The 576,716-nt window shown below is 39.3% G+C and overlaps 46 protein-coding genes, 1 long non-coding RNA gene and 2 other non-coding genes across 105 annotated transcripts; 28 read left to right on the top strand and 21 right to left on the bottom strand.

Moving 5' to 3' along the window:
- Positions 1–40,020: 40,020 nt before the first annotated feature.
- LOC108660083 (dipeptidase 1) lies at positions 40,021–57,859 on the bottom strand. Its single transcript, XM_018113346.3, has 9 exons — positions 57,719–57,859; positions 57,351–57,688; positions 48,352–49,093; positions 48,220–48,289; positions 47,584–47,760; positions 47,428–47,512; positions 47,280–47,355; positions 47,034–47,172; positions 40,021–41,515 (listed from the first exon to the last, which is right to left on the bottom strand). Exons 3-9 carry the CDS (start codon positions 49,020–49,022, stop codon positions 41,408–41,410), a joined length of 1,326 nt encoding a protein of 441 aa, XP_017968835.1. The 5' UTR covers positions 49,023–49,093; positions 57,351–57,688; positions 57,719–57,859; the 3' UTR covers positions 40,021–41,407.
- A 1,308-nt stretch (positions 57,860–59,167) lies between these two features.
- On the top strand, positions 59,168–67,926 carry LOC108660084 (fructose-bisphosphate aldolase). Of its 4 annotated transcripts, none has more exons than XM_030389594.2 (4): positions 59,168–59,409; positions 63,022–63,838; positions 63,899–64,098; positions 64,247–64,601. In XM_030389594.2, the coding sequence occupies exons 2-4, from the start codon at positions 63,043–63,045 to the stop codon at positions 64,340–64,342; spliced, it is 1,092 nt and encodes a 363-aa protein (XP_030245454.1). In that variant the 5' UTR covers positions 59,168–59,409; positions 63,022–63,042; the 3' UTR covers positions 64,343–64,601. The 4 variants fall into 4 exon arrangements, with proteins under 4 accessions (XP_030245454.1, XP_017968840.1, XP_017968839.1 ...); XM_018113351.3 differs by lacking the exon at positions 64,247–64,601 and adding an exon at positions 66,320–67,926 and having other exon boundaries at positions 59,169–59,409; XM_018113350.3 differs by lacking the exon at positions 64,247–64,601 and adding an exon at positions 64,971–65,259 and having other exon boundaries at positions 59,169–59,409.
- A 38,017-nt stretch (positions 67,927–105,943) lies between these two features.
- LOC108654720 (uncharacterized) lies at positions 105,944–161,530 on the bottom strand. Of its 2 annotated transcripts, none has more exons than XM_089256377.1 (3): positions 160,979–161,530; positions 133,519–133,582; positions 105,944–110,041 (listed from the first exon to the last, which is right to left on the bottom strand). In XM_089256377.1, the coding sequence occupies exon 3, from the start codon at positions 108,760–108,762 to the stop codon at positions 106,312–106,314; it is 2,451 nt and encodes an 816-aa protein (XP_089112503.1). In that variant the 5' UTR covers positions 108,763–110,041; positions 133,519–133,582; positions 160,979–161,530; the 3' UTR covers positions 105,944–106,311. The 2 variants fall into 2 exon arrangements, with proteins under 2 accessions (XP_089112503.1, XP_017961724.1); XM_018106235.3 differs by lacking the exon at positions 160,979–161,530 and adding an exon at positions 157,315–158,054.
- On the top strand, positions 117,674–119,105 carry LOC149092228 (iris-like). Its single transcript, XM_089256379.1, has one exon. It carries the CDS (start codon positions 117,761–117,763, stop codon positions 118,985–118,987), a length of 1,227 nt encoding a protein of 408 aa, XP_089112505.1. The 5' UTR covers positions 117,674–117,760; the 3' UTR covers positions 118,988–119,105.
- On the top strand, positions 119,223–120,920 carry LOC149092227 (antichymotrypsin-2-like). Its single transcript, XM_089256378.1, has one exon. It carries the CDS (start codon positions 119,267–119,269, stop codon positions 120,491–120,493), a length of 1,227 nt encoding a protein of 408 aa, XP_089112504.1. The 5' UTR covers positions 119,223–119,266; the 3' UTR covers positions 120,494–120,920.
- LOC108654772 (antichymotrypsin-2-like) lies at positions 123,693–124,954 on the top strand. The gene has a single exon (XM_030390919.2). It carries the CDS (start codon positions 123,706–123,708, stop codon positions 124,924–124,926), a length of 1,221 nt encoding a protein of 406 aa, XP_030246779.2. The 5' UTR covers positions 123,693–123,705; the 3' UTR covers positions 124,927–124,954.
- A 1,712-nt stretch (positions 161,531–163,242) lies between the features above and the next one.
- Positions 163,243–167,556, top strand: Usp8 (Ubiquitin specific protease 8). Of its 2 annotated transcripts, XM_018106215.3 has the most exons (9): positions 163,243–163,350; positions 163,410–163,689; positions 163,828–164,334; positions 164,403–164,565; positions 164,719–165,252; positions 165,316–165,729; positions 166,000–166,230; positions 166,297–166,751; positions 166,820–167,556. In XM_018106215.3, the coding sequence occupies exons 2-9, from the start codon at positions 163,595–163,597 to the stop codon at positions 167,151–167,153; spliced, it is 2,733 nt and encodes a 910-aa protein (XP_017961704.1). In that variant the 5' UTR covers positions 163,243–163,350; positions 163,410–163,594; the 3' UTR covers positions 167,154–167,556. The 2 variants fall into 2 exon arrangements, with proteins under 2 accessions (XP_017961704.1, XP_017961696.1); XM_018106207.3 differs by having other exon boundaries at positions 163,254–163,689.
- Positions 167,557–167,717: 161 nt separating this feature from the next.
- Positions 167,718–169,210, top strand: meigo (Solute carrier family 35 member B1 homolog meigo). The gene is made up of 3 exons (XM_018106348.3): positions 167,718–168,073; positions 168,131–168,592; positions 168,652–169,210. The coding sequence occupies exons 1-3, from the start codon at positions 167,869–167,871 to the stop codon at positions 169,002–169,004; spliced, it is 1,020 nt and encodes a 339-aa protein (XP_017961837.1). The 5' UTR covers positions 167,718–167,868; the 3' UTR covers positions 169,005–169,210.
- Positions 169,211–169,562: 352 nt separating this feature from the next.
- On the top strand, positions 169,563–244,443 carry SNF4Agamma (SNF4/AMP-activated protein kinase gamma subunit). 14 transcript variants are annotated; one of them, XM_018106157.2, is made up of 13 exons: positions 169,563–169,724; positions 175,028–175,207; positions 175,309–175,466; positions 206,288–206,397; positions 206,461–207,070; positions 207,140–207,268; positions 214,721–214,757; positions 233,842–233,975; positions 238,164–238,212; positions 242,066–242,356; positions 242,427–242,605; positions 242,909–243,112; positions 243,180–244,443. In XM_018106157.2, exons 2-13 carry the CDS (start codon positions 175,060–175,062, stop codon positions 244,026–244,028), a joined length of 2,898 nt encoding a protein of 965 aa, XP_017961646.1. In that variant the 5' UTR covers positions 169,563–169,724; positions 175,028–175,059; the 3' UTR covers positions 244,029–244,443. The 14 variants fall into 14 exon arrangements, with proteins under 14 accessions (XP_017961646.1, XP_089121603.1, XP_089121600.1 ...); XM_089265477.1 differs by lacking the exon at positions 169,563–169,724 and adding an exon at positions 173,145–173,162; XM_089265474.1 differs by lacking the exons at positions 169,563–169,724; positions 175,028–175,207; positions 175,309–175,466 and adding exons at positions 176,211–176,388; positions 177,503–177,725; positions 199,874–201,683.
- Positions 179,322–181,383, bottom strand: cDIP (Common Dpr-interacting protein). Its single transcript, XM_018107889.2, has 2 exons — positions 180,028–181,383; positions 179,322–179,893 (listed from the first exon to the last, which is right to left on the bottom strand). The coding sequence occupies exons 1-2, from the start codon at positions 181,372–181,374 to the stop codon at positions 179,447–179,449; spliced, it is 1,794 nt and encodes a 597-aa protein (XP_017963378.2). The 5' UTR covers positions 181,375–181,383; the 3' UTR covers positions 179,322–179,446.
- On the top strand, positions 187,135–190,647 carry LOC108654832 (uncharacterized). Its single transcript, XM_018106407.3, has one exon. It carries the CDS (start codon positions 187,368–187,370, stop codon positions 188,643–188,645), a length of 1,278 nt encoding a protein of 425 aa, XP_017961896.2. The 5' UTR covers positions 187,135–187,367; the 3' UTR covers positions 188,646–190,647.
- Positions 189,200–192,157, bottom strand: Snmp1 (Sensory neuron membrane protein 1). The gene is made up of 7 exons (XM_018106258.3): positions 191,878–192,157; positions 191,659–191,816; positions 191,443–191,590; positions 190,523–190,777; positions 189,877–190,383; positions 189,632–189,810; positions 189,200–189,572 (listed from the first exon to the last, which is right to left on the bottom strand). Exons 1-7 carry the CDS (start codon positions 191,986–191,988, stop codon positions 189,314–189,316), a joined length of 1,617 nt encoding a protein of 538 aa, XP_017961747.1. The 5' UTR covers positions 191,989–192,157; the 3' UTR covers positions 189,200–189,313.
- A 486-nt stretch (positions 244,444–244,929) lies between the features above and the next one.
- Positions 244,930–246,479, top strand: Smyd5 (SET and MYND domain containing, class 5). The gene is made up of 4 exons (XM_018106323.3): positions 244,930–245,230; positions 245,285–245,767; positions 245,828–246,005; positions 246,064–246,479. Exons 1-4 carry the CDS (start codon positions 245,063–245,065, stop codon positions 246,411–246,413), a joined length of 1,179 nt encoding a protein of 392 aa, XP_017961812.1. The 5' UTR covers positions 244,930–245,062; the 3' UTR covers positions 246,414–246,479.
- A 198-nt stretch (positions 246,480–246,677) lies between these two features.
- On the bottom strand, positions 246,678–247,865 carry Ddrgk1 (DDRGK domain containing 1). The gene is made up of 2 exons (XM_018106419.3): positions 247,631–247,865; positions 246,678–247,565 (listed from the first exon to the last, which is right to left on the bottom strand). Exons 1-2 carry the CDS (start codon positions 247,719–247,721, stop codon positions 246,724–246,726), a joined length of 933 nt encoding a protein of 310 aa, XP_017961908.1. The 5' UTR covers positions 247,722–247,865; the 3' UTR covers positions 246,678–246,723.
- A 10-nt stretch (positions 247,866–247,875) lies between these two features.
- eca (transmembrane p24 trafficking protein eclair) lies at positions 247,876–248,889 on the top strand. Its single transcript, XM_018106360.3, has 2 exons — positions 247,876–248,129; positions 248,186–248,889. Exons 1-2 carry the CDS (start codon positions 247,997–247,999, stop codon positions 248,701–248,703), a joined length of 651 nt encoding a protein of 216 aa, XP_017961849.1. The 5' UTR covers positions 247,876–247,996; the 3' UTR covers positions 248,704–248,889.
- A 145-nt stretch (positions 248,890–249,034) lies between these two features.
- On the top strand, positions 249,035–252,048 carry LOC108654727 (peptide transporter family 1). The gene is made up of 7 exons (XM_018106246.3): positions 249,035–249,451; positions 249,555–249,767; positions 250,289–250,523; positions 250,588–250,856; positions 250,924–251,129; positions 251,196–251,501; positions 251,563–252,048. Exons 1-7 carry the CDS (start codon positions 249,418–249,420, stop codon positions 251,962–251,964), a joined length of 1,665 nt encoding a protein of 554 aa, XP_017961735.1. The 5' UTR covers positions 249,035–249,417; the 3' UTR covers positions 251,965–252,048.
- nmdyn-D7 (nucleoside diphosphate kinase homolog 7) lies at positions 252,001–253,498 on the bottom strand. Its single transcript, XM_018106335.3, has 4 exons — positions 253,339–253,498; positions 253,109–253,275; positions 252,886–253,053; positions 252,001–252,822 (listed from the first exon to the last, which is right to left on the bottom strand). The coding sequence occupies exons 1-4, from the start codon at positions 253,447–253,449 to the stop codon at positions 252,126–252,128; spliced, it is 1,143 nt and encodes a 380-aa protein (XP_017961824.1). The 5' UTR covers positions 253,450–253,498; the 3' UTR covers positions 252,001–252,125.
- A 210-nt stretch (positions 253,499–253,708) lies between these two features.
- p23 (cytosolic prostaglandin E synthase) lies at positions 253,709–255,422 on the bottom strand. The gene is made up of 4 exons (XM_018106370.2): positions 255,227–255,422; positions 254,594–254,680; positions 254,262–254,524; positions 253,709–254,200 (listed from the first exon to the last, which is right to left on the bottom strand). Exons 1-4 carry the CDS (start codon positions 255,238–255,240, stop codon positions 254,016–254,018), a joined length of 549 nt encoding a protein of 182 aa, XP_017961859.1. The 5' UTR covers positions 255,241–255,422; the 3' UTR covers positions 253,709–254,015.
- Positions 255,414–256,206, top strand: COX5A (Cytochrome c oxidase subunit 5A). Its single transcript, XM_018106395.3, has 2 exons — positions 255,414–255,546; positions 255,615–256,206. Exon 2 carries the CDS (start codon positions 255,617–255,619, stop codon positions 256,064–256,066), a length of 450 nt encoding a protein of 149 aa, XP_017961884.1. The 5' UTR covers positions 255,414–255,546; positions 255,615–255,616; the 3' UTR covers positions 256,067–256,206.
- A 99-nt stretch (positions 256,207–256,305) lies between these two features.
- Kyat (Kynurenine aminotransferase) lies at positions 256,306–258,443 on the bottom strand. Of its 5 annotated transcripts, none has more exons than XM_018106280.3 (4): positions 258,288–258,443; positions 257,545–257,862; positions 257,254–257,490; positions 256,306–257,180 (listed from the first exon to the last, which is right to left on the bottom strand). In XM_018106280.3, the coding sequence occupies exons 2-4, from the start codon at positions 257,860–257,862 to the stop codon at positions 256,368–256,370; spliced, it is 1,368 nt and encodes a 455-aa protein (XP_017961769.1). In that variant the 5' UTR covers positions 258,288–258,443; the 3' UTR covers positions 256,306–256,367. The 5 variants fall into 5 exon arrangements, with proteins under 5 accessions (XP_017961769.1, XP_089112411.1, XP_089112412.1 ...); XM_089256285.1 differs by having other exon boundaries at positions 258,275–258,360; XM_089256286.1 differs by lacking the exon at positions 258,288–258,443 and adding an exon at positions 258,164–258,216.
- A 397-nt stretch (positions 258,444–258,840) lies between these two features.
- On the bottom strand, positions 258,841–303,133 carry LOC108654759 (trophoblast glycoprotein). Of its 3 annotated transcripts, none has more exons than XM_018106300.3 (4): positions 302,494–303,133; positions 298,247–298,335; positions 273,331–273,391; positions 258,841–260,931 (listed from the first exon to the last, which is right to left on the bottom strand). In XM_018106300.3, the coding sequence occupies exon 4, from the start codon at positions 260,904–260,906 to the stop codon at positions 259,629–259,631; it is 1,278 nt and encodes a 425-aa protein (XP_017961789.1). In that variant the 5' UTR covers positions 260,907–260,931; positions 273,331–273,391; positions 298,247–298,335; positions 302,494–303,133; the 3' UTR covers positions 258,841–259,628. The 3 variants fall into 3 exon arrangements, with proteins under 3 accessions (XP_017961789.1, XP_089112413.1, XP_089112414.1); XM_089256287.1 differs by lacking the exon at positions 302,494–303,133 and adding an exon at positions 301,746–301,939; XM_089256288.1 differs by lacking the exon at positions 298,247–298,335.
- A 9,502-nt stretch (positions 303,134–312,635) lies between these two features.
- Esyt2 (extended synaptotagmin-like protein 2) lies at positions 312,636–327,085 on the top strand. Of its 5 annotated transcripts, none has more exons than XM_030390918.2 (11): positions 318,007–318,165; positions 318,955–319,029; positions 320,845–321,373; positions 321,438–321,989; positions 322,612–322,782; positions 324,377–324,462; positions 324,748–324,796; positions 325,022–325,198; positions 325,265–325,696; positions 325,764–326,258; positions 326,706–327,085. In XM_030390918.2, exons 2-11 carry the CDS (start codon positions 319,025–319,027, stop codon positions 326,793–326,795), a joined length of 2,586 nt encoding a protein of 861 aa, XP_030246778.1. In that variant the 5' UTR covers positions 318,007–318,165; positions 318,955–319,024; the 3' UTR covers positions 326,796–327,085. The 5 variants fall into 5 exon arrangements, with proteins under 5 accessions (XP_089121835.1, XP_030246778.1, XP_030246775.1 ...); XM_030390915.2 differs by lacking the exon at positions 324,377–324,462 and adding an exon at positions 323,433–323,530; XM_030390916.2 differs by lacking the exon at positions 324,377–324,462 and adding an exon at positions 323,032–323,117.
- Positions 326,437–326,543, top strand: LOC115565715 (U6 spliceosomal RNA). The gene has a single exon (XR_003980859.1). It is a non-coding gene; the product is annotated as a U6 spliceosomal RNA (small nuclear RNA).
- Positions 327,086–327,304: 219 nt separating the features above from the next.
- Positions 327,305–327,411, top strand: LOC115565714 (U6 spliceosomal RNA). Its single transcript, XR_003980858.1, has one exon. It is a non-coding gene; the product is annotated as a U6 spliceosomal RNA (small nuclear RNA).
- A 3,304-nt stretch (positions 327,412–330,715) lies between these two features.
- REPTOR (repressed by TOR) lies at positions 330,716–359,104 on the bottom strand. Of its 9 annotated transcripts, none has more exons than XM_089265713.1 (7): positions 358,937–359,104; positions 351,926–351,990; positions 332,020–334,015; positions 331,737–331,957; positions 331,352–331,607; positions 331,163–331,288; positions 330,716–331,087 (listed from the first exon to the last, which is right to left on the bottom strand). In XM_089265713.1, the coding sequence occupies exons 3-7, from the start codon at positions 333,818–333,820 to the stop codon at positions 330,981–330,983; spliced, it is 2,511 nt and encodes an 836-aa protein (XP_089121839.1). In that variant the 5' UTR covers positions 333,821–334,015; positions 351,926–351,990; positions 358,937–359,104; the 3' UTR covers positions 330,716–330,980. The 9 variants fall into 9 exon arrangements, with proteins under 9 accessions (XP_089121839.1, XP_089121841.1, XP_089121842.1 ...); XM_089265715.1 differs by having other exon boundaries at positions 332,020–334,012; XM_089265716.1 differs by lacking the exon at positions 358,937–359,104 and adding an exon at positions 352,821–353,066.
- A 259-nt stretch (positions 359,105–359,363) lies between these two features.
- Positions 359,364–361,478, bottom strand: LOC108649090 (uncharacterized). Of its 6 annotated transcripts, XM_089264830.1 has the most exons (4): positions 360,683–361,478; positions 360,630–360,649; positions 360,558–360,596; positions 359,364–360,458 (listed from the first exon to the last, which is right to left on the bottom strand). In XM_089264830.1, the coding sequence occupies exons 1-4, from the start codon at positions 361,386–361,388 to the stop codon at positions 359,412–359,414; spliced, it is 1,812 nt and encodes a 603-aa protein (XP_089120956.1). In that variant the 5' UTR covers positions 361,389–361,478; the 3' UTR covers positions 359,364–359,411. The 6 variants fall into 6 exon arrangements, with proteins under 6 accessions (XP_089120956.1, XP_089120954.1, XP_089120965.1 ...); XM_089264828.1 differs by having other exon boundaries at positions 360,558–360,649; XM_089264839.1 differs by having other exon boundaries at positions 360,558–360,649; positions 360,755–361,478.
- Positions 361,479–361,761: 283 nt separating this feature from the next.
- On the top strand, positions 361,762–395,848 carry mld (molting defective). 6 transcript variants are annotated; one of them, XM_089256295.1, is made up of 7 exons: positions 361,762–362,025; positions 363,320–364,020; positions 387,885–391,518; positions 392,230–392,301; positions 392,370–393,098; positions 394,447–394,590; positions 394,799–395,848. In XM_089256295.1, the coding sequence occupies exons 2-7, from the start codon at positions 363,610–363,612 to the stop codon at positions 395,035–395,037; spliced, it is 5,229 nt and encodes a 1,742-aa protein (XP_089112421.1). In that variant the 5' UTR covers positions 361,762–362,025; positions 363,320–363,609; the 3' UTR covers positions 395,038–395,848. The 6 variants fall into 6 exon arrangements, with proteins under 6 accessions (XP_089112421.1, XP_089112423.1, XP_089112422.1 ...); XM_089256297.1 differs by lacking the exon at positions 361,762–362,025 and adding an exon at positions 362,563–362,745; XM_089256296.1 differs by lacking the exon at positions 361,762–362,025 and adding an exon at positions 362,563–362,751.
- Syx18 (syntaxin 18) lies at positions 395,768–397,174 on the bottom strand. Its single transcript, XM_018113117.3, has 2 exons — positions 396,170–397,174; positions 395,768–396,105 (listed from the first exon to the last, which is right to left on the bottom strand). Exons 1-2 carry the CDS (start codon positions 397,172–397,174, stop codon positions 395,917–395,919), a joined length of 1,194 nt encoding a protein of 397 aa, XP_017968606.1. The 3' UTR covers positions 395,768–395,916.
- Positions 397,175–397,331: 157 nt separating this feature from the next.
- LOC108659937 (replication factor C subunit 4) lies at positions 397,332–398,802 on the top strand. Its single transcript, XM_018113118.3, has 3 exons — positions 397,332–397,545; positions 397,630–398,497; positions 398,558–398,802. The coding sequence occupies exons 1-3, from the start codon at positions 397,436–397,438 to the stop codon at positions 398,642–398,644; spliced, it is 1,065 nt and encodes a 354-aa protein (XP_017968607.1). The 5' UTR covers positions 397,332–397,435; the 3' UTR covers positions 398,645–398,802.
- A 240-nt stretch (positions 398,803–399,042) lies between these two features.
- Positions 399,043–400,012, bottom strand: Taf9 (TBP-associated factor 9). Its single transcript, XM_018113119.3, has 2 exons — positions 399,787–400,012; positions 399,043–399,719 (listed from the first exon to the last, which is right to left on the bottom strand). Exons 1-2 carry the CDS (start codon positions 399,935–399,937, stop codon positions 399,136–399,138), a joined length of 735 nt encoding a protein of 244 aa, XP_017968608.1. The 5' UTR covers positions 399,938–400,012; the 3' UTR covers positions 399,043–399,135.
- Positions 400,013–400,151: 139 nt separating this feature from the next.
- On the bottom strand, positions 400,152–406,203 carry RhoL (Ras-like GTP-binding protein RhoL). Its single transcript, XM_018113120.3, has 3 exons — positions 405,945–406,203; positions 400,849–401,094; positions 400,152–400,782 (listed from the first exon to the last, which is right to left on the bottom strand). The coding sequence occupies exons 2-3, from the start codon at positions 401,080–401,082 to the stop codon at positions 400,459–400,461; spliced, it is 558 nt and encodes a 185-aa protein (XP_017968609.1). The 5' UTR covers positions 401,083–401,094; positions 405,945–406,203; the 3' UTR covers positions 400,152–400,458.
- Positions 406,204–408,095: 1,892 nt separating this feature from the next.
- On the top strand, positions 408,096–409,503 carry LOC108649101 (uncharacterized). Its single transcript, XM_018098104.3, has 2 exons — positions 408,096–408,302; positions 408,364–409,503. The coding sequence occupies exons 1-2, from the start codon at positions 408,273–408,275 to the stop codon at positions 409,309–409,311; spliced, it is 978 nt and encodes a 325-aa protein (XP_017953593.1). The 5' UTR covers positions 408,096–408,272; the 3' UTR covers positions 409,312–409,503.
- Positions 409,504–409,779: 276 nt separating this feature from the next.
- rump (heterogeneous nuclear ribonucleoprotein rumpelstiltskin) lies at positions 409,780–572,922 on the bottom strand. 3 transcript variants are annotated; one of them, XM_089265721.1, is made up of 5 exons: positions 572,908–572,922; positions 413,643–414,208; positions 412,540–412,675; positions 410,153–411,335; positions 409,780–410,088 (listed from the first exon to the last, which is right to left on the bottom strand). In XM_089265721.1, exons 2-5 carry the CDS (start codon positions 414,200–414,202, stop codon positions 410,033–410,035), a joined length of 1,935 nt encoding a protein of 644 aa, XP_089121847.1. In that variant the 5' UTR covers positions 414,203–414,208; positions 572,908–572,922; the 3' UTR covers positions 409,780–410,032. The 3 variants fall into 3 exon arrangements, with proteins under 3 accessions (XP_089121847.1, XP_089121845.1, XP_089121846.1); XM_089265719.1 differs by lacking the exon at positions 572,908–572,922 and adding an exon at positions 414,359–414,529 and having other exon boundaries at positions 413,643–414,211; XM_089265720.1 differs by lacking the exon at positions 572,908–572,922 and adding an exon at positions 414,359–414,529.
- On the top strand, positions 415,189–419,599 carry AOX2 (Aldehyde oxidase 2). Its single transcript, XM_018113633.3, has 6 exons — positions 415,189–415,537; positions 415,603–416,337; positions 416,508–416,741; positions 416,795–417,239; positions 417,308–418,348; positions 418,443–419,599. The coding sequence occupies exons 1-6, from the start codon at positions 415,325–415,327 to the stop codon at positions 419,573–419,575; spliced, it is 3,801 nt and encodes a 1,266-aa protein (XP_017969122.1). The 5' UTR covers positions 415,189–415,324; the 3' UTR covers positions 419,576–419,599.
- Positions 420,147–423,466, top strand: LOC108659607 (uncharacterized). The gene is made up of 5 exons (XM_018112602.3): positions 420,147–421,353; positions 421,410–422,068; positions 422,181–422,372; positions 422,435–423,016; positions 423,095–423,466. Exons 1-5 carry the CDS (start codon positions 420,250–420,252, stop codon positions 423,387–423,389), a joined length of 2,832 nt encoding a protein of 943 aa, XP_017968091.1. The 5' UTR covers positions 420,147–420,249; the 3' UTR covers positions 423,390–423,466.
- Positions 423,563–426,378, bottom strand: Ras85D (GTPase ras-like protein 1). The gene is made up of 4 exons (XM_018112610.3): positions 426,124–426,378; positions 425,390–425,701; positions 425,051–425,307; positions 423,563–424,959 (listed from the first exon to the last, which is right to left on the bottom strand). Exons 2-4 carry the CDS (start codon positions 425,526–425,528, stop codon positions 424,786–424,788), a joined length of 570 nt encoding a protein of 189 aa, XP_017968099.1. The 5' UTR covers positions 425,529–425,701; positions 426,124–426,378; the 3' UTR covers positions 423,563–424,785.
- Rlb1 (lysine-rich basic protein Rlb1) lies at positions 426,529–428,364 on the top strand. Its single transcript, XM_018113160.3, has 2 exons — positions 426,529–426,717; positions 426,772–428,364. Exons 1-2 carry the CDS (start codon positions 426,688–426,690, stop codon positions 428,290–428,292), a joined length of 1,551 nt encoding a protein of 516 aa, XP_017968649.1. The 5' UTR covers positions 426,529–426,687; the 3' UTR covers positions 428,293–428,364.
- Positions 428,289–429,385, bottom strand: mRpL47 (mitochondrial ribosomal protein L47). The gene is made up of 3 exons (XM_018112609.3): positions 429,195–429,385; positions 428,566–429,123; positions 428,289–428,504 (listed from the first exon to the last, which is right to left on the bottom strand). The coding sequence occupies exons 1-3, from the start codon at positions 429,296–429,298 to the stop codon at positions 428,354–428,356; spliced, it is 813 nt and encodes a 270-aa protein (XP_017968098.1). The 5' UTR covers positions 429,299–429,385; the 3' UTR covers positions 428,289–428,353.
- LOC108659608 (F-BAR domain only protein 2) lies at positions 429,622–441,975 on the top strand. 6 transcript variants are annotated; one of them, XM_089256702.1, is made up of 13 exons: positions 429,622–429,766; positions 434,863–435,225; positions 435,296–435,862; positions 435,929–436,124; positions 436,334–436,801; positions 437,930–438,226; positions 438,854–438,962; positions 439,032–439,393; positions 439,459–439,628; positions 439,877–440,622; positions 440,684–441,019; positions 441,081–441,310; positions 441,370–441,975. In XM_089256702.1, the coding sequence occupies exons 2-13, from the start codon at positions 435,196–435,198 to the stop codon at positions 441,465–441,467; spliced, it is 3,609 nt and encodes a 1,202-aa protein (XP_089112828.1). In that variant the 5' UTR covers positions 429,622–429,766; positions 434,863–435,195; the 3' UTR covers positions 441,468–441,975. The 6 variants fall into 6 exon arrangements, with proteins under 6 accessions (XP_089112828.1, XP_017968094.1, XP_089112826.1 ...); XM_018112605.2 differs by having other exon boundaries at positions 436,334–436,993; positions 439,462–439,628; XM_089256700.1 differs by having other exon boundaries at positions 436,334–436,993.
- Kdm3 (Lysine demethylase 3) lies at positions 429,626–434,694 on the top strand. Its single transcript, XM_018112607.3, has 2 exons — positions 429,626–429,766; positions 431,946–434,694. Exon 2 carries the CDS (start codon positions 431,952–431,954, stop codon positions 434,622–434,624), a length of 2,673 nt encoding a protein of 890 aa, XP_017968096.1. The 5' UTR covers positions 429,626–429,766; positions 431,946–431,951; the 3' UTR covers positions 434,625–434,694.
- On the bottom strand, positions 443,857–449,994 carry by (focal adhesion protein tensin). Its single transcript, XM_018112608.3, has 3 exons — positions 449,729–449,994; positions 446,755–449,303; positions 443,857–444,678 (listed from the first exon to the last, which is right to left on the bottom strand). The coding sequence occupies exon 2, from the start codon at positions 449,030–449,032 to the stop codon at positions 446,801–446,803; it is 2,232 nt and encodes a 743-aa protein (XP_017968097.1). The 5' UTR covers positions 449,033–449,303; positions 449,729–449,994; the 3' UTR covers positions 443,857–444,678; positions 446,755–446,800.
- On the top strand, positions 453,135–454,458 carry maca (RNA-binding protein maca). The gene is made up of 2 exons (XM_018111018.2): positions 453,135–453,215; positions 453,309–454,458. The coding sequence occupies exon 2, from the start codon at positions 453,364–453,366 to the stop codon at positions 454,372–454,374; it is 1,011 nt and encodes a 336-aa protein (XP_017966507.1). The 5' UTR covers positions 453,135–453,215; positions 453,309–453,363; the 3' UTR covers positions 454,375–454,458.
- LOC108659972 (uncharacterized) lies at positions 473,055–473,839 on the top strand. The gene is made up of 2 exons (XM_018113171.3): positions 473,055–473,238; positions 473,305–473,839. The coding sequence occupies exons 1-2, from the start codon at positions 473,101–473,103 to the stop codon at positions 473,821–473,823; spliced, it is 657 nt and encodes a 218-aa protein (XP_017968660.3). The 5' UTR covers positions 473,055–473,100; the 3' UTR covers positions 473,824–473,839.
- On the top strand, positions 474,304–475,119 carry LOC108649165 (uncharacterized). The gene is made up of 2 exons (XM_018098180.3): positions 474,304–474,526; positions 474,604–475,119. Exons 1-2 carry the CDS (start codon positions 474,338–474,340, stop codon positions 475,117–475,119), a joined length of 705 nt encoding a protein of 234 aa, XP_017953669.1. The 5' UTR covers positions 474,304–474,337.
- On the top strand, positions 475,933–481,158 carry LOC108659983 (uncharacterized). Of its 2 annotated transcripts, XM_089256388.1 has the most exons (3): positions 475,933–476,113; positions 476,178–476,518; positions 480,567–481,158. In XM_089256388.1, exons 1-3 carry the CDS (start codon positions 475,976–475,978, stop codon positions 480,574–480,576), a joined length of 489 nt encoding a protein of 162 aa, XP_089112514.1. In that variant the 5' UTR covers positions 475,933–475,975; the 3' UTR covers positions 480,577–481,158. The 2 variants fall into 2 exon arrangements, with proteins under 2 accessions (XP_089112514.1, XP_017968671.2); XM_018113182.3 differs by lacking the exon at positions 480,567–481,158 and having other exon boundaries at positions 476,178–477,337.
- Positions 504,968–505,894, top strand: LOC149092226 (uncharacterized). The gene is made up of 3 exons (XR_016196204.1): positions 504,968–505,377; positions 505,435–505,511; positions 505,591–505,894. It is a non-coding gene; the product is annotated as an uncharacterized LOC149092226 (long non-coding RNA).
- Positions 509,937–515,377, bottom strand: LOC108657747 (uncharacterized). The gene is made up of 6 exons (XM_089260079.1): positions 515,110–515,377; positions 513,466–514,388; positions 513,150–513,383; positions 511,255–513,058; positions 510,408–511,028; positions 509,937–510,342 (listed from the first exon to the last, which is right to left on the bottom strand). The coding sequence occupies exons 1-6, from the start codon at positions 515,147–515,149 to the stop codon at positions 510,161–510,163; spliced, it is 3,804 nt and encodes a 1,267-aa protein (XP_089116205.1). The 5' UTR covers positions 515,150–515,377; the 3' UTR covers positions 509,937–510,160.
- Positions 516,286–521,278, bottom strand: LOC115562196 (uncharacterized). The gene is made up of 6 exons (XM_089262408.1): positions 521,136–521,278; positions 519,549–520,468; positions 519,207–519,440; positions 517,312–519,115; positions 516,609–517,229; positions 516,286–516,543 (listed from the first exon to the last, which is right to left on the bottom strand). The coding sequence occupies exons 1-6, from the start codon at positions 521,173–521,175 to the stop codon at positions 516,362–516,364; spliced, it is 3,801 nt and encodes a 1,266-aa protein (XP_089118534.1). The 5' UTR covers positions 521,176–521,278; the 3' UTR covers positions 516,286–516,361.
- Positions 522,380–527,494, bottom strand: LOC108660187 (uncharacterized). 3 transcript variants are annotated; one of them, XM_089260167.1, is made up of 7 exons: positions 527,330–527,494; positions 527,059–527,119; positions 526,787–526,941; positions 525,988–526,719; positions 525,686–525,919; positions 523,339–525,142; positions 522,380–523,272 (listed from the first exon to the last, which is right to left on the bottom strand). In XM_089260167.1, the coding sequence occupies exons 2-7, from the start codon at positions 527,096–527,098 to the stop codon at positions 522,473–522,475; spliced, it is 3,765 nt and encodes a 1,254-aa protein (XP_089116293.1). In that variant the 5' UTR covers positions 527,099–527,119; positions 527,330–527,494; the 3' UTR covers positions 522,380–522,472. The 3 variants fall into 3 exon arrangements, with proteins under 3 accessions (XP_089116293.1, XP_089116239.1, XP_017968982.1); XM_089260113.1 differs by having other exon boundaries at positions 527,059–527,254; positions 527,330–527,493; XM_018113493.3 differs by lacking the exon at positions 527,330–527,494 and having other exon boundaries at positions 527,059–527,272.
- Positions 572,923–576,716: the final 3,794 nt, after the last annotated feature.

Here is a 576,716-nt window from a genome sequence, read left to right as displayed (position 1 = left end):
GCTGGGACCATTTCCATTTTTGTGTGCAGCTCATAAACCTTCAACTTTAGCAAGAGAACAGCAAGGACATATGCAGGTGTCTATGGCTACGTTTATGCCAACTCCGATGTCTACGGCCATGTCGACGTCGTCTCCCCTGCCTAGATATTTTTATGTGAATTTATGTTTTTGATTAGTGCAGCCTCTGACTTACGTATGCATTTCAGCTTTGACTTTCATTCGCGCTGACTTTAATAAATTTAACATAGTGTCAGGGACGACTATTTCAGCAGTGCCAAGCTACAGCAGCCACAACAAGCGAATTTTGGTCTGATTCACATTTTGGAATGCGAAATGTAGCTTAATATTGCAATATATATATATATTTTTTTTTAATTAATTTTTATTATATAAATAATTATAAATAATTAGTATAATAAATTTTTAATGCTTTATTTTCCGACTCATTACTTAATTTCTATAATATATTCACTTTGTATAACATTATACTAATATATTAATATTTACATATATTTATGTAAATAAATATTAGCTTATTCATATGAAATGCATTTTTATAAAAAACAAGATTTATATAAAGGCTCTAAAGATTATAATAACAAGTTTTATCTCATATTTGAGTTTCCAATATTTATATAAAACTATTATGCAATTTTCGTTTAGTATTCTGAAAGAATAAATAATATAATAGTGGGTACTTCGATATAAAGCATTAAAAAATATATATTTAAACATCTGTGCATCAATTTGGTCTACAACTTTTCCTTCTTATTATTCAGGCAGATTTCGTTTACTGGAACTGCTTTGCTGAAGCACTTTAGTGGTATCATAACAGCAAGTTGTAGCCCTCCCGGCTCTATTTTATTTATGCGCTCGTAAAATAGCACGCCTACTTTGGCCTCTAACTCACTGTCGTTCTCGATTCAAAGCCGCCCTCGACACGCACCGATTTCACACTCACTCACACACACACACACACACATACATACACGCTCACACTCCCATGTCCATTCACACATATTTATGACCTGCATGCGGACTGTCGCATTTACATGTGTGCCGCGACTTATGTTTTCTTCCTGTTTTCTATGGCTGGAGCCCTGCAAAGTATGCAATGGAAAATTAAATTCATGCAAGTCACCTAATATGGGTACGGAAATAAGGCACATTAACTAAGCACTTAAGCGGCTTTTCATCTAAAAATTACTTAATTTATTTTCTATCGCCAAGACTGAAAAGCTCTAGCTTTCCAATTATAATGACGCTTCCATTAGTTGGCCAAAGATCTTATCAAAATAAATATCACGCAAATCCAGCTTACATTTGTAATGAGATTTGCTTTGTTTTTCATTTGGTTTGTTTATTCATAGCATTCTATTTAGCTAGAGTTTTCTTCTCTTTCTCTACATTCTCTACTTGAGACTTTCATTTTGCCAGGATGCGTGGCAGCGGCGCCATAATTAGTTTACTCGGGGATTATTTCACGCTGAAGAAAAAAATAAATATTTATGCAATGCAGTTTAAAGAGCAAATGCAATTTTCTTTATTTTAAAGCCTGAGTTGCTGGTAAAAGTGTCGCATTTTGATAACGATTTTCCATCCATTGAGCAGCTAGCGCCTCAGCTCTTACGCATGCCTGATTGCCACCTGCTCCGATACGAATTGTTGACCCAATAGCTGACACCCAACGCCGGTTGCACAGCAGCTTTCCGCTTTATTTTTTGGTTCCTAGTGGCGTCCGCCTCTTATTGTTGCGGACTCGGCCACGCCCATTGCCAGGACAACCGCTGGTGCCACATATTCATCTTTAATTCATGGAGCACGGACTAAAAGTCTGGATTCATTTTGTTTTTTGGCAACTCCAGAAAGCGGCAAAAAGGAAACGAATTGTATCAAGCAAAAAACATTCAATTTCCCATATTTATTTAAAGTGAAGCTGGATTAACAAAAACACAATGCTCTCATTTGTACTCATATTTTGGACATTTTAAATTCTCTTAAAAATCCATTTTATCTCTGTTTCTGCTTTAATCTCAGTGGCAATCGCCCTAGTTTCAGTTTCTTTAGTAAACAGCTGCCGATTAAATGTTGTTTTATTTTTAATCATGCTGTCAATTTCCTCAAAATTAAGTTTGATAACCGCTCTTAAATAATAACATCCCGTCGCAGCTTGCCTCTGCGACCCGTGGCCCAGCAGCTGCCGGCGAAGGTGACAATGAATTTGCATTGTTAACGCGACAGTCGCCAAGGTGTTGAAGCATCGTCGCGACTCACACCTCAGCTCGCAGCTCGCAGTTCGCAGCTGGCAGTCAGGTAGCTGGCGGGCAGGTCCTTGAATGCTTGAACACCGGCTGGCCCACAGCTTCTGCCCACAGTTTCTGCCACAGTTTCAGCTGCAGCAGCAGCAACAACAACAACAACAACAACAGCAGCAGCAGAAGCAGAAACAGAGGCGGTAGCCTTGGCAGCTTAGTTTGCTTTTGGTTGCGGCAAACGAGTTGTAAATATTTATTTATACCCGCGCGCGGTTTATCCATGGCCACGTTAACGGACTGCCAACGCCGGGGTAGATCCGTAACCGGAGCCAGCATCCAGACGTAGACCAACCCAGCTCCGGCTTTACACCCGAACTCTGGCAGATGCCTGGTTGAAATTCTGATTTACATTTCGTCGACTAACCAACTACGGCACCAGCCAACAGCGAGCAGTCAGAATTTCAGGTTTTTAGTTGTTCGCGTCATAAAGTGCGCTACCTACTTTTATTTTCTCCATTTTTTGGTTGCTGCTGCTGCTGGTGCTGGAGCCCTCTAACTAACCCATCAAATTCGACTGCCTATTCCAGCCAATGTGACTCAGATGCTGGCTTATTCCGCGCCGTCCATCACGTCAGTTGCAGCATTTTTATTTGGCTCTTGCGGTTTTTATGCCGAGGCACTTCTTTCGTTTCCAGCAGTCAGCAGTTTCAGGTTGACGATTTGGCCCGCTGAATCTGAGTGGTTTTCGCTTAACTTATTCCCTCCCTTTTTTTTGCACGGCAGTAGCTGCTGCCAGGCAGGAAAATCATCATCAGCCAACGGCAGCAGCAACGCAGCCTCGTCATACTTTTTTTTTTTTCATCAAAACATAATTTAAAAATCTAAACGAGCAAAAAACCGCGCACCACATTCGCTTACTAAACGTGTGACAAGTCGCGCACTCTTATTATAAACATTGACAGCAATACACACTTATACACACACACACACAGACATACACTTACTTTCAGTCACACCCACTGCTGCACAAGTTCAGGGTTTCGGCCCATTTTTTGCTCCTTTTCAAAACGCGCGCCACATTCAAATGCAGTTTTACAGTTCGTTGCATAAAAACTTAAGCGGTTTTATGCATTGTGGTTGAAGCAGCCGTACACACGGCACCACCCCGACCATCCATCCATCGCACCACATGTTCAGGTGATTTTGGCAACATGTGGTGCGTCCATTTTATGTTGTGACAGCAATTTTTCCATCATGCCGCTGCCGTTGCCGTTGCTGATGATGTTGCTGTTGCTGATGCAATTGCAGTTTTGGTCACTTTGTCATCACATAACTGCAGTTCTAAGCTGAATTTAATTTTTTTGTTTCTTGTTTTTGTTATTTTAGAATATGCAAAAAGAGGCAGCAACCGCTTTGCACTAACCGCTGGAGCCAGCACTCTTTTTTTTTTGCACTTGCAGCAGTTTATTTTAGCAAGATTTTTCACTCTTTTTTTTTCCATCCGTGCATCAACAATTTGCAGCTGCATTTTAATGGAAAATATACAATAGCGCAAAAGTATTTAATTCAATTTTTGTTCATCAGAACGTGGATCTCACGCCCTGCTATACGCTTTACATGAACTGTCTGTCTCTAATGTTGATTTTTCATATAAAGATTTCCTCCTCCCTGTGCTCCAATTGAAATTCAAATTTACAAATATTCGTTTTGATTTCATATTTGTGTGAATTATTTTGATTGTGGTCCTCGTGTTTTCTTAAGTCTCTTAGTTGATTAATCAGTTGAATAAATTGATATATTTTTTTTTATGCTTCCGCTCTGAAGCGTTTGTCTGATCTACAATCGAAGCTGAATTTCACTATGTATATATATCGAGTAGGGTATTTAAAGTTCGTTTCTATTCGAGACTCTTCCGGTCAGCCGAAGTTTTCAGCGTGGCCTCAAATTCAAACAGCGGGCATGTTAAACGCATTAGAATTATTATATTTGATAAGCTTTAACACAATCGTTAAAGAGATATAGAGAACATAAATATTCCAAAAAAATAAACTCTAAACACAAAGGACTCTTAAAAGGATGTATATCAAAAAACTATATATGTCATTCGGAATAGCTGCAGAATAGATTTATGACTAATATACTACCAATTCGTTTGCTATCGGAAAACAACTAAGATACTATCACTGCTCCATGCTTTACATGGATTTGGCTTTAGCTGTTGTTGGCTTTAAAACTAATTTGCTTTCGGCTTACATTGGCTTGTCAAAAATTTGTTGCCGTTTGTCTTATTCAGACCGCAGCTCTGCTGGCAGAGCCTATGCTAATTTATAACTTGCCGACAGCTTCTATTTGGGGCGGGGGCCTCACATGCCAGCGCCCAGCTATAAATCCATATTCACTGAAATTTCCGCCGAGAGCAGAACAAAAAATGTTATAGGGCTGTGGGACTATCGATGGGGGGAGGGGGGCGGGGGCATGGCAGAAGAGCATGAAACTTGCATATAGTGTGTACGTAATGTGGAAACAGCCGTTTTTGTTGTCTGCCGGAAGTCGGAAACCATTTAATTTGCTCATGTGCAACTGCGCCGCGATCCAGGGGCGACCGGGGCGACAGGGGAGGTGGAGGCACCGGGCGGAGGCCAGGGACCCTGTGCATTCCATATCCTGTGGCAAGGCTCTGGAGCTGCTGTTGGCGCAGCTGACATGTTTTTTCGTCAAATTTTTGGCCAACATTTAATTCGGGCAAACGAGTTAAGAGTAAAGTTGTGTTAAGTTTTCGCGAAAGCGCGCGCTGCAAAAGAAAAACAAAAGCAGAAAGTGCACACTAACACACACACACACACACATAGACACACGAACATACATATATATAGACATTTCCAACAGGGGCTGTGGCAGCGCGTCCTGCGACTCAAAAGAGGCAACATTTATTTATTTTGCTACAGCCATCCTGAAGGGCTTGGGGACCTGCCTGCCGCCTGGCTGTATCTGTGAGTCTTTCTGTCAATTCGCCCGTTTGTCAGTCAGTCAGTCATTCAGTCAGTCTGTCAGCTCTTTGCATACAAAGTCTTGAGCGCAGAATTTTAATTTGCAATTAAATGCAACCCACAAGCAGCACGGGCTTTGCATCAAAATGCGATACGAGGCGCAAGTGCTGCGCTCCCGGCGATGCATGAGCGTGTAGCTGAACCAGAAATGGGGCAGCTCTAAGTTCAAGTGTGTGTGTGTATGTGGGTGTGTGGGTGTGTTTTCTTTGGCAAGGGCAAGTCAGGTGTACGGCGCCCGCTAAAGAGCAATAGCTACAGCTGCAGCAGGCTGAAGCCAAGCAGCTAAAAGAAAAACATTTCGTACAGTCTCCGCGCAGCGTACGCCATACTCAACCCATTCCTCATCGCGCGCTCCCCCTGGCAAGCCCGCTTAGCTAGTGCTCCGCCAGTCGGTGCTAGTAAAGCTGCAGCTTAAGTATTTGCCAACGAATGCGAATGTTTGAATTAAAACTTTGTAATTTCCCTTGTTTCATTTCATTTCGTTTACTTGAAATTCATTTCAACTGTTTTGCTGTTTTATGTAGCTCCGCTGCTCACAAGGCGCGCCCCTTGTATGCATTTTCTTAGCTACCGCCACACAGACCAAGAAAGAGCCAGAAAGCGAGAGAGAGAGAGTGAGAGCGAAGCAGAGACAGAGACGAGATAGAGAGCTATCCTGACCACCACCAATGCGGCTGCCACTCATCCATCTCAGCCCAACTTGACGCATCCTTTTGCAGCTCTGTATTCTTAGTCTCCGCTGTTCGCATTCTGCTTTTTCTGTTTCTCTCTGGTCACCAGGGACAACCGCCGAATACAATAGGAAAGGGGGAAGTCGGGGCAGAGAGAGACATAGACTTGTGTGCAACTGCTGAGATGGATCCCGAAAGTCGAGCTCGGGCCACTAAAGTTGCCATGCAGTCAAAGTGCAATTTGTTCAGCTATGTTTCTGCTCGGCTGTATTGCCCGAGTTTAATTTGTTTACTCGTTTTGCCGTTTGTTGTTTGCCATCCACCATTTGCTTTCTGCCCTCTGCCCTCTGCCCTTCGCCGTCTGACATCCGCCTTCAGTCTTGTGCATTCTCCATTTTACCCGCTGCCCTTTGCTCTCTGCTGCAGATGCAAACTAAGTAGTCCGAATTGAATGACAAGCAGTTGCTATGATATACCATTTAAAATTTATCAGCACTTCAGGCTGTCAGTTTTGCTTGTGAATCGTGGCATTACAGCTGACAGAAGTGAAATGACGCATAATGATCTCTATTGTTGCTCTACCTTCCAGGCACTTCCAGGAGCACTTATCTTCATGCATAATACAGACAATCGATTCAGTCTATAAATGCACAATTGCTTCTTGGAGCTGTGCTCATCTAAGTGTCAAATTGTTGGCTTGGTCAATGGAAGAGTTTATGAATGAAGATTGAATTGCTGTAACAAAAGTGTCATGTCATCAACTTGACTCCAATTAAGTTTGCTCTACTCATATTTAAATATTATAATTTGCCACCTACCGTAGAAAGCCCTGCCTGACAAGCTCCTTAAGTAATATGTATTAATTGAGTACTTTGAACAGCTTAGCACTCACATCCCATTCACAGCATCTCACGTGCAGCTCACAGCTAAATATTTATATATGCGTGAATAAATACATATTTGCAGCAGTTTAATTAACTGCTCTACGCAAAATACTTGCTATCAGTTGAGAGCTAGACAGGCCCATGTCAGTGCACATCATTTAATGATAGAGGAGAAGAGGCTTGGAAATCAAACATTAATTTTCATTAGCACTGATATTAATGAAATATGCAGAAGACATCGAAGCACACACACACACCTTGTCGATTCGAAACTATTTGAGTTATTGAAACTTGGATTCTTAGCCTGCAGTATAATAAACATACAAACGAAACATGAATGACTGCAAATTTGTGTATACATAAATATTTGAGTCAAATATGAATAGATCAAACGTTTGCCTCTGTCATTTTGTTCACTGCCGAATGGTATGGAATATGTATGGTTTCCTAATTATAATTATGGAGTTGCATTGGCTAGTCTTAGTGTCAGTTGTTGAATTGACAATTAATTTTCCAAGCTTTTTCCTTCCATTTCTCCATACGAGTTCTGTATCTGTTCATTATTGAGTCAATCTTTAATAAAATATATATATATATATATATATATGTATATGTGAAACAAAAACTACTTAGCAGCTTTTCTGCCCAACTTTAAGGACTCGGCCTGAATTGCTTGTTGCTCAAGTTTGCAACTGCCGTTGGCTGTCCAGGGGCTCTCGGGCTGTGTGGGCGGGGCAGTAACGGCTTCTTGCTGTGCGTACGACATATCCTGCCTGGGCTTTGACATTAGCGCCAAAGTTAACATGCATCTGGCCAAATCTGAAATGCAAAGCCAAGTTCAGGCAGTCCAGTCGCTGCATGTGGGCTGACAACTAACTGCCTCTACTCCAGGCGCAACCCTCGGCCACTGCTCCTACCCTGGTCAGCAACTGACGTCTCAGTTAGACTGTGTGTGTGTGTGTGTGTGGGTCGGAGCGTGGGCCTGAGCTAGAGCCTGTGGCGCTTTAGTGCGAAACAAAGTAAATTTTGGCACAAATGAGCAGCATGTCCGTAGCTCTCCCGCACGGCGCACAGATGAGCTGTAATGCTTGCAGTTAACAGCAAATAGCATCAGCATAATCATAATTAAATAACTTCTGTCACAATGCCAAACAAGCCCAGCCACCGATGGGTGTGTGTCTGCACGTCATTTGCTCGAGTTTACGTACAGCGGTCTCCAGCTCCAGCTAGCAAATGCTTTCGTTAGGCGAATGCACAGGCAGGCCCACACTCACGCCCATAGAGAGATAGTCGCAAGAAAAAAAATCCGAGCGCAAATGTGCCAAAATAATCCGCTTAAATAAAATGCTTGGAGAAATACTCGCAATAGCACACAAAATGGATGCAGCCAGCATCCTTTGCCAGTCCTTGTGCCAATCCTTTTTTATTTTATTTAGTTATATGTATAAAATACCCATTAGATAGTTAAACAACTAAGGCATGCACGACAACAGGTTATATTTAATATTTTACATTATTTTTCTCATATATTGTCAACTTTTACTTATTCTGCAAAAATTACTCAAATAGCATTTGCATAATATGTAAATTTCATTCTCTACAGGGTATAAACTATTCACCTAGACCTCTCGGCTGTATTTTAGCTTCTCGTTTTTGTAGCATGTGTGGTCAAAACCACTAAAATGCCATCACAACAACAATAACTAAAGAAATGGAAAAAAACAAACGACACAAAATGGGCAGACAGAGAAAGAAAAAGAATGGTAAATATTTCTCTTCTCTCTTTTCGGTCCACATAAACTTTAACTATCATGGGTTGGCCAACTAATGCAATAGCAACAACAACAGCAAGTTTAGTTTTGGGCTTGAGATCGCCTAGAAGCGACCCTGAGTCCAGTTGAAGCGGAAGCCCAGTTGTCATTGCGAGTGCCAGCCCAGTCAAGAGAGTGAGTCTATCTATGTATTGCCATATTCGTCTCTAATTAAACTGAGCTTGCTCATTAAAGGCGTAGGCATACACAGTTAAACAGGTGGAGCATACTCTATAAATATTGTATGAGCCAACGATTGGAGGCATAATGATGTCTGCATAGCTAAAGCGGGTAGAAATCGTTAATGGAAAAACTGTTTATTATTCTGTTTACTTTCGATTTCAGCAGCAAACGATGCAAACGATGAGAAAGCTGCGTTGAAAAAAAACTTTACGGATTTTTAATTAATATTCGATGCTTCTTGGTATCTCAACAAGTTTGTTATGCAGAAAAATTCATTCGGTATTTAGAGGGAAAACAAAATTTAAGGTGAGAAACAAAATTTAAATGCTGAGTACATAAAATAAAAGTGTTAAATACTTGTAGAAATATTATAAAGTCAACTACTAAACAAAGTCTATAAAAATGAAAAGCTTGTTAAACAATAGTTGAACCATATTTAATAATGTCTTTTATATGTATGTGATGATGATGTATATAATATATAAATACAATAATTATTTAAATGTATCATAGAAATTAAATAAAACATTTAATATAAGAGTTTTTATTACATAACAAACTTTTACGCAGATAAAAATTATACAAATTTTGAAAGTCTTTTTTATGATGTAAATATTTAAATTTTATGAAAAAATATAAATTATAGTGAAAACTAAAAATCACCTCTTCGGTCGTTTTCCAATAGAGTTCAGGTGGAATAAATTTCCAAAGTACACACGCTTCATCAATCAACATAATTTTTTGTTCTTCTTCTACAATCAAATCGTTAGCTGCCAAAACCTGGACAGCAGAATGAGGATTAAGCTTTTTGCTCCTGGTGGATGTCAGCCATTTGTAATGCCGTTAAAAGCATCTTCATCCGCGGCGACTGAGGCGAGGGTCACCTTCATGATGGCCAGCTTAAAATCCATTTTGGGCTTGATTAAGTTTACATCGAATGCTTAGCAGGGCTTAGCAAACACAGTTTAACATGGAACGTGGACAACGACAGCGGTCTGCTGAGAAAGACTGCCCAAAACAATGAGCTTGGCAGTAGAAGTGGATCTTGGAAATAATTGTGGAGGCGGCTCGGTGCAAAAAAAAAAATGGAGATAATGCAGAACAGATGTTTTCTCTTACATATGCTCGCATTTGGCGGCCTCGCATATTCACTGAACAAAATAATTGGGCAAGCAGGTGTCGCTTTTTATCTATTTGACGCGATTGTAATTAGCTGAATGCGCAAACCGCCAAAGTCATTAGTAAGAAGGCACATTAAGCATACGCACCGTGCGACCTATGAACTTTACGAATATGTAGACACTAGACTGGAAATTCGCTTCTATCACTTGCTGGCATACGATTAACATTTCAGCTTAATGCAAACAGCCAATGGCAGGGCTGAAAATGACACCGGCTAAAGATACCCTGGAGAGGCAATATGTTCGAATAGACAGTAGATCTATGAGAGATTTATGTATCTGTAATCCAATTGCTCAGAAGTCTGCCTCTTAAAAGCAGAGTTACTTATTTTATTATTATCTATATACATATATATATAAATTATTGCAAACTTTAAACTAATCGTTAACAATTGTTCTTGATCCTTCTCATCATTGCCAAGTTACTTAAAAGTTATAAATACCCACTTCAAGGCTGAGGATGAGAAGCTTGACGAACTTTGCAAAGCTTTTAGTCAGCTGCCAGCTCGTCGGGCGGAGAGCAGCGGAAAGAGCAGCAGCATTAATTTTTTTAGTTAAACAACAACGATGGTATCATAGAGGCGGCTTGTTGCTATTGTGGGCGTGTGCCAGACCACAAAAAAAAAAAAAAAAAAAAAAAAAATGAAAAAGAAAAGGCAGCAGCGCCAAGGAAGAGTTGGCCAAAGCAAAGGCAAAAAGGCTGGCACTCAGACAAGGGAATTGGTGTAAATATGGCAAGTGGCTGGCAAAAATAGAGGCTGGCTGCTATGCCTGAGCACCGTTAAGAGCCCGGTCCAGACAACGGCTCGTCGAAGTGTACTTTTTATAGGCACTGTGGCTGCTGCTGCTGCTGCTCCTGCTGCTGCTGCTGCTGCTGCGTGCTGCCAACTTTACCATAGATATTTTCATTGAGTTTCCTGTGTACCTTCGAGCCCGACTCGAAGCCAGTCAAGTCGACTCGAGTCGAGCCGAGTCGAGTGGAAGTATCAAAGTTAGTGAAGTAGCAGCCCCGACGATGCCGTCGCCACTCAAATGCTTAACTATGCAAAATAAGTTGCATTTAAGATGCTCCATTATGCATGTTTATTCTATGTCGATGAGACTGTTTGCTCGCCAGCCGGCCCGAAACGATATTAGTGGCAAGGGGGCATGGCTCGGCTACGGGCCGGCTGCCAAGCATACTAGGCCAGGCAATGTTAAATGAAGTCTAAGGACGATGGCGCAAGCAACACGCCTCACAGATCAAAGAATAGGCTCATTGTGCAAATTGACTGTCATGAAATGCCCCAAGTAAAGCAATTGCTTACGTCTATATTTAGGGTTTAGTTGAATATCGATTAAGCTCGGATTTATCTCTATATCGTGAATCCTTTAAATATAAATTAAATAAATCTAAATACAATAACAGATATACATATATATGTATATTTAACCAGATTAATATTATCCATGATTAATATTTGATTAACATAATTTATAGTTTATAAATAAATACATCTGACTCTTACTCAATTCAAAAGTTGTAAAATTACAGAATTTATATATTTATTTAAATGACACTCACTCATATCCGATGCCCGTCACGGCGTAGCATCTTTGCAGCATCACTCGAGCACCACGAGTCGTTCACATCAAACGCTTCACGCTGCGATTGTAAATCATTTTATGACACAATGCACATGCGGCTAATAAAATGTCATTGGAATTTGTTGCACTTGACAGCAACTGCGAAATTGTTGAGGTCTGCCAATCCCAGTGAGTTTATGGTCCAAGTTGTGCATGTGTGCGCGTATCTGTGTGTGTGTGTGTGTGTGTGTGTGTGTGTCATAAAATGGTATTTGGATATGCCAAGCTCAAGAATAAGTTTTCAATCGACTCCAGCAACTCCAACTTAAGTGTATTTATGACAATGTATACAAAAGTTGTGGCTGAAATTCGAGAGGAACTGCGGCTTGAGAGCTGCACTTGACTAAGATGTTTATATAAAGAGGATGCCAAAATAATATAAGAAAAAGAAGGATTATTTAAAATTTAAGTTTATATATAAATCAGTTATTCAACATCTAACTAAAATAATAAAACACCACAGTTGACACCTGCTGGGTGCGCCACTTAGGCAGATCGTAAAGCGAACGTAAGATTCCGAGTTCCAGTTCGTAAAGTGTAATATACTGCCAAATGATGTTCCGTGTTGAATGCGAGACTTTGTTGCTGCAACTATGTGCAGTAAGATGTGATAGTTTGCAGGAAGTGAATGTCTGAGACCTATATAAGAATATATGAAAAAATATGCCAAATAAATAATAAGAAAAAGAGTAAAGCTGCTATACACATTGACAAGTTAGGGCTGTAATCCCAGTGCACAAATTCCAAGTCTATTCTAAAGCGACGGCAACAAAACAATTTATTTTTATTTTCGGACATGCCAACTCGACTCGGGATTGCAGTCAATGTAGCTCTCGTTATCGTGGCAACATTGCATTGCCTGCTGAGGTGGCATGCCACACTCAATTGCAGCATTTACCTGTGCGTCAACAGCCCGGAGAGTCAGCCAGCCTGCAGTCAGTCTTAGGGGCACTTTGTCAGTGGGTGCTTAATGGGGACCCATTAGCATTTGGCCCCCGCCCGCTTCCACACGCAACTAGTGAGAGGTGGCGCAGCGCTGACGCAACCGGAGCTGATTGACGACTCGCATTACGGCCGGAGCTAGTTAAGTGGACGACGACCCGGTTGCCTGTCCCTATGTGTGCATCTTGTGTTCAGGTGCCGCTGGTCAGCGTGGCGCAGTTAATCATTGTGGATGATAGCGAGAGTGTGTAAACAATCGTTGACCACTATCTGTGAAGGCGCCCAGACCGCAGCTTCCAATTACAACTACAGCAGCAAGGCCCTCGCCCTCCGTACCGCCCCACCCCTACCATACCCGACCAAGTCAAGTGCGATACAGTACACAACTTTTCCACTTGGCAAGCCTGGCTAACCGCGTACACCGGCCTTTCCATTTGCACAGCCATCGATTTTCGGTTAACGCCCAGCGCGCACTGGGAGATGGATCAGGCGATAGAGCCAGCAACCGCAAGACGGCGCACACAACGAAACGGCCATTTAAGGACACCATACTGACACAGAGCCGTGGTTAAGCGGTGGCACACCTTAACGCCAGTAATACAGCTGACAGCCTCTGCCTATCCTTGCCGCAGCACGCAGTATGCAAAATTTATAGTTCAGCGTATATATGTATGTAGGTTCATTTTAAATGCGGTTCAGGCTGACCTTCAAAGAGATACATAAGCTATAAGCGGGCTGCCTGCAAGTGAAACTAATTCCCAGCAGTGTTGTATAACGAACTAGAATTCATAAATAATCGATATATTTCTGAGATACTCGAATCGATTATACATTAAGCCCGACTGCATGAATGTGCTGATGGAATAGCAGTTGCAGCCAGTTTTCCAACACTGGCTGCCACTTAACATTGTCTGCCTCCCTTCCTGTTACTTTGTATTTTGCAATCTTTCAACTTTCAGTCAGCTAAAAATGAACGACGCAAGCCATAAAACCGATTCGTGACTAAGTGCAGCCAAAGGATTATGAAAGTTGAACGAGGCGCCGGGGCAAGATTCTGCTCCTCTGCGAGCCACAATAATTGCGCATTTACCTTAAAGCAGCTCTTGCTTAACTATGTACAAAGCCGCAACATCCATCAGCATTTCATGATGGCCTCTGGGGCGAAAAGCGTTTCTTTTACTATTCAGCCACCGCATCCACATCCACATCCACAGCCACATCGACATCCACATCCAGTGGCAGCACCACCCATTGCTTTTTGGTGGCCAGTCCAGTCAACTGCGGCGCGTAAAAACCACTTGGACTGCATTGGACATTGTTTAAATTGCTGTGGTCCGCATACGTTGAATTTTCTTCTCTTATTTATTTTCCGCTTTATTTTGGCCGTTTGCTTCGCACTGTTTTGGCGTGTTTCTCCTCTTTTTTATTTTTGGCATTTGGCTTTTTATTGCCCCAAGTGGGTGAGTGGGAGGTCGGTGTCACATAAACCATATCGCATCCACCTCTTTTTCGCGTGCTCTGACCTTAGAGTCAAACTGAGAATATGTGAAGAGACTCAGCACCATAAGCAAAAAGGAAAAAAAAAAAAAAGAAGAAAACTTAATGTAATTGAATTCATTTATGGTTTTGTTTGTAGCTTCTTTATATATGTATGTGCTTTATATATATATAAATTACACTTTTTTTTTTTCATTCTTGCGGCCATTCACTTACGCGCAGAAAACTGCCAAGAATGTCGACGGTTTGTTAATAAATATTTCATTTATTTTGCAGGCTCATATCCAGCAGTGGCAGCTCGTGCTGTCTATGGCCATAGAGACTTCTTTGTTGTTCAGCTTTTGTGCTTTAATTAAAAATATGTATGGGCAAGGACAGAGTCTCATTGTTCTAGTATCCCTTTCAGCTCAAGCTTGGCCCAAAGCACTCAGCTAAATTCAAAACGGCTGAGAATAATCTAAGCGGGAGTCTTCAAATCTTTTAATTGATGGATTCTCAACAACATTTAAGATTTATCTCCTTTATTCTCATATTATTAACCGTAACTTTCTATACCTAACTGAATCGTATAAGCTATAAGACACGACACTGTATCATGAACCCCTCAATAAATCCTTATGCAGGGTATACAGAGTACAGAGTACTTAATGTGTCCTTTTTTGGCTGCTCTGCGCTTGTCCTTTGTTGTAAGCTCCTTTGTAGCTCGAAAGGGATATTGGGTTATTAGCAAATATGCTTTCATATACATACATGAAAGATTTATGCCCCGGCGCAGGGCAGCCTCTTGGCCACTTCAACATCTCCCGGCCGCACTTGGCCAAGAACTATGCTGCATATTTTATACTAATCGCTACCGGTTATAAAACAGGATCCGCAAACAATGCCTTGCACACTTTCACCTGGGTTTCATCCCTCTTGTGCAAGACGAAGCCCTATGCCATGCAGCTAATAAAATAATTGAAATTCTCTAAGCATGTAAATACTGTCCAGGCCACAGGCAAATTTTGCACGTTAAGTTCGGCCAGCTACCTCTCAGATTCTCCGTCATTGTTGGGCCAACTAGAATGTATAAAAATAATCCAAGAGTTTGACATTTGCTCGACTTGCTCAAAAACTATTATCTTAGTCGACTAAACGCTACCTCACATTCCATTCCCACTCACCCTACCACCACCCTCCCCCACCCACACCTACTCGACCGTATTTAAGAGCTGCTGCTTCTGCTGCTGAACTTTCCCTGATTTTCAATTTCAATAATACAATTTGTTTTCCAATTTTATGCCAAGCTGAGCAGCTCGCAGCAGCCAAACTCTGCCTTGCCTATGCTTTTATGCCAAACAGCTCGCAAAGTATGCGAAAGAGCATATTTCGCATGCATGTGCTATGCATGAGCTTGAATTTAAAATATGACCAATTCTTCGGCTAATATGCATTTTACGGACTGCAGCAAATCTGTTGTCAAAATTGTGTATTGCATTTTACAAATTTTAAATTATATTTCTGGCTGAGCCTCCAGGGAGTGCAGCAGAGCCCAACTTGATTTGTTTTCCTGCCAAAAAATTTAAAGTTTGAGCAAAGTTTTTACTGCTACAGTGAGCTTAAAAGCAGCTGTGAATACGTAAGTGGGTCAATGCTCTGAAATTCTCGGGCGCCTGGTAAATATGTAAACTGGACTTAGTCAAATGAACAAATGTTTAGGGAAAGTAAAATGATTAAAAATGGAATGGAATATCAAGTATGCACATGAGTGAGGGAGATAGCATGGAATTTTAAAATTCTATATTTTATTTGAAAAATATAAAGAACGATGTGCAGCCTTAAAAATCGTTTAAAGAGTTTCTGTTGTTTTATAAATTATGATTTTGCTTTAAAGACTGTTTCATTATTTACTGACCGACTTGTATCATTATTGATTTGTTGCAAACTCTCGTTGCGGCGCCTCGCATTAGTTTGTGTGCGTGCTGGTGCATTCATTAACCACAATTGAATGCGGCTGTCGATTCAATAAATATTATGGCTGTTTGGACAATACGCGCCGCAATCGCAATCGCTGAGCGAAATGCGCGCGGCACGCTCATAATTAAAGCCAATAATCGCGCTTTGATGTCTGCCTTAAATATTGCGAGTCGCTGGGGAAAAGCGCTGTCATTACACTATTTCGATGGCTTTTTGATTTCACATGCTGCAGCTAATGATAGATAATCGTACAACACTGACGACTGAATACGTTATTTGAGCAGCTCAATTTAAGACTAATGGTAACGTAATATTAATCAAGAGCACCTGAAAAAATATAAAGCAGAATTACGGACATTGAACAATAAATAAGCAAAAATAAAATATATAGAATATATTTTTACTTACAGTTAAATTATTAATGAAAATTGCTCAAAAACTAAATAAAATAAAATAAAAAATTAAAGTAAATAAATAAAAATAAAAATAAAAAAATAAAATAAAAAATAATAAAAAAAAAAAAAATTAATAAGAATATATCTTAAGGTAAAAAATTAAGAATTAAAAGAAATCAAAAATAATCATCAAATATAAATGCATAATATGATAATGCCAAATGCCAATCATTATATTTTCTGTAATTGAACAACAAAAGTAAACAAGCTGAAGTAGATTATTATTGAGTGATTAATTACAGCCTCTACCACTAAAAATATATATGATTAATATTATGACTATTTCTGTTATCATATGATTAATAAGATATATGATATGATTATATATGATTAATAACATGATTATTACTATTATTTTTATCAGTAACGGTATTTATCAAGAGATAGCTCTTCTGCATGGCATATGGCTGCACATGTGACACCTGTACTCAGACCCGTTTATTACTCACACTGACTGCACTTATCGGAGCCTTGGGCTGGCACTCGCACACGGCAAATAGAGTGTCATTAATTTAACTAAAATAGTCACATGGCGCCTCCTGCTCACGCTCCTCCTTCCGCTTTGCTACACTTTTGTGTTGGCATTTTTCAGTTGTTCTTGTTGCTGCCGTTGTTGTTGTTGTTGCTGCTGTTGCTGTTGCCGTTTCACAGCGTCTAAATGCAATCATTTTAGCCTGTGCCCTGCCGCGCTACGTTTATAAATGGCCAACAACTACACGGCGACATCTAAAGAGCTTGAAAAATGACACATCAAGTGACAAGGACGAAGACAACGCGGCCAACGAATACCATTTCATTTAGCTGCCTTTGACGCTGTTGCATAAGAAAACGAGCAAGAGCACTGCGATGGGATGCAACCGAACATCTTTAGCTCTTACACTATTCGGAATAAGAATTATCAAAGGGAAAATGTGTGCCATTGAATTGCTTTACATTCAAATTTCGTATTTGCTGATTGAAGATTAAGATTTAGAGGCAAATATTTGCAATTCGTTGCTATTAACAACAATATAACCAGAGTAAGAGTCATAGCTTAAGGGCTTTGCTTTCTGAATGCACAGCACATGATAAACAATGCACTAAACAAAATATTCGTTCTACGATTTATTCGTGAGTACCAAAGAAAGGATCTACACGTGCTGCCAACACAGCAGTCATCAGCCAATACCACGAAATTCCCTAGCTTACCTCAACAATGTCTCTCGCATCGTAAATATGCCGCAGCGGAAATGTATTTAGCTCTGAGACACAAACGGAAATAGACACGCCCGACTGCATTTGATTTGCCGTCTGGCATATTTATGATTAACTCGAGCATTCGCTCAGCCAACAGTCAGACGAAAACACAAATTGCCGATATATATGCCAAAATAGAACAAATATAAATAAACAAGAAGAAGACAAGGCCATGCGAGATTTTATTGCGAATTTGAAATGAATGGGAAATGAATCATGTGCATGAAATTCATTTATATTGGGAACCCTTTTGTAAAATATTTAACCAGAAGACAAAATAAACGAATGCGTTTATGTTTATGCCGAGGCCCCTGTAAATAAACTACATTTTCCCTTTATTTTATAACATTAATCAATTCTTTAAGAGCATACAGAATGCTAAATTAATAAAAAGAGAGATAGCAACAAGTAAAAATGTTATCAAATTTATATCTATATAATATAAAAAAAAGCATATACAAATATGTTATCAGTCAATAAATTAATATTAAAATTATTTCTATAGTCTCAAGAAAAATTTAATATAGCAATAATAGAGGTTGGTTTCTACTTTTCATTCCTAAACACTTACATTAAATGAGAATTTCCCAGAAGAATAGTATAAATTAACAGAATCACATCTATGATATATATAAATTTCACATAAAATATTCCATTCAATTCGAGCTTCCAAGTCTTTACGGCAAAATTGCATTATTGAATCTTCCTTTGACGTTCAGCACTTCAATATTTGTGTAAGAAATGACAGAGAGGAAAACATTCCATATTGCACACAATTATCATAATCCTTTTCCCCATTATATTTTGCTCTTCCCTTGTACCGTAAGCTCTCCCTGCAGACACAATTGAATTTCTGAGCCAATTTGGCGAAAACACACAAAACTAATGCGGGACAGAAGCAAATTTGGAAATTCTTTATCGGTGGCCCATAAATGTATGCTACATTTAATTTGAATACAGTCCTTTATGTGCATGTGCGAGTGCGCGACCGTGCGCTTAACCCACACAAACGGTTAGCTAATTTTTCCATATAAATGAAAAGAAAATACACGACGGCAACGAACGCTGCCTGCGCACAGCAAAGCACACACAAACACACACCCGCACACACATGAGCACACACACGTATGTGGAAAAATGTTCCGAAAAATAAATTGAATTTATCAAGCGTTGACGTTGGCATCAACATCAACATGCTCTCCGCAGAGAAGAAAAATTGAACGAAAATAAGTTGCCCACATAATTGTCAATGGGCTCATGGCGTTGCCACGCCCTCCGGCTGGACTGTCGCCCGCTTACATTAAATAAACAACTGCAACAACCAACAGCCAAAGGAAAGTAGCTTTTCCTACGCCAGGTACGCGTCTTTCCTTTAATTGGGTATGCAAGCTATCAATTTGTGGCATATTTGAGGATTCCGAGAAATGCGAATGAAGCAAAAGACACGCGCGGCAGAAGAAAAAGAGGCCATAACTAGTAAATTATTGAAATTATTGAAGCTCTTCTCAAGGCGAAGCCATTCGAATCATACTTATAATAATTATCATAATATACGAGGTCTGGCCTCATGTGGCTCATGTGGTAAATGCTGCCAAGCTCTGTGTGTACACTTTGAATGCATAACACATACGCATACGTACGCACGTATGCATGTATGTATGCATGTATGTATGTATGTATGTGCGTCAACATATTTGGCCCCTCATGATATCAAACAAAATAAACAATAAAATTCAGGCACACAAATGTTGCCCTTGAGAAGCGGTTCCGCTTCGACGGGCCCGGCGCAAAGTGTCTTTGATTTCGTATAAGTGTGAGTGTGAGAGATTGTGTGTATCAAACAGATGACAATCAAATACACAAACACAATTACAAATGTGGACACACACACACACACACATACGTACACACCCAGCAAGTCAAACAAATAAGCATAGCAAATAGTGTGCCCGAGAGCCAGAACAAGACTGTGCAAATATTTTGCCACCGACAGAAACAAAGACATATTACTATCACAAGTCTTTCTCTGTATGTGCGTGTGTATGTGTGCGTGTGTGTGAGTGTATGTGTAACCAAATTGAATTTGATTTATTGAAATTTGATATTTTCCGTGATACGAGCACTGCAAATCAAGCAAACATGAGCTGAGCTGAACCAAGACAAGACAACTGCGCCGGGACAGACACTGCAACAATCAACAATGACTAGATGGCAATGGAGAGAAGCCGGAGGGGGTGGCTGTGGCAGTGACAGTAAGTAAAGACAATGTAGCTGGCTAAAGGGGCACCCGCTTGACACACATTTACCAATTGCCTTTTGTCTGGCAAGAACTTGTGGAGCAGGCGACATAGAAATATTAGCATAGTATTATTGATGCATTGCCGGAAAAAAAAAAAACAATGAAAACTATGTTGGCATAGATACACAGAATAAAGAACTTGCTTGAAATAATATTTACAATTGAATATTTAGTTTGCCATTCAATTTCAATTTATAAAATATTATAAAAATACATGCGGATGCAAATGTGATGAAATTTTATATACAGAAATATATGAAATAAAGTATTATATTTAATAGGAGTATATTTGGTATTGTCGTCCATCCATCAATATGCTGCATAAGTAATTAGTTTTGAAAATTGCATGCATATACACATACATACATATATCAATTTTCATTAATTAACTATCATTGTTCGGTGTCACCTAATTGTTAATCAATATATCGAACGATGCGGCCATACAAAAATTTTGCTGTGTTTCAGGTAATGAACATTATTACAAGAGGTCAGCGTCAGGCAGACAGGGGGACAGGAAATCAAAAGGCAAGCATGCGGATGTGATGTGAAATGGTCAAGAGTTTGTTTGGAGAAAGGTCAACTGAGATGGAAACTCAACTACTCTGACCCAATTTGCGATGCGTTTGGCACGTAGAAAACGTCGAAAGCGGAAGTCAAAGCTAATAGAACGCTGTGTTTAAGTTGGCAAAATCAGATCGAATCGAATCAAATAAATAAATTCGCTTACTGACAGCCATAGAGTAAGTAAGACAGATAGACAGATAAACGAAGAGAGAGAGCGAGAGAGAGATAGGGATAGCAAAGACAGAGAGGCGCAGCATGTGACGCCATGCTGGCAGACTGCACTCAAGCACACCAGCTACAATATTTATTACTTTTGATTATGTTGAAAGTCAACTTTATCAATTTTACAGCAGTTAGCCAATAAACCACAACACAGACAACACAGGGACAGCCAGACAGATGGAGCGTCGAGAAGGCTTTGAGGCAGAGGCTTAGATGGAGTGGGTGCTGGTCAAATAACCGCAAGGCACAACACACACACACACACATTCACTTCGACAGCATAAACAGGATGTTGTGGAATGAGCTATGTTATGTTCTCTATTTGTATGTGAGCTCCGAGCTGCATATAAATCCTAAATGGACAATGAATGTCAAGCGAAATAAATTAGAAATGACAATAAATGAGCAAGTGTCAAATTCATTGGGGAATGCTGTCGTAGGGAGTGGACGGAGGACAGAGGACGGAGGCGAAGCAGCGGGGTGTGTGATTCAGGGTATATTAAGGGGACTTTAAGCCAATGGGGCGTGAGCCATCGACAGTGGTTCGATTTGGTTCAGCAGGTCTGTTGACAGGCAACGACAGGGCAAACGGACAGCGTGTCACTTTAATTGGCAGTCAAGAAGCCAGATGAGCGATGGCTCCACAGTCAACAACAACAACAGCTGCAACAACAGCAACAACAACAACTGCGGCAATAACAACAACGTTTTCGATGAGGCAATTGCATTCCACGTCGTTTCAGTGCTGCACCTATACTGTCCTTCGACGAATCGATGGCCCAGCCAGACAATGCGAGTCGCACAGAGAGAGTGAGAGAGAGAGAGCGAAAGAGCGAGACAAAGAGATATGTATATAGTGGAACAACAATGCAGTCGAACTTATGCATATTTGTAGCATGTCGAGGTTTTTGCTACTGTTTGTCTCATAATTTATGCAATGATTCTTCTTCTTTTTTAGCAGTTGCCTTCTGCGTTAAAACTGCACACAGCAGAAGCGATGCAATCATGTTCGATGCTCTGCACAGTGGTACACAACAAGCTTATAGCAAATGAAATATTTCAGAAATTGATGAATAATTTATTTATATATTATACTTTTTAAGTATTAGTAATATTTGATACAAGTAAATTTTAGCACATCTTTTATATGGTTTTACTTGAATTTTGTGCTATTATACATAGGTCTTCCCACTGTTCGTGCAATCAAAATGCATTCACCATGGTACACTTACACCTTTGTATTTGGATCAAAAATTGCAAGCGAAAAATACACAGCCACACACGCACTCACACACATACGGTCTAACACACACACACACACACACAGAGCACGTGGCAGTGTCCAATTTCTATTTCTCGCATTGTTGCCCCATGCTGGTTAGATGCATATTAGGCCAGGACTCACACAATGCCAATATTCATGGTTCTGGCCCACGCAGGCACATAACCAATGCATACAATTGTCCATCTCCGCTCGCCGTGGTCGAGTTGCAGTTTCTGTTGCTTTCAGCCTAAATACTGCCAAAGCCAACCAGAGACTAGTGTATTTTGTTTGTTGATTCATTTATGGTGTACGACTCATAAGAGTTTTTGCCGTTATGCAATGCATAATTTACACTAACCAACATAACCGTGCAGTTGCATAAAAAACTGATATTAATAATTGCTCTAAAAAACCTTGCAATAAATTAAAAAAAAATAAATAAAAATAAAATAAAATAAAATGTTTAATAAATGAAATCATGAAGTCTGCTCAAATGTATTAAAATAAAAAAATAAAAATATTAATCATATAGAAATACCCTCATAAAAAAATAAAATAAAATAAAATAATAATAAAAATAAATAAATAAAAATGAAATAAATAAAAATAAAATAAATAAATAAATGTTTAATAAATGAAATCATAAAGTCTGCTTATGTGTACTAAAATTAAAAAAATAATTCTTCATTAATAATAATGATATAGAAATCCCTAAACCATTTAAAAATATCAATTTCAGGTAGAATAAATTAAATAAAATATTATAATGTATAGAGTTTATATATTCATGATTAGAGCTTATATATTCTGAGTCGAAATTATTCTCTTCTCAATTCAAGAGATTAAATTTATAGGTCATATACCTTATATCTTTTACCATTAGATTTTATTAATATCCTGGATTTCGCAACGAAACAATTGTACTAATAGTTCAGTCGTATTTCGTATTTTAGTAAATTGCCATATATGCAATAGACTATGTAAATCCTGTGCTGAGCCTTTCAGTGGAATCGTTTCGTGGCACAGAATTATAATTTGGCCAATTGACACAGCTGCGTAACACACATTTTCCCTATGCGTACACGCACATATAATTTGTGTGGGAATTACATATAATGAATCGCAGTTGCAGTTGAATCGTGCTGGAATTGTCAGCTGATACTTTGGATTGGACAGTTGGCAATGTGTTAACGTGGTCGAGTAGAATGGTTTTCATATATAGAGTATTTGCTCTGGCAGTCTAACTGTTTACTGAGTAAAAAAAAGTTCAAATCAAAATGATATTTAGTTCAGTTTTAGATTGAAGCGCATTGCAAGTATCTTCTAGTCGGGCTCTGGTTATATAAGTTTTGTAGCTTGGTGCAATTTATCTGATTTGAACTGTGACAATTTATATTGCAATGAAAGCAATGAGAAATCAAAGCAATTATTTTAAGCAGCTATAAATATATATAAAATAATCACCTGCCTGCAATGAACGTAGGGACACCAAACCACCCATCGTAGCGTTATCCTTGTGCGTCGCTGACTGGTGCTACTCCTCCTGCTGTTGCTGCTCCTCCTGCTCCTGCTCCTGCTGCTGCTGCTGCTGCTGTTGCTTCTGGCTGGCTATATGCAATCGTGTGATATTTGGTGGCTGCTTCGGTCACTTTATGACTGCACTGGGAGCAATAATTTATGAATGAATTCATGAATGTCGAAGCTGATTCCGACCAGCTAGCTGCCCGACACCCTGGCCATTCAATCTCTGATTAGCTCCCTTTTGATTGTCTTGCACGAAGCTCATGCCGTGGCAAGTCAGTTTATATAACATTATGTACGTGAAAGCACAGTCAGGGGGTTCGCAGTCGCCCGAGGGACTCGCCCGTTGCTGCTAACGAAAAATGTAGTTTTTGATTATTTGGATGTCCGTTAATGTGCAGCTCCCTCGGGTGTGCTCTATGAACGCATGTATATGTGAGTGTGTGCGTGTGAGTGGTGCCGATGGCTCTGGGCAGCGAGCTGATGGCTTGACCTCGGTGGCTGCCTGTCCACTTTGCATAGCTTCGTGTCATGCGCAATCAACCTGAAGAGGTGCGAATGTGTTAAATTAGTAAAATAAATTAGTTATGTATGGCGAATGAGAGGCATGCCCAGGCCACTCCCGAATTGGGGGCCAACCAATTCGGACGGGTCCATGCAGTCCAGGGACTGCCATCTAATTATGTAGCTTAAGTTATTATTAGTTTTGCTGATGCATGTGCATGTGGAATGTCGCTCGTTTGTGTGCGTGTGAGTGTGTGTGTGCGTGTGAGCTATGAATTTTAATGAATTAATAAAATGAACTTCACACCTGCACATATACGCAATTAGCTTTGGGCCGTGTGACTGGCCATAATTCATTTGTTTATTTGCACATTTTGATATCATTAATATGCATAATTTTGCTCATTAAGCTGCCAACTGCCTGGCGAATTGAGCCAATGCAGCTATGCGAAATTTTCCGTTCGGAATTAGTGGAATTATAGCACAAGCACTAGTCGAAATATTTCACTTCTGCTAACAAACAGGCGAATATCAGACAACTCAACGACAGCTAAAGTAATTATATATCATTTTATATATTACGAATATCTATATACCAGCTCATGTGAAAAGCTTTCGTTCAGCTGGAGTAATTGCGTTTTCTTTCCTCGCTATTAAGAGTCTTGTCAAAAGATTTTTCGTTTGACAACACTTGTTTTTCTTTGGAGCAAGGCGTGCGAGCTTACTAAGAACCATTCAAAGCAACTTGCAACATATGCAAATGCACGATTTTCGCATTGTTACAGCAGTTCAGTGCGCATTTTGATACGCTTGACAAATCCAATTCAGTTGTGTTTAACATGAAAATGTCATGTCATTGCATCAGCATTCAGGCGAGTGCGAGTGCGAGTGCCAGTGCGAATGTGAATGCCAGTGCAAATCCGAATGTGAACGCATCTCAGTGGCATCAGTTTCACATGCTATGGCTGCCAACTGCTATCAGGCAGCTCAATGGGTGTCAAACCTTGCTACTAACATCGCGTACAGGCATATTCAGGCGAGCGCAGCAATATGACGCGCCCAAATGCGCAACTAAAGGTTCCAATTGGACAGATATACGCACACCATATATATATTTATAGATATTTTTTTGTGCAGCTGTAAATGTATCGAATTACACTCGTATACTCGCGTGCGCTTCACTGAATTGGCAGCGGCCATGGATCGTATACGCAATGTGTCGGCTACTATCTCATTGCAATCCGTAAAATAAATCGCACGGCAAAGGCGGACGAGTAATTTTTGCGCATAGAATGTGACTACGGATCAACTGCAAATATCTATATGTACGTGTGTGTGTGTGTGTGTTTGCCACTTTTGCATCAACGTGTTCATTTGTAAATTATGCGTAGCCTTTTGACTGCTGGCATTGCTCCTGCTAGCGTTGCTGCCACTTCGATATTTGTTTGTCTCGCTGCCTTCAGCGTGTGTCGATATTTTCTTTGCATTTGCGTAAGCACACAAACGCTGCAGGAATGCATTTATTTAAATAGCGCCAAGCATCCAGCTCCAAGCACTCACACACACACGCACACACACAGCTGCACTCGGCACGTTAAGCAAATGCCCTGCAATTTCCACATGCCCAGGCAGGCACACGTTGGCAGCACGTCTATGCCCGAATGCTCAATCATATTGCCCGGGCAACGTGCCACCAAAACAGACACTTGCAGCTGGAGAAAAAGCAAAATATAATCAAATATAATATCGAAGGAAAAGCAAAGCGAAAAAAATGACTATCGCAGCCAAGCAGAATGCAAATAACCTCTGATGCATGTCGGAAAGTCGACTTGAAAAACATTGGAAATATTCCCACTTTTCCAGCAAATATGAATCCTTTAATGAATGAATCTGAAATCACCATTTGGCCAGAGTTAAAGCACAAATATTTAACGAAGACTTCACGATGTTTATTTAAACAACTAAATATGAAAAGATGGACAGCTCAAGAAGCTACTTTCTCCCTCTGAACGGGGCTGTCTGTCTCTCAAGCTGTTCGGCTCTTTGTGCAGTTAATTGCAAAGTTTCCGATAGTGTTGTGATGCCTTCGAAAGTTCTTGGCAAACATCGGCGATAGCAGCATCTATGACTTGGCCCGAATTCGGGAGGAGCTGCAGCAATGTTGCATTGGCTGCGCGCTGAGCTCGCCATGTGAGATTTTCGTAATATTTGCAAGTATGTAGGTGCAGCATTTCGCTCGCTCAGAATGATAGACAAACAGGCGATGTGCTGACAAAGGATGTTCGCTCTGGACACGGACACTGATATCGACACGAACATGGTCAGCGACATGGGCCGAGACGTGGGCGGGCGTGGGAACTGAGGGGGGGGGGGGGGGGGGGGGGGATCTGTGGACGTGTGTAGAACAACTCGTTACTGTCAGCAGCTGCCAATGTAAACACGAGTGGCCAGCCGCAAGGGGAAGCCAGCCCTGTAAATAGTTGTGAAAGAAAATGATGGAACAAGAGATATAAAAAAGTCCAGCAGTGAAAAAAAAACAGAAAGCGAAACGAGACAGACAGAGAAAGAGAGAGAGAGGAGGAGAATCAGAGAGAAGGCGTTACTATAGGAAAATAAGAAGAAGAGGAGCTGGAAGCCAGCGCTGAAAAGGCAATGCCGGCGATTGGCGCGGAAATCAATTGTTGTTTTGACAGCGACACGGAAATTGGTTTAATGAAGCAAAAATATATAAACCGGGCTGACAAAGCTAACAAGCCAAACGATGGCCCGGCCAAAGGATGCCCACCAGCTAATTAGAGTCTTGTCCAGATTGAAGCCAACGTCCGGCGCCATCGATACTGACCCCAGTCGACGGCAGCAGTTCCGCACTCCTCAGCTGCCCTCGTCCTGCAGTCCACACTCCATCCGGCTCTGGGCAGCGATGATCAAAAGGCTGTTTGATTTATGATGGCAAGCATAAAAATTAGCTGACAAGTGGTGCGCGGGCGGGTGGGCGGTCAAGGATGCACGCCAGCAGGAGAGCAGAAAAACTTTTACGTAAATGTGAAAATTATGCAAAGCAAGAGAAACTGAAGAAACTCATTTAAAATGCAGTCAAAAGATTATATCAACCGGAGCTTGTGTCGAGAAGCGTTTCCTGCTCAAAGTCGAGATGCATTAGACACAAACATAATTAAAACTTGACGGATGAAAATATCACAAGATAAAAGTCTTTTAATTAAATATGCTTCACTGATCATCAAGCGTATATATCAAAGATTCAAGTGCTAATCAGAGCCGTGTTATATGATAATTAATTTTTAAAATAGTAAGTATATTCAGAAACATATAGTGCCAACCGCCTCAATGCTTTACGATCCAACGTTGAAAGTGAAAACTTTGTAGAGCCATCAAAGCTGGTTGAATTGCCGGCGATAAAGAATTCCGGAACAGAGTCGCCAAGGGACTGGGGCACGCTGCAAATAGGTACAGGAAAAGGTGCGCTAAGTGCAGTGACGTCCCAAAACTGTGTTCATTACTTAAACTAATTACATTTTAAATTAACATTACCCGGCCTGGGCAGTTAGACAGCGAGCGGCAAAGGTAGTAAAAGCCACATCAAGACGCAGCACGGCGCTCGCTCGGGCTGGGTGGGTAGTATAAAATAAATGGAGCTGGCCGGGTAAGGGGAATCGGAGCTATGTCGTATGTATGCAGGACACGCAGCAGGCAATGGCAGTGGCAACGGCAATGGCAGCCTCGAATGGATGTCTGTCAGGCGGCGACAGTCGAAATGTATTGAAGTCATTGCGAATATGGCCACAGGACGAGGGTTAACAACGGCAGCCAGCAGCCAGCAGCCACCAGGGCAGTCCTTATGGCCAACCGAGCAGCCAGCAGGGTAATGACAGAAATTATGTAATAAAAAGTTACAATTTACGATCGCTCCTGCAGCTGTAGTAGGTGGCCAGCCACGTGACCCGCTCGAGCGGCGAGTGAGAGACAAAGAGAGCCAAAGAGTAGCTACAGGTGCAAGACACGGAGGCGAGGCAGCGCGAGGATTTGCTGGGTGGCAACGTACAATGAACCGTCATAGATAAAAGACATAACAATGAAGCCAAAGCAGACGTGCGAGTCAGGTTGGTTGGCTGCTCGGCTGCTTGGCATAGACAGGACGCCATGAACATTTGCACCTGCCCGACCAAATAAGTTATAAAACTGAGACAAAGGCAAATGGCAAAGAGAAAGAAAACAGAGCAAAGCATTAGAAGTAGAAAAAGAATGGAAAAAATTACAAAATGGCAATAAATTCAAAACTAAAACAAGCCTCAAACCAGCAGACGAGGACACAAACACAGAGAAGAAGACAGAGACGGAGTCGGAATCGGAGTCGGAGTCGATGTCGAGAGGCACAGCCAAGTGGCTCGCAGGCCCAGTCAAGCGTATAAGTGGCGCAGGCAACGGGCATATGATAAACAGAGTCGTAGCTGGAATTGTGGAATTGGAGTAAAGTGCCAGTGCTGCCAGGGCAGGAGGGTGCTGCTCGGTCCTAATAAAGGTGTCATGCCGGAGAAAGTTGCAGCCAACGAGCTGTGGGGGCTGCTCGGCTGCGCGAGGGCGAAACGTGATTGCAAATTGTAACCGCCAATGGGCCGTAAATTGAAACGTGACTAAGGCAGATAATAAAATGCATAAAATCAGAGTACTGACGGCAGCGACGGCATCGCTCGATGGCCTAAACACGAACCCAGACACATGAAGCGGTAGAGCGGTGTGGGTGGTGGAGGGTTACGCGGAGCGAACAACTTTTTCCATATTGTTGTTTGGCTCAAGTTGAAGTTGCTGTTGTTCTCTATTCGCTCTTTCCCTTTCTTTTCCCTCGTTTATTTTTGTATTTTGTTCGCTGGCGACAAAGCTTTCCAGTTCGTCCGGAATTTGTCATTAAACGGATGTAAGCTGGCAGAAATTGCTGTAAAACATATACGACTGCGCCTAGATAGGTATGCAACAAATTGGACAGCGCGTTGATAGAAACCGGAAATGATAAGCACAGCAAAATGTGCAGGAAGTGTGCTCATTATGGCACACAGTGATACGCCAGCGGCGTATACATGATATACAATATATGTTATAGTGGCTAGATTTGTATTTTTCATAATGCAGCTGGCATGAGGCACATCATCATGACACGTGGAACTAATTTGTGTATGCACTGGGTAATATATGTTAGTAATATAAAATATATAAAATATATTAGTAATATATAATATATGTTAGTATATAAAAAAATGAAATAATATATCCCCATATTATATCGAATATGTATTGATAGAGATATTTCAACTTTATACAAATATACATAAATATATATATATGTATATTTATAGATGTATATATAAACGTAGATCCCTTCAAAGTGTAGCCCTTAATTGGAATCGATGTATTCAGTTTAATTAATGAGTGCCTGAGAGCAAGCACTTGATCTACTCGGAAATAATTAACAACGACTTTACAATTTGCTTTCAAGTGAATCACTTTTGGGGGCTAGTGCGAGACTCGATACAGTTTGCACTCGCTGCCGGCTGTTGGCAATGCCAGGCGCCGCGCCACCCCCGCATCGCCGCACAAGCTCAAATTTAGAATGTGAATGCCCGAAAAATGCTGCAATAAGTATCTGCTTGTTATTGGCATTTGCTGGCATTTACATTTTAATGCCGCCCACCGCAGGCTGAAGGGTCCTCGAGGGCAGGTCGGGACTCCTTTTGTTCTTTGCCAATTCATTTGCCTTATTCTCGCTTCCTTTGCCGTTGCCTTTCCCATTGCCCTTGCCTTCGCCTTTGCCATGCTTGGCGTACGAGTATGTTTTGGGAACTTTTTGTTTACATTGCTGGCTGCCCGTTATTCTTGTTGTTGTTGTTTTTTTTTTTTTGCTGTTTTAATATGCCGCAGTATTTAGCATGACAACGACTTTGACAACGACGACGAGAACGACAACGACAACGTTGTAGAGCAGCTCCGTCCATATACATGCCACACAATCGCTGGCTTGCACAGTTCAAAGGACTCTGCCGTAACTGCCAATAATTCAGTTGGTTTTTATGTTTTTTGAGTCCCCATTTTGTTGTTTGCTCTCTCTCTTTCTCTCTCTCTGTCTCTCTCCTGCTTCTCCTCAGTTGACTCCAACTCTCTCATTTGATTGTTTGCTGTTGCCTTGTTTGCCTGCGGCTTTTGCATGTTTTTATGGAATTAATTAAAACTTTCTTCTCTGCTCATTTCAAGCGTAGAGAAGGGACATGTTTCTAATGTGACCAAAGCCCAAAAACCTAAGCCCAAATAATGCACAACATGCACAATTACCAATGGACGTCAAAGACTCCTGCAAAGCTAACGAAATTTAGGAAAATTATAATACTTCAAGTATATGTTGCCTATACTGATAGCCTAAGTCTATTATCTTTCAACAATACTCAAGTGAGAATTTAGTGTGTAATAGGCTTAAATAAAGATTGCTAATAATATTTTAAATTATATTATTTGCAATACACACACCAGATTCTCACTTGAGTATCGTTGGCCGAAATATAATATTTGCTTAAATATAACAATAATAAATATTCATAATTTTACACAGACTCCAGCACTCAGACTCAGCCGAATTTAAATATTTCAATAATGTGTGCAGAAGAGCATTTTAATGCAAAATTATTTTTGATATGAAGCCGCAGCATTAAACCGTTATTTTTAGCAAATATGCGTCAAGCGTAAAATCAGCTTTATTTTCAGGCTCGCTGTGCAGCTGGCGTATTTAATTTTCCCTAAAGGATGCCATGCTTTTTGATTTCGCAATACCCATGCCATGCCACGCCCCCTCACAATATTTACCAAGCGGTTACTTGGTTACACGCCAAGCCGGAAACGCAAATTTGAACGAAATTAAAAGACGAGCTGAAAGCGCAAAGAGCCGCTGCAAACAATGCAATGGTGCTATAAGTCGTCGCAACAATGGCCAATGCAGCAGCGAGACCGAAACGCCGAAACGCAGTTTGTAACAAGTCAGAGAGCAGGAACAACAATAACAATTGCAGCCAGCGAGATGCTGGTAAAATTGAATTTAAGTCGGGCCGAGAACAAATAGAGTGAGCAAAAAATAGAAGAAGAAGAAGTTCCTAAGCATCTCAAGTGCAGTTGGTGAACGGCGAAGACGACAATGGGTAGAGCAGGAGCAGGAGCAGGAGCAACAGCAGGAGCAGGAGCAGGAGCAGGAGCTGGAATGCTGCAAATGGGCGCAATGAAACTAAAATCAGACAGACTCACACACACACACACACAGACATGCACAACTGCTAACGGAAATGGGCTAACAAAGCAAACCGGAACTCGGAAATGCCAACTGCTGCGTGAAGAACTTCAATTGGCTGCCGTTTTCATTGCAGCTGATTCAATAAGGAGTGTAAGTGAAATTCCAGAAAGTCAGTTAATTGCCAGTTGTCCCATGCCAAATGTAATTTGCTAATTGCAAACGCCAAAAGTCAGCCCAACATTTACATTTACACAAATTTCCATCAAAAATTACGCCACAAATTTTGCTGTTTGACAAACGCAAACACACAAGGAGCAGCCGGGGCGAGAAAAAGGCAGAAGAGGAATATTTTAATGGAATGCAAACTATGAGCTGTCTAATTATTTACCAAATACATAAAGGGCAAACACTTTAAAGCACGCAGCTTGAGCCCAATTGACATTACGTATACGCAAAGTTCTTCACTCGAAACTGGGAGCTGTGCTCTCCCTTTATCTTTCGTTTGCTTTACTGGGGCTTAACCTTTGTGCAAACCAAATGACAAACAACGTAATTTACTTGAAACTGTTGCTGAAAGCAGTCGGCCATGAATGAAGCACACTTATACATACATACCTACATGCGGTTGACCCATAAACTGACACGTCTCTGCCTTAGGTTCCTGAAAACGTCCATGCTAAATGATCTGACATTGACAGCTGCTGGCGCAGAGCTAAGTGTTTTCCCTTAAATCCATAGCCAGGAGCTTTAATATCAGGCAATCGCGTTTCAGTCACAGTCACCTTATCGACGACGGAGTCAAAGTGTTAAATTGCCGCTTTCAGCGAAAACATCAATTGCTACAAACGCCAGCCAGGGTCGCGACTAATGAAAGCCGGGGGCAGGGAAAAGGTTGCGGCAGCAGCTGTAATAGCAGCAGCAGCAGCAGCCCGAGCAGCAGCATTTCATCCACTTTACTCGCCATTTAACCGATGATTGGATAACAGCGGGAACTCGGAACATCGAGGCGCCCCCCAGTGCCGCAATATGGAGCAGCCGATGGGCAGCGAAAGGGCAGAAAAAATCTAAATGAAGCTGAAAAACAAACACTGCGAAGCGCCATTACTCTACTACTCGAAAACTGATTACAAACATGCAAATTATAGAATAGGTATTGATATATGAATATGTGTTTCAGTTTAATTATAGATATACATATAATAAGACAAAAGAACCTTATTCAGTTTCTTAAACTTAAATTATATCAAATTAATTTATAGCAAACATATATTTTTAGACTCTCATCTAAGATGAATGGACTGACTCCAACAGGTAAGACTTGACACGACCAGACATGCAAACCGTTTGATAAATGAATTATACACTTTTCAGTGAGGGTAATACATTGGCAAATGAGTGTGAAAAATCGCCATTAAAAATCGAGACCTCTCGGTTGGGATGGCTGGGGTAACGTATTCAATAGCTTTTCAAAAGCGTGCTTAACAAACAGCAACAAAAACAAGAACAGCAAGGGCAGCAAAGGGAGAGAGAAGGCGGCAAAAAAAGGCTCGAGCACCCTACACACCCACACACACATACACACACACATGACACACTCAGACATTTGCATGTCAAGTCGACAGACGCTGGCCATGCCCGTCGCCCGCGCGCATTAAAAACGACCATGAATAAATTTTAACAGCGCTTGTGTGTTAAAGTATTTAATGCTCAAAGGCTCAGCTGAGCGACCAGCCGTGTGGCTTAAGCCCTGCCACATGCCACATGCCACATGCCACTTGCTTGGCAAGAGCGAGAGCGAGAGCGAGAGCGTTACGCACATGTGACTCAGAGACATACGTGAAGTGGTTGAGCGGCTCTCACTTAAAGTGTGTGTATATAAGTGTGTGTGTGTGCGTGTGTGCGTGTGTGTGTGGGCAGCATTGTCAACGAGTCCTTTCTTGAGCCTAGCGCCCTCTCTATCGCTCTTGCTACTGGTGATTAAGCACATAATTGGATTCATTCCAGCGGAGAGCCGCTTACAAGCAACATCAACACATGTAGAGGTTCTGCTCAGCCAGCAAAGTTTGCTATTTGAGAATATTTTAAGATGCTGCCGCAAGGATTTGTGGTGCTTAGCGTTAATTGCCTTGCGGTTGTCAACAGCTGAACGACCCAAACAGATTATGATATTGAAAGGTACTGGGCCCATGGACCCAAAACCAGCGATATAACTTGATTTTGTTGTCCTCTTAAATCTCTGTTCCCTAAACGTATATAAATCAAGTCGACATGCAAATAAAGTCCGTGTTTTTTTTTTTTTTTTTTTTTTCTTAATTGATAAGAAATTCCTGCAAATTGTAAAATTAGAATTACAAATTAGTAATTCTGATTACTTTAAATTAAATATATAATAATTGGTCAAATTATTCATAAAAAAATATTAATAACTTTATTGATAAAATAATAATAATATACTATTAATATTAATATATAATAATTTTATTCTGATAGCCATTATAATAATAAAAAAATAAATTGCTTTAAATATTAATATTACATAATTATTTATAATTTAATATTAATAAATTTATATTAATGATAAAATAATAATAATATAAATAATTTTATACTAGTAAATTTATTCTGATTACTTTAATATTAAAAAAATAAAATAAATAAATTATAGGTTAAATTATTAAAATAAAATGATTATTAATATAATAGATTCTTTGATGCAATATTATTAGTAATTACTAGAACTGCTCCCCTTGACAATTTTTATTTATTTATATGAAATAAAACATCAGAGTTATTAAGTAAAGTAAATAAGTGAATCTTAGTTGGTTTATCACGAGTGGCTTATAGGCTTTTCGCACTTAAGATCCACTACATTTTGCGACATATATAGTACACTCCACTACTCCACTTCAATCTCTATTATGAGTTCCATGGGTGTGGGCAGCCCGGGCAGGCGGCTAGCACACAATGGCGCTCGGCACATATGCCCAGCCTCATTTTTAGGCGGGTGATTCGCTAATGTCCTGTGGCAGCTGTGAGGATTTGTTGGGCTTAAATAAATTCCTGATTGGGTGAAATATGAAGCGTCGCTGAGCAGCTGCCTCTGCGTATAATCAGCCATAATAAATGCGAGTGGCCTGACTTATTTTATAATGCCTTCTGAATGCATCATAAATAATTCAATTTAGTTAATACAAAATCAATTTCTGTAAATTCAAATGTGCCCGCTCGCTGCCCCATATGCCAGAGATAAAAAATCATCATAATAAACTTGGATTGCTTTATGAGTGTGTGTATGCGTGAGTGTGTGTAAGCGTGTGTGTGTGTGTGTGTGTGTGCATATATATTTTTGTTTGCGAGTACATTATACAATAAACATCATCATTAAATATAATTGCATGTTACAGTTACTCAGTGCGTTAAAAGCTGCTGCCAGTTTGTGTGGCGTGCGGTTAAACGGGGCGTTTGAGCATTTGGAGCAACGAGAATTGGTTGGATGGACGAGGAACGTGCGACGAGGGACGGGGCCAACGAAGTGTTGTGCCAAAAACCGCGTTTGTTATGCAAACGCTCATTAAAATGTTTTCCACGTTACGCATACGCATAGTTGGACGCATCACGCCCCGCAATCAGATACGGAATTCGCTTTCATCGTCTCCAAGTGTATGATGCCATTGAATGGCCCACATTTGGCCTGCCCATATTACATTGTTCACGCTATCATGGCAGATTTATGAAAACCCTTTTGTATGCTATTCGGCAAGGAAAACGCATTTCGTTCATGTCAAAGTTGCAAATGTTCGGTAATTGAGTCGATCACGCTTACGCTCAAATCGGCTTATGTTGTGTCACAATTGCGTGTTTCACATGTATGGAAATGCATCTAAACGTTTTCTATACAACAGCAAACAGAGTTTAGTTCAGATGCTTCCAATCCCATCGAGATGGGGAAATCATTATTTTTATTTTCGGTTCAGCATGTGCCAGTATAATATATATATAGCATATGCATCTCTATTGGCCCAGTCTCCTTAATAGTTTTTTCTGTCGCAAGTAGGGCTTTGAGTGCATATTCACCTGGCAATCTGAGCTGTATTGGCCCCTCCCTTTGACCTCTTTACCGGCTTTACATACATAACATTTAATCCAACTGGAATATTCATTTTTGGTTCTAATTTCATAGTTATAACAAATTATTCCTTATGTAGACTCTGTACAATGAAAAAAATCGGAGTTGCCTAGAGAATTTCATATATTTTCCCTAGAATTATTATTTAGATGACTTTAACTGCTTCACCTGGGCACTTTTAATTGTGTAACATTGAAAGCCGCGGGCAATTTGTAGTCAGGGCCAAGAGCAGCTTTAAGATTGGCTTGGACTTGGCGAAAGAGTTGAGCTGTTGTGTTCTAGTGACATGGTGAATATTTCAAGAATTTCTTAATTGTTACAACAAGGCCACACACACACACAGGGTCAGTTATTATTGTTGTTGGAGCTTCTACTACTGTTGCCATTCTTGCGGGCCGTCATTTAATAATTCAACTTGGCTGCTGTTGTTCTTGTAAGAAAACGTTTGTCAGCGACGTGGTTATATGTGTATGTGTACGTGTGTATATGTGTGTGCTTTATTTTAAAAAACAATTTTGCAACAAACGACAATGCGAATGACGGCCAAGTTGGTCCAGTCCAGAGCCACGCTCCCTCCACCCATGGCTAGAACACGAGCTCAGCATGTGCCGCAAAGTGCCCAGAAAAAAGAAATCAGAAGGAAAGAAAAAGGAAACAGTAGATGAAGCATAAGCAACAGAACGCAACGCGAAAAATAACCCAAAAATATAATAAAAAGAAATTGGACAATAAAATACAACAATTTATGGCGTACAGCAATCCTTTTTGGTGGCACTTTACGGCGGACTTGTAACAGTCAAAGGGGCAAAGGACGCACTTGGTCACCAAAAGTCGCAAACGAAGAAAAGTTGAGAGAATCAAGAGAGAGAAAGAGAGAGATAGAGAGAGAGAAGGGGAAGCGCGGACAGTGGCCATGCCGGATAGGGCGGTCGCCCTATCCCTATCCCACTTGTGGCAAGTGGGCGTGACAGCCTAGCCAGCAAATCGTCATTGGAAACTAAACGAAAATGTTTAGTTGTATTTGTGTTTTTATTTATTTTATTTTACTTTTTCTCTTCTCTTTTTTATTATTTTTTATTATTTGTGAGTGTGTGTTGTAGTTTTTTTTTTATATTTATTTATTATAGCCGAGGTTTGGCTGCCCTTGGTACGCTCTATTTATTTATGTGTTTGTCAGCGTTGGAAAGCGATTTCTCTAACGATATTAAATTAAAACTAAACAGCGCACGAGCATTTCTTTTTATTAAATATTAAAATGATAAATGTGCCGCATTGAATTATAGATACTTGAACATATTGCGCTTTGCACACTAGATACCATTGTGTAATAAATTAAAATATATTGAAGTTAAATATTGAAGTTAATCACATAAAAAATAGATTGAATATATAGTAGATAGAATATTCAAAATAATTGGCAAATAAAACTAATAAAAGAATTAAAAATAAATAAATAAAAAATCAATTCCAAATATAAGTGGCCTGAACTGAAATTATAATTTGTGAATTATTCGCATAAAAAATGCGTAATTAAAAATGTAATGATGAATTTGAATAAGACTAAAAAAATTAAATTACAACTAGTTTAAATTCAAGAATATGTATATTTATTACATATTTAATAAATGATGAAAAAAAAATTGTTAAATGACTTTTTAGTAAAAAATTGTATTTCTAATTTGATTCGGATATTAAATTCTGTACATGAAGCCAAAAGCAATTAAATGAGAGAGAAAAAACAGTTCAAGCAGCGAGTCCTATCAATCCGTTTGGCTCCCTTGATGGTTAGTAGCTCATTAAAATATATTGATAAGTTTATGTTGCATCCATATAGATCTCTATTTACTTTAAAGTTTCTGCTTGAGAAACTTTTGGCTCGTTTAGTTCCTCTTGGAGCTGAAGGCTGTATAATGTTCCTTATTTCTGGTTAGTTTTACGCCGCTTGTTACGCGACGCATTTGGCGTTAGTTCTGCTTCGATTTTGTTGTGCTTTTTATTGCTTTCTGGGCTAACTGATGGCCCTAGCCGAGTGCTGGCAACAACTTTTGTTAAACATTTGTTGCCAAAGCCCAAAGCCAGTTTAATTTCGACTGCCAGCAAAATGATTTAGGAAAGTCGCACGTTCCAGAGAGCCAACTGCTGCTCCTGCTGCTGTTGCCAAGGACATGGCCGTTGTTGAAACTTTATTCCATTTAATTGAAATTTTATGTAAAACATGCATTGGATTTGATGCATAGCGTTTTTTATATCTTTTATTTTGTATATAGCTCGCGGCAGCACACAAAAATGTGAAATGCAAAATATATTTGTAAATTTTTATGAGCATTTGAATTATATGGGGCATGCGAGATCTGATGGAACCGGGGGTTAACTGAACGCAGCACAGCTTGACCTTTGCCAAAATGAGATAAATTTCATGATTTTTCAATGTTTGAACTTTTGGCCACACAGTGCACACACATAAATTACCCGGCGAGGGGACCACGGGCGATAGCAGACGCTTTTTTATTGCAACTGAACTCGACCGGACTTTTATCTTTGGCTGTGCTGGGTGAATAAAATGAAATGAAATGAAATAAAATGCTTGCTTTTTACCAAAATGCACGCAGATAAGCACAGCGCTGCTGCTGGATCGATATATGTATGTAGATACCCATGAAGGGTGGCACTCGACCGGGTATGCCCATTGAGCCGCACTGAAAAGCAACTGAGAAGCCAAATTGATGGAGCAAACTTACTGTGAGGGGTATCCGTTGGCACAGCAGGGCTGGGAAGTGACAATCTGGTATCTTTGCTTTGTTTTTAACAAATTGACAGACGAACTCTGTGCACATATCTCAGCTAACAGGATGGGACAATCCAGCTAACAGACGGAAAGTAAAAGCGTCAGCTGCAGGATGTGGATGTGGATGTGGATGTGTGGCTGAAGTGTTTGTTGAGTGTGTGTTTCGAGTGCAATCAGCACAATAACAACAATACCAACAGCGACAACAACATCAACAGCAACGGCGCCAACAACAATAACAACAAGGATTTGAAGTTCCAGGAAGTGTTTCAGCATTGATGGCTGTTGAGAAGTCTTCCTCCGGCACGCAGACAACGGCAAGAGCACTTCGAAAAACGAAAGCCATGTAAGCAGAATTATTCGTGGCAGTCAGAGTATGCAAATAAACTGGCGTTCATCAGGAGATGCCTGAGAGAGCGATTTTTGCACTGCCAAAAATTAGTCAAACTATTTTGAAAATAGAACGCACTCAATTAATTAAATTGTATTGGCTGCGATGTGACTATAAATTAAATTTCCATTAGCATCTCGTATTTGTACTAACAAGAAATGACAACTCTGCATTCGGAAAAGCTCTTTTCCAATTTAAAGTGAGCTTTTAACATAGAGAGAAGTATTCATATGAATTTAATTTTGGATTCTAAGGATAGTTGAAGGCTGCAAAAGATAATAAATATAGTGAACCCAACTCAACTCGCTGCTGACACATCTCAGAGCTGTCCAGACTAAAATTTGCCTTTTTTTATATATATATTTACATCTATACAATCATCAGATATTCAAGATTTTCAATTAATTTAAGTTTATTTTGTATACTCTTTTTATTTTTCTGGCCATTTATGACATTTATCCATAATACACTTACGAATTTGTAATTTGGTTATTATCCACAACGTATTATGATAATTATTATTTCATGTCTTACAGATAATCATACAAATATTTACAAGAGTAGTAAGCTGTTTACTCTGGCTTTAGTTGAGCTTAGCCGTTATGTATATATATATATATATATATATAATTTATTTCCAATGGAATTTACTATAGGAGTACATTTAGGTATATTAATATTATCATTTATCTGTAGTTGTATAATTAAATCAATAAATTTAATTGCCCTGCGGCAAATTTTACTAACTGGCTTCAGCCTCTGCTGCTGGTCAGTAGAAATTGTTTAAACAATGTTTATAAGTAGTTTTTCTCTTTTCAGTAGTATGTGTATGAGTGTGTGTGTTTTATTCTTTAAACCTTTTTTAGCTATTAAATAATCATAGTTATTACAATATTCATATAATTAAATTTTTGATCACATGTGTTTTTCTTCTTTTTTGTTTTTATTTTTATTTTATTTTTGTATTTTACCTTCGCTTTGTTTCACCCCGTTTAAACTTTAAATATGTTTTGGTATTTTCGTTCAACAAAAGAAATGCCGTTGCTCTCTTTATTTAACTGTTTACCGACCGGTGTGCCAGGTAGGACCTCAGCCCACCCAGAGCAAACAATCGCAGCTTTGTTCGCATTTTAGCTGAAAACTGTTTGTGAATTTATTTATGCTGAACTCAATGATTAACAAAATATGTAATTAAGTCATTATATATAAATATATGTATATACATATATATATTTATTTTTGAAATATGCTATGTTCATTTCATGGTTGTGGCATAACATTTATAGTATGTCAATTTTATATAGTATGTTTTTTTCAATTATTTTTTTAATCAGCTTTTATTCAATTTTAGTTTTAAGTATTTGCTTTACAATCTCTTTGTTTTGTAAACTTTTCAATGAATTTGTGGATTTATGTTTTGTTTCCTCTTTTTCTTTTTTATTTTGGCGGGTTGACATTTATTTGGATCTATTAAGTATACAATACGTAGCTCATTCAATTGAAATTGCAATTTGAAAATTATAATTGAAAACTTTACAATCTGACAAAATTATGTGAAATGTGCGTGTGAGCATTATTTGTTTCTTTTTTCCATCGGGCTAATTAATTGTTTCATTTTATTCAACTAATTATATGACATAATTAATAACATTTCGGTTAGGATAATTACAATAAAAAAAAAAAAAAAAAACTAAAGTAATCAACTAATGATTCGAATTAATTTGAATTGTTAATGAATTCACTAGAACTAAGGGAAACTCCAATGACAGTGAATATTCTATGATAGAGAATGGCTTAACGTTCTCCGAAATTTGCTAGCCATATATTTGAATATTTATTCCATATCATTAGAATAATAACTTTTTCATAGAAAAAATACATAATGCATATTTTTAATACTCTCTGCATGAAGTAGGACATTCATAGGAGATTTTTGTTGTTTTGAAATTGGTTTTTGTTTTCGTTTATCAAATCGAGGCTTAGAATGTTTTCACTTTAGTTTAGACAGCTTTCGTCTGTTTTGCTTTGTTTCTGTCTTGTTTTGGTTTTGTTGTGTTGTTTTTGTGCGTTTCTTTTACGCTCATTCCATCGCCTTTGTCTGAACCTTAGATACTTTTTGCTGCTTTTTTTTTGCGGATCCTTGCCTCACTAAGTGCTAAAGATGAAAATAAACATGACAATGATATTTACACAATGTTGGCTGAGCTATGGTAACCTCAGTGTTGTAGTGGTTGCCAGAAGGAGGGCATGTGGTGGGTGGTTATGCGTATGTGTGTTTACATCTGTGTGTGTGTGTGTGTGAAGTATAGCCGCCCCTATGCCACTTTGTATTTGTTTATGTGCTCGGCCAGCTGCGCACAATGTTGCCTGGCAGCAGCTGCCACGTGGAGTCTGAGAGATTGAAAGTACATGTGTGTGGGTGGAACTAAACGTGCATCTATGTGTGTGTGACACACATACTTGAACCGAGATATACTATAAAAACAAATGCTCGCATGTTACGACGAAAAAACTTTGTCAATTAACCTAAAACAAGTCTCACTTTACAACACGTACGCTTGACATAATTTCATCTCTCTCCCTCTCTCTCTCTCTCTCTCTCTCTCTGCTCGTTGGCCTTTGGCATTGATGTGTGTATGCGTACGAGTATATGTATTAGTATGTGTGTTTGTGTGCATTCTGAAACTTTACATATGAAGAAATTATCACGTTCTTGGTCCTTGATAGCGACAGTAGGATCTGCCCATAATGTCCTCAGCTGGAATTGACTGATCAATCGGCTGCACCCGCAATAAATCCATTTGATCACGTACCTGCAATGAAAGCCAAATAAAACACAAATCTTAAGTCTTTCTTCGGCTGAAATTCGTGTGCTGTGTGCCATGCGGCGTATGCGCAATATGAATTAAGTTCTAATGAAAATTGATGGCATTTGCCAACAAGTTTTGTGTAAGCAATTGCCACATCTTCCAAGTTTTCAGCTATGCAAAGCAAATTGGCAAAGTTTTTGTTTACTGTTCCACAGAACTCAAATTATTTTGCATGTGGATATGAATTTTGCAATATTCATTTCTAAAATGTGCGGAGTCCCTCGTGGATAAATTACGATAAGCTGACGGGCATAAATTTGTGAATAGTAGAAATGGATTGTGCAGCTTAGCAATATTTAATATTATAGCTGGAGTTTTAAAAATATTTTTACAAAATTATAGAAATACAAAAATAGTGCTTATTAGTTTCATTATTTTTTTCTTTTACCGACTTATAAGACAATCAAATATATTTAAGTAAAGAGCAAAAAATTGCTTTAAGTTCTGCCTTATACAAAAGTTAAAAAATTTGCATGTTAAAAATTTTTTTCCTTGCTCATATTAATAATTATTTATGGTAAAAGCTAACGTTCTTCTAAATTTATTTTTGTTTTGTTTAAAATTACGAAAATTATTATTCCATTGGCGGGCCGTACATAAGCAGATTTAATAGCTCTTTAATGCTATTTATAACTGTTTAAATTTGTGGGCCAAACTTTTTCGACCTAAAAATGTTGCTCAAACAATTTGGCAGGCGTTAATAAACTTTACTTCAAACTGTAGCTGCAAGTTTTTTTCGCTGATGTCGGCATAAAATTCTTGAGCAATTTAAAAAAAAAAAAAAAAAGCTAGTGAAATACTCAAATTAAATTTATTTGGTAACTTTTTATGGCTCAATTGCACACACACTCTGCCTCAGTTCTGTTTATATGAAGGAAAATCTCTACACTTTACGGATTTCAGTTACTTATAAAGCAATCATATGGCCATTAAATTATTCATATGTAAATTCCGTAATACAAAGCTATGCGCTGGCCGTATTGGCAATGCATTACAGCGACTCCTTTGAGGACTCCTAAGCATACGGTGAAGCCTGTTCGAGCCTTTCGCCCATTGTTTTGGCCAACTTAGTGCGTGTGCTTGTGCAGAAAAGTTTGAAGCACATTTTATGCCGTGCAAAAAAGGCGAGAGGAAAAGCGAAACGTTAGGCACAATAAAACAAAATATATATGCAAAGGCACAAAAACACAAAAAGAAAGGAAGAAAACAAAAATTCAAACACAACAACAGCAACAACAACAACAACAACAACAACGAAAATGTTTTGTTTTCAACACCAAACACCTTTTGAGGCCTCGCAGCTGGGACGCAGTTAGAGAAGGCTAGCAGCCGGAGGGGAATAGCAGAGGGCGGAGGATACCGAGGCACAGCCAGCTCGCTCGGCCCATTTCCGGTGCTTTGTAAGCCGTATAACAATCGAATTTACGACTTTTTTATGAGGCTTTATGTGGGCCCTGGCTGCCACATACAAACAACAATAAAACGTCAGCTTTCGGCTCAGACTGTGCGACGCAGTCATTGCACTTTGAGGCACGCCCACACAGAGCGGACCAACCGCCCGACCGCCCGACTGCCGCGCAACATGCCACAAGTCCCATTGTGGGTTTTGCCTTTGGCAACGCTTTTCCGGCCGCTTTGAGCTGCAGCAATGAAAAGCACAGTTCACAGTTACATTTGAGTGAAAAGTTCAAAGCTGAAATGGCTGTTAAAGAGCCGCTGCGCCATTTTCATGCTAACCAAATCAATTGTGAGAAGGTCAGTTGGCATACACAAGCACCAACACACACACACACATACAGGCATGCATGCACAGTGAGTGTAAACAAACAAACACACACACACATTCACACACTCACACACAGGCCAGCTAAAGGATATTTAAATGAATTTGTCTCGCACAAATTGCTGCCATTTGCCGAGAGCTTCTGCCCAATGCCGCCAGCTGGGCTATGTGTCGTGCCAAATGCCTTTCCATGCTCGCATTAGATACTCGCATAAAAGGCTAAAATAAAAGATACATTTACACACACACAAACACCAGCACGAGGCCCTGAGCTGCCTGAACTGACTCAACTGTGTTGGCTGCCTCGGCTGCCTCTGCTTTTGTCTAGATAAAAACTGGCGTCAAGAAAATTATCATGTTCATGGCTATGGCTGCCCCACACTTCACCCAGCCACCCGCCCCGCAACACCGCAGCAGCCCAGCCCAGCCCAGCCCTGCCCAAGTCTCATACCCTTCAGTCATTTGTGGTTGTTGTTGGGTCGCATTGAAGAGGCGCCACAGCATGAACCGAACTCCGAGGCATTCCCATGAGCTGCCTCAAATCTCTATTGCCCTAATTTCGCTTATTTTTATCACTGCCACGACACACTTATGGGCTAATGGCTAGCTAGTGGGCGTTCTATAAAATTCCAAATATTTCAAACTCTACTTATATTATAGTAGTATCCAAGATATATATATATGTATTTATAAATGTAATAAACGGAAAGCTCATTGACCAGACAAAATTTTAAAATAAATTAATAAAAAAACAAATAAAAAATAAATAAAAAATTTATAAAATTAAAAAAATCATAATAATATATGTATTTATAAAACTAATATTTATTAAAACAATAACATTGCTATGTCTATGCAAATTTACATAATATATTCAATAAATTTCCATAACATAATATCATAATTATGGTAGAGATGCAAGTGAAGTGAAGCATTAATTATATATGTATACAAGGATTTAAATTACAGGGAGCTTAAATGGCAAACAAGAACAGTTTCAAGTCTTCATTCTCGTGAGTGTCCAGCATTAAAAGGGTATCAAATGGGCATATGTATGCGTGTGAGTGTGTGCATAAGAGATGACAATCATTAAAATGGCCTTTTGCCTAATTTCTATGACTTGCTTAATTATCACAACGATGCCAACGCCCACTCCAGACGCCCACACAAATACAAATACAAACATAGACAGACACATACACAGAGAGAGAGAGAGAGAGAGAGTGAGAAACACGAGTCGTTTCCCTGTTGACCTACTGCGGCCCAGTGATTCGGGTCTATGGGGTCGCTCTCTGGGGAAAGAGCATTAAGCGTCTAATAATTGAACATTTGAACTGCTTTTTGTGTTCATTTAATTGCATTACAGGCGACGCTGGCTGCGATAATATATATTTTATTGTGAATTCGGGTCACCAAGCTCGATAAACGGGCCCTGGCATGAGAGTGCCGCTCGGATTTTGTATCAAGCCTTTGGCCCGAAGGCTCTTAGATCAAAGCAATACCGAATGTATATATACATATATAAATATATACTCAAATAAAAAATGTGCGCTTGGGCAACGTTTTTAATTACTTTGTGGCTGAGTTACTCATTACAAAAAAATAGCAAAAAAATAAAAAAAAAGAAAAGCCTGCACAAAGTATTACAATGCGAGCACAAATTTTAATGAGCATTATTCCACATAATAAACAGCAGTAAAGCCCGTAATATATATTTATATTTACTATATGGTTGCCTTTCATACAAATGCATATACTTTTACACATACATATATAAATATATATTTTATTCTTTTTTTCCATTGCTCCTGAGTGCTAAATGCAATAAAAGCGCAGCGATTTTAATCACCCGCTTTGCAAAAGCCGGCAACACTTTTTAATGCCTGTCCCTGCCCCTACCCCTACCTCTGCTCCTGCTCCTGCTCATGTCCCTCCCCTAGTACATTGCTAAGTAAGTATGTATATAAAAATGCGCATTGTAATCACATAGAGGAGCCATTGTTGGGAAATACTAGTTTACTTTTTGCTTAATGCCCATAGAGAAGAAGCGTCGAGTACCAAAACTAATTACAATGTTGCAGGCAGATAAGATGGCTCAGAGCGGGCCAAGAATAGAATGGAGGGAGACAGAGACAGATGCATAGACAGAGACAGCTACAGACAATGAGATAGAGACAGAGACAGACAGAGACAGAGACAGCGAGTCAGAGCGAATATGATTAAAGTTCGCAGACGCCGAGACAAGCGCAAAATTAAAAATGCTGCGGCATCTCTTTTTTGTGGGGCAGCAGTTGCTGGTGGTGGGGGAGGGGGCATTTTTAATGAGCAATAGCAATAAAATACGATCCACAGCAGCCGAGTTCAAGGGGGCGTATGATTTATATTTGTTATTAAATCTTCAAATTACCCTTGCCGTTCGGGCATTTTGAATTAGTTGCACAACAGAAGCGAAACAAATAACAAAGTGCTTATTATTAGGCAGAGAGAAAGGAAACCTGGTTGCATCAAAGCGAATTTAATCAAATCTAAAAATCAATTAAATCAAAAAAATGGCTTCAGCTTTGTCTACACGCAGAAGAAGATGAAGATTCCTATTAACTAAAGTTTCTGTATTGAGGCGAAATCGTTGGCCGTGATGGCATGCGTAACAAAGAACACTGTGTTTGCTTCGTTCAAAAAAATATATAGACTCCTTTGTATAGCCGAGAAGGTCCTTGACTTGCCACAGTTACCAGCTGGAGCAGTTAGAGCCTAAATGTTGGCTCAGGCAGTCATTCGACTGTGCAGCAAACGCTTTGGGCGTCCTCAACTGAATGGCGCTAAGCATTGAGTGGCATTCGCAGTCAATGGAGTGGTCCGCTCAAAGGACTCAAACACACACACACGCACACAGGCACACACACAGGCAGAGAGTGCAACAGTCGAGCATTGCTATTGATTTAAATTGAATGCTGCTTGAGGAGCAGCAGCAGCAGCAGCATCCATAGTAGTGACAGCATCAGTGGCAGTAGCAGCCACAGTTGAGCTGGCAAAGGCACAAACAGAAGCTGCAAGCATGCCGATCCTGGCCAGCCAAGCACACAGCAAACAAGCTGACCACATCCGCAAACAAACTGCAACAGCTTCTGCTTCTGCTCGGACTGTTGCTGCTGCTGCTGCTCCTGCTGCTGCTGCTGGTCGTGCTCATGTATAAATATCGGAATAACCATTTGAAAATCCTTTTAAAATTATTTCACTTGCGTCTTTTCGACGCCAGAGACGCTCCAGAGTCTCGAGTCTTGCTCCATTTCGTTTTGTGCTCGCTCGTTGGCTCGCCTGCTATCCGCACCAAGTATGTGCAAATTCCACTGCAAAGCCACATTATTCTCTTTATCCTTTGAAAGGAATTTTCGAAGTGCAATAACAAGCGGGCTAGAGACGGTCGACGCCCGACGGCCGACGGCAGTGGCTCCTGCTTCTTGGTGGCTTATTTTGGCCTGGCCGAGCACTGGCTCAATGCTGGACATGTTTTTTGTTGACCGAGAAATGTGCTTTTGTCCCGAGCACTGCCTAAGCCGTAATCCTCTAGGTACAACACGCAACTGGGCAAAGTCATGAGCGAAATGCTCCCAATGCGCACACAAAATGAACAATGGAATGGCTTAAAACTGCAACATGACTACCATATAGAGTACTCACCGCTTCGACCTCGTTGAAGACGCGTAGAAAGTTTCTGCCAGCTAACTTGGCTATATCCGCCTCAGTCCACTTGTCCGATTCGAGCAGCGTGGCAAAGAGATGCGGATATTTGGAGACATCCTCCAAGCCTTTGGGCACTCTGTTAAAATAGCAAACAAAAATAACCAAAAATACCATTTAAATACCAATAAAATACTAAGTAGTAAGAATATACTAAAAGACAATTTGAAAACTTTGTAAACTTACAGATTGACGCCATCGTAGCCAGCTCCAATGCCCACATGATCGATGCCTGCAACTTCTCTTATATGGTTAATGTGATCTGGAAAATGTAAATGGAAAAATGCAGTTAGTTAATTAGCGTCAATTGCTAATCGAGACCGCATTAACCCACCCACGACATCGTGCAGAGTCGCCTGACCCGAGCAGCTGACAAAGTGCGGATAAAATGCGACCATGACCAGACCTCCATTAGTGGCCTGCAAAGCGAAAACAAAGGGTGATTAGATAAAAGCCCAACCCTGCTAGCATGCAGTGCTTCATTGCGTACAATTCGCTGCAGGACGTGATCCGGTACGTTGCGCGAGCTGTTGCAGATGGCATGCGCCGAGGAGTGCGAGAATATGAGCGGCGCCTGGGATGTGGCCAGAGCGTCCAGCATTGTCGGCACCGACACATGCGACAGATCAACAATCATGCCCAGGCGGTTCATTTCCTTCACCACAAGCTATTGAATGGACAAGAAGTTCAAATTATCAGCGTGTGTAGGGCAATATTTTAGTATATTTAATATATTTATATATATGTATATATTAGTGCAATAAATTCGAGCTAAATATATCAAGTATCTGTGTGAGTGTTAGTTAAGAATGTTTAGTATTTCTATGAGTCAAGCGAGTCTATGAAGTCCCTTAATAATCCCTTAATAGCCTTTTCTTTAAGTCTTTATAGCACTCTCATCACATTCATCTCATATAAATGAAATCTGAGACATATATGGTTATAACCGGAAGACGATATAATAATATATCTTTTCTCATATAAGTTTGCCTAGGCATCAGAATTTTCGTCGCAATAACTAATAATACGGACGCTATAAGCGGAGTCGCCATAGCCGTATTCTACTGTATATCTAGTTTTATATATATGTATAATATAAACTTTCTCCTCATCTATTAAAACTCACCTTGCCAAATGATGAGAGTCCGCCGATGTGCGGATACTTGCCCGGTTCGTCAACTTTGCAGCAGTCCGCCCTGCGGAGGTTGTTCAGAGTCAAAGCGCTGCGCAGTGGAATGGAGTCAATAATTTCACTTACCAAGGTGTATTGCAGGTGTGTGTGAGCGTCAGGTAGCGGGCGCCCAGCTGATAGAACATGCGCAGCACACTCAGACTGGTGCCGATCGCATGGCCACCCTCGACGCCAATCAGGCTGGCGATTTTGCCCGTGCGATGGGTCTGCTCGATGCCCGCGGCGCTGGTGACCAGGGCCATGTGATGCGGATAGAGATGCACCAGGCGACGTATCAAGTCGATCTGCTCCAGCGTCAGCTGCACCGCATCCAGATGCTGTGAGGAGCAGGGCGCGTAGGCGGACCAGAACTGGGCCGAGACCATGCCCTCCTTGAGGCGGCGCAGATCCGTGTGGCTCCAGGCACTCGACGACCAGGGCGCCATTTCGCGCAGGTCGCTGCCGAAGTGAAAGTCCTTCAGCTGGTTCTTGAGGAACTTGCGTATATTCCAGGGCAAATCGTTGTGGCCATCGATTAGCGGCACTTCCTTCAGCACGTTCCTCACCCGCTGCAGCCGATAATCGAAATCTCCGCCATTGGCGCTGCCGCTGCCGCTGCCGCTGCCGCTGCTGCTGCTGCTGCTGCCGGCGTTGCCGGTGCCGACGGCCGTGCATCTTAGGATGGGCAACACCAGCGGTATACAGAGTAAGGTCAAGCAGTTGAGGCCACAAACCTTGGGCAGCTTCCGCGATTTCATTGCCCCCAGGAGCAGCTAGCAGCACAGCACGAGCCACGCGGCACTCACATTGATGATGTTTGTCGTTCGGGCTGTGTGCGGCGAAACAAAAGAAAATCAAATAGCTGTGGAAATTGAAATGGAATGCCAGCGGGGCCAACTGGAACGACTAGGCGGGCGGGTGGGCATTGGGTATTGGGTATTGCATGTGATTTCTATTTGTTTAGGTGGGCCGATGGCGTGATTGAGCTATTGAAACTTGTTGGCAAACAAATGCCATAAATATAGCGCCCGTGGACTCTTTCGGTGCTCGGCGCTCTAGCCACGGCTTAGTCCGGGTGGCAAACATAAATAAAACTTTTCATATTTATTTCCAAGCTAACTTCGATATCGAACCCAAGCACTGAATGCATAAAAATGCACAATAAAAATGCAAAGATTATTTATAGCAAACTTTTTGCATGCGGATCAACCAACAGACAAAAAAAAAAAATAAATAAAAATAAAAAGAAGCCCAACACCGAATTTAAATAGTTGCCACAGTGGGGCAAAAGTTCGCAGAGCGACACCAAAACGTGAATACCAGAGCGAGACGGCGAAAGTACTTACCAAACACTTTTTTACTTCTTTTGCCCCACTAAAGTTTTTTGCGAAACTGCAGGTGGGCAGACTGCACAAGAAGAAGAAGAAGAAGCAGAAGCAGAAAAAAAATAAAACTCCAAGTGCTGAAAGGAAATTGAAGCCAGCTTTTGGGCTGTAATGGCATGTGAGTAAGCCACAGTTGCTGACAGCTGCCGAGGGTATTGACCGGCTTTCACTACCCCAAAAAAATACTCATTGAAATATATATATATATATCTACAATATATATGTATATGCATTCTTCGTTCGTTTTCTCAAATTTTCTTTGCAAAAGTCAAATTAAAGTTTTTTGGCCAACTGCAAAACTCAAAGCGAACTCAACTACGCTAAAGTTATCTAATAGTTTTTAATGCATAAGTCAGCTCCATATAAAACTGAAAGCCAAGAAAATAAAATTCTAACTTAAGTGATGCATAGATAAAGATGTTTATGTGCACGCAGGTTGCTGCGCTGAGAGTTTCGAGTGTGACTCGTTAAATGGCATAGCCAAGCTAAGTTGTTTAAAATTTAAAGAAGCAATAAGATAGAGAGGGGGTGGAAGAGAGAGAGAGGGAGAGAGAGAGCAGCTATATGTGAATAGTTGCTATTGTTAAATATTACTCTCAACTATAAAATGTATAAACTACTCAATTATATATATTTTATATTTCTTATTTACAGATATTATAAATATTATATAGCTGTATAACTAATTTAGTTGGCAATCTTGATTTTTAATGCTTAGTTAATAAATCTCTCAATTTTACCAAGTGGACCTTAAAAGCTTCATAAACATATTAATGAATTTTACAGGTCACCTATTTTGAGAGGGGCAATCCAAAACATGATTAACATGATTCTCTTATCTTTTTTATCACTATGAACGAGTGTAGTTCGGCAGGCAGCGTCGAACTGAATAATTTGAGCATGATAATAGTATCATGAAAATCTCCAAGTGAACTAACTGCTAGAGACGATTAAGTAATTTGCGTTTCCCATCGTGGAAAGCTAAGGCTATAGAAAAATCAAATCTAAGAAATAACAGAATAAATTGTAGTTTGTTTGTTGGATCACAATCAGCTACTGCAAATGTTAGTTTTCATATATGTACATACATACATATACATATGCTCACATTTAATTTTCTGAATTAATTCAGGTCAATTTAAATTTTGCATCTCCATCAAAATATTTCTAATTGACAAAAAAAAAAAAAAAAACAACTTTAATTCTAAATAATATCAAAGCAATTTTCATTATTTTATTCTGGAATTTCGACAAAGCTTTGGCTTTGGCAAATGCAATTTTCCGTTTATCGCATTTCTTCGATTGTGATGATAATTCCTTGCTGTAAGCTGATTGTCCCAGTGATTTGCCGTTGCTCATCTCGGCTCTTGCGACTTTTGATAACATGCCATTCGTATGTGGAATTTTGAAATAGTTTGCTTTGCTTTATTTCCTCGGCTTTATTATTTCGTTTCTTATTTTGTGCAATTGACGAGTTTTTCATTTGCACAAACTTTGCATGGCATCTGCTGATGTGCATTTTGTAGAGCATACACAATATATATACAGAGAGCAAAACATGTGTGCAGGAAAGTGGAAGAGGGCGTGGCAGACCCGGGAGGCGGGAGGCATGAATTCGTATGTTGATTTTCATGGTCTGTTGCTTGAGCACAAAAATGAAAACATTCCACTCTACGAACTTTTGTGAGCATATCTTATCTGCTCGCTCAGTCTCCAGTTCTCTTGCTCTCTCAGACATTTCCCGTTGGCATTTTGGGGCAAACATCTTAAACATTTGGCTTTAGCCAAAAATTATGCAAAAAGAAAAAATGACAATGTCGATAAGGGCGCCAACAAGGACGACGGCAAAGGCAACGCTCTGCGAATTTCTTGTCCTGCGAAACGTGACACAAGCGCAACGCACGAATTATTAATACAACAACAGGAGCATGGGGGCGAAAATTCGCAAAGGGCCCAAATGAGCGCCTATTGGGTTAACAATAACAACAACAACAACAACAATAGCAACAATCGAGCTGCAGACAAACAAGCAGCGAATTCAGAAATCAAAAATTTCAGACGCTTCGTTAAACATTTATGTCGTCACGAGCTGAAATTGAAAGGAACTCGGCATTTGATCTTTAATTAAATTGTCATACGATTAATTTCTTTTGTTAGGCAATGCAAAAACGGATTCCCAGTGGCATGCATTAAGGCTTCACGGAGCACTCGAGCAACAGACGAAGTGGGAAATCAAGTTGAATTAATATGACTTTAATTAAACCCATTTATGGCACTTGCCAAGAATCCTATGAGATAATTTATGCACAAAATATTTGAAAGTCATTTTGCCGTAGCTAATGAAAGCTTTTAATCGGATTGCCTTCGAATAAAGTAAAGTCCAATCACATCAGTGTCGGAATGCACGCATTTGACAGTCGCAATTCAACATGTAAAGTCGGTTTAATCTGGCGGAAAACAAGTGCCAAAGTTTTAATATCCTTGCTGAAGAGGTTATTATACCTTATGGAAGAGCTTAAGCCTAACGTAAAATATTCTTTGTATGATGATGCCTGCTAGCAGTTGCGTGAATTGAAGAGATTTCTATATTTTCTATGAAATTTCATCTTTTCATATATATAATATTATATATATTTTTTTTTTTCTATTTAAAATAAAAAAGTAAAGTTAAGAAAGTTACGGATACGACTTCCTATAAATAAACAACCTAAAGTTGTTTGCTTTGGTATAAAATTATTTTTTAAAGTTGAATATTATGTTTATATACTTTAAAATATTCAAATTTACCTTTACGTGTAAGCTACTAAGATTATGAAATAAATTGATTTACACTTAGGGAAAGTAAGCCCATCGGAAAAATATTTGTACATAGCTTTGCCTTGCTCTCTATATATAAATTCAATGCAGCTGGCAAGATGCCCTTATTATGATTAAATATATACATATATACATACATATAGTTAAAAGCAAAGCTATCTCCATTTCTCTACATCATATGCTAACTTGCTTGGGCTTCATAATAAAAATACGCTCCCAGAGAGTAAATTCATTTATTTAAAAATGTTTTGTTGGTTCACAAATAAAAGTAAATTGGAATATTTTTAAGTCTTTTGTGGAAATTGAAGTGTATTTACTTCTGGGACCTTGCTCGTAGATCACCAAATTTGGTTGCCTGTCAGTTGGCAAGTGGGCAGCAGAGAAGCAAACACACACACAAACACACTCACGCACACACACGCACACACAGAGACCCCCACTCGCTGGGAGCCAGACGAAATGGGCGCAAGGATAACTGCGTACAACATTGCGTATGCGCGTTGCCTCCGCAAATGTAAATGCGAATGCGAATGCGAAAAGGAAGGCGAATGGGAAGGGGAAGGGGAAGAGCAGTGGCAATGCGAATGGGAATGTCATGCGACTGTAGGGGAAGTGGGCGGACTGGGCTGCGCTCTGCTGGAATGCGAAGACTCGTACATTTATTGCAACATATAAAACATTATTTTGCATGGCCTCAAAAAAGAGCGGCGCATAACCGACGTACACAAAAAAAAAATTAGGAGGCGAAAAAAGAGCGACGAGGAGGAGCAGAAAGCGTAGCGCGCGTTGGAAAATTGCAGCAAGGAAATGCGACGTCGCTGATGTCGCTTACGATGTCCTGACTGCAGCTGCGATTCTCATACAAAGTGGCAAGCGAATAAATAAAAAATAATACAAATGTACGTTGCCTGCGACATTAGTGACTCTGCCGCTGCCGCTGCCCCTGTCGCTGTCGCTGCCTCTGCTGCTGCGGCATTTAAGGAAGTTACAGAGCGCCTGACGTCGCGTCGCGCCGAGTCGCCAAAGGACTAGCGGGTTTGCCGCCCTTCATTTCCATGCGCCATGCCAGGGCAAGGAAACGTGCCGTAAACTACAGCAGACAATCAAAATGCATTCATGTGCGCTTATTTAACGTTATTTATAATCAAACCAGCTGCAACTCTAGCCCGCCCGCCTCCCCTACGTCCCCACTCAGCGCAGCACCCACGCAGCCCTTGCCGGAGCTCTGGTGGTTCTTTTCATTTGCCCTTATTCATTCGCTTGCCATTCATTCAGCAACCAAATTCCATTCAATACGAATTGTTGCCAGCCATCAGTCGCACAGAATTTCCATTTGCCTCGCAATTTCCACGCCTTGACTTGCCACAGCTCGAGCATTCCTTGGTGGCTGCACGAGTCCCTGCACCCAGGACCGTCTCTACCAACAACAAATTCGTTGGCCTGAATGCCTAGCTATAATAATAATAATCATAATAATAATAATAACAACAACAATAACAAAAAAAGCACACGCTGCCTGCAGCGCTTTATACAAAGCTTCAAGTAACGACAACAATTTTCCATTTTAATAAGCATCATAAAAACGAATTCAAGAAATATTATGAGCCAATAGCCGGAGCTGATCTTTGTGCCTTAGCCTTAGCCGTGGCTTAAAGCCAGCTTACAAATCCCGAAGACGGTTACAATAAATACTTCAACAACAAAAACTTCTATTTTTAGTCAACAATTTAGGTATAAACTTTATGATTTTCTTGTTAAAGATTTAAATATGTAAATATAATTTAATAAATGAATATATATATTTAAAATAATATTAATAAATTATTAAATAATAACAATATATAATATAATAAATAATATTAAAAAATGATATAAGGAATCAAATAAAATATTTATATATATATGTAAAATATTAATATAAATATAAAATGTTTTAATTTTTAATGCTAAACATTCAAAAATCATTTTCCCCATTCGCTTGCCAAATAATAAAATAAAATATATAATATACATAATTTGATATTAAATATATATAATATATTAAGAAATTATTTTACAATAGCAATAATATAATGAATATAACATAAAATAATAATAAAGAATTAAATAAAATATATATTTTTAAATTTATCGTATAGTATAGTATATTTATAGTATAAATATAACTTTTTAATCAAAAACATCCTCAAATTATTTTCCTCATTTACTAGCATAATTTATTTATTTTTAATAGCTTTAATTTTAATTTTAATTATTTATTATTAATATACAAATAAAAGTCTTCCCACTCGAGCTGTGCTCAGGTTTCCCCGAATTTCCGTCAGCTATAAATTCTAATTCAAAACTGATTCCACTCTCAATAAGAGGTCTTAAGCGAAATAAAAGTAAGCATATGACATAAATTAATTAAGTGCAGGCATACCTTTAAAGCACAGTAGGCATGGTCCTTTCACTACTCTTTAATTTTAAGGCAAAAGTCTGCCGAAACGTGAACAGTTGAGTGAAATCTCTTAGCAGCAGCTGATGTTGTGCGTGCGCTGTCTGTGTGTGGGTGTTGGAGTTCCCATTTTTATTCTCATATACATATACACGGAATAAGCTTTACTTTTCTTATTTTATTTATGTTGCTTCGTTGTTTTGCTGGCAGTAAACAACTGAAGCCGAACACAACAAATTGTACAAATACGTACGCAGGCAAACAAATGCGTGTAGCATACTTTTTGGGGCCGCACCAATACAATGCCAATTGGCAGGAGTAGCGACCCAAAGGCATGCGTGCGTAAGAATGAATTGAAATAATTTTACAACATTTTCATGTTGTTTCATTTTGTGATTTGCCCTCGTGGTTTTCTTTCCCTTTTTATGCCATAATTTAAGCACGACTTGAACAAACAAAAATAATAATACCAAAATTACTGAAAGGTTTAAAGGGACTACGATTTGTGCATATACGAATTGATTCGCTCGAATAATTAATATTGAATTAAATGTGATAAAACGCCTTAACAATTGCCATCAAGTAATATTAAACAAAAAAATAATAATCAAATAAAAACATTTATAATGCAGCTCTCTAATTTAATTTACAGCTTCCTGTGAAATTAATGCTTGAATTTGAATAAATAATAAATCGTATCGCTGATAATTCATATATATATAATTATGTATATGTATTATATACACATATATCCTCTTTTTTTATTGAATACAAACTATTTACATATCCCGCATTTAATTGACGTTTTTTTAATTTTTATAATTTGTTCGTTAAACAATGCAAATGTTGATTTAATTTCATATTGATTTGTGTAAATTAATTCTGACTTATTTGCATTAAATTAAATTATAGAAAAAACTGAAAAATGGTGATAATATTCAATGAAATATTTATTTAAAGTATAAAGCAAGTAAAATTTTATTTAACAACATTTTAAGCCTCTTAAAGATTTATTAGGTTTATTTTTTAATGATTTGGAATTTTATTAAAACTGAAATAAGAGTATAAAATTCTTAAACTTATTTAATTGTTTTATTTAAAACATTCCCACAAGTGAAGTGATGCGAGAGAAATGGAATGAGATCTAGACATAGAATAAAGTTAAGTATGAGAAAACAATTTTTTTAACTTAATTTACATTTTTTATAAACTTGAATTTTGTATTTCTTATATTGGAAGAGGAAAAACCAGGGCATTTAAGCAAATGAATATTACATTATTTACATTATTAAAATCATTCTAAATGCAAGGAAGTTGTAAAAATATTCATTTATCTAACTTAAATATATTTTAAAAAAATATATATATATTTATACTATTTTAGTATCTTTTATCTTCCGTGCCCTAATTAGAATTTCAAAAGATATCAAAATCAAAACTAAAACAAATCAAATTGTATTGCACAAGCCTTAAAACCCGTTAGAGGTTACACCCGCCTAGCTTATGCTAAACAGAAGCAAAACAAAGTGGATATTAATTCCAATGAATGATTAAAATGCAGATGGCTTTAGCACCAATCAGGCACTTGGGCTCTTCCGCAATAGGGCCTAGATCCAAGCACTGCCGTAATAACAAGTGTGTGTCGCAAAATGTAAAGTTCAAGCGATGGCCACATTGGCCACGCCCCCTGGGCACCTGGTGAGCGGTAACAAGCGTTTTATAAATGCCCACAACAATGGCAAGGACACAGGGACTAGTCTGGTCTGGTCTGGTCTGGTCTGCTGGTTAAGCTCAAAGTTCAAAGCAAATTGTGGCGGAAGGCAAGAATCAACATTATCATTAGCAAGAGGGAGGACGACGATATTGCTACGGCAGTCAGCCAGCCAGCCAGCCAGCCAGCCAGCCAGCCAGCCAGCTATAGGATACTCATTTCAACGAATGCAGACGCCAAATGAAAGGTTCACAATACACAAACACACAGTGGCATTTTCTCTGTGTGTGTGTGTGTGTTTGGGTATTGGTTATATAGAACTTTTCGACTGGGGCTGGGCAGAGGGCGACTTGACAACGCACAGCATTCGCATGTCGCCTGCTGCATATTAATGAAGTGGCTGCCACAGCCGCTGCCGCAGTCAGGCAGGATGTTAGGCGGGCGCTGCTCGAAGCACTCATCAATTTCTCAATATTACAAATTTCGTTGGCACGAAAGAAACGAAAAAAAAAAAAAACAACAAGAGCAGCAACAACAACAACAAAATCTGCATATGAACCGCAGGGCCACCAAATTCGGCAGATAAATACTATATATATATATTATCGTATAAGGCATATAAATAATATATAAATAAACACACATACACACACACATATTTATATACTTTAGACGTATATTAAAGTGCGTGTGTTTTTGTATTTGCGGGCCACAATTTATGGGCCTTAATGCTTACCAGAATTATGCAAAGCGTTTAACATGCTCAACCGCCTAGACGCTCAGTGGCTTTAAGCTCCAACACTTTACTTTACTTGTGCTTCTTTTTATTTGTGTTTGTTGCTCTTGTTTCTTTGCAGTTTTGTTTTGTTTTTGATTTTCTTTTTTCTTTTTCTTTATATTTTGTTGCTGCTGTTGTTTGCACTTCACTTGTAATTCACATAATTTTCTTGCTTTGGTGCACACACACGATAACAAAGTCGCGTAATTGTTGTCGCTGTTGGCGCCTTGGGGGCAATGGCAGCCACGGCGTATACGTAACGTAATTTGCTCGTCTGCGTGCGAGCGCCTGTATTCCTGTGTGCGTGTGTGCGTGCGTATGTGTACGTCAGCGTAGGCGAGTTTACTCGAGAACGAATGCAACACGTGTGGTTGTTGAAAAGCCGCGCGATTGGCACACAACTCATCCGGCCGACGCACGAAGTTGAACTAAAACTGAAACTGAAACTGGCGACAAATGCGAGACACGACTCGCCGCACAGTGGGACGAATGTCCCAAACGACACGAGGACCGCACGAGGCGAACGAGCGGGCGCTCAGGCGAGCTCAGTTCGAGTGCCAGCACAACAGAGAGCAGAGCATTTTCCTCTTGTTTTTCCGTCTGAGACAGAGGCGGCTGGCGGCTGCTGCATTAGATAAGAGGAAAGCGAGGACAGAGCAAGCGAACGGTTGCAACTGAACAGGACCAGAGCAAGGCACTCAATTATTTATGAATTATTGCTTCAACTAGAAACTCAATTAATTATTCCATCAGGCTCAGTCATTGGCCTTCATTAGCATTTTACCACTAGTTTGACCCATTACGGGAAGGACAAGTGGAGCGAGTCTGCCTCGAAGAGAGAGAGACTCTCTTTCATTCGCCGTGCGAAATGAGTGTTCAGGAATATTGGGAATTTCGTGGCTCGCTTCGTCAGCTGTTCCGTTAGGCTGTTGACTTGAGTCCTTCTGCGTTGCTGGAGGTCAGGCATGTTTTCAAGTGCTTTGTTATTGTTATTAGTGTTTACAATGGCAACCGAAGGGGGCATGCAGCTTAATGGCCAGTCTTTTGTGTGGGCTGCATTAATAGTCCTCAACGATTCGGTTTTGCAACACTGTAATCCTGTTTATCATAATTTGAATAATACCTGTTTGGTTGCGTATATTGAATAGCTTTAATAGATGCACCGGTTCTGCTTAGAATATTCACATCATAATTAGTTCAATTAGACTCATTTTCTGCAATGTTGTCTAATGAAGTAGTTTATAGGAGTATTGCAAGTTTATGGAAAGAGAAGAGAGCGACTGCATAATACTAATACTATTTATAAATAATATTGATTCTACTCAATCCAATTGATCTACACAAAGCAAGTATATAAATATAAATAATACATATACCGGAAGCTGACTATATAATTTAATTTTAAAATTGAACTCTTTTCTTTTATAGAACATGTCAAAAATGAAAAAAGGCATTTGGAAAATCGTAATACTAAAATAATATTAGCTAAAAGTTTATATCAGTCCTTTATTTCATTAAATAAATGTTTTAATAAATAATATCAATACATACTAGTTTCATAGTTTCTTTCTGTTTAATGCCCAATTTAAGTTGCAGCGCCACAAGCAGGGCACATCAAGCAGTCGAAAGCAGTGCAATCCTGTTCAGTCAGTCAAACTACCATGCAAAGCAGTGTAAGCTCAACAGAAGCACTAACGCAACAAGTTCATAAACCAATTGGAAAGCTAAACATTTAACTTTAAGATACTAAAAGCTTTTTGGTATTTTGCATTTAGGCACAGAGCTGTTCGTGTACTTGACAACACCGTACGACCTCCAAACAACCTTTTGACGTTTCGCTTGCCTACGCTCGGCTGTCTTTTACTTATTTCGCTTTGGAATTTCTCGCGGCCCGAAAATAAAAGCGTCGCCAACTCAACTCCAGTGCAGCAGCAGCAGCAGAGCCAGCCGGTAGCCAAGCAGCAGAGAGCGGAGCAAAGCAACCGAAAACACCCACACAGTTTCTTTTTCCAGATCGGTGAGTGTGTGTCTGTGCCAACGTGTGTGACAAAATAAAATAATAAATATAAATTAAATAAGAGCAATTGAGAAAAATAAGTGCAGTTCGTAATCTGGTTATATCAGTGCAAAACTTTTTCGTTCTCAACCCAAGTTGGTTTCGTAATCGTTGATTGCAGTTTCATTAAGCTGAAAAAAAATTTACAAAAAGCTCTCGGAGTTTGCCTGCGTGTGTGTATGTGTGTGTGCTGTTTGTTAGACTGGAATTTTTTCTAATTAGAATGTATTTCTCATCAGCTATGAGTTATATTCATTTTATGGTTTCCTCTTGAACTTTCTACTGTTTCCATTTGCTTATCGCAGCAAACGACGCGTCGTTGACCTATGCAACTGAATGCTGATAAGAAACATGAGTACGCACTCAGTTATCGTATAACGGTGCTAGTTATTGCATTGCCGGTCTAACTGGCTGGGCCCGTCACCCCCACCCCCCGTCTAACTAGATTTCTACTCTGTGGTTCGTTCGCACGTTGGCAACGCTTCAACTGCAAGTTGCTTTATAAATAGCTGACACAAGTCTTATGTGCACGAATACACACACAGGCATGCATATACATATGTATGTAAATTAGGCGATCATGTATTATTGTCTCCTTGCGTCTCTTCATTAGTTTTCGTTTAGTTTTCAATTAAATATTGTCATTGCTGCTTGTTTATTGACATCGTCAATTGACATTTGCCTTTCGAGTGTGAGAAACCTTTCATTCTGCCACATGATAACAATTAAGAGATTAGTGGGACGGAGAGAGATGAAGAAGGGGAAAGGAATAATTGTTCTATTCTTCAGCAATAAAGAAAGAGAGAGAGAGAGAGAGAGAGAAGAGTATTTTAAGAAGAGTATATGAAGCGTGTAGGTAATTATTAAAAAATCACACTAGCTACCCTTAAATTTAAATGCGCAAAAACCAGTTTGTGAATGAAAGCTATTTCGATTTTTGTTGTTTTATACGTTATCTACAAAATAAAAATATACTAAAATATACGCATATCATTTACAATTCAACTTAGCTTAGTTGTATTTTTCTTACCACAGCTGATTCTATTCATTCACAATATAACACCCTTACAACTCTGGATCTTTATCTTTCGTTTTCACTACTACCGGCTCTCTCTCTCTCTCTCTCTGTTCTTATCCCCCTCTTACTCACTCCCAGCTGTACCGCGCCCTTTGTACCAACAGTTCTTTCTGGAGCTGCTGACGCAGTTCGTATTTCTGTTCTTTTGACCTATTGCTACTTGTCTGGGAGGCCGGACCTGTTATTGATACCCCGCTGCACACACGAGCCGCTCCAACAACATCCTGAACCAGTCTGGATGGGCGATAACAAAGCCACAGCGCATATTCTCTATATGAAATGTGGCGGGGGGCTCGTTTGGTTGTTTTTATTTTATAGTCGAAGGTTAAATATTAAAACCGCCTGACAACAGCGCAAGCAGCAGACGATGTCGATGCTTCCAAAGTTTCCATAATTTTCGAAAAATTTCATTTGTATTTTTGTTTTCGTCGTTTTATCAACTTGTTTTTTTTTTTTTTTTTTATTCGATGCTATTGCCTTTATGTGATATGTGTGCACATGTGTCTATTTTATTTTTATAAATACACACACACACATACACATGCGCATACATTTATTTGTGTCTTTTTCTGTTTCTGATGTTTTTGCATCTCACTTATCTTGTATTGCTGCTTATCACTAGTCTCTTATTTGTCTCTTATTGTCTTTGCATTCAGTTTTCAATCGATTGTCGTTTAGCGTAGGTGTGTGAAAAAAGTGAATCAGCTTTCCGAGCCATCAAAACGGACCTTTATAGCTGTATATATATAGTCAATTGTGTCAAGTGTAACTCCTAAATTAGCTCATATATTTTCAAGTCAACAAATGTTATACTGCACCTTATTGCAGTATCTTATCAGATTGTGAACTTACCTACATAACTATATACTTTGTATATATATACATTATATACCGTTTTTTTTTTTTGCGGTAGTGCGTGCTTTTCAATGTCAAACAAGTCAAGCATCATAGGAACTTTTTTTGTATCTAAAACTTTTTCTTTTACTATTCCATTCTCTCTCTCTCGCTCTCTCTACTTTATTCCCTCTCTCTCTTTCGCTCTCTCTCTCTCTCTCCCTTTGTCACACGCGCTTTACGATTGTTTAACCGTTTCGTAAGCAACACGTCACAAATTCGCTCCGGCAACATGTTGCCTCTGACCTTGTTCAATGTCAAAGTTTTTAAGCATGCGCCGCACACGTCACGCAGCGAAAGTGAAAGTGAACGTCACAGTCCTCGCATATACAACACGACCCGCTGCTCTCCCTACCAGTCGAACCTCTTCCCTTTCCCCTGGCCGCCTCACCACTCTCGCTTACTTCCCTACTCATTCGCCTATGAAATGAGTCTTACATTTGCCCTCTCTGAATTGCCGCGCTCAGCGCTCCGATTACATCAGACGAGGCTGCAGTTCAGTTCGCAGTCGGGTTTCGGCTCAGTTGCTCAGAAAGCATTGTCGAGGTTGGTTGATTTGTCCAGAAAAAATATAAAAAATAAATAAAAATGTGCCAAAAAAAAACTCATAAATTAAATAAAGAACTGTGCGATTAGTGACTAATGCTAAGTAATTAGTAAAGCGTGCTTCAGTCGGCTAGCTATTGTTGTGAAACTATGAAATATTGCTAAACTTTTAAGCAATCTTGAATTCACTGATTATATTTATATGCGTGGCTTAATCTGTATATAGAGAGTATATCTGTCAATTAAATTGCTCACATATATTTCATTTATAAACTGCTTATCAAGTGATTTTAAATACAAACTTTATCAAAAGCTTCTACTGCCTTTGCAACATTATTGCTTGGGCATAAGCAACATTTTATATATGCTATATACATGTGTATGCGTACTTTGGTTTACTGAATAGGGGCTGAAGCACGAAGTGGCATTCATAGAAGTGAATATAATTCATAATTTATACTATATATCCTATAGCTATAACTGTTTCCCTGTCTACTAGTTGCTTAGCAACATTCCTGCTATCTCTGCTCTGCAACATTGTCGGCAGTAAAGTTGCTTGGCAACATTGTTGCTAGCGCTCTTCAACGCATTTTGTGTATATGCGTGTGAAATGTTGCCAGCTGAGCAAACAGCTGCGAGCGTGCGCTCACGCTCTTCTCTGTACGGAAAGAGATGGTGCATGAGAGAGCGAGAGAGAGCGTAGTAGTAGTTATCGAAAACAGCTGTTCATTTGCAAAGCTTTCAAAACCTTAAAGCCCCTTTGATAGATAGTTATGTATTTTATATATATAAACATATAGAGTATTCGGACAGATATCGCATTTTTGTATTACAAAACTAACATTCTGGTTAAGCCGCCAAAAATTTATGCACACATAGATCAAAGATCGCGAAACATTGTCTAAATTCCAAGTATAGGGGGAGAACGCGCTTATTTTTTGTCAATCTAAATCAAAATGCATATTTACACTTATCGACTGTTGCAATCAGTCTATTGCATGAAATTACCGATCCGCAACAAATCGCAAAATCAAACTCAAAATGGATCATTTCAGAACTTTACGCAAGTATCAAAGATGACCACCTACTTCAACTATCCCAGCAAGGAGCTGCAGGATGAGCTCAGGTCGATCGCCCAGAAGATTGTTGCCCCCGGCAAGGGTATCCTGGCCGCCGATGAGTCCGTCTCGACCATGGGCAAGCGCCTAAAGGATATCGGCGTTGAGAACACCGACGAGAACCGTCGCGCCTACCGCCAGCTTCTGTTCACCACTGACGATAAGTTGGCCGAGAACATCTCGGGCGTCATCTTGTTCGACGAGACTGTGTACCAGAAGGCCGATGACGGCACTCCCTTCGTCCAGCTGTTGAAGAAGAAGGGCATCATTCCCGGCATCAAGGTCGACACTGGTGTTGTCAACCTGATGGGCTCTGAGGACGAGACGACCACCCAGGGTCTTGATGATCTGGCCAAGCGTTGCGCCAAGTACAAGAAGGAGGGATGCGACTTCGCCAAGTGGCGTTGCGTCCTCAAGATTGGCAAGAACACCCCATCCTACCAGGCCATCCTGGAGAATGCCAACGTGCTGGCCCGCTATGCCTCCATCTGCCAGTCGGAGCGCATTGTCCCCATCGTGGAGCCCGAGGTGCTGCCCGATGGTGATCACGATCTGGATCGCGCCCAGAAGGTCACTGAGACCGTTCTGGCTGCCGTCTACAAGGCCCTGAACGACCACCACGTCTACCTGGAGGGCACACTCCTCAAGCCCAACATGGTCACCGCTGGCCAGGGCGCCAAGAAGAACACACCCGAGGAGATTGCCCTGGCTACAGTCACGGCCCTCAGCCGCACTGTGCCCGCCGCTGTTCCCGGTAAGGAAGTCGAGATGTAAATTCCTAATCTTTGGCTAACCGTTTCTTTGCTGTGCACAGGCATCACCTTCCTGTCGGGCGGTCAGTCCGAGGAGGAGGCCTCTGTCAACTTGAGCGCCATCAACAATGCCCCAGCGCCCCGTCCCTGGAAGCTGACCTTCTCGTACGGTCGTGCCCTGCAGGCCTCTGTCCTGCGCGCCTGGGGTGGCAAGAAGGAAAACATTGCCGCTGGCCAGCAAGAACTCATCAACCGCGCCAAGGTGAGTGCCAAGTGTTATGGCTAAATGGTGTCTGGGCTTAGCTTTAGTTTGGGTCCGTGAACACATGGGGGCTGTAGGGTGCTAGCAGAAAAGATTCATTAACCCCCATCATTTAATAACCGCCATCAACCCATCGATCCTCACTTAGGCTAACGGAAATGCCACATACGGCTGTTATAAGGCTGGCTCTGTTAAGGGAGCCGCTGGAGATGAAGGGCTTCATATAGATGATCATGCGTACTAAATGTTTTCGGCTGGGCAAGACAATTCTCATTGGGACTAGTGGATTAGTGTAACCCAAGAATCCTATAACTTAGACGATCGAAAAGTCCTATCAAGCGTACGCCTTACCAAGTGTGAAGTGCCAAACTGTAATTTGTGATCGTAGAGATATTGCTTTTCATGAGCATTTTCTAATTTTTCGTAATATTTTTCAACATCTACCCGGAAAAATGATCTATTTGGAAAAATGAAATGAAATTAAATATTTTAGTACTGAATAACCTTTCTCGCACTTTTTATTTATTATTACTAACCTATCCCAAGCTAACCAAACCTTATGCATGATGCATAATAATCAAATTATTAATTTGCTAAAATCATTTCTACTAAATTAATTTATTAATAAATCAGTGTCTCGTATCATCCTTAAACTAATTTCCTTATTTATTAATCTATATACATATTCATTTTTCATTTTAATAAAATTTGCAATCATCTAAAACTCTTTTTCATATTTCATTAATTAATTTTATGCTCGTTGCACTTTGCTTCTTTGTTTGGAAATCGTTTTGCACGCTCTTTTTTCAATTAATCCCTAAACCGTTTTCCGCTCTCCCTCTTCTGTTTCTGTTTATCCTCGCAATCCTCAGGCCAATGCACTCGCCTGCCAAGGCAAATACGTGGCTGGTTCGATTCCCTCATTCGCGGCATCTACCAGCTTGTTTGTTGCCCAGCACAAGTACTAAACACAAAGCAAATCAAAACAAAGCAAAGCAAATGCATCTCCTAACGGCTGCAATCAGAATCCAATTGGCTTAACTGTGCTGAGTCCAAACCCGAACACATTCCTCACAGATCTGCGCCACAAAGACCATGGAGTTGCACACTTTTATACCTTATATACCTACAACTATACCTAGCACTTTAATATTAATAAAAGACAAACTTTAGAAATTACTTATAATTTCATTTTTTAAATATGAAACTTCTTGAGTCAAAAAAACAAGGAATTCGAATAAATTTATATTAAAAAAAATGTATAAAAAACGAAATCAGTTTTAATTTTAATTATTATTTGAAAAGTTAGATGAGCTATTTTATTTTATTTTTCTTTTTTATATTATTATTATTTTTATTTAATTTGTACTATAAATATCCGAATTATAAACATTAGTGCTCTGTTTAGTCATTATTTATATATATATATTTTTTTATAAAAATACGCTTTATTTTCCAACTTTTACATTGAAACTTTTGTAGTGACTCTCCAACTGTAAATTTTTATTTTATTGATACAGAATTTCCTATCTCTTCAAATTTATATCGCTAGCTTTTATGTATGTATGTATGTATTAGCTAAGTTCTTATATTAATGCTCAAGACTTGCTGACTTGCCTGTGCTTGTCAAACTGTACTGTTAACTACGCCTTCCGTAACCATTTATTATTTTAACAAAGCAAATTGCAGTTAGGCTATTCTAGAATCAACTTTCAAACACACACACACATACTCAGACATCTCAGATGGCGAGGCTTTCACAAAATTATAGGAATAACGTTCCCGATTAGGACCTGGTAGGCGCAATAATAAGAGGCGGAACCTTTTTGTCCCTTTGGGCCTGGCACAGTTTGCAGCGCAATTAACCGCAATCGAATAAACTTTTTACTTTAAAAGCCTTGAAAATTGAAATTACAAAAAAGCAACCAACGTGTGTGTGTGTGTGTGTGTGTGGGTGTCTAGATTGAGGTCTATGCGAAAAGTTTGGCAAATAGCCCCTGGAAAGGCTGGGCCTCAACTTTCTTCTGCTCAGGTTACGGTTCAGTGAGCAGTGCCAAAAATCGCAGCGAAAGTTGAAAGTTGAGGGTTTAGGCTGCGCATTTAGTTCGGGTCCAGGGTATATTGAAACTTGAAAAGTATTATTTTAATGGCAAATTAATTAACATTTTCTCCCATCCTGTTTTTCTCTCTCCCTCTCTTCCGTTCTCTGTCTAATTTTCAGGCTAACGGCGATGCCTCTTTGGGCAAATACGTTGCTGGCAGCGCTGGTTCCGGTTCCGGTTCCCTGTTCATTGCCAACCACGCCTACTAAGGCGGGCAGCAGCAGATCATAAAAACGCGAATTGCTGAGAAAAAGGAATTTACGTTTCTCTTTTTCGGTAATTTTCATTATTTATTATCTAAGTTACCAAGCAAGCAAAACGCTAAAAAGAAGCAAACAAAAAAAAATGTTTAAAAAAATTAACAGAAAAATGTTTTAAAAAATGGAATAATTATGTTTATTGAGACGCAAATTTACTTTTAGTTCTAAGCACAAAACAAAAGCAAGAGAAACCCAATTTGTTGAAGTTATTCAAATTATATATACATACTTATATATATGTATATAAATATATTCATATACATTTTTAAGAAGATTATAAATATTATGTAACGTTTCAATGTTCGAAATCTACTTGCAACAATTAGAAGCATGTCGTAAATCGAAATCGCAAGTGAAGCACACCAACATCAGCAAACAACATCAAAGATTTTTAGCATTGAAATTAACACGAGTTTATTATGTTTTTACTTATTCATTAATATTTTGCAATGTTTGTATACAAAAGAAAAAGAACAAAAAAATCGCAATGAGAAACGTGATTTTTCATAATTATTATTATTACACTTTATATTTATGATTATGATTGTAATTATTAAGTGAACAAAATGACGCAAATAAACAAACACAATCGAAATAAAAAAAAAAGAAAATCGAAACCAAAAACTAACCAAAAAAAAAATTAAAGAAAACAATAATATGACATATAATTTATATTGGCCCAGAACAAGCCGATATACATATACACACATATACGCTATGAAAGAATAATGTTATTGCTATAGAATGGCTGAAATGATTAATTGACAATTAACAGAGAACACGATTAGCATGTTGATTTCCCAACTGTAGTTGAAAATTGTTGCTAAACTGTACACTGTGCATAGGGGCACTGGAATTTGCAGTCTATTCATAACTGTTATAGTTACTAAATATATAGAGTTTATCGCTTGATGCAACCGTTGAGTTCAAGAGCAACCCGAGCATTCAGGCGAGCCACAACTAACCCCATATTTATCAATTCTATTCTCAATATATATTTGGAAAAATATATATATGTTTATGATTCGTTTATTATTATGTGTTACTTCAAATTTCTTCTATCTATCAATATTGATATATTTATATATATATGTGTATTTCTGCATATCGTTGTTAATCGCAAACATTTTAGATGCAACAAAGAGCATATAACCCTACATTTATAAGCAAACAAATATTAGTTGAAGGAAATAATGGCAAAGTGGTTAAAATCTCATTTTTATTATTTTCTCGAGTCCGGAAAGCGAAACATACATCTTGTTAGAACAGCAATAAGAACCAACAATCAGAACAACAACAACAACAACAGCAACAGCATGTTTCACTTCATTAATTTATGGCTGAAATATAGAAAATTCGACAACAAAGATTATACAATAAAAACAAATTAAATGTATCTAAGGCGGTTGAACGATCATCATTCAATAAAAACTAAACCTTATACAAAAGAGCAAAAATACCAACAATGTGTTTTGATTGACTAAGGCTACAAATATTTATGTTGCATACGGCAAGGCGAAGGTTATGTGCCCTACAGAACAGTTTGACAAGCACTGCGCCCAATGTGAAACTTTAGGTGCATAAATAAAGTATTGATAAATGAGCTTGTATTAATATTTTTATTGTCTTTAAGCTTACCTCTCTAATTGATTTTTTTTTTTTTTTTTAAAATATACTTAGTGATTGTATTTTTTATATTATACGAGACAAAATAACAAAGTGCTTATATAACTTGTCAAACTGTTATCCATGTAACTTTCGCCTGCCTAAATTCTTCAAAATTTAGCAAAAAATAAGTATGAAAAAGTATTCATTTGGCAATTAAAATGTAATATTTTATCTATTTATTTGCCTATTTGAAAGTTTGAGTTTATGAAATTTAAAAGCGAGGCGCGTGTTTTTATTAGAATTTGTGTTTACAAAAGAACGCTCTTAGACATAAATCTAGACATTTTCTTTAGCAGCACACATATTAATATCTTTTGCACTTATGCATAATTCAGTAAAAATATTCTGATTTGATGTGGAAAATTGTATCAACTTTAAGCTGAAAAGATTATTGTTGTTAGGTACATAATATATTCATTTGCTCTCAAGTAAAATAAACAAAAATTGTAAAAAATACAGTAATTGTATAAGGCAGTCTGAGAGCTAAAATAACCTGTCTATAAATTCATAAACCTAAGTTAAATTATATTTATGTATACAATTGTATACATGTATATGCATATAATTGCTGCAAAAGTTAGTTAATGTGAGACTCAGCTCACAGATATTTTATACAGATAGTTTCCAAACTTCAACCATTTCCTTTACAGTAACATAATAACTTGATATTACTGTTTTGTAGCAGTTCGATTAATATCAAATTTTTTTATGTTTTACTACTGTGTTTTCGATGAGCTTCAAATTAAGTGCTATTGATGATGCTGTAACTACCATTGAGTTGAAACAATCGCTCTCTCATTGTTTATCATTCACTTACAAACTTACTTCAAAGTGTGCTGAAGCAAAAGTTTGTGCTTGAGTGCAAATGCTATTTCATTGGATACTAAGAGCAAATAGTTGCGTCGAGATCCGAAATAAATTCACTTCACTCTTGATGGCAATCATAAATAAGTTCTCTTCTTACACAAGTTCTATGCAATTGGTGTGGCGCTTATTTCCTGCTCTTCTTCTTCCTTATGTTGCTTTGTTTTCTGTGCAACAAGTTCGACTTCCTTCAATCAGATTGAAATTTAATTTCGATGAAATGTTTGCTCTTTGGGGTAGGCAATACGCCCTATCTGCGTATCTGCTCTTTTATCACAATTATTCACGCCGACAAGATAGCTGGGCAGCAGTGCTACATACAGCGAGCTGCCTTGGCGTGTGCCGACTATCAATGTACTTGAGCTACGGGGCACAAGTTCAAGTCTGGGGCTCAAACAACGCATGCATTTCAATAATCAAACGTAATCAAAACGTAGACGCGTTGCCCAGTTCTGCTTTTTGGAGCGCGTCTTCTGCAGTTTTCGTTTACAATTTCCTTCATTGCGAATGCAAATGTAAACAGACAAAAGGCAACGTAATCTGGCCAATGAATCGCAATTCAATGTTTTTTGCCAGTTGTTGCGGCCATGTCTGCATCTGCATTGAGTGCAAAGTTCCCTTAATCAGAATCAAATAAAATGCACAATGACACGGCCGCAGCGTGTGCGAAAGAGATAGCACGAGACCAAAAGCCAACACAGACAGAGAGGGCAACACACGGCAACAGACAGGGCGACGACAATCAGTGCCGCGACTAAAGCTGATCCAATGCTATCGCCCATATTTGACCACTCGACACGCTGAATTTAATTGTCTTGTTCTTGCACACTTCCTCAATGGGGTAAGGCAATTGGGAAGCCACACATGTAACGCCCGCATGGACTGTAAGGACTTTCGCTCACCCCTAAGTTAAGCGAGCTTGGCATGGATTTTATTATTGGAGTAGTAAATAAATGGAATATAACTCTCAATATATCTACAGCAATATATCCACATACATATGTTCAATATCTTTCAATAATTTTCAATTTCTCAAGTAAGTACAAAAATATATTCATATATAGTTAAGACCAATTTTAATGACTGTGAAATCATAATAAAATATTGTATATATTTAATATTTATTAAAAAATAATTTAAATATATTTTACGATCAAGTGAAGCGTATTTGCTCTTCGCCCCGCTCAATTTATTTTATTTAATTTATTTTGGAAATTTTTTTTCATTCGTTTTTTGGTTGTTTATTGTTGTTGAGGCTTGCTTTTCGGTTCTGTTTGGTAGCTCCTTGATTAACCGCATTCAAGAGAGTTTTTCAATGTTTATTGCAGGCATCATAAATTATTGAAATGATTTTATGAGCCATTGTAATCCAACTCAATTCGAGCAATTTGTCTTGCAAATTGTTGTTAAACTCATCCAGGTCAATGCATCCGGATAAATAAAACTGCAACATTTAAAGGCCATGAGAACTTAATTTTCGAGGTATAGACTCTGTATAATTTAAACAAATAATCGCTTAAATAATATGAACACATTTTAGTAAATACTTAAGTTTCCTTTTCAAGTTTTCCATATCCCAACTTCACACTCTGTCCGTCTTTCACGGCCTTCAAAGCAAATACATATCAAAAATTGGAATTCAAGTTCTGTGCATATAATATGAAGCACTCGTTTTTGACTTACCAGCACCACATCGCACCACAATATTAGCAGCTTGCCACCTGCACAGGTGGCATGGCAAATGGCAAATGGAATACTTTTCGTACGGCCAGTGCAATCGCACAATATTATTTAATTTATTTTGGAAATTTTTTTTCATTCGTTTTTTGGTTGTTTATTGTTGTTGAGGCTTGCTTTTCGGTTCTGTTTGGTAGCTCCTTGATTAACCGCATTCAAGAGAGTTTTTCAATGTTTATTGCAGGAGGCATCATAAATTATTGAAATGATTTTATGAGCCATTGTAATCCAACTCAATTCGAGCAATTTGTCTTGCAAATTGTTGTTAAACTCATCCAGGTCAATGCATCCGGATAAATAAAACTGCAACATTTAAAGGCCATGAGAACTTAATTTTCGAGGTATAGACTCTGTATAATTTAAACAAATAATCGCTTAAATAATATGAACACATTTTAGTAAATACTTAAGTTTCCTTTTCAAGTTTTCCATATCCCAACTTCACACTCTGTCCGTCTTTCACGGCCTTCAAAGCAAATACATATCAAAAATTGGAATTCAAGTTCTGTGCATATAATATGAAGCACTCGTTTTTGACTTACCAGCACCACATCGCACCACAATATTAGCAGCTTGCCACCTGCACAGGTGGCATGGCAAATGGCAAATGGAATACTTTTCGTACGGCCAGTGCAATCGCACAATACCACAAAGCGGACTATTTGAATGCTGTCACCGTATGCTGGTAGACTACATACGGAAATGTCAACAATTCCGTTGGCAATGCTATCAGCTGTTCGTGCCAGACAGACAGCCAAACCCGAGCATTTGGTGCTGCAGCACAAAGATTGTTCACAAAGTAGAATTAATTGTATTTGCATAGCATGTAAACATCATCAGTTCGTTGGCAGGAACCGACTCACCAGCTGGCTGGCTGGCTGGTTGGCTGACTGGTTGACCCCCTCGATGCGTTCCATTTATTTGCTGGCATTGTCAGGCTTTTGAGCCATTTTCTAAACTGCACCTGCTGCCACCCATTGAATGACATCCGCAATTCGCAATCCGCTCCGGGTGTGGCGCTGTGCCACAAAAGGCACGTCAGTGTATCCTTTGGCTTCCTGTGCCGCGATTGCCATAAGGGCGTGTATTTTGAGCTGCGACGTTGCTGATTACGCGCCTGTCACACACACACACACACACACACACACATTACAGGGCACACACAAACATGTCATGGCACCGAACAGGAAGTGGAAGGAAGAAAAATCGCTTCAGAATGCTGCGACATCAACGTGTTGAGCCGGAAATTGACACGCCGTGACACACGTTGGGTGTACGTCGGGCCATACAACTTACTCGCTTCGAGGAGTCTTAACGTCATCGTGCACCTTGAGAACTCTGCAGATGATAGAGCGTTACATAATTTAGAAAGCGGCTTGTGGGAGGCCAATTAACTGCCTTCCACATAGGATGATTGAAAATGTTTTGATGGCCTGCATTATGCCATATATTACAAATCTCCATTACCAACTTTGGCTTTACTCACTTTACGTGACAGAATATGATTCGCTGCATCCCGTGCATTCCCAGCTGTAGCTATAATTGCCAATTGGTTTTCAGTTACATTCGTGTTCATTCACATGCAATTTCTAATTAGTGGCAAACGTCACTCGAGGCCCCAAAAACAAAGCTGAGTGCGAGTTGCCACCAACGCGGCGAATATTGCCCGAGTTGCGCACGACCCCCACAGCTCCCCGTTTGACAGCTAAGTCTATTCGCCATCGCTCTTGCCTGCCCCCCCCCCCCCCCTGCTCTCCTCTGCTCCACACTGCACTTAAGCTGGCGACACTAATTGACACTGTGCACCACGGGCAGCATTCAGGACTAGAGATTTTCCGTAAGCTTCGCAAATACTGAGTGCGCGTCAATACGAGCGCAGTTTATGATTTTAAAATAAATTCATACGCTGCTTTCAAATCGGCTTAGAGCGAAAAATCGTTTACTTGAAATTAGAAGTGATTTTTATTTTACGCCCCCATAAGAGTCGGTAAATAAGCAAATAACTCTGAAATGCTAAAGCACATATTTATAGAACATATACAGTGAGTAGCTAGCATTAATATTCGGTTCTTTATTATTCAACTTCTTGTAAATCATATAATATTAAGTAAAATTAAACAAATAAGAAAGCTCTAGTCGAGATTGATCGACTACGAGATCCCCTGAACCCTACAAATAACTGATATTTCAATAATAATTAGCACATACACAGGCACAGACACTCACAGCGCTTGGTCTGCGCTGCAGTGTTGCCAGTCATAGCATACAGCATACAGCATACGGTGGTTAATATCAGTTTATTTCCTTTTAGAGCATTCATAATGAAAATAATAATGTATGAGCTGACGTCATTGAGTCAACTGTTGTTAGATTTTCACCTGACCTTAGTTATGTGAATATGATAAAGTTAAAAAGCTTTGCCAAATTGTTGAAATTTGGAAATTTTATGGCTCTGGTTGTCAAACTTAAACTGCAAAAAGCTGATTTTCGGTTGAATGGGTTCGTAATTATTCCACTATATTTTAAACTTGACCTAATAAAACCATTGCATTTATTTTATCTATGTCTGCACTGGGTGACATAAAATCTACAAATAAAGCCAGGAGCCTAATTTTGTATACCCTGAACCCATTGAAAGTGTAAAAGGATATAATGGTTCTGTGGAAATGTATGTAACCTCATAAAGTAGATGGTATGTTCATCATTTGAAATAATAAGTAAACCATCGAGTGTCATATCATTCAGCTTCTGTCATGCAAGGTCATCGCATTTAGCTTCCGCCATAGATTCGCTAGAAGACCTAAATTAAGTGCATTTATATTTCTGTGTATCATATGATAATGTTCTCTATTTCGTGAGCAATAAGGATAAAGCTTCAGTCTTTGGCTTTGGTATACTTTACACCGAGTCTTGTAGCATTCAGCTTTTGTCATGCAGCTGCCCTAACTCAAGTTTCATGTTTTGTTGTAACATTAACTAGAAGAGTTGACCCACAGTTTCTGTGGCATTCATTGGGCTCTGTTTTTTCCTGAACCAGCAATTTATAATCAATACTTCCACAAGCTTTATTAATGCACCCTCAATCGCGTCTCGTAGAATTCAGCTTTTATCATGCAGCTGCCCCAATTCAAGTTTCAAGTTTTGTTTTCTTCTCTTCCATTCCTTGGAAGAGTTGAGTTCAGTTTCTTAACCATTCATAAGGTATTGCTTTTATTTAGCGGGCAAATTTAGATCAATATTCGCACAAGTTTCAGAAATGTACCATCTATCGAGTGTCATATCATTCAGCTTTTGTCATGCTGCTGCCTTAACTCAAGTTTCAAGCATGTATGATTAATATTTGCACATGTTTCATAAATATTAATAAATAGTGATCGCAGCCGATAAATATGTATCAAAACCGATAAATAGTTATCGAGACCGAGAACTGTTTTAATAATGCACCTTCCATAGAGTGTCATAGCATTCAGCTTTTGTCATGCAGCTGCCGTCACTCTAGTCTTAGCCACATTCACTAGTAGAGTTGGCACACAGTTTCAGAAGCATTTATGAGACTGCTTTTTCTGAACGAGCGAATTGTGAAACATTTCCACAAGTTTTAATAGTGCAGCATATGCCTGTATGCTGTAGGTATAAAAGGTGTATCTGATAACATGCTACTCTTGTAGCATTCAGCTTTGGTCATGCAGCTGCCCTAACTCAAGTTTCATGTTTTGTTGTTGTAACATTAACTAGAAGAGTTCCATTCATGGGAAGAGTTGAGTTCAGTTTCTTAACCATTCATAAGGTATGGCTTGTATTTAGCGGGCAAATTTAGATCAATATTCGCACAAGTTTCATAAATGTACCATCTATCGAGTGTTATACCATTCAGCTTTTGTCGTGCTGCCGCCTTAACTCAAGTTTCAAGCATATATGATTAATATTTACACATGTTTCATAAATATTGATAAATAGTGATCGCAGCCGATAAATATGTATCAAAACCGATAAATAGCATTTCCACAAGTTTTAATAATGCACCTTCCATAGAGTGTCATAGCATTCAGCTTTTGTCATGCAGTCCAGATTACTTAGCTCTTCCATAAATTTGCTAGAAGCTCTAAACTGAGAGAAATTATACTATGAATATGATTTCTATTTCATAAACAATGAATTCACATTATTCAGTCTTTGGCACGATGTACCATCGCTGAATGAAACTTGAGTTAGGCAGCTGCATGACCAAAGCTGAATGCTACAAGAGTAGCATGTTATCAGATACACCTTTTATACCTACAGCATATGCTGCACTATTAAAACTTGTGGAAATGTTATCACAATTTACTCGTTCAGAAAAAGCAGAGTCTCATAAATGCTTCTGAAACTGTGTGCCAACTCTACTAGTGAATGTGGCTAAAACTAGAGTGACGGCAGCTGCATGACAAAAGCTGAATGCTATGACACTCTATGGATGGTGCATTATTAAAACAGTTATCGGTCTCGATAACTATTTATCGGGTTTGATACATATTTATCGGCTGCGATCACTATTTATCAATATTTATGAAACATGTGCAAATATTAATCATATATGCTTGAAACTTGAGTTAAGGCAGCAGCATGACAAAAGCTGAATGGCATAACACTCGATAGATGGTACATTTATGAAAATTGTGCGAATTGTTCTAAATTTGCCCGCTGAATAAAAGCAATACCTTATGAATGGTTAAGAAACTGAACTCAACTCTTCCAATGAATGAAAGAAAAGAAAACAAGACTTGAAACTTGAATTGGGGCAGCTGCATGATAAAAGCTGAATGCTACGAGACGCGATTGAGGGTGCATTAATAAAGCTTGTGGAAGTATTGATTATAAATTGCTGGTTCAGGAAAAAACAGAGCCCAATGAATGCCACAGAAACTGTGGGTCAACTCTTCTAGTTAATGTTACAACAAAACATGAAACTTGAGTTAGGGCAGCTGCATGACAAAAGCTGAATGCTACAAGACTCGGTGTAAAGTATACCATAGCCAAGGACTGAAGCTTTATCCTTATTGCTCACGAAATAGAGAACATTATCATATGATACACAGAAATATAAATGCACTTAATTTAGGTCTTCTAGCGAATCTATGGCGGAAGCTAAATGCGATGACCTTGCATGACAGAAGCTGAATGATATGACACTCGATGGTTTACTTATTATTTCAAGTGATGAACATACCATCTACTTTATGAGGTTACATACATTTCCACAGAGCCATTATATCCTTTTACACTTTCAATGGGTTCAGGGTATACATTAGGCTTCTGGCTTTATTTTTAGACTTTATATCACCCAGTGCAGCGGGCTACGCTCGCAGACATAGATAAAATAAATGCAGTGGTTCTATTAGGCAAGTTTAAAATAACCTGGAATAATAAAGAAAAAAACAGCTCAGTAAAAATAATTTAAATTTTAATTGTAAATTCTAATGATTTGCAGTTTTTATATATATTATGACAATAATGCTGAATCCATGCTAGAATCTGGAACTACAATTTCCAAATGCATTCTCAGACCAACGTTCAATGACCACGCTAGTCCATAAATCGCGTCATATAGAAACATTCTGTGGTTATATTGGTGTTTCGGCGAAAGCTTGTGGATTATCCTCACTGCACTGCAGGCGCGACAATTACGAACCCATTCAACCGAAAATCGGCTTTTTGCACTTTAAGTTTGACAACCAGAGCCATAAAATTTTCAAATTTCAACAATTTGGCAAAGCTCTTTAACTTTATTATATTCACGTAACTAAGGTCAGGTGAAAATCAAACAACAGTTGACTCAATGACGTCAGCTCATACATTATTAATTTCATTATGAATGCTCTAAACACACTTTTGGCTTCAGGCAAAAAAAGGGAATAAACTCAAATTAAAATGAAACTTGGAAAAAGGTTCAATTTCGTTTTGTGAAATATTTTTTCCTAAAACTGATTATACGCTGAAATCACTTCTTCAGCCAGAAATGAGAAATTTAATCCTTTTATCCACTGTACACGCAACAGAGCAGAGTCCTGCCAATCGCTCAATGCGTGTGTGTGTGTTTGCGTATGTGTGCGTGCGTGCGTGTAGGTCCAGTGCCTTTTTTGGCCATGTGCATTGTTGCCAGCGTGTCAGTGGATATCATCGTGGTCGTCGACGCGTCGCCATGCCGGCCAATGTGAAGGCCGATCGATCCATTTGGCATGCCCGCTCAGCTACCCGGACAGCACCCCTGGAGTTGCTGCTGTTGGACGCTCTGCCACTGCATTGGCAATTTATGTTCATTGAGTTGATGTTGATTTGCGCGCGGCGGCATGATTTTTTAATGGAATGTAATTTTACTTTGGGGCGTGGAGTGCGCATTTCGGACTTTGCAGAGCGGCGAAACGACCCAACGTTCGACTGGCTGTGTGTCTGAATGTTTCAATGTCTGAATGTCTGAATGGACGACTGGCGTGCACTCGATTGCATTTTAAGCGCTGCATTTGCTGGCCGTGTGCCAGAAACCAAAACCGGAAAGACAGCCCCCAAAACGAAACGAAAAAAAAGCTAAATAAATCGTTGCCAACGCAATTTGCATCAGCTGTGCTGTTTGCTCTTGTCGCCGGCACACGCAGCGTATGCGTAATGTGATGAACACATTTGAGCTTAAACTGTGGCCAATTGGTTGCCAGGCTATCAGCCGCAATGGATACAAATGTTGTTCCATGCGCTGATTCGATTCGAGTAAGTATCCAGTAATGAGCTGCAAATAGACAATTTAATTGGCTCATGATGTGCCATGAGCGTGGATGATGAGTAATGGAGTGATGGGATTATTTCCAAGAATTTTGCAGCTTAAACAACACATGAAATTGAGACTGCTATATAATTATATTGCTCTAAAGTATTTAATCCCGAAATAAAAAAGCTAACATATTTCAAACTCTTGATTGCCGTTTGGGTGAGCTGCATGGCAAAATATGATATGAATATTCAAATGGAATGCAAAGAAAAATATTTTCATTGTTCTTTCGCAGCGTAGAATATTTTTAGAATATTTCATTCAGATTGTTGCATTTTGTGGGAATGAATAAAAATAGAGTATCCCATATAAATAAAAAAAAAAATAAATAAAAATAATTAAATTTCGATACACATAAGCAATCCGAGTCCAATCCAAATCTGTCTGACATTCACTAAAACTTTAATCGAAAGTCATATTGACAATTTAAATAAACTAATTAATAGTTCTGTATTTAACAAATGCAATTGCTAGCCTCGGCATAGTCGAAGACCAAGTTATTGAATTTACTTCCTACATTAGCATTATATTAATTCATGGCTTGGCAGCGAAGCTGCTCGAGTCTATTGTTTCAATTCATATGATTTGCAGTATTTGCAAATCAAGTTTAGCTCAATTGGAGATATCCGCTGCGTGCAAGCATTATATAAGCTGAGTGCCCATAATGCATGTGTAAGGTTCAGTCGGCATGCAATCGAGACAGTCAGACTCAGACACAGACGCTCGCGCTGACAACGACTGAGTGAGTAGACTCAGTAGTTGACAGTAGACTCGTAGATATAGGTATATATATTCAAAAATTAGGGTATATTGGTTTCGTTAAAATGTAACAGCAAAAAGTATTCGTGGTAGTATACATTTGTATATATTATTAAGCAGGATGATTGGTGAAGCTGATCTGACAGACAGGTCAAAAAATTATTAAGCACAGTTTGTGGATCGTCTTAAAATTTAATCTTGGCTAAATATGGATTATGGAATCCTAATTTTCTAATACTAGAAACAATTTTGGCAAATATAAACACAAATAAATATTAACATATGCTTAAAAGAAAAGAGATGGGATCTTCAACTCTTCATAGTTCATTTTTCAGGGCATACCCTAGTCGAGCAGTCTCGACTGCAGCACTCTGACTTGCTCTGACAATGAGTTAAGATATTACAGCTGAGTTTGAAAAGTCAATTGAATTTAAAATACACGCCATAAATGACGTGGCATAGCACACTTCGATAAGTCAGTAGAGAACCAGGCGAGCCGTTGCAATCGAACTTCTAAGAGCTACTGAGCTGCTGAGCTGTTGAGCTGGTGAGCCGCTTAACTGTTGTAAATATTTTGCGATACCTGCAAAGCAAAGCCGTAATTGGAGACGCAAAAGTCCCCGACTGCAGCCGTATTGATAGAACACACCGATGACAGGTGAATGAACGTCGAGTTGAATGATAACTGCAAAAATAAAAATAAAAAAAAGAAAGCGCAAGCAAAGGAATTCTTTTATGCTCTATTATAGACTATAGGCAATGCCTTTCGCACAGCATTTCCATACACATTTCCATTTGCCCTGACATTTTCCTCTGCAATTAAAATGCCTCTGCTATGCAATCTGCGTGCAAGTCTCCAATTTGAGTTTGAGTGAGACTCACAGCTTCATGTCAGCGCTATGGCATCGCGTGTGGAGCAGGAGCGCCGAGGCGGGTGGCCGAGCTGGCATTTACTTAACGTTCTGTGCACACGTAATTATATGCACAAATATTCTCTAATGAGCAATGCAATGAATGCCATTTAATTGCAGCTTGCACGCGGCAAGGGAGGGGCCAGAGGATGGTGACAGTTGAAACGCTTTGCGCCTTTGATGTAATCAGATTCTATTTCTTTTTGTGCATTTTGAGTTTTGTGTTTGATTTTTGTAAACATTTAATTAAATGAAACATGCAAAGCCTTTTAGCGTGTTATAAAAGAATATTCGTAGTAATTTAAGTAGAAGCATCTTCAAAGGCACTTAAACTCTCCAGGTGTTCACATAGTGTAGGCAAACAACTATAGAAAATACTTAATAATTACACAAACAAATATTTTAGCTATAAATCAACTGTTCACAGTCAACTGATAAGGGGATGGGCTGTTTGTTGTGCTGCTTGAATAACATTAAATTTATATAAATATAAATGTGATAGTATCCTAATCTGGCGTGTCAAATCGTATGGCGAAAGCGAAATAAACAATTGACCCACCTGGCGTATACGCAACATTAACTTGCCAGCCGCATCAGCTGTGTACACGGCTTCAGCCAGAGGCTCACAGCGTGCCGCTAAAATGTCACGCGTAGAGCATCATGAACCAACAACAACAACAACAAGAACAACAAGGCAAGCCATTGGCTAAAAACAATACAGGACGTGCGCGCTGTAAACAATACGCCCCCTGATTGGACCCGGCGAGTGAGTGACGCCAAAAAGTGTGCTACGCATTTCGCCAGGATCAAGAGCTAAGCCGCAGGCAAATCACCAGCTGTGCTGTGATGCGACAATAAAAGCAAGGACAACAACAACAACAACAACAGCTAAGACAACAACAACAAGCGCACGCCTTATGCCCATTGTGAGGTCGGCAAATCGTGACTCTGACTGTGTCGCAATTCCCCGTGAAGTTCAGAAAATTTCTGTATTCTCACATAATTATCTCAGTTTAGCCAAGTTGTGGCAATTAAAGTTGTGGAAGCGCCAAAAGCTCGTCAAAAGTACAACGCTGAGATTTTCAATTAAAGATTTCTTATACAATATATATATAGATATATATTTCATCCTAGCGACGTCCCAAAAAAAATGCATTTCACACTGTCGCAACTGTTGGCAAATTGACTGCGGATTATGTTCTGGGTCGCCGGAGAGCTCTGGCTGGCGACGCACTTCAGAATTGGCGTTCGCTCCGCTGAATTTTGAAATTAATTGAAATTGTTTGCCGTCGGGGTAAGACTGAAGCCGGATAATACCAGCCAAAGCGCTGACGTCAATTCGTTCGATAAATCCAAACCAAAACAAAGCAGACCAAATTACTGCATCACATTTTGTTCAGTCTGATTAAACGAAAGCTAATGCTCTCTTTGAACATTTTTTTTGGCTCAGCTCAAGACCTTGACTTTGATATTGAAACGAAGAAATCATTGAAAAATACAATGAGGGAGAGAGAGAGAGGGAGAGAGAGAGAGAGAGAGAGAGAGAGAGAGAGAGAGAGAGAGAGAGAGAGAGAGAGAGAGAGAGAGAGAGAGAGAGAGGATAAGAACAAGTGCCAAAAAGCTGAAGGCAGCCAAAGGATTTAATTGGCATACTGCAGGGGGACAAACTAGAGAGAGTCTAATATAAATTATTTATGTTTAGTAATATATCTGATATTATATTTGTTAATATACATATATTTGTAATACTTTCTTATTATTATTTTTTTTTAAGTACAAATATTAATAAATTTATTAATAGAATAATGTATCAAATTAAATGTGAAATAAAATATGTTAACTTTGAGCTAAATTTTATTAAACATATATTTATTTATTTATTTTAAGTTAGAATTCACAAAATATTATAGCTCAAAATTAGGTACTGTCCCTGGCCTTTTGACTTTTACTTCACATATATTGCATAGACGAGTGACATATGAATTCCAAAGGGATAATTTATACAATTTACTACAACACAAATGTTCCATTACCTCGCTAACGCGAAAATCTCCCACAGCATGAATACTCTCTGTGTAAGGAGTACATTGAATAGATTACAGCAATGCTTGCCTATCCATACATTGGATATATGTCCGCTTGGAAGTACTCGAGTAGTTCCTTATGAAGATCCCCTTCCATTGCAACATTGTCAAGCTGTTTGTCTGGCTCTTCAGTGGAATGTCGCTGATGCAAATATCGTCAGCATTTCAATTGAAATAAATGCACCGACATTTGCGTAGACATGAAAAGAACTGAGTGCTCGATGCACACACTTAAGCCGAATGCACTTTATGCCCCTACACTCTCCACACACAAATACAAATACATTTGTATCCAAATTTGTATTCGTGTGTGCCGTTAAGGGCGGTTGGTCACACAGTTAGTTGCACGCTGCCTATGCACGGTGCGTATGCTTAATGCGCTGACAAAATCAGCAATGGGACACGTGAAAGCCGAAGCCGAAGCTAACGGCAACGACAACAGCAATGCATCATTTCCTGTCGCATTTACAGCACTGGCAGACAGCTGCGAAATTTCATTGCCATTGTCAATGGAGCTCAGGCCGGGGCGCACAGTTTTGCATGCATTGTCTGAATTGCAATTGCCTTCAAAATGAAATGAAATCGAAGCATTCAGCCATTTGATTAAATGCCCGACTGACCGACTGACAGATTGACGAGCCGACTGGCATACAGACTGGCATACGCAATTCGAATTGATACATGCGCTGATTTCTGTCTATATACATGTGTTATTTATTCGAATAAAGTGCGAAAAGTGGGTCTGAACGTTGACGTCGCAATGCTGCCTGCCCGCAGATCGATCAGAATTGAAATTACAATTGGATTCAAAATGACGTTGCGAAAAATTCATTACATTCCAAGCCAAGTCACTTAAAAAATTCAAGAAATTCACTCATTTCAAACACGGCTGAGCGGTTGAGCTGCTGAGCGGGTGAGCGGTTGAGAGGACGCAAACAGTCGCATAGAAATCTCGTATCTCATTTCTCAACTCTCTGATTCTCTCACACTCTTACATCTCAGCATATTTATTGTATTAGCTGGAATGCATTTCCATTTCAAAAGCGACTCTATGAATAGAAAAGCATTGTTACTCACTGAGCATTGTTGCTGCTGCCACTGCTTTTGCTACTGTTGCTGCTGCTGCGGCTGCTGCTGCTGCTGCTGCTGCTGCTGCTGCTGCTGCTACTGTTCTGTGTCACCTGTCAGACAATGTCCAAGTTTATGGAATGTAGAACAATTTACCTGCGGTGACTTTCAATGCCGTTCTGGATGCGACTTTGCAGCTGCTTTTTCACTTCCTCCATCGTCCACTTTCCCTGCTGTTCACTTTCATTTGCTTGAACTCTTCAGCATTCAGTTAGCCTTTTGTACTTGGAAAAACGGAAATTGTTTTAGCTGCAAATAAATTTCGTTACAAACTTTTTTACCCTCAAAAGAAAAAAAAGACGAGCAGCTAACCGACCAAACTCGAAGCGTGCTCGTTGAAATTGGCTAAAAAAAAAGTTTACGCAGTGAAGACCCAAAAACAAAACTTTAATCAAATTTGGCCTAATATTTGGCTAGCATGAAAATCAAAAAGAAAGAAAAACAAAATAGAAAAAGGTAGAATAAATTCTGATATACTGAGTAGTATTAATGAAATCAAATCAATAATAATTTGGATGGTAATAATGTATAAATATTCTGTAAAATAAGAAATGAATTTATGACTCAATAAAATTAAAATAGTGTAAAAATTATTATTATTATGTTTTATTAAATTCAAGTTTTGGTAAATAAAATAAAGCAAACTTATATATAGTATACACTCTATTTATACAGAAATTAGACAATAAAGTTGTTATAGTCGAATCAATTAATTCTGTGCCTTTCGATTAACTTGGCTTCAATATGAACACCATTTATCTTCATTAACAGCAACTGAAATGGGAACTCTGCATTAATAATTTCTAAATTCTATTTACATCGAGTTGTTAATTTTATTTTATATCTGTCATAGTCAAGGAACTAGTCCCATCAAAAAGCCATTAGCGCTGATCTTCTGCTTATTGATCTGACTCAGACTATGAAAACTCACTTTATGCCTGCCATTAATGCCTGAGGAAATGAGCTCTGAAAAGAAAAAGTCTCTGAGAGGCCATTGGAAAAACAGATTCCATGAAAGCTGTTCTCAAGACATTCACGGACTAACTTCTTAAACAGAGCTTCTAGCTGCCGAGTGGAGCTCTCCATTTGACTCAGCCCCTGTCAGGCCACAGAGCTGGCTGTAATCACTTTCAAATTATTATTCATTTGTCTCTATAAATTCTTAGCATTCAATCGTTCACTCCGACTGAAGCCGACTTTCACTTAGCCAGCTGCCACTCACGAGCTGCCAACATAACTTTCCCACATTACTAATAAGCTCCGCACTGAGTATTCTACAATACTATGGACTGCTCTTGTCTTCCGACAATTCTCTATGCACTCACATTATGCAATTTGGTTTAGTTGAGCGTGTCTGAAATGCTTTTCAATGACGTGACAATTTTGCATATTCATATTCAATGGACGAGTCGAGTGTGTGTGAGGCCGACTCGTGTAAAGAAAAAAGCTATTTAAGACATGCAGCCGTCTATTTATAACGGGGCACACATGTGACAGGGATCTCACGCTGCAGCGACGCCAACTCGACTGTCAATTAAAGCCTAACGAGAAATGCTATCAAGGCCATAAAGCGCTGTCAAGGACACACAGAGACACGGACACACACACACACACACACACACACACGCAGAGTGTACGGAAATTGCTTCGAAGCAATTACCCATCGATGAAAATTTCCTTTTGATTGGCTGGCTATATAGGCAGCGACTTATCCAAAGGTCATAGCTGTTCCAGTTTGCTCTTCCTATATATACGTATCTCTACTACTATCTCTATCGCTCACTAATTAAACTGCTAAAATTGACTGTGAGCCCATCTGGCCCAAGTTGACTGCAGGCCCACCTCATCGCTGGGCTGACTCAGCGTTTGACAACTTGTCAGGTTTGCAGCCACAGCCATAGCCAAAGCAACAACAGCAACAACAGCAACAACAACGGACATTGCAATAACAACTATTTGTAAATATTGACGAGCTGGCTGCGAGACATGTAGACGACATGTACTTAATTAACAGAACTTTGGAGAGTGCCGTTAATAAGCTTGACTTGCATTTTGCATAACTTCTTGGTATTTTCCGGCTGCGTCACTTTCGGCCAGGTTGACTTGTACAGGCTGCTCTATTTATAGCACGCTCGCCGCTTATGCAACCACAGTGGCAATGGCAATGCAATCGTTGACTCTGCGACACTGTGCCGTAATTTTCCATTTGGGGAATTTTTTCAATCAAAGGGCCCACTTGAGCTGACTGGGCCAACGCCCACAGCAATAATCAGAGTTTACTCTTTGTCAGTCAACCGGCCAAAATTGGACAGTGGCTCATTGGCCAGTTGCCCCAGCAGCAGCAGCAGCAGCTGCCGTTAGTCTGGCACTTTCTGTGGTCTCGCCTCGCGTCTTCGTCTTCGTCTTCTTCATCTTCGGCTTGGCTTTCCATTTGGTTTTGGTTTTGGTTTCGGTTTCAGCTCGACTGCTTATTGTTTTGGCCAAGTTGCGGCGAGAGCGAGACGACGGCCATGACATCAGCCGGCAACGGAATCACGGCTCAAAGCTGTGGGTAAGTCAGTAAATGGGCTACGGCTCAGATTTAGCGACCCGGCCGTGTGGGTGGTGTCATAAAGAAGAAAGCTGTTATCGTACAATTTGTCAGATACCCTAGAGTAGAGAGTACTACCCCCAATATGAAACAATGCTGCAATTGCACAACTAATGAATAATAATTAATTATATTAGAGTATGAAATATATGAATTACCAACAGTTAGTATTTATAATAAACTATTAAGTATTGTTATATATAAACCACAAGATTAATTTACACAATAAAATATGAAATGAAATCAATTTCTTATATGAGTCAAACAAATTTAAAAACAAAAAAGAAAAAAAATTAACAATAAAAAAACCCGCATTATAAATTATGTATAGTTAAGTATGGCAAATAAATAAAATTAATCTCCAGCAAAAACAATTTTTATTTATATGAATTGACAGAAATTTAATAATATATAAAAATACTATAAAGACTTTAATCGTTCCATATAGCGCATCGAGAGTTCGACTCTTATATTTACATTGCGTTTGCAGACGAATTTCGAGCTACTGATTTTTATTATGCAGTGTGCCGCCAGCTTGGCTAATAACCGAAATAAAAACTAAAGCAAATGTATCAAGCAAATCGAGCGAGCAGCCACGAGCCGCCGACTCAGCCAAACACGGGCTATTGAAATAACAAAACTAACAAACAAGCCAAGTAACAATACAACAACAGGCTAGCAAACAAACAAACAAACAAATAGATGGCATAGCGTAGTGAAATCAATAAAGTTCTGGTAGTGGCGCTTGAGGGTGTTGGGTAAAGTCAAAAGCACTACAAATGCCATAAATGCCATAAATAAGTGAAAAGCACCGAGCTGAACAGCTCTATTTATGATGCCATAAAAATCGTAAGTCAGTCCGATTCATATACATATATGTATGTATATAGAGATATTTATAAATTTAGAATCATTTTTCCTTATTTATGCTGAATGGAAAAGCGCCGAGTGTTGAGAAGTTGTTTATGAATGAGCCCAATTGGCTGTATGCATCATTCACATTTTACAACTTGAAACAAAAAATTCAAAAACTTTCCGAATAATTAAGCAAAAAATAACTGCTGAGCTGGCATTTCACGCTCAAAGTATTCACTTGAATGGGACGTTTTGGGCAAAACAAAAATTCATCAAAAATAACTGACTGACTGACTGATTGACACACGCAGGCGCCAAACCCAGCAAAATAATAACAGCAACAACAACAACAACAACAACTATACTGTGATATATCAGCAACAAAAACAGTAAGCATCAGCAGTAGCTACAAAAAGTGACATACATCAATTAGCACCCGGGTTCATCTTGTTGTCGTCATCGCCAACTGCATCGGTTTGCGTTAGATTGAGGATGTGCAGGGGGATCGGAGATTGGGGCAGAATCATGCGAATGTTTTTTGTTTTTGTCTGTGTGTTTTTGCTTGTTTTTTTGGCAAGCCCATTAATTTTCTTTATTTGCGCTGACCATGCTCGTGCTGCAACACTGCACCACACTGCGTATGTGCGATAAATAAGCATGCTAAAAGTAGTGTCACTGTCAGATAACAATATTTAGAGGCCAGTCCTCACTCTCTCCCTCTCTCTCTCTCTCTGTGTTTACCACTATAAATTGCACTCACTCTCAATCTCTCTCTCGTTCTTGCTCTCTTTGTTGTATTTGCGAATTAAGGAAAAAGATTTGTATGCTGTGAACGCTCTCTCAGATTCTCTCAGGCCTTTGACATTTGTTTTACACATATTACGCATACGCCATGCTCGCCAATGGAAATCATGCCATGATGCATTTATTAAGTTTCAAGCCTCGATTTCATTGAATTTTTCATTTAATATTTAGCATTTCGCTCTACATTTCATATTAGTTTAAGAACCTTCATTGAAATATCAGCTTATTTATGCTATCTACAGATTTACAATGGAATATTGTGGATAAATTTTTATAAAAATATATTAATATAATAATGATAGATAAAATATGAATATATATGTATTTAAAATCACTTGCTTCAATACATTTATTGCCGTTTACTCAAACTATTCACAGCTAGCTTGATCAGCCCAGTTAAATTCAATTAGAGAACGAAACAAAAAGCGCAACAGGAAAATAAACAATTCACGTGTGATTATGAATGCAAAGAATTTGGTATTTAGTTATGTAAAGTAGCAAGTCATGAATTAGATAGTTCAGACAAAGGCGAAAATGAGGCATTGAAAATGTTTAACCATTTGTCTAGTCAATTGTTAAATAATTTAAAATTAAATAAATGTTATTTATTACTTTTTCGTATATAAATTTCATTTGAATGTGCGCTTCCATAAATAAAAGCAGAACGTCAAACCAGTCGGCGACAAACACTTTGTATGTATTTCATTGCATAAATAATTTAAAATGTTAAAATTTTATTTGCAATTTCATTTTATTTTAGCACTTTTTTCAGATTGACTAACTGAACTTATCTCCATCTCCATCTCCATTGAATAAATTTCGATGTGTCAAGAAACGTGCATTACATTTGCTGAGTAATACGCTGATATTGACCACTGTGCCACTGTGGAATAACCAGATCAGCGAACAGCTGATCTTGCCATTGAAAATTGATTGCTTGGCAAATTGAATGAATGAATGGCCGCAGCTCTCGCTGCTGAGAGGATTTTGCTATGCTTTTTGATTTCCAAATCCGACAATTGAATCATTTGAAAGAAGATTCTTTTTATGATTCTTTTGTTATTTTCATTAGCATTCAACTGATGTTGTCTACAATTTGTTATTCGTGCCCTAAATGTGCTTTGTTTCATTCTCACAGCTATTTGTGTGGCTAGAAATGATACCCTGTAGTCGGTCATTGAATAGAGTAGATCGTTGTATAACTACAATGAAGGTAAGAGTTTTTTGATATATTAGAAATGGAAAATAATCAGACAGTTTATCAACTATGTAAACTATGCAGATAAAGGAAAAGGAATGAATAAGAATTTATACTAACTATACTATTATACTGGACCATAAAATACTACAATATATTTATGCCTTACTTAATTTGAACGTATTCTAATTTGCTCTACCTCATTAGTACTCATTTCAATGGAATTCCGAGTGTAGTTAATGGCCTGCTGGTTCACCTCCAATGACATAAGCCTCGGGCATCTGACATTTCTCTCTGGAATGGAACGGACTCGCATTGTATTGTACTTTGGCTGCCTGGCTGACTGGGCGCTTAATTAGATTTGTATTTTGGTGCGGGAAAGTACAAATGTTTTATTTCAGTGTTTTGCCAACAACTCTTTGTGCTGCTTGGTTTTATGGCTGTGAGGCGTGTCGCCAAATGGAAAATTAAACAAAACCAAAAAGAGAAGCACGAGCAGCAGCTGAGGCGATTGCTGCCCCGAGCTGAATCAGGCATTGGACAGACAACTGGCCCTGGCCGGAGTCAAGTCATCAGCCTCATCATCAGAACGATCTCAGAACCAAAACACTTGAAGCCCAGACATGGACCGAGAGCATAACACAAACTTAACCAGTTCGGCATATTTCATTTATCGTCGCCAGTTTGTCTGGTTGAAAAGTTTAATAATAGTTAAGTTTAATAATAGTTAAGCTGAGCCAAGCTAAGCTTCCCATTTGGCCCAAGTCAGGGTCGTTTATTGTTTCTAATTTCAGTATTTATTTTTAGCATGCCCAGCCGTTCACCAAATCCAATGAATCTAATTATATATATTGTATATGTTTAATTCTTTTTGTTTTGTTTCATTGCTTCTCAGCCGATTTCATAAATATTTATGCGCTCGTTCGATTTATTTCATGCACACACATGTGCGTCTGCGAGGGCTGCGCGAACCGCTTGAAAGGGCTCGTCAGCGCCCCATTTCAAGAGAAAATTCTGCCACACTATTTATGGCATGTGGATGTAATTGGGAACATGTTGCGGGATCTGAAAGGTTCTGGGAATGCAATTAGTACTCAATATAAATTGAATGCCTTATTGGAAAATCTTCAGCCACATTTTATGGTTATGGTTCTCCGCATTGTCGTAATAAACATTCACTCATTTGCCTAAACACAATCTAAAACGAAAAGCGAAAAAGTTAATCACTTCAGAGATTTTAAACTGGTTTTCAGCCGCTGCAACTTCGAGATCATACTTATTATTTTTAAAGGTCACAATTTCGTAACCACAGCAACTGCTAAGCCCAGACCATAAACCAAAAATCAAAAACAAAAAATAATGAAATTAAATCAAAATGAAAACCTCAATAAGCTGTTATTGGCCATTTGTATTCAATAATATCTTTTTGTTTAAAACGCCTACAGACACGTTTGCTAATTAAATATAAATAAAAATTTATTTTTAGAGTCGACTTGGATTTTCTAAAATAGAAATATAAATACATATATTATTATAGCAAATTTACGAATGTTGCTAATTGAAGAGTAATCAAAATGTTAACAGTAAACCAAAATTTTTGCTAAAAATATATTTCTTGTAATATCTTTGCTAATTGATACAAAATAAATATTCTTAGCTGAACCGGTATTATTATTTATTTATTTATTTATTTTTATTTTTTTATTTATATTTTATTAGAACATTTTCTCAGTTCATTGGGTGACTTTGCTGTTGCAGCCCTGAAATTACTTAATTTATAAAGTATATATACTATGCATAATCGGAAAGTTGCGGATAGCACCAGATGGACCTGTTCACGACAGACCGTTTATTATAGCACTCGTAAACATGTTTCACCTTTTTGCGGTTTCAACTTGAAAATTAACAAAAAAAAAAAAAGAAGACGAAAAAAAAAAAAAAAGCAACAATACAAATCAAAACTAAACCTGTGGCTATTTTTCGGTAGTTTTGTGTTGCTTTTTATATCAACTGTATTTCTTCTCTCTTTTTCTATTTTTTTGTAAAATTTACCATGCTCAATCATTTGGCATGACACATAACAGACTCCACACTTAATGTATGCTAAAACTTTTTTTAATTGGCCGAAAAATAACCGAAAATCATAATTAGAAACACGCCGTCGATATGAAAATATGAATTTGAATTAAGCGTAAGCACAGTTGGACACTGTTGCCAAAAGACAAGCAATTAGACACGTCTTTCCCATTCCCTCTCTCTCTCTCTCTCTCTCTCTCTCTCTCGCTCTCTGTCATAAATGGTTGATTACAGCATAAAACTCCGCAGACAAATGTTTCCCGTGAAGCGCACATTGATTGCGTTTTATGGCGCCTCACTATCGTTCGCTTCATTTGTATGGCATAAAATCATTCGGGGCATTTATTGTGTGCTCCAGAGCGTGGACCTCAGCAGGGCAGGCCATGTGAGAACCTAGCACACGCGCCTCATTTGGCATGCCAATCAGCTTTCACGCTTATTGGCTGAACACCAGAGCCGCAGACCTCTGGCTCCGGCTCAGCCGCAGCTTATCCGACAAAAGCCGGATAGGATGGAGGACGGAGGGAGGTCTGCATGGTAGGTTGGTAGGTAGGTACGGATCGAGGGTAGGGCACGACACGGTCTGGCCGCAGCTTCAAGCGGAAGCATTGCCCAATCCGTTTGGCATTCTGCACAACATTCGCGTGCCAGAGCTCTCTCGCGCTGCTCTATTGTGTGTGCGGTTATTGATGCCCGCCACACGAATTTCAGCATGGAAATGCATGACGCCGGCAGCTCTTTTGCATTTGTAATGTGACTTTCACAAGCCGCCCTCACAAATAAGTGCGGAAGTTAAGCGTACCTCTTGCAGCATGACACATCAGAAATGATCTCCTAAAAGACGAAAAGAAAGAAGCAAATTGTAAAGGCAAGACAACAATGCAACAACAGTGTGGTAAACGCATATAGGAAATAAAAAGGAAATTATCTGGGTGTGAACAATTTTATTACTTACTTAAACTAGATTGAATATAATGTTATAATAATAAAGCATTTTATATAAATATAAGCAGAGCAAGCATATTTAACAGAAAAACTCAAGACATTTGATTTAACGATTCAAATATTTGAATATAATACAAAAATATACTAACATATTTATTTTAATAAATAAAAAATACATTTTAGAATAATTGATGTCAATATAAGTTTCGAAAATAATTAGAAAAAAATGTTTAATTCTTAAGATTTTAAAACAAAAGAAAATATTTAAAAATAATAATCAAATCATGAATATATAAATCATCATACATAAAATTTAACCATTATGAACTAAAAAAAAAAAAAAAATAAAAAATACTATTAGTAATAAAATTTATAAATTATTTTATTAGTAATAATATTATTAAAAATTATAAAAAACAACCAGAAAATTTTAAGTTTTATTTGATTATTTAAATTTAATTTTCTCATTACTCACAACATAATATTTTACTTAATTAAATTGTGAAAAGAGCATAATAATCTGATTTTAATGAAATTTCAATCAAAAATATATGCATCAGGAGCGGTGAAATGTGAAATTGTGCTGTCCAAAAGCAATTCGTATGAAAATACACCTGAATGGCTATGCAAATCATTGAAGCATACGACTTAACTCGCGTGTTGCCCTTTAACCAGCCGATTCACGCTAGAGAATTTTTAATGCGAGATAAAAGTATTCGCATGGGTCATAAACAAAATAAACACAACAGCAGCCAAGAGAGACGACTGGAGCAATTAAATAACTCTTTCGGCCAGAGTCCAATGTGGCGCGGAGACGGCATGTCGCCAGACAGCCGAACCGGAGCTAAATTTCAGTTTCAGCCAAAACTCTACTAAAGTGCCAGTCACTGGCAATCGAGAGTTGCCTCGGCTGGCTCTGAGCGCGCACTTTGGCCGAGTGCAGAGTTCAGATGAGTGTGGACTGGTTGCTGGCAGGGTATGTGGATAAGACGTCAACGTGATCCACTTGAAGCGAGTGTCGAGTACACGTGAATGTAAATGGGCCCAGGCAAATTGCATTTCCAGGTGCACTGAACTTTGGTATTTGGTGTGCACATGGGTCGTGTCTGGTGCATCTTCCATTTATTCATAGAGACCGGAAATTGAATGTTAAATTGAAATATGCATACAAGATATACGTTTTCAATGCCAGGCCTGACTCGTTTGGGCCAGCTCAACTGCAAACAGCAAGCGGCAAGAGCTGCTGCTCGAGAGCCTCGACCTGTGCCTGATTGACCCTCTGTCAGTGCATTGTCACCGGATGTATGGGGCAGAGTCCTTGTGCTCTGTCTGCCAGCTTATTTGTTTTTCCATTTCATTTTCTCCTCTCTCATTTATTTTTGCCAATGGCTCAAAGTTTTCCGGAATAACAACAGACAAAATAAAAGGGGGCAATGCCAGCGGCTGCTGTTAAACGACTTACAGGCTCTCCAAATATGTTTACCACACCCACACACACCGACAGCCATTATGAGTGTGTGCGTGCGTGTCGGGGCAGCCAATTCAATCAATTTGTCACTTAAATGGCACGATTATTATCATTTGACTTAAGCCGAAACTGAAACTAATTTGGCACAGACCCAAAAGTTTCACCCACATTGGAGCTCTCAATGCAAAGATGCCAGCCAAGCGATAGGCCATTCGATACAAGCTTCGAGAATACACACACATACACATATATATGCACATTTAAATTTGAAAACAAAATGACAGAGAATAATAAATATTTTGTGAATGAATTAGAATGCGCACGACTTGGAAATTAATAGCAATTAAATGCTTATTCCCAGCATGACTCTTCACTAATTTATGAATTCAGAAGAATATTTGCCGAGCTGCTGAAAGTCATATGTGTAAAATGCTATCAACATGGATTGATTGGGCGTAAATTAATAAAGCATTTTTTGATTGTTCTCAAAAACATTAAAGATAAAAGAGCCAATCCTTCACAAGGGAACACTTCAAGCTCATTAAGCACAAACATAAACATAAGCTATATCTCAAAATATATCTTGTATATTTACCTTGAGATTAACCATCAACTTTTAAATATTTATCAACAAGTATTTCATAAGATTTCAATGCATTTTTATATCGTTTTACTGGATTAAGCTGAACCATTAAGTAGAGAAATATCCAATTGAATGTTCACATATAGAATATATACGAATAATTTATGTAAAATTCTGATTATGCCTTTGGATGATTCGATTAAAGTATGAATGCATGGGATGGCAGGCATTCGAAGTAGTATTACGATATACATATATAAATGTATAAATAAATAATTGTGCCATATGTGTTCTATATACAGCAGTAAGAGGCAGCGGCAAAATATCTTAAATCAATTCTGACAGATTTGCATTATTTGGGAAATCAAACCGATGATAAATTTCCATATTTCAAGCATTATTCGAACACTCAAATATTGACAGCTTTGTGAAAAGCGAGCGAAATGAGCTGAGCTATACATATATAACATTCTGAGTACTTTTCCTCTATATTACCTTCAAGAGCTATGATAGGGAATCGTCAAGAATTTCTCCGACTATATATCTATGCATATCTTCACTTAACCATGTGATAGCCACACGCAGAATTTAAAGTGGTCAGGAGTAACTCAAACAGCAAGTATCGTGCTGGGCACAGTCATGCCTTACCACATAACTCTGGCATTTGGGTTTTTCTTTTAAATTTTCAGACAAGCGTAAATAAAATGCTGGCAAACAAGTGCCGATCCGGAAACACAGCGAAAAATTGTATTATTTGTCTTATGCGCAACATAAATAAAAGTAGGAAAGATACAGAAAAAACAGAAAACAATAACAAAAAACAAAAGAAAAATAAAACTATTTAAGATGGAAAATAATTCGTAAAACTATGCTAGACACGTAAACATTTAGGCACTCTTATTTATTTATTTTGCTTTTTTTTTTTTTGGTATTTGCTTTTGAATACATAATTGCGAGTTAATTGAGCCAAGTGGCAGGGAAAAAAAAAGTATTTAGCATTCGAGCAGAAATGCTCCAATTGCTCAAAACGTATCAATTTTTAATGGGCTTTGTTTCGGGCTAGTGGAAAAACTTGACAGCAGCGGAAATATCTTTCGGCGCAGCTCTGCCAGACGGGGGCGGGGCAGCTGTCGACGGTATTTTGCACAAAGCCCAGCGACACAGAGCGCAAATTAACGCTGTGGCACGTGCCACGCGCTTAACCACAAAATGTTGCATGTTGTGCAGCAGCTGTAAATTCAATTGCAGCCGCATGTCAATGCAATAAAATTGAAACTGTTGCCAGCGCCATTTATTTTCAAAGGAGCCCAGTTGCAGCCGCACGCAAAGCGCCCAAGCAGCGCCCAGTCCCACGGCTCCCCAAGCAAATTGTAAACAGCTGCACAGTTGCCCAGCGTCGACCTTGACTTTGCCACCAACAATGGCCGACTTGGCCGACATGGCCGAGGGTCGATTCCACTTGGCTTGGCCGATTGCTTCGCTCGATTTTCTAACTGCAACATATGCTGCGTGTGTTTGTTGACTAGCTGGCCGTTTAGCCATTAGCCTGCAGACGCTCGCATTTCAGTTATTTGTGACTGGCTTCAGTCGCAGTGCAGTGCCAGCGAGCACAGTGAGGAATGGCTGGGCCGCAATCGTTTGCATATCGATTGGCATGACGCCATTTGAATTTCAATCGTGTCACCAGCCATTCGAAACAGGTGAACAAATTGAACCAGCCAACCGCAAATGCAGCTTCAATTTCAGTTAAACCACCCTGCCATACATCCATACATCCATCCAATCGAAATACATATTTTTTAAAACAATATCCTTAGACGAGCGTGTCGCCAGCACATGAACCGCTCTTGCATAATCGATGTCGTTTTTCATTTCCACACGCCACCTCAACGTCAGCTGAAAGCCCCCACACGAACCACCCGAACCACCGGCCTGTGCAGCCTGTGTTCAACTGGCAAAAACCAGACAAAATAGTCTACAATATGATTTTTGCCTCAAAGTACTTTGCCCCACAGCAAAGCTGTGGCACTGAGAGCCGAATGGGTCTCGCACAGTGTTGTAGCAAACAATGTGGTGACTGCTCATGGCGCTGCATATTTATATGATTTCCACGAATCGACGCTCGATGTTTGTGGCTTTTTGCATAATTTAGTATATATAATCGGGGATTATTTTTGCTTATTTTTCTTAACAATGTTGCATCCAATTAATTTTTATTTAAGTACTTTTATGTATATATAGATTTTAATATTTGTATGCAAGAAATTGTGATTAGTTTCTGATAAAGCCTTCGCATAAGAAGTGACTAAGAGTTCATAGTGAGTTCTTTGTGCAGCTGAACTTATGACAATAATGGCAAGTGACTGGGGAAATCACAGTGAACAATCACCGTTCAGCGTTATGCAGTGTTCGCTCGATGCCAGGACAACGAAAAAAAGAGCTGTGAAGCATGAAGCAAACTGCAAAGGCACTGCATTTCATTACGTACGTATGACTGTGCACACGTGTGTGTGTGTGTATGAGTGTGTGAGTTTGTGTGTGTGTACATGCATGCGCCACTGACTGGGCGGCTGGGTGGCTAGGTGGCTTGGCGGTTTCTGCGGCTGGAGGTTAACCTCTAAGTGTTGTCGTGCGCCTGCCTCTACGCCGCACCCGGTGCACTTCAGTGCCACTTTGTTGGCTGCTGCCGGCTGGCGTGAACTGCAAAACTCTGTAATTTTTAGCAACTGACGTGAGCTAGGCAAAGAACACAACAACAGCAACAACAACAACAACAAGTGTGAATGTTGTTTTTACCCCATGTGGCAGCTGTTTGCCATCGAATGCATCTTTAAACGCAATTTCAGCTTGCTTTGAGCCCCCAACTCATGCAACTTTAATTAGTCCAGCCGCAATAGAGTTTCCAGCGACGTGTCAGTGGTGCAAGTTAATGTGGCGCCAGTGCCACAGTCTATGCCATTGTTTTGTAATTTATTTTCAGCCCCAACACGGCAGAGACTTTTGGTTTAATTTAGCCAGAAACTGAAGTCAAATATACTGAATGCAGGCAGCTGCATATAAATTCAGACCGTCTAGCAATAAATTTACAACCTCATTCGCATGAAAGCCTACTGATTGAGTGTAATTGAAATCGAAAAGGAATGAAGTATCATTCTCTTTTGAATAAATTTAAATATTTTAAAAATTTAAAAATTCCTTTATAGTCTAAAGAGAGTCTTAAGTCTAGTACCTTAGAGTTTCCTTGTGTTAGATCCGTAATGCCTTAAATATAAATAATATATTTATTCATTTTGTTAAAATGTATTTGGGATATATATAGACTTTCAGTTGACAGTGGAAAACTCTTACCATCGTCTAGAATGATGAGTCAAGCGATAATGCATAATAAAGATGGAAGATTTATATCAGCTATTGTAAAACAATTCCCATTGTAACCTGCCAGACTTTACACTGTGCAAATCTTTGTAGTTTTGTAATCTTAAACGCATGCGATTAAAATCTATTTTTAAACCAATTTGTTTATATTTAAAAAACAAAACATGAGAAAAAAAAACGGGAGTAAAATTCCATTAGCTAATTGTGCCGATTAATTGATTATTCATAAGAAAAACAGTTTCAATTTATATTGTTTATTATTCAAAGTTCGCATTAACTTATAAATAAATAAATACATTATAAATACTACTCACACAGCTAAGCGGCTTAGACATTTACCAAAATGTCTCAGTGGCCAAAGCCTTTGTTTTAGTTTAAACCAGAAATAAACCGAACTTGGGCAATTTACAGCCATTACGTATACGCCGCATGTGCCATGCGGCTGGCAGCAGCACGTTTCTGCAATGTGTTGTTGTAGCAAAGTCTGTTAGCACACGCATATATATCAATATATATGCTAACAAAATAAGCCATGGGAGTAGTTTGTATTTTTCTTTTCGCTTTTGCTTTTGCTTTTGCTGTCTTTAAAACAAAATCCACTGTGTCGTCGTCGTGGCGCCCGAAAATAATATATATATATGTATATATATGAAAATATGGATAAGAAGAGAGCGGCAGACTGCCGAAAAACTTATTTGGTGCTTCCATAAAGAGATGTTATTGTGTACGAGTATTTTCTTAACGGTTATTGTAGGCTATGCGATGGCGCCTGATGCTGTCAAGCCGTGAAGCTGAACCTAAAGCCGACTCTGCTGCCATAAAGCCAGCAGTGATAGCCATGTACCGAGCACTAACCATCGAGCACTGAGCACTGAGTACTGAGCACTGAGCTGTTCAAATATTTGTTTAGCTGTGTGTGCGAGTGATGGCTGTTAAAGTTCCTCAACAAAATAAGTTCAACTCTGCTCACGCTATTGTGCAAACAAACGAGCAGATCAAACAACAGTTTGAGAGCTCTTGGTTATGATATTATTTTTTTGTTTTACTTTTTTTTTTTTTTTTAGTTGTAAGAGACAGCAGGTTGTAAACTTTTTCACACACCCCCTCTCGACTAACTGGCAAAAAGTTATTTGGCTGGTAGCCAAACTAGCAAAAAACGCAGTCAGCTGTGGAGTATAAAGCAAACCATTAAAAATAAATATAAATAAAGGAAACAACAGACGAAAAACGCTGCAAGCTGACGACAAATTTGCCACAAATTCAATAATATTAGCTAGAGAGACGAAAAAAAAAAAATATATATATATATATTTATAGCCTGCAGACGTTTGTTGAAACGTATTTTTTTAACTGTTTACCCAGCCATAAACCAAAATTTTGTTCATCGTCTGCGACGCTAATAAATATTTGAACGGCCACGCGGGTTGGCATCTTGCAAATTTTATAATCATACGGAAATAAATTGTGCTCTGCTTTAGCATAGATCGAGGGGTGACCGCTCGACGACTGTAAGTGCAACAGGGAAGTGTTGAGAGCTCTGAGTGCTCTCGGCACGTTTTCTGCACTCAGTGCAGTCGCAGCCAATGGCCGAGGATTTATTTTGGCAGCAACAACAACAACAAGAACGCGCCAGATGCCGCCAAGTGCAACGCTTGACAACCAGGGACCCGCTGTCAAAGAACCCAAAAGGCGAAAGCCAAAGGCAAATTCAGATTTGTTGTTATAAAAGCCAACGAGCGCGACAGATGAGGCAAAAAATAATTGTCGATAAGTTTCGTTTGATTTATTTTTGCCTCTAATTTATTTGCATGGCATTTATTTTTGGGATAAAAGAAATTAATTAATTTTAAATATTACTTTTAAATAATTAATTAACACACAAATAATTGATTTATATATTTAATAAAAAGTAGATATTTTAAAAAATAATAATAAAAATATTAATATTAAATAAATATTTAAAAAAAATAAATAATTGATTTATAAATATAATAAAATAATATAAATTAAAAAAATGATAAAAAACTTATTATTATTAAAAAATATATTTAAAAAAAATTAGTAATTGATTTATAAATGTAATAAAATAATATAAATTTAAAAAATAGATATTTATTTTATAATTAATTGAATAATTAAAAAATAAATGTTTCATTTGTGCGCCAGAGTTGGTTTACATATAAAAATGTTTTACTAATTACAATATGAATCATTAAATCAAAGAAAAATAATTGTAAACATACATAAGCGACTTCCACCTATAAGCAAAATTAATAAATAATATGTAATAGGATCCACAAATAAATCAATTTGTGATTCATATTTGAGTCACGATTCTACCTGTCACATATGCTCAAAATCGCCTTAAAATGTTTTTGGCTACAGCAAATAAATATGTATTTAGACGATTTAGAAATAGTACTTTTTTTCGTGCTGCTGAATAATTTACATCGCGCTTGTCTAGTCAAATAAATAATTATATGCTGTCTCAGCTGCTCAAGTTTTCAATTTGTATAGAAATTTAAATGTGGCTCTCCTTCTTTTTTTTCCACCGAATTACGCACTAAAAAAATGGTAAAAATAAATTAAGTTACTTTGGGTTATTTATTTGCCAATTCGTTAGATATGGGGTGTTTATTTTAAACTCAGGACTAAAAATAATTGAATTAAAAATAGTTACACAGCTAAAAGTGCTATTTATTTGAATCTCAATTGGAAAAGCACAAATACTTAGTCCCAGAACGTATTGATCAAAGCCAGATGCCTGCCCCACTGCAATGAAACACGAAGCTCTAAGCTGTTCCCAGGAACTTGAGCATTTGCTGTTTCTACTTGAGCACGAACCGCCTCTTGACGACGAACGAATTCTGCGAACTACAATAAGATTATTTGCCTGACACAATCCAATAAATTGCATTTCTTCATTGCCGAAACTGCAGTTAAAATGTAGTTTTCACTTACAGATATACATACCTATATACATATATCTGCTCATATACTATGCAGATATTCATCAGTTTGTCTGCACACACACACATAAATTGGATGGTACTTAGTTGCATTGCTCGGAGAGCGTTCAAAATAAATGAGATGCAAATGAGAGCGGATGAACAGCATCTAATTGGAAAGTGTCAAAACATGTTTGAGACTTTTACGTTCCGCTCAATTTGGCAGACTTTGCACGGCTGTGCGTTTGGCTGCGGCTGCTGGCGGGCGAGAGGGGTGCGGATTTTTATGTGTCGGTTGGGGCAACAGTCGCCAGATAAGCTATGTATGTATGTAGCTTTTGGCTGCCTTTGCTTTGAAAAACTTATACAAAGTTCTCAACGTGCCCTGCCACGGCACAGAATGACAGCTCCAAGGCGGAGCTTCCACTTTGCTTGCGCTGTGACAATATTTGAAACGTGTCATGGAATATTCCACCAGCCGACAACATGAGCCAGAGCCATAACCCAGACCAGCCGAGGCCGGGACCGGGCCAGGCCGGGCTATGCCGGGCCAGGATGGGGCAGATCAAGCCGGGCCAGCTGACAACGCACTTATCCCCTGTCTTCGGTCGGCACAAGTTCAAATATTGTCAGGGAACTCTCTATAGATGCCAGCACAATCACACACGCATTTCTATTTCAACTGTGACGTCATGACAGCTGAGAGTCAACTTTAACTTCTCGATAAGGCCTTCAGCCAGTCAGCAGTCGGGTAGTCGGGCAGGCAGTCAGCCAGTCAGCCTGTTGGCATATTTATGAGCCCATTTCTACTGCAATCCGTATTATGATATCGTTTTAAGCTGCGTGAGAATGGCACAGTTATCTCTGCAAAGCACGATTCCAAAAATTTACCGAAAATATCTTGAGCTACGTGTACTTTAAATATGTGGCTCTTGGAATCTACAGAAAACTAAAAGTTCCTCTGAAAGTAGCTAATGGGACTGCAAAGATGCCCTGTACTCTATTAAATGCTTATTTTATATATCATAGTTATCCATATTAGCTCAAATCAATTTGAGTAGTACTTATAGATATTTGTTCTAGAATTTACGTGTATATATAATATGCATCAGATGTATTCGACTCATTAGATTACATTGTTCAACTTGTGAACTAGTGGAAATATAGAGAACAATTAATTAATGTAATTGCTTTGCCGGCAATCGAGTGCGTTAGTTCTGTTGACCTACGTATACGTAATATTTATATACATACAGACACACACATGCGATAAGCCACTCTTGCCACAACCCGAGCTACAGGGTAGCTGAAGTAGCGCATAATAACAAAAGCAAGCATCAGTCGACGTTTGTTTATAAGCAAATATATTAAATCAAGCTGTTGTTAGATTTGCAGCAACGATAAGCCACCCAGCTGATAAGCCAGCCCATATATTTGCATATTTCTCGTACAGTCCATATCGTCTAGTTGCCACTAATACGAGTGCCCATATCGGTAGCCTAAGCACATATGTTCAACATAAAGTCTGCAACTTCATATTGGGTTTTTGGCAGCCGAAGTGAAATTTCACTTTTGGCCCCAGCTGTCATGAATTTTGTGCTGGCCAGAATGCGGAAAAACAAGGCAATTGCTGTTGGGCTCATGTTTAGTGTATAGTATATGGCATATGTGTAGAGTTCGATCATGGTGTGGGCGCATCGCCGATATCAGCCAGTGCAATAACCAATTGAAGAGTGCGCCCAAGGCTCCTCGGCCGGCCCAAGTCAACGCACTCGGCCAGAAAAAAAACCAGCTGTACTCAAGTTCACATGCAAATTGAAAATCACCAAAATTGGCGGCATTAGATATATGATAATGCTTAGCAGATTGACGACGCCACCGCCGCCACTTCTGTGATTTATGCCATTCGATTCTATGCTGAGCGCTTTGACAGCCGCCACACACAACTTCCGTACGGTTCATTGACACAAGCACCCAAACGCTTGTAGGCTGACACAGCCAATAACGGCGGCAATCGGGCCATCTATCTGCAGGCGAGTCCATGCATTCGCTGTGCCATCGAATGTCCGTCAAAGTATTAGGTGTCAGCCACTTACAGTGAGAGCCACTGTCGTCGCATCCTTAGCTGTCAGCTGTAACTTGGAGCCGCAGCTCTGACGCACTTTTAGCCATCGATTCGTGCACATGCCGCTGCTTAAAATGATTTCCTCTTGTCTAACCGACGACAATTTGCTCAAGCTGACAGCCGCATGTCCACCCACACGGCCCCACGAGAAGCTTTAGCAGATTCCCTCACCTGACAGTCGGCAAAACAAAACTAAACAAAACACACCCCAAATACAGAAATACAAAAAATTGCTCAGCTCATTCATTCAGATTTAAGCATTTAAATTCAATTTATTTATTTTTTCGGCAGCTCGTACGACCAAAAAAAAAATCTGTGTCGCTGTGCCAACAAACAAATTTTGTTCTAATGACTTTTGCTAAATATAAAAATACATATACATATAATATAAAGTATATGTATATCTACATATGTACCTGTCTTTTGTTCGCTTGGTGTGGCTCAAAATTATGATTATTAATTTGTAATTTTTTTTTCTGAAATTATACAGCTATTCAAATCAGGCTTGGCTTTTATTGGCATTGCTGATTTGACATTACGGAAGCAAGTTGGCTTTTAAGGCAATTCCCGTCGGGCACAAAAAGAAAAAAAAAAGAACATTTGCAATCATTAAGAACAACTTTGCCACTTAACGGTTTAATATTGGCTATAAACTTCTTGAATAATGTATATCCAAAACTGTGCCCGTCGATTGCTTAAAACACGATGAGTCAACCAGAGAGAAGCCTCTGGATGAATAGATAGGCATATATTAGATCCGAATTGGGCATCAACTCACAACATTCACCACAGGCACGTGCACGTGCCATTATTTATTCATATAATAAACTTTCCATCTCAAGTTGTTTCAAGAAAAAGCTCAGCTATTTGCTACTCTTTGGTAAAACTTTATAAATATATTCTATTTTCATTAAAAGCATGTCAGAAAATGTGTGGCTATATTTATGTCACTAAGAATTAAATAATTGAACCAGGTTTGGCAGTTAAAAAAGTATTGAAATTATTTAAATCTGAATAAAATTGTATGAAATTAAAGTGCATTTATTTAGAGATAAAATTATACAAATTCATATATATCTATTAAATATCATTTTATATTATATTGAATATTATTTTTTTAATTTTATTTATACTCTTATGTTTTCATTTCATTTTGGATTTATTTTTAAAAATAATCGAGTCTGATTTATCAGCTATGCTTCAATCGTTAGGATAACAATTTTTCTAGTAGACTTTTCGCCATTGTATAGCCAAGCGATTGGACGTCTCTTCTGTTCATCGTCAAAGAGCTCATTAAAATGCAGATTAAATCGACGTTGTTTTTTCGATAAATATATATATATATATATATATATATATATATATATATATATATATATATATATATGTGTGTATATTTCAAATATCCAACTCAAAATTCTGTTTTGCAACCTTTTTTTTTTTTTGCTCAACAATTGGCAAATGCCAGAGCAAAAAAAAAATTGCTTTCGTTTGTTATCCACACATACATATACATATATATATATGTATGTATATGTATATAATATATACCATATATGTATCAAATTGTGAGAGAGCGGCATTTTTTCACGCATAGTTGAATCGAGTGAATCATAAAATAAATAAACAGTTGGTTTTGGTTTCAGTTGCTGTTGCTGTTGTTGTTGTTGTTGTTGCTGTTGCTGCTGTTTCATTTTCGGGTTTGGGTTTTTGTTATGGTGTCCGCACTGCTGAGTGACAGCTACGCATCCGCTGAAGCTGAGAGCTGAGTGCGACGGATGCTGAGTGTAGGGGGTCATGGGGTCGCCGCTCATGTTGATTAGAGGTGTGTGCGTGTGCGTGATAAGTGCGCGTGTGCTCTATTTGTGCAGAGCTGTCACCCCTATGCAGCAAATCGCAAAGATAGCAAACTTTGGCGCCAAGAGGTGACTGACTCACAGGTAAGCTAGCATGCCTGCTGATTAGTCACGCCCCATAGCATTATCTTGTACGGTACAAGTGGTGCTGGCCAGTGCTAAACCAACTTGAAATTAATCGCCAAACCGCATTGCCAAACATTTCAGAACGCCCAAACGCCCCCCACGTGTGCCACCAAATATGAATGAGCCGAGTGCGAGCTGAACTTGAAATGGGCAAACCCGTTGGCTTTGTGAATTATTTATTGTGTGGTGCGGCACTTGTCACCACTCGGCACCACTCAACGCCCCATTTACAGCAGCTGCTGACCACCACCACCATTAGTGACAATCAAAGTTCTGAATGAATATTAGTTTTTTCTTTTTATTTTTTTATTCATTTCTCATTTCCATTTTACTTGAAGCGAGTCGCCAACTCTAATACATTTTTTTCTCCTTTTTGTAGCTCCCGCTGAATGTATCAATTAATATGGTCACGTATATATGAAAAAGCATTCACAGCATTCGCAATTGAATTGTTGAGCTGCGGCTCCCTAAAGTCCACAGTTGTCGTCAAGTGCCTGTTCGTGTTCTAGAGCTCTTGTGGTGTATGCGAATCGCAGAGGTTGGATCGATACGTTGTTAAATGTATTTCATGTAATTTTTATTAAAGCTGTAGATGTTTATGAAAATAATAATAATAATAATTTAATAATTTTCAAATTGTATTCTCTCAGCAGCCAGATTCATTTGCTATTTCGATTCATATCTAGATTCTCAGTCTCTACCTGAATATATTCAACAGAGTTCACACACGCTTTGCCCATCAGCCCTTTATAGTATATCTCTCTACCTGAAATTCTTGTTGAAAATCATTTTTATAAATAGATCTATTTCAAAAGCATTTCTTGCAAACTTCTGAGTACACCCTCTATTATGTCATACATATCAGCTATCGTGCATGAACTGCGTGGGCAGTCGCAGATAAAACAAGTTTGGCTGCAAGAAAAAATAATTGAAATTAATAAAAAAAAGCGAATTAAAGTCCAGCCAATAAAAAGACATAATAATTAATTAATTTTTAAGACACATATTCTTTTATTTAAATAGTTGTTGTTCTCTTGGAATAGCATATTTTATATTACTTTTCTTTTTTTTTTTTTCATCTTTGAAATTTGCAGCATAACGAGAATATACTTGATAAAATAGATGTCTTGTTGTTGTAGCTACCAATTTGTAATTGTACTGTAGTTAGGTTTTTTTTTACATTACATTAGTTTGGTTTCATTTTGTTTCGGTTGCCTTTCAACTTTATAAGATAATTTGTCACATCGAATTTGTGTTTGGTTTGCATGAATAGTAAATAGGTTTTGACATTTGAAAAAATAGCACTATTTGTATACATATTTATAAACTATTAATACATGTTTAGTTAGTTTTTGAATGCATTTCCTTACATTTCTTTCGCCATCCTCATCGACTCTCTCTCTCTCTCTCTTTCTCTCTTCGGTACTCTACCTTGCATCACATTAATTGTTTTTTAAATGTCTGGGAACTGTTTCATTTTTTTTTTTTTTTCATGTCTACACACACAGAACATACACAAGACATAGATATATAATTTTATATAATAATACATATAAATATATCTTTATTTTTGTTTCATGTAAATTTTTAGAAATATAAATTCGAGGTTTTGTATTCTTTGTGTGTGTATGTGCGTATGTATGTGTGTGTGTGTGTGTATTTTGTATCTTTAAGTTACAAAAGGCTTTGCTAGTCGTAAGCAAGTCAAATGGCGACAAAAAGTGAAATTATATTACTGAATTGAACTTAGACAATATAAAGCTTTCGATCTGAGGCGGCAAATACATTATATACATATACATTTTATTTTTATAACTCTTTTTTGAAATTAAAACTAATGAGGTATTTAGCTGCACGCAATGACTGAAGTACTAAAAAGCAAATTGACTTTAATGGACAATAATCAAAAACAATTTATGAATTAAATACAAAAATGTAGGTCTGACAGCGAACATAGAAAGAAGAAGACATTGCAGAGAACAGAAACGAGTTTTCAATATGAAAACTGCCGCTTGCAATATCTAGAAATCAAATATGTATATATATATAAAAAGCACTAAGTGCCAGGCTCTATAGTATACATATAAATCTATAGTAGATTAATACAATATAATATATATATATATAAATATTTAATTATATAATATATATATATATATATATATATATATATATGCTATGCACATTTACTTAGCTTATGAATTGAATGCTTAGCGTTGGGTTTTAGACAGAATGTTTTGTGTTTTTCTTTTGTTTTTGTAATATTTTTATTTATGTTTTTTTTTTTTGTTTTGTTTTTTTTTTCTTTTTTTTTGTTAAAGCTTGTTGTGTTTAATTAATAAATATTTACCAAATTAAATAATAATAAATAAATAAGTGTCGTTTCTTGTGGTTCATGTGAGAGTCTTTAGCAATTGACTTAAAAAGTGTAGCTGTGTTTTTTCTTCAAGTGTATATATATATATACTATATTCATATGTTTAGCTGTTCTTTTGTTAGGTACTCGAAATTGGCTGCTTGATTCCCGTTTTGATATAACATCTAAGCTATTTACTTAATTTGTTAAAGACTGTTTTAAAATTTTGCATTCTTGTTTCTTTTTTGCTGAGACTTGTACACAGTTGTTGCTATCTTTGTATTTTAAGTTGTTATCTAGCTGGATAAATGTTTTACAAGGTACTTATAGCTGTCTGCCTTTGCTTTTCACAGTTTTACAAGCATATGCATATTTAATAATTGTGTGAAATTTTTTAGTATATATCATTTTTTGTTTTGTTTTTGGCATGAGAAGCTTCTAGCAGAGCATAATATTAATATTTGTGTTTCTTTGTGTTGTTTTTGTTGTTGTTTTTGGCTTAGTGTTGCTAAACTTATGAGTTACGAATACTGTTCTGCGAATTCTTCAGCAAGCAAATCAATGTTTACTAGTTTAGTAGTTACTTAGAGCTAGTTTGTCTAGACCTCCGTGGGCATCGACTGCGCGCAGTCCGACTGCAGCTTCCTGGATCCCCGAAAGAACATGTCGAGCAGATTGCGCCGCGACTGGAACTTGGTCGGCGAGCTGGCTATATGGATGTGCTCCACGATCGTGATGCCGCGCTGCAGCTTGGGCCGGGCCTGGCGCGGGGCCGGCGGCGGCGTTGCCTCCAGCGAGGGCACCTCATCCGAGTCCGCGGAGCCCTTGTTGTTGTTGTGGCCGCCGAAGTTGATGATGGTGCTGCAGCTGCTGTTCGGCCGAAGCGTCAGCGTCGTGTGCACTGGCGTCGCCGTCTGGCACTGGCTGGCCAGCGAGCTCTGCGGCGTCAGATACCGGCAGCTGTTGCTGCTGTACTGCGACAATTTGCTGCTGTTGCGCTGCAGCTGAGGTGCACTGGCGGCCGTTGCGCTGTTGCCGTTGGTCTTCATGCTGCTGCTGGGATGGCGCTGGAGTGCGCTGGCCGAGTCCAGGCCGAAGAGGCGCTTGACGCCGCGCCGCACGCGCTTGTTGCGGTAGGCGAAGATGAAGGGCGAGCTGAGATTGGCCAGCAGGATCATGAAGATGGCCAGCTGAGTGGAGCCGGTGAAGTTCGCGGCGGACAGGCGCGACTGCAGCAGCACGAGCAGGCCATAGGGCAGGTAGGAGACCACGAACATGACCACGACCAGGATGCTGATGCGTGCGGCGCGCGACTCCTCCCGATACTTGAACAGGGAGCTGGCATTGCTCAGCCGATGGCGCAGCGAGCTCATGTAGCTGAGAGCCTTCGGGGAGGCGTGAATGGCGGGAATTTGCAGCGCATGTCCTCCTCCTGCCGCCTGCTGGCGTGCAGTGCTGAAGTGGGTGTGCTGCTGCTGATGCTGCTGAGGCGGCAATGGCTGCTGCTGCTGCTGCTGCAGGTGTTGCTGTAGCTGCGGCTGCTCCTGCTGGCGATGGGCGTGCAGCAGGTGGGGCGAACTGCACTCCTCGCCCAGCAAATCCTGCGGCAACTCCGTGTACTTGTGCAGATTGGGCGAGCTGTGCACCTGCCGGATGCCCTGCACGCGCTGCAGCTCGCGCAGATCCTGCGACGACGTGCCCAGCAGGGGCAGCTGCCTGGCCGAGTAGTTGCGCTTGATCTCCCCGCTGGCTGTTTGCAGTGTCAGCAAGATGTTCTGGTTGCGATCGGCCAGCGACTGCTCGGGCACGCTCATCAGCGGCATGCCGCCATGGTTGCTCTCCACATCCACGTCGGAGCCATCGTCCGAGATCGTGGGCAGCAGCACCTTGGCGGCCGAGTCCCGGCGCAGACAGCTCGGCGAGCTGCGCGGCGCCCGATGATCGATCTGCATCTGGAGGCCACCGGTGACGCCGCCGTGTGAGCTGGCCGAGGATATGGAATGTCTGTGCACACACAGGCTGTTCGTGTAGTTCGCGGCGGGCGCGGCCTGGGCATGGTTGGTCAGATTGAGGGCGCTCTGCAGCAGCGGCGAGGAGCCGTTCTGCCTCATGCGCAGCCCATTGCCGCGCGCCTCGCTGAAGATGCGCCAGTACATGCCGCAGACAAAGCCGAAGGGCAGCAGGATGATGACGATGAAGTACACGCACGCATAGATCACGTCGAAGATGCTGTTCGTGCTGCTGATGTTGAAGTAGGTGGCGGCCAGGCGCCGCTGCCTGCTGAGCAGCGTGTCCGCCTCGAAGTCGAGCACACGAAACGCGGACAGCGCACCGAACAGTATGCCCACCGCCCAGGTGAGCGTGATGAACACCCATGTCTTGACGCCCGAGATGCGACTGTGATAGCGCAGCGGGTCGGTCACCGCGCACCACGTGTCGCCCACCACCAGCAGCACCGCCAGGGCGCCCAGTGCGGCAGTCATATCGATGGACCAGCAACGCAGCTGCACCGCTGGCAGCGAGAAGCTACTGTGCACCGGCACACTCAGATTATCCTCCTGAGTTTCCGTCTCCGTGATGACAATGCCGCCATCTCCACGCTCATCGATGGTCAGCTCGCGGCAATACGTGGCATTGCACTTGTAGATCATCTCTATGGTATCGCCGGAGCTGTCATTGCTGCCGCCGCCGCTGCTGCTGTTGGTGGTGGTGATGTTGCGGCGCACCACAATGCCGTCCTGCTCCACGAGTTGGCCATGACGGCGAATGGTTAGCTGATGGTTGCCCGGCTTCGAGTAGAACTCAATGCTGTCGCCGGCCGCATTGCGGCCAACCAGCTGTTGCTCCTGCCCGGAGAAGCTCTTAATGCCGCTGAGGAACAGAGTCGGTGCCAGAATGCAGCAGCCAATCAGATTGATGATCAGCAGATTGATGGTGAAGCGATTCGCTGTGGTGCGCAGTCCCGGCGTTATCCAGAATGCGCACAGCGCCAGCAGATTGATGATGAACGAGATGAGCAGCAGGGCCAAGATGAGGAAATCAATGGCCATTTCTTTACGCTACCAACAATTGTTGTTGCTCGTCGATTATTAACACTTCTGTCTCTTGTTTTAGTTTTTCTATTTGTTGTTGTTGTATTTGTTGCACGTACATCACTTTACAGTTTGAGAGTCACTTGTTGCATTTTATTTCTGTGCGTTGCTTGTGACTTTTTGAGACACATGCACTAACAAAAATTTCACTTGTTTTACACGTTGCACTCTTCTTCTTCTTTTTTATTTTCCAATTTATTTGTAGTTGCTTTTGTTGTTGTTGTTGCTGTTAGTTTTATTGTAGCTTGTTTCTTGCAAACGCTTGCTAATTTACGCGCGAAGCTCGTCGTCGATATTGAACAAAAATTTCTAAAAAAAAATTTCTTTTTCGTTTTTTTTTTCCACATGCAAATCCAATTTCTTTGGATCTCTTGCGTTTACATTGATTTTGTATTCCTGTTGCTTTGCTTTTTGGTTTAAACAAATTGTAATTTCTCGATGAATTTGTATATGTTTCTGATTTCGTTTCTTTTTCCGCGCGTTGATCGAGCACGATCTTCACTACGAAGCGTTTCAAGCACAACTGTCGTGTGCGTCGACCGCAACGCCTCAAAATATATATGGGCAGCGAGCGCTCTCAGCTGAGCGCCAGCAACAGTTGCTGCTGTGCTCGGAGCGCTGTGAGAGCAGTGAGCGTGCTGAGCGGCAATTTGTTGTAGCTGCTCTCCGTGTTATTGTTGTTGTTGTTGTTGTTCTCGCTGATTGCTGCTGCTACCGCTGCCGCTGTTGCTGCTGTGATTTGTAGTTCCCACGCTGCCGCTCAATTAATACCGCAGCGACTTTGAATTTATGCTGCCTTCTCTGTTGCTGCTGCTGTTGCTGTTGGTGTTGTTGCTGCAGCTGCAGACTGCATTGTTGCTGTTGCCAGCCGGTATTTATCAGCTCTTAGAGTCTGTCTGCGGCTACTGCTGTTGCTGTTGTCCTAGTTCGTTGCAAACTCACAAATTGTATAATCTTTTTGCAATTACAATTGGCGAGCGCTGCTTCACTTTTGCTTCGCTCTCATTACATCATAATCGGCTATTGTTGTTGTTGCTGTTGTTGTTGTTGCTGCTGCCGGCGCTGGCACATTTTCCAAAGCTCATTTTGATTTGGGTTCTGTTCAACATCCAATGCAGCGGGCCACGCTCTATTTTCCGAACCATAACAATTGCATTTTTATTAGGCGCAAGTCAACAGTCGTAGCATTGTTGCTGCTGGCGATGCGGAACAGCTGATGAAATTCTCAGCACAGCAGCTGGAAGAGAGAAAGAGATGGTATGTGAAATTCGGAGATAAGAGACTCCCTTGCGCTATTTTCATATGAATACAAATAATAAAATATTAAAAAAAAATAAATACAATAAATAAATTAACAATTTACGTTTTCTGTTTTGATTGTGAAATTAAAAATAAATATCAACTGGCTTCGGACCATGACACAGCACATACATACATACATACATACAGAAATAAGTCATATATGCATGCTTATATGTTTATATACATATGTGGACTAATAATCAATCGTATGCCTGTGACTCAGTTAGGGAGTCAATCTATAATATTTGCATGAGCCTTTCCAGAGCAGAGGCACGCGTTGGCCCTATGCCACATCGAGTGAGTAAACATTCCTTATCGGCTAATTACAAACAATGACCAGTTATTGATAAGCAATAAGATCTAGCTGTAGGTAAAAGAATTTCCGCACCACATGAATTCACAGAGACAATGAATATTGGAAGAACAAAATATTGCAAAACTATTTGATATATTAATCTTCTATTATTATTATTATTTTCATATATTCGAAGATTTTACAAAATACAGAGGAATATTGAGAAACCAAACAAGAGAATATTAAACAAAATTATTTATGTATATATTTAACATATTTTGTATATATTTATACACAAATATTCCTCTTGGGTATTACCAGTTAGTCGTAGATATTATTCTAGCACTGTAATGCTCACATGACTCTAGCTAAGCAGCACTCAAAAACTGCATGTTGCGAAAAAAAAAAAAAAAATAGCCCAGTTAAGTGACTTCACATTTGTTGGCCGGGTTGGGCTTGCATGTCTTTGGTACTACGCATCAGCTGCTCAGCAAAGCAACTTATGACTATCAGCTGATTTCGACATGTCCACTCGAACGACACAACTTTGAACCCACAGCAACAAGTCGGCGACACGCAGGGCGTATGAGCTCATCCGAGCTGCGTTCTATCGTTCGACCAGTTTCCATACTAAACGATTATATATCCCAATATACATACATATATGCATATGTATATGTATATGTATATGCGGCAGTCTGGGCAAATGTGATCGGAGTCGAGCATCATGGGAGCATTGAACACGCGACCAGCGACTGTGAAATGTAAACAAAATTTATTTCGTTTTACGTCCGGGCTAAAGCGCAGTTTACATGCCCTACTTAAGCCCCAGGCAGAGTGCGTTGAGCAAAGAGACTCGCTCGTGTTGCCCGAAGTTGCAAGTCTGCAATGGAAGCACAGCACACTCTTCATTTCGCCAACAAACAATATTTGTAAAGAGCAGTTTTGCTAAAAGTATTTATTGAGCTATTGGGCTCGCGGAAGTAGGTCGTGAACAAAAGATTTCGTGAAATAACAAAAAAAAGTCTAAATGTCATTAATAACTTGCACTTTGTTCTCTTTCTGTCTAGCCTTAAATGTAGAGCATACTATCTGACTCTCTCTCCCTCTCTCTCTCTCTCATTCACACTCTTACTCTCGCGCCTTAAGACTCTATTCCAATCTCTGCCTTTCGTCTTTTTCACTTTCTGTCTTCTTTGCGCTCTCTCTCTCCAATTCAAGCGCTCTATGTCTCTTCACACATCTGCCTGATATAGACTGATGAAAATAGATAGATAAAGTTTTTAAAGAGGGCCACAAAATATTTAAAGATAATAAGTTTTGAGTTATATATCGGCATTGAGAGACCGAAAGATATCATTAGCAAGTCTATTGCCGGCATGGGTATATCGAATAGCCCAATCGGCGGATATTTAAGCTCTCTGATTTACCTCTCTTCACTTCAAATTAACCTAATGAAACGTGAATTCAGTAATGCCTGCACCAAATACCCTACACCAAGCAATAGAGCATATTCGCCCAAAATATACTTTTTGAAGCTTATCTCCAAGCGCCATTATCGCTCTGAAGACACGCCCCAATCGATTAGGCACACGAATCGAAACTCGTCTCAGAATGCTGTGTCAACAGAGGGCGAGAAAAGGCCAGCTCAATGTTATCTATATATACGTGCAAATATATATACACATATGAATATTATGAAGCACTTAGGCTAGCTCAACTAAGCGCCAATTTAGGGGTGTGAATTTAACGCTCGTTTTGTAAACTTTTCAGGCGGCAGCTCAGCTGTTTATGGAAGGCAAATATTGACGCGAAAAGTAAATCAAGGCAAAGACGGACGTACGTACTCATATGTATTAATAAACACATAACGCTCTATCTGCTGCGGGCTTTGCCTGAAATCAAAATTGTTTTTATTATACCCTTTTTGCCGAATGCCGAAGTGAGGTATACTCATAGAATCATCAAATCTCTTGAAGAAAAATGGAAGAAGATAAACCAAAGTCAAGTATGTAGATTATATGCTTGGCTAAGATGCTTACTATTAAAATTGGGCTCTTTGACTAATCAATTCCATTGCTTACCTAAAGAGACATAAATCTATTCCTGATTACTTATTCGGAGAGTCGTATTTTGAATATAGAGTATCTAACAATTGTAGACTGTTCGCTGTAATTTTCCACTTGTGTTCTTGCTTGTTTCCTAGTGCTTATCAGTGCGTCTAAGCTGATGTGGCACTACAATATTTTTATTGACAGATAATGCAACGGAACAAAGACAATTTGCACTTGATCAAATATTGTAGAGATTAAGAGTGCTGAATGGCATCAGCTTTGATTTTTAACAGCTTGAGGGTGTTTGGGCCTTAGGTCAACTAACGCCTGATTTACATAATTAAAATGTGACTAAGTCTAACCTGCCAAAACACGAATCTAACTGCATAATTTGCATTTAGAATGCGACGAAAGATCAAGTGAACAAAAGCCAGACTGCGCTTTTGTAACATTCTGTCGACTGAACTGAAGTGTAGTGCATTTATTTCTTTATTATCCATACATACATACATACATAGCGTATATAGAATGTATATACATATATAGATTGTATTTCTGCAGAAACAGCTGTGCCGCCTTTCGATGGCTGCTCTAACACTCGGAGCGTGTAAACAAGTCGCTGAGAATGCGCTCATTTGCATGACTTGGCAAGAAAAAGCATTAAGATAAAACAAGTAAGAAAGCTCTAGTCGAGACTGCTCGACTACGAGATCCCCTGAACCCTACAAGCAACTGATATTTCAATAATAATTAGCACCCACACACGCACTCATGCAAACAAATACACGCACACACACACACTCACATATACAGGCGATTGCGCTTGGGTTGCGCTGCAGTATGGCAATATTATCAGAACTTATTTGTTGAATAATTTAATTTCTAGACGTACGATCGTAATGAAACTTTCAGAACGTATTCATATTGTTTAAATGTATGTGTATACCGAAGCACAAGTCTCTAGTATTTGATATACGAATTTTACAAAGATTAGGGTGAGGGGGTGGATTTGGGGGTGGGGGGTAAATTTTAACTAAAACCGAAATTGTATGACATGCGTCTTAATATACATTTTAAATTTGGACACTGTAGCTTGAAAGATGTAGGAGATATAATTTTTAAACTGATCTTCGATAAGGTTTTTTATCGATAAAAAAGTATCGGAATGAGTTATCGTTTTTTAGTGATAAACTCGATATCCGCGTGATATATACGGACATTTTAAAAAAAAGTTGAAGTCTCTAGCTCTTGTATCTTCTGAAATCGACGCGTTCAAACATACGGACAGACGGACGGACGGACGGACGGACGGACGGACGGACGGACGGACGGACGGACGGACGGACAGACAGACGGACAGGGCTAAATCGACTCAGCTCGTCGCCCTGATCAAGAATATATATACTTTGTGGGGTCTGCCACGCCTCCTTCTGCCTGTTACATACATTTTAACAAAACCATTATACCCTGATTTCCCATTTTCAATGGGTTCAGGGTATAAACATGTAGCGTGAGTAAGCCAATCAGGTGGGGAACCTCACCCCACCCCACCCCACCAGTGCGCCCAGTCTTAGATTGCGCATACGCCGCATACGCGGGGTTCACAAAGCTTCAGCCACAAATTATAGCGAGAAAAAAACTGAAAGAAAACAAAGTCGCCATCTGCGTCTGCATGAGCAATCGAAATTTGGTTAAAGAGGCTCGGCTTTATTTTGGTTGGGCTTTGCTCAGCACGTGATACGCTTAACGAGCCGCTCTAGATGGACGGGGCCAATATGAACCTGTTGCGAACAACGGCTCAGCCTGTGAATCCCAGCACAAAGAATACAAAAACTATGGCTCACGCAAGGCAAACATCTGCAACACCAACAACAACAACAACAGCAACAAAATTCAACTGTCAACGTCTAAAGCCGGTTTTGATTTTTTTGCTCTTTTTTAAGCATATATATAAATGCATATACGCATATACATACATATATTTTCCGCTCACTCTCTCTCGCGCTCTTTCTCTCTCTCTCTCTCTCGCTCAGCGTGTAAAAACGTGACGTCACTTTTGACGTTCATAAGTGGAGTGCAGCCTGATATTTAAATATAAAGTTTTGCACTCACTTTTGGACTGGCTGACAGCGTCGTATCGATCGCCTGTCCCGCTATCGTACAAATTGAGGCACTTAAGACTCATGAGCCCATAAATAAATTTGATATAAATGATATTTAACCCATATTTGTGGCTGACAATAATATGCCCCGAAAATGGGCGTGAAATTCCTTATATCGTTTTTTCTTTTTTGTTCGCTGCTTTTACCTCTCAATATTGTGCCACACAATGGCCGTGCTGCCCTACCACAGCCTAAAAATGGGCAGACAACGGCCATTAATTTACTCTTGCACATATATGTTCACATACTATATGCCCAAAAGACCTGACTACAGTCAGTCGTGTTACGTGCCGTGTCCTTGAGCTTGCCGCAATTATGGCAACGCTCACGATGATTTGACTTTCTGGCCTGGGAATCACCTGGCCGTCGATTGTGATACGATCAGCGCTGCGTTGAGCCACGTTTAAGCTCTTGGAGTTGGCCTTTAATCACCGAAAATGTTGTTGATTCTTTTAAGTATTCTATGGAATTACATTTGTACACGTGATTTGCATTTGCTGTGATTGAAATTCGATTGTCGTGTGTGTAAAGTTGATGAAATTTTAGGCGCATGATAGAATCAACGAATGCATATTTATTGATTAAATAAAATTTATATAAATTTTTTTTCTGGTTTTTTATGTAATGTGTTTACCAACAACAACAAATCACTAAAGAAAAAATTTATAAAATTTAATTTAAATAAATAAATAAAAATTAAAATAAAATTAAATAAAACGAAATAATATATATAAAAATAAAATCTACAGAATTTATTAAAATACAAAAAATAAATAAATAAAATAAAATAAAACAACAAACAATTAAAATCAATCCAAACATTTTCAAGACTCGCTGCTCAGCTAGCGCAATTATTTCATGCCGTCAATTTACTACGTATTTTATTCTAGACTGCGTCAATAATCGAGAACTGCTTATATATACCATTAATCCTTCTAAAGATTTATAAATGGCTCAGCTGAGACTGTAATTGCATCGAGAATTGCTGACCGTCTTAGCTTAAGGCATTAGAGGATTATAACACGAGTACTCCATTGCAAAACTGCATTCGGAACTGCGCATATCATGTGATAAGCCAATTCATAATTGGTTATGGGCCACGCAAGGTCTGTGCACGGCGCATTTCCTCAGTCGAACGCTAATTCATTCTGCACGTTGCCCTTTCCGGTGCCAAATAAACATGTTTCTATGGCTTATAGTCTAAGCCGCTGCTAATTGACAGATTGACAGGCGGCCACACCTCCCAGGCACAAGGCAGACGTGTGTCAGACAGCATGACGAATGCCCAAATATACATACACCTATATAGCTATATACGCTCATTAAGGCACTCAGCTGGGTTACATCAGTGTCTCGAGTGTTGATAAGATTGCGCTGTGGTTTTTTGCTTAAGCCTGATAAAGAAAATAACGATTATCAAGCCGAACGATAGTCAATCAGAATGAACTAAAAGCTCAAGTCCCAATATCATTAACATAAATCCAATTGAATTTACTCCAGCTACTCACACTGTCCGGCAAAAGTTTGTGCAGTGAATGGGTATGAATGCGAGCTTATATTTAAGTATATATTTATGTGATACGCTCTTTTTATCCGGCTATAATTGAATAAAATGCGGCTTTATCAAAGGCGATGGCAAAAAGACAAATATTGGCACAACTTTTTATCTGGGCTTAGTAACTTTGTCATCGTTGAACGAATCGCAACAAAAAGATTTGCCTGCTAGCAAATGATTGACTCACAAATGCCCTAGAATCCAATCAAACAATCAATTAATTGATTTTTTCTAATACTCTTCATTTTTCGCATACGTAGCTCGTTTTTTTGCTGTAGAAGAGAGATAAATATGTGCCCGGGCAATATCTGTCAATGATCTTTACAGTTATTGCTGTAATCATACGATATTACTACTAGATTCGAACATATGCTTGCACTAGAAAAAGTGTTAAACTTAACCCCTTTGACTTCTTACAATGATGTATATTATACATACGCCTCGGAACTTTGACTCTTCATAATGATGTATATTATACATACGGTTGGGAACTTTGACTCTTTATAATGATGTATATTATACATACGCCTCAGCAGTTTGACTTCATATAATGATCAATATTATACATACGGCTTAAGATCGTTGATCTCCACTGTTGCATTAATTTAATGTGCACGTCTAGCTGAGCAAAAAATTGTAATTCAAACTCGAAACATGGAAACTTACAACGAACAATATTACACATCAGGCTCGGGCACGATTGGGAGGAGTGAGTGCTGGTGTATGCCCCATCTTTATAGGTTCTAGTATAAACTTTTCCATTAGCTCGTTAACTCGCCAGCACGACAATAGCCAACAGAAAAAAAAAAAAAAAAAACAAAATTATAGCGATAAACAATAACAAACACATTAGCATCGTTGCCAATGAGTTGTTCTTTCTCATTTTACTAGTTGTTGTTGCTGTTGTTGTTGTTGTTGTTATTGCTGTTGTCGTCTGCCTGTCATTGATTCACATTCATCGTCTGGCCGAACGTTAGTGACGTTTTTTTTTTTTTCTACTTTTTTCTATCGACCAGTGGAAAAATAAAGCTACAAAGTGTAACTAACGTAAACACGAATTAAATATGCAACAGCTCAATGAATCGTAATGGTATTCTAAAAGTCATATATTACAGCATTTCTGCAACTGCTTGCCCGCCTGACGAGTGAGGTGCTTGAGCTTTGGACACACCCCGGAGAATTTTCCGTTGTATGATAACGAAATTTGATATAACCAAATTTGCATATAGACAAACAATAATTCATTGAAATTCACTGGAATTGGCTTTATGGAAGAGCTTAAAAACAGATCAATTTAATTGACAGTGCATGATGTGGGTATATTAATTGACACAGCATAAATTGGGGGAGTTTACTTAGAAAGTTTGTTATATATGAAATCAATAATAATATTTACAATCATTTGATATCAATCTGAAATCTCTCTCTCCACCCCACTGTCTATCTCTCGTTCTCTTACTCTCACTCTTTCTCCCACTCTATCTGTTTTAAATTTCCATCGCACTTACTTTGTACTTCTGACATAAAAACAATTTCATCACGTAAAAATATTATTTGGGTTTGATTTAATATTAATTTTGATGTCAGCATGTTGAACAAAAATGATCAGAAACAATTTGCCAATTCACTAGACACATTCTCTCGAGACTTTTACCATAAGCTATTTATACTGTCAGTCGATACAGATCTAATATGCTCCCCACTTTCGATACAAATCTGCGCTGGAATGTTGCGCATGGGCGCCAAAGATGATAGCGAAACCAGCCGCCAGCTGGACGCCGGACTGAAGTTCAGCTCGAGCAATGTCAATCAGATAGCTGACGGCTTTCGTAGTGCTCTCCAGTATTACCAGAAGTACAGTGTGTTGCGCATGGCCAATAGAGTGTACGTTATGAACAGTATTCACTTACGTAAGGGATTCTGCGATGCGTTGTTGCAAAACTTTTTTTCAACGCCCGAGTACATCGATTTCAAAAATGGCCAGAAATCGGCTGCCGCTATCAATGCCTGGGTAGAATCCGAGACGAATAATCTTATAAAGGACCTCGTTAGCCCAGACTCTTTTAGCTCAGATACTCGTCTTGTGATGATCAATGCGATCTACTTCAAGGGCGAATGGGATATTAAATTTGATGAGCAGCAAACGCAGAGCGAAGATTTCTTTATAGATGACAAAAATAAGGTTAAAGTTTCCATGATGAACGCGTTCGACAATTACTTCTATGCGGATCTCTCAAACTTAGATGCCACAGCATTACGGATGGCCTATAAGGATACAAAGCTGTACATGTTGATCATACTGCCCAACAAAATAGATGGATTAGTGGATCTAGAGAAGAAATTGAAGTCAACAACCCTGAAGAGTATAACATCCCAATTGCAACTACTGGAAGTATCTGTCAAGCTGCCAAAATTTAAAACAGAGTTCAGTGTTGAATTATCACCTGTCTTCAGATCCCTGGGTGTGGATATAATATTTAAGAACCCAGAATTTGACAAACTGCTCGAAATGAAACAGCCCCTGAGAGTATCCCAGATTTTGCATAAGGCATTCATTGAGGTCAACGAAGAGGGCACCGAAGCTGCAGCTGCGACTGCAATGTCGATATGTATGTTATCTATGCCCTTAGGGCCGGAGCCAAAAAGATTCTATGCCGACCATCCATTTTACTATATTATTTATGATGAAGTCTATGGTTGTCTTTTCATGGGAAACCTTAAGCATAAAGACTTGAATGTAATGAATACTCCAAAACTATGCGAACGCTGCCAGAAAGCTTGCCCAAAATTTTTTGCAAAAAGATTCATTCACTAACTAAATATATATATATGAAGTAGATATTCCGAATCTTTTCAAACTATTGCGATGCTCTTCTCTGATGATCAGGGTATGTTCTTAGCGAATGAGAAGAAAGCGGACACAAATTATTCCAGTTCAATAGCCAATGTCAGCTTTATACTCATACAAAATAAACTTCACAGCCATCGTGATGCCATCTCATTTACTTTATAACATCAGATAATCTGGAAAAATCAAAACTGTCAATATTCAAATTTTGTTTGTTTTTTTTTTTTTTTTTTTTTTTAGGTAACTATGGCGGAAAATGATACAACACAATTTACAAATTCGTTAGATACATTCTCTCGAGACTTATATGATAAACTGGTGGGTTCATCAGCCGATAAGGATCTAATATGTTCCCCACTATCGATACAAATCTGCGCTGGGATGTTGCGCATGGGCGCCAAAGATGATAGCGAAACCAGCCGTCAGCTGGACGCCGGACTGAAGTTCAGCTCGACCGATGCCAATCAGATAGCTGATGGCTTTCATAGCGCTCTCGAGTATTACCAGAAGTACAGCGTGCTGCGCATGGCCAACAAGGTGTACATTATGGACAATATACAGTTACGCCCTGACTTCAGCGAGGCGCTGACTCAAAAGTTTCTTTCAACTCCCGAGTCTATCGATTTTCGAAATGCCCAGAAATCGGCTGCCACTATCAATGGCTGGGTCGAGTCCCAGACGAATAATCTCTTGACGGACCTGGTTAGTCCAGACTCTTTCAGCTCAGCCACTCGCCTGGTGCTAATCAACGCGGTGTATTTCAAGGGTGCGTGGAATAGTAAGTTCAATGAAAAGCAAACTCGTAACGAAGTTTTCTTTGTGGATAACAAAAATAAGATTCAAGTATCTATGATGAACGCAACGAACGATTACTTGTATGCCGAACTCCCAAACTTAGATGCCAAAGCCTTGCGGATGTCTTACAAAGACACTCAATTGTTCATGTTGGTCATTCTGCCCAACAAAAAAGATGGCCTAGCGGATCTGGAGAATGGTCTAAAATCGACTACCCTGGAGAGTATCGCATCTGAACTGTTCCCCACAAAAGTATCTGTCAAGCTGCCCAAATTCAAAACTGAATTCAGTATGGAGCTAACACCTATCTTCCAGGCCCTGGGCATGGATATAATATTTACTAATCCAGAGTTTGATAAAATGCTCGAGAAGATAGAGCCACTGAAAGTATCCCAAATTGTGCACAAGGCATTCATTGAGGTTAACGAAGAGGGTACCGAAGCTGCTGCTGCAACTGCTATGGTAGTAATGATGAGAAGCGCGTCAATTGAGCCGGAGAGACCTGAAACATTTCATGCCAATCATCCATTTTGCTATGTTATCTATGACGAAGTCTACGGTTGTCTCTTTATGGGAAACCTAAAAGGTAAAGATCCGAGCACAAATACTATGGAAGTATGTACTCCCTGTAAATCAGCCTGCCCAAGACTATTTGCAAATAAGGGCATCGAAAAATAAAATAGCTAAAGGAATGTAAATAACTATAATTATTATTGCATTGTTATGTTTATAATGGGAAAAGCAGTTCAAATTAACTTCAATAGCGGATAATAGTTGTCTGCTCATATAAATATATCAAACTAAGGTGATTAGTGCTATGCTGTCATCGCTATGCATAGCTATGTGTCGCCATTGGATCACGTGCTCATCTCCAATTCGAAATACCGAATGAGCAGTAGCGTGTGTTTAATCTGATATTGCGGTAGTTAAGGCATTAGCAGAAACGCACACAAATTCTGCCGTTTATGTGGATTCAGTTACTTTTCCGTTAATGGGATCGACAGAATAACTTGCTCCACTTGAAGAGATAATCATTGCAGCTGAGATAATTACGCAGCGTAGCAGATAAAAACGCTTGAGCAATTGCAAAATTTGACGACTAAAAACAGATATGGAACATATGTATATGTATGTAGTCTGCTCATGGCAGTCCAATGGTCAGCGGGAAAGAAACTAGAGAATGACTCAGGCTACAATAATCATGAGTATTTACATAGCAGCACTCCACAAACAGATCATATCAATCGGAGATATGCTTACTGTGAAAAAGTACGTCAATCGGGGAACTTTTTATGGCACAGGCGAATGTATATCAAGTTGAGCTAGAAAAGTAACAGGAAAATCAATGCAGCTATAATTCTATAAAATGCATGGCATTTATTATTTATATAGGTTTTTTTTTTCATAATTTGTAATTATATAACTAGCTAGTTATGAATTGCAGACCAATTAGCAATGCCAACCGCCCGTCTATTTATGCATTCATTAACACCGCAGAGCTCATTTGTGTATTCTAATTGTAATTACAGCTTACACTAACTAACGCATTGTGACTCTCCGTTCTGTAATATGAAACGGCTGCCAATTGACCCAAATGCATTGACCCTGACATCTGCCAACGGTTCGCGAGCCAATGAAACAGTTGCCCAATCAATTTCCCGTCCCTCAAGCAATATAATTAACCAATTATAACTTGAAAACTCACCTCAGCCTAGGCAGGCCAGCCCAACAGGTGCACGCAGCACTTGAAAATTACTGAATTGTGCGAAAGCCACAGCTGCCAATAACAATATACGCCCATCAACAGTTTAGGGCTAACCAAAGGCCAACAGCTAATGGTAGCAATCAGGTCATATATCCGAGCCATCGATTAGGGTCTAATGCAATTTATGATGACAACCTGTGGGTGATGGGTATTGAGTGGCGAAAGGCGAAAGGCAAAAGGCGAACGGGGAGCGGGTGCTGTGACACCTGTGCGCCCATAGACGACAACCTGTCAAAGCTCTCTAATTACATTATCTATATCTCATTAGCAGCCCTTCCAGTGTGTCACTTGGGGCGGCGCTGCGTTATGTGGATCGTCTCGAATTTATGCAAAAACTGCACAACGAACGAGTTCACTGCACTTGGAGCTGGGGCAGACGATTTCTGATTCTGGCTACCAGCATCAAATTACCCCAAAAGAATGAAGAGAAAAAGACAAAAGACTGTGCACTACTGGAAGATACCCAGTAAATAAATATAGTCCAACTGAATCATGATTAGGATTTATAAATAGTACATGAAATACTGCAGACCAAGAAACTTGAAACATATCCAAATTTAAATGCGTTTCTAGAGCGCCTTCAATTCATGTTGCTCTAGCATATATGCTCCAAAGTATAAGTATAATGAAAATGCAAATAAAAGAAGAAAATATCACAAGTGCTCGCCACTGGCCACGCTGAGGTCAAAGTGTTTGACACATGTGAGTGGCCATAGACAATAGAGATGCCTGCGGCATGCACAGTTCGCGGTAGACAGCTCATGCTCGTTCTCATGCTCATGCACATGCTGGAATATTATTTCACATAAAAATGTTGGCAGGACAACTCAAACACAAACAGAAACACGAACAAAAAGAGACTGGAGAGGGCAGCAGTCGATGGCTTCATTTGAGCTAGAGTCTGGACAGTTGTCACATCACATGCTTAAGGCCAATGGCTTGGCCACTTCTGATGCCTGTGGACTTGCCCCCGTTTTTGCCCAGTTTTTCACTTTAGCCACAAGGTCAGCGACTCCTACGCCATTCAATTGAAAATTGTGCTCTGCTTTTCTCTGCTCTGTTCGGTTTTGTTCTGTTCTGTTTCCGTTTCTGTTTGTGTTTACTAGGCAATTCAGAAATGAAAACAGAAATGCATTTATTTATAGCTGGACAACACGCCATGCAGGCAAACTGACCTACATTCAGTTCCGTGTCGCAGCGTCTGTCTCTCTATAGAATATGTTGAAATATTAGTCGTCATCTTTAGATATATAATAATAATATATGTATGTATGTGTGTATGTGTATAAATGTTTATGACCTTACAGCCAAGAACCAAGCTAGTGAACTAGCTAAAAGCGTGTGTCTGATTTATGCTGATTGACAAGTTTACACATCAGCAGAGAACACATTTCGGAAGTCTTATTTTACTAATGTGCCTAAATTGAAAAGTTATTGAACATTAATTAGAAATTCCAATATCAAGCTGACTGACAACTGGCCTTCTCCAATCGACGGCTCACCTTAGATGGGCAGAGTTCTCAGCCCGGACACGTGGCCAGCGGTGAGTGAGTCGTTAAGGTACTCGAATGGTCGTATATCACAAAATTCTGGCAAATACTTTACATTTGATTGATGTGCTTGAGCTTAGGGCGCTCATTGGAATATTATCAGCATTCTGATAGCGAAATTTGAAATACTCATATTTGCATATATTGTAGACAAACAATGAGTCAAAATTATTGGAATTCGCAAAGCCAAATTAACCTGTGAGGCCTAAAAACGGATCAATTAAATTGGGTCTGTATTTCAATTTATTTAGTACAAATCATTTGCATTGTGTAGAAGTATTAATTGGAGCATATGAAACTGATGTAACATAATTTAAAAGCCCGTAAATTTGGAAATGGAAATTGAGTATGGAAAATATTTACTTATTTAATAATTTTACAGTTGAGCTCTTGAGTTGAGTTCTTTAATTATTTAACTACATTTTATAATCTCTCTTTCAATCTCTTTTCATCTCTCTCTCTCTCTCTTTCTCTCACGCTCTTTACCTAAGGTCATAATTTAATCTCATGCACTTTGTAATATCAAATTATCTAAAAATATCAAAAACTGTCAAAACTTAATTTTTTTATTTGTTATGGCAGAAAAAAATGTTAGCACGGAATTTACAAATTCGTTAGATACATTCGCTCGAGACTTATATGATAAACTGGTGGGTTCATCAGCCGATAAGGATCTAATATGCTCTCCTCTTTCGATACAAATCTGCGCTGGGATGTTGCGCATGGGCGCCAAAGATGACAGCGAAACCAGCCGTCAGCTGGACGCCGGACTGAAGTTCAGCTCGACCGATGCCAATCAGATAGCCGATGGCTTTCATAGCGCTCTCGAGTATTACCAGAAGTACAGTGTGTTACGCATGGCCAACAAAGTGTACATTATGGACGATATACAGTTACGTTCTGACTTCAGCGAGGCGCTGACTCAAAAGTTTCTTTCAGCTCCCGAATCTATCAATTTTCGAAATGCCCAGAAATCGGCTGCCACTATCAATGGCTGGGTCGAGTCCCAGACGAATAATCTCTTGACGGACCTGGTTAGTCCAGACTCTTTCAGCTCAGCCACTCGCCTGGTGCTAATCAACGCGGTGTATTTCAAGGGTGCGTGGAATAGTAAGTTCAATGAAAAGCAAACTCGTAACGAAGTTTTCTTTGTGGATAACAAAAATAAGATTGAAGTATCTATGATGAACGCAACGAACGATTACTTGTATGCCGAACTGCCAAACTTAGATGCCAAAGCCTTGCGGATGTCTTACAAAGACACTCAATTGTTCATGTTGGTCATTCTGCCCAACAAAAAAGATGGCCTAGCGGATCTGGAGAATGGTCTAAAATCAACTACCCTGGAGAGTATCGCATCTGAACTGTTCCCCACAAAAGTATCTGTCAAGCTGCCCAAATTCAAAACTGAATTCAGTATGGAGCTAACACCTGTCTTCCAGGCCCTGGGCATGGATATAATATTTACTAATCCAGAGTTTGATAAAATGCTCGAGAAGATAGAGCCACTGAAAGTATCCCAAATTGTGCACAAGGCATTCATTGAGGTTAACGAAGAGGGTACCGAAGCTGCTGCTGCAACTGCCATTTTTGTTAATTTTGAAATGATGTCATCAACAGAGGATGAGCCCAAAATTTTTCATGCCGATCATCCATTTTGCTATATTATTTACGACGAAGTCTACGGTTGTCTCTTCATGGGCAATTTCAAACAGAAAGATCCGAGCTCAATAAATACATCTGAGCTATGCAAACCCTGTAAGTCAGAATGTCCAAGATTACATGCAAAAAAATGAACTTTATGAATATAAGTAACAGTCAAATATAAAAATAAAATATATAATAATACATATAACGCGGAATGCTGAAACTAAAAGAGATAAGTGCATGTTATCTGTAATCTTAAATGGGCGATAGAATTCTAGTCTAGTATCTATCTTGACAATTTCGCTTTCAATTACAAAATGATTTTTATCTCGGCGACCACACCCTGGGTTACTTCATTAGCTGGTTAATTTCCATTGCGAACCTTAACACATCTAATCTGGAGACAACTCACCTATCATTTATAGCAGCTAGAGAATCGGAGGAATGCACTCGGCTGTTGACTGAAAATGATAATGGGGCCGATCGAGGCGCCCAGAATGACAGTCAAATTACTTTCGAGTAGCGCGATATGATAAATTCTTCGTTTTGATAAATTATTCTGTGATATTTACATTACAGCGGACGACGATACAAATCAACGCTCAGCCCTGCCCCTTATCAGCAGACCTTATCAGAAGCCCGTGAGTGCTTAACCGTATGATATTCAACTACTCTGGGCAAATATTTGCATTTGTTACGGCTTAGTTTGCTACCAGTCTTGGTAACAGCAGGGCTGTAGCCTTCAGCCCAAATGTCGGCCAAACTATCCAAGTATGTAGAACGCGCCCCTCGGCACTAATAAAAAAAAAAATAATAATAATAAAAGCATGACATTTAGACCAAGCGAATATGAAATTTAGCTAGAAATTATTTCATTTCTAATTAATTACTCCAAAGAGAATTTCAGTATGGAATAACATCACTAACTCAAAGCAATATACAAAAAATTTTTTAAAGCTATTTTTATTTTCATAGTGAAAAGAATAATGACAAGATTTTTGTTTTATTTTAAATATATTGTTAAATATATTTTCTGACTAATCAAAATCAGTTTAATAAATTTCCTATATTGATATATTTTTAATAGAGTTGCATATTTTGACATATTTAATTATATTGATATAAAACAATATAAGGGCACGAAAATGTCTTTGGCTTAGGCTTAATGTCTTGAGCTTCACAAGTTCAGCCTGTAGCTGGCCTTTAATTAATGACTACTTTGACTTTGCATGCGGCGAGCTAAGCCCAATAAGCTGTTCCATTTTACTGGCCCAAATAATGAATGTGGCTATAAGTAGACGCACAGTATCTGGCGGTCACAGCTGGCAAATGCGCGGCCTTTCATGCTGCCCTTTTATATTTAACTAACTTTAGTTATTGTTGCTTATTGTCGGAGGCAGACAGGCAGTTAAGCATTTTAAGCAGCCCTCTGAAACAATTTAACAAAAATAAAATATGAGAAAAAAAATACAACTCGCTGTTATTTATAATTTACAGCTGGTTAAATGATGTGCATGAGCTGCAGTTGCTGTGACCTCTTGGAGGTTGATGTCGTTATTAATAGCCACAGTGGAACAAGAAACAAAAATTAAATTTAATAATAATAATAAAAAAGATGCCATGCTGAAGGCCATCAAGTGACATAAATCTCGACGAAAAAAAATTGTGCACAAAATAAAAAAAAAGTCAGCTGAATGGGCTTGACACTGCGCTATATAATCAGAGGTAGACACGGATCGATTATAAATAATACACTCTATACTGTCTGGGAATTTATTTACATATTCATGAGTCTGTAAGCTCGCTTGACTCTTTGCAATATGATGAAGTATTTATTTTTTTAGACAACTGTAAAAAAAAAACTCATATGCATCTCTATTTAATAATTCAAAAATTTATAAAAATTATCATTATGTAAATTATCAACTGTGGTTTCGCCTCATAAGCCACCCACAACTACAGACAATGCCCAACTAACTGTTTAAACTAACTGAACCATACTAAAAAAAAATAAAAAAAAAAGACTTTGAAAGCCGTTACAAAGTACAACTATTTGCGGTTTATAAAATTGCTAAAAGCACTTGTTCTTTTGTTTGTTTATTTGTTGTTGTTGTTGTTGTTAATGCAATGACGAGGTCTCTTTCCATGCACGGAACGCCTGACTATTTTGTACTTGGCTCTATATAATTATTTCCCTTGACGGTCCAAGAAAATCGTTCAAGCAAATACGTTTCAATTATTTGCATTTACGACAAATCGAACGGGTTCATTTAGAATTATTCAAGATGAAAGTAAAATATGCTAAAAATAACAAAGATTCATAGAACTATCTAGAACAAATCATTCATTATAATATTCATCAATGACAAGAATTGTGTGTGTGTAAAGCACAGCAGCTAAACAGCTTTCTTTATCTATCGGGGAGACTAGCTGTCGCGAGCCAAGAGCTTAAAAAAGGTGTGCAATGTAATTAAAGATTTCTTTTATTGTATTTAAAAACATTTTTTATTATTTACTCAGACTTGCTTTAACCTTGAACAACTGTCTATATGAGGTAGAAAATGAATGTAATCAATGTATTTCAGAAATTTCAAACAGATAGCATTCCCGAAAATTTCCGACGCTCGATAATTGTAATTAAATTATTAAATTGGTCAAGTTAAATGCAAATATTCTAATTGCCTTGCTATAGAGTACAGCTAAATGTTTAATTCTCTTGGCAGGCGATTTGCTTATATTTTAATTGCTGTTGCTGTTGCTGTTGTGAGTTTTGTTTTTAGCATTTGTGACGTCTCAATAGGGCGTGTAATCGAAAACGCATTCGTAATTGTGGCCATAATTGAACTGTTTTCTCAAACTCTGAATGCGGGGTCATTGCACTGGATTCTATGCCAAAAAGCGTATTAGTCAGAGCTTTGCATTACCCGATAGCCAGCTATAATAATTGCCTTTGCGGTCATAAACTGCAATCGTGTGGAAAATTGCAACGTTGCTAAAAGCCAAGTCACAAAATAAAAACAAAAACAAACATACAAAAATTAGAAATACAACAAGCCGCAATAGAAATTGTTCCTTGGACTTTTATGAATCGAAGTAGCTGACAAATTACTCGATCAGCGTTTACACTTTGACCAGTTGACGTAGAGTTTCTAGAAAAATCATCGAGCAATTGGACCGCCTGAACCAATACCGAAATGCATATTCAGTGAGCTGCAATTACTGTAATTAAGATCTAATGGTCTCTGCCGGATATGGAAGGCGGGCAGTGAGAGTATTAACAGATATTAACCCCCATTAGCTATACCTAATAACCGGTTATCTCGCGATTGTCTAGCAGTTGTTGACAAAGTACTTGCTCAGCTGAGAGCTAGACTAAACAAGGCAACTGCGGCTTATAAATCAATGAGCTAGGCTGAGCTGAGTTAGATGAATAGGATAGGGAATGAATGCAGTAAATCAACGCCCATTTGAATTACAAAAATGAAAAAAAACTAAATGTAAAAGACCTACTGTAAATATATTCCGGTTGCAGATAACATAGTATATCCAGAACTTATCTCTAACGTACCTTGAATAGTTCAGTGGCTTTTCTAAAGTAATATTCCATTACAGCTCCAGCCAGTGCTTATGAAATTCCTAATCAAAAAGTTAATATTATGAAAATACTTATCATTTTCATGTCCATGTAACTTTTTAATGAGTCTTACATTGCAAGAAGCACACAGCAGCAATCCTCAAAATTATTTCCAACTGCGACATTCACTTCAAATGGGACGTGCCAAACCGAAAGACAATGGAATTTACATATTAAGCTCCGGCTGGGCACTCGACTTTAAACAAAACAAACATATAATGTTGTGTTAACAATTTCGAAGAGCTTATAAGGTAAAGACTTTCTATTAGAATGTAGACCGAGTCGCTTAACTATATTACGAGCTCGCTGAGTATACCAAGTTATAATTGAATAAAATGAAGAATGGCTTCACTCTTACAGCTCCAAAATCATCAATTAAATATATTTATAAGCATTTAGAGAGTATAAGCTATTCGCTTACATTTATTCATTGCTGCCTTATATATTCAGATAAAAGAATGCCATTTAACACAAATTTCATAAATTGTGCAATTCCTCGCAAATGATTTTATATGTACATTCGCATAATTCTCTTTTTTTTCGCCATATCAAATTGCTTTTCAGTTCTGTGAAATGGAAAAAAAGCAGCAAACATGAAATGAAAAGATAAAAAAAAAATGCGAATACAAGTGTTTACATTGTGTGTACATGAAATACAATTGAAATATGCAAAACAACAAAATAAATGGCGTTGGCTTTGGCTTCGGCCGTGCGATAAAGTTAACACCTTTGAGCTAGCAAGGGACTCGGCATAAAAGAAATGAAGAAATGAAATGAAATAAAATACAAGAACAACGACAAGCGACAAGCGACAGGCGACAATTTCGCAAACACGAGTTCCGTCAGTCAAATGACACTTGGACACGAGGTCCAATTGGAGCTGGGCGCAAATTTGAAAATCGATATGACATGAAGGAAAACAAGGGCAATCCGGCCGGCAAGCGTCAACGTCAACGCCGACGGCCGATGTCGTATGTCGAACGTCGAACGTCGAACGTCGAACGTCGAATGCCGAACGGCCAGCAACCGCAAGGCATTCCTCTAGCCAAGCGGAGGTGGCAGAACCGCAGCCGTGTCAAACAGTGATGTACGAGGCTAACTTTGACTTTTTGGCGAGCACGTTGGGCGACAACATCAACAATAATGACACAAAAATGTAAGTAATTGCCGAACCTTTGACAAACAAACGGCAGTCAAGACAGGCGTCAAGGGTTATAGGCCATCCGGCAGTCACTCTCACGCTCTCGCACCCAGTTGCTGGCTGATAACGTCATGAAAGGCCCACAAATTTGATAGCAACACGGGAATGAACAAAAACCGCAAGTGGCAAAAAACGTGAGCAACTTTTTTATATTTTATTTATTTTGTTGTTTCGTTCTTTTTTCCACTGCCTTCATTTTCAGTTGGCTGGCGGCCAAACAAAAACAAATGTGCCGTGGAACATTTTTCTTTCCATTTTTCTTTACTTCTTCGTTTTATTTTGTTCTAGCATGAAATTTACTTTTCTAATGAATGAACGAGTACAAGTGCGTGTCTCTATGCGTATGTGTGTGTGTGTATGTGTGTGTGTGTGTGTGTGTGTGTGTGTGTGTGAGTGTGCTCACCTGTCTGTGAATGAATACTGTGCACCGCCAACAATGTATTGCTGTCGCACAGCGTGTCTTATTGCCAGGCTGGATGAAACAGTCGCACACACGGCGTATGCGTAATGCGAATGATTTCGTATACACTGCATGTTTATTTTCATAGAATTCAATTGTAATGGAATGGTTCTAACTTTAAACACGGCAATAACCAACGTGACGTCTATCTCATAAAGTATTGGATGAGCTCACGTTAGAGCACTGGTATTTACATTTACATTTTACGCATTACTTTAGGGGCTAAGAACAATTTACAAAAAATAATAAATAAATAAAAGAAATAAAACCAAAAATATTATCTATTAAATTACAACAATTTCCACAGCTTATATGCAATATTTTAGATTTTCGGAATGTATTTGTTGATTTCTTGGAATCACAAAACAGAATTTTAAATTAATTTCAATATTTTTATTCACAAATCTTTTATATTCAGCATTGCAGCCCTGCCACTAATTGATGACCCAGTTCAATGCTTTCATAGTATACCTATATATACAATATATTATATTTTTTGATGGAATAGTTTAACCAGTCGTAACCTAAATACACACAACATTTATTGCTCATAACTTTATAAATATATACATATTTTTTGTTGCTTTCGCCACATAGTTAATGTTTGTTTATCCAACGAACCCATAACTGTCCCGCATGATTAGCAATTTCCAACGAGCTAACACTTGGCTGACTCATGAATTCTAGTGTTGGGCATTAGACAAGTCTTCGAGCGAGCCCTCTTCACTGTGCTTCGCCCTATTGGAAGCGAGCAAAGTGTTTGCACAGCTGTGGAACGAGTCGTCTCATGTGTACATATATTGTGTTTGCTTTTGATTAAAATGCAATTAAGATGCAACAATTTTTAATATGACATTTTGGCGCAGCTGGCTGTACGATTTTTTGCCAATTTTGTGGTTCAGTTAAGTGGCCAAGATTTATGTGCATAGCTGGCCATCAAAATGTTTGCATATATATTGATATAAAAATAAACAATTTAACGCTTAAGCAGAGCAAGAAGTGCTAAACATCATTTACTGCATATACTACTTATGGCTGTCTGTGTGGATGTTTGAGTGCTTGAGTGTAGTTCACATACTCAGCCACTCACACCCAGCCAGTCAAGCGGACATGAATGCTATTGTCGTTGTTGTTGTTGCTGGAAAGTTCTGTTCTGTTTGCGTCCGTTTTTGAAGTGGCTTCACTTTATGGCACCTCATGGCTGCTGCATTAATATATCATCATAAAACAAGTGAGAGTGATCCAATCAAGCTCACTTGACTTGCCAATACCACGCAATCTGCTGAGCTTTGCATGAAAAAGTGTTTGATATACATAATACGAGTTAAAGATAGAAGTAAGTTAGGGAAAAATTAAAAATAAATTATATTATGTATTAGTAAATGGAAGTCAAAGCTTCAACAAAATAATTTCTATATTTATTTATATTTTTTTATATCAAAAAGTACACTGAATATCTTTATGTGTTTACTTCTGTCACCCCTTTGAATATTTTATGCTTACAGGGTATATGAAGTGTCACTAGAAATATGAGATATAAACGCAAAAATGCGACAACAGCTGAGGGGAAGTCGTTGCTAACTGAGTTGCACTCCATAAAATGTGCAAGTCGAGCGCAAAATCCCATTTGACATTTAATGTCTATAAAGTAATAAAATTACTTTAAATCATAAAGTGCATAATTTTTAAATAAACTATGATGGCAATGCGATAAATAATGAACTGATAATAATAACTTATAGTAGACAAAATATTATGCGATGACCTCACTAAATAACCGCAACAGGAAGTTGAGGTAGTTAACAAAGTGAAATATAGGTTACACTTATCAGTGGGTAGCTCTGGTTAACACACTTGGCCCACAATTTAATCAAGAACTGCCAAGAGCCAGCCGGCCCTTAGCTAATTATTTTTTGAAAATTGTGCAGCTTGGTGAAAGTGGCAGCCTGAACAGTTTTGATAGGGCTCTCAATTATCGAGCAGACGAGACGTACTTAGATAATTGCCTTCCACAGCTACTTGATGCGAGAGGCGCCATCAGAATAGTAGATATTGATTATAAAAGCGCAATTACATTATCACTTATGAAAGCTTTTCAACAGCACCGTTACAGTGCATACATATTCGGTGAACACTTCCCTAACACTCCAGGCCAAGTGCATGCACTAAACTTGAGTTTAACTTTGCCTTAAGACGTAGTTCCTTAAACTCTTGTCCGGCAAAAGTCCCTCTCTCGTGCAGCCGGAAAACTTGAGACTTTAGCGAAAACAGACAGATGGACAAACTAGACTAACTACAAGAATAGGCAGATTGTTGAGCTGTTTCAGCGTGGAGAGCACTTAGAAGTCAAAGCTAAACACACACTCGGCCGCTTAGTAAATACGAGGGAATTGTCTGCCCCCCAGCAACAGCCTAAGAATGAGGACAATAAATAAGCTGAAGTGCCATTTGGAGAGGCCAACAAGAATAAATATAAATACAAATATATATGTATGTATGTACATATAATAATAGAAAAGAAAAAAGTATGTGTTCGCATGAAATGCGGAGCGTAAGCTCAGCCATGTTCATCAATCAGCGAAATATTTACGAGTGCCTGGCTCAAGGCTGAGCTCAACTTGATTGTTACATAAATTTGCTAATCAAGAGTTGCAATTTCGTTTGCCAAAACTCATTTCATTTCATTTGTAATGCCAGGCAGCTACAAAGCCCACATACAATAGCAAAACAATGTACTAAGATATTTTCAATATACAGCTCTTCGAATAGCTGACAGCCGAGTTTCATGAAATTTTTTGTTGTTGTTGGCCAAAGCCTCGATATGTTTATGCACACGTGCCCGATTGGCCTCCTTACTGAGCTGTGCACGTGCCAATAGAATAACTATTATTTATGGTAAATACACACGCACACACAAACATATATACATAAATAGGCTCAAGCAAAAATCTGATTGAAATGCTCGAAAACTAAAGCAAAGTTTTCCAAGCCAAATGCCAAAACTCTGATACACTTAATAAAAAGTTTTGATATCTCTTTATTATGCGGAAACGATCATTAAAGTATTTGCTAGAGATAAAAATATATAAAGCATAGTTATCAGAGAATGAATGTTAAGCATTGAAGAACCTACTAAACACAATATATACACTTCAAATGCAGAGCGGGGAACTTTTTCTTGTAAATAACTATAGTACAATATATATACAATATATATTCCGAAATTCATTTGAGTGCTGTAATAATAGTTATCCACCAAAATTCAAGCAAAGTTATTTTTAAGGCCCTATTTCCATAGAAAATTTCCATAAATTAGTCAGCTATAATCGTAGATATTTATGGCAACTTGCAAAATGCAGCTCATATATTCACGGGCCTAGGTATCTCTCTCGTATTATGATGTGGCCATAGTAAGCTGAAAATGCGAATTGATTGCCTTGAATTACCTTGAGTTATTCCGTCTCCTTGCCAGTCCACAGTCTCTGCCAGTTAACAGTTGCGACAGGAAAACTGCAAGTAGAAGGCGGAAAACAACATTTCAATATCAAACGTAGGTACATAGAAAATATTCAGCATAAGAAATGCCAAGCGGCTTGTGATGCTATTTTTCTGTTTATGCTTCATTTTCTGCCCCTGCTGCTGATAGTTTTTGCTTCTAAGCTTATAGCAATTTGTGTTTGGCTTGAAATTGTTTTCAAGATTCAAATAAATATAAAATGAAATGCCACGGGGTAGTCATGGACAATAGAGTTATTTATATACACGCTATACAGGCTATATAGCTCCGTCAATAGAATGGCAAATAAATTGTTTACTAGGCCCGCCTAAGTCAGGCCACTTGTTTATGACAAAGCTCATAAATAACAAAAAAGAACTGGTGCGGTTTTGTAGTCAAGTGGGTCATCATTTAACTCAGTGCATTAAGTTGCGACACTGCCAAAGCCAAACGCACGCACTTCACTTCCCGACCCCCGACCCCAAAACGTTGATGACAGGTCATCTGACCCATTGTCCCATTGCTGCTCTCAAGATTGTATGCCCAACCAACAATAGTGTCAATATAAATCAATATATATGTATATACATATATCAGTATCAGTTTCGTTTGCCACTGAAAAGGGTTCGCACTTGGCCCTTTGAAGAAGGCTTGAGCACTAAATGCTGCTCAAGACATCAACTGCAGACGTTTATGAAAAGTGTTTGCCAGCACCTAAAGCTAATTAATTAGTGAAGAATCTCGAGTTTATGAAAGCTAATAAATGTAACTGTAAGTGTCAGCATATGCAATTAAATATATCGATTCATTATCAAATATTAATAGTATATTCATACATATATAAAATATGTTGCATATTATATTGCCCGTAATTAAAATTATTGCATATCATAAATACAATAAAATTTATATTGAAATGAAAATAAAATAAGTGTATTTTCATAATTTATTCAGCTGATTCGAAATAATGCGTATTCGCTTTAGTTATTGAAAAACCTCTGAATTCCATTCATATCCCTTTTCCCTTGTGCCCAAGCCCAGTGCGTGCAATAAAATATGAAATAAATCCAAATAAATAACAAGAAAATGTTCACAGTTCATAAAATATATATATATATGTATTTTTATTATTTTTGCGCATTAGCATATCAAACGAATACTAATGTAAATGTGAACTAAAGCTACCCTGTGCATGGGATTAAGGGGTTTAATGCACCAGTGCCACTGACCAAGGCCGCATTAAATCGAATTCTATTTTAGGCTGTTGCACAGCCGTGGTTTTCCATTAACTTCAGATTTATTGAGCTCAGCTCTTGTCACAGAATTAAATATTAATAATGCATTAGAGTTTCTCCTCTCAGCTTCACTCGTGATTGACTTGAGGTAATAAGTCGATACGACTAAGTACAAAGTACCAACGGGCCAACAAAGAGAGCTTTTTGAATACACGTTAAGTCGATTTATATGCCGAGCATTAGCGATATTTCAGTTGCCCTTTTCTTGACAGCCAAGTGCGGGCACTAAAGGGCAGACTTGCTGACTGACTGACTGACTGTTTGGCTGTCTGTTTGGCTGTGTGTCTGCTTCAACAGAAATCAATTGAAGCAAAGCGACGTCAGCGACAGTCAAAGTTCAAAAGTGCCACTCAACGTTCTGGTGGCATCTGTCCTTCCCCGCCCATGCATCTCCCTGAGGACGCCGCTTCGATCCGATGCTGTGAAGCATTTGCCAAAATATTTTCAGTGCCCGACACTTGTCGGTTCTTCTGTGTGTTTTGAGTTTGAAATGAAGATTGACAGCTTAATGTATTTTCGCTTACATCAAACCGCGGCCTTTGTTGACTAATTTCCCCACGGAGCTCAACGGCAGGCCACTCCTTCAAGTGCCTCAAGTGGCAGCACGCAAATTTTGCATCAAGTGCAACAATTAGCAAATTAAATGAACTTTTTCACCCTCCATTGAGTTGAACTTTAAGCTCAACTTTTTATAACAGCGCAGAAGAAAAGCAAAATAAATAAATTAAATTAAATAATTTAGAGTGTTTTGATATACCCTATAGAGCTTAATTGACATTTCGGCATTTAAACTCATGTGCCAAATCGAAATTTATGGACTTTGAAAGCATTAAGCTATATTTTGTGTCCGACGAAAATTATATAACATTCGATTAAAATCGTATAAATATATTTTACCAACCAGAATAAACGTTTCACTACCTTGCGCTAATAACAGAAATATATTTTTATATTCATCATGAATATATTTATTTATGGTCAGGTAGGTTTGACTCTCTATGCTATTCTATTCCATTGGCCCCGTTAAATATGCAAACAGGTTATGAATAAAAAATGTGTCTGCTCTTCGTCAGCGACATTGAAAAGCAATTAAAAATCTGCCGTCTGGGCAATTAAGTTGATTTCTTTTGCGGAAAAGTTTTGACTGCGCTGTGCCCTGCCCACTTTATAAATCGAATGGCGTGGCATAATTTCTAATTGACAACAGTTAAGGCCCGCATTGCATTGATATACGCGACACGATGCCGCAAAAGTGTTCAATCGTGTTTTCGTTGTCAAGACCGTAAATTTGCAGCAAATCAATTTGGAATTTTACAGGCTTTGTTTGGCCAAAGAAATCATATAACCAGGGAATTTTTGTTTGTGGCGCGCAGATTTATTGATGTAATAAATAATAAAATAAATAATAAATATTTATATATACTTTTTATATATATATTTACTTTTGAGTGTAAGTATATTAAATTGTTTTCATTATTTTGCACACACTCGTCCACAGCGTGATAATCCCAAAAATCACATCAAATCACGCATCTTCATAATGATTTGGTTTACGATGTGCAAATCGGGTTGTGAATTGGACTTGGATGGATGTATATGTATATAGAAGTACCTTAAAGGTACAAGGTGAAATCTTGCCTAGCTACAGTATATCATGCACAACATAGTGTATATATATATATATATATAGTATATGATTATTCAAATTAACTGGTCGCATCTCCTGCTCTAATTAGTAGCTATTTAATTTATGACTTTACCTATACAAATAAGCTATATAGGCGTGTGTGCATAGACATTTTTTTGATTAATAAAATATTATTATTATTTTTTTTTTTTTTAATTAAATACGAATAACGAAAAGCAAATATCCTAACACAAATGTCAGTTTAAAAAAAAAAAAAAGGTAATAAAATTTAATGTATAATATAATTAATAATAATTTTAATATTAATATTTATCTTAATATATTTACACGTTGACTTAAATAAAAATATTTTTATAAACTTAAATATATTTACAAAAAACCTTATGAGCATATAATTTAAATGTTAGCACAGTTAATTCACATAACTCAACTGAATTTCAAAGTAGCATATCATTCGGTTATATTAAGCAGAAATCAATGATAATACAAATTATCAGTGGGAATTTATCAATGGGAATATTCTCAGAAGTCTAGAGAATATAAAATAATACGAGTGATGCACGATTAGGCAACTCAAAATCATATCAAGTCCTGGCAAACTTTCTCTGTTTATTTATAGAAGAAATCTTCAGAAAATAAACAAACTTTTTATATGTCAACAATATTTGTGTGCCATATATGAAAAGCAAAATAATAAAAAAAAAATATGTGTGAAAAAGCCAAGCATTCATAAAATATAAACCGCAATCAGCCAGATTCAAGTCTCTTTTATGTGCGGGTGTGTGCGTAACGAAGGTGTTAATGGTTAATGGGCTTAATAGCTAAGACAGCGGCTGGAGCGTCATCAGCTGGACAAACAAAACCAAGAAGCGTGACAGAAAGAGTGCTGAATGATAGCTGGAAAATGAGCGCGAGCGAGCGAGATAAATAATAGATTAAGGGGGTGCGGCAGAGAGGCGGGCATGTCAAGCACTTTTGTACACGTGCCAACAAAGCGTTCGTTCGATCGACCAAAAAAAATTAAAATATTAAAAATGAAAAAAAAAAATAAAGAGCATTGCTGAGCTGATGATAATGTTATGTGTATGGGTGATATGGCGATGCTTGGTGTTTTATGATGCTGTCCGGTTGACACGTGGCTAAAGCGAATTTAATACCCACACTTTATTTTTTTGGCCATTAATCTTTACGACCCAAACGATCAGCTACCAAAGATGCTGCGCAACGAAAGGATTAAATTACCAACCAACGAGCAAACCAAACTGCCTGAGTGGATGTGCAAATAATGAGAAAAAGAGCGTGAGATTGTGTGTGTGTGTGTGTGTATGGCAAGTAGGTTAATGTCCTGGCGTGCTTTAACCTCTAGCACACAGCTTTAGCTGGGCTTAACTGGGTCAGTGGCACAAAACCTATTGAGCCTTTGACCCAAGCCAAGCAGCCACTTGCCAGCCCTTAGTGCATTTATTCATTGTTGTTGTTGTTGTTCAAAATTTGTATAGTTGTTGCTACAAATCGTTTGGCAGCTTGTGTCGCGCATGCAACATTATCGATTACAAATCGAATTATGCACTTTTTCATGCACACGCTGTCCACAGCAGCCATCAATCAAACGCCACACACACACACATAGACATACACATGTACGTGGAAAAAGGAAAACAGGTCAGATATTATTATCCATGCAAATTGGATTTATTAGCTACAGTTAGTGTCAAAGTGGACCTTAAAAGCCTTTCCGTCCAATTAACATTATTAAAAAAGCTTTTCCTTTCAATTAACAATGTTAAAATAGTCTCTTGAGTGCAGAGCTCGGTAAACCGCGTTCGTTTATTTTTCAGATATCAAGTCAATCTGACAAATATAGTGACGTTTATAAGAGTTTGAATATGGTAAGAAAGTACTTTAAATAAATAATATAATAATAATATAATAATATAATATAATAATAATATAATATAATAATAATATAGTTTATAAATCTAAATATATATTATAATTTTTCATATTTTATATACAGTATTTATTTTTTATTTTTATCAAAATATTCAAAGATAATAATAACGATATATAATTGATATTTATTTATAAATTTAATCTTATTTATTTCATATTTATTGCAATTTTGTCTATTTTACACGTATGTGTATATTATGTGAAATATTGTATATATATATATGTAAATATTCATGTTAAAAGTACTATTTATTTATTTATTTTCTGTTTAACCGATAATTTGCACTTGTATTTTTATTTACATTTTAATAAAACCTTTGATTACATTATTTTTTTTTTATTTACATTATTATTCGTATTTTATTTACATATTTATTTATTTATTCTTACTTTTTATTCGTATTTATCGCGGGTTTCTTAAATAATTTATGTTAATATTTTAAAATGCCCTTTTACATATTTTCTGTTAACTGATGTAATTCTTTAATGCAATTATTAGTTTGGAAATAATTGATTCAAAGTTTGTCAGCAACCGCAGAGCTTTCAATGTTTTTTTTTTTTCATAAAAGTCCAAGCACGGACGGAGCACACGTTCCAGCCATTTTCCGGTCAGTGTGGAAAAGGGCAATTCACTTATTTAATATTGAATTTCATTTTCATTAAGTTTTACGGGAAAATTGCATTTGCGGTGTGCCCAGTTTTATTATATTTGCATGCGACTACCAGGCGAGCAACCGTAAGAACTGGCAGCACGAGCCGGTGCTGTGTGAGTGGTGCAAAACAGGCGATACGCTTTTTGACTATTTGCCTTCTGGTATGTGGCTGAGGCGGCGGTGGCGAGGGCGGAGGGAGTGCATTTGTTTGCATTGGTGCAGTTCATTAAACTCGTGTAAATAAATAATATGTAAATATAATTAATACTTAATAATGCGATAAATTCAGTGTGTGTTTGACTTGCAACCGTTTTCGATGTTCGTTCTTGCGGTTTGCGGATTGCGGCTCACGGCTCACGGCTCACGGTCTGCTATTCTCGGCTCGCGCCAAGAATTGCACTTTTAAATGCCGTAGCCCACCACCATAGCACCGCAGTCCACCTGACCCCCACCAGTCCGCATGCCGTGCATTGGCTTTTAGATTCTCCACTCGGGTTGAAGGGCGCACAAGCGCCGTTTATGTTTTTCCTCAATTGTCAGTGAATTGACAAGCTGATGGCTGGTCAAAACAGAGTTCATGGCGCCATTTATTGAGTTGGCAAAACAACAGCCAACACATCTGGCATCGCACAGCAACTTGTGGGTCACTGAGCGAGCGGCTTTATCTAATCATATATATCCTACAATGTTTTCTTATATATAAGAAAAACTTGAAAAGGTAATTGATTGAGCTGGTAAATTAAAAAACAAAAATTGGAAAAAATATTTTTTTTTTTTTGTATTTATTAATTTTTTTTTTTAATTTTTATTATTTCTCTTTATTTTTAAAATTTTTTTCTGTACAACTTCTTTATTTTTATTTTTATTATTATTATTATTTTTTACAATCTTAGCGTATTATTTGTTTATTATATTTGTTGTTATTTTTCCTATTTTTTCTTATTTTATCGTTTTTTTTTTTCAAGATTTTTAAAAGATAAACAAGATGATGATTCATTGTGAGTTCGTGCTTATCCCCTGATGACATTTCGAATACATTCAATTTGCAAGTAGCCTAATTAGTCTTATATAACACAAGCTCAAATGCTCTAATGGATCATCAACATCTTAAAGCCTTAGCTCAATATACATTTTTTTTTTTTTGGGTACAGTTCTGGCAAAAGGCTGTTTTTCGCATCGCGCTTCACAGCTTCGCACCTTCGTATTGATCAAGGTGAAATCGGCTATTTGGCTATTGGTGCAATCAACAACGGTTTCTATGCCGCCCGCCCCAAATCCCACTTAGAGCCACGCGTTCGCGTTTGCGTAGAATTTCGCACAAACTAATTACAGTTTTATGTAAGCTGACATGTGATTGCGAGTGCGGCTGCCATATTGTTGCTATTCATTTAATCAATTTGCGCGATAAATATTCATAAAAAGCCCAAAAGAAAAACAGGCGGCGCCTATAAAACTGTTTACCCAGCATGTTAACATGCTCATCGATGGCAAATTTTTGTTCGCATATTGCCTAAATTTTCTTCTGACATTCAGTGCTGTTGTTGTTGTTGTTGTTGCATTTTGAATGTTGTTGGTGTTTTGTATTTTGTGTGTTTACTACAACGGCATTTGCATTGTTTAATTTGTTGCTAAAAATAAAACACGTCAATTAAACGTGCAAACAAATTCGAGAGCAGGCAACGCGACGCGTGCACAATATATGAAGTTGTTTCTGGTTTTTATGGCAGTCAAATGGGAGCATGATAAGCCAATAGTCGCTGCTATCCCAATCTATGAATACCCTGTAGAGTGAGGCCTGTACAGTGAGGCCGGCATATAAAATTATATTAAATATATTATATTAAAATATTAAAATTAAATAAATTATATTAATTAAAACTAAAAAATATCAATATATAAAAAATAAAATAATACATAAAAAATTATTTTTTGTATATCTAATTTATTAAAAAAAAAAAGAAGTATATGTATATTTAATTTATTAATTTAAGCTCATTCTTTACATATTTTTTAACCACCTCTAGCTTTGTCAAAATTATCTATGTAATTTTACAGGGTATTTACATGCTAATTTTGTCCTATAAATATTTATTTATACATTTTTCGTCAGCAAATAACCTTAAAACTCCAATTAAAAATTATTTAAGCAATAAATATTGTAAATTGTTCTTAAATAAAATCAGATAATCTTCTTTATCGACGCATCCATGCAGAGGGTATATTGCGGTGGACAATACCCGCGTGCACAACAAGCAAAGTTAGATTGTTCAGCATGGCAGGATTTTCGCAATTGATTGATTAAACGCGCGTCCATGCACATTACGTATACGCACAGTTGCACGCACACAAACAAACTGAGAAACAAAATAGCGCACGAGCTTTCTGGTTTGCTCTAATGCTTGCATTTGAATAAAAAGTGTTTTGTCAACGCCTCGGGCGATTGAATTTATTTTTCCATTATTCAGCATCAGTAGAAAATAAACCAAATGATAAACAACAACAACAAAAAAAGACAATGCACAAATTGAAAGAAAACAAGAGAGTTTTATTGAAATTTAAGCATAGCAGTAGATTTTCATGAATTTATCATTATAAATGCCAATGGCTATGCAACCGCAAAGTGTCGATTGGATTGATTTTCTGTTGACATTTGAAATCAACACGAAGACTTTATTAAATATCAAGTTGACAGCAGGTGTCTGCAGGTGGTTATTCATCTTTGATTGCCTTAACTGCTCAAAGTCGATTGACAAAAGGCGAGCTGATGGCATTTTCAAATTAAATATATTTTTCTTTTTCCTTTTACTCTATACTCAAACAATTTTCATTTCGACAGCAGCAGCAACAGCCGCTGCTGACAGTGTCTAGCCAACAATGGCTGGGAAAATCCCTTCGAAAAAGGGCTGAAACCGCATCAATGATGCGATTAGAGCTTTCAGCTTTCAACTTTGCCTTTGGACACGCACTGAACTGAAACAACGCTGCGACAGCCGCCGCTCGGTCAACAGCTCAATGTGAATGACAAATGCCTCAGCTTGATTCAAACAAAGAATGCAGCACAATTGAGCATCAATCATGCGCAAAATTGATTAGCTTGACTTTACAAAATTACGACATACACTCACTCTCTCCCTCTCTTTTACTCTCTGTCTCCCTCTCTCTCTCTCTTTCACTCAGGGCTACATCAAGTGTGTAAATATTTTCCAACACATTTAATGCGCTTCATTGTTATTAATGAGCGACGCCGAGCTCAGCTGCAGCGAACTCTGCACAAATGTTAGATGTCAGCTCGTGCGCCCTTTAGAAGGCGGGGAAGCATATGCTCGGACAACTTGGCCTTAGGTCAGCAGCAGCTTATGTAACCGAGAGCTTGAGTTTATGCTTTTACATAATTAAAAACATTCTGTCACAATTTTAATTGATGATTCACAATGGATACATTCGTCTATATCAGAGGAGCAGGAGCAGGGGAAGCTATTGTCAATCCTTAGTCGTCCACAAGTTTTCAGTAAGCCATAAAATACTGAAATTTTGCTCGTTGATTAATACGCAACGTGAATTCGTCGCAGTTTGAGTAAACTTTTATAGATGTGAAAGCAACGTCCAAACGGAAATTGGAACGAAGTGCAACTAGGATTGAAGAAAATTCCGAAAAATCGATTGGATGCCAACTGGCAGATGCAATTGCCGGAAATAACAGAAAGTCCTTCAAGCTAATGCCTGAAGCATTGTCAACGAATTTACTGATTTGTAATTTCATAAAAAAAATAGATAAATAAATAAAAATGCATTTAATGTCTTAAAATATAAAGATACATCAAATGAGCCTTGCTTATAGCATGCATTCAGATTGCGAATTCCATGTCAGGCAAACTCAACTAAGCTGATTAAAATAAATAGCTTTAATGAATGACCAAGACTTGAGCACTCTGATTACATTCCTCGTGCAATATTTCAGTTAATTATGGAGCTCTGACAATTGTTTGGCATGTGCGCTATTTCAGGGCATTATTACGAAAGAGCCGGCAGGAATGCACATGTCATGTGCAAATACTTAGCATACATTCGAGCGGCTCTTGAAGCGTCGACACTGCACACGCGCCGGCACTTTGGCAATTCATTGATTCCAGCAGCACTCGAGCAGCAGCAGCAGCAACACTTGCTGCCGCTTGGCACTTTTTGGACAGCTACGTAAAGATGACAATTTTATTTTTCGTGCCTGCAGCGCGTGTCGTGCGACATCTGCAGCCAAATGGCGCCGCAGGCACGAAGAATACACAACTGAACGTATATATACACACACACACACATATATGTACACACACACACACACGTGCACACTCAGAGACACGCCTCGTCAGCTCTTATTGCTATTATGGCTTAGTTGTTGCTGCGGAAATGCACTTGAAAGTGCGCACGGATTTCCGGCTTGGCATACTTCTTACAAATTGCACTCGAAGCAACTCAACTCGAAAGTCACAAAATGCACGAGCTGCTCAAACGCACAATTGTCGGGCGAAATGTCGCAATTGCATCAAATGCGATTTAAATAGTCGCTCCCCGTCAAGTGAAGGGGTGAAGTCGCATTTCCGGTCACATTGTCGCATCGCAAATGAACATAATTAGCCAGGCTGTCGCTGACTTAAGCCGATAAGCTTGAAGCCAAGTTGCCGTTACAGAATGCACAAAGCGAATGAGCAAATGCCATGATGCCAGGGCCATGGGGATATAACAGTTTATGGCTATGTTTACAGCATCCCCCACCCCCCTTGGACGCGAGGGCGTGTCGGTTGCGTAATTTATGAGCAGAGCAGAGTGCCAAATACCCATTGACATGTCGCCCGCAACCTTTCACTTCACGCACACAGATTGGCGTCGTGTGCGAAGAGCTAACCGAAGCAAGCCCACAGAAATGTTTCGCATAAGAGTGTGCATTAAAGTTTTATATGTCACTCATACGCCACGTTGCACTTTCCTGTTTCTGTCCAGCCGCAGAACATTTTACGAAGTGCTCTCTCAGACTCCGGCTTGCTGGCAGCTTTTACGCCATTTTTTATAATTTCAGCAAAATAAATAAATAAGGAAAGAGAAACTGCCAACAGCAGCGCGAGAAATGATAGGAAAAATGTTTACCAGCCACTTGACAGCGAAATGCGCATATCAGAAAACTTTTTTGTTAATTTAGTGGAAAATGGCATGTCATTACGAGCATTTATCTCGGGGCGGCCAGCTGCTCAGCGGGAAGCGAGACAGCGAGCGGGCGAATGAGCGAAAGAGTGGCATAAAAGGGTGCATAAACGTAGTTAGCAGCAACACGTGCCACTAAAAGGCGAGCATGCTGCTGGTATTGCCTCATGGGCAGACATAAAGCTGACATGGGCCATGATGTAAGCTGGATGGAGGACAGCTATAATACGCCAAATATGCAGCACAAAATGATAAAGGAAGCCAACATACAAAAAAAAATATATAAACTGACGATTTAGAAAAGGTGCGAAAGTATGTGGATATTAGGTAAGTGGAAAGTGCTGAACAGTGAAAGAATGCCAGTTAGACAACAGAAGGCCTCTCTCTCTTTCTATAAGTTTCTCTCTTTCTTTTACCCTCTCTCTCTCTCTCTCTCTCTCTCTCATTTTCATTCCCATTCTCACTCTCATTCTCATTCTCATTCTCACTCTCACTCTCACTCTCACTCTCACTCTCACTCTCACTCTCACTCTCACTCTCACTCTCACTCTCACTCTCACTCTCACTCTCACTCTCACTCTCACTCTCACTCTCACTCTCACTCTCACTCTCACTCTCACTCTCACTCTCACTCTCACTCTCACTCTCACTCTCACTCTCACTCTCACTCTCTCTCTCTCTCTCCCTCTCCCTCTCTAGCTCTCTGTCTCTTTCTCTCTCTGTCTCTCTCATTCTCACTCTCTCTGTCTGTCCCTGTTTCTCTGTCACTCTCTCTCTGTCACTCTCTCTCTCCGTCCCTCTCTCTCTCCGTCCCTCTCTCTTTCTCCCTCACTCTCTAACTCTTTCTGCTCCTGTTATCACTCAATCAGGCATAGAAAACTAACACAGCTAAAGGCTCAAGAGCGAAGTCTGGTATTAAGGGCCACTCTCCACCCTATATATAAAGGAGTCAGCTGGAGCGCTTTTTCAGTCTTCACTCTACCCGATGTCTGGATGGTCTGTCAGTTACTGTCAATTACTGTGTGTGTTAGGTAATAAAATAATATTAAATATGCTAAATAGAAATGTAATAATTTATGTATAAAAGTTATTTACATCAAATTTGTGTTAAAATAATGATCACAATTAATGATCATAGTGTTAAGCATCATTAAGTAAATAGTATGCAGTAATAGTATGCAGTAGTCATATTAAGAACTAGCCTCAAGCTGAGGATCATCAAGATTAGAATAACAAAACAAATAATGTGAATGATCATTATGTGTAGGTAATAAATATATGAAAAATTGTATAAGACTACATTATAGAAATATGTAAAAATATTTATGTAAAGTGGCAAAATTAAAATTAACAATAAATACACGCACATTAATATACACATAACATACTCTTGTGATGATATTGAGCTGAATTACGTTAGGCAAAGTAAAAGTAAATTACGAATCTGTTGCATAAAAAGCATTAAAAACACGCTCACGTTATACTCATATTTTTTGTAAATTTGTACAATAATTTCAAACTCAATAAAGCTCGCCCCTCGTTGGCTCCATTAGGCTTATTTTTGGCTGTTTTCTGTCAATTGCTGTATTTATTTAATTTGTGCCTCAGATGCTATTATATGTTTATTTTTAGCTTCATCAATATTCAGCAGCAACACGTGTGAATTGTTAATGCCATAAAGAGCAAGTATTTTGATACAGTTCAGTCGCAATTGAGCTACGTGTAGTACGGGTTGCTGCTGCTTGTTGCATATTTCCGTCAATTTGTGAAGACCTTGCTTCGATTACCTCAGCTGCGCTTCCCTCGCAGCTGGTGCTGTCTAGACAGATGAGGATGGGACCTGGCTTGGCTTTGGTGAATGGCTGGCACGAAGCTTTAAAAATGCTGCTGTCTAACGCATTTGTTATGTGGAATTGTGTGCGTCTCGAGCAGCCATTAATATGAGCGTTAAGAGTGGTGTTTGTCTAACTGGCAGCTGTTTATAAATGGAGGCTGTCATTATTCATAATGCTTTACATTTATTTATTTTTAATAGCGCGCACATACGCACTGTTGACACGACTACTTGGCGGCAATGCTGCGGCCGGAGCTGATTAACAGGACGCCCAGGTGCGGCCATAAATGCATGGCAAACACGTCACAACAAACAACAACAACAACAGCAATGTAAGCCAACATGGAGCTCGCTGTGCCTGACAGTTGGCAGCCTTACATTGTTTATTTTCCCATACGAGCGTTTACATATGATTATGCAGTCTCTCTAACAAGCGGCAAATGCCACGGCCCCACCTCACACACGGACACGCACCCATCCACCCACCCACCCACACTCACACACACACACACGCAGCCGCCGCCCACATGCAACTGTCGCGCTTCGGCCCAGCTCACGTGCGTGCTCCGCCTCACGCGCTGCCACATTTTCATTTTCAATTTTTCCTATGTCTCACGTTTTGTGTAACGTTTTACACGTGAGACGAGCAGAACACGCAGAGCGCAAGAAAAAATAAAAATATATAGCTAAAAGACGAAACAACAAAGAAAAGCAGAAAGTTTTTCACAAATAAAAAACCCAGAAAATTAATGTGCATATTTTCATGACAGTCGACAATTTGCATATCAAGTGCCCGCTGCAGACGCCTCGGCGCGGCTCGACTCGGCTAAACGAATATTTTCCAGTAAGCAACATTGGCTTTGGGGCAAACTTTTCATGCTAAGCTAACAAGTCACAAATACAATTTGAATCTTACTTCTGAAGCTATTGAATTTTTGATTGGAAGCCCTACATAAGGAGATTTCAAATGCATACACCCTCTCCATATAATACCATGAAAAGTATTTACATTGCAGTTCTATCAAATGTGTAATGCAACGCGTTTAAAAAATGTTCAAAGAAAGTGAAATGATATAATATTGCAAGCCAAATCGATAAAGTACATATAAAAAGTCAACAAATGAACTTCAAAAGACTCTAAAATGAACAACAAATAAATTAAAAATAAATAAAAAAAATTTTACTACCTCTTAAAAACCCTATTGTAATTGTTGCGCGAATGTATAACCCCTATTACATGGGATCATAAAAAATAAAATAAAATAAATCCAGTTAGTGAAGTTGGAAGGCATAGAAAACCCATTAGAAGTCACCCACATTGTGCTAGCTGGCTGAACAGCCTCGCTTTGTTTTAGTTAGTTAGCAAAGGTCAAAGCGCTGTTCCTTTTGTCCTTTTGGAACCCTTCAAAACAATGCTGTCATGCAGCACCCACACGAAATAACATTCAGCCGCCACGTGTCCAACTGCTTCTGGGCACGAAATGAATGAAATGAAAATACCACAAAAATTTGTTTTTAATTTCCAGTTTTTTATGTTTCTGTTTATATTATTCTTATATAATTCACATTGAGTGCTTAACACTGCAGCTGACTGGAAGAAAACTTGTTCATTTCTGGCGAATATAAAGAACTGCACAAAAAGTCAAAAAGTTGTACCAAACTTGGGGCAGTGCACAAAAATAAACTTAACAACACACAAATTAATGGAAACAAGCATTGAGAAATATGAGAAAACTATTCAAGAATCGTTAGCATTTGAATACGCTTTCGGAAATTATTAATTATATGTTTTTGAAAAGTTGCTATAAAAATAAAAAATATTAATATATATATTTATTTTTTAGTGACTGTAAAGAATTTTTATGAAAATAAGGTATCAGGACTATATAGGGCTTTTTTAAGTTAAAAAATAAAAATAAATAAAAAAATAAAATAAAACATTTAACTTATTTTTTTAAATAATAAGCCAAACACAACATAAAATTATATAAAAAAAAGAAATAAATAAAACAAAAAAACTAAAAACCAAAATATAGAAAATTTATTGTACTTGGAGATCCTCATATGAAATGACATAAATCTATATATATTGTATATATATAAGCAAATAACATTTTATAATTGACTATGAGGCATGCTCAAAGATTTTCGGTTCCATCAGCCAGCTCTACATAAATGTAGCATATTTAGTCACTTAATCACAATGCCCTCACTTAGAGCACGATTATAAGAATAATGCCCGAAGTCGTGCAAACATTTTGTTGGCAGACTTTTCGTGTTGCTTGCGAGGCAACGTCAAGCTGCAGCGCTGACCGAGTTAAGGCCACAGTTCGCCCACTTTGTATGGCAACTTTATTTACTTACATTCGGCATACAGTCGACGCGCACAGCAGCCACACAGGAGCGGAAACAACAGCAGCATGCTTCACCAGCTACAACAGATGTACAGAAGCCGAGGCATGGAAAAATAACAACATGCAACGGCAGCAGCTGAAATGAGACAACATTGGAGCCTAACGAGGCAGCCATGGCTGGCTACAAGGAGCCACCGAGTGCTCCAGCCAAACGCAGCCGGCTCGTCCTTGCCTTGGCGCTTTATAATTTTACGTTGCATAATTTTGGGCACGGTTTTCGCATACAAATCATACGGCAGAGAGCTAGCTGGCAGCTCGTTGACTTAATTTGTATGTCACTGGCCAAACACAATTGCCACACCCACCCGAGCACTGCCGCCTCGCATTCCAGCATTTTCGTTGGCCAATTATGCGTGGCAATAAAATACATATAGAATATATTTGTATATAAAAATAAAATTTAAAAAATAAATAAATAATATATTAAGTTCATGTTCTGATTGCTCTCTACTGTGCGTATGTGTGTGCGTGCTTGAGTGTGTATTTACTAGTGTTTCAGTGCTCGTACGTAGTTGCTCTTGTGAAATATTTGTGCTTTTCAAGTGCCCGCAGCTGCGTTGGAACTGCTTGGCTTGGAATTTTATAGCTACATTTAATTATTTTTAACAAATATGTTTAGCAAAAATTTCAGCATATAGAACAAAAAATGTCACACAAGTGAAATTGTTGGTAGTGCATGCCCGGCTAGGGAATATTTATATGCTCTGTTATGGCATGTATAGAAAGTAACGCACACACACGCACACACACACATATGCTCACAGGAGTTGCGCTTGACCTGCGCTCATAAGTTTTACTATGCGAATTTAATTATGTTCTGGATATATTTCCTGAATGCACTTTAAGAGTGAAAACTCACAGCTACTAGCTGAAAAGAATTTGTTTGAAAATTGAGTAGAATTTAGCGAGCTCTAAAATGCGCCAGAGAAAGGAACTCGAACTCGTTTTGTGGGTATCCCAACTCTATATGCGAATAAGCTTTACTAGCAATTTCTATTTGTGGGGCGATTCAAATAGCAATTTTCTAGTTAAAAATATAATTTCATTTAAAGCCATCAACAGCTGCAATCTGCTGAGTCGCTTAAACACCTGCCACATCACTTGCACACGTCCAACAAATGCCTTCACGCAGAGTAAAGGGAGAACAACAAAAATAATATATAAAACAATGAGAAAAAAATTACATTTAGCAGCAGCAACTACATAGGTGTGCCTGTGTAATGTGGCTTGAGCAGACTCAGCTGTAGAGCAATTCACACGAACCCAACCCATGCGGTGCTGGGACAAAACCTACTCTCATAGAGCAGCACATATAAACCTTCGGGGCTTTGCTTGTCCCTTGCGCTGTGCCTCGGCGCATTTGTTGTGGTTGTTGTTGTTGTTGTTGTTGGTTGTTGGTTGTTGTCGTGGTCGTTGTTGGCCGTTGTTATCTCTGCGCACAGGGACAAAGGCATTTGGCTTAAGTGTGACAGTAGCATATTCTGTTTTAGTACCAGTTAAGTTAAGCAACAAAAAAGGAAAATAAATAAATAAAAAAAATTAAATAAAGAAGAAGCAGCTACTTGAGCGAACATTTCACCTTCGCTGCAATGTATGCAATGGAAAAGCTTGGGCTGAGACGGCAAGCTTAAAGATTCGAGCTGAAGACACGAGCAGGGGACGTAGGACCGGCGGCAGGCACACGCGCGAAAAGCAAATCACAGTTGGCCATTCAAATGCTGGTCATTATCATGGGGCATGCAACCTCAACGCAAATAAACAACAAGAACAACAACAACAACAGCAGCAGCAGGAGTAGCAACAGCAGCAGGAGTAGCAATGACAATGCGACGCGCTGATAAAATGCAATTTTGCTTGGCATTGAGCACGCGTCGGGAGCGTCGCCAGTAAGCTAGCAGATAATTGCATTTAGACGCAATTCTTGCCACGCCTTCTTAGCCTCTTACCACCGCCTACACACTGCCACACGCCACACACCGCACGCCGCACGCTCGCCTTGAGTGCCTCCCACAGAGCGCCCCGCACTTAATCAAATTGAGCGCTCGACAAATGTCAGTGAACCTTGAAAGTGAGCGCAGAAAAAAAAAAACGAAAGGAATAATAATAATACAAATAATAAAAGAGAGATACATAAAAGGGGAGAAAGTGTATTATTTGCCACACTTGTGGCATTAAGTTCAAGAACAACGCGTCCAAATGAACTTGATGATGGCCAGGACATTCGCCTGGCAACACACACACACACTCACACGCGCACTCACACACGCGCACTCAAATCAAACAAATCAGATGCTGAAGCCATGAAGGAGAATGCATGTGATACCCTGCATATTGACTGCGGCTAACCTAAGATTTTCAATTCGGATAAGCTTCCAGAATTCTTAACATGCATTTGCAGCCAAGCTGAAGAGCACTGGAGTAAAGTGTAGAATTTGCGAGAAGTCAAAGACTCGTTTTTTTGCTCACTCACGAAAGTGAAATGAGAATATTGGCTTTGTGCATGTCCGTGTTGTTTAATTTTGCTCGGCTCATTCCAATCCACTGGGAGCATCGCTGAAGGAAACCGAGTATGAACGACAACGACATCACGTACGACACACAGTGGCCAGAGAAATTAGTTGAAGTAATGAAGTGCCTGCAAGTGAGCAGAGACAATTGGATTGAAATTGAAGCTTAACTCGGCAACAGCTGGCAACAGCTTTCAACCTCTTTGGCTCTTGCCTTTGCGAGGAGTATCAGCTGTGGTTGTGGCTGCGTAGCTGCGTGGCGTCTCACCATGGCTCTGACCTGCTGTTTCACGCGCTCAAATTTACATTTCCTTCTGTTACAGACCATAAAATAATTTGTTTAATTCCATTAGTTTGCCAGGGCTACGTGCGCGGCATTAAAATGCCAGACCAGACCAGACCAGCACACAGTGTCCACTGCGATGAATGCTGATGATGATGATGATGATGATCATCACGGGCACAGCGTGGAGCAGAAGGGGCATTCCTCTGCCATGGAGCTCTGCGAAATTGGTGCCAATTAGAGGCGCCTTGTCCACACCATGGGACGTCTTGTCAGCGCCAGACAAAACAACGCCTTGCATCAAGCTGCGTAAATCAAATGTTTTGTTTTGTTTTCTTTCACATTTTTCAACTCTACTTTCCCTTCTACTATCGCTCTCTCGCTCTATCTTCTCTTTCATTCTGCTGGCGCACTGGGTCCCTTATCACATTTATGCGCAAGGAGCGGTATTTTGATATATGCATACTATATTTATATATGCATTTGTCTAATGAATTTTTAATGCACTTTAGCCTTGCTCTTTCTCTCTCTTTCTGTCTCTCTCTCTCTCTCTCTCCCCCTGTCAACTGGCTGACACTCGCCGAGGGTCAGACGAATAGCATTGGGTGCGCCTTGGGCCACTGCGATTTGCTTCCAGCTGACACAATGTTATATAAGAAAAATATATACATATATGCGCATTCACAACGTTGTACCAGGGTCATGCCAGTGACAATTTATTAACGTATCCTTTAGCCTGTCCAATTAATGCTTCTACTAATTTATACTCATGGCATTAATTATAAATATTTATAAATATTTCATGTATATATTCTGTAATATTTTGCAGAAATCTGTCATCATTAAATGAACTTCTCTGAACTGAACCATAGTTATATAACTCTTCTCAAGATTCATAAATAGTATTACTAACGACTCAATCCATTACTTCCAATTATGCTCTTACGTCCAGTGAAATTTCTAGAAATTCTTAATGCTATTTGCTGCAGCTGCTCATTTGACCCACCTAGATACGTAAGACTCCTGCTACTCTGCGTAATATGCACTCGTAATTGATAAGCTGGTTGACTTAATGGCTGACGCTGGGTGAGCCAATTATTTTGCCCTGCAGAAACCTAAATGGCAACGCATTCCATTATCATTAGCATCGGTGTGGCGCGCTGCTTGGCCAGGTGAATGTTTCGATTCTACCTAGTTTTATGAGAAATAGCTGTGCCCAGCTGACATGCCCTATTTTTGCAGAAATTTCCCTGCACCTGTCTGTGTGTGTGTGTGTGTGTGAACTAACTATGAAAAATGCCAGACTCCATCGCAAGACCGGGTCACTTAGTTTCCGCGTGTGTGTTGGTCCGACCGCGTGTTTGTGTGTAACTCTGTGTGCGCGTGTGTGTGTGTGTGTGAGATTGTGTGCTGTGGTGCATTTTATCAGTTTTCACTTTTCACGTCTTTCGCTGGTTCTATCGATTTTCCCGTGTTAAACCGTCGCCATTTTTAATGGCTTTCATTACTTGCGTTCTGCATCTTTTCTATCTATCTCTTTCACACACACTCTCTCTCTCTCATTCTCTGTTTCTTCTGTTGAACAGCTGCGTGAGTTGATTAACTGTCGCGACGTTATCCTTTGGGCCAACTCCTTCACTCCATGTCAACTTCAATTCATCGTGAATTTAATTATGAGTGCCTGAATTCATCGTGAGCTTCATTATGAGTCTTGTGAATGCTTCGCGCATAATTTTAATTAATTATAAAAAATACTTGAAGATACATATATATATATATATATATGTATTTTATTATATATGTATAAACACATACATATTAAGGTATAGCTGACTTACTCCTTGAAGAGCTGAACCTCGAAGGCTACGCCGCAAAAGGTTAAGGCTGAATTTGATAGCTGCTGTTGTTGTTAGGCTATAGAGCAAAAGTTGCGAAGGTCAAGTAAACACTTTTAAGTTAATTTCAAATCAAAAGATGTTAACCAATACGTATATGAATATAAAATATGAATCAAAGGGCTATAGAAAATATTATCTAAACATTTATTGAATTATCAGGTTATTTACTTTTTATTAGTTATTAATTATTATATATTGTTATTAATTATTATCGAAATATACCCAATATTCAATTATCAAAAACGATTGCCTAGATCGACAATATATTTTACGTGCTTTCGAATATTGAGCCACTTCTAAGTGGAAAGTTTCTCTATTTCCTCTACATATTTATAAGGCCAACCTCGTAGCTATTCTGAGCGCAGTTTATTGGCAAAACACAGTCGATTAATAATTTACAATCATTCACAATGCATGGCAGTAGAGCACAGCGTATTACGCATACGCCGCATATAACAATAAACCGCCGCTGTGGCCATTAAAGTTCAGGTAGACCACACATGAGACACGTGAGCAAACCTTACCAATATCCTGACTCTGAAATCTAGGAAGCGCAGTCTAACTAACCAGCTGGCTGGCTGGCTGCTTGACTGGTTGGCTGTGTGGATGAGGTGTAGCCGAAGGCATCCATCATTAAATATTTACACTTTCATAAATGTGTGAGTGCATTCAGGTTGTTAAATATTTTATGATGATTCTGACTTTGTAGACACTCAAAGAGACAAAGCGCACGAGCAGAAAGCGCACCAATGCCAAAGCCCGAAATAAAAACGGTAAATATATATATATATATAATACGAGTATGTTCTACTAGTATATAAAGCAAACAGCGTGAAAAGCCATGCAAGCGTGAAAATCGCAGTTAAAAGCTTGCAAAGCACTGGCAATCTGTTTTTCCTTTGCCATTGCAGGTGCTTTCACTCATTTAATTCTTATTACTGTTTTTTTTTTTTTTTTTTTATACTGTCCCCGTTTATAACTGAAATTCGGAAAAGTGCCCGAAGCTCCGCTGTACTTAGGACTCGTAATTGTTGTGCGGTTAACGGACATCAAATAATCCAAATGGACACGGGTCCGCACTGCGGTCAGAAAGCTGTCCCTTTTTCCCCTGCAAATTAATGCCGCGAGTTTATTGAACCAGAACATTTAATGAAAGGCCGGACTGACACAGCGAGGTCATAGCTCAACCAAATTTCAAATTATGAATTTTTATTTTGTATACAAATGTATATGTTTATATATTTTTATATACAATTCAACGTAATCGAGCTTTCATTAAACATAAATGAAATATTCAAAAATGCATAAATCTTGATATTATTCGCAATAAATTTTTAATTGATAGTTAAATAGAAATGTTCTTAAATTTGAGTTCATTTAAAACTCAATTTGATTTCAATTTCGATTCGAGTTTTTCGCGCCTCAGCTCATTATGCAGACACACATTGTGACGAGCTTAAAGATAATTGATAGTAAAACAAATTTAAATGCAACAAATAATTTATGTAAAGCGCACAACATTCAACTGAGCTAATTACTCTGCTACTCTCGATTGATATATTCCAATTTAATCACGTGAAACAAGTGCGCATAAATCACATCCAGTATGTTTTTTTATTTTATTTATCCAGTGGCTCGGTCCATAGCATTGCACGCAAGCACAATAAATGGATTTCTATGAAGGCGAGCTCAATAAATATGTATTTGGGCTAGGCTCGAATGTTTGACGCTTGACCCTACGATGTTCAATGAACAAAGTAATTTCAAAAGAATTAATTCGATTATGTAATCAGTATTTTCTCATTTAATTATAGTTTTCTGGGTTTTTCCGTACAGCAATTGTCAGCTAAGCATATATTTTTCTTTATATAGACTGTGATACTTTAAGAATTGCATTCTCAGCTATAGAGATAAATGCATTAGTAATGATACACGGCGACGAAGTGAAATATTTATCTGAATGCATATTAATTAATGACCATTTGGCCTATTAAATGTTGCAGCCATTAAATGCATTCAAAGTTTCATTTGGCTGATCGGGCAGTTAGCACCCTCGACGGGCCGGCGGTCAAGTAATTTTTCATTTTTAATGTATGCAGTACAATTAATTATAGCGGCGCAATTATAGTCACAGCCCATAGCAAAAATGTATACACAGAGCATTTTCCACAAATTTTGGAAGCCGTAAAAGCCGGCAGCAAATAACGAATACAAATGTAAACGTAATACGCGCAATAATTTACAACTGGGACACACACACACACGCACACACTGGCATACACATACTCGTGTTTTTTGGATATGTGGAGTGTCACATGTGTTAATTCAGATATACACGCCACAGAGTACAAGAAGCGGGGCGAGCGACGCCCACAATGCGTCAAATGTGGCGTATACGTAATATACAATTAAACACACATTGTGACAGGACCCTGGCCAACTCAAACATCAACACACGCACACACACACGCACGGTATGCTGCGGCTTTTGTTCATTTTCGTGTTATCCTTTCATTGGCTTGTAATATATACATATATATACGAGAGAAGACACCGAGGATACTTGGACGGGACTTGAACGCGCTCGTGCGTTCGCCTAATTGAATGTAAGCAAACCAATATAAAACTGCGCTAAAAGGCAACATTAAGCAGCGGGACCAACACGTCTCATTGGCAAATTACCGCCGAGCATTGCCTACGTAGAGCCTGGCTTTATCCTTCAGCCGGCTATACATCTGATGCCGCTGCTGCTCCCACAGCGAAATCGTTTGCCAAGACGCTGCCATTGCGAAATTGCGCAATAAAATTGCATTGTCTGTATTTTTAGTTTCAGTTGCCTGCCTTCGCATATAATGTTAATGTTTAGCTTAACACACACACACACACACACACACACACACGCACTCTTGTATTCGTGTTGTCTGGAGAAAGTTAAATGAAAATTTCATGGCTATTCGCAGTCCCATTTTAGCCTCCACGGACGACAGTCGGTGCTAATCAAATCTGAATCTGAGCACGGCTCCGTCTTGTCGAACTTTGCAAATCTTTACGTGCAGTTTACCGTATTTTCCAGCTTTTGCTACCGCCTCCAAGTTTTTGGCAAATATATAAGGAAGTTTGTCTTTCACTTCTAGCTTGTGGCCAATAAGGCCTAGTAATTTATGATTAATATTTTCCAACTTTTATTCGGAGAAGGTTGAGTACTTTAATATCTAGTAATACAAACTGTTTACACTATTTAATATATTATCCAAATTATAATTTATTCTTAATAAAAAATAAAAATAAAAAAGTTTAAAAATCAAAAAGGAAAATCTTGTTACAAATAATTTCCTTTTTCAGTTTTAGTTGAAAAAAAAAATCATTAAAAATAATATTTAGTTTAAAAAAAAATTCTTAAGACATTTTGAGTTAAATAATTATTATTATTATTTTGTTGTTTTTTTTTTTAATATTCATTGTATAGTTAAAACCTTATAAAAAATATGAGTTTAAAAAAATATATTCAAATTAATTAATATATATATATATATATATATAATACAAAGAAAAGTTGTTTAATTCGTGTTTTAATTATCATAAGAGAACAAAACCAAAATTTATTGGTTGGAATAAAAAATGCTAAATAATTTTAATAAAATATAATAAAAATAAAACATATATACATATTATAAAATAAGTATATTTTAAAATAAATATAACAAAAATAAAATATATACATTTTATTAACTATAAATGTATTTTATTATTTAACACAAAATTTGAATAGGTATTTAAAAATACTTATGTAAGCCCAAAAACAAATGTATATAAATTTGATAAAACCTCATAAGATTTTCAAGAGCCATTCATAAGAATTGTAATGCTCGCACTAAGCAATTCACAGAGCATACTAACTTTATTTAATGGACTTGAACCACATCAGCCGACAAAACTTTTGTTAATTACCAAAAGAGTGAAAAGCTTGACAACCGCAAATTAGGATCTAAACTTTTGCCGCACATTTCAATAGAGAGCAAATTGGGTCTAAAGTCGACTTCAAAGAACTTAATTATAATTGAAATTGAAACTCACTCGGTTAACAATTAGCATCGAATGCGAGAATGTCAAATTTCGAATTGCAATTAAAATTTCACTCGTGCAATGCGCGACAGTTTATTAATTTCCAATGTTGTGTTAATTATGCACCTTAAATAGCCACTTAATATTTTATGCGTTTCTTTATAAAGATATCATTGAATGTGCTTTACTTGTACATTATTATTTATTCAGATATGGTTTGCGGTGCTTCGATCGCTGATGTTGATAATATGCAAATGGCACAACAAGTCGGCAACGACTGATTTCAAACTTTCAAAAATTCGAATTCACTGCGACGAGTGCAACGAAACGAACGAAGCGAACAGAAACGAGCGGCGAACGAGTATGAGGACACAGAAACAGACACACAGACACACACACAGACACTGACACGAACACGTACATGGACAGGGACACTGTGAGCGCAGCGCCTCGTCCTCAAACTGTTGCCTGATGGCGCTGCATCAGCGACTGCTGCGTGCTGCGTTCGTTGCGAAACTGTTTTTTGTTTCTTGGTTTCTTTGGTCTTTTTCGTCTTCGCAGCGCTTTGTGGTTCGCCGTTGACTTCCTGCGCACAAGTTCGAGTTGCAACTCGGTTCGGCTTCGGCTTAGGGTGGTAAACACAACATGCGTGCGGTACACATGGCAACCGTTCCTTTCAGCCGCTTGGGGCACGGCCGAGATGACGTAAGTGCTTGGCCAAAACGCCACTTGTTGGCATGTTGTTGTTGTTGTTGCTGCTGCTGTTGCTGTTGCTGTTGTGGTATCTATATGTAGCTGCTGTTAAAGTATTGCAAACTTTCCATTCTGGCAAGTTGGCCTAATAAAAATGTAAAGTTAGCCAAATACATAAGTGCCACACAATTTGCCATAACTTTTTTTTGTAGTTTATCAACTTTTTAGTTACTCGAGAACTTGAAACACAAAACTTTAGTTTTTGACAACTGCCAAAATGTTCTACAAGACTTTTACAAGGCTCGCATAAGAATCTCAGCTTGCAAGCACTTAAATCAAAGTAACTTTAATAACGATTCCTATATTTTTAATATTTTTTAGACTAACTCTTAAATTAAATTGTAATTTATATAATTTAAAATTTTTTAATAATTTAAGCAATTTATTTTTATATACATATATAAATTACATAGAAAGTTCAATTGAATTTAAAACTCGTATATATTTAATGAAATTAGAAACTAGAAAGTTAAGCTAGTTTGATTTCATTTAAAATTAAAAAAAAAAAAAAAAAAAATCATTTTTATTTTTCTTTTTTAAGCAAAAATTGATATACATTTGTAGTATATAGAAAATAAAATAAATATGATTTTATAAATATAATTCAAATTGTTATATATTTAAGAATTGTCGGATTTAATTTTAATTAACATTATTTAAAGTATTTTTTAGGTATTTTCTTTTTTATTTAAGCAAAAAACTATACTTTAAAAACTGATATATATATTTATATTACATGAGAAATTATACTTAATATTATTTTGTATGATTTAGGTAAATAAATAGAGCATTCGTTTATATTATATAGAGATATAAATCTATATACTCTTTAGATGGAGTTAATTATTCCCTTTATTTACTCGAATGCCATCTCAAGCTGTTACCCATTCATAAGTGAATATATAAGCCAAATTGCGATGTATCTCCTACACGTGGCTTGGTCCAAATGCCAAGGAGCCAGCCAAACCGAGTCGAACCGGAACGATCACAATACAACACGCGACCAACTGAATCCTTTTACCACCAGTTGGTCGACATCGAGCGCGAACCAGTTTGAAGTCGTAAATGCGTTTCGTGGCTGATGGCAACATTTATGCCGGCTGGCGTATGAGTAGTGTGGCCAGCTGGACGAGAGTTAGATAACCAATCAGATTTCGCATTAATTATTATGCTTAACCCTTGTTAAGCTGCAGCAAGCAGCCAAAGATGCGCTCGCATTGTGTAACATTTCAATTAGCCACAAGTATACGATTTCCTTTCCCAATTAAACTAAACTAAAGTTTCCAATCGGTAATTTAGTTACGATTAACAGCAGCTTTAGCAATTAGTGGCTTTTGAGTTCGAGATGATTTGCTCGCACTGCACAGAAAAAGACACAGGGAGTTGGGTCAAACACCTCTCTGCTGCTCCATATCAGGTTACGCCGCAGCTCGTCAAGTTATTAACCTCAAACAGAGCTGCAAGAGACAGGGAGAGAGAGAGAGAGAGAGAGAGAGAAGCTGTACGCAGTGCCTTACTTGAGGCAGTTCTATTGATTCAACGAATCGAAGCACTCGCCGCTAATGTGAAACCCAGGAAACTCTCGCATCTCGAACAGCGCTACTAAGCTGGGAGTAACTCAAGATCAAAGGATGATCATTACACTGATCAGTGGACAAAGCGGCCGGACGAGCCGCAAAATATATTATCTCTGCTTCCGATCTGTCTGACAAATTATTTTTATACCAATTTTTTTTCCAGCTTCCTGACAAACGGCAGGAAGAGTCAATTACGCTAGGGATCTGCATCTCCTGGCTGACCGGAGACCGAAAGCAACAGATGGGCCCAGTCGAGATCATTAACCATCTCAAGTTACGCCAGACAGCTCAGCACCTCTACCATCTTATGAGCAGCAAACTTCTTTTTTTTTCTCCCTTTCAATTTTTATTCTCATCCCGAAGAGAATTGAATTGAGTGTGATGCCGTGGGTGGCAAAGGGTCTAAGCTTTGTTGCAGGTGCAGCAAGGATATCGAATAGCTGTCAATGCTAGACAACTAAGATTTCCATTTCATTTATATATCTAATTTAAACGATTCTGGATAAAAATCACACAAAATGTAAAGCACCATTTCTATAGAATTCGTTTGAATTTGTATGACTGTAGAAGGAAGTTGTTGCCAATTGAGACAAAGGAAATTTGTGTTAACAATGCTCGCAACTTGTTCAAATTTACATGCGATTTGTGTGCTAGACGCCAATCGAATTTAAAATACATTTTAACACTAGACAGACCCATGCGAATATATACATATATATTTATTTTAAAAATTTATTTTTACCTATTTCATTTGAGTTTAATTATCTGCTAAAAGTGTGTTAATTATCTATTATATAAGATTATAAGTATTTTTTTATGAGTATATAAGTATGTGTTTGTATACAAAAATAACTATTTAAAAATTAATTTCTTCAATTCATTTTAAAATTCGATTCTCCCTCTGTTTGCCTCTATCTTTACCTCTCCCTCTGCACTCTCTCCCTCTCTTACTGCATTCCTCAATTCATCCCATACGAACATAGTTGTATATATCCTCAAACTGTCAAGCTCTAACAAAGTAAATAAAACGTCTCATCAATTTATAATAATTGTAAGTTTTAATTTCTAGTAAATCTCCACCAATATCAATTCTAGCCCAATTCCCACCCAAACGGCTTTCTGGTGTTATATAAACTATCCTCTGGCAAAATGGGCAAATAGGCTATGGACTATGTGGCGATTGCATACGTCAGAGACGGACGGCGCACGCGCTGCTCGCCTCATTTGCGATGCGACGCAGGCGTGACGACGATGATGCGCAGAATTTATGGGATGTATGTGACTAAACCGGCTGGGAGTTCAGGCGGACAGGCGAGAATTGGGCGTGCGAACCGCGCTTAGCTTACCTGTTGAGCATGACAATTGTGGGGCATCGATGACGATTATGATGGCACTAAGTGCTGGAGCAAAGTGCTGCCAATTAGTTAACTGTGGGTGCCTACGTGCGGCGCTGGTCATTGGCCATGCCGGAAGACCGGGTACAAGCCAAGAGGCACAGCCCTGCGGAGCCAATTTGTCAGGAAGTGTTTGCCCTTTATTTCATATTTTGTTGTTTTTGTTGTTTTTTTCCGTTGTTGTCGATTTTGTGGGTTCAGCGCTCAGCTTTTGCACTTGAAACCCAAATTGCGCAATTCCCAAAATAACTGCGCACCCAACTTAAATGCGAGCCGGCTCAATATAGGCTGGGTTATTTTTTATATTTTTGGGTGGTGGCAACTGCGAAAGTACCGCTAAGCGCGCTCCACCAAAGTGCGCAAGTGGGTTGCAAAACCCGCCCGTGACGTCATCTGGATTGCGTTGCTTTATTTTTGATTTCGGGTTTTTGTGCCATAAATATGCATCCGGCGGGATATTTAAACGCGAGCTTAAAATGATGAACTCTCCAGGCTTTGGTGACGACTTTAGAAGTTATTAAAAACAGTATCAAAATAAATATCCGTTACATTTTGTTAATGGGCTGAAAATCTAAATTTAATACGGAAAAAACAATTAATTGATAGCGTAACATACTGACAAGGTTTACTATAAAATTATAGCAAATAAAAAACATATATATATATAAAATATATATACAAATATAAATATCTTTAAAAATACCAGGAAGGAATTCCTGAATATTTTCAATATATTTTTAGCCGGGGATTTAAGAAATCATTATCCTAAACTTAAAACAAAAAAACATTTAATGAAAATTAAATAAAGCCAATATTCTCTATTCGAATTGTGAATGAGTATAAAAATCTATATTAAAGAACACAGACTTAAAAAAACAAGAAAATATGTTCCACTTTGCAAATTAAATAGTAGTAAATTGATTAGTGACCGTAATTACTGGAAACGAAATTCCAATTTCAGTCAGTCATATATGTATATGCTATCCGACAAGTTCAGTACATTATCAAAAATTTGTGGGCATGGATCCACGGTTTCTGCTACTTTTGCTAATCTGGCTGCCAACAGTTTGTGGCAAACAATACAAAACAAAAATCACTAAACGAACGCGTGTTGAGGATCGTCTATGGTCTGGAATGCAAGGCAATACGGGCCAAAATCAAGGTGGATTTTTGGTGCAAGTTCGCAATTCCGGACCAGCAGTAACTGTGTGTGGTGGCGCATACATTAGACCGTTAATTGTGCTATCGTCCGCCAGTTGCGTAACACCGTTTCGATACCAATCGTCGGGCTCTTACGTTGCGACAACTACATTTTTGGAAAGAAAACATTTTTATTTTTCCGCGATAGAGACGATGGTTATTCCAGAGGAATATGAGTTCCAAAGGCCGAACTATGACCTTGCGATAATAAAAATAGAACTACCTCTAGCCGGCCTCTTGACTGAGTTTATAAAGATCGCCTCAAAAGCACCATTGGATTATGAGTTTATGTATGCATATGGCTGGGGCTATGATAAAATGCAGGTACGGCCACCTACAGAGATGGCGCTATCTACGCCTTTGCAGAAAATAAGCAGAGATGTCTGTCTTAGTCTCCTCGGTGAAAATCAGTATTTGTTGGGAGAAACATCAGCTTGCGCATACCAGCCGGAAAACATATTGGACTGCGTTTACGAGGCCGGCAGTCCAGTAACTTATGAGAATAAGCTCGTTGGAATCATATCCACTGGTTTTACCTGTATGAATACATCGGATCCCGCGGTATATACGGACTTGGTTCCATTAAATGAATATATTAAAATTGAATTAGAAACGCCGTTTTTTCAAGGCAAAACACATAAATATTCATGAGAAACACAATTACTTCGAGAGGAAAAAGTAAATCGAATACACAAAGACTTATGCAGAGCAAGCCCAAAACTAGATGCAAGTAAAAATAAACGATTAAAAAATTGTAATACTAAACTAAACTCAGCCGCCTTGAAAATTATTAAAAACAGAAACAACAAATTTGGTTTATAGATTCAAAAAAAAAAAAAAAACACAAATTGCAAATTGTATGTAATGTTTGGAAACAATAAATGTCAAATTGAAATAATGCAGTGGTAAACATAAATTCTTTTTCAAATATCACGTTTACATGCGAATAGCTGCGGGTAAGCTAACAGATGCATCCGTCACGATTTAATCAGCTACTATATCGACAGGCCACCACATTATAATGACACAGCTGTTGCTGGCTATCGATAAATTTCGCAAGCCGTGGTGTGTCGTCGTTCTACATTTTCTGAATCTATGCTTTAATTAAATCTAATTTGAGCGTAGTAAGTGTACTTGGTAATCATTTTCGATTTTGCTAAAGTAACTGAGATTGTTTGCTTAGTGAATGTTCATGTTTGTGTCGCTGTTATGTTAATTGACATTACTGTTTGGCAAACACACGAACTGTGCGTTATAGGCGGTTGCACCCACATAAAGTTGCGGCCACGGGACTGACATAAAAAGCCCTTTATACACAAACACTAGAATCTGCCCCACACACAAACACACACACACATAGGACAAAGAATGGCGCAACTGAAGAAACTGCACATGGCCGACAAATTAGAAGATCTGGAGAAGTGGACAGAGATAAAAGACGTGCGTAACAAGAGCATGAAAATGTAAGTCGACACCAAATGCAACGCCGCTCACCGCTGACGCCTCATTTTTGCGGCAAAGACCCGAATATGAGCGCATCCAATATTTTACGCTGATGTCAACGAGACAAACAAATTTGAATAAACTTAATCCCATTGCAGTTTATTAAACACAGCTCGTAAGCTGTACCTGACCGCTGAGCAGTATTGCCGGGATGGAGACCAAGAGCTGGCCTACATCACTTACGTAAAGTACTTCAACATGTTGGCGGCCATACGCGAAAAATCCGATTACAATCAACACAAACTGACAGTGCGGCAAGTGCTGGGCGACACAGAATCAAATCGCCGCATCATGGACACCCTGGAGCTCATTAGCAAATCACTGAGCACGCGCTATGAGCAGCTGATGCCGCCAGAAAATCAAAATGGTCGTAATTCGATGAACTTGCCATTGCCGCCAGAGGAACCAATTGGCGAGCCTAGCACATTGGCCTCGCCAAGTCCAACGTATGACCAATTGGGTTTAATCAGCTGTGAAGAACTCTTCCGGCGCATGCAGCAGAACTCTGTGCTGGTCATGGATTGCCGCAGCAGCGCCGATTACGAGAACTCTCATTTGACCTACTATTGTGCATTTAATGTGCCCGAAGAGCTGATAATGCCGGGGTAATTATCGGTTGCTTTAGAATTGCGTAATCTGCTTTTAATATTTATAAATTCTTTTCTCCCTACAGCATGTCCGCGGGTAAGCTGCAGGCACGCCTAAGCAGCAGCGCCAAAGCTGCATGGGCCTCGCGGTCTGTCAAGGAGTCGGTTGTGCTTATGGATTGGAACACTAAAGATGCCCAGCCCGCGGGCAATGCAGCTATATACACTCTGTTGGACATATTGAAAAACGTACGTTAACTGTCCCAGCAAAGGCTACAAAGTTTTAGAAACTAATTACCTAAAACTAAATATTATGCATAAATTGTTATGAATAAGCAAAAACAATTATTGCCCACATGTATCTTTCGAAACATATTTACAATTTTACTTTCCTTTTTGCAGTGGGATCCAGATGTTACTTATCGCTCGCCCATACAGATTTTGGAGGGCGGCTACGAGTTTTTCATCATGATGTATCCGACGCACTGCACCAATCCGAGTGTCCAACCGCCTCAGCAGAACAACAATGACATCGAAACAATTGATGACATCGAGTATCCATCCATAAATGACATAACAATGAAGGAGGATATTATGAATGCGCCCAATGCAATGCATAAACAAAGGCCCAGCATAAATCGTGCCAGCAAACCGGCTGCAGTGCGCACCTACGAGCAGAGCTCGCCAAATCAGCAGCAGCAGCAGCAACAACAGCCTGCTGAGCCACAGGAGAATCCTATCAATGACATCATACGCGATCAGACTGTGCTGCTGCAGCGGGCACATCACAACGATATGCTACTCGACACGGCGGCCAAGAAGTGGCAAAGCATCATCGAGCTAAAGCAACTGCATGCTGAGGGCGCAGCTCTAAGCTATCCAGAACAGGAGGTGCTCTACAACATATTACAGTTGGAAAGCAGAGCTGAGGACTATGTGAGTGTTTTTTAAAGGGTATATATATATTCTATAGTAACTAATTAATATAAACTATTATAGAAAATTGAAAACAATCGACTGCGCGATGAACTGAATCGCTACAAGGAGCAAAATTCGATGAAGTATTTGCAAAATGATGACGAGACAACTAAACGTATTGAATCAAAAATACAGGAGCGCCAGCAGCTGGACGAACAGCATGAACGAGATCGCCTCGAGCGCGAGCACCAGCTGTCCATTGCACGCGCAGCGAAAAAGCATTATAAGCCACCGGCAGAGACCAATACAGCCCGCCCACTCACACCCACAGGCGACGCATTGAACAATACATTCAATGAGTTGCAGCCGACGATTATATCCGAAGACACAGCTATCCGACCCGCCTACGATCGGTCGACGAAACCACAGAGCCGTAACGTGGAGACGACAGCGCCACGAGTCCGTGATTTCTCACCTGTAATAGGGCACAATGTGGTGAGTGGTTGCACCGATGGCTATAAATAGCTGTTCGACCAATCAATAGTCGTCACGTTGCAAGCTAGTCACACCCAGCGCTGTCGTATTTTGCATTCAATTGGTTCAGTTGCAACAAAGCGCACAAATGATTTGCGTAGCGGGTGTTAAAATTCAGCGGCCGCCCACCTACAACATTTATAGCTCCATATTTCCGCTAAGACGCGTAAATCAAGCAGCTAACCGCTCAGTGGCAGGACACTAACCTAATCTTTTGCTTTATCCGTATAGGGTCGCGGCTTAACGGGGCTCAAGAATCTGGGCAACACCTGCTATATGAATAGCATACTACAGTGTCTGAGCAACACGCCGCAGTTAATGGAGTTCTGCGTATCGGACAAGTACAAGAACTACATATGTCGACGTAACAAAACCAATGGACAGGTCATCGAGGAGGTGGCCGCGCTCATCAAAGAGCTGTGGAACGGACAATATAAATGTGTGGCCAGTCGCGATTTGCGAGTAAGGACGAGAGTAAAAGTTTGTGCTTATTATATTGTATATTAAAATATTTCCAATTTTTTGCAGTACGTTGTGGGACAATATCAGAAGATCTTTCGCGGCGTTGATCAACAGGATTCCCATGAATTTTTGACCATACTCATGGATTGGCTGCATTCGGATTTGCAAACGTTGCATGTGCCGCGCCAGCGAGAGGTTATCAGTGCCTCAGAGAAAGCGTGGATGGAGTTTACCAAGTCGCAGGAGAGTCTAATACTGCATTTATTTTATGGTCAGATCAAGAGCACCGTCAAGTGTGTGACTTGCACCAAGGAGTCGGCCACATACGAGTGTTTTTCGAATCTCAGCCTGGAGCTGCCGGCAAATGCAAATCTGTGCTATCTGAATCAATGCATGGACATGTACTTCAGTGGTGAGAAAATTCACGGCTGGAACTGTCCCAACTGTAAGACAAAACGGGATGCCATCAAGAAGTTAGACATTTCCAAGTTGCCACCGGTACTGGTGATACATTTGAAGCGGTTAGTCGAAACACTAGATAAACTCCAAATATTTCTTGAACTGAATGTAATATTTGTAACCCCAACAGTTTCTACGCGGACCCCAGCAACCCGGGCGCCTATATTAAGAAACAAAACTATTTACAATTTCCGCTGGATAATCTGGACATGAAACCATATATAGCACGTGCCGAATCACGTGCTGTGACGCCTAAAACATACCAATTATATGCCGTGTCCAATCACTACGGCACCATGGAGGGTGGACATTATACAGCCTTCTGCAAGAGCGCCCACTATGGACGCTGGTATAAGTTCGATGATCAAGTTGTTTCGCAGCTGGACACGTCAAACGTTGTCTCGAGTGCAGCCTATATACTATTTTATACCTGGCTGCCGCCAATGCAACTGTCAATATCATAGTCCACAAATGAAACGTTATTATTTATTTTGATCACCCTCAAATTTATTTATATATATATTCCGCCTATTATTTCTTAGCTTTTCTTTATTCTTAAGCTCTAGTCGCTTCACCAATTTACTGCAAACTGTTGCTTATTTTAATTAATGCCTTTTTGTTGTTGTTTAATTTTTGACTTGTATTTATAATTTTAAAAAACATTACCAATACCAGATAATATTTGGATGTATATGTATATGCATATTTTTTTTTTATTTTTATGCATAAGAAAAAACAACTCAATATGTTGAAGTATTTGTATGGATGAAGCAATTTAAGTGCATTACAAACAAAAGAGCAACGTTATATAGTTTAGTATATTTTACACGCATATTTTTAAACCAAATAAACGAAATTAAATTTCTACTGACATATTTTGTTTATGAAACTAATGTGAACATTTTTATAATTTGTTCATCCCACGATTAATTAATTTGCATTCAAAAATACCCGCTATCTTAAAAATATATCAGTTTGATTAAGAAACTGTGCAGCCCTCGCTTCTTATCGATAACACGTTGACATTTGTAGCTACCTTTGACCATCTCTAAACTCCACGTATTAGTTTAATTGTACCAAGTCAGAGTTTTACAATTGAAAACACAATGCCAAGTGTTTAATAACTATTTTTAAGAACAGAATTAGGGAATAGAAGTGTTAACACGTCTTGCCATTGCGATGAAAGTACCAGAACAGAGTCGTTTCGCAATTTACGCCTTTGGCATCTTTTTTTTGTACTTTCTCTACGGAATTGTTCAAGAGAAATTAACGCGGGGCCGGTACGGCGACCAGTTGCAACCAGATGGCAAGACGGGTGAACGGTTCACATATACACTGGCCCTCGTCTGGGTACAATGCCTCTGCAATTATCTATTTGCCAAAGGTAGATCTTGATTGGTGTACATCTCCACAAATATATTCTATTATTTCCTTTCTTCAGGCATGCTCACTGTAAAGCCCCAAAAAGAAGACACCACCTACACAGGCTACTACGCCGCCTGTTCGCTCACCTATCTGCTGGCCATGGTATCCACTAACATGGCACTGCGCTGGGTACCCTATCCCACAGCCGTGGTGGGCAAATCAGCAAAGCCGATTCCGGTTATGATTCTGGGCGTGCTAATTGGACGTAAATCGTACAGCTGGACGCGATATGGCTGTGTCTTGACTATTGTGCTGGGCGTCATACTGTTCATGTATAAGGAGAGCCAGATCGCCAATTTGCCCACAGAGACAACAGGCCTGGGTGAGCTGCTGCTTTTTCTGAGCTTATCTATGGACGGACTGACGGGAGCAATTCAGGAGCGAATGCGTGCAGCAAGCGCGCCATCGGGACAACAGATGATGTTGTCCATGAATTTCTGGAGCACACTCATCCTGGGCGTGGCCATGCTGGTAACAGGTGAGCAGAGTAAAGAGTGCTGTTGGTTTCACTGATAATCCATGATGATAACTTGACAGGTGAGGGCGTGGAGTTCATACAATTCGGTTTGCGTCACTATGAGGTATGGTTCCACTTATTCATGATTGCATTCTGCGGAGCCTTGGGCCAGTTATTTATCTTCTTGATGGTTGCCGGCTTTGGGCCCCTGGCTTGTTCTGTGGTCACAACGACACGCAAATTCTTCACCGTCCTCTGCTCCGTTTTGCTATTTGGCAACGTGCTAATCGCTCGACAATGGTTTGGCGCTCTTTTGGTGTTCGCTGCTCTGTTTACGGATATGCTGTATGGCAAGAAGAAGGATACGGCAAGCAAGAAACCACCTCCCGGCGAAGGCAAGCTTAAGGAGGAAGAAAAGAGCTTGATTTCGTAGAATTTATTATAAATAATAATAGCTTTATTTTCGGCCGTACATTACAAATCGCCTGTAGTTATGTATAAAATAAGCATGTGCTGAAAGACGTACAAAAGTAAAATTTGTTGTATTAAGTAGCAGAACGAGCAAGGCATTCCAAATCAATTTAAGTTAAATATACTTTTACGTGAAACTAAATATAGTTCATAATTAATTTATATAAATCGCGATTGTGTTTAAATTGTTGCGCTGTTGTGTAGGCGTTGCCACTGCGTTGATTGCGCAGTGACGTTCAATTTGCATCGATTCATCGTTATTTTAATATCGATTTGCCTTCACGTGCTATCGAGGCGGCTTCGACCAAATGACGTTCGCTGCTGATGTCCGATTTTTTAAGTGTTTATGTTCGTTAGCAATGCGCGTTTACGGTCAACGCTCGCGGCTCGAGTCCAATATATATTAACCTGAGTGTTTTAATTTAAATTATAGCTCTACTGTAAATTACGTTCCTTCAGAGGCAAAATCGTTAAAGTGCCAAAAAAAAAAAAAGGATTTAAGAGCAAGTTTTACTCAGAAATCAAATTTTGCAAATTGCAAATGAATACAAGTATTATGTATATATGCTAGCAAATATGTGTTTTAAGTGTGCTGGGAAAGTGCTTAATAGTGTTTGAAATTAAAACGGTTCAGAGAAATTTTCACAAACTGTGTGAAACGAATATAATATTTTCCTATTAGGTGAGTCGTTGCTATTGTTGTTGCAGCCAGCTGTTTTATGGTATGTATGTGCGACAAGGGTCGCCGCGATACTGTGTATATGTGTGCATGAGTATGCATATGTGTGAGCCTAATTTTAGCAGCAAAGTGAATCGAAAGTGATTGGCAGTCAGCGATAAGCAGCGCATCATTATTTAAATATATTAGTTTGACTTGTGACAAGTTTTTAGTATTTAGCTAGCAGGATCTACGAGTAAAGCACATGCTGCTTTAACAAACACCCTCACAACAGTGCCACAGAGCCTCCCACAACACACACACACCCTCACATATATATACACACACACTGAAAGAATCACACGTGAGTGACATTTGCGCGTTCGCTCTCACTCTCTTGCAATGCCAAAATGGTGGTTGTTACCGTTAACGTTTGCCGGCTGCTTTCGTAGCTGCTTTTGTTGTTGTTGCTGCTGCTGTTGCTGTTGGTTATGCGTGACGTAAACTTTTTCTAGCCATTTCTCGCAAATCACCGAAATTTGCCTAAGTCTCCCATTGCATTATGTAAAAATATTTAATTTGAATGACCATCAACTATCTAGAATACATACATAATATACAAATAAATATGTGTATATAAATGTTTTTATAAAATTGATTTATGCTCAAGCGTCGCGTTCACTCAGCTAACAGATAGCAAAAATTAAAAAAAAAAAAAAAAAAAAAAAAAAAGCCATCAGAACGCTTTGTTGCGGACCTTCTTATCGCGCGTCAATAAAATATATAATATATATACAAATATAGTACGTATACGTATAAAGAATCCAATGCAAAACAAAGTCTCGCGTTCTGCAGACACTCACACGCATACATATGCGATTGTTTGAGTGTTTGTATTAAATGGTTTTTCACACTGATAATTATGAGCAAATAAATTAACAGAAGCTTTAAAAAATGTGAAAAATAAAATTGCTCAAAAAGCAACAAAATAAAACAACAATAATTAGCATAGATAATCGTTCCATTTGCTTTGACCGTCTGTCCCAATCTTAATATTGACACATAGAAATGATAATCTCTCAAAACGACTCTCAAATTAGCAATCTTTAGAACATATGATGTTTATTAAATTTTAATAATAAGTGTGTCAAACTTTAAGCTAGAGAGAGATAGAGGGAGAAAGAGAGAGCTGAAGCATTCTTCATACGTTCTTTGATGGAAATTAAATTGTACGATGCATTCAACAAGTTGGCATGCTGACAACCTTTTCTAGTGTCTGAAATGAGATGATATAAGGGTCATTCCGCCTAAAAAGAGAAGCATTACACCTGTGTCACGTGCTCAATTTATTGTCCTCTTGGACCGATAAACATATTTCGCCTTTCCAAAGAAAGAGCATTTCGAGAGAAAGATGAATTGAATTTGTCGATTTGCAACTATTTTTAAATACAATTCTGTACCATAAATATTTGCTTTTTTCTTTGTGTATGCCCAAATGTCTGGCCATTTAGTCAGTTCTATGCAATTCTCTTTCACTTCGCTTGAACAGCGGCAACTGCCACTTGCATCATCATCATCCCTCTCACATTTTGCCTCACTTCCACTCGCCCGCCCACACTGATGATGTCATCACCAGCCGGGTCACATGTTTGGACGCCAGCCCAAAGTCTTAACGAAATAATTCGTCTAAAATTTGCTAAAAATATTGCTTTCAACATTTCAATTTTTTGAATTGTTGATGGATTGACGCTGTGCGAAAAAAAAATCTGTTATGTGCGTTTATACAACTTTTCCCCAAAACCTGAATTTTTCACATCGGATCCTTGATTTTAAATCCTGCTTATAATTTCTGAATTAATTTGGAATATTTTAAAGGCTTAACATTTGTGTTTTCACTGTATATTTATATTTAAAATATATTAAAATATAATATAAAAATTTTTTTCAATTAAAATAAACCATAAAATAAAACTCAATTATTAATTAATAATAATATTTATATTTATTTACTTATTTTATAAAATTTGTGCATCACATTCATCATAAAGTTTGACCTATTTCATCAACTATTTGATGCCCTGCCCACATAATCAAATTAGGCTCACGTGTTTGCAGTCTTTTTAAAAAAATATTGCGTATACGCCAATTCGAACAGCTGTTGTTCGCCCCGTATGTTTTGTCTATTTGCGGTTGATTTCAGTCCAAATATCCCGACGCCAACTGAAAGAGTCTGCTTGAAGGCAAAACGTCAACACTGCAGATATTGCGAACTCTCTTGACTGAACAGCAACAACAATGTGGAATAATTTCACGCGCTCTTCGGATGCCTGAGCAAGAAGCGCTCTCTTTGTTTGTGCTGCAGCTACAGTTATTTCTGTCATTTTGCTTTTGCTGGCTGCACTTTTATGAATTAAACTTGCAGCTGCTCTCTTGCTCTTTCGCTCTCTGTCAGTCCATTCACACTCTCACTTACGCTCTCCTGCTTTGGCTGTTATTGCCTTTGCGTTTGTGTTTGCATTGTGTTTGCTGTTTTCTTTTTAATTTCTACAAGTAAATGAACCCCAACTGTGGCACGCGTTTGTCAACACACTCACACACACACAGATTATAGTTGCACTAGCATACACTCTCTCTCTCTCTCTCGCTCTTTTTCTGTCTTCCGCTCTTACTCTCTGTCTGCCAATTAGTGCTCGAAGTTGCGGACTTGTCGACTGCATTTTGCTTGTGGCTCGCTTCGTTTCGCTTGGGCTTCGGTTTATTTTGGTGCTGCATTCTTTTTGGCCGCATTTTCGGCTGCGATTGTTGCTGTTGTTGTTACTGCCGTTTGTTTTTGGCCATGCCAATTTAAGTGTGTGTGTTTTTTTTTTCGTGCTGTTTTGCTGGGCTGCTGTTCAGTTGCATAAAACAAAACGCGAAATTAAAAGTGCAATTCGGCTGCAGCCGCCGCAAACATTAACCGTGCCTCTCCTCTAAATTCGTTTTATTTCTCTAAAATCAATAAAATATGGTACATTAATTGTAAAAAAAAAAAATAATAATAACAATAAAAATACTATAATTTATGTATATAAAATACTACACGGTCGTGTTTAATTCATTTGTGTTTGGTTGTGCGTGTTATGCAAACGTTTCGAATTGAAATGAAACGAATTCGGATTCGTCTCGAAAGCGAACAACAAAAACAACAGCAAACGGAAGAGCAACCAAAACGCAAAAGCGCGCAATTGTAGCGAAGAGTGTCTAAAGTAAAACAAGACAAAACAAATTATAAAAAAAAAAACAAAAATGCAAATACAAATACAAATAAATGTTGTTTTCTGTAACAAATAATTAAAAAGCTCATTTAATTTTTTATAATTATTATTATATTTAAAATATTATTATAAAATAAGTAAACAAATTATATATGTACCAAACATTTTCAAAGCTGTAAAAACTGTGTTTAACCAATTACTTTATTAGGTAATTAAAAGATTCAAATAACGAATTTTTGTTTTTTTGTATCATTGATAAAAGTGATGAAATTTATTTAGTTTAGTTTAGTTTAGTGTTGACAATTTCCTGGTTCTTTTTTTTTTTTTTTTTTTTTTTGTATATTTCATTTTATAAAGTTTGACCTCAGCGTATTCCCGTAATTTGTTTTATAATATAATAGTAAATTTTTTCATAATAATATTAATCCATATTTATTCTTATTCTATTTTTTTATTTACTTATTTTTTTTTTTTTATAATCTATTAATTCTGTTCCATTTGCCGCCTGTTTCATCTTGCCTCTTGCTCTTGCTCTTACTCTGTGTCTCTTTCACTGACTCCCTCTCGCTCCTTCACACACACTTATTTTCGCTCTCTTTCTCTCTCTCCCTATATATCTCCTCTTTGAAATACGCCGAGCAATTGAAACCTTGCGAACATTTTAATTAATCAAGTTTTATTTTGATTAAGACAGCATATTTTTACTGCGTCACATCTTGAATTTTGTTTTTTAATTGATCATATATATATGTATATATAGTCGCGTGTAAATTTATACATATATGTGGATACATCTATTTCCTTTCTTCTTTATTATTTGTTGTGTCTGTTTGGTATGACACTCAATTTAGTTTATGACTCATTAGACACTCTGTTTTATGCGATATACAATTCATATGAAAATTCGTAGCATGAGTGACAAACCAAGAGAAAATAACCTAATTGGAAGTTTCCCTTCTTTAGTTTACGAATTTTACGAATCAATTGAAAATTTGGATTCCAAGTAAATAAAAGTATTGTGAAATACAAAAGTTCGATAACCTATATACATATATGTATATCATATATATTTACAGATAATAAATAAATAGTAATAAAAATACAAAAGCTTAACAAAAATTTCCTAGTTCTGACTAGGAGCTGTCGTCCTGTGCACAGTAGGGTTTGTGCTCAGGGTATCTGCTAGTCGAACATACGCTCCCGCATTGTGAATCATAACGAAAATTAGAAATGGGTAGTTATTCATACAACTAGTCGGCTTCGTAATTGATAGATTAACCGTCAGCTTGATTCTACTGTTGCATTATTTTAACGAAGCTAGCGATAAGGAATGACTACTTAGACGACTATACGTGTACACTATGTGTGTTGTTGTCTATTGATAAGGGATTTACATAAATGAATAATCTAATATTCTTACTTTCAAGGCTATTGATAAGGGATTTACATATATGTATGTATGATCTAATAGCCTTACTTTCAAGGCTTTTTACATACTTTAATTCAACGCTATTATTCATAAAAATATTTTGTTATAGATTATAGATCCTTCATCAAGTAGGCAACTTTATTTCGAAGTGAAGTGTCCTATCCCTATATATCAGAAATGTATGTATGCACACACACACACAGCAATGGCATTTGCTATCTGCTGCATATTAGAGTAAACAGTGCAACAAAATCGTCATACCCTATATCTAGAGCATGCTCAATTTTACATTCGTATCGCACATACGCCGCTTTGTCTGCCAGCAGCACAGCAGTTGCCTCTGTTCTCTGTCTCTCTCTAACATCGGCATTTCGTTCCGTTGCCTCTTGCACAGCGGGAACAGTTGAATGACACAGAGTGTTTCCTTTTGTTCAGAAACTGCGATTACGTATATTTGGCACAAGATGCCGAATTGCTGCATACTCGAAGGCGCCAGACGTGCGACTCCCCCCCACCCTAAACCCCTCTCTGTTGGTCAACTCCAGTTGACCTATCGATTTTAGCAGCTAGTCTGCGTGCATCTGACTCACCTACTCAACAATGCCTAACGCTCTCTCTCTCTCTCTCGCTTCCGTCTATTGCAGCAGTTGTATAGCAGTGAGCTTTGTATAGCAACATGCCAAGCGGCGCTGGTGGAGCCGCTGCAGGCGGCGGGGGCTACGAGGAGGTGACCGCCGCTCGTCGGGGACGCTTTCGTGTCACATCGTCGCAGCCGGCGGGACCCCCAGAGACGACGCTGGGCCGCTTTCGTCTCATACCCACATGTAAGTGAACAATCCGTTTCCCTCTCACTAATTAGCTGGACTACAACAAAAAAAGCTGACATTGTTATTGTTTTTGTTTTCTTTGTTTCACTTTGTTGCAGCTAATTATGGCGCCATTTCACCGATTTTGCAGCGCGGCAGATTCGCCGTTATACCGGAGGAGCCGCACGCTGGCTCCCCGGCAGTCAGCACCCCGCCCCCCGGCGGGGTAGCAGAGCGACGCTCACCCTCGCCAGAGTGGGACTTTGACATTGAACAGGTAAGCCGAGACGAGTCGAGCATCGGCTCATTTACTTATTATCTTAGCATCTGAAATATGCCGTCATGGCCAACCCAAGGGGCTTCTAAATATTGGTCTGGGGGTTAGTTTGGTGGTTGCTTGGCCGCCAATGTCGTCAGCCTTTCTCATTGCAATGCGCCATTTTTATTGATTTCGCTGGTACAAACAAATCTTTCCCATGGAGTTTTTCTCTTGCATGCGCCACCAAATGGCGTGCAAAAGAGTAAAAAAAACGCTGTTCGTCGTGTGAGTGGGTTACGGCGTTACATTTTAATTTTAAAGTTGATAAAAATATTTAGTGCCGACGCCAAATCAAATGTAACTTGAATTTGGCGCCATTGTTTGCATCGCGACTAAAAGCTCGCTGCTATGCGTGCTTCTGCACCCCTGGCAGCTTTAAGTGCTGCCAGACCACAATACGATTTGTTTGTTGGGGTCAATACACGTACAGGCACAGTAAAGTTTTTAATATAACGGCTGTAACTGTTTTAAATTACCTGTTTTATAATATGACATGATCTTATGTAGCAATTTTAAAACACACAGTTTGCCATAATTTACAGCGTATAGAGTAAAATTTTGTGTATTCTCTCCGATTTTGTATACGACAATATGATTAGATTGTTTACAATATGCGATCAGTGTTATTACAATTGGTATTTTTCAGTATCACATGGTACGATATTTTTACAGTTGCCAGCGGCGGTCACACTCTGCACAATAACAATTTAGTACCAATATATTTTTGTCGTGTTAAGTTGATATTACTCTGTCTCGTATTTTGTCACAAAACGTTACGTTTATTCTTTTTTTATTGGCGTCAATCCCCATCCCAAGTTTCCAGCTGTGGCGTACAATTAACAGCCGCAACAAGTTAAATGTAGTGCAGGCGATATAAATTGTGCGTAAATTGTAATTCATTTTGTGATTGGCCACATCGAACGCGGCAGTCGGGCAACGCGCGCGCGCCAATGCTGCCTGTCAGTGGGCTGCATGTGTGTATGTGTTTGTGCCTGTGTGTGTTTACCTGTTGCGCCTTTTTGGCAGAAAATTAAATCAAAGAAACGCGTACAAATGTTTGTACAATATAAGCAAGCGAAATGGCTTCTGTTATTTTTCCATGTCGCTTAAATATTCTGTGATAAGCTTTTCATTATTATTGCGTTGACGTCGACATCGCAAAGAAATTTGTACAAAACAAAAGCAACAATAGCAACGAGCAGAAACACTTGTAGATGATTTGCTTTAGTGTAATGCGCAAAACGCTTTGTAAACGAAATACAAAAAAGAAATATATATATATATATGCAAATACATATTGCATATGTATAACAAGCAAATACAAGCGAAACACAAAATCAATAAGCGGCTTCCAGCTGCCAAACTGCGTATGCTGATCAGCTGTTAAACGCACAGAACAACAACAGGAACCAATTACAGCAACAACAACAACAACAACCAATGGAAATTCCCCATAGCAGCGAGCCTCTGTTGTAATACAATTGCAGTATAAAATTAATTTCGACTCTGTCATGCAGGCAACGGGCTGCCTCAGTCGCTCCCTGTCCCTCTCTCTCGCACTCTCTATCACTATTACACTCATGCGCGCTGTGTGCATTGAGTTGTCCGCTTTGCTGATCAGTTTCTGATGCGTGCTCCAATTGGAAAGTCCAAAGTGGAAGTGCGCGCGCCTGCATAAAAATTTGTTTGTTGTTTGTTGTTGTTTTTGTTTTTGTTGCGTGTACGGTGCGGTGCGTATGTGATTTATTTGCTTGTTGAACAATATGTCTGATAATTATAAAACAACAACAAACACGTCACATTAGCTAAATGTTGTGTGTTATAAATTAATCTAATCAGGCGACAACGCTTCAAGTGGGTTGCAAAAATAATAAAAAAAAAAATATAAAAAAACAAAAAAAAAAAGTACGAAAACAGCATAATAATTCAAGTTTAATCTTTATATTATGCCACTACAAAATGTTAAGCAACCAAAATTCGTGTTCTAATTACAGCTCAAATTGTTTACAAAAATCAAGCAACCCCTAAATTTTCCAAGTGTATCTCATTGTATATGTATTCTTGCATATATGTACGTATGCGTTTAAGTGCCTAAGTGTGTGTGATTATTAAGAAGAGTGCCAAACGAGCTACACAATTCAATTAAGTTTTTTATATAAAAGTAATTGTGATTTCTACAACAAACAACAACAAATTCCAGTTTGTGATTAAACTCAGGTTTGTTATTTGTTTTTTTCTGGCATTAATTTATATTTTATGATGTTTCAATTTAACATATAATATGGATTTATATTTATTATGCCTTACTTTCCTTGTGTTGATATGAGATCGCGTTCTTATTTGCATTTTGTATGCCATATTTTATGGTTTATAAATCATACAAAAGATCAATGAAATTAGACAATTTTTGAAAGAAAAAAAAAAACGTATTTATAAGTTGAATCTTTTATATAGCAGATTTACTCATTAGCATCTAGTTTTAGTTTAGTTTTTTGTTATCTTATCCGTCACATTGTTTTTTTTTCTGTATTTGTATAGATGAAATGGCAAAAAGTGTTTAACATTTAATGTGTTTCATCTCAAGGAACTTCCGTAAAGACAAATAGAAACTCTACAAAATTAAATGGATTAAATGTATATTTTTTTATCATTATTATTATTATTTTTCTATTTAAGGCAGCTCTTCAAAGCGTAGGTTTCTCTTTTATTTGGTTTTATTTGTTTTTGAGATTTTGTAAATATTTTCTATATTGTATTAGCGTAATAATAGTATAGTTCGAAACGGAAAAACAGTTTTTAGTTTTGCTTTAAATGTCTGTGGCTAATACAGAATGTTTACATTTAACAGGCACGAGTTGTGCTTTTGTGTGTGTATGCCAATTACCGTTAAATAGGCAAACCATTATAAACAATTGTGTGATCGTATATAACAGTCACATGTTTATTTAACAAAAAATAAAAAACAAAAAACATTTACTTTCAATCTGATTAGATTTGTCGATCTCACTGCAAAGTCCCTCAAGAATAAAATTATTTTTGTTCCGTGTTTGGCTTTTGCTTATATATCAATTAGTATAATGACAACACAGCTGCTATTAGAATATTTAATAATTTGTATGCGTATAAAATGTTGTTTTATTTATATATTTCAATCTTGCTCTCTCTTTAACTAAAAATGATTAAGAATGCCAAAGCAGAAAAGACTCTCAAAGATTTCATACACGAACTTTGTTGATCTTTGCATATGAGCTTGATTTTTTTGTTGTATACCTTAGTACTACAGCAATCACATAATTATTCATGACCCTACAAGGCCCTCATAATGTTCATTTATTGTCTTAATATGTTAACTGGTTTATTTTCGTCTCTTTAAGTTGAATGAACCCGTTGTTAAAGCCTCTTCGCTTGGCCCGTAAATCAATATTTCGGCTGTAAATATTTTGCTAAGCTTGTGAAAAATATTTGTAAACTGCCATCAAGCTACAAAATATGTGTGTAACGGCATGGAATATTCTTATATACATATGTATATTTTGTTTGCTCAATTGCGTCACAAGGTGACTCAAAATGGGGTCTTCAAGTCGAACAAACACGCTGAGTTCAGTACCAGAAACAGCTGTGATTTGTGGCATTGCCAGATCGAAAAAAAAGCAGAGGGAAAAGGGAATTTTCCATGCTATACCAAGACATACGATTGTCACATTAAATGGTTGCCTAACAGCATTGCCAGCTCAGATAGGAAAAACACAGACACTAACAAATAGTTGACATTTGTTATCTTACACAATTCGTTGGCATATCAAACCCTTAATATCTCTTTCATAATTATTACTTTATTAACTATTAACGCAGATCGGCGAAATACAATTTGAAATTTTGACATGTATGCTCCCACCTTTATCTTTATATACATATATATACCAAAATAAATTTGATATTCACAAGCTGATTGTCATCTTGCTAAACAGAGTACTGTTTATGCGCTCCAAGCTTCTCATCTTGGCATTCAGAATTTTGAGTTGTGCAAAGACGCTATCGAACTTGCTCTCCATGTGCTGTACCACAGATTTGAATTCGTTGCGTAATTTCTCCACTTCGCTGTCCTCTCTGTACTCCATGCTAGCCGAAGAGGAGGAGTGGGAGGAGGAGGCGGGCTGCAGCGATTCCGAATCAGACTCCACTTGAAGCTGCTCTCGTTCGGGCAGACGATACATGCAGGCAATGCCATTTATATAGATGCCCGGAAACTTATCGTCCACTCTATCTGGCACATAGGTAATGCCGTGCTCCTCTATAAGCATCTCCATTACCAGCTTTAGATTGTAGCAGTTCCAGTTGTTTGCGTGGATGAAGAAGTGTGTTAGCTGCGACAAGTTCTGAAAACTCTGTGAATTATACGATTAAGAGTGGTTATTAAAAGGGAATCAAAAGTACAAAATTCGGAAATATTTGATGGGAAAATACTGTAAATTATTCTATGTCTAAATCATTCCCATCCTCACATTCGATGATATCTTACCCTTGGATCAATATCGCTTATCTTGTTGACCGACACGTTGAGCTTCCGCAACTGCGGCATGCCACGTAACACCGCTTGCGGCAGCTGCTCCAGGCCCGTATTGCTCAAGTCCAGTCTTTCCAATTTTGGAGTTTCCCATTCGCTGGGCAGTTCGCGCAAGTTCGGATTGTTTGCCACATTCAAGCGACGCAGTCGAGGCACTTGCGAGAGCGTTGCCAGCTGCACCAGCGAGTTGTTGCGCAGCACCAGATCCTCCAGTGCCTCGGAGCTGGTGAAGTATAGCTCCTGCACACGATTGTCCCCCAAATCGACATTATTGACAACACCAAAGATATTCACGCGATGCAGCGAGCAATTGCTAGCCAGCAAATAGCCCGAACTAAGGTTAAGCACGAGCACCTCCAACGGCTCATTGTGCGATACGTCCAGTACGAGCAGTTTAGGTGCCGAGCTGAACGCGTATTCGCCCAGCTGGCGTAAGTGATTCCCCTGCAAAATGATTGTCTGAAGGCGTTCGTTTTTCGCTAGCAAATCGTTGCTGATAGAGCGCAAGCGATTATTTGCGATCGTTAGGTGATGGAGCATTGATAGATCGGCAAAGAGACCCTCGGGCAGCTCCTCTAGCCGATTGTCGTTCAAATCGAGGTGTCGCAACTGCTGCAGTCCCTTGAACGCATCCGGATGCAGGCGGCTCAGCCGATTGTTGTTCAAAAATATAAATTCCAGTCCAGTGGCATAGTTAAAAACGTTCTCATCCAGCTCACTGATGGCATTGTCGGATAGCAGCAGAATCTTCAGCTTGTCCGCAGCCAGGAAACACTCCCAGCTGACATGCTTGATGCGACAATGACGCATATCCAGCTCGCTGAGCAGCGGCAGCTCGTAGAACAGATGCAGCGGGAAGTTCACGAAGGTCGAGTTCTCCATGATGAGTGTGGCCAGAGGTTGTTTTTCTCCCAGCTCATAGGTGGCGCCATCTGACGCAATGCGCACCTGTGTGGACAGCTCGAAGAAGGCCAACTCTTCCGGCTCCTGGAAATTGAAACCATTGCAGCGACCATTTCCCTGATGTATATCGCAATGCTCTTGCAGGCTCAGAACGTGCACCATGCGCCACTTGTTAGTTCGTTCCGTTGAGGCCTCGGATGTATCCTCTGTTGTGTCAGCTGCATATTCCTCTGAATACACTTGCAGCTCTTCGTCATCTTCAGTTCTCCCCTGAACTGTCACTGTGACTGCCAGCAACAGCAGCAAGATGGGCAAATGCGCTGCAATTCGAAGTGGGGCTCTCATGTCGTATGCGTGTTTCAAGCAACGCGTTTCACTGGCTACTGAAAATGCGATCATCGTCAATAACCAACAGCAGCAGCAGCAGCAGCGGCAGCTTAACATGCTAGCAAATTTAGTATAGCTACCGCATGCTCATCAGTTCTATATAATCATTTGTTCTATTCATGGTGTTTTGATTTTGCAAAATGAAACAACAAAAAATAACACAATTAAGTACATATACATACATACATATATACAAATCTATACATGAACAAATTACTGAAAAAAAGAAATTGTATTCACAGCGTGCAGGCCTCTGCTTTAATACTCTAACTCAATATAGAGAGCGTTAGTATTTCCTATTAAATGCAATTGCTTCGTTATTTATGTGAGCTATATGCTAATTAAACAATTCAAATTATATTAATGCTTCGCTGAACACAAAAGGAAATCTATATACATATATAAGGAAAAACTCACCAAGATAGAAAAATCGCTAGCTCGACAACGTAACATTTATCGACAGTAGTTTTTGTGCCTATTTATCATCTATATAAACTAAACTTTCATTAAGCAAACTTTATTAGGCTCGTCTATGTCAACTGATTAAATACAATTTCAGATTATTTATCAAAGCTTTATCGTGGAGAGAAATACGACAAACAGCTGTTGTTTGTCGTTCAATTTAGCTAAGCTATGCGAAACTCTTTACATGTTTACTTGTTGTTATTATTGTCGAGAATCCAGAAAAATGGGGAGTACTTATAGGGAATACAGAATATGCAATGCAGATAAACTATAGAAACAGAGCATGGAAAATAATAAATGTAGAATAGAGGCGGGAGTACAATGGAAAATTATTTTATTTGTATATTATTATCTGTAGTCTTTATGATCGATATATTTATGTCTATAATGTATATAATATATGGACAAAAATATATTTATCAATCAGACTGCAGATAATAAAATAGTAAATGTGGAAAAGTGAATCAAGAAAAAAGATCTTATCCATGGGGATAATGAACTCCCCTGTTACATTTTTACTTTGATCGTTGATCCCTGATGTCATTTAATGATTTTTCGAAAACAATATTATTTTTTATTTCAATATTCTACTCGTTATTTCATAAGTAATGTCTATGATTCATCTGTGCTTTTAATATATATTTTTCGCACTGAAAAATAAATTAAAATTTTACTTAATATTCATTGGCTCATCATTATTGTGACAAAGTTTATGGCACATTTCATGTAGCCATAATTCATTCAGGGCATTAAAAACCAAATAGACAACAAAGTGTGGAAAAGCTCTATTATTGTGATTACATTTAGAAACTATATAATCTATTCTACTGCCTCTGCTGCTGCGGCTGTTGTTGTTGTTGTTGTTGTCATCATTTTGACATATGTATAATAATTTCATTTTTGTTGTTGCTTTATTTATTATGTTAGCTTATATATTTTTATATTATATTTTGCTACCGCTAGCTAATTGAAGTCGCACATCCGTGCCGGCTCGAAATACTTTTTAATGTTATAATGCGGCTATTTATATAATTCCAATGAAATATTTGCACAGCTTGTGACTTTTTCTGAATAGTATTGCCCCTGCCTTCTGCCCGCTGCCCAGCTAAAATTCTCTCAGTCGTTCGCTCTTCCTCTCTGGACTTTCCATAACACTTGGCCAAGCATATTTGAACTTTTCATATGCAAATCGAGAAAACTGTTTCAAGTGGCACTGAAAACCAGTATGCAATGCTTGATATAGCCTCACCTTTCGTAGCGCACAATGTTCACTTGTGGCTTATCAGAGTCACAGTTCTATATACAAGTATATATATATTACATATATACATTAACATTTATATACAGCTGTGTACTTTAGTATGTTTACCTTGCGCTTTCTGTTCAAAACAAATCACATTTGTTGGTTTTATTTTATTTTGTTTTTTAATCTGATAACATATACTTTAGCAGACAGCGGGACGATCACATTTACGGGCACTCGAGCAAACATTGTGAATACAAAAATTGAAAGAACGAGAGGGGTGTGTCAGAGTGGTTTATAGATAGTCCAAGTTGAAGCTCTAACTGCGAGATAAGCAGATAGAGCTAGACAATGGCTGTTAGATAAATTAAGATTAGGGCTCGTAACATATGTAAATACATGTCTACCTGATTATTTGCTTAATAGATTCAGAGTAACATCTAGTATTTGTTATATCCTTATGCTAGGTTACATAAATAATAATAATCACTTTTTTTAATCTTCATATTTTACAAAGGTATGTCAAGACATATACAGATTTTTCGCAGCCAAACCTTGATAGATAAAATAAGATAAGATAAAATTTGTCTACCAAATTATTTGCTTCTCATAAAAGTTTTGCATATTAGCTGGACATTTCCACCCAGATTTTTTTATTTCTATGTCTTTGAAAAAAAAAAAAAAATGAATGGAGTGTTTCGTATGCGAACCGGTTTCATTCGAAAATTAATTGGAGCTCACGTATTTTATGATAAATTTTGTGTGTAGAAAATATTTCATTCGAGTCTCATATTTATGATTTTGAAAATTGTTTTAATAAGTGCTACTAATTAAATCAAATACTATGAATATTGCGTTATTAAAAATAAAATGAAATACTGTTCAGTTCTTATAAATAGCATGCGCACAATTTAATAAGAAGCCATTCTAAACACATGGATTTAAAGGCAAAAGAATTTCACATGTTCAACAAATATGTCGCAAGCCGTCAAAATAGTTTGAAGGCCTCAGCCCTTAATATGATTTGTGGGCATAATTAAACACACTAAATGTATAGTAAAATTCAATTTTATAAAACCTCTGGGGTTTATTTCATAGAGCATTTCACCAACGACTTGATAAACAAATTTACGCCAAGCAATTTCACGGCTTGTTTTCTGCTGTTGATTTTTTGTTGTTTATTTGTATAGTATGTATGTATGTAGATTGGTATATTATTTGGCAAGTGTTCAAAAAGTTATGAGCGACAGTTGGCCAAAATGTAATCGCCTCTTGCCCTTTTAGCCGGCTAGCAAAAAGCCCCATTACTATTGAACATTATTGAATGCTGCGGCCTACAGGTGTGAAATGTAAGCATATAAATATATTTGCTTATAAGCGAAAATAACCAAAATCCAATTTACACATGCGAACACATATGCATAAATGTGTATTTAGAATTAAAATGGCTAATTAGCGGTCATAATTTATAATTTCTAGTCAAGAGGTAAAAGCCAAATGCAAATAAATATAAATTATAATGGCTTTTGCTAAACATGTTCGACCTGCTTTCCAGCCACTCAATTTGCCTTTAACAGTGCTCGACAAAAAATAAACACCGGCTGCAAAATAAAACCCCAACAAAGACTAAACAAAGGCAAACTAAAGCACAATTCAATTATATGCAAACAAATTTCCATCCAATTAACTTTTGGCAACAGTTTCCTGGCCAATACGCTAAGTCGCAAGCAAACAGAAGTAAATAACGCAATTTGCATTTGTTCAATAAATTAAAAATATGTGATAGGTGATATTATAATATATATGTATGTATATAGCTGTACACACATATGATATATCTATCTGTATGTATTTCTATGGCAAGTGTTTGTTTTAGTCAATTTGTAATTAGCAAGCGATCTATTTATTGGCAATTGCTGTTTCGAATTCTTGTCGAAGACGCAGCCTATACATATGTGTACACACTTATATACGCACACTTGTGCTTATGTATATATACATATATTGCTTTTATGTATATAGATAAGATATAGATATAGCATTTTGCCCTCTTGTCTCTCAATTGAAACGGCATGACTTCGTTTAGCGATACAATTCTTTATTTTTGTCGTTCCTTCAATTCAATTTGCCTCCAATTACTTTGCATCGCAGCACAACAATCCAGCATAAACCCCTCGGACTACCAGCCAGAAGACTTCTCTCTCTCTCTCTCTCTCTCTCTCTCTCTCCAGACACACACAGATTCGAAGGGACTTTGTGCTCGAGTGAGAATTTGTTTGTTGCGTTTAATTTAAATCAAATTTTCCTTAATAGTTTTGCTGTGCAAACAAATGCGTACATAAATATGCTCGCATGTGTATATTATGCTCTATATATACTATGTATATATAGTCAACTGACAAACAATCAATCAGTCGGTTGACTCAGTAAATGCCTCTGACGTTTTATGGCGCCTGCAAATATGGAAACAATTTTCTATTGAGCCCCATCGTCAAGTTTACGATCATGTGCGAAAATGTGTGACAAAATCGAATTCCATTTTGGACATTGACGTAGTTCTGCAACAAATAAAAGGAATATCATTGGCACAAACTGTGCATCAACTATAAGTACTCATAAAATAAGATCGATAATAATTTATGTCGTAAAAAGAAATGCAATTAATATTCAAAAAACATATTCGAGTTTATCTATCGAATTATACTGGCAAATATACTTCAGATAGCGACAGCTGTTATTTATTATTTTTATTATTAACTTAAAAGAAGCAAATAGCAAATCGATTGATTTACGCACATACATATATTGATATCGATTTTCAACAAGTATATCGGTTTCTGGGGCACAAACAGCTTTACACTTTAATAATTAATTTTTATTTCCAACGAAAATACAAATGTTTCACTTGCTATCATATTATTCGCCCTTTGTTGAGGCAACTCCTTCACAGATCCCCATATCAGTGAGAGGGCTGGCTTATCGCCCAGTTGCCATGCTAATCGCTGAACTTGGCCCACATAAAGCCACACCCCACGCACAATTATACATATACATATGTATATATATTATATTTATAGCCAACAGCTGATATGCCAATTGTCGTAAACTGAAGCAGCACAACTCAATTTAACATTGTTTATGCATGTTTCTGGAATTGGGCGATCAGAACGTGCTTATCGCCAAGCTGTATCTGAATTTTATTGTACAGAGAGAGAGAGAGAGAGAGAGAGAGAGCTTAACGCCGCAAATATTCATATTGAGCACATTCAAATATTTTTATTAGCTCCAACACAAGCCGGCGGGCGGTTTTTCTTTTTTTTTTTTTTTTCAAGTCGAATAGCAATCATGAATAACATCAAAAAGTATTAGTTTATTTATCTCAAACGAAATATGAATACGCTTTAGATGTTTGCCTTTCGTTTGCCTAAACGAGTTGACTATAAACCAAAACAAATATATGCATGTGATTAGATCTGGAAAGAGTTAAAGTGCCTGTCGAACTATTACTTCTTACACATTGTAATTCAACTTTATTCGAGTGGATATACTTATTTAGATAAACCAGCGCTAGCATATAGGACCATAGATATAGAAAAAGAAACGTCTATTTCTTATTGTTGATAATTATTTATATTAAACAAAAGTATAATAAAAATTAAATTTAAACTTTTTGTTATATATATAATCATAATAAATATTATTTTTCTGAATATAAATGAGAAATATTCTAGAGATTGCTTTATACAAAAACTGACAAAAATAGATGTTCAGAGGTCTATTTTATAGTTTTGTAGCATTTCGAATTATGAATGTATATGAACTAATATACTATATAATATATAGATTTCGCACAGTAAAGTATATTTAGACAGTAAAATAAAAAAAATAAATAAAAATAATAATGAAATAAATAAAAAAAAAAATTAAATAAAAAAAATATAAATAAAAAAAAATATAAATAAAAAAAATAAATAAAAAATAAATAAATAAAAAAATAAATAAATAAATAAATTAATTAAAAAAATAAATAAATAAATAAAAAATAAATAAGTAAAAAAATTCTATTTAACTAATTCTCGATAGTTATTTGTTGTTTACTGATTTGTTCACTCCAAGCGCAACATTCTTAGTTAAATAGTCAAAAAGCTCCATTCTTAGTTGTGGTTATACCTGTTTTTGGCTAGACTATGGCTTGGCTTTGATAGAATGCCGACTGTCTCGTGCGCAGTGGACCTTTAAAAAGGCGGATCTCGTCACTGACACATTTCAGTTGCGGAAGTGCAAGTCTAGCGAGGAGATGTCGGTTCTATTTTATCTATGTCTGTTGTGGCTGCTGTGCAACAGCTGTTTGGCGCTGCCAAAGCAAGTGTCAGTGACTAGCATCAAATGTAATGGGTATCTGTGCGAGGAGCTTAACTATCCAGACGTCTCGGAAGTAGCATATTTCACAGCAGAAATCAGAAAAGAACTGGATAACCAGACGATTTTAGTGTTGCGTAATTCGCATTTGAATCGATTGCCCTTGAATGTGTTTCGCACACTGGGCAAACTGGAGCACTTGGACGTTCAAGGCTGTCAAGTGCAGCATGTGGCAGCCGAATGCTTTGAGAGTGCTACCAAATTGAAGAAATTGCAACTTGCTGGCAATCTAATATCCAAACTTGATGCAGCAACCTTCGCTCTGGCCACCGAGCTGGAGGAATTGAATTTGGCTGATAATCGATTGGATAATTTGCCAGCCAGCGTATTTGCTGGCCTGCACAAGCTCAGGCAGCTCTGGCTGCAAGACAATCAACTGCAGCAACTGCCCGTTGGTATTTTCACAGATCTGCTGCAGCTACAGCAACTCAATCTGGACAACAATCAGCTAGCCGAGCTGCCCGAGAAACTGTGTGCCGATCAGGCTCAGCTTCAGCAATTCTCAGCGCGTGGCAATCGATTAAAGCGGATCTCAGCTAACGCTTTTCCTTCTGTGCAGCGTCTGATAATCTCGGACAATCCGCAACTGCATCGATTACATCTCACTGGCCACATACGTGAGCTGCAGGCCGACAACTGTCCATTGGAGAGCCTGCAGCTAGATCAATTCGAGCAGCTGGAGCAGCTGCTGCTCAGCAATACTCGTCTGCAGAGCTTGGAGTTCCTGCACAATGCCAGCAGTCTCCTGGACCTGGACTTGACAGGCCTCGATCAGCTGCCAGCTATACCCGATCCGTGGCCCGCACAGCATTTGAAGCGCTTGAGCATATCGTATGTCAACGATTCTAACTGGCCCGATCAGATCTTAAAGCAGTTGCCAGAGCTACAGGTGCTAGACGTGTGGCACAATCAACAGCGGGAGATTTATATAAAGGAAGACTTTGGTCAGCTCAATAGTCACTACATAGATGATACAGACTCGTTATGCGAACAATTGGAGCAGTTCATGGGCGATGCGACATTACCCAAACACATAACCATATTCGATAACGAGGTTGATAACCAAGAGGCGTACTCCATGCAATGTCCCGGTGTTGAAGTGGCACAGGCAGAAAAACTCATCTGGTTCGAAGATAATGCCGATAGCCTAACATAGCTTTGATCAATAAATGTTAATTGGTTCAATGTTAACTCTTTCTGAACATCGAACTGCAGACAACCAAAAAATGAAGCAGACCGAGATTTATTCAATGATTTATAGTGAATACTACTCCGGCAGAAACTCTTCTAGAAATGCCACAAATTTTACTGCAATTCTCAATAAGTACAATGAGGCAATGAAAGTTCCGGCAAATAAAAGTGATTGCTCTTGCAGTTTCCAGTGTGGCATAGTGATATATTTTGTATCTAGATCAGTTCTTTGAGCTGAGATCATTTCGCTTCGCTGCGCTGCGCTTCGATCATCAACTTCGCATCGGCTCTAATGGGTACAGTTACAGCGATCGTTGATCGCTTTGCCATTGCAGCGATCGTTGCACATTATTGGTGTCATGAGAGTGCACAAGTGTTGTCATTCATCTCGTGTCTGGGCTTTGGTGATCAGCGATCGACGATCAACGACGATCGCTGGCGATCATCGAAGGCGTTTGTCAAGTGCAGTCATCTTGGTCTGAACCAGTTTGACGGCTCACGGCTCAACTGAACAGCTGATTGGGCTTTGCCATATTTATTAGCGCGTGCTTATTGGACTACAGGTGCTTTCAACTACAAATATACGAAAACAATAACAACAGCTATTTCGATGAGAGATGATGAGAGTCTCGGTTAGTAGCGCGCCCGCGGCTCCACTTTCGGATTGGAGAGATTGACGCCTGGTATGGGCACAGCTACTGGCGCAGTTGACTGTTCTTGCTTCTCGGGTCTCGGCTGGTTGGCCACCTTGTTCGTATCCTTGATGATCTTGGGCGGCAGAGTTATGTCCAGCGTATCCGATTTCTGATAGAACAAATAGCCAGCAGACATCAGACCAACTAGGGACAGAGTGATTAGGGTCCAGCGTAGGCCGGAGTTGATTTTGAGGCCACTGTGCATGGAATATTCACTGTTAGATCCGCTTGTCAAACTCTACTTAAGAATACTCACAGAAATAGCGTGTATTTGACCAAATTTGTGTAGGTTTTGTTCAGCTGGACGCCCTCCTCAATCCAGAATAGGGGCATGATAAGCTTTCGCAAATGTTTCATTTGTTCAATGCCCTCGACTGGCTCCACGTCCAGATTAAACTGCAAACGCTTAGCGGCCTGAAACGGTGTGCCCGACATCTGTTGAGAAAGAATGAACTGGAGTTAAAAATATTATCCCATCCCATTTGAAAGCTTCTTACATACCAGCTCAAAGTCTATAAAAACAGCATGATCCTTCTCGTTGGGATGAAGCCCATCAACATCTTGAATCAATTTGGGATCGCCGTTATAGAAATGCGGCATGGAGGCCATGAGGGGAGCGCTCACACAAGGCGACAGATCCATGGTGCCTTTGGGCGGACAAGTGGACAAATCCTCGGGATCCTTGCAAAAACAATGCAGCTTCTCATCGGCACTAATATCACCCAAATCCAGGGTATACCTGAGTGAGGGCATGCCATGGTATGAGGACTTGCGTTGATAGACAGCGCCCAGTGATCGACAGATGTCCGGCGTAAAGGCCCACAGGCCCTGCTCGCGCTTCAAGCCCGGCGGAAAGACTGTCGAATCGGTGCCAATAAATTGATTGCATTCGTCGCCCGGCCAGACGTCCATTTCCGGCTCATTGGCGAATTTGACGACCATGCCCAGTTTTTTATTGTTCTTGACGCCGCGACAGACTGTAAAACGTCCGGCGTCCGAGTGATTGGCCTGCAAAGATATAAAATCTGAACTAAGTACAGAAACGATAAAGTTCAACAGATGATGAACTGGACAAGAAGTAAATGAATATTTGAACTATACAGCTTTGATTAGACTAGATAATAGCTTAGCTTAGAGTACAGCTTACCTGACCCAAGAAGGAGAATAGAAAATGCGTTCCGTTGACCTGCTTGGCCTGTTTCACATCGCCCGTGTAGAAAACCGTGCACAGTGCCTTGGCTGCGAATTCATCCGATGAGCAGTCGACGCTGATGCCACGGAAAAAGATATCCATAAACTTGGCGCTGAGAAAAGCATTCGCATCGGGAAAAACAATGGCCAGCGCCTTGGCAACCAGTTCCATCATCGCCGCTCGCTCACGTTGCACGTTGATTCCAGCGGGCTGTCGAAATTGGGTACGATTGAGATCGAGTGTAGGAGACAGGCCTGAGCAGTCGCGACTTCTATGGCCACATTGATAAATCGTCAGCTAATTGCAACTCATTTACAATTTACAAAGGCAACAGCGACTCGGTCGCTGAAGCGCCTAGATGTTGTCATAAAGACACATCGCACTGGAATGCTTGATATATAGTATATGTCTTCTTCTTTTTTTTTGTTGTTTTTTATTTTTGCAAAGTGCTGTCTAATTTGATTTTTTTACAGCGTTAGGTTAATTCCGAATCGCTGGGAAATTAAATTAAGTGATTTGCATAATTTACAAGGCTTTTGTAACTTAACAATAGATTACGTATTTTCTTTAAGTGGTAGCGCTATTGTCATCTCATTAGTATTTGAAAATGTTTTTAAATATGAATAGTTCTATGTCCAAGCTTGTTTCCCATTTCTCAATTAGTCCGATTGAGAAGCTTTGAGAACTTAAAATTGAAGGGCAACAAAGACAATAATACTATAATTCATTCAGAGATTTAGGTAGAGTTTCATATGAAATCAAACGAAAGGTGTTTATAGTTATATGTAAACTTCATCTATATATCAATTCAATTTTTATTATGAATGTTTTTCCATATTATCCGACAATTTATTATCCCCACTAGACTTACATACCTGCAGCAATGGATGTGGCATTGTGATAATTTCCTCGCCCGTCAGCGGACTTGAGGCTTTTTCGTTAAATATAAAGGTGTTGCGCATATTGTAGGATACGGTATCCTCGACGACATCATCCACCAGATCATATTTGTCCTTCCATTCACTATCATCACAAATTAAAGATTCATTATGAAATAAGGAAAAACACATTATGATTTATATGTAACGCACTCAAAGACATACGGTCCGATCTCTTGGACGCGTGGCTTGCCGCCTTTTGCAACCTCGTCAGGATTGGTTACGTTGAAAACGTAGATATAGAAATGCAGGGGAAAGGGCGTAGCCGCCCATAGAGCACGTATATCTGTGCCCGGCTTAAGTGTGACTTGCTGTGAATGGAAGATACGAAAGCCGTGAACATATAGATTTATTGATCTCGCACTCGCACACCTTCGATATCATAAACTTTAAGATCTGTGGAAATATAATCCATCCGAATATAATGGCGAAAACCAATATGCCAGCGGATGCTGCTAACAGTTTTACGCGATTCATTAACATCTTGTTGATTAGATTCTATAATATATTTGAATTTTATTTCAAAATTTATATTGGCCAAGTATTTCTATTGCGATGCTACCCGTTCGCAGTTGCCGCACTACTGAAAACTGAAAACAATTGATTCGAATCGGCCAACGTTCGACTAAGGTCTGAAGTCGGTTTCTGAAAGGCTTACGTGCGAATTTCGCTCTAAACGCATATGGCAACAGTTGCTATAAGCCCGCCTCCCCCAAACAGCTGCCTATTCAATTATATTTGTATTGCTTTGGTGTACTGCAAAAAAACAATCGGAGAATTGAATAGTTATCATATAAGGCATATGTGAGAATATTGCAAGCTGCGTACGGCATCCCCTTATAGCACCCATCCACACTCTTCTTCAAAGCGACCTCAGAATAATCGGAGAACAAACTTTCATTAGGAAAGGAAATCAATAATAATATTCCCATTGAATGTAGCTATGATTGTGCATTATTGTTTGTTAAGAGTTCTTAAGATTTGTGGGAATTTCAAGAAGCGAACTTTTATATTTTATATAGAGATCATAGATTTCATAATATTGTATAGGATCGTTGAGAATTGATCTATTTATAAAGAAAAACTTCTTCAGTTACTTATTCTGGATTATATTTTTTTATATATTTATACATATCGATCATTTTTTATGATCTTAATCTATTCCTTTCTTTAATAAGAAACTAAGTTAACTATAAAATTTATATTATAATTCTATACTAGAACACGCCAAACTGTATGTACACAGATCCCATTCCATTTCCAATAATATATATATTTATAAATATATATCAGGTTGTAATATCACACAGTGAATACCATATACCATACCATCGTATATGTAGTATATCTCTTATACTTTAACTTTAAGTACAGGGCATATACAAGTCGCATATTTGCTTCACTTATACTTGAACAATAGAATTTTTATAGCATGGCGCCAGCACTTCGAATCAGATATACTCTATGTAGCCTCAGCTGTGGCTCAACTGGTTAGGTATATGTAAATATACATACATATATACAACAAAGTCTGTGCTGTAGTTTAACCGGTTGATATGTCGCATCCTCAAATGTGTATAGGCCCCAATAAATATTGCCCAAATAATAAAAAACTTGATTAAGAGATATTACTAAATGATCTAGTATAAAAAGTATAAATATATGTAGAAAGCAGTTGAATGTATCCATAAAATCGAAGCGAATTTTATAAATATAGCTTGCAATTTAGGCATCGGCGGCAAACAATAATAATTACGATAACGATAACGAGGGCCACGGGCCAAAAGTGGCAGCTAGACGGGCTATAATCGAGGCTCGCTCGTGCGTAACGCTTGCCAATTTATATATCTATGAATATACATATATCTACAATATATGCATATACATATATATATTCACATATTGGATACATGGGCTCTCTTCAGATATATAGCAATTGCTACAGTGCGCGTTTTTTTTATTCTTTTTAGTTCTAGTCTCGATCTACGTGGGACAAGGTGAATAAAATATAAACGCAATTGACATTTGAAATTATGGAAATTGCATTGACCTGTGCCACACCTGGCCAATATTCCATAATTATAACACGCTTTACTCTTGACCCAACAAATATGGATACGCCAATTGAATAATTAGTAGGCGGACTGGCCCTTATAGCCAAGTGTCGGCATTGGCATCAGACATCAAAAGAACGGCGAATCTCCTTAAATATTGATGGATAATAATGGCTGCAAATGTCATTTAGCACTCTAATTGGGCTTTTCATTTAGTTGTAATTTACCAATCAAGGGACAATTTTAAATGGCCAAAATTAAAATGTTGTCTGAATGATTGAGGATTTTCTTTAAGTTACCAAATTAAATTTGCTCTTTATATTTCTTTTAAATAACTTGACAAGGCTTTTATAAACAATATCATGAGCGTCGATTTGGGCGTGCTTTTCCTTAGCTAAAGTCTACTTAAAAAGGTTTCTTGATGAACTTCAATAAAAATTAGACAACGAAAATGTTTTATATATGTTCATTCAATTCAAATTGATTATATATTAGGCTCTCTGCTGGCTAATTATTTATCAATTTGAGCAATTAAGTGCCAAGTACAAATTGCTATTATTATTTATTTTAATTAGCTTGTTTTCTCTGAAAATGAAAGAAGCTGTGGCTAACTTTATGGACTAGATTATAGATAAAAATTACTCCTTGTATGGTATATATGTATATCCATAGATGCAACTTACAATGCTCTGACTCAGACTTTAGCTCAGATGTCCAAGTCAGGCATTTCCAGTACATCATGTGACAGAGTTCCGTTTCAAGTAACAATTAAAGAGATTACTCTTATGAGCAACTAATTATCAGTCCACTCAAGCTCAATCAGACGTCCAAATAGTGCCCCTTGTCTCACTTATAACATTTACATACTTCCCTCCAAATGTTCGCCATTTTGCAGCAATTATTGAAACGTTTTTTAGAGCTCGACTCAGTTGAGCGCACGCTGATGCAAACTGATATACAGTTTTGTTACTTCTACACGTTGTCTCATATAGTACATGCATATGTGTGCGTATATTATATCATAGATTTGCTCGTCGTAACTGGGTGGGACTTTTTTTAGGTTAGCATTCGTTAAATTGTCGCTTGGCGCGACATAAACAGAAATCGAAACTGCATTAAACATGAAAACGATAGCGAAAATGAAATCCAGACAATGGCAAAAAATAAACACGTGACGCTGACGTCGATCCGACTCAAGAGAGATAGTTAGAGCGAGACAGAGAGAGTGAGAGGGAGGGCCACAAATGCCTTTTAAAGTGACACAGAAAAACGAGTTGAGCGAAACCAAACAAATAAAAAAAAAAAGGCAAAAAATATGTATCTAAATACTCGTAAATGCGCTTGACAACCCAACCAAAGTTAATGCCAAACTCTCAGACTCAGACCCCGATACGACCTCTAAATTGACTCGTGCATTTCAGCTGAGCAAATCATTATTTTTCAGCCAATTACTGAGCGGCGCTGCATTCAATATTTAGTACCTTTTCAACTTGAGAAACATATTTACTAATTATTGAAAAATTCTACAATATACAGTTTATTTTATGATGCCATCAACAATGGGGTTTAAAGCATACCATATTTAATTTTATGTCTCTCTATGGAAACTTATTCTACTACATACATAGATGCCCTTTTTCAAATCTTAACTCTGAAATTCAATAATAAATATTTATATAATTTGTGATAATACAAAATTTGCGTATTTTTTGTTTGACTGAACTGAACTTGAAATATGGGAGTGAGCTGATATTTATGGTCCAAACCATTTCATATATCACATATCGAAGTCGTTTAGATCTCTCAGAGATTTCACGAAACCAGTCGAACAAGATAATAAATATATTCTTAAATAACGATTCCAATGAAGTAGAAAGTAATTTGAGGAAACAAATAGACTGCGCTGATTAAATATTTGATATATTCAGAGTATATATTTAAAAAAAAGCTGCGAGAAAAAAAATAAATAAATAAAATAAATTGGCTATTAATTAATCAGAACTCACACTTGGGCATTTCTATATAAAGAGACATTAACACATTTAAGGAATAATAACTGCTGAAGATGATAAAACATAAAAACCATTAAGAAGAATATAATTTAAATATTATTATTTATTCAATTTTCGCGTAGATATATCTGATTTTATCTAATGCTCTGCTCATACTTTGCTCATTTGGAGGCATGCTAATTATAATTATAATAATTATGTATAGATCGGTTTGATTTGTTGAGCTCGGCAGCTGGCATTCCATTTGATTAGCTCTTCGTGGCTCCGTTGGCTCAGCTGTCGGCACTTTATGCCAATTAACGATCATCTAGCAAATTGCCAACATCCACGCCTACTAATTTTTGCATCGCTCTGCTAATTTCAACATATTTTAATTAATGAATTTACAAAGCCATCTCTTTGTTTGTAACTCTTGCCGTTTTGTGTAGAAGATCTTGGCACGCCCTGTTTAACATTTTGAACTCGATCGTTAATTGATTAGTTTCTCTGGCCGGCAGCATCTAGAGACATTCGGTATCGATTCCCGTGAATCATTCATTCACGTGCTGTACTCAGCGATTCTCGGCGATTGCATAAGCCTTCGTTAGCTGAATGTCTTACATCATTTGCACACACAGCCCACTCATGGCTCCAAAGCCAACTGTTTGAATACATGTTTTCAATTATTCTATTTACATGGCATTCAAATTAATAGATCATCGATCAGAGCAACACTTTAGAGCTCATCTTATTCCATTAAATATTTATTTGCATATTATTTTGTGTTTGTTTATTCGAATGCCATTTATAATTAATTGTTGAATTTTACACTCAACTCGTTGTTGTTCTTCTCGATTCGAGAATTATTTTAATTACGTGACTGCCATAATTTAATGTCAGCACTCGAAATATTTGTAATTGCATACATATTCACATTCAAAGCCTTTGAAATTGAGCTGAAATAGTTTGTAACACGAAGACGAGAATGCGAGGCAGCAAACAAAAGGTCGGCGAACACGTACAGCAGGGGTGTTCCCTATATTTTTGCATTGCAATATATGTAGGTATATTTATTATTTAATTCAAATTCAAGTTTTTACTTGAATTTGTATACTTTAACCTGGCTTAAATGCAACAAAAGTCGCCAGCTTGTCTGGCCGTTTGCCAATCTGTGACTTAGTATATATGTATAACACTATCTAGATGCGCGCCATTGATTAATAGTAAATAGCAACTAGTTAATAGCCGTTACATGACGTTCGATTTGCCAGCAATTATTTGTGGTTGTTGCAATTGTTAATGGCGTGTAATTAAAAGACCGGAACAGCTGTCCGCCGTATACCATATACTATATCTACAGACTTGCTCTTAGAGATGTGTTAAATACGGGGGTACGGTACGGTATAGTAAATATGGGGGTACGGCTAAAACAAGAATTTCCGACGGCTCGGGGTAGGGAGGGGGGGGGGGGGTATAGGGGGTAGTGGGTAGGGGGGTATAGGGGTAGGAGGGGTATAGGGGTAGGGGGTAGGGGGTATGGCTAAAAAAAAAGAATTTCTGACGGCTCGTGGTGGGGGGGGGGGGGGGGGGGGTAGGGCGGTATAGGGGGTATAGGGGTAGGGGGTAGGGGGTATGGCTAAAAAAAATAATTTCTGACGGCTCGGGGTAGAGGGGGGGGGGGGTAGGGGGGTATAGGGGTAGGGGGGGTATAGGGGTAGGGGGTATGGCTAAAAAAAAGAATTTCTGACGGCTCGGTGAAGGGAGGGGGGGGTATAGGGGTAGGGGGGGTATAGGGGTAGGGGTAGGGGGTATGGCCATGGGGGGGGGAAAGACTTGCTACAGACTTGCTCTTAGAGATGTGTTAAATAAGTTTACTTGACGATATGCGTGCTAAAAACAAAAGTTGATTTCCTCTACAGCTTTCAATTATATTTTATATATATCTGGGAAATTGATTCTTATTTTTCGGGGGCTGACCAGTAGGTAGCCTAGGTAAGAAAAGTCTTAAAAAGAGAAGTCTTGGAGATATGAATCGTATAATGAATATGAAATAATATGGTAATCTATTATAATACTTGCTCAACTCTATTCTCTTCCGATCAATTTTGATTTGAAATAAATTTACATTAAGCTTAAATAGCAAATTACTTAATATCTAGATTTTTATGCTATGCTATAAATACATAAGCTTGTTAAATCAGCAAGAACTTTTAAGTACCGCAAGTGCTCAACGTTCGATATAAAATAGCGAATCGTGCTTACTCACGACACGCGCTCAGCTCAAATGGAAACGAATAATTGTTACTGAGCGATTCGGTTTCAGATGAAATAGCATTACGATTTCCACTTAATTCGCAAGTGTGTGTCTATGTCTCTCTCTATCTCTCGCTATCTCTCTCTCTCTCTATATGTGCTTATAGTTGTTTGCGCACAATTAGCATCGTTCGGCATTTTGGAAAAGCATCTGACGCATAGCCGCAGTCCGAGCGTTATGCTTAAATTATTCAGTTTAATCGACATCTATTTGAGTCATGCCGCCCCGCCCGACCGCAAAATATGTTTTACTAAAATACCACAAAACTTGAATAAATGATGCCACCCTGCCCCTACCCCAGCGCCTGCCCCTGTGCAAGGAATACATATCTAATTGCTAATAATTGTCGGTTGTATCGCTTGCATTTATTTTGCTCGATTGCGGTTTGGTTTTTCGCTATGCAAAATGTCACGCCCCAATGCTTAGACCTCATATTATATTGAATTGCAGTGCAGCGATTCGAATGAACTTGTATCTTTTGCCGACTTGACAGCAGTCAACTGGTGGGCCTCCCTTGTAAATATACTATGAATAAATCATGCTTTAGCAATGACAAATGATATTTTATTGAGTTTCGAAAATATATCTGCTTAGTTATGATGGATTCTAAGTGAATGAAAAGTAATGTTGGGTTGTAAAAAAAATAAATAATATTATATTTCTCTAATATATGTATATATTTTACGTCAATGAACAACTGTTGAATCCTTTTTGTTTTGTTAGTTATAATTGATTTATGCTCTATCTATTAATGCTCACATTTAACAAATGCTTAATTTGCTTTAAAGCTCACAACTTTTGCATTAAATTTAAAATATTTTTCTATAAATATATCTGGGAAAATCCTGCTTCATGGCACCTCTCTAGATCTCTAGCAAATTCTTTGCGATTGTATAAAATCCAAATGTTTTTCCAATTCTTTCATTCGAACGACAACTTCTGACTCACTGATGTTTATTTTCTTTAATTTATGTTTTACTTTTGTTTATATACTTTGGGTTTCGGTTCTTCGCACAGGCAAAGGTGCACGAGATATATGTATGTATTTATGTACAGATGTGTGTGCATATGTAAGCTTCAAAATATTTGCCATATGTTAGCATTTTCTTGTTCCTCTCCTTTGTTGCCGTCTTGTTATTCGCTCACTCTCGCTCTCTCTGTCACTCTCTTTCTCTCCCTCTCTCGCTCTCTCTCACTTATTTCTATTTTATTTTTTCTCGTTTTGACGACGCGTAAATAATTGAATTAGCTTTGTTAGCGCTTTGTTTTGCTCTTTCAGCCCATACGCAAATATATGCACAGCAATAATTGTTGTTGTTGTTGTCTGCGTTTTGTATTTATTTCTTTTCTTTCGTTTTTTTTCTGCTTCTGTTTGGTCTGTGTATTAAATAGCTCGGTTCGAACTGGCCGCAAAAAAGCAATCCAAAATAAGATGAAAAAAAAACAGCAAAAACAAAAAAAAAACTGATACACAAATTGGCATTTTCCAAACGCTTTGCCCCGTTGTTTGTCGACCTTCACCTCGTGCGGCTTTTTTCGGTCTCTGTTGTGCGCCGCTTCGTCAGATACAAAAGTATCTTTAAGGCTGACAATATGTTGAGGTTGTTTGATTTTCTTTTTTAAGTAAGTAACTAAGTACTTTAGGCATGGCCAGTTGTAGATGGTCTTATCTTATCTATAAAAAAAAAATAACTACAATTTAATAGTCCCACTAGACATTTTTAATGCTAGAAAATTTCTAGAACAAACAGAATTAGCAATTATTGCTATCAAATTAATATAATTGAAGTTAAAATATCTTTAATAATCTAAAAAACTTTCAATATAAAAAAAATCGATCTTTTGTATGCTAAATATATAAATTGAGAATACATATGTATGGTATTCCCTCTCGGTCTCAACTACGCTCTCGCTCTTTCCCTTTCTCATATCAACACAAACGAAAGCTAAGGGCTACAAAACGTCATGTAGTCACGAATTCGAATACGAATATGCCAATTCTTTTACAGATTCCCCAAATACTAAAACTCAATGTCGCCCTACACACACACACAATCAGTTGTATAACGAACTGACTCAAGTCCGCCATAAAGAGAAGCTAACGAATCTGAAGCTAGGTGCATCCAAAGAGCGGACCAATCGAGCAAATCGCAAATGGCCACAAACTGCGACTACAACGAGGATAATGTGAAACAGCAGCAGATCGCAAAGACAACGATAGCAGCCGCAGCAGACGAGGCCACAAGGAGCAACGGCTCCAATGCCTCAACGATGAGCAAGCACGAGGAGAAGCCAAATGGCAAAGAGCAGGCTAACGAACCGATTCGAGAAGAGGAGCAAATCCAACAGCAGCGGACGGAGCCGGAGGCGGAACCGGAGCTCTGTCTGAACACTGAAATGGATTGCTTTGAGTGCGCCTTTGAGTCCACCATGGACAACTTGGAGCAGGCGCTGTGCGATGGCTACGAATCGGACTCGGAGGAGAGCGCCAATGGCCTGGCCACAGACTCGTCCGCCTCCAGCTTATCCCAGCTGGCCGGCATCGATGGCCTGCAGTACAGTCAACAGCGGACGCCCCATGAGGAACTGCAGCCGCAGCCGGAATTGTCACGTGCCAATTCCTTTGATTTCCAAAGCAGCAGCGGCTCCAGCAGCGACGACGAGAACGACGACGCTGATGATGACGGCGATGTGGAGGTGGGCGCCCTCAATCTGAGCGCCAAGTTCACACGGGCGAGCGACGGACGCTACGACATCTACCATCAGCGCCCCGCCTATCTGTTGCCTCCGTTCATTGAGCGGCGACGCCTGTCGCAGTGCAAGGAGGAGGATGATGAGGATGAGAGCGGTGACAAGTCGCCGCCAGTGGGCGCCAATGGGGGCGAGGCGCCGCGCTTCGACCGCGTCTCGAAGGCGCCGCCACGTCCGCCCACGCCGCAGGATGCCGCCTCCAAGGAGAAATTCAAGGACTTGGAGCGTTTGCGGCAACAGTTTATGCACAAAATCGATCGCATCAATACGCGCAACATTGAGGAGCAGTACACGTCGTTGCCACCGCCGCCTCCGCCACCGCCGCCGCCCATACCGGCCACCATATTGCCCAAGGCCTTGAAGGAGCTGCTGCAGCCCAGCGAGCCAGAGGTGGCCGTGCCCAAGCCGGCAGCGGCCGCTGTGGCAGCGCCTGCAACGCCCACAAGTCCCACTCTTGCTCCCTTGCAGCTGCCACAAGCTGCCGAGCCGCCGCTCATCATTCGCGGCAAGTTCAAGGTGACGCGCGCCCAGGAGACGCCCGAGCTGCGCGTCGAGGCGCAGCAGCTGCGTGAGCTGAAGCCGAGCGCCAACGCGCAAACAATTAGCTTCCCCTCCAGCTTCGGCGGCTACTCCTCTGTGCAGGGCCTGTTCTCGCAGCGGTATGGCAGCAATCGATTTCCAGCCGCTACGCCGCATCTCTCAAAGCAGTTCTTCGACTCGTCCCTGGTCGAGATACGCGCACCCTCGCAGAGCAATCTCTCGCTCAACGCCCCTAGCAGCACCAGCCAAAGTCTCAATTGTGATACCAACGCCAACAGCAGCCTGGCCAACAAGCCGCGCACGCCCAGCGAACGCGAGCTGGACGACATCTGGATACGGCGTACTCCAGCCTTGCCAGCAGACGGCACTGCTCCAGCTGGCTCAGTGCCTGCAGCGCGATCCGTGTCATTGGGCAGCGCCTCCACAATGCCACGGCTCATGCTGCGCAACGAGAGCAGCAACTCGGCGAGCAGTCCATCCCGTCAATTGACCAACTCCGGTTCGGTCTCGGTGTCTGTGTCCGAAGATGTAAGTTGGGCCCTAAATACAGATTTTAAGGGGAAGCAGCTGGCCTAGAAAACTGTAACAGAAACCATTAAATGAATGTCCCCGAATAGCTTAACTGATCTTATATGAAGATCTTCTTTCACTATTTTTATTTGTTCGTCATTTCTTATCTGTATCTTGTATATCCGTTTAAGATATTTACAAGATAACACTAAGGAATATGTTTATAGCTCGACAATGTAATAACTACCCTTGCCATATAGCTATAAATATTGTTTACTATAACATTTATAACGTCGATTACTTTTGCGTCAATCGTCAAAACTTTGCTCATTCATTCGCGTGTATATTAATATATTTTTCAAATAGTCTGGAATGCCAAAACCAAATGGAAATTAAATATGAAATTATATTTTTCTCTAACAATTCATAGCCGTCTGAAATGTATTAATTGCAAGTTGAAAAACTAGGCAAATAGTACAGAAACTATAATAGATCCCACCCGAACGGGGCTCCACCACTAATCTCTGGTTAGTGGTTCTGCTCAAATCTTATCGATAATCTGCGCAGCAACCAATAAATTTCCAAAGCAAAGAACACGAACAAAAAGTACCTGCTAAAAGTAGCACAAAAGTCACATAAATCAAATCAAATTAGCGAATCATGTAAACTACAAAGAAAACAGTAGAAAAAGTAAAAAACCTTTTTCAGTATCATTTCAAGCAGAGAGAAAACAAAGTCTATAAAATGTCGTCGATGCGCTGAGTTCAGAGTCTTGTTTTATCTGTCAATTCACACTTCGTGTACTGACGTCATTTCGTCTTTTAAAATTCGCGATATTTCAGTACAAATGAAACGAATTAAATCTGAGTTGTGCCTAGTCATGAGTCAATATTGTCTCGATGCAGGGTTTTATAGAAAGCGGAAGATAACAGATTTTAAGGAAATTAGCTGAGGTCTATTTTGTCATACTCTTGATTATTATTGAATCTAAAATGTCACATATTTCTGTCAATTGATTTATTTTTAGATCTATTTGTTGACTTTCGATATTGTTGTTATACTAACACTAATATCTATATCTATGATCAGTCTGACTTTAATCGTTAACTTCTTCGCATTTCAACTGAGATATTTCTGTCTATCGACATTTAGTGTTAATTGTAGCCCTGTTGAATGATTATCTTATCTGAAAGTCTGATGAAAGTTATTCTGCTGTCTTTAATCTACAATCGATCTGTCTGGGTTTGTAATCGATTGTTGCATTATCGAAAATTCACTTTCTTTTTCATTAACTTTCTATTATACATTTATATATATGGAAATATCATCGCGATGTAATTATTTATTTATCTATAAAATATTGCAGTATGTTTTTTCTCTGGCATCTTCCATTTGCTCATCAGATGCTTCAGCTCAGCCACTCAAGCACTTCAGCCAGACTCTTGTCTGGCATTTTGCGCATCAAGATATGAATTATACCCTAACTTTGGATAATGTAGAATTTCCAATAGGCTTGCATACCAAATTAAACAAATTTTGCATATATTATTTAAAATATAAATTATGAATTCAAACAAAAGTTAGTCAAAGTTAGTCATCTATTTTATTAGAGTACCCAATATTCGTTGCTATATCTCTTGTTATTTACGTAGCATTCTTCACAATATTTGTTGCTTTGTTCCTGTGTTTGTGCTTTCTTTCTTCTTCTTTTCATCGCAAATGTAAACAAGCGAACGTACAACGGAAAATGTGCTCGATCCACGCATATAATTTACGCTATATACGGTCTGCATATATGTATGTATATGTATGAATGTATGTGTGCAATATATGTGAAGTTTACCTTTTGCCATATTTGTATTTTAGGCTTTGCTCTCGAGCTTTTTTCTGTTTTATCGTTTGCAATTCGTGAGCTTATCAGCAGACGAATGACACAATTCGTGAAGAGGCACATTCTTATATACTTATACACAATACTTAAATATGTATATGTATGTATATACATATATACACGTAGATATATTGTATTATATTGAAAACCTGAACAATCGCCATTGAGTCGCACATAAAGCAGTTCAGAATTCACACTATATGCAAATATATGAGCAACTGGTATATATGGAATATTACCATATATTACTATATCTCTCTCTCTCGCTATTTGCCTAGACTGTTGCTCCAGCCTATAGATCTAGGGATATATAAGTGTGTGTGTGTCTGGGCAAACAATTACGTCAATGGAGCACTAACCACACCCAATTAAAGATATTTCCTAGCTTTGCATATGTATGAAGCAGCTGCCCTCCCCATGCAAATCGCAAATCATTTATCTCCCTCTCTCGCCCTCTATGTCTCTTTTTTTTGTGGCTTTCGGCAAATATTTGCTTAGGCCGCTAGATAATGTCCAACAGCTGATGTGCAACACTTCAACTCCTCAATCTCAGCCCCACCCACGCTGACGACGCCGAGCACACAAATAAAAGCGCGAAGAGCTTCTGGTTTTCATTCGTGTATACTCTTCCTTTTGCTTGGGGATGTACACATCTGTTGGTCAGTTTACCGAGATGGTTGCTCTTATTCTTATATTACGCTATATCAATAATTTTTACCTTGAGACTGTTCTTTTCCATCTTTCCCTGCATAGTTCTATATCTCTCTATGTCTGCCTCCGCTTCTGCCCTTAAGTATGTATAATCTCTTGACTCTCTATGTCTATATACCTCTCTCTCTCTCTATATATATATCTCTCTCTATCTCTCTCACACACACATACTCTATGTGACTATTTCATTATCCGTTTCTCTCTATATATTGTCTTCTTCCTCCTAGTTTCTCTACCTTATAAAGTCTATAATAACCCTCTTTTACATTTATAATTCTATGTCTAGAAGAGCATACCCCTTTCGAAAGACAATATTTACTATTCGCTTTTCCTTTTCCATGCTGGCTCTGTTTATTTTTTCCTTAATCATCATTTTACCCACTTTACTTATTGGAATCAACGGAATCATTGGAATACTCGATTGCTCGAATACTTTTAATGCCATCCATTAATTTGGCGCTGTTGTTAGCTCATCGCGCAACAACAACAGCAACAACAAATCCAACAATTTGTATATTGATCGGGCCTGCGGGCACGTGATTTGGCAAAGTGCAAAAATGTCGAAAACCAGCCACAACAACAACAACAACAATAAAAAATAAAATAAAATAAAATATTGTGTTGACTTGTTGACTGTGAAATTGCTGCTGAATAGTTTGCTAAAAATAAATCAAATACAGGTGTCTGTCTGTCCGCCTACCTGTGTGTGTGTCTGTATGTCTGTCTGTCTGTGTGACTGTCTGAGGGCCCAATCGAAGCCGAGCCACTTGGCTTTTTGGGCAGCTTGTGAAAGTTGTCGAAAAGGTCGTGTAATTAAACGCACCCAAACAAATTGCTAGAAGCACTAAAAGCTAACATAGATAACGGAAGTGAGCAATTTGGGTTTTTTTTTAAGTTAACGTTGAAGATAGATAAAGCCATACAACTACATATATATTTAAATAGATTTGTATATATTCACAACATTTTTAAATGTTGTTCTATTACATAATTCTCATTAATTATAAATTGTCATTATTGCTGCGAAGCTTCTAATATTGCTATAAATACCTCTATTAATAATAACATGGTACAATTTTAGTTCTATATGTTTATTACTAAATAAAAATATATTCCTAAACATCGATGTGATGAAACTAACTTCAGAAGCTAAAATCAGATTCGTAGCTCTCATAGAAGTGCGATTCGTCTTCGAAATGTTGGACTGAATCAAATTTATCATTCATATAAAGTAGCGTATTTTATATATGTATGTGCAAAACCCCCAAGAATAACTCTTATTAAAATCATTTCTTACTAGAAATTAAATAATAATTAAGCATTTGCTCCTTTTCGATTGGCCATTCTCACTGGCTCATTGGCAATTTAACTGTTGATTTACTCTGTGCGCAATTCGCTTGGCTGCCAGCCATACATACATGTGTATGTAGCTGTTGCTCTCCCGCTCTTATCTTCATTCACATTCATTCAGTTCAGCTTAGTCTAGACGCAAACCTTGTGGTATCGAATCTGACCGCTGCCTTGGCAACTCACCATTAGCAAGTTTCACAACCAGCTGCCCCGACTGCTGCAATTTTTGCGTAATTCATAAATTGATTAAATTCGATTAAAGTGCGCCACAGGAATTGTTCAATTAATAAAACACACTCGATACGCGTGAACTGTTGCTGCTTTTGTTACTGTTGTTCTTGTTGTTTTTGTTGTTGTTTGCTATGCGAATTGCGTCTTGTGTTGATTCTTTTGCTTGCGTTCAGGGAGGGTTTGGGTTGGGTCACAAATTGTATTTGTAGACAATTCGGCATAATTGCAGCACACACAGGATAAACGCTAGCACTATGGGTGGCGTTATCTATTCCTTAGTTGTACATCTTTCATTGCGTCCGCTTTGCGGCTCAGTTTGTGTTGGGCTGCGCTGGCAGCCACAATGCAGCAATCGGAAGATATGACAGCGGATATTGATAGGCCAAGAGATCATGTAATCAAACCGAATCCGACTCTAAAACGTCATGTTCGCTTTCAGGAACAGGATGGAGTGCCCCGTGTGCCCGGCTCCCGGCCCTCCAGCGCGCCCGCCGAGCCCAACGGCAAGGCGGCCAAGAAGGCCTACAAGAAGATGGAGAAGGAGCAGCGGTGAGTACTTGAATGAAGTATTCTGAATGTACAGAGATTAACTGTATTCCTCTCCACTCACAGCCGCCAGGAGAAGGAGCAATCGCGTCGCGAGAAGGAGGCACGCAAACTGGAGCGGGAGACGGCGCGTCGCATTGAGCGCGAGACAGCGAAGCTGGAGAAGCTGAATCGCCACAGCGAGAAGATCTCACGCAGCACGGAACGCATGGTGGGCAGCGGCGGATCGCGCTCAGGCTCGCTGGAACGGCGGCGCAGTGGCGAGGACTCGCCCGTGCTCAATCAGTCGACGGTCCATGGAATTGCCTCACCAAATCGCCGACCCACGATCTTCGATGTGTTTAGGCCGCGCGCCAAGTCGGATGCCAAGCGGCACAAGGATAAGAATCTGCTGGATCCATCGTCGGCGGACAGCAGCGCCACCAGCAGCACATATTCCGTGTCCGGCGGAACGGCACCATCCTCAGCAGCAGCAGCGGGAACAGCAACCGGAGCTGCAGCTGGCACGACGAGCTCAACGGGCGCTGGCGGCCTCATGAATTCCATGAAAGTGGCCATGCAGCACTTTGGCCATAAGCAGCATCCCGCCGTGACGATAACCAATGCCGATGGCTCCTCCGCCAAGAGCAAGTACAAAGATGGCAGCGCGCATCCGCATCAGGGCAGCGATGCACAGGTGGGTGCACAGCCTAGTTCAGGCCAATCTCAATCAGCTCAATCTATATGTATATTTGTCTATCCGCAGTATTACCACACGGTCACCGCTGTGCGTCCGCATGCCAACGCCAACCAGCGATCGCCGATGACCAAGGTGATGGATCTGTTTCGACATCGTTCAAATTCAGCGGTCAGCGAGGCGGACAAACGCAAAGCGGTGAGTGTCACGACTAAACTTAACATTTATTGTGGCGGCACATGTTACTTGTTACACATGTTACACGATAACAATCTGTTAATAATGCAGAATTGCGTTATTTAAATAATAGGAAACGAAATCCTTAGTAATTTTTAAAATCTGATTAGGGTTACAAAAATTTAAATCACGTGTGGTTCAAACTTAGCATATGTTCATATGCAGCTGGTCTCTAGTTAGTTGTGTCACGGCTAAATTTAACAGTTTGCGTGGTTGCTTAGTAGGTACACAAACCAATCGCCTTCTGTTAGTCAGCAGCACAACTTGTTAACAGCATACTGTATGTTATCTAATATCGTGCTGTTAGTTAACAGCCGTTGAAAATAAAATATAAAATGCGTCAAATTTAAAGAAAAATTACCATATTAACTTGAAAAAATTAAAGCATGCAAACATTATTAAAGATAAATAAATAATCTCTTGTATGATATTAAAAAAAAACAGCAAAATTTTTAGTAATATAAAGCGAATCTGTGTGGAAGTTGAGAGCCAGCATTTCTGTTAGGTCCACAAACTTCTCTACGACTTTACACATTATTTGTAGAGACTAATAATTAAAGCCCAACTAAATAATGCAATTAGGGTAATCGAACTATTAAGTGCTTAAATGAATTACTTTTAATTCTTATCGCTCACACTTGCAGCACAAGAAAAAAAAAAAGAAAGCAAAGCCAAACAGTCTGGAAATTTTATATAGACTACATGTTATCAACGAATCATGTGTAATCACCACAATTTCATTATAAATATAGACATGAGCAATTTTGATTTCAACAGCTGATAAATCGCTAATGCGATACACGATTCGATTGATAAGCACTGTTACACATCGCATTATGCCATTTGCACAATCTAAGATACGTATCAATGCCAAACAGCAGCAGCGATAAACAAGTATTTATTACAACAGTGGAAATCATATTACATTTTATCATACCAAATTTGCTCTGTCATGTCATAAAATCCTTGAAAGAGAAAGCTGAGCAGAGAGAGAGCGAGCGAAACTGCTGTGACAACAGGTGATCGCTTTAACAGCACTCTTAAAAGCTTACTATATGGGCTTTCTCTTCACTTACGCTCTCTCCCATCCTCTCTCCCACTCTCTTTCTCTCTCACTCTCCATTTCTGTTTGCTTTGTGAGCGCTCGCACTTGTCTTACAATTTTTGGGCTTTGCGGAAAAGTGACACAAACAAACACACTCACACAGATGGAAGCACACGTATTACGTATACGTTAGCGTCGACATTGCCGTTGTCGTTGATGTCGTCGCCGTCATTTCATTCTGCCGTCTTCTTTCGCACGCTGCGCTTTCTGTGTTTATTTCCAATTGCATTTCGAATTGGACTGTGCCGGCCGAGCGACACGCGCGTCATTCCCTGCCCAATAAGAATTTTGGCAGGCAATGCTCAAGCATTTGTTTTTTAATAAATATCGCAATAAATTCAAATAAATCCGCGCGTGTTTTGTTGTGTTTGTTTTCGGCTAATGAAATAGAAATTAGCAAGAGAATAAAAAATCAAGCTCAATTTGTGTTTCAATAAAATGTAACGTAAAATATGAAATGAATCTAAAATATATACGAAATGCGTAAAAAGTGAAATAATAATCGAATATCGAGCGCAAAAATAAATCAAAAATATAAAGAAAATTGTTTAATAATACGCCAAAGCTACAGTTGTTAAATAAAATGAAATTCAAAAATAAAACAAATAAACAAATGCTCTTATTAAAAAACACAAAAGAAAACAAATTTAGAAAGCAATTGAATAATAAACAAAACATTTGCATGATAAACACGAATTATAGTAGTTGACAAATGCAATTTATTTAGCTGCTAAACAGAACAAATTTACATTTTAATTGATATTCCTTTTCATTTACAATATTCTAATTTTCCGCCTGCTAATTGCAACTATTTGAAGCAATTTTTTTTGTGTATAGCTTTCCCGCGCATATTCCCAAATTGCATTCAAGTTCAATGCCGTTGGCTATTGCCCACGCCCCCTCGAGCAGAGATTATGTATAATAATTTAAATTTATTTTATTAAATTATCAAATATTAGGCACATGGAAATGAGCTAAGCCAAAAAATAAAACAAATTTATATTAGGTAAAAACAATAACAAAAACTGTCAGCAAAAACAAATGGCAAACATGTGATCGCATGTATCAAAGTATGTGTGTATGTGTGTGCGTGTGTTTGTGTGTGTTATTATTGTTGCCATTCTCGCTACCCTATTATCGTATTCACAAAAATTTGTTAATATTTTTTTTCCTTTTGTATTTTGCTTTGTTCCGCTTAATATTTTAAGCTTTTTTCTTAGTTGCTAATTTATCAAATGTCTAACTAGGGCCACATTGCCTACTCTTTCCAGTCAGCTAACTCGCTATCTCTCTCCCTCTCTTCGATCTGAGTACTCTCTAGTTTAATTGTCGAGCCCACCTGCATATGATATGGCTATATTTTGATAAAGTACTGAAAGCATTTGTCGATTTTCGATTTGCCTTTTTATATGTCGTTCAATTGATACATGAGTTGCGATATCATATGAGATTTGTATAATCGAGAAGAGCTTAAGAGGAGGAATAGAATTTTAGTTATGTTAAGTACAATTTTCATGAAGAACTTCGTTGATTTCTATTTGCTCTTATGCTGTGGTTACTTTTTATAAGCGTTTCACTGTCAGTTGCTAAATTTCAATAACTAAATGAATTTTTCACTCAATATGATTTTCTTTGGCCTTATATGCGCTATCGTTGGCATTCCATAAAGATTTACTTTTACTCGCTTTCATAAACTTCGAAACCTTAAGTGATTTATCCGAAAATTCAATCGACTTTGGTAGATTTGAATCCTAATGTAAAATGTGTAACTCTTCCCGGCCATACATCTTTGTCTTATCCTTAGAATATTTCTTAGCTCGAATTCAATAGAACTTCCAGCTGAAATATGACCAATAATTAAACACAATTATACAGATATGTACAATCAGTTTATTTGTTTCCTTATAAATTTGTTGTGCTCGAGTCTTTTTTTTAAGTTCTAGAGATAGTGTTGTTTTGAAGTGGAGCTCTAATCTTTGTACTATCTGTCGTCTGTCTAAATATCTGGCAATCGTAAATGTTCTACAGACAGTTTGTACAATATTTATTTATTTATTTTTGTTTCCTTTTAGAGGAAATTTTTACTCATACAGCCACAAAAATATGTTAAATGGAATGTCCGAATACATTGTTTCTATGTATCGGATTTGTGCCCACTCAATTATCTCGCTGGCTAACAAAACTGTCAAAATAGTTCGACACGCTCTGAAGTCGCGCAGCTGTTTGGGCGAAATTCCCAAACATGAACTGACAATCCTTGGTAATTTTCTGTTTTTCTTTTCTATTCACCCAAGACCTTCAGGGCGCATTCAACTATAACTATTATATAATCAGTTACAGTTACAGTTATATTCATTATTAGTGGGCGCGCTCGCAAATGTTATCAAAGTCGCCTTTTTTATCTTTCGGTAAATAGAAATACTTGAAAAGAAGAAATTTTAATTTAGACTACTAGGCCGATAAGATACGGTTATTAATACCAAATGAGAGCTACAGGTAACAGGTATATACATATATATATTATATATATATAACATATATTATGGTATTTAAATATAAAATTAGTGAAATGGCTAAACTTCCTGGAATGACAATACACACAACGTTATTTTCCATATAAAACGAATTAAAGCAAACATTACCGAGTTTTTATTCACTGATAAAAGCCCAATGAAAATGGAAATGATAGACGCCATAAATTATATAATCTCTTAAAGAAAAACATATTATAATCTATCAAATATCAAAAGAATTCTTTGAATACATGAACACTGTAACTAAAACAGCAGATCTGTCATGGTTCAGGGTATATTCTAGTCGAGCAGTTCCTGAAAATGAAACTAAGTTTACGATCTTCAGAGCTTTTTATATGTGCACTTAAGTGAATTTAAGCTATATCTTGTGTCTGTCTATCCCTATGCCTAACTAATCTCAATTTGTAAAATGCATAGTGAGTGCTATAAATAAGTTTTAACATAGATGAGAATAGTTATAAAATAGTTAAAAGAAGCTTTCCGCATATTCTAGTAATCTTATAGGAAAAACTCTATATGCTATAAATATAAAAATATTAGTTTACTATATATAATATATAATTTAAATGAAAGCAGTTACTCTATCCCTTGCCCCATTACTACAGGGTATATAAATCACGCCCACTGCTCGACTGGAATTTAAGAGGAAATGAAATTTGGCTTAACTCTCACTTAGAAATTAGCTACTTACAGTTCAAATGACTTTTTTCGGGCAATTGAATATAGGAAAGAATACTAAAAGCAAAAGAAAACGTGAAATACTTAAATAGTTGTGTATTTTGTTTTCCTTTGTAGTTAATTGTTAATTAATCATTTGTCAGATTTTTCTGTTTCTGTTTCTGTTTTAGTTGCTGTCTCCGTTTCCCTATATGAGATATACGCCAGCCACAATCTTTTTCACAGATTTATTTATTTATTTTTATTGCACACGTCTAAAGGTCAACCACTTGACGGCGACTGCGACGACGTTCGCTACATATTTGTGCACTTTCTGCTTTCTGCTGTCATTTCCACATATTCTTCATATGGTATTAACTAATAGATATAGTTTAGACGTTTGTACATATAATAGAAAAAATAATAAAAACAAAAGCGAATGCTTTTTGCTTCATTTATTTAGTTGATGCTAGAATTATGTTTAAACATTTATAGATTGGCTCAATGAAATAAGCTTTGGCTTAAGCGAGCTTTAAGTTGATGAATAGCTAGCTTTATGTGCGGCTCTTAATGCTTTATGTTAGGACTTAAGTTTAAAGCTTTAAAGCTAACAAAAAGTCGAAAATATTTCGCATTTGTTTGGTTTTTAGTCGGGAAATTAAGTTTAGCGGAAAGGCTTACAGATATTATGGATATATATGTATTTTAAATATTTTTCTTTAAAGCCTATCTTGCTATAAGTCTCAATTTTCCCAATCGGCCTAGGGTTTTTCTTATTGCATAATTGCTAGCAATGTCTGATCGTTAAATGGGCCTCTCAGTCTCCAGTTGTAAATTTGTTGCCAACATTCTGACGGCTTTCGGTGTTGTCTAATTAGCTTTCATGTATTTAGCAATTTGTTTGCTTCTCACTTGCTTTGCTTATTTCGTTCGTTTTCGCTCCTGCACATATTTTCATATTGTAGTTTTTTGTTTTTCATTAATTTTCCGAGCAGAACTTTGCACAAATATTGACTAGAATAATATAAACTAAAGGCTGTCGCTCCGCAAATACAGCCAGCTACAAAATACTTATTGCTCAACTAGATAGACAGCTCGATGATGAAAAAAAAAAAAACAAGAAAGAACAGCACAATAATACGAAATCGACATAAAACACAACAGAATAATAATAATAATAATAAATAAGCACAAGTCCCAAATGGACAAATAACGTAAAGCCTCAAATTTGTGTTAAAAATAGTTCTCTGTGGGATTTTATTTATTAAACGTGTTTGCGCTCAATACACATAAATTTGGTGCTGTATTTTGCAATATTTTATATTCTTGAATTTATTGAGAAACATGCCTCATTTTTTAGGAATTGTTTGGCTAAACTAAAAATACAGAAAGTGTATAATAGAAGCACTGAACACGCAGCAATATCACTAATCCATAACTCTTACAGTATAAGCTGAATCTAAAGCTGGTACATTCTCTCAGCCAGCCTGGAGTAGAGTTGGTACATTCTCTCTTTATGCAAGTTCCTCAATTGTCCTGATTGGCTGTTTCTATTTATTAATGACCGCTGTCTGAAGTACTTTTATTATCTCTTGGCTCTTTATATTGGGTAATTATATTCTTCCCTCTTAGGCAATTATACTTGAGACTCACCTTTGATCTCTTGCCTGGTCTTACAGCGTGCTCTCTTCTTCTGCTCTCTCGCATGTGTTATTCTAGCATTTCAATTCGCATCAATATTGGGTCAGTTTGTTTGCTTTTTACCTTTCAATCAATTTTATTTCTGTTTCTCTTCTTTTTTTTTCTTTCTTTTTTCAATTATGCGACACACCAAAGTCAATCAAGCCAATGCGCCACGCCCCCTAAGCATGCAAGCGCTGTGCAATGAATAAACTTTGAATGCGTCACAAGCCGTTACTGCTGCTCATCGTCTTCTCTGTGTTCTTTTTTCGCTCTGCCTCTCTTTTTTTTTCTTTTAATTAAAAGCTTGCGAGAGGGTCAAGGATTAATTTGTGACCCAAAGAGTGCATCTAAGTGTGTGTGTGTTTATTAACATGAGTGTACATGCAACCATGCGTGTGTATGTATTTAACATGGACGAATTCTGTAAATCACTCCCGAACAAAGACGATGACATTTTCATGGTCAGAGGCCGAATTTTTATTTTTTACATATGCACATACATATATTTTTATTGTGCACCTTTCTGTGCGATCGTCAACAATTATTTCATTTACTTGTCGCTTCCTCAAAAAAAAAGAATGAAGAAAGAAAAAACAGCCCGCAACAAGCGCCTATAATTACAAATTATACAAAAAATATATAATTTTGATGAGCAAAACACAAACAACAATACGCAAATTTCGCAGATTTATAAGAACATCCAATTAAAACATATATTTAAATATTGCATTTGCAGTAAAATTTTTAAAAATACGATCAACAACCAAAAGTGAAAAAAAAAAATAAAATTAAAAAAAAAAAATCATAAATAGAAAAAAAGAGCGGCTCTTCTGCTGCTAGCGCCACCTAGCGCACAGTAGCAGCGTGTATGCACGCCTAACAGTGCTGCTCCTGTTAACTGTGGAGCCAATGTTGCGCACAATGTAAAGCATTTATGTCTACATTTACCGGCTGTGCATACTTAGCTTAATTGTAATATTTAAGTGAACAATAAAAATTGCAACAAAATGTCTGCTGTAAAGCGTTGGTTGTATCGCCACACCCACTCAAACACATCGACCACCGGCCCGCCCCCCACCTCACCCACAACCAAAACACAGCGCGGTCGCAGCCAATCGCTAGACGTGCAAACACTGCAAGCCCACGGACTGCGTAATATGATAGCGAGTGCCAATGTAAGATAATAATTAATAACATATATGCATAGAAAAATTAAATTATACATTGTCTGGGTTCATTTAAGAGGTCAGCATAACAGTTGGGTTAATTGTAACAGTGCTCTGTTAAATTCATAATGGTTTGTGTACACACTAAATGCACTGTTAATTACGCGCAATTTTTGAAAGCTACAGCAACTTTAACATATTTGTAGTTATATGTAACGATATTTTTTAAATATGCTAAAGTAAATATTCTCTTAATTTCTATTTACAGCGTGTTGCAGCGCATCAACAACAGTTGGCTGTGCAAAGTGAGTACAAAACAAACAAAAATTATTCTTTATTTAGTTATGTTAATTTAATGCAGCAAGTGCCCAGGTTTTAAATAAACATTTATTTTACAGCAACTGTTAGCATTTACATTAATTAATTCTGTTTGCGTTTTGAATTAAAGCGTAGCTCATGCTAATCATTAAGCAGCAAACCAAAATAACCTTGGCTTTGAAAATAAAAAAATACACATCTATTTACACACATACATGTCATGTATGTAATATAAATAAAGTAAACAGCGGCAAGTAAAACAAATAAACAAACGGCAAAAAACACCAAAAATAACTAAATGATGTGTAAAACCTGAAATTGTATTATCGCAATGGGCAAAGGTGTGCGAAGGGGAGGGGAACATATTCTGCCCAGCAGTGCTAAACAGCTTTTATGTTTCGTCTTGCTCCGCCATGCATTTTACATATTACATGCATACATACATATAAGCATACAAAAATAAGTAAATGCAAATGGGGTAGATATTCGAGTCTGTGTTGTTTGTTTGTGATATTGTTTAAATTTGAGCTGAGCGCCTTAAATAGAAGTGAATCAGAAAAGGTTGTCAAGAGAAACAGTTAATTTTGTGAGTATTTGCATTTGAAGTGCTTTGCTCTTATTAACATTGTTCAAAACAAACAAGCAAACATACATACATAGATATGAACACCAAAGTGTGACAACTGTATAAATATGGATTATGCAACTACTGGTCATAACCGTAAGCACCGACAAGAGACAAAAGACCGAGAGAAAAACAAAAACAGAATAATGAATTAAAACCAACTCGAAAAGTCTTGTGACTCACAGCAGACATCGGAGTGAAGGAGATGGGCATACATTTGTATGTATGTATTCTTGTGCGCGCACAATGCGAAATACCATGTAAGAGATCAACCCACTCAACGCCTATGCACTTGCACTGGCACTCTCACTCTCAGCAACATTAAAACAGGAGCGGGAGCTGTGAGAGAGAATGAGTGAGACTTAAAACTAACTGTTGATGCAGTTTGGTCTTTGCTTTTGTATGTTTACCCTTTTTTTGACCTTGAAAGTTTTTGCAATTTTTTTTCCTGTGAAGCCTTGACTGCGGCTTTTACATACACATAGGGGCATTTGTATGCATGTATACATGGGCTGCAGTTGTTGCTGCTGCTCCTGCTTATGCTTATGTGGCTTGCACTGTCAATGTCAGGGTACAATAACAAAAACAACTTTGTACATACCACCTGGTGCGTGCAGGCGCTCGGTATTCCCCTTCTCTGTCTCTTCCACTCATTCTAAGTTGCCTTTATTGTGGTTGTTGCCTTGCATTTTATTTTTTTTGGGCTTTGCAATTGTTTTCGCATGCTTTTCTTGTTTTGTTCGTTGCCGGCTGCGTATCAAGTGTCTGGCCATGACGTAATCGCAAATCATGTGCAAAGCGTGAGAGAAAGAGAAGGCGCGGACCGGCCAAATGACAGCAAGAGGCGCGTCAAATACATTACATTAAATAATGCACAGACATGTACACATACGAATATCTACACACAAAAGTGTGTATGAAAGAGTGCTTGAACATATGTATGCATATGTATGTATTTACATATGCACATACATACATACATAAGTCGTCATGTTGTTGACTTTAAAAAGCTGTGGCGAAAAATGCTGCGCAGTCCCCACAATTAACCGGCATTGATTTTGAAGGCAGCGATTCAGTAGCAGACGCAGTATGTGTACATACATATATATGTATGTGGGCGTGAGTTGTTGTCTGTTTTCAATTATAGTAAGCCATTCATAAGCGAAAGTGTGTTAGGCCTCCACACTAACACAACCGCAAGCACGCACAGGCAGCATATCAAACTAGAACAGTCAGAGAGCTACATACATAGCGAGAGAGCGATATGATAGTCGAGAGCGCGGGAGAGCATAGATAATGTAAGGGCGCTTTTCGTATGTTACTTTTTTCTTCTGGCTCACCCACCACCTAGAGTCGGCTGCTGTTGTCTACGTGACGCAGCGCACACAAACAAGAATCAAATTAAAAGCGCGCAAATGTAAATAAAAATGCATGGAAAGCAAGAATTGCGTGTTGTAAGAAAACACAAAATAACATTAGCAATCGACCAAAAACATGAAATATACATATTAACAGCGAACTAACAGAAAATTAATTGTAAATAAGTGTAGGCTGTTAAACAACAGTAAAGGTCAATTGCTCGTTTGACGGGCACAAAACAAAATTTAGCAAAAATATTAGTAAGGCAGTCGTCTACATAGCGCTGTTAGTTAACAGCGAAGGCCGTTTAAGTACATAACAGCATCAAAACCTCGTCGTACATTTGATAAATACACATTAGCTAGCATCGTGCCACGCCTACATTGTTTAACAGTTCGCTCGCTGCGTACAGACCGCATGCCGTCTTTTTTGGCTCTTACGTGCGCATTACTCGCTTGACTTTTTGTTGTGCTCACCTTTTTCCACGGTTACATATATAAAACACGCATACACACACAGGCTAGCACATGCCTTGCCGGTTTGGCACACAGATACACATGCACGTACTCTATATACCCTAATAAGTGTCTGTGTGCGAGAGGGAGTGTGTTTGTGTGCGCAGGCAGCGGTTTGGCTTGGCCACATGGCGACAACATCGGCGCGACTTTCAGTTTAATTTTAATCGCCGGCCGCGTTGGACGTGTCAGTGATCACACGTGAACTGTTGACGAATTCGAGAACGATTTCTTGCCAAAAAAGAAGAAGAAAGAAACAAAAATTCTGAAAATTCATTATTGAAGAATGTTAAATGCTTGCATAGTTTAACGCGTCATTCATTAATAACTAGCCACAGCACATTATCATAATCAACAACATTTTAAAATCACAATCAAAAAGAGAAAAACAAAAATATATCCAACAAAGAAAACTTTGAATGTTCATCAAACTTGATTTTCTAAAGTGGTTTTCGTACAACAAAATCAACAAAAATATTTGATATTGCCTCGCGGGCTATAAATATGCATGAACGAGCATTTTAAACTGCCATTTTATTGTTAATAAACAATGCCAAATAAACTAAAGTAAAATAAAACGTTGCGTGAAGTGAAAAAATCTCTTGGCAAAATATTGTGGAAAGTGCATAAAAGTGAGGGAAAATTCATAAAAATTACAAACGACTATGAACTTCACGTAAAAAATATAAAAACAACAAATATATGTCTACAAAACAAAAGCAAAAGGTTTTCAGCAATTAAAATCAAAAAAATTATAAAATGTAATTTAAAAACTTGTTTACAGTTTCGCTTGGAAAAACGTTAAAGTTGAGATCAACATTTGCATTTAAACAATATGTACATAATCATATGTATGTATATATTATGAGGTAGTTTAATTACTTTTCGAATTTGTTATAAAGAAAAACAGTTGAGGCACATTGAATTTGCCTTTCAACAAATGCCGGCAAATGTTTCGCTGTTATTTTTACATTTACGATCTCCACCTGTATACCTAGATGTTGTTTTCGTTTGCTGACGAAGAGGAAGAAGCAGAAGCAGAAAAATAAGAATTGAGCCAAAGAGATTTGATTAATGGCAGCAGGCGCCGCATTTGCGGCGATTTCGTGACGTAAAAGTCGCAGCGAAATTTTTGACAAAATTTTGAATTTTGTTTATTTTCGATTTCGCTTCGAGTGCAAAAAAGAAAGAAAATGAGCCAGAGCGCGTTAGAGGGAGAGAGAGAGAGAAGGAGAGATGTGTTAAAATGCTCTGGAAATCAACATAGTATAGAGGATAGCGCCTGACCGCGATTTATTTATAGACCCCCCTCATAACGAGAAGTCAGCAACCACAGAGGAAATCATTTTCAATTAGCAGTCTGAACGGAACTGAAGATCATTAAATAAAAGCAAATATTAACTCGTTGATTTAGTGCTACAGTAATAGAAAATGTACACAAATATATGAAATATTTTTGTAAATTTATTAATCTAATCAAATTTTCTGAAGCACTTAAGCTCTGTCAACTCTACTAAAACGGTCTAAGTGTCTTTTCACCTTTCATATTTGATCTGATAAAAATACATGTTGTTTTTTATAAACGTTGTTGTTCTTGATTGCAATGAAATTGTAGTACATATATAATTATATATATAGATCGTAAATCTATAATAAAACAAAACTAGAGCCCAGTGATAAGAACTCTTCTGAACTGCAGCTGCTCGCAGAATCAATTGTTGCAAACAAGCGCCGTTGTCTGCCATCGGGTTCGAGCGATAACCCACTCTATATATAGTCTACCTATCAACCACATACAATTGTTTCTATGCCTTACACAATATTACAAATCAGCTTCATAAACACTAAACAAGTTGCGTCACAATTGGAATCCGCTTGGAATAGGTCAGTTTCTAGTATAGAATATCATAAGCCTCTCCGAAACTTATAAACAATTAGATTAGAAAAGAAAAAATAAATATTTTCGCTTATGTTAATTGGGTTCTATTTGAAATAAACGAGTTCCCATTATACAAATATCTTTAATCTATTGATTTACACAATTTTTTTTTAGCTTAGCTCGAATTGAATTTGATATTTATTTACTCTGATTTTTCGTTCTCTTTTTAATTGTTTTGCTCTCAAGACCGAACAGTGTTGAAATTTCGATGTTTCCCAAGCGCCGGCTTCTTCGGGTCTCAATTTGTGTTTGATTCTCTCGCGCAAGCGAGAAGGCAAGTGGAAGAGGAAGCAGAGGCTGCAAAGAAAGAAGCTGGAACAACAACAAAAAGCAACTCGAAGAAATTGCGCAGCGCGTTTTTGGTTACTTTGCCTGTTCCTTCTTTTGCCTTTAGCCGGCGTTTTGTCTTGCTGTTATGTTTCGTGTTTTCATTTTCATCGGGCGGGTTACTTTTTTTTTCAACAACAACAACAACAAGAACAAGAATGATAACGAGCTGTAGAACAACAACAAGCAACAAGCACCGATTGAAGGTATACAAAATTTCATTTGCGACGCAAAAAACAATCTGCACAAACCGAACTCTAAAGCTACGTGTGGTTGTTGCTGCTGTTGTGTAACACTGTGTGTGTGTGTGTATTTGTCGATGTGTGTGTGTGTATGCATCTGAGCAGCGGAAGTGTGAGTGCCAGTGCAGAGTGCGATGAGGCATGTGTGTCATGTGATGCAGAATGCGAAAGTTGAGGAGTAAACATGGAGCAGAATTGACTCGGTTCTGATTGGAATGAAAAATGTTACTTGAATAAAAATAAAAAATATAAATAACAATGCATTTATATAATAATATATAAATATATGAATTTGGTTCTGATTGGAATGAAAAATGTTACATGAATAAAAATCAAAAATAATATAAAACAAGTAAGAAGACTCTAGTCGAGACTGCTCGACTAGGAGATACCCTGAACCCTCCAAGCTGATATTCTTATCATTCTGCACTTCTTTTATGCACGCACACATACATTTACATGCATCCACCCTCACGCGCCCGCGCTCTGCTAACTGCGCAATAAGCAGCGACTGCGCTTGGGCTGCGCTGCAATGTGGGCAATAGTATGAGAATTTACTTGGTGAATAACTTCTCTTGTAAACATACGATCTTAATGAAACTTTCAGGGCGTAATTATATGGTCAAAATGTGTGTACATTCCAAAGCGCAAGTCTCTAGTACTTGAAATACGTTTTTTACAAATTGGGGGCGAAGGGGGCGTGGTATCCAAAATCTGTTGATTACAAAATGTTTGTATTCATCATCTATACATACACAGTAAATCTGAAGTCTCTACATCTAATAGTACTCCGATGAGGCTCAAAAAACAAAATCAATTTTTCGATTATTCTCGATAAAAAAGTTATCGGATGAGTTATCGAAAAAATAAAGCAAACTCGTACTGCGTATGGTATACACGAGTATGCACACAAAATTTCAGCTCTCTAGCTTTTATATCTTCTGAGATCTCGGCGTTCATACGGACGGACGGACGGACGGACGGACGGACGGACGGACGGACGGACGGACGGACGGACGGACGGACGGACGGACGGACGGACGGACAGACGGACAGGGCTATATCGACTCAGCTCATCGTGCTGATCAAGAATATATATACTTTGTGGGGTCTGCGATGATTCCTTCTGCCTGTTACATACTTTTACACAAAAACATTATACCCTGATTTCCCATTTTCAATGGGTTCAGGGTATAAATATATATAAATAATAATGCAAATATATGAATTTGGTTCTGATTGGAATGAAAAATTTTACATGAATAAAAATCAAAAATAATATAAAAAAAAAAAAAATAAATAATAATGCATTTATATACATATATGTATGTAAAATCAATAATAAATTATTATAATATAACAGAAAAATAATATATAAATATGTGTGTGTTAAAACAATAATCAATTAATATAATATAGCAGAAAAATAAGTAATGGGAATTATTTATTTTAATATATAATTTGCTTTTATTTATGTATGTATATATAATTTGACACCTTTAACAATATAGACTGTCATATGTTAATTAGAAGTGTATGCTGTATATTTTGTCTAGACAATATGCATACATCTGTAAATATATCTATATATATACATAAATAGGTGTATATATGTATATTTACTATATTATACAGAGCAATTAGCAAAAGCAAACATTTATAAATTACATGATTTTAATGCGGCTTGATTTTAGGTATTAAATCATATAAATTTTTATCATATAAAGACAAGTTTTTATCTTTTAGCAGGAGTTGTTATTTTTATTTAAATTTAATTTATATTATTAAAAAAAAATATAAAAAAATTTAATTGATATTAATTTGATAACAAATAGAATTATTTCTAATTTTCTACTTTTGTGCTAGATAATTTTTTTATTACACTGAAATAATGTTTTCAAATATATTTTTCTCAATTTTCACTGTCCACGCATTTTGAGTGCTTTCCGGATTGCTGCACAAACTATATAATTTGACCTTGAGCAATGCCTTGAATGTGCAGCATTTATGAATTTTATTACTTCCATTAGCAACAGTTGGTTGCAGAGGAGCCGTTGCTGCAACAAGTTGATCTAATTTGGCTAATATTTAATGCACTTTTACAACTAAGTTAAAGTTTGTGAACTGCGTAAAAGCACAAGATACAAAGTCAACAAAATACACACACACGCAGATACATACACAGCTACATACACAGCTACAGCTACAAATAGTTTACGATACATATGGAAAACAAAAAACCTGTTACACACGGCAGCTTAAGTTTTATACATATCTCTTGAATCAACAAAGAAGTATATTGAAAAATAAGAGTTGAGTTTATTTTTTTTGGGCAGAGTTCGTTAAACTTTTGACTTGAGGCTACGAGAATTTTCTAGCACTTTCAGCTCAGTTTGAGATATGGATAAGCCTCGCTCGACTCAGCTGCTGTAATTGTAATCTATCAGTAAATCGATTCAGCACTCGATTTGTGGGCCGTCAATCAAATACCTCAATTGAGCTACTTATATCGATTGTTGTTGTTGTTGGGGTCGTCTGTGAATTGGGTCAAGTGAAGGAACTTACTGAAAACGGCAATTAAATTTCTGTTTCAATTATAAACCGAACAACATAAATATTGTTCATATTGCGAGTTTATCATGTTGCCGCGCTGATTGCCTTAATTGCAACGCATTTGTATTATTATTGTTTAGTTGCCAACTTTGCTGACTGCATACAATTTACAATTACACTTAACAAATACAGGGTGTCGCTGTGAATGCAACTAAAAGTTAGCTGAGCATCAGCTTATAGATTGTGCATCGTTTGATGAGATTTGAAGACTGTCAATTTATTGTTTTAAAATTTAAAATTAAAATATTAAAGTGCAAATTATTATTTATTTATTTATTGTTATCAATAATTAATTCTAAATAACAATTTGTTAAGCCAGAGCGACAAAGGCCTTCAGGCAGAAAAAAAAATGCAATTATTTTGCAAAAATCTTAATAAACAATTAAAGTCTGTAAAATGTAAAATGTTTTTAAATATGAAATATTTGAATGTTTTTCATTTTAAAATTTTCCATTTCTGTGTTTATATTTTGATAAATGCATATTTATTTCTCAACTCATCAATCAATGAAATAATATTTGAATATATTAAAATTATTATTAGCAACTTTTTAACTGTCTAGATAATTTATTTATAATTTAAGCACAGCATTCCCACATTGTACACTTTGTAAGCAACTGCTTAAAAGTATATATTTTAGTTGAAATTTAATGCTGAATATTTAAAATTTTTTAAATATTATTTTGAGATAAAATTTTAAATAAAATAAAATTTTTTTTTTTTTTTTTTAAATAATTTTACTTAATATTAAAATATAAACTTCCAGTCGCTGTTTATATTTATTATATGTAATTATATAATATTAAATAATTTTTATATATGATTTTAATCACCGTTATTAACTATAGAAGACTCTAAAAATGATAATGAAACATTGAGACTTGTTTCAGCCCATCGTAAAAGGTCTTTTAAATATATGCTACATTACATTTTGCCTCAGTCCAAGCAATTACTACTGATAAGACTAACTCTGCCAGCTGAGCTTATTGTGTTCGATGTCTTGTCGCCTGTTGGCTCTTTAATTGCTGACTTTTATTATGGCCTCGTGGCGCTGCCAAAGTCTGAAATTATTCGCTGGGCTGAAAAACTAAGTATCTGATAGCCGATTTACTTTATTGAGATGATAATGATGCACATCGTTAGAGACCCAGAGTCATCCTTATATCTGTTGTTGTTGTTGTTGTTGTTGTTGTTGTTGCTGTTGCTGTCGTTTTCGTATGTTGGCATATTGTGCGCTTTATCATTGGCAAAGTTCCCTAGGCTGGCGAGAGGTCGTCGGGTCGTGTGACACAGGATTAACTTGCCGCAGACCAAAGCAACTCAAGGACGTACAAATGTCTGTGTGTGTGTGTGTGTGTGTGTGTGTATTGTTTATGAGTTTCAATTGGGCGTGGTCGCACTGTAGGTGACGCAAACGCAGCCAGCGAGCGGGTGTGAGACTCAGACACAGGAAGACAAAGAGAGTGAGAGAAAGAGAGGGAGGGGGAGAGGAAGAGAGCTAGTCTGAGCCGAGGTCGTTAAGAGGGAGCTAAATAAAAAGCTAGGGAAAACGACAAGCGACGACCGCCTGCAGCGATATTCAATTTGTGGCATGTGCTGATTCAGGAAAGAAGCAAAACAAGAAAATGAATAAGACAAAGAACTATAGAAATAATCGCAGATAATGAGCAACCCATCAAGTGTTGATAACCAGACCTTAACTAAGCTTACAAATGTTCAAGATATTTGCAATAGCATTGCGAATTGTAAATGATATGTTTATTTATAGTTTGTTGAAAAATATCTTTAAATAATGTATAAATTGTCTATGATATCTATATAATGTATTTCTATTGATGCTCTAACTTAATAACTTTTACACATTTTCATAAATTTTGCTTTAACTTTTACATAATACTACGAATTTTTCTCTTAAAAGTCAATAAATTGCAAAATGCTTTAACTGTAAATAGCATTTAGATTTGAGCACATCCTGTAAACTTTATTTCGGCTTATAGCCTATCGACTGTCGCGCCCATTTTGTACGTGTGAACGTGACTTTTGGTCAAACGTCCAGTAAATGCTGCATAAACCAAACACAAATACAAATACAAATACAAAACTCGAATCAGAATTTTGCAAATTTCGACACGCAGTCGATTGATACGATTCTCAGAGATATTATCAGCCACCACACATCGATCAGCTTTAAGCAATTTGATATGGATGTAACCTTGAAGTATACGAGTGGGGGAATTAAATAGCATTAGCTCGGTCGCCCTCTCTCTCTCTCTCTCTCTTTCGACTATCGACATCATCAAGCCCATTGGGGTTGGTCAACAATGGCAACTTGCTCGACTTTGAATGGATAAGCGAGACACATCGATAACCAAGTGAACCGACTGACCCAGCCGGCGATTGGCAATTCTAATGTAAATATGAACGATACACGTACAATATATAATACAATGCAAGCAAATACGTATATATATATTTGATATATCATTTGTTTGCCCTCAGCGAGTGGCCACTTGTGGGGGGGCCTCATTCTGAATGATACATCTGTATATATGCATATTTTATACACACATTCTATATACACATATACATATATAGATATATTTATTTGCATTTGTTATACTTGTGCTTGTCGAGCTTCGTATATATGTATCTAGATGCAAAGCCGCGTCTTATATTTGCAATTGCTCTTGCTGTTGCTGTTGCTGTTGCCGTTGTTGCTATTGTTGTTGCCTGATAACAACAGCAATAATAAAAATAATAATAATAATAATACTTAGTTCCAGTAATGTTGACTTTATTTGTTTGTTTATCGTCAACGTCGAGGTAAAGCAAATGAAATTCCACTTTGTCCACGAGTTTTTACATATCACAATAACAAACAAATTAATTAACCTTAGCCAGGCAGCTGGGAACAAATCCAGGGAATGATGGGGAATGGGTCACAGTAAAACCTGTTCTCAGTTGTACTCGATAGGGGGCAGTAGTATCTCAGCCCGTGCACAAATTGTTGTTTTTGCTTTGCGAAGCTGAAGAATGTCAGAGAATATAGCAATCAGTGTTAAGTTATTTATCATGCTGAAGCTGACTGTTATGTAACGCTCGATGTCCCATGCACATGGCTGACAAAGCTGACAGCTATGACGAAGCTCGCTTCTAGTTGGCGCTAGAATGACATTCAGAAGGGTAAATGTTTTATTTCTCTTGGTTATAGAAGATGTTTAATATTTATCTAATTATATTATTATATATTATTGTAATGTATTTATATTGCCGATCCCTTAGCACTCTTTAAGAAATTAACATAATGCAAACTCATCGTCATTATTATTTGACATACTTGGAATGAGCTTTTGCCTGAATGAATGCATTTCACTTTGACAAACAATTTTCTCTGTCAGCTCTTGCTCGTGGCTGATTAATATTTTTGATGTCAGCTCTGACATTATCCTTGAATTTAGTAAACATCGCAGCTTTAGACGTTTGCCAATTGTTCCTTTGCCCTTGCTATCATTATTTTTGCTTAATTGCGCCCAAGTTCAATAACTGTCAGACCCGCCCATTTGCTGCAAATGGCAACTCATAAAATCCAATTAGCACCTACGCAGAAAGAGCAACCGAGCTGAATTGTTTTCATCGCCCTCTTGACAAGCTGCAAAAGTCTCGAGGAACGTGCCACGCGTTTACACAAATTTCCATTGACGTAAACGAAATGAAAAACATATATGTACGCACGCACACACACACACACGCACGCACATAAAAGAATCTAGAACATAGTCTATACTATATGTGAAAATTCGCCAGCGATAGGCTAGCACGTTCCGATAGGGACAAGGTGGATAGGCTGGTCTATCCTCCACATTAGACTTCGTTTTCTGTTAACATAAATTGTTGGCTAAAAATAGCTTGAATGTTCGTATTGTGCATGAGCTGAGAGATAGTTTTAATAGTAAATTGTTCTAAAATGTTTATCGAGCTGAAAAGTCGATGTAAAATTTGATTAAATTAAAATAGTTGCGAGCTATTACTTAAACATGTTAACTTAACAGTCTAATGTTATTTGCAGCTTTTGTAATGTTATCAAAGGTCTCAGCTCAACATAATTTGTATTATGATTGTTCTTAGCTTAGCAATTCAATATTTATTATAAATATTAATCTTATACATCTGAGAAGTAACAATAATAGACCCATTTTACTCTCTAATAGTTTCACGTTAACATTCATGTTAGCCAACAGTGTAACAATTAATCGTTTTAGCTCCCATTAACAGTTTATTACTCATGTACACATGTATGGCAGCTTAACAGCTCATAGCTTAACATACCTACTTTTATTAGAGCTACTAAAAAACACTTTCCATCTATTATAAATAGCTCCACTCCCGCACAGCCCAGCAATTTCTATTCAAACAGTTTTTTCGTAGCTTTTGTTTTGTTCGTAATCAAAATACGTTGCGTTGCACATTAATTTTTCTGAAGTTTTTGTATTTTGATAAAGCGTTTCTTAATGTCACAATTATCGTTGGGGCTCGGGCGAAAAAATCCAAGCGCGTGAAAAGCATTTAATGTCATAGATAGCTAGGTATTATCTGATTGTGTCAATAGAGTTCAATTGGATTGACAAACGCTAAGGCGGAAGAGAGAGACTGAATTCGTTTATTGCCTAAGTACAAATAAAAGTCGCGCCTCTCATTTATATTTAACTAACGATTTTTCCGGCTGCTGTTGGTTTTGTTAATAAGTCAATTGTGGTTTCCATTAGGGATACAAACAAAAAGCGAACCCATTAAATTAAACCCCAACGGGGCGCCGCCGTGCGAGCTTAACTTAACTCAACTTATTTCTTCGAGTACCTAATTACCAGAGTATCAAGTATTTACCGGTAGGGAACTTAGCGGCGTAACCGGCTCATTTTCAATGCAAATCTTGCCGGTTCGACTGCTAGTGCAAACAGGAATGGGGCTCTATAGCGTATATATTCAAATGTTATATAAGAGAGAACAAACAGAGAACTTCGCTGCGATCAAGCAGCGTCAGTTTGTATAATTATCGAAAAGGGGGTCCCAAAGGTCTCTTTTTGTGCCTTACGAATTCGGGAAGCATTTTGTATAATTTTTTGTATGAATCATACAATGAATTATCAATCGGACGATTTGAATCGTGTCTTTTTTTAGGTTTATGGAATCACCAGTAATTTAAATTTGCAAATTAATGCACGTGTAAACAGTATACTAAGTGAATTGCCCCTGTAATATGAATAATGCAAAGCCTTAGTGGGCCTGTCTCACTTAGCACATTGTATAGCAAACGTATAACAGTTATTTTATACGGCAACTTATCTAACACAGTATACCAGTTGCTTATAAAACGGGTTGGCGTCAGCGTTTGCCCACAAAAATTACACTTGGACAATTAGTAGTAGTATTTGCAGTATTATTAATTAACAACACATGGAGGGTGAAATGTATAACAGTTTTGGGTATAACATAGCAGGGAAATAGAAATGTAAAAGCGTATCGTTTGAATGGTAATACAAATTTAGGTATTACAACATTTATATACTTAAGTATAACACTCATTTATAAATAGACTGACTGTCAGCACTAGTATAACAGTTTAATGCACTATCCATGAACCAGCTCGGGATCATCCATCATGTTGCGAATTGGCAGCGATTCAAGAGAAAACAGAAAAAAAAAAAAACAACAACGAAAAATTACATAAAACGCATTCAATGACTTTTCAATGCACTTTAACGAATCTTTTGATGAAGGTTCTTTTGTTTGCTTTGCCTGCCATCCCCAGAGAAACTACGACTAATTAACGTGAAACAAAAGGAATCGAAAATTGCGGCAAAGTTTTGTTCTGTTTAATTTCTGTTGAGAGACGTTTCCGGTTGCATTTGCCTAATTGCATGCGGAACTGCAGGCAGTTAGGAAACATGAGCAACAGGAGGAAGACACAGCGAGAGAGAGAGTGAGAGGGTGACAGAGAGGAATAGAGCGGGAGGCATACATAGGCATTTATAACTGACAAAGTTGCATACATAGATATCAGTTGGCTTTCCCGATTATAATGACAGCTTTATGGGCTTGTGCATCGCCCAGTCGCAAGTCGCCTAAACGCGAGCACCAAGGTCAGGCCAGACGACTTACTGTAATAATTTATAAAGCTGAACGAGCGTTAAGTTCAAAGTTCGAGCTCAAGGTTGGACTGCATGTCGGCCAACGGTAAATAGAATAGACTCTGTGTCAGCTGTGTGCAATGGGTCAATGCAGAGGTCACTGACTTGCCTGTGACCTCAACGTTGCGCTGCAGAAAGTTCTCATAGTATATAGAGGATGAACATGCCAACATATATTATATATTTAATTTTATATGCTATAATGAAATATAAAATTGATATATATGTGTGTACATATTGCTTATCGGTACAAAAATATATTTCAATAATTTTAAACGTATATTTATTTTTCGATTTCTGCGCTGAGTCATCGAACCCATAAAAACCTCTGTAATTGCTTACGATTCCCAAACAAAATTCAGCAAATTTGTTTTTGTGTAATCGGAGTTTTCTGAAAGGGAACTTTCAAAAATTCGCTTAACTAGGCACATTCTGGAACTTTTGAGCCAATGCACATGGCGCATGTTCAGTTCATGACGCAGGGCATAATACCTTAAAAAAAACTGATAATATGAATAAATATATATGCATATACATATATATATATCTATCTATATGCATACATATATAAGCATATCCGATTCCCAATCACGTTCAAGGTAAATGCTGGCCAAATTAGCTAGAAAACTGACAGCAAAGCGGTTTCATGTTCAATCGAAAAAATTGACAAAAAAAAAAAAAAAATAAAAAGAAAAGAAAATTAATAATACGAAAACAATATATTTGATATAAAGTATTATTGTACACTGTGCAAAAAGTTGGCGTTAATTCGTTCCACATTTTCAGCTATGTATTTCTAAATCTCTTGCTTTAACATGCTCAACAGTGCATTGCGCAGTCGGTTACAGCCGCTTTGTTCTTAATACGGCCAATAAAAGCGTAAACAACTTTTATAACGGTTCCTTATAAAATGTTGTGTTTGGTTTTGCTTTCAATTTGCTGACAAGTTGAGGGCCATATAACAAAAATTTGAGCTGGGGGCTGGCCTATCTGGGCTCCTGTCTGGTGGGGGTCTGTCTAAGATAGGCAACGGCGCTCCGATAAGACTTATCAGTTATTAATTTTGCATTTGCTGATAGGCTTTAAATATTCCATCAACTTGACCTAAATGCGCAATACGAGTTTTCAGCATGGCTATGAGCTAATATACGCATAACGTATTTATGTATTTACGTAAATACAAGAATATATACAAATAACTGTATGTATTTCGTTTTACATGCTTTCACTTTCAGAATAGCGCATGCGTTGTTCCGCTTGGTAGTATTTCTCCTTCTCTGGAGTAAAGGACACGTTCTTTGCGGCGTATTTTTTTGCAGATTCTTTTCTTTTTATTTATTGGGCCCTTACTTATGACCTCTTAGAAAAAAAGGTTAACAGCTCCCAAAGGCATTCCAATAGGCAAGGAAAACCAAAAATCTGCTTAATGCGCACTTAACATACCCACTTCATTTCTATTCCACTCTGTTAATGCATTTGCATTTGAAATTGCAAGCGGGGAAATGGTTTATTTAATTGCACAATGCTTGCCCAAGGTCGTTATTAATGAGAAGTGTTGTTCATTACGCTGATGGTCGCGGCATGTTCGACATGTAAACAACACTAAAAGCAAGCCAAGCAACCCACCACCTACCGCTGTTAGCTGTTAACAGCGCGCTGTTAGCGGGCAGCATCATTGAGCTGCTAACCAATGTCTTTTACGCTGTGGAACATACGCTCTCCCTCGCTTGCGCTCTCTGCTGGCACTTGTTTACGTATTGCACGTGCACTCAATGTTTCTTTTTCTTTCTCGCATGTTCAGTCTGCGCTGGCATTTTTAGACTAACGGACGTGTGTTTGTGTATGTTCTTTCTATATGATTTAGTGTGTGTGGGTGGGTGTGTGTACGTGTATAAGCGTCTCAATAATTCGCATAATTCACACAAGTTGGATTACGGTTGCGGTTGTGGGTGAGCGGCGCTGCTTGGCTACAACTTAACCTCAATTGAACTTACGCTCGATTGCGCAAACATTTTATCAGCTTTTTTTGTGCGTCTCTAAAATGTAATCAATAACCGTAATTACGCGCTCGCAACCTAAACATGTATATCATGTCACTTGTTTATCATATTTCTTTTCGACTTTATTTTTTTTCTTTTCTTACACCTATTTTCGTTTTGATAATAAAAATAGAAATACGTTTGCCGCTGTTGCCGCTGCTCATATTGTTGATATTCAAGCAAAGCGCGAGTACAGGTGCTTGAAAATACAAACTATCGGCATTTTTGAGAGAGAGCGAGAGAGTGGCAGTGCGAACATAAACATACGTACAAGTATGCATACATTTGGAGCAATTTTTCTAATTAACAATTGTACCTAGGTCAATACAGTGGCTCAGACAACTAGTTCAAAGAAATTTTAAAATACAGTGAAAGCTCCGCTACAATTTTTTGTCGATCAATCATATATATATATTTGTTGAAAAGTTTAATCTTTTGTATAATTTATAATATTGTATTTATTTATTCGATATCTTTATTTGACGTCAACTCAAGCAACGCTGTTGTTCGCTCCATTGAGCTGTTGCTGTAGACACACATGTATATTAATATGGCACTGTCAATCAGGTGACCAAAATGTCACAAGCAATATCGCGCCGCTTGCTGTGTGAATAGGCGCAGAGCATTCTGAACTGTATGCGGTATACAACACAAAGAAGAAGAACGAGAGCGCAACAGCTTCTGCTGCAGTCGCAACAATGCAAAATAATAGCTACTCGCGCATTGACACGACGGCCTTTGGGGGTGGGTTGAACTTTTTCAAGTGCAAGCTGCGCAGTCGCTGGCGGCTGTTAGGTCGCTCAACAGCGAATGCAAATGTTTGCATTAACTTTTACAGTTGCTGTTAAGCTAATGTAGTTATGTTAACAACTTGCTCAAATATAGCAATAATTAAATACACGCACGATCAGCGACGTGTGCTCGCGTTTATATAAATAATATTAATACGACAAAAAAATGTTTATACAAAAAAAAATATATACATACATACTCATTCGCGTCGACGTCGACGTCGTCTGCAGCTTTGACTTAATTTGAGTGCGTTCAACTTAACGACGTTTTTCCAAGCGTGAAAGAGAGCCAAAGAGCAAAAAGCACAAAGCTCTTTGACAAGTGCAACAACGACAAAATCTAACGTGCTGTTCATTTACAGTGCAAGGATTATGTGACTTTAACAAAAGAGAACGATAAAGAGAGTGAGAGAGCGAGAGAAGGTGGAAAGAGAGTGAAAGTGCAAATACTAAAGAAATCTTGCTATATATAAGTTAACAAAACTTTTTGACAAACGCATAAGGTGCAATCAATCGATCACAATACATTTGTCTACACTGCGTCATAAAAGTGTAGCAACGGCAACAAAATGCACGGACTCTCCCATCTCTATCGGCAGCACGCCGTGGAGAAGCAAATAAGCGAGGGCAGTGTCGGCGTCGGCGCCAGGGGCAGCAGCGTGGACAGTTGGTCACATCGGAACAGCTCCAGAAACTCATATGAGCCATCCAGCTCACTGCAGGAGCGTACACTCTACTGCACGGAATCCTCCTCGAATAGTTCCAGCAGCAATTCAAATAACTCAAACAATTCGGCGCTGGGCGGCGTCACAGGCAGCGCCTATTCCCAGTGGCAGACGGAGCGCCACTCGCAGCCACAGGCCGTGCCCGATGCTCACAAGTCGCTGGCCAATCATCATCATCAGCAATGCAACTACAACAACTCGCCGCTGCATCAGGCCAATGGCGGCGGCCAGAGCGGACACCGCAGCTCCTACGACAGCTGCTACGGCGGATCGGGCATCAGCGGCAGCTTGAAGCGCACACCCTCCTCGAAGCGCTGCATGTTCGAAAGATCTCACAGTCCGGCTATTTATGGCGTAAGCAATGATCAATCAATTGGCCAGCATTGCAGTTGACCCTGTTTCGGACTGCAGCACTCGCAGTTAATCAATGTTTAGATCAGCGTTTTAGTCATTTGTCATCAAATCACGCAGCTTGTTCAAAACCTATCAAGTCCATCTCTGGCAGAGTCACGATTCATCGTGGGGTGATGACAGTTGAAACTGCATTTTATTTATGTTGGCGAGCGAGATAAACTTGTTTCATATCGACAATTGTACCAAAGTATCTTTATTAAAAATATTTTAAAAGTGTATTGAGAATAGTTTGTTAATTAATTTTATTTATTATATTTAAGATCCAGGTTAAATTCAAATGTGAATCAGAGCGTTTCTATTTTGATCAGATTCGATTTAATTGCAAAGCAAATCCTTGCTAACCTATCGATTATTAGATTTGTATCGACTTCATCGATAATCCACGATTAATTGTATAAGAGAGTAAGATGTACTATATTCGATAGTAGTGTGCTAGAAATGGACTCACAGCTGTTTGAGGACTGAGGAAATAAGTGCTGCTGTTTCTGAGGCAGGGTTCCAATGCAATTGAAGGTTTCGCCAATGCGCCTTAGCTAAACACACATATTATTTACAGAGCATGCGCCGCGGCGCACCTGAGTTTGGCTCGCCACCGGCTGCTCAGCCGCCGGGCGGCTACTTTCCACACGATCTCGATGATATTTATGAGAGTGGCGCGGATCATCAGTATTTTACGCACACGGGCGCCAGCGGGCCGCAGCGCAGCTCGGAGCGACCCACTGCCATATCGATATTTCACAGGGTGAATGCAGCGGCCAGCTCAATGGATGACTACAGTACGGGCGGATCGCGTCAGTCCGTCTACAGCATGGACAGCGGTACGCTGAATGTGTCTGTGGGGCGGCAGCGCTTCGACAATTCGTCTTTTGCCAAAAGTCTCAGCATTGACGAACAGGAGCCTAGCCACAAGGAGGAACACCACAAACACAAGTACCATGGTCATCATCATCATCACAATCATCACTCCATACAGGAGATGCTCAAGACCCTGGGCAAGAAGATGCACGTGTGGCCGAGGAAGAACCATGATGCTCAAAGCGTTTGCACCTCCCCGCTCAACGATCCGCAGGAGAACTTCCGCACACGCTCGAAGAGTCTCGATGTGAACACGCTCTCGAGAGCCAATCGCATTTTGGAGGATTGCGGCGAGACCTATAAGATCTACGAGCGCATTGTCAAGGAAGGTAAAACTGGGTACTTGCTGTCTAGCTTAGAGTTAGTCCTAACCTACGCTCTCTTATATAGCACTTTTTCTGTCTATGCCCATATCTAATTCTGCTCTCTTCTGTTTAATTAGGTGCTCATATGCGGCGCGCGTCTGCCGATTTGGAGAAACGACGCGCTTCGGTGGGTGCTGCCGGTCGTAGCTATCGAGGCGATGGCACTCTAGATCCACACCATGCAGCCATACTCTTCAGAGACTCCAGAGGTGTAAGTACTACTACTATATAAATATAAAGTTACAAATTTCTTAAGACACTCTAGTTTAAGTATAACTCATTATCTGATATTCTGTTTTCATTCTTAAAATTATATCGATTGAAAGCAAGCTCAAACTTAATTTCTCTACTCAAATTGTCGTATCAATTCCATTTGGTACTTATTAATTTTGCCAAGATAGAGAAATTCCCCTAGGAATTACCCGTCGCATGCTAGCCACAGTATTAGTTTGACATTGACAAATAGCCTTGAAGCCGCATTCAATTATTTCCTCGTTCTCTTTTCCTTTTCATTCAGTTAGCATAATTTCCCTGCTAGGTCAGCTGTGGCTTTATTTCTACAAGCTTTTTTTTGTCCAAGGGATTTTTTGTTGCTGCCGTCGAGTATGCAATGATTTTTGTAGCAGGAGTGCTGTAAACATTTCAGCCTAACAGCTGTTAATGTACGCGCTGTTTTTATAGCTTTTAAATTTACTTAGTTGTTGTTTCTTTTTTTTTGCGAATAACATTTGTTATGGTTTTCCTGATAGTAATATCACTGAGAGGCTATAAACTTAGTCATAATTTCAATATAGTTTTCTGAGTGGGCGCTACTCCAGTTAACGCACATTGCCATTGTTCCATATTGTTGTTGACGTAACCACAAGGTCAACGTAATTGGCTTAAATATTCTTACAACGAACGCCTTGTTTACAATTTTTTCACACTCCGCAACGTAGTTATTAAGGCGGAACTGGCTTCGACGTTGTTGTTGCGTTATATATTGACAAGTACGACATTTTACGCCGCTAACAAGAATTGTTGCCAAAGTCCTCTCTCTAGTGCTCTTGACGTCAGCTGCGGAGAAAGCCTCACGCAGTGTCTAGCATAGTAATATATATATATATAAAATATATATATGCGTGTGAGTTTGTCTTAGCTAATTATGATTAATTATCGTGCGCATTTCACATAATTCATATGCGATTGCTTTATGCGAAGTCCAACTGAATTTCAATTCGAATTCTCTCCCGCTCTCTGTGTCTACAATCTGTAGCTGCGTTTACTTTGTTTATCGGCCTCTTGAGTATATTTACAGAAGAAGCTTTTCACTGCGGCCTTCTTTCATAATCTGTCTCTTTTGCTCTCTCGCTCTCTCTCTGTCTGCAATGGCACTGTTAGCACTCGCCCACTGTTTACTGCTTATCCTATGTGTATGTGGGCGAGCACTTAGCACTTGGCTCGCTCTCTCTTTAAAATGCACGCTCTCTATGTGTGCTCTTGTTGTTGTTTTTGTTTTTTCTTTTTTGAAGAAGCTTCAAGAATGCGAACGAACGAATGCCATGCGTTTTTTTGGTTGATACACTTGGATAGGCAGAGTACTTGGTTATCGCAGTGCAATTTGTGATTGTTGTAGTGCACTTAACTAAATTTAATTATAGATTAAAACAAACACTGCTGATTAATAGAGGCAATCTGTTTATGAGTGAAATAAGTGTATACATATGTATGTATACTCAGCGGCATGATGGAAACCTTTTGTTTAGTGTGTTTGAACTTCGATACGACATAGATTGGCCTCTCTGCGTTGTTTACATGTGTTCGTGTGTGTGTGTTTACTTAAGCTTTAGCACTCGCACACATACATGCTCACGCACACACACGTGCTGATCATATGGCAGCAACGCTCAACAAACTGTTAACCAGTTTACGTTTACATTTGGGAGCGCGCAGACGTGCCCGGAACCGAGAATAGCAAACGCAAAAAGCAACGCTCGCTTGCAAATTTTCCAATATATACGCATATAGTTTCCTTAGCACGCGAGCGCGTTTTATCAGTGCAGTGCGTGAGTGTAGGTGAGAGTGTTCTTAGTGAAATAATTGCAGTGCGCGTGTATTTGTGTATTTGCACATGTATCGCCGTCGCTATTCCGCGTTTGAGTCGAGCACACCTCGTGTTGGTGTGCTGCCCTCAGCAGCAGCAGCAGCGACAGCGACAGCGGCAGTGGCTGGCCTGCCGCAGCAGACAGCTTCCAAATTACTACACAGCAACAACAGCAATAACAATGGGAAATTAAGCGTCCGCTTTGACCCAAATCTGCCCGATAATGACAGCAGCGACAAGAACAACAACAATAGCAAAAGCAAAGAGAAAACCTACGAGACTTTAGGCGGCAGCTATGACAGTTTGCACGCGAAGGTTGCCCGCAAGGCGCGCTCTCTTAGCAATTCGCCGCTATACCGAAAGAGGCGCTACAGTCATCTGCCCACTCTGTTGTCAAGTAACGGAACCGCGGCCGGCGCAAACTATCAGCTGCTGAATAGCACAAATCTCACAGATTTTATGGATGGTCAACGCCAATCGCAGCACGTAAGCAGGCGCGATGACAACATCGGCTCCAGCATCAGCAGCAGCAGCAGCAGCAATAGTAGCAACGGCAGCAGCAATAACAACAACACTAAAGTCAAACAAAAAGATTCTAGAAAACTATCAGCAACTCTGTCGGCTGCTATGCCGGCAGTGCTGATGCGTCGCAAGGCAGCAATGAACAATAATAAGAATCAAGAGCAACAACAGCAACAACAACCGCAACAGCAGCAGCAGCGCAGTAGCAACAATAGCAACAACATTGCAAATGGTCTGATGCCTGGCAAACGTCTGTCTGCAGGTCATTCACCGGTTGCTGGCCGCAACGAGCTGGCTGCTGGTGGACTGCAACAGTCGCTGGTCTATCAGCGGCGCAGCAACAGCCAAAGCACCCACAATTCGCCTCGGCATTCGTCACCCGCACCGGTGCATCAGTGTCTGCTGTTGCGGCGACGCAGCGACTACAGCATTGAGCAGATCGAACAATGGAAGCGACAGCAACAACAAATGCAGACGGGGCGAAAAATTAGCGTAAGTGGTGAGAGAGACAGAGATATGTACATACATATGTATATCGGATAGCGGGAGAGGGAGCGAGAGTGGGATATCGAAAATTCGTTGACAGCTAAGCTTTCGAGTGTTTCTGTTGTTTTCCTCTTGTTGTTTACAGCAGTTTTAGGAATTTCTATTTTATCTTGCATTCGCCTTATTTCGCCTAACAGCTTTTGCTGTGCTCAGTGTCAATTTAATTGCCTTGACGTTGCCGTCGCTTTTGGTTAGCAGTTGAGAGCTCGTTTATCGGAAAAAGAGAGAGGGAGAGCTAATGGCACTCTCTCTCTCTCTCTCTTCCTCTGTGGCTCTCTCGCTCACTGTCTAATTGTTTACAGAGATTGCAAACTTTTCGAATGCCTGTTTGCCTATGGCACTTACGATTGCTACTCGTTCCACAAATGCACATTTCAATGCTAATTTCAAATAAAACTTTTTGTCTATATATATTCAACGCAGACGCATGATAAATGCGCATAACAGAGCGAATGAGATAGGGAGAACGAGAGAGAGAGCGAAGAATGAGAGTAACTCATAAATATTTATATTGAAGTTTGCATTCTTTTATCTGCGATTGCGTCGCCTGTTTTCTGATTAAGCGATTACGTCTTGGAGCACTGCTCGTGCTCATTCAGATAAACATATGTACACACATTCAAACTTATACGCACACGCGGTTATATTTAGGTAATTGTATTCATACACTTTAAAAATAATAGACCAATTGATACAGTGACAATCAGTATGTGACCCGAATTTAAAATACTATTTAGTTGGCCTGCAAATTGTACCTTGAAAATGATAATGGATGCTGCTGGGATAGTGTAATCAAATAATACGAGTTTTATTTGAGTAATTTATCTGACAATTTGTTATCTGATTTAGCTGTTATACATGAGATACGACTAACGCTTTAACTGAAATAGTAAATAGCATATGTATTTGAGACGTAAAACAAATATGTGTAATTTCCTTTACTTATATGTAAACGTGACTTTAAGATAACGTTAAACGTATGCACAGCTTATGGAATTGCATTTTAACATAATTATGTTAATCCCTTACGTGATGTAAGCTCTTATTGCATTTACATAACATAACATAACATAATTACATTACTGCCTTAAGAACGATTACTGTTAATATTTAACCTAAGTCAGTTACTTGCATCACATATTACGTCGTATCTAAAATTGGCATATTATTTTCTTATGACGTATGACATTATCGTAATTAAAGTTGCTAATGAATATTTTAAACAACAATATTTTGTCTCCTTTGCAGTTGCCGCGTGCCGATCCCTTCTTGGACAAAGTAAATCTTTCAGATTTCGGTAAGTAAAGCAAAAAAGAAATTGGGGGCTCGTTTGGGATGTGAGAGGAAAACTGTTAAACAAATTCATGTATCGTTCAAATAAATTAGCAGCTACACTTGGCAACTGGCCAAGAAGAGGCTCGGGCATCAATATTTCTTTCTTTTTTTTATCTGTCGGCACACGTCGCGACACTTAACCACGAAGAACAGATGTATAGATATTATATAAATAAATAAATATGTATATGTACATATATGTGGGTATTTTTTTTTGATTTAATCAAAATCATATATCACAGGGATTAAACGTACAACATTGTGTAGGTAGCAGGAAAATTATATAGTTATAAAACTCTACAGCGCGATAGGCGTATACATATAGAAATATATTGACTATACGAGTATTTTAGAGAGTCCATTTGTGATGCGTATCTGGTTGACGTAGATGCTGAACACACCTCCTTGTTTTTGGTTTCATTAGCGCTAATTATAAGTTCCCAAGTGCGCCCCGAGATGATCTATCTGCAAATATCTCTCTCTCTAACTGTTTCTCTCTTTGCATTTCTGGCTTTCACTATGTCATTTGTACGTTTGCAATTTCCCATTGAAATTTGTGCATTTGGCTGCCAATTCGATGCATTTCATGAACATCATTAGCGTCATATTCAATATGATCTGCCTTTATAGATTATAAAATTTGTTCCGCAATTTTTGGTTTGTTTATTTAGAAGTTGATCTTAAATAAATACACATATACGTGTATACATATGTTTGCATTTGTATACACTAGAAAAAGTATTGGAATTCCGTTGCCAGGAAAACAAAATAGTTTATTTAAACAGAAATGTTACACAGATGTTAACTCGATTAAATCACCTTCATTTGAGACTTCACTGAAAATTGAGAATCTAAATTAATTTTTAATGTGAAAAACTATTATGTTTGCATGCAGAACAATATTTCTACAAATGAAGTAAAATTTCTTATAAGAATTCAAAAGTTAAATAGAATTTTCCCTCATATTATACTCTATAGTTGCAAGGGTATTTCAATTTCGGTGCAGCAAAAATTAAATAACAAAAAAAAAAAAAAATTCTTTCTTGTTTTTGTGTTGATTTTTTTCTGCTTTGTGCTTTGCGCGAAAAAGTTTTTCGCTTTTCCGACCAATGGGAAAAGCGAAATACACAAAAACAGCAACAGAGACCGTAGAATCAGTTTATGATAAAATCTCGAGACGTTTGGACGGGCGACAAATAAACAAGCAAAGCGCCGCGCTTCACAAACCAAATAGATATTACCTCTTTAGCTCTACAGAGAGAAGAAAAATAAAAGTATATACACAAAGTGCTGGATATTAACTAGAACTAAGGATCGGTCGAATACAATGGACTGCAGTTGAAGGTCTAACGGTGTCTGTTTGAGCAGCAATTAGTCACTGTGGAAGAATTCGTTAAACGAAATAGGCGATTACGAATAGAAATAATATTCGTCTATATATTCATTCAGGCGCCGCGACGCCAGCTAAAGAGGAGCTGCCACAATTGAAATCGTTTTGCAATTGTTTAAAACAGAAGAAAAAGAAAAAACAATTACAAAAACAACACTGAATTAATGAAAAAGAACTCAAAGCATTTTAATTAACTTGTGCGAAAAAAAAACAAGAAATATAAATGAAAAAAAAAAAAAAAAAACTACGAAACGATATAAAAAATAAATAAAAAAATAAAATAGAAGAGAAATCAATCAGAATAGCAACAGCAGCAACAGCAAACATTTAAATGATAATACGAAAAGAGATATATAGCCATATAATACACACACACACACGCACACCTTCGCTTGGGAACAGCCTTCACCTTTTTTCTATCTGCTTCTTCATTGTTTCAGTTATTTATCTCAGCCTTCTTAATTTTGCTTTTTTTTTTAACTTTTTACCCTGGCAACATGCTTAAAAAAAAAGCAAATAAATAATAAGAAAATTAAACAACAATAAAGTCTCCATTAGGGAAAAGAAAAATCGAACAAAAAATGCATATGAGCAATATTTGATATATATTTGTATATGTATTTGATAATATATCACTTATCTCGAGCAACCTTCGCTTTTTATTTAGACGTTGCTGCTTTTTCGTCTTTTTGGCAGCTTTGTCAGCGCAGACAGCGTATAATTTGTTAACAAAAAAATAAAAAATCAACAACAATAAATATGCAAAAAAAAAAAAACATAAAATTAAGAAAAAAGTGTGGGAGATTAAATTATGAAGCAGATGAGGCATATTTATGTTGTACCACAGCTTAAGAACTATTCCATTTGGATTAGATTGGCAAAAGGGCGAAAAAAAGGCAAAGCAAAATGAAAAGTGAAAAAGGGTTCGAGCTCCTTAACTACCAATTAAAGTTTTCTTTGAGTTTTACTAAAATGTTTATATTTTCTTTTTAGTCAAGCAGAAAATATTTAACAGGAAATCATGCAAAAATTATATTTTGATTTATTAATAATGCTTAAAAAGAGGTTTTAAAATAGACATTTTTCAAATGTATAATACTATATAGAGTTCAAGAAACGCGTGCCAATTCAGCTAATTTGACATTGATCTATTTGAATGTTGAAAATGGGAATATTTTCAATATTCCATAGAGTTGTTCATCATCAGTTCAAAGTGAAAAGCATTTGCCATCAATTATAATATCGCATTCTCATACCATTTCGGCATATTTGTTGAAAAGCAATGAAAGATTGAGGCCCCTAGAGAGAGAAGGCGAGGCGCTCGGACAATGTTTGGGCGGGTTAATTAATTTCTTGGCACACATATTTAACCAATGTTCTCAAATAGGGCGCTCAGACAATGCTCAATTTATATATACAAATATATATTGTTGTCATTTTTGTTTGGGCACGCTCAGTGCATTTATCAGTCGTTGACATATAAGTGTTCGACTATATATGACAGACATTTATTTGATTAACACCCAGCGCAACGCCTTAATGTTTATTCGTTCACATAGAGCATGTCCGTTGCCCGTTGCATAGGGAAGGGGCTCCCCACTGGTGGCAATTGCGTGAAATGGCCGTAGACAATTATTTTGATTAAATGAATTTTGTAGGATCTAGCTGTAGGAGCTAGCGGTTCGTCAATTTGCTATATTTTCGGCTCTCGCTTTTATTGCAATGCTAAATTTATGTTAATTAAAATGTCTAAATGTAATTTATTGAAATGCAGACAGAAAACAAATTTATGGCAAGTTTACATACATCTACATCTATATAGTAAATAGATATGTATGTGTGTGTATATATCTAACTGTTATATATCAAGATCTGTTGTTGTCGCTGTTGCTAAATTGTCGAGCAAATAGAATACGATACGGGAAATAAATATTTAGATTTTGGTGCATTTGTTTTACGTTTCGATAACAGTGAGAAGCGCTTGGAAGGGCGCGTCGCTGTTAAGCCGCTGTTAACGCTCAATTGAACATTCAATTAGCGTTGCTAAACAAAATCGATTCAGAGTGTGCGTGCCTGAGTGGTCCAGTCAATTGGCAGTGCCTCCATTGTGCTGATGGTGCCTCGCCGTGGCTCATCTCAAGCCACCCGATAGCCCCCGAAGCCCAGCTCCTCCTCGCATGTTACAGCTGCATTTCTATTCGAATCATGCGGGCCGCTTGGTGCTCGGCGGCAGCGGTCGACCCAGTGAGGTGCTCTGCTATCCATTGGAGAGCATCAAGGAGTTCGAACAGATCTCCGAGGGCTGGAAGCGTCTGCTCGCTCAGCTGCTCAAGCAAGGTGCCAAGTGTAGTCTAGAATTGCAAATAAATTAGATCGAGCTCAAAGTAAATCCATTTTAACATTTGTTTTTCTTTCTTCTTTGCAGAGGAGGACGATTCACAGATCTTTGTCAAGTTCTTTCGTTTTCACAAGTGCTATGATCTGATACCCACCTCCGCTAAATTGGTCGTCTTCGACACCCAGCTGCTGGTGAAGAAGGCCTTCTATGCGCTGGTCTACAATGGCGTGCGTGCGGCCCCGCTCTGGGACTCGGAGAAGCAACAGTTTGTGGGCATGCTGACCATCACAGACTTTATAAAGATCTTGCAAATGTATTATAAGTCACCCAACGCGTCCATGGAGCAGCTGGAGGAGCACAAACTGGACACGTGGCGCAGTCAGTATTCATTAGCCATATTTCTCACATGATTTTATTTTTACCTTTAAACTGTTTTTTCAATTTGCAGGTGTGCTACATAACCAGGTGATGCCATTGGTCAGCATCGGACCGGACGCCTCCCTCTATGATGCCATCAAAATTCTCATACACAGCCGCATACATCGTCTGCCTGTGATCAATCCAGAGAATGGCAATGTTTTGTACATATTGACACATAAACGCATACTGAGGTTCCTGTTTTTATATGTGAGTAAAGTCCATTAACTAATGTTAATATTGAATCAAAAGAGATTATAAATAGACCATAGCAAATCAGGCAGGTGCCAAATGAATTCAATTATGTATCTAAACATATTTACTTTCCAGTCGGAAAAATCTTCTGAAATCAAGCTAAAATGCAAAACCAAAAAACTACTTGTAAAGCTCAATTCAAAGTCTTTTGAATATACAATATTCTCTCTACTTAGTCTTGAAGAAGTAGACCTATTGATATCCTCTGATCATGCTAATCTCTTATATTTATATATTACAATTTCCATTCCTTCACAGATTAATGAATTACCAAAGCCCGCATATATGAAGAAGAGTTTGCGCGATCTGAAGATCGGCACGTACGACAACATTGAGACCGCCGACGAGAACACAAGCATCATCACAGCGCTCAAGAAGTTTGTGGAGCGACGTGTCTCGGCGCTGCCGCTGGTCGATTCGGAGGGACGACTCGTTGACATTTATGCCAAGTTCGATGTGATTGTAAGTGAACTCGAGAGTGTGCCAACTGTTGGGCATAGTGAGTCAACATTCTATTTGTCTTCCACAGAATCTCGCTGCTGAGAAGACCTACAACGATCTCGATGTCTCGCTGCGCAAGGCGAACGAGCATCGCAACGAGTGGTTCGAGGGCGTGCAGAAGTGCAATCTGGACGAGTCGCTCTACACGATCATGGAGCGCATTGTGCGCGCCGAGGTGCATCGCCTGGTCGTTGTCGACGATCAGCGCAAGGTGATTGGCATCATCTCGCTGTCAGACATATTGCTCTATCTGGTGCTGCGACCGAGCGGGGAAGGAGTCGGTGGCTCCGAGAGCTCACTACGTGCCTCTGATCCGGTGCTCTTGCGCCGAGCAGCTGAGGCGGAGTCCACATCGGAGGCGACAGCGGCACCGCCACGTAGTCCATCGGCGGCCAGCTCTGGCAACCGCAGCCTTATCGAGGACATACCCGAGGAGGAGGCGACCGTTGCGCCAGCGCCAGCGCCAGCACCGACGCCGACGCCCAAGAGCGATGCTGATAGTGATAATAATAAGTCCGCCAGTGAAGACAAAGCCAACAATAATCAGCATGATCTGGCGGATGCGTCGACGGCGACGCCAAATGGTGATAGCAATAACAGTCCAGCCGAAGTGTCCTTTGCCGATGAGGCGCATGAACAAGCCGACAATGATGATAGGGGCGGCGGTGACGATGACGACAACAATGATGATGATGTGCGGCATCAGGATGATGAGGTAGAGCGCAAAAAGGCAGCCGCTGCCGCAATCGCTGCGGCGACGCGAACGGACAACGGGGACGACGACAACGGGCTGAGCAGCGCCGTTTCGGCAGCCTCGGCGCTCGGCCAGTCGCTGGCGACGCCCACGGCGCGCGAAATGGCGCTGGTTAGTGAATAAAGAATTAATTTAATAATAAATAAAGAAACCCAAAAAAAAGAAGAAGAAAGAAATATACACAAAGAAAGCAAGCGAGAAGGAACTAAACAATAAAACTAATTTCAGAGTGGAAAAATTTATATTTGAATATTATTAGATGGTAGGCGCAAAAGTTATTATATACGAGAGAAAATATGATTACAATTATAAACTATAATTATGATTATGATTATGTATTTTACAAAAAGCAACTAAAAACACAACAACACACATACACACCTGTTAACAAAAATGTTTATATATATTATATTTAAAACACGAAAAAACAAAAACAAAATCAACAAATTACATTAGCTTGTCTTAAAATTTTAAATTATGTAATTGATTATTATATAATAGTATAGTACAAGTCATAAAAACAGTTGTTTCCATTTAACATTTAAGGTGTATTTCAATTTACTCGCAAAGGGAATACTGGGAATGTTTTATTAAAAAAAAAAAAGTTTGTCATTGATAATTGACCGCCAATGGTTCCATTAATGTGCAACAACGTTTTTCAGTCACTAGGTAATTTAATAATTAAATTTAATTATAGTATTTAAAAAATGGATTCGCACATTTAAGGGCAGCGCCTCGTTGAGACATTTTAAATTTAAGCGTTTGGCGGCTTCTTGACGATACTATTGTACATGTATCGTCAAGTTCCGATAAGTGGGATGTGCTCATCACTAGCTAAAGTAACTTAAGGCACAAAAGAACAACCGAGCCAAGGAAAAATATACTAAACAGCTAGAATATTTGCAATACTATGGGGTATTTTCTATCAACTTATTACAACTTTAATAAATGTCTATAAATGAAGTATAATTATTTCACAATAGCATCTACATATGTATGTACATGTATTGCAATATATTTCAGCAGTGCTGCCATATCTCAAGCATAAACTATATTGTTATTGATATCGATAGTCAACCAACCATCTGCACGTGCATATTCAAAGGGTGCCCAACTGATATTGTTTATGCTAAATTACAATAGTGATTGGTGACAACATGAACTATTTCGAGATACAGGAGTTGCCCGGCAAAGGGCGTGCTATGATAGCAACAAAGAACTTTGCAGTCGATGAGGTCATCTTTGAGGAGGAACCATTCGTGTCGCATCAGTTCTCATGGAACAAAGCCTACGGCTATGCAGCTTGCGATCATTGCATGCGACCGGTAAAAAAGAAAAACAACAACTGTCTGACTGCTCATTTATAACAAACCTTTCAGCTGGAGACATTGCTGGAAAACGTTCGACGTTTGGCCAACAACCAGGCAGTCATGGTGCCCTTGGTCGAGCATGATCCCACAGCTGCTTGGTTCTCTCAATTCACGCAGTGTCCCCGCTGCAAAGTGCGGTACTGCTCTGAGGATTGCTTGGTGGAGGCGCAGAAGCGCTATCATCGAGTAAGTTGCATGGGCGCCTTCCGGACGGACGATACACATCCCATTAATGTGCTGAACGAGACGTGGAAGAAGATGCACTATCCGCCAGAGACGGGCACAATCATGCTGATTGTTCGCTTGATGGCCATGTATCAACAGAGCAGCAATAAGGCGGACTTTTTGGATCAGCTCCAATCATTTCAAGCGCTGATTGTCAATCGCGAGCAGAAAATATACCACAAGATGCTGGGCGAGAACTTTGAGCAGCAAATGGAGCAACTGTATGTAGCCTTTTGCAATGCATTCAAGAGCGAGGAGTTTGCAATGGCAAGTGATGTCTCAAGCTTGTCTATTATTCAGCTTTAAGAAGTACAATCTGCTCCACAGTTTACTACACCGGATGCCTTCAAGACCCTGATGGGTATATTGGGCACGAATAGCCAAGGCATTGCCACCAGCGTTTTGGCCCAGTGGGTTAACAAAGTTTCCGAGTTACCGCTGCCTGAAGCGGAGAAGGAAAGTCTGGATAAGGTGATCGATCAAATCTATGAGAAAGTGGGAGAGTGTAAGTGGCAACGGGTTTATTTACATACAATGATATAACATTCTCTATTCCTATTCAGTTGCTGGCGAATTCCTAAACAACGAGGGTTCTGGCTTGTACATTCTACAGAGCAAAGTCAACCACAGCTGTGTACCCAATGCCCAGTCCACGTTTCCCTACTCCAACGACATTGTCGTACTGAAAGCTGTGGCCCCCATACAAAAAGGAGAAGAGATATGCATTTCCTATTTGGATGAGTGCCAGCTGGAGCGCAGTCGCCATTCCAGGCATAAAATATTACGCGAAAACTATATATTCGTTTGTCAGTGTCCCAAGTGCAGAGCACAGGCCTCTGATCCGGATGTTACCAGCGACGAAGAAGACGACGATGAGGACATGGACGACTGCGATGACGATGATATGCAATAGGTCTAAAAATTTTTTAAATTAGATTTTAAACTGTATACTCTGCATGTGAGTACGATTGTATAAAGATAATTATTAAATTTTGTTCAACAAGGATGCAAGATTGGAATCCGTTAATTGTAATACTTATACAATTTATCCTCAGCCATGTATGAGTATTCCATTTTGCAAATAACTGCTGAACCTTTTTTGGTCATCCCAGAGTTCGGGCTTAGTAGTAATCCCATTGAGCCACCGGGCTCAAAGTATGCAGGCAAACAATTAGTATACAATTTTCAACTATATATAATTTATATACAATAGTTAACAAATCTCATTGGACGCTACCTTCACCAGTTGCAACGGGCGTTAAGTTTATCAGCTTATTACTACTCTCTGCCAAATCCGCAATTGATACGCGACCTCGCTGCTTGATGAACTTGGCCACGGCTGCCAACTCCGCTTCTGAGACGTAAATGAATTTGCCGCGATCGTCAATGACGCCGGTTATTGTCCCATTTGCCTGCAGCTCTTGGATACGTTCGATGGCCTGCTGAGTTTTCAACTTGAATGCTGTGGCTAAGTCTTCAAGTAGAACAACCTTATTGTCCTTGATGTACTGTATAAAGTCGGCCAGCAGACTCTCCTTTTCATCGGCATCGCCTTCTTCGAAGCCCTCCTCTTCGATGCTAAACGCTGCCTTCATTTTAAGATACTCCTCGTGCTCTTTGCGCTCGCGCTCTTCCTTGGCCAATCGCTCGGCTTCCACTCTTTTGCGTTCCACTTCCGCCTCGAGTTCCTCCTGCTGCTTGCGCTCTGCATCTTCTTTCGCCTCCTTCACCTTGCGCTGCTCACGATCGTGCAGCTCTTGTTCACGCTGCAATCGTTTTTGTTCTTTAGCTTCCATTTTGGCGCGTTTCTTGGCGCCCATCTTTTCATCCAGGGCAGCACCCTGTGGCACTCGTGGCCCATTCTCGTCACCAGCTGCCGCCGCTTCGTCATTATCAGAGTCTATGGCAGCAGCGGCAGGTGCAGCCGCCGCAGCTGCGGCCGGTGGAGCATTTTGATTCGCACGCAAACGATTGCGCTGATTCCGCGCAATTTGTGCACGCCTTGGCACGCCCTCCTGAGCTCGTTGTGGGACGCCACGTTGAGGTTGCGCAGCTGCTTTTGTTTATGATTGGAAAGTGTTGTAGAGTATAGAGAAATGTATTAAATTTATTTTGCATTTCACTGCATACCTGTCTTTGAATTTTTGTTCTGCAGGAAATAGAGCGTTATGAGGATAACTAACAGTGCAACTGCAATGCCAACAAGTAATATCAAGTCCATTATTTATCTAAAATTGCACTCCGAATGCCAAAAGTTAAACGTCAACAAAACAAACAGCTGTTAAGCCAGAGTTGCCACCTATAACTAATCTTAATTCCTTTTATATAAGTACGCATGTGTGTGTATGTGTTTTGTTTGCCAAGTGGCAACTCTTTCGCAGCTGTCAAGAGGGAATTTGTCAATGTAGCCACTTTGCCTTTTTCTCATGACGTGTCGGCGAGCTTAGTTTTTATAAAACAAATAGTTGAAGCTCAAGTGGAATTTTTACAAAAAAAATGCGAGACCAATGGATCAGCCTTGCCCTCGTGCTGTGTGCGTTGCACAGCGCCTGCGGCCTATACTTTCACATATCGGAAACGGAGCGCAAGTGCTTTATTGAGGAGGTGCCCGATGAGACAACTGTGATTGGTAAGCTGCATAATAGTTTGGAGGCTCCGAAGCTGACATCTATATTTGTGTTGCAGTTAACTACAAAGTGGAGCTCTATGATCCACGCTCCAATGGATTTATGCCATCCTCGCCGGGCATTGGCATGCACGTAGAGGTGCGCGACAGTGACGACAAAGTGATCTTGTCGCGCGTCTACAGTTCCCAGGGACGAATGTCGTTCACTTCGCACACTCCCGGCGAGCACGTCATCTGCATGTACTCCAATAGCACCGCCTGGTTCAATGGAGCCCAGCTGCGCGTGCATCTCGATATTCAGGTGGGCGAGCATGCCATCGACTATGCCAATGTGGCACAAAAAGAGAAGCTGACCGAGCTGCAGCTACGCATTCGCCAGTTGCTTGACCAGGTCGAACAGATCACCAAGGAGCAGAACTATCAGCGCTATCGCGAGGAGCGTTTCCGTCACACAAGCGAGAGCACCAACTCTCGCGTGCTCTGGTGGTCGCTGGCGCAGACTGTGGTCCTCGTCTGCATGGGATTCTGGCAGATGCGTCATCTCAAGAGTTTCTTCGAGGCCAAGAAACTGGTGTGAGGGCACATCGTGGCAATGGTTATTGGTTGCTTTTGCCTTCATCTCGTTTTGTATGCAACCAAATTACAAATGCGAATTTCATCGATGTATCATCCAGATCCGTGTTTAGTTTTAATTATCTAGTTGGTTTCGCCTGCCGAGCTGAATACTTTTTCTGCCTAATTTAATAAAATCCATTGTAAAATACGAACTGTGACAGCATCACTGAGCACTGCAGCATCCTTCTTATCGCCGGGATAGTCCCGTGACTCGCTCTGCCCGACTGAGCGCGACTTGGCCTTATCACCAGCGAGGCCCAGGCACATGACATGCAAACACAGCGATAACCTGTCGCATTCGCATTGTTGTCGCCGAGATGCATTCGCTTTGTTATTGCTTTTATCTCAATGTTTGCTCTTGAGTGAGCACAGTCGACGCCGAGTACGAGACAAGATTGTCGCCGGCTCCACATCTCAGTGCTTAGTAGCTTCTCTGCTGTGGCGCGCAACGGTTGTCTCTCGGCGTGGGTGATCGGCAAACGGACCGACAGACTGCAGAGCAGAATAAAGTCAACCGCACTCGACCCACAAAAGCCGCAAGGTGAACGAATCGGACACAGCGCTGGTAATCTGAGCTCTCAACTCGAAGGCAACAGAAACAGTAACGAAAGGGAGGCTGTGAGGCGTAGTTTAGTTAACTTCGTTTAGGTTGAGCAGCGGTCAAAGCACCTGGAAAATGTTCCGCGCCACGGAAATCGGCAGCGAAGAAAGTGAGTTGCGGCCGATAAGATAAGCCAACTATAAAGAGAGATCAGATCCATCAACTGACTCTATCTCTCCTCTCTCTCTTTATTTGTCTCTTTGGCTTTACAGCATTGCCTGCAATTGCGGAACTCACCCAGACGACGGCTACTTCGTTATCTGATTTTGGGGAGCACGAGAAGCTGAGAAAGCCGCGCATCTCATTGCCCAACTATGGCTTTGCACCCATATCTAACATACGACTCGAGTACAAATATCCACGTGCCGTCTGCTTTATACTGGCCACCAAATTCTTCGAGGCCTTTGCAGCTAACGGCATGCGCAGTAAGTGGAACAGATGTAGGGCATACATATATGTATGTAACCGTATGACCCACTTTATACTAGTACAATGCAGTTGCTTTAGGTCGTCTACAGTAATCTTCCATTATATTGTCAAAATATTCCAAAAGTCGAGCTTATCAGCGAACAGAAGTGCATGCACAATGGGAGGTCTTATTGATAGCTCATATGGATGACCCACAAGGCCTCGGCTCATTAAGAGATGCAACAGCTTAAGATTGATTTGTTGTTTTTAAAATCTCAGATTTGTTTTTGATGAATCACAAATATGAGGAGCTGGCAATAAGAGATACATATATAAATAAATATTTAGTTTTCTTTACGTAGATAGAATCACAGAAGTCTACAAACCCTATAATATTTCAAATACTACTATATCTTCGTTAACATTCCCCACGCTATAAACAGATCCCAGTTGCTGTAGTTTTGGATATTAGCTTTAAATAATAAGGAACAGTCCAAGTTTTCTTGATCTCTAAAGTATGTTCGTATTATTTTTTCAGCCATCCTCGTGCTCTTTTTGCGCGATGATCTCAGCTTTACGGAGAGTTTCTCCACGATTGTGTTGCACATTTTCAACTTCTTTGGACAGTTCTGTCCGATTATTGGAGCTATACTGGCGGACAGCTATATGGGCAATGTGCGCACCATATCGGGCTTCAGCTTTCTCTACGGCTTTGGCTGGCTACTGCTGACGATGACATCGGTGCCGTTGGTTGGCCTGTCCACGACAGCTTTGTGAGTAACAGTCGGCCAGTCTTTAATTTTGTTTGCCGTTATACATGGATCATTTCACTTACAGTTTGTTGGTCTCGATCTCCTTCATAGCTGTGGGAAATGGATCTGTGCGCGCCTGCATCACATCGCTGGGTGCGCTGCAGTTCAAGCTGCCGGAGCAGGCTGTCCATTTGGCCGAGTACTTCTCCTTCTATTACTTCGTCTATTATTTTGGCATATTCTTGAGCAAAATTGTCCCGCCGCTGATAAGAGCCAATACGCAGTGCTTCGATAAGACGACATGCTATCCAGCTGTGTTTGGCACGCTAGGCAGCTCCTTCATGGTGGCATGGAGTAAGTAGTTGGCGTATTCGTATCTCTATAGCTCAGCTCTCAACTTGTGTACCTATGCCCTTTCTAGTCATATTTTTGATTGGCAAATGCTTTTACAAAAAGGAAAAACTATTCGGGGACAATATACTCTTCAAGTACTGTGGCTGCATCAAGACGGCACTGGTCGAGAAGTGGAAACATCGCAGATCCGCCAAGCGATGTAGCTATTGGCTGCACAATGCCATTGGGCCATACGACGTGAATTTTGTGAATGATGTATCCAAGGTGTTGCGTGTAAGTAGAAGGCGATGTCAGTTCTTCCTCTGATGATTCACCCTTGTCTATATATAATCTTTGTAGATCACCAAGTTGTTCATTCCATTGCCCGTTTACTTTGCGCTGCTCGCACAGCAGGACTCCAGCTGGACCTTCCAGGCAACCATGATGAATACAACAGTGCTAGGCATCAAAATTGAGCCGGATCAAGCTAAAGCCGTGGGCCCGATCTTCCTCTTCATGCTCATTCCTCTTTGGCAATATGTGACCGTTCCACTTTTGCGGCGACTGTTCCATTGGGAGCTGAAGCCGCTGCACAGCGTCACCCTCGGCGGCATATGTTCAGCTGCTGCCTTTCTCTGCGCCGGCATTCTACAAGATCGCATCATGGTAGGTGCACTACGAGCAGAACACATCAAGCATTAAATATTGTTTTTCCTTTTTCTTATAGCAATCGCCTGGTCAGAGCATCAACATTGTCTGGCAGCTCCCTCAGTTCCTGCTGCTTATGATGGGCGAATTGCTGTTGTCCATTCCGGGCCTGCAGTTTGCCTTCACCCAGGCGCCGTCATCCATGAAATCTGTGGTCACAGCCGCTTGGTTCTTAAACAATGCCTTTGGCAATCTTATCGTGGTGATAATTACTCAACTTGATGCTATGAGTTCCCAAAAGGCCGAGTATCTGTTCTATGCCGTGCTAATGCTAATCTGCATTATCATTTTCACCCTGCTGGCCTACGAGTATGGACTGCAGGAGCTCAAGAGCGATATGCAGGCAAGAGATTTGGTTGTTCTGCTGCCCAATGCGACCGACAATGGTCCCAGCCCCAGTAGCCGGAGCGGAAGTGTGTAGTTATGTCTGAAAAAATGTATTTAAAAGTATAGTTGATTTGCTTTTCAATTTGTGGAATAGGTATTTAAATATAATTACTTTTAATTTATTTACACACACACACACGTACACCTAGGTCGAATGACAAATAAAAAAAAACTGAACAATATAGGGAATTGGGATCACTCTAGAATCTTGAACATATACTGCAGTTCAAGGTTTGTATCATCGCTCAGATCGGTGCAGTGAATGCCATTCAGCACCTTGGAGCTGCCGAACTTGGAGCGCAGTGTATGTGGACGCAATAGCTTGGCAATTTCTGGATCCATTGGACCACAAAAGTTGCGGAATTCCTGGTGCGAGTTCTTCTCTGGATCCTCGCAAGCGACTTCCAGACACATGCATACACCGCTTGCCAGCTGAGCCACCATGGGTATAAATTCTGGCAGTACACCGCGGTAGACTTCATAGAATTCCTCACAATTGACTCGCGCCATGAGCAGCATGCGCATGGCTGTTACCTTAAAGCCAGACGATAGGATCTCCTTGAGAATTTGACCCAGAAGCCCGTCCTTGATTATGTGAGGCTTTATAATGGCCAGTGTGGTGTTTTTGAACTGACAGTCCTTGATAATATTGTGACGTTCCTCAAAAAAGAACTTTAAGTCCTTGCCCACATTCTCTTCGCGTTGGGAGCAATAGATACCATAGCGAACATCCTCGCGGTCAAACAGATGCTGCAGGCTGGGCGACAACACGATGGTGGTTGAAGCCTTCTCTGTATTGTACTTTGAACAGGCATATATAATCTCCACCACATTATCGCCTATGAGCTCCAAGCTAATAGCCGGTCCAGCCAGTAGCTCGTTCATCAAGACGCTGTGAGGCAGAATTAAAGTTAAATATATTTTACTTTACCGGTATTTAAAAAAAAAAACTTACGATGTCTGCACATCCTCGTCCTGTTTGCTGGACAAAAACTGCGTCACAGTGGTCGGCGTAAACTGAACCATTTGGCCGTTGTTGATGTTGATCTTGTTGTCAATGAGCGTTGTGACAAACTCACCCAAGTACTTTGGCCACATGGAGCTCTTTAGGAGCACAAAGCCCCTGTAAAAAATCGTTTGGTTAAGACAAGCTGTACTGAAAATTTCTATTGACTTACCGCTTCCGATATTTGGCCAACGTATTCCGTGATATCTCGTCCGCATAGTCGACAATATCAAAGGGTCGCCCAAACACGTTGATTTTTGAGCCCACAAAGAAATCGCGCGGCGTTAACTCGGGAATTTTGGTGCGTCGCAAGAAGGTTTTCTTACTGCGCTGATCATACTGCGTAATGCAAACAAAAATAAAATTAATTTCACCTGAATTACAAGGCAATAATCAACTTACCAATTCAACGGCATTGTCGCTCAGATAGTATGTTAATAAGTAACTGCGTGTTATTCCAGCTTCAACATGAAACCATTCGGCTATAAACGAAAGTCTACCATTCTGTGCCATTATATATTTACTTTATATAATTACTATCCATACGCAATCTGTATTTTTTGCTACTGACAGCAGCTGAAAGTTGATTTTTTTTACTAAGCATTTTTTGTTTGCCCAAACAAAATTTGAAAGCCGGCGTTGCCAAAGCAACGGTGTTGATGGAGTTGCCAGACATTTGCCCTTTTAGTGATCGCAACTCGACGTATGTACGTACAAACATATACATATAGATATGTACTATGTGCGAAGCAAACCATGGAAACAAAACAAGTTAAACATTAAGATTTTTATATTTTATTTTAATTCCCTTTATTTACAGGAAACAAAAAATAATAAATTGCAAATGAAACTTCGCAATGAATTGGTTGTAGCTTTTTCCATTTTTAGTTATTGGGATGAAAATCCAGCGTAAAATTAAATTTTGTTCCTTGATTCTGCTGACATGCCGCATTTACTGCACTACTGTTTTCGAACTCATGATTGTGTTTGTGTGTGTGTGTATGTGTGACTTAACGGTATAGGGGTCTCGGCTAATGCTACGACTCTATTACTTCAGAAATGCCCGAACAGCAAGCTCCTTAGGCAGCTGGCTTCTTGTCTTTGTCGCCCTCCCCGCCTTCGTCCTCGTCTTCGTTTTGCGATAGACTGGGTATGCAATCGTCGGAGTCGTCATCCTCGTCGACATTGAAATCATCAAATTTGTTGTTCCAATCGCCTCCCGGACTGTTTAAGAAGTTGCTAAACATTCCGTTGTCCTTAGCATCTGAAAAAAAGAGTATATATATTGAATTTCATCAATAAACTTTGAAGATTCCCATGCTCACCACCACCATCTTCTTCGTCAGACTCATCGCGCCACTTGGCAAAGTTGGCCTTCAAGAAGTGCAATTTGGTCTTATCTGTGGTCAGTGTTGGCCAGTATGGACCATTCTCCTTCTTGGGTATTGTGAATTCCAAGCAGCGTCCAATATTCTTGCTAGTCACCTTCTCCGGATCAACCGAATTGTAGAAGTTCAATGTGACCTCGTACTTTTTGGAGGCGTCAAGTGCATTTACACCCTTGAAAGTGAAGGTCTTTTCTGTCACTCTATAATGCGAAAACAATAGCATCAAACGTAAACTTATTTTGTTTGTCAAAGGAAATAGGAGAGCTTACTTGTGTTCAATGTCTTTGCATTCCACATCGATGATAACATAAATCAAATCGCTGCGCTGAGCCCAGGAAACTGGCGGCGGAATCGAGCTGAAATCGAAACCAAATGCTTAAATAAACAAACAAACCGGGAACTGAGGAACACCGCTTGGCAACGCGTATTGTATTTATCGTATCATGGCAACCGGGGTATCGTTCCCTTCAGCAGCCACTCCAAAGTACAAGCCTATGCAAACATTATAGCTGATTTGCATGAAATAAAAGTCCATCTCGTATAAATTTGACCATTGGGGCAACACTTAGAAACAAAATTAACGCCAACCCTAACATAACCTCAAACGCAATGAGTTTGATGGCACTGCCGCGAACTATATAAAAATACTACAATGCAGTTGCGCATTGGACACACCCACCAAATGACTCTGGGGGCTGAAACATACTTCAGATGCAAGTGGGATAGTGTGCATCTATCGGAAAATAATATATTCTTGGCAATGCCCTTTGCAGAAAATAGACGCCGCCGATGCCCCTTCCACAGCAAAAAGCACGCGTCCCACAAAGAAGCCACAAAAAGAAGAATTCTCCAACTGAGGCAACTAAATTGAGAGGGTGTGAGAATGTTTTCACTTCACTTACCTTGCTGTCGACATTTTATTGTTGTTGCGTTAGCTATATTTGAATTTACTAAGCCGCGGTCACTGCTCGCACGTCTATTTTCAGCAGAAAATGCAATTTTCAACCGAATTGTCGGACACAAAATGAGAATGACTACTCACTCAGTAAATCACACAGTGTTCGAGAACGTTCATCCAATGGACTGACAGTAAATTCATTACCCAGCACTGTGACGATAACACAAGCAAATCGGATACGTGTATTCGATTTTCTCAGCTATTCTGGTCAACACTGACGATTCTGTCATCTGTGTGAAAAAATAGCAAGAGCAAGAGTGTAAAGTGAGTCGAAGCTGTTACTTAACCAAATTTTTGGAAATTAAATTATTTAATTGATTTCCCCTGCACAGCAATGTTGCGCACTACTGCCGGTAAACTCGCCACCGCCTTGCGCGGCACCCTCGGAGCTACTTCCACCCGTGTTGGCGCTGTACGCTGCCTGCACGGCACCGAGGAATCGGCTGAAGAGTTCGATAAGCGTTATGAGAAATACTTCTCTCGCGAGGGCATCGACGGATGGGAGATCCGCAAAGGCATGAATGATCTGCTTGGCATGGATGTTGTGCCCAGCCCAAAGATTATTGAATCTGGACTGCGCGCCTGCCGCCGTGTCAACGACATCGCCCTGGCCATTAGGTGGCTGGAAGGCTGCAAGGACAAGTGTGGCGACCACAAGGCCACACTCTATCCATACTTGCTGGAGAAAATCACACCAACCTTGAAGGAGCTTGGTGTGCCGACCATCGAGGAGCTGGGCTACGACAAGCCCGAATTGGCTCTTAAGTCCGTTTTTGATATGTAAGGCGGCGTTTGTTTCAACGTTTTCCTTTAGTTTAATTAACACATAACAAGAAACACAACACAATTCCAATGTATTTCGTGTGGATGAACATGTTATTGGATTGCAAATAAAAGGAGATTGGAGTAAGGCTACGACCCAAACATTTGTTTTGCTTTTTGGTTATGTAATGGTCGGCGAAAGGTTATGACTCTTGCGTGCACGTTCAAACATGCATGATGACCAATGAATCGTGCCTAGGCTTTCAAAACAAATTCGTTTATTGGCATAACAAATAAATGCATAGTTGTACTATAAACACAGTTTAGTTCAATTTCTTGAGCAACTCAGCTGCCTTGTCTAGATTCGCTTGTTTTTTTATGAAGCAATATCGCACAAAGTCCTCCCCCAAGTGTTTATTGGGCTCGCTGTAAAAGGCGCTGGGCGGTATGCCTTGCAGACCCATATTTTTTGTCATCCACTTGGTGAATTTATAGTCGCGATACTTGTCCACCTCGGAGCTCAAGTCGAGCTTCGATGCCAACGGCGACCAATCAGCTACCATAAAGTAGCCACCCTCTGGTATTGTGGGTCGCAGGCCCGCATCGCTCAGAAACTTGGCCATAAAATCTCTCTTGGGCTGCAGCTCGCGGGGCAGGGAGAGAAAATAGCTTTCTGGCTTTCCCAGTCGTGCCAATTCCACCTCAAAGCTGCGCGCCACGCCCTCTTGCAGTGGTGTCGGGCACGTGTAAACCGAGTTCTGATGAACCATTTGCAAGTTTCTAATCAGGTGATGCGGTCCATAGGCCCAGCCAATTTTCCAGCCAGTTACCGAAAAGGTTTTACCTGCCGAACCAATCGTAATCGTGCGATCCCACATTCCAGGCAAAGTGCAAATGCGCACATGCTCGACACCATCAAAGACAAGCCACTCATAGACCTCATCCGACACGCAGAGAACATTCCACTGGCGACACAATGCGGCTATGCGCTCCAGTTCCTGGCGATGGAAGACCTTACCGATGGGATTATGCGGGGTGTTCAATATGATCATCTTTGTTTTCTCATTGAACATTTTCTCTAATTCAAGATCATCCAGGACCCAGTCGGCGGAGCTAATCGGTCCGTCTTTCTTTCGCTAAAAGAAATCATCATATTAAAGGATAAACGAATGCCTAACAGAACAGAGCTATTTGTAAACAATTATTTACCAATTTCAGTGGAATGAAACGAGGAACACCTCGGGCCATTTTGACCATGGGCTCATAACAATCGAAGAAGGGCTCAATAATAATGACCTCTTCACCCTCGTCTACATGTCCCATTATGGTGGAGTAGAGTGCCTCATAGGCGCCGGAAGTAATCAGAATATCGCTGAGCGGATTCAGCTCTTTGCCAACGAGGCCGCTATAGAGCTTGGACAGTGCCTGCACCAGGCGAACATGACCCTAAAATAAATTTCCCACATTAGACAGACTTTGGGAAGAAATGAAAGCACCTACATTTCCTCTAGTGTACTGATGCAGCAACGGGTTCTCATCCTTGGCAATATCCGCCAGCGAATTGGTGACATAGTCTGGTGCAGCATCATCCGGAAATCCTTGGCCTAGATTAAGTGGCTTGTACTGCATGGCTAATGCAATATATTCGTTCCATACGCTGGGCGTGCTGCCCTGAAGGCGCTTGGGTAGATCAAATTTTTCCATGCTGCTGTTGGCAGCTGCGCTTACCTTATGAATGTGTCGGAGTCGCTGACTGAAGCAGTTTAGATATAAGGTGTGCCGAGTCAGAGCGCACACACGTTGACAGTTCTTGAGCATCTGAAGTAGAGACGATTTAGCGGAAAATACTAGTTATAAAACTGCGTATATTTGTATACACATGTATATGTTTATATGTACTTTATGTGTGTGCGTGAATGTGGGCTACTTCGAAGAAATTAATTCAATATTAACGTAGTTTAACGTAGCAAAAATTTGTTAGCGCGCTGGGTTTAATGCTTAGCTGTATGACATTGCATAATGCAAATAAGGAACACAGAGCTAAGGCAATTTTGAACGACGTAAAATGAAAAACTAATTGTTTATATACTTATACTCATACTCATACACACACACATACACCAACTAACACCGCGTCGCTCTCATGCAAATCACACTGATTTTATAATTCAGTTGTAGATAGACAGAATAGCATATGTATAGTATTGAAGTAAATATTATCTTTATTTACAATAAAAAATTACCAGAAACAGCGGCTTATCAGTGCAAAACTTGCCGTTGCTTGAAGCCGTCTGCGCTCAAACAGCTGTTGCTATCATTGTTGCCCAGCACTGTTACCAGGGATGCATATATCAATTATAGCGCGCGCATTTGAAAAAATAAAATAAAAATACTTGGTAGATGAAAATAGATGTAATTGGTAGATAGGCATTTTATATCTAAGAAAAACAGACAACTTTAAATCTTTTTTTTTTATAATTTTAATTAAGTTCTTGTCTTATAATGACAAACATATATGTAAATAAATCCACATAGGCATGCAATAAGGTAACTCATCTATTTTCGTATTTCCATTTATTCAACGGCGTGAATTACTTAAATTACAGATTATACAGATTATATAATATGCTTCCATTAAAGTTAATCAGTCGATATTTTTCCAATTAGTCCTTACCTTGCTTTCTTGCCTTGCAAGATTCTGTTAGCATACAAACTTGAGCTGGTTCCTACTTTGTAACGATTGCGTGAAAACACCCACATTCATTTTGGATTCAATTTGAATGAAAGACAGCTTGGTATTATTTTTAAAGTTTATTTATAAAAACTGTGTGTTAATTACAGGAAAATTAAAGTGCGCATCAATTCAAAGTACAATTTAAATGATTAATAACATTTAAAAGTAGTTTAAACATAAGTGTAAGTAGTATAAATGTATGTATATGTATTTAAGTACGTCATATGTTATACAGGTTGAAGTTTTTATATGCATCAAATTTCGTTTGCTTGCGTTTTAACAAAGTAAAGCTACTAAACTTAAATCACAGATTACACTAACGTGTTTGTTACAATATAAATGTATATGTATATTTATGTATGCGTGTATGTCTATGTATGGTAAGTACATATGTATGTTATTACTATATTCATATGTGGGGGGGGGGGGGGGGGGGGGGGGCGGTCCACAGAAATCATCGAACGCATAACAACAGTTAAGGCTTAATGCTACTTAGAAAATCGCTAACATTATTGCTGTAATGCGTGTAATCAATCAACGTTGTTACATTTTAGTTCTACTATTACCTTAAATGCAACAATTCACTTATGTACTATCAAACAATAGGTTTGTGAGTGCTTATATTGTTTTTAAATACAGTTAACTGAATAGGGTTTCTACAAAAGGTTTGGGCTGGTTGTTGTTTTTTATTTCTCCGTTTCCTCCTTTTTTAGACGTCGTTCTCTGTGAATGGCACACATTTGCGCTATGCGAATGGCAAAATAAAAGTAAATTGGTAATCAAACGAAACTGTACTTAGTTCTGTTGCTACTGTTTGATATGGACGTGTGGGTGGGATTTGCAGTTGGGCTTAGACATGAACCTCCGGGCAATCCTCATCCTTGATTGACGTGTACTGCACTTTCTTGGCCACGTTGTCGAACACGGGAGTCATCATGTACTTCAATTTGTCGCGACTGACATAGACGAGGGCCACCAGCAGACCCAGCAGAATCATGCTGAGCACGATCAGCAGAAAGATCAGTGTGGCCGTGTGGCCACTGATATGCGGCTGGAGTTGCCCGTACAGCTGCTCGTTCTCGGCGATATTCAGAAACGAGGCAGCCGCCGCCATTGTGGCTGCACACTCGCCCATGTCCAGCTGGAGGATGTGCGCCGGCGCCGGATCAACATGTTGCAGTCCATGGAAGCACATGAGGCTTTCCTGATTGCGCACCTGGACTCGAGTCGCCTGCAGCCACGTGCGGAATGGGGATATTTTGCAGTCGCAGACAAAGGGATTCAGATTGAAGTCGACGATCAGATTGACGGTGCGATTCTCGCGTTCCTGCAGCTCGTTGAGCAGGCGCATATCGCTCGGCTTGACAAACTCAAACTTGTTCCGCTCCAGATCCAGAAAACGCAGATTGTTCAGGCAACGCACCTCAAAGTTAATGTCCTTCAGGAGATTGTCACCCAAATGCAAATCGCGGAGCGCTGGCAGATCACAAAAAACGTTGCGATCCTTGAAGTGCGTTATCTCGTTCTGCTCCAGGTGCAGCTTCTCCAGCTTAACAAGCTGGCTGTTCACGAAAATATCGTGCAGATCCTCGCTCAGTTGCGGCGAGCTGTGATCCTCAAAGGCGTCGGTCAGATGCAGACTTTGCAGGTTGACAAAGTTGGAGAAGACGCGCGGATGATGATGATTCACCTCGTCGTCGTAGCGGGAAATGCTCAGATTGTTGTGGTTCAGGATGAGGCGTTCAACGCGTGGCACGTGGTGATAGCTCTTACCACGTATCTCGCGTATGTGATTGTTGCTCATGTCCACGATCTTCAGCTGCTTGTAATCATTGATGCTGCCAAAGACGTTCCATGGCAGCTCCGTTATATAGTTTCCCGTAAAGATCAGGATCTCGACCTGCTCGGGCATGTACTCCAGCACGCTGGTGTTGTGCAGGCCCGCGTTGGTGCAGTTCACAATGAACTGGACGGCGCCCTCGTACATCTCGTTGCCGCAGGAGCAGGCAACCGGAAAGTTGGGTCCACAGCTCGAGGAGCTCTCGGCATTGCCCAGCGACAGGGCTGCGCTAATGGCCACTAAGGTCACAAGCAGCACTTGCGGCTTCATCTGCGGTTCGTTGGCCATCTCGCACCAGCCTGACGACACGGAGCTGCAATTAATAGTAGAGTGCAGATGTTTTATTAGTTGCGAACGCATTTTAAAGTGAGCTGAAAACCAACCAAGAGCCAGCCGCAAAATGCAGCTCTCACATGCCGGCTAGTTTATGCTAGGCAAGTTGCAGATTTATGAGTATGAAAGGCTAAACATGGTGCAGCATTCTCTTCATGCCCTCCCCCCGTGTCTCGCTCTCCCTCCCTCCCTCTCTCTCTCTCTCTTTTGCTGTCTGCGGCAGCTAACCACAACCGCTCTGCCAATCAACGGCACCCACGGCGTATGGGTAATTTCTGTTTAGTGCCAAAGTTTTTGGTAACGCCAACCACAATAAACGCCAAAAGGGCACTCAAGCGAACTGACGAGGCGCCCACATAAAATTCGACCCACCACCCATCCACCCCATCCGCCCACCAGCAGCACCTGTCCTGCGCCCTCACCGCTCGTTCAACCGCAGGCAGCAGTAAACCTTATTATTTTTTGGCTTTTATTGCTATTTGTTTAGCATCGACAAGAGGCAAAACCAGCCACAGAAGTGGCCAAAATACATTTTTAAGGCTTAAGCAAAATAATCAATGCGCTTACGACGAAGGACTCTTAAACTTTGCCAACAAACAAATGCAAGAATTACAACAAATGAAAGAGCCTTTGTACAGGTAATTTCCAGTTCGGACACAAAAGCAACAATTTGCTACCTAATTTCTGTTCATGTACCTACATACATATATGTATGTATATGTATTTATATATGTATTTGTAGCTTGTTGGGTTAAGCGTGTCGCTTATGCTCCCAAAATGTATTGTGTTTCATTTATTAGGTAAATCCATTTTGATTTCCATTTAAATTTGACGTTCCTGTTAATATTTAATAGGGCACATATAAATTTCATATTCACTTAACATACATAATTAAATAGAATATCATGCTAAGTATATCTTAGCAAAAACGTCATTTGGGTGTGAATTTTAAATAACTAATATGAAATAATAAATGTTTCAAAATTAAGTGAATGGCGAATTTGTTTTGTAATTTTGAATTTAATCTGCTTTCGAGAGAAATAAATGATTTTATTATGATTCACGTGAAATCGAAAACTAAATTTATTTAATATAATAACAAAAGGTTCTGACTATTGAACTAAACTAAATATCTAAAATAAACTGATTATATAAGAATATTGATAGATATATGAAAATATACCAGTACAACTTTATTTAGTTTTCATGTATAACGATTTAAAGTAGTTTTGCCATATTTCAGTTAATGGGTTTAATGTACGCCTGCTAAAAAGATTATTCACTCTCACCCTCCCTCCCACTATCTCTAATAGATCACCGCATTTTGTGGTTACTGCTAAATGAGTCAATTAAGAGCTGTCCCATTCCCATTCCTGTTGTTTGATTGTAGCTGCCATGGGGCCTCGCTTCCAGCTGTGACCAGGGGTCATCCAATGCTAATGAGCGCTTCGAATACCTTCGACCCTAAATTGAAAGCTAACGGAAATTTAATGGCCTCCATTCTCATCTCAGTGTGCCAATTATCGCAGCTGGCAAATACGTTTGACACTTTGATGTGGAGGGAGAGAGAAAAAAAAATAAAAATAATAAAGAGAGCTTAAAAAGCACAAGGAAGCGAAGAAGCATAGCAGTGAAGCGTGTGTTAGTTTGACGTTAACCAACACTGCCAGCAGCCACAGCTCTTGTTTCCTTTGCTGCGCACCTGCATTTCGTTATTGTTGTGTGGAGGAACCAGCAAAGCATAAACGCTATTTTATGCCCAAAACAAAGCATGAGAAGAAGTGAAAAAAATGAAAACATTTTGTAAAGCCAAAAACAAAATGGCGGACGGGGGCGCGCACTTGAAGTCAAGCGTTTGCTGTGTTTGTGTGTGTGTGTGTTGCATGTGCAAAAGAGTGAATGAGTGTGTGTCACTTCCTGTTTGGCTGCCTAACAAGCCAGAACACTAATGCGAGCACACACACATACACACACACACACATACATACACACGGAACACACAATCATCCATGCAGTTGCACATACTTAAAATTTAACTCGCGCGTGTTTCTTGTTACTTTGCAACGTGTTCAAGGGGCTACATTTCTGTGTGTGTGTGTGTGTGTGTGCGTGTGTGCGTGTTAACTGTTGCAATAATATTCCACTTTCTTCACTACATTGTTTTTGGTTACGTACCCCTCGTACCTAGTTGCAACACCAATAAAAAGGCAACGGGAATATTATTCTTACTTTTATTTTGGTTATTTGAAGACGTGGCAAATGTGCAGGTGTTTTTCAACACTGGCGAGCTCTCCTTGCGTACTTTATTTTTGTTTGCTGTAATTTATTCAGCTGGCTGTAATTTGTAAGTGTATTCAAAGTTCGTTAAGCTCTAGCTGATGTTTTTATATTTTGGTTGCTTTTGCATTGTTTGCATTGTTCCTTTTCTTTTTCTTTTTCTCCCTCCTCAATTTATGCATGCGCGTAAAATAATAATAATAATAACAAGAACAAGCGAATGACGCAAAAAAAAGTTAAATAAAAGTAAGTTTGGTGCTTTGCATTCGCCGTACGTTCTCTTTTATAATTCGTTAGTCGTAAAGTGCCAGGCACTTAACAGTTGCATTTGAAGCGAGACTGTGGACTGACTGAGTCCGGGTGGGCGGTATGAAGAGCACCGGGAATGCGGATGACAAGCTGGGCAAATGGCAAGTGGCAAATGCAAAGCGGAATACAGTTAGCGATAGGTGGTGGGCACTCAATTTGCAGCACGCGATGGCAGGAGGGTCGCGGGGACGTGCGGTATAATTAGAGCATAAATGCAGAGTGAATCAGCTAAGCAGCGTACGGAGGCAACTGGAGCGATAGTAGTGGCTAGGTTATACAACGGTCGTAGATAAGGCACACACACACACACACACACACACACGTGTGCCTCTCGCAAACCGTGCACTACAATTATAATTCTCTGAGTGAGTGCTCAGAGATGCAACTCATGCGGGATGCAGACATTCTCTTCAAATTCCTGATTAGATTTTCGCAACAATAATTCCACTAATTGCCTCACGAGATGGGATTGATGAACATGGATGCATACATTTTCGTACATTTGAATTGTTCTTCTTCGATATTCAGATTTCTTTTTATTATTTACTGAGCATTGGCAGCACAATCAGTTGCCTACTTTCTTGAACAAGGGATGGAGTGAGCCAAGTCACGTCTCCGTTGGCCAGTGTTGCAAATCGCTCTAAAATTGTAACTGCAAGCTTTAATCCGCTTGGCAACGTTTTGGAGTCGCTGTTGCCAACTGCATTAGACTCAATTGTTGGAAGTACGGAGAAGCTAATGCGGCCAAGTAGCGTTTAATGTCTTGGCGCTGCAGTCATTAAGCGAAAAACAAAAGTTGAAAAAACTTTTTGGCCACGTTGGCAGCGAGCAGGCACAGATGCCGGCCAGCTTCTGTGTTGCCTTAATATAAATTACGCGGCCATGGGACGCATGCGTGTGGTGTGGCGTCCTTTAGGTGGATAGGCTCGATACGGTTTTGTCAGAGTAATGCAATAAGGACAGGTCCTTTGAAATGCAATTAAATGCGACTGCAGTCGCCGGCAAGCCGCATGTAACTCAATTAGTGAAGTTGCGCACAGGATACAGCCATGTCCACGTCCACGTTCACATCCACATTCACGTGCACGTCCATGTTCAGGAAACTCTGTCTGAGTGGTTTCAAGGAACGTCTGTTACGTCTGCTTCGTCTGGTACGTCTGTGCCCCGCGGTCCTCCGCCTTTTCACGTCCACTGGCCGCAACACAAAATTGGCGCACGTTGGCTTCATCATTTTATTATGACTGCACCGCGTGAAGTAAAAATTACGAGACAGCGCGCATGGAGTCGCCCAGTCCGGTGTCAAGTTGTGTGCCTCACGTAGTGCCGTGGGCGTGGTCCACGTTCCATCGCGCTCGGTCCGTTTAGACTAATTAGCAGACTGCTAATTGCACTTGAATGCCGGAATAAAAATAACTGGAAGCGCGGCCACTCGACCACTTGGGCACTGCGACTGCGGCTGCGAAGTGTTTTGTGGGTCCCTTCTCCCGTTTTGTGTCTGGCAAAGTTTTCGCACGCAGTTCGCACCAAAAAAGCTGTAAAGAAATTAGCCAAGGTGCGGCAATGTGTGTGTGGCTTGTGGTCTTTGAAAGAATTGGGTTGAAAGTGATAAAGGCAGCGCCTCCAAGATTATGTTATAGCCCGGAGCGAGCTGATGAATTGGGCTGCTGCTGCAAGCCAGGAGTTTATGAGTGCCAGGTGGATGGAAAAGTTCAGATGAATTTATGGGTTAGTTTATGTGGGCCATGTGTGGACGGATTGTGCGCTTTATGTGGAGTGTGTCGGAAGGGAAACATATTGCCTGAGTGAAATAAAAATCTAAAAGGTGAGCTGGAAAATTATGTGAATTTCATGCAGATTATATATTCAAGAGAAATATCTAACTGAAGGATGCTTTGCGGACTGTGAGTGGCATGTGGATTTGATACGCAATAAGCCAAAAGCTCACGCAATAAAAGGCAATACAATTTGAAATCGAGTATTGCCACACATAGTCCATGCACGTACCACTTATTGAGCCATAAAAGCATCGTTTAGTGCATCCTCGTTTTAAATGCTCTGGGGGGAGGGAGCGGATTGCTCGATTCTCAATTGCCCATTCACCTGCACAGGTGGGAAGTGAAGCAACTCACGCCTTTAAAGCGCAAATCGAATTCAAATTGATAATTGGAATAAAGCGCTTGAAACACAAAAACCATGCAGCACGCAGTAACATTCTCGATTTATGTACATATGTATGTATGGATGCTTTCCAAGTGCCACTGCACGTGCTGCCCGACAAAGGAAAAAAGAAGAGCGGACGAAGCAACATTTGCAATCCTTTTTTGACTACAGCCGACAGCTGTCAGTTGCGATCCATGACGAGAGTTTTTACATCACGCTCCGAGGGACTGCGAAGACCATTGTTCAAAATGTTAAAGAGCGGGCGAAAAAGAGACAGGTGGAGGTTGCCAGCATGCGTGCATGTTTGTGTGCGTATGTGTATGTGTGTGTGAGTGTCTACGCGTTCGTGTTTAGCTTAGAGTGTGAATGTGCGTGTGCGAGTTGACAATTTTGAGCGTTGCTGACCAAACAGTGTTGCCAGATCGAAAAACGCAAATATACCATTGCCTTGCAGCACACTCTCCCGCTATCGCTCTTTCTCGCTCTGACTCGCGAATTTCTGACCTGCGTCACTCACACTTGAAAATTAAAGCGCTCGGCGTTAAACTCTTTGAATATGATATTTTTGTGTTTACATTGCAATGTTTTGTGGGCGTTTGTTTTGTCCTGATCCGTTTTCGTTTGCATATTTTTGGGCGTCCGTTGAGGCAGTTGCCTCTGAATAATATTAAAAAGTCCAAAACTTTTTTACGCTTCGTAAACGGTTCAGAACCAGCAGCAAAGTGACATAAAAACAATTACAACTGAGACAGAACAAAACTTTCATTTTGTAGACCCAATTGAATTACTGTTATTTAATTGTGCCGAAAGTTTATAGATGCAGGGAATTTTGGAAGAATGTTGCCTAAAACAGACAGGCAAATAAAACATATGAGCCTTGCTTTGATATACATTTTTATTTATTGCCAGGAATCATTATCCAATCAACTCAGGCAGACTATAAAGCATACGAATTGGTTAACGGAGTTCTGTTACTGGTATTGAAAACCGTTTAAAAATGTATGTTTGTTTCATTTGACCAAATTCCATTCGCAACACTTTCAGAACAGAGGAAGCTGTGTCTAGCTCGTGAAAGCATCGCCGCGGTTTATTGATTCCTGCCGCCGACCCCCTAACAGCTTTACATCTGCTGCGGCTTCTAATGGAAACTTTTCACTCTGTCTCTATGAACAACTGTTTTTTTCTACTTGTTGTTTCTGCTGTTGTAATCCAAAAACCCGCTAGAAATGTATAAAGTGCTTCGGTTTTGTGTTTTGAGCTTTTTATGTGTGTGTGTGTTTGTGTGAATGTTTGTGTTAGGTCGAGGCACTCAAATACAATATTTTCGATCGCATCGTACTCTGGGAAATTGATTTTTTTCTGTGTGGCGGGAGTTGGCGTCGATTTGCCTTCTATAAAAGCTTGGAATGAATTTTTAATAAAAAGCAGCGTTAGTAAAAACGAAGGCAAAGAAAATGAACGCATCAGCTTTTTCTTCAGTTGCCTTCTTTTTTTTTTTATTGTATTACATTCACTTGGCATATTTTGCATTTGAAATTTGTGTGCAGCTCTCAGTTCGCAGATAAAACAAAAACTACAGCAGCAAAAACAGCGCAAAGTTATGAAAAAGGAAAATATATATAAAATTCGCCGCTTGTTTGAGATATGTAAATCTGGCAAATGTTTTTCTGCCGGCGCTTTTGACTTTTGACTCCCAGCTGTTTGTTTCCAATTAGAGCGTCTACCACGGGGCGTATGATAATTGGATTGGCATGCATGGCCCGTCTGAGCACAGCCAGCTCTCAGACTCTCAACCATCTCTGCTCATCTCATCTCATCTCATCTCATCTCTCTTGTCTACTGGAGAGCTGAGCCGGGTTGGCGGCCGGTCCAAGGCTCTATCTCTGTTTGCAGTTGGCTGTTTGCTGTGCGCCTTTGCTCTTTGTCCAACAGATAAATGGACAGCTCCCGTGAGGGCAACTAAGCTCAGCCAGTCAGCCACGGGCCAAGTCCTACTGCGCCGGGCAATGTGAAATGGAAAGTCAACAACAACGCCAACAAGTCCAGCAACTGGCTGAAGCAGGAGTGCAAGAGGCGAGGGCAGCAAGACACGCGCGTCAACAGTTGACAAGTGTCTCAAGTCTGCATAGGGTATAAGGTGTTACAAAATACCCTAGGCATTATTATTTCTCATAGCTACAGGAAGGCATATGTATAATATATAATATATAAATATATCATCATCATCAAGCCTTTATAATAAATACTGAAATGCAATCATCATTATGATTGTTATTAACTTCAAAATTGATTTAAAGAATATTTTAAACATTTCAGACAACGTGTAAGAAGAAGGTTTGATTATTTATGCCAGAGTGATATACCCTCTCAAATGAATATACCCTTTAAGAATATTTACTGTAGAGCACACTCGCTGTAGTTTGCTTTTGAGCGACGCTGCAATAAGGTAACAAAATGTGGGCGAAGTGAAGCGGCTATAAATAGTGGCAGACGCCTTGGGAGTCTCGTCGTCTGACAGTTGCTAAAACTATGCCAACGGCACTTAAGGTTAAAGCAGCAGCCATAAAGCTAGCTAAGCAAAGGGCACAACGGGCAGATGGGACACCGACATGGGGTCAGAGGGCCAGACAAGGGGATCTGCCAAGGGGTCAGTTTGACAGTCCGTTAGTCAATGGCTAAACGTGCAACAGTTGGTTGCACACACGTTGCTTTTTGACACGCTCTGCCATAGCAGCAGCAGCTGCAGCAGCAACAGGAGCAGCAGGAGTAGCAGCAGCAGCAGGAGCGTCAGCACAGAATGACAACCGCAGCGACACGGCAATTTCGCAGGCCACTTCGAGTGAGCACAAACAAAGTGGACAAAATGGCTGAGCTGTTGTTGTTGTTGTTGTTCGTGTTGTGGCTTGAACAAATGTTTTTGAATGCCGGTTAAAGAATGTTGAGAGCTCTTTGTGTGCTTGGGTGTATATGTTGCGTATACGTAATTTGGACCTGAAGCAGGTTTTTTTTTAACAATTATCAGAAAATACCAAGTAATGCCGTACCTATGGACATTAATTGGGGACTTGAGAGCAATTTTTGTTAGTGCATACATGAATGCCGTAAAGAATTCATGTAAGTGAAACTTCAGTACCAAGCGAATACAAATTGCGAAAGGGTTGCTGAAATAATTGTTGTACAAAATATGTTGCCTACTTTTCAGGGCCTGAATTGAAAATAGCTATGAAATTTTTGTATTTATTGCATTGAAATGATCAATGACTTCACCCTTAAAACTTTTAAATGTGATAAAGCATCTGAATCAATGCACTCTAGATACTCTAGTCTCCTCTTCATGGGAGAAAAGACAAACAAAAGCGGCCTTCACATCTGAGATATATCTGACTAGACTTTAATTTATTTCGTATAATTTCGCCAGACACTTTGTATTCACAATGCTCCGCTGGCGCCGGATACGGGCGAACTATTAATTTGTTATCCCTTTTGCAATACTGACAAATTCCTACAATTAGAGCAGGCGCCGCTTTTAACGCTCGCTGCATCTTTTGCCGCGCTTCGCAAATATTTGGCGCAATTTTTCATATTAAACGACAGCCAGCGGATGGGAAGTAGCCGAAGTTGAGGAGGAGGGAGGAAGGGTGTGGCGAACAGCAGAAGGTCGCCGGAAAGTGGCACGAATAAAAATTGCAGTTGGGGGCTGTAAAAACGGCGCTCAACTGGCGCCAACTGTGATCAATCTTCATTGCAGAGCCATGCGGGCCGAGGCTAGGGCAACGTGGAGCGGCCTTGCTGGCTGTCTGAGCAGGGCCTGCTGTCCGTAGTCCAGTGGTCCAGTCAGTTGCATATTTTCGGCGCTGCAGGCAACGGCACTCAAGCATGACAAGTCGAACCAGCCAGCTGCCCGGCCCGCGCTTGTACTTGTCAGGGGAAACAAACAAACTGGCAAACAGAGGGAGAGCAATCCTTTTACTAGCCGACATGCAAAGCAAGTGCCGGAAGAAGGAGCAGGAGCAGTGCACAAAGAACTGAGGAAAGAGAAATGGCCAACTAACAAAACAGGAAAATTGCAAAATATTTGCAATTGTCGCCATCGCCGACACACACACACACACATACATATATTTTACACACTAAAAAACAGGCAAACAAAAAAAAAACTAGAAAAAGCTGGCAGAAGCCAACGCTGAAGCAATTGCCGAAATGAATGAAGATGAAGTAGCAGTCGGCATAACGGTACTGCCACGAGAACATGCACATGGACAGGCGCATGGCCCTACTGTTTGGGATTGGCTAGGACTGGGCCGCAAGATTGATAGGTCACCAAAGGCCGTCCAGAGTTCATTGTGCCCCATCCGAGGTAAGAGAATTTATATGCGGTCAATGTCCACCGGCAGGTGCGAGTGCGAATATCAAACAATCTGACATCTTTAAGGGAAATATTATAATAAATATAAATACAAAATATATCACAAATCTACTCGCATAAATTTATAAATTTCCATATCAGAGTTCTTCATTTGCAGGGTATTATAAGTGCGAGCTTTCTCTGCTCTGTTGGATTTAGATTTATATTTTCGCATTTAAAGATTCTTTCAGCCATGAAGAGCTGCTTCTTATTCATCCTCATCTGCTTTGAGCTTTGTAGTTCTGCTGTGATATAATCTGCTATAGTGTTTGCCTTATGCGGTTTGTCTTTCAGCTTTTTTATGCGAATCGCTCACGACTTAGACTCATTTTTGTTTAATTGCTGTTGCTGCAGCAGCTGCATTGTTCGCAGCTCGCCGCTTGTCTTTTGTTGCTCGGCACTTGATACTTTCCACTCGTCACTTTCCTTTCGTTACTTTGGCACTCGCTGCCCTTGGCCCCACTTCTTCGGTGTCGTCTCGTCGCCTCGACACTTGCCAAATGACTTTGGAAAATCTCTTTCATTTCTTTATGGATTTTTTGCTGTTTGTTTTTGTTTTTGACGCTTTTGTTTTTGTTGCTGCTGTTTGCTTCGAGTATTTGCAGTCATTTGTATTACTTTTGTTATCGTTGTTATAGTAGTTGTTGTTGTTGCTGCTGCTGCTGCTGTGTTGGCATTGCATTTGTGCATTGGAAGGCTCTACCAGCCCCACCTCGCCACCTCCTCGAGGTCTCTCATTGTAAATTGCTTTTTGTTTGACAAGTGCTGGGCTTGAAAAAGTGTGTAGGCCCTCTTAGCCAAGAGCTGGCACTGAGGCACTGAGGTACTGTCGCAGTGAAGCAGTGAGAGGGGCAGCCAAACGTTGAGTAAGCCGACGAGCAAAGTTTCATTTTTTACTGCTGCTGTGCAGCAATGTATAAACGAGTCTAAACTACCTGTTTACATAGAACTCTGCCTTCGAGCTAATGAGTTTTGCTGTAATAGAGAAAGTTTTCCCTCTCGTACAAATCGACCAAGCTATCAGCTAAACTAAATTGCAGCAGTCAAAGTTTACGCTGGATGAAACTAGTCTTAGTGGCCTGCTCGACCTGTGACTTATTTATTGACAGGTATTTAATTAAGCTGGTTTCAACGGATATTTAAGCGAGAAATACATGCTAGAGAGTACATAGATGATTAGCTCTTCTGATAGACATATAGTTACATATATTTTAAATTCATTTCCATTCGCTTGTACATAATCATAAATCTCATTCAACTTGTTCAGAGCTCATATCTGTTTGGTGATTATTTCAGTCCGTTTAGCCAAGAATTGCAGAGCAGCTGCTAAAGAACTAAAGCTTCCGAATGAGCAAAGGAGCTTAACTAAATCTTTACTGTTACATTTATTCGAATGCAATTGCCACTGCTGCGCAGCTTACTGCTGGACTTTAAGTACATTTCACTAACTAACTGCCGGGCCAACAGTCTTCAAGTCCAAGAGAAAGAGAAACCAATTTAGGCGAATCCATAAAACCAACATTAATGCCTTAATTTTGAGCTCAACAACGAAAGTTGCCAGCGGAGCGATGAGAAAGAGAGAACAAATGGGAGACTGGGTCAGAGAGCGAGAGAGAGAGAGAGAGGCAGATAGAACCGAAAAACGCGTCTAACAGGCAACTTTTAGCGAAGAGAAAAAATAAAATAAAATTTCGTGCAAAAAGTTTTCGCACGATTTTAACGCATTGCAAAGCGCTGCTTAAGCCATAAAAGTGCTGCCAGGCTTGGGGGGGGGAGGCTGCTGGGGTGTAGGGAAGAAAGTGAGAGGGTTGCACTGAGCAGGGGTCAGGCAGCAGGTTACAAGCAAGCTAACGCCAGCTGTAGGAATCGGGGTGAGCAAAAAATTGGCAGTAGACCTGCGGAATGATAAAAATTTTTAGCGCGACAAGTTTGCTTTTTCAATTTGATGTAAAGCAGGCTTACTGGCCAGGGCCAGGGGTAAGATGTTAACGGGGCGAGAAGGGGAGAAACACACAGAGAGACGCAGAGAAAGATGGGGCTGTTGTAACAGTAACAGTAAAGACGGTTCTGCCTGGGTAGCTACGCGCATCTTGTGCCAGGGGCGCGATGTGCGTGCAACGTAAATTGAAAATTGCTTGAATTGCATTTTTCGTTGAAGACGGCGACTGATGAGGGCCTGCCAACCTAAAGGGAAGCTGAGAGGGAAGTTGAGTTGAGTGAATTCGCAGAAGGCGCTCAGCACACACAGACACACACAGACAGACAGATCAACAGCTGACGAGAATGCGCTTTGGAGGCTGACAACGTGGCGTATGAGCAACGTGCAGCTCAAGTGGCACAGGCCGCCATTTTATGTTTGTTTTGACAAATTCCCAACTGGTATGCAACTCAAGCCTCACACACACACACATACATAAACACATATGCACACCCCTAGCCGCCTCTTAAGTTGCTTGTTTGCGTAATTAAATCATTGCTAGTGACTTTGCTTTATTTGCGCAGCATGTGGGTGAAGGCTATAAGCCCTACGGCTGCAGCTGAACGGCTGCTGCCGAAGTGGAGTAGGAGATTGCCGCAGCGAGCAGCATTCCTTGGGCACGCACATCTCATATCACACAGCGCCGCACAGCCAATGCATACTTCGCGGCCACAGAGCGTAATTGGAACTGCGGATGTGGAAACCAAACAGTGCAAATGACTTTGAGCTGCACTTTTCTGTTTTTTTCCCCTGCTCGGTGCCGCTCCTCGTCGACTCCTTTGTGCGGAGCACTGAATGTGTACAAGAAACTGACATGGTTGCTTATGCCTCGCCTTAGGCGGACTGGGTAATTGAAAAGTGGGGGCGTGGTGGGTGGCGCACTCCATTGCGCTGCAGTATTTATCCCAAACGTACGTTAACGACCAAAGATCGAATGCTCCAGGCATCCGACACTGCGTTGAACACATCGATTGCAAAAGGAGAACGATTGGAATTTTAATTTAAAAATCTTCAATATGGATGAGCTAAGAAAAAGAATTAAGTAAAAGCGAGTGTTATGAAAAACACAAACTCTAAATTATTGACAGTTTCTAATGCAGAATCTAACCTAAATAGAAACCAGACTTGGCCAAGTTGTTAGAGCTTAAGGCATACGACGAGCTCCAAATATACAAACTCTAAATATTTTATGGCAAACTTTAAATAGAAGTACAACTAAACACTTATTCTGCATAGTACATTAAACTTACCTTTTAAAAACTAAATTTGTGGCTGAGTTGATTTAATACTGTAGATACGCTTGAGCAGAAGCTGCAATGAGAAGAGAAGAAACAATTGATTAAATATGAGTATTAGCATATGTTTAACAGCTATGAAATCAAAAAATCTTTTACTTTTAAGAGATCTATTATATAAAGTTATAAACTTATTTTATCATTATAATGCATTGGGCACGTCCCAGCTCCCAGTTGATTGCTCGCAAGAAAGAGTGAATTAACTAAAAAGTTTTCCACAATTAATGTGCTCGCGTCATTTGCATTTCCATTTGGAAAGTTATTTAAAGCAAATTTTACTTCAACTTTACCGTTCGCCTCAACCATTTGCCATTTACTTTTGATTTTTGTTAGTTTGTTGTTGTTGTTGTTGGTTTTGTTTGCATTATTTATTTTGAAGCTGTCAACTGCCTAAGTCCCCAGGGTGCTGTCATTTGCACCCCTTTGCTCACCCGCTCAGCCCCTCGACCGACCGACCGCCCGCCCGCCCGCTTTGACTGTCTGGTTGACTAATCAAGCCGAATGAAATGAAACTTTTTCCATTTAATGCCCATAGTTGTTACTGCTGCTGCTGCCACATAAAAAGTTCTATAAAAATTGTGATAAATATCCAGAGTGACCTGCGAGACACGAAGGGCCAGACAACATTTGCTCCGAGGGTTCCACACAGATATTCAAAACTGCAAATAGGACACAGCTTGAGCCCGGCTTCTTCTTCTCCTGCTGCTGCTTCTCCCAGGACGAGACAATGTAAAGAATGAAGTAAACGAGTCGAGACATTGCAATTGATAAGCAGCAACAACAGCAATTGCAGATGGCCCGGAGCAAGGATATATTAAAGGATAAACAAGTTATGTCAAATGCTAGAGATGGCAGCGTGAGTCGAGCAAACAACGAAATATGACTAGAAATATTTAATAAATACTGCAAATATTTGCTGATCCCATGTACAAATAGGGAAATAGAGGATGCACCTTGACAGCAGGATTAAAGATTTTTCATAAAAATACTAGAAATATGTGCGAATTGCATTGGCATAGGTGGCCTTTGTGCTTTGTGGGCGAGCATCCTGCCTTTTCCGGCTCGGGGGTTTTTCTCTTCTCTTTTCGCATCTTGTGCAAATATTTATGTAAACAAGCAAAATGCATTATGTGCCCAGTGCTGTCTTTATTATATTTCCAAAAGGCAGCAAACAAATGGCCAAAGTTCAGCAAGGAGTCAGCAGCAGGCAGCCAGGCAGCCAGGCATACAGGAAACAGACAGCAGTCGGGCTAGCGCGGGACTGGGGGATTGGCGGGGGGTGGTTTGCCTGGTTGGTTGGTTGGCTGGCAGCGAGCAGCCGTTAGCAGCCAGAAGCAACAGCTCTCCAATTGAAAGTCAAAACAAACGAGCTGCAGTTTGCCACACCCACACACACACACACACACACACACACACATACATCCTGCCATTGTCTTTGGGCATATAGTTTTGGCTTTCGGCACGTTTGCCATTATGCATATGCTTCCACATATTCTCTATCGTTGTCTCTTTCACTCTCCTTCTCTCTGGTTCCTTTGACTTGCCTGCAGCCGGAAACGGAAATGAAGCACAAAAGTTGCATAGCATAAGCTGCGCCCAGGCACAACCATAATAGTTAACTACATGCATGAGGCTAACTTTTTCATCTTTTTTACTTTTTTTTTAATTCTGCTTAATGTTTACTCGTTTTACGTTTCTTTCCGACCATTATTTAAAATTATTTTATGACCAGCTCTGACCATGATTTACTTATAAAAGTCCAGCCATAATTCATGCTGCGGACTAATTGTCTGCAAAAATGCTACGAAACCCGGAGCTTAATTGAAATGCGAGCGGGCAAACTGTTTGCAGCCGGACTCAAGAGCTGGGCACATGTTTGGCTTCTGTTTATGAAGGCAGCCCTAAATTAAGTGCTTAGTCAAAGTGTTGGCACATTGCGCATACGTCACGTTGACTGCCCCAGCAAGTCGTCCAAGTTGCTCCTTGGTCCCCTTGGAAGCTGCAAGTCAATTTATGACCGCATGTGAGTGGGTAAACGAATGAAATGTGAATAAACTCAGTTGCTACTCCCACTCAGTGTGGCAAAGGATTCAAGAGAGGGAAAAAGAAGTCAGCTTATGGAAGTCAACTATGTCAAGGTACGTTTTGAGTCAAGTTATCTTTTATTATGATACAAGTTGTGTTTGCTCGAGCTGTGCCTGGGGCGGAGTAATACATAAATGAGTATATTGAGGGGTTTTATTGCTTGTTTTTACTATTTGCTATCATCACATTCATTTAGAAAGTTCTAATAAGCACATAATTAGCTAATATCCAATCAGCGAATGTATAGCGTAGCTTCAGATCTTTTTCTTTTTGTTTTCTTCTGTTCCTTTCATTTTTGTGCGTTGCTCTCGTTTATCTCTCTTGCAGATTGATTTTTTATCTTTTAATGGCAAAAGCAGCGGCAAAGTGCCTTCTTGACTTCGATTTATTACAGCTCTTGGCTGCCAACAATAAATCGTGGCCATCTTCAGGCTGATGCTTTTGTTGTTGTTGCTGTTGTTGTTGCTGCTGTTGCTGTTGTTGTGCTTAGCCTGTCTGTGGCAAGCTCTTGTATTCCTGTGGCTCGTTTCTTCAGTCTCTTGTCTTTGTTGTATACATATGTGTCACATGCATTATCTATTGTTGTTTAGCGCCCCACACAGTCGTCTGCCCGTCTTCATGCCTGATTTTGACAACAGACCGTCCCCCTCTCTCTCTCTTCTCTGCTCACATTTACATGCTTGGGCGCATTAGTCGAAGGTTTTGCCATTCTCTGGTAAATCATTTTCGTGCCAATTTCATCGGGCCCGGTCTTTGGTAGAGTTCATTGAAATTCTATGCGGAATATGAGCTGCCTGCCATGCATACATAGTTGATTGGTTGTTGTATATTATTCAAAACTGAGTAGAGTCCTGCCACAGAATTTGCACATATTTCATGAACTAGAATCGCACAGCTTGTCGGCTCACTTTGGTTGGCTTTAAGTGCATGTTATCTCTTTCAATTAAGCCCTCAAGCTTGTGCCCAGAATTTAACACATTGATGAGCACTGGCGCATCACATTGTCTGTTGCAGTGCCACGCCCACTCTCTGCTAGCTTGTCAACAATAACAACTGTCGAACATGATAAATTAGTGAGTGTGTCAGGCAGTTGGTTAGCAGGCGCCCGGATTACCCCTTGGGCGTCATTCTTTGGTCGGGTTTATGCGCTCAACTGCATTTTTCAGCACAGCCAACTATAGCCACCTTCTGTGCTCCGCTCCCACCCACAACCACAATTCCCCTTTGCCCGCTGGCCCCCACGACAGTGGCTTGCATTGATGTCGCGTTAATTTGGCACCAGCTGCCAAATGTCAAAATGTCAAGTGAACAAAATTCCGCATCATGAGAAATGCATGTTCAAGCGGGCGTGCCCAGTGGGTGGGTATGTGTGTGTGCGTGTAAGTGTGTGCGTGTAACCGAAACCCCTGCCCAAAAGACTGCTACTCCCCGTATCTCTGCCCGCCATGCCCACACAACGTGCGACTCAACAAGCTGAATGCCTGTGTGAAATAATTATCGAGTTTCCCTCTAAAAGCCCCTACCCCAGCTATCCCCTCATCATCATTATGATAATACCCATTATTAGCAGTTGCAAGCACTTCCAGGCTTCTGCATTTGCATTTCTCTGCCACGGCTCAGAGCACTGTCCTACATACGCAGCGAAGTTTCCAAAGTCAACTAACTTTGCGGCAAGGCAACAAACTTGGTAAAACTTTGATTTTTCTTGCACATCTTAAGATATAATTTGAGTACATACATATATAATAAAAATCTGTCAATAAAGAATATTAAGAAAAAAAATGGACAAATGCTAATACTTTTCATATGAATACAAATGATTTAAATAAAACATATTAAAGTTAAGTTGAGCAGATTCCTAAGCTAACATACGAAATTATTCGTTTGATGTTTACATATCATATGTAAATACATAAAAATATTATTAAATATATCTGATGTTATAGTTGTGAAGCAATTACCCAGCAAATAGTTGAGCACATTGAAAATCATAAGAAAATCTATAACAACAATACTAGAAAAGAGAGATTTATGTATGTATTATTATTGTTATTTATTTTTGTTTTTCAGATTTAAAAGCGGTATTCGACATGACAACAACATTTGTAATTGGCATTTTCTGTAAATGGTTTATATTAAAGGTCCGAATTAGCTCCTCAGATACTTTTCCAACTCCCACTTCCAAGAGCTGTGTTGGATAGTGTTGTCATAAAATCCACCGCAAAGCATGACGCGTCATGTGTTTGAGAGCAACTGTAGTTACAGATTCACATAGAGTCTGCAGTCTGCCGCCCACGACAAAACGCCCTTGATTTATGTACACATTATAACCAATTACATGAGCCGGCTAAGCAGAAGTGCCAGCGGCAGTTACGACTCCAAGTCTAATTCCGACTTTGAATGGCAAACAGGGGGAACAGGGCGTACGGGCGGGGGAATTCATATTTTGGGGCGCTAATTGAATTAGCGGATGCTCAGTTGGCGTTCTCCTCTTGGGGTTATGGTCGTGATTTCATGATTACATTTGCCTCACAACAGCCGTAGCTGGGCGCTGGGGGGCTGAGGGCTACTCGGCCTGGATGGAATGTTTGTCTGTGATTGCAGATACACCGTTAGTCGGGATTTGCGTGCCGATTGTGCCATGTCACACATTGAAGGCGGGAGTCGGAAGTCACTTGTAAATCCTATTGAGCATTGAATATAATTAAATTCCAGGTGGCAGCAGCAGGATTATCCGCCAGTTATGGGCGGCTAAATGCATCTCAGTTAATAGAGCCATGAAATTGGCCATCAAACAATTTGCTGCTAGCTGCTGCTGCTGCTGCTGAGTGCACCAAATTAGATATAACTGCTCCTTAGGTAATTGCCTCAAGTTAGGCAGATGGCAAACCCGATTATGACAGGCAACTGATTAAGCTGCACTTGATTAACTTGACTCCGGCTTTTACTCGCAAATCAATCACTGTCAAGAAAATGTAAAACATTCGCCTGCCATTGAGCGGAATGTGAAATTAATATTGTCGAAATTTGTAAATGGCATTTGCAAATGCAAAGCGACTCAAGCTAAAACCGAAATGAAAATGAGTCTACATTGTAATGCTCTTTCCTTGGAAGATACTAGATACTAGATACTAGATATTAGATACTAGATACTAGATACTAGATACTAGATACTAGATACTAGATACTAGATACTAGATACTAGATACTAGATACTAGATACTAGATACTAGATACTAGATACTAGATACTAGATACTAGATACTAGATGATAGATACTAAATACTAGATACTAGGTAATAGATACTAGATACTAGATACTAGATACTAGATACAGATCAATAGCAATAAGTATTTAAGAATAACAAAAATAATATATTATTTTCCATCCGCTGAAATTACACTAAATTAAGATTCATCTAGTTAACTATACTAATCCTAAAATACATCATAAATATATCTCTAATATTATTTGTTCATCAAAAAATGCTGCGAATGAAAAAATTCTTAGATTAAAAGTGCGTCGCGGCTGGCAGCTTAATTAATTTCCTTTCTGCTTTGCGCCAATGATTTTTCTTCGTTTGATATTTTTCTTTTTCTCGTTACATCCAAAGAATCCGCTTCGTATGGCTGTCGGAGGGGAGCGACGCGACGGAAGGTCGAAGGCTGTCGGAATAATCAACGCGCTCATTGAAAAATGCAGGGCGACAGTTTCACTGCAGCGACTGTGGAACAGGAATGAAAATGGTAATGGGATTGGCATTGGGAATGGGAATCGGAATGGAAACGGGAGTGGGTTGTGTGGGCGATCCCTTGCGCTTTGAAGGCAACGCCCACTGCCTGCCCGCTGCTACCGTTCGGAATTTCTCTTTTGTGCCTTGGGCCGCGCATCGTGTTGTATTGTGTTGTGTCATGTGCGTGATTTATGTCACACGAAATGCAAATACATGAGTAAACATGCAAAACATTTCACAGACCATGATATACCACACACACACACACACACACACAGACACTTTTACATATACATATGTATATCGCTGTGAATATGTGAGAATACGTGTATATAGAGATATGTGGAGTTCGACGATTGTCTGCAGACGTCGCTTTTTGCTGAGCTGTGGAAGTGCGCGTGGCTCTAACGCAACGTCCGATGTATTCACGTTCTTTAAATAAACCTCAAACGCATGAATAGAGACTATTGGGGGGGTTGGAACAAGGTGTACTCTGACAATCTGCAGTGGATCTTAAATGGAAAGAAAATGACGGCTTAAATATGTTCAAAGCAACGAGTGTATATAAGAGTTTTGTGCATTACTTTGTACAGCGTCATATATGTAATTGCAATGTTTAGAGTAAACATTTTGCAAACGAGCAAATTCGTCATTTACATTTATACTGTTATAAAAATTGTTATATTACAGACTAATTGTAGCTCGGCATGTTCGGCATATGTAAAATAAATATGTAAATTGTATACAAATTCTTATATTACAGAAATTGTGATCCAAACTACTTTAGAAACTGTCATATAGTTGTTGTTTACCTAGTAATTGTTTCGTTTAAAACTGTACTAACTGTTATAATTCATAATGTTAATAATTTGTCACATTATGTAAATACTTCAAATATTACTTTTTTCCCCCTTGGGTATCTGAATAATAATCAATTTAATGCAACCATCTGCTCAGCTACGCCCACCTATTATTAATTCGTTGCCAATCTGCTACTCAATCAATTTGACACGTTTCGTTAACCAATTTAATCGATTGCCCTTGTCTGAAATTTCACGTTGAGCATTTTAAACAGTTGTCGTCAATACAAAATAAATAAATTTGCATAAAAAGAATTTCAATTGAATAATGCAATTTAAACTTATTGCGAGCTATTAATTAATTCATATAAATTAATAATTAAAAAAAAGGCAACAAAATAACTGTCAGCTGCTATAAATAATTACATTAGTTTACTTTTATTAAGTAGGTGCGCAATTTGTTATATTTCAATAATAAATAAACATATAGCAAATTGCTCGGATTGAAAATGACAGAAAATTATGTAAAGAGAAATCATTATGAATTTTGCATATACAGAATGAAAATTATGTTTCGCTTTGATAAAATAATTACGATTCGTAATCTTCTTTTCAGGTTTAACTCTCCACAATTGAAGCATATGTCCATTTGTATATTCAGCTAAGATGGCTTAGTCAAATAATTTCCATTGAATGGTTTCCATATGCCATTTAATGGCTAAATGTCTGGGTCAAATTATGCGAATATCTACATAGTTTGGCAGTTACACGTTAGCTAAAAGCTTAGTATAAATGCAACAGTTATATCTAAATATTCTACATGCATATTATGTATATTTGTGTTTTAATTGCATATATCATTGCTGTAGCACACAAAATTTGAAAATGTGAGCTGAAACACCGACATCTGGCTTTAATTTGCCTGAAGTTGCCAAATGACTCAATGCATGATTGCCTAACTAGCTTGATTGATTGATTGATTGATTGACTGATTACAATTGCATGCATTCGCTCACGGCGAATTTGCTTTCATTGTTGTTGTTGTTAATTAGTCTATGCACCTGTGCAGAGAACCCAAATTTTAGATCAGTAATCATTGGACAAATTTTGTTGTGGCTTTTATCATATATGTATGCGTGTGTGTGTGTTTGTATGTCTGTGTGTAATTGTGATTCTGCTTGCATGTGTCGGCACTTTTCCCAACACTGATAACAATCAACTCACATGTAGTTCTCGACCCTTTGTACCCCTCTCTCTCCCTTTCTCGCTTTCGGTCTCCCTCGTTGCTATCGCTGAATGGGTAGGCGAAGCAAGCGAAAGACAAACACTGAGAAATAACATATGAAAATGCCCTAGGTGAGATTGCCCAACAAGTAAATACCCTATACAATATCATATATATTTATTTGGAGCTCTCCTCTATGCTAAACCATTTACAATATAATTTAGCAGTATATTAGGTTCGTATTCCTGAAGGTTTCTTAGCTTTTCAGCTTCACTAAATCAATACACCCTTTTACCATCATATCGTGGGCTACTGGGTATTAAAACGCTGAGGTGGCCTGCCACAAAGTAAACGGCGTGTAAAACGTCGGCACAGATATAGCCAGATATGTATATAATGCTTACACACGTCGCTCTTCGTTTTTCTTCTGCTAGTTGTTGTTGTTGCCGCCGCTTTTACTGCTGCTGTTGTTGCTTTGTGGTGAGGTTGGGAAAAATGCAGCATAAAGCAAATCGTGTCAATGACATTTGGTGACATACGCTAAAGTGTATATACACACACACACACACACACACACATGCATACACTCTCCCATAGATAGACACAAAGAGAGGGCGCAGTGTGGATGGCGAGTAGCCAAGAAAGATGCTCGACTGCATGGGCTAGAAAAAATTCAATATAGATACGAGAAAAATTCCTACGAAACGAGCTACACAACGGGTTCTACTTTACCTAAGTGGGCGACGATTGCTCCAAGGAAGCCGTGCAGCGGGGCAGTGGGACAGCGGGGAAGCGGACAGCGGTGTGGTGGTGCTCTCATGTCACACAGTTTACCGCTATGCTTAGCAGGCGCCGCTATTAATAGAAACACTTTTTGTTGTTTTTTTTGGGTCATTATGTGAGCTGCTAATGGTAACTGCGGCACCCAATTTGATTAAGGTGACCCAATCTAAATAGCTAAGATTTGGGTACCAAAAGGCTCAGTGAGCATTTCTCTTTAGTTTCTACCAGCTTTCAATTAACTGTGTGATTGATTTGAGAATTCTTTGGATTCTTTCAATTTGAAAAGGGAAAATGGGTCGGAAATCCACTCAAAAAGATTATCTTTGCATTGTTGAATTAATTAGAGAGCAACAGCATTAGCTGATTTTATGATTTACTGCTGTTATTGAATGTGTTTCGTTATTTGAAATTGTGTTTCTTATTTTAACAAAAACTGAATACTTATGTCATTTAATCGTAATCATGGTTATCTAAAACACATGTTCAGTTATTTTTAATGTTTATCAACGGTTGTTCAGTATAACAACTTTACAATACATCTACGATATTAAGCTGTTATACCAATGCAGGCAGAATAATACTAAGTTTATTACCTCTTCTACTTTGTATATATGACTTTTTCAGCTCTGTAAATTCAATGTAATTGTCAGATTTACGTACCATAAATGTTGACTGTGATAACATGTACAGCTTTTAGTTAACTATTATACAAAGCTCTAATACCTAACTGACGAGTATACATAGCTATTGCCATAACTGTTATATATCTATTTACAATCAATTTATGTGGGCAAACACAAATAAAATCCACATGCTGGTCAAAGGAATTTCAGATGAGTAATGTCAGAAGGTTTGCCTACCAAACTGAACTTGATTTAGTAATTATCTCACACGCAATTAATGGCTATAAAACCCAAAATGTAATATATCTAATTATCAGGTGAGTTTATTCAATTTAACTACCATTACAATTTGCCCACAATTTCAGTCAATTTCATTTGCATGTGATCGATTGTAGATGGGTATATTTCGCAGTTCAATTGTCGAGCTAAATATTTACTTGCTTGCATTTCGCTTTTGATATCAGTTTCGAGTCAATTCCTGTTTTATCGTCGTATTATTCGATATTTTGTTGTTTTTGGTGTTTGCCTTCGCTGCTAAATAATGTCATTTGCATAGTGCTATTTTTTTTTCGATGTTCATTTAGCTGACCGCAGTCGATTTTACATTGCTACATTGCCTCTTCTTCTTCTTTTTTTGCGCTGTATTGCAGTTCTGAATACGAGTCAATTTTAGAGCGAAATTCCATCAAAATAAGCGCAGCATAAAACCGAATTTAAATGAATCAACAAAAAGTGAAAAATGAATAAAGGCATCCGAAATTTCGCGCAGTTTCTGTGGCTTTTTGTCACCCACGAAAATTGTGAATTGTAATTGTAGCCGCCCTCCGGACAGCCCCAAAACGGGGCTTTTGTTTATATTGCGACTGGTTGACATGTGTATTTAATTTCATTAAAAATGTTATTTGCAGTCCAATACATTTAAAGTACATGATATTCAAATTAAACAAAATGCTAATCAACACACGGCATTCAACATTGAAATAATGGCACAATGCGAATGTTAGACAGACAAAGAAATGATGACTGTAATCTAGAATGGTTTTGTTTCAATGTACACACAAAATATTGTTTCATTTTAATCTAACATCTAGAGCAGATAGAAAACATGTGACGTTTATATTTGACATATGCACTTATGCAATCAGATTTATATTTAACAGACTTCACAAAAGACTGGAGGGACAGTTACAATTCAAAGGGAGTTCAACATATTGGCTGGCCTTAAAAATAATGAATATATTGTCAGTTGCCCTTAATGGCAGCATTTCAAGTGATGACAAATGGAACCATTGAAAGCCTTGAAGCGTATTACGAGTACTTTTGCCACAAAGAGGCTTAAATTGTCAACTGTGTGCGCATGACAGCTAATGGCTTATTTAATAATTATATCAACATTTATGCATTCCGTTTCAACATGATGTGTAATGCAGCCAAGAGCTGTCTCCATCAGTGTTGCCAGCTGTTGAGCTCCCAAATATGTTGGACTGTGGATACAAGCTGGCTAAAAGTGGGCTAAAATTAAGGTAAAATACTGATATTGCTAAATGATGAATGGAAGAATGGTATTTGCTATAAGTATTTGCTCTAAGTATTCCCTCTAAGTATTTCCCATAAGTATTTCCTCTAAGTATTTCCTCTAAGTATTTCCCATAAGTATTTCCTCTAAGTCTTTAATACTCTGCTAAACGATCAACCACTTCACTTCGCTTCACTTCACTTCACTTCACTGCACGAGTGACCCCCACCGGGCCTGGGACGACTGAAGACATGCGGCAGCTGCTGCCCTTTATATAGGAAGACTTTCAGTCAAGCCCTAAGTTGCTCTCAAATGCTGAGCCTGATGGAGTCGTTGCAATCGAGTTTCAACCGACCAATGGGAGAACTCTCTGCTGCTGCAAGCATTCTAGCTTCATGTTTCTTAAATACATATATATACCAAATGAGTATTGCTGCATACACATAGACAACTGAAATGATCCTCTATAGCTCTCTTTTGCTGTTGTTAGATAGACAGACACAGACAGACGGTACACTTGGTAAACAAATCGGATTACTTTATAACGCTGCTCAAGAAGATATATGACTGTTAATGCTAAGTTTTGATATGCTAAATCGCTTGTAATCGCTAATATTTATAATTATTATAATTACAATAAATTCAGCAGTATCCTCTGCTCTATAGTTCTCTTAAGGACTCAGACTTCTGCATAGTCAACTTTAATTTCTGCCCATAGTCCATACTAATACCATAGCCTAGACCAATATATCAAATAGACTACATCTAGCCTTAAATAGGCTAATCTGACAACACTGGCCTCCTCTGGTCGGGCCGCTGTGTGATATGAAAATTGTAAGCAGGCATTACCAATGTAATTCGCCGCATATGTCAGTGGGTTAAAAGGAAACAGAATGCCGACTTGGGCTTTTTCTGTTGATAAGCAAGAGCAGATGTATAGCTTGACAAAGTCCAGATGAATCCTCAAAGCGAAACTTTGCCTTGGCAGGCTCAAGTTTCGGTTGCTAAAAGTTACAGAACTTTTTTTTTCTTGGCGCCGACTTCACAAATTAGTTTGCCCATAAATAGAAGCAGTTAAACAAATATATATATTAAATGGAATCTTAGCAAATATGCAAAGTTTGAAATGAGCCCAAGTTGAAGTTTGTAAGTGGACATTGCACCAGCTGAAAATAATTTGTTGCAAAGTCAACTGAGTGCGATCAAAGTGGAACAGAGCGCTAGACCAAGAGATAGCCTAGTTAAAATCAAAGCCAATTAATTAGCCACAGTATCAAATGGCTTTTTGTTCATTCGAATGTCCCATTTATAAACTAAATTATTAATATGATTTTAATACATAAATAACCAGCAGCTTTTTTATATCCATTCAAATTGGCTGCAGTTCAGTAAAAAGGTAGAAAAACAATTTACAGTCGTGGTATATATTTTGCACAATTTGCTTTCATAAAATGTCACAATAAACGCGCATAAATATTTATAAAGTCAGCTCAGATTTGGTCGGTTTCCATTTTCTTTTTGCTGCCGCACACCTGTGCGTGGCAAGCTGTGAGTGAGTGCATGGCAGCTTGCAACAGTTTGTGGCACATATTATTTATTTTTGCATATCGCCCCCCGCTGTTTATCTCTTTATTACAGCACAACTGCAGTCTGTTGTCTCATATTATTTGCAATAATTTACATTTGCATTTTCCGCACGGCGCAGTCGAGGGGGAGAAAACGGCAAAAGGTGCCGGGAAATTGGAACAGCCACAGTTGGCAGGCCAAGGTCCTGGCTGCAGGGCGCGAGGCTCCAGATATTAAGTTGCATAAATTGCAAGATTCTTGCGTTTGTTTGCCCCATAAACAAATCGTACTTAACTGCGCATGCATAAGTAAGCCCCAGAGCTTGCCTGGATGAACTGTATTTTAAGGGGCATCCAATTGAGCTTTGCATAATAATTGGTTGCATTTTGCGGTCTGTGCGAATTGTTCTTGAACAGGAATGTTTACTCTCACCCAGCTCTCAGAGAATAAGGCATTGGTATAATCACATTATAGCTACACAGCAACTCTTAAGATAATGCTCTACATAAATGCCGCTATTTGTGAGTTAGTTATCGAAATGAAAATCTCTATTTAATAAAGCAGTAAAAGTCAATTAAAAGATGATTTGTTGCAGATGAATAGGGAATATAATGTAAAATATATTTGATTTTAATTACTAAATAATTTGTGTGCATAACTAAAATCGTTTTCAATTTAAATAAACTTTTGCAGATATTTCATAAATAGTTATGATATTCTATCTCTCGCTCGCTCTCTCCGTCTCCCTCCCTCTCTCTCTATACGTGATTTTCAGAACCCACCTGTATTGGTACATGTATTAGCCGTTGTTTTGGTTGCACTAATTTCATTATCCATACGCCCCGTTGGCCCGCCACAAAATTCTGGCGATTAGTGCTTTAATCTAATTGCAGCTACATGCGTACGCCTCAGTGCTCAATAAACTGTACTGATATATCATCAATTGTGTGACAGAATAATGTACATACACACATAAAATGTGCTCGAACTTCACATGGCGCATGCATAATTAATTAGTGTACACATGCATAATTATAATTAGTGGCAGCAACTAACGACTGTTTAGAGCTGCTGACTAAAGCCAGAAACGGTCATATGGCATCATCAACAACAACAACAACAATGGCAACACTGGCAACATCCAACTCGAACCTTGGCAAAGAGCTCATCAAAATTCAAAAGAATTGGCAATTTGTGCGGGCTGCGACGTGCGCGTGTTGCCAACCAATGCGGCAATTTGTGTTTTATGTGCCACGCTGCGTGATATATAAGTACAGATTTGCATTCGCAACAACAACAGCAACAAATATCTACGTTAATTAGCTCTGCGGCGCAGCAGCTGCAACATTTTGTTAACATTTCAAAGTAGTCAGCGCTAGGTGGGGCAGGTTAGTGAGGTTGGGTTAGCAATCAACATAGCTCGTTGCTTGGCAACAGCCGAGCGGCTCTGGCCCCGCCCACCTCCTCGGTCCTCCCGCCACTAGCTGCGCCGTTGTCCCAACTAGATTACTGAATAATTGAGTGGTGCGTATAATGAAATTCGTATTCAAAATTCGTCGTCATTCAACGTCATCGCCGAACCACGGCTCGCAACTCCAAGCTAACCACGCCCACTTCCCATCAAGCCCCACTCCAGTTACCGAACCCCTTCAGCCCCGCCCGGTTGACTAAATGTTTGCGCCTCGTGATTTGCGTTGAGGCCCCGCAACGGAAACGTCCAAACGTTGTATACAGCGCCCTGTTCCTAAGTACGTGTAAAACGCTGTGTGCGTGCGACAGTCTATACCTGTGTATGTGTGCGTGTGTGTGTGTGCACGCGTGTGTTTGTATTTGTTTCTGCGTTGCCGACTTGCATACATAATATGCCGTGTCGCTAGCCTCTCGAACCACTTGCCGTACAACGCTGATGAGCTGTTCGGCCGTTCGGCCGTCCGTCGGGTCAGCAGCACATCATTCAACGCTTTTATAGCCATTCAACTTGACGCATCCGTTTTGGCCAACTTTTTGGCTTACGTCCGTAGCCGCATGGACGAGAGTGGTTAGTGAAAAATGTTTAGCTTAAGTGATTGTCCACAAAACAAAGGGAGAGTAATTGAAAGCGCTCATTTGCAATTCGTTAAAGTCGCTGAGCATTCGGCAGTGTGAGAAGAACAAATGTTTAAATATAATCTAGTTTTAATACTATATGAAATCATATAATATATTAAATAAATATATTTGGTATATTTTAGGGAATAAATACATTCCGAAAAAAAATATTATATATTATATATAAATATATGTTTTTTTATATTTAATAGTATTTTTTACAAAATGTAAAAATACATTACTATATACAATCAATATATATAAAAAATATAAATATTATATATATTTTATTTCATTTACAAAAGATTTCTCGAACGGCCCTCGCACATGGCTTAGAACTGTCTGCAGACGCGGAGCGTGTCAAGGGGTAACGCGTTTTGGCACAACAGCTTTACTAGCGGGACGCCTTGTTGCTTCATTATTTGTAAGTGTGTATGGGCCGGGCCTTAACGTATTACCAAGTTTATGTCACTTTACTCTGTGCTAAATTTGCTGCCCTGTTGCCGTTGTTGTTGTTGTTGTTGTTGTTGGTGCTGTTGTAGCTGTTGTGTCGTTTCGCTTGCTTCGTATAAATCGTTTTGGGATTTTATCGCACAATTTTTGTGCCACATCCAATCCACACTCGTAGCCCCTTCGGCTCGCTCCTTTCGCTGCTGCTTATCCTGCAGCCTGTCTGCTGTTCGTCCTGCACCGATGCGTTGGTTTCCGTGCAGCCCGAGCTCATTATTGTTGTCGGTTCGTTACAGTTCTTTGTTTAATGACATCATTTCGTATGAAAAATTGTAGCTATATATACGCACACACACACACACACACACATAGACACACAGATGCGCTATAAAGCCTTGCCGAAATTATAAAGTTGAGCGACAAGCTAAAGAAATGATTAATGTCAGTGCGTAGCATTATCATCGTGCACGTATTATAAGCCATATAGTGCCCCAAGACGTAATCTTTGTCATGAAATTTGACATAATGAAAACGGAAACGTGCATCAACGCGACGATGAAGACGTAGACGCAGACGCAGAGGAAGGAGACGAGGAGGTAAAAAGCTGATAAAGTTGGTAATTTACTTTCGCCCTATTAATGGGCGCCTGGGTCACGTGCATGTGGAGAAAGGCAAGTGCATGAAATGAAGATTGAAGTAAATAAATGCGAAATCAGGTCAAAAGCTTTGCAAAACTAGTTTCAAAATAAAATAATAAGTGTGAAGTAAAAGGAGAGTCTTTATTGTGTGTTCTCTAGCCTGAATATTCAATACCTCGATTCAATTTAAATTAGATGCGAGAATAAAGATAAAAGCGAAACAAACACAATGAAAAGTTAAACGCCAACCGTTAAGAGCCCATTAAAATTACCACTTAACACTGTCAATATCGCTGTAAGTGTGCGTATTTAATAGTCGTATACTTAATATTTCATCCGTGCCTAGCCCACGGCTATGGCTGCACATAATAATATGCAAATGTGGCTGAAGTTTATTGAGTAACAGTTGCCTCTCGGCTCCCAGCAGTCCCATTTCGTTAGCCATAAACTTAATTTTCCGCACCTTCATTTACGCCCGAGTTAAGTTATGACTCGCATGCCTAAGATATTTGCAGCACATGCGACAGGAGTTTTCCGCTGGCGCACAGCAAGCATGGCCGACAGAGAGCACGGAAGTGTGCTCAGAGCCAACATTAAACAGCATGTGAATTAAATTAATTGGCAAAGTTTAATTTTTTATTGCGTTGCGATGACAAAAGCCGTCTGTCTGCCCGATGTTGCGGGACTGATACCAAAAAAGGGAGAGTAATTAAATTTTTGGGGCACGAAATCTTTGCACAATCTCGGCTAAAAGTTGAGCCATGCTACTGTGTGTGTATGTGTGTATGTGTGAGTCTGATGTGTGTATGTGTGCTAGCTGTGGTTTTGACTCATGTAAAATTTAAATGAAATGCTCGCTCGCAGCTAAAACATTTTCCGTTTGTTCTCCTATGTGGCGCAGTCTGTCGAGCAGAACCGCAACCAGTTAACAGTTAAATACAAATGTCAAATGCATGACATTTGTGACTGTGTGTGCGTGTGTGTGTGTGTGTGTGTTCGTTAGAGCCGGAATGTTTGTTTACGCTTTGTGTCTAATTATCCTGCAAACGACGCTGGCAATAATTTCATATGTACAAACAAAAATGTGGTGCGAAACACGTGGCGTATGCGCAATTATTACCAGAATCCAACTTTACGCTTAGCCTTCGATTATCCTCGCAGCTCAGCGCGTCCGCAGTGTGCAATTAAAACTGATGTTTATGTTTTCAAAATGTAAATTTAAATTATATGCGCGACAAGTCAGCCAACCACCATGCCGCAAGCCAATAAAACTGTTCGCCATAGTAACAGGATAGCCACATTTTTGAGCAGGAGCCATTGCTCTGAATAGAACAATTTCTGCAATGGTAAATTTCTAATAATATATGCATGTTTGTAAAACCTCATATTCCTATAAAAAAACGCATATAAGAACAGGGCAACGGAGAGGATCATGTCAGGCTGGCAGCTCTTCTGTTGGTTTTTATTTGACAAGGTCCATGTTAAGAAAAAAGGATTATATTTAATATATAAAAAAAGTTTAGATATGAAGATGCCTTATGTAATATATATTATATATGAAATGTACTTTTTTTTATATTTAAAAAATATTTTCAAATTAAATCAATGTTATTGAAGCTGCAATTTTCCATATCTATAAGATATTGTTCCTTTCGACTTCACTATTGAATATACCTACTATAATATAATATAGTACAATGTATATGTATACACTTAAAAGGCAGGTATATAATCTACTTAGGCGCATCCAAGTCAATTTATTTTAATCATGCCAGTTTAACTTCAATGATTAAAGTTAATTTATCAATTTCACCAAATGAAAATGCTTTCATCCGCCACAATTCTTGCTCAATGAAATTATAAAGCGCTTCTTTATTTACCCGTAACAATGCAAATGCGAATATCGGATGCAAATATTGGAATATAACACCATTCGGCTCCAATCAGTTAAAACCAAAATGCATTTGCCATGCGCTTTTTAAGGGTACTCCAGCCAGCAATGGTCAGTCAGCACAACGAGTTTTCATTTATATTTTATGCGTGTGTTTTTTTTTTTCAATTTTATTTTAATATTCTCCGAAAATACTGCTGCTATTGTTGTTGTTTTTCATTGAGTGTTCATTCGGCGTTATATTTGCTCAGCGACTGGGCATGCGGCACGCCAATATGCATTTAATATTCAAGAGTATGGGAAGGGGGCGTGGCAGTTGGCGATGAGCTTAAACTGAAACTGAAGCCGAAAAAATGCATAAAAACATTTTGTTTTCGCCCCAGAGGTAAGGTAATCGAATGTGGAACTCATAGTGGCCCTGGAATCGGGAGTGGAACCAGGGAGTGGAGTCAAATGTCTCATATCGGCCATGAGGTTGCCTTACACTTAAAAGTACTCTTTTAATAATATTGTCAAAATACAATAGTTAAAAGATCTGAGAATGCTTTTTATATTTATTTAAAATATTGAAGAAATTTTAATATTTTAAATATTAATATATATATATTGTAAGCAACTGTATATACTAAATACATCAAATTTATATTTATGTATCAATTTTAAATGATATTTTAAACAGTCAGTAAATCTAAAGGGTATTCCCTATTCGAATAGTCTGCACAGCGATTCGTTTTCTTTTTTTTTGCCTTTGCATTCTCTGCTCGTGAGTCTCCTTTTCGACACGTTCTGCCATATCGAGTGGCTCAACCACAAAAAAAAAAAAAAGAAATAAATAAATATAAAAATGCTGTAGAACAGGTTTTTTATTCTGCGCCTGATTTGTAGGACTTAAAAGGAGTTCTGAGAGCCGGGCGCAAGGGGCGCGCTGACAATGCGTGGCTTATGCCGGGCATGGGAATGGAATGGAATCGTTGTTGGCGGCATCAGGCCGGTGACCATGTTCGCAGGCACTTAATAAGTGTTTAGCATGCAGAACCGGATCATATTTGAAAAGTTGGGTTATGAATCGCAGCTCGCAACTCGGCGAAAGTTGGTTTTATTAAAAGTCAAATACACGAAATGCCAGCTACGTATTTTATGCGCTTGTCATCTCGTCAAACACACAGAGCGAAAAGTTTTGGTAACAACGACTCGAAATTGAATTTGTGCCGCGAACCGCAACGACAACAACAACAACAACAACAACAGCAACAACAACAAGACTAATAAGCTACCCCCCAGCTGTGGGCTAGGCTGAAATCCTTGAGGCAAGAGTCCCCAAGAGGCGGCTATTCATTTCGAATATTGTTCCAAAAGTTGTTCGGCCGATTCATATGTGTGTGCGTGGGTGTGTTTGGGTGTGCATGAATGTGTGTGTGCTGGCAGTTATAAATTACGTTACGTATACGCAATGTGGTTAAGCGCACAAAATGCTCGCTTATGAATACACGTCTTCACATACACACGCACACAAACACACACACACACACACACACATGCGCACAATAAATAAAAACCAAGTAAATTAGGCGAGAAAATTCAATAAATTGTGGAAGGCGAGCGCTTGGAGCGCAGCTGAGGTGTTGCCCTTCATGGGCCTGCCGCTCTCAATGAGACCTTTAAAATATATATAGGACATATAAGATATTTATTTTAAAGTAGACTTAATTTCACATAATGCAAATGAAATATGACTGCTTTAGTGTAGTTTTTATGAGAGAGCCTAAAAACTTATATGTAAATATATTATATTATATTATAATAAATAAATTTTTATATTTGAAATCAAATTTGTGATTGCTTCATATCTAAATATTTTAAATTTAAAGGGAAAACTTATAATAAAGCCACAAACAAAGGCTCACTAAGCGGCTCAATAGTCTCGACTGAATACGCATGACCAGTTCTTTTTAGAATATACATATAAATACATAATATACATATATATATTGTATACATTTATATTTGTGAACGAAATCTGGCGGGCAATAGCAATACAAAAAGGCAAATGAACATAAGCGTATCGGTGCATGAACGTGAATTGGCCAGCTCTAATGGGCCTTTGAAATTGGCCGGGCCAACACCAAACCAAATTACACAATTAATAAGTTGAGGAACGACAGAAACAGCAACAACAACAACAACAGCAACAACAACAACGAACCGTGCACATAATAACCGCAACGTTTAAGGCCAAAATATGCAATTAGGGCCAAAAAAGGAGCCAGCGTGAAGGCAAGGAATCGCGTGAGAAAACGTCTGAGCAAGAGACGGTCCCTCCAGACCGCTCCCTCTCTGTCACGGAAATTCAAAAATTAATCAGGCGAAAATATTGCAAGCAGCGATGAGGCAGCGGAATGCGATAAACAGAATAAAACGAAAATTGGGAATGTATTAACACGCACAATGAAATGCCAGTGGTCAAAAATAATAAAAAACAAAAAAACAACAAGCAAAGGGACTTTATAAAAGGATATAAGCTGACTTTTGCTGGCCCTGGGAAGGGCCATGGCCCTGGTACAGATAAGGCATTCGACAAACAAAGTATATATGCATATACTTTTCCATAAGAGAGGGTATCTATTGAATGTGACTATCCTCGCAGATAAACTTCTGGGAACTCTTTGAACTTACTCGACAATAAGTTAAAAAATTAGTGTTACTCGGGTACCTACTAACTTTATGACTTGGTAAGTCATTAATAGTCTGTCTCTGCGCTTCAATTGTGAATGAAAGAAAGTTGAAAATGCTCAGCTCGAGTCACAATGAGACAGCAGACTGAAGCAGGCCGAAGCAGCCAAAGGACAACAAGCAGAAAGCTCATAACTAAGATTGTGATAGTGAAGTGGAGAGCCAGGGGCAACTGCTGCCATATACAATGGCCATGGCCCAAAAGGAAAACACATGTGCAAGTGGGTGGATAACATGATATAGTGTATGGGAAGGCTGGAGCGGAGATGGGGGACAGCTACTTCATGTTGCCAATGGAACAATGCGCAACGAGCCAAGTTAAGTTGCCTTACTCTATGGCCCTGGCTCTGGCTCTGGCTGTGGCTGTGGCCTAAAGGGCAGCTAGGCTGAGTGTGGGCGGGGCCAAGGTAGTGAGACAAAGTGCTCAAGTTTCTTATCAGGCCTGGGGTAGAGGCAGGCCGACGCCCCGGGGAGCTGGTACCGCAAATGTGTAAAAGATTCTCGTATTTTTATGTCTGCTCTTTTCTTTGCTTTTACCTTATACCTTACATACATATATAGGTGGGCGGGGTATATTAAAGTTGAGTTTGTTTATGAAACGGGCACAAATAAATATTTGCTTTAATGAGATGTTGGTAGATAAACCTTATCGTTTAACCATTGGGGAAGAATGTAATTATATAGATAAATATCGATTTGTTTGAATCCTCAACAAATTTACGTAGTCTCCTTTTTTTTTTTGCTCTGAACAATCTTTATTATTATAGGAATAAACTAAACGAGACAATGAAAAGGGTATATATATTTACATATATACTTAATGTAAATTCTTTTATATATTTGACAATTCCGTTAAGGAATATCTAATCGCTAATAGAGTCAATAAATATAAATTACACTTCAATTTCTCTTTTAACCCCTTCTACAGGGTATCTCCTACTATATCCATCTGCAGTTTTTATATACTTGATTTCACTTTGGGGTATTTGTTATCATTTTCTAAACATTTTCAGGCGTCATCTCTGAGCTCTCGCAGTCCTGGAGCGCGGTCCACAAGTGCTCATTAGATTTGTGCAAATATTTACGCTGAATCGACAGGCGTAATCCGCTCCATTCCGCTCGTTTTCCAATGCCCCCCTCTCCATCCTTCCCTTGGCTAACGCTAACCCTCCTCCTCGCAGCAGCCGCACCGCTAATGACGCCCACAAAAAACCGAAGGAAAAATGTAATTTCATTGCTTGCGCAATATTTCATTTCGCGCTCAGCGCTCAAATAAATAAGAAATGATTTTTTACGAGTTTTGCTTGGGTTTATATATTTTGCGCTATTGACTTTTAGGTTTGTTTTTATGGCCATGGCAGGGGCATTTGTGGGCAGGCAGGCGCGGGGGTGGTTGATGCTGTGCTTGACTGTGACCTGCATCATGTTAAAGCAAATAAATCGCTCAAGTTGAAAAAACAGCTTGCTCTGTAGCCTGGCCTGGGGGAGGCGGGCGATGAGGAGCACAGCCGGAAGTACTCAAATATGTTTGCCATTAGGTAGAAGGTACTTAGAGCAGCAGCAGAAGAAGAAGTAGCTGTCCAAGATATTGATGGAGGGGCACGAGAGCAAGGCTGCCGCAAGCAGGCTAAAATTGCGAACTGCAGTAGCGCAAGGCAGCTCCGAACTAGTTGCACTTTTCCGAACAAGCAGCAAAGGTCAAATAAATCAATGCTCAAGTGATTGAGAAAAATCATAGTTGAAGAAGCACACACATATAGAGGGGGAGAAATATATAATTCAAAGAGCGAATTGGACAGTAAATAAAGTATGAATGAAAATCGGTGCAGAAATGCTCATTTAGAGTTTGAAAGAAAAAAGCACTCGGCTTGAAAAGGGAGAGAGAGTTTGAAGTTTTAAAAGGACTTGAGAGTAAACTGTCACTGAAAATGAAATTTTGGTGGTATGCTGCCTAGAAATATGATGTAGATGCCTATAAATACTTTGATATAGCTAACTGAAATTCTAATTGCAATATTCATTATCTTTTATTTGTAATTATTATTCGGAATAATGCTCTTTGATTATCAACATTTTAATTGGAGTTCATAAATGCCGAGTGGATGTTTCAATTAGAGGCCGGCAGGAAAATAAATAATCTGACTACAAATTTATGTGGACCACTAACAATTGATTCAGCTCTTGCTCAGCCGACAAGCCTGAGGCAATGCAAGCAATGCTAATAAATTCAGCACACACATACGAAAGAGAAGAACAGAACGACACAGAGAGTGGCAGAGAGAAAGAGATCTGCATAAACAAACATCTGACTTTTGGTATTTGCCATTGGCAAACAGTTGCCATATTGCAGCCTCCGCATTTCGGGTAATCAAATATTAAGCGTGCTGCACCGCTCCCCGTTTGCCACGCCTCTGGGCATGCATGCCACCTGCCCCCTGCAGCCACGACTCGTGTCACGAACAATTCCAAGGATAACTGTCCAAAAAGTTTTCAACAACGAGTCTATCGCAATGCTCGCAAAAAAACTAAATAAAATGGAGCAAACCCAACGAAAAATCCTTCTTTTGTCACATATATAAAATCAGCGTTTGCCTATAGTTTTTCTCTTCTTCTTCTTTATTTTTATGTGGTTATTTTGTTCAAATGTAAATGAAAACTCCAATCGAATTGCGATTAAATCCAGTCTAATATTGAGAAGACTTTAACTAGGGGTGGGGCCCCATTAAGTACCGCCTTTTTAGCCAACAGCCAGCATCTGGCTGCCTTTGGCCAAGACCAGAAGTTGAGCAACGAAAATAGTTTTGCTAGCAAATTACTTCGAACAGGTGAGCGCAGGTAAGCTGGGCCAGGACTTTCCTATAACCCAATGATTAAGTGCACTGTGTGCGTGTGTGTATGTGTGTAGAGTTGAACTTTAATAAATAATAGCCAGCTGCAACTGATGGAGAATGTGGTCTAAGCCAGAAACTTGCCCTGGAGGCAACTTGGAATTTGCTGCTAAGTAAAATACACAAACACAATTTTGCATATTATTTATGGGATAGGGCAAATAATGAGTGTGGCATATTAAATTGGGGAATCGAATTGTCTACAGTGTTTGTGAATATTTTAATCAAATAGTCAGCTGCAGCCTTTGGAAATATGTTATCTTAGATCGAATTCTTGGTTTACATTTAATCAGACAAGAAACGCAAAATTTTAGATAATAATTTTTAACAAGCTTACCAGAAAAGCCTATTGAACTCTTTGATGCATGAACTGTACACCTATCATAGTTTATCTACTCTCTAACATTATAGTTAATATCCCAACTACTGAAACACCAATGGCCGGCAGTTAGTTTTGGATATAGATATTAGCAAGGCATAATTAATTTTTAAATGCAATTAAAATGTTATTTCCGTTGATATCACGCCACAAAATTACGATTCAATGAATCACTTTAAAGTATTTGCCCCACACCCGTAGGCCTAAAACAAATTGCCGTATAAATTGCTACAATTATGTCTAATTAAATGTAAATTTCGGTGCACCACTCGACTACAGCAGCTGCCAGCTACGACTCCGGCTACCACTCCGGCAGCGACTCCGGCTTCGGCTCCGACTCCGTTTCCCTGTCTCCGTCGCCAGTAGCATTGACCTTACCCAGACCAAAGTCAAGCCAGACACGGCTACCGCACACAATAGTGGGCAAAAAGCGTTGCATTATGTGGCAACGAAGCTGATGGCGCCGCCTTCCCCACTCACACACACACACGCACACACACACACACATACATAGGGAGGGAGCTGACAGCTGTAATCCTCCTGCTTATATCCCGCATTCCGTGCAACCGCCCACTTCTGCCCCGACTGTAAGGACGCCGTAATTTACAAAATAAGCCGTAGACAGGCCACAAAAAGAAAAGCGTAAAAGTAATGCATAGCAAGTAAGGCAACAAAGGCAAAGCTAAGGTTAGTCGACCTGAAAATACCTGCCTGGTGGGTTGGCTAATTTTATAATAATAGATAATCAAGCGTATAACTAGATTGAGTAAGTTACTTCATTGTTAAACCCATTGCATTTGTTGAAATTGGAAAAATAGATTGGAAAACCGTCCTGATATATAAAATGAATAATTATGTCTGCAGTGATTAAATCTCAACTGCAATAATACATTAATATTATATGTAAACAGAAAAATAAATTCGATGATAGGTAATATCTATATTGAGCTCTAATCATCGACGTTATCGATGCGTGTCATGACAGGTCTATAGGTGTATAAATATTATAGAAATGCACAGATTTTCAAATTTCTTGCCCTTACATCAACTTTATTCTACTTCCAGCTCATTCTCTTCTACATATAATCAAATAGTCTATCATTAATATACATAAATAAGACCTACCTTATTCTCTTCCATAATCAAATAGTCTATCATTAACATAAATAAACCCTACCGAAGCAATGCTCAACACTTTCCCTTAGATCAAGCATACCCTTCTTCAGCCAATATATATTAGAGTATAATTACGAAAAGAGAGACAATTAGTAGGCCTCACTATCGTTTTGCTACGGACACGTTTTGCCCACACCTGACGCCAGGTGGTGGAGCTGTTAGCCACTTGTGGCATGCCCCGCAGTCACATTGCCTCCAGACATTTTCCATTTCAAAGCATCTTTAACAACGCAATTCTCGAGACTTGTAGCCAGTTTTTGTGCTTGCTTTCGTTCAGGGGCTTCTCGTCTATAACTCACCTCTTTGACACGCGCGCCAATTAAGCTGCAGTTGTTGTTGTTGCTGTTGTTGTTGTTGTGGCAGTTGTGCTGACTCGCATTGCTGTTTGCTGCAAGATACAAAAAGCCGCACATGAGTCATAAAATAAATTCGTTTCAACGCCTCGTTTAAAATGCCTGTTTTTTTCTTTTCTTTTTCTCTTTTTTTTTTTGCTTAAACATATTCCACGCCACAGACGGGGTAAAGAAAAATATATACAAAATATAAAATATGTGTACAAATATAAATAAAAAGGCATCAAAATTGAAAATATGAGCAACCATTTTACCTTCAAGATACACAGTGATTAAATGCTACGTAATTTATATAGATATTTCATGAGAATTTTCTCATGGCGTAGCACTTGAAGTTTTATTTATTTAAATTTAATTTCTGTTTCGTTTACTTTAATATTAAATATTTACTTGAGTTATTGTAGCCCACTGCCATGACCCTTCCATACGATGATTCACAAAGATACTTTCATACTTTTGTAGATAGTTAAAATATTTGCAGTCAGCGCTGAATCAAATCAGACAAAGTCGTCATCAATATATATTCATGTATATAAATATATGTACATATAGAAATACATACATATATGTATATACATCTATTTACATATATAAAAGACAGCTTTTGTGCACATATTTAGAATTTTAATAGCTATGCTAATTTTGCAGTAGTTTTATTTTGGATTCTTTTTGGAGTCATTTAATGTGACAAACGTTCAGTTCTGATCAGATCAGATAATAATACGAAAGATAATGCATATAAAGCCTACTCACTTGCTTGGCTGCACCCAAAATTCCTAAACCATTATTGAAGCAACATATCCATAAATATATATTATTATAACTGAGTTTATTTTGTCGTAGTCTAATATGACTTTAATCGTAGTCTCATCTCATTTATTTAATGGTTGAATATAATGTAAATTTAAAACCGCTTAAAGAGCAATTTCAGAATTAATCTGTATGTTGGCTGCAACTGCATTTTGAAGTAATTTATCGATGCGTTTCGATTACTTAAAATGCGATACGTTTCGAACACTTAAAATTGTCGCTCGATTGATTTCATGACCTCGTTCACTGCGCTGTTGAATCACTTTTCTAATGAAGAAAACTTTTTCTATGAACTCGAGACTTGTTAGGACCTGGCCAACCAGAAGTGCTTGACGTAACCGCAGCTGAATGCTCGGCGGGCTCATGCCGCAGGCTTAACAAATGTTTGCATATATATTGTGAGCTCGGTTTCTATTTACATTTCAATCTGCAAGTACAAAGCCGAGGCAAAAGCCAAGAGACGCCCCACTGGGGCAGTGTCACTTACAGCATAGTTCGCTCTCACTCTCGCCTTCTGTCTCTCTCATTCGCTCGCTCTCTCTGTCGTCACCTGACAAAGTTTAGCCACAGCATTTTTGCTGTTATTTATGAGAATATATTTTTACACATTTGTTGAAGGGAAATAATTAAAGAACATATTTTTACTAGTTACACAAAGTTAAAACCAACATTTATAAATTGCCATTGACTTTGCAATATTGTTAGTTTCTATTTAAACGAAATTCATCCGGGACTTGGCCTACATTTATTTTTCTCTGTAATCATTGTGCCTAAATCTGGACATGTGTTCTATGTGACTCTGTTTGTAACACACAGCTGGGGCTAATAATATTACTTCTTTTTTTTTTGTAAATTTCTTGGAGAAATAGAAGTAAAAATTTATTATTTGAAATGAAAAATGTAATAAATAATATGTGTGATATAAATACACAATATATTTTGATTAAAATTCTTTAGTAATAATAATAGTAAAAAGATATTATATTCTAGCAAAATTATATTCGATTGGAAATAATAAACTTTCAGTAGAGTATAAAGCGAAATGGAATAATTTGCATATAATATCTGTCAGTCGGTCAGCACCCTCACATATTTAGGGTGAAGGCCTCTAATTAAATTGGAAGCAATTAAAGAATGCAGCCTCCGCATTGGGAATATGTGGCAATAAAACTTATCACAGGCTGTCGAGAGCTCTGACACTGATTGAAAAATATAAACTGTCTGGCAGGCAGAGCAAGGACGCAACCAACACATAGCAGACATAAACATAAATAAGAGAGAGTGAATGAGTGAGAGTGAGATAGGCAGAGAGTGATGGCTTCGCATGTTATTAGCATTTTTGCACACATGCATAAATTATGCAAAACTCGGCGTAGACATCAAAATGTATTTCAAATATTTGGCTGGCGAAAGTGTTGAATATTTGCCAGAGCTCCTCGGGCTGGCAGGATGTGCTTGCGAATAGGTACATATATAATCTAACGGTAAGAGAAAGTTTTGCTTACTTTTGCTCTAGCTTCTAGCTAATGCCAGCCAAATGCCGTGTTGCCAAAATATTTTTCTAATTTCATTTTCTTGTACTCAAGTTTTAGTCGACTTTTCAGTTGATATGTCAGCTTAGCACTCGAGATAAGTAAACGCTGTATTTAAATGAGACACTAGAAAAAACATAAACTTTGAGGCAAACAATAATAATAGCAACATATTAATTAACTCGGCTAAAAGGCAACAGTTGTGGCTTCATGAGCGAGCTTTTTCTGGTCAAAAAGTACATTGAATATTTATAATTGTCGTTTACTTATCGTAAGCCTTGACTCAGTGTTGACTAATTGAAAGATAGTACGAAGAAACTGCCAGCAATTAAAAACACATTAAGAAGATTTAAGTGCTGGGAACATGACAGCTTAACAGAAGCTTCAGAAGCACATGGGACTTTAATTAGGTAACTTGTGATTTATGTACGAATATTCTAGCTAAAGCTCATAAAAAACTTTTGTATGAATATTATATATTTATATATATTAAATTTCCCAGAATATAAGTGAATTCAGATTTTGGAGCAATAGAAACTGGGAAGCTCTATTAATATACATTACAGATTTAATTAGTTTGCAAATGTGAATACAAACGAAATATATATCTGAGTAAATAAAATGCCCAGCAAGAGCTTGCGCCGAGTGAAAATCCCAGAAAAATTGCATGATCTAATCAGAGTTCTATTGTGCTATATATTTACATAAATAATATGCAAATGTACATATATTATAAATAAACTATAAAGCAAGCACACATACAACGCTCTTAGGGCATACATTCCACAAAGTTTCAATTGTAGTGGAATATAAACTTCTCATAAATAAATAACAAAAAGAAAACTATGTATATTTACTCTATGAGGTTTATATAAGATTAGATTGCTAGAGCTCTCTCTGGAATCTGTTTCAGCTATTCTAACATTTCCATTCCCAATGTAAACTTAAAAGTTCGCTCCATTCATTGAGCTCTTAAATAATTTCACACAAAGTCGCTGCAAAGTTTGGGTCTATCCAAAGGAATATATACACTGCATGCAGGGAGAAGCGAGCAAACTCAATTTCAATTAGTGAATGTAGATAAAAACTAAAAAAAAAATTACATTAAAACACTGCTGAAAGCTTCTCTTTTGAGCTCGAACTCGAGTCGCACTCTCGGCCTAGGCTAAACTCGAGTTGAGTCGAGTCGATGCTGCGACTCGGTTAAAAGTTGACAATTAAAAAGTTTGCTACCAGGATTTTGTTGCTGTTGCTATTGTTGTTATTATTGTTGTTGCCGTTGCTATTGCCATTGCCGTAGCCGTTGCCAATGCAATTCATTTGTTGTTGTTGTTGTTGTTGTTGTTGATGTAGTTGCCGCTGCTCTTCTTTCTGCTGGCTGTCCAAATGAGTATTTTTTCCTGTCAACAGAAGCAGCGCAGACAAAGTTGGAGCCAACTGCAAAACTGTGCAAATTAGTTTTGTTTTTAATTTAGCATGATTTAAATTATTCCCCATGCTTTGTCCTTTAGCAACTGCTGACGACTCGAATTTTTCTCCTTTGCCAGCGTCTTTTGCGTGTGTTTGACTAGTTGGAATATTAAAATTCTTTCAACAAGTTGTCGCCGCTCTCGCAGTCAGTGCCCGGGCGAGTGAGCGAAATGGCAATAATGGAGTCATCGAGCTTTTTGAGTCAGTTCTTTAATCAAATTAAAGTTACATTTTCAAAGCCGAAGCCAGTTTTGCAGGCGAGGCGTATTCGACGTGGGCGTGTGGGCGACGGCGACGGCGACGGCGACAACGATGACGTCTGCCACAGACAGACTGATAAAACAACAACTCACACACGCACACACACACACACACACTTACCGTACTGGACGCTGCGACTGCGCTGCTTGCAGCGTTGTCGAAAACTGGTTTTGTATTGGCTTTGCTGCTGCTTCGATTGTCGCTGTTTGCTTTTTCTGCTTCTGCTTCTGCTTCTGCTGGCTTTTGTGCTTGTGTATTGGTGGATAAGTAAGCACTTTTTTCAATACCTTTTCGTTTGTTGCGAAATCAACTCGAAGTCTCTCAATGTATTTGTGGTAGTTGTTGTTGCTGCTGAACCATATGCTACTTGCAATTAATTAAGCCCAACAATTGGCCAGCAAACAAAAGAAATCAACGCGACACACGGTAAACACGATATACAAATGCAAATATATATGAAAACTCAAACGCACACACAGCCCTGTATATATGTGGATGAATGCATGTAGATGTATTTATGTACGTGTGTACGCACGTATGTGTAACCTGTGTGCTTCACTAGTCGCGCGCGCCTTTTGCTCTGTCGTAGGCGGCAAGTGTGCGTGCGAGGAGCTGGGAGGGAGGTCAGGCAGTTAACGCGCCACGCGCGAAGACGACAAAACGAATATGCGAGTATGCGAGAGAGAGAGCGACACAGCGATGCGCTGACGTCTGCACAGCACAAAATTTATAAACAAACTGAGCTGAGCTGGCGGCGACGTTGGCGTCGACGTCGCCATTGCCGGCAGCCAACGCCAACCAGGTTGCGTTTGAACTTTGGTCGAGAACTTGTTTGCTGTTCGCTTGTGTGCGAGTGTGCGACTCGCTCGGCGTGTGTGTGTGCGTGTGTGTGTGTGTGGGACTCCAGTTGTACGAGTGGGTGGCATGAAGAGCGGCTTTAAGCGCAACGAACGGCACAGTGGGACAAAGCTTTTGAGAAAAAGGAATTAATGTATTTCAACAACGCAATTGATGAAGTATAATAATCAAACTAGGTGACTCAATCTAAGCGTAAAATTATTAAAAATAATATCATAATAGATATAATGTAATAAATAATATGAGATAATAATAATAATAATAATAATAATGATAATCATAATAATATAACTTGCATAATATATAAAATTTCTTTTATATTATTATATTAATATTATTTACATAGCTTAGATTTTTTTTTCATCAAACAAAACCTATTAAAATTTAACAAAAAATTTTGTAAGCGATGTATTGTGTATTATAAGAACATTAATATTATTATTATTACTATTTCACAATAAAATAATTAGTAAATATTTTCTTTTACTCTAAATTGTTTTTAAATTTTGTAAACGATGTATTGTGCATCATAAGAACAGTAATATTATTATTATTACTATTTCACATTGAAATAAATTAGTAAATATTTACTTTTTCTTTCTTTCTTTTATTAAAATGGAAATTTAAAAATATTTAAAAATATATTTATACAATTAATACAGACTACTATTAAAACAAAGTAAAAATTAACAATAATAAGAAAACAAATCGTAAAACTTGTTTGTTAACCCACACACACATGCACACCTCTGCCGCTCCAACTTCAGAGTCGACTCTCGCTCGCAACATGTTCAAGTTCGATGCGCTGCATTAGCGTGGTTACATGTTAGCATGTTGGTCGTCGCAACCGAAACCAAGCAAGCTGCAGTGGGTGTACACAACTTTGCAGTAAATAAATAAGTATTGTAAGTGAAATATTCAACTATCCAGGTAAAAGTCTATTTAGAGTAGCCAATGCTAAGACAAAAACTCAAAGCTCAAACTCAACACTGAAAACCAATGGCAGAGCAGGCACTACAGACCGTTCTTCTATTTCCAGGGTATTTAACAGCCGTCGACAAGTGCGAGTTCAGGGATTTGTGCTTAGCTGTTGCTGCTGGCTTAGCTACAGCGCTGTTGACGTTTTTGCTTTAGCAGTTTTGTTGCTTTTTCGCTCCTTTTTTTTCTTATTTTTATGTATTTTGATTTTGTGTTAATTTCTTATGCTGCTGGCTGTCGCCGTGGCTGTCGCAGTTGCCGTCGCTGCCGGCGTCGCTGCTGTCGCTAAGTCAATTTTAAGGTTTATTTAAATTTCATTTTTTGTGTGTGTAGTTTTTCCTCTGCCTCGGTTTGTTTGTCTTCTTTCACTTTTTGTCGTTTTCTCGTTATTTTGTTCTTCTATTTTTTTTTTTTTATATACATACATATATATATATTTTTTCGTTTGTCGCCTGGCAATATTTATGTTATTTTTAGTGTTGCATGTAAATTTGTGTGGCATCCACGCTGCGGCTGCTACGCGTCGCATCGTCTCTATGCTAATGAGGCAGCTTTTATGCCGGGCCATAACTGGGAGTGGAGCACAGTGCTCAATACATTCAATTGCCTGTTGCGCAAACTAATAACAATTTAATTTTCAATCGAATTATGCAGGCTCTGATGGGCACAGGCAAACAGGGCACACAGATACATGTGTGTATGTATGTATATGTCGATTGCTAGGCAATAGACTCAAATTTTAAGGCTATGGAATTGCATATGCACAAAGCAATTTGGCACTGGCAATAAGCTGAGCATTACCTATTTCCAGTCGTACCGCAATTACACACAACATTCCTTAGCCCAGATTGCGCATACGCAGCGTAAGCTCCCTTTAGAGCCAGAGTTTAGCATGTGAAGGCTTCTACTATGTGAAAGGGATAATCTAATTACATTTTGAAGTTGTAAATGAAATTTATCCGAAATGTGCAAATTTATTTCATTGAATTTCTATTTATTTTGTATTATATTCGAAATAAATTTTCTTCATGAATTCAATTTTTTATTAGAGGAATAAAACTTTAATTGATTATTATTATTTTCCATATTATTATAACTATGGGAATATATTTATAATGAATAAATATCTAGTCTAAGTTGGAGCAAGTTTGAGTACTGAAATGAGAGTCGCTAGCAGCTTCATTTGGTTGGCTTATTGATAACGATAATTAAAGCAGCGCACAAAGGACTTGGTGCACCTTTTGTGTGGCCAAAACCCGATTCCAGAGCAACACAATCAACAAGGACAACAGCAGTTAGTGAAAGGCTTAGAACGCTGTGCACGAACAGTCGGCCACGTTAATGATGCTGCACGCTCGCGGGGTATGTTTCCTATATGTATGTGTGAGTGTGATTGTGTGTGTGTGTGTGTGTGTGTGTGTGGTCGGTGACTGATAGAATGTGGCAGGTGCAGCAGCAGGCACCAAATGCACTCATGCAGCTTGATTGCCCACAGACATTTGCCAATGACAGCAACAGGAAAAAACTTTTAATCGCAACTACATGTTGGTCCCGGCAAGACACTAACTGGGCTCCAACCAAACTGGGCGTGGCAAGTGGGGTTAAGCCAAAAATGTTGTAGGTTATGCAGAAGCGTACACCAGACCCGTATTCGGCTTTCGTATTGGTCTCGCCATCGTGCACAAATTGGCCCGTATAACACACTCACACACACACACTCGCACACACACACTCACACACACACACTCGCTTACGCACACAGACAGAGACGCACCGACACACACCTAGGTAGAGCCCATTGAGCGCTTAGTTATTGGGTTTATGTCGGTCCATTGGCTGCAACTTCTACTTAAATGGCTGGCACGTATCGAGCCCACAGACGGCTATAGAGAATTGCAGCAGTGAGCGAGAGCTTCTTAACTTACGGGCTTAAATGATGCAAAGCGCTAGTGCGAGAGACAGAGACAGAAATAGAGCACGAGCTTAACAATTGAGAAATCCTAAAGACTTTTGAGCAAAGTACTTCGTCTGTAAATCGAAGTTAATATTTAGTTTATATAGTATTTAGTTTAATAGAGCATTCTTATTTATCAATTTGATCATTTGTATTATTGTTTATTGCTTAAAGTGTGTAAGCACTTTAGTATACTAAATCAATTAACAATATACACAACTTAAAGTTCTTGTTAGATCTGCTTGCAAACTGCAACTAATTGTTGAATTGCCTGTTAAGCTGCGCCGTAATTTAAAGTCTAGACGGCAATTGTTTAACTACCGTTAATTAGCATTGGGCCATTAAGCACCTATGTTAATTAGTCGAGCAGTGCTTTCGGCTATTCATTGGCTCCAGGCTCGACAGCTGTTTATCACTCATGCGCCTCGTTGGCTGCGTCATTTGCGCTCATTACCGACGCACAGGGCATGAATTGCAATTTATACGCATTTCCCGCAGATCATACTCTGGCTATTGTTATTGGGCGCATCTGCCAGCTGCGGTCTAATTAGACCGTTTTGTCTGGCGTGCTTACATTTTTGGGCTTGCCTACCGACAAAGTTACAGCGCGCTTTGGCGCCGGTTCAGGTCCAGCAAATTGACATGATTTATGAAACGGCTGTAGATAAACACTAAATATTAAAGTTTCCAAAAAACACACACACACTCACTGCACTGCGCTGCGGGGTAATAAGGTCCTGGGCTGTAGACTTTAAATTGGACGCGGAGCCATGCAAGCCGCTTAAGCCACAGTCACAGCTGTCCACGAATGTGTGTGTGTGTTCGTGTGTGTATGAGGATAAAAAAATCGCATTGCATCCTAATGACCCAAACGGATTACGCCTCGCTCTGCTGGCATTTAATATTTTTTCAATTCATAAATTTGAATAAGCCGCGCGATAAAAAAAATGCCCAGCCAGCAAAGGCGTCGAGGCATCCCTTTTTGGACCCTTCTCAGTCCAGTTCCGTTTTTTGTTGCCTCTCTTTAATGCGACGATATAAAATTTAATTTTGCATAATTAATGTGCCACTACAGCCCGAACATGACCAAAAGAAAATTCATTAATATGATTTAGGCACCCCGCAGCCAAAACAAAAAAAAAGGACAAATTCGCCCGAGGGGCCAAAGCTATTTAAAGTATATTTGCTTGGGTCACAAACGCCCCATGCATGACTGACTTTTGGGCAGCTCCGGCCTTGCTTGCGTTGGCCAAAAGGGCTGCAGCCCTGAAAAACAACAAAAGACAAAACATCGAAAAAAGAAACACAAATCTATAGCCAGTTAGGTCGCATGGCCAAAAAGTTGGCTGGAGCAAGGGAAACAACAAACAAATCAAAAATTTGTGAGCACACAAATACACTGTAATAGGACATAGACGAAATGCGGACATGACGAAATAATTATTATTATATTATATATTATTATGTATATACATTTATGAATATTTAATATTGTATTCATTCTCTTAAATTGATATGTATAATTTAGTGATTCCTAATCAGATTATTATTAATAATATGTTCAATAAAAATATATATACATATATTAAAAATTTAATTTATCGGATAACATAAGGCAAATATTTTAAACCCCTTGTGGAAAATTATATGTACATATATACATGTTTTTACAATATATATATTTTTTATATATATTTTTCCACACATAACTAGCATTTGGAATTGAAACTTTGACAACAAATTTTGACTTTATACTAAAAACACAATTAAAAGTTAATTAGTATCAAGAATGCAGCAGCGGTTAACTTGTGTAATGTCAATCAAATATGGCCTTAATCGGCTATATATGAATATCCATATAACAAGATAGACTACAATTGCAAGTTCAATAACCTTTATTCCCCTAATAATATACATTATTCCTATCTTAATATTAACAATTAATTCCTCCCATGGCTTTTTTAACTTAACTTAAATCAACTGAATTTTTCAAGTTATAAATCAATAACTTAAATTACTAAAAAATATGAATGTGTGTATGTTCATATGAGCATGTTATTGACGGCTACTTCCAGATGCCATCACCTAGTCTGCGGGGGCGCATTGAGGAATTTACGACCATCGACAACGTCAAACCGTCGAGCATAGGCGGGAGCAGGAGTAAACCAGCTGCGACCAATAACATGCCATGGGAAACTTTGGCAATAGATAAGAGATAGTATGTAAGACTTTAAAGTTTAAAGCGTCGCTACCAGTTCTCAACACATACATATAAATATAATCTACTAAATAATGCTGAAAATATACGATAGTGCTGCAAATATTTGGTATAAACAGTTAGGCGACGTCTTTAACTATTTTTAGTCTCCTGAATGCAAAATTAATATAACAAAAAATATTTCAGAAAATTAGTTATTAAGAAAAAATTTGTGTATATATTTTTATTTATGAGTAAATATTAAATATTGTAAATACCTATATACATATACAAAATATCTCATTTTTATCGAGTCTTTTTTCAAAGTGTACTGATAGCTATCAGCTAATACGTCGCCTATAGACTTAACACGTTCGATTTTCGGGACATTTGAAGGGAGTTTAATCAGCGCGTGTCAGGCGCTAGGCTGTGGCTTTTAATTTCATGCGAGGCTGTGCCTCGTGCGAGGATGCTCCTAGGGCTCTCTCTGTGTCTGTGTGTGTGTTCTGGTTATCTGTCTCTCCAACTATTGCTGTTTTGAACCGACTGCCTCGCCCTAAGCCCCCAACCCTGTTTATTTGTATTGGCCACGGCGATGGATTTATGAGCCGAATCGTTCAGCGCACGCTTTAAATGCCAGACTGACTGCATGCTATGTGTGTATTTGTGCGAATGGCGTAGGCACACAAATATGCCAAAAGCACGCGCTTAGCCTAACCATGCACACACACACACACACACACGTACAGACCTGTCACCTACCGTTGGGACATTTTCGTTTGCTTTCGCCACGCTGCGTATACGCAATATATTTGACTGCAGCTTTTCGGCGTGTTGGCCAAGCGATTCATGAATTTCTAAGTATTTTTCATTTAATTTTGATTTTAGTGGCTCTGTGTTTGGCAATATTGCGAAAAGTTTCGCAAGCAGAAATCTTGCACATTACTTTTGCCGTTATTGCTGTTGTTATTGTCGTGATTGTTGTTGCTGTCATTTTTCATAACTTGACCTTTTTGGCCAACGTCTGTGTCGTAAACAATGCATGTTATTGTAACGCTTTTATGGGCCAAAATGGTCGCACGTACACACGACAACAACAACTACAACAACACAAAAGGACAACAATAACAACACTTTCTTCAAATACGTTCTATAACCAATATAAATGTCATTTATGTTCTGGACAGTTGGCCATGGCCAAGAGCCGAGCAAAGGGTTTTACGGGTAAAAGCTGTCATGGTCAGCGATACAAAATACAAAAAAAAATAAATAAAATAAAAATAGGAAAATAAAATAAAAAGAACCAAAAAAAGTTGTTGCAAAACCGGGAAAAACTACCATGGAACAGTTACAAACACTTGTGCACATGACACAGGGGAGGCTGGAGTGGCCAGGGGGAGTCAAGGGTAACGGGGGGCGCGACAGGAGTTGGAGCACTATTTGAGTTAGAGTGCGATAAGCCGCACACAAATGAAAGCAATAGCACCACTTAGTGGCACTTGAGGATATGCAAAAGCGTCAAGCACTTCCGGTTTATCGTGCTGAGCGTGTGTGTGCAACGGTGAAGAGCAGAGGGACAGAGCGAGAGCAAGAGAGAGAGAGAGAGAGAGAGTATGTGTGCCGGTCTGTCTGTCTGTGTCGCTAGCGCAGTGAAGGGACGTGCAAGCGGATTTGTTTTTTCAAATGCTGATTGCGAGTTATTTAAAGTGCACCAGATTAGCATCGAGTGACAGCGTCAGATACATAAAGAATCTTTTCGAAATGTTAAGCTTCATAGAAAGTGGAAGAAATTGATCAAAAAACAAATATGGCAAAATGAAACTATAGAGAAAGATAGATATCGATAAAGACATATTTGTAGATATAAATATATATAGATAATCGCAACCATTTTAAGAAGCAAAATAAATTGTCTTCTGTTTAGAGTATACAAATAAAATAAATATACAAATAAATAAAAAACAGTAGAGAGCCCAAAAGAGTAAATGTTTCTCGTATAAAATTTTCAAAAAAATTGTCGTTTTTTTTTAGTACATAAATAAAATAAATATACATATGTACGTATGTGTAAGTGACATGCTTTCATATTGTTGCACATGCTGAAATAATATTGCAGTTATTTTTGGAATGCAGATCGATGCGCTGTAAAAAGCAAATTCCATTTTGTTTCAGGGTATGCATAAGCTTATCAAGTTGGCATACAGACTATTGACTTGTCTGAGGCGCTGCAAAGCTTAAATATGTATGTATATGGCAATACATACAAACATATATTGAGTTTATATATTATATACCAGGCAGATTTAACTCGTTCCTCTGTTCCTCTTATTGGATTAGCTGGCTTCTCCGGCACAAAGTCAAAATCAAGTTCAGACTGAGGATTCTCGCGTGGCTGTGGGTGGGTGGTGCCCGGGCATGCGTGGAGTTGAGCTACCCAGTCGGCCGACCGTGACAGGGGCCTATGTAATATGTTGTGTTTTACCAACTGGAATTCGTGTCATATTTTTATTATTATTAATATTATTATATGGATTGTTGTGAGTCCCCAGCTCGATATTATTATGATGCATGTCGTGTGCCGTCGCAAAGGGAACCGATACTTGAACCCCTTATTGAGGGAAGGGTGACAGGGGTGGCACAGTTGTTCGCCATTGGCATTTAATGTGCCATAAATATTGAAGAGATTTTTCGGATTTTTTGTCGCACTTTCTTATGTGATTCTTGCATTTTGGAGACTTGTCCACATAACATTCTAAACTATTAATAAAATATCCATTCACTCATAAATTTCTCAGCGTTGGTTTTTTTTTAGAAATTCGTATTCTCTTTTTTTCGGGCGTCGCTGCGCTGCCGGATTTACCGCCTCGTTGATGAGTTCTTTGGGTTTATCTTTATATACATATATGTATATATATAGTACATTTGTATATATTTTGTGTATAAACCAATTTGATTTATTTTTAGTGTCAACTAAACTGGCACGCAAAATATGACGCTATTAAAAATATCTTTTTTTTTCCTGATGTTCGTGATATGAGGCGAAAATAAACAGAATATATTTGGTGGAGCTATTAAATAGTCGACGGCTGACATGGAGTTGACTTATAAAAGCTGTCAACTCGCCGGTACAATGTTATTTTATTAGCACTGTACTTGGTTTTAAAATTTTAATGAATTTACCTGTGCGTGAAAACAATTGAAATGACATTTTTATGACGCACCACACACAGCCACATAAAAGATGATAGCCAATTCGAATGAAGCCGCAAAGAACCTCAAATGAAACAAATAAAAGAAAAGAAGACGAAATTTAATATTAAAACCACTACGTTTTTTATTGTGAAGCTCAAAATTACAATTAACCTACAGTAAAGTCTGACTAAGCAGGAATACAAATTATCAGTACAAATCTTATTCAGTATAAAAATACAATATTATTTAATAAAGACAGAATATTTTTGTCAGCTTTTTAATAATTAAACAAGCTTTTAGCTAGTAATTTATTTTTAAAAGACCTTATTAAGTTATAAATTTAATTGTTGAAGCTTTTTAAATATCTTATAAATAATATTTTTAAATTTCTTTTCAATTTATGCAAGCCGTTAAAGTCTCTATGCATTAAAAGCTTAAGCAGCTGCTGTCAAACTTTATGCTTTTGTCAGGTCACTTAGCAAAGCACAATAGTTCTCAAACTGTGCGCATGCCTGAACTTTGCCATGGCTAGAAATACAAACATATGTATGTATTTTAATTGGCCTTAAGTATTCAATTAATTAATTAAACACAATTTAATATTGTATAATTAATGTCAAAAAATGAATAAAAAATATTTTTAAAAATTTATATATATGTATGCATATTTGAGCATTTAATAATCTATTCGATTAATTCAATTAAATTCTTATTCATGCCAATAAAGCGCACTGATGCGGTTGTGTTTGTTTAATATGCTAATATTTATAGCAGCCACTTACGCCTCACACACCGCAAGCACACACTCACACATACTCAGACAGCTCACGCTTCTCTTGCTGCAACAGTTGTTTCGTCTTTTTGGCGCCAAAAATAGCAACGAACGTAAACAAAATGCGACCTTGCGTTGCAAAATGGCGCTCAAAGCTCTGCTCGCACGCTCTCTCTCTCTCACACACACACACACACACTCTCTGCTCTTGCTCTTTGAGTCGTTTGCAGCTAGACAAAAGTGGGTCACACGCTGCGCCTTGAGTGACTTTCGTTGCACGCCGTCAGATGGCGGCTCAGTTGTGTGCGAGACGCGTGCGAGGCGCCACGTTTATTGCTATAGTGTCGCTTTATTGCGCCTGCCGCCAGGCAAATTCGGCGCGCGTTTTCTTTAGCTGCTCGAATCAATAGCCAAGTGAAACTCAACGTGAAAAAGAAACACAATAAGAAAAGTGTCGCCAACAATTGTGCTTTATTTGTGGATCCCTTGTGCGGCTTTGTAGCTCGGCTACCCATTGTTGTTGCTCAAGTGCCAATAGCAGCAGCAGCAGCAGCAGCGCCTGATAAACTGTAAGCAACATTTGCAAGTCAACATTAAAAATTCAGCACTCCTAAGTGGCGGGTGCAGCCCTTGGTTATCGCTTACGCTGATACTTAACGTTGCTATAGGTGTTTCGATATGTCTTTGTGTGTGTGTGTGTCTGTGTATGTGTGTGTTGCTGACTTTAAAAGTGAGCATTGTAAAAGTTACGCATACGCCGCGTAGTCAAGGCACAAATGACGTGACATGCACAAAGCAAGCCATGGCCTGACGGCAAAAGCTGACACAATCACACACACACACCGATACACACACACAGCCACACTCCGACTGTCAGACAGTCAGTCGTTACAACCGCCGTGACAGACATTTATGACGCGCAAAAGGATTTCACGAACTTTTTGTCAAGCCAGCGCTTGGCCCTCCCTTTGCACTTGACGCCTGGCATAATTAAAGTGTAACCACATTTGAAGGGCGCATCAAGTGGGGGCACAACTCACACTGTGGGCGTGGCCGTGTGTTTTGTTAGCAGCAATTGTTGTTATTGCGACCGATGGCCATGTATCCATTTCTGGGCCCATGACAAATGCGAACAGTTTTGCAGTTGTCCCGGCTGTCGGCGAGAATGTGGATCTGACAACTGGTCTAACTGTTTCTGACAGTAAAAACTAAAGTTAACAGAGTCACTTAATGTATGCAACTACTGCAATTGTCAGTCAAAGAGAAGTTTAGCACAATGAGTACATAATAAAGCGATTTTTTATTTACATTTTAGATTTGGTTTCCTTTCTTTTCAATTTTTTATATTTTATGCAAGGTTGCATGGTGATGATGATTTTATTTAATTTTTATACCCAGAGCCCATTACAAATGGGAATCGAATTATCGGATCTCGTAATCGAGCAGTCTCGAGAGCTTTGTTACTTGTTAAATATGATATTTAATGTTTATATGCAAAATAATGAATGTTCATTAGCCTTCCCCTAAAAGTAGGCTATGTCAATGCAATTCTTTGTAAGAACCATGCGCTGCTCCACTTTTGTTTGTAAAGTTGTTGAGAGTATAAATTTTATCAATAAACAAATGTTGGGTTCTCTATTAATTAACAAATAAAAAGATGGTCCCTTTAAAAACTCAGCTGCTTTAGTTAATTCTTTAAAATTTTATATCAACTTATCTGAGAGGTCTATAATTAAATAAGCAATATTTAAAGCCACTTTTATTGTATATAATAAATCAAATAAATCAATCTTCCCTTCCATAAACTCATCAAATTTTAGTAAATAAATATTGATAGATATTTATAATATACAAACTGAGACCTTTCTTATAATACCTCTCCCTCCTGTCATAAACAATCCTACTTTCCGCAGTATCTCGTAGTCGATCTATTTGAATTTTCGCCTTTTTAATTGTTTCCTTACCTGCTGCAAACGATTTCCGTGCGTGGTTCCTTGCTCTTATTACATTATTATTTGTTTTTCTTTTTTTGAGTGTTTCTTTCAAAGCACCTGTGCTCGCTGGTCTGGCCACTTCCACATCCCCTATCCCCTCTGACTGCCAAGCAGTTCCTTTCGAATTTATGGCTTTTTTATTGGAACTACCTAAAGGAACAGTTAGCTGTGTATAATTCATAAGGCAAACACTCCAATTGCTTTTCTTGACTTGGTTTCGCTTCCATTCGCATTTAGCCTGTCGCCAGATTGAGGCGATAATAATGTCTATTAATAAAAAGGCCCGCGCACTGCACGCCCCTGGCCTGTGGCCTCTTGGCTCCGGCCCTTTTTGGAAGTTGGTAGCTAATTTAATAGCCCTGTTGGCCAACTTGAGTGTGTGGCTGACTGTGGTTGGCTCTGGTTAAATTAACGCTCGAACTTCTGTTGGCTTTGCATGTATTTTATATGTATCCCTGCGGCCATTTTATGAAAACATCATCAGCAGACGCGCACAAGAGGCCCACTCACTCACACTCAATACACAACTTTAATTTTCATACGTTTTTCCTGCAAAAAAAAAAAAATGGAAAAGTAAAAACAGAAAATGAAATTCTTTTCATATGGCTCATATCCTTTAATAGGCTTACGCTTAACCCCACAGCTGCGTTGGCCGGGCAGGCAGAAAAGTTTCTTAAATATTGAATGTGATGTATACATATGTATGAGTGTATGAGTGCTTGAGTGTGTGTGTGTGTGTGTGTGTGCGAGTCAAACACTCGAAACGTGCTTCATAATGCAAATTGCATTACGTTTTCAAGGGGTTGACAACTCGTGTTTAAGTTGACTTTTTGGGTCAACGAGAGCCAAACGAAGGTCAACGTTTGGGGCAGCTTCCGAGCCATCATGCGGTCATCTAAAATAGAAAACAACAGGTGGATATGACTATGATGAGCATGAAATACCCTGTCTTAAGTTGGTATAAGAACTAGAGCTTGACATACGTAGGCTTGAAACTGATTTGTTTTATTTACTATTTACATGTACCGTGTCTAGATAATGATATAAGTGAGTGACTTGACTAGTCTGGGCATACGGATGCAGCTTCTATACAACCCTATACCTAATTCAGCATTTATGATGATATTTTAAGAGTATTTTTATATGCATGGCTCCCGCTCGACTGACTAGCGCTGCAAAGGTTTTTATGAATCATAAACTATTTATACCAGAGTAAATTACATTTTACAATTCCCAAGTGATTCGGGCGCTAATTGAGTGCTGTGCGAGGCATAAGGACACTCCTTTGACTAGTTGCTAGATGCTAAAACGCAAGCGCAGCATGTAGGAAATGCCATTAGATGTAATCAGCTTTTCAATGTATATAGTGCATGGGTAATTCACTTAATTAACTCAATTTATTGTCGTTTATGGCCACGCAATCAGTCGGCCAACTGTCGCGCTTCTCACAGCTGCCACGCCCTCAACTGAGTTTCGTGGCCTTGCAATTGGCTGAGAATTTGTAGCATTTAGTTTGAGATTCGATGCGATTTGCTTGACTGCGTGTCCATAAATCAAAGGCGGACCTGACGTCATTCAGCCGAGAGCAAGCAGAGCAAACGATAGAAGGATACAACAACAAAGGCCAGGATGCCTTTAAGGATTTGTTTACCGACCCTTCCACTCGAGCGTAGCCGTCAGCCTTGTGACCCCAATTGACGACGGCGTTGTAGGTCGTCTTACATCGCATCGACAATCAGTGGACAAACATCAAATTACTTTTCTATCCTGGCTTCAGTTTTCAAAGTTCTACCCACATTGTTATGCATACGCCACGTGTGCCCAGTCGAGCTGCTGATAACTAAATCAAGGCCACCAAGAAAGACCAATTATTTATGAAGCAATAGAAATGCGTCAACTGCAGCACGCACGGCAATTGAGCGCGTGACAGGAATAACTAATAGTTGTTTCATTCATTTTTATGATTAATAAAAAGTTTCGAATTGAAACGAGAAATAGAAAAGGGAATATGGGAAAATATCAGTAAATATTTGAGTAATCCTAATACTATCCTAATGTCCCGCTACAGATAATGATGCGCACACTTAATTGAGACTTTCGCTATTTATACACCTGCATACACCTGTATGAAGATAGAGCTTTTAGCATCGCCAAGTTAACGTGCCCGAAGAACTTTTCATAGGCTGCGCTCCTAATTGGCAGACGATAATTTCCTAGCTCGAGGCATGCGAAGCATTTGCTGTGTTGGCACAGGTCAAATTGCTGGCAAATTTTAAATTCCCTAGGAGCGGCATTTGATGCAACATTTTCCAGGCATTGCCTGCAGCAGCAACAGCAACAGCAGCAACAGCAACAGCAACAGCAGCAGCAACAGCAGCAACAACAATGTGCGTCCTTCGACAACGAATGCCACCTGCCTTTGCTCTACCTTTCTTGCCCAGCTCCAACAATGTGCATCGACATGTATAACTCTGCCTGTGTGTGTGCGGATGCGGGTGTTGAAGGCCGTATTAAAGTTGCCCCAACTGTAGTTTGTTTGCATTTTGATTTACACTTTTTTATGGCGCATTGTTTACCTTTTAATCTGCTGCTGGCATTATAAATGCATATGCCACGATTATTACTCATACGTCAAGTGTTGCGCGCATATTTGTTATTTATGAAAACCGCCCGCACTCCGCTACTTAATCCTGCAGCTTAACAGACAAAATATAGTTTAAGCATGATATCAGCTTGCGAAGGATTCATGTTTATACCAAACACAAATTGCTACTGTATAGAATTAACGGTTGACCTGGGCACTGTATGTATAATTAACTAATGATTACACTGTGCAACAAGCTCACGATGTAATTATCATGTAGACTGATTGGGGAAAAACGACAAAACAAACAAAATTATGGTTAATAAAGCAAATTATATGAATATGACTATGAATATGAATATGAATATGAATATGAATATGAATATGAATATGAATATGAATATGAATATGAATATGAATATAATATGAATATGAATATGAATATGAATATGAATATGAATATAATATGAATATGAATATGAATATGAATATGAATATGAATATGAATATAAATATGAATATGAATATGAATATGAAGAAACCAATGTGAAATTATTATAAAAGTAATATGCTATATATAAAAAATTATTTAAATATTTAAAAATAATCAAAGCCTAATTATATTTATCTAATCACATATTTATAGCTTACATATAATTTTTTTTTAAATAAAAATAATTTTTTATTTATTTATTATTTACATATAATACTTTATTTTAACTGAAATTAAATTATGTTAATCAAATATTTAATGATTACTTCCATAAATTAGAGAACAATTTATACCATAACAAATTGAGATAAGCTTTCAATGCATATAAACATATTCTATATAAAATGCATATAATTTATACCATAACAAATTTAAACAAAACTTTCAATTAACACACTTCATCCATCTCGAAGAGCGCTTGTGTTGGACAGTGTTCTGCCCAGGCTAAGACTATTGTGGTAGGGCTACCCCATGGCGCCACCGAAACTACAGCATTGAGCAGCGCATCAGCAGCCCGGCTGCTGTGCGGAGCTTTTGCTCGAGCCACCGCAGAGCTTTCACTCAAAGCCCGAAATCTTCTAGTGGCTGCCGCTCAGAATTTCAGTTCAGTTTTCAGTTTTCGAAACGTCGCCTCGACGCCAAGTCGTCACACGCGTCGCGCAATCTACAACAACAAACAGAATTTTAAATAGCTCATTTGAAACAGAAAAAAATAAGAAGCAAACGAAAACAAAATACGAATCGTATAGAGTTTATAAAGTTTTGTTTGGGTGCGTAATAAAATTTTGTAATCAGAATCCGGTTTTCAAAACAACAAATGTATTATGTTTATTTCATGTTGTTGTTGTTGTTGCTGTTGTTGTATGAATGAAAAATTAGAACTTGATAAAAATATACAAACTGTATTCCATATTGGCAAATTTTGTATATACTCTATGCCACATAGCGATTTTAGATACTCTCAGGCGTGTGTGTGTGTGCCTCTCCATGTGTGTGTGTGTGTGTGTCGGTCTATATTCGAAACACAACACATTTCAGTTCAAGCACATTTATAAAGTCTTGAGATATGGGTATATATAGTAGAAATATGTACATAAATATTTGCCCATTGCAATAAATGTATATAATAATAATATATCAACTAGGTAATGTTCACTGCAAGCCGAATAACTCATTTGAATGCTGGGTATTCCACGACATATACTGTATTTCTCACATTATATTTATAATTATGATAGGGGACTCTATCAACTCGTAGGTTTCAGCCCCTATAAAGCACTTACATAGAAACCAATTTTTCGCAATTTATTTAAATAATATTTGTAAAGACTAAGTAAACTATAAATGCATTTTTTTAATTATTAATAAGCTACAATTGTTTTCTGTAAATTAATATATTAATTTCAATTTTTAATTATTTTTTCTAACTGCTTAAGTTCTTAAGTTCTGCTTAATAATTAAATTTTACCGATTGTTTTTAAAACACACTTCACTTTTTATGTTTTTCTTGTGACTAACAAACCTTAAACACCTTTTATGTTTACCAACTCATTTTTCAGTTTTCCAGCACACACAAATTGCCTAAACACAATTGGGAAAACAAAGAAGAAGAGCGCACAATAACAAACAATGAGGTGAAGCAACAATTAAATATTATTTGATTTATTTTCTTTCTTTTATTGCTCACAAACATCTATGATGATTGTGCACATGGCCAAGCGGGTCGCGCCCATATAATATACATAGAATAAGTATGACAAATATAAAAACAATTTATGTATATACAAATAAATATGTATATGTATGTATGTTTATATAAAGTATATAAACTAGAACAACAACAAAAACAATCAGACGACGACGTCATTCTATAAAAACGCCATGCCAATTAGAGATAGACAGAGACAGAAAGCTAGAGAGACTCCGAGAAAGAGAGACCACGAGAGGGAGAGAGAGAATTAGAAGAAGCAACAAAACAAATACGCGAATAGTCGTTAAGCGGGTTCAAGTTCTTGGCAATGGAACAGCTTTTGAAGGCAGACGGCATTAAAGTTATGTCAGACTCAACTCTCGCTCCCCCACCCGCTCTTTTCCACTCTCTCTCTCTCTCGCTCTCTTTCTCTCTGTCTCTATTTTGTTTATTTTTACTGCCTGCCATGCAACAGGTGGCCAGCTACCGGAATACATAGCCACATGCCCCAAAGGCTCATGTCGCAGTACTTGGCCCAAATGCGATGGGATTTGCGACCAAAGCTCTGTCGACGCCTAGTTACCAAATAAAATATTTAGCTAGGGTTTGTTGCCAGCCTCACGGGGGCTCAACTCATTGTTAAATCGTTAAGACAAGAGCTTTTTTCAATTTATCAGCAAGTTGATATAATTGCAAAAGTTTCGAACGAAATAAATATTTTAGCCCAGGCGCCCCGCTCGAGCCCACAAAATTGGGCCACACAAAGTAACAGATGAATAAGATAAACAAAAGTGAAACACAAACAGAAGGCGCTGCCGGCATCAAGATGTAAATTCACCCAAGAGTCTAGAATTAGCGATGAGCTGCGAGAGGAGAAGCAGCCAGCTCTGCCATGATTCCAGCTCATTGAGTATTTAGGAATCGTAAAGCCTGAGTGACGTGCTCCTGCGATAATGGGAAATCGAAGTCTCTAAGGGCTTTTGACATGCAGACCGACTTAATCGAAATGCTCTATTATTTAGTGAATTTACTTGCACTCTCTAGAGATCTCAGTATCAATCAAATACAATTATATTGATTAATGCATATGTCGATATACTTATTAAATCTATCGCTAGATTTTTCTAGCCATTTTTCTTACAGTTTAACAATTTTCCAAGTCAGTTTCTTATAATTAAAATCTTGAAATGAATTTAAATATTCTCTTTCCTTATTTTCTTATTTTTTATTCGAAGCAATTGTTGTTTTTTTCTTGGTATTATATCTTAGCTCGCAGATAAATATAATAGACGCACAAACATTTCCCTCTAAAGTAGATTTCTTTTATAACCTATACCACAAACAGCATCTGAAAGTCTATATGCCCATGTGTGTATATTGAAAGCCAACTTGCTTAATGTTTCTTATGACTGCCAATTGGCAATTGCCAAATTGCCCGTGGAAAGTGCTTGAATAAAAACTGTGTCAATTCGCCAGACCCACGCGGCGTATGAGTAATGCACAGCAATATAATGAGAAAACAGCAGCTAGATAAACACGATTTGTATACAGCGAATATAATTTGTAGCCGGCACCAGGTTTTGTTTAAGCTTTAACACTCTCCATAAAGTCACCTAGCGATGACATCATCCGCTGTGCCGGTGCCGGTGCCAGTGCTAATGAATCAGCTGGTCTCAAGCTGATAGAATCGACAGTATTCTAATTATTTTCTTTACTGTTTCTCTCTCTCTCTCTCACGCTCACTCTCTCATTACTCTAGCGATACGAACGCAGCTGAGCCGACTGTGCCGTTGGCCGAATTCGTAGTGCCACCGAATTCAGATCTGGAAGAGCCCATAGTGCCGCTTGCCCAGCCGCCCAAAATGAACGAAACGCCCGCTGCCACGCCTGCAGCAACGCCAACGGCAGCAGCAACACCAACAGCAGCAGCAGCAGCAGCATCAACAACAGCAACACCGACTGCTGGCAATGACGCCGCAGCTGTGGCAAAGCCAAGCAGCAGCAGTGAGGACAGCATCTTCTCCATCATCTACGCGGTGGGCAAGAAGGTGGCCATTGTGGGCTCCATATATCTGGTTGGGTATATGGGCTGGTCTGTGGCCTGGCTTATTGCGCCCGTTATATTGTCGGTGGCGCGGGATCAGATGGCCAAGACGTCGGCGAAGAGGCGTGACATAGCCAAGGCATCAGCTCTCGCCTGCGAAAAGGATGTGATTCTCGCACGCATCGACGAGCTGCCCGCCTGGGTCTACTTTCCGGATGTGGAGCGTGCCGAGTGGTTGAATAAGGTAAAATCTTGAGATTGGGTCTGACGCTAAGCTATTCCTAACGGGTGAGTTCCTTCCGCCATAGATTCTGAAGCAGGTCTGGCCCAATGCCAATCACTTTGCGCGCACCTTGGTCAAGGAGACGATTGAGCCAAATGTCGCCTTGGCCCTGTCGCAGTACAAGATGAATGGCTTCCGCTTCGACCGGATTATATTGGGCACGATTCCGCCACGTATCGGCGGCGTCAAGATCTACGACAAGAACGTGGACCGCAATGAGATCATCATGGATCTGGATTTGTTCTATGCCAGCGACTGCGACATCAACTTCTATCTGGGCGGCATGAAGGGCGGCATTAAGGACTTCCAGATTCACGGCTGGGTGCGCGTTGTGATGAAGCCGCTGATACGCTCCATGCCGCTGGTGGGCGGCCTGCAGATCTTCTTCCTCAACAACCCGAACATTGACTTCAATCTGGTGGGCGTGATTGACTTCATGGACATGCCGGGACTCTCCGATCTGCTGCGCCGCATCATTGTGGAGCAAATCGGCAATGTGATGGTGCTGCCCAACAAGCTGCCAATCTCCCTCAGCGACGAGGTCTCCGCGGTGTCGCTCAAAATGCCCGAGCCTGAGGTGGGTGTTCCTAATTATTATCCATGTGTCCGATTTATTGAACAGATCATTGATGAGTGGGAGGATGTATACATATATATTGTCTGATTGATTGACTGACTGATGAATGTTTGAAGAGCAGATCATAGAGACTGATTAGTAGAATAGAATATACATATATGAGCTCTAATTTATACGAGCAGCTAAATAAATTTTTTATAATTATAATTTTATAATTATAAAATAATTTATTTTTATATACAAAAATAAAATGAATTAGTCATAAAAGTATTAAATTAAAATTATTATATTACAATCAAAATTAATAGAATTTAAAAAAATAATAATAATATAAAATGTATTATTAAGATTATTATATTACAATATCAATAAATAGAATTTAAAATTTTCAAAATTAAATAAATAAAAAATAAAATCATTAAATAAAAAATAAAATCATTATTTTTTATTTATTTAAATTGATTTTTTTAAATTATTTTTTTTTTATTTTATTTATATTTAATTAAAACCTCTCTGAACTATCATCTTCTTTTTAATTAATATAAATAATTTTAGTTTTAATATTTTTGCTTACACATTTTTTTTTTTACTTTTCTAATCAATTAATATTATTTAATTTCAGGGCCTGTTGCGCATTCACGTCGTCGAGGCCAAGAATCTGATGAAGAAGGACATCAGTGTGCTGGGCAAGGGTAAATCGGATCCGTATGCCATCGTCAATGTGGGCGCCCAGGAGTTCAGGACGCAGATCATTGATAATAATGTGAATCCCAAGTGGGATTACTGGTGTGAGGTACGTAAGCTGGCTGCAATGCAACTGCAGATACTGCCTCTTCGCTTTTCGTAGTCTGTTATGGCCGTTGCCGATCGATTGCTGCATGCTGCAAAACACACACGCAGAACACTGTGAACCACATGAATTCCTTATGCCGTAGCCTTTGTATTTTTTCAATACTTTTACCATTTTTCATTTGAATTTCCATGCATATTTCTTGACATTATGTACTCGTGTTTTGTTTGTGCGTCTCGGGTCTGCCACCAGGCGACAGTTTTTATTGAAATGGGGCAATTTGTTAATATCCAACTGAAGGACTCTGATGATTCCAAGCAAGATGAAAATCTCGGCAGGTAAGCTATTCATTTAACTGCAATCCCCACACCAAACTCTCCTCTCTGGGTGTGGCTCACGACATTGAGTCGGGTCGGGTCTTACGCTAACGCTAACCCATCCAAAAAATCCCCTCCACTCAAATTCACCGCAAATCGTATGTGAGTAATACCCGTAATATCTATGTTGGTTACCGTTACTAGTGCATGCCTTGCTTTAACTCTGCATAGGCTTAAGTGTTTCGCTCTTGCTGTCAAGTTCAGACACTGCTCTCTCTCTCCCTCTATCTCTATCTTTCAGTCTATTTCTTATCTTACACACACTTGTTTTTCTAGGCGGGTATTTTTACCAGCATCAATCACTTCGTTGGTTTTTCTTTGTGGGACTATGACCAAAGTATGCCCGGCGTACAGGCTGATGATATATTGGGCAGGTTGTATTGCGGCATGAAATTGCGTTTCTGTTTAACCTTGTCATTGCATTTTTTATTTCCTGTTATGTTTCGTTATGTTTTTGCAAGTTCTGCCTCATAATAAACCTAGTTTTATCCAGCATTTACTGACAATTCCGACGCTTGACAGGAGTTGACCCAGGACTGTGATGCAAATAAATGAATGAATTTAGCTCGGAGAGCGTATTAACTCCGGTTAAGCATTTGCAATTCAATTTAGAAGTTAGCTAAACTGATTTTCTCTCAGTTTGTGGAATCTGTAGAGCCTATAAATGTTTATGAGGAACTTATGATTTTATAACGTAAAGTATTTGAACTTCTTGTTAGAGTTTGATTATCTGAAGTCGTGACAGTCTAGAAAATAGTATATTTTGTAAACTCTCCGAAACCAATTTGTGAACATGAGAAATTACTTTTCTCATTGTTTCATGAACACTGAAGACAACGTTCAATAATGATAGCACAAAATCTGGCAACAGTTATCAAATTGATAAAAGCTTTGAAGACACGTTCCTTATTTAGCTCCTACCGACTGCTATACGCTGAACTGCTGAATACTAAATATATATTAATACTAAAAACAAAACTACTAGAAATACTAACAATGCATGCGCAGCTATACACCTACACAAACACACACACACACAGCCAGATGGAGCACCCTGTACTGTACACTGCATGCTCTGTAGAGTCGTTGCCGTAGATGGATTGAGTCGAATAATTACCACTGTACATACATACGTAGCATAACTTGTATTGAGCTGAGCAACCCGCTTGAAACTAACAGTATTAATACAATATCTTCCATATTACCATAATGCGGATAAGGCTGTGGTTGAGGTCTCACAACGTGCCATACTCGTGCTTAGACTCTTTGATTGGGACCGCACAAGTGATGACGAGTCGCTCGGCAGGTTAGGCAATCGTTTTCACCACAACATCAATGAGTATCTCAAAGAAAATCGAAACAATACAATTAACATATTCAATATAATACTTTGTCTACTAAATCCGTACAGCTCACACTATTCTCACAGTACACAAAATCTGAATTCCCTGAACAAAGTTACTCAAAAGCTCCACTTTCGACCCGAAACCCGCTTAAAACACTTAACAACAACTTTACGTTAGTTAAATTTGATAAGAAATATAATGAAACTTGATGCTAATACAAGATTTTTAATTTCCGCCACATTTAGAGCCACAATCGATGTATCCAGCGTGATCAAGAAGGGAGTTCTAGATACTGTAAGTATATAGAGATGGTTAAGAGATTTAACAGAAGGGGTGAGAAAATTCATATGCAGCTATATGGAAGTCTTTGTATATATATATATTAATCGATTCCTATATGAGCTATATAAAATCATATTATATTCGTTTGATAAGCTCGTCCATGTGAATGGGAAACGAATAAACTTTATTATTCAAAGCAAGTGAAACCCCATTAATATGTTACTCCCGCCTTCACAGTGGCTTGCTCTGGAGGATGCCAAGCATGGCGATCTGCATGTCCGTTTGCAATGGTATAAGTTGACTGCCGATCCGAATGATCTACAGCAGATCTTACTGGAGACTCAACTGTTGCGTGTGACGACCATGAGCTCGGCTGTGCTCAGCGTATTCATTGATTCCGCTCGCCATCTGAAGGTAAGAGATATAGTGTACAGTTGACAATCGTAGATAAAGCTCTGAATAAACTGATATCCATTGCAGCAAGCACGTGCCAACTCCAAGCCGGATCCCTATTTGGTGTGCAGTGTCAACAAGCAGAAGAAGCAGACTGCTATGATCCTGCGCGATGACTCGCCCGTCTGGGAGCAGGGCTTCACCTTCCTGGTAACCAATCCGAATAACGAGAGCCTCAACATCAAGATCTATGACCAGAAGACGGGCAACGATATTGGCCAATTCACCTACACGCTCAGCACTCTGCTGAAGCAGTTCAACATGGAGGTCATTCAGCAGCCCTTCCAGCTGCAAAAGTCTGGACCCGAATCCAAATTATATATGTCACTATCTCTGCGCATTTTGAAGGCAGGTGAAATCGACGATGAGTCGGAAGCATTGGAGCAGATCGCAGCTATGCAGCGTAGCACATCTGTCAAGACGCCCGATGCACCGGCACTAACTAGTCAAGTATCCAAGGTAAGAAGATATAGTAATAATAATATATTTTATAATCCATTTGTAATCTCCTCTTGCATTCTTTTAGGATGAGCAGGCCAAGGCTAAACGCCTCTCCGCCGAGACTCCGATTAGTGAGGAGGAGCCCATCAAGAGTACAACAATAATCCCAGCGTCCGCATCGCTGGAGAAAGCAATTAGCGAAGTGGCCAGCTCGACGCTGACCCATCGCATGCCCGACACGATTTCCACGGCCGGAGAGCATGGTCTGGGCCGCATACAGCTGTCCATCACGTACTCGGCGCAGCGGCAAAAGCTAGACGTGACCATACACAAGATCATGAATATACCGTTGCGGGATCCGAGCAGCATACCCGATCCGTATGTGAAGCTGTATTTGCTGCCTGGTCGCAGCAAGGAGTCCAAGCGCAAGACCTCCGTCATCAAGGACAATTGTAATCCCGTCTACGATGCCTCCTTTGAGTACCTCATTTCGATTGCCGAACTGCGGCACACCGAGCTCGAGGTGACCGTCTGCACACAGAAGGGTTTCCTATCGAGCGGCAGTCCCATTATTGGCATGGTGAGTCCGCAGGCAGTAAACAGATACCCGACCTACCCTCACCTTCCCCTACCTACCCTTAGCAAGCCTTGCCTACCTACCTTCATGTTCCCCTCTACCTACTTTACTTGCCTTAGAATTCCCAACTGTTAATTCGGCTACAGTTACGTTTAAATAGCAGAATTTTTGTGCTACATTCGTTCTTGCTTCGGCAGAACATATACTAAAATTGGAACGATACAGAGAAGATTAGCATGGCCCCTGCGCAAGGATGACACGCAAAATCGTGAAGCGTTCCACATTTTTTTGCTCTACAATATTTAAAAAAATATATAATAATCAATAGTAAAAATTTTTTAAATCGTCCATATCTTTTTAATTTTTCAAAACAGAAAAAGGTTTACAGTTTTCTCTTTATATTTATTTATTTTTAATTTATCACATTTCTTTTATCGTATTCCCTTGCAGCTTAAGATACCGTTGGATGACAGCGAAATAACTACGCCCGCTGGCCTGAAGTCCTGGTTCGATTTGCAGCCCGAGCAGAAACATGAGTGAATGAGCTGGAGAAGGAAATATAATCTCCTCGAGAGCCGCAGCCAGCACAATCAACTGAAATCGTTCGACACTATTTTTTTTGTATTTCTTATGTGTATAAAAGGAAAATGTATTTATAATTCTCATAAGCAAAACTGTTTGGTCTTTCAGCAGTTGAACCAAAACTCTCTTAGTCGTGCCTCTGAATCTCTATTTTCTATTGTAGTTTAAATAAAGCAAATTATTTGTGTTGACAATTGTAACAAATGTGTATTTAACAAGCTAATAAAAATGCAGGTTAAAATAAATAAGTTTAATTGTTCAAGCATAATTGAAATGTTTAATAGCTGTATGCTGATTTTAGTTTATTACCGGCTAAAATGTGTCTGTTTAGCCTGTGCAACAACCAATCACAAAACGAACAACAGATGGCGCTCTTCACACTATGCTGCTTAGTCATGTGCTTGTAATTCCCAACTGCTCGTTTCGCTGGGTGCACGTATAAATAGCAGAATTTTTCAACTACATTCGTTCTTGCTTCGGCAGAACATATACTAAAATTGGAACGATACAGAGAAGATTAGCATGGCCCCTGCGCAAGGATGACACGCAAAATCGTGAAGCGTTCCACATTTTTTTGCTGCACCTCCCTCCGAATTTCTTGTAAAGAAAAATATGGTAGATATTTGTTTTTTTTTGTGTTGCTGTCGCCATTTATTTTCATATTGAAATTTTGTATGTTGTTTGAATATATATAGACACAATTGTTATGTTGCTTGGACATGCTTTATGTTTTTTTTTTTTTAATATTCATATTCTAAATATTATATTTATAGTTTTCGCTGTTCCTTCTTTCATTTTATTTTATACATAATAATTATGTAATCTATTGTTTTGCCTTAAGGCTCGTACAATTTGAAATTTTCAACACAGTTTCATTAAAATTATTTGTTTTTGTATATCAATATATGTATATATATTCATAATTGTTTATCAATTTATTGGACACCACATAAATGTTTGTATATATATTTGTTGTATTATTTGGATAGCCTTGCAGGCAGTCTGTTGAGCTGAAAAGCTCAATAAGTTAGTTTCTTGACTTGGAATCTTTACAGAACTACGAATTGTTCAGCGCTTCGTTTTCTAGCGAAGTTCTAAAATTGTTTTTCTCTTCAGCTCTTCGTACATTATTAAGTTGAAAATACAAATTGTATTCTTTAAATGGACACATTTGAATATGGTTCAGGCTCTCTCTTTTTTTTTTTTGTAAATATGTATATACATACATATATATATTTATATGTATATATAGATTTTAGTTCCCACGATAATTTCTTGGTTAACTTTCAATATATTTTTGAAGCTGTACGTAAACCTAGTACATATATGCATATATGTTTGTATTATGTATATCATTTTGCTCCTTAAGTATTTACTGAATATGAAACATGTATTCAACATTGAGGTAGTTAATCCTTTGTTTAGGTATTTCACGATTTACAATTATGTTTTTATTGATATCGACATATAAAAAAATTGGTAAATATGAAGCACATTTATTTAAAGCACACATTTACATTACACAAATATAATATTTATGCTTTTGCAGGTGTATACATATACGTATATATATATATATTTTTGTATTCGCATTCTTTGTTACAATATAATTAAGAATTATATATGCATATACATGTATATATGTATATAATATTTAGTATGCTCTTTACACATATTAAACACTGAGGAACTGTCGTGCTTACTTCAATGCCGCGTCTTGCACTTCATTTGCATATTATATATTTTGCAAATTTTTGGACAAAGACAATCCTAAACCTAAGCAACTCTGCATACACTATCCATATATAGCAGGTATTACATTCCATAACATTTTCAGTTGCTTGTACTTTGTATCTGTGTGTGTGTGTATAAGTGTACTGTGTGTTTGGATGTGTGTTTGTGTGGGTGAGTGATTATATATTAGACGTAAATGTAATTTTGAATTTTGTATTCATATCACTTATGGATTTGAAGCTCCTAAAACATGAATTTGAAAACCCTAAACAAAACTGATGGCCAATTGATAATTGTTACATATTTTACAAGTACATACAACTATACATATATATATGTGTTTGTATGTTTCAGTTGAATTTGTTGTTTCCCATTATTTGTTAAGCCTAAACTAACTACTAAATTTGTTTGCCACGTGCTCAACTCTGTGGGTGATACGAGTGCCTAAGTTCTAAGTTTTTAACTTTAATCACTTTTATTATTTAATTTTCATTTTCCTTTTGTGTTTGTATTTTTTTCTTTCTTTCTTTCTGTCAAACAAAAGCCTCGAAAACGATCTCCAATATCAAAGAAAAGAGAAATAGAAACCAAGTGCAGACTAAACGCCTTTCGAATGTTTTGAACTTTCTTCCCTTTCCTCTAGCCTAATTGTTTTCTTCTTAAAGTTCTTTTTTTGATATCAACTGAACACAACGTATTGCGCAACAAATAGCAGTTATATAAGGCTAGGCAGGCCCCAACCCGAACTAAATGAACCCTAGATACACAAATCCCTAACACAACAAAATAAACAAATACAAATATCACAAAATTAGCATCGAAGCAGAGCAAAACGTTCTTTAACAAACAAAAAAATAATAATAATAATAAACAAAAAAACAATCGAAAGAAATCGCAAATAAATGGAAAATTAATAAAACTCAAATTGTGTTTTAGTTGTTTTTTTTTTTTGGTTTTTTTTTTTGTGTTTTTGTATTTGAAACTTAATTTGTATGCACTTCAAAGAGCGACCCGCAACTAAAGTTAAGAAATGAATGTAATTTAAGTTCTTGCAAATTGTTTGTTTGTTTGTTTTGCCTAAAGTTAATAAATTATCCTTTATATTGAAGGTATATCATATGGGAAACGTAAATAATGTACTTTAATTTATAAAAAACTTAAAAGTATTTGCGTAAAACCTGCAAAGAAAAAGGTTTCACCCGAACGAAATCGAAGCATACAAAGAAAATTAAAATTATATCACCACGCATACATGTAAATATATATATATATATAGGGATATAGATATATACGTATATAAAAGAGCAGCTATATAGTATTAATCAGTAATGTTAACTAAAAGCATGCATAGAAGACATGCGGTAAATTTAACAGAAATTAAACAATATTTTCATTGTGCTTTTTCTTTCAAACATAGTTTAACTTAGGCGCAAACAAAAACTTAAAAGCTGACAACCTAGGACCGATAAAAATATGTATGTAGGGGCGGGTGGGGCCAACAAACATAATGAACATAATTGTTATAGATTATATATATATATATATACATATATATATGTTTGTGTATATAAAAGTAAAAGCTCTTCATTTTAGCCAACTGATATATAGAAAAAACTTAAATCTAAACATTGAACCAATTTATACATCGTTTATATATATAGCATAAAAACTTAAACAAATAAATCGCAGTTGTATATATATATATATTCATATATGGTTATATAGTTAAATATATATGTACGTTTCCTTGTTGTTATTTTGTTGCCTAATTTAGTTTCGCAATTCAAATGTTTCAACAAAATCAAAAAACTTATCTCGTAAGCAGGTAAAACTGGTAGCTAATTCCTAGACTCGTTTTCTTTGCATTTAGCTGTTCGATTCATGCGTTCGTTCCTTTATCTTAATATTCTTCTTAATAACTAAACGAATTTTCGTAGTGGTTTTATGTTTTATGGTTGCCTCTTTCTTTACATTTTGTTTCGTATTTTGTTTTAGAATATTTTTGAATATTTTTACTTTAGCTTTACCCAGGGAATTCTATTTTCTTTCGTTTCAATTTGTTAGCGCTGGCCAAACAAGCACTTATCTGCTGCATGCAATGCCAGGCTCCTAAATCACAGTTACAACTATTTCTCACATTCACATTTGTTTTTGTTTGTTTTTGTTTTTTGACATTCTCGCTCCCTCACTTCTCTCTACACCAGTTACCATTCACTTATTATCACGCACTCAAGCAGAACATTTTTTCAAAATTGTTTGTTTGGTTTGGTTGTGTGTGTTTTTTCGTCTGGGTCACATTGCCGGGCTTTAGTTGGACAGGGATTTAGTTGGCGAGAGCTATGGCTACATGTTAGTCACTGCTTAAGTCTAGACTTGATGGGCGGTTCGTTTAAGCTTTGAATATTTGGTCTACGATTTGCGCAGCTCCTCGAGCCCGCCGTTGGGCATGCCGCCGCGCATATTCTCCAAGACTTTATTCACAAATTCGGTTGAGCCGCCCGCAATGCGTATGCCCGCTATAAGAAATACAATATAATCAATTAATCTCTGATTTTTATGCATTCACAAGACCAATTCACAATTCCACTTACATGAAGCCGTTGCATAAATGCGTTGTATCTGCTGATCCACCTCCTCGGTGGACTCGCCCTGACTCTTTGTGCGATGCTTCAGCGCCAGCGCCTGCTTCAGCTCAGCGATGCCGTTCATCAGACGCTCTAAAAACAGAATATAGCTATGATATAGTTCAGATACATCAATATACTACTGCCTGCACTCACTGTGCTCAATCTCCAGGCCATATAGTTTGATTTTGTTCGCCTCGTGCTGGGCCTTCTTCTTCAGCCGGCAGGCGCGTGATGCCAACTTGTTCTTCTCCTTGCGCGACTTTGGACGCACATTGAAGGGCAGCTCTGACACGGGCGTCATGTCGTTGATGGTGCGACTCAGCTTGTCCAGCTCCTTGCCAATGTTGTGCAGCTTGCGCGCATTCGGCGTCAAGTCGTTGCCATCGCCCTTGCGTGCCTTGCCGCTGTGCTGTTGAGGCAAATATCAATTTGATAAGAATTCGTTATTCGGGTTATTAAAATTATTATAATAATAATACACTCTAATAGGGTTCATCTTCTTCTTGATCTCCTCTTGCTTATGCCTTGGACGACCTACCTTATACACCTTTATGCCGCGCACCGAGCACGTGGGACTGAACACGGGATCTGTGACCTCGTTGAGGAAATGTGGATCCTCCAGCTTGGACTGGAACACCAGCCGCTTGCCCTTCGGTCCCTTGGCCTGTACATTGTACTGCCAAAAGAAACGCTCCTTGCCCTTGCTGCCGGCCAACTGATTTGGTGTCGATGTGCGTGTTTCATCCTCATCCCCAGAGCCTGAGTTAATGCAAATACTAAATTTAGTTTATGCATATGGATTTATATATAGATTTGCTCACCATTATCGCTGCTGAAGTCATCGTAGTTGTCGCTGTTGTCACTGGAGGCATCGTCGTCGTCGTCCTGGGAGAAATCGATGCCATCGGGCGACAAGACGCTGCCGGTGCTCAGCGAGGAGAAGCTCTCGGCCTCGGCCAGCGAGCCGGTGGAGAGTAAATGCTGTCGCGGCTCACGTCGCATCCAGATGTGCTCCAAGCCCAGATGCGTCGGCGCCGACGACGATAGACGCGATAGCTGCGAGCTCTCCACAGCGGAGCCGCCAGTTGGATAGCCAAAGGATTTGCGCATGTTGCCAGGCGTGGCGGCTGTTGCCGTGATGACCACCTGGCCGGGGCTCTGGTTGGAGCTGGAGCTGGCATTTGCCGTGGCAGTGGTTGTGCTGTTGCCGCTGGCAGCGCTGCCAAAGCCGCTGCTGCTGCCGCCCGGACTGAGCGCGGCCGTCTGGCTGAGCAGCGAGTGACGGTCGGGCGGCGAGGACATGGCCATGCCCTTCTTTGCCAGCTCCTGCATGTTGCGCGACTTGACCAGCTGGTATTGCGAGCGGCTGGCGTGCGGCGGTGGGGGTGGCGTCAGTGGCGACTGCGATGCCTGGCTGCCCGGCGAGAAGCTCGAGCCCAACTGAGATGGCGGCTTCTGTGGTGTGCTGTGGAACAGCTCGTAGGTGTCCGCCTGTTGTTGTTGGGTCTGCGAGAGCAAAACTTCCAGCTGAGCCTGTTGCTGCTGTTGTTGCTGCTGCTGCTGCTGCTGCTGTTGTTGCTGTTGCTGCTGCTGCTGCTGCAGCAACTCTAGAGGTAGAGCATCTTGGGTTTGCGATTGCGGCGATAGCAAAAAGTTCTGTGCCGGCAGAAACTCCTCTATGGTGCTCATCACATCCAAGAAATCGCCGCCATTCAACTCGGCCAGCTCGGCCTGCATCTCGGCCTTGTCGTTGGGAAAGATGTAATCGTCGTCCAGGCTAAATGGCTCGTTTTTGGTATGAACAATGGCGCTGCTAATGTCGCTCCACATGGCATTCGAGTTGGGCGTCATCTCGTAGAGCAATGCGCTGCCATGGACCACATCCTGCAGCAGCGATTGCTCCGATGGCAAATTCAGGCTGAGGCACGAGCTCAGATCGGGCGTGAAGTAGTTGCTGCTGCCGACGCCGGCGCCGGCAGCGCTGCTGTTGCCACCAGCATTGTGGCCGCCCGAATCGTTGACGCTGCTGCTGTACAAATTCGAGCTCAGCGGCGAGGTGGCGCCCAAGCTGACGTCCTGCAGCAGAGTTGGTGACAACGAAGCCGCATCCAATGCGTCCAAGCCAAAAACGTTCAGTTCACCCAGCTGCAACGATTGATGTTGTTGCTGTTGCTGCTGTTGTTGTTGTTGCTGCTGCTGCTGCTGCTGCTGCTGCAACTGTTGCTGCTGCGCCATGCTGGGCAAACTGTGCAAATGATGCTGCTGCTGGCGTGGAGTCGGTGTCAATGTTGGCGTTCCGCTCAGCTGCTGATACGGATGATGGTGGTGGCTATGATGGTGGCTCTGATTGGGATTGTTGCTGCGCGGTATGCTAATTGCCGTTGTGCTCAGCATTACATTCGATGTGTAGCTGTTGCTGCTGCTCGAAATGGCACTCGAATTATTGTTGTTGCTGTTGCTGTTGCTATTGTTGTTGCTGTTGCTATTATTGTAGCTGCCCGCCTGTAAGCTCAGCGAGGGCGTGGCCAGTGCATATAATTCGTATTTCAACGGATTGCTGCTGCTGTTCGAGCCACTGTCAAAGAATTCCGATGACATGGGATATACCTGATTCTCAGTCATGGCGTCACTAATGTAGAGATCAATGCCGTAGGCGAAGGTGGGCAGAAGGCGTGGCTGCTCCCAACAGAATATATACTATAATATGATGCCACCAACAATTGTTGTTGCTGCTGTTGGCTCTACTGTTGCTGTTGTTGCTGTTGAGCGCCTGGCGCCCAGGCGCTGCGCTGCGACTGCGCAGTTGCTTAAGAGCTGCTGCAAGAGATATTGAAAAGTCAAACAGTTAGTTAAAGCCAATTGCATTGCTGATTAAATTAAGCATAAATAGTCTTTAATAGCATACGAAATGGTTGAAAGCCAAGCCTCAAGGCCTGCCAGTTGCTGTGGACAGCAACACTCAGAATAACTTGTATACCTCAGCTCTAAACTATCTCCCAAGAATAACCTTAAGCAAACTTTAGAGTAGAGTATAGAATTGCCATTCCAGCAATATATGGAGAAAGATGTAAGAAAACGAGTAAATATATTATAAGCATTTATTACTTAAACTATTTTAATATTAAGAAATTCGAACTGGGAGTTTGGAATTTATAAGCTATAACCAACAACATACTGATAGCATATCAGATCATAAGTGCATATTATCAGAGACTACAAGAAATCTTATTTATTATAGAAAACCTAATAAGCCTAATTGAACTTTATGTTAATTCCTCTTGCAAAGCCAGATTCCAATGCAGCTTTTATCTAAAGCTGAGCCGGAACTATGCCGCAGAGTTAATATTAATATCTAGATATATCTACAGCTGTTTGTAATATCGAGACTGTTAGCTCGTGTTATATGATTGATGGAACAACACATAAACGATGTTGTTCGACAGGCACGTGGCAGATATAAAGATAGAAAGACAAGGAGATAGAGAACGAGAGAGTAAAAGGAAGAGAGGAAGCAACGTGAACGGAAATGTTTTATTTAATTTCCAAGTGATTTGCAAGTTCTAATATTATTTATACAGCGACATTTAAAGATCCATGCTTAAATGAAAAATAATAAAAACAATACTATAAAAGATAATCGCAAACCAGATGACATAAAAATGCGAACTGTCTATCTATAAAATGTTTTGCAAAAACTCTTTGACTAATTCTAGACACTTCGTTTGTTTTAGTTTTATTTTCTTTTTTACGCTAGGATTAAAATATAACCCGAGATCATATTTATTCATATTTATCTTTTTATCACTATCATAATATTCATAATTAAAATAACAATTATAAGAATTATTATTATCATCGTTATTCGCATCATTAATTAAGATCAGTATGATCATTGTCACAAACATTATTGCGAACATAATTGTGAATATCAACAAGATTATCATGCAGCGTATCTCTTTTAATATTATTAACAATAACATTATGATTATAAGTACTACTATTATTATGATTATGATTACACTCAGCATTATTTTAGTCTAAATTTACGGAGCTTGGGCCTAGCAATCAGTAGATAGATCAACTCACTTATTCAGCTTTATGGCGCATATAAATACATATTATTTTTAGATTCAGTTTACCTTCTTCTTCTGTCTATTAGTCACAAACTATATACCTAGCACACACTTGTGCCATAAAGGAACTATCAAAATCGAAAGAAGTTAGAAAATGCAAAACACGAGAAACGCGAAATCTAGCCAAAAGCAACTAAATAACACAAATAGGGAACAAAAATAAAATTAAAAGAAAAAAAAAAACTATGCCAAATATTTTTTATGTTTCTTTTTCCATTGATTTGTTGCTAAATTCGTGGCTCGACGGCTTTTGCCTTTGGCCGGGCAGGTGACTCCACAGTTTGTTATTGTTCTCCCTACTGTTGTTGTCGTTGTTGTTGTTGTTGTTGTGGATTATAAATATTAATTAGTTTGTTTACAAAGAAAACGAAACTTCTGGATGATTTAAATGGCCATAAATTTGGAATGGAAAATTGCATCTAGTATAGGGACTATAAATTTCATCGCTGCGCATTTCTCGATACAATTAAAAAATGTGCTTAGGAGTCCTTGAATGCAGTTCCAAAGCTCTCAAAACACAAATCCATGTATAGCAAATCTTATACATATATATGTGTGTAAATTCATATGTTTGTACACATATTTCCTTAGCTTATATAAATAATTACTAATCGTTTATCGATATTGTTATCGAAAAATCAATTTGTTGCCCTACAAAATAATTTATGTTAATAGTAATCGACAATTAATTTGAAAACTCTCACAATCAATCTATACAGCTCTTTACATTCATATCATCCCAATGAATGTAGCTCAATTAACATATTAATGTATAAACATATGTCATAATTATCATAGTTAATGTACCTCTCCTCTTTTAAATTTTGTGATATCAGACTGATGGCTTATGGATCGATTTCTGTAAAGTTGACACAACAATTGAATAATTTATTTGGTATTTTGACTAATTATGAAGTCAGCTGTTTGATACAACACTTACATACTTATAGATTTACATATAAATTTGTAATCGTACTTGTATGAAAGACCTTGGAGTTAATATCACCCAGTCTACGAAGCTTATCTATAGCATGTAGTCTGTCGGTTTTGGGCGATAAGTCGACATTTTAACAGCTGATAGCCGGAATCAATTACAACAGCCGAAACACTAGAGTGGACCGAGCATTGCCACCCTATTCGTCAAGGTCATGAGAGAGCAAACCAAGCCTCACACATACCCACACAGCACACACACATTCACATTCATGGAGACAACGTGTAGCATCTAAGGCAACACTTGAATAGCAAAAAAAATAACAACAATTCTACTTTTCTACTTTAACTAAGTGATATGCTTGTTTCTCTGGTTTCTTTACATATTATTCCTATTGCTCGAGCCCGCCTCTTCAACAATCTACCGACCTCCTTCCCTTCATTATTCTTTCGCTTTGTTGCTTTTTAAATTGTTTAATATTCGTCAAAGGTTGCCGAACGCGTCGAAGGCCAAACAATTTTTTTTATTTCGAAGTCAAAGCGCCCTCTATGAGCAAATGTGGTTAGTCGAGAACATATGTATATGAATACAAACATATCTACATACATTTATACGTATATACATACATATGTATGTATTTGTGTATGTACTTAAGTATAAATAGGAAACATACGGCTGGCACTTATATACAAAAGCTACGAATGGGAATAGAGAAAACACAAATAGAATTTATTACAAATTTGCTGCCGAATAATATAACAGAAAATAAAAATAAACAAATAACAAAACAAGAAAATACTTATAAACTTAAGTGGAATTGTACAAAAGACAAACCGAACAACAAGCAAACATTTGAGGATGGCCCAAGTGTAGTGGGAGAAAGAACGGAAGAGAGCACAAAAAAGCTTGAAAACGAAGAGCATGTCTTTATAATTATCACGAAGAATATAACAACAAAAGCAGCAAAAACACGCGCATGGGAAAAAAAGTAACGAACGCGAAATGTTTGCAGAGGTCGACGCGAGGAAGCAGATGAGAGCGAGAAAAAACATCTGATGCTAAACATATGATTACAAAAGGTAGACACGAGCTAGATTATAGAAGCTTCATTGATGCCTAAAATATAATTAATAAACAGACATATACATATACATACATACATATGTATGTATATATATGTAGCTATGTAAGTTTGACTCTGTGTATGTAAATATGTACATATGCATGTGTATACACATGTTTTGCATGTATGAGCAGAACAAACGGAACAGAACGGAACAAAGGACGCGTGGGATGCACGTGAAACGTTCAATGCTTCGCTCTTTGCTGGGGGCTAAGGTTTAAAGTACAAAACTGGCTACAAGGCGTGACCAAAGCGAATAAAGCACAACAAGAGCAGCTGACTATGACATCATATAATACAAAAGGAAAAAAAAAACAATATGATAAAAATTTTAAATTAACATTTATATAAATTTCAGTTCAAATTATAAACACATAAGACAGACAATTTCAACACTTCGTGAAATAATGTGCAATAATTATAAACAAAAGCTATGCAGAGAAAATAGTTAAGGCAGCCGCGATATCAACAAATTATCGAGAGCAAAAGAAAGGGCAGAGAGTGGCAGGCGCAAACAAAGAGTAAATGAGCCAACGCGCTGTGGGAGCACAGTTATTAACCAAACCCAAGGTCAAAACTGTTTATTTTTTATATTTTGTTTTGAATTTTTAATTTATCGCAGTGTTGCCTTTGTTTTACACGTTCACACACACACACACTCGCACGCGCACAACCAACAAAGAGTTGTAAACAAACTAGGCGCTTGTAAAGAGCTTTAGAGAGCGTGGGCCATTTGTGAACGCGCCTTCTCTCTCTCTCTCTCTCCCTCTCTATCAAAACTGTAGCGTACTCAAAGCTTGTACTGGGAGCAACATATGTTTTCTTACTGTTTGCTTTTGTCGCCATTTTCGTAGTGTGTATGGCGTGTGCGTAGCGTCTGTGTATGTATTCTTGCGTATGTATGTAGTAAATAATCGAAAGCTTTTTGTCGCTTTGGCTGGTAGTGGACGGGTTTTTTGTTGTGTAAATAAAATATAATTTACAACAACAAAATGCCAGTGCTTAGGAAGCTTTTTACATTTCGCCAGAATATATACTAGATGCTTGTCGCACACACTCACATTTCTGCATATACATATACAAAAATGTGAGTATGTATGCAAGCATGTGTATTCCGTGTGTCTGCTGATAATGCATAAAATGAAGATATAAATAAAATATAAGTAGTATAGGTATTCAAGCATCAAATCACTCTATTGACTGACCAACTGACTTTGTTTCGCATGGCACACAATACAAAAATACAAAACAAGAATTAAATCAGAACTCTGGCACGTTGCATAAACGAGGCGAGACACACGCTTTGCATTCAGTTACGTTTGTGTGAGCGAGCGCGCAGGCTATCTGACAAAGCAAAAAAGAATGCACTCAAACACAAAACACTGGCGAATCTACTATTGCACTCTCGCTCTCTTTCCTCGCGTCGCGTCAACCCGCAAAGTTGCATTTGTGTAGATTTCAATCGTTGAACGCGCTCGTAACTTCCGTTTTGCATTATCAATGGGTCACTGACTAGTTCTGCTCGCCCCCTTTGACACACAGATTGTAGTCTACCCCTCTGTCCAATGGCAGCCTTTTAACTGGCAATTTGGATTTGTCAACACTGAACAGCAATAATAACAACAGAAGCGTCGCTGTCGTCATCGCTGTCACATGTTCCCAGTGCATGCAACTTTTTGTATTTATTATATTTTGTTTGCTCTCCTATATTTTCTATTTTCTTTGTTTAGCATTTTCTGCAAGTCATTTGTGCTTAGTTTTCTTGTTTTTCTTGGCGGCATTTTGCATTTCTTTTAATTTTAGGCACACGCAATTTGGGCGACACAAACACACACACACACACAAACAGACACGCACACAGCCAAACAAATTGTTGTTGAGGTAGCCACAGTTACCGTCAAGTGCAAACTTCTTGCTCTTGCTCCTCCACCCCTCTCTGTCTTTGTCTCTCTCACTCTCGTTCTCTATATCCGCCTATTTTTAGTTCGCGCTTTTAGGGCGCCAATTTCAGAGCTATAAATAGAGCCGCATAAGCACAAGGTATGCATGCGTGGGCGTTGTTGTTTTATACACATATATATGTACATAGTTCTCATAATATTATGTTGAGTATGTCTCGAAAACAGAGACCTGAATATAGCTGCAATTGCCTGTCAATTGATGATATAACAGGAGTCCGTCGCATTTTACACATTTTATATACTTTTTCTAACTTATTGGAAAAACAACTGACGCAAATTGTAGGTTGAATAAACGTGGGCGAAAGGACGGCTGAAAGCACGTGGAACCAATGGAATTTACTAATTTAATGCATCAATTTCCTTATTAATTTGCTAAGAAAACGGAATAATAAGCCAAAAGTCTAATCGGAATATCGTTGATCCATATAATCAATCGTTTATCGAGTTGATGTATAATCAGTGGAATATTTACAACAGTCAAGCCGTTAAAAGACCACAACAAAGCATTAGTCAAGCTATCAATAGCTTATCCAATCGATTATCGATTGTAATCGGCATAGCTTAAAGCTTTTCAAGCGATCTATTTATTTTATTAACTGTTAGTATGTCAGTTAACAGCTCTTAACAGCTAAAAGTAAATCGAATTCTATTTCAGAATTTTATCAATTGGTTACACATTGACTTGTTATATTTGTACATATGTACATATGTACATATATCATAATATATATTTATAGACATCTATCACCCTCTCTGTCTAGCATTTTGATCTACCTTGCAATTTGCTAGTTGTCATGCCAACCCATTCCGGCTCCATCTCGATGCCTCCACCAATCAATAGCAATGCCAGCTCAAATATAGAATATGAAAGAAGCACCCTCCTATAGTATATGCATCAAATATACATGTATGTACATATTATATATATACGTACATATGTATATAGATATCAGTATATATTGCTTGCCTGCTGTTTTGCTAATAGATAAATAATTAAAATCAATTTATATTGATTTAGCAACATATTTGTGCACAATGCACAGAAATTAGCACAAATAAGCTGAAATGTTAGGCAAATACACTCCCATACGGCAGCCTATATATGTATGTACCTTTATACGTTGCCAGACCCTAAAAGCAAGTTCCGATAACATCGAATGGAAAAAGACTTTAAAAAATTAAAATCGTGACCGGACTTACGACTTTCCATTTAGCTAAGTCTCAAATGCATTTAGCTGTGTACTAAATCTCTCTATACTCATATATAGTACATTTATATAGATGTATGTATATATACACATTCAATTTAATCGGATACACTGCAGGAACACGTGAGTTTCGTATCAGGAAACAGTTTGACAGAGAGGCGTCTGGTTTCTCTCTTATCATCATCGTACAGCCGCGTGCCAGTGACGATTGCAACTACTGCCTCTCGGCTGATAAGGATTTTGAGAATATAGACATTTCCCATTTGTGGGCAGTTTATAAACATTAACTAAGAGCACTGGAAATGTATACGATACTATATATTTTATTAAATTATATTTGTATGTCCTCGCTAGGAACACATATTTAAGTACTACTGATTTAACAGGCAAAGCTAAAATCAAATAGTAGCAGTCCAACAGTCCAAATTCATCTGTCTAAGAGAGGGAGGAAAGATTAGATACAGTTGGAAGATATCACGGACGATTTGCCATTTTATCTAAAAACTTTACGAGCAGCTCATGGATATCTCTTATCAGCAGCAAACAGCTGCAGAATTGCCAACGCGATAAGTAACTAACGCCCACAGCGAAATGTTCGGAAAAAGGTTTGCAAAAATTTATAAAAAGAAATTACAATGGACCGGAAGTGTCCACTCAACTTCTAATTTCATTAACCATATATCACAAGAAACGCGAAACGATAAAAGAAAACGAAAACAAAAACAAGAAAGAAAGCTCTAGTCGAGACAGCTCGACTACGAGATCCCCTGAACCCTACAAGCAACTGATATTTCAATAATAATTAGCAAACACACACGCACACACACACACACACACACACGCATACAAACAAACAAACGCATATACACACACTCACATATACAGGCGATTGCGCTTGGGTTGCGCTGCAGTGTTGGCAATATAATGACAACTTATTTGTTGAATAATTTAATTTCTAGACGTACGATCGTAATGAAACTTTCAGAACGTAATCATAATGTTAAAATGTATGTGTATACCGAATCACAAGTCTCTAGTATTTGATATACGACTTTTACATAGATGAGGGTGAGGGGGTGGATTTAGGGGTGGGGGGTAAATTTTAACAAAAACCGAAATTGTATAAAATACATCTTTATATACATTTTAAATTTGGAGACTTTAGCTTGAAAGATGTAGGAGATATAATTCTTTAAGTGATCGTCGATAAGGTTTTTTATCGATAAAAAAGTATCGGAATGAGTTATCGTTTTTTAGTGATAAACTCGATATGCGCGTGATATATACGGACATTTTAAAAAAAAGTTGAAGTCTCTAGCTCTTATATCTTCTGAAATCGACGCGTTCATACATACGGACGGACGGACGGACGGACGGACGGACGGACGGACAGACAGACGGACAGGGCCAAATCGACTCAGCTTGTCGCCCCGATCAAGAATATATATACTTTGTGGGGTCTGCCACGCCTCCTTCTGCCTGTTACATACTTTTAACAAAACCATTATACCCTGATTTCCCATTTTCAATGGGTTCAGGGTATAACAAAAGAAACTGAAATCGTGAGCAAAATAAATTCCAAGAATTCTTTTAAAAAGGGTTTCTCAGCTTTTGGTTTTGGATAGAGGGATATGTATGTACATAGATAAACCCAAATAAAAATATAAAACAATTTGTAAGCCATGAGTCAGTAGAATAGCAACGGATCTCACAATATATATAGACCTAGGTACATATATCTGTAGATATATATAGTACACTCTGTATATGGTAGATATTTATACTTTTTACGAAATTTCAAAGAAAAGCAAACAAGTTTGCTTAATGGCCGCATCCGCAGAGGCCACAGTCAGAGGGAAGATCATCAAGCAACAACAAAGAAACTTGAAGGCCGACAAATCATTGACCGTACATAGAATATATACATGAGAATTATTTATATATACTATATATGACAGTTCTACTCTTATATATGTATATATATATAGACATTTGTTTAGCACATTCCATGATGAGCACTTTTAAACTATGTACTTAATACGCTCTCAATCGAAACAACAATCGAGGAATTGAGAAATGATGCAATAAGTGCGACAAATATAATCAGCATTTTAATCGTATCGAAACTGGATTCCGATACAATACAATTCTCGGGGCAAGTCGGGCAAATGGAACTGGGATATACAGCTGTGCGACGTATCGAGTTTATATCGTGACACGATATTATAATTACAAACTAAAATATTATAATTTAATTTAATTTATTTATATTACCTAATTAATTATAATTTATTCACGTGCTCCCATCCCTAATTGTAATTCCTAATTTACATTCAGTATTCAGCTCAAATAGAAATCTTTAAAAATACCAAAACATTGAATATGTAAACAAAAGGTTTCTTACAAACAAGTTAAATAATTTCAATCAAATTTAATTGATCTGACTTTCCTTTCCCACTTCATCTCATCCAACCGCATTCTTAATTTATTTCATTGCACCTCATTTCATGTCATTCCAGCTCATTTCATCTCTAGAGCTTAAGCCCGATTATCTTTATCGTATGTGTTTGAAGGCTAAGTTTTGTTGATAAATTCAACAACCTTTATACGGAACTTTCATAATTCATATTCTGACTTAATAAAGTTGTTTCGAGGATTCATTGTGATATATGCATCAGTATATAGTCAACACTCAACAATCAACCGATTTTTCAAGCAGCTGATCAACCTGCCAACCCGTTCGTACTTGTGCTAATGTTTATTTGTCTTCCGTTTGGCTGCTTTATCAGCAGGCCCTTATCGTGCGCTCAACTGTTGAGTCACTGAATGATAAAAAGCAGCTGAACAACGGCCTATAAGGTATGAAATGTCAGATATGGCAGATATTGCAGTATTCAACAGTCGCTGTTTATTCAATTAAGTCAAGCGGCGGCTCAGACAGCTGGAGACCCCGTCGTATACGTAATAAAGCGGCGCCTAACAACAAATCAGCCCAGAATAGAGAATATCTAATGTGGCTTAAGGTTTGAGGTTTTGGCTTAGCAAGACAAAGACTGTCACACACACACACACACACACATCCAAGCACAAATAGAAACTCAAGCTAAAAACCTGCTGAGAGAAGGGCCGAGAGGGCGGCAGGGTGTAGAGACCGGGGTCTATTAGTATTTGCCCAACATATGGCCGGTTTGTAGGCATTCCAACTCGATATTTGTGTTTCTCAGCAACAGTTTTTTTTGTACAGCCTTGAATTTTCGCGCACTGACACTGAACTCTCTGAACGCGTTGAAATTCGAAATTCAAATTGAAATCAATTTCAAATTTAATTTGCTTTTTATTTTTTTCTTTTCGGGTCGCCTACTTTGTCATACCCATTAATGCAGCATGCAGAAAGCAGGGATGATCTGTGAGGCATGTTAAATATTGATGCAAAATGCAGACGAATCAGCAGATATTAAGGTACTATAGTTCCGACAATTTGATCCTCGATTGATTGCTCTACGAATATGTAAATTTTTTGCACAAATACTAATTCATTCACAAACACTTAAAGGGTATCACGCAGTCGGATACGCTCGCCATATATGTATATTTCATTTTTTGATTTGCCACAAATTTTTGTATTGTATTCGACTTTTGATTATATGCACAAATGGGCGAGCAATATAAACGTAAAATAAAACCGTATTCAAAGTCTTTAGGCAAAGATGCCGATCCAAATATTGCATATAATATATAGTATGTACTATTCGAATAATGGAGAGATTTGAACAGATTTTTGCCGATGTTACTTATACTAATGTGCACTCAAATGAAAATAGATGAAAATCTGTATTTCTTTTCTCGTTTTGTACAGGAAACGCTCGGGTTTTGAGCTCGTTTTTATGGCCCCAACATAAACACAAATGTGAGCTTATTTATGGTTTTATGTGCCTCGCTTTGCTGCAAGGTCTCGCATTACACGATTTCGATTTTAAATCTCAACTAGATGAATTTTCAATGTGTGTGTCTCTGTGTGTGAGTTTCGTGGGATGAGTTGACATTTTAATTGGTTCAGGCATATAAATAACTAATTTTGACAGCTCCAAGAATTTGAGAACGGAAAAGGGAACCAATTTCCCAATTAGAATATAAGCTGAAGATATACAAACTTGGAAGATGTTTAATTCGATTCTCGTTTCATTTTCTTAAGAACTAATCAAATGCAAATATGTTACAAATATACATATAGTTTTAATTCAAAGTTTCTTTCACTATGTTGGGCATTTAAAAATGTTTGTTTTCAATCTAGTCTTGCAGTTCTAGAGCTTTAAGTCTAATTTTAATTATATTTTTCCTGCTCACTTTTTCTATAAAGTTTATAGACTCTTAAGATGTTTTTTATAGCTGCTCCCATTTGACTTTCTATTTTTCACGCTATACTTTACGTTCATAAAAAAAAAAAAAAAAATTAGCTTAAGTCTCTCATTTCTAGCCAGAGTCTTTTGTATAATCTCTTTCAAGTCGTGCAAAGCCTATATAATTAACATTTTTCTGGACTTTGCCTGTTTTCTGTAACATTTTTTTTCTCTCTCTTGTAAATTTAAACACATTTATTTCTTTTGTGGATTATTGGGTCGTTGTCTGGCCATCTACATACATACATATATATTTCCCATATAAATATATATTCTTTTCTTATAAATAATCGCTGGAATACCAACCTTGTAATTTAGCAGCGTTCAGTTATAAAATGATTTACTATATATTTATATACATGTATATATATATATATATAAAGGTATAAACAATTTGCAGTTGAGGCGCGTTGGTAGGTAGTGTTGTAAATCGTCTATAGAGCGATCGGTTTTAACTTCCGCGTTGTGCTGATTTTATATATTTTTAAAGACCACGAATAATACATAAAAATTGTTAAGCAAATTGCTCGCAATGTTTATACAAACATTTTCTTTAACGCATTTTTCTTTCATTAATTAATTCGTATGCGTGCCCATGCATGGGAGCTTGATTTGTTTCATATGTAAATTGTGTATTTCTCTGTTGGTGTTAAACACGCTTTTTTGTTTAAATTTTTTTCTTTTTTATAAATTGGGTCACACATGTGGCGATTAAAACAGAAATATTTTATGTGTATGGGTATAATATTTATAAGAGTAGAACTATGCACACTATAAATTTTTGATAAGTAAAATTATAATATATATTATATATATACACTCGCGGCGAAATCTTATCAGCTTGTCACCAGAAACAAAAACATTAACTCAATGAATTGTTATACTTAGAAGCGAATTCGTTATGCTGGGGTTATTGTTGTTGACGTAAGACTTGAAGTTTAAGAATTGAAATAGTGAAGTTATTGTTGCTTTAGCTTGAACTATTAGACAACACTGTCACTCGATGGCACACGTTGAGGGTTCAATATATATATCTATATACATATATATGTATATATAACGTAAATTTGCTTAATAATTATGGCAAAAATTTACAACAACTTAAAAGCTTTTGTAGGCGCTTTTGTTTGCGTTGCTGTTGTTGCTGTCAATTTTGCGGTGATTTCAACCAAGCAGCTGAGCGCGTTGCGAACAACTGATCAAAGCAAGCGTTGAGCAGTTGGAATAAAGCAAAGAAAAGCTCTCTCACATGTGCGCGAGCGCTCTTTTATGGGCGTGTGTGTGTGTATGAGTGTTTATAGGAGGGAAAGAGAGACAGACGTCGCGTCGTTGTCGACGTTGACGGCAGCGTTAGAATTTTTGTTTTTTGAATTCCAGCACTCTTTATATTTGGCAGGGTTTATTATTTTATTTTTATTTTTGTATGTTTGTTGCTGTATTTATTTATGCAAATTTGTTTAGTGTTGTTGGTCTTTTATGTGATTGAATGTTGAAACTAGTTCGCGCATTGCCCAAGCGAGTTTGTTTAAATAAATGCCAGGCACCCGATTTAATTTAGTTAAGTTTGCATGACCAAAACGCGTTTTGTTGTCGTTTTTTTGAAGACTTGTTTTAATTGCACGCTAATTGAATTATGAACACAACTACTTTTTTAAGAAATTATATTACATTTTTGGTGTTTGTATTTATTTACTTTGATTTTTTGCACGCGCTGCATTGACGCTCGTTGTTCATTCTATCAGCGATTCTGACATGTACGAAACGGCAATAAAAATAATTTTTGTCTGTTTTATTTTGATTATCGCACTCTGCACCGAGTTCTATGTGTGTACGTGTGTGTGTGTATACTGTGTTGCTACACACACGAATGCACACATTAACTGTGTTGTATTCCGTTCCGTGTCCGCGCTCGACAAACGTTCTTGACCGATTGATAAAAACTGAAAGCTCGGCGACAAATACACAACACCAAAAGCTCTCCCCGTCAACGTTTTTGTTTTGATTGTTCAGCTGTGCGAGCGCAGCAGTCGGAAAGAGAGACAGATAGAGAGCGAGAGAGAAACCGACAAAGAGAATTGAGTGTGTGTATGTGTGCGATTATAAGCGCGCATGTCACTCACCCACACAAGTACAAGCAGCAGAACAACATCTCATCGTCTGTTGCTTCTTTCACTTCCACTTTTCCATTCGGTTTCTTAAATGCCGGTGCTGGGGGCGTGCGACAGTGGAGAGTAGTTAAGCACCAAAAGCGACAGCGCAGCTGCTCGGGTACAGTCTGTTGTTTTGGGTTTTTATTTTTGTCGGCTTTGCTTTAGCTGTTTATGTTTTCCCCATTTGATTAATAAATAAATTCATTTATAAAGCTTCCGCTCCCGCTTGTGTTCACTCTCTCTCTCTTTTGCTCTCTTTCCCTTTCTATGCGCAACCACTGCGCTGCCGCTGCCCACCCGTTTTTCTTTTTTTTTTTGACGTCACTTTTGTTGTTTACTTCGGGTTAGGCGGCTTGTTTTCTTTTTCTGCGCATTCGCATTGTTATTATTGTTCTTTTCTTTATTTTTTTTTTTATAATGCAAATTTTTTGTTATGAAATTGTCTGGCGCTTTGATTTGTGTTTTTATTTTCGCAAAAATAAACTAGTTGAACGTTGAAATAACACTATAATATGAAAGCCGTTTTTATTTAGAGAACAAAACAAATGCAAAGCGACGCAAGCGAGAATTGCGCGCGCTCCAAGAACCGCTGCATGCGGCAGCTTTTCGCTGCTGACGTTGCGTTTTTTCTCTCCCTGTCTTCGCTTCATTTACGGTTTGTTTATAGCAACCAGTAAAAACATTAAAATAATAATAATAATAACAAGAGGAATGCGCGCAATAATAACGTTTTTCACTATTTGCTTTACACATACTTATGCATTACATATATGTATGTAAGTATGTACATACATATATACAGACTTATACATATTCATACATACATACATATGTAAGTATGCTCATGTATGAATCAAATATCAGCATTTATTTTTTCCTTTTGCCTTTTGACACAGTTCGCTCATATTAGGGGTTTATAGCATAAAGCTGATGCAATATGCCTTTGACAATGTGAAATCTGATTTGCTATATAATGGTGGACTTACATACATACATATGTATGTATGTATATGTTGTACATATGAACACAAATTTCCCATTCCTTGTTACGTAAAACGAATTTCATCAACAATAGAAACGTCCTATTCCGGCTTATCTACCATATTCTAGAAAGTGATAATATTCATTATCATTGCTGATGAAGTGAAGTCTTATTTACTGGCTGAATCAACCAATTAAAGTGTTTGATCAGTTCAAATTGCATTTCACGCGAATATACAAATCCAATATAAACAGTTTAATCCTGCTCCCGGACGCACTCAGCCATCGAGAATAATTAAGAGTTGTTGACGATTCAATGCCAATCCAATTGAATTATGGAAAAAAATTTATCAAAGAGCTGTTGCTGTAGCAGCGAAAAAGAACAAAATCAACAGCAAAAAATCACGACCATGTCCTTGAATGGTAAATTGCGACACAGGAAAACAAAATCAGCGCGCGAGTGAAGTACATACATACATATACATATGTAAGTATTTGTACATACATACATACATACATATGTATATGCTTCGGAAACGAGGCGACAGGACAACAACAAAAACAACAGAAGCAGGAGCCAGTGAAGCGCTCTTCAGGAACAGTCGCTCCAGTTTCTATTTACGTAGAAAACCAAGGATGCCAGACCACACGCACGCCAACACACCAACACACACATACTCACTCACACGCCCACTTCAAGGATCCACTATGCGGTAAACGATTGTCAAGGACGTGGGCGCCGGTATCCTTCGGTGAGTATTTACCAAAGAGCACCTACGCCGCGACTAACGTTGCGTGGGCGTGGTCGTGTGGGTGTTGGGGCTGACAAGCACCGGTTTATTTATTCTCTGCTTCTATTTTCCTTTCCTTCTTATTTAGCAACCCACTCTTCCTTGACACTTTCACTTTTGCTTCGTGCAGCGCCGTCGTCGTTGTCCTCGGGTTCATGGCAGTCCGAAGCGTCGGGACCTTGAGAAGTAAGTGGGCGTTGCCAGTGTTGCCACCCCGTCAACGCCGACCCTAAAGGTTGGCCGTTCGCCTAACGGCCCCGCTACTTATGTATTCGTTATGTTACCGCGCGCGCGTTCTTTTTAATTAAATGCAAAGCATTTCACAAGCCCCAGCATAAATATGTTTTAATTAACAAAAAGCTATCACGTTCTGTTCAGAGGTCTGGCAACGCCAACGACTGTAAACCATGCGTGTGTATTGACTAATTAGTTTGAGGAAAACTTTACTTCAGTCCAGAAACTAAGTTAACTAAGTTCATATGCGATGACTTCAAATGAAAGGATGTAGCATTTTTAAGAGAGAATTTAGAAAATTTTTAAAAGTTTCCGGGAAAAAACGTAATTTGCCAGCATGTACAAAGAAAAAGTTTTTCTCAAAGTGCCTTCGGGTAATTAGTTAGATACACTGAAAAAGTCTTGGAGTGCTGTAAAATAAGTTTATAAGTCTAAGCAGGTCAAGGTCTTTGCAAGCTTGACCACAAAATATTTAAAATTTTTATAAATAGGTCCATGAATTATGGCAGAATTGTTCAAAACTATTTGTTTGTTATGTGAGAAATAGAAATGGCTCTGAATATTTGCTAGGAACCAGTGAAACGTTAATATATATTATTCAAAATAAACTCATATATAATATATATATTTATTTTAACTAAGAAAAATTTGTATATATATGTATATGGATAGAAATTTTAGTTAATTATTGGCACGCCATTTGTTATGTTTTTATAAAGGGTATTGGAGCAGTCGGTGTGCGCCCCTTGAAATTTTCCAACTTGTTTTTGTTATGAATGTGCAGAAGCACAACAAAAAATACAACCGAATTCTCGCAAAGTTCTCAAGGACATGGGGAGAAAGCGAGTGGGTGTTGCGTTTACCACTTGGGGGGAATTTCGACAAAGCGTGGGTTTTTATTATGCGGGCGCATGTCAGCGATAGCGGGAAACCACCAGTGCGAAAGAGCGAGAGTGAGAGAAAGAGACAGAAACGCAGAGAAGGATAGAGAGAGTGCGACTGTCCAGAGCTTGTTTAAGGATTTCAAATGAAATTTTGCGTCGTAATTTTCAACATGGCAGCAAAACAACAACAACAACAACAAGAAATCTCCACAACAACCCCCAATATGAGGCAGGCGGGGGCTCAACAGCAGCCGGCAAATGTGTACACACTTATATTGTATTATAGAGATATACATGTGTATCTATAGACCGACCCTATACTAAATGTACCCCGCCCGAATGGTGGGGAACGCGCAGACATTGCTGGCGTTGTTGTGACGCGTATCGATTTGTTTATGTTTATTAAATGAAAATTCGCAACAACAAAAAAGGAAACCGAAGGCGAACCGTAGGGCGTAGGGGCACTGCGTGTGGGTGGACTACTCAGAGGACTACTCACAGCACCCAATGACAGTTTTCACTAGTAATACTTCGAGCCACTACATGAAAGAGGTTGCATTTTTCTCAGAAATTTCATTAGGCTGGATAAAATTGTTAAGGGACTTATGTTTCAATTAAAAAGGAAAATGCGTGCCGGGAATATTTAGGAAGCGCAAGGAACTGCACACAGCATTGCTATCAATAAGGAAGTGCTCTATACTTCATTATGATACGCATTCTAATTCGGATTGTAGAAGCCGTTAGACCAGTGCGAGATCAAAGTCCGCGACCGATAAAAACATTTTGAATTCATATTAGACAAAGGCTTACAAAATACTTCTATAAATAAACTAAATTAAATTAGTAAAATTTCGTTAAGCTAAAAATTTATTAAATAATATATGAAAAACGATTTTAAAATGTTTTCAAATAGGGAATCGCATTCGTCTATAATTTAAAGTTTTTTTTATAGAGCTTTCATGAACTGACATGCATTTCGCATGTGATTGAAACCACTCAGCGATTTCCACAAATAAACAATATTTCGATTATATTATTATTTTGCCTATTTCGCTTTTTTGCTGATTCGTGCGCTTAACGTTCATTGGCCTCTTTCAGCAGCGTACAAATTATATATCTCCCATAAAAACAAATACAAAAAAAAAAAAAAAACACAATAACAATTTGAGCAACTAAGCATTTTAACATATAGTATAGACGTATAGGCCAAAACGTAGAGCCATTGACTTTTCCACAGTGCTTAAGTCAAGTTCAGGGCCAATTGAAGCTTCAGACTGTTTTTTCCCTCTCTCTCTCTCTGTTATTGTTTTTGCCTAGGAGCAGTTGCTTTATCGACTTGCTATACAAGCATTAGCTGAGACAGTTATATATATTAGATATATAGTATCGCCAGACGACGTCACAACATATAATTTTAGCTGCTACATAAAGTCCAATTTTAATCATTCAAGGAAATTTTATTATTTTATATAAACGATTTTTTTTTTTTTTTTTGGCAACAGATTTGATTTTAGAACATGACACAGCTATAATTATCGAGAAGAGCAAATATATATGTATGTGCGAAAAACGAATTACTAAGGTGACGTTGAGAAGCGCAAAGAGAGGAGCTTTAATAAATAAACTACAATATATGTACATTTATATATATTGACTTATTGCTTATCTAGAATTATTTAATTATTCTAACTTTTATTGAAATTTTTTTTCCTATCTAATTTTATTTCTGTACTTAATTTGGAGTACAATAATATTCCAAAAACGGTTTTTTTTGCTATTCAGTTCTAATTGTTTTAAAGATAAGCAATACGTTCTACGTTCAGATAAGAGTGACAGCTACTCAAAAAAAGAAAAAACTTCCATCAACCATTCACAATGAAATTCTTAGATTTTTTTTAATCCATAGGATTTCTTAAATGATAAGTACTCACCTTTTTTAGTAACCGCTTACTACAAGAATATCATATTCAAGTAATTTCCTAAGAAGAACACGTAACTGCACATGAAAAATAAACAACAAAGAGATATTTATTATACCATACGTATGCGTGAAATATGTAAAATATAAAATAAATATTAGAGACTCTGGAAACTGAAAAATATGTATATGCGCATACCCGTACCAGGAGCGTTTGGGAAAGGGTATATTAGACTTGAGGACATTGAGTGAATGAGATCAAATGATAAATATGTATATGCTTGCATGAAGTAAATTGTTTTTAATTCATTTCTTTAAGGCCTTTCATCTATACAAAAATAATTGCATAAATAGTTTTTATTTATTGGCTTTTATACATACATATATATTATTTCTTGAGTCAAGTCCGAAACGAACTATATATGATGTCTAGTGGAGTACATATCTATGTTGTGATATGGTGAGGGTATACAAGAGTCGTGTCTTAGTTCTTAGCGTGCTTAATGGCAATATAATGTACGTATATATGCATTCAATTGCGATATTTGTACTGAAAAACTTGTGTGGGTCTCGGTTCATTGATTGCAGACGACTTGCTGACTTGTCGACTTTAGTAGCAGCAACAGCGGCCGTCGTCTATATGTTTTCTATATGTTTGACAATGCGGAAGTTGTTGAAATATAACAAATCCAAGGCGAGACACAAAGAGCAACTGCATGTGCATATAAAAGATATAAAATGTATCTCTCGCTGTGCGTCTGCACTTGCAACAAAGCACAGTGGAGCGGTCTATGTATATGTACACATTATATATACGTATAGACAAGTTCATGATCTGACAAGTAATTAATGTAAGGCACTTAGAGTGTTGAGGTCCAGAGATCAAGGAATTACACGCTTGAACTTACCCAAAAATAAATACAACAAAAGATTTCACAGTGCAAACGAAGCAAAGAGCGATGAGTCAAGCGAGTGCAGATCTACAGATTTACAAGATGCTCGAAATAACTATCTAAAGGATTTAACAAACAACAATAAACTGATTAAAGAGCTAAGCCCGGAATACGAAAGACGAAATGCGAACAACGAAGTATACGCGACGCGAACCGGGAGAAAACACAACCGACCTGTCCGAATTGCACTCGATAACTGTGTCAGTGTGTACCGATGGAATGCCCGAAAACCCAAATAGAGAGCGAGACACAGAACTAAGTAGAGAGAGAGAGAGAGAGACACTGGATGCGACTCTCCTGTTGGATTTGTTGGCGGTGGCGGGGCGGATTGGAACTCACAGCCACCACCACAGCCAACAGGAATAGCAGCAGCAGCGGACGGAACACCACCATCACCACCACCACCACCAGCTAGCATAGAGCTGAAGAAAATTTTTATAATATGTATCTTCGCATATCCTGGCAAAGGACGCGGAGATAATAGAGAAAACTTGAAAGGAGTTGCGATCAAGATAAAGAAATTCGAATGCCCTTACACAGAGAAAATATAAAATAATTATTATTTAAAATAGATAATAATAAATAATAATTAATATAATATTTTTTATGTATATATTTTTAGAAATATAGATGTGATTTTATTAGAAATATGATAAGATTTACTTTGATTTGCCATAAAAGGATTTCATAATCGATTGCTATTAAAAATATACTTGACTTTCCATATATGTATATATATCATAGAACATTGTTCTCTTAAGTATATATTGGATTACTAAATAATTTTAACAAATTAAAAAAATTATAAAAAATATTTTTGTTGTTCTAAAAAAAAAAAAAAAAAACCCCGAGATAAGATCATTGTGACCAAACAGTATATACATAAATTTATTTTCATTCAATTTGACTTTATTCTTTACATCAGAATCCTCTATCTGTCCGTAACAAAGTTATTTACTGAATTGGAATACCTTTTTAGGTAAGGGTATGTCAACAAAGGAAAGATCTTGAGGAACATAAACTAACCCCAAAAAAAGTCTGTTGAATGTCTGCCTTCTGGTTTCCTTCAATGGCATTGCCAAATCCTTGGGCTATTATATACACGTTCGCGAGCCAAAGCGCGTAGATTCACTTAGTACTGAGCTAAGTAAAAATAAGCAATAGAATATATTTAGAGAAATATCTATCGAGATAATTTCGCTGATATATTTCAGTTGAACTTCTTTATAATTTGGAAATTAATGAAATGGAATAAAGACTTTCTATTCCTTAGATTACTTTTTCGTAAGCAGTAAAAATTTGTAGCCTCTATTTACCTATCTTTACATTGTGGACGAGTATTGTGAAGTCAGTAGCAGCCGAGCGCAACATATTTATTCGATTCTTCTGTTTTGAGTCGATTTAACCAACGTGTTTCGCCAGCAAACGTCGCGGGGTGGAAAGCGCCGGCGGAAGAAGTTCCCGGCGTAAAGTTCACTGAGCGTGAGCGAATGAGTAATCGCGTGTGCTTGACAACAGGACTCCTTTTTTTACAACTTCAGCATTTATTACTCACGTTTATAGAATCAACCCATAGTCCACACCAAAGTACAGTAAAACTTGCCAATTTCTGTTAGGTCTAGCTTCTCAGTCAAGCGAAAATGACAACGGATAGGGGGTTACTTCTTAGGCGGGAGGATGATATGAGAATAAGACATGGTTCATAGATAAAAACCATATTCCTGAAATGTCTGCTGAATAAATTTTATAAATTTTATATATGTCCTGTATATGACAAGACATTTCCAAGATATTTCAACTAATCCTATTAAACATTGGTAAACTTTTTGTATATTTTTTTAAAATTTATTTTCCAGATTCAGATTTAGCAAAATTCTTTCTTGTCTTGAATTTTATTTCTACTTATGAAGTACTATCACCTTTCTATTTATAAGGGTATATATTATAAATATTGCTAAATATGTATCACATAATGACTTATCTGAGTCACTGCAATAGCACAGCTAAATTATATGTGACTAACACTAAGCTATACATGAAGTAAGAGTAGATTCGATTAGATTGGACAAATCTAATAAAGCCTTGCCTAATCAATATTAAGTCATAAGTGGCTAGGGAGCCTTCTCAATTCACATGATATCACATGACTGGGCATTAAATTGGATTCCTCGAAATTAATGAAGCATCTTCTTGCTAGCTTTCTACCCCGTCGCCGACAATTGAACAGTGTATGTGCATGTGTGTATGTGTGTGTGAACTGGAGGACAATTGTTCTCTAGCGTTTAAGTCTCACTGAGCAGGAGCTGTGCGAACAATGGCTAACAAGACAACCCGTTGCCCTAGATACATTCGGGGCAGGGCATCTTTAGGAACTGGGATTATTATTATGATTGTACCTCGAACGCTTTATGCCGATTCGCGTTTGAGTTCCAGTTCCAGTTTGGCCAGACAAAAGCGCTTCACATATAAAAACATTAACTTTTGTCCTACTGTCGGCGAGACAGAGACGCAAGAGGAAACCCAAATCGAGCTGCGGAGGATCTCCCAAGTTTCAGATACAATAGCAAAGACAATCGAAAAAGTTGAGTCAACCCTATTTCGGCTTTAGTTTTATGTTACTTTTATGTTTCACCAATTTTTCACGATCAAACGATTTACGTGAATATGTGTTCAGGATATAGGTGCGCTTTTCCCTAAAAACTCGCGTCCATAAGACTCCCTCCCCGAGCAATTCATTTCAATAGAAATGTAAATAACAAATTTTCATAATAATTGAAATGGATTTGCCAGTAGGAAAATTCCCTAAGGGTGGCTTACCGGCCAACCCAAACGGGAATTGGATGCGGCAAACCCACAGTGTAGAGTTCTTTAAGTCAATTTCCCCCATGCTCGAGAGTTGCAAATGACGTCGATGATTTATAAACTGTTTTCAATTGAATTGAAAGAGGTTCTTCAATCGATTTTACGGTGCATACATAATTTCGATTAAAATAAATAAACACACTGAACAATTCGTAGCCCTCCCATTGTTAAGGAGTCAAGGAATATCAACGAGTTTTCAAATTACATTTGATTCTTTCAGCTTTAAAGTTACAGGAAGTACAATATTTAAACTATAATTACATTACTCATCAAAACTTTTTTTTTTTTCTTTTTGCAACTAAAATATAATTTAAATTCAGAACTGGAACTATAGCTCGTTATCTTGAAATTGAAATATATGAAAATCATATCATAAATTTATCTTATTATATTCAATATACTCAATTTGTGTAAAGCTCAATAGAGTTTGAAACTCGTTACAGCTGAACTCTAACCAATTTGAACTTTCACCCAACTTAACATTTCGGGCAAATCATCTTGGAACCACTTGAACTCAACTCTTCCAACATTTTTCATAGCCTCTAACAAGCTTCCAATTACATTGAAGATAAATTAAGAAAAACTTTTCGTACAAAACAAAAAGAAAGTTTTCTATATTTATATATACATACATTTTTTGATCTATTGCTACCCAAAAATTAACATTAATTTGCAGTGTCAGTGGCTGGCGGCATTTTGAACCTAACACTTCCTGCCCCCAGGCAACCGGTTCCAGCTGGATCCTTTTGTTTGCAGGATCTTTTGTTTTCGTCCAGTTACAGACGCCGAAAATTGCACGTGTGCACAAATTAGCAGAACTGGTTCCAAAAGAAAAACAAGGAAAGAAGTAGCTTATGTTTTTCTTAAATTAGAAAAAGGAACCACATGAAAGTAGTTTTACACCAGGGGCGCTTTTACCTAATGCCATTGTTCTCAGCCAGATGGGCAGCCAATGGAAATTTGGAAAATGCTATTGTTTTCCAAATGTTAGCTAAGCCTAGCAGGGAGTATTCGATAACTAAGTTAAGCTAGCTACAGAGATAGGGGACATATTTATAGATGCCAAAAAAAATTTACTTATATAAAAACAAATTCAGGTATTACTTTATATACGACCTACAGAAAGAGAATGGATAGACCTCAAAGAGATTTTTTTGGTTAGGAAACATTTTTTCTAGTGATAACCAAAGCTTATTGGAATAACTGGAAGATTTCTCGTAAGTAACTTCTCCAATTGAATTCCCTCACGATCAACCCCTCGTATGCGCCATTTGGAAGCACGTGGTAAACGAAACGTGAATTCTTTTAAACAAACTACGTGGAACAAAAGGCGTTTGAATAACTTGCTGTACTTGTAGGCATGTAAAGGAATTAAAAAACGCTTTAAAAAAAACCCCGACCGTCTTGAATGGAAGGCCGCACAGCATATTTACACTCATTGCCAGAAGCAAATCAACCCCCCAAGGCAAACAGTCATGTAAGGGCTGCAGACTTATACACACGCACACGGCACAGCGTGAGATGCGTGTAAATGTCTAAGCCATTACAATGTCACTGGGTCCTTGGAAGCACCCTAAAACCGTGAAGCCAGGCCAAGACATTGAAGTCGAAGTACCGAAGGACAAGGGTTGTGATTCAGGTTAAGCTTCACTCTGCGGAGTGGCAAGGGTGCGCAAGTTAGCGGGGCATAACATGAATGAGTAAATCACAATTACACACACACGCACACACACACTCACACACTTGGATGCTGGGGGATGATTGGACCTGCGTTGTGGAGGCAGCAACAGCAGCTAGCTTTTTCGATCAGAGCTTTTGAGAAATGGCGATCATTAGACAACAATAGAGTCTATACGAAAAATCCTCACTTCAGAAAGACAAGCAAAAAACGGCGAAATTTGTTATTTATCCCAATTATTTGAATAGTATTCGGGGATTTCTTTGCCAGATAAGATGCTTGTCTCTAAGATATACAAAGTAGGAAAGAACAAAAACTCAGCAAATGGAGAGACAAGTCTCCTATAACAGATAAGAAGATAATAAGATTTCAAGTACTTGCTTGCATAAATACATTTATCATTTTTTAAATAGATAACTACATAATTCCGTCTATGTATGAATTAAACTAAGTGCTTCAGAACTTCAAGATGAGATAAGAGCTTTAATTATTTGATTTAGATATTTAGTTAATTTAGATATTTAGCTCTTAAGACTCAGACACAATTGAGCTAAAATTATAGAAAGATTAACTACATAAATATGTACCTATTTACTGTTGATTTTGCTAAAATGCAGCTTTACAACTTAAGCTAATGAGCTAAGGAGTAAAATTTCGGTTCTTTCTCTTTTTTAAACAGACAACAGCGAAGAGCAATTAACGAAAGACTAGCGGAAATGTCGCTCAGAGAGTCAATGCTCGTTAATTCGCTCTCTTTACTGCACAAGGCGAAGATCAAGAATATGCAAATAAGTACAAAGCATATGCATCTCGCTCGCACGCACCAAGTCATTAAGTTGTAGGAGGGTGGGCCCAGTGCTTTAAATGAATGCCATCTGAGGAAGTGTGTCAAACAGAGGGCAAGATAGAGAAAACCACAGAAAGAGAGAGAGAGAGAGAGAGAGGGAGTCTACATATATATGCACATGCATCTGCATGTATAAGTGTGGCATGCAGCATGCAAGCTACAGCGTTTGGCACACATTTTGCAGCTGGCAAAGTTTTCGCGCCAATTTGCGCGACCATAAAAATGTGTAGCAAGCAACAACAGCAAATCACAATAAACAGCAGCTAGAGCAACAACAAATAACAGGTTTACAACGGCTGACTGACCGACTGGTTGCCATGGTGAAGGTTGCAATTGAAGCAGCAGAATCCAACACACACACACATACACACCACAATGACAACAAATAATGCAATGCAACCAGTCGTTTGAGTAAAAAAAATGCAAGCAACAACACGTTTTCCCGAGCAGTCATTTTTTTTTTTTTGCTTCCTTCTAGTTTTTCATTTAATGGCAAGCGTTTTATGTTAATTAGCGGGGGCGGGGTATGCCTCGGTTGTATACCAGACGCACACACTCTTGTTTTGACACCAAATTACGTTACGCTTTGTTCTTTGTACCAAACACAAAGTATTTTACATATCTAGTATATGTATACAATAATATGCATACACTTTATTATATGCTAATAAACAAAGTGCTTACCCAGTTGCCGTTTAAAGAAGACTTGCACTTGCACGAAATACACACAAATTGTTATTGTAAACTATGTAGCTTTCGTTTTGTTTTTCCAAGAGTTCTTTGGGCAATCGCAATACAGCACGCAGGTGTTGTTGAAGACTATTTAACTAGTTTACCATTCGCTTTTGCTTTTGATATTCTACACACAGGGTTGCATTTAGCGCGCGCGCACAGTGCAAGCAGTGCTGTAAAGCAGCGCAAAAAGAAATGTTTTGAATATGAATATGGTATCGAATTATAAAATTTTTTATTATAAACGTAATATTTAAATTTACTCTCGACAAAAATATATGGGGTTGTTTTGGAAAATGAAACGAACGATACGTTTGATAAAGAAAGCCGCAATACAGCTGCACCCTTATTGAAAATATGAAAAGTAATCGATAACAAATAATTTTGTACACAAATATTTATTTCAATAATTAAAAGCCAAAGTGCTTTACATGTCCTCGACGCTGTACTTGTAGGCTTCGTCCTGCGCCGCTCGTCGCTCATTCTGTTTGTCGAACCAGCGCTGCTCATACCCATTCGACCGATCCACACCATCCCAGCGATAGCCGGGCCGTATGCCATAGCGATTCTCCGGATAACTGCCCTCGTAAACGGGCAGGACAGGTTTATCGGAATGCTGTTCCCGTTTCTTGCGCTTCTGCCGCATGTACTCCAGCATGGGATCATCTGCATGTTCTTGCTCACGCAGATGACGCTCCAAGTCTTCATCGTTGGCATAGCGGGCCACAGGCTTTGACGCTTCGTGCACCATTTCCGCATGCCTTGCCTTCTGGTCCTCCAGCTGCTTGAGTCCTTTGCCCCAGCGATCGTAGAGCTGCTTCTTCTTCTCCTCGTGTTCCTCCTTGCGTTGGCGCTCCACTGGATCCTCGGCGGCAGCGTCGCGTGCCCGTCTTCCCCGCCGACCCGTGCTGCGCATCTGCACCTCCGCATCTCGTCCAGACACCTCGCTGGACATCTGCTCAAACATGCGTCGCTCCTCACGCCGTCGCTCGTCCGTTTCAATTTTTAAGGATTGAGCATCCTGCAGACCCGCCTTTTTGCCATCCAACGTTCGCATCTGTGCTTGGCCTTTCGGCTTGTGTGTTGGCGGCGGCGATGGCGTTCGAGCGGGCTCCTCCTTGGCCCAGCGACTTTTGCGTTCCTCTTTTTTGATTCGCACTGGCGACCCTCGACGTCCATCTCTGCTGCTGGATCGACGTCGCCTGGGTGGACTTTGATGAGAATTTCTTCTTTTTCTGGGCGGGGATTGATCGGAATCTCGTCGATTTCTGTGTTGTTTATAGTCTTCTTGACGTCTTCTGGGCGGGCTTTGATCTGAATCCCTTCTTTTTCTGGGCGGGCTTTGATCCGAATCCCGTCTTTTTCTAGGCGGACTTTGATCCGAGTCCCTTCGTCTTTGATCTGCGTCCTTTCTCCTTCGTGGTGGAGATTGGGCTGCATTGAAACGTCTCCTGGGCGGGCTTTGATCATCATCTCGTGTTTTTCTCCTAGGTGGGCTTTGATCATCATCTCGTGTCCTCCTAGGTGGGCTTTGATCATCATCTCGTCTCTTTCTGGGCGGGCTTTTATCATCATCTCGTTTTTTTCTCCTAGGTGGGCTTTGATCATCATCTCGTGTCCTCCTAGGTGGGCTTTGATCATCGTCATCTCGTTTTTTCCTCCTTGGTGGACTTTGATCATCATCTCGTGTCCCCCTAGGTGGACTTTGATCATCATCTCGTCTCTTTCTGGGCGGGCTTTGATCATCGTCATCTCCTTTTTTCCTCCTAGGTGGACTTTGATCATCTCTTCGCCTCCTGGGTGGGCTTTGATCATAATTTTTTCCCCTTCTGGGTGGCGATTGATCCAAATTATGCTCTCGCTTGTTCGGCTTTTCTTCATCACTTCGTCTTCTCCTCCATTTTGGGCTCTGATCCGAACGAAGATGCTCTCTGAGCGGGCTACGCCTTGTTGGGCTCAACTCGCGACTGCTGCTGCGCTTCTCCTGCTTGATTTTTATATTCAGCTCCGGCTCCTGTTTGACCTTTATAGCTGACGCTTTTCGACCCCACAAAGACGACTCCTCCTTCTCACTAGCGGGCTCTGGCTTGATGCCGTTCTCCCCGGCTTCTGTTTTCGGCTCATCCTTAACGGCAATGTTACGCCATTTGCTGCGCATGGCATCGGGATTCTCCTCGATGTATTCGCCCACGATTTGTGGTGCATCTTCGCCGCCCAACAACAAGTCCTCGTCTATTTCCTCTTGATTTGCATCATAGTCATCATCGTCGATGATTTTTACTTTAACATGTGCTGACTTCCTTTGTTTCTTCTCTTTCTTTTTCTTTTTCTTTTCCTTGTCACCCGACAAATATTTCTTCAAATATTCTTTTTGATTGATTAACTTTGCATTTTTCTGGGACATTTTCCAGTTTACTGTTTTACAACAAGCCAAAACGTTCAAGCAGCTGGCTGAATGCCTATCGATAGTTATGAAGAACAGAACTAGTCGATTGAAAATAGTCGCCTACCCTACTAATTTAAATAATAGCAAAATTCATAAAAATAGGTTATTATAAATATTTAGAGGTATACAAATGTTTTTAATTTTATTTATTTATTTATTATTTAAGTAACGTGGTAAGTTATGAAATGTTTTCAGTGAGCAACCATGTAGTTTTAACGATATATCGAATACTGTAAACAAGCAACTTGTATGTATTTAATGTAGTTGGCAACGCCGAGAGTTTAACACATGTTAAATTGTTGCATGTTTTGGTATTTCCCAAGAAAACATATGGTTTTTTTAACTATCTCCAGTTCGGTCACACCGCCGACGATATCCTAATACTTTTTCGTGCGCCACTAAAAATTTTACAATTTAAATAATACAATAGCCCAATTAAACAAGAATGAGTGTTGTTTCTCTTATTCACTTTTTTTTTTTTTAATTTGACCGTCCAGTTAACGGCAATTAAGAAGCTATAGTTGCATCGAAACAAAAGTATACACGCCGCCGCTAAGGCGGTGGCGTCGACAAGTTTTTTTTTTTTTTGACAAGTGTAAGTATTTTACCAAAAGTTTAAAAATAATGAACGAATAACGTTAGGTAGTAAGACATAAAAATTGACCACACAAATATGAAGGTTGTTAAGTTCTTGTCATATTTTCAACGAACCCTTTTTTGTGCTACGTACAGACAAGCTAAGCACTAGACAAGATAAACGAGAGACCACGAATTTCGATACTAAAACGGAGGAAAACAAAAACAGAGCGCTAGTCCCGTATTTTTGGTTGCTTGAGAGGCATAAAAACACAAAAGACCTGCAAAAAGAAAATAACGTCTGCAAAAAGAAAATAAAGTCCTGGCATGATGTCCCTTTTTTTGCGTGATTTGCAGTTATTTTTCAATGAATCCAGCTTGCAATCGGCATTTAAAGTGAAATTTATAGCGTTATGTGCGGGTTACTTGCTCTCCCAGTCAGTGCGGGCCCGACATGCAAACACACACACGCACATGTAATACTTGCGCTCGCTCTCTCTCTCTCTGTCTCCCTCTCACTTTGAAAAGAGAGCACAAGCGAGCGCATGAGAGCGTAAGATTTTGATTTGAACGTGCAGCACTTGAATTGGGATCTACTTGGACTATACTCATTTTGAAAGCAGCACGCACCGGGCACAGTTCGTCTCGTTGAGTCAATGCGGAAACCTCGCGCAATAATAAATTAAATAAATCTCGTGTGCCTTCAGAAATAAATAAAAATTCAGTTGCCTCCTGAGTTGTGCGTGTCGGTTGATTATTTGTTTGTATATTTATATCAATTTAATTGCTTGTCTTTGCGTATTTATATGTGTGTGTGGGTTTGATTGTAAATTTCAATTAGCCACAGTTTGGGGCATGTATTGCGAGTAACCTCAAAACGTTCTATTTAACGTTTGCTCTTGTGCCTTGCACTGCTGTTTTCTGTGGCTCTTGTTTATCCGATTGACCAATTGAAATATTTTTGACTTTGGCGTACGCACGCGATGCTGCCATAAAGAGAGCAATTTGCTATAATTAGAACGCCAGCAAGGGCGGGCGCTCGCCGTCACTTGCACCAGCTAACGCCTCCTAAAAATGAACGGTGCTCAATGTTTTCTCTCTTGTAAATTAAGCCCATAAAAAAAGAGATCGCGCTAAGGCCCAAATCTTGCGGCCGTTGGCCTACTAACCAAAACTTGTCCCCCAGCTCGCACACACATACACATATATATATGCCAACAGCAACCGACACGAAAGAATGTTTTTTTTTTTTCTTTTATTGTACATAGTATATATGAATATCTGTTTATCTTTGCCCCCTCGGACTGCTTTAGGTATTTTCTGTCGTGGTCAAAACGAAAGCGCGTTACGCCAGCAGATCAGCAGCAGCAGCTCCGTAAAGAAAGGCAGCGCGACAGCAGCGATCGTGTGAGTGTGATTTAACGAGCAAGCTAGAAAGAGAGCAGGCTATTCAATGTGAATGTCAAGCGTGCGTGTGAAAGAGAGTGCAAAAGGAAAATAAAGTTGAAAAAAAGAAGAAAAATAAAATAAATAAATAAATTTTAAAGCAGCGCAGATAACGCAAAAGTGAAAGAACCTAAACAATAACAACAAATCAAACAAAATGAGTGCCAACAAACGACGCCGTAGCAACAGCAACAGCAGCAACACCACTCGAATAGACACAGCTGACCGAATGAATGCAGCAAAGGATGTGCGCGACGCCGCCGTTGGAGATAACGGACACAAATTCGACGCTGGCAGCGTTGATGAGCTGCTTGAAATGCCGCGCGTGTGTCGCTGTTGCTGCAAAGGCGACATGGAATTGCTTAGCCTGTTCGAGGCCAGCGATGAGACAGACAAATTGCAGACATCAACCAAAACTCAACGCCAACGCAAATCAACAGTAACAGCCACAACTGCCTCAGAAGCAACGCAACAGCGTAAAAGCGATAATCCCGTGGATTATGCGCTCAGCAGTGCCCACAGCAGTATGGACATTGTGCGCGAGGAGATGATCATTTGGATGCTCAATGTAAGTAATTTTATACAAACAACACAATGCTCAAATGTGGTCCAATTAGATTATTGCTCATATTGTCGTTCCGCCATTCAAAAATGCAATCTTTAAATCGATCGAATTTCTCTTAAGCTTATTTACTATAACTGAACAATTGCGCCCAAGCCTGGCGTTGCTATAAAAATAGCTCTCTTAATCGCACATCGCTCTCTCTCTCTCTCTGTCCGATATTTGAGCTCAACGCTAATGCAAATTGCACTCAAATTGATGTAGAATGAAATAAAGGCAAAGACTTTCAATTAAAGCTGCAGCAATGTTTTAAAAGCTTTGCCTTAAGAGAATTTATGCCTATGATGTGTTGTTTATAAATACATGTGCGAATGTAAACGTGTGTGTGCGTGAATTTTGCGCCTGCAATGCATTTTGATACTCTGACTAAAACTGTATGCTATTATTGTTGTCGTTGCTGGCGCTGTCGCCCGCTCTCTGACTCTCTTTGCTCTGTTTAATTTTTAATGTGATTTATATGCCGCACATTGTGACTGACTCGGCACGAACCATGTGCGTGTGTATGTATGTATGTTTGACTGGATGAGGGATTTGACTGACTGCCTTTGACGTGCCATTTTCCTTCTTGGATGTCTGCCAGTAAGCAAGCTTTAATATTTGTTGTTGTGGCTGTGTTCGTATTTCGCATTTCCCTTATACGTTTACCGTATTTTGTGTGTGCGCTCTTAAATTCAATTGACATCTCTTTCATTTCATTAGATTGGTGTAGTAAGTGTAGTTAGAATAGATAATGATGTTGACTTTGTGGCTGTTAATTGAATGATATGTGAGATATCTCAATGATATCATATTTCATAGTTCATGATTTATAATTGCGACATGCAATGCAATTAAGGTTAAACCACCTCAAAATAATTACCGTTAAAAAATAAACATTGACATCTTAAACTAAGAACAAGTTTTTCCTATTAGATTTCAGATATCATTAAACAGTTTTTTGTTTTTTGTTATTATATTCGTTCTTCTAAATATGACTCAATAATTATAATATCAAATATAATTGTATAAAAATAAAATTGTAATTCTGCTTCCTTTTGATTAGAAATTCGGTTTTGTATGGGTTTTAATACCCTCCAAAAATATACAGAATAGGGCCCTATTTGTAAACTCACGTTGTATGTAGAGAAAAATTAGTCTTATAATTTTAAAGATGCATTAAACAATACAACTTTTTTTTTTTGCTAGCGACTTTGCAAAGTAATAAAAATACTTTTTGACTATGATAATTCGAAATATATATGTATATATATATATTAATCATACACTTAAACGTAAAAAGGAATATTATTTAGGGAAGATTTTGTTTAGAAATATTTAGATCACAGGGTATTTCTATGTAAATCACCCTGGACTCATTTCTATTATTTCTTATGTGTTTCACCTGATTTTGTTGTTGTTTGCCTTTCTGTTATTCTTGGCAATAAAACCTCATCGCGTGCCAAGCCGTTCACCTTCTACCACCCTATCCATTCCTCTTACTCTCTATCCCTATTCCGTCCGTCATTTTCTTTCTTTTTCACTGTAAGCAAGGTGCGCCATAAACACGCATAGCTCAAGCTGAGCTTTGCCGGTGCCACTGTGAATAACAGCCCCCAAAAGAACTTGGAAGCCAAATGGAGTCAACTCAGCGTTACTTTCCGGTCAATTAAAACCATAGTAGAGCCTGCCTAATGCGGACTCGAACAGTTTCAATCAACTATTGATTACAAATAAATAGCGGAATTTAATGGGATTTACGTGTATTATGTTCCAAAATATATAAATGAAATATCTAAATACCTGCCTGAACTAGTGACTGGCTTTAAGGGAGTTTTACTGTACTGTGAATGCGTATGCGACTGTGACTTGGCCTTAGTTCCCACTAGCTGCATTTAATTTAATATTTTAGCGATCCGGCACCCCCCTTTTTAGATTTAAATATATATACAGATGTATGTATGTACGTAATGTTAAGGCTGAGATCTAACTCTGGTTGCGGCAACAATTATTCATATTCATTACCAATATCGTGGTGGGCTCTACGTCATGGCATGGCTATAACCGGTTTCCTTCGAAGGAAAGAGGGAGAGAGGGGGAGAGCGAGAGTAGAAACCCCCTGGCCTTGCTTTTTGGAACCCACATCGCTAAAATGATTTGGACCCACAGTATGTGTGTGTGTGTTTGTGTGTTCCGCAGCTCAAGGTGTTGCATGAAAAAGTGATTTGACCTTAAGTCGCACATTTGGTTTGCTATACAATTTGGCTTGTAATTATTTTCATTATTTATGATTAGTCGCATACTGCACACAGACCTATGTATGTATGAACTCCGAAATACATACACATGCATAATTGAAATGAGCTCAGGCGAGAGACGTGCTATTACACCTTACAAATTCATTTGCATTTTCAGTACGCCTAACAAACCTACTCTAATGGCTGTTGCCAAGGCAAACATCGTTGAATATCTTTAAAGTGAAAGGGGCTGATCTCCAATGCAGCACTGCTTGGCTAGAGCCAAGTGTGTGTGTGTGCGTGTGTGTTGCATGCTTGACGGAAAAATTTTGTAAAAACCAAACGTTTACATTTTTCGCCTGAGGAAAGTCAATGCTCTTTTTATTAGACAATGAATTGCACAATTAAATCGTTAAATTTGTACGATTATGAAATTTTATAAATGTTTTAAAATTCATTAAGCTTCCATTTTATTTTGTTTATTTACTTTGTTTTAAATTAAGCATAAATAAGTGGATAAAATATGAACACAATATAAAAGAAAATAAATAATATCAATATAATATAAAATTTATATCAATATATCAATATAATATATATATATCAATACAATATAATATATCAATAAAATATAAATCAATAAAAATAAATAATATCATTTAATTAAATTTATGTAAAGCAATTATATTGAACTCAAAATCTATATCATTCAAATAAAAAAAAACAAAATTTATATAAATATACATATATAAAAAAAAAAAAAAGTTACTGCAACCCTATACAAATTTAATTTAATGATGACTTTGACTATTTGAATTAAATTATAAAATTACCTGTAAGAGAGCCATAAAAAAAAAAACACTTTATTATATTTATTTCTTTATTTGTATGTATTAGTGAGCACGCCTCTCTTGCCTTCGGTTGCTCAATTGCAAATCTCTGATAGATTCTGGCCAATGACAATTCATTTTCGGAACTGTCCTAGTATGCTCTCGTTCCCTCTGTCTGCCCCTCCCGCAGTAATTTACATTCTGTTCCACATTGAGCGCATTTTACGAAATAAGTGCTGCATTTTTAGAGTCGTTTATACGTGCGAGGCATACTCAATCCTTTATTATCGTTGATTAGCGAGCGACACTTTAATTGTTATAGTAATTAAACGAGGCCAACCGCAATGAAACTTAATTGTTCCGGACTCTATGGGAATCGTGAAATTTGCCCAAGCCGGTAAAAAACTATCTTATATTTCAGCCTCTTCATTGACTCGCAATGAACAACAAATGATGAAAATCCAATCTAACTAAATGCCTTATCAATAATACTGTTAGCTGCATCAAAATGCCATAGACATATATGTATATGTATATATGAGTATGTTTCTGTATATATGTATATGTGTATACATAATTGAAGTCAATCAAGAGCTGTTCAATGCCCTCTTTCTGTATTTCTCAATGCTTCGCTTGTGTGTGTGTGTTTTTTTTTTTTTTTTTTTTTTTTTTTTTTTTTTTTTTTTTTAGCTGATAATGAAAAATTACGAAAGCAAAGAATTAAAAGCGAACAACAAAAACAATCAATTTATACTCGCTGCAACTGCGGCAATTTGTCGGTCAAGAATATGCCTTGATTTAGTCATAAAAGGCTGTCAGCTTGTAACTAATTGTTATCTTGAGGCCTCCGCACGTACCTGCACACACACACACATGCACAGAAACACATACATATCTGCTGCTATCTACTAATCCAATTTAGTTATAAAAACGAAATAATTTGGTAAACAATTCACCTTGGTTGTTATTTACTTAGAGATAGGCGCGTGATCAAAAAAGAAAGCAAAAAAAAAAAAACACGTGACCTTAAAAATATTATGTGAATGAACAGCCAATATATGTATATAGCTATGTACATAACTTTGCGGATTTATGGGTAAACTTATTAATAAAGCATGAGCTTTCGTGTTACAGTCAATCAAAATAAACGTTTTACCGTGAGCCCGTGAGCTGGCAACGGCATTCTTTATCGATATGACAACAATCAGAATGAGCAACTATTTATATACATAGTATACATACATACATATATATACAGAGGCCAATGGAAGCATAAGAATCGTATGTTTTGGGAAATTTCAATTAAAGACTCTCTTTGTCAGCGGGGCTATCTAATCTTCTATTTTTGTTTACCATTCGCCAGTAAATTTATGTAAATATTTACTTTGATTTTTCTTTATAAATATATTTATTTATATGCCATATATGTTTATATATACATTTTTATATATATATATATATTTATTTAACATTTGATAAGGCACTTGGTGATGCGGTGTCTAATCTCTGTATTGTGACACTTTTTGTTTGCACTTTTAACTCGGCTTCCAAATATATACTTCAATTCACAAAATTAAATACATTTGCTCATTATTGTTTCAAATTAATTTTTAAAATGCTGCTTCATGGTTTCTTTTAAAATATATGTTTTAGTCTCTGCCATGATTACGATAGGTGAAATGTCTTGGGGTCTTTACATACATAAACAGTTCTAGGTGAGATTGTATGCTGATGGAGATAAGCATATATGTACATGTATGTACATACATAAATTATATAAATATTAAATTATCGGCTTATCAATAGTTGGCTGCTTCACGTGTTAATTGTATTTGACATTGCGCTGCGCACGTTGTAAACAATTGCCTAATGAAATCAACAAAGTAGTTAATAAATAAAACAGTTTCCGTATAGCATAATGAAATTGAGTACGAATATTAAATCGAATGCTTGTATTCCATAGAGAGATATGTACATCCATATCATAAATGTGTGAGCATTGCCAAGATATACAATATATATTAAGAGAGTTCAGTTGTGGGTTCATAAAACTCGTTCAACTTTCTTTTCGGACAGCTGCTGCAGAGAAAATCCCCATTCGTAGGTCTGTCTTTATGCAGCGAGTACCGTTTTCTAATTTGATTTCCAAATTGTTTCTTGGAAATCTTTCTCATCAGACGCTTGCCGTTCTCTTAGCAATGCTAATCAATTGCCCGTGCGCGAGAGAAACTTCGCACCCCAGTGTTGCCCGCCCCCGACTCCACCCCCCTCCGGACGTAGCATTTTGGTATTTCACCTTTAGCTGAAAAGTTTTGCGTGGCCAATTAAAGCGGGCGGCAGCAATAAAACAAACAATGTGGCGCACGCTCGACCGCTCACGACCAGGAACTGTAAAATATGTCCAGGAAACTGCAAACAAAAGAAAGCAAATCAAATAATATGAAGCCCCTGACAGGAGCACTAAGTGGAATATAGAGGTAGAGGCAGACGTCGAGGCCAGCGGTTGGGGCAGAAGGGACTTTGGCTCTTTGAGTGCAATTTGTGAGGCTTTTCAAATAGGTAGCACAATCAGAACCAGAAACGTAAAGCGAATCGCAAAGGCATTAATACCTATCCGATCCAGCAATGCACGCACATATTCGTATTATGAAAACTACCAAGCACACTGGGAGAAATTTTTGAAGACTGAAGAAGAACAAAATTGAATCAACATATACATATTTATATTATAAATATGTGAGAATATTTTCAATATCTTTAGATTCCATCTATAGTTTAATCGAAGAAATATATGCATTTCCGAAGGAAATCATATCTATTCCAAGTATTTCAGTTGCACCAAAAACCTTGAAAAAAATTAAAAATTTATTTATATCTTTCATTTCCCAGAACTTTTAAAGTATAACACAATGATAGAGCGTCACAGAAGCTCTGCTGAATTTCTGCTTAGTCATTCCGGATTGAAGTAAACTACTATTTCTCTGAGTGTACATACATACATATATAGTCTTTACACGGAGAAGGTTTTGCAACCCGGGTGTACGTGATTTTATTGGGCCAATCGTAGGGTAGGAATTGAAACTGATTCGACTCCATTCTAAAGCCTGTCTAGAACACTCTAGCACCCACAAACACACACAAACACACACACACACACACACACACTCAACCACATGCAGCCGGACTCACGTGTTGTTGTTATTTAACAGTCGATTACATTATTATAAAGTTTTGAACCAATTTCAATTCGATTTGTGCGCTTTTGTTTACATTCGATAACAAAAGCAACGCAAGCAACCAACAAACAAACAACAATGTATAGTAAATCCGCCCCCGCTATCTTTCGCCATTTCTTTGTATTTTTGTTTGCTATTCGCTTGTTTGTGGTGCACACGTTTTCAGGCTTTTCACACAATATTATTTTGCAATTTTCTTTTATTTACCTGCGTTTGTCATTGGGCGTGTTCGCAACTCATTTTCCACGCTGCTATAAGCAGCGCACGGCCAGCCGACCAATCCAATAGCCGGTAAAAGAAGTTTGTTTGTTTGTTGTTGTTGCTAATTGAATCGAGGGTTGCTTGATAAGTGCAATAACAAAGAAGGTGGCCCCTGCGGGAGTATGGTGTTTATATAACCGACAGCCAGGTGGCATTCAGGAGGTGATAATCCCTTATTATTAAACTCAATTTATATGGTAACGAGACGGCAGAGCGAAGTCGTCCTTTGTTTACGTATTTTAAAGGCTTATCTACTTATTTATTGAAACTCGAATATGGGGTTGGTCCGCCTTCGAATGTCTATAGTATGTAAATATGAGCATAAACAATGAACAGTTCTATATTAATTTAATTCACGAAATTTATATTAATTTGTTACAAATCGTATAAACAAGCTAAAGTCATCGAGAATATATGAGTAATCGGAAATTAATAATAAATGGCTATAAATCGATGATAAATCAGTTGGTTAAGTCATCGATAAAATCTAAAAAAAGTTTTTGTTGAGCCTTAAAGAGATAATTAGTAAAAAAAATAATAAAACTTTTTACTATTATTTTTATTTAGTAATTATATTTTAATGACTCAACTAAGACTTTATAAGCCATAAAGCAATTAATCGGTTAAATCGATAAATGTCAATGGACATGTTTTATTCTATGCCTAATTGAGAAAGCTCTAATGTGAGTAGCAAGAGTTAGCGCTTTGGCATATTAATTATATGTTTGATACTATCTAAATATATATATAGATAATTTGATAATAATCGATAACATAGTAATATATATCGAAAACTCTTTACATATACCTAGCTATGTTATATAAGAGGTGTCTAAAAGTCGGCCATTTGCTTTTGTGAACTAGATTTTGTAAGTTTTTTTTTTTTTTTTTTATTTTTCCTCTTTTTTAGTGGCACCGTCATGAAAGAGTCAATTGTTTTTATTTTTGTTTTTTCGTGAATGAAGTAGTTTCTCACGTGTCAGATTGTTGTTGTTGTTGTAGTTGTTGCAGTTATTGCCTGTTGTCCATTCACAAGCTGACATTTTGTGGCCAGTTTCTTGGTTCGACTGCTAATTCGAATCGTCCAATGCGAGTTGTTTATTTTTACACTGCCTTCCAAAAGGGCATTATCACATTGCTGCTAATGTTGTTGCTGCTATCATGGGGTGTTGTTGTTGTTGTTGCTGTTGTAGTAGTGGACAAGCAATTGATTCATACATTGAATATGCGCTTTACGATGCTGATGTGAGTGAAAGTATTTTGTAGCCAATCAAAGAAAGATTCATGACTCGCTAACGCATTGTTAGGCCTTCCAAAATTGTTGCTTTATCATGATCAGATTTCAGCGAAATACGATCCAACTAACTATTTCATACACTTATCTGCAACAGAGCTACAAAAGAGTGGAAATTTCATTGACTCAAGCAATTGGGTCAAACTCAGTTTATGGGTGAAATATGCATTGCATGCACTTATCGTATTATTTTCTGAATTTATTTAAAGAAATGTTGGCCTTCTGCGAACGTTCCTTGAGCACGTTACTTGCGAATTATTTATCGTGTATATATTTTATATAAATATATAATTTATGTGCGCGTATAACTAAGCTGCAGCCTGCAAGATCTGTGCGTCGCGTAAGCAACAACAATTGGGAAACCAATTCACATCACAGCACAGCAGAGAGGTGTTAAACTGTGCTATATATGTATGTGTGTATGTGCATATGCACATATATGTCATCGTGTTCTCAAGTTAGTTTCGCTATGCACCCTGTTAAAAAAAAGCCAGCGAGTGGAGTATATTGGTTTCATATACTACTTAACTTACCCCAAGATTTTTGATTATGTTGCTCTTTTCTGTGTTAAAAAAAATATTATGTACATATTATTAAAATTCCGTTAAAATTATGATTGATGAGGTATAATATAATAGATATCAAGTGTAAAATATTTTGGGTATTTGAAATTTGTATGCGCTTAATTTAATTTGCAACAAATTTTTAAAATTGTAAATGTTTCAGCATTTCCTTATTAGTATTGCAAAAAATATTGTAAAACTTCCTCTTACAAATGTTTCCCCAAACTCAAAAACCTCTTAAATTTGAGCACTAACCAGTCGAGTTTTGTGTTTTGAATGTGTTTCTCGATTCTTCCTTCCTTTTTATTTATGCATACATATATGCACATCTATTATATCTGGATTCTGTGCAGGCTCTGTGCGTCAATGTTAATCCGCAAATTGTAATTTTGCAAGGGCATCCACACGTCGAGGTGTCTCATTGAGCTTGTGTTTATTTTTGGTTTTCTTCTTCTGCTTCTTCTTATTGCTTCTGTAGCCGGTTTACAGGCCTTACGTTTACTTTAAGTACTTTATGTTGCTGCTGTTGTTGTTGTTGCTTTTGTTGTGGTAACACTGTAGTAATTTTTTTATTGTGTTAACTGCTGTTGCTGTTGTTGTTGTTGTTGTTGCTGCTGCTGCCGTTGTCTATCGCTTGTCTGGCCACTTTTTGCATTTGTTGCGCTCTATTTGACTTTTACTTTTCATTTTGCCAGCAGCAACAATTGCTTGCTTGGCTTTGCCATTCCGTTTGGTTTCGTTCCGTTCATAATGTGCCTAGTGTATCTATCGATTTCCGCCTCTATAAATACCCGATAAATCCCTATTATATAGTCACACAGTTGTTGTTTGGTTTATTTGATAACATTTCATTGTGTTGGGCCCCCTGAAAGAAAAAGTAAAATTTATATTACCTTCGATTGTAATTGTGTTCGAATCGCCGTAGGAGGTCTTTCAATTTCTTTCGCTGGGTTAGCTCTAAGCAATTTATACTTGCGTGTGCGATGAGCTCATTGATCTAGAAGAAATATTGTAAAAAAAAGCAACTGTGATAGGCGATGCAGACGTAATGAAAGTGGACCGAATTGTGGAAATGCTTGAGAACTCAATTTGAGTGCTTCGCTCTTCTTCTTTAGGTTTCGCAATACAATTTCATTCGTTTTCATTGATTGCGTTTTGGTTACGTGGGAAACTATAAAATATATATATGTTACAGTGAATATAGATCGCAACGGGATTGCTACAAGCCCACAAGCATTTATCTTGAATAATATTTTATTGTTGCCGAGAAATTATTAGCCTAGAAATTCTTGTTCATTCTTTTTAAGATGGTCAACTTAATGGGATTTACGTCTAATTTATTATTATTATAAGTTGACTTCTTTGAATACTTGTTTCTGGTAGCGCAGATCTTGCTACTTGAGATCCCAAGAAATAATATAGATAATAGCCAGTTTTCGACCTACTCCAATAAGCAAAGAGTCGAGCTCTGCTCGTTGGGTCTTAACGTTTTAATCGACTGAAGACAATGGAAGCTGCAGCTGTATAGCCGAGGGCATTTCTATGACTACTCTTACTATCAAATGTAGTGTATCTTAATTAGATAGAGATGAAATGTGGGCAGGCACAGCTGCGACGGTTTGCGGTTGCTATGTTATGTGATAGTTACGGTTATGGTTTGACTTAATGTTAATGCTAACGTTATAGTTATTGTTATTGTTGCCATGATGTCAGTGAGCACAGCTGGACCAGGTTGAAGCCAACGTAACTGGCGGCAGTTAAATACAATAATACACAAATCGTTTAAGTGCTACCCGTAGCATGGACACCCGCTAAGCAGCACTAATATGCGAACAGCATTTACGAAACAATGGCTCAAATTCAAGGATAGCCACGCACTCTGCCACGCGGATACAAAATGATGCACTCATAAAGTCCACTTAACGTTTTCGCCTACCAATATTCAAGTTGAATACATTTTGCCTCTATGAAGCGTATTGTATGTTAATCTGATTTGAAGTATCTCACGCCCCGTAAATCTAGCCGCAAAAGGGGAGGAAATTGTGGTCGTGCTCACATCCCTCTTCATCTCTCTGCTGTATGCCATTCCGCATCATCAATCCATTGCGCGCAGCTGTGACAATTGTTCCAAAATGTATTTTGATAGCAGCTATTGATATATATGGTATATATAATGGTGTTCTCGTAGAGTTTATTTCCATCAAGTGCATAAAATATCTCGAGCACTTAATGTTTTATTTTTGTTCTATTAAATGTGGCCACAAGTGCGGCTTGTTTGTTGCCATGTTAAGTGCTTGCCTAGAGCAGATTATATACATATATATGTATGTATGTATGTATGTGTATATATGCAATCCAAATAGCAACTGATCATTAAGTACATGCATATATATGTATACGATAGTCGTGTCGCTGATAACCGATAGAGGGTTTCCGTAATTGCCATTCAGCGCTGCTCGAAACGAAAGGGAAACATTCGCGTCTCTAGCATTGACCTTATAAGGGTCTATGAGAACGGTAAATGCCACTTTAAATGGGGTTTGTTGTTATTTCAAGTGTTATCATTTTTCGCTAAAGTTAGCTCGCCACGTAAGGGTTATTAAGGTCGTGTGAAGTACTTTTATAAAAAAAAAAGTATAAAACAAATGCCTGACGTCATCTATATACATATATAATGGAAGTTGTAATTATAAAGCAATCGATCTATTTGATAAATTGATGAGTTTATCATTCAGTTATGCTGACGCTTGAGATTTCCAGACAATTTTCATTGCATTTCATTTGTTGGTAAGAGAAGTAACCATGAATAATTACCTGGGCGTCGCACTGTCTAATTCAGCTGTTGTTGGCTAATTTGTTAAAAGCCTTGTCTATTGTCTAAGGGCGCGATAAGAAATGGCTGTCAAGTTGTTTTTCAACGATGCACTTGGCACACGATGAGCATGGCGTGACCCGTTTGCGATATCGGATCGATTAAAGTGCCATATGGTGACAATGAGGGGCAGGGCCGGGCAGGGCAATTACTCGAGTTATCATCGGTTAGTTGTTGCCCATTAATGGCAGTTTGGGCCAATTATGCCATTACGCTGTCTTGGCCAATTGTAATGAGTGCATGCTGAAAGATCTTCACTGCTCCAGTTCTGGCCACGCTTGGCCAACCCTGACACGAGTGTGGCAGACGGCATTCGCTTTGGTGCATTGACCGAAAGATCCATCATCAAGGCACAGACAACGACAAGCACACACACACACACACACACACATACACACATACATTTGCAGCGGCTTTAAGCTTTTCCTGGTGGTTTTATAAGATGCATGCAACACTTCCATAATTCCCCATTGCAGCCTCTCGCCACACAATTTGCAGCATCTTCGCCTTTGAATGATGCGGCAAACGTGTTGAGTCTCCTCTTGGCTTTAAGTAGTGTTGTTTTTTCTTTGCCCGGTTTTTATTATGGCTTTCACGCGGAGCGAAATTCACAGCAGAAGAGATCGCCAAAGCGAAAGATAAACAACAGACCGAAATTTGTGAAAACCGCAAAAAAAAAAAATGCAAAAAGTTTAGCTTGAGGTGCTGTGGATGCTCTAATAATACAAACTAAAAACTTTTATTTTGCGCAATAGATTTGACAATAATTTATTAAAGATATATACTGCCTTCTTCCAAGCTATTATATAAAGAGATTTCACTTTCAGCTCTATTTCAAGTGTTACCAAAGCCATTTAAAAGTGATTAAGCCCTACGGGAAAGGGTATTAATGACATCCTCTTAAGCCCAAATATTTACTCTTAATTTGTGTCTGTGCCACTTACCATATATGCACAATATTTTGAGCAGATTTCGCAGAACCCATGAAAACAAAAGTTAAAAGCCAAGCGCGTCAAAAATTTCTTTTGGCTTTAAGCAATTAAAGGCCAGCAACAAAAAAAAAACAACCAACTAAATAAATCACAACAGAGCATCTGTGGTTTATTGAACTGTGTAAACCGGCTAAACAGCATGAAAGCTGCGGTGGCTCATACAGTAATTTGGTCGTAAGTCTACGATCTAGCCGTCTCTTTCCAGCGCTGTTGCCAATATTACCGGCAAAAAAGTAAAACAAAAACAAAAACTTGTGAATTAACGTGCGTGAATGAGTCAAGAAGAAGGAGAAGAGCTTGGACACGTTCCACAGCAACAGCAATGCGAGCAATTTGTGCTTCATTTTCATTATGCAAATGACGTCGTCTTGTTCTTCTTCATCTTCAGTTTTGGCCCCATTGTCGACTGCGTCATCGTTTCGAGTGCTCTAAGGTCAATGGCGATGAGTGTTTCTTGCGTTTTTTCTCTTATACTTGACCATGTTTTCCCCTTTTGGTTTTTTTGTTTTTTTTTTTTTTTTGGGGTCTGTTGCAATAATTGCCGTAGTCTGGGCCCGAATTCTTTGTTTGGCAGCTATCTTGACTCGAGGTCTTCTTGAATATTTCTTGTTTACCAGCTGCTGTTTGCTTTTCAGCAGAATTTCGATCACCTGGTGTGTACACACTTTCACTCTAATGGCTGCTTTACCCAGCTATACCCTGTAAACAACTAAAATATATATATATGTGTGTAAAATAAGTAAAAATTCAACAAGTTTATGTTGAGCAAATGTTTGAAAGGTACTTGAGTAAGCCGCGATGGGCATATAATAATATTCATGATTTCTTCTTATATTGATCTTGGGGTATTTGAGATCTGAAAATACCAAGTTAGATTATATGTTATTAATATTACCAATTCATGTCATTGCTTATATGGCGTATATATTCCATATACGTTTATTCAATCATTTTACATCACATCTCATAGATTCATCAAAGGCATTCTTGAGCACGTTTCTGTTCAAAAAGGTAAAATTGTTTGGCACTTACTTTTCGTTGTCATTGGCATTGCCAAGAATTCTTGAACATTGTACGGTATGCTCTATGCATCTATGTAAGTGTTAAGTATAGAATCGGGGCAGGGCGAATTTATATGCTCTACGTCATGTGGCATCAGCAATGGATATGTATGAATACTAAAAACGCGCCAGAAATCATTGCGTGGGCATTATTTATTGCCCAATTTTTTTCTGTATTTATTTATTTGATTTTCTTCTGGTTGTATTTATATTTTTCTTGGCTCTGCTGCTCACAAATGGTTTTTATTAGTTCTTTCAACCCTAATAGAACTATCTGGCAATTTGATAATGTGGGCCAAGCGGTCAAGCATTTTGTACACAAATTAATCGATACTAAAAAAAAAAAAAAATATAAAAAAATACTGAAGAAAGTGTAAATTAAAACTGAAATCCATTTCGAATTTCGCACCTTTTACTTATGTAGTTATTGCAGAGATATTATCACTAAACTTAGGCCCATTAACAGCTTGAACTAGATTTCTGTAGTTGTGGACTTTTGTATGAGATTTTAAATGTGCATATATGTATATATGTGTGTATATACATATGTATATACATTTATATTTAGCACTAAATTCGAATCGTAAATTTATTTTGCAGTCCAATTAAAAATGCACAAAATGTATTTATGTGCTCATATTTTGCTAGAATTTTTTTTAAATTTCTTAAATTTAGCACAAAGTCTTTAGTACGTTTGTCTTACAGCTAACCAGGAAAACGCAAATCTCCCCCAGAATGTAAGCAGGGGGCAACAAAATTACACAGAACATTATTTAGCTGGCGTGACGACGAATTGTTTCAGATGTTGCCTGCGAAGCAGCTAGAGGCAAATAAGTTTAATTAATAATTTGGGAAGTCGGCCAATTGCAAATTTAAAATTAACAAATTGCCAAGGTGCCAATGGCAACAACAAAATAATAGAAAACAAAAAACAAACAACAACAACAACAATTTGCGATATTTATTTGGCTAAATCAACGGCAGCCGGGCGCACATAAAATAAACAATGAGAATACGTCGTGTTCGTGGATTATAATCAAACGTTGATTTATATCAACAAAGCTGGCAGCGAAATGCAATCAAATGTTGTAAAATAGCTAACAAATTGACAACAAGCAAATCGCATTGAGCGATGCCAAATTGCAGATAATCGCAATGCGAGCGAGTGAGCTGAGAGCCACAGCACTTGAACTAATTGCGATTCAGAGGCTGCGAAGCGTAGAGCGAGAGACATTTATGTTCACTGATAACATCAGGTGGGGACACTAAATAAGAAGCTCTATTATAAACTAAAAACAAATGGCAGACATTGCTGTTCCAAAAATAATTATATAAAGATTGCACTGAAATTATAAAAAAAAAAAATCATCATCTTGTAAAACAAAAAATTTCTGTTTGCCTGTTTAACGCATTTATTTCAGGAATTAGCATTTATTTTTGATTAGGGCAGATAAACTCGTTGTGAATTAAAAGCTGTAAACAATTTTTTTTTTGCACTCATACCATAAACAAAATTGCTCGAGAACGATTTATGTGGCAATTCATAAATATTCATACATGTTTATAATCTGTTGTAAGAGTAGCTCTGGCTGGCTATATTCAAAATAGTTTCTTTGCGTAGCCACGCCCCTATTTGAGCTGCAGCTGCACACTCGAGTGGCAGTCGTGAATTGTTATACATTTCCTAATGGCTGCTTGAGACCACAAAAAAACATTTAAGCGCACGTGTACGATACGAGAAAGCATAAACAACTCCACAGAGTCCCAATAAGGAGAAGCTGATGCTGATGAGAAGCTGCTGAGCCCTTGCAGCTTTGCTGTTTGCCTCTCTGTAGTGGGTTAATCAAGTAAACAAACAAAGCCACCCAGAGACGAGCAGCTGGTACATTAAGAGCAGGAGCTGGGGCGGTGGCAAGAGCAACAAGCTAGAACAGCAACATTAGCAGGCGAAAATACCAGCAAAAAGCAAAAACAAGCGAAACACACCCCCGGCTAGAAGTCAGTAACACTTAACGCCTTTTGATTGTTTAATTTCTCAAATTGTTTTATGGATTTATCCCAGCTGTCGGTTTTGGGTCGGGCAAAGCAGCAAACGCTGTACGGAGCGCCACACGCCAATGAAAAATTAATGCCAATGCCAACGCCAAGGGTTGTCCTGCACACACACACACACACACACACACACACACAGACGAGTTGGGTGCTGCAGCCGCACAGAGTCACGGCCAAAGAGCCCCGGGACAACATCAAAGCCGTGTGGCTTCATTTTTCACCGCTTTTGACATTTTGCAGCCACCGTTGAGTCTGAAACAATCAGCCAACCAAAGCGCCAGCAGACAGCTGACAGACGCCAACGGAGTCGAAGGGAGGACGGCGGGAGCGTTAACTTTTAGTAGCCACTGTTGCCAGCTAATCCCCCCAACGACCATGCCCAACATCCCACATCCTGCAGCTGCCCTACACGCATATTCCAATCAAATTAAGCAAAAAGGTTTCGGTTCGATTCATTTGGCTCTGAGGGAGGTCCACTTGCTCTATGCTCTATATTTTTGATCCACTAGAAATCGGTAATTAACGTTAGACTTTGCACATGCCTGATTCATCATATTTGTTTGCTCTCACAGCAGATCTCGCATATAAGCAATAGTCGTTGACTCATGATTAGCTCACGGATAATCCGTCGTCATCCACCCAAATTGGCAATACATTTCTCATGTTAAATGCAGTTTGCCATGCAAATTATACTCTATAGCTAATAATTATATTGGATGATCATTTTCTCGTTATTGTCTAAGCCATAAGTTCATCTGTGCTCACTATTATAATTACCTGCACATTCTCTGATTGCTGTCTACAATAGAAAAACTATTTGTTTTTCCCATTTGTTTTTTTTTTTTTTTTTAGTATAGTTTTAGATAGTGATATATTTTTTTGGATTAGGCTGATTTGTGATTTAGATTGTATATACAACCAGATTGATTGGTTTGATACTATTTTAGTTTTTGTTTACTTCGTGTTTATCTTCAAGTTTTTTGTAGTTCTATTTTGAGCAAGTTTATTTGGAACTACAATTTTTCAAGTGGATCTAGTTCCCTAGTTTGTTTAAATTGAAATCTCTAAGCCACTTGAAATAATTGTAAATTTCCATTTGTATATAATGTTTGTTTTTCATCCTTATGTTATTTGTGTTCTTAGTTTATTATCATTACTAACATTTTTAAATTTATTTTAAAGATTTTTACTTTAATTTTTTTTTACATAAATGAACTAGTTCACTTGCATTTTGTATTGTATTATTATTAAATTATATTGTGCATTTTCCTCCACTTAGTGCACCTTGCTATTTTTAGCATTGCAACTAGTTCTTGCCATGCTTAATTCATTTAATTAGCGGCTCCCCATGCACTTGACCCATTTCCAAGCGATATGCTTGACTCGGCTAATTGTAGCGCATCCGAACACAAAGTAACGCGCTGTTCGTGGCCTGTTCTGTGTCATGTTAACTGCGGCTCCCTCCATCAACCGTATTCCCCGTCCGTACTCGCGCTCCCCTTTCAGCGTGCTCTTCGCTCCTTAATGCCGTTCCGCCATGGCATTTATTGCTCCGCCTATTAGCACACGCACACCCGGGCAGGGACTCCATTGTGGAGAGCTGCAGCGACTGAGCGAGACGGCAGCATCCTTTTTGTTTATCTTTTTTGATGGCAGCTGCGCGCCTCACCCCGCCTCCAGCTTCCGTTTGTTTGCCCCTCTGGCAGCCTGTCTTTCCGCTGCAATTAAGTCGCAAATTGTCAAAGCCAACAAATTCCACAAGTGGATTGTTGTTGTTGTTGTTGTTGATGTTTGTTTGTTCGGTTTTTGTGTTTGTTTCATTAACTGCGAAAAGGCGTTGCGAATCCCCATTCGAATCCAAATCCGAACTGAATGCCGAAGCGCAAACGAACGGACTCCTCTCTGTCTCTCTCTCTCTCTCTCTCTCTCTCTCTCTCTCTGTCTCTCTTGCTGTGCGTGGCGCTCTCACCGTTAGCTTTGGTTGGCTGACAAAGAGCTAACCACTCAACGCTGCCCTTGTGGAATTGGTTTTGGAGCGCGGGGGGGGGGGGGGGGGGGGGGGGGGGGGGCAGCCGAACGTGTGTTTTGCTTTATGGCAGGGGGGACAAACTGTCTAAATTGCTTCCCGCCTCCACTCCTCGCATACACCCGCACCCACACACACACACACAGGCAGGTCCTCCCCGACTCGCCTCTATTAGCTATGATTTATTAAGTGATGCTGCCTCTCGCTCACTCACTCTGTCTGTTCTCCATTTGAATTTGTTTTTTCCTATTTTTCCTATTTTAGGTTGGGCGTGTGCAATTTGATTACAGTTTGATATTTGGCGCTGTCTGCTGTGGCTTTTTTTTATGGCTACATTAGAGTCGTGCGCTTTAAATGAATTGACTGAAATTAACACCCTCCAAAAAATATTCACACAAACAACTTAGAAAAGGGGGGGGAGCAACCCCCTCGTTAATTGGTTAAACATTGGCATTGTCAACCCCGGCGCCAAGATGCGACAGTTCTCTAGCAGCACTCTACTCGAGTCCCTCATCTTGAGCCGTGTTGACTTATGTTTTCACTTTCCACATTAATTTACCGTCTGGGGTGGTCTTGTTGTGTGCCGGTGCTACGGGAGAATTATCATCAAAAATGTAAATTTATGTTTGGGTACAAGCGATTTATTGTCTGTATTCAAAGCCAATTGCACTCTCTCTTTCTCTCTTTCTCTCTCTCTCGCTCTTCCCCTTCAGCTTCGCCTAGACATATATATTTATGGCCATTTTGCTGTTTTTCAGTTATTAATTTTCGGCCAATTCGCCGACGGCTAAAATCGCCTTAAATTTTTATTTTTATTTATTTTTTTTTCTGCTGCAAATTATTTTGCCTTGCATGCAATTTTCACTACGCTTTTCCTTTTCGCTGCGCGGCTCGTACAAAGCAAATTAATTATTTTCGTGTAGCTGGTAAATAATCAAATAATCACTCAGCCATCTTTATAGAGCCAAATAGTAGAGGGAAAAGTCAAACGCCAAGTAAAAGATCAAGCACCTATTAGCTTTTTACCGTTTGTTTAGTTTTTACAGTTTATTGTCCATGGCAACGTGTTATGCTAAATAATTTACATGGACTCTACAAAGTCTTTGGACTTTGCCAGATATTTGTTTTAATCATAATGCTATATTTAATGCGGCTGTTGAACTTGTGCTTTGATATTGTTTAGTCTCTTGAGAGAATATTCATTGATTTAAATGCAAATTAATATTTAGACACTGTTAACAAGTTGTAAAACAAGCAAGCCTAATTATTTGTTCAATGCAGATTAAAGTAAATCTTGTATTTGTATTGAAAAACAAAGTATTTAATAACAAATAAATTTGATGATAGTCAATAAACAATCTTGCGTGCTTAAGCTCTTTATTTTTAATCTCTCTGCAAATTGATGCTACATTTTAATTAGGCACATTTAGTAATATTTAATATACCTTGATTAAAGTTGATACGATTTCCTATAACTTTTACCCAATTTTACATAATTTGTTTTATCTTTTTTTTTCGCATATTTTTTTTTTAATTTCCTTTATCATTTTGCAGCGATCTCTGAATGTGGAATATATTATGCAAATTATATTAACAGACTCATAATTTTTGTATAACTCGATGTTGACTTTCAATTCATTTGCAAGTTTTATGCGATTCGCAACGTTTTACCCATCTGAAGAGTTGCTTATATTGTAAATAGATGTGTTTTAAACAAGTATTGCTATAGATATATGGATATATATTGACAAATCCGGCACTTCAAGCTGTCATTATTATTATTATTATTTGCAGTAACTAATCATTAGCTATAGTTGCTAGGATATGTTCATTATTAATTATAAATACGTGCTAGGGCCGTCTGACCTAAGCTGTACTTTTTACCCGGTGATTACCCATGATATTGACAAATGGATGATCTGTGTAGCGCTCATGACAAAGTCGCTAATTGAGGTGACTTTCAAAGGTTGTTCAATCAGCGGAAAGAGAAGCATATACAGCTGCGAAAAATAAAATAGCACCACTTGCATATTCAGAGTTTGAGGAGTTCTCCTGGACACATTTATCAATGTATTGATGTAATTTTTTCACTCAGATAAGCAGAAATGAATTAGTTATTACGGCAAAAAAGAATTATTACAAAAATATTCATAGTTTTTATATAATTCAAAAAATTCTCAAAAAAGTCGAAAAAATGCCGAAAAAAATAATAGCACCACTACTACTTTTCGAGTGAAAACCTGTATTTTTAGCAGAGTTACATATCTTCCAAAGCACTTATTGATGAGAGTTGTTGTTTACATATCTATTTTAATTAAAAAATTTACAAAATTTGTAAAAATGTTCAAAAAATGGGTCATGGAAAGTATTGCACCCCAGAACAACGCAATCTAATCAAAAAGTTGATTTCGGGTCGAAATTTTCACAGGAAAGTTGGTCGTTTGATGGGTTATTCACATAAAAAGATCCATTATGCATTAATCCATAAAAAAAATGGTGAAAAATGCGGACAGCGTTGAGTTCTGACCTAGCAACAGATGACTTGACTCATTCGCGTGAGTAAAAAAGATCCTTTTAAGTCGGCTACTCAACTGAAAAAGGACCTAAACATATCAGCAATAGACCAAACAGTACGGAAATACTTAAAACATTACGATTTAAATGCTTTCCGTTCAAGAAAAGTACCATATTTGATTAGAAAACACATTTCTAAACGGATGGCATTGGCAAAGGATCACAAATATTGGTCTGCGCAGGAATAGAGCAACATTCTTTGGCTTGATGAAAGTAAGATGATAATGTTTGGTGGAAAGGGATCGCGGACCAACGTTAGAAGTCCACAGAACTTGCAATTCAACCCTAGACGTACAACAAAAACCATTAAAGGTGGAGGATCAAATGTAAGGCTATGGTGTTGCTTTTTGTACTATGGTGTAAGCCCAATTCATTGGATCAAAACCATAACTGACCGACATGTTTATGTTGATATATTGGAATAAGTGATGCTGGATACAATATACCACTAAAATGGGTCTTCCAGCAAGACAATGACCCCAAAAACACCGGAAGGAAAGCGAAGGAATGGTTCCAGGAGAACTCAATCGACTAACCTGCACAGCCGGCGGACCTAAATCTAATCGAAAATTTGTGGGCAGATGACAGAAAATAGTTTCTGAATGTAATACAAGCAATGCAAAAAAGTTTTGGGAAGTCGCTTAGGAGTCCTGAGCTAAAATTCCCTTTAAACGATGTCAGGACTTGGTTGGATCCATGTCTGGGCGTTGAGCAGCCCTAATTGCTAGCAAAGGCAAATCAAATAAATGCTAAACTTAAGGGAGTATATTTATTTTCATTTGTCATTAACAATAAATTAAAAGTTTTTACTCATTTTAATATTTTAAATAATTTTTAGCGCAAAATGAAAAAGTGGTGCTATTATTTTTTTCGGCATTTTTTCGACTTTTTTGAGAATTTTTTGAATTATATAAAAACTATGAATATTTTTGTGATAATTCTTTTTTGCCGTAATAACTAATTCATTTCTGCTTATCTGAGTGAAAAAATTACATCAATACATTGATAAATGTGTCCAGGAGAACTCCTCAAACTCTGAATATGCAAGTGGTGCTATTTTATTTTTCGCAGCTGTATGTTTACACAAAATTCCTGAAAATCTAAGGAATTTTTGTCTAATAGCAATGGACAAAAAGAAATCAAATAATATTAATATTTAACTTAATATGATTTCCAATTTTTTCTAAATAATCCGACATTCACATTTCTTTTATTGAAATTTATAGAAATTACAAAATAATATATAAAACAAGATTTCCCATATCTATACAAAAAAGGCAAGCACTCATTTAATCATATATCATATATATAGAATATTTTAGATATTTATCTCTATCAATTCTTTTTGAGAACCTATGATATACGGCTGAATCCGACATTTGAATGCGATGCATTTGCTCTCAATTGAAATGATGTCTCCCCCTTGTTTTCCAAGTACGCTCAGTTATTATTCGGTTTCGTGGGGTTTTTTCAATTCGAATGCATTTCAAAGAGCATTTGCTGCACTCTTTGATTGCATCTATTTATACTTAGCTGGGGCCAAGCGTTCGCCTTTGATCGGCAGTTAGTTAATTTTCCTTCTTTTTTTTTTTTTTGTAGTCTTCATTTATTTATTTATTTGCTTGCTGCGTTGTCTGCTTTAGCTGTGTTGTGTGTGTAATTTACACTTGACAACGTCTCTGGCACTTCCTCGGCGTATGTCTATGCCGTCTCGTATATCTATTTCTATCTCTGCATCAGCGCTATCTTCCATCTCTGTTTGGCACTCGCTCGGGGGGCCTCATTGGCGATGCAGAGTCGGCGGTTTTCATGCATTCGAAATGCTGAGTTTCCGTCTCTTTTATTGTCCAACTCTGCATAAATTACGATCACAATTGTACAATTTCATGTTGTTGTTGTTGTTGTTGTTTATACTCTTATGCCGATTTGGGAACTTGTAGCCAATTACCATACTTTGAGTAACGTCAATACAATTCATATGCCCTTATCTGTATCCCAATCACGTTGCTCGCATTTTCGATCCGTTTTCGTTACGCGATTTTCTTTGGCCTTTCCCGCTACTGTCGCGTCTTCGTTTTGCATTTTATGCATTTACGAGTTGAACTCCAATCAAAAATGCTTTGCAATTCGTCGCCCTGGATTCGGATTGGCTGCGCTGCTCTTCCTCGTAGATCTAGCATATTTGCCCTTGGCTCGCAACTATTGGCACTGTAAACAAGTGATTATCAATCAATGACAAGATCTTGAACCAAACAACCGTTAGCAGTGTCAAAGATAAGGTTCTGACCTCGAATTTTAGAGAATTTACAATTTCACACGTGTCGCCAAAAACAATAAACTCTTGAATGAAATCATTTATTTACTAAAGATCAATAACAATATAATAGTTCAGTCGAGTCTCGATGATTTGTTCCCCGCTAAATCGAAAATCGTGTAGCCGATAATTTTCGATAATTGGAATTTCTGTGTAAAACGAAAAAAATGATCGCCTGCCAATTCGAAATAGAGGAACTTGACTGCAATATGATAATTATAATAATATATAATTATATCTGAAATCACTTTCTGTAGAGAGATGAAATGTAAATGAGATCACAGTTCTTAACTGAATTCCGACTCCAATGCTAATGGAGGCGACTCAGTGAAGGAAGTGAGGACAAACATAAAAAAGTTTTAGACCGTAACGTGACAGTTCTCTAATTAATCATAATTTAAGAAAAAACGAGATCAACGTTTGTTTTCGCTCCACGTCTATTGCATAATTATATTGATACTATCTTGAGATAATTTGCAGTTATAATTGTTTCGACTCTATGCTTTTTATTTCTGTTCGCTAGCTAGTGTTGTTGTTGTTGTTGTTGTTGTTTGTACACTAATGAAATCGTTCATTTGGATAACAAAGACAAATTATTTGCTCCAAATAACAACATGAGGCCTGAGCGACAAGTGGCTGTAAATTTTTGCCACTTGGCTGGCCACACTGGACGAAACTTTCCTCACACTACGCGAAGCGCGCTTTGTCTGTTCAGCTGGCCATAAAATATTTATTTATGCTGAGCCAGAGACAATAGTTAATCAGTCAATATTTCTTGCTTATGATTAGCAATGCCTTATAAGCACTTTTCAATGCCAACATAAAGTTCATAAAGTCGACGAAAAGTGAAAGATAAGCACTTGAATTACTCTGAAGTAAGGAACATATTTTTAAATAATTATAGCTTTGTTGCTAAAGATGTTATGCTAATGTTCTGCATTAGTCCAGTTATGTTATGTTATGTGAGCGAACTGTTAAGTGAGCACTGTTAAGCTGTTCCTAAAAGAGAAAAGTGTAAAACATTTCAGTTGACATTAAAGTAAAGAAGCTACAAAATAATTTAAGCTAGAGCAATTTTTATTATTATTAATTATGTGTAGAAGAAATAAATAATTTGTCGAAAGAAAAAGCGAACCATTTTCTTAAAATAAAATTGCCTTGATCAATCGCTAGAATTTTTGGGATTTTGTGGCTGACAAAATGTGGATTATAGCGTGAATATAAAAATATATCAATATATAGAATGATAGATCAATTAAGAATATAAAATTGACAGCTACGATGGAGCTCAAATCCCAATCCATACTGGAAATGGTTTTACAAATACAATTGTAGAACCGGATGTTAGGCAACAATAGGACAAGATATATTATATCATTATTGGACATTATATGATCCTAAATGCATTTTTTTCTATGACAAATAACGCTGCAAGCATATATATGTACATATATTTGGGCCACCTTTGAACAATTGTCTTTAATTTCTGTCAACTTTATTAAACCGTCTTTTCCACTTGCAGATCTCACATATGGATGGCCTGCCGCAGGAGATTTGCCGTCAATGCAAGGCGCAATTCATAATGGTGGCCAAGTTTCGGCGGCGCTGCCTGCGTGTGCAGCTGCGTCTGGAGGAGTATGCCAAGAATATAGCCGAGCGCAAGCAACGATTGGCTGCCAAGCTGGATAGACGAGCACAGTCGAGTGATGTACCTGCTGAAGATTATCTCCATCTGCCCGAGTCGCAAGCGGAGCGCAAGCGGCGGCTGCTGCACGGCACGGAGCAGACGCAGCCCAAAATAGCCAAGACTGAAGTCGATGTGGAAGTGCCGACGGCAGCGAGTGTCCAGCATCTGGAGCTGCTGCGTGCGCGCAAAATGCGAACTGCCTCGTTGCCAGGCAACAGAATAGAGACTGAACCTGCGTCGGCGCCAGCGGCACGAAGCGTGTCCCAGCTGGGCGAAGTGAGGTTGAGGGGGCGCACGCCGCACAGGTCGCCCACCAAACGAATGCACATGCCCTGGAAAACGAAAGCGGCACGCAAACAGCTCTCCGAAACGTTATCCAGCTGCTCGACAATGTCCAACTGCGGCACAGACACCACGTCGCCGGATGAGCCGCCAAGGGTGCAGCTGCAAACGCTTCAATCAGCGCCGAGCTCCGAAACTGAGACGGAATCTAGCTCTGGCCAAACGTCACTGGAGCAGCTGAGTGATTTGTCTGTGAACCCTTGCCTCGGCTTTGACAATGATAGACATAGTTACTCCTCTTCAACCTCTTCCTGCTCATTCGCTTCCCCAGCAACAGCTTCGAGTGCTGGCCAAAAGGCAACAACGCCAAAGTCCAAGCTAAAGTTTCCACCAAAGCGTAGGTCGCCCAAGAAGTCACCCATGGTGGTGCGCTCTGGACGTAAAGCGCAAATCAACTCTGTGCCGTTCAAGCGATCGAGGCGCATCACAGGCAAGAAGAAGTTACAGCAGAGTGTCAAGAGCGAGTTGTGCGATAAAGAGCCGATGGAGCAGTGCAGCGATGCATTAGCAGAGAAGTCTCCACGGACAACAATCGAAAGCGAGACGTTGGAGAAGTTTGCCAGCAACTCTTCGGTCGAGACGCCGCACACTCCCACAGAAGGCAACGCGGAGAAGGAGCTTCCAAACGAAAGCGATGAACCGCAGGTGGACTCGAGCGGAACAGCAGCGAGCAGAGCAGCTGATAGCGGGACTGCAGAGACTGCAGAGAGAGAGTTCAGGGAACAACTGGAACAGATCTGTACCTCTCCGGCGCCGTCAGAGCCAATCGAATCCTCTCAAGAAACTGCAATCAATGAAACTGAGGCTATAAAGCCAATCGACAGCATATCAAAGGAAGCAAACGTGGCTAGTGAAATTGAAATGACGAATGGAGTAGCCGAGTCAGCTGATTCGACAGTGCAATTCGAAGAGCTGACGTCGTCCACTACGGAGCAGGTCAGACAGTCCCTGACGCCCGAGGTGCCAGCCGCAGAGTCCGAAGTAGAGCTGCGCATAGCGCAAGAGGAGGAGTTACGGGCGGACGAGGCATCGCAGTCAGACGAGGAGGGCAAGGAGTCGGAGCTTAAAGTAAGCATACCACTGGAAGTGCTCGACGATGACCTGCAGCGCAAGCTGTGCAGCAACACAGATACGTTGGGTAATACCGAGCAGCAGGAGACGGAGCCCAAGGAGCCAGCGGAAGCGGACGATGTGAACAACAATGAGAATGGCGAGAATTTTTGCCAGAGTGCTACAGCAGATAGCTTCAATGCTGCTGTGGCACTCACATCCAAACAAATTGAAGCAGAACCCAATGGGGGCGTGACTGTGACTGTGGTGGCAACACTGGATGACGACATGGAGTCGCTCGAGCGACTGGCCAATATGCAGCAGCATCAGCCAATTGGCGAGCTGCAGCTGCCGCGTGCGGCCACCGCCAACTCCATGGACTTCTTGGCCGAATTCGAGAAGCACTGCGAGAAGACACTTAAGATGCAGTCGCAATCGCAGTCGCAGTCGCAGCCGCAACCGCAGGAGTCGCCACTCAATGTGGAGCTTGAGCTGGTGGAGGCCAAGCAACAGTTTGATGTGGAGATGAATGACGTGGAGAGCACGTTGCATGGCATACTGAACGAGATGCAGGATCAGCATCTCTACACACCTGTCTGCACGCCCATCGATGAGCTGCTGACGCCTGCGGACTACGTGGTGCACAATGAAGCAGAGGCGCCAGTGCCGACAACGACGCAGCTCTATGAGCCGCCTGCTGAGGCGACTCAGGTACAGCAACAACAACAACAGCAGCACCAGCAGCAGCAACAGCAGCAGGTGAAAGAGGGGAATCTGTTCGATAGCAGTAATTTTAGCAATGAGCTGATTGGCTTCCAAAACGATATGCCTTGCTTCGAGAACATTGAGGCGACGGGCGAGTCGACGACAGCGCAGCAGAGCCTGCAGCTGGAGCTGACGCAGCTACTCAACGATCTGCAGCCAGCGCAGCAGCCATTGCAGCAGTCATTGCAGCCGCCGATGCAGCAGCAACAGTTGCAGATGCAGCCGGAGGCAGTCAGCTATGAGACACTGTATCCTGCTGCCTCAGTGAGCAGCAGCAAGCTGCAGGTGATCCAGATGCAGCCACAGGAGACGCTGTGGCAGGCTCCAGCAACTGCCGTCCAGCCGACGACGGGCGCCCAGCTGCAGTGGTCAACGACGGCGCCAGTGTCCGGTGTGGATGCTCTGGATGGCAATGCAACAACCACCTACTATATCAGTGCCGGTGATCTCTACCAGACGCAGCTGCAGCCGCAAACGGCACAGCTAACGGGCGATGGCTATGCGCTGTTGGACAGCAATGAGAACTATGTGCTGGAGCAACAGGAGCAACAACAGCAACCGCAATCCCAGCAGCTGCAGCACCAGCAGCAACCCATTATGATACTCATACAGCAGCCAGAGCTGCAGCAGCCGGTGGCATCCGCCAGCAATCCGCAGCAGCCGCCGCTGCATATAGCATATGGCACCAGCCTGAGCAATGAGCTGCACGCCGCCTATCCACAGCAACACTTGCAACCGCTTCTACAGCAGCAGCCGCAGCATCAGCAGCAGCTGCTTCAAGAGATGCAGCCACAGCCCCAACGCCTACAACAACAAGTACAAAATACAGTATTAAGCACAGCTGCTGCCGTGCCACCGCCCACACGAGGCCGTCCGCCCGCATTGAAGTGCCGTTTCTGCCAGAATGGGCCGCGCTTCTCCAGCAGCCTGGAGTACAGTCGTCACATCATTGAGCTGCATCCGCCGGTGGCGCCATTCAACTGTCCCCATTGCCCGATGGCTTTTGCCGGGCGCAACAAACGCAACCAGCACATCCTTAGCAATCACATGGTGCAGCAGTTCCACTGTGGCCAATGCTCCCAGCTGTTGCCCTCGCAGCGTGCTCTGGATCTACACTTGCAGCGCTTCCATATGAAACTGCCCACCGAGCCACCAGCTGCTGCTACTGCTCCTGCTGCTGCTGCTGGTGTGCGCCTTGAGGAGGTTCAATTGCAAATAGCCAACAGCAATAACAACAACAACAACAACCAAAACCACAGCGAGCAGCCCAAGCAACTCCAGCAACAGCAGCAGCACCACCAGCCTATTCCTGGTAAGTACTAAAATGAACTAAGTGGTTGAACAGGTGGTTGTCGCAATTCCAGATATTGTCTGGGTATATTATTGATTTAGTCTTAGTTTATACCCCTCTTCATATTATTCTTTCCTATTAATCAGTAAATTCGTTTCTCAACTCATATGAACTGGTTTCTTTTGTGAATCGAAGTCTCTAAACTCTCTAAATTAGTTTCTTTTCGTATTTACTTCATTGAATCAGTTTTAGGTCATATAAAATGAAGTTTGAACTGAACTGGTTCTTTTACTTTTCGTCAAGCTAACTACCCTTTAAATTGTATATACATCTGATTCTTGGCATTAATCAGAAAATATACTAGATATACTTCATAGTTTTTAGCTCAGCTTTTCTCTTCCATATAACGAGTTCTTTTTATATGAATAATAAATTAAATTTAGATAAATAATAAATTCTAAATTCTTCTTGAAGCTCTTTACCTATTATAATTATTTGTTTTGGTTCCCCTTACTGAACTAGTTCTCTCTAAACTAAAGATTACTTGAATTCCTGTTGTTGTTGAATTTGGTTCGAAAAATAAGTAGATAAAGAACTTCTACATTAGTTTAAATAAACTCTCTTTTGCTATTACTAATTACTGCTTGCACTCTCTCCCTCTCTCTCTCTCACTCTCTCTCTCTCCCGTAATTCTGTTCTTATTCTTGATTAAATTTTCCTGCGCATGCGTAGCTTTGGAGTCGCAAACAAGTTGCCAACAGCCACGCAGGACGCGCATACTCTGCTGCCCAGACTGCGAGGACTGTAAGTACTAAGAGTATGTGCAAGTGAAACAGAACTATTAAACTCTTCATATTACATTTAATTGCCAGGTTCCTCGGTCGGTGGACATACTCATGGCAGGGGCCAGTCGTCGTATGAGGAGCTGTCGAACTTGCAGCCACCGCCGAATGTTTTGACGCCACCTTCGACCATCGCATCGCTGCCATCGCCGCAGCCTCAGCCGGCGCCGCACATAACGTTGCCGTCGCCGGAGCAATCGGAGCCGGACTCGACGACGGCCACGTTGAGGCAGTTCCGTAAGCGCTGCATGGCCAGCACGACAGCTGGAACTGCTTCCATGGCAACATCAGCAACAACAACAACTACGGCGGCAACAACAATGCTATCGACTGCGCCGTCGCCGTCGCCGTCTTCATCGCCGTCCTCGTCCACAATGGAGACCGGCGCCACATTGCAGCTGGGCAAGCTGCGCAGCAACCACCAGTGCGCCATTTGCGAGAAGCGCTTCACGAACATCATTGCGCTGCGCAAGCACCAGCAGCTGGCCCACGACTCACAGACAACGATGCCCTGGGTGTGCGGGATCTGCAAGCGAGGCTATCGGAAACGCACCGACATGGACAATCACATGAAGTCGCACGAGCCGAAGGGCCGGCCGTACGAGTGCAACGAGTGTTGGGTACGTTTTCCGGAGTTCAAGCAGCTGGCCATGCACAAGTTCACCGTCCATGAGCTGATCAAGCCGCATACCTGCGATGAGTGTGGTAAACAATTTGGTACGGAGAGCGCCTTGAAGACGCACATTAAGTTTCACGGTGGTAAGTTTTTGGGTGCTCGCACGCATGCGGATGCGGTGGCTAACCGGGTGCCGGTTGGATGCTAGCTAAGCTTTACTACAATCTAAATACACAGTACAAATATATGAACATATATAATACATATAACTATACCTCAAATTCGCATACATACTTACATACGCATATTCATATTTAGTTCGCTAATATACATCTTAAAAGATCAACTAACCGTAGCATTTATGGAACCAATACATGTAGCTCCAGCCTTTGTTTACTAATCTTAACCCAGATAAAACAAATAAAATCTCTTTTATTTGTCCTTGTGCTAACAGTTTACTCTACAATGATTGTTCGCTCGAAAGGTAAAATACAATGATCTATTGTGAATGCTTGGTTGCATTCACTGCATATGGAAAAGTGAACCTTTTCAATTCTTCTTTGCGTCTCATTCGTAAAGGCTTTGCTGGCATGCAATGATTGAAAACCTTGATAAGAAAACAAAACTATTCACTTTAAAATAAAAAGGATTTTAGAGGTTTTCATTCATCTTTAATCTAATAATTGCTAAATTCTATTTAAGTTCTCACGAGCAATTCACACAGAGCACAGCATGGCAGAAATTTAATTTTAGAACTAATCCAAAAACTGCTTCAGTTGCATCCAATTAAACTTTCAATTATATACATAGTCCATGCGTCCGTAACTTGTCAATGTACGTCCCTCACTTATCTAAGATCTAAGCATTGTAAATCGCCTCATTTTGCTCTGTCATTCAAGATCAATTAATGATCACGTTGAGTGGGCATTAGCATATATGAGGCACTATTTTATGATAATCGACTAGTGCGAAGTTATATTTATTGTATGCAAATGTATTTAGTATGTACTTTGATAGTTGCTCATGGGTTTTGTGTACACACATAAACAAATAGATATCAATAATAACAGTATTACAGAACAACAACAACAAGAATAAGGCAAAGGGAATACACTACATGTTGATAGTTGCCAAGAGCGAAAACCTATTTTATTTTAGATGCCTAATTATAATTCGATATGAAACAAACAAATTTGAATTCCATTGTGTGCAAACATTTAAAATTTAGCGTAATTAGTATGTTAGTATTTGTGTTGTAATCCTGTTTATCCCATCCGAACGAAAAAAAAAAAAAAGTTGCGCACTCTCCAACTGTGTTCCAATTGGATTCAGTACACTCGACGGTCACATGCTGTTATACAAAATGTTAAACTCACTGTTCGACAACATGCCAAATGTGTTAATCCCACAGGCACACTGTTAACTCAAGTTCATGTTAAATATTCAACAGCGGCTTAGCTACAGAACAAACCCCAAATTGATTTCTTACAGAGCGCGGCTTCGATTGCGAAGAATGCGGCGAGGTATTCGTTTATATGAAAGATTTGCGCAAACACCGTCGCAGCCACAACAGCGAATTATTTTACAAATGCGACAGCTGTCCGCGCACATTTCTACATTTTACGAGTTATCGTGGTAATGTTTTTAGGCACTCGAATAAGACATAGGCTAAGTAGTGCTCAAACGTAGTGGCTAGTCTTAATGATATTGAATTCACTATGATGATAAGTTGTTGCCTGATATGCATAACACTTGCACCAGCTTTAGACCATAAGCAGATTCTTTTCACAATGTTTGCATATGAACATTATTATTAATTAATTGCATTTGCTTTCATGTGCAGCTCATATTAATACTCACCTGCCGCTGGGTGTATTTCTCAACGATAAGATGCCGAGCAGCGTTAGCAGCAAACTAGAGAATCCTTCAATGTCAGCCACTATCGAAGAATCATCATTGCCATTAACGCCGCTGAGCAACTGCAATGGGAACAGCGGCAGCATCGATGATTGCCCTGGCTCCGTGGAAGTGGTGGAAAGCAGCATGACGCCTTCGCTGGACATGATTGTGGATACGCCGTAACAATTGGCGCAACTTTATTATTTGATTTATCAGGAACCTGGAACGGCGCCCTCCTATTATTATTGCTATGCTTAGCAATGGGCTCACACCCAAATAGACACACCACACAAACACAGAGAGAGAAAAACCCAGCACAACATGATAAATTGTTGCAGACTGCATTCAATGCACACTAGTTCTAAGCTACACACACCCACACACATACAAACACACACACACACACACACACCGTCTCAGTTCACATACATTTTAGTACACTGAAGTTTAGATCTAAAATAAATAATTGAAGAATTGAATTCATTGAATGACTTAATATATATATATGTATGTACATATATACGAATTGTGAACAAGAAAGTATGTGTATAGCTTTATTTTATTAAGTAACCTCATTTCAGGTGCAAACATAACTAGAAGAGCAATGAGGCGCAGACTAAAATATTACATTTAAGATCATTAGCGGCAATTCAAATATTTACTCAGAGATTTCAAGCACAATAACAAACAAAAACTCTGCCATAATTTCGTGAGGAATGACATTGATTGAAACCTATTTAGTTTAGTTCTTAAGAGGGAGGTATTTAAATCTCCTCCCTATGGGTAAATATTTGGCTGTCTTAATTTAAACAATACATTAATTTAAATTTAATGAAGTCTGAGCTCAACTTACTTTGTAACGCTGAATTATCAAGCGGATCAGCACTACGAACAATAACTAATACAAAACAGAATTCTTTCAAACTTTATTTTATGTATAAATATAAATTATGTAATAAACAAGTTATGTTTTAGAGTGCTATAACAAAAACAATTAATGAGTTTTCACATTCACATATTTTCTTTCTATTTTTTTTTTTTTTACACCAAATAATTTGTATATTAATCGTAGTACCAGTCAAGAAATAGCAATGAGAAGGACATGACCAGCAGGAAGAATAAGGACCAGACGCGCAAGCCAGCGTTGCGCTGCGTCGCCTGTCGAATCTGCTCGTTGGCATCCTTGACGTTCTCCGTGGTGCCCACCACGGCGCTCACAATGCGCTCGATATTGTGCTGCTGCATGGCAACCTGTTGATAAGGAAACAAGCACTAGTTTGACATTGTTGAGAATCAAGAATTTCTCACTGCTTACCTTCTCTGTGAAGATGTCCTGTAGCTGGGCTATGTCCACAACGTTCTTTTCGATTTGTTCGACCTCCTCGGAGACGCCTTGGAGCAGATTGTATATGTGTACATTTTCTGCCTCGAACAGCTGCATGTCCTCGGCGCTTAAAGCATTCTCTTCATCGTTCTCCTGCTGCTGCGCTGTCTTCTGTATGTCCTCGTCCAATGCAACTTTGGCCGAAGAGTCGGCGCTTTTTGGCTCTGCTGCTCGGCTGCGTTTACGTGTGCGTGGCTTGTGTTGTTTATCTGAAATCGAACTGCTGTCCAATTGTGATTCCTCCTGCTCGTCATCCCACCCAGCCCAACCGTCGTTGCTCCAATCGTTGTCCTCTTCTTCTGACGCTTTCTCATCACGCAGCAGATCATTGTCAGCGCTGTCATTAGTATTGCTCTGTTGACGTTTCGCCAGATTGCCGCTTTTATTGCCCGCTGGACGAACTGGTATTCTCTTCTTGTCTGCCGCCAGCTTCAGAAGCCTATAGGTCTCCAGCTCGTGTTGCACGCGATACTTTTTCTGATCAAGGTAGATCTGCTCGATACTATGCAAATAGTTGACCAGCATATCAAGCACCGCTTCGATATGTTGGCGCTCCTGCGGCTTTCGTTTCACACTCTTCCAGTCGCTGCGCATCTTGGCCAGATGCTGTGTGTAGTACGTCACGAATTTCTCCGATTCCCGATCAATTAAATCACGCTCAGCATCCGTCATCTGAGTAGCACTCTTCAGATGCTGCCCGATTCGCATATATGCCGTGCGATTCTCGATGAGTACATTCCGAAGCGTTGTAATCTTGTTGCATACATCCTTCGCCTGTTTGGCAAAGTCGTTTGTCCCATCGGTGGACTTTCCGGAAGCGGTGCCTGAACGCTGTTGCTTGTTGTCCTGAGCTTTGGCCTTGGCCGCTGCCAGTTCAGTCTTGCGTTGCAGCCGCACTGTCATAACGCTTGCCTTAAAGTCCTGTGTTATGTCCATGGTAGACTGTGTTTATATTTAAAGAACTAAAATAAATGAAGCAACAATTCAATTTGTAAATTCCACATCATCATTTAACGATTGGCAACACTTGCTGTAACTGAGAACTAGTTCGCTTTGCACGTTTGCCAACACAGTCTCGCTTTAACAGTAGCAGGCACTGTTATTACCATTTTGAGTTAACATCTTGCTCAGCTGTGATTTTGCGCCAAATTTTAGCTGCATCTTTTAAATTGATGGTCAGTTGTTTTTTATAACAAAATGCAGGCATTTTTAAAAGCTGGAAAGTCTGGCAATAGTACTACAGACAAGCAAGCATCTAATGCGCCCACAGAACGTCGCAAGCCTCCTGCGCCCTGGGTGGAAAAATAGTAAGTGGACGCTCTATTAATTGAAGCACCCAAAGCACATTAGGAAAGTAAGCAATAATAATTTACAATCATATTATCAAATAGCCGCCCAAGAAGCGTGGAAGATGTAGTCGAGCAATCTGAGGTGGTGGCAGTACTCCGCAAATGTGTTGAAGGTGCCGATTTGCCTAACATGCTGCTCTACGGCCCGCCCGGCACAGGCAAAACCAGCACGATTCTCGCAGCCGCTCGTCAAATCTTTGGCGACATGTACCGCGATCGCATACTGGAGCTGAATGCCTCTGACGAGCGCGGCATTAATGTGGTGCGCACCAAGATCAAGAACTTTGCACAGCTTACGGCAAGCAGCGTGCGACCCGATGGTCGGCCGTGTCCGCCCTTTAAAATCATTGTGCTGGACGAGGCTGACTCCATGACACATGCGGCACAAGCCGCGCTGCGTCGCACCATGGAAAAGGAGAGTCGCAGCACCCGCTTCTGCCTCATCTGCAACTATGTGTCTCGCATCATTGTGCCCATTACGTCGCGTTGCTCCAAGTTTCGCTTCAAGGCGCTGGGCGAGACGCAAATCATTGCTCGACTGAAGCACATCTGCATGCAGGAAAACGTTAACATTGATCCAGATGCATACAAGTCCATTGTGAAGATATCCGGCGGCGATATGAGACGAGCCATAACTACTCTGCAGTCCTGCTATCGTCTGAAAGGCGCCGACCACACTATTAACACAGACGATCTCCTCGAGATGTCGGGCATTATACCAGAGCATTATCTGGAGGATTATCTCGAGGTCTGTCGCTCTGGCAAGTATGAGCGCTTGGAGCATTTCGTACGAGAGATTGGCTACTCGGCTTACAGCGTTGGCCAAATGATGGAACAGTTCGTGGAGTTCATTGTGCGCTGCGGATCTCTAACCGACAAGCAGAAAGCCATCATATGTGACAAACTGGGCGTAAGTTGAAACCTGTACCCAATACTCAGTAATTCAGCTAAACACCATGGTTTCTTTTAGGAATGTTGCTATCGTCTGCAGGATGGCGGCTCTGAATATTTGCAAATTATGGATCTTGGCTGCACTATCATTCTTGCGCTTAAATAAAGATTCCAATACTTTTATACTTAATCCTTCTCAGTTAAACATTTTTAGCACTAAGCTAGCTCCTAGAGCAAACTGTTAAAGAAATCCGACCGATTTTAAGGTTGGCGATAATAAATTAATAAAATTTGTTCATCTTGTTTGAACAAATTTAACAAGAATTTATCATTTTTAAACACTTTGGCACTTCTAATAAGTTTATAAGTATTTACGAAATGTCCCAATCATTAATCAATTCCAATTATCGATTAATAAATTTAATTCGCAAAATTTAGTTAGATATTCATATATGATTGGGCGACAACACAAAAGTACTATTGTCCCTCTAATAGCGCCACCTGTTGCTCATTTTTATCTGTCATGCTGCCTTAATGCAGAACCTTGGGAAATAAAATCTAATCTAAAATATCCGATATTAGTGAATTTCACATATCTATTAAAGTTACAAATATATGCCTAAAATATAATTGATTGTTTTACATCCATATGTGGTATTAATTCGCTGAAAATTCGAATTCTTCCTCCTCGCGTTCCCGTTTTACAGCCGCATTACTTCCTCCAATGCTGCCTACGGCTGCCGCATCGCTGTCCACTTCCATTTTCATGTCGCTGGGATTCGCGTCTTTTTTTTCCGTAGGAGTAACAGTTTTCGTTGTGGTTGTGAATTTGATGACTGGCTTCGGAATGGTGACAACTTGTTGCTTTGACACAACTGAATGGCCACGTTTGGGTCCATTGGCGCTAGATACGGGTTTGACCATTGTCTTCACCGTGCGTCCCTCCAGTGCCGATTTAGTCATCTTCTTGGGCTGATTTGTAGCGCGTAACTTGTAGTTGACTCCGGTCAAACAATAGCGATCGGGCGGCAAACGGAGACCACAATGCGGCTTGATTGGAGGCAGTGGCATCGCGTTGCGTAGCTCCGCCATTTTGGCCAGCACATGACGTGACGGAGGTCCAGTGAAGCTCTTGTCCAGAGTCATCTCGGTGGCAAGCCGCACATCTTCCAAATCGATGGTTTTTTTGCGTGCATGGTTTGCATATACCTTGGCATCATCCAGTATACAAGTAACATACCCTACCGAAGCAATAAACGAATTTCTTAATTATAGAAACATATTCTGTGATGCAGCTGCGATACTTACGAAATGTAAACTCAAGCAATTGGTTAACTACGCGTGGCTCGTACTCCTGGATGTTGAGCTCTTTAAGTATCGACATAATGACTTGTGCATCTTTGGGCACATGTTTGATTTGTGCGTTGACTTTGGCTTTTTCAGCCTTTTCGCTGTTCATTGTTTATAAATTTGTAGCTTTTCAGCGCTGTTTGCAAAGCGTCAGTGTGACCGTTAAATACCAATAAACAAATACCACAAAAAATTAAATACCGCAGCTCGACTTTGTTTTAGTATGGCGTAAGTTAGCAGTGCCTTTCTGAAGTGACCAATATAACCGCGAAATTTAAACACATTATTCTGACTATGAAATTTTAAAGGAAAACAATATTGGCATTAATGACTAGTGTTTATTGAAAATATATAATACACAGCATATTGTGGCGTTGTTCTGTACGCATTTAAATTCAAACAATTCTTTACTTCTAATTTTTGTTTTGATTTTTACATAAAAAATGCACTTTGGTCGCATACAAAAATTGTTTCCCCACAACTACATCTTATAATTAAAGCATAACGATACATTTTTCTACACACACACTGTGGAAGATGCGAGTCAAATTCTCGCTTATCAGACAATTATATAGTTACATAATACAATTACGTATAATAACAATATTAAACATTAAGCATAAGACTTAATTAAAGTATTTTGCACGTTGGTGGGGTCTTTCCCGGCTTCTTTTCCACCGCACGCACCGCCTCTTCAAACACCTGCTCTAAGTTCAGCTTCTTCTTGGCCGAGCACTCGACCAAACTATGGGCATGAATCTCCTTGCGCAGTCGTCGGCCTTCCTGTGTGGTCACAAATTTCTCCGAGTTCGGTATACGCAAGTCGAGTTTGGTGCCCACCAGAACAACGGGTACATTGGTGCCAAAGTGACGAATCTCCGGCCACCATTTGCTCTTAATGTTCTCGAACGAGGTACGACTGCTGATGGAATAGCACAATAGGAAGCAGTTCGTCTATATTAAAATTAAAAGGAAACCGATTAGATAAGCCATACAACAAATGTTTATTTATATAGTTACATTGGGATAGCTCAATGGACGCAGTCTTTCGTAATCCTCCTGCCCGGCCGTGTCCCAGAGTGTTAGATTGTATTCATTATCATCGACCGTTATGTTGCAGGCATGGTTATCGAATACTGTCGGAATATACTCCTCGGGAAATTCGTTTTGTGTGTAGGTTATCAGGAGGCAGGTCTTGCCCACCATGCCATCGCCGACGATGGTTATTTTAAGAGGGCGCAGACTTTTCGACATTGTGCAAACGAACTGGAAATATATCAAGAAAGCGAAATCGAGGCGTCAATACATGTGTGTGCATGTGAGCGTATGTGTGTGTGTGCATGTGCATGTGTGACATTCAATGCGCTGCATTGCACCATTTGGTGGCATATGTTGAATCGACATGCGTTGTTTATCTTGCCACACCCACATCCCACTGCAACCGGAAATCTGCTTTCTGCATGTGTATGTGTGTGTGTGTGTGCGTGTACGGTCGCGTTTTCTTCGCATTCGCACAACTCGATATCTTAACATAAGTCTAAGCTGTTACTTATAGCCTCTGTTATCAGCAATGCGCTGTTAACACTTGAACTTCAAAGCGCTTAATCTAATCAACAACAAAATCAACTTTACGATTTAAGTTTTTAACGAAATTGCACCCAGACAGCTGCAAATAGTATTAACAATTCAATTAAAAGTTTTTATAAAAGTCCATTCGGAATATTTACTTAGCAATTCTGCGAAATTCATTAAACTTTGTCTCAGATTTGGATTTTCTTATTGTTGTTGCTGTTGTCATGATTGCCTTATATAACATAAAGGCATTTGAAAAACTTGTGCACTTTCACCAAGCTAACAAAGTTATGTTTGATAAATGTTTTCTTATTTTGTTTAGTTTTTTTTTTTTTTTTTTGTTTTTAATTAAAACTGGTTTCCAACCAACGTCAACCAAACGAGTTGTTGACCCAAAACTTGAACTAGATTTCCCTACAGCATCTGAAGTCCAGTGCTAAACAGCGTCGCAGAGATACAAATGCTTAATTTGCATACAGTTACAGTTAGAGTCCGAACGCTCTGGCGTTCCACAATTTACGCAGAAAACTCATACTGATTCTGGGAAACAGAAATCTTCAGACATGAGTCATGCGGTAAGATCGTCAGTGAATTGACTGGGCAAACTCTTATTACAATTATAGACGCTGTTGAGTAAGTGTTGTGGATGTGAGCAACAAAATCTAAGAGAGTATGTGCGCCTATATGACGATTTGAATCTAGTGACTCATCCAGAAGGCTGCCAACAGGTCTCAGCCCACATAATATAATAATGAAACTTTTATCAAAAGTAGAGGCCTGCAGTTACAGCAGAAAACCGGTTATATTGACATATTCACAGACGTTGATCATCGTTTACCGTTTCCATTTGAACTTTTGGCTTGTGCCCTGGGACACACAATACACAAAGAATTTGAACGTATTGCTGTTGTCGTTTCAGTCGCATTCGGTTGCATGCCACGCGCTCAGAAGGCCCTGAACTTTATGCTCAACTGCAATCGGACTTTTTGATGTGTGGCGCTAACATCCGACATTTCAGTACGCTACCATGGCCCCTATTTCCTCCCGAAGCACACAATTAAAGCTAATTGCGGTATAGGGATCCCAACTGGGGTTAAGTGCTCGCTTTGTTTTCATTTATTTTTGCATGCATGTGTTGCCATTTCTATTTATAATTTTACTCTTTTATTCTTGGCTTCGCAATTGATATTCCAATAACATGTTCTGTTGGGGACTTAAACGCTCTGTTATGCTGATGATAACAGTACGCTGTTAATATGCTGCTGTTTCTATTTTCATGTTTTAGAATGAATAATATGCTGGTGTTAACTAATTGATATACATATGTATGTATGTATATACATTTGCAGCAAAGAGATCCTTAATGAATTTATATAATGAATACATACATCTCAAGTAAAAATGTAATGACCACTTGTTAATTCAAAAACGTTTCAATGGAATTTTCAGTCAGGTGTGTTTCTTCACATCTGATCATTGAGAACGTTTTGGCAAAGTCTGCTTAATCAGCTGCTTATATAAATAGTAACAGACGTATGTATGCATGTATATGTACATATGTACATATGTACTATGTATGTATATACATTGAGATACACTTGCTGCGCCGCCATATACAAAGTAAATTATTTGCACGCCAGTCACTAAAACATTTGGTTTGTTTATAATAATTTACTATAAAAAAAAAGCGTCGAGCATGAGAATAACCAATTAAAAGCAAAAACAAAAGCAAGTGTTGTTTATTTATTTTAGTTCAGCTACGCGAATGAATTTGCTAGTGTTGTTGTTGCTGCTGCATTGTTGTTGTTAGAATTAATACTACTTAATGATTGGCTGCTTCACTGGCTACCGTTGAAGTTTGTTTGGAAATTTTGCCAAAACCAAAAAAAAAAAATTGGAAAGAGGAAGAGGAAGCCAACTTTTGCTATTTTGGTGCGGCTGATCAGGTATTTCTTTTGCATTGCAATTCGTTGTTGTTGCTGTAAAACCTACTTCGAATTTCGATCATCTGAATAGATATATGGATATCATAAATATTGCTGCTGCTGCTACAAAGAACAGACTAGATCCACTAAACAAATATATAGTATGTATGTATGTACATATGTACATATATTATGTGTCATGTGATAAAGGAAATGCTCTAACCAGAGGCAGACAGAACAGCACACAGCGAGACTCGACAAATGCTCTCATTGTAATTAATACACATAATAAATTATTTAAAACATAATTACGCTTTCATGAAATGTGAAATACGGAAAATGACTTTTTTTCTGTTTTTGTTATCGCTTGGTGTGGGGTAGGGGCAGGGGCAGGGACAGGGACAAGGGAAAGGGGCAGCAGTTGGAGCAGCGTCTGCGCTGGCCTCTTATAAACTTTACATATCAAGTTACACTTATGTTGTTGTTTTCGTTATATTCTTGGAACGAACACTTGCAACATTCACACTCATTGCCAATGCTTTGTTGCACTCTCTCTCTCTCTCTCTCTCTCTCCTTCTCTCTTTCTCCTTTCCTCTCTGCCGTTACCTCTCTGTCTCTCTCCAATAGTCCGCTTAAATTCAAAAATTGCTTAATGCGAATTAATGGATCATTCTTTGCATTATTTCTTAGCTCAAGCGAGTTTATTGAATATATTCATATACATATATGTGTGTATATACACATAGAGCTTATATGTATATGCAAGAAATATGCCATTACTTATGTCTGGGACACTCTTTAGCATCTTCAGCTGTAGCCCACACTCCTTTGTGACTTTATCAGCGCTTTGTAATCGCATTGTGCATCATATTAAACGAGTACGAATACGTATAGGCTGTAGATGCAGTGAATGTATTATTACATTATATAGCCATGTATATAAATATTTATGTGTGTGCGTGTGTGCCTATTCAAGAAAAGCACTCGCTTATGAGTATTATTTATATACTCATTAGAGTCAAACAGTAAGTTATGAGCGATAGTTGCAGATGTTTTTCCATTACACTCGATTACAAAATGAAATGAGAAATTCCAATGGTCCCAGAAACACTTTATACAAAATATTGTCAGGTTTCACAGTGTCTCACTTCAATGGACATATTTCAATATGTTTACATTCTTATCATTCCGTCATTTTCCTATATAAAAGTAAAGCTGAATAAATTGTCAGAAAGTCTGATAATTGAAATGATTGCAAATGATTACATTTTCCCAGACGAATTGAACAGATTTGTAATAAACTGAGTATATTATATCTCATGAGATCAAAGTACTCAATACAATGTTGATTAGCGCATAATCTGCTTTAGGTTATTACCTATTTACACATGTATGTAGTATTAAGATCAATTGTTCTTATAAACCTCGTATGGCAACCGTAAAAAAGAACTGTTGTTATTCACATTTTTTTATATACATACATATGTCGTCTGTATGTATGTGTATTTTGTTTTATGGGTTCTCTATGTATTTTCGTATTTAATGAAGAGATTAGATAAGATATACATATATGTGTATATGTACATAGGTGTGTGCGATTATTCCTCTGCGCCATATAAAAATGAAATCAACTGGAAAGCATGATAAGTGCAACTATGAAGCTGGTTAACCGTTAGACCACAAATATATAAATATACTATACATATACATATACATATGTATGTATATACATGTGGGGAAATTTGTTGCGATTTGGCTAGGGGTCTCGCACCGCACACGCCGTCAATTAGTTTAATTAATTGGGGTCATATTTTATGGCATAGGTCGTATTAGATTGATTGTTGATTTGATGCAGATCGCCGGCAAAGTATTGGGTGTAGAGGGGGCCTTTAGTTGTCACGTACTTGAAGGTTTCCTGTGATAGCGCACACATACACACGTGTCCTAGCCAGCTGGCCTTTAATGGATAGGCAGCCATATAATTGTTGTTAACTAAAAATGGTAACGGGCCTAAAACAGAGCCAGAGAGCCAGACAACAACAAATAATAGATAGAATGAGAGAGGGAGCGAGAGAGTGGCAGACAAAGACGGCGCGTGTGTGGGGGAGCGAGAGAGCAGCTGTAATCAAAAAGCTGGTTGGCATTCCACAGCCAGAGGCAGAGACAGAGTCAGAGTCAGAGCCAGAGCCATTGGGCGGGCGTTTGTGTGAGCGTGTGACGTGAGCGCCATACAAAAGTGACTCAGGTGATAAAGAAGTGATCACGAAAACGATACCAAAAAATCGAAAAAGAAAACGCAAAAAGAGCAATAACAACAGCAGCACCAATGGAAGTAGAAGTTGTGTTAGCCCAGAATGCAGTGAACAGGTTGTTGTCAAGATGCTTTCTACTGATTATGTTAATGATGTTTACACAAAACATACACACAGACACACACGCACACACACACACACACACATACGCATAGTTTAAGATACGCAGTTGCACAAGGTCAGCAAAGCCAAGTATATGTATGTATTTTTATATGTGTATTATTATTTTGTATTGAGTATGGGGCTTTGGCGTTACGGCCAAATTAAAGTTGCGTGCAATTTCAATTGCAGCGCACACAGCACGTACTTTTATATACTCGCACTTGTATTCTCGCTTTGTTTTTGTTTAAATATATGTATGTATATATATATAAATATACTATTGTTGTTTGCAACAAATCAATCGAGCCACACGTCCGCCTCTAGCGATGACGTCTGTTGATCAGTGAACGTATTTGGAAGCACGACGCAGCACGGCAACACTTGAACACTCAGTATAAAACACGATAGCTACACAGCTGGCACAACCGATCACTCGGGTAGTCGAAACGCAACTGAGAGCAAGCACCAGGCAGAAGACGCTGAGAGGGCACTGGCTGGTGGCCCAGCCCAACCACAGGCCGCCCGAATGCGGAGAGAAGTCGATGAGCGGAGAGAACATTCGTTGAAGGCGTAAGAGCAAAAGTGCACTAAATGAAAATCGTTTTGAGCAATTGAGCGTAGTTATTGAAGTAAAAGTGTTTTGGAAGCTCAGCTAGGAGCAACGCCATTCAGCCATAAAGCAAATAAGAACTTATTTTAGAGATAGTCATAATAGAAATAATAATAAAAACATTAAAAGTAGTTCAGGTCATGTAGTTTAGTAAAGAGGGAGTTTTACATGCATATATTCATTCAGATTTCTTGGATCAGTTTGGGCAAAGGAACGCTGCTGCTGCTGGATGATAAGGCCTATCGAAATCCAGCAGCTACTCTCTTTAAGCAAATGCTCAGTGTTTAATGAATAATATTATATAGTATTTACGTACATATGTATGTATATAATTTAAAACATTTCATTTTATTAGTCATTGAGGGTTTTCTCAGATTCCGTGTACCTTAATAACATTAACCGCAATCAAAGATTATAATTAAACGTCGTAATAATTGTTAAAATGCTTTGAACACAGAAGATTAACACTTAATTAACAGTAAAACTAGAATTTACATTGAGTAACGCCTTCAACTCGTTATTGCGTAATCCGTATATGAAGAACCTGAACGCGACTGTCATGACCAATTAATCAACGACTTGACCGCTCACTCGTGCTCCTATGCGTGCCCGTTAAGTCGTTGTAACTGTAATTAAAGTTCCCCTATATACGGCCAAGGCATGGCCAAGGAAGTGGAACAGCCACAGCACACAATTCACGTTTGCCAGCAGATTAGGCATTAATTATAATTATTATTGCACTGCCCATGTCCGTGCTCATGTTCACGCTCATGCCCATGCCTTAAAGGGCGGCAAACTCTTTTTAAATGCTGACAGGCAAAAGGTTAATGCGTGGGCCGTGGCCTCCACAAAGGGAAGACCGGAAAAATTATTAATAAATATAAGTATGCTGCAGTGCCAATTAGATACAGCTACTTATCTGCCACATGAGCAACATGTGTGTTCAAGAGCATTTTTGTAACAGTGTGTGTGTGTGCGATGAAGAGAACAGGTGCTGTGGCACGCCGGTGTTCACTTCAAATCAGTACACTTTATCAGCAATACACTTACAATTCAAGGTCACCCTGAGGGCGCCGAAGCATCCACACGTTCCCCATTCGGTTACCTTCGCTTTCGTTTTAATACCCTGAACTGAACCTATGTTCTATATAACAGCAACAATATATTCTCATGGCGGGTCCATGCAGAAATAGGCCCAATATGTTATTGCATTCATTTTCCCGTTTCCGGTCGGATTCCTTTCGATCATGTAGCGATTTTAATGTCTGCTTGTCAGCGTGTCTAAATGTTTTTGAATACGAATAAGATGTTGTAAATGCATAAAAACAGACGAGCGCATATATGTACAACTACAATATACACGCTCACTCATGTAGTGCATTAGAAAAATCAGTCTTGATTGGTACGTTAACTTTCGTAAGTCATTGTTGATGCGAAGCTCTTCATGTGCAGTATGGCCATATAATGTGAATTCGAAAATACCAAAAAATTAATAAAAATTAATACTAATTGAAAACTACTAGCACTAACCAGTCTGGTTAGTGGCTCAGGACACCAAAAACATTAGTGCGGGTTTAATGACCAATGGAACATCAGAGGAAATCGTCGAGTCCCGGGCCACCATTTACACATATCATCATATCATTTGCACATTCTCTCGTATATATGTATATTTAATCCCAAAACGATTTATAAATTATAATCAATGTGTGAGAAATTGATTCTAAGCGGTTTTTCTTTTGCGTTTTACATCACTTAGTCTTGTGCATTGATAACATTGTAGAGCACTTCTGTTAATAACAGCAAATGAAATTATCGATAACTTGACACTATTTCATAGAGGGCTACCATACTGCTTGCCATAATTTACTTGATAGAAAACTTGTTTGTGCCGCAAATTAAAAAATTAAAAACACAATTAAAATGCCCGAAAGCGACGTTACCAAAATGAAGGTGAGTAACTTTCATATTATTAATCAATGTACAACAACAAAACATGTTTTAACCAATCCAGGTTGCGGATTTAAAGCGAGAGCTGAAGCTGCGTGGGCTGCCACTGAACGGCAATAAAAATGAATTACAAGACCGCTTGCAAACGGCGTTACTGGAAGGCGACATTTCGCTGGAAGATAGCGCGATAAATGACGCTATTGGTGACGATGTTTCGTTCACGGATGAGGACGAGCATAAGTTATTGGGCGAAGATCACGAGGACTTGCTGTTAAAGAGCCCAGTGAACACGCCTACGACAACAACAATACCAGATTTATCATCTCCAACAGAAACGGCGACCGATTCAAATCCAGATGCTAATGCCACTTCGCCGCCAGCTAAAAAAATCGTGCTCAAACGAAATAACTCGCAGCCGCTATTGACAACGGTCACGACAGCAACGGCAACGCCATCGAAGGAGAATGCCGCTCCTGATACTGCGGGCAGTGTAGCTGAATCATTGGAGGCTGATAAGCCCTTAAAAACGAATCGAAAGCCAATCGTGGTTGGTGGCTCTGCAACGCAAACCAAAGACTCCACGTCCGCTCCCGACAAGAAGCTAACCCAACTAAGCGCACAAGAGCGTTTAGAGATGCGTGCCAAAAAGTTTGGTATTGCCCTCGATGCGAAAGCCGCTGCTGCTCCAGCTAAAACTGCTTCACCAGCGGTTAACAAGTCTTCGTCGGCTTCAATAAAGGCTAACAAGGGCAACAAGGAAACGGAGGAACAGCAAAAGGAGGCTTTGAAGAGGCGTGCCGAACGCTTTGGCTGTGTGGTGCCGGAGAAGAGCCCGAAAACTACTGTCGATGAGCGGCTGCAAAAGCGTAAGGAACGGTTCGGTAATACTGTTGGCACAACAACTGCAGCTACCAGCGATCCAAAAGCCAAGAGCGAATGGGCTGAAAAGGCGCGCGCACGCCTGGAACGCTTTAAAATTGCACCAGCGGCTGCTGCCGCACCGACAAAATAAGTGACAACTCAGCTGAGCATCCACTTTTTAATTTAAGCCACAATCATCCACCAATTATATACATGTAGCTGTTAAGCAAGATAATAACTGCACAGAATCAATTACATTTAAGCTGTGCAGTGTTGGATTAACCTTTCAACTAGCTGCTATATCGATTATTAACAGACAAAATAAATACATAACTAATTCAAACAGGCTATCAGAACCCAATGCTTCTATTTTAATGCACAGATAATCAGCATTTATTGTGGTTATAAAATTAATTTTTGTCGTGTAGATCGTACTTGCTTAAGGAATAAAATGTTTATAGACAGTATATAACCCACCTAAATAGTATGGGTGTAGACAAACTGTGCGAAGAGATTAACCAACTTCTAATCTAAGGCAGGAACAAACATATAATTTTTTGTTTAATATTATTCATATTTTTATTGGCTTCAATCACTTATAAATTAGATGAATTGCGTCTTCTGTATTTTGGAAAGTCAATTATTTATATATTATGATCATTTTTTGTTATGATTAATGTAAACGTATGTATAAAAATTAAACAATTATTTGTTTGTGGTCACTATGAACTAAAAACATTGCAATAATAACCTAGCCACGTCTGCTTTGCTTTGCTGTTTGCTCTTGGTTAAAGTAAACCGGTGGTCGTGTCTAGATTTTTATGCGGTTCATTCACACGGACAATGCTTTCTACAATTTTGGGGGATGCAGCTTAAAAGTAGTTTACTTTAATGGTGCGACCATCCAGACGGGAGCCATCCATGAGAGCTGTAGATTAAGCAGATTGTTAAAAGTTGTCTACATAATAAATGCGAATGCATTGATCTCTTACCGATGGCCAGCTCCGCGTCGCGTTCCTTGAAGAATCGCACCACGCCCACATCATTGCCACGTATCTCAGCAAACTTGACATCGCCAACATCACGGAACTTGTCGCGCAGCGTTTGCCAGGTGCAGCTCAATGGCACATTCTTAATGATGATCGTATCAGACTTACGGGAACCGCCGCCGGGGTTGCCAGCGCCGCCACCAACGCCGACATTGCCACCGCCAACGCCCACGTTACCACCGCCGCCGCCAAACATGTCCAACTGATTGCCCGAGTTGCCGTAGTCATTGCCATCGATCTGATTGTTTCCGGAATTTGTGCCACCACCAGAACTGCTGTTGTAGGCATTGAACCCAACATTGCCACCAGAGACACCACCACCGCCAGTGCCGCCGCTGTTGCCGCCACTATTATAGTTGTTACCGGCATTACCATAGCCGCCACCGCTGCTGTAGTTGTTGGTTAGGCCAACATTGCTGGCGGAGACGAGTCCATCATCGTTGCCACCAGTGTTCCCCAAATTGAGACCTAGGGTGCTCAGCGATGAAGTGAGCAGTGGGTTGGACAACGCTGCTCCCAGGTTACCCAAGTTGCCAACCACAGCAGCCAAGTTGCTGGGATTTAAATTGTTCAGATTGATGCCACCGCCGCCGCCGCCAGCATTGTTGCCCATGCTCGGCTTCTGGACTGGCGCCACAGGAGAGGGTTGCACAGCAGCGTTGTTACCGAACATGACTCCACTGAGACTACCCAGCAAATTTGCGTTTGAGTTACCGCCGCCAACAACCGCGCCGCCAGGAACCGCGGACAATTGCTGAGCGCCCTGCACATTGCCAAGCAGCTGTGAGGCGTTTTGATTGCCGCCGTTCGGCAGATTGCGGGCCACGTCTTTCAGTGGCTCACCGTTGGGCCCTAGGCCGATGCCAACGCCGCCCAATCCCTCAGGCAGCTTTAGACCTTCACTCTTGTCGGGTATTCGGTCCAAACGTACTGTCATGCGTCGATCATAGAGCATCTGGCGATCCAACATTGAAATGGCCTGTACGGCCTCCACTGGATGATCGTATTCAACTACAGCAAAACCACGACTGTGTCCCTCCTTGTCCAGGGATAGGTCCACACTCTGCACCTTTCCGGCAAGCTTGAACACTTGCTTGAGCTTCTTGCTGTCCACTTTGTAGTCCAGCTGTGATAGAACAAACACCAAAATTTAGTAATTTAAGTAAAAGAGTTTGTTTTGAGCATCATCATTGGAAACAGCATTAAAAGCATTGTCCAGTTTAAACACTCATCCACACTGACTCCGGCTGCCACCTCCACTAGGAGCAAACAAAGTCTGAAGGAAGGAACACAAGGATCAAGCCGTTGGCCCAGTTGGCTAACCCAAAACCTACGCAGCAGGCTCGCAGTTTAACCGACTGTTTCATATTTATAACCCAGCTGCAGGTAACACAACCACTCGAAAGACTGTCGATTCTCGGGCGGGACAAACAAAACCAGTTGACAAATAAATTTGAACTGCATTTTACTTATTGCATCAGAGCACTATGCAACAATAATTCTGTGAATAGGTCAATTGACTACGCAGAGCGATTAAGGTAAAGATCCACGTTACTCATATATTGTCGACGGTCAATAAACTGAAATCATTGAATTTCCAATACGAATATTTTCTTTTTTAAATTCATTTCAATTTTACAACTTCCCGTTGACCGTTTTCTTTTAATAATTTCGTGATATTCCCATTCTCAAGTTAACGGCGATTCAGCTGCAACTGATCAATTTAGCAGTGCTTGGCGTAAGCCCAAGCCTATCTCAACAGTTATTATCGACATTGAATACCATATTTACCGATAGATAGCAGATCCAATTACACGAATTTTTATATTTATTACAAGATATCGGACAATAGAAGTTACTCAAAAACGGATAGTTGTTTACTTTCCTTTAGAAAGGCAGCAAACAACATCAAAGTTTCAATAACAGTAAATTATTCGGAAGAGAAGATTGTTTACTATAATGTGGTAAACATTTTCAAGTGTACACCGAGAAAAAAAAAAGTCATTTAGTAGATTGGCAAAGTAAATTTGTATCAGCATTTTACCCACAAACAATTTACAATAAAACACATTATTTTTTTAGTTGGGTTATAAATACGAAACAGAGCACATGGTGAAAAAGTAATCAATACATGTGGTTTAGATAGAATAAAGCAATTTACTATTTAAAAAGAACTGGGCAAAGAGTACACAAGCTGGAAAACATATCTATCATATAGAAGATATGTATGTTTATAATTATGGTTGGTTTTGGTAATGGTAACGGTATTGTTCTTTTTTCTTTTCTTGATTTTGGTCATAGTTTATTATTATTATTATACATATACTCACATTAGCAACAAAGACCTTATTATGCAAAGGTCCACTTATGCCAAGACTCTCCAAAAACGAAGCAGAAAGCCCATACAAATTGTAATTCGACGAATTAAAATCATTAGACATCATGTTAAAATTATTACGCCCAGATCTAGAAAAAGAAGCCAAAAGTCCAGAGAGAAAAAATAACAAGAGCAAGAGATAAAAAGCACAACAAATACAAGTATCCGAAAAGCGCACGCACATCATACCATGTCATCTAAGCTACAAACAAAGATAGAGATTAGATTCCAGAACGTCGAGATTAACGTGTAACCTTTAAGTATTAAACACAAGCTCATAACAGCTATTGATCGTTTTCTTTTCATTTTTTTGAACCTTTTTTCTTAAAGCATATATAAAGTTCTATAATGGCCAATATTTGACAGCTTGTAATCGTCGGCTAAATCTAACTTTTATTACATCAAACACATTGTAAATTAATTCATCAACTTTAACGACATAAAGCAATGCTGGACCAAAATTCAACTGAAACCTTTATAACAAATTTACAAATGCAAAAGTAAGCCCCGAATGTAGAAATAGAACAAATTTAGCAATAAACAGTTGTTTGATACTACTGGAAAAGTACTCAAAACAAAACTATAGAGACACAGGGATACACAGCTCTCCAGCATCGTCTAAAAACGTTGAGATGTTAAATAACTTAAATATGGTAATTTTCCTTCTGATGAAGCTAACATATTGCCGACCGGTGAACTGAATTCTTAAAAAGGACTCCAAGTGGATCCAATAATCAAAAAAGGCCCAAGCTGTTTTTTTCCTTGTACGAAGTAAAATTATCAGCACAATTCAAAGTAGAATGATCATTAAGCCCTGCAACAGACATTCGTCTTTACATAAAGTATACAATCTTTCGCTGACATTAGCATATGACAATGTCCGATATGAATCTTAAGCAATGGATGCCCTTAATTATAAAATGTCAACAACACTTGAAGTTGTTTTTTTTTTCCTATCAATAACATCGAACATATTCGTTCCTTGTTGTGATTTGCTAAATGTGCTTAGAGTATAGAAAAACGATTGTAGATATGCTATATATATATATTACTTACATTCTGTCATCGTCACGTCGCGAGAAGCCCCGGTCACGATCGTCCATATGATCTCGACCTCCACCGTTTCCTCCTCCTCCTCCCCCACCAGCACCGCCTCCACCGCCACCCCCTGCTCCATCGCGCACAATACGACCGTATTGATCGCGCTGCTCGCCATGATCTTCCTTGACGACTAGCTCACGTCCGTTAAGCTCATATCGATTCATTTTCTCCATCGCCTTTTGAACGTTCTCGGGATCTTTGAACTCGACAATACCGCAGCCACGTGCCTTGCCGTTTTCATCATGGAATAATTGCACATACTCAATGGAGCCAACAATGCGCCGGAATAGATCCTTCAGGTCTTGCCAACGATAATCATACGGAATGTTCGAGATATAGACGCGGCAATTGCGTCTTTCGCGACTTCTGTCGCGTGCATTATTACCGCCTCCTCCGCCACCAGCGGCGTTTCCATTGTTACCATCCGCATCTGAGAAGCGGGAGCCGCGTGCGCCACGTCCTCGGCGATCACGCTCTTTCTCGCGATTCTCGACAGCATTTGCGTCCATATTCATGGCTGCCTGCTGCAAAAATTCTCAAGTGTAAAATCAAACAAATTCTCATTCCACTAACGCGCTCCTCGGCGTCATTGCGAAAAAAAAAGATGGCGACTTGCGGCGTCGTTGCGCCTTTTATGCAGTTTGCCTTGTGGTTTTATGCGCTGTACTCACCATTAAAGTATTTTATGCTGTAACTTTGTATTGAAATAATTTTATTGATATTTTTTTGCAATTGAACTGTTTTTACATTAACACAAATACAATAATCAATAAAGTGGACATATGCCGCCTGCCGTGAGAAAAAAATTCGAGATGTGCGGAGGTGGAACTAAATTTGTGTATGAACAAATCGAGCTAGTTCCGTACGATATTAGCAATCGAAAACTATCGACTACTTATCGGCTAAATTGTATCGCAATTTAAATTTATCTTCACATTTCCGAAGTTAGGAAGAATTCAAATATTTTCTATTTAAATCAATATTATATGAAAATCCGAATGAGCTTAATCTGTTAACCTTTTGTTAAGATTATTATTAATTTCTTAACTAAAATTATGAAAGTGGGTTATTAAAGATACTTTTAACAAATATGTACATATGTATGTATAAACAGCATTTATATATCCAGTTGAACTGACATAAACTTGCGTTATCAGCACAAAATATTGTCTCTGATACATGGTGATAAACTCAATGAGTTGGTTTTTTCAGTGAATTACTAAAATGTTTTGGACTTCAAGTTTAATTAGGTCTTATACTCTTTCGTACAGCATACAAGTTTCTTAAACATGTTTGTGCCGGTGATTATATTGGATCACTATACAATTATTCAATTCTATACTATAAATGTGTGTTTATAGAGATATAAACGTGTTTATATATAAAGCTATCGTTCAAAAGCGTATTTTAAGAAAGGTGTATAAGAGTGCTGAAAAAGATTAATTAAAAAGAAATTAAATTAAACATATATAAAATATATACATACACATACATATGTTATATGGGGTTTTGCTGTGTATTGCAAAGACTGACCGCCAGCAGAAACTCGTTCAGCTTTTACCTGATTACTGTCAACAGAGGCTTTAAATAGAAGAGCTTAGCCATGAACTCAGCATTCGACAGCCAACTCTACCAGGATGAGCATCAAGTTCAATGTAAATGGCTTCCCGTACGAAGTGCAGCCGCACGATTACGCGGCGGACATCACTCTAAATACTTTCCTGAGAGAACATCTTCACCTAACAGCCACCAAATATATGTGCCTGGAGGGCGGCTGTGGATCTTGTGTTTGTTTAACACGACGTCGTCATCCCATTACGGGGGAAATAAGCTCCCGGGCCACGAACTCGGTAAATTTTATATTCAGATGGACAATGGATTGTTTCAGCTAAATTCTACCATACCTCTTTTAAAGTGCCTAACCCTGCTTAATACCTGTAACGATGTGGACATTATTACCGATGAGGGGCTGGGCAATAAGAGCAGCGGCTATCATCCCATACAGAAGCGTCTTGCCAAACTTAACGGCACCCAGTGTGGATACTGCTCGCCGGGATTCGTAATGAACATGTACGGGCTTCTGGAGAGTCGTGGTGGCCGCGTGACCATGGCTGAAGTGGAAGATGGCTTTGGGGGAAACATTTGCCGCTGCACCGGCTACAGGCCCATATTGGATGCCATGAAGTCCTTTGCAGTGGACAGCACCATTGAGGTACCGGCAGAGTGCGTGGACATCGAGGACTCTTTTGAGTTGCTCTGTCCACGCACGGGTCAATGCTGCAGTGGTAGCTGCTCCCGCCCTTCCCTTCCTGCCCAGAACAACAGTCACTGGTACTGGCCCAAGACTCTGGTCGAACTGTTCGCAGCCCTCGCCCAGGTGCCCACTGGAGAGGAGTATATTCTGGTGGCAGGCAACACGGCGCATGGCGTCTACAGGCGGTCGAGGAGTTTAAAGCACTATGTGGACGTCAACATGGTGCCGGAGCTAAAGCAGCACAGCATTGAACCAGACCACCTCTTGCTGGGCGCCAATTTGACTCTCACGGAGACAATGCAGCTCTTCAAACAGGCCGAACAACGCCCGGGCTTCGAATACTGCGCACAATTGTGGCAGCATTTCAACCTGATTGCGAATGTGCCAGTGCGGAGTGTAAGTGGTGGCCATAAATCCGTATAATCCAGTTTAAAACTTGTTTCAGGCGCACTCCTAATTCCACATATGTGTATGTAAACAGAAAGTGAATTGACATTAATGACTTGAAATTTAAATGAAGCGATTTCAAGTTTACAGCCATAACAAGAATATATATTCAATTTTAGAATGGAACACTGGCGGGCAATATTTCAATTAAGAAGCAGCACCCGGAGTTCCCCTCGGATGTCTTCATCACATTTGAGGCTCTGGATGCTCATGTCTTGGTGCACGATAATGCGAGCAGTCAACGGATAATGACTCTGTTGTCCTTTCTGCAGGATACTACGCCCAAACTGGTTATTGGCGGATTTATTCTGAGGTCTTATCCAAAGTCCAAATTCTTGTTCAATTCTTACAAGGTTAGTTTAAAACAGAATGGTATGAATCTTTCATAATCATCCCTCTCCAACAGATCCTACCGCGTGCCCAAAACGTTCATGCCTATGTTAATAGTGGATTCCTGATCGAGTGGCAGAACCTTCAGCATCGCATAGTGGCTTCGGCTCGCCTTTGCTTTGGAAACATCAGGCCAGACTATGTTCACGCCGAGCATGTCGAGCAGTTGTTGGTGGGTCGGGATTTGTATGACAGCTCCACAGTGGCGCAGGTTTTCGAGCAGCTGCTGATAAGTCTGCAGGCAGTGGAAATGCCGCCCGAGGCATCGCCTGAGTATCGTCAAAAACTAGCTTGTTCGCTTTTCTACAAGTTTTTGCTTGGCTCGGCGCCCGAAGAGCTCGTGCGAATGCGTTTTCACAGTGGTGGTAAGCTGCTAGAGCGTCCGCTTTCCTCCGGCAGCCAATCATTCGAGACCATACCAAATAAGTATCCCGTGACTAAGCCAGTACAGAAGTTGGAAGGTATACCCATATTTATTCCGAGCATACTAGAGAGCTGTTTCAAGTTGGAATTCCATTACTTTCGCTAGGTCTCATTCAGTGCTCTGGTGAAGCCATCTACATCAACGATTTGCTGACCACCTCTAATGCTGTGCACTGCGCCTTTGTCACGGCCAAGCGAGTGGGTGCAACTATAGAGCAGATCGACTCAGCTCCCGCGCTCCAGTGCAAGGGCGTGGTTGCGTTCTATGGGTCCAAGGACATTCCGGGCGACAATAATTTCAACAATACAACATTATTCACCGTCCCGGGTGATGTGGAGGAAATATTTTGTGCTGGACGTGTACTTTACTATGATCAGCCATTGGGAGTAATTGCAGCATTGACACACGATGTGGCCGTCTATGCGGCGAGTTTGGTACAGGTGACCTATGCCAATGATCAGGTTAAGATTTACACCAGCATGAATGCAGTTCTGTCAGCCAAAGTGGAAGATCGTCTGGTGGTATGCACGGAGCTCAATAAGGAGCTTGCCCAAACGCCACTAAGGCCAGGCGATGTAGTGGGCCGTGGAATTCTAGAGTTGGAGTCACAATACCATTTCACCATGGAGCCACAAACGACAGTAGTGGTTCCTAATGAACAAGGACTGCAGGTTTGGAGCGCCACGCAATGGATGGATGTGACCCAAGCGAGCATATCCCGAATGCTTAAGCTGGATGCGAATGCCGTTCAATTACAGGTGCGCCGAGTTGGCGGAGCATATGGTGCTAAAGTAACACGAGGTAACCAGGTTGCCTGTGCCTGTGCTCTAGTTGCATTTAAATTAAATCGGCCAGCACGTTTCGTGCAGACCATTGAGTCTATGATGGAATCAAATGGAAAGCGATGGGCGTGTCGTTCCGATTACGAATTCCAAGCCAGTGCAAACGGCTCGATTCGCATGCTCACAAATAACTACTACGAGGATGCGGGATGCAGCTTTAACGAAAATGTCGTGGAGTTCCTCACCTTACCAACACTCAAAAATGTCTATAATCTGACTAGTTTGAACTTTAAGGTTAAAGGCACTGCTGTGAAAACAGATGCACCTAGTTCAACGTGGTGTCGGGCACCAGGGACAGCAGAGGGTAAGATAATTCGATTTTCTCTAGCTCTATTCCATCTCTTGTAGTACTAGAGGGAAATGTATTACAATCGGGTTTCCCGTGTTTCGATTCCCAGCCATTGCCATGACTGAGACGGCATTGGAGAACATCGCTTTCGCCTGCAAATTGGATCCAGCTGATGTGAGACTTGTGAATCTCCGACCGGGAACCAAGATGGTGCAGCTTCTTCCCCGATTTCTCGCTTCCACGACGTATCGCGAGCGGCGAGAGCAAATCAACTTGTTCAATGCTCAGAATCGATGGCGGAAGCGGGGCTTGGGGCTAGCTTTGATGGACTTTCCTCTAACTGTGAACGTTGCCCTAGCTTACCCTGCGACGGTGGCCATTTATCATGCGGACGGCTCTGTGGTGATATCTCACGGGGGCATCGAGATCGGCCAAGGCATAAATACAAAAGTGGCCCAGGTGGCTGCCCTCGTGCTGGGCGTTCCCCTTGAGCGTGTTCGAATCGAGACCACTAATACGATATTGGGAGCTAACTCCTTTGTGACAGCCAACTCTATGGCAAGCGAGTTGGTGGGCATTGCCGTTCGGAAGTGCTGCGATAAGCTGAACCAGCGCCTGGAACCGGTTAAACGTAGACTGGGATCCCAGGCTAGCTGGCAACAGGTAGTGGAGGCAGCCTTCAACCAGTCCATCAGCTTGATTGCCACCGAATCGTTCAAAAAGGGCGATCAAAGCGACTACAGCATCTACGGCTTAAGTCTTACCGAGGTAGAGGTGGACATTCTGACTGGCAACCACTTAATAAGCCGCGTAGACATCCTTGAGGATGCGGGCGAGAGTATTAGTCCCAATATTGATGTTGGTCAAATTGAAGGAGCTTTCGTCATGGGTTTGGGCTATTATCTCACCGAGCATCTGGTTTATGATCGTCAGACGGGTCGCCTACTCACAAACCGTACCTGGAACTATCATCCTCCAGGTGCCAAGGATATACCTATTGATTTCCGCATTGAACTGCTGCAAAAAAGTCCCAATCCAGTGGGATTTCTGCGTTCAAAGGCCACGGGAGAGCCAGCTTTATGTCTCGCAGTGGGCGTACTCTTTGCCCTGCAACATGCCATACAGGCAGCTAGACAGGATGCCGGGTTGCCTCGAGAGTGGGTCAGGCTCGGCGCACCCACCACACCCGAAACAGTAATGCTTTCCGCGGGCCACGAAGTACATAGTTTTACTCTACAATAAATTTACATTGTTAAGTATTATTAACTATTAATAAACTATTGATTTATCGGTGCATTGTTAAATGTTTTTCAAACGTGAAAAAGCAAAAACGTATTTAAATATTTTTTATATGAATCCAACAAATGCCAGTCGCAGTTGATACTTACTTTTTCGTAAATACTAATAAAATGTTAGCGGTAAATCTATGTACATACATACATACATATGTATGTACATAATAATGCCCAATAAATGTCATAACAAGGAAAATAATAATAGTTGGTACAAGGCTGTCAGCTGCGTTAACAGTATGACGTCATCAATTCATTGTTCATTGAACGAGTTCTTGGAATGAACAGCTAAGCTACAACGCCACTGCTATATTTTCCGATTCGTCAATCTTTGTAGAACTTGTGATTAGATTATAAATTGCTTGATTTTCATACTAATTTAAACGCGCGCCCACCATTTTCTCAAATAATGACGTCATCCTGTTAAAACAGCTGACTTCTTTGCTAACCTACTATCACTCAAACGTGCCGGACACTTCGGTTTCTCTGGCTAGTGCTATTAGCTGCCAGAGCTGATCTCTGGCACATTAAACGAAGGCGTGTCTCATCAGCTGTTTTTAATACCACTATTTTTGATATAAACTATCGCAGAATATCTAAAAAAAATCAAAATTTAAATTGTTTATGAATCGTCTAGTTTTCATTGTTGTTGTATTCATAGGCTTAGGCTCAGCTATGTTGGAAGCGAATACCACTGGAGAAGTGGACAACACAACAGCCATGGAGCTGGTGGACATTCTCCTGGATTTTGTGGACTCGACCAAGGAACCCCAGTTAAAGCGACTGATACAATATGTATGCGGTTTGCTCAACACAAACAGCAGTGAAAATCTGCATTTGGCATCGAAGTTGATTCGAAAACTGTTTGCAGTGGTAGTGCCCAGCACAAAAGACGATCAACAGGTGCAGACATATAATTCTCAACTAGTTTCCGACTTTTTGCTGTGCGTACAAATGTGGACGAGTCGATTCCCTGAAGGAGGCAAGTTCCTCTTGAGACAAGTGTGCTCCAGGACCGCAAACAACGAGAAGAGCCAGGAGCTCGGGCAATTATTCGATGATATTTTACACGAATTAGGACCTAAATTCATCGACTCTTCAAAACTTTATTGCCGTGTAAAAAAACTCCTCGAGTCGAAGAATAATGAGGAGCGCAATTCAGGTTATTTGATTCTGAATAAGTTACTGGACAGCACTCGCTCTGAAAATCTGGATTTGTACTCCTATATAAGCGTAATGGAATGCATCAAAATAGAGCAAAAATCAATATCCTTATCCCTCTTAAAGGAGAAAAATATCGATGTCAACTGGATGCGTATTCTATATATCCGACTATTGCAAACTACAAATATCCCAATGCGGCACGTCATCATCGATTTCATAATGGACCACTTCACTGTTGCTGAACTCTTCAGTGCGAATTTGTTGATCGAATTCCTTTCAGCTACCAACCATCTGGAACTGCACAACTTGGAGGGCAATCCTATCCAGGAGACCAAAATGAAGAAGTTTGTCACTGAAAATGATAATAATAAACAGTTCGTAAAGGCCTTGGCTGAGGTGCCCTGGACTGGGGTGCCACTGCATCGCTGGCTGAGCTGCCTAGAGCCGAGGAAGCAGCCACAAATAAAAAATAATTTGCTGCTCAATTTAGCTGCACACGTGCGAAAAATAGACAACACGAGCTTACGAAACAGTGCCGGCGATCTCCTCTGTGATCTATTTGAGGTAAGTGAGCTGTTATATATATGCGAAATAGTATTTAATAACATATTCCATTTCAGGTATCCATCGAGAGCTTATCGTTGCCCCAATTCATAGAATTCGTTAAGACGCTCTATCGAGACAACGAAGATGTTTACGGCCTTCTTACAGACATACTGCAAATCCTAATTGATAGTTCTGATGACATGAAAGAAGATATTGTTCATCTCACTAAGAGCACTTACGAGATCTTTCGTGATGTGCATAATGACAATAATCTGTGGAGTTCACTCAAGGAGCTAGTGCGAAAACTTGATTCTGTGCCAACAGATTTGCACGGCTGGTGGCGTCTACCCGCATTTTTTTCTACCTTCAGTTCAAAGGAAGCTAGGGAATTCTTTCGTACAAGATATGACGTAAATTTTGATTTCATCGAGGAGTGCAAGGATCTGAACGAGTTACAGCAACACCTAATTGACAAGTTAAAATGCCAAACATCGGACGAGATATATTTTGTAAAGCAACGAAGCCTTCAACATTTTCTTGACAAGAATGTACATCATTGGAGTCAACTTGGTGAATTTAACTTGAACCCAATTCATATTTTGGAGACCGGCTCATTCTATACATTGTCACATATGGCGTGTCTTTTGGAAAAGCACGACCAAAAATTGCCCGATGAGAGCTTGATTGACTTTTTCCTAGAGCAGCTAAATAAATATAACAGACGTTTGCTAAAGTGAGTGCTCGAATATTTTCGGTCATTATATAGACTCCATTTATGGATTATGACAACGAAACAATCGAGAATAGATTCCATATCCAGCAAAAATAATATATTCTGTTTTCAGCCCTGGAAAAATATTAAACTATATATCTAGATATCAGGAGCCAAGTAAAACGGTAATACTCGTTCAAAAAATGATTTCCAATAGTAAAAGCGGCTGGGATCTGGGAAACATACTATATAACACCAATTATGTATTACAATCAACTTTAGTCAGTGGCTTACTTTTTTTCGAGTATCCAACTGGAGTGGAACGGTAAGATAAGTTTTAATTGTTGAAATATTATTACAGTGAATTGATTTATTGTAATTTTAAAGCATCGAGAGTGCATATCTAAACAGTTTATCTACCTGGAATACGGTAGAACACATTAAACAGAACAATTTCATAACGTACGTGAGTAAAATGAAAACAGGACAAATCGAACTATTTGATGAAATGCTTGATATCATCTCGAATATAAGTCAAAAAGAAATTGTTGAAAATTCAAAAGACCACAGAGTACAAATTCGTTTCATCCGAGCAATTTTGAATCTTGAACGCTTTGGTGAAACGATACCTGAATATTGGAATGACAAGCTCTGGGTAGCCTTGTTAAACCCGAGAAACCTTATGAATATCAAATTGCTCTACGAATGTCTGGTGGCCAAGGTTGTGCCAAGATTCGAAATGCTACAGGAACAGCTGATGACGCTTGGTAGCCTTCAGCCCGATCAACAGGAATCAGTCATATCTGTTGCTCATATCTATTGCATATGCAAATGGAATACATTAAATACGCAGCAATTGCAAAGTGTATTTGAGTTGCTTTGGCTACACGTTGCTTCAGTAAATTTCCGGACAATGTTTTTCAGCCAGATAGTTCTGCGCAGACTGGCTGATAAATGTGAGAAGAGCAGGTATGGATTATATATATATTTTTGTCTGTCTATATACATATAATTGTCTTTAAACTTTTATTGCTGTTATTCACTTAGTATGGAAGTCCCTTTGGTTGGCGGTACAAAGGCTAATCTGGCATTGTTAATTCAAGATGACAAAAATTTAGGGTTTCAGACAGATGCGCGCCTGTTACTACCAAATATGATAGAGAATTTTAATGTAGCAGATGCAATCCTTTATATCACAAATGCCCCATTTGATGAATTCGAAAATCCAATATGGTTATTTTCACAATATGTAATGGAGGATCTTGAAAAGTTACGCAGCGCATTTAAGTCCAAAAGTTTAAGGTTCGTACATTTTGTCTTTAATTTAAAAAATATGTATTAATCAATTGTAATTACAGACACACTACCTTATGTACTGTGATTGAGAAAAATATTTAAATATAATTGTTTACATTTTAATTTGAGGCATTTGTTTCATTTATCATGCTACCGACGGAGTTAATCGGTTTTCGAACAATCTGGCAGCCTTCGAACTATATAACCCGTTACGCTGTATTTAAATAGTACACACAATTGATTTATTACTTTCCTTTTTGTATGGCAAAAATGAATACAAAAAAATTAAATATTAATTTATGTATGTATAAAAAGCTTAAAGCAAACTATATATGTGTATGTAATTGGCTGCTCGTTGCTTAATGCAGCATTTATCTACTACATACGTAATTCCAGTCTAGCTTATGCAAATCTCTTTATATGTAAATTGAAATAATAATTGTATATATGAGTAAGGTGCACGAAGTCAGTTGAATCATATATATAATGATATATACACGATTTTATTTTTTGTCTGATTTTTAAATCAAAAGAGTGCTTTGCATAAGCTAAATAACTGATCAATCAGTAGAAAAAATAAAATTTTTGATTTCTTTTTTTTTGTTTTTGTTTTCAAATAACTCATACATTTTGTGCTGGTATTAGTTGTTGAATTTAGCACCACAAAAAATATATACGAACTGTGAGCTTTTCATTAAATTTTCATTTCTCGTTTCATGTGGAAATTTTCTAATGGAATTGTGTTTGTGCGTGTGAGTGTATTTGCAGGAGGGAACGAATTAAACGCGGTTGGCATTAAACATATAAGGAAATAAATATATGTAAACATATGTATATATCCTTATTATTAAAATGATACGAGTTAAAAAGCCTTTCAGTTAAACAAAAATTAAACATTTACATACAAATATCGTATATCGTTTTAATCACGGTACACACACAGATAACATGGTTTTAAATTTTGTTTACTTTTGTGCTCACTGAAAACAAATGGTTATTCCAAAATGCGCTATCGCAGCAGCTTAACCAAGGCAGTTACAATAGTATTCATAGTTTTTGTTTTTTATACCTGTACGGCATACACGCATTATTAATAATTTTAAAAGGGCGCCACATTTCAAAACGACACACAAGTTGCACATTAAATGATTTGACATACAATAAAATTTTAGTTGCTTAAATTAATTACAATTTTGTTCATCCTCCCATCAATTGCACCAACCTAACACGCGCACTTGTGCGTGTGCGAGTGTGTTTGCGTGTGGGTGTGCGCATGTGTAGTTGTGCGTAAACTAAATGCCGCACGGGCAAATAGCACAGCAAAATACATAAACTGTTGCATTTATCTGGCACACACAACAAACACACACACACACACACACACAATGCACAAACCGGACAGGCGTTAATGAAAAAAAAAAGAAAAACCAATGCGAGGCCATTTAGAGCATCTTACATTTAAATCTACGGTTCGGCTTATTCGTTTTGCGTCCTTTTCGTCCTTTGTTGTCCTTATCTTTGCGTATTTCGCGCACCAATGTGTAAAATGCATCATCGACGCCCATGCGCGTCTTGGCTGATGTTTCGATATATGGAATGCCATATTGCTTGGCCACCTACGAATTAAGAAATTTATACACATAATTATATAATATATGTATATATACAGGAATCTATAGGTTGTAATTTAATTGAACATGAACTAACCTCTCGTGCTTGTTCGTTTTGCACATTCCACGAAGGCAGATCACATTTATTGCCCACAAGCACCATTGGCACCTCTTCGGCATCCTTGACTCGTTTGATTTGCTCGCGATATGTGCCAATATCTTCAAAAGACTTAGCGCTATTCACAGCAAACACCAGCAGGAAACCCTCACCGGTGCGCATATACTGATCACGCATTGCTGAATACTCTTCTTGACCGGCGGTGTCCAGAATATCCAGCAAACAGGTTTCACCATCTGGCAACATTCAATTTTTGTTTACATTTTGAATGTACGGTAATCGATAATTGCGAATGTAATCGATTTATGCTATACTCACCAATAACCACTTGCTTCCGATACGAGTCCTCAATTGTGGGATCATATTCATCCACAAAATGATTTTGGATAAGTTGTATGGTTAGCGCCGATTTGCCAACGCCACCGGCACCAACAACAACTAACTTGTATTCCGTCATTTGACTTCGTTCGCTCCGTAGTGCCTGTCGATGTTTACAATTGCAGTCGTTAGTCTTTCAAGTGTATGCGTATGTTACTGTGTGGGCTTGTTGGCGCGTGTGCTTGTATTGGTGTGCGTGTGAGTTCCTCGCCCCACTCAAAAAATGAGAGCTGCAACTGAAGATTGTGGCGACTGCAAGAAAAGTACATATACGTAAATTATTATTAATTAAAAATGATTAAAATTAATTAAGCGTATAATTAGGCATAAATTAATGAGTCACAGTAGTTTTTGACTGCCTAGTTTATATATTTTTCTTTCCCGCACACATATTCACACACACACACACACTTGTACGCACTTATCCGCACAAAAGAGGGGGATTATAATGACTCAAGCGTTGCATACACCCTTTGCGAGCATCGACATTAATTGCACGGGTTTCGATTGCACAATTTAAATAACACTAAACTTTTTATCAGTCGTTATACAAAATCTTACACCACAATTATTTGTCATTTTCCTGGCTTGCAGTGCAGGCTTATCTATGCATGTGTGTGTGTGCGTGAGAGTGTGTGTGCAAGTTGCGAGTGTATGTATGTATGCTGCCGGACCTTCTTTGTTGCTGTCGCTTAAATCGGCTCCTCCTTGTTTTAATTTTTCTGGTCACATGAATTCAAACTAATCGACTTTAACTTTTTACTTATAACGAGCTTAATACTATAGCACTTTTTTTCTATCAATAACTAATTTTATAATTTGTACGTAATAAAAATCTCCGACTTTATGTTTTCTTGTCGAAAGAATTTATATCGCCGTATTTTGTAAGTGTTAGCTAGCTTCGTGTGCTATTGGCTATTTTTCAACACTGCCTTCAATTTGCTATAAAATAATCGGCAGAGTTTGAGGACATTCCTATAAAACAATACTATTTTTTTTGTTTAAATAATTTTGAAACCATACTATCCCGTCATATTTATATGTCGTTTTAATTTTGCAATTTGTATTATAAGCAATTTCTTTTTAATAAAAATAACACATAATTCTCAATATCGGCCAAATATTATCGATAGGATATGATATTGCAGTAAATTTCATATAAAGTATAGTTTCGATAGTTCTTCGATTCCAAAACAATTCAACGGGCAAAAACAGCATGTTGCTAGAGCTAAAGCAGAATGTTTAATAAACTACAATTTAATAATTTGGTAAGTGAAAGCTCAAATTTAAATGTAAGCACTTATTATTATATTTGACAACAGGTAATAACCAACAAAAAACGAATACAACAAGCTCGTGTGCAAACTATTTCAAAACTGGTGAACAAATTGCGCAAATTAAAGGAAGGATTAAAGAAACAGCCGGATAATGAAAAGATTCAGGAACGTATACGTAAAACTGTGGAATGCATGTCCGAGCTTAAGTCGCTCAAATGTTTAGACGTCATGCGAACACTACTGCTTCAAGTTGGCAAAAATCATAATACTGTGTTGACCAATGGCCGAGCAACGCCGGATGAAATAGCAATAGCTATGCTGGGCTTAAATAAAGTCATCCAAACACTTGTCGCAGAATTTCAACTAAAGCTAGATTTAACTAATGTAGCCAATGCGGATTGGCGTACTGCAATATTGGAGACAAGCAAACGTCGCCTTAAGGTGCAGCGTACCGAGGAGAAGCGACGCAAGCGTAAAGAGCTCAAGGAACAGAAAGAGAAGACACGCAGTCGTCTCGAATGGTTGCAGCAAAATCAACCAGAAGTGCATAAATGTGAAGAAGATGAGAAAAATGATACTGATACGCCTGCTGGAAAATGTTTAGTCGAAAGACTGCAAAGCAAAGAAACTGATGAAGAGCTCACACTGAAAACAAAAAATAAAACTAAGCCGGCAATCAAAGTAAAAGCAAAATCAAAGAAGCGAACAAGTGAGCAAATTGGGCTTGATGTAAGGCATAAAAAAACCAAAACAGATGACAATAAGCAGCAGCCCACAGATGAAGAAAAGAAGCCAACGCGAATGGATGCTGCAGCTCAGCCTAAGCTTAAGGAAACTAGGGAAAGGCATAAAAAATCCAAAGCAGATGACAATAAGCAACAGCCCACAGATGAAGAAAAGAAGCCAACGCGAATGGATGCTGCAGTTCATCCTAAGCTTAAGGAAACTACGGAAATGGAAAACAAATCAATACCAAATGATAACCGCAACAAATCCATGGAAATGGAAAAACAACGTCCTACTCATGTAGTCGATCCGTTTTTCATAACAGAGTCGGGTCAGCCATATATGTCAACAGCAGTTGTGCTATCTGGCGATAGCAACAATGAATCGGAGGACGAAATGGAGCGCCAAAATTATGTGGAGCAACGTAAACAGAAGTCGCTGGCCAAAAAGCAGGACTATAACAATACGCGTTTTAATGAACGTCTACCCGCTCGGGTGGCTAATGAGGACGAGACGGAGCCCCGAAATTATATGGAGCAGCGCAAACAGAAGCCGCTGGCTAACAAACTGGACTATAAGAATCCACGTTTCAATGCACGCCATCCTGCTTGGGTAGCCGATGAACAGCAAAAGCCAATTGTCACCAATTTCAAAGGAAAGAAAATCAAGTTTGGTGAAGATGGGGACATTACAGAAACATCAATTGCTCCTCCAGTGCCTACAGCGCCAAATCCAACTCCAGTCAGCACAGAGGGAATGCATCCTTCTTGGGTGGCCAAGCAAAAGCTAAAGCCCAAAATTGCCGTGTTCTCTGGCAAAAAAATTAAATTTGATGATTAGCTTTTGAAACTAGTTTAGTTTACTTGTGTTACATTTATTTTAATTAAATATTGAACATTTTTCAAGCATCAACCTTTGGCACGAAGTGTCCGCGCGTTTTGTCGGTCCTGCGTAGTTTGTCGATGTCCACATCGGCATATTTGCGTTTCAGCAGCTCCAAATCAAAGTTTGGATTCCGTCTCAAAATCATCATGACCTCATTTCGTGCGCGACTAAAATAAATATGTATGCATATTTAAATCGGTGGCTTTGAATTGATTGTTCTATACTTACTTCTTGGCCTTGCGTTTGGCGTTGTAGAGTTTCTCGCGATACTTCAGCAGGAATTTGTGTACGGCACGGCCGCCATAGGCTAAATTACGTGACTTAATCCATTTGGTGTTCATGAAGGGTGGGAGTACATGCTCGCAGGATTTGTACGTACAGCGCAAACCGAAGGCGTTATTCACCTGTCGCTGAGGACGTTCTCCTGTCTCCCCTGTCTCGAGCAGATGATACGCCTTGTTGCGCTCGCGCACAACTGTCTCAAGATTCTCCATAGAGATTTTTACCTTATCGATGCGCTCAGGATTGGGAAAGATTTCCATTTTATCGTTGCATTCATGCTCCATAGTTAGCAGCATATTGCGCTCCTTCAGTAGAATATACCATAGCTGATGCAGCTCCTTATTGGACTTTATACGCAGTTCATCCGCTTTCCAGGCGCGTCCCACTTTCACTTCATTTTCGCTCCAATGCTTAGGATCGTCAAAGAATTCCATGAGCCGCTCGTTCCGTACCGGAGCCGTTGTGTGCACGCCGCATTTCAGTAAGCCGCCAACAGCTGCTGGACTGCATTATATAAAAAAATTAGGCACGAGCCGACAGTTAAAATACAGTATATTATACGATTTTTCACTAACCTCAAAGATGGTAATTGGTTTTGTGATGCAGTTAAGAAGTTTTTGAACGTCACTCTGCCCACGGTCTTCGCTATATTTAAACATTTAATTAATGTTGAAGACATATTTTCCAAATTAGAGGCAGCCTCAGCTGTCCGGCACTTAGAGATGTGTACACATTGAAACGATACATGTGAACGTAGAAAACATTAAGTTATCGATAGTAATTTGGTTTAAATTTAGCACTTTTGGTGCCTTTATGTTCAATCGGTTTGTTTCAAGATATATTGACAATACATGTAAATGATAATTTTGCAATGAAAACACACAAAGCTCAAAATTATGAAGTCCTCTGTGTACTAAATTTATAGCAAATTTATCAACACTAAATGTTATTCAACACTTGTTGACTAACAATCAATATTGGCACATCACTAGTAAGATAGAAGTACGACGCGTTCTGCTATGTGAGTGTATGTTAATTGTGCGCGTTTGTGAAAAATTATCATTCTATATACAAGAAGTTTGATTTTCGAATGAGAAATATCATAAAACGAATGTGGATGTGTTTAAGCAATATTTAATAATAAAATGTAAGTTTTAATTAATGCAAAAACTATCATAATTTTTGTGTGAAAATTTACTAGTTGTATTCCAATCAAATCTATATGTATGTATGTATGCATATGTCTATACATATTTATATACTTGGTATGCAGGAACGCTTCAGCGTTCAACTGCATGTGTGGTGGGTGTGTGTGTGTGTGAATGTGCTTGGACTATACGTGCGTGTATTTGTGCTTTTGGTTTTATTAAGTACACAATTTAAACTGATAAAAAATTATACTGAGCCACTAAATCGGTATTGCTGAAAGGAAGCGGCTAGCAAAAAGTGAATTGTAAAATCGTTCGTTATTCAAAGCTGATTAATGTCCAATGCACTGAAAAAAAGCAACTCATTCATTGACAAAACAACACATCAAGAGTGGGCGAGAGTAGGCGATGTAGTAATCCCACAACAGTGTTGTCGTGCTTCTGTTGTGTTTACGCTACAAATGGTAGGAGTTGTGCTTGATATCAGCTGGATTGGCCATTAACATTAAAAGTTAAAACATTTTAACTGTAGCTGCGGCCAGTTTCATAATACGTGTAGGAAATACGGAGAAAGAAGTATGAGAATGGTGTTGTCGTGCGACCTAAAAGGGAGTCGTGTGCCAACTATTTCTACTGCATACGTTATTTGTACATATATATAAATATATATTCAGAGTATGTACATACATATGTGTAGTATGTATTTAAATGTAAGCACGTCTCTGCTGTTTACCACCACCTTTGGTTATTTATATTATTGATTTAACGCCTTTCGTTCAATTCTTATGTAAAACGAGCAATTGGCGCTACTGAAGTCAACTTAATTGAAAGGTCAATAATATAGTGCTCAGAGAGTGAATTGATTCGCCAATTGTGCAGTGGAAGATGCCGCCGTTGTTGAATGCAGAGCAGTGCTTGGTAAAGTTTTTTTTTTATGTTTCTCTTTAACTTTCTGTTTCGCTTTTACCGATAAGACACGCAGAAGCACCAGCGGCAGCTGTGGCGGCTTCGCTGCGGTTCACGCCCAAAACATTATCGCAACTGCTACAAGGGCGTAGGCGTCTGTATGTGTTTTGTGTGGTATGTCAGCCAAGGTTAATTCAATGGGTCTCACCAGAACGATGCGTGTCTGGCTATATTCGTGTTGTCATACTTCAGATAACTAGTGAATAGCTGTAAAGGTCTACATCGTATAATATATGTATATGCATACATATATACATTTCCGCCCCTATTTGGTTATAATAAATCGATACAAAAGAGTGAATTTATCGATATGCGGCAAATTATACTGGCACCTGTTGCACATCTTTGGAGAAAAGAGATTACGAGAGAGAGAGAGAGAGGGAGTTTTTGTCATAATGAAGTTAAATGATTGCACGTGAACATATTGATGGTGTGTGTGTGTGTGTGTGTGTGTGTGTGTGTGTGTGTGTGTGTGGCCATCTCGGCTAATTAGCAAATGTTGCTTAAAAATAGCGTTGAGTGGCGAAAAAATAGGAAGCCCTGTTTCTGTTTTGTCTATATTTATATTTCTATCAAGTTTTGATAATTATAAAAGATACACTGCAAAGCATATACAGTGCTTATTTATTTGCTGTATATGGCCGATTGAATAGTTTTTTTTATTGGGGGTGTTTGCATTACTATATTATGCTTATCAGGTAGACATTCAAACACATATGTATGTATGTATGTAAGTTACATACGTCGACAACCAAACAAACGCCCCATTCCAATTTATGACAAATTATCAATTGGCTGTTGAGTCTTTTGACCTAATGTGTACATTATAATTATTGCTACATATACATATATAATTTAAAGAATATTTTGTACAGAATTTGTTCTGAGATAGGTTAATGTGACTGCAGATATTGCCAATGCACAATATAAATATAAATATACAAAGGAAAAAGGCAGTTCTATTAACAGTATATAATAGTTGTAACGTATCATAAATGTTATCGACAACGATCGCATGAGAAGATACCACTCACAAAGAAACAACAATAACAATAAATGCAACAGCAGCAACAGCAAATTTATCACAAATTACAAAGCAAAATAAAGCCGGCTACAAACGCAAACTTGTAATAAGCTGGCAAATTATGAGATGTTCATATTATGCTTTTTCTCTCTCCCTTTTTCTCTCTCGCTCATTCTGCACGCGCATAGCTCGCAATGTCGCAAGAAGCAGCAGCCACAGGCACAGCTATCGTCAGTCTGGCAACGCCGTTATCAAATAGTGACGACAAGTGCCGTAAGCGCGCTTTGTCACGTTCGGAGCCGAAATCCATAATCGAGATACACATATCAAATGAGATTAACAGCAGCGATAACAGCTGTAAACGTGCCCATTTGGAGCCAGAACCTCAAACGGACATGAAAGATGAACAAGAACAGCAGCAACACCAACAGCAACAGCAGCAAAGTCCGCCGCTAAACAATGTTATTGAACTGAGCATTGAGGAGCAGCAACGTGACCGCGATAACCGCGCCAGCTGCCAAATCTTTCTGCAGCATTTGCCCTGCTTTAAGCTACAGCAATTGATCAGCTCGACACCCATACCCAAATGTCGCGAGTGCCGACGTCGCCATACACTGCCTGCAGCTTCACCTGCAACACCAGCAGAAACTAACAGCAGCAGCATCAGTATCAACAGCAGTAGCAGCAGCAATAGCAATAACAACAGCGGTAACACCGGCAATGACATATACTGTCGCTTCTACGAGTTTCGACGCCTCCAATACAATGCCGAAGGAGAGTTAAGCGTTGCCGGATTTCCCAATCCCTACCTGGAGCCGACCAGTGCTGACTACGCAATCTGGCAGCCGGATTCGAAGACAGCGCCTACCGCTGGCTTTATGGATATACAAGTGTGCCGCTACATTTTGTTGCATGCCGGCGATCAGTTTTGCTATCTGTGGCGCCAGGAGGCGGAGGCGTTGAAGCTGCACGAGAATCCCGACGGTACGATTGCCTGGAAGAAAGCCGTGCAGGGCATACGGGAAATCTGCGATGTCTGCGATACAACGCTATTCAACTATCACTGGACGTGCAGAAAGTGTGGCTTCGGTGTATGCATCGATTGCTACAAGGATCGCAAGGAGGGACTGCAAAATAAGCGGCGAGTCGAGGCTCAGCGAGGCTACGATGCCTACCACTGGCTGCTCTGCACCGACAGCGACAAGCAGCAGCAGCATACGCTGCCCGAGCTGATGCTGACCCAAATTATTGCAGGGGATGCACTTAATGTGCTCGGTCGCCTGTTGCACGAGGTGCGCACTTTGTGGCAGGTGCCCCAGGTGTGCGGCTGTCTGCTCAGCAAACAGCAGGTCAGGGACGAGCAGCTGACGCAGCTCATTCAAGACATGATCAAGGAGTCACAGCTGAAGCAGCAAACCAGCGCCTCCTCGCTGGCCACCGCTCAGAAGGTGCAGCAGCAGCAGCGGCTGGAGCAGCTGCATGCCAAGAAATTGGAATTTGCTCGACAAAATGGCATTGACTATGTGCCTGGTCGCGTCTGGACCAAGGAGACACTCGGCAAAGATCCCATCACCAGCGCTTTTGATAACTTCAAGCACATAAATTTTTTGCGCAAAGGCCTTGCCGGCTTGCGACGCTTCTTGCCCCCACGCGCCATGACCCTGGTGCACTCGACGCAACTGGCGCCGGGTGTTCCCCATGAATGGCTATGCGATGGCAAACTGTTGCGCCTCACCGATCCCATGCATCCCGATAATCGGGTACTTTTTCAAGAGGTGTGGAAATGCGGACAGCCTGTGATGATATCCGAGGTGGCTCGCTCGCTCAATCTGGACCTATGGCATCCGCAGGCCTTTTGCCGTGACTTTGGCGACAAACCGAACGATTTGATAAACTGTCTGAATGGCAATTTGGTGCCCAATCAGCCGATGCGCCACTTTTGGGAGGGTTTCCAGTGCATGCACAAGCGCTTGCTCGACGCCAATGGCAAGCCGATGCTGCTGAAGCTCAAGGATTGGCCACCGGGCGACGATTTCGCCGAAATACTGCCCACACGCTTTGCGGATCTGATGCGGGGCCTGCCCATGCCCGAGTATACGCTGCGCACTGGCAATCTCAACATAGCCAGCTGCTTGCCCAAAATGTTTGTGCCTCCCGATTTGGGGCCGAAGATGTACAATGCCTATGGCTCGGCACTGCATCCGGATAAGGGAACCACCAATTTGCATCTGGACATATCGGACGCAGTCAACATAATGGTCTACGTGGGCATACCCACGGATGAGGACAGCAAGCCCCAGCTGGCGGCCACACAGCGCGCCATCGCACTGGGCGGCTGTGAATATATCACACGGGCCCGTTGCCAGTCGCCGGATGTGCTGCCTGGCGCACTGTGGCACATCTTTCCCGCACGCGATGCGGATAAGATACGGGATCTGCTTAATCGCGTCACCCTGGAGAAGGGATTCAGGCTGGAGCCGGACCACGATCCCATACACGACCAAAACTGGTATCTCGACGACAAGTTGCGTGCGCGCCTGTTCAAGGAGTATGGCGTCGAGGGCTATCCGATTGTCCAGTGCTTGGGCGATGCAGTCTTCATACCTGCCGGTGCACCGCACCAGGTGCAGAACTTGCACAACTGCATCAAGGTGGCCGAGGATTTTGTTTCCCCGGAGAATATTACCCACTGCTATCATCTGACCCATGAGTTCAGGCGGCTTTCGCATTCGCACACCAATCACGAGGACAAGCTCCAGATCAAGAACATTATCTATCATGCAATTAAGGACTGCTGCACTATATTAACGCGTGCACTGGAGGAACGCATTGATCTGGAGTTGGCCAAGGCACAGGCTGAGCAATAGAGGCGATTCCATTTCGGGCTTACGATTTTAGTATTATATAAGTTTCTGAAAATGTACTTGATAAACGAAATTTGTGTTTATTTCAATTATAATTAAAAACTAAAAAAACAAGTAATAAATATTTGAATTTCTGTTGCCCATGAAAGACCAAATAGTATTGCAGTTTCTACTTAAATTCATTGAATAACAAACATATTAAAAGATTATTAATATTATGTGTATATCTTATCAATTGCAGCAGCTGTCAAGGATATCAAATAAGGGGGATTTCCTGAGACCAATGCGTCCAAAGCGTACTGAAGACGGAACATTTTATGATCATGGTAAAGATGGTGATGGGATCAACCAGCAATGTGCCACTGTGCTCCACTCTACTGTTGAGCCACTAGGTATTGGATTGGGATTGGGTAACCGAGTCAATTATTTAGCTACGACGACGACAAAACCAAGCAACAATAAGGCCAAAGGCATAACCGACAACAAACAAAAGCGAAGCTCAGCAAAGCATTTTTAGAATATTCCCGGGGCCCTAGAATTTTGTAAGATTTAGATTTTAAGACACACACGCGAAATGACGGTGGACTTTAATGATTATTTTTGGGTGAGTTGCTGCTAATGGAAACAAGTAACAATTCCTATTCCTATTCAAATGTCAATTGTTTTCGGTGCAGGGGGAGAAGAACAATGGATTCGATGTCCTGTATCATAATATGAAGTACGGGCTGGTGGCCAGCAAGGAGCTGTCCGAGTTTCTGCGCGAGAAATCGAACATCGAGGAGCAGAACTCGAAAATGATGTCCAAGTTGGCCCACAAGGCCAGCACGGGCACATTGAACAGCACCTTTGCACCGGTTTGGACCATATTACGCACCTCGGCGGAGAAGCTGTCGACACTGCACATGCAAATGGTGCAGAAGTTGACAGAGCTGGTCAAAGATGTGGCCAAGTATGCCGATGAGCTGCACAAGAAACACAAGTGCGTCAAAGAGGAGGAATCCCACACGCTCGAGTGCGTTCAGGCCATACAAACATCAACAGTTGCTGTGCAAAAGCTGCGCGATTTGTATGCCAGCAAGGTGCTCGAGCTGGAGAAGCTTCGCAAGGACAACGGCTCCCACAAGGATGCAGAGAAGCTGGAGAGTAAACTTAAAAAACTGCAAGAGGATTATAAAGCGCTGCTCGAGAAGCATAATCCGATCAAGAACGAGTTTGAGCGTCGCATGACGCAAACGTGCAGGGTATGTGGGGTTGCAAAATGTAATTTGAAACATTATTATGATAGCAAATTCTCTATTGCATTGCAGCGTTTCCAAGAGATCGAGGAGGTGCATCTGCGTCAAATGAAGGAGTTTCTATCCACTTACTTGGAGATGCTGCAAAACAATCACGACATGGTCGGACAAGTGCATTCGGACTTCAAGCGCCAATTTGTGGACATGTCCGTTGATAAGCTACTCGAGCAATTTGTGTTGAACAAATACACGGGTCTCGAGAAGCCCGGTACGTCTACTCTAATGCATCGTTTCTCAGAGCTGTTATTAACATAGTCTTCATAAGCAGGCTATATAACAGTTGCTGGCTCTGTAGACAATAACAGCACCTGTTAATGAAAACTACTTATGTAAACAATGTTAATAACAGCAGCCTTTATGGCTAGTACTAATCTATATTTAATGATACTAATCCAAATCTTTTTGATCTACTCACAGAGATGCTCGAGCTGGAGTTTATTCCGTTGTCAAATGCATCGCGTCTGCAGCAGCCGCCTCAGGCATCAGGAGCGGCATCAAATTCGAACTCGGCAACCAGCATTCAGGCGGCTTTGCGTACGGGTGGCACAGCAGCAGCCGCTTCGGGTAGTCTGGTTTCGATGGACCAACGGGGCGGTGGCGGTGTCGGTGTTGGCGATGCACTTGCGGGCATCTCATTGGGCAGCGGCAGTGCGGCCAGTGGAAGCATTCCCTATGTAGACGATGCAATGCTGGGCAGCGTGGGCGGTGGTCCGTCATCGCCACGGCCCACATCGCCAGAAACGCTAGGGGCACAGCCGCCGCCGGTGCCGCCACAGGCGAGCGCCCCTACGTCCACGGTAAAAAGTCTGCGCTCCTGGTTTTTGCCGACGGCGAGCAAACAGCAACCGCAGCAGAGCGCCAGCTCTGTTAGCGCTGGGAATTTCGGTATGCCTGGCAACAGCAACAGTAGCAGCTCCAACAACAACAATTACAACAACACGAACATCACAACAACAACAACAAGCGCCAACTCGAACACCAACAACACCACAGCAACCGGCACAAATAATTTCACCACCAATGTCACCAACAAAAATATCCCTAACTCAGAGCTTCTGGATACAACTAGTAGTCAAGGTTGATTTTCTTATTATTTTTCTTTCTTAGTGCTCTTTTTTCTTAATGCTTTTCATTTGTTTCTTTTACAACGGTAACAGTCTCTATCCATAATGTGTATACTTTGTATTCTGCAATTCTTGTATGTTAACTATTCTGTCTTCTATCTAAATTTACATTATCTGTCCATCCCACTTTCAAGTGCATAACTCGAAGGGCAAAGCGTTTTCTCAGTAACTCTAACTCGATACAAATGAGGTCGATACGTTAGCGTTGACTTGATTCTCTTAATGTGCAGCATATTTACAAAGTTACTTAATTTACTTAACCTAGATAGAAATTGGATTTGTTGTAGATACTTCGAACAGTTCAATTCGAATCAAATAACAATGCTGTGCTCATCTATCTATATCTGATAGTATTTCTAAAAATTTTCCAAAGCGTTTGCTCTCATACGAATATTATCTTATTTTTGTAATATGTGTTTTTGAACTATGCACAATCTTGATGTGCTGCCGGAAAACAATTACATTAGAGTATTTTGTTCATAATTTATTAAATTTTTGTTTATATTTATAATTTGTTATATTTCTTCCTCATGTATATACACTTGTGATTATTTACGTTTATTTTATGTTCTTATGTACTCTACGGAACGTACACTCAAACACCAGCCAAAAGCCAAATGTTAACACCCTATATTCACCCACACCCACTCAGACACACACACACACACACAAATACACAGACACACACACACGCACACCACAACGATTAACTGCCCAACAACTAACAATATTTTCAACGCTTCTCTGTTTTGCACTTTTGTGTCTCGCTTTTTGCACGCCGACAACATCGAATACAACATTCATTCATTCAATGAAAAACCATTCATTTCATTATCGACTCGATCATCCATGCACCACTGATCAAACTAATTGAAATTAAAAACTTTAGATCAGCAGCAGCAACAACAACAACAGCAAGACCAACAGCAACAACAACAACAGCAGCCAAATGAGGTCTTAACACCAACTGCAAGCGCAGCTGATAGAAAGCAATTGAATGCAACGACAAGCGATCAACAATTATCGAAATCATTAAACGATCAAGATCATCTAAATCATCAGCAACATCAACAACAGCAACAACAACAGACTGCAGTGGGTAACAACGTAGCCACGCCAACAACAGCAACAACAACGTCCAGACGTACAACGTCACTTTTAAATATATTCACATCAAACTCTCAGGGTAAATGCGAAAATAAACATAAAGTGTCTACCTTCCCAGCAAAAATAGACCGAAACCAGCCCAGTCCATATCCAAAATGCTCACATAACTATATATATACATATATAACTATATGTTCATATTAATATATGTATGTATATATATACACATGTATATATGTATATTCAAGTTTAAGCACAAGTTTTCAATGCTTTTTTGCACGGCTATTTATTTATTGTGAAATATCTCTAACATCTTCACTAAATCATTTGTTGCACTTTATCCATGGCGGTGTTTGAGTTGAGTTAAGAATCTTTATGAACGATTTCTATATATTGTTGCTCAACACTATGAGTAAATCTACGCACTTTAACACGGAAAAAGTTCAGTGTTAAAAGACAAAACTTTTATTAAAATTAATATTGTTATTAGAACATAGTTTTAGTCATATGTATTTTGTGGACACCAGAATGTCTTTGAATACTGAACTTTATGTGAATTTGCGTTTACTTGCTAAATTTGTTAGACTTGCATATAGTATAGCTCATAATGTTTGTTGTAGAGCTTGCTGTCCTTGTAGAGCCAAGAACTGCCATCGCAATTATAAAGCTTAATTTAACTAACTATTTTTTGAATAATTTGAAATAGTTTCGGGCATTTTGCGTAGTAGACGCGATAAGGCCAAAACCAAAAAATCCAAGAAGAAAAAAGACAACGAGGCTGCAGATCACAATATACAGGAAGAGCGCTTGGCCAGGTAATAATTATTTATATAATTATGAAGCAATTGAAAAAGCAATTAATTCGATCGACGTTTTACCTGCAGTGCGGATCGGGGAAATAACACATTACTCGACTATGATGATCATGGACGCAGCATGAAGACTCAAAATTCCAGCGGCAGCAGCGCAGGCGGTGGACTGGCCGCCCTGTCCGCCACCTCGGCCCAAGGCAGCGTTGACTCGGCCGGCGCCAGCAGCATGGGTGGCAGCGGAGGCGGCGTGGCTGTAGCCGGTGCTCTAGCCAATGCCAGCAGCAACTCTGGAGTGGGTGGAGCTAGTGCGAGTGCAGCGGGCGCAGGTGCTGCCGGTGGAGCCAGTGCCGGTGGAAGTGGATACGAGGTGGATGAAGAGGGCTTTAGCATACAACCAGCTAAGGAAATAGCCTGGGAGGAGGGCCACGATAAATGTAAGACACACATTTTCTGTAGTCTACGCAATATTGCTTGTTAACTAAGTGTACAACTCCTTTAGCAGCTGGCAGTTTCTATACCGACTCAGACTCGGATTCGGATAACGACAAGCGACGCATTCATGTGAAGATAAAGCCACTCAACAATGGACAGGCGCCCATGTCGGCTAGCGTGGATGAGCTGAGGGCGACTGTCGAGAATATTTCGTTATCACCCACTGGAGTTTTTGCGGTAAGTTAATAAAAATAATTTAAATTGCGCTGCTGCTAACAAGCGGAAGTTAACAGAAGGTTCTGGTATTAATATTTAATGTTGTTAGCAGTCAGTGTTAAATCACTGGCTGTTATTGAGCAGAGTGTAATGTTAGCATGTTAGCAACTCAACATTAAATTTTGATCGTTAACAGCTGCTGAAAACTAATTTTAAATGCGAGTCAAAAGATGATCATGTAATTAATTTATTTAATAATTTATTTACAGCACCATAGCCAACAACTGCAAGGTGGACAACGCGGCGCACCTGCATCTCGTCAACAGTCACCAGAGATATCGAATGCGTCAACGCCCACGGCCAGCGTGCACCCATATGCGCCACTGCAGAGTCCCACGCTCTCCAATAACAATGCGAACAACAATGCTAGCCACAATCGGTATGCGGAATTGAGCGATATTTTCTCGGAGCTGGGCGAAATGAGCGTCTCGGCGCCAGCATCGGCTACGTTTAGCAAGCCGCCAGGGCGGCAGATACCAACACCCACATCTGGTGGCAGCAGCATTGCCATTCCACGCCCTCCTTCACGGCGATCAGATATGATTGCCATCGGCCCAGCAGCATCTGCGGCGGCTGCTGCAGCGGGTGCAACAAATCTTGGACGCGGACGGATGAGTCCAGCGCCAGCAATGAACCGAGCAGACAGCATTGGCAGCCTAGAGTTTCGCACCGCCATTGGGGGCATGGGCTCGTCTCGTGGCCCTTCACCACTGACAATTGGCATATCGGATACAATACCACTCGCTGTGGCATTCCATGAGATTATACACGCCTATTTCAGGGGCAGCGACGAGTCGCGCTGCCAGGTGAAGGTGTCCGGTGATATGATGCTATCATTCCCAGCCGGCATTGCCGGTTTGTTAGCCAATAATCCAAATCCAGCTAAGCTGGGCTTTCGCATTAAGCAAGTACAAAATCTGGAGAGTCTTGTGCCCAACGGGAAACTTGTGCAAATGTAAGTGAAACGAACACTGAACATACTCCCAACTCCCTGCTCTAAACCAACTCTTTCACAGAGATCGTCAACAGTCGAGCGCGCTGAGCACGCTGTTGGAGTTTAATATGCCTGCGTTGACTGCATTGCTGCGCAGGCAGGCGGAGAAAAATCCAACTGCCTCATATTTCAACGTGGATATACTCAAGTATCAGGTGCGCACCAAGCCGGGCGCCAGCTCGTGTCCCCTTCAGCTGGTTAGCTACTGGAAGTGCGAGCCGAGCTACACAGCGCTCAAGGTTGACTACAAGTACAATAATCATGCCATGGCCAACGCGTCGCCCTTGTTGAATGTCACACTCTCTGTGCCGGTGAATGGCTCTGTGCGCATCGTTCAGTCTAAGCCGCATTCATCCTGGTAAGTCAACCCTCGGGCAGCACTGCATTTCAGTCTTTAACTTACGATGCTTGTGATACAGGTTGGGTGAATCGAATCGCTTGGTTTGGAACTTTACGGACATATCGCAGAATTCACAGGATGGCGGCGTGGGTACGCTTCGTGCACGACTCGAGCTCAATGATGGACCTTCAACGCCGGCCACGCTGGCCGCACAGTTCAATTGTGAGGGTACCACACTCTCGGGCATTGAATTTGAACTGCAAGGAGGCGGATATCGATTGTCCTTGGTCAAAAGACGTTTTGTTTCAGGTATGTAAATGTCTCTGCCATTTGTCAAGTAAATTCTCATGGATTTTTCCGCTCTACAGGCAAGTACGTATGCGAGGGTGATGGTATACGCAGCGGTGCCACGCCCACACCGCCCTCAGTTGGATCAACTAGTCCGTATTCAGCTAAATCGAATTAGTGAGAAACCCTAGCGAAAATTGTATTTAAACCTGAAAACTAAAAGAAGAAAATGACTACAAACAATTTTGTAATACGACGAGAAGGGTATTGGGCATTGAATGGATGTGGACGTGGATGTTAATGGACTCACCTGTGTTTAGCTACTCTCCGTTTTTGGGTTATCATTATAATGTATTTTTGTATCACTTGTACTGTTGAATCTGATTGAATTGGATGGCTTGTTTTAGTGTAGCCGTAACAACTGGATGTATTATTTGTTATATTTATATACACTATATATTATATATATATATGATATGCTTAGAAACGTATTTATTATGTTTAATTAAATATGATGTGAACAACCCGTATGTTTGTAGCTATGTAGATATCTCAAAGCAACACACACTCATACACCATATAGTACAGCGTGTAAAAGAACGTTTATTTTATGTTCACTTTGTAAACACAATCACACACTCAAACAACACCAAATGTATTAAAACGAATGCAAAATTTAACAGAAATTTGTTTCACTTATATATATGAATGTTGCTATTTTAACAGAGCATCGACTGTTAAGTTAACATACCGCGCACTTGTGGCTTATTTCCCATTTTAAATGTCAATACACAGCTTTTGTTATCGATAAATATACAGTTTTCGCAAAATGAGGCAAAGTGCGTAATGTTAATAAGCTGAAAACTATAAATAATTTAATACTTACTTATTCAGGTAGTTTAAATCTATAGAAGCTGTCTAGACAGCTATTTATGCTAACGCACGCATCAGCGTACGCATAAGAGAAGGCCGAAAAATGTCACCAAAGCGCGTTGGCGCCGCTTTAGAGCGTCAGATGTTTTTCTGTTGCTTAATTAACAAAAATACACTCGCCAACACATATACACACGCTCACACACACACACGCATATTTGCAAGAGAACATGACAGACCGGTTTCGCTTTCGGCGAGCCATTAAAAAAAGGAAATTAGCTGCAGCCAAAAAAAAGAAAAAAAAAATGAAATAATCGCGTGCGACTAATGAAATAGAAATCTAAAGAAATTTCGTGGGTGCAAAGTGTTTTCGAAGTTATGCATAGAATTTGTGCTTGTAAATTGTAGTTGAGATCTATTTTAAATAATATACCCATTGGCACATACAGTAAACAGCTGTCGTTGGCTTGTCTGCGGTGCCTGTTGCGCCAGTTGTTTGTTGTTGTTGACGCATGACGTCATCATGGCACAAATTGATTTCAAGGTCGTCAGCCGGTCGCATTTTCATTTCACTTGACACGCTTTGGCTCCTGCCTTCTGTTGTTGCTGTTATTGTTCTTATTATTATTTTTGTAGTGTTATAAAATGCATTAAGCCATTAAAATTGAGCGGAATTTTTATGCACACGATAAATTATACAATTAATGGATAAAAAAAAGCTATTAGAACTTCCGAGTGATACGTAGAGCATTTAAGTGCATATATACGTTAGCCATATAGATACATACATATATGTATATATACATCTTTATATGGGAAAATATCTATATAGAAGTTGTCAAACGATAAGATTAAATTACAAAACAAATGTCGCAGGCACCCATTGTGTACGTTAGAGCTACGACAAGTTTATATGTATTTACTGACATACATATACAATATATAGCCTTATATATCTGTATATATATCTGGCAGACACTTTAATTGTTTGACAAAAGCGTCAGTCACAACAATTGTTACATATGTTTGTTGATTTTGCCCATTGTACTGCAGCTTGGAATTAGAACGCACTGGCAAAGACAATAAAAATATGTGCTTGAATTACAAACAGATGCTGCCAATTAAAAATGGCAAATAATTTATTTATTGTCCACAGTTCAGGAATTACTCCAAAATATATAACGTATATATTTATATATATTATGCAATTAAAGATGTGATTGGTGGGTAGCCCAGGCTTGACCGATCTCGTGGATCTGGAAGATAAGCTCAGTGATCTCTGGAGCTGGAGCTTTGCGATCTTTAATTTTATATTTTATATATATATATATATATATATATATATATATATATATATATATATATCGCACGCAACTTTTTTGGTCTGAAAGATTCCTCAAAATTTCATAGAAGCGCAATAATCAATATTTTGTTTGAGTTTTTCAGGCATAACATAGACAACGGAAGATCTCTAATTAATACGGGAATTTAATAAATTATTTAAATTATTCATAGTTTTAGCGCTGTATTAAGAACAAACTTTGCGGATTTCTGTATGTGTGGAACCGGGCGTTGAAGCTGTGTGCAGAGGTATCCCTTTGTCAGGCGCTCTTGACTAAATATTATTATACTGCTTTTACAGTATCTGTAAAATATGAAGTAAACATTCTTAGATAAGAAGAAAAATATTTGCATTTGTTAGGGATATTTATCTTCAACATCATTGCACTTTATTTATATTGACTGCATTAGTAGATCTTTAAACTAGCACACATTAATTATTTTAGACATAAAAGTTGTATATCGTATATATAGGTTTATATATTACCTATAGCTCTATAAATTATATGGCAAACTTGTGTTAGGGTTTGCATTAAATTTCTTTTTTATGTTTGCTGTAAATTAAATTAACATTTATTACGTTCGTGTCTCTTAATATAGATTATGTGTATCAAAAAAACGTGTATGGATACATGGGTATTATATATGTATAGTATAGATTAGCTTTCATCTTTAACACTAGATTATATAAACAGACATCAAAATAAATATGCACATATGGCATATTTTATTTCGTTCAGGTATCTTTATTCGTTTTTAATCTGTGCACAGTGGAGCAAAGTGGCTCAAACAATAATAATTCGATTACGTAGGTAAGGATTTTGAATAACTGAAATTAGCACACATATTTACAATATTTATTTTAGGTCAATAATGTACAAGGACGTAGAGAACTGGCATAAATTATTGATGAAATACAATTTGTATTTATATTACTAGACTATATTTTTTATTTGATTAACATCTATCGCATTATTAATTATTATCTTGGCTCCACTGTGCGTTAGCTAGCAGACAAATTTTAACTGACATCATTTTGGTTAATTTATTTATTTTGCTTGTTATATTTTGTTATTGCTTTTGTTGTTGCTTTCGTGTAATGTTCGTGCTCCTCTACGTGGCATTTCTAATTTATGTTCGCTGTACAACACTGCTCAGCTCTAACGGTAAGCCGCCTGAAATTAAAAAATAAATTGCGAAAAATGGCATTTAGTATAGCAAAAAAAGGTCATAAAAATCTGTATAGTCTATATAGGTAAGTATATATAAGCTTTAATTGCTTAATTGTAGATCAAACGAATCGTCTGATCGGGCTAATCGACAGATTCAGAGAGCGACGAAAAGGGAAGGGAGTGCAGAGGGTATACACATAGAGAGAAAGAGAGTGAATTCGCTGTTTACTCTTGAGCTTTGAGCGATTTTATTTCTATTTCTAGAATTTTCAATTAAATTTACTGTTACTTTTATGCGCGAACTTAGTGAAATCGCAAAAGGCGAAATCGAAAAAAAAAACGAAAAGAAAACAAAATCAAATTCAAAAACACGTCTGGAATTAATTTGTTTGCCCCATTCGCTTTTGCGTTTTCTAAAATGCGCAATTGGCGGACGTCTCAATGCGTCTTTCCGCAGAATTTATTTAAACATTTGTGCTATATACGATTCTTGCTAATACTAATGTATACATACATACATATATGACTATATCTATTTGTGTTGATCGTTGGCGAGATATTCCAAAAGATATGAAACTATTTTGCCTTGAAATGTGTGAGATTTATTTGAAGGATATCTTGATGATCTGATGCAGAGACAGAGTGTGAAAAAGATTGTAAGTAATGCTATTTTGAAGCACTGGAAAAGGGATTGGGAGTGTTGGATAACAAACTATATATCAGGTGAAATAAATACAAAATGATTTGAGCTCATTCTGTTTTACTTTATATAGAGTAAGTATTTAAAAACAAACCCAATATACATATATTCTTTTGGGAAATCTTTCGAGAATGTCGCAAAACTTTCACTTGGTATAATTTCGTCGCTTTTTGCGATAAGATATAGTCAAATTAATCGAAAGCTGATACTTGAAATCATTTATATTGATACGTATTACAGTCGAGCTGAGCTGTCTGAAACTTTATTATAATAGAACAGCGACACATTGAGCCGCCGAATGATAGCGAATGTGTTATGCGATATGTGAGTAATCAGGAAAAGTGGCCCATAAGCATGTCTATGCACAGTTAGGAACTGTGTGAGCCTTATCGGGCAACCTCAACGCCTGACCGTGAAGCGGTGAAGCGAATTAATCAAGAATATATGTATACACACACACACATATATATACCGTACGTCTATGTATGTATATAGGTAAACAACGAAGCGCCTTAAATGTAGTTCTACATAGTAGGTGTGTGTGGGCCCATTAGGCAATCGGCTACCATATAATCATCTAAGCCAGATCGAAAATCAATCCAATTTGTATGCTACATCATATTTTGGGCAACTGACTCATGGCACAAACATCCGTTGCGAAAAAGAACTCGCGACTAACGTAACGAAATGTGTTTTAGACGATGTTTATGTGGCCCGGCTATAGTGTGTATATGCATATGAAGGCCATAAAACAAACAAACACAGACGAAGGGCTGTGAGGGAGGGGTTCTGTTATATGGTAAATAAACAAACGAGGGGAAAAGCTAAAAGCAACGCCTCAGAAACTGAAACAATTTTAATCGTTTTCCGTTTGACGCTAAAAATGATGGAGCATCTGAGTGTACAGTGAATACCATAGATGAATCTGGAATTTGAGGTATTCGTAATAGAGATATTCCTATCCAAAATAATTTATTTTTAATGGATTCATATAGACTTAACTGGGTATTTCTAAATTCATAAACTATTTAATTTAATTGGTTCAAAGGATAATTTTTATAACGGGAAAGACTAGACTAAAGAAATAGTAGATAAAGAGAGAATAAGCTGCTTTGCTGTAATTGAATTTGAGAATAGGAATAATATATTCAATCCATCAAATAAAATCAAAATTTAAATATGGTATTTGGCATATTAAAAAGGAAATAAATTTGTGATTTCGTTTTGCCCCGAATCAAATATTACTACTGAAACAATATATTGGTTCCCTTCTAAGGGTGTCTACTGTAATTGAATGCACGTCAAAAGCTGGCACACCTTAGACCATCAGCAATTTGCCTCGACTTTATGGCCCTCCATCAGGTCGACTGGTTACTCACCTAGTGCGCCTTTGGCTGCTGGCCCATTTCCATGTCCGGCCGCTCCTCAAAGCACGTAGTTGCGCTGCTTCTCGACGGGCAGCGTGCGGTTGGCAAAGGAGACAATCGCCGCGGCGGGCTGGGCCACGGACAGCTCGCAGAAGACATGGCACTGATTATCCTTGGAGCTGTGCGATCGCCGGGCGACAAAGGCGAAGATGGTCTTCTTGTCGGCCTCGTTGCCATTGTGGTTCCACGTGCGATTATCCGGGTCGATGGCACAGTGGGAGATGACGTCGGCCGTGTAGTGCTTGCGGAAGAACTTCTTGCGCGTGTTGTCCGTCAGGGTGATGCCCTGTCCGGTCACCTTGAAGTGCACCTCAGTGGGCGTGGGCAGCTGCTTCTGGGCGTACATCTGCCGGATGGCCTTGCGTATGGCCTCGTTGCCAGTCAGCGACTCCGTGTCGCAGCTGTAGAGCCACAGCACATTCGTAGCCGCTCCATGGGTGAGCAGATGCTGTTGGGCCGGTGTGGTGGACGCCAGGCCGGGTACCACATCCTCATCGGGTATTCGCAGCAGGCAGGGCAACGCCAGCTTATTTATGGAATGCTCATAGATCAGGGCCGAGAGCGAGGTGAAGGTGGGCTCATTGTCGCAGCCCTTCAGATGGACGCCACGTTGCGTCGGCTCAATGAGAAAGTGACGCACCAGCTCTTGGCTGCCCGGCGGCGGCTGAGCGACACGCAGCACCAGACCGTAGGCATTCGCATAGGTGGTGGAGTCACGCACCAGGAAAGTGCCCGGTGGTGCATTCATCAGCAGCGCAATGGCATCCTCCCGGGAGAGCATCGGCTTGTACCAGAACTTGGCCGAGTTGCGGGCAAATTTCACCAGATCCGGTGCCACCTCAAAGGTGGGCGAGGGCGCTGAATTGAGGCGCTGCCGATTGGTGGCCATTGTCTGGTATATGGACTCTGTGGTGGGGGAGGCGCGCTGCAAGGTGCTGCTGCCGAACGGCGTGCGTGGCGTGACCGGAAAAGCGGGCGTCTCTGGCCGGCTAGTGGGGCTGGGTGTCAGCAGGTAATCCGCCTGTTGCTGCTGCTGCTGCTGCTGCTGTATCTGTACCTGATGGCCATTGCTATTTGGAGCAGCTGCAGCGGTTGCTGCGTTGCGTTTCGTGCTGATGGCATAAATGGGCGACAAATCGCGACGGCTGCGCGTGTGCGTCTCCAGATGCAGCTGGTTCTGGCCATAAATGCTCGCCTGCTGCTCCAACTGTGGCTCAGCGAGCTGTTTGTATGTCACTTCCATTGGAGGTCGTTCCAAGCTGTGGTAATTGTTGTAGTTGTTGCCTCTGCTGATGCTGCGGCTGCTGTTGTTAATTGTGTGATAATTGCGTTCCACAAGTGTGGACTCCAAGCGCCGACTAGTGCCACCGATCGCACCATCCGGCACATCCATATCCTGTCTGACCTCGATGTTCCGTGTCGTATAGGGCGCTGCTGCTGGCGCTGGCGCTGGCGACGGCAGCGAACTGCGATCGTTGATATCGTTCAGGTTCAGATTGAATTCAAAATCATAATTGTACTTGTTGTGGCTGAGGCTGTTGCTTTGTCGGCGCTGTGGCGGCGTGGGCGGCACACGTGCCGTAGCACGCTCCAGTTCGCGCTCCAGTTCACGCTCCTTTTCCCGCACTCGATACTCGCTGAACACCTTGTCGCGTCGCTCGCCCAGCAGCTGCTCCAAGTCGACACGCGGCTTCGGTACACCCGCCGCCGACCCGTAATGATAGGTATTCGATATGACGGTATTTGTATTCGAGCCATTCGCATTGCCATTTGTATTTGAACGGCTGCCGCCGAGTGTTTTGCGCACTAACAGAGGGCTGGTTAGACGTGGCTGCGGCTTTATCATATCACTGCCCGTACTGCTACTACTATTATAGCTATTATTATTGTTATTATTATTATTATTGGTGCTGCCGTTGCTGTTGCTGCTCAATCCAAAATCAAAGTCGAGAAAACTATCGGCGCGCGTCGGAGTTGGCGTTTTGCGCAGCGGCGTCGCTGCTTTGGCATTGCCATAGCTAAAGGGCAATGAGTTCTCGCGCGCGTGATAGGGTATGCCATTACCGTTGCCGTTGCCATTATAATTTTTATGGTAATTATTGTTATTATTATTCGTTTGGCTATTATAGCTATAGCTGGTGTGGTATTTGCTGCTATCCGTGGACACGGCAGCGCTATCTTCGTACGCCGACCGCATAGTTTCGCGAATTCCGAACGACTGATTGAACATGGAGAGGCCCCACGTTTAGAGCAGAGAGCGATACACGCACACATGCATGCAGCAGTCAGCCAGCGAGAAAGAGCGCGTAAAACGTAAAAAAATAAAAGTTGGCGTTGGCGTAAGCTCAAGCACACGCTCTCTCTGTCTCTCTCTCTCTCTGCGGTGGGCGCTCTCTTGTTGCTGGTCAACTATTAAATCCGTTTGAGTTGTTGCGCCTACATGCAAGCGCACAGTGCTACCATGCCTACATTGAACGCAGCCCTGTCACTTGTTGCATTGCCTGAAATAATGAGAATAATACAGACAGTAAAAATAACAAAATAAATAAATGAGGTATGGTTTACTCTTAATTTTATATGTATATATATAAGTAGATATATATTCAAATATCAAAGTATAATTTTAATTTACATTAGCCCACTGTAGTCCACACGAAGAAGCACACACGCACATGTGCATAAGTACAAACACTCTACGTTGGCGTCTCCAACACACTTAGAGAGCAGAAAAATTTAGCAAGAGAGAGTGAGATAAAAAATTGAATAGTGCGAACTTTGCGACAGCAACGTGCGGTGATGTCATCCCCCCACAATATTATACACGCAAACACATTTACACTACACACACACACACACATGCAAGCCGTTAATCACAACAAGAGATCAGCACAGATACTCATTCACTACTTATTCGATCGGCACTCACTCTCACTGCTGCTCTCTCATTCAGAATTTAAGCTGCTTCTCTCTTCCACTCTTTCATCCGAGTGTGCTCGCGCGTGCGTTTGTGTGAGTGTGAAGATTTTGTTGTAAATTGTAAACAAACATTTTGAACGTTTTTAGCATGAAAATACGTCTTGTTGAGAGTTCCTCCCCTCAATACATGGCATCCCCGCTGCCTATCGGCAATTGAAACCACGCACGTTTTTTCTTTCGATGTTCTTCCATCCACTTTGCATCAATTGAATGCCGCCGCCAATGTTGACTGCGTTGCCTTTTGGACTCCAGCCAGCCATCTGTTCTGAAAGGGTTGCCATTGTATAAGTGAACAAAATAAATAAAATAGTACACAGAGAGCAGACTTATCAGCGCTACATTTTGATTGATTTTATCAATAAATTGCGGTCTATTTTCATTTCAACATTAGCCCAGTCTCAAGTTGCTTTCTCAGTGAACTTTTGTGGCCGCCACACACACTCATACATACAAATACAGATTCAAACACACACAGGCAAACACACTTATACAAAATGAGACAAAGCGGTGGCATCTTTTTGATTTCTCACATTTTTCTTGTAGAAAGTGGAGAAAATTGTAAGCGCACCTTTTGTGGGCACAACAACAAGCAGCTAAACCAACAGACAACTAACAACAAACAAGAAACATCGGCAAACTCAGCAATTGTATTTTGTAGCGTGTGACGTCAGCAAATGCAAAAATTGTTTCTTCAAAATGCAAAATCGCTGTTGACGCTAGCATCGCTGCCAGCGCAAGCGGCTTGCATTGTAACTGTGGGTGGTTTGAGGTCATAGTCAGTGTTACATGCCTCCCACACACACAAGCGCATACCTACTCGCATACACACACTCACACGAACGAAGCCAACCAGTTACATTGCTCTCTCGCTCTCTTTGGATATAATCGTGAGCGCAACTCGTTTACCTTTTCGCGCAGCTTCGAAGTTCGAACATCTGTTGTTATTGTAGTTGCCATTATTGTTGTTTTTGGCAATTTTGACAGACAGCAAAGCCATGTGGAATGTATATATATATGTACATATATGTAATTATGTAGCTGTGTGTGCGCGTAAGTGTGAGTGTGTGGGGGGAAATGCCCAGCCAGACAATCCATATGTTAAGATATCTTCCAATTGCGCATACAAAGATCGTCTCAATTGGTTCTGAAACACCGAAATTGTATTTCATTGTTGTCAAATTGCAGCTGTGAATTGTTTGCATTCACAATGTTGCTGCCAATTAGATACAAAGCTGGAGGTCGCGGCTTCAGTTGACACGCATGTGCATACGTGTGTGTGTGCGTGATTATACATACATACAGTGTGTCTGCGTGTGTGCATTAATATGGGGAATCCTTGAATCGAAGATTTTCGCATACAAATGAGATAAATGAAGCAACAACGTCGAGAAACTCAAAAATAAAATTGAACGATATTATAAATATTGCGAATGTGATTTGATTTAAATTAATTCTTAAAGGTTTATATATACATATGTACATACTTAATTCAAAATTTATTTATGGGCGTTTTGATTGTTTATTTGATATATTTGTATTTCTTGAAATAATATTTTTCAGAAAAGTGAAGGGTATAAATATAGAATAATTTATTTAAGTTGTTTAAGCAACAATAAAAAAATAAAAATGTAGCTGCATTTATTGGTGTAAGAAAAGTATATATAGGGTATTACATGAAATGTACCAATTCCGTTTAAGAAACAAAACCCACAAGGTACACAAAGTCCTCAATAACAACAGCATCCACAATTCATGGTTACCGGACATAGCAGTCAGACTATGACAGCTTGCGCTGGTTGTTGCATTCGCTAAGTCTGGCCATTATTGTGGAACTTGTGTGGCCTTACGTGTCTCGGCTGAAATTATTTCAAACATATTTTTCAGTTGAGAGGTCATTAAATGATCTGACAATGGGTCGTTATCCTGGCAAATATTTAAATGCGCTGTTTACGTGAGACGTCCCTTTTATGAGACTCTTATTCTTATCTAATGGGATGCCAAACGCCCGCCGCACTTCCGCCCACGCTCGCTCTCTCGCACACATGAGAAATGTTTGGGCATATTCGAGTGATTAATGCGGCCAATGTTCGCTAGAATCCCTATGTGGAGGCCCGGCTAACTCGAAACGTTAGGGCGTAATTAAACTTGATTAATTGCTGAGTCTGCATAAAGGTAAAAATCGGCGTGCGCAAGATAACGGAAAACGGAAATGGAAATTAATTAATATGAACACTCAGACAATGAGTAAAAGCTTTTTTCCTATTCCAACTGCATCGAGACTCGAATACCCTGGAAATTATTCAATAGGTACAGCAAGTGAATCGTTATCGCCCCATACTTTTTCACGCGTTTGGTTTGTTTTGTTTTCTACCAAATTTCGCACCTGCTCCAATTAATGTACCTGGCGCAGGGGCAAACCTTCAAATCGTTCGCATTCCTTGTCTGTCCTTAACAATTCCATAATCAGCAAACAAATAAATAAACAGCTGAAAGAACTCGGTTTCCTTTACCTCTTCCATTTTTGGTAGCAGCTTTTGCGTTTTACGCCTTTTCCTCTGGCCCCTAAAGAGGCGATTCATTTTATCTTGGCACGCAAGGCTGTGAATGTGTATGTAAATTTATATACATATGTCTATATATTGGTATAATTAAAAACTTACGGCATACATACATTTTATAGAAATAAAAGTCATATTAAATCATATGGAAAAAATTAGTCATATTAATTATTAAAAAAAATAAAAAGCTATCGATATCACTTCACTCCTATCGATAGCAATTTAGCTTTACATGCATGATTTAAATTTACTAGAGCTTGCTTGATTCTGAACATTTTAGCAGGCCTATTTAATGTACTGGTTCTCTTAAATTTTATAAATTCGTATAATCGATAATTATTAAAAATCTATTGCTATGCATGGACAGCCCTACCGATGGATCGATAATAAACTATCGATTACCAGATGCTACAGGCAGTGTATTCAGTTAAAAATTCAGTGCTGTCAACACTTTGGTTCCAAAAGCTGTCGAGCATGAGAATGCAAAAAATGTTTCAATTAATCCGCGCTGTGGTTTTTATACTAAAGAAAATTTGGATATTTTCGTAAGTTATTCAATAACCGAGAGAACAGAAGAGATACAAATATTGATCAGTTATTTGATTGTATTATGTTTTGTTTCTAGTATTCTATGTAGCAATCGTCTATTAACCTCCACGGTTCAATTTATCCGCGCTGTGGTTTTTATACTAAAGAAAATTCGGATATTTTCGTAAGTTATTCAATAACCGAGAGAACAGAAGAGAAACAAATATTGATCAGTTATTTGATTGTATTATGTTTTGTTTCTAGTATTCTATGTAGCAATCGTCTATTAACCTCCACGGTTCAATTTATCCGCGCTGTGGTTTTTATACTAAAGAAAATTCGGATATTTTCGTAAGTTATTCAATAACCGAGAGAACAGAAGAGAAACAAATATTGATAATTTATTTGATTATATTATGTTTGGCTTTGTAATATTCTATGTAGCAATCGTCTATGGAACTCCACGGTTCAATTAAAGGATGCGGCATTTGCCAAATATATGGCAAAGCGAACTGTCTCCGCTGGCAAAGAGATTCAGGAGTCTGAAGGCACTAATTTGATGGTCGACTACTTGCCAGGCGACATGCAAAAGAATGAGCTCTACCAACTGTTCAAGAGCTTTGGCCAACTGTACGATTTGAAGATCATACGCGACCCGGAGACAGGAGCCAGTCACTGCTGCGGCTTCATCAGCTACGTCAACTCCATGAGTGCCAACAGGGCTTTGAAAGCGATGAACGGCTGCCGATTGCGCGGCATGAAGCTTAAGGTCTCTTGGTCTCCGATAATAAATGCCGATAGACACAAGATATATGTGGCAAATTTGCCATTGACCTACAATGCAGCGAAGGTGCGCCAGATATTCGAGCGCTTTGGCAAGGTAGTATATGTGAACCTACTCAAGAATCGGCACACGCACAGGTCGCGGGGCGTTGCCTTTGTGCGCTACGAGATGAAGGACTCGATAGACAGGGCTATATTGGCCGGGAATAACCTTGTTCTGGAGCATGGCCATCCACCGCTATACGTCAGATTGGCCTACCCCTCCAAGGTGTGGCCAGTGAGCCCGGAACCCGACGAGCCAGTGCCAGTGCCATCGAACTCAGCCGTGGAAACCCCATCGGTGGCACAGCCATCAACTGATACTCACGTGGACTCGCCGAAGGAGGAGATAAAACAATCCGTGAATCCGAAATGTTTCGTTTTTGGCCAAGTGGACAATGCTACGGCTGATGCAACGGCAGCTTCCTCACTAAAGCCCAAGACATCGCTCAACTACAAATACTTAATGCACTTCAGATCTGCCCCGGTTGCCCCTGCCTTGGCCGCATCGAATGAATCAGTTGACTTGGCTGCCATCAGAGACAACGTTCCAGAAAAGGCCGCTAACGGTGTCAGTTCGGTATTGACCACCGGATCTAATGCTGCAAAGATCAGAATTAGGAGACAGCTTCGATTTAAAATACCCTACAAGAGGTTTGTCGCCATACCCAAACCAGATGACATCTAGGAATCTTTTCTATTCCACATTCTTGAGACTTGAAACCAATAAGAGAAACACATTTTCTAATTTCAATAAACAATTTCATAAACATTCCCTCTGAGTGTTCATAGCAAAAATCCAAGTTTGTTTTATTTCCCCCATTTGGCATGTTGGGTTAGCGGGAAATCTATTAAATTTCAGCTCATTATATTATCTTTAGCAACTATTTAAACAAATAGGCACATTCAAGGAGTGCTGGTAATTTTAATCAAAATTCGCTAGCAAAGTTCGTGAATTCGCAGAGGTTAGGAACGAACACGTGTGCCTAACGGGGAAGCCACGTCAGCGTCGTCTCTATATACATATGTATGTGTATACTTATACATATATAGCTTATATAAATATATATGTATGTATAATTATACATATACCTCGTATAACTTATATAAATATTTAAGTGTGTATACTATTTCTTATATGTGCATGTGTATACTTATGCATACATTTGAATATACATGTGTACATGTATGTGTGTATGTATTATATGTTCTAGGGTTTCCACTGTTCGAAAAATTAAAGCTGAAATTGCTTTTATGTTTAACAGCTGATCAGACTAAGGTTGGCCTGTTGGAATAGATGATACTTCGGCTACAGGAACAAAGGTTTTTATATATTTATTTAGTTAAAGGTTTTTATATTGTATTTAATTATTTTTATTATACATATATTTTTATAAAAAAATTATAAATAAATATATTTATTTCTTTATATATATATATATATATATATATATATATATATATATATATATATATATATATATATATATATATATATATCTATAAAGAAATAAATATTTATTTATAATTTTTTTATAAAAATTATTATTATTATTTTTAAATTTTAAATAGGTATATTTATTCCTTTAAATATTTATATCATATATATTGTATGAAATTATTATTAATATTATTATTTTTTTTTATTTTAAATAAATATTTTTATTAGTTTATATTATTCTCTATTGAACTCATTGAAAATGGAAAATAAGACTTTTGTTGGTCAGTAAAAAAACCGAATACATAAAAAACATAATTTGTAAATTTTTAAATGGAAAATCAGGGTAAATTGTTTTTTTTTTTTTTAAGTCATGTAATAGGCAGAAGAATAGGCGTGCCAGAACCCATAAATTATATACATGCATACATATAATTTTGATCAGAGCGACGAGCTGAGTCGATTTAGACCTGTCCATCTGTCTGTCTGATTGTATGTCTGTCTGTCTGCCTGGCTGTCTGCCTGGCTGTCTGTTTGTCCTTCTGTCATTGTTTTTGTTTAAGCCCATATTTGGAATTTAGATGTTGAATGTAAAATGCAAAGACCATATAATTATGCAATTGCAGTCAGGTATTACCTGACGAATAAGTTAGTTATTTCATATCCTATCTCTCTCTCTCTTTCTGTCTCTTACGTGAACATCCTCTCCAAACAAGCCACGCCCCCACACAAAAAAATTAACAGCTTTATTATACATACAAAGCTAACCGAACCTAAGGAGCTCAGCGCCGCGAGGCATTGTCCGTTTGGGTTTCGCATGAATGCGCAATGCCCCGCCGTACGATAAAAATAATGAAAACAAAGGGCGCATAAATATCTGAGGATCGCTGCCGAAAATACGAAATAAAATGAAGCCAAAAAAAAAAGCGCCACGAATGTAGGTGGGAAACAAGTGAATTGAAAATTATTCCCAATTCGTTTGCTTTTCTCATTATAATTGAGGCGCGATTCGCGATTCGCAATTCGCAGAGTTCAATTCTTACGTTTGCGCTTTCCCCCTCCCTCCATTCGGAGCGCATTGCCAGTGGGCAGGCAGATTTCACTTACAGATTTGTTTGATGTCCCTCCAGTTTGTTGCAAGGGTCCTCTTCCTGCCTGCCTGGCCAGCTGAGGGTATATGCAGTTGCGTGAGAGGTTTGTGACACTCTGTTGAATTGCAAATACCTTATGAGATATTTCAGTATATGTTTATATATGTATGTTTGTATGTATAGGTAAAAGTGTGAGAATCACAGAGGAAAGCGCTTTTCCTACTCAATTACAAAATATTAATATTATATTAAGTGGATATCGATCTCTTGCAATGTTCATTCAGCTTTCCATCTTATTTTGCAATTCCAAATATTTATGAAATCCTAACAGAAATATCAATAAATCTAGTGGCCCATCCATTGATACAACTAAGATGCGTTCCAAAATTTGGAAACAACTAAAATGCAGAAGATCGCGCCCTACTTTAATATTATTTTAATAATTGTCTGTAGCTAAGCTTTGTTAACTATGGCCAGGAAACCTATCCTGGTCAGCCTTTGGTGTCAGTTGATCAAGAGACTTTTTCATGTACAGTTTCACTTGAATATGCTATTATGTGAGTGTATACAAGATTCAGCCAGTTATTTAAAAAAAAATTGTTCCCCATTCATGCTGTTTTTGAATATGTTGGCATTTTTTAATAAACTTGTGCGTCGCTTATATGTACATATGCGATTCATCTGGACAGATACCTGTTGTATAATACTTTGCTTTGCATTACTGGACAGCAGGTGTTCGGCAGAGTTAACTGTAGTTGTGGCAGGACAGAGCTTTTGTTGCTTTTGGGGCCTAAATTGCAAAAATTGAATTAAATTATAAATTGAAAATCAATTTGCGGGCTTGTAAATATATTTCCTTTGCTTTGTGATATGAATGGAGCCGAATTCAAAGGAAAACCAAAAACAATAAATGATATGAAGAGGAAAATTTAATTTCATTTCATTTTGCACAAGAAAATGCAAATCGAATTTTCACTTCCTTGTTGACGTGCTTTCATATTTGTGGACGGAGTCCTCTGTGCAAAACATTGGGTTAGCTAGAAAGGACTCTCAGGGTAGCCTACGTCCGTGCAACCCTTTGATAAGCAGATTATAAGCCGTTGCCAGCACTGGCGAAACCCTTTTTTGGTCAAGTTTCTTTCCTTTTGATATTTCATTTTATTTGTCCCATTGACGTTTGTGGCATATTGTTTTCATAAGACATCGCAACGGACCGAACAGAGCCTAGGAAGATCATATCAAAAATGCTTTCGTGCTGCTCTAGGACGTCTCTTTGCGCTTCTCACGGAAACAATTTGCTGTTATATTTGTTGTTTCTTACAATCTCTGCGCTTCTCATGGCATCATCATCAGTCGTTGCGCCTCTCAATGTGTTATTTTCTAGTACATGTAATATTATGAGGCGGATACCGCCTCTCTTGGCGCTTCTCAATGTAGAATTTCGTTAGACTCCAAGTATATTTATTTTTATGTATTTGATATGCTTGCTCATTTGTCTTGCTTTGTCTGGGGAACATTAAGAAAACACAACCAAAATGTTGATGAAGCATGTCAACCAAGGGGCTCACACCATCTTCGCCCGCCTCCTGCCTCCTGCCCCCTTCTTGGCCATCGCCTGCGTCTGCTATTCCACACAGGCTGCACGTCAGGATAATTAAGAAATTTTTCAGTGCCCATTTGCAGACACGAAATGGTTTTGGTCGGGCTCTTGCCGGCGCTGAGGGGGGGACTTGTCCGGAGTGGCTAGCTCCATTTGTTTGGTGGTGCGAATTTCGTAATCGAAATAAATGAAAATTGATTGAATTCCATTAGAAGGCAGCGCCAGACAGACGTACAAGCCGCTTGCAACTCAAATTAGGCGAAAACTAATGAGCCATGAGCATTACGACAGACATTGGGTACATTTTCGTACATGAACGGAACTTGCGGTCAACTATCAATTTGACTGGTAGAATTATGGGAAAATCCGTCAGACATCATGCGCTTCATTAGATTTGGGAGGGTTGCCGACAAATATCGGGGAAAAAATGGAACTTTAGCTAGCCAATTGTGCTGAAATGATGCGACAATAAGTAGTTGAAGAGTGTCTTATAGTTGAGAGGTCTTACCGTGAATTGGGAGTTAGCTGAGAGTGGATAGTGGATAAGTATTTGAAGAGTCTCTAACAGTTGAGAGATCTTAGCGTGATTTAGGACTTAGCTGAGAATGGTTAGGTGTGGATAACCAAAAGAAGTCAATGGCGAGAGGAGTTAGAATATGGGAGACTATTTGAACCAATTTGCTTGACGAAGAATACTAAGCTCTCTTTGTCTACTGTAAGTTATTTACTGTGAAAAGTTAGCTACAGTTTGGACTAGGTGGCAGCAACTTTGCTAGCGGTAGATGGCAACTCTGTTCATCCCATTTATTGCGCAGCTCTTCAAGGAATTTGTCAAGATTTTATTATTAATCTATTATTTTATATCATGAGCTAACAACTAATTCGCTTTTGAAAGATGTCCCAAATGGACCTCAGGCACTGACCAAAGACCACTCTTCTCTGGCCAGCGGCTCATGTTAGCGTTGAAAGTACGGTCACATTCCGCTGTACAACTTTTTGTTTATATACATACATAGGTGGCAGCTCTGGTGCTCGATAATGGCAGATGAATAAATTTTCGAATTGTCTCCTAAACTTCGGTTAATCATACAGATCTTTACCTCGGCCTCAGCAGCAGTTGGCAAGACTTCTGAAATCAAGTAGCTCAGTCAATTCCTAATAGCAGGTGGCAGCCCTGTCTGGCCCACAGCTGAGTTCATTGGGTTTGCACACGTTTCTGCCAGCTGCATAGATTAGATTTGAACTTACTCCATTTCTGGCAGGAATTGGGAGCGCACTCAAGCGGGAGTTAGCAGCACGCCGTGACAAGATTGTCAGAGCCGTTCGCTCGTACGTCCGTCTGTCCGTCCGTCCGTCCGTTCGTCCGTCAAATCAGTGCAACGCATGCGTGCAACATTCATCATCGTCAGTGGCAACACACGCCAACAGATTGTTGCAACATATTTTATGTACGCACCCCAAGCCACGCTGCCGCCCGTCCCCCCATTCACCCGCCTCTTCGCATACGTTTGAAGATTTTTTCAATTTTTAGCGAAAATTACATCATCATTTATGCTGAATGAGATTTTTCTATTTTTTTGTAGCCTTGTGAATTATTAAAAAATTTCTTTGTCAACAAATCACTTGGTTCGGGCACCGTTAGGTTAGCTTGACTAAATAAGGTGCGGCCCCCTCACCTACCCCAAGCACAGCACACACGCACACACGCACACACGCACACACGCACACACATACAATTTACATTAGCTTCCCGGTTTGTGTGTATTTGGGAAAATTTAAAAACGTCGCAAACAAATTTGTTAACGTTGAGGGTTGTTACACTTTGGAGGGTTGCCAGAGGCCCCCCTCCAGGTAGCAACAGCAAGCGTAATCCCCCCATTCTCAGTTCCGCTCCGCTCTCCCCTCGCCCAGCATCGAGCCTGATGATGTATGACTGCCAAGGTACAAAATCGTTTTCAAACATAATTTTGTTTGTCTGACACCTATGCGAAGTCGCATAAATCTTCAGCTTAAAGCTGTGCGCGGCTTTAAGCTATGGGTGAAAAGTGTTTATACCCTGTAATTGGTAAAATGGATTCCAGCTGCGATTAATGAAGTATTTGCGCCGAGAGCTGTGAAGGCCTCAGCAATGCATGTTTTCTTTTTTACAGAAATATTTTTTCTCAATATCGATAAATATCGATTTTAATTATTGGTTCTCCATCAGATTAAACCAAGTTATTTTGAGGTAATTTTATATAAAGGTATTATAAATTGGGCATTATTATAAAAGTCAGAAATTAAAGATAATAATGCCTAAAATTTCGATAAACCTTACAAAAATTGCTAAAAAATGATTATATTTAGTCTTAGTTATTAAATAAAAAAATCATAATTATAATGTGTTTCTCTTTATAGATTCTACTCCATTTATCAATTTCCAATTTAAAAATTGCTCTTAAATATTAAATACGGCACGTTATGCTGAGAGAAGAACTTTAATAAGATAATCTTAAATGTGATCACATTTTATAGTAAAAATTTTTAATTAATGTAAACTTATATATTGATCGAATCGATATTGAAATACCATTCGTAAGAAAGAAACGTGAACTATTTCTAACTGATTACAGGGTATGTGCTAGTGCATACAGATTCGATATCAGCACGCTCCTATAATATTTTTGTTCTTGGCCGTCCTGTGGCAGTCGTTGACAAATTCAATAATTTTTCCCATTACTGGGGACGTTTTTGTGGGCTTGTTTTTGTCTGACGAGCGAAATTGATTGACGCTGAAAGAAAAGGCGTCAATCTCTCTCTCTCGCTCTCTCGCTCTCTCTGGCTGTGTGGGGCTAAATTTAATTTCACCCACACAGTCACAAGAAATCGACACCTGCCGACAGACGCCGGAAAATAATCAAAATAAAATATGGATTTTTCCTTAACTTTGTTCGCATTGCCTTTGGGCAACTGCGAAAGGAAAATATGTAGAGCCGCCTTAAGTGGAGTCTACCAAAGACCAATTTGTCTTGCCCGGCGTGCGTGTGCCTGTGTTTGTGCATGTGAGTGTGAGTGTGTGCGTGTGGCTGTAGGTGTGTATGTCTGATAGGCCGTAGTTTTAAGCTCCCCAACAAACAAGCGGAAGTTTGCCTCTGGGGCGCCGTCAGAGAGCGAAAGAGAGAGAGAAAGAGAGAGAGAGAGAGAGAGAGAGAGAGAGAGAGAGAGAGAGAGAGAGAGGCATTCGCCTCGCTAATACTTGAAAATTTGTGTAAAGGCTTTGCACTTAGCACTTGCGTTCAGATAATGCAGCAAATCTGCTTTTCGCCATCACAATGGGGCGCCCAGTGCCACGCCCAGGTGTATGCCACCAGCTCAAGCGCTAGTTACATCCCCCATCACATCAAGCACTCGCTGTGCACAGCAATTTCTGTATAATCCTTGCTGCTTATGACGCAGCTCATAATGCGTTCATAGTCTAATGGGAAATTCAAATGGTTCAGATTGAATGCTTCTACTTGAAACTAGAAGGATATGATTGAATATGTACATATGTATGTGTGTACATATATAAAATTAACTGAATACTACCTACCCTCTCTATATCTTTATCTATCTCAGTAAACTTTTACTGCCTGCTGTGTATAGAAGCATATATCCAAATTTTATGCTTCTTATATTTTATTCAGAATTATTTTCTCATTTTATATTCTTAGGTAAACGTTTTACTGGCTGCTAACTGTAGTGCAGAGCAATTCTTTATGAACTGAGAGGATTTTTTAGTAATTTTCCTTCTCTTTTTCTATTCTACGCAATTCCTTCCTCGTTTTTATAAGTAAATGTTTTACTGGTTGAGCCTTTGTCTATGCATAGCAACTATCTTTGGGTTACCCATTGCTTAGTGTTTCACTGACTGTATATGGTCAAAGGCTATTAGGAATGCTTCACAGTTCTCTAGTTTCGGACTACCACGGGCTTTCTTCTCTTCTCCAAGCTGACTTGTATCTAAAGTAATGTAGCCAAAAAGTTCCATACAAATATCCACAGCGGATGCCAAGACCAGAAGTTTGAAGATATATGTACGTATGTACAAATATTTGCAGTGTTAAAGAAAACCCCAAATAATTGCAAGTTCGATTGGATTTGCCGAAAAGTAACAGGGCAAACATTCCTAGCCCAAAATCATTTGCGCAAATGGAATGCAAAACTGGAGAACTGCAGACACAACACGCCCATTACCCATTTCAATAATGTTGCAGACACACAAACGTGCCCCAGAACTATTCGAAAATAGTTTCACACAGTTCGATGGAGCTAACGTACGATATAAGTATACACAGCGAGGAAGCAGGAAAAAATTGTATTATTGAAGTGCAATAAATTGGAGTTGAGCAAGGCAAAGACAAAGCCGAATTAGTATAAAGTTTATCTGGGCACTGAAAATACCCTGTATAAGGACAAGTATGAACATAAATAGATCGATATTTATAAGGGAGCTGAGGTATAAAATAAATCAAATATTTAAAAGAAAGTGTTAATCTGCTTAATATATAGAACAAATGGAACTAAAAACTAAATTATAATACAAAAATCATGCTTTTGTTACAAACACTGCAGCACGTTGGCTATGCTTATCTCAACACTCTACACTACAGGGTATAGCCGCAATCAAATCGATACCAAAATGGGCAAAAGTTTTAATTACCCATAAAGATGTTCCTACACGAAACTAACACTAACGAAACAAGTAGCAAGTGCTAACAAAATGTTTTTTGGGGAATTGTTGTGGGTAAAGACTTTTTCCGGTCTCGGTTCAGGCGTCCGGACTGTAATCAGGCGCAGTGAAGCAGCAGCAGCCAGCCGTAGCAGTAGCAGGAGAAGGAGGAGGAGAAGGAGCAGGAGGAGGAGCAGTAGGAGCTGTGGCTCATAAAGAGCATAAAGCATAAAATTGGCTAATACTTATTGGTTACGTATAGCCCAGTCGGCAAATAGATTTCGTCTTTTGCCCTGCCACCCACTGCCCACTGTAAACAAGTGGAGCAGAGTCCATTGTGTGGCAAATATATTTTTTGATATCCTGGCTTTTGACCATTTTGCTGGCAGCACTCGTTTAACAATTCGGCCAAATCAATGGCCAATAGTGGGAGTAGGCAACACAATTTCTGGTCAGTCATTTCGCTGTGAGCTGTTGAGCACCACAATTGGTGGGCCACCGCAATAATCCGCCCACCCGCCCAGTTTCCACTGTCTACCACGCGCCGTGCACGCCCTCGAGTCGCTCGTATCTGTCGAGCTTCCGTTTTGCGGCCTTGTTGTGTTCTTGAGCTGGAGAAGTTAAGAATTCAATTGACCACAAAATCAAGATTATTATACGACCAGAGGCAGTCGAAGCCAAGTGTGACAGCAACGCCAACAGGCGGAACCACGCCGACCCACTCCCTGGGCCGTGTGGGTGGTCCCAACGCTTCCGACAGACGGAAGCGCCAGCCAGACGATGGATGACTCCCGGCGAGTGGCATACTGAAGCTATGACGCGTGATTGGCTAACGAGTTGGGAATTATATTATAGATGACAGACAATAGAACTTCAGCTTAAGCGGTACTTGGCCTTAAGAGCTAAGCGTCAATATTTACACAATGGATCTGCTTGAGTTCGAGTTTCCCTTGGAGTTTTGCATTTACTTTTTGATTACGTCCGTTGTTTGGCTAATTTACGCTTAAACGTTTCACTGGCCTCGTGTTTAACTGCATTTTTGATATGATGTATTGTAAATTAATGTTTTGCTCTGCTCTTTCTCTTTCTCATCTTTTAATCCTTAAATTTGTTACAAAGTTTTGCAAGGCAATCTTATTCGTTTTCATTCTATGTCAACTCTTTTTCTTAATCTTCGTAATCTTCGAGTAATCCAAATAACATCATTTTCTATATATTTTTCTTTAATTCAAGATTTTTCTTTTGGTGTGCAGTCGATAAAATACATGAGTCTCATTTTTGTATATAAACAAAAAAAAAATAATATATTTGGAAAACTGTATATATTTATAGGATTCTAAACTATAGAATATTGAAAAATTTGTTAATAATTACTTAATTAATTAAATTAATATGACAGATATTATTCTTTAATTTTGATCTATTCGTTTAAATTAATAAATTGAGTTTCATTAAAAATCAATTAAAAATTAATTAATTAACTGTTTAAGGTATTTTGAACTAAAGAATATTAATAATAATAATGTTAGTAGTTATTTAATTAATTGTTTTTCTCTTGCTGATTTTATTTTGATGATTGTTATATTCCCTTAAATAAATAAATTGAATTTCTTTCAATTTAAATTTATTTAAAAAAATATTAATTGTTTTCTTTTTACTATTTTTTTTTTATTTATTCTTTTAATGCGGCTGCAGCTTTTGTGTAAACTAAATGATAAATAAAATATTTTAAAAATATTCACAATAAAATATGATATTTAAAATAAAATAAAACATAAATTACATTTAACAACTAAATCAAAAATTAAATATTTTTAAAATATAATTTTACTACTATTCACAATAAATTGTGATATTAAAAATAAAAATAAAATCAAACAAATTTTCTTCCCAATGCCCAGGCAATTATGAAATGTATTTAATTCTTAGAGAGATATTATCCGGCTACATTTATTTACCATTCAAATCATATTCTATTTGCCGTCTCATGTGACAAGCGGCACTCAATTAGCAAGTTTCACATTAGGCTCTGCTCATAACCAATACACATCACATATCCATATGTGAATGGTCGTCTAGTGCCCCGACCAGGAGCTTGGTCAGTTTTGGTTAATTGAAAGTAAACAGAGCAACGGGAAATGTTGGTCAAACACGCAAATACAACCCCTAAAAATTATTTATGCCTCATATATTGACCATTCATTTTGGCTTTTAACGCCACTTTCAGCAGGGCAGGGCAGGGGAGCCGAAGGGGTGGGCGGGATGCGCATTGGGTGCGCCGTGGCGACAATTTATGAACTTATTTTAGCATTTAACATTTGTTTGGTTATGTCGAGGCGACGCGTCGCCCGCTGATTGCTGGTGTCGCCTTGCACGGATATTTGTGAAATTGAATCGTCCAGTCCCCGACCGACGGCTACTTGCGGCTGTAACTTAATTAAGAGCCAGCCAACTTTGGGTCGGGCCAACAACACCAACAACAACTATGACCAAACAACAACAACAACAATGACAACAGAAGCCAGTTCAGGCCAATTGACACGGTGACACCAGCGCGTGCTCCTGCTCGGAGTCGGAGTCGGAGTCGCAGTCGTAGCCTGCCATGCATATCCTGTATGTTTACATAACTCACAGTTGCTTCGAACTAGCGAGCGACTGGGCATTGCGACTATATCATGCGGCGTGCTAGTTCTTAACTAAATAAATTTTAATTGAATAATCATCGAATTTGAAACTAGAGATCTTGCATATTTGCTTAGGTTAGATTATAAACTTTTACTACTCCATTAATCATTAAGATTTGTGATTGTTAATAATACAAAAAATTATAATTAAATTTGATTATGCTGAGAAATCATGGTATCATCTGTTAAAAAGAAATACATTAAAGATAGAGAGTCTTCAAAATTTTCTCTCATTAAAAAAAAAATATTCTAAATTTAATTAAGATTTTATGCCGCCTTAAGTTATAATTTTTTTTTTTTACTCCATTAATGCTCTTCATTAAATAACTCGAATAGAGCATTTGGGCTTCGACTTGGCCAAGTTGTTTTGGCTTTAGCTCTCTCCTTTGTGCCATTTCATGTTGAGGCAGCATAATTTTCAGGCATTTAGCTTGACCAGGCCGGAAGCATTTTGCTTAAATGTCTGGTCATTTGTAAATAGTTCGTGTTTCTTGGCCAACACTTGACGGAAATGAGCAAGAAATGAGCCACACCGTCTGTCTCTCAGGGTGGTTGGCCAGGCTTGGCTGGGGCTGACCACAAAAATGTCACGACTTTCACCTGGAATGACATCGGCTTGGCTGAAATTAGCACAACATTAAATTACACGATTTGGCCGCTCTGATAAGAGCCGGTATTATACAGACATACATATTCGTATAGGTATATATTGTATATATATTCGTTTTGTTATGCCTGACATGAGTTATGATCTGGTGGTATCTGGGCTGGCAGTGGCTCTGTTGGGTGCTTTGCATATTTCATGCGTTTGCCGGAATGTGGTTTAGTACGTCGACTATTCATATATATATACATATATAATATGGTTTGTATGTCTTAATACCTTTTAATTAGGTCAATTATGGAAAAAGGTTTGCCATAGTGAAGAAAATGCTACAAACTAAGAATTATATTCTCATTAAAAATATAATGTAGCCTAACTAGAGTAAGCCAAACTAAACTAATTATAAGGAATTCCCCTAAGCCTTGACGCTTTCATGAGTGTAGAATTTTGGATAGCTCTCATAGTAGCTATATCTGCTTATACCGCCTGCTTCAAGCTACTGACATCATGCTATTCACTTAGCTAACCAAGTACTCTCTTCTGGCAGCTGAGTTAGTGGGAGAGCTTCGCTCTTTGATTGGTCGTAAATCAGAGATAGAGGAATTTGAAAATGCTCTCGATGTCCAAACATTTTGCTTTCATTAGAGTGGGATTGGAGCTCATCTTGTTGGGCAAATGAAAACCTCATCCAAATGCTCTTTGAACGAAACTTTTTGCAATTAGCCAAGTTACTTGGGTCTGGCGCACTCATTTCTGGGGGTCTACGTGAAGTATTCTTTGGTACATTTCAGTGAAATGTTCAGGCATTTGTTACGGGGCTGCTGCTAGTCTCCCAGTCAGTTAGCCATATATATGTATGTATATACAAATATGTGGGAAGAGGGGCTGGCGGCGTGGAAACTCCCAGCGGTCGTTCATTTCATGGCCTGCATCATCAATAACTCATGCCCGGCCAATTTGTATACTTGGACAGTTTTGCGTTTGGCGCTCTCTTGACTTTTGGCCAGCTCCGTTGACGGCGACGGTGACGACGACTTCGATGCTGAAAGTCGAGACCAATTCGAAACTCATGAGCATGGCCTAGGCTCTAGTATTGGCTTTGGCCATCTGAGCCACATTTCAAAAACAGTTTCCAAGGCATAAATCACTTAAATGCCTCAACAGCTCTGCAAACGGGAACAGTTCGATTTGCCAGATTCCAAGTACAATTTTTCATACACCCACAAGGGGTATATCGATTCAGAGATGCTGTTTGTTGCAAGCGGGGAAATTATTTCAATTACTAATATGAAGAAGTCTTATGAAAGTTATAGTTGAATTTAATTTAAGTTAAAATGGAATTACAAGGTAAAAGTCTTAGCTTTAATAATTCATTAAATTAAAAAATTTAATTCAAAGCTCAATTCATATATGTATTAATATATGTATATGCAAAAGTATATCTCTTTTACCTAATTTAGCTCAGAATATTTCCTTTATTATACCCTGAACCCATTGAAAATGGGAAATCAGGGTATAATGGTTTTGTTAAAAGTATGTAACAGGCAGAAGGAGGCGTGGCAGACCCCACAAAGTATATATATTCTTGATCAGGACGACAAGCTGAGTCGATTTGGCCCTGTCCGTCTGTCTGTCTGTCCGTCCGTCCGTCCGTCCGTCCGTCCGTCCGTCCGTCCGTCCGTCCGTCCGTATGTATGAACGCGTCGATTTCAGAAGATATAAGAGCTAGAGACTTCAACTTTTTTTTAAAATGTCCGTATATATCACGCGCAGATCGAGTTTATCACTAAAAAACGATAACTCATTCCGATACTTTTTTATCGATAAAAAACCTTATCGAAGATCACTTAAATAATTATATCTCCTACATCTTTCAAGCTAGAGTCTCCAAATTTAAAATGTATATTAAGATGAATTTTATACAATTTCGGTTTTTGTTAAAATTTACCCCCCGCCCCTAAGTCCATCCCCTCACCCTCATCTTTGTAAAAGTCGTATATCAAATACTAGAGACTTGTGCTTCGGTATACACATACATTTTAACATTATGATTACGTTCTGAAAGTTTCATTACGATCGTACGTCTAGAAATTAAATTATTCAACAAATAAGTTCTCATTATATTGCCAACGCTGCAGCGCAACCAAAGCGCAATCGCCTGTATGTGTGAGTGTGTGTGTATGCGTCTGTTTGTATGCATGTGTATGTGTGTACGTGTGTTTGTTTGTATGCGTGTGTGTGTGCGTGTGTGTTTGCTAATTATTTTTGAAATATCAGTTGCTTGTAGGGTTCAGGGGATCTCGTAGTCGAGCAGTCTCGACTAGAGCTTTCTTACTTGTTTTTTTAGATATAAATGTCTATAGATATGTGAGTTTGCATAAGTTTCGTAGATCAATTTCCTTTGTTCTCCAATTATTTATATATATAGTAAACGACTTGGCTGCAGCTCTTCTAATTTTGCTCCATTATCTCATAAAGAGAGTATACTAAGCAGGTCCGCTAGAGTGTAGGAGCCATTTAATAATTTCTTTTTTCTTTCCTTGTGACTCGTAGAGCAATTCGTTTCAAGTTTTATCATAGGCAAAAATTGATTTTTTGTTGTTTTCCTTTTCGTTCCGTTTTTTGGCCTTTTTTGCTGCCCAGCAAAGAGAAATAACGATAAATTGAGCAAATGTCAGTGCGGAGCGCGCCTCGGAATGGCCAGCTTTGTGGCTGCAGAGTTGAGTTATGGCTGCACTTGATATGTGGCTGACATGCCAGTCAAGAGCTGGCCCCTCCCTCCTTCCGCCTGCGGCAGTCCCCGCACAGGTTAGCCCTTACCTGTCAGGGCGTAGGTGGTTGAGCAGCTATATCGTATATCAGTTAGCTTCATCTTCATCTTTGCAGACCTGCTGCCTTGTTGTTGTTGGCCATATCGTCGCCTAATTTGCCCAAAATTGAGATTTATTGTCAACTGTTTTTTTTTTGGGGCAAAAGACTTTGCTCAGCCAGCAAATCGATCGAACATTACGGAATTTCGAACCCTTTAGAGCTTTCAGTACTTTGCATATTTACTCGTATTTTGTCACTGAGTTTCTTTTTGTAATTAATTATGATTAATGACTAGCTAATGACTGGCACGCACAGCTCTTGTGCATTAAGAAAGTTCCAGAATCCAATCGAAGTTTTCGCTTTAAATTCGAACATATTGCAAACTCAAGGACAATTTCACGCAACAAATGCTTCGATTAAAATATAAAGCAAAATCTCATGAAGCGATTGGCAATAAAAAAATAAAAAAACACGCCCCGCTCATATGTGCAAAAAGTATCAAGAAGAGCATGCACATATATACAACAGATATATACATATATATGTGTTTATATGAAGAAACATAGAAATCCACCCAGAAGCAAAAAACTTTATTTGATATTTGTTCGAGCACGACAATGAATAATAACTACGCACATCGAATGCATCTGGTAAAAAAAAAGAAAAAGAAAAACGAAGCAAATACAAAATACAGAAAAGAGCTAAGCAAACACCCTTCAGTTGTGGATGGTATAGGGGTGCCATTCGCAACTCTCGTTCTTCACTTTGCCTTAATAGCGAATTCTGTTTATTTATTTAAGTGTGGTTAGCAGTTGCACTCAGATGTGGGGGTCGCAAAATGTCAGGGGTCGCGAGGTATAGCAAATGTTTCTTCAAATGTGACTTGATTTGCGTGAAATAAGTTTTGAGCACATCGAATCGGAGTGCATGTGAGAGATAAATTTTTGAGAATGTGTCTTCATAAAGCGTGTTTAGATATGTTTGTAAAGCTTCTATATGCATATAGTGAATTATAGATGTAGTTATTAAAAAAATTTACAAAATAAAATTTAATAATTTCAAATCAATGTATAATTATTTGAAAGTATATGTATTTTTTTTAAACTTAATGAGCATTTTATTGATAAGCTAATATTTCAGACTCATTCTTAAAAATTACTTCATATCATGAGTAATTGTAGAGAATAGTATAATCGTATTTTCAATTAAAATATTAATGCGGAAATAAATATATAAATATATATAAATATATATATAAATATATAAATATGTATATAACTATTTCTGGTATATTCTACAATTCTTCTCTTATTATCAACACTTAATTTAATAGAACTTTTCATATATATATATTTATATTTTTTAATCAACTGATCTCAGCTACATAAATACTTATTAAAACACTGAAATACTCAAGTCAGCTCTTGCAGCACTCGTCTTTCCCCAAGTGAATTCTTCATTACGAATTTGATATCTTTTCGAACCTTTAAATAGATTCGATATTTCCATAAATAATTTTATATTTTTCCTTGACTTTAAGCGACCAGCAAATGCTGTAGGAGAATGCAATAAAACTTGAGTAAATAATTTGCCAAAGTATCAGTGCGCTGCCGCCATATTGTTTACACCGTTAGCTGCAGCAGACGCCATTTTGTATTGCACTGGTATTTATTTGCCATTGCGAAGGACTTCTGTGTCATATTTATCAACGTCTGTGGCAAATAATTTTATTAACTTTCGCACAGAAACTTTAACTTAAATTGAGAGTGAGCGAGAGAGAGAGATAGAGAGAGAGAGAAGGAGAGAGCGAGAGCGAGAGACTGTGAACTGTTTGCGAAAAGTTTTGGCTAGAAACAGGTACAGTGTCTGAGCCTCTCTCAGTCTGAGCCTCGTAATTGTGGACTCCAGTCCGATGTCCGGACGTGTGGCAGTCAACTTTATGCTCTACTAGGCACTATCTGCAGTGCATATTTTATTATTATCGTTTGCGCAAATAAATAGACTTTTGCGCAAATTACAAAAGGGCACAACTAGCTCGGCTAGCTGTGCGTTGAGCAACGTTGGCAACTCTGGCGGAATGCATCCGATGCCGTTTGTTGTCGCTGGCGACAAAAACTTTGCCCAGATCTAATCAAAAATTCACTTAAAAAGTTTGCGCTTGCCCTCAGTTCCACGGCCAGCCGGTGCGAAACAACTTCAAGTGCAGACCCCCCAGTTCTCGCCCCAACCCGATTCCAGCGAATTGTTGCAGTTCCATTGTTGCAGGCGACGAGCGCCTTATAAATTGTGCTCTTTGCCGTGCGACAAGGTGAAAGTTAAACAATCAGCGATCATTTCGAGCAGCTTTTAATAACTGCGAAAGCGCAAACGATGCAAAAAGTGCTTTAAGCCCTGGCTAAGTTTCTGGAATTCTGGGCTGGATTTAAAGCCTGATAAACCGAGAAATTGACAGCAAGGGTTTGAATTTTATTAAAAATAATTACTATGTGTATTGCATTGTCTCTGATCATTCGCTTAAAATCTAGATTCCTGACTAGCATGGATAAATGTAGAAATTTTTAATTAATTACTATTACTAAGTAGCATATTAGAAGTTTTAGGTAAACGAATGTGCATATAAATTTGTCTGTTTTGTTGTTCACCTGTTAAAGAAATTCGCCAAATATTATACAACATACGCACAACTATTCAGCTTATATGGATATTAACTTTGATTATGATACGCATTGATTTTTGATGGCTTAACTGTTACTCCTAGACAATCAAATTAAGGTACATTGATTGGCCAACTGTCAGCTGCCAGAGCTGTCAATGGACTCGATGTGAGCAAGCGAGAGGAATCACCATTTACACTTCAGACTGTCCCATTTCTCGTAGAGCTTTCATTGAGTGGCATAAATAAAGCGACGATTTCAATATGCAATAGAGAAATAAAAGTGCGAGAATCCAGCAACCAAAATTGAGCAACTGCAACTCCAAGCAAGTTTAGTCAAAATACTGGAGTCGCTTGCTCCTTTCCCAGCTGTTCGGGCCAAGATGTTGCCAAACAATGCGCCAACAAATTGCAACAAAAATTTCTGCTGCAATCTCAAGATTTTCAAGTGCAACGTTATAAAAGGCGCTGACAGAGAGCTTGTGCTGCCTGGCTGCTGACTTTCAAAATACCCTGTAAACGTAGGGTTTGAGAATGCTAAAGGAAATGAAATTTTATTAATATATACATATGTATATGTATATGTCTTTTTGATCTACGTATGGAATATATTATAATGTCAAGCGCTGCTCAAGAGGAATTCTTTTAAAAATATGTTGGAATTTACTTATCTTATACATATGTATCAACTACTGAATTAGTTATTCTTATGTATATTTCCTCTTTATTCGTAATTCAATTAAATATATATTCCTTTCTTTAATATTCGATCTATTTACAGGGTATGTACTCGTCTCTCTTCTATCAAATTATTCGCTAAATTTCAAATAACTTGCAATCAAGGTGCAGAGGCTACTTGCACTTACTCTGCCGTCTGCCTCTCCCTCTCCCACTTCCACTTAGTGCAACGTCTGCGTATTGCGGCATGGGCTGGGTGGGCGTGGCTGGCTGGTTTTTCCTAAACGCTGTCGCGTCTGGAAATCAATTTAAGTTAACTCAAGTCTATTGTTTCAGCGTCTGTTGGCGCTTTAACCAGAGCTCACAGTCTCCTTTCATTCCATTTCACGGAAGAGCAGCAAAGAGAGACAGAGAGAGAGAGAGTGAGAGAGAGAGAGTGAGAGCGGGATAGGGATGTGTCGCGGGAGCAGGCTCTTTGTAGCTAGGAATTTTTATGAGCTGTCGTCGGGGACGACATCGGCCTTCTATCCAGCAACTTCAGACTGCGACTGGCTTGTTAATATTTCACCTAGATTGATACTGGGGAGCTCTGGAGTTTCGGGGGGGAGGACAAGGGACACGGGGCAATGGAATTTCATTATACGCAGCCAAAGCCAAAGGACAAAGACATGTTTTTAATAGTTTCGCATGTTTGCGCTGCCTGCTTTATTCAGTATCATTTTTTTAGCTCGATCTTTTTTTATATTTATTTTTTTTTGGTATGCTAGAAGTTGCTGGCTTTTTGCTGCAGCTGCATATTTAAGAAGCGAGCTCGGCACACAAAATGCATAATTCTTTTGGTTTTGGGTAAGAGTAAAGATTTAAGCTGTTAAAGTATTGAGAAAAGTAAATGAAACAGCAAATTTAGACATATTCCAAAGAGTTACTAATAGTGATGGCAAAAACTATTTATTAATCGATTATTGAATCATATAATTAAATGTAGCAGTGCGATTATCAATCGGATTTAATCGAGGAATAGTGGAACTTAATAGTAAAGGTGATTTCCAAGGAATAGAGAAATAATAACAAAGTAAACAAGATTTTAAGAGTTAAGAGCTTCAACTATATTAAAAGTATATCTGACACTCAACATTGAGGGACATTGAGGTCTTTGTAGAGCCGAATGGAGGCCAAAATATTTCTATTGCTGTTCCCGATGCTGCTTTGGTTGGATAGCGTTTCAGCGAGGCTCTTGTGTCTTAATGAATTTATATTGGATTGCCGAAGTAATCCCAGGGGCATGCCGCTGGATTTGAAGCTAGTAGGTTGATATCAAGTCAATATAGATATAGGTATATAGATTGATTCGATGCAAATTGTTTTACAGCTTAAGGGCATATGGCATGAGGTGGCCCGTTTCCCCAAGTCAAGTGCCGTAAACTGCTTGACGGTGGAGTTTCCGGAGAGTGCGAGCCGAGAACTGAAAATAAAGTTGTCCTACGTAAGCCACATTGGTCGCAAGGTTAAAAGGGCCGAGGACACAGCTACATTTCCCATGGACGCTCTCACCAATAACAGCATATTTCAGACGACATATCAGATGCGCGATATGAAAACATTTTTGCGTTATGTGGTAGTCTATAACGATTACTTAAATTTATCCTTGGTTTGTGGCATTTCACCAATCACACCCTCCGTCATGGTAAAAATGTTTTCGCGTAACAAAACAATGGACTCCAAAATCAAGGATTTAGTAAATCAGCAACTGGAGAAAACTCCACTGAAACGGGGCTTTATGTGGCTGGATAATTCTAACTGTGATAGAGCAATCTGCATAAATGTCAGCCCAAGAATTATTCTAACGCTTACTATTGCATTTGCACTCTTAAATCAATACACAACTTGATAGCATATGAAATCTTGCATGCTTTGACTTTTTAATTGGCAGGAAACAAAAGATTTCTGTTTAGCAATGCATGTAGATAAGATCTTATATATTAACTAATCTTAACTATTTAAAAACGCAAATCAAGTTATGGCACCTTCTGACTGCATAATACTCGCCAAAAACTGACTTAAAAGTAATATAACTACGACATATTCCTAGCTGAAAATTACGGTCAACCATGGTAAAAATTTATGTTCGACGATATATATACAACTGTTGATCCGCATATGGAAGAGGCCAACAGTGATCCAGTTATTGGTTTTGGCAGTTCACAGACCCAATAAGCTCGTTTTACTTCGTGGGCGAGCAAAAAAGAAACACATCATGATATGGGATTATTCACCTTTACAAGAACCCAATAAAAGTCTAAATATAGATAATAGATCGATAACATAATCTCAACTATATTTTTCGACATATCTGGGGTCTGGGCTGCTATTTGATAAGCCAAGTTATATCAATTGGCCGTCACATGAGTCAGTCGTTAGTCCGATTCGGAAGTGTGCAGAACTTTGGTATGGAAACGAATATAATTGGCCTGTTGCTCTTGGCACTGAGTTGGACGCAATGTGTGCATTCGCAGCTACCAAACTTTCCCGAACTGCCGGCGAATGTGAGTTGCGTGACAGAAATGCATCGAGACCCAATTGATCTAGCAGCTGTAAGTTGACTTTTGGCAGGCACTGTTGAAAGCATGCTCCTCTGGGAGTTGATACTAACCTGATTTCCTTTGCACAGATGTCGGGCTATTGGTACGAGATTGTTCGCGCTCCGAATATGGATATTATGAAGTGTTTGAATGTCTCTGTGCCGCCGACTGCAGATACGGAATTGAACCTTCAATTGGAGTATATCGAGACGATTAATCCCAAAAAGCCATGGATCGTTAAGGAGACTCTGTCATTTCCCTGGGATGACAAAACTTCGAATGGTGTTTTTCAAGTCAAATATGAGTCCCCATTAATGAACTTATCGCTCTCCTATAAAATACAGTTCTCTGATCCTAAACACCTGGTCGTACTCTGCGGTTATGCGGCCTCTGCGTCATTGCCAATCGTCAAAGTATTCGCACGCCAGCCCGAGATCCCTAAATACCAGATGGTTTTAATTAATAATCTGGTGCACGCTAGTGGCTATGCCGATGATATTATTTGGACGGAGCAATCGCCAGATCGCTGCAATGCTGCAGTTCGCCCAGAAATGGCAATCCTAACCGTATTCGCCTTGGCTATCATTAGAACTCTAGGTAACTAGGGTGTGTTTATCGTTATAGTGCCAGAAAATGCTTCTAAGTAATATTTTGTTATTATTGTAGTTTGTGATAAGTCGTAATTTCACAGTGTGTGTGTGTATTATTATTAATAATATATAAAATAATAATATTTATATATTTTTATATAAATAATTATATATGTTATCTAAGGTATTATATATATTACATTATGTGTAGAGCACAGAGTGATGTCAAATGCAGTTCTTATAACATTGTATGTTTATATGAATTGAGGAAAAAAGTTTTCCTTATATAAGTCTTTTTGTTTTCATGATAAGAACTAAATATCATAAGTTCCACATGCAGCTATTTATGAGCTCGCCAATCATAAAGATAGCAAGTTAAGTTTCTTAAATAGTTTAATCTTTAAGAAATAGCTTTCATTAGTTGTGTCAAATATAGATCAAGTATTGGCTTAGGTAGGTGTTTTGTTTAAGCAAGGTTTATCTTGAAAGTCATAAAACAGATTTTAATTGCATTCTAATACTGACAGTACAAATTTCTTTTTTTGCCACACGATAAGATACCCATGTTTATAGAGCATGTATGTACATATAAAAATTCAATTTGTAGTATTCATATCATGCATGTGACTCAGTCAGTTGTCATTTAGTGAACGACAACTGACTCTCTTAGTTTTTCACTCTCTCTCTCTATCTACCTCAATGATTTCTGCTCTTAGCCTTTGTCTCTTTCTCTCTCTCTCTCTCTCTGAGTGTTTTTAAAAAGTATAGATTACATTTATATACGCATAGCAATTGTCTGATAAGCACGGCATTCGCATTATAATGTGAATTAGTTGCTTGGCGGATGCTGTAGAGCACAGATGACTCTGGCATGGCAGTCCAGCAATTTGTGGTGCTCTTTCTGGTGCTCGTTTCGACGAGCTGTGCTCAATATCTACACAAGCTTACGAGTCTGAGACGCTTCTCGTGCAGTCGAGATGCTCGGGAACAGCCACTTAATCTAACTGCTGTAAGTGGAAAGCTTTACATTGCTATATACAATACCGACCGAGCACTTCTATCCCCCCTCTTAGATGTCGGGCTATTGGTATGAGGCAGCTCGCATACCTAACATGGATATTATGAAGTGCCTGAATGTTTCGGTGCCGCCAACTGCAGATGGAAAACTCAAGCTGAGGCTGGAGTACATTAGCACAATCCATGGCGAAATTCATGCTGTCAAGGAAACGGTTTCATTTCCATGGAATAATTTCACCAAGACCAGCATATTTCAGTTGCATTATAAAACTGTCAAAATGAACGTCACAGTCACCTATAAGGTTGTCTATAGCGATCCTCAACTGATGACCGTACTCTGCGGCTACTCGAGCATCTCGCCTTTTCCGCTCTTCAAACTGTTGACGCGTCAGCGAAGGTTAGATCAAAGTCTAATAGATATTCTTCAAGCGGAGGCCGATCGAATGGGCATCGGCTCACAGATAATCTGGACAGAGCAATCGCCGGATCAATGCAGTGCTGCAAATCGTTTGGCAACAAATATTATAACAATATTTTTATTGATTTCTCTATTGAACTTGTGCAAATGAAATTATCGCGTTTAGTTTAGGGTGTAACTACTGTAGGTACTACGATATTAGTTATTTTGTGAGTACTATAGCTGCTGTTACTACTACTACTACTAGTAGTAGCATTAAGAGAGAGCAAAAGTCATAGTATTAGCTGAGATTGTAGTTGTTCAACAAGTACAGATTAGTTATTACTACTACTATTTTACTACTACTACTACTTTTTTACTACTACTACTATTTTACTACTACTACTACTTTTTTACTACTACTACTACTACTACTACTATTTTACTACTACTGCTACTACTACTACTATTTTACTACTACTACTACTACTATTTTACTACTACTACTACTACTACTACTACTACTACTATTTTACTACTATTACTACTAATCCATGTGATTATTTTTACATAGTTACCTACTATAAAGATACTATAGCAAAAAGTACTAAAGACTTGCACTGCTGCTACTACTACTACTATTACTTATGCTCTAAGCACCGTTGCTCACAGCTGAAGTAATAGTAGTAGTAGTAATAGTAGTGGAGGTACGGGTATTTAGTACTTTAACTATATTATATTAGTTTAATGGCGTTATTTCTTCAATATTTTCGCAACGCGGTTTATTGCGTTTTTGTAAATGAAAATATCATGAATAACTGTACCATTATTTTGTTTACAAAATAAAATAATTAGAGCTCTCTTACTATATACTATACCAAATTTGTTTATATCTCTTAAAAGCAGTTTCCTCAAGTTTATGGAAATATACTATGCTTCTATGAAAAGTTTATCATGCATAGTTATATAAGCCGTTTGTTGATACTCATGCTTTTTTTTTCAATTTCTGTCTCAATTTTCGTTTCTTGTTTTTTGCTGATAAGCGATTTGTATTCAGATTAAATCAATATGTAGTATATGTACTATTTTCTGGGTTCAATGGTTCAATTTTGAGGGCTGTGCCTCAACAAGCTCATATGAGTGCAATTTTATAGCGAGTTACGAAGAGTACTAGTGGTAAGTTGAAGGTGCCTGGCTAAAAGATCTCCTGTAATCGGCAATCATATAATTTACTAAATATGATGATGCAAGTTCGTTTCGAATAATCTATAAAGCATTTAAAGTAGCTCATTAAAAATCTTGGTAAGTAATCTGAATATATATAGATTAGTAGTATTCTTCTTAGCAATCTATGATTATCTATTTGATTTATCTACTATTTCCAAATGTACAAACCCTCACTTCAGAAATTTGTAGGGCATTGTAAAACATCATGAAAAATGTTCCCTTACTTTTTTGTTTCCTTTGCAATTTTCATTTTTATAAACTGACGGCTACAAAATAAAGCGAATAGACTGGAAATGCTTTAAGCAGCGCCCTTGGCTTGAGTTTCAGCTTCAGCTTCAGCTTCAGCTGCAGTTCTGGCTTCAGCTTCTGCTTGAACTTCATTGACTTTTCGGGGCAGCTATTGAGCTGAAGAACGGACCTGGACCGTCTGTGGCTTCGCTCGTCCATAGATTGAAGTCAATGAAGTGCAAATCGTGGCGCAGTGGCCACTTTCATTGATTTGATGCGTTTGCGTGATGCTTGCGGTTGTTGCATGCTTCACAGCAGCAGAGCAGCAGCAGCGGCAGGAGCTGTTTACCCAAAGCTAGCCAAGTGAAATTGAAAGCCCTCTTGGCCCCCATAATTGTGTCCAGTTGCCTTTCTGTTGGCTTTTCATAATGGCGTTCGTGTGAGTGTGCGTGTGTGTGTGTGTGTGTGTGTGTGTGAACAACATGATTACTTGGCCAAAGCCGATTCGACGTAAATCATGCGATGACTCTGCGAAAATGGCACAAACATGCTAGACCCAACCACGCCCCCTTCCATGTGCTCTCCGCCTCTTTGATCCACACAGCAAACTACAGAAAAAGCGAAAGTTAATGTAGCACATGAGGTCGCCAAAGAGCAGAAGAGTTAACCAGAGTTTTGATTGCGCTGCTCTGCCTACGTGGTTCAATTACTTTTGACATTTCCCTTAATAAATGTATAGCACGCTTCACGGCGCACACCTTTGTGGTGGTGGCACATTCTGTAGGGTTTAGATGTAGGCCTAGGGACAGGCTTGAGAAATTGGTAAATTGTATTCCCTCAACTCCCACAGGCCGAAAGCTAAAGAAGGTTTTTAGGTTTTTATTATTTTTATAATTCATCGATATACATTTCTCATGTAAACGTGCTCGGGGTTAATTTAGTGCAAAGCAAAATTGACCTCAATGTAACTCAATCGAGAGAGCATATTAAAAGTAAAAGTGGAATAGGAATTTATAAAAATTTCTAAATTTTCATTTGAATGAAATATTTAGAACTAGAATATGAATGAGAATATGAAAGCTCTGTTAAACGGGGGCTATCATTTATCAAATGCAAATTTAATTTTTCGCTTCATCTCATCTCTGATTGTCTGTTTGCTTCTTTCGCCGTTTCTGTTTTTCTTTTACTCTAGCACTATTTTTCTGCCTATTTCTTTTGCTTTCTCTGCCTGAATATCTTTTTTTCACTTCGATTTTCCATAGCCGATTGTTGACTTTATGCCACGTAAAAGTCGCGCATTTGACAGCAAATTGAATCGAATCGATTTGAATTCATAAATCAGCGAAGCGTTGACAAATTAAGTATCTGAGAAAATCATATCAAGAAATTTGCATTGCAAAGTGTCTGCCTCGATAAACGTCAAGTTAATTAAATTCACACCCACACACACACACTCACACATTGAGCGGGATAATACGATTGTGATACAAAATATATGCGTTAAGTTAAATGTCGGGAATAACAACTAAGGAATAGAGCTCTCGCACTGAATAGAGTCCGTTCGACTATCAGATGATCCTTAGTGATTGTATATATAATATTTAAGTTTCCTTTACAGTTATCTTGCTAGAGACTGCTTTGGATCAATTCTCTTTAGCCTTTATATACCCTTTGGATACCATTGATGCTGTGCGCTGTGGCCGCTTAACGAGCGAACGGTTTATGTGCTGCTACAGGGTATAAAAATGTGAATGTGATTGCAATTGAGAAAATCAAAAGCTTGCCCAACATACAAAGGCAAGAAGGAAAACAAAATGGGAAAAGAGTAGAAAGAAAATGGTCGTAAAATCAAATGAAAATCGATTGACGTTTAAAGTGAAATTGCACAATGTTTGCAATAAAATGTTGGCGCTGTAAAATATCGCCAGAGTCGAGCTGCTGCAGTCGCCGCATGACCAGTGTTGCCACACTGCCCAAACATGCTGGTGCGCTGCTGAAATGACGTAGATAAAAACGCAATCAAACAACAAAAATGTCCTCGCTGTGTGCGCGTGGCATTCGGCAATGCCATATGTTTGTATTTGTATTTCTTTTGTTTGTCTTTATGTGTATGAATGTGTGTGTGTGTGTGTAAATGCACTCGAGCACGCGCAGCGGCGATGAAAGCCACGATAACGATAGCAACAACAACACTTTTAAGATAAAAACTCACTACGGTCTTTGAACACTCTGCAAATTGAAGTGGATGGGAATGGGAAATTTCCATGCATATTTTATAACGGTGTGTGCTTATAAATAATATTAAGCTGGATATATTTGTTTATCTTATATTAAATATATATTTTTCTAAGATTATTTTGGTGTACCTATTCTTTTCATCATGAGTGTATATTTAATTAAATTAAAATTAAAATGTAATTTAATGAATTAATCACTTTTTAACATGCATCTAACTTAACATATATTATACAGAATATAGTGCAATATATGACTATTTAATAACAGGATACACAATTTTTATAAAACAACAAATCATATAAAAATAATTAATATATATTGATTAAATTTTCTTTTTACTTCATATGTATATGAGATTAAACTGAGATGAGTGCAAAGCTCTTATAATAACTACAACACCCACTGTTATACAGTTATATGTCAAGCAGCGACACGAAGTAACAGAGCAAAGCGACAATCAATCGACGCGTCGACGCTGACGCCGACGCCGACGGCGACGCGAACTTAACAGTGTTAAAGAGTTGTCATTGTGTTGTTTGCAGAGTTGTCGCTCGTGCGATGGCTCGCTTGTTTGGCTGCTGCTGCTGCTGCTGCAGGCTCTGTGTAAAGATATTGCAGTTGCAACGTGTTGAAGTGGCGCTTCGGTAAAATTGTGTCAAACTGTGATTGCATTTTTGTAGCTGACTTTCAATTGCTGTGGCTCCGACTGTTTGACTTTGCCACTCTACGTATGTGTGCGTGTGTGAGCGTGTGCGTGCGTGTGTGTGCGTGTGGGCGTGGCAGTGTTAAGTGCTGTCACATGCAGAGAGCCGAGCAGAGCTTTTACAGCTTTTTAAATGCAATCGTTGTCTGACTTGATGCATCTCCATTCAGGCGCATCCCATGAAGTTATGTCAAGTTCAATGCGGATTATTCAAGCGACAAAGAAGCCCAAAGTACTTGACATACATATATGTAGTTCAAACATTAGCGAATTGGATTGGTTACGAAGGATGGAAGATGCGGTAAAATTAAGCATTAGATAATGAGGGTTTTTAAGTGGAAGCGAAGTACTTTAGGATTTCATGATGTAATCCGTATTTTAATGGGATAGCAAATGATTAAGTGTGTGAGATTACTGACTGCAGCCTATAGCTATGATGGCACTTTAAATATAATATTAATGTTAAATACTAGGAACTAATAAATAAAATTTAAATTAATTATTTAGTTTAGAATTTCCGCTGTTAATGCAGATATAATCTGGCCTTGGAGTCTTCTGGAATTGATATTACTTAATGTTTTCTAATACTTTGAGATTTTCGATGGCAACTTCATCTGCTAGCTTCACTTTATAATATATTCGTGCACAACTCCTTCAAGTGATTATCAGGCCATAGAAAATGACATTTTGGAATAGCTTTCGAGCACAACCAGCATCGAGGATAATAAATGAATGTGGCCCGTTAAATAAACTAAAAAGAAATAATAAGTAGATAAAAAAAGAAAATCACTCGTAATTCCATGGGGTATTTTCGTGTGCGGGGCGGTTAGAGGGGGAGAAAATCGAGTTGATAAATTGTTGCCAGCATTTGGCAACGGTAGAAGAAATGGCATATCCGTTGGCTGTTCATAAGCAAACGGAAGCAATAATAAACTCGGCAATCAGTTGTCAGTGCGTAATGGAAACTTCGCAGCACTGCCAACTGGAGAAATGCAGCCAGGGAAGACAAATGATTAGCAAGGACTCACGTGCAGCAGCCAAAAACTCAAAAACTGGGTTAAGCAGCGCGCGTGATCTTTTGCCAGAGTCAGAGCTATACCTATATGGATATATAGATACATACATATATGTATATAATCGTACGTACATATGTATATAGGTAAATGCTGGCCCCTGTCAGCTTGGCCAAAAGCGACGCGCAACAGCAACAACTTTGACCATTTTTCAAAAGCATTAAAAAGAGACGAAACCCCATGCTCCACACTGCATGCAGCATGCTGCATGTTGCACTTCAATGCACCATTCAATATGCTCGGCACGTGCCGCAGCAGCAGCAGCAGCAGCATCAGCAGCATCAGCATCAGCTTCAGCAGGAGGAGCAGCATCAGCAGTAGCAGCAGTTGCTGTTTACGGCCACGCCCACCGAGTAACCTGGGCCCAGGTCGTAAAGTGCCTGCTATTTACTGAGCGCCCCACATAGCCCAGAAGTTGAGTAATGATGACCATGATGCTGCACATCCTGCCTGACTGCCTGGCTGCCCGGCCTTCCCCCTCCTGCCTCCTGCCTCCTGCCTCCTGCCACCTACTTGGATATATCGGGGCATACGTCTTGAGGTCGTGGCTTATGCAAATATGAGCACATATGCTCTTGATGTGCAGCTCGACCGATTGAAATGCTAAATGTGAGCTGATCATGATAAGGCTATAAGTACTTTTCAGATGAAATATATGCTATCCATGCATCTGCTTTAGTTGCTCTTTTTTTTTACAGCTAGCAGTGGAAGAGCCATAAATTATAATAGCAGCAAATAAAATATGAAAAAAATAAATAAAAATAGCTTTGTAGCTTTGCTTAGCACTTTTCCAAGGTTTTTCAATTTTCCAGCAGTTGAAGCTTAAAATGTAATCTATAATATGTTAACGGATCCAACATCTAGTCCACATAATAGTATACTCAAATAATACGCTCCTTTCACTATACTTAAATATCAATACAGTGCTTCAGCTATACTTTGAATACTTTGTTTATCCCACATATACCCCTATGGCTGAACTGGCATACCCAAGAAACTTTGGCAGTAATCCCTGAAAATATACTCAAATTTAAAGTGCAAAAGTTTTACTTTGACCAACTGCTGCGATTGCTGTCACATAACTTTTTGCCAGCATTTGCTGCATATACTTGCTGTTTTTTTTTCCTAGTCGCAGAAATTCAGATGTCAAATTCAAATGTCAAATTAACGTCCGCAACAATTGTAAAACTTTGTGGCGTTAAGTTGAGCGCATAAGGCGACACCTAGCGACAGTTTTGTGCAGCTGAGTTTCAGTTTTGCCTTTTACATTACGAATTTTTGGTGAGTTTTATAGGACTTCTCCCTCATGAACAGACAATGCAATCCAATTAGATTAATGCAGCCCAACAATGACACTTAATAATTGTCTCTCGATGTCTCACGCCCAAACTTCCGTCCTTCCTCCGTTTGCTATATAAATCAGCCTGCAACCAAATATGAATTTAATTAAAGCGTTTTTATGACAACAGACGCTCGCTGGTCGTGTGCCTGTTCTCCCGCCCTCTCCCAGGCCCACTCGATCTGCGACGCACTTTAAAATATTGCCAATATTGTCTAGTCAGTTGCGTAACCTCCGTAACACTCCGACTCTGCGGCCCACAAGCATTTTCCTGGCTCTACCATGCATTAGGCTTATTAGACGCACACGCGACTCGCAGACATACCCTGCACACGGGCAATGTGCAACGGTCGTCAGGGCTGACATGCCACGCTGTATGCATTGCACGCCCCAAACCATTCCCCCTCTCCACTCGTCCCATCAGTGCTTGCCGCAAACATTTTACGCATCGAAGGAGCTGCAACGAATCGCTGTGGGTAGCTGAACTCTGTGAGCATTTGTAGCCATTGAACTGGACTCTCAAGCAGGGCTGCATAACAAATAAAATGCTTTTAGTGCTTTGAATTACTTCAAATAAAAAACGGGATGTTTTTTGATAGATTCTTTTTTTATATTTATTTTTAATCAAATTGTATTTTTTATATTTAAAGCACTTCTTTATTTCAAGGATCTACCAGTCTAGTCTTGTACTTCTTATTATCTATCTTTTCTCATATTAATTTCCCTGCCTAATTTTGATATATTTCATTGTCATAATACCATTACGGCTTTGCATTGATGCATGCAAATCCTGATTATTTGTTGGACACGCGTCACCGGACACCCCACTTTCAACTGTCGCGACATGTCACGTGCCCCTCTGACAATATGGCCACGTTGCGTGCAGCAGACGAACGGTACATTGCCAGGGTTACCAACACTGTCTGGCTAGCATTTCAGTACAGCAATCAAGAGTTGCTCTGGCGTAAAAAGCTGCAAAGAGTGGGAGAATATTGTGGAAAATTAGCCAATTCCACATATCTACGTGGCATTTCATTAATTTCAAAGGGTGCAAATATGAAAAACAGATCTGCTAATTCTTTGAATAATCTGGAACGTAGCATAAGAATAGTATAATTACATTTTTTTTCAGCTAAGAAATAATGTAGATGGGACAAGCTCTTTCACGATGGATCCTTTCTACTTACTCTTAGTATTGAATTAGAGTACAAAAAGTCACAGACAAAGTTTATTGTATTTTCAGATTAGCTCCCTTATGGTACTACTCTGATAGCTCGGTGCTTTCGTATTTCGGTATTCCTTTGAATATGTAGCTGAATTGGGTAATTTTTCGAAAATAACTCATTTCAAAAGACATTAAGGAATTAAGAAACAATCTAAGTATATGCAAAAGCTTACTTCGAATTTAAAGCAAATAAACATTTACCATTAGCCAAGTTAATAAACTTTGTATTAAATTAAACTGCTAGCTAAACAGACTTATCGAGATATCAACTATCGTATTTGCGTTTGGTTTATGTAAAACTGTGAAATGCGCACGTTTATAAATCAAAAGTGACTTTTAATTAAAAGTTGAAGTTGCCTTTCGCCAAGGGCGGGGTGGGGAGAGGCTTCTGTTCTATGCATATAAGATGCTGACGCCAAATGTCGTTCTTTGTCGTGGCTTAATTTTGTTTTGCCTGGCGCACCCTCATAAATCACAACGTAGGACGAGGGTTGCTGCCGACTCCACCCCTTGCATTAATTGAAGGTGCAAATGCGATGTACTCGCACCCCAAATGGAAAACAATAAAGGACAAACAGACAAGCCGGATGCTCTGCCATCCGAGTCGAATACGCAACAGTTTTTGATGTGCGTCCAGGGATTGGGTCACAAAAAAAATGGAATAAGTACTACAGGGGACTCTAACGGAAGTCTCGATGCCACTGTAAGTGACGGTAAAGTTCTGCCCAAGGGTTGTTAGACCGGGCTGCCATGGCGACTTTGGTTCGCCGTGGTGTCAACTTCTCTTGCGCCGTCAACTTAAATTATCATAACTAATAATCATAAACCTCGACTGCATTAGCTGGGCCCCGCATTTTGGGAAATGTGATCTGGTTGTTGGCTTAGACACATCATTGGGGAGTTTTTAAAAAACCTGCTAGGTTAATTGCGCGACTCTGGAGTCTTTAGAGAACTCGCGCCAATCAGGGGTAGCTCGGCTTTGCTACTCGGCTTAACATTATGTGCTTTTTTATAGAGTCTATAAACAATGATGAGTCAAGTGGGCTTACAGCTTGATGACTTGCAGCCTGTAAAGGCTGAAATTTAATTTTTTGCAACTTTTTATCTCTGTGTGTATCTCAATAATGTCTGCTGTAGCTTAAATGTTATTTAAAGATTAATTTTAAAAAATATTACTTTCAAGTTTTCTATATTATCATTTTTACTGATTGTCTTTCTCACTTTTGCGTGCGTTTGAGTACAAAAGCATTGTTAAAGCTTCAAAAACAAATATAGAGAGAGAGAAATTCAACACGACCGACCAATGACAAAAGTGGAATATGTGACTGCTGTTATAAAAGAGCTTTTTTCAATTGCTCACGCAGACGAGCTCAGTGGACTCCAATCAAAAGCTGAGAGCCACAGCGAGAGAGCGATCATTGTGGATGCTAAGAGCTCGCTCCATACACATTCGTAAGCTGTGCTCTATTCGATTCCGTTATCCTAATTGTGCTTGTTGTTGCATTGTCGCTGCTGCGAGCGTCGCTGTTAAGTGTTATAGTATTAGTGAGAACGCAGGCTTAGCATAGGCGTCTGCTTTACTGTGGAATTCAGTCTGCTGGCATTTGCTTAATTGCGATTCACGTACAATTGGTTTTCAATTATGTTTCATTTATCATTTGGTTTTTAGTTTCTATTTGGTTTGTACTAAAACTACTAGAGTCACTTTTATAAACTTTGAAATAAATTTCGCAATCGCTGGAAAGAGATGCATTTATATTATTTATTACTTTTAATTTTAATTTATTTTTTATTATTCAATATAATACTATACCATTACATATACCTTACTTAGATGCCTATTATACTGTATCGTTTATACCTTCTCCTTTGTCTATTTATTATACATAAAGAATAAAGAAACAATTTTGAGTGCATACTTTTGTTTTTTTTTTTTTTTTTTTTTTCAATGCAAATCGCTGCACGATTTTGATTAGTCTTTATTAGACCCGTTAGGCCCCATTATAATGTCTGTCTGCATGGGGACAAATTGACACAGGCTCTGTGCGCCAACCTCACACTTGCTCCCTGGGAGAAGCCGTGAACGCCAATGCGCCAGCAGACAATGGGCAACAAGGACGCGGGCAAAAGGATATAGAGTGTGGGGCAAACAGACGCAGCCGTAAGTTGCATGAAATTATGCTTTAATCTAATTAGCATAATTTGGCGGCAATGATGACGATGGGCGCTGAGAAACCCCAAAAGTTGCCATGCTGCTATTGCTGCAGTTTGAAGGCAGAGCGGGAAAAGTCCTCGTTTTTTGTTGGTTGTCCTGTTCGCAGATCCTTTGGGCGACAACAATTGAAATTGAAACTGCATTATGCACAACAGCAGAGCGACAGACACAGACGCCGCAAATTGTTGTTTGTACATACCCTGTAGGGATATTTGGTTGCTCATGTGTGTGAGAGGGAGTGAGAGATGTAGAGGAAAAAGTAGGAAGTTCTCTGAAATGAACTAGTTGACTTTAGAGATTAAGGACATCAGCTTCTGTCTCTCAGAGACCCATCGAAATGAATGCTTATTTCCTTTTCAATTTAAGCATTGGGTATCTGTTAGTCGAGCATGCCAGCTTTCCATTGTTCTTGCCACTCGAAAGTTTGTTTTTGTCGCTGCTTTTGCATTTCATTATGTCATTTTTGGTTACAGTTTGCGACGCGTCTGTTGTCGTTGTCGTTGTCGCTGCTTCAACTCGTATTTGCATTGCTTTTGTTGTTAATGCCATTTTGATTATGATTATGAAAATTTTGTTGCCTCTCCTGCTGCCCACACTCTTTCGCTCTATATTAGTGCCCCGCAGCGGCAGCAGTTTTGTTTACATGGCTCATTGTTTGAGCGCGTGGCGTATCCGCCCTGTTGTCCCGCCTGGAACGCAGCCGCCGCGCTGAGCGACGAGCGCCTTCCTCTTTGTGCACAGAACTCACTTAAATTCATATTTAAATTACATTTGCTTATAATTCTATATCCTTTTCGCTTAAATAAATAAATTGTGGTCTTCCTTTGCCAGCTTAAACCATTTTTCGTTGTCTTTTTGGCGGACTTTCCATTTTACTGTAATTGTTTTTCAATTTATGTATTAATTTGCGAAAGTTTTAATATATATTTTCTGCATGATTCTGATTTTAAAATTCTGCTTTTGAGTTGATTTTGCATTATATTATTTGTGAGCGCCTCAGTTGACTAAAACAACAGAACTGTTAATCAATCTGTAAATCTTTCTATGCAATTAACAGTTAATTAAATGTATAAGTTATGTTGAAGTCATGTTAATTTAACATTATTTCTGTAATATATGTATCTCTGTAAATTAACAGTTATATATTAAAATATGGTTAATATTTTACTAACATTCTTTCTTTCTTCTCCATATATCCTAGTGATTGAAGCAATTTTACATTCAACATGGGCAGTATTAAATTGCTCTTAACTCTTATGAAAGAACGCATCGATAGCACTTATATAGAGCACACATTTGTGTTATTATCCTCTTAAAGTTCCATGAAATCTTTTACCTGTAATAAACTCAAACCCAACTCTCACTACTCTCACCCCGATAGGGCAAAGGACTCATCAATTTGAAGGTCTTTAGCGTATGCGGTGCATAAATGAGACTTAACGCGTTCGCTTTTACTTACTGCTCCATATAATTACACTTGCAAAAATGTACTGAAAAACTCACAGTGGATGCATGGATAAGGAGTGGCCTGGGTGGATGGATGGAACTGCGGCTGCTGCCATATGCGCTCACGTATTGCACGTATCATAAAAAGGATAACAATATAATCAGCTTAATGAGTGGCTCCGGCTGCTCCACAGCTTCGCTGAATGAGGATGCGACAGCTCCAAGAGCTTTACTCTCGCAGTTGTTGCCGTTCTCGTTTTTTTTTTTTTTTTTTTCTTTTTTTTTATGCACTGCTGCTTTGTTTTTGGCATCGATGTGTTGGAGGGGGGAAGCCGGTGGTGGGTGTGGCAGTTGTTCCTGCTGCGTGTGGACCATTGACTGTGCGTTGTCACTGGGTGCTGTTAAGCCTTGTGTAAGCAACGTACTTTGTCTGTACTGCGTACCAGCCAGGCGCCCGCCCAGCTTTTAACAGCCTTTGCATTGATTTACACAAACACACACACACACATAGACACACAGACTCTCACGCACACAAACGAAAGTTTAAAACAAGCGAACGGAAACGGAAGTGGGCTGCACGTGATGCTTGTTGAGGTGCCCGCAATGTCGTCCTTTCGCCTTCTTCTATCACAAACACTTGCGTCTTGACTTGACTTTGTGACGCTGTGTGCGTGTACCTCTGTATATGTATATACATATGCATATATATATATATGTGGCTGTGTGCTAGTATATGTATACCCCGCACAGCTGCTCTTTATTACACTTGCAATATGGGACATGATGCGATGTCGTCTCGCGTTTCCCTTCTGCTCAGCCCCCTCCTTCTCCCAGCATTCGTTCCGCTGCTTGTTTGTTGCCCCTTGTAAATTGGTTAAAAGTTAATCCGTAAATTTATGACATGCCAACAGCCATTTGGGACTGCGTAACGTCTGTCTGAGTTTCTTTTCTTTCTTTCTTTTTTGTTTTACACTTATTTTCTCCTTACGTGGCTTTGCGCTGTTGCGTGTCTGACTAGCTAAATGGATAATGATAATGGCAATTGCACTTTGAACTTGTAATTAATTCTGAATCCGGGTCTTCAGAAATCTAATTACAGTTAAGTACATTTGCTTAACGTCAAACTGAAGAGAGTTGGCTAGGTAGCTGTAAAAAGGTGAAAAGCTTAAACTGAATTTAGCGATTAGAAATAAAATCGGATATTATTATTTATATTTTTGACTTATTTATTTTATTTTATTTTTTTAATTTTATGGGGAAGTTACTTTAAGATATATGTATATTGGATTGGATTGGATAAGTATTATTTTACAATAAATTTTAAATATTATTTCAATAATTTTAAGAATTTTTAAAATATTTTCTTATATAAAAAGTTTTGTTGTATTTGTTCAATAGCTTAGATTCTAAAGTTGTACTTTATGAAAAAAATAATTAAAAATAAAAAACATAAATTATGCTTAAGAAACGATCAAGTTTATACATATTTGATTATTTTTATAATTTTTTTTTAATAAAGTTAAGATATTGATTTAATTTGATTAATTTAATTTTTATTGGCTACTTATTAATATTTAATAAAATAAATTGCAAGCCCAACTGAAATTAGTATTTAAAAAAATTATTTGTAAGCCCAAATGAAATTATAAAGCAATTTTTGTGTTCATAATAGCCAATACGAGTCGATTTCAAAGCTTCCTTCAAAATTCCCAAAGGACACGCAACTGTATCCTGAGACTCTATATTGATATTATTTCCTTCGGCTCGGGCTTGATTGCGAGCTGCTAATGAGCTCAATGCGAGTAGTTAGCGGATATGCAAAGTACATATGATTTAATTATGGAAATCAGTTGCTCGAGGTGGGCGTGGCACGCACGAGCCAATGCACGAGGGAGTTGAACGCAATGCCCGAAAGCGTAAATTAGGCGCCATTGTTGAGCAATTGCACAAGCGAATTGCACAAGAAAGGCTCTTTGGCAGGACGAGGTCCTTTAAAGAAAAGAGAGCAGGGGATGGAAAATAAAATGAAATAAAAACATAAATGATATGAGGGCTGCTTTAAACTGGGCCGGTGGTTTCCAAGGGTGGCAGGTCTTAATCAAGCAACCACCGTGGCAGGCGGCAGGCGTCAGGCGTCAGGGTAACCCGCGTGCCACTTGTTCGCGCTGTCATGGTGAATCCTCTAAGGATTTAACCCAATTTATGAATTTTCTCTTGTACGTTTTTCTTTTCTGCTTATTTGTATTTTTTTTTCCGTCTTTTGGCTGAGTAAAGCAAAATATTTGATTTTGTTTTGCTGGGCGCTTTGCTTTGCACTTCATTTTTCATGTGGCGCAAAAACCCGCCACCAAGGACACGCCGCTAAATCAATGAGATGCCGTGTCGCAAGTGGCAAGTGGCAAGCGGCAAGCGGCAAGTGTCAATGTGAGTGGCAGCAGCAGAACGTTGCCAATTTTGGCCGTGAGGCGAGCGAGTCTTGTGGCAGCTTCGTTGCGTATTTTTAGCTTCGAGCCACAACAAGCCGGCAGCAACATTGGCGGCGGCAGCAACAGGCCTCTGTGGTGGCGCCTCTGCTCCGGGTTCGCGCGCCTGTCACCTTAACGAGCTTAATGAAGAACTCATTAATCATGCACACATTTTGCATTCATATGCGACCCAGCTACTTGCCGCGACAAATCAATCCCCCAAGCCATTCGTCCGTTCACTCAGCCCTGCCAGCCACTCCTGCATCCGTCCATCCATCAATCAATCAATCGCTGCCGCTTTGCATTTGACTTCAAAGCGGAAATGCTTTTGTCAAAATATTTGCGGGCCGCTTTTGGCGACGGCTCGAAAGTATTATATCCGCGTAAGTGTCCTGCTTATGGTCATGATTGATGTCCTTCTCTAGTCATTAATGCACTCTGGCTCTGCTCTGGGCTCTCGTACAACATCCAGAGGATTTACTTCTAATGAGTGCCGAGACTGATGCAATCTCTAGTGTAACTAGCTGAGGGCAGAGCTGTCATTGGATTTTGTCAAACTGTCCGCCTTGAAATAGTAGTAGATCTAGACTTATTACTATTAATACTGTTGGTACTTCTGCTACTATTACAGTGGGTATAGTTTAAAGTGTACCTAAAATACTATTACTTCTCTAGGTACTACTCCTTTTAATAATGCGGCTGCTACTGCTTGTACTTGTAATACTCTTACGCTCTTACTACTGCTATTCCACTTTTACTGATACTATTCCACTTTTACTAAAACTATTACATTTATACTACTACTACTACTACTATTTGCCATTCTCACAACCACTACCACTGCTACTGCCACTTGCCATTCTTACTACTACTCTTACTAATATTACTATTTCTACTACTATTATTACTATTTCTACTACTATTATTACTATTTCTACTACTTGCCATTCTAAATGCCACTCTTACTACTACTACCACTACTATTAAATGCCACTGTTACTACTACTCCTAGTACTATTACTATTCCTACTACTGCTATTACGTTTATGGTACTCCTCCTACTACTATTACTATTTCTACTACTGCTATTACTATTTGCTATTTACTACTAAATGTCACTGTTACTACAACAACCATTGCTACTGCTACTCCTACTTCTATTTCTACTATTACTATTACTATTACTTGTCACTTTGATTACTATTACCACGGCTACTACTACTACTACTCCTACTTTTACTACTACTTCTTTTGCTACTTTTATCATTTACGCAACTCATATACTACTACTATTGGCATATTTCCTACATCAACTACTTCTTTAGCTATAATTCCTACCCCTGCTATAACTCACTTTACGCTCCATCATGAGAATTTAAAGCCCGTGGTTTGTCATTCTTACATCCTAAGAGACAGAAAGCAAACGCAGACAAGTCAAGAGAACCACAACAAAGCTGATGCTGAAATCTAAACCAATTACTCACCTAACCGCGATTCAGCATATTGTGCCGGGGCATGCCAGGAATCGGAGCTTCGTTAAGAAATAAATAAAATGAAAAGTATGCAAAACGCAATAAGATGTAGAGTTGAGCGATGCGAACGTATAGATGCAGATGCAGATGCAGATGCGCCTGGATACTTTATTGCAATTTCAGCAGAAGCACGAGACCAAACCGAGACTTGACTTGACTTAACGCGAGTCTTTTCAAATGACATTTAAAATATTTTACAGCAAGCCACAGACTGTCAGCGAGGCGGTGCCTGGCGAGGCGGGGCGATGGTACGCATTACGAAAAGTCGAGATAAATATGGTTGGCAAATGCTGAATTGCTCCAGAAATAGAGATATCGAGAGATTCAGTGATTCAGCTGACTTGACAGAAAGACAAGCGCAAATTAGAGGCGGGAGTATTCGCTGGAGCAGCAAAAATAAAATTGTAAAGATTGTAAAAGAATTTCTGAGTATCAGAAACTCATATCTACGGCTGCCCGCGCCGACTTCAAAGGACATCAAATTGTTTAATTAGTTGTAAACATGAATTGCCAACACCTACAGAGTCAGGGTGGGGCAGCAGGGAGGAGCGTGCAGCAGCTATTTATATTTCCGCATAAAAGGCTGTCCCCCTAATTTGCTGCTATTAACGCCTTGACGCTGGCCACGCCCAGTACTCTAATTAAATTAGTCGAGACTGGGCTCGACGCCTGGCAAGTGTCCCGGAATTGAATCTATGTAAATTTCGTCAACTTTTTTAAGTGAAAAACTTCAAACGAATATTCTATTAAAGCATCTACATAATTTGCATCGCGTATACGCCGCATGTGCTGGTCGTCAGAGATTGACATTTACTTTGACAGTTAGTTTGGAAGTGGAAAATTTATGTAAAGCGCCGGAAGAGGGGCAGCTGATAGAACTTAAAATTTAATGGCCGAGGAGTAAGGCTGCAAAGTTTGCAGTTGGGGTTGAGATGTTGCTAAGAAACCGTTAATAATCGAGGTTGTGGCCATATAACGATAGAGCTGCCAATAAATTTATATTGTTTTCGAAGTACCAGCAAAATGTTTATTAATATTTGAAATCAATGGAAAATTTAAGTATAATCCCTCTATGTATATTGAATACATAAAAAGATTTATATAATATATTCAAATTTCTTAGTACTCGAGCTGAATAACTGTCTGTCTTCTTTAACTATATAGCAGCGTTTATTTACAACAATTAAGCCCAGTTATAGAGTGTTTCAAACAAATATATTTTATATTTTATCTGTCTAAAAAAATTATTATTTTACTTAAACAATGCCCAAAGGTAGACAAAACTTTTCTTTTTAAATAGTAAAAAAATCAATTATTATTAAAAATAATTAATTCATTAAACTGTAATGCAATATTATTCCTTTTCTAAGAAACTTTATCACATTATATCTAAGATTGATAAACATCATATGATATACACATATGACATATTAAGTGCTATTCATCTAAACAAGTTCTTCAGTTCTTTAATTCTCTACAGTTCCGCTAGAATCTTACATATATTGATAAAAGAAAAATGTCTCTACGCTTCATTTGAAAAGCCATCGCACATTTGTATTGGCGATTCCTCCAATACTCCAATATACTCCAATTTTATTATACTCGTTTCTGTCTGTTTTATGAGTAAAACAAAAAGAGAAAAAAAAAAAACAACAATTTATTTGTGTATCAAAATGAAAGACAAAATGTGCTGTCGTCTGCCTGCATTGCGATATTTATGACGCATAATCACATTTTTATTTAATTTCAAACTGTCTCTTGGTTTTTTAATGACACTGACGTGTCAATGCGACAAACAAAAAAAAGAAAGAAAAAAAAAAAAAATGAAAAGCACCCATAGAAAGCAAAAATAAAATCCATAGCAGGCCGTTGTCCTTTGGCATTGATTCAACTGTTCAACTGTCCACTTCAGGGCCAAAGTCTAGCCATTTTACTGAATGTCAACGCATCGATATCGATTTGGAATTTGCTTGTATATATATATACATATATATATATTTTTTTTGATGCAGCAGCACTTTCTAGTGCTTTTTGCTTTATTCTATTTGTTTTACTTTGTTTTTGCTGATGCTCGTAATTTCAGCGCTTAAAATTAGTTTTGCCAACTCGCTGGCCAGCAGACAGCGGCTCCTCCTCAAACCCAAACTCTGTTTATGATTGACATTTGCGATGGAGCCAAACTTTTAGTTTTGCAATTAAAATTGGTTGCTTGGCGTTGGCTTTGACTGAAATTTGTTTACGCTGTCATTAGGACTGAACAGAAAGCCATGCGAAAGGATCAAAGCGGCTAAAAAAAGGCCAAGGGATGATGAGTCTGACTTTAAGCTTTAAAATTATTGTCATTGCAAGATTAAAGAAATAATAATAATAGTATAGAATAAATCAGTAAATTAAAGTACATGCAAAACATATGAATAATTTTTAATTTTCGATAGAGTCTGAAGAATTTTATTGATAGTAAAATCGATGTATAACTACGTATAGAAACAAGTATGTTTACTTTATCTTTAATCATGTATTTATAGAGCTTTGCATTCCGCTTTGTGACTACATAGTGTGGGCATATACATACATACATACATACATATGTATATAGTCTTGAAAACGTTATCTTTATCGCTACGTTAAGTGTTGGCACGCTTTAAAGTTGATTTTATAAGAGCTGTGAGTCGAGCTGGCTGTACCCCGTTCTCAATGGGAATTGCGAGTGCCATAAAGCCCTGCAATATGTTAAGTCAACTCGAAAGCACTTTTGCTTTATGTTGGTCGAATAAAACTTTACTGCAGTCCCGGCCCATACGCAAACATAATGTGCCTTGGCCAAGGACTAAGATTTGGACAAGCGACAAACATGTGAGTCACGCCCCAAGGCCGGTATATCTTAACAGAAGTGACTGGGTGTGTCTGTATATGTATATATATGTGTGTGTGTATGGGTGTGTGTGTATGTGATATAAACAGCTACACTTGACTTCAAACTAAAATCTAATAACACTTTTAGCACAAATACATGTTAATGTGACCCCGAGGAGTCACGCACACCACGAAGTTGTTGAGGCCGACTTTCATAATTTTCGTGTTGAAGCCAGGGCCGAAAACTTGCTCATAAAAGCAAGCCACAAACTTCTATTCCAGCTTCATGCAAACGCAGAAAATTAAACATGCCGAGCAAGCTGAGCTCCAAATGCGAACATGGGATGCCCTTAAATAGCTCAAACTTCTTTTTCTTGCATAAATATTAGGACTCATTGAAGGAATTTTTACTAGCCAACCTAAAGATTTTTAAATAGGTAAAAGTACTAGATATAAAATAATGTAGATTAATTAAGCCAAGTCCAAGCATATCTATATATTTTTATAAATTTTTTCTATCGACAAAGAGGATTCCGAAAGGGATTTATTCAACTGGATCTTTGACTTTATAATTTATATTACATCCAGTATTATCTGCATTATCTAACAACCTTTCAGCACATCTTTACAGCCTTACAGGGTATGGAAAAAGTAAAAGAACGAAAGGAAACAGCGCTGGCAACCTGTGGCAAGTTTATGCGGCATTATTAGCCATAGTAAAAGTTGGATTTTGTGCACTGGCCAAAATGCTGTACCTGCTATATTAGATTGGGACTGGCTACTGGACTGGAGTTGGGCTCGTAAACTTTGCTTGCCACTTTGTCTGCGCATTAAAGTAAATGCCGAGAGTCTTAACAACAACAATTACTAATACAACAACAACAGCAACAATCGTATTTTGCGCATGTTGCAAAAATACAACAAAACTTTTAGACCCAAAAATGCAAAAGTTAGGCAAAAATGCAAAGCTTTGCCTTCTTTCTATATCCACACACACACACACACACATACATATACATGTATTTATATAGTAAATAAAGTATTACATAAAATACAAACACATACTTGCATAAGTTTGTGTGTGTGTGTTTAATATGCGGCAGCATTGAAAACTTTTTTTATTTTTTTCGCCGCTTGTGTGAAAAGTTTTGCGCCGACCGACAAAACAAAAATACCAAAGGAAAAAATAGAATGTGAGGCTAAAGCAAAAGTTGTAATTGTTGTTGAGGTAAGAAATTTGTTATGGGTATTTATAGACGAAAGCCCTTGCGGCCAGTCCTACAAAAGGAAACAAGAATATGATGGAGTGCTCTCAGCCAATCGGAAAATGCACAATTTAACTTGAAGATAATAGTTGGAAAGTATAAATATAAATGTAATTGATAGATAATACACTTAATCAGAATTATGAGAAATAGGACTGACCAAAATAGCAGTGGTAAGAAAACGATTTGTAAGGGAAAAATAAATATAATGAGGCGTGGCTAAAATGGTGATTGATAATGATAAGGGCAAACCTTATCAGCTTTAAGTGAATTTAGGAGATTTTTAATATTTATTAACAATTCGTAATCAACTGAATCGCAGAGAAGAGTGATTAAGCAACTTTATGCATTGCTACTTTCTCTATATCAATGTCTGTTTCACTTATCGATCAATATTTTGTACTGTTTGAAATCGTGTGAAACCGTTGAATACGTCAATAGCAATACGTATATTAAAGCAGTTAAGCACAAACATAATTACAGCTCTGATCAGCCATCAGTAATTCAGTCAGTCTGCCAATCAAACAAATATATTTCAGAGACGGCATATGCAGAAATTTAAAGCTCAGCCCGGACACTTAATTTACAATATGCAAATAATGTATATATTTAATGGCTGATTAACGCAAGTGGCACCGCAACACTTCAGTGAAGTATATGCGGTCATTGCTGCCATATAATGGCAGCCAAAAGTTCCATTCACCGATGACCGATGATGGCGCTGACGTGCATACAATTCACTCTTTGCTCTATAATTGACATATTTATGGTAATTAATTTTACCATTAAGTACTGTCATAACTCAAGCGAGAGAATGGGAAGGACAGCGACAGTGGGGAGAGCTACTTGAGTGCTTTAATGGAACGCTGCCAATCAAATACCCCAAATGCTTCTAATAGGTAATACGAAACCAAGGAACCAAAGAAACCATTGGCTTCATTTTGGTCTCGAATGCCTCTAGATAAATAGGAAATGTTTACAAATTATGTTTGGATATTTGTAATGCTTACCTGAGAATCACGTGTAGCTTGTGGGGCGATATCGATACAGTTACAGTTACAGTTACCGAGACGTGTGTATAGAATACCCTTACATATATAGATATGTGTGTGTGTGTGTGTGTGTGTGTGTGCTTCAATAGGCAGTGAAATGTATCGCATCTCTTATATAGCTAACCCTCGACTTCTGCCCTGTCTCCATCACCTGGCAACCGCACCACTAATGAGACTTCAAAGCAACCTGCGAGTCGATTCGATTCGCTTCTGGTTTCAACTAATACGAATACGCTAGGCGGCATATGAAATCTCCCTTTTTTTGATTAAATGAGGCGCAAACCTGGGCTAAATTTGTACAAAATCAATAGAACCTGATTTGCAAATGGCAGTTGGCTTAAAGCGAAGTGTGGCATACATTTCGGGGCCACTTGGCTTAATCGACGTATTTGGAAATCAACGTAAACATAATATGGCTATCGGTGTCGCAATTTGGAGTTAAGGGGGTTCAAGAAGTATTTGAAGTTTATTTAAATATATGAATTCAAAGTTAAGTAAAAATTAAATTAAGAATTTACAATATACATATATGATTTACTTATAGTTTGATTATTATTTGCAATTTATTTATGAAGTAAAAATTTACTTAAGAATTTACAATATGCATATATGATTTACTTATAGTTTGTTTATTATTTTTATACCCTGAACCCATTGAAAATGGGAAATCAGGGTATAATGGTTTTGTTAAAAGTATGTAACAGGCAGAAGGAGGCGTGGCAGACCCCACAAAGTATATATATTCTTGATCAGGGCGACAAGCTGAGTCGATTTAGCCCTGTCCGTCTGTCTGTCCGTCCGTCCGTCCGTCCGTCCGTCCGTCCGTATGTATGAACGCGTCGATTTCAGAAGATATAAGAGCTAGAGACTTCAACTTTTTTATCACTAAAAAACGATAACTCATTCCGATTTTTTTTATCGATAAAAAACCTTATCGAAGATCACTTAAATAATTATATCTCCTACATCTTTCAAGCTAGAGTCTCCAAATTTAAAATGTATATAAAGATGTATTTTATACAATTTCGATTTTTGTTAAAATTTACCCCCCACCCCTAAATCCACCCCCTCACCCTCATCTTTGTAAAAGTCGTATATCAAATACTAGAGATTTGTGATTCGGTATACACATACATTTTAACATTATGATTACGTTCTGAAAGTTTCATTACGATCGTACGTCCAGAAATTAAATTATTCCACAAATAAATTCTCATAATATCGCCAACACTGCAGCGCAACCCAAGCGCAATCGCCTGTATATGTGAGTGTGTGTATATGCGTGTGTTTGTTTGTATGCGTGTGTGTTTGCTAATTATTATTGAAATATCAGTTGCTTGTAGGGTTCAGGGGATCTCGTAGTCGAGCAGTCTCGACTAGAGCTTTCTTTCTTGTTTTTATTTAAAATATATTTAAAATGAAGCAACAAATTACTTCACAATATATGTATATGATTTTATATATGATTTGCTTTTAGTTTATTTATTATAGATTATTATTGTTATTATTAAATAACTCTCAGCATTCTCAGCATTCCATTTTATTAATTAAGTTATTTTTCATTATTTTAAAAGCTTTAGAGCTTATATATATATTTTTTTGTACATTTAAATTAGATTTACAAGCCAAATTGTTAAAAAAAATGGAAAACGATCATTTTCAGCAATTAATAAATGATTTCTCCGCATAAACTTTTCCTCCACTAAAAGTCAAGCAAGAATAATGAATTTCCTCGTCGCACCAATTTAAAGAGTGACTCATTTGTGGCATTGTTTAATGTGCAACAAATGAAGCAACAAGCCAGAATGGCACACGATTCACTCCATATACATCCCGCGCTGTCCTACCCTGCGTATACGCATTGCAGCTTTAGCTATAGCTGTTGTTGTTGTTGCTGCTGCTGCACCGTTCTACCAATGGAAATGAAATGCATTTATTTATTTTAATTCCGCCACAACACTTCCGCCGTACAATCAATGCACAACAGGCGACGCAATGGGCCATGCGTGTGCCACAAGCAGACAGACATACAAACACATGCATATACATATATGCATATCGATGTATATGTATATGTGTATGTGGATATGCGGAGCATTGTGCGGTGCTCTGGCAAGTGCTAGGCACAATCGCTGATCACTTTTCGCACACAAAGGCACAAAAACAATAAATGCAAATGATGATGACGATGCTGAGGAGTACAATGCCAGTTCCAGCACCAGTTCCAGCTGCAGCTCCACTTTGAGGTCCTGTGGACGATGACCAGACGGCGACGCGCCCACCAGACGGCATTATTGCCCGGAGGCCACGCCTCTGGGGGACCGGCTGACTGTGAATGAACAACGAATCGCCGCAGACATGGAAATGCATTAAAAATTCACAATTTGCAGATTATTTTTAACGATTTTAAATACACATGAAACGTGGCTCTTGGGCAAATCCACGATTCAAATGGATCACAAGCGTTGCCACACGATTTAAAAACGTTTTTTATTTATTTTATTTATTACTATTATTATTTTCGATGCGTTCAGCGGAAACCGACTAACGGAAGTTGTCTGAGCTCCTATACATATAATCTCTATATGGTTTGAGGTTCTGAAATCAGCAGCAAAATGCAAATGATTCAATTTTGCAAATTGTTCGATTGTTATTTCTGCTGTTAGCCACAAAAATAAACTTAATAATTCGATTAAGCTGGATAAACTAATTTTTGATACACTCTAAACTACAAAAGTTTTTCACATAACTGAATTATAAAATCGAGTTTATTGAAAACGGCAAAAATTAGCGCGTTGCTCCATTTTTTTAGCGAATGGATTGGAACGGTTAGGAAAATACATAAAGACTTTATGCAAATTGATTGGGTAGATAAAAAAATACATATAAAGATATACAAGATGGGATATACTATATATATGTATTTGGGATGGGATATACCATATATGTATATAATGTATGAAATAATTAAAAATCATAAATAAATAAGAATTGAGTAGGTTTTATTTAGGGTTTTGATAGGGAGATATCCTGTAAGGCTGCCTTTCCCATCATTCTACGCCTCTTCAACATTATTAAATATCAGATGATCCTATAGTTATTTCTGTTTCAATAAGATCATTATTGATCTACGGTTATTCAATTATATCTTGCGCAGCTTAAGAGCTTGAGTTTGCTTATTCGTATTTATTTTCATGAAAATCTATACAATTATTGTATATTAAAATTTTTGTTTAGAGGAGTCCCAAAGTTCACATAGTTCTTGAACAAAAATTGAATTTTATTTAAATTGAATTATTTATTATTTTATACTATATCTTTAGATCATTAATATAAATCTTTTCATTGTCATCTGTTACTTGTCAGTTTGAATCAGTGTCTATTAAATCAATATCACTCCAGTTAGCAAATATATATGTAAATAACTTTCATAAACTCTGCAACGGTAAGTAATGTTGAAGTTTATCAGCTTATTAGGGCAATGCATAAATTGTATTCCGATTGTGGCGTCTGCTCAACATTCTGTCAATGAAAAGCAAAGCAAAGAAAAGCGCTGGAAAAGCTGATTGCCCTAACTTTTATGCGCCATTGTTGCTGTTGTTGTTGTTGTTAGTCTTGTTATTATTATTGTTATTACGCGCTGCACTTTAATTACACACTTGCGGTCATTTAAAATGATTTGGCTCCAGTTGCTAGCTACAGCAGCAGCAGCAGCAGCAGCAGCAGCAGCAGCAGCAGGAGGAGCAGGAGAAACAGCAGGAGCAGCTGCCACAAATCGCTAGCCACGCTTTGCGGCTAGCCCCACTCGCCAGGCTGCCAACTCTTTTGTTATTGTATTTTTCGCTGGCTCGCTGCGCTTTGGCGCTTTGGCTCTTTGGCGCTTATCTGGCAAAATGAATAAAACCAAAGAAATGAGAATGCGAATGAAAATGAGAATGAAAATGGCAAAGTTAACACTTGTTAAACTTTCAACGAGGGTCGTTGTTGCTTCTTCTTCTGCTTCAGCTTCTTCAGCTGCTTCTTCTCTGCTGCTGCTGCTGTTGCTCTTAGTGTTACTGTTGTTGTTTGCAAATTTTGTAAATTATACGAGCGGCACCAACAAAGTTGCCCGGCGAGTGCCTGGCGAATAATTAGCCCCAAATATAGCCGTGGGGCATAAGTTCAAGTGCAACAATGTGCAACAAAGTTGCGCCGTTGCAGGCAAATCAAAAACTAGTTCACAATGTTGCCAGCAGCCCCACCACCCTTCCGCCCCTTCTACTTGCTTCTCCATGCAACTCTTAAAAAGCTGTAATGCAATACGAGTACAAGTCATCTCTCTCCATCTCTCTCTCTCTCTCTCTCTCACTTGCTCTCTCCCTCTTTCGTTCTGGCTGCCCCAAGCGCAGTTGACAACAAATGCAAAGGCGCTTGGCATGCGCTGCATGTTGACACAGCTGCAGTTGCACAGCGCAGCGCTTGGGTTTGGGCTTGGGGCAGGTAGCGCAAGTAGAAGACATCCCAAACGCATAAATTGTTTATAGTTTTTTTTTCCTTCCCCTCGCCAATCGGGCAAAAGGTGGGCGCCACGCAGATTGCGCGGGGAGTGCATGGCAGCGTAAGAGCAGCGGAGAGAGGTGGGGTGCAACAGCATTTAGAACGTGTCGCCGTTGACGTCTTTTGCGTTGGCGTTGAAGTTGCCGACACGTCGCTGCCGTTGACAAATGCCCCAGCCACATGCGCTGTTAACTAAAAGTGTTGGCCCTGACTTTATGACTTGGCCAGCCAGCCACCTATCTACCAACTGCAAACTGTAAACTGCCAACAGCCAACTGCCAACTGCCAACTGACAACTGGCAACGAGCAGCGGGCCATTCGTAACTGGTATCTGGTATCTACCTACCTCAATGCAGCCCAATCAATGCTAAATGCTTTGCAAATTTACAACAAATTGCGCGTTATACACTGCACCTCAAGCTGAGAACCGTTGCATTTGGTGTACAACCTGTTGGCTCTGTGAGCAAGCATCATCTTGATAAAATATAACAAAATAAAGTATATCATAGTGAAACTGTTTGACAGTATATGTATGAGCGATAACTGTATTATATTTTATGGCGAATATATGTATTATAAACCCATAATAAATATTTTTATATACCAGATTTTAATATACTTGATTTACTTATAATTTATTTTATTTAATTGAAACTATTTTCATAAGTTTATTGATTTTTTAAAAATATATTTTTAATATTTTATTTATTTTTTATAATTTTTTTTTAGTTATATTATTATTTGATTTGTTGCTTAACTAATATATATGTATATGTACATATATATTAATATTTTTTTTATTTCTTTATTTATTTACTTACATATTTATTTTTGAATATTTACTCAAAATATATTACACTCTATACAAAATTTCGTAAGGGTATTCAAGTTTCTGTTGGAGCATATTTTCGCTTATCTGCCTCTCTTGATTTATTGAGCATTTCTTGTAAATGACTCGACGGGGTAAATCAATGATTCGCCGTCTCTCGGGCTTGCGTGATTATGAATATCCACTTAGCATTTGATTAGCAAACGAATGCGGTGAGGTGGAACCAATGGCACGTGCTTAAGTGTTTCCCACTCGAATTGCAATATCGATAGAAGAAGGAAGCCATCCAATTTAATGGTATAGTTTCCAAGGACCTAGACTATCATCGCATAGAAATGATCTTAGTTGTATTTCGCTATTCTATGGGCGCAGAGTACTGATTGGAAATGAATAAGGAAGTAAATATTGTTAGTATGTATCAAATAGTAAGTAAGTATTACTTACTAATACTTACTAATACAATATGATTAAATGGCTTTACATGCGTGGATTATAATAGTTTAGTTAAAGAAAACTTGGATCTTAATATGTAATTATATTACTCTTAGTTCTTATATACATATTTTGCCAATATAGGTATACCGAAATATTTATAAAAATATACCAAAAAAATACTATATATTCTTAAATTAGTATTCCATTTCGGTGCTGTCGCTCGATTCATTCAATTCCGCATTGACGCCCTCAGCTAGCTAACTGAAACTGTGAATCATCTCTTATCAGATCAGCACATTTAGGTTAACCACCAAATCCTCCGCTAAAAAAAAAAAATGGAAAAATAAAGGAAAAGTGTGGAAAAGCTGTGCTCCAGCCGCAACTGTCCACAGCTGCTGCGGATGATGCCTCCAGGCAGCGACGCGTCGTACGTGGGGCGCGACTCTCAAATTAAATTAATAAACACAACAATTGGCACAGGCCTTGCTGTTGGCCAGGCCCAGACCAGCCCAGCCAGTGCCAACAACTGTCCACTCACACGGAGCTCAAAGCGGTGGCAAGAGGCAAGAGGCTGGCATTGCGATGGCGATGGCGATGGCGATGGCAATCGTAAATGAAATTTTTCTCAAATTGAGTTTGGGGCAAGTACTCAACTTTTGGCATGCCCTGGGCTCAATTCTCGGTGCGTGCCGGGGCAGGGAGATGGAGCGCATGGGCACTGCTGCTGCTGGCAAGCACTCTCACACTCACACTCACACTCACACTCTCACTCTCTGCTTTCTCTATCCTCTCTGGTCCATGGCATTTTGTATTAATTACAACATAGCCGGCGGTGCGAACGCTCAAAAAGTTTCAACATAATTGATTTCATTTTTATTTTCAATGAGTTGCGAGTGTTGTGGATGCGGTGATGAGTGGCTCGAGTAGCGACTCAGCCAGTGAATCGAGAGGGGGCGTGGACGCAAATTCTGCTGCGCCCCCAGCAGCGCCTGCATTAAATTGATTCAATTATTGGCCTGCCAAAAGATGCCTCCAACAACTTTCAATGCAAATTTCAATGTACTTAAATGCAAAGGGAAGCCAAGTATTAATTCCGATGCATCTCACGCAAAAGAAGCGGTTATGCTATCTGTGCTTACTCTTTAAGAAATTACACATAATTATTTGTATAAATTTAGTCAAAAATATTTATTATTTTTAGTGAATTCAATGCGCTTCACGAATTTAAAATATATAATACAATTTTATAATAGACTTTAAATATATAATTTAAAAATTTTGTTGCACTGTAAAGATAATAAATAAATAAATAAAAAAAACTAACTTGAAATAAATACATAAATTTATTTTTAGAGCTAAATAATATTTTTGCTTAGTGTAAAAAAAAAAATTGGTTTTTAAAAAAAGTCCAAGCATAGAATTGTTTACATTCTTAATTCCTTAAACAATTATCGAAAGAGAGAAGCACAACTATGTTATGATCAGCCTAAAGTTTAAAGGAATAATAAATAATTTAAGTTGAATGTTAATTAAATTAATAATATAGATAACTTAATAAAATAGAAAACCTAGATTACAAATTTAATATATTCGAAAACATATTTTGTTGGACTTTTGTTTTAGAACTGTGAGAGAAGCTGATTAGCGAGTAAGTTTATATGAAGGAAAAATAGGTAAAGCATAGTCGTATATACTTTCTTGCTTCCAAACGTAGAGTATAACAAATAACCGTGGCTATTCTCTCTTTTTTTTCGGCAAGCGAATGCCGCTATCATTGTGCTACTGCTGCCGTGTGGCTGGCTGATGATTCCTTTAGCATATTTGTAGACTGAGTGAGTTACGGCTGCTGTCGCTGTCCTTCGCCATTACCTTTGCTGTTGTGGCTGTCGCTGATTCGCGGCATTTGTCTGGGGCCATGCAACTGAGACGTGTCCTTTCCGGATTTGTTATTGAAAAAACTCGAATATTGCAATTTTTTTTTCAATAATGAAAAAAGCAGCCGATATTAAGTCCCATTTGGACTTAAATTTAATTAAAATTCTCAGAAGCGATTTATTGATTGTCTGGCTATGCAAAAAAATTGCCTGGACTATCGATAGCTCAGGCGCCCATGGTCTCTTTGGCAGCCCTGCTTTTGCTGTCAAAATTCGATAATTGGGCACGAAACTCTACGTCGGACATTGCTTTTTCTGAATTTAGTTGAGTTTACATTTTTGTTAATTTATCTAAAATTAATAATCAATTTTCTCTCTAAGGAAAATGAAAAACCGCTTAAGTTTGAATCAGCTGCTGGCTCAGGCGCTTGGCTCCTTGGCAACTATAAACACATTCGGTAAGCTAAAGAATTTGCGACGTAAATATGTACATATACTTGTAAGCTTTCTATATTATATTATCTATATATCCAATAGATAGTCCAAGGTCCAATGGCTTGTTTTTCGGGCAGCGGCTGGAATTGGGCCCCACAACCCAGCCCTTGTATATTGTTAAGACGGACCTCTCCGTTTGCAATCTTCAAGCGCCTATTGAACCTATTGGATTGAATTTTGATCCAGACGCAAACCTATCGATTTCGGACTACAATATGTCTGAAGCGGATATTTTAGTTCTTGAATTAGGAAAAAGTTCATTGGCATAGACATGAATATGTGCTGGAACCCAAAGAAATTTATTGACAAATGGCAGCTAAAGAATGAATATTTAATATATAAATAAATTGATTTATTTAAACTACATCAAGTAGTTCAAGAACTGACCTGACTCTAATAATTTGATAATATTTAATAATATAAAATTGACTTTAACTCTAAAATATTATAACAAAAATTCCTTGTGAATCCTTTAAATAGCTGAACGCTTAGATCTGTGGCTGCTTTGCTAGATTTCAGCTATTGTTTGGCTTTTTTCCCTTTTGTTCGCCAGACACTTGGGAGCAGTTGGTTTCTCTAAGCCCTAACACACAAGGATAACAAAATGGCATGGCAAGGACATGCCAGGCCCAAAACGAAATTTTAATGACTATATGCATGCAAAGCCATGAAATCGTATATATATATTTATATAAGTTTGCTTTGTATTTGCGAGTATTGCAGTTGGCATTATGTGCAAAAGGATACGGCACACACACACACTCGCACGCACACATACTGATACAGTCTAACTCTCATATGGGTTTGCGTAAATTTTATATATTTGGCTCACGAATCGAGTCCGTCTGCTGGCCAAAGACGTTCGCTGCGGCGTAAAATTCAACAACGGCTTTCATGCAGGGCTTGTAAATTATGTAGCCCACAGGATATGCGCCAGACACACACACACACACACACACACACACTAGCACACGCATGCACACACTTGTACACAGTCGGCATCAACAAGAAACTCAACTAAAATGATGTACTTAATTTTGGGGTTTTTCCTATTTAATAAACTGCAATAGGAATGCAAATGCTTGAACGCCTGTTGAAAAAGCAACGAGAGCTGAGAGTTTTGCTGGTGCAAACGCTGCCGTGCAATATCCTTCGTCCAGGCTGCACCGCAGGACGTCTAGACGTTGACGCTGCTGCGTCCTCGACAGCGATAAGCATACGCCATGGCGCGGCATTATTATAATACGTGGCCATTATCCTGGCAACGCCGGCGATAAATCACACCAGGACATCTTTGTGTGTGTGCCACAGGCAGACATGACACCATCTTCTCCAACTCTCCTTCATGCTGCTGCACAAACTGGAGCAGTTTGCTGCTGCCGCTGCTGCTACTCTTGCTGCCGCTCCTCCTGCTGCTGCTATAGCAGACGTTGCCTGGTCTGTTCGTATCTGAGGCGCTGCATCGCGCACACGCTCATAAAATGTTTCGCCCGGCGCCCCCAGACGACAAATTTGCTTAGAATTTGAAATGCATGGCACAGACAAAAGCAACATAGGGAACGAGACAGCTGGAGAGACAGAGACAGAGAGAGAGAGAGGAAATGGACGGAAAAAATGAAAGAAGCAGCAGCTATGCAAAAGTGAAGCCCAGTTGCCAGTTTTTGGGTCCGGTCGCAGAGCGTGCATTATTATTACAGTTGCCAAGTTCAAGTTCAGGACGTTCATTGTGCACGTGCTTGAAATGGAATCCCCAGCCAGGCGAGCCATGCAAATGTAGTGGTAGCACTGAGCGAGCGTCTGGCAACGCTGTCAAGAGCTTAGCTCTTTTTGCAGAATGCATTGAATAGTAAACCTTGGCTAATCAAGTATTTGAATTATTAATGGGACATTGCATTGTCTGGCTGTAATTATAGTTGGAGCTCAGGTGCAGCTTCTTCATTTCAGTTTTTGATTAGAGATGGCTTAGGCACTAGTAGACCATAGACTGCAATGAACTGTTATAGAATTTGTATACTTAATGAGACAAGCTATTGAAATTCTTTTGACTCCAGCTCAACTATTGCATACAATCAAAACCTATTGAAAGTTTTGCTAATTAGGCAAGTGGAATTGATATCAAATAATCTGAGCGTCAGGCAACACTTTATAAGCCACATCGACAGTCTGGCAGCGCCAATATAAACCTTCATTGTATGACCATATAATGGTTAAGTTATTTCTTTCACTCAGAAAGAAGGATTTGACAGGCTCGTTGATCAGTTAAAGTCAGAGCTTAGTCTATTTCATGCATAAATATTTTTCTATACCCACTATTTATTATTTATTTAAAGATATTGACAAAACTAGAGTCAACTTAAATTAAAATAGCCTATAAAAAGTACAACACATTATAACATTAGTATCACCAACCCGATGGGGGTATTTTATTTGTCAGTCCGGCCAGCTATGCATATACATACATACTGTATGTATGTATGTACATAGATGAATTTCCTTTCATCGTTGACTTTTCAGTTGAGTGCTTATGGCCTTTGGTATTCGTAAACGTTTCACAGACTGCAACTTTCAACACTTTCTTTCTGATTCACAGATTCACTTCGAATGGCAGACAGCGTGAATGAGAATACATATATTTTCAGCATCAAAGAGCAACTATTTGGACACAATGCCAAGTTTTCGCTGCAGCATCAACGCCCATGTGGAATACTTGACGAGCAGCTCACACTCCCAGCCGGGCAGTGACAGGCAGGCAAACAGGCAGGCAGGACTGATCCCTGGACCCAGACTCGTACGCGGACGCGGACACGGATACGGACATGGACACGGATACGGACCTGGACTCGTGTGCAGTGGCACTTTACGGCATTGTCGCTGGCCTCTGTCTGGCGTCTGTTGATGTTGGCCTTCAGACGCTCATAAACAAACGCGACACAAGTTGCAGAGTGCCAGACGGGATGAGCTGGGGCAGCTGGTCTAATGTGCTGGGCGTGGCTGTGCATTTATTCGTGTGTAAAATTTTAATTGAAATATATATAAATTTAAGCCGGCCTGTGCCAGACAGAGTGCCAGCCCTGCATTTCTGTAACTGTAACTGTATAGCTCAGCAGTTGCCACTATATACATTTGTATCTGTATCTGTGTGTGTGTGTGTGTGTGTGTGTGCATGCGAATGCGCGTATGCCGCTAATGTTTTCATTTGCATGCGAACATCAGACCCAACAACATGTTTATATGCAAATGCGTTCTCTGATTATCGGCAAATGGGTCCGTCTGACTGGACCTCTGCTGCAGCCGCTGCCTGTGCCGCTGCCTGTGCCTGAGCCTGGACCTGAGCTTGTGCCTGTGTCCCATTCCCGAATATCAACTATTTGCTTTTGCATGCGCTGATTTTGTTTGCCCATTTCTCGTAACTGCGACTTTTTTCGGCGCTTCTATCGAGTCCGTGGGCGTGGCGCAGTGTTGGCATTTGCGATGCTTTAACTACAGCTGGAGAGCTTTAAGTATCGTAAATTTGCAGTCTAACTTTTGATATGTTTGGAGATTAATATATACATCATTGTCTTCGAATGTAATATTGCCTAATGTTCCATCAACCGGTTCCCGTTAACAGCCTCTTTAAGATTGGATTTAAGATTGAATAGATCGCTGATCCAATATTTTACCAAATCTATATACGATTTTCTTAATATATAAGCAATATAAATTAACAGTTTAGTTCTCAAATGTTTATCCTAAAATAGGTACATATTATAGCTCTAAATCTTCCCTTTATTGTAATCTTATGTGCGCAATTGATGAATATAAGATTGGGAAAAATATGTTTATAATAAAGATTATTATGGTTTGCTTTTTACAACCTATGTAGATGTGGATATATAATTGTTCCTCTCTCACAATAATTGCTCAAATAGAAAGTTCACTTAATAGTATTTGAAATGGATCCATCTCGCCGTAGTCCAATCATTAGTATAATTTATGTGCTGCTCATTAACAGCCATGTTGGTGTTATCGCTAAGGAAGACCTATTTGAACTGGCAAACGAGCTGAACCGTAACCCCCACCGCACCACTGAATTAAAAGCGATGCAACCCTCGATGAAGAGCCCCCTGGTGTCAGACAGGATTCACTTAACGCTTCGTGTGGCATAAAATTTCCTTACAAAAATTGTATTTTAAAATTAATGAAGAGCTCGTTGTGTGTGTGTTGTGCACGCCAGGGCTGGCGGGGGTGGTCTACGCTGGTGTTAAGGTGTTAAGCACTAAAAAATAACACGTAAAAAAAAAAAAACAGCACACAGAGCAAAGGAAAATAGAAAATGCCACTTGGCCACTTTGGGCAATAGCTGGCCAAAGCTGTTAGCCCGCCCGGGGCATTTACAATGAATGTCATTTGGATTTGCGTTGGATAAGTCTCTAATTTATTGTGCATAAAACAAGATGTGCAGTATACATATACATATACATACACACATATATATATTGAGTTATCTATTTCTATATATAAAGCTCGTGCTTATCGGCGCGTTCCCATCGCCACGTGCCGCTTCTCACGCGCCGTCTTTGTATAGGTCTTCCCTAATAAAAAGTTGGGACGAGTTCGTTGAGGCATGACCTTAGCTCAGTCTGAGCTGAGAAGGTTCGGTGCCCGCGTATAGAACCAGCAGCTCTGGCGTCATGGGCGCATTCAGCGTAATCCACGCCTTGGGCAGGCCGGCATCATCGCGTGCCGATTGCAGCGCCTGCTGCAGGGCAAAAGCCACGGCAATGGCCAGGCAAATGGCAGGCTCTCCAGTAGCTGCACATAAAAGTAAATGTTAAGGTAAGTCATCCATGGAAAGTACAATCTCTAGTAGGACTCACCCTTTGAGCGCATGAAGCCCGCCTTGTTAGGGCTCTTGGGCAGCAGTTCGATGCGCAGATCAATGGGTATATCCTTGGCACCGGGCGGCTTGTAGTTCCAGGTGCGATTTGTCAAGCACTCGCCTGTCTCCTTATCGACCACGATCTGCTCGCTGGTCCAATAACCAAGTCCCATCATAAAGGCACCCTCGATCTGGCCAATATCCACATTGGGATTCAAGCTCTCGCCAGTATCCTCGAGCAGATCCACACGATTGATCAGATAGTTACCAGTGAGAACATCCAGCTCCACCTCGGTGAGGCACAGGCCGCACACCGAGTAGGGCTCCATATCGCCCTGTTTACACTGATCGCTGGCTATCAAGTTGATCTTTCGGTTGTATGCCTCAGTGATCAGCTGTTGCCAGTCGGCTGGTTTCACCTCCTCCTTAACTGGGGCGAGGCGTGAGTTCAGAGTCTCGCAGGCCTTACGCACAGCAAAACACAAAGTCTCACTGCCAACAGCTCCACCGGTAACCATTGAGTTGGCTCCATTGATCGTATCGCTGGCCTCTATGCGCACCTGTTCCAGGGCAATGCCTAATGTATGGGCTACTACCTGGGCAATCTTTGTGTTCATGCCTAGAATAAAGATATGCATAAATGAATAGCATCAATATTCTGCGGCAGTGCTATGATCTTGAGCAACTGGGGGAGATGCTTAGAGGATATACGGAGAGGAAAAACGTAAGGGAAATACGTAGAGAAAAACGAAGTGGACAAAAATAACATATTCGGCGGTACCTATGATGATTGTCATGTTATATTATGTACCGAAATGTTTATATCCTCATAGGATCCAGCTTACCTTGACCCATTTCGATGCCACCGTGGGAGACCACAACTGTTCCGTCACTGTGATAGATGGCGACTGTGGCCGGATACTGTCCGAAATACCCTATCTGATACTCCATAATGCAAAGGCCAAGACCGCGCTTGCGCCAACGATGCTCCTTGTTGTAGGAAATAATTTCGGCTCGTCGTTCACGATATTCAGTGCTCTTCAGGAATCTAGGCATCATTTCGCCCATTTTATGAGCGGGCAAAATGTTAGCAAAACGAACATCCGCCGGATCGACACCGGTTTCAAATGCAATATGCTCAATGATATTCTCAATCATTGCAATGCCTTCGACTGAACCGGGTGCCCGACAGGGCGTGTTGCTAGGCGAATCTGTTATGACCATAAATCCATCTAGTTTGTAGTTATCGCTGAACTCGTAACAGTTCTTGGATAACAGCACCGTATGTCCGATGGGGGATTCATTAGTCAAATAGCCTGCATCCTCATAGAATCGACTCTCGATGCCTACAATCTTGCCATTGGCCTTCACATAGAAGTCATAGTCGCAGTGGAAGGACCACCGTTTGCCCGTGGTATTCATGATGGACTCCAGCGACTGCACAAATCTCACCGGACGATTCAGCTTATGAGCCGCGACCGCAGCAGCCGTTGCAGCCAAATTGCAACGCGTCGCCTTGCCGCCGTACCCACCGCCGATGCGACGAGTCTTCACCTGCACCTCATTGGACCTCAGCTGTAGGACATTCGCGATGACATCCTGCGATAGATCCATCCACTGCGTGGCCACGTAGACCTGCAGGCCACCCTCAAAAGGCACCACCACCGTCGAATGTGGCTCCATGAAGTAGTGGTACTGCAGTCCCAAGTCCAACTTTCCACTGCCCTTGATATCGTGGGCAACATTCAGGTGCAGCTTGTCGTGCATTGATTTGACAGGGTGAAGAATGCGATCTCCAGATGCAGCAGAGTCCAGCACATGCTTCATGCTGGGCAGCACCTCCTTGGCACCGCCCTCATAGCTGAGCTCAACGAGCTCGGCGGCACGCTGAGCCAGGGCATTCGATGTGGCCAGCACCATGCCGATGGGCTGGTGATAGAACTTGATTTCGCCCGTGGCGAAGAGCTGCTCCTCCTGCGGGAAAAAGAAGTCATCTGTTGTCTTGGGTCGCAGCGAATTGGGTCCAGAAATGTCCTTGGCATCCAAATAGGCCACCACGCCAGGCAACGCCAAAGCAGCCGACGTGTCCACCTTGCTAACCACAGCTCCAACACGCTTTGCCGTCACAAAGGCCGCCCACAGCTGATTGTGCTGCGTGGGTAGATCATTGACGTAGGTCGCCTCGCCCGAGCACTGAATGAGTCCTTCGTGCTTTTCGGTGGGCTTCGTCACTGGATAATGTTGCTCGAAGGTCTCGAAGCTCTGCTGTCCCTTAGACACGGGTCGCTGCAACAAGGACCCTCCAGTTACCTGCCGACTACCCAGAGTCTGTTGACGCTGAGCAGCGGCCTTCAGCACAAACTTGTACAGCAGTCCACAGGCCAACTTGCGGCGATAGTCTGGCGATGCGTCCGGCAGCACCTCATCGGGTTGCAGCAGCGTCGACAGCTTGTCGAATACCTGCTCCAGCAATGCATTGTCAAAGGGATTGCGTCCGACCAGCAGCTGCTCAACAGGCGTTGCATGCACAAAGTCCGGCCGGATGCCCCCAAAGCAAATGCGAGCATTCTTCACCTTCGAATCAGCATCCAGTTCAAGTAGAAAGGCGGCGTTCACATACGCATGCGCATTCTGGGCACGTGGCATAATCTGCGGAGGGAAATCGAATGAAGGTAAAGGTTATTGGTAGTTCATTGAGGATAATTAGGTCTTATGAAGTAGAAAATCACTAAATCCTTACCTTGTACGAATCGAACAGATAATTCTTCTTCGAATAGGCGGGCAAAACTATTCCGCGAATGATCTTGCCGTGCATCGATAACTTCAAGTAGCTGGCCAAGCTGACAGTTTGCTGTTTGTCCGCCGACTCCTGGATTATGATCTTTGCATCCAGAGCCTCCAACACGATGAACACATCAGAGGGGAACTCGGGGTGAGAGTGCTTGATGGACAAGTTGCCTGCCAGAGTGCCGGCCTGGGTTAATACGAAATAAATTGATAAAGACAGCTGTTAATAGAGCTCACAGATAAGATAATTAATCTGCTCCGTGACTTACATTGCGCACTGGCACATTGGCAATCCAATCCAAATGCTGCCACACCTGGGCCAAGTACTCAAATCCTGTGGTCTGCTCCAGCTTGCGGCAGATGTCCATGGTCTCGCTTAGGCTCAGATTTCCTCCAAGAGTGAGATCCTTATCCGTCAAGCTGTGGCCCCTCAGCTCTGCCAGGGCACGCACATCGATGAAGGACTTGATCTCTGCACTGCGCCTGTAGATGCCGTGCGCCGTGTTTCCAGCGACCAGCATGTACGGCAGGTGCTCCTTGCCAGCCGCGGCCAGTGCCTCGAACAGCTCGGATAGAGTCTGTGGCCAGGACCAGCGACTGCCGTCAGCGTAGTGCTGCACAGCTCGTGGCTGGCTCTTCTTGCAGGTGCCAGCGCAGAGCTCGCCCGTCTTGGGGCACTGCTTGCTGCTCAGGTCCTCGATGTCAGCACACTCCGCTGGCACGGCTATGTTGCTGTCCACGGCGAAGGACTTCATTGCATCCAGTATGGGCCGGTAGCCGGTGCAGCGGCAAATGTTGCCGCCGAAGGCATTCTCCACCTCGGCCATGGTCACCCGTCCGCCCTGGGACTGCAGCAGCGCGTACATATTCATGACGAATCCTGGCGAGCAGTAGCCACACTGGGTGCCGTTCATTTTGGCCAGGCGCTGCTGTATGGCATGGTAGCCCTTGCGCTTGTTGCCCAGGCCCTCGGAGGTGGTCACATGCAGGCCCAGGCAGGTGTTCAGCAGCGTCAGGCAAGAGTTGACCGCCCAGGTGCACAGCTCCCCGGTCACCGGATGAACACCGCTCAGGGCACAAACGCAGACACCGCAGCCACCTTCCTGGCACATGAACTTGGTGGCCGTGAGACCGGCATGTTCTCGGATAAACGTGTTCAGACTGATGTCTGCGGCCAGGCTGGACAGATTAACTGGAGAACAGATTTAATTAAGGCAACCATGCCGATTAACATTATGTTAATCAAGTAAATAGATAAAATAAATCTACCAATATTTTTAAAAAAAACTAAGCTATTTGTTATAATATGTGTTCATATGTCAAATTTTACACAAATTTTATGTACATATGTATATCTGTTGGTATGTATGTGTGTAGTTCATAGAATATTTAATTTTTGCGTATCTAATATACACAATAATTTTATTGCTACTCAAATATTTTTTATAAGTCTTCATTTTGTATTTACATTTTGTAAAAGTTCCGAAAGTAGGAATAATAATACGTTTTTTTAAATATTTCTATATCTGTATATATTTGAACATTAAATATACTTAATTGTGTTTAGTATGATAAGCAAGGAAAATCGATTAAGAAAAAAAAAAACAATTGTCAGTTAAATTTGAAAATTTTCAATTGCTGATTGACGAACAGACACACTCTTTGCACATACACATACATACGTATGTATTTATACAGTTTTGTAGACTGTTATCTTTGATGTTATATAAAAGTTATTAAAACTACTTAGATACGGCGGCGTGTATGTATTTATTTATGTATGTACATATAATCACAACCGTCTTTGATAGTCCTCTACAAATAATTTTAATAGACTTTACACATATTCATATGTACGTAACGATGAAAGTACATACATATATACAGACATATGTAATGATCTAGTAACATACCTTCATAGTTAACGCCGTTGATAGTTATACTTTCCACCATTATCTGTTGATTTTTATTTGCCTTTTATCTATTAAAAACAACTTTAAGATTTCTGGATTATTATATTATAAAAAAAAACGTTGCTTTGGTATGTATTTCACAACATTGGCCAACTATACGACCAAGACAACTTTTAATGTTCAACCCACGCCGATCTCAGCTGTACTGTAGTTCCGGGGCCCGAGAGCTCGCGTATTTATGGGCTCATTCCGTTCGTTGGCGCTCGTCAAGTTCAACTGAGAGTGCAAAATATTACGTCTTTTATTAACGACGTTACGTTCACGTTTTGGTTCACGCTTGCCACAATAAAGCCCAAAATTGATACTCTATCGATGATGAGATCCAGTGAATATTCTGTTTGTTATAGAATTGTACCTATTACTCGCTTTCATTTTACAAAATAGTTTGATTTCATTATTAACATATTTGTTTTCGGATTTTTAAATTGTAATAATTTATTGTTTAATCGAAATATATTTTTAAGTAGAATTAATAATATATATTTACAATAAAATAATTTATATTTATAGCTACGTTCTTATTATTATTATTATTTTTTTTTTTTTTTACATTCCAGCTTTAGGTACAAAACTACATTTAACTGGCAAAGGTGCTTACGTTATCGAGTGTCTAGCACTCTCTCCCGATCTCATTCTCTCTCTCTCTCTCTCTCTATCAAAATTGCTCACTTTTTAGGCAGTTCGGAAAGCTTCGTACTTCACCGTCTGCTCTCTATACCTTCTATACTTCTCCTCTCTATTTCCATTTAATTACTTCGCTCTATAACTGGCTTATCGTCAAGTGAGTTTTTGTTTTGTTTATACAAACTTTTGTTTTGATTTCTATTCTAAACAAAGATCGTTCATTGCATCATGAGAAAGCGTGTAGGCACCTACCTTATGAACAGAGTGGAGGGGTAAGAACATGATGCCAATACACACAGAGAGCATCAATTGGCGGTAGTGCCGAGAAATAATTGTTGGGGTGTCATAGCTCATTTCCAATTATTTCGATATGTCTGCAGCTTCGGCGTTTAGCAATTATTTTTATTCCGAAGGTATCGATGTAAGCTTTATATATAATTTCTATGAATGTTGCAGTCGGCCGTAACTGATCCAATACACTGGAATTTTGTTTGTTTTATTTATATACAAATCCACTACATATAGTAAAAGCTAACTTCACTACAAAGTTGGAATGAGTTCGTTGACCTCAGCTCAGTCTGAGCTGAGAAGGTTCGGTGCCCGCGTATAGAACCAGCAGCTCTGGCGTCATGGGCGCATTCAGCGTAATCCACGTCTTGGGCAGGCCGGCATCATCGCGTGCCGATTGCAGCGCCTGCTGCAGGGCAAAAGCCACGGCAATGGCCAGGCAAATGGCAGGCTCTCCAGTAGCTGTACATAAAAGTAAATGTTAAAGTAAGTCATCCATGTAAAGTACAATCTGTAGTAGGACTCACCCTTTGAGCGCATGAAGCCCGCCTTGTTGGGGCTCTTGGGAAGCAGTTCGATGCGCAGATCAATGGGTATATCCTTGGCACCGGGCGGCTTGTAGTTCCAAGTGCGATTTGTCAAGCACTCGCCTGTCTCCTTATTGACCACGATCTGCTCGCTGATCCAATAACCAAGTCCCATCATAAAGGCACCCTCGATCTGGCCAATATCCACATTTGGATTCAAGCTCTCGCCAGTATCCTCGAGCAGATCCACACGATTGATCAGATAGTTACCAGTGAGAACATCCAGCTCCACCTCGGTAAGGCATAGCCCGCACACCGAGTATGGTTTCAGGTCTTCTTGCTTGCATTGATCGCTGGCGATCAAATTGATCTTTCGGTTGTATGCCTCTGTGATCAGCTGCTGCCAGCTGGCTGGCTTGATCTCTTCTTTGACTGGGGCGAGGCGTGAGTTTAGGGTCTCGCAGGCCTTACGCACAGCATAACATAATGTCTCACTACCTATTGAGCCGCCCGTGACGATCGCGTTGGCTCCATTAATCGTATCGCTGGCCTCTATGCGCACATTTTCCAGGGCAATGCCTAATGTATGGGCTACTACCTGGGCAATCTTTGTGTTCATGCCTAGCATTGAAATGAGAGTAAAGATTTAGGATGTGGTTAACTATATGGAGTTACTGGTTAAAACTGCCTTTCTGCTGCCTACCTTGACCCATTTCGATGCCGCCGTGGGAGACCACAACTGTTCCGTCGCTGTGATAGATGGCGACCGTAGCAGGAAATTGTCCAAAATAACCAATTTGGTACTCAATGATGGACAAACCCAGACCGCGCTTGCGCCAACGATGCTCCTTGTTGTGGGCAACAATTTCGGCTCGTCGCTTACGATATTCAGTGCTCTTCAGGAATCTAGGCATCATTTCGCCCATTTTATGAGCGGGCAAAATGTTAGCAAAACGAACATCCGCCGGATCGACACCGGTTTCAAATGCAATGTGCTCAATGATATTCTCCATCATCGCAATGCCCTCGACAGAACCGGGTGCCCGACAGGATGTATTGGTAGGGGAATCCGTGATGACCATAAATCCATCCAGTTTGTAGTTATCGCTGAACTCGTAACAGTTCTTGGATAACAGCAACGTATGTCCGAGGGGAGTCTCATTGGTAAGATAGCCTGCGTCCTGGTAGAATCGACTCTCGATGCCTACAATCTTGCCATTGGCCTTCACATAGAAGTCATAGTCGCAGTGGAAGGACCACCGTTTGCCCGTGGTATTCATGATGGACTCCAGCGACTGCACAAATCTCACTGGACGATTCAGCTTATGGGCCGCGACCGCAGCAGCCGTTGCAGCCATATTGCAACGCGTCGCCTTGCCCCCGTACCCACCGCCGATGCGACGAGTCTTCACCTGCACCTCATTGGACCTCAGCTGCAGGACATTCGCGATTACATCCTGCGATAGATCCATCCACTGCGTGGCCACGTAGACCTGAAGGCCACCCTCAAAAGGCACTACCACCGTCGAATGTGGCTCCATGAAGTAGTGGTACTGCAGTCCCAAGTCCAACTTTCCACTGCCCTTGATATCGTGGGCAACATTCAGGTGCAGCTTGTCGTGCATTGATTTGACAGGGTGAAGAATGCGATCTCCAGATGCAGCAGAGTCCAGCACATGCTTCATGCTGGGCAGCACCTCCTTGGCACCGCCCTCATAGCTGAGCTCAACAAGCTCGGCGGCACGCTGAGCCAGGGCATTCGATGTTGCCAGCACCATGCCGATGGGCTGGTGATAGAACTTGATTTCGCCCGTGGCGAAGAGCTGCTCCTCCTGCGGGAAAAAGAAGTCATCTGTTGTCTTGGGCCGCAGCGAATTGGGTCCAGGAATGTCCTTGGCATCCAAGTAGGCCACCACGCCAGGCAACGCCAAAGCAGCCGACGTGTCCACCTTGCTAACCACAGCTCCAACACGCTTTGCCGTCACAAAGGCCGCCCACAGCTGATTGTGCTGCGTGGGTAGATCATTGACGTAGGTCGCCTCGCCCGAGCACTGAATGAGTCCTTCGTGCTTTTCGGTGGGCTTCGTCACTGGATAATGTTGCTCGAAGGTCTCGAAGCTCTGCTGTCCCTTAGACACGGGTCGCTGCAGCAGAGACCCTCCAGTTACCTGTCGACTACCCAGACTCTGTTCACGCTGAGCAGCGGCCTTCAGCACAAACTTGTACAGCAGTCCACAGGCCAACTTGCGGCGATAGTCTGGCGATGCGTCCGGCAGCACCTCATCGGGTTGCAGCAGCGTCGACAGCTTGTCGAATACCTGCTCCAGCAATGCATTGTCAAAGGGATTGCGTCCGACCAGCAGCTGCTCAACAGGCGTTGCATGCACAAAGTCCGGCCGGATGCCCCCAAAGCAAATGCGAGCATTCTTCACCTTCGAATCAGCATCCAGTTCAAGTAGAAAGGCGGCGTTCACATACGCATGCGCATTCTGGGCACGTGGCATAATCTGCGGAGGGAAATCGAATGAAGGTAAAGGTTATTGGTAGTTCATTGAGGATAATTAGGTCTTATGAAGTAGAAAATCACTAAATCCTTACCTTGTACGAATCGAACAGATAATTCTTCTTCGAATAGGCGGGCAAAACTATTCCGCGAATGATCTTGCCGTGCATCGATAACTTCAAGTAGCTGGCCAAGCTGACAGTTTGCTGTTTGTCCGCCGACTCCTGGATTATGATCTTTGCATCCAGAGCCTCCAACACGATGAACACATCAGAGGGGAACTCGGGGTGAGAGTGCTTGATGGACAAGTTCCCTGCCAGAGTGCCGGCCTGGGTTAATACGAAATAAATTGAATTGAAATAAAATAAAAATAGGGCTCACAGATAAGATAGGAGGTCTTCGAGAACCTTGGCTGACTAATCTGCCCCGTGACTTACATTGCGCACTGGCACATTGGCAATCCAATCCAAATGCTGCCACACCTGGGCCAAGTACTCAAATCCTGTGGTCTGCTCCAGCTTGCGGCAGATGTCCATGGTCTCGCTTAGGCTCAGATTTCCCCCAAGAGTGAGATCCTTGTCCGCCAAGCTGTAACCCCTCAGCTCTGCCAGGGCACGCACATCGATGAAGGACTTGATCTCTGCACTGTGCCTGTAGATGCCGTGCGCCGTGTTGCCAGCGACCAGCATGTACGGCAGCTGCTCCTTGGCAGCCGCGGCCAGTGCCTCGAACAGCTCGGATAGAGTCTGTGGCCAGGACCAGCGACTGCCATCAGCGTATTGCTGCACAGCTCGTGGCTGGCTCTTGCAGGTGCCAGCGCAGAGCTCGCCCGTCTTGGGGCACTGCTTGCTGCTCAGGTCCTCGATGTCAGCACACTCCGCTGGCACGGCTATGTTGCTGTCCACGGCGAAGGACTTCATTGCATCCAGTATGGGCCGGTAGCCGGTGCAGCGGCAAATGTTGCCGCCGAAGGCATTCTCCACCTCGGCCATGGTCACCCGTCCGCCCTGGGACTGCAGCAGCGCGTACATATTCATGACGAATCCTGGCGAGCAGTAGCCACACTGGGTGCCGTTCATTTTGGCCAGGCGCTGCTGTATGGCATGGTAGCCCTTACGCTTGTTGCCCAGGCCCTCGGAGGTGGTCACATGCAGGCCCAGGCAGGTGTTCAGCAGCGTCAGGCAAGAGTTGACCGCCCAGGTGCACAGCTCCCCGGTCACCGGATGAACACCGCTCAAGGCACAAACGCAGACACCGCAGCCACCTTCCTGGCACATGAACTTGGTGGCCGTGAGACCGGCATGTTCTCGGATAAACGTGTTCAGACTGATGTCTGCGGCCAGGCTGGACAGATTAACTGGAGAAAAGATTTAAGGAGATGTTAATTAAGACAATCAGGGAGATGCAGGAAATTAACTCCTCAGAAAAGGAAATAAGAGAATATTTTTGTATAACAAAATTGCTAATATGTGTTATTATAATTTGTAATACTCTTGTTTGGATGACGTGGTGTATCGTCAACTATAAAAGCAAGGTACTTGAAAGCTAAAGATTGTTATTTGTTTGCTTATGTTCGTAATGCACTTCAAGGGCAATCCCAACAATAACTTGGAATAGCGAGATTGTAAATGCATTTAATTGGGCACTCTTGACTAGGGATTCCTATTTGTCATCCGCTGTTTACCTCTAATATGAAGTTGTTGTGTTCATTTGACGAAACAACAAATATTGTTATTTAAATTGACAAATTCTAATTGCCAATTCTCACAATTAACCGACAAGCCTAGACTAATTGTTTACATGTGTAGAATATTAAGGATTGTTATCTCTTGTGTTATATAAATGCCTTTTAAGCGCATCGGCTTTGCCTAGTTTTGTATGTAAATAATTATCTATCAACCCAATCAGAATTGTGTTCGACACTCTACTACACATCATAGTGTTACACTTGGTTACTTATTTATGTATGAATGTATGTATGTATTCGCATACATACATATGTACAGTTGTATCTGCATACATACCTTCATAGCAGTCGCCGTTAATAGTTATACTTTGCGGCATTATCAATTATCTTTGTAGCGTTTATTGAAAACACTTTAATTATACTTGTATATATCAATTTATTCCTTTGGCGAATCAAATGCGTAACCCACGTCGATCTCAGCTGTACTGCGGTTCCGTTGTCCCAGTTCTCGCGTATTTATATTGGTTAGGCTCGTTCATTGAGGCTCATCAAGTTCAACTGAGAGCACGAAACTTTGAATCTACTTATAATGGATGGACGCTTACATTTCGGTTCCCGTTTGCTACAAGGCTAAGAAATGTACCAAATAAGTTTTGTACTTTTATTTGCAATAAAATTAATATGAAATCGATTCCAAAACTGTTGACTTAAGAACTTTAGTAATATTTGAAAAACATTAAGCATTCATAATAAAATAATTGAAATAAAATATATAATACATGTAGAATAAAATGTACATATATACAGAGTTTAGGTACATTCCAGTTTTAGGTACATTACTACATTTAACTGGTAATCACGCTGGCGTTTATACTCTCTCTCTCGCGCTCTCATTTTCGATCGATAAGCTTTTTTGGCACTCACTCACTTAAAAGCTCTCTCTCCCTCTCGCACACTCTATTTGTTTCTATTTGATAACTTCGCTCGCTAGCCGGGCTCAAGCTAGTTTTTGTTTATACACATTTTTTTTTAATATACCCTGAACCCATTGAAAATCAGGGTATTATGGTTTTGTGATAATGTATGTAACATGCAGAAGGGAGCATTGCAGAGCCCATAAAGTATATTTATTCTTGATCAGGGCGACGAACTGAGTCCATATAGCCCTTTTTATTCTGTCCATGTAAACACCGAGATCTCAGAAGATATACGAGCTAGAAACGTGAAATGTATGCATACTCGTGTATACCCTACGCCGTACGAGTTTATCATGTTTTTCGATAACTCATCCGAGCAGACTCGAATTGGCATCTATTAGCGGCATCTGGAAGTTTATAACTCGTTTTCGACCATTTTAATCTACATATTATTAGTCTAGTACAAATACTCCCTATCAAAATTATTTTGGTATGTTAGTTATATAAATTTGTTTTATTTTATACATTTGATACAGAAGTATGTTCGATATGTATATAAGCTCTATACAGTTTATTCACTGGTAAATAATTTCTAGCACGGAATCCATATGTAAATCAATCAATTTAAAATTGAAATATGTATATACATATGTATATGTATATAAATATATATTTAGTTGATTACAATTGTACTGCAATTGCATGTAAGCACTCATTTATACATATTTATATATTCTTGTTACAATATTTAAGTTGTTCATTTAAGGCTAAACGTTTTGACATCATGTCCCGCATTCAGTAGCAACGTTTCAGGTGTGGTGGGCGCACCCAGACGCACCCACTGCCTGGGTAATCCGGCATCCTTTCTGGCCGATTGCAATGCCTCCTGCAGGGCGAAGACAACGCTGACAGCCAGACAACAGGGTGGCTCGCCTGTGGCTTTTGACCGCATAAAGCCCGCACTGCTGGGCTGTGGATTCTGAACCAGCTCGATGCGAAAATCAATGGGTATATCCTTGGGTCCCGGTGGCTTGTAGTTCCAGGTGCGATTCGTAAGAAGGCGTCCCGTTTGCCGTTCGTAGACTAACTTCTCAGTGAGCCAATAGCCCAGGCACATGACGAATGCTCCCTCGACTTGACCAATGTCAATGTTGGGACTGAGACTCTCGCCGGCATCCTCCAGCAAGTCGACGCGCTTGATCTGACTGTTGCCGGTAAGCACGTCCAGCTCGATCTCGGTCAACGCCATTCCGTAGATATGATAGTTCTGCATGTCGCCCTCTTTGTAATGATCTGAGGCAATCAAATTGATCGATGCGGCGTATGCTGCCTGCACTGTCTCCTGCCAAGAGGCTTTGGGCTTTTTCACCGGCTTCAGCCGAGCGTTGAGCGTTTCACAGGCTTTACGAACAGCAAAGCACAGACTTTCACTGCCGACGGCACCACCCGTTACCATTGAGTTGGCTCCATTTATGGTGTCCGATGATTCGATTTTTATGTACTCCAGCTCAATGCCCAACGTGTATGCGGCCACCTGTGCGACTTTCGTGTTCATGCCTGATAGACAAAGCAAAGGAAAATAAAATCATTTCATACCAAACGAGTTGATTAAACACTCCGTACCTTGACCCATCTCAATGCCGCCATGGGTGATAACGACGGTGCCATCCACATGATAAATTGCGACAGTGGCCGGATACTGGCCGAAGTAGAAGATGGGATAGTCCATTATGGCCAGACCGAGCCCGCGCTTGTTCCAACGATTCTTTTCATTGTGCTCCTTGATTTCCTTGCGTCGCGCCGTGTACTCCCTCGACTTCAAAAATGGAGGCAGCAACTCTGCCATTTTATTGCCCTTAGCCAAATTGAGCAGCCGCACGTCAGCTGGATCGAGATCTAACTCAAAGGCCACATGCTCAACTATGTTCTCCATCATAGCAATGCCTTCGACAGATCCGGGTGCTCGGCACCAGGTCGAGCTTGGTGCATCAGTCAGTACAGCGTTTCCATTAATTTTATAATTCGAGTCGGTGAACTCGTAACAATTTGTTGCAGTAAATGTGGAATGTCCTACGATGGGGCTTTCGTTCTTATTCCAGCCGGCATCCTCGTAGAAATCATTCTGGAGGCCCACAATCTTTCCAGAGGCCAGCACTTGAGCCTCATAGTCGGACCGACAAGCCCAGCGCTTGCCATTCACATCCATCATCGATTCAATGGATTGCACAAAGCGCACGGGTCGATTCAGCTTTTGAGCAGCCAAGGAGGCGGCGCAGGCCACCTGATTGCCGCGTGTTATTTTGCCGCCGTAGGCGCCACCCAAACGTCGGACCTGTAGCTGCACATCCTTGGCCTTTATCTGCAACATTTGGGCGATAACGGACTGCGTGTGATCCATCCACTGGGTGGCGGAGTAAACCTTGAGCCCATCCTCGAAAGGCACTACCACTGTTGTCTGCGGTTCCATGGTGAAGTGGTACTGGAGTCCAATCTGCAAGACGCCTCGCACAGTCTTATCCGGCGTAGCCGAACACTTCAACTTGCCTGGCTTCGCGGAGACCTCACGAATGATGCGCGAAGCCTCCGGTTCCGGCGACATGTCCAACACATCGTTTAAGCTGGGCAATACTTTGTGCTCCGTAGACGGCTGGCCATAGGTGATATTTACCAGCTGGGCTGCTTGCTTCGCAATATCCGCAGTGAGGGCAACAACCACACCCACGGGTTGTCCATAGTGCCTGACCGGCGAGGTGCAGAAGATCTCTTCTGGCTCGTAGCCAAAGTTCGGATCACAGAACGTATTTGTGCCGGGTATATCCTTAGCACTGTAGAAGGCCACCACGCCAGGCTGCCGAAGGGCTTCCGAGGCATCGATTTGCTCTATGCTGGCGGCCACTTTGGTGGCTCCCACAAAAGCGCAATGCACAGTGTTCGAAGTAGTCAGCACATCATTCATGTATGTCGCCTCGCCCGAGCACTGAATCATGCCCTCCACTTTCTGCACCGCCTGCGTAACGGGATAGTTCTGCTGCTGGGTCTGGTACACCTGTGTGCCCGAGGACAATGGACGCTGCAATAGTTGCGCTCCGCTCTTAAAGGCTTCGTTCACTTCCTCTTTGGGAGCATGTTTCAGAAGAAACTTGTATAGCAGTCCACAGGCCAGACTCAAGCGATAGGCGGGGGATGCTTCCGGCAGCACCTCATCGGGCTGCAGCAGCGTCGACAGCTTGTCGAATACCTGCTCCAGCAATGCATTGTCAAAGGGATTGCGTCCGACCAGCAGCTGCTCAACAGGCGTTGCATGCACAAAGTCCGGCCGGATGCCGCCAAAGCAAATGCGAGCATTCTTCACCTTCGACTCTGCATCCAGTTCGAGCAGAAAGGCGGCGTTCACATACGCATGCGCATTCTGGGCACGTGGCATAATCTGCAGGGAAAATGGAATTATTGTTTAAGACATTTCTCCGAGCTTTAGTGTTTACCTACAATAACTATACATAGGTTGGTAAGATTACCATAGATCGCAAATAAATTTAGACCGTTTCTCAATGTATGCAAATAAGTACATTTTACTTATACTCCGAGAAAAAAACTCCAAGCGCAACAGACTGCGTTGGTTTTTTAGAGAGCTCGTTTGCGCTCGGTTAGAAAGATCTTTTTGTTTCGCTCTGTCGGTTCTCCGATCATTCGACTGACTTAACTTATGCAAAAACTCGTCTGTGTGTGCATTGGTATGTGTGTGAACCAGAGTTGTGCTCGTTGTGTTGTGTGCATATGATATTTGGCCGCTAATGAGTCTTATTGTGCGAACGCCAATCGGATCTCTCCATAAACTCTGTTCGCTGAACTGAGCGTCAAAAACGAAAAGAGCCGAAGTCTGCTGATCGTGTCGAGAGTGAGTGGTGAGAGCGATTCGCGATTTGCAATGCTGATTGCAGATCTTAATATTATCTACATTAAAACACCCTACCTTATATGATTCGTATATAAACTTATCCGTAGCATATGCAGGGAGCAGAAGAGCCTTAAGCACGAGCTTTTTATCATTGGAGTTCAAATAATCGGCCAGTGATATTTCTTGTTCATCCTTAGCGCCCTTCGAGGCGACGACACGCACATCAAGTGCTTCGAGGCTGACGTGGACATCTGACGGAAACTCTGGATGTGCTTTCTTGATTGATAGGTTGCCAGCCAGGGTGGCAGTCTGCAACAAAGAAGAGTTAAAGAGTTGAAGGGCTTGAAGAGCTTGAAGAGAGTAGGCGAGAGACCCACATTACGAACTGGCCCATTGGCGATCAGATCCAGGTGCTGCCAGAGCTGCTGCAGATACTCAAAGCCTGGCTTGGTGGAAGTATCTTTCAGAATGTCCATGACCTCGCTGAGACTTAGATTGACACCCAGTTTCAGCTGATGCGGCTCATACTTGTATTCGTGTAGCTCGGCTACGGCGCGCAAGTCAATGAAGTGTTTGATGTCCTGCCCACGACGATAAACTCCATGGGCCGTGTTGCCTCCGACAAGCATAAACTGCTCCTCTCCCACCCGGTCCAAGGCCTCAAACAGTTCACTCAGGGACTGCGGCCAATGCCACTGACGTCCATCATCGTGGGCCAAAGTGGACCTCGCGCAGCTGCCCGCGCATCGCTCACTCGTTTTGGGGCAGTTGCGCGGCGATAGGTCCTCAATGTCCATGCACTCTGCCGGCAGTTGAATGCAGCTGTCCACGGCAAAGGACTTCATGGCATCCAGTATGGGCCGGTAGCCGGTGCAGCGGCAAATGTTACCGCCGAAGGCGTTCTCCACCTCGGCCATGCTCACTTGACCCCCACGCGACTCCAGCAGCCCGTACATGCTCATCACAAATCCCGGCGAACAGTAGCCGCACTGGGTGCCATTCAGCTTGGCCAGACGCTTCTGTATGGGATGGTAGCCGCTTCGCATGTTGCCCAGTCCCTCCGAAGTCACAATCTCCAGCTGCGCGCAGCTATTCAACAGAGTCATGCACTACCAAAAGCGCCAATATAAATGTTGATGTTCGTCTTTGTTCAGCTATATGGATACCCTTTCTTACCGAATTGACCGCCCAGCTGCGCTTCCCGTCGCGCAACACGCAAACGCAGACACCGCAGCCGCCCTCCAGGCACATGAACTTCGTCGCCGTCAACTGCGCATGTTCCCTGATAAAGGTATTCAAAGTGATATCTGCCGGCAGGCTGCTCAGATTCACTGCGATGAAAGTGAGAGAGAGGGAGATAGATATATTAGTACGTAATACAAATCTTTTTATAGCTTTTGTATTTTTAAATTCTATATGGACCCGTTCATATTCGTATAAAAACTTACCCGTGTAGGGCTGTCCATTGATCGTAAAAGTAGTTGTCATTCTGATCAAAATTACTGCAAACTGAAAATAATGTAAAAATTCGCCGTTATTTAGCTTCTGCTGCTTCAGCTGATGCTTCTGTGCTCTTCGGTTGCTTGCATTCAACTGATTCTCGATTCATTCGTTCGCTCGGCAGCAACTTGGCAATTTTTTGGGCTGTTGCGAAAATTGTAGCTGTTCAAAATAATCACATACATATATGGATAGACATATACATGCATATGTACATACCTGTAGTAGTTAATTGAATTAACGATTTTTGAATAAAAAATATTTGCTGTTGTTGCTCAACTTTAATTGCAGCTCTATTCCGCAGCTGCCAGCTGCCGTGCCGTTCCAATCGAAACAAACTAACGGCGTCTAGCTTCGAGTTTGTTTTTGCGCTGTTTGTTGTCGAGTTTGCTTTGGTCTGTCGTCTGTATGTCTGTGGGGCTGTGACTGTGTGAAGAATAGGGGCACGATCTCTGTAAAAATAGCAACAAAATGAACCATGAAATAGCCCAGCAGTTGGAGCTGTGGTAGTGCTCTCTTGCATAGCGTGACAGTAAATACATTTGTATGTATGTATAGGCCTACATTAACATACATACATACATATATAAATAAGTAACTGCTGATATACATGTATATGTGCAAATTAAACAATTTAAATACCAAATGCAAACAAATCGCATAAATTATTATTTGTATATACTTAAATCTGTAAGCACATGTATTAGCATATTTGTTTGCATTGTTACCATTAAAATTGCAAATTGTGTTTTAATATGCATTTTCATGTCGACCGTCGACGGCATTAAAAATGCAATAAAATAATTTATGTATTTTATTAACTAATAAGTTGTTTATCAAGTTAATTTTGGGCCTTAAAATTGCTTGAATGCCCACTGTGCTAAAAATACTCAAAACAAAGAAAGAGATAGGGAAAAGAAGAGAGCGCAAGCTAACCGGCCGGCATATACAGCATTGCCAGCATCAACTAATGTTTGCATTTTTTTGAATAAGAACAGTGGAATAGTTGTCGATAGTTTATTTAGATTGTGTGAATGAAATGAAACATAAGAAATGCGCAATATTTAAAACATTTTCTATGCAATGTTTCAAGTGAATAATGGGAATGCCCCGATGACAAACATTTAATACTGCCAGTCCAACGAAGTGCTTTTTAATAGATTCAATAAATTTATGTACATAATTTAAAAGAAACAATGAATTTATTTGGCACAATTGAAATACAATTGCTGCAAACACACATGCATGCGTATTGTATGTATGTAAATATGGAAAAGATAAAATGCGAGAGTGGATAGCACTGCTAGAACTGTCGCTTTTCAATGTCAATCGGGTTGAACATTAATCATTTTGACATGCAACTGGAAATATTTTATTACAAAATATATAATCTATTTATTCTTTTGTTGTTTTGAATAATAAATAATAATTAAGTAGTTAGTGTTTTCTATATTTATAAATTCGAATGCATGCAATTGCAAACAACGTCATTTAATTTATACATTACTTACTATGTATATTCATATGTATGGATGTAGATCTTCATTAATTAATTACCAAACTGCAACTTAATTCAATGGATATTCCTCTTGAGTTATTTTTATTTCTGCATATATATATGTATGTATGTATAAATGCCATATATTCACATGATATGAAATGTAGGTACATACATATGTATTTTTTTCGGGATACTCCGTCCTTATTGGCATTAGTCAGCGTTCAAATTAATCGTTGATTTTTGTGTCGTTCTTTCTTTTTGCTTGTTTGTTATCTTGACGCGGCTTAATTAATTAAATACATGCCCGTTTGCCGTTACCTGCTGCCAGCAGTCAAAAATATTTATCCAAACATACTTTTTATTAACTTCAGGATTGGTAGTTCCATACAGGGATGGGTGGAAAAAGTGTCCACTCATTTAGAAATCATTTGTCAAAATATATAAATCGAGGGGGAACGAGTGAAGAATGAGAGTGTAGGAAAATGTTACATAATCATGCATGCGGCATACACAGAACAAGCCCAAGAATCATTACAACAACAACAACAACAATACATACAAAGGCAAAAGTAACAATAAAGGGAAATGTTCCGCCTTGCAGCTTATCGATATTCAAAAATCGTATTCGAAACGTTAAACAAGTAAAATTAAAATATGAAAAACGCAATCTTTTTTCACATGGCTAAGCATTCGGTTCGGTACCTCGAAAGGCCGGCAACCCGCTGTCAGACAGGTACCCAAAAATCCGCTGGCCATCCCCCACTCCCTCATCCTCTTCCCCATCCCCATCCTCTTCCACACACTAGCCAACGCAAGCTTGACTTCATGACTGGGGCTGTAGGCGTGTCCATTGTTAATGTTTGCTGTTGTTGTTGCTCTTGGAGCTGTCATGCATAATAAAATTCGAATATATATTCGGGCGCACGCCTTCGCCTTCGTTCGTTTCTTTGGTTTGATTTTGTTCTCGCTGCGGATCCTTATCAAACACGAAAAGTGACGTGTCCAACTACCAAAGATGATGATGCACACAGCTCCAGGTTAGCGAACAGACAAACAAACCCCACCTCCCCCCATCCAACACATTGATGAGCGTCGCTCGACACTGACCCACAAAAGCGTCGAGTGCCGCCAAGCCCAAGTCTGGCTGTCTGTCCCTTGTCTCGGAACTTGCCTCGTAGCCAATTTGATGGCATCAATATTTTGTGTTCCGATTAGGTCTAACATGTTGCAAATTTTAATGTTTCCCATAGGCTGGGACTTTGATGAATCAGAAGGAAAACTTTTATGCGAGATTAAAAACTTCTTTTATGAGACTTTCATGATAATCCAAACTCAGAGAATGAAAGAATAATCACAGTTTAGGTGGCAAGTCGACCCTTCGACTTTCGACTCTCATTAAATGACAATATTACATTGACTTAAAGATTCTCTTTTTAATATTATTTGAAAAAGATGTCAAACGCGCTGATCAAATGGCAATCGATTTGGATACTGTCTGTATATGTATGTCTATGTATATGTAAAGTAGATATATATGTATTTATATATCATTGATTGTTCGAACATCATTTTGCATTATGGTATACCCAACATGACAGTCCATAGTAAACATTTTTTAATGCATTTCGACCCTTTGCGAACAAAAAGCCTGCAGACTGAGAAACTACTCGATTGTGACACGTTTAACCCTTTGTCACAGGCATTGACAGTTCAATAATGCTTCATTCGGAAAGGGAACACGCTCCCAGCCATTGTCCGTCTGTTATTGATATGCGGAATAAGGGAAAGGGGAGAAGGCAAGGCAACTTCTGAGTAGGGACAAGGTGTCACATCAACTGCCAGAAGTAACGGCCAGGTACCATAGGTATTTCGCTTACAAAGGACAGACATGGCTTTGTTTTAAAAGCGTGTTTAATATTGCATTCGATTTATTGGATATAATATGTATTCCTTTTAAATCATAGCCTTTTATTTATTGGAAAATATTTATCGAGATCGAAGTTTCCGTTTAATTATTCATTTTCTCTTTTTATCAAAGTGAGAAATATATGTACTTGTAGCAGACCCAAATGTGGATGTCAAAAGTTATGAGGAATTTACGACTGAGAAACTTGTTTGAATTAAGATGAGAGAGAGACAGCACCAGTACATGATTAGATGGATTTGAACACTGCAATTTTAATTGTAGATTAATCATATAATAGTTTATCATGAATATTAATATTTAGAATACACAAATTTGTAGACTCGTATATGGTATCAGTGTTATAAGATGAACCTGAAAGGGTATATCGACATCGATCTGTCTCAAACAAATTCTCTCATTCGTCTGGCTTTTGGCTCGTGACTTGCGATTCGGGACTCTTGTCGCCTGTCGGATGTCACATTAAATTCCGATTATTTGCTTGAAATAATTTCCCGTTTATCGCGCGCCTGATGCATTCGCATTGATAAAACCAGCGACGCGTCTTGATGGCTGTGGCTGCATTTGTTGGCAGCTCCTTAAAACCGGGTGATAAATTCAACCCAGTGGGAACGTTGCTAAGTGTGCAAAAACTTGAAATCGAATTCAGGTTTTTGGGGCCTGGCCAAAAGGCCTCTTTAATTGATTCATTAGTCAATCGATTGTTGAGTCTCTCTCGCTTTCTTTCTGGGTGGGTCCAACTGAGTCTCGGGTGGCTCGAGCAAGCTGCTCATTGTGCGGTTCGCTTGCACCGGAAGGCGGGCCACACTGCACCTGTCACGCCCCCGCCCTGGGACAACTGTCGTTAAAACCCATTTGTGGCACAGACATCAAATGACAACTATAACATTTCTATTTTTACGAGTTCAACGAAAAGTCTATAAAACTTTGAAAAGAAGGGAATAATAGAAATGAGCGGAGCCCTAGAAACAAACTGTTAATGTACATTTTATTTGCGACAAATAAACAAATAATATTCGTATATCCTCTACTAAATGAACACGGAGGAAGGGAGTTTTAGACTACTTCAAATAGTTAAGAGCTAATTAGCATTAACAAAAAAAAAAAAAAAAAAAACTTTACTGATATTACTATATTATTTTATTTCGAGTTTATTAAATTTCGTATTTATGATAACGTTGAATATATTGAATATAGTATAAAAAATAAATAATTTATTTTTTAATTCATTAACGTTTCACAAAATAAATAGTTAATATTTCACATCTGTAAAAGTATTTAAAATATTGCTATATTATATATATTTTATTATTTATTTATTCACATTATTACTAGCTAAAACTAGATGGTAACTCTAAATCGGTCATTGCAAGTCTCCTAATGAATTTCTATTTGTTATTTAAGTGAATTGAGTTTTCGACCAATCAAAATAAAAACAAAATAAAACAAGTAAGAAGACTCTAGTCGAGACTGCTCGACTAGGAGATACCCTGAACCCTCCAAGCTGATATTCTTATCATTCTGCACTTCTTTTATGCACGCACACATACATACACATGCATCCACCCTCACGTGCCTGTGCTCTGCTAACTGCGCAGTAAGCAGCGACTGCGCTTGGGCTGCGCTGCAGCGTGGGCAATAGTATGAGAATTTATTTGATGAATAACTTTTTTTGTAGACATGCAATCTTAATGAAATTTTCAGAGCGTAATCATATGGTCAAAATGTGTGTACATTCTAAAGCACAAGTCTCTAGTACTTGAAATACGTTTTTTACGAATTGGGGGCGAAGGGGGCGTGGTATCCAAAATCTGTTGATTACAAAATGTTTGTATTTATCATATATATATACACAGTAAATCTGAAGTCTCTATGTTTATTAGTACTCCGATGAGGCTCAAAAAACAAAATCAATTTTTCGATTATTCTCGATAAAAAAGTTATCGGATGAGTTATCGAAAAAATAAAGCAAACTCGTACTGCGTATGGTATACACGAGTATGCACAAAAAATTTCAGCTCTCTAGCTCTTATATCTTCTGAGATCTCGGCGTTCATACGGACGGACGGACGGACGGACGGACGGACGGACGGACGGACGGACGGACAGACGGACACGGCTATATCGACTCAGCTCGTCGTGCTGATCAAGAATATATATACTTTATGGGGTCTGCGATGATTCCTTCTGCCTGTTACATACTTTTACACAAAAACATTATACCCTGATTTCCCATTTTCAATGGGTTCAGGGTATAAAAAAAAAAAAAAAAAAAAACCGAGCGGAAACGTAATTGAAAGTAGCCACGCAAATTGAGTTAACCAAGCGGAAAACCAGACCATTAAAATTGGATTGTAGGGGGTGTCCAGGGCCAACCAGAGGGGCGGGAGGGGTTGAGCCCTATTGGACTATTGGAACTCGTCTGCTGTTCGATTTATGGCATTTTGCAATTGTGAGGCAATTTAATAGCAATTTGTCCCTTCGATCACAGAAAAAAAAGCCAAAAACAAAACGAAAACCTGAAAGCCGACGAAATTTTGACGAAATGCAATTGGAAATAGTCACAGCTCAAATGGTAGAGCTCACTCAATAATTGACTGAATGACTGACTGCACAGCGTAACAATGGCAACAGCAACAACAACAACAACTACTACTCTTTAGGCCAACAACGTCGAGCAATTGGAAACCAAAAATGGCATTTTGGTAGTCCATTGCATTACGTAAGGCAATCGACAGCAAATTTCCTGTTTGGTCTCGCCACATTTACGGTTAGGGACAACAGCTGAGCAATTAGTCTGCAAGGATGGCCATTGATGAGATCTAAAACCATTTGGTTTGGCGTGAAGAAAGCTTTAGGAGTTGGTTCTCAGTAAGAAATCACTTGGTGTGAAAATGATGGGCAAAAGAATGTCCTGTAAGGGAATGTATTTGTAGATGAAAAAATATATAGAACAAAATAAATGTGAAGAATATATCATGCCGTGGCTTAGAGGCATATTTAAAAATGAATATATGTAAATAAATAAATAAATTTGTTTTTGTGGGTTCAGGGCGAAAAATTAGACATTTTGATCTTATAAATATATACAAAATATATAGAAATATATACATACATTATAAAATGTTTCCCTGATAGAATGCCTAAATATTATTTTGTTTTGTATACATTTTTGTTTTCATTCCTCTTTTACTATATAAATCAAGTATAAAATTGGAAATAAAGACGATAAATTTTAAGGTTTTTGCATGCAATAAATTTTTTGCATGGCCTTGGCAATGTGCGTCGCCTTGTCTTTATGGCTATTTCCTCTTTTTATCTCGACAATCGGCTACTTTAGAGATTAATTGGGGCGAGAAACAGCCAAACCCGAAGATAAGCTTAGATAAAGCGTGGAGCAAGAAATATTTATATGCATAGGATACTTAAAAGGTAGGCGCGATAAATTATAAGCCAAAGCCGAAGCCGAAGCCGAAGCCGAAGCCAAAGCCAAAGCGAAAGGTTGCCACACAGCCTCAGCGCAGCGGGGCAAGATTGTTGACGCTTATCTTTATCTACAGATGGAATAGTTGTTGTTAAAGCTGCTGTTAAAGTTGTTGTCACCCGGCTGGTTAACTGTGGGAGCCAACAACTTAATTTGTAATTTATTTTTGTAAAGACAAAGTGCCAAGATTTATGCCGCTTAACTCAAGTGGAGTAAACACATAGAGAGAGACAGAGAGAGAGAGAGAGAGAGGGAGAGACAGAGGGAGAGCTGTAGAAAGAGAAGGGGAGCTAAAAATTAACTGACGCTGATAATAAATCAATTTCCTGCCTACACACTAAATTATACAGTTAATAATAAGCTGGCGTTACCAGCTCGCGAACAGCCCACGTTTAACTCTGAAGTCCGTCTCCAAGTCGAAGTCGAGTCCAAGTCGAAGTCGAAGTCAAAGTCTTTGAGTCTGCCTCGCGTCTCTCACCTGGCGCCTTATCGCGCTCAATCCATTTGCATCTCATCAGCTTTCAGCTCAGCGCAAAAAAAAAAAGTAAATAAAAAAAAAATAAATAAATAAAAAATGAAAAGAACTGAAAAAACTGGTCGTACGTTGGCTGTGGCGATTCCATTCGCGTGTCTTCCACAATTTGTTGGCAGATTAAACAAATTTCCTGCCAACAGCCACGCAATTTATTCACATGCGGCTTTTGCAATTGTTGCAGCAAATAAATATAGTTTTTAATGATTATAGCTAATCATTTTATATTGTTAGGTATTTCAATTCTATTCACAGGCCTTGCAAATAATAACTAGGTAAACTTTAAACTAATGTAAGTTATAATTTTAAAACTTTTTCAATATCAGTTATCAAATTGTTCTGTATTATAAATGAATTATTTAGCTACTCTGCTCTTCCCAGTGAGAATGCTTTATCACATCGATCACTTGCATCCAATCTTAGTATTCACTCTTAAGTAGATCTGAAATAAGCTAGGGCTGCTGTGCCTTAAAGTGTTTTTGAATTAGCGTTGGCTTTAATGCGCACTTGGCTTGGCTTGGCTTTCTCACCTTGTGCTCGAGCTGCTTAATGCACACTCGCGTCCTTTTTTAATTAAAAACTTGCAGACTGCTTAATTTTGTTTGCGCCCAAAATCCCAGGACTACAACGAAACTTTGCGCTCTGCCCTGCCTAGCGGCTGGCATCCAGGAAAAAAAAAGGGGAAAAGCGGAAGGAGAAGGCAAAAGAAAAGCTGGACAGCTTCAAGTGCGCTTTTCAATTTGAGTAAGGTAGAGTTGAGAATTTTTTAACACTTTGCAAACGTTACTTTCTTTTATATCTTTTCATTCTCTCTTTCCTTTTTCTTTTTTTTTTTTTTACTTCCGAAACTACTTGCGATGCCTTGAACTTCATTTCCTGCGCCTGCCACAAATCCTTTTTGGCCTTCTCAGTTGCTGCCCCTTGGCCATAAATCATTGCGCCGAAAAAGGTAAATTTTATATGAAAAGTCGACTCGACTCGACTGGAGTAGACTCGACTGTGACGAAGCTGTGGCATGTGGCAAGTGGCAAGTGGCAAGTGGCAAGTGGAGCAACAAGTTTGTTTTCATCCTTGTGTGCAAATAATACGTAAGCCTTTGGCTGCTTTATTATTAACCTGAGGTAAATACGTAGCAAGGGGCTGAAAAAAGGTCGTTGTACGGTTTCTTCTTCGTTCCGTTCTATACTTTTTTTTCTGTTTTTTAAGGACAACTTTTGGAGTGTCTGCCTCCACGAAATATTAATGAGTTTTGGCGTTCAAATTAATTGCATTTCTCTTTGCCCGAGCACAACTTGGAGGACTTTCATTTCATTTTCATTTTCATTTTCGTTTTGAGCTGAGGGTTGAGGTTTATCAAAATTGAGGCACGTCTGGCTAATAGTTTCGCCAGCCTAGCCCAGCCCAGCGTGCCCTATGCCAAAAAAACAGCAAAAACCAAGGGCAAAGGGAGATGTCATCCCGTTTCCTGCTGACACAGCGGGCAGTATCAAAAACTCAACATTTATTTGTGTCTAAAACCGAAAATGGAATGCGACAAGTCGCCCAAAGCGAAACTCTGCCGCATCCCCGAGATCTAAGCGAAACCCTTTTGTCCCCCCACTGCAGTGGGCGTCTAATGAGCTGTTTTCTAAATAACTGGGCGTGGCCTTATGCTAAATGGCAAACAAGCAGACAGCCAGCAACTTAAAGCGCTTCAAATGGCATTCGGAGATAGTCGGATTTGAAGAGCTAAGGCAAAGCCTTAGAGCTCAAGGGCTCCAAACTGGAACTCTTAAATATGAAATTGAGGCGAACTCTGGCCTGGCTCATATTTTGGTATGGCATTTAGTAAAGTTAAATGGGCTGTTAGAATTTTGCAGCTTTAACTGTGGCACTAAACCAAGTTTACAATCACAATATGCAGTAATTCAGAGCTCTCGTTGCGGCTTTGCCAGCAGATATGCCCTCTGATATGATCTCGGCCCCGTTTCGGCATTTGTGTTTATAGTTAATGAAAACGGGCGACGTGTTAAGTGCTTTTGCTGTCTGCTCTCAATGGCCGGCTTTATAATGAAAAGGCCTAGCCGACATACACCTGAAATGGTGGGCCGGGAGGGGGGGTGGTTGGAATTCTGCTGTATTCTGTGTGTATATTCTGGTCATCAGCATAATTTAAGAGCTTTTTAATTTGGCTGACAAAATGCAACAACAGCGACAATGGGGCTTGGTCAACAGCAGCCATATAGACAACATTCATCCCTAGATACATTAAAATGAGCTCCCCCCATCCCGCATACCCTGGGAAAACATCTAAAACAAGCACTGTTAAACTAGGCCTCGGCTTTTAAGTGGACTTTTGATGACGTCGCGTTTCTCATTACAAAAGCTGAATCAATATTAAATTTATTTTAACAAGGCGAGCCGGGGTCTGGGTTGGCTGCGGGCTGGGTGGATGTTTGTTTGCTGTGGCTGCCTGTCATAATTTTAGAGGAAGGAGCGTGGAGAGAGGGCGCCGAGATGGGCAAACAACAAAGCAGGTGATTGCAGTAGCTGGCAACCCCAGCTCAAATGGGAAACTTCCCACCCGAGATCCAGATCCGGCTGGGGCACCCTCTCGCAGCGCGCAACGTACGACTGCCCTGCTAATGCCTGCATATAAATTGGCTCACGTTTCCTTGGCTTTGAGGATTATTACACTTAAATTAGCAACTTGGGAGCCGCGCGTGCAATACCCCCACCCGAGGGTGCGGGGCGTGTTCGGGGACTCGGACTGCCAGTTGGAATGAAGATTGCATGAAACATGCGTTTCTCCTCGAAAGCCGAATCCTGCGGGGGATGCTCGCTCGGCCATTGTGCTGCGGCGCGTTGTCTGGCCGAAAATCTGACAAAATCAAATTGTTGCCATTTTTACGCATTTCATTTAATTTGAAGAGCCACAGCAGCTGCAGGAACGGGGACGGGCCGAACACACCTGTGGGAGCCCGGGACGTGCTCTCGTTTTATTCGGCACTGCAAATGGACCACTTTAAGTGCCACATTTGACTTTTACGGCCTTTGGGCGTCGTTCGGGCAGAGCAAATGAAATGTGAGTGGGGCTGTAATGAGAAATTTTGGTTGCTTTTCCGGGTGCTTTGATTAGGCCAAAAGATGAGGACCCAACTGGAATGGAGCCACGTATAATTCATGTGCCATTCGCATTGGCTGTGTAACGCTGCGTATACGTTATATTTGCATGCATATACACAACTCCTCCATTCCATCAAGTCAAGACTTGGCTGATTATTTATACCCATGCAACTGGCATTTCGGAGCGCAACAAAACAAAGCTTTGAGTGTGTGCGAGTCCTGTCGAGTTGCTGAGTGGAAGACTTCGTGCATGCTTTGCTCAAATGTCAGCAGCATCCCAGTACGGGTCTGGCTCTGGCTCTGGCTCTGACTCTGGGTCTGACAAACTCCATATGAAATGTCAAGAATTTAAGTGATTTCGTCGAGCGGAGCAATGTTGTCAAAGCTTTTGGGGTACGCTTTGTGTCATTACTTAATTGAATGGAGTGCAAATAGTTGGCTTTGTTTTTGCTTCCTTCTTTTTTCTTTGATTCATTCCATTTTTTTTTTTGGTCTTTGCTTTCGTTTTTTAGTCGTTGATTACAGAGCAGAGCCAAAGGAATTTCTCATTATTGACCACAAAAGTCGTCGTCGTCGTCACAATTGTTGGAAAATGTTGCATTGCGCTTTATCGAAAAGGGAGATAAAGTTGTAGAGAGTGGCAAATGAAATTAAAAATCGTTTGATGAAGGCGTCGTCTATCAGCAAATTGGAGTACTGCAGCCCGCCAGGCACTTGAAGCATTTGCGAGATTAATGCTAAATGCAATATAAATCAATATCTAAACTGTAGTTCGGCAAAGGCAGAATTAATTAAAAAACTGAATGGCGTAATAAAAAGGAATTGATTTGAAAGTGTTCTGGGCAAACGATTTCTTTGTCCGTGCTTAATGAATCGGCCCCGCTCCCCATCTCCATGCACCGTCTCGTTCGCCCAGTCTTAACTAAACAGCAGTTCAATTAATGTAAGCAAATGAAGCTTGAACTGGATGTCAACTGTCACAGACATGCGATGGCTCACATTGCCAAGCACTTGACTTCATTAACAGACTTGCCCATAATGCACAGCAATTCGCTTTCCACTCGCCCACTCCATTCACTTGTGGGAGAGTCTCTACGGGATTTACACATTTTCAATTAAATTCCCAACTGCTGTGACCATATGATCAGCCGTGTGATTATCTTTAGCTTTGGCTCTTATACTTATTAAATGCTTTACCTTCTATTTCTCCTTCCCTATAGTTTTGATTTAAGTAGCTTTTTGCTTATCAAGATATATAATATTATATCTTGATCTCTCTTATCTCTTGATATAATTTGAATCTCTCTCTTTAAAAATAGTTGTTCGCTAATTTTCTCCATTGCCTTTGCTCAGTCCTATTCCCTTCTCGTCTCACTTCTCGTTTAGTTTCTCGCTTATTATAATCATCTTTGGCTAGCAGCTCTCTTGGTTCTTTTCAAGTTCTCCTCTCGTTCTCTATGCTTCTTTCTTTTTCGCTATTCTCTTAACTCTCATACTAGTCCACTTATTCAAATTCCTGGTATTTTCGTCTTGGAAAGCAGCTCAATAGCCTAATTTTCCATTCATACTTCTGCTATTCGTCAACAGGTGGCGCTAGCTATGGTTTCCATTAAGCCAAGTACATCTATGCCAAAACATCGACTTGGCGCAGCTCATTCGTTTGGATTTAATGGGTTTACCGACAGATTAAAATTGTTTTGTGATTATTTTGGCTACTTTAAGCCCAGGCCGCCTGTCACTTGGCGCCTAATTGCTCAGACAATTAAGTCATTAAAGCCCGTAGATGTAGATGCTGTCAAGTGTTTAGGCCTGAATTCAATTTGTTTTTGCTGCGGATGGGAGTTTGGCTCCTCAGCTTAGGAACTTCGACGTCGACGTCGAACGACGAATTTCAATTGCCAGCGACAAAACTTTTAATCAAATTAAGTCAAAAGCAAGCCGGAAATGTCACTGACACAAGCTGACATGTGAGGCAAGTACGAAGAGGGAGATAGAGAGAGAGGAGAGAGAGAGAGGAGAGCGAGAGAGGCAGGGAAGACCTTCTCTCAGCGACAAAGTTTGGCTTGTCAAGCGGCGGCAATTGTTGTTGGCGACAACTGGTGCTGTGGGCAGTCGCCCATGCGGTGCGTGCACGGCCACGCCCACTTACCCACTAGCCCCCCCAGGCGCATAGACGCACAAATGCTCAATTAATCGAATTTCGCAGCGTTAATGAAACGAGAATCTTGTCGGGGATCATGTGGTTTAGGCTGCGCTCCAGTTGCGTGTCTTGACAGCTGCTGCTACCATTGCCATTGCCATCGCCATTCCAATTGCCTCTGCTGCTGCTGCTGCTGCTACTGCTGCTGGCTAATTGAATCAAAGCAATGTCCTGGCCATATCCTGGCCGTGTCGTGGCGCTTAATTGCAAATTGAAAGCATACTTTCGGCTGGAGAGCTCGCCACGAATCCCCCGTTGGTAAGGGGGCGTGTGCCAGCGGCTGTCAAAGCCATTCGATACCGCTTTGACCAGGTTGCTATCAGCTCGCCTTTTTCCGCCCACCTCAGCACTCTTGTAGCGCTCTGCTAATTCGTTTGGTTAGTGCAACGCCCCCCAAACGCAGACAATCCTTTGACTCGCCCGAGAAGTGCTCTACGTTAAAAACAATTAATATTACAACCTGCAGGCACATTATATCTATATATCGTATCCACTCACTCACTCTCTCTCTCTCTCTCTTTCTCTCTCTCTCTCTCTCTCTCTCTCTCTCTCTCTATCTCCGCTTATCGCCTGCCATTGACAACACTCGACACAAAGCACACACACACACACACACACACCCACACACACTTTTAGCTGGTTTATAGCCAGGCAACCGCTTGCTAAACAATCAGGCAAATCCCCTGTGCCACCCGCTCAACTCCTTGCTTGCTGCTGAAATCTGCGCTACACTTAAAAAAGAGAGAAATATATATATATATATATATATATATACATATATAAATATACAAATATACAGACAGTCAAACAAAGAGTTCGATGGGGCTGTGCGGGGTTGCGTTCTCGTTTATCTCTTGTCCCACATTGCCGAAGGCCGTGAGCTGCTTTAATTATGCGCTTGTTTATTTAAGACTGAAATGCGATTTGATTTTAGACGCCAAGCTAAGCGGTAAGCCTTCTAAGCTCTATCTAAATGGTCAAAATCATTTCGAAAGTTTTAAATAAAATATAATGGTTTTAATTTAATTTAATTTAATTTTATTTTTAATTCTTTATTTATTACAATATGAAATTTTTTTATTAATTTCCTACAAAATGTTAAATTCTGATTACGGTCTGAATTATTAAGAAATATTTAAATTAAATAAATATAAATATAAGTTAAAATGTTATAAATGTTAAATTAAATTAAATTTAATATAAAAAAATTAATTTAATTTAATATATATATTTTTTTAAACAAAATTGAGTTGAATTTATTCAACTTAAATTAAATTTAATTTTTAATAAATTTAAATTTAATTTAATTAATTTTAAAGATTCTGTTTTATTTAAATTAGTTTGATTCGGGATAGTCCAGGTGTTTAAGGGAATAAATATGGCTTGGCATGGCTTAGCCCAATCCCTTCCATGAAATGGTTTCAGCTACTCTTAGTTCTCTTAATGCTAATCCTTGGACCCAACACGCATAATAATTGTGAGCTATTATTCGTACTTGTGGCCCCCGTTTGAACTAGGGGAAGGCAGCTTGTTTAAGTTTGTGAAGAAGTTGGCGGTCTAACATTTCATTGGGTAGACGCAAATAATTGGCGTCGTGCCTTGTGGCAAGTTGTGAACGTGCAAGTTTTGCTGCATTTGGGCGAGCAGCGGGCGCCGGGAGCAGCCCGACAATTGGGCGTTGGCCATATGATATCAATTAGGAATTTGTCTAATTAAATTTTGGTAACTTGAAACAATGCCTCTGGGCGTTTTGTTCGCTTGAACTCTGAGCTAGCAGGCCAGCAGGCGGGGCAGCCGTAGCAGGTGTGGGAGGTGGAGGCAGGCTGGGTCGGTGGGGCGCATACAAAAGAATCACCCACTCAAAACTAATGAAAGTTGCATAGAGTTGCCAAGCAACTGAGCAAGTGGCAAGTGGCAAGTGGCAAGTGGCAGCTGCATGCTGCATGCTGCTTGCTGCTTGCTTCCTGATGCCTGGCTGCCAATTTGTAGTAAATTCTGCCAGCAGCCACGCCCATGAGATGTCAATAAATGCTAAGGCTGACTCTACAAATATGCGCCGAACACTTGACTAACTTGCCACACAGTCTTGAGGTTACACTGCAAAAAAGGAAAAGAAAAAGAGGAAGAGTCAACTAACTGAGTGCCCCATCGAAAAATGCACTTTCGAGGAACCTTTTACAGATGCCAATTAGGCAAACACTCTGCACTTTGGGGCCCTGTTTGACATAGTTGCTTATTTTTACTGCTGCCCACCCACACACTCGCACACACACACACACACACACACACACACACACACACACACAGCTGTGCATATCCATGTACCCATTAAAAGTTAGCATTGGGCTTCCCCAGCAGACAAATCGCTTGGCCAGCCTCAAGTGGTCAAGTCTAGTGTTTGCCGGCTCCTGCTAATGAAGTTATTGTCAGAGCAGGCGAGGGCCAATAAAATGCGGTTGGCAGGCTCTTCCGGCGATCAGAGGATGCTTAAGGAGCTCGCCTAAGTGAATATAGATTGATTTATATATCAGCTATCTCTCTCTTTTGTCTAGTTTTATGCCAGCAGAAATTGTCACAGCTGATGAGAAATGTGTTTAAAGTCGATTTCCATCAATATGAAATCAGCTCATGTTTTATGGATCAGTGCGAGCGGCACAATGAATGCAACGCGGCTCTAACGACTTTTTGGGCGTAATGCCGAGGGGCAGCCAGACTTTTGCATAAATATTCCCTCAAGTGGCGCATCGATCGAGTTTGCGGCATGGGAATTTGGCTGCCTCATCTGGCCAAAGGCTAAACACAAGCCGATGCGAGCATGTTGTGATTTTCATATTTGCGTGCAAACGGAGCAGAGACAATGCGTCCCACTGGCGGGAGCTGGGGCGGGAGCTGCAGCAGGAGTTGTGGCAGTGACAGTGGCAACAACTGACTAAGTCGTCTCACGGGGCAGCCCGTTGAGGAGCATTTGACGAACGAGCGGCGAGCACATTCGGCGACGTTGGCAATAAACGAACTTTGGCTTTGATTTTGATTTTGTGCAAACTAGCAAAAGGCTGGCTGTCCATTCCACCTCCTGCTGCAGTCTCGACTCCTGCTGCAGTGCAAAAAGACACAGTTCCCCAGAGAAGACAAGACACGAAACAAAAACACAACTTGGCGAGCAAAAATATGCAAATGCCTCAATGCATCAGCCGGAGTTGACGCAGGAGGTGGGAACTACTGCCGCTGCGGCTGCTGCCGCTGCTGCTGCTGGTGCTTGGCCGGCAACTCCTTCTGTCTAGCAATCTAACAACCATATTTGGCCACTCCGACTTGACAGTCAACAAAAGCTGCCCCAAACAGCGTCCCCAGCGGACCACCAGACACAATGAAGCTTTTTGGACCCTTTGGCTTTTGGCTGGGCTCCTGCTCTCTGAAGGGGGCGTGTAGAATAACTTGTTGTCAACGTGAAGAGGATAGCCAAACTTTTAAATGAAGCAGCATACTAACGGCATATATGAGCACTCAAATGCACAAAGACTACAATAGAATTATACTAAAGTTGTCTCCTGTACTAAATTCATAAAAGTATAATACGATCTGACAAGCCGCCATTAGAGTTGTGCTTCCAATAAGTTTGCTTTCGATTGGAAGTGAGAGCTTATAAACGAAAATATTATATATAGGAAGAGAAGACAAATATAGAAAGAATATATGAAATATTAAATCTAAATGTTAATATATAGTGAATACATATAATATAATAATACTTTACTCTAAATAACATAAAAAGCGAAAAAGAATTTCAAAATTTGGCACAATTTTTTTTTTTCATTTATTAACTTAAGGCAAAAGCTGCTTTAACTTGAACGATTCGCACCTAATTAAGTTGCTCTTGGATAATAGACTCCAACAAATGAAAGAGTATCAAGTCTTCATAAAGTCTGCATATGAGAATTCTTGCTGTGTTTTTTGTTTTCCTGTCGGATTCTTCTGTAAATTCTCTGCGGCATGCAATTTTCGCTTATGTATTCAACAGTCTATATATATATGTGTGTGTGTGTTGCAAGTGCCTAACTTGATTTACTACTCAAAACCCACAACTCCATTTAGTCTGTCAATATGTCGATTTGGACCGCCTCGTTTCCCTTCTAGCTTTTGGCCACTTTTTGCTGCTGCTGCCTTTTTACGTCGTCGTTTTTTTTTTGTATGCCAATCGCATGGAAAATGCGCGTTTTGGTTACAACACAAGCAACACGGACAACAACAACAACAACAGCCGCAGCCACAACAACAACAATGAGACAGCAACAACTTTTGCTTTTCGTCGTGGCTTTGTTGTTGCTTGTAGCTTGGCTAGCCAGAGCTCAGACCAGTCCAGTCCAGCCCAGAGCTGAGGCCAGGCCAGGCCAGGCCAATACATGCTCCCTCAGCCCCTTGAGGACCCAGACCATCCGTTTTCGTCCGATTTTGTCCACCTCTTCTCGGCCATAATTGACTGGCTGTAAAATTCTTGTCATTTTTTTGTGCTGCCTGTTGGGTGGCTTTCGGATTTTGTTTTCTTCGTGTGGCTGCCATGTACGGGGCGTGATTTGTGGGCGTAACACTTTACTGTCTGTCTGTCTGTCTGTCTGTGTGACTGTTGGCTGTTGCGTCTGTTGGCTCTTGTGTGGCAGCCAGACCAGAAGGAGCTGACCTTTTGTTGTCTAGCGTTTGCTTGTTGCGGCCTGAGAACATTTAGCCAGGCTAATGGCTTGCATTGCTGCTCCTTAAAACAATGTGAACTGTAACAACGACGCACGGGCGTATTCTCAAGCGCACGGGCGTAGAGCCCAACGGAATTGAGATAGACATTTTGCATGCGCTCCATTAAAATTGATTCGTTTGATATTGGAGTATTGTGTTTCCTAAAGACAGTCGGCATAATTAGTAGCAAGGAGAAGGCTATCAATTATTAATTGGAATTGAGAATTATTTCGATCGATTAAAAATGCCTTAAACTGCTTCTGCTCAAGATATTTTAGAAGAGTTTCTTTTCTAAAACACTTTTTGATCCTCCAGTCAAGTAAATTTGTTTGCTTTTGTTCCATGGAACAGCCTCGGTAATATTGATATGTATATATTAATTAAAATTATGAATATAATTTGATTCAATTTAATTTTGTTTTTCATATATGCCCGAAAATATTTATGAAAATTCTCAAGTCCCCTAATTAAAAATATTCAAGTTTAATGAAAAGATAACACTTAATAAATTATAAAAAATTTCGCTGCATTTCGAAGATTCGCTTCACGAGTTGATTAAAGGAATCTTCACATCATTTTTCAACTACTATCTCTAGGCATGTTAAGAATCCTTTTAAATCTGTACCACTGTGGCAATCATCGGCACATAACTGTTGATCGCTTCATTTCCAATTGTCAAGCAGCTACAAGAGCTCCCATCAACTTCAATATCAACATCAACATTATCATCTTTATTATTAAAATGCTGCTGCTGGGGCTTTATGAAGCGTTTTTGAAGTTGTTTGGACTGTCACTCCATTCAAGAGGAGCAGAAGAGGAAGCTGAGAGTGACAGCAACAGCAACAGCAACAGCAGGAGGAGCCAGCTCATGTTAACTTGCAAGTTGTCCATTGTAGTCGTAGCTGTTAGTTTAACGCTCATGGGACATGCCAAAAATTTGAATAATAATTTTATTTGCCTGCATTTGCATATGTCTCTCTGTTGGGTTCTGTCGGTTCGGTTTTTTCAGCTTCTGCTGGTATCCTGCTCCCCGTTGGCCGCTGGGACTGACGCTGTTTGCTTACAATGTGCTGGGCATTTAAGCCATTTGACTTTTGGCCATCAAGTTGTTAACATGTGTTGACTGAGAGTCCGAGAGAGAGGAAGAGAGAGGCGGGGAGTGTGGACTAACTAGTCAAGTGGCTTCAGTTTATTTATTCATGCACTTGGTGAGGCATTCACTGTTGACGTCTGCTTCAGTCTCAGCTTCAGCTTCGGCTTCGGCTTCAGGTTCATTTCAGACCTGGTCAGCTCCAGCCCGGCTAATTGGCCGGCCCTTGTCTTCTGGCCAATCAAAGCTCTAGCGTCTGTCTGGCTTTGCATTATTTACTATAGTGCCTGGGTAGCTGTGGTATCCTGTTTCTGTACCCTGGTCAAATCAGTGCGTGCCATTGTTGTTTGTCTTTCAACTGTCTAAGCCTCACCCACTCTGAGACCCTCATCCCCCGCAGTCCTCTCCTCAACTAAATTGAGCGTGCTCTTCACTGGAACGGACTTTACTTTCAATGCCAGTCAAACTTATTGAGCTCTGTGGCTGCTCACCACGACTGTCTCCAGCTTGGGCAAACACACACATCCAGATGCAAATGAGCTGTCGTCTCCTGGCCATGCACTCGGTGCATTTATTGAAAATGTAAGTGCTAATATTTGGACAGTGCAAACCGTAAGTTAATTGCAAAACATGTTGCCATGCCATGACTCTATGACTTTTCATGCCAATCACATTCAATGCTAAATTCTAGATGTGCATATATAGATCGGTTAGTGATTTGTTTGTAAATGACTTGTGCATTTCTCGTTTATTAATTAAATACGCCTTAAGCAACTATATGACTATATATATGTATATATGTATACATAATCTTAATCTTAATTAAGGTGAGGTTTGTTTGACATATTCTAAGAGTCTTCTAACATTATTCAATTGATATTATGCCTTTGCCACTACTACCAGAGAAGTAAAAATTGGAGTACTTCCTGCTGCTGCTTATCCTGCCTCTGGGATTGATGTTAAGTGCAAATTAAGCATACGTCACGTGGACTTAAGAGGGAGGGCGACGCTTACCAGGTGCTTGACTCGCAGCTGACTAATGGAAAACCATCATGTGAAGTAGCCTGGGAACAATGTCTGAAAGCATTTTCCAAGTGACATGCAACCAAATTGCAACTTAAAAGCGAATAAGACAGAAAAGAGTAGCGAACCAGAGACCCCACCTATACATACATATAGAAATTTGCTATCCCTCCAGGGGGTGGGTGCGCCAATCCACAGGCTATGCGACTATCTGACTAACTGACTATTCAACTGTCTCTAGACTGTCGTCGTCTATTCTCTGATACGCTTCCAGAACGAACAGGCATATGCCTTTGCCATGCACCGCCTAGTGTCGGAGATATTTATACCCTGAACCCATTGTAAATGGGAAATCAGTTTTGTCATTTTTTATATTATATTGTATAGATTATTGAATTATTGAATATTATATTGAATTAGATTTAAAAATACATTTATATATTTTCATGTATTCATATATGTTTATTGTATCTATACTTATTGAGTCTTTTTTTGCGCATTCACAGATTAAATCGTATTATTACATTAATTATCTAAATTATTTTTATTATTTTTTTGTAATATATTTATTATATTTATTTATTTATTAATATATTTATTAATTTATTATTATATTTTTGTAATATATTTATTCTATGTATTTATTTATATATTATTATATTTATTTATTTATTATTATATATATTTATTTATTATTGTATTTATTTATTTATTATTAACATTTCATATATTATAAATTTACCTATTCAAGTCTAATGGAGTACTGAATAATTTAGAACGACATTCTGCCTAATAGTGGATTCTCCTCTAAGGGGAGAGGGTATTCGTAAGTTGGCATCCTTTGGCTAACAAGTTCTTGCTTCATGCTTTGTATAATTTGGCTAGCGTTAGATTGCTTTTGGAGCCGGGGGGCGGGCGCAGCGGGTTTTCCTCCTTTTTAATGCAATTAGTGAGCGCTGCAAAATATTAGGCGATAGACACACACACACACACACACACACACACACACACACTTACATATGCATGTATATTGTACGATAAAGAACTGAAAAGTTGTGCATGTATATATTATTTTTTGTCGCTCAGCTCTCGTAATTGACGCTGAAAGGCAGCGCAAATGAAGTCAACGCCAAAATGTTGTAAAATTTTGGGCAAATGCAATTACTTAATCAGCATTCATGGGACAACAGCTCCAGATAAACAACACAAATAGTCAGAGGCGGAGCGGGCGGCGGGGCGTGGCTGAGCAAGAGACATGGCCACACACATATATATCTCTCTATATATGTATGTATATGTGTGTATGCAAAAGTAAATATGCATATAAAAAGTGATTGCAACTTAAAATCTATTTATCTCAAGTGGTTTGCACAAGAGTCTTTTAGCCAGCTCCGAGAGCTGATAAAAGCGAGTGGGAGTGAGGCAGTGGCAGGACAAAGCGAGAGAGCAAATACGCATCCTGTGTGGTATCCTGTTTGTTCGTCCTTCTTGTTGACGATAAAATGTGCTTGACTAATTGAAAATTTGCATAAAATCAATTTTAATTGAAAATCATGTTGCCCAGCAGCAGCCGAGAGCACAAATGAACATCCATTCGAAGATGTGCTCAGACTTTCGGTTCAGGCCAGACAAATATTGGCATTTGGTTTACTTCAAAGATGCAGCAGTCAAGATTTCGATTCCCATGTGTGTGTGTGTGTGTGTGTGCGTTTGTGTCTCTATTTATGCTGGTCAAAACTTAAATATTAAAAATTAAATTAAAGCTAGCAAAGTTTTTAGCCTCAGCTGCATTTTGCATTTAGCATTTTGGCAATTAGAAAATTTCATTATATCATTGAGACAGAAAGCAAAATTATCTGTGTGTGTGCTTGTGTGTGTGTGTGTGTGTTTGCTGGCCGCAGACAGATAAATGTTGTCATCATTCGCATCATTCTAATTAGTTATTTAATAGCTGCAATTTGCCAAAAACTAAAACAACAACAACAACAACAACAACATCGATGACATCTGCGCAAATAATTGATTTAGCCTTTAGAGACTTTACAAATTGACCAACAGTCAGAGTGCACAAATTGGAAGCTTCAATTATGTATATTATATTCACTCCTAATAGTGGCTTTAAATAAGAAGTTAAAGTTTATTTGAAGCATTTTTTTCCGAGTTAAATATATATTTATTTTTAATTTTTATGATTTTTCGTTATGATCTTATTTATATAAATTGAATCGTACATTAGGTGTCTAATATATGAAATGATTCTTTTCTATGTTTTTTTTTTTGATATTCTTCTGTTTATTTATGACATAATATACAATAGTATTATTCAAATATTATTATTAATAATATTATTAATAATAATATTACTTCAAAATTACTTTCCAGCATGTATATTTAATTTGCCTTCATTTGAATTGCTTTTTTTAAATGTTACTGAAACCTACTTAGGATCATTTCATAAGTGAATATGATTTTATTTATTCATAATAAAATATATATTTTTAAGCAAGCTTTCATAGCTTTCGGTAGCTGAAAACCCTGTGAATAGTAAACTATTCGATCAGCCCTAACTCTATTCTAGACTATACATAAAAGTCCCATACCAAACCAATGGTTTTTAATATGGTCTCTGTTTGTAAACAAGTTTGAATGCTGCTCAGTTGGCAATTAAAGTAAAGGCAAACAAACATATTTGTCTTTCATCTAAAATTCTCATTTATGGAAAGAGTATTGCTCTCTAGTCCAGCTCGTTCAATCTATGTTCTCTTAAAGTTTATCTAGGCCAAGAATATTTCATTTCATTTTTTTTTGCTCGTTTTTGCATATCAATTAAGAGCTCTGGTCCGAAATGCATCTCTCTCATATTTGCTCAACTTTCGCTCGTTTTGAAATCCATAATTGCCTTTCATTTTCATTTTCATTCCCATACGCATTTGCATTTTCACTTTCACAGATAAAAAGAAGCAGAACGATTAGCCTAGACACAAAAAATGTACATATCAATTTATATATACGAATATTTTTTTGGGACAGCTTAAAAACTTTTTAGAGTGGATTCAATTGGGGAGCATCATCGAATAGGTTTACATTTTGATGGCAAATAGAAAAAGCTACACGAAAATCCTTTAGTGACATAGTTTTTCCTTTTTTAGTGAGCTGATTGGCAGGGCAGGGCAGATGCCGGATGCCGGAGCAGAGGAGCAGCTTAGTCGGGTCGTTCTGAGTGAAATTAGGCGAACTGTAGCGGGGAGCTGGAGAGGACGTAGCGAGTGTTGCCTGATGCTCGACATTGATGTGTGATTTTATTTGGCACCCATGCCAAAAGGATTTCCACGCATTAAAAAGCAATTTTGCGGCTTAGTTTTATTGAAACGTTGGCAGTTTGTGTTTGCTGTTCAGTTTTTAGTAGCTCGGATTTGAAATTGACTCTGGCTCGATGGATGCGAGGAAACACAAACCGAATTTCGACTGCTTCCTAAATGTATGCCAACATATTAGATATTACTGAAAGCAAGCTGCTTCGCTGCAGAGGATTTGATTGATATAGTTACTCTATAGCGTATGGTAAAAAAAGATTGCAGGTGATTCCGTATTGCTAAAGTAATATATTTCTAGCGAGAGGCAAATGTTTGTTTTTATTAGAGATTTTTAAATAAATTGCACCAAATTATTTTCATCTCATTTGAAATGTTCTCCTAGGATAAGTTAACCAAAATTGTAATGAAACTATAATATGATATTATTAGTTTTTATATATAGTACTATCGACCTTTTAGCATTCAACTTATATTTTCTTTAAGCCATTGTCAAATATGATTTATTTAGGTTTTGTGACAGCGAACACCAAAACAATCTCATTTTATGCCTGTTAAAAGCTTGGTGATTAATTGGATCAACTCGGACATGTGTAAGTGAGATAGGTTTAGGAAGAGCCACGCCTAAGCTGCACAAAGTAATTGAGCTTATGTAGGAATTCCAGTGCAGAGGACTTTCTTCCAGATATTGTCGCTGGTGTGCATTTAATTAATTTGACAATGGACAACAGACTCTGATACCGTCCAGAGCGCACATACAAGTGCATACAGACACACACATTCGCAGCGGTCTGGCAACGTCACTTAATTAATTTGCTGGCCTGTGCACTTAATGCCGGAAGTTGAAGAAATACTGCCGCAATTTCGGCATTATGGCAAGGCAAATTCCAGCAGCAGCAGCAGCAGTAAGATGAGCTGTTTAGAGAAGGAAGTGCTCACTGCCACTGCATTTACTACATGTGTCTGTGGGTGTATATGGCTGGTGTGTGTGTGTGCGTAAATCAATCAAAATGCTTCCGCCAACAATGCTGTTTCCGTGCCAGCAACCTCGACCTCCACTCCTGCCCCTCTCTCTCTCTTTGTCTCCTCCTCTCTACTCAATTTATGGCAAATCTGATGCAAATACCTAAGAAGCTTACGACGCCCGAAAGCATTTACGCATTTTTAACCCATTATGGCCATGCATTTACGCTAGGGACCTCAAGGCCGTCCACCATAGCTTAAGCTGTCGACTGACTCAATCTATTCTATCCCCCAGCCCGCCAAGTACAGGCATCATCGCCCTTCAAACTCCCTGACGGATGCCGACAAACTCATTAGTAGCCAAAGGCAAGCCATAAATTTGCCACCAGGCCAAGCTCTAAACAAAAGTCTTCTTTTCTCTCTCGCACTCTCTCTCTCTCTCTGTCTCTCTTTCCCACTGGCTTTTCGCACTATCTCGCTCGCAATCGCTTGGCTGGCATAGCTTTTGGGCATGAGGGAAATGCTGTTAAGCTCGACTTCCTCGAACTGTCAGACAGTGTCAAAATGAATGCTCAGCTTATATCACACACACTGAAGAAGCAGCCAGATGAGAATTTCTGTGCTCAGAAATCAAAAAAACTAAGGATTGAGAAATGAAATTGAAGGAAAAATGCACACAGCATATGAAACTCGTCTTTCACATATAGAGTTTCTCACTAAACTGTTAAGATCTACATCTCTAGAATTTATTTATCTGTGGAATAAGATTATTTGAAAAATAACTGATTTAAGCTTGGATTAGTGTAGGCCCTTCACTATAGACTCTCAGTAAAACATGCACTTTGTCAGCTATCTGAACAGACGAGCTAGCATATCAAGCACAAAAGGCATGGCTCTTGTGCAGCTGCTTCCGCGTTGCAGTCCTCTGCTGGTTAACCTAACAAATGACCTGTCCATTGTGAGCGAAAGGATAACCCACGCATCCTGCCTACGTCTGGCAAGCCAGCTCCATTGTGGGCCCAAGCTGCAGTCATATCCCTTAGCCATTTGCATCGGCAGCAACAGCAACAACGCGAACATCATCATCAGCGGCAGCGTTGAAAAATCACTTCAATGCACTAAAATCCTATTAAATCCGTTCAGTCGAAGCAAGAACAACAACATGCGAACAGGGAACAACAACATTAGTCAAGTATTTTTAGCCATTTTTGGCGCACGAAAAATGCAAATAAGTCAGCCAAATCGTCAAGAGCTAGAGCCAGAGCCCGATGAAGAGAGCGAGTGAGAGAGGGGGTGTGCCTGTGTGAGTGAGAGCGCAATAGTTGTAGCATTGGCATAATCATAATGAATGCAATTCGTTGTTGCGTGGCTTTGTTGAGTGTTTGAGCCAGGGTCGAGTGCTATGTGTGTATGCTTGCGATTAATGCTGTTGCTGTTGTTGTTGCTGTTGTTGTTGTTGTTGTTGCTGCTGCCATTTGGCTTACCAAATGCAAAGTGTGTTGAGAGCAACAACGACGACTACGCATAATTTATACGCCACATTCAAATACGCTGCCAGCAGCTCCAGTGAGTGGCAATGCCAAAGAGCTTTTTGTGCCCCACTTGCTACTGCTCGCACTTCACATCCAATGCCTTTTCACTTTCCGTGTCCATTGAAGCCTGTCAAATCGTCAGGCCATGGAAATGCTTTATTTGCACTGGGCGAAGAAAAGTGCGTTTTTATTTCGAAAAGCACAGCAAGGCCAGGCAGAGCTGCCATCTTTTGTACGTGGGCCTGGCCTGGCTTCGGGTGGCTGCTGTTGCTCAAACGCCACTAATGATTGCGCCAAGTGGCAGCTGAAATGCATCTGGCAGCCCCACACAACTATTTGAGACTGCAACGAACAAAACAGCTGGCAATGATTGACTAGCCAAGCAAAAGCGAGTCCTGCTGACGGCAAAGATTTGCAGAGGAAGCTTAAAGTATTTCAATGTAATAATAAATACAATTTATGAATATATTTTATGAACAAATTTGTAATTTTTTACAATTGAAAAAACGAAAAAAAAAATAAAATAATAATAATAATAATAAAGAAAAAATTCTGTGGCAGGCAGTGAAGTTTTACAACTTATTTCCAACAATTGCTTAACCTAAAATATCGGTTTAAATTTTACAGTAATAATAAAATAATTTATGAATATATTTCATGCAAAAATTAAAAATTTATTTGAATTTATTAAAAAAAAAAAAGTGGAGCAAAAATGTTGCTTGCTTGCCATTGCTCTCAGCAAAAAGTCGGTCTTGATTTAAAAAAAAAAGTGTTGTAAAATATATTTTAAAGCAAGTATTTACCATTTAATAAATGACATTTATGTACAATTAAAAAAATAAATACTTTCCTCTCCATGTACACATAAATTCCATTTAAATGAATCAAAGAATATATTCTAAATTTGATTCCATTTGAGTCAACATTTTCTTGAGTCTAGAAATAAAATGCTTTGAGCTTGAATAAATAATGGCTGGCGTATGTGATGCTTACATGTTGTGCATAAGAGATGAATGCAAGACAAATAATTTAGATAATTGCTTTAAATTCATTTAGAATGTAGCTCGCAATATCTGCTGGCCAACACATCCGGTCAGGCACACACAGTGAGCGAGCGGGAGCGGCTGGGAGGCCCTAAGCTGACCCAATTAGCCGAGCCTTAAGGCTGCAGTGGATGCCACTCGACTGCCAGATTACTTACTACTGTAACATGCGCCTCCTGGTCCTGCTGGCCCCCTAGCCACGCCCCCTTGCTGCTGGTCCAGCCACCCAGTGTTAGTTGCAGCCTCCAGCTTGGCATTTGTGTGGATGCCTGGTGTAGTCCGTGCGGGTCAAGTGCTTCCGGTTGCTCTTGTTGACGGGTGCAAAAATTACATTAAACATATTTTATTAAATTCTCATATTTATGCCACGCCCCGTACGCTTGCTACTCCTGCTGCTGCTGCTGCTGCTCATGTTACATTTTTCACATATATAATTCAATTTTTCTAGTGTTTTCTCTCGCTCTCTCACTCACTCTCTCGCATTGTTGCAACATGTGGCAGGATATATCCTGCTGCCATGTCCATTAGTTTTTGCTGCTGCTCCTCTTATCTAGCGCGCCGAGCACTGCATTAGCTGCAATTAATTAAGTTATACGCTGGGAATTACTTAAGCTTGGCCTGGCTTACAATAAACAGTTCATAAATATGCCACATGTGGCCATAAATACTTGAGGCCAAAGCAACAGCAGCACAATTAAGTCTGCTCACCGGAGGAGATATTTGACTGAGGAGAAGGTAAAAAATATAATAGAAATACGATGTTTATACCCTGAACCCATTGAAAATGGGAAATCAGGGTATAATGGTTTTGTTAAAAGTATGTAACAGGCAGAAGGAGGCGTGGCAGACCCCACAAAGTATATATATTCTTGATCGGGGCGACAAGCTGAGTCGATTTGGCCCTGTCCGTCTGTCTGTCCGTCCGTATGTATGAACGCGTCGATTTCAGAAGATATAAGAGCTAGAGACTTCAACTTTTTTTTAAAATGTCCGTATATATCACGCGCAGATCGAGTTTATCACTAAAAATCGATAACTCATTCCGATATTTTTTTATCGATAAAAAACCTTATCGAAGATCACTTAAAAAATTATATCTCCTACATCTTTCAAGCTAGAGTCTCCAAATTTAAAATGTATATAAAGATGTATTTTATACAATTTCGGTTTTTGTTAAAATTTACCCCCCCCCCCCTAAATCCACCCCCTCACCCTCATCTTTGTAAAAGTCGTATATCAAATACTAGAGACTTGTGCTTCGGTATACACATACATTTCAAAATTATGATTACTTTCTGAAAGTTTCAGTAGGATCGTACGTCTAGAAATTAAATTATTCAACGAATAAGTTCTCAAAATATTGCCACACTGCAGCGCAACCCAAGCGCAATCGCCTATATATGTGAGTGTGTGTGTGCGCGTGAGTTTGTATGTATGCGTGTGTGTGTATGTGCGTGTGTGTTTGCTAATTATTATTGAAATATAAGTTGCTTGTAGGGTTCAGGGGATCTCGTAGTCGAGCAGTCTCGACTAGAGCTTTCTTTCTTGTTTTTATACCCTGAACCCATTGAAAATGGGAAATCAGGGTATAATGGTTTTGTTAAAATGTATGTAACAGGCAGAAGGAGGCGTGGCAGACCCCACAAAGTATATATATTCTTGATCAGGGCGACGAGCTGAGTTGATTTAGCCCTGTCCGTCTGTCTGTCCGTCCGTCCGTCCGTCCGTCCGTCCGTCCGTCCGTCCGTCCGTCCGTCTGTCCGTATGTTTGAACGCGTCGATTTCAGAAGATACAAGAGCTAGAGACTTCAACTTTTTTTTAAAATGTCCGTATATATCACGCGCAGATCGAGTTTATCACTAAAAAACGATAACTCATTCCGATACTTTTTTATCGATAAAAAACCTTATCGAATATCACTTAAATAATTATATCTCCTACATCTTTCAAGCTAGAGTCTCCAAATTTAAAATGTATATTAAGACGCATGTCATACAATTTCGGTTTTTGTTAAAATTTACCCCCCGCCCCTATATCCACCCCCTCACCATCATCTTTGTAGAAGTCGTATATCAAATACTAGAGACTTGTGCTTCGGTATACACATACATTTAAACAATATGAATACGTTCTGAAAGTTTCATTACGATCGTACGTCTAGAAATTAAATTATTCAACAAATAAGTTCTCCTAATATTGCCAACACTGCAGCGCAACCCAAGCGCAATCGCCTGTATATGTGAGTGTGTGTGTGTGCGTGTATTTGTTTGCATGAGTGCGTGTGTGGGTGCTAATTAGTTGCTTGTAGGGTTCAGGGGATCTCGTAGTCGAGCAGTCTCGACTAGAGCTTTCTTACTTGTTTAATATGAATTTATGGCATATTTTTAAGCAAATGTGTAATATTTAGCATAAATAAATTTTTAGTTAATAATTGACATTAAAATAAACATTTTTAAAATATCAAAAAATCAAACAAAGTAATTTAAAAATATATTAATTTTATTTTAAATTGAAATGGGAATCTAATCAGCTTTCACGTTGAGTAATAAAATGTAAGTTCTGGCCCTAACTTGGCTTATAATAAAAGTATTCAGCAAATTAATATTTTATTTTATTTTAAAGCTACTTTAAGGACTCTTCAATAATATTGTATACATATATACAAATATGAAACACACCAAATACTCTCTGTATGTTCATCGTTATTTAACAAATATTTACGCTACTCATAAGCCTCAAACACGCCGCATTAATCACGTTTCCTCCGCAAAAACTATCTATGCCGTTGACAAACAACATGAAAACCTCGAGGCCAGGCTGGCCAATTGCGATTGTATAAGCCGAATGGCTGCCGCAGCAGTTGCAGTTGGCGAGGCAAGGCCCGAGTCCCTGCAGCTAAGCCCACATTCCGCATGCCGCATTTGCAACCAAATCTGCCTTTGTCGCAGCCAAGGCAAATGTCAATTGTGTTCGCCTTTGGGGTTGAGTGCAGGATGTGAGGATCAGGATGAGGACAACAAATTGCATGTCAACAGCTCGCGCTGGGTATTAGCCCCTACCCGAGCCAAGCCATGCGGGATTCAAGCTGACAAAAACAAGGTAAGCAAAAATGTGAATAATATAAATCTGGAGAGAGAGAGAGAGAGAGAGAGAGAGAGAAAAATATACATATATTCTATATGTACTCAATGTATTTGAATTGTGGAATAATGGGAATGGAATTTGTGCACTGGCATTGCGAATCAATCGAGCTTGTAATTCTGAGAGCTGCTCGGTCAGGTTTTTCATTTGTTGTTCGTTGTTTGTTTTCCTCTTTGGATAGGTCGCCCACGCAGCTGTTTTTCCCAGGTCGCAGCCCCTCGGGCTGCTTTGTTGTGCGCCTGGTTATTACCATTATTTTTATGGGCCTCTCGAACCGCATTTTACGAGCTGTCCAAAGCGGCATTGTCAACAAGGTGCATTCATAAATTAGCTCGAGTTGAAGTTTTTGGCGACCAAACTAATTGTTATCTGGCCAAAGGGCTTTATCGCCTTGCAGCTCGCACTTATGCTGCCTCTTCAAACTAATTAAGTTTCCACAGTGCCACAAGAAAAACCAAAAATGAAATAATGGTAACACAACTATTTGGTAAGAGAAGCAGGAAAAGCAGTCACTGGCTTTACAGTTTTTACGTTTTTATGGCTTTATTTACGACTCTCGCTTTGAGCGCATTGTGTGAATTTTGTTGAGTTTCTTTTTAATGCTTCTTAATTCTAATTACCACACGCTCGACTGTTCATCTTTTGTCTGCCAGCTGCCCACTACTCAGATAGTTCTTCATTGCAAATGCCCTGTATGAGTATACAAGGGGTATACACTATGCCAAAGGAGCTTTGCATCTAATGAATTAAATAGGGAATTTTATATATTGGCTTAGAATAAAAATTAGCACTAACTAAGTTATATATAACTTTATTATATTAAATAAATACATATTTTATACATATATAATATTTGTATTCGAACAACTCATCAAACAATTATTATCCATTCATTATACATAACTTTACCCAGCTATACAAGGTATTTCCCAGCTGCTCATGCTCTATTGAAGTGAATTGTTATTTTATTATTCTTATTTTATTTTGGTTGAGATACGCCCTACCAATTTTTAGTTTACGACTTTTTACATTTTAATGGCGCTGCAGAACGAGATCCGTTAGCCGGGCCAACATTCTCAGCGCCCAGCGCTACGAAATGCAATTCGAGCATCATTAAGCCTTAACCTGCTCGCACTAATTTGGTTTCTTAATATGCTTTCAAAACACCTGAAAAAACCAAGGTGAAAATGAAAAGAACCTCTAGCCGACCATGAGTCAAAGACAAATAACGAGCAGCTCGTAAGCAGTTAACAATTTTCTGGTTCATTTTCGTTTTATACAATTTGTTTAAACCGAGCGTGGCTGTAACTAATAAATGAAAAAGTTATTTGAAGTTAGGTGAAGTTTAGTAAAGCGAGCATTGTCTGAGAATTTGTTTGGAACTGGACTGTGTTAGGAATTTCTTTGAAATATTTGTGTTTATTTGGGCTAATTAAGATATTTAGATATCTCTCTCTTTTGCTGCCTCTGTCTCTCTCTTTCTCCCTCTCACTCTATGTTAATGAGACTGTAGACTGTCCAGCTTCGCTCTTCAGCTCACTAATAAGTATTTACAGGAAGCCAAATACTTCATATGGCAACTAAATTTAGTATAAAAGCACTTCAATTTTGAACATTTTAAGAGTTTCTCTAAGCTCGTTTACATTCACAAAATATTGTTGCATTTATTTTGTTAATTAGAGTTTCTTATGAATATTGCCACAATTCGCATTATTAAGAGTCGAGCTTTTGCGGCTCTAAATTAAGCATTTAGAAGTACTCTGGTAAATTTTCCGTTTATCTGAGCTAATTAAGTCGAATTGACGATGAGTGTTGGCGCTTAAAATGTTTGGGGGGAAATACAAGCAAATGCTGTCGACTTAACATGTACAACAAATGCAGATTGCAAAAACAATTTATCAACATTTATTGCCAACATAATTTGCATTTTATGAGCTAAAATGCCAAAAGCGAGTTAACATAAACGAGTGCCACAGCAGGGCCAGAGGAGGGAAGGCAAGGGAAAAAGCCAGCAGCAGCAACTCGTGTAGTTGCCATGTAACGCTGTGCATGTGTGTGTGAGCGTGTGTGTGTACATGTCATTGTCATTTTGTTGAGAGTTGGCTTAATTGCAAGGCTGACTGGGCTAAAAGGATGCAACAGTTGCTGCTTGCCTGTAGCTGGGTGGCAAAGTGATTCCAGGCGGAAAATTGTGCAAACAACGTGAAGAGCGAGTGCAGCCGCTGCGTAAATAAATAAAAGCATATTTAGAATAATATTAAGAGCTAACCGCCGCACAGGCTATGCAGATCCTAAGCCACTTGACGCCACACACAAGACTACATATATATCTATATATCTATCTACATATATATTTGTCTATATCTATGCGAAACGGCATCAGAATGTCAAGTGCAGGCAACGCTTTTTGTTTTTATTCGGCATGGAATAACTTAACTACTTCGTTCAGTTGATAAAGTGTCATAAATCAGTTGCAAGTGTTGGAGAATGCGCACACTGAGTGTGTTCAGTGTTGACTAATGCCAAGTCACGAGTGCGAATTAGTCGAGTGTTACACAACGCCATAAATAATTGGCCAAAGCTCTCGGATTAGCCCGCACGCAGTTGTCATGCCAGGAAAGTTCCCTGCTCTGCGGCTACTAATTGCCTGTAATATGTGGGTTTTGTGGGTTGACAACAAATCCGACTGACTGCAAAGCTCAAAATCCAATTTAACACATTTTTGCATGAACATGCGAAGAGATTATTTTGATTTGGTATACTAGAATAAGCTGTTAATGGATGTTTTGAAAATGCAATGAATGCGAAGGAAAATTAGATGAGAATAGGAAAAGAGCTCTCGATTACCCTTAAAGGTAACATATATTGAGTATATATTATATCAGTTTATATATAGCTTTAGCTTTAATTGTTAACTGAATTAGATATCGAATTCGTTTAGCTCTGCCCACTGTACGCAGCTCACACTCAAATTAAGTTCTTATCAACGCCAAAAGCATATTTCTGCTTGCTCCTGCTCCTGCTGCTGCTGCAATTGAGATAACATTTAGAGTGCAGGCCAACAAATTCAAGCTGACTCTGGCCAGAGGCTTGAGGGTTTCAGCTTATCCCAAGCACATGTCGCACAGAGTCCTGCTGCAGTTGAGCCCAAGTCACATGTCGTGTCATTTGTAAGTTGCTATCGTGATTTTTGCGCCCATTTCGCAGTGGAGTACGCATTAAAAATGTGCCTGGCGCTGATGTGTTTGCAATCGCACACGCACTCACGTCAGGCCGGGGCAGCGAGTGTAAGGAGCAAACAAACAAACAAATATCCTGTCGCTGCACGCACTTATCCTGCATCTGACACTTAACACTTGAGCGCCTGTCCGGGCTGCCATTAATGTGCGCAAGTGCGAGCGGGGGCAGTGGGGTGTGGTGGTAAGTCTTGTGTGCAATATGCTTATCGCAGCGACAACAACAATTATTGTTTATTATTGCTTGGGAAATGCATTTCCCTCGTCCTACCACAGCAGTGAAAGCCCCTGCTAGTTTCCATTATGATTTTTTGTAGATAGTACTCCCTGATTTGTGATTTGTGATTTTGTGCATTCGATTTCATTTGAGTGGACAATCGAATTATTGCGCCTGACATTTCTGTGTGCGTCTCGCTCTATGCCCGAATTTATGTTTTTTTATGGGCTGCCGCTGCTCATTTGTTGCGGACACGTTTCCCAGCGCCGTGTGGGAAATCGTGAAAAGTCTTTCAAGTGTAAATTAAAGTGTGATTCCCGATGCACGCGCACACAGCACGTCCCTGGCAACAGGAGGCATCGGGAGGGCAGTCGCCACGGCGAATAAAACTGCGGAAATTCAAAAATATTACAAAAAGTATGGATTGGATGCTGAGCGAAATACGCAACTGACATACTCTAAAAATATATCGAATTTTAATAATAATAATTTTAATAATAATAATAATAATTAAAATATTATTTATGCCAGTTAAACTCATTTTATATAAAGTATTTCACAGAAAAAATATATCAGTGAAAAAGGAAATTAATATAATAATATATATATGATTGATATGATACACATATATACCAAAAAATATTTTAAAGTGCATATATGCATACCTAATAATATTACCCCAAGTAAGAAAGAGACTTCTCTCTTAAAAAGTAAATTAATATTGAAGCTATATGCATTTGCCTTTGCTCCCTCATCATTCAATTCATTAGTATGTAACATTGTTGCATATGAATTCCAAAGTACTCCCAGTGAGGGCATACAATATCTGCATGCCAAGTCCCTGGCTGTGTGGAGTTGCTCTGTGTGTGCAAGGATAAGCCGGTGACAACATATTTCTGCCTCTGACGCCGCTGAGTGGCAACTTCCTCAGCGTTTTTATTTGTGGCACAGCGTCGTCGTCTTTGTCGCCTTTGCTCTTCCTATCATCATCATCATCATCGTCATCAACATCATTATTATTATTATCGCCTTCATCATGATGGCAGTCCTCGACGCGTGTGCCCGTGGTTTATTATTTTGATATTTCCTGAGATATTTCTATGCCCATTTCCACGTCTGCAGTCAATGAAAAGAGTTTTTCATGGCTGCCAGTTTTTTCTTTATTATTGTGAGGGAAATAGCTTGAATTTAATAGAGTCAATGAAATCAGCCGAAGGTTCGTAATTGCTCATATAAAGCAAAATAATAAAAGAAACTGAACGGAAAAGGCTGCTAAATGAAAACTGAGCTCCTTTCATTGCAATAAATCGACTCGAATATTATTTTCTAATTTGTTCAACTGGAAATTTAAAAGATATTAAAATCTTGGGGTTTTGTTCTCAAATTATGAATGCAATTTAAAAGTGAATAACACTTTGCAGACTTTTAGTATATTATGGATATTATAATTGGCATTAATTTTTTTTTTATTTAATTATTTTTGTGTAAATATATACATAAAATATATGTAATTACTAATCCTAACTATAGTTATTAATATAATATTTTATAAGTGAAGCTCTGATTCTACTTATCCACTAATAGATCCATATAGAACTTGACTTGGAATGAAAACTCTATTCTGCTATTTCCATAGAGTCTTCGCCTGTTGACTCTATAACTACAACTACAACTTGACATATAGGTCAGTGTTTCTTAGGGCTTATCCGTGGGTTTCGTGATTTCGTTTTCAGTTCCCGGGACATGTTGCCAGACATTTAATGCTAATTTCTTGTACAATCCTAAGTCTGGGGACGTCGGCTTAGTGACGATTGCACAATGACCTGACAATTCCCGAACTTTTTGTCGGGTCCATTCAACTATTTACATGCGTCTCTTGTTTGATCGAGTGGAATTTCTCGAATTCTACGTACGATTCTTGTTTGCACAGCGTCGCGCGTCGCTTGCTTTCATTTATTATTATTATTTTTTTTTGGGAAAAGGTGCACTGGAGGATTTGTGAATTTCGAGTTCTGTTTGGGTTTGTTTGTTTGCTGGCAGCAGGTCATGCGGCGCATGCAGCACAGCAACAAGGATCGACCAAAGATCTACCAAAGAAGCAGCAGAGGAGCGCAACAGCATCCCAGTTGGATTTATTTGAGGTAGAGACGGTGCGAGGTACGGCTGTGCGAGCGGCTTTCTTCTCAGTTCCTGGCAGGGTGTTTTTTTTTCTTCTCTTTTTCATTTTATCCGTTTGCTGTAATCAAACAAACAAATGATCATAAAAAATCACTGCTGCTGCTGCTGCTGTTGTTGTTGTTGTTGTTGTTTTAATGCCCAGAGCTCGCAGCACTTCAAAGCCCGCGTGCCGATCCTTTGGTCTGAGCAAGCAGCTCGTTAGTTTTTGGTTTTGGTTACGAATCGATGGATTTTGTTTTGTTTTCTCGAGACTTTGCTTTGAAATTGTTGCATTTTCTTGTTAACGCAGCGCCGTTCATTGCTCTTAATGAGCTAACACACACACACGCACGCACACTCCAGTTTCACATATTATTCATATAAATCAATAAATATAGGCTCGCGGGCAACGTGTGAAAATCCTTTGGCTGTGTAAACAGCAAACAACAACAGCAACAATATTTTTCCAATTTTCTCAACAAAGCAAACACACACGCTCACACGCCTGTTCCACTGGTTGCAGTTCTCATTTCAGTCCTGAACTGTTTGCATTTGTCTCCAACTCTGGCTTAATGAGCTCTCATTAATGCGCAAGTCTCGGGGCAAATGCTGATTGCATTTTCATGGCAGCGTTTCCCCTTTATTTGCCTGCAGCATCCCACCCACAGCATTTTCCATTTATCATCTCGCATTTCTCATTTGGCAATTCGGAAATTTGCGATTTTGAATTTTGATTAGAGATTAAATTGTCTCTGGCGATTAGCATCAGGCGGCAGCTCTCGAGCATTGTGCAAACGAGCGTATGCTTGCATTAGCCACCCCACCACTGCACCCACTGTCTCTCTGTACCTCTCTTGCTCTCCATGCACCACCGATTGGCCTGCGACAATGGCTGCATCGAGCAGCCATCGGCTCACTTCGTGCATCGTTTCATTTTCATTTTCTTTCTGCTCATTAATTTTGCGGTTTGCGTTTCTTTTTCCTTCACGCTGCGCTACTTGCAATGGGGTATATGGATTGTGGTACACTCTTTGCATTTGTTGGTGCAAGGCGTTGTGTTTAGATGTCCAGATTGACAATAATATATTAAAATTTTGATATATATATCTTAGGATATCAAAAATTTATAATGTAGAGAAAGATTTCAATAGTTAAAGACAACATTACCCATTTCTCTGTCACTAAAATCTGCACTACTTTTGTTTTCAAAGTTCTCTCTGAGCTTCCTATCTAACAGATGGTTCTCTATTAGATAGATATATTATATTAGATAGATATATTAGATATTAGAGAATCTCTTGTTATCCTTTGTTTCCTATCTAACAGTTGGTTCTTTCTTCGAGATGTTATTAGATATTGGAGAATCTCTTGTGATTCGGTTAACCTTTGATTCCTATTTAGCAGTTGGTACTCTATTAGAGATGATTTTATATATTAGAGAATCTCTTGTGATTCGGTTATCTTTAGAGTCAAGTAGCGCATTTGCCAAGTCGTCTAGCGCCAACTGAAGTTTGTTCGATTTGGCTGCTGTCAGTTTTGCTGTTTTTTCCCCATCCTGCGGCATGCATCAACTATGCCAGTCAGTGCCTGAAGTTGCAGATAAACGTTGCTGCCGGACTTATGAATATAATCCTTAAATTATTGCAACAAAAACAACAATAACAGCTACAACAACAACAACAACAACAACGACAACTTTTGCGCAACGGGGCAAACGAAAAACCCAACTATTATGTGTGAATAAGCCAGCGGGCTGCTGGCGTGGCAACCCCTCCGGCGATTATTGCGGCACTGCCTCGACTGTGGCACCAATAATTATGTGCCACAATTATGTGAGAGCGCGAGTGTCCTTTTGCGGGGATGATTAGCTTTTTGGGCTGCGGTCGAGGGAATTGCAGCTATTATCATGCCTGGGCCCTGGACACGTCAAATGTTTCGCATTTTAATAGATGTGCTGCCACGCCCACTCGCATGACAAAGCTGTTGTCCCGCTATCCGAGGTCTTTCCACCGTGGGACAATTATGCGGCAATTAAATGAGCTTAGCACTGAATTGTTTTTCGCCCCCCTCCCTGCAGCTGTAATCAAACAAAAAATTATGCAAATTTTCAAAATTGCGAAAAGCGTCGGAAAACCTTTAAAAAAAAACTCAGTTCAGAGAATGCAGCGTGACAAGGCCAATTGTCAATCAAAGTGTGACAGAGAGGGGGCAAGAGAGAGAGAGGGAGAGGGGGATACTTGTTAGACTTTTCCGACTGACTGTCAATCAGCATTAAAAATCAATAGATTCTCCTGCCAACATTTGTTGCTGCCGCTGCTGCTCCTGCTCCTGCTCCTGCTGCTGCTGTTGTTGTTTTAGCCTGGAGGACATGTTGTGTGACAAAATTGTGCAAGCAAATTGTCAGAGGCATCAGCCAGGGGCAAGGATTATGAGCGTAAATTAACCCTTATTGCCAGAAAATATGCGACAGCTGATTGACAGACAAATGACAGAGCACATAAAACACATCTCTGGCAATATTCATGCATGCCCTGGCATAACTGTACTTATGCCGGATCGGAGATTCCGCCCGGATTCGCACGGCGGTGGCGAAAAGGGGTCGCCGCTTGATATGATTGAATTTGATGTACATGTGTTCAACATGACACTTAGTAGCGGCTTAAATGTGTTTAGACTTGAGAGTGGAGCGAGCAGAGAGAGAGAGAGAGGGACACAGAGACACGATGCGATTGATTGAAAGATGCCAGATTAAGTTCTTATATCAAAATTGAAAATGACATCTGATTAAGGGCAAGGGCATGGCCATACCTCTTCTATTTTCTCTATTTGGCTGTAACTTTAAAGGCATCATTGTCTCTGTCTCTATATATCAACTACATATATCAAATAGAGAATTACTATAAAAGAAAGTTTTGTTTAAACTTTAGGAAAACTTGCATTTGATTTCCAATAGAATGTTGCTCTGTTAGCTGATGCCCCATAATCTGTAAATAATCTGTATCACTTAATCTCAATCTGTCTTTGGGCTCTCTTGATTTGTGGACTCGATCAGTGCAACTTTCACGCTTCAGGTTTACGAAACAATTCGAAAGAGATTAACACGCGGCTAATGAAGTGTTTTTTATCTCTCGGCACAACATTATAATCATTGATAAACTGAATAAAAAATGTCCACAAATTTGTGATATCTTTATTAGGCAGCAGTCGTATGTATTTCCTTTAATTTAAATTTTCTATAGAGCATGCCAATGAAATTTGTTGCAGCACCTACGAGAAACGCAAGATGATGAAGACATTAGAGCTGGTTTACAGATAAAGAGTTGAGGTCCAAACAAAGCTGTCACAGATTCTCTAGCCCAATTGATGAGGCGTTGGATTAGGCTAAAGAATGGAAATAGAAATGAAAAGGGGTATGGGAATGGAAATGGGCTTTTGGGCTGTGAGAAATAGGTGGAAAGCAATTTACATAACATTCTCATTGATTGCTGCGGATCGGTTGGCAGCCCTCAACTCATCAGCAGCTAATCAGCATCAGCATGCGGCCCGAGTCAATTTAAGATCTCAGCACCTCGTTTTCGGGTAGCAGCCAGACTCGGACTGCACAGCAGGCAGCGAGATAAATTTTCACGACCTCTTTTCTGTTGCTGTTGTTGTTGTTGTTGTTGTTAGCAGGTGAAAATGGGCAGCGGAGGAGCAGATATCACACTGTGAGCTGCAACGAGCTGGCGTGGAATGAAAAGCAGCTTTTAATTAAGAGTAACCCCATGGTATTCCCGAATCCATTGTGCAGGTGTCCACTCGCCGTCGCTGGGCGGAGGCGTTGGCTTTGTCTGCTGTCGTGATTTGGGCCAACACCTACGGTTCGCAGCTCGTTTAGGCCAGGCAGACAGAACGAACATGCAGCTCAATGGCGACTCATAATGCCTAACGTTACATCACTCTGTGCCGGGCCTTTATAAATAGCTCAATTATGCAGCTAATCGATATTTCTCACAGTCCGCATCATACGTGCTCGCCTACATCTTGCATTTAAGTTCTTAAGCTGATTTTCGAACTTGTGGCACGCAAGTGAAGAGCCGCAATTGGTTCTGCAGGCGGGCTTAGCAGCCAAGCCTTGCGACTTAGGCCACAGATCTTCTAATTATTTTGGTTTTCTTCCAGGCATGTCAAGCATCCTCTACGCCACTAATTAGACCCGATGTACGCCTCCAAGAGACCCGAAAATCTACCTGCACCACAGACCAGACCACAAGTACGCATCGCTCATAATCCACTTCTTAGCACTGATTTTGCAATTATTTTTGCCTTACATTTCTCTGAATTTTTCACGTTGAATTGCTCCGAGTGTTTATTAGATTTACCTATTATCTATCTCTCTTTCTCTGTGTTTTTCTGTCTCTTTCTCGCTCGCTCTTCACTTTTCTATGTTAACAATGAATTGGCAAATTTTCATGCCGTTTGCCTTGCTTCCGGCGCTGTCTATTGATCCTGGCATGAGTCAGTGCGAGGATTGAATACCAGCAAAATAATTGGTGGCGATGCTTGACTGAAAATACTTGACGAAGAACTCATACTTAATATTATTATTAATTTAAAATATTTGAATTGGTTTTACCTTAAAAAATTTTCTCTTTAAGAAAATAATGAAGGAAAAGTTGGGAAATTTTCTTCAAAAAAAAAAAAAAAAAAAAATATATATATATATATAATAAATTTTTATTAATAATACATATGATTCTTTTCTGTCACATATTTAGGAATACATAAAATGCTATTTAATATATATAAATTTATAATTAGCCAGAAATAAATATATCTATGTATATATACATGTATATCTATAGAATTTTTAGGCAATAGAATGCTAATCGATTTTTAACTGTAAACATATTCACAAAGCTCTCTTATATTAGATTTTATATTACATCTCTCAAATCTTCTCTATCAATTGCCCACAGCATTTACAAGCCCGCTTAATTCAGATCCTCTTCTATGTAAGCCCTATGCCCGAATTTTCTCTTTATATGTATTTTCTTGTGCCCTGCAAATTTTTCGCTCACACCGCGCCATAATTAAACGTCTGTAGATTATTTTAGCGCCCCTGTCGGCGCCTTGTTAATTTCCCCGTGCGTAAATTGATATTCCTGTCACTGATGATGATAATGATTTCTGCTTCCGTGGCGGGCGACACGTCGCATCCTGCGCTTGCGGTTTGCCAGGATATTGAATTAAGGTGCGCGCTAGCATTTTTATAGAGATTGCAAAGCGCTGCCTGTCATCGATAGGAGTAGCTGGCATTTAATTGAGTTATTAGACGCTGCCGCCTCGCATAAAGGACGAACATAAATTACAAAATTGTCATTGACGAAGAAGATGTGAACAATGGCCCGCTGCAGTCGATGATGAGGATGGTTTTAAGGAACATTTGTGAAACACATGTTATAAAGAAAAGAACAGGAAAGACAGAGGCTGACGGGCTGGCAAGCAGGCAAGCAGGCAGATAAGCGGCTGGACAACAAAGGACCTGAGTCCAAAAGGAGAAGCAGCAGTCGCAGCAGCGGCAGGAACAGCAGGCGGCTCGCACAGTCAGCGCAGCCTGTCAACAGGATATGCATGAGCGCTTTGAGCATTTCACACCTACAATGCACAACAACACACACACACACAACAAAGAGTCAACCGGGGTGTGCCCAGTGCCGGATCCGAGTATCAGCTGCTGAAATTGAGATAGCAAGTCCAGCATAAAGAAAAAAAATAAAGAGAAGAAAAGGTAGAAAAAAGAAACCACAAAGACCACAAAGCGCAGTGCCAGAAGAAAGTAGGAGTTGACGTACAAATGAAAGTCGGGTGCCCGAGTGATTGATGCTCGTGATTGAGCAGAACTCAAAGAATTCAGAGATGCAGTTTTTCGCTTTAAAAAAAAAAAATATAGGAGGGTCAAAGGATTCAGGAGTCAGAAATCTGGTAGTCAATTGCCGTTATGATTGATAAGTACGCTCACCGGCTGTGAACAGCAGCAACGCCCACAAGAGAATATGACGGCTCGGCTGCTCTCATTTGGTACGTGATGCGGCCGGCAAGGCAGTGCCATGCATTGGGCAGGAATCCGAGCTCCAGCTGCAGCTCGAGTGGAGCGCAGGAAACTAATTAAATTGATAGAATTAGACAAAGGCCGACGGCTGGCAATTGTGGCCAATTCCACAGACTCTCTCTCTCTCTCTCTCGCTGTCTATCTATCTCCCTGTCTGTTCCTTTCATTCGCACTCCCGGGTATTTACTTACCATTCTGAAGGAGTACAAACAAACGGAAGACAAGTGCCGGCTGTGCTCGCTCCTGGCATGAACTACACTGGCTTCAGTTTACTTATATGATGGATGGTTGAGATCTTAAGAGGCTAAATGGATTAAGCTGCACAGATGTGTGGACAAAGATGAATCGCTCTGCTGACAGACTGATGACAAGACGTAGGCGAAAAGAGAGAATATTTTAATTGCGATCAATTTGTATTTATTAATTGGTATAAGCTAAAAGCAAATTGGGTCTATTAGCAGATTTTCTATGAAAGATGTCAAGATTAAATTCTTATATTTCTTTAATAAAATTTGATATAAAGAAGTATATTGTTATAAAGACATGTATAGTATTGAATATATTAGATTGAGCAGTTAAATATATGTATACATGTTTACGTATAAAATATCTTTTTTTAGTATTCAATTCTATTTTTATTTGAAATTAATTAATAAATTTATTATAAAATAAATTTTTTTATTTTCAGATAATATATTCTTATGGAATTTAAACAGATTTAATTGTAGAATAGCAAACGGATACTTTAAATAAATATTTTAATGAATTTAATAAATAACACATATATGAATTAATTTAATTTACTTGCAATCTTAAGTCTCTATCTCGATGTAAACTATCTTTATTTAAACTCATTCGCAAGCTGCATAATCGAACTGATGTGCCGCAATTGTCAAGCATAGGCAGCTCCTTTGGCAGAATCGACGAAATACTTATGAGCGCTATATATGTCTGTCTGTGTATGGATATATTAAATTAATTACAATACGAATTTCGAATGGATAATGAAATTCTGTGGTCATTATCAGGCATGCGGAGCATGTACAAAATGAGCCACAAATGTGGCCAATATATATTGCACAGTGTGGGGAAACAAAGTGGGCAGCGAGGCATATGATGAACAATGCGGCAGGCTGGCCAGAGCTGGGATATGCGCGAGCATTGGCGGCGCATAAATCAATGGAGCATGTAGCGGCCGAAAACTGGACAGGAAGGATACTCCAGCGACCAACAGATGTGAGCATGTGAGTTGAATTAAAAATGAGTGGCAAAATGAATCGAAACCACTCGGGCACCGGGCACCAGGCACCGGGTGATTCGGATGAGTTCTCGTATCTATCGTGTAACTGCTCCAAAGAGCCCTCACTGGGCCGTAAAGACAAAAGGAGAAGGGAGGACAATGCAGGACAAAGCAGGACAAGGGAGGACAATGGTCCAGCGGCCAGTCAGGGATTGTGGAGCAAAGGTAACCTCGAATGGATTTACTTTCCGCCTTTGTGTCGCTGCAGGACATCTTAAGGACTTAACTTACTTTAGCAACGTTACCAAAAACGTGAACGTAGCAATAGATTTTTCATGTATGGGATTTGTGTGTGTCCCACAAGTCTTATGAGTGTGTGTCTAGTGTAGTTGACATTTAATATGGCATTATCCCTGCGCCACTGAGTTATAAATAATGCTACAATCCACTCACCCCAGCCCTATTAAAAACCATAAAAAAGGGAACTAATAGAAAGGGGATGGCAAAAGTTCTTGGAGAGAGAGAGGTTGACCAGCCCCTGTTATCGCCGCTGGTCAGCCTTGATACTGAGTTCCATAAAAGAAGAGAAAAAACAATTTTTGTAGCAAATATTACATAGATTACATATTTTTTAATGGAGAAAAAAATTCGCCTCTGTGCTGAAACATATTTTGAATGTCTCGCCTGGGTGGATTAAATGGAATAGAATTTATACAGAGTGCGTTTGGTACAGTCAATAAAGATTAGTGGAAGTTTTGTGCAAAAGATTTATGTACATATTGAAGAAACAGGGTATTTATTTTTGCCTTTTATATTAAAAAAAAATTTATACAAAATATTTCGTAAAATATATACATATAAGTAAAATAAAATATTCAGTTTAATGAGGTAAAATTTCTGATATCCATATTACTTTTTGTTCCAAATATGCGAACGTAAAAGGAATCATTAGACCAAATCTAAATATAATTGTCTGATCTTAACTTCGTCTGGTATTGAACAGAATTCTAGGTAATATAAAGTATACCTTAGCGAACTTCACTAGAAATAACAAATGGAAATGCACTTATCGAAATTTCCATTTAAGTCAAATTTATGGCATCTCCTTCTATATATGCTTCCTCTTGCTTGTTTTGCTTTTCAAGTGTTAGTGAGTGTTCGACCTTTTGGTGAAATTCGATGCCTTCTTGGTCGTTCAGTGTTGTGTAACGCTACACCCAAAAATGCCACGTTTAGGCCTTGCCACTGTGAACATCCATTTTATGTGTTTTGATTTATATTTATGCGCTTTAAAATCACTGACCGGCAAAAGATTTATGATTGGCCAGGAGTTGGATGGGCATAGGACTCTTGAGTAGCAAGGCGACAGCTCTAAACTAGTTGCAATTACAACTGGGAGTGCGAGTATGTGTGTATGTGTGTGTGTTTGGATAATGTGCATGGTAATCAGCGTGTGATGGCCCACTAGAGCTGCCCACACAACGATGCTAATGAGCTGAGCGCGTTCATGATGACGCCGTTGTACTGAATCCAGGAGCTCAGCTGAACACTGAGAGAAATATTTGTATATAAAAAAAATGCAGAGGGTTTTTATTTTTTTATGTATTTAAAAAAATTATTGTTGAATTTAATTAAAATAATTTAACATTTAAAAAATATTTATATATTAAAAAGCAAAAAATTAAATATAAATAAATTATATTAAATAATAAATTATATTATATTTTATATATAAATATTAATTTGAATATATAAATTATATTAAATAATACATTATATTATATTTTATAGATAAATATTAATTGATATTTTATGATACTGTTACATAAAAATATTCCTAAGAACTGCAAGCTCTTTATTCTCATTCTCATGTTGCTTTCTCTCAGTGTATCCATGGTATGCAATGTGCTCTTGTGCCCAGACAGGATGTATCCTATCCAATTGCCAGTTGTGCTGACATTTTAAATATAAACACGAGTCGTTGTCGCTGGCGTCCAATTTCTAGTTGACAGACGGTCTAGCAGACAGACAGCCAGACAGCTAGGGATCGGAATTGCTGTCTGTCAAGGCAGCAGACTTGTCTGGGCCGCTGAGGTGACCTTGCCGCAGGAGCTGGGGGGCGTGGGGCAATGTGTTGGCTAAGTGTTGAAACAACGCGACGCATTTGACAGTTGACACTTTGACGCCTGCGAAACGCGCGCATAAAATTATACGGCCTGGGAAATCAAGTGTCTGGTACTTCGTGACGCCAAGCCAACAGGCCAACAGGACAACAGGATACACATGGATCTATTCCGAAAACTCTGTCCATATACACACATATTTTTTTCTCTTATTTTCGGTGTTGTGTTGCACTCTCATTAGGAAGTGACAACAGCGACAACGACTTGTGATTAGTAGCGTGTCCTGTGGGTGTCCTTAAAGCATCATAAAGACAGCGAGAGCAGCGGCAGGAGCAGGAGCAGGAGCAGGAGCAGGAGCAGGACAGCTGCTTGCACAACAACTGCAACAGCTGTCCACGTCCAGCGGAGATTATGTTGTTATATCACCAGGGGCTGCCTCCTCTGACAGCGAGTAGTCAAATGCCCGGTAATAATCCAAAATCAAAGTAGCGTAACTAAAGCTTTGGGATAAAAGGGAAGCCAGTCCCAAGGATGTCCGAGTCGACAACTGACAAAATGCATACGTCGAGCAGTTGGCCGTGTGGTCTACCTGGATACATCCAGCAGCAAGGACAATGCCTTTTGTGCACTGCCAGCCACTGGCATGTCGAATGCTGAAGCGAATCAGAGCCAGGATATGAGCTGTATGTGGGCACGGGATAAAGGATACTCTATACTGATTTCTGGCTCTCCGCCAGCCAGCTGTGTGTGTGTCTGCGAGTGGGTGGGGCTGCCTTTGCATCTTTAAGATATTATATGTATTTATGATATATAAGTACTTTATAATTTCTTGGCAAAATCTCTACAGTCAACTTTTTATTATTTAAAGGGTAATTTTATAAGCTCTTCTAATTCAATAACAGCTTGTTAGTCAATAACTTTTCACTTCCAGCTTTCAATTTGTTTTTATTTCTATATTTTTTGGTTCTTATTGAAATTGAAATTGTTGTTGTTCAGGCTTATCAGAGATTTTTGTAAATAAGAAAAGGTTTCCCTAAAGAGCTTGAATCATTATTTTGATAGCTGCAGTAAAGCATTTTTAAATCAATCTATTTTTGATAACTATAATATCATATAAGCTTAACAAAATATTGAAGAAATGTTTTTGATTATTTATACTTTTATTTAATTATAATTCATAACCTATAAATTAAATAAGATAGAATATTGGGTAGAAAAACTTGCAGTGCTTTCAGCTTTACCCTATGCAACCCCGACTCCTGCCAAAGTAACTTGACTACAAACAAAAACAAAAACTGTTCTGAGTGGAGTTGAAATTGTTTTTCGACGTGAATACGATTTAGTAGGCGTGCTAATACGCTTGGCGCCAGAGAACAGCTGCCAGAAGTTGAAATCGATTTGATTTAGTATTTCATTTTCATAGGTGCTGCTTAACAAAGCCAACAGAGAGAACCGCATTTGGTCAGCTGCAGGCGTTGGCCAGCATGCAGCTCATTGAGTTGGCCAAAACCAACTCCTGCTGAATGCCGCTCGCTGTTTGGCTGTGTTGGCTGCTGCTGGCTGCCTGCGGGTAAAATCGTCTGAACGGTAGCCCAATCCACTGACAACTTCATCATAACGCGCACGCCCCACCAGCTGAGCCCCCAGCTCGGGCTTGGACCTTAATTGCAGCAGACCAAACGCGTAATCAAAAGGCAATGCTGTTGTGCATTTCTCGTTATTTGTCTTTGCATTTAACTGGTTCGCAATCTGCAGCAGCAGCAGCAGAAGCGGCAGCAATGGCTTCTGTTTCAATCTCCAGACTCGGACTCTGGGCTCATCTTCTTGCATATTGCCCGCAAGCCAATTTTTGAGGTAAAATTCATTTGTTAACAATTTCATTTCATTTTGGAATTCGTAGCCAGTTGGGCTTCGACTGTTGCCGCGGCGCCTAATTACAGGGTGCCTCACGTTGTGTCCATATGCATGTGTATGTGTGTCTGTGTGTGTGTGTGTGCGTGTGCGTGTCCTGCTGCATGTAAAACTCCTCAAATTAAGACATCAATTTTAATGAGCAACACAGAGCAACTAACACAATAATTGCGCTCGACTTTTGTGGTGGGCGTGGCCGCTCTTGTACTCGGCCAGTTGGTCGAGTTCGCCGCTGCCGCCGCCGCTGCTGCTGCTGCTGCTGCTTTGGTTTTTCTTTCTGGGCCAAGAGTTCCGGCAGGTGCGACGCGTTTTTCGAATACCTTCACTTCTGGGTCACAACTCTAATTTTTGGCCCCAGCAGCTGCTTTACCAGTTTCACTTCAAACAACAACAACCAAAGGCAAAAACGTAGCGCACCAACGCCTTTTGCATGCGCTGCCATCTAATTAAGTTAATTTGAGCATTTTACATATGTAAGTTTTATGGACCTGGCCGTAATCAGGCCCCGTACGCCTTCTGCTGGCCGCACTACCCTTCCGTTTCCTTTTGTTTTCTCAGTTTTGATGTCTTTTTAATCGAAAGCAATAAAAATGTATATTCCAAAATTTATCGAGTATGTAAGCCACATAATTAGTTAACGCCTGGGTAAACCCAATTAGTTGCGGTAACAAACCGGCTGAAAATGTTTAAGCAGGACACACCTGCCTGCTGCAGAGTCCTTTTGACCATGCTCTGCCTGCATATCAGAAATTGAATTATAATTTTCCATATCTTTATTTGAGATTCTTCCAGTTCGTTTGGTCATTAATCAAATGAGCTATTGCCTGATCCTTGCGCCTCTTGCTGCATGCCGTGTGTCCTCTTTAGATCTTGAGCCTGTTACTTGAGGCCTTTCATCAGCAGAACTTCTGCATTCCAGTGATTCAAGCAGCTGCCCCTAAGCTAACCTTCCCATTTGAGCTTTAATCCCTTAACGAGCACTCCGCTTGCATATTCATATATTTATGCGCAAATATTTTTATTACTGATCCAAGTTTCTCTCTGGGCTCATTTATCAAGCTGCCACGCCCTTGCCCCTTATCTGCATAGTCTATGAATGTTAAGTCTCTGCTCTTGCTACTTGTTTCACGTAGCTCTTGGCCATGCCACATAGCGCACATCCACATCAATTACATTCATTTCCCACCGCTCGCTGTCGTCCCCCCCTCGGTTGGTTGGCTCGTTAATCAACCCGTTCCGTTTAGGTACTTGCGAAAACATTCGAAATCCAATTGCAAATTATGCATTTATTATTAACAATTGTTGTCTGATTGCGCAAGAGTGCTGCACACACACACACACACATACTCCTTCTCTTGGTTAACTTGTTATTGTCCTTCATCGGCGTAGCTTGCCCCAAGGGCCACAGAGCTCTGTCCAGCGCTTGGGTCATTTGCGTGCATTTGTTTTCGGTTCTGGCTTGGGCCCTTTGGTCCTCTGGTCCACGCTGGCTGCCAAACGTTTGCATATGGCCAACTGTTTTGAATATTGAAAGCAGACAATAACAACAACAAGAACAACAACAACAGCATCAACATCAAGCAGCTAACTGCCAACACATGGGTTCAGCAGCAGGGTGGCTCAAAATGGAAATCGCAATCCCAATCGCTGAAAAGTGCCATGCATTTATGCAATTTTCGCATTCAGAGTTGTGAGTTGTTCGTTGACGCTGCTTGGCACTCAAAGCCACTCAAATGCCATGGCAAGGCACTCAATCAAGTGCATAGACCCAACACACACACACACGCATACACACACACACATATGTGTACCTGCAAGCCCTCCACTATTCCATCATAATCAAATTGTATTGAACATTTGCAGTTAGCTGAATTTGTGGCTGGCGTTATTCAAGTGATTGAATCGGTAAAAGACCCGCAATGCATTTAGTCAATCAGTCAGTCCGTCAGTTTGTCAGTTTGTCAGTTTGTCAGTTTCTCAGTGATTCACTTATGCATTCATTTATACAACGCACACATAAGCGCCTTTGCCGTGCTCCACCTTCTCACCTCTCTCCGTGAATGTCAAGCCAAAGCCAAAGCCAAAGCCAAAGCCGAAGCCGAAGCCAAAAGGTGTCCTAGCTGCGCCCCCCACGTGCGCTCATAACTTTTTATCATTTCTGTTAAAAAACGGGAGAGAAATAGAAAAAATATTATAGCGTCCTTTTATATACGTATCTGGCATATGCACATGTCTGTGTGTGTGTGTGCTCGACAGTTCGGGCTGCTTTATTGAATATTACATAAATAAAACGTATTTCAATTTTCACATGAACTGCGGAGCCCCAAGCGTGTGGGCAAAAGCATATATATTCCCACATATAGACCTATATACAAATATATGTATGCATATCGACATATATGGGAGAGTGTGTTTGAGAGCATCTAATAAAATAGCTAATCCGATCACGTCTACCACTATTTCTCCCCTGACAGGATAATGCAAGGCGTATGCAAAGCAGCTGACAGACGCAATACGATTGCACTCGACTAAGGTTCAATGCGGAAAGGGCGTGGCCAGCTGAAATAAATTGTAAGTGTGAATGGCTCATTAGCATATGCTGAAGACCTGTAAAAAAAATTGGCATTCCGTTCAGGCAGGGTCACACGAGTGGGCAAGCATAAAAATATATATTCAAATTTAACATACTATGATTATTATATTCAATACTAGCATAGAACGCCAATAACAGACATTACTTGTATTTATTTTAGAGGATCTTATGACGGCTATGAGTGGTTAAAGCTATCGTATAAATATGGTTGAGCGACTGTTATACTTCACACGTTCAAAGACAATGCTATGAAGTTACTCAACAGTTGCTTAACATTGAGAAAGACGCTGCTTAAAATTATTAAATATATAAAAATAGTTTTAAAAAATCTGAATAATTAATATGTTTAATTATTGTTTTTTACATATATATCTCCATCAAGTCCTGAATAGCATAATATAACAGTAAGCGAATATGTTCCTAAAGCTGTTAAGTTGACAATGTTAAATACCATCTTTTACAC

This window comes from Drosophila navojoa, chromosome 2 (genome assembly GCF_054131105.1).
Source record: "Drosophila navojoa isolate 15081-1374.11 chromosome 2, UAZ_NAV_1.0, whole genome shotgun sequence".
NCBI classification, from domain to species: domain Eukaryota; kingdom Metazoa; phylum Arthropoda; class Insecta; order Diptera; family Drosophilidae; genus Drosophila; species Drosophila navojoa.
This window is presented reverse-complemented; position numbering and strand designations above follow the sequence as displayed.

Coding starts and splice junctions, on each gene's coding strand:
- LOC108654772 (XM_030390919.2), top strand. CDS start 123,706: ATGGCAGAAAAAAATGTTAGCACGGAATTTACAAATTCGTTAGATACA.
- LOC108659607 (XM_018112602.3), top strand. CDS start 420,250: ATGAATCGTCTAGTTTTCATTGTTGTTGTATTCATAGGCTTAGGCTCA. Junction 421,354..421,409: donor TCCTCTGTGATCTATTTGAG/GTAAGTGAGCTG, acceptor ATTCCATTTCAG/GTATCCATCGAGAGCTTATC. Junction 422,373..422,434: donor TATCCAACTGGAGTGGAACG/GTAAGATAAGTT, acceptor GTAATTTTAAAG/CATCGAGAGTGCATATCTAA.
- mRpL47 (XM_018112609.3), bottom strand. CDS start 429,298: ATGTCTTCAACATTAATTAAATGTTTAAATATAGCGAAGACCGTGGGC. Junction 429,124..429,194: donor AACCAATTACCATCTTTGAG/GTTAGTGAAAAA, acceptor TATATAATGCAG/TCCAGCAGCTGTTGGCGGCT. Junction 428,505..428,565: donor GCCAAACGCAAGGCCAAGAA/GTAAGTATAGAA, acceptor TATTTATTTTAG/TCGCGCACGAAATGAGGTCA.
- rump (XM_089265719.1), bottom strand. Junction 411,336..412,539: donor ATAAGGTCTTTGTTGCTAAT/GTGAGTATATGT, acceptor GTTCTATCACAG/CTGGACTACAAAGTGGACAG. Junction 410,089..410,152: donor CGACGCGGAGCTGGCCATCG/GTAAGAGATCAA, acceptor CTTAATCTACAG/CTCTCATGGATGGCTCCCGT.
- SNF4Agamma (XM_089265474.1), top strand. CDS start 200,019: ATGGCCACAAACTGCGACTACAACGAGGATAATGTGAAACAGCAGCAG. Junction 201,684..206,287: donor CGGTGTCTGTGTCCGAAGAT/GTAAGTTGGGCC, acceptor GTTCGCTTTCAG/GAACAGGATGGAGTGCCCCG. Junction 207,269..214,720: donor AGGCGGACAAACGCAAAGCG/GTGAGTGTCACG, acceptor TTCTATTTACAG/CGTGTTGCAGCGCATCAACA.
- LOC108659608 (XM_089256700.1), top strand. CDS start 435,196: ATGACGGTGGACTTTAATGATTATTTTTGG. Junction 435,226..435,295: donor ACTTTAATGATTATTTTTGG/GTGAGTTGCTGC, acceptor TTTTCGGTGCAG/GGGGAGAAGAACAATGGATT. Junction 438,963..439,031: donor CAGGAAGAGCGCTTGGCCAG/GTAATAATTATT, acceptor TTTTACCTGCAG/TGCGGATCGGGGAAATAACA.
- Taf9 (XM_018113119.3), bottom strand. CDS start 399,937: ATGAACAGCGAAAAGGCTGAAAAAGCCAAAGTCAACGCACAAATCAAA. Junction 399,720..399,786: donor ATTGCTTGAGTTTACATTTC/GTAAGTATCGCA, acceptor TTGCTTCGGTAG/GGTATGTTACTTGTATACTG.
- LOC108659972 (XM_018113171.3), top strand. CDS start 473,101: ATGGAGGCCAAAATATTTCTATTGCTGTTCCCGATGCTGCTTTGGTTG. Junction 473,239..473,304: donor TGCCGCTGGATTTGAAGCTA/GTAGGTTGATAT, acceptor ATTGTTTTACAG/CTTAAGGGCATATGGCATGA.
- cDIP (XM_018107889.2), bottom strand. CDS start 181,374: ATGATCGCATTTTCAGTAGCCAGTGAAACGCGTTGCTTGAAACACGCA. Junction 179,894..180,027: donor TAAGCGATATTGATCCAAGG/GTAAGATATCAT, acceptor TATAATTCACAG/AGTTTTCAGAACTTGTCGCA.
- maca (XM_018111018.2), top strand. CDS start 453,364: ATGGCAAAGCGAACTGTCTCCGCTGGCAAAGAGATTCAGGAGTCTGAA.
- LOC108649165 (XM_018098180.3), top strand. CDS start 474,338: ATGAGTCAGTCGTTAGTCCGATTCGGAAGTGTGCAGAACTTTGGTATG. Junction 474,527..474,603: donor ACCCAATTGATCTAGCAGCT/GTAAGTTGACTT, acceptor TCCTTTGCACAG/ATGTCGGGCTATTGGTACGA.
- LOC149092227 (XM_089256378.1), top strand. CDS start 119,267: ATGGCGGAAAATGATACAACACAATTTACAAATTCGTTAGATACATTC.
- Smyd5 (XM_018106323.3), top strand. CDS start 245,063: ATGAACTATTTCGAGATACAGGAGTTGCCCGGCAAAGGGCGTGCTATG. Junction 245,231..245,284: donor GCGATCATTGCATGCGACCG/GTAAAAAAGAAA, acceptor CAAACCTTTCAG/CTGGAGACATTGCTGGAAAA. Junction 245,768..245,827: donor AGAGCGAGGAGTTTGCAATG/GCAAGTGATGTC, acceptor TCTGCTCCACAG/TTTACTACACCGGATGCCTT.
- LOC108660084 (XM_018113350.3), top strand. CDS start 63,043: ATGACCACCTACTTCAACTATCCCAGCAAGGAGCTGCAGGATGAGCTC. Junction 63,839..63,898: donor TGTGCCCGCCGCTGTTCCCG/GTAAGGAAGTCG, acceptor TGCTGTGCACAG/GCATCACCTTCCTGTCGGGC. Junction 64,099..64,970: donor AACTCATCAACCGCGCCAAG/GTGAGTGCCAAG, acceptor CGCAATCCTCAG/GCCAATGCACTCGCCTGCCA.
- LOC108649090 (XM_089264828.1), bottom strand. CDS start 361,388: ATGTCCCAGAAAAATGCAAAGTTAATCAATCAAAAAGAATATTTGAAG. Junction 360,650..360,682: donor AGATGATGATCAAAGTCCAC/CTAGGGGGACAC, acceptor ATCAAAGTCCAC/CAAGGAGGAAAAAACGAGAT. Junction 360,459..360,557: donor CTAGGAGAAAAAAACGAGAT/GATGATAAAAGC, acceptor AGAAAAACACGA/GATGATGATCAAAGCCCGCC.
- LOC108657747 (XM_089260079.1), bottom strand. CDS start 515,149: ATGGTGGAAAGTATAACTATCAACGGCGTTAACTATGAAG. Junction 513,059..513,149: donor ATCTGTTCGATTCGTACAAG/GTAAGGATTTAG, acceptor TTCCCTCCGCAG/ATTATGCCACGTGCCCAGAA. Junction 510,343..510,407: donor GGGCTTCATGCGCTCAAAGG/GTGAGTCCTACT, acceptor TTTTATGTGCAG/CTACTGGAGAGCCTGCCATT.
- LOC108649101 (XM_018098104.3), top strand. CDS start 408,273: ATGCCCGAAAGCGACGTTACCAAAATGAAG. Junction 408,303..408,363: donor GCGACGTTACCAAAATGAAG/GTGAGTAACTTT, acceptor TAACCAATCCAG/GTTGCGGATTTAAAGCGAGA.
- mld (XM_089256295.1), top strand. CDS start 363,610: ATGAGTGCCAACAAACGACGCCGTAGCAACAGCAACAGCAGCAACACC. Junction 391,519..392,229: donor GCACCACCAGCCTATTCCTG/GTAAGTACTAAA, acceptor GCGCATGCGTAG/CTTTGGAGTCGCAAACAAGT. Junction 393,099..394,446: donor GCACATTAAGTTTCACGGTG/GTAAGTTTTTGG, acceptor GATTTCTTACAG/AGCGCGGCTTCGATTGCGAA.
- AOX2 (XM_018113633.3), top strand. CDS start 415,325: ATGAGCATCAAGTTCAATGTAAATGGCTTCCCGTACGAAGTGCAGCCG. Junction 415,538..415,602: donor GCTCCCGGGCCACGAACTCG/GTAAATTTTATA, acceptor CCTCTTTTAAAG/TGCCTAACCCTGCTTAATAC. Junction 417,240..417,307: donor GCCAGTACAGAAGTTGGAAG/GTATACCCATAT, acceptor TACTTTCGCTAG/GTCTCATTCAGTGCTCTGGT.
- meigo (XM_018106348.3), top strand. CDS start 167,869: ATGAAAGTACCAGAACAGAGTCGTTTCGCAATTTACGCCTTTGGCATC. Junction 168,074..168,130: donor CAATTATCTATTTGCCAAAG/GTAGATCTTGAT, acceptor TCCTTTCTTCAG/GCATGCTCACTGTAAAGCCC. Junction 168,593..168,651: donor CGTGGCCATGCTGGTAACAG/GTGAGCAGAGTA, acceptor ATAACTTGACAG/GTGAGGGCGTGGAGTTCATA.
- LOC108659937 (XM_018113118.3), top strand. CDS start 397,436: ATGCAGGCATTTTTAAAAGCTGGAAAGTCTGGCAATAGTACTACAGAC. Junction 397,546..397,629: donor GCGCCCTGGGTGGAAAAATA/GTAAGTGGACGC, acceptor ATTATCAAATAG/CCGCCCAAGAAGCGTGGAAG. Junction 398,498..398,557: donor TCATATGTGACAAACTGGGC/GTAAGTTGAAAC, acceptor GGTTTCTTTTAG/GAATGTTGCTATCGTCTGCA.
- REPTOR (XM_089265713.1), bottom strand. CDS start 333,820: ATGACTGAGAATCAGGTATATCCCATGTCATCGGAATTCTTTGACAGT. Junction 331,958..332,019: donor TGACTTCAGCAGCGATAATG/GTGAGCAAATCT, acceptor GCATTAACTCAG/GCTCTGGGGATGAGGATGAA. Junction 331,608..331,736: donor GCGGCATAAAGGTGTATAAG/GTAGGTCGTCCA, acceptor TTGCCTCAACAG/CACAGCGGCAAGGCACGCAA.
- Usp8 (XM_018106215.3), top strand. CDS start 163,595: ATGGCGCAACTGAAGAAACTGCACATGGCCGACAAATTAGAAGATCTG. Junction 164,335..164,402: donor GAAGAGCTGATAATGCCGGG/GTAATTATCGGT, acceptor TTCTCCCTACAG/CATGTCCGCGGGTAAGCTGC. Junction 164,566..164,718: donor TGTTGGACATATTGAAAAAC/GTACGTTAACTG, acceptor TCCTTTTTGCAG/TGGGATCCAGATGTTACTTA.
- COX5A (XM_018106395.3), top strand. CDS start 255,617: ATGTTGCGCACTACTGCCGGTAAACTCGCCACCGCCTTGCGCGGCACC.
- Kyat (XM_018106271.1), bottom strand. Junction 257,491..257,544: donor ATCAGTACACTAGAGGAAAT/GTAGGTGCTTTC, acceptor AATTTATTTTAG/GGTCATGTTCGCCTGGTGCA. Junction 257,181..257,253: donor GTTTCATTCCACTGAAATTG/GTAAATAATTGT, acceptor GATTTCTTTTAG/CGAAAGAAAGACGGACCGAT.
- LOC108654759 (XM_018106300.3), bottom strand. CDS start 260,906: ATGGCCAACGAACCGCAGATGAAGCCGCAAGTGCTGCTTGTGACCTTA.
- p23 (XM_018106370.2), bottom strand. Junction 254,525..254,593: donor TGCAAAGACATTGAACACAA/GTAAGCTCTCCT, acceptor TTCGCATTATAG/AGTGACAGAAAAGACCTTCA. Junction 254,201..254,261: donor TGACGAAGAAGATGGTGGTG/GTGAGCATGGGA, acceptor TCTTTTTTTCAG/ATGCTAAGGACAACGGAATG.
- by (XM_018112608.3), bottom strand. CDS start 449,032: ATGTTCAATCAGTCGTTCGGAATTCGCGAAACTATGCGGTCGGCGTAC.
- RhoL (XM_018113120.3), bottom strand. CDS start 401,082: ATGTCGAAAAGTCTGCGCCCTCTTAAAATAACCATCGTCGGCGATGGC. Junction 400,783..400,848: donor GTCCATTGAGCTATCCCAAT/GTAACTATATAA, acceptor ATTTTAATATAG/ACGAACTGCTTCCTATTGTG.
- Syx18 (XM_018113117.3), bottom strand. CDS start 397,174: ATGGACATAACACAGGACTTTAAGGCAAGCGTTATGACAGTGCGGCTG. Junction 396,106..396,169: donor AGGACATCTTCACAGAGAAG/GTAAGCAGTGAG, acceptor CCTTATCAACAG/GTTGCCATGCAGCAGCACAA.
- Esyt2 (XM_030390915.2), top strand. Junction 323,531..324,747: donor GCTGATGATATATTGGGCAG/GTTGTATTGCGG, acceptor CGCCACATTTAG/AGCCACAATCGATGTATCCA. Junction 326,259..326,705: donor GCAGTCCCATTATTGGCATG/GTGAGTCCGCAG, acceptor ATTCCCTTGCAG/CTTAAGATACCGTTGGATGA.
- LOC115562196 (XM_089262408.1), bottom strand. CDS start 521,175: ATGCCGCAAAGTATAACTATTAACGGCGACTGCTATGAAG. Junction 519,441..519,548: donor CCAATGTGCCAGTGCGCAAT/GTAAGTCACGGG, acceptor GTATTAACCCAG/GCCGGCACTCTGGCAGGGAA. Junction 516,544..516,608: donor GGGCTTCATGCGCTCAAAGG/GTGAGTCCTACT, acceptor TTTTATGTACAG/CTACTGGAGAGCCTGCCATT.
- Ras85D (XM_018112610.3), bottom strand. CDS start 425,528: ATGACGGAATACAAGTTAGTTGTTGTTGGTGCCGGTGGCGTTGGCAAA. Junction 425,308..425,389: donor TCGGAAGCAAGTGGTTATTG/GTGAGTATAGCA, acceptor GAATGTTGCCAG/ATGGTGAAACCTGTTTGCTG. Junction 424,960..425,050: donor AAAACGAACAAGCACGAGAG/GTTAGTTCATGT, acceptor CTTAATTCGTAG/GTGGCCAAGCAATATGGCAT.
- Kdm3 (XM_018112607.3), top strand. CDS start 431,952: ATGTCGCAAGAAGCAGCAGCCACAGGCACAGCTATCGTCAGTCTGGCA.
- LOC108654727 (XM_018106246.3), top strand. CDS start 249,418: ATGTTCCGCGCCACGGAAATCGGCAGCGAAGAAA. Junction 249,768..250,288: donor TGCAGCTAACGGCATGCGCA/GTAAGTGGAACA, acceptor TTATTTTTTCAG/CCATCCTCGTGCTCTTTTTG. Junction 251,130..251,195: donor ATGTATCCAAGGTGTTGCGT/GTAAGTAGAAGG, acceptor TAATCTTTGTAG/ATCACCAAGTTGTTCATTCC.
- Rlb1 (XM_018113160.3), top strand. CDS start 426,688: ATGTTTAATAAACTACAATTTAATAATTTG. Junction 426,718..426,771: donor AACTACAATTTAATAATTTG/GTAAGTGAAAGC, acceptor ATTTGACAACAG/GTAATAACCAACAAAAAACG.
- Ddrgk1 (XM_018106419.3), bottom strand. CDS start 247,721: ATGGACTTGATATTACTTGTTGGCATTGCAGTTGCACTGTTAGTTATC. Junction 247,566..247,630: donor GAACAAAAATTCAAAGACAG/GTATGCAGTGAA, acceptor CTTTCCAATCAT/AAACAAAAGCAGCTGCGCAA.
- eca (XM_018106360.3), top strand. CDS start 247,997: ATGCGAGACCAATGGATCAGCCTTGCCCTCGTGCTGTGTGCGTTGCAC. Junction 248,130..248,185: donor CGATGAGACAACTGTGATTG/GTAAGCTGCATA, acceptor TTTGTGTTGCAG/TTAACTACAAAGTGGAGCTC.
- LOC108654832 (XM_018106407.3), top strand. CDS start 187,368: ATGTCGGTTCTATTTTATCTATGTCTGTTGTGGCTGCTGTGCAACAGC.
- LOC108659983 (XM_018113182.3), top strand. CDS start 475,976: ATGGCAGTCCAGCAATTTGTGGTGCTCTTTCTGGTGCTCGTTTCGACG. Junction 476,114..476,177: donor AGCCACTTAATCTAACTGCT/GTAAGTGGAAAG, acceptor CCCCCCTCTTAG/ATGTCGGGCTATTGGTATGA.
- LOC149092228 (XM_089256379.1), top strand. CDS start 117,761: ATGTTGAACAAAAATGATCAGAAACAATTTGCCAATTCACTAGACACA.
- LOC108654720 (XM_089256377.1), bottom strand. CDS start 108,762: ATGGCCATTGATTTCCTCATCTTGGCCCTGCTGCTCATCTCGTTCATC.
- Snmp1 (XM_018106258.3), bottom strand. CDS start 191,988: ATGTTAATGAATCGCGTAAAACTGTTAGCAGCATCCGCTGGCATATTG. Junction 191,817..191,877: donor TAAAGTTTATGATATCGAAG/GTGTGCGAGTGC, acceptor TTCCATTCACAG/CAAGTCACACTTAAGCCGGG. Junction 189,811..189,876: donor TTTTTATAGACTTTGAGCTG/GTATGTAAGAAG, acceptor CTTTCTCAACAG/ATGTCGGGCACACCGTTTCA.
- LOC108660187 (XM_089260167.1), bottom strand. CDS start 527,098: ATGACAACTACTTTTACGATCAATGGACAGCCCTACACGG. Junction 526,942..527,058: donor CAATGGACAGCCCTACACGG/GTAAGTTTTTAT, acceptor CTTTCATCGCAG/TGAATCTGAGCAGCCTGCCG. Junction 526,720..526,786: donor GCAGCTGGGCGGTCAATTCG/GTAAGAAAGGGT, acceptor CGCTTTTGGTAG/TGCATGACTCTGTTGAATAG.
- nmdyn-D7 (XM_018106335.3), bottom strand. CDS start 253,449: ATGGCACAGAATGGTAGACTTTCGTTTATAGCCGAATGGTTTCATGTT. Junction 253,054..253,108: donor TTGGCCAAATATCGGAAGCG/GTAAGTCAATAG, acceptor GATTTTTTACAG/GGGCTTTGTGCTCCTAAAGA. Junction 252,823..252,885: donor GACGAGGATGTGCAGACATC/GTAAGTTTTTTT, acceptor TCTGCCTCACAG/CGTCTTGATGAACGAGCTAC.
- LOC108660083 (XM_018113346.3), bottom strand. CDS start 49,022: ATGAAATCGCGGAAGCTGCCCAAGGTTTGTGGCCTCAACTGCTTGACC. Junction 47,761..48,219: donor GACTCTCATCATTTGGCAAG/GTGAGTTTTAAT, acceptor TCCATTCAATAG/CTTGTGGTGAAGGAAATGAA. Junction 47,513..47,583: donor ATCACGTCCTGCAGCGAATT/GTACGCAATGAA, acceptor TTCGCTTTGCAG/GCCACTAATGGAGGTCTGGT.